The sequence below is a fragment of the Dicentrarchus labrax genome, unplaced genomic scaffold, assembly GCF_905237075.1.
Source record: "Dicentrarchus labrax unplaced genomic scaffold, dlabrax2021, whole genome shotgun sequence".
In the NCBI taxonomy this organism is placed as follows: domain Eukaryota; kingdom Metazoa; phylum Chordata; class Actinopteri; family Moronidae; genus Dicentrarchus; species Dicentrarchus labrax.
In genome coordinates this window covers 14050223-14592037 of record NW_026136703.1, presented here as the reverse complement: position 1 = coordinate 14592037, position 541815 = coordinate 14050223, and the positions used below count along the sequence as shown (strand labels likewise).

At 40.4% G+C, this 541815-nt stretch overlaps 22 protein-coding genes and 2 long non-coding RNA genes across 66 annotated transcripts; 16 read left to right on the top strand and 8 right to left on the bottom strand.

The window, feature by feature from the left end:
- The first annotated feature begins 11465 nt into the window (after positions 1-11465).
- Positions 11466-41735, top strand: stac (SH3 and cysteine rich domain). Of its 2 annotated transcripts, XM_051395898.1 has the most exons (12): positions 11466-11971; positions 13288-13320; positions 14986-15319; positions 22160-22293; positions 27501-27582; positions 27785-27891; positions 28734-28815; positions 29750-29817; positions 33187-33284; positions 37620-37672; positions 38368-38504; positions 40234-41735. In XM_051395898.1, exons 1-12 carry the CDS (start codon positions 11858-11860, stop codon positions 40330-40332), a joined length of 1341 nt encoding a protein of 446 aa, XP_051251858.1. In that variant the 5' UTR covers positions 11466-11857; the 3' UTR covers positions 40333-41735. The 2 variants fall into 2 exon arrangements, with proteins under 2 accessions (XP_051251858.1, XP_051251859.1); XM_051395899.1 differs by lacking the exon at positions 13288-13320 and having other exon boundaries at positions 11467-11971.
- A 5018-nt stretch (positions 41736-46753) lies between these two features.
- Positions 46754-47757, top strand: LOC127357973 (antimicrobial peptide NK-lysin-like). Its single transcript, XM_051390677.1, has 4 exons — positions 46754-46821; positions 46889-46980; positions 47064-47147; positions 47463-47757. The coding sequence occupies exons 1-4, from the start codon at positions 46779-46781 to the stop codon at positions 47652-47654; spliced, it is 411 nt and encodes a 136-aa protein (XP_051246637.1). The 5' UTR covers positions 46754-46778; the 3' UTR covers positions 47655-47757.
- Positions 47758-48547: 790 nt separating this feature from the next.
- On the top strand, positions 48548-72631 carry LOC127357968 (prosaposin-like). Of its 2 annotated transcripts, none has more exons than XM_051390661.1 (4): positions 48548-49048; positions 49130-49236; positions 49426-49509; positions 72334-72631. In XM_051390661.1, exons 1-4 carry the CDS (start codon positions 49006-49008, stop codon positions 72511-72513), a joined length of 414 nt encoding a protein of 137 aa, XP_051246621.1. In that variant the 5' UTR covers positions 48548-49005; the 3' UTR covers positions 72514-72631. The 2 variants fall into 2 exon arrangements, with proteins under 2 accessions (XP_051246621.1, XP_051246611.1); XM_051390651.1 differs by lacking the exon at positions 72334-72631 and adding an exon at positions 50457-50748 and having other exon boundaries at positions 48565-49048.
- On the top strand, positions 52329-76851 carry nkl.4 (NK-lysin tandem duplicate 4). Of its 3 annotated transcripts, none has more exons than XM_051390615.1 (5): positions 52329-52481; positions 52579-52658; positions 53787-53864; positions 53941-54095; positions 54563-54825. In XM_051390615.1, exons 1-5 carry the CDS (start codon positions 52433-52435, stop codon positions 54642-54644), a joined length of 444 nt encoding a protein of 147 aa, XP_051246575.1. In that variant the 5' UTR covers positions 52329-52432; the 3' UTR covers positions 54645-54825. The 3 variants fall into 3 exon arrangements, with proteins under 3 accessions (XP_051246575.1, XP_051246595.1, XP_051246585.1); XM_051390635.1 differs by lacking the exons at positions 52579-52658; positions 53787-53864; positions 53941-54095; positions 54563-54825 and adding exons at positions 73925-74004; positions 75825-75902; positions 75979-76136; positions 76604-76851 and having other exon boundaries at positions 52333-52481; XM_051390625.1 differs by lacking the exons at positions 52329-52481; positions 52579-52658; positions 53787-53864; positions 53941-54095; positions 54563-54825 and adding exons at positions 73627-73827; positions 73925-74004; positions 75825-75902; positions 75979-76136; positions 76604-76851.
- Positions 58042-93370, bottom strand: tonsl (tonsoku-like, DNA repair protein). Of its 13 annotated transcripts, XM_051390491.1 has the most exons (29): positions 93040-93092; positions 92779-92874; positions 91988-92130; positions 91662-91845; positions 91423-91552; positions 91088-91259; positions 90850-90964; positions 90583-90734; positions 90298-90450; positions 89848-89973; positions 89548-89746; positions 89366-89421; positions 89179-89268; positions 88718-88790; positions 88469-88632; positions 87881-88004; positions 87636-87781; positions 63496-63591; positions 62829-63315; positions 62539-62741; positions 61902-62008; positions 61553-61709; positions 61395-61473; positions 60948-61255; positions 60157-60328; positions 59855-60030; positions 59629-59702; positions 59293-59426; positions 58042-58552 (listed from the first exon to the last, which is right to left on the bottom strand). In XM_051390491.1, the coding sequence occupies exons 1-29, from the start codon at positions 93062-93064 to the stop codon at positions 58353-58355; spliced, it is 4341 nt and encodes a 1446-aa protein (XP_051246451.1). In that variant the 5' UTR covers positions 93065-93092; the 3' UTR covers positions 58042-58352. The 13 variants fall into 13 exon arrangements, with proteins under 13 accessions (XP_051246451.1, XP_051246521.1, XP_051246530.1 ...); XM_051390561.1 differs by lacking the exons at positions 87636-87781; positions 87881-88004; positions 88469-88632; ... (11 more) ...; positions 91988-92130; positions 93040-93092 and adding exons at positions 63837-63960; positions 64425-64588; positions 64674-64746; ... (10 more) ...; positions 67928-68070; positions 93211-93370 and having other exon boundaries at positions 63496-63737; positions 92779-92886; XM_051390570.1 differs by lacking the exons at positions 87636-87781; positions 87881-88004; positions 88469-88632; ... (11 more) ...; positions 91988-92130; positions 93040-93092 and adding exons at positions 63837-63960; positions 64425-64588; positions 64674-64746; ... (10 more) ...; positions 67928-68070; positions 93211-93369 and having other exon boundaries at positions 63496-63737; positions 92779-92866.
- On the top strand, positions 79342-83585 carry LOC127357957 (uncharacterized). Its single transcript, XM_051390603.1, has 2 exons — positions 79342-79508; positions 79943-83585. The coding sequence occupies exon 2, from the start codon at positions 82598-82600 to the stop codon at positions 83372-83374; it is 777 nt and encodes a 258-aa protein (XP_051246563.1). The 5' UTR covers positions 79342-79508; positions 79943-82597; the 3' UTR covers positions 83375-83585.
- Positions 93371-96768: 3398 nt separating the features above from the next.
- On the top strand, positions 96769-112813 carry LOC127360961 (gamma-aminobutyric acid receptor subunit rho-1). 2 transcript variants are annotated; one of them, XM_051395526.1, is made up of 10 exons: positions 96770-97473; positions 102842-102892; positions 103029-103135; positions 104129-104196; positions 105237-105460; positions 106088-106170; positions 107005-107145; positions 107624-107776; positions 108919-109115; positions 110696-112813. In XM_051395526.1, the coding sequence occupies exons 1-10, from the start codon at positions 97367-97369 to the stop codon at positions 110996-110998; spliced, it is 1434 nt and encodes a 477-aa protein (XP_051251486.1). In that variant the 5' UTR covers positions 96770-97366; the 3' UTR covers positions 110999-112813. The 2 variants fall into 2 exon arrangements, with proteins under 2 accessions (XP_051251491.1, XP_051251486.1); XM_051395531.1 differs by lacking the exon at positions 102842-102892 and having other exon boundaries at positions 96769-97473.
- LOC127360975 (peptidase M20 domain-containing protein 2-like) lies at positions 112767-118920 on the bottom strand. Its single transcript, XM_051395537.1, has 7 exons — positions 118423-118920; positions 117414-117562; positions 117134-117276; positions 115992-116146; positions 115548-115674; positions 115245-115352; positions 112767-115079 (listed from the first exon to the last, which is right to left on the bottom strand). Exons 1-7 carry the CDS (start codon positions 118819-118821, stop codon positions 114913-114915), a joined length of 1248 nt encoding a protein of 415 aa, XP_051251497.1. The 5' UTR covers positions 118822-118920; the 3' UTR covers positions 112767-114912.
- On the top strand, positions 118862-120023 carry LOC127360983 (uncharacterized). Its single transcript, XR_007883992.1, has 2 exons — positions 118862-119064; positions 119364-120023. It is a non-coding gene; the product is annotated as an uncharacterized LOC127360983 (long non-coding RNA).
- An 18227-nt stretch (positions 120024-138250) lies between these two features.
- LOC127361397 (cannabinoid receptor type 1B-like) lies at positions 138251-141794 on the top strand. The gene is made up of 2 exons (XM_051395977.1): positions 138251-138623; positions 139330-141794. Exon 2 carries the CDS (start codon positions 139406-139408, stop codon positions 140828-140830), a length of 1425 nt encoding a protein of 474 aa, XP_051251937.1. The 5' UTR covers positions 138251-138623; positions 139330-139405; the 3' UTR covers positions 140831-141794.
- A 631-nt stretch (positions 141795-142425) lies between these two features.
- On the top strand, positions 142426-145831 carry LOC127359985 (akirin-2). The gene is made up of 6 exons (XM_051394267.1): positions 142426-142594; positions 142933-143112; positions 143352-143495; positions 143615-143764; positions 144446-144517; positions 144666-145831. The coding sequence occupies exons 2-6, from the start codon at positions 142935-142937 to the stop codon at positions 144674-144676; spliced, it is 555 nt and encodes a 184-aa protein (XP_051250227.1). The 5' UTR covers positions 142426-142594; positions 142933-142934; the 3' UTR covers positions 144677-145831.
- orc3 (origin recognition complex, subunit 3) lies at positions 145826-151752 on the bottom strand. Its single transcript, XM_051394266.1, has 20 exons — positions 151586-151752; positions 151362-151416; positions 151179-151276; positions 150598-150736; positions 150357-150461; positions 150077-150240; positions 149839-149978; positions 149459-149618; positions 148885-148998; positions 148648-148781; positions 148435-148498; positions 148231-148347; positions 148038-148117; positions 147562-147695; positions 147290-147384; positions 147053-147150; positions 146819-146960; positions 146541-146657; positions 146279-146358; positions 145826-146082 (listed from the first exon to the last, which is right to left on the bottom strand). The coding sequence occupies exons 1-20, from the start codon at positions 151607-151609 to the stop codon at positions 145977-145979; spliced, it is 2166 nt and encodes a 721-aa protein (XP_051250226.1). The 5' UTR covers positions 151610-151752; the 3' UTR covers positions 145826-145976.
- An 887-nt stretch (positions 151753-152639) lies between these two features.
- On the bottom strand, positions 152640-165252 carry znf292a (zinc finger protein 292a). The gene is made up of 8 exons (XM_051396081.1): positions 165071-165252; positions 162772-162926; positions 161738-161816; positions 161251-161386; positions 160906-161108; positions 160458-160594; positions 159343-159484; positions 152640-159193 (listed from the first exon to the last, which is right to left on the bottom strand). The coding sequence occupies exons 1-8, from the start codon at positions 165218-165220 to the stop codon at positions 153077-153079; spliced, it is 7119 nt and encodes a 2372-aa protein (XP_051252041.1). The 5' UTR covers positions 165221-165252; the 3' UTR covers positions 152640-153076.
- Positions 165253-166430: 1178 nt separating this feature from the next.
- cga (glycoprotein hormones, alpha polypeptide) lies at positions 166431-401464 on the bottom strand. 2 transcript variants are annotated; one of them, XM_051396113.1, is made up of 4 exons: positions 401459-401464; positions 168432-168543; positions 168068-168252; positions 166431-166745 (listed from the first exon to the last, which is right to left on the bottom strand). In XM_051396113.1, the coding sequence occupies exons 1-4, from the start codon at positions 401459-401461 to the stop codon at positions 166671-166673; spliced, it is 375 nt and encodes a 124-aa protein (XP_051252073.1). In that variant the 5' UTR covers positions 401462-401464; the 3' UTR covers positions 166431-166670. The 2 variants fall into 2 exon arrangements, with proteins under 2 accessions (XP_051252073.1, XP_051252072.1); XM_051396112.1 differs by lacking the exon at positions 401459-401464 and adding an exon at positions 168633-168736.
- Positions 173910-182565, top strand: LOC127361459 (heterogeneous nuclear ribonucleoprotein Q). Of its 5 annotated transcripts, none has more exons than XM_051396099.1 (13): positions 173910-174071; positions 175857-176016; positions 176987-177105; positions 177403-177510; positions 177745-177858; positions 178161-178337; positions 178615-178750; positions 179153-179358; positions 179496-179645; positions 179762-179883; positions 179993-180318; positions 180423-180441; positions 181033-182565. In XM_051396099.1, the coding sequence occupies exons 2-13, from the start codon at positions 175869-175871 to the stop codon at positions 181076-181078; spliced, it is 1671 nt and encodes a 556-aa protein (XP_051252059.1). In that variant the 5' UTR covers positions 173910-174071; positions 175857-175868; the 3' UTR covers positions 181079-182565. The 5 variants fall into 5 exon arrangements, with proteins under 5 accessions (XP_051252059.1, XP_051252058.1, XP_051252061.1 ...); XM_051396098.1 differs by having other exon boundaries at positions 181030-182565; XM_051396101.1 differs by lacking the exon at positions 180423-180441.
- LOC127361457 (sorting nexin-14) lies at positions 183622-201592 on the top strand. Of its 5 annotated transcripts, none has more exons than XM_051396093.1 (31): positions 183622-184047; positions 184212-184390; positions 184525-184645; positions 184824-184897; positions 185391-185469; positions 185568-185611; positions 185705-185792; positions 185884-185968; positions 186073-186229; positions 186427-186502; positions 186700-186744; positions 186886-186966; positions 187192-187306; positions 187599-187754; positions 187850-187974; positions 188679-188737; positions 189266-189292; positions 190119-190265; positions 190956-191088; positions 192314-192500; positions 193544-193627; positions 193892-193992; positions 195781-195892; positions 196048-196088; positions 196371-196490; positions 197174-197297; positions 197464-197628; positions 197770-197865; positions 198020-198111; positions 198420-198476; positions 201320-201592. In XM_051396093.1, the coding sequence occupies exons 2-31, from the start codon at positions 184254-184256 to the stop codon at positions 201356-201358; spliced, it is 2967 nt and encodes a 988-aa protein (XP_051252053.1). In that variant the 5' UTR covers positions 183622-184047; positions 184212-184253; the 3' UTR covers positions 201359-201592. The 5 variants fall into 5 exon arrangements, with proteins under 5 accessions (XP_051252053.1, XP_051252052.1, XP_051252054.1 ...); XM_051396092.1 differs by having other exon boundaries at positions 183625-184047; positions 201317-201592; XM_051396094.1 differs by lacking the exon at positions 189266-189292 and having other exon boundaries at positions 183625-184047; positions 201317-201592.
- Positions 202411-209193, bottom strand: LOC127361458 (snake venom 5'-nucleotidase). The gene is made up of 9 exons (XM_051396097.1): positions 208814-209193; positions 208427-208649; positions 207986-208174; positions 207563-207760; positions 207015-207169; positions 206623-206731; positions 206363-206512; positions 205063-205263; positions 202411-203714 (listed from the first exon to the last, which is right to left on the bottom strand). Exons 1-9 carry the CDS (start codon positions 209159-209161, stop codon positions 203557-203559), a joined length of 1731 nt encoding a protein of 576 aa, XP_051252057.1. The 5' UTR covers positions 209162-209193; the 3' UTR covers positions 202411-203556.
- On the top strand, positions 222297-225010 carry htr1b (5-hydroxytryptamine (serotonin) receptor 1B). The gene has a single exon (XM_051396107.1). It carries the CDS (start codon positions 222757-222759, stop codon positions 223888-223890), a length of 1134 nt encoding a protein of 377 aa, XP_051252067.1. The 5' UTR covers positions 222297-222756; the 3' UTR covers positions 223891-225010.
- On the top strand, positions 241095-263355 carry impg1b (interphotoreceptor matrix proteoglycan 1b). Of its 6 annotated transcripts, XM_051396088.1 has the most exons (19): positions 241095-242166; positions 246100-246315; positions 247478-247644; positions 247769-247797; positions 248074-248105; positions 248229-248275; positions 248362-248511; positions 250184-250242; positions 250556-250755; positions 250850-251281; positions 253019-253662; positions 254111-254200; positions 259003-259222; positions 259773-259983; positions 260856-261041; positions 261165-261348; positions 262108-262191; positions 262367-262385; positions 262730-263355. In XM_051396088.1, exons 1-19 carry the CDS (start codon positions 242100-242102, stop codon positions 262747-262749), a joined length of 3057 nt encoding a protein of 1018 aa, XP_051252048.1. In that variant the 5' UTR covers positions 241095-242099; the 3' UTR covers positions 262750-263355. The 6 variants fall into 6 exon arrangements, 5 of the variants coding, with proteins under 5 accessions (XP_051252048.1, XP_051252047.1, XP_051252046.1 ...); XR_007884287.1 differs by lacking the exon at positions 261165-261348 and having other exon boundaries at positions 262730-262794; XM_051396087.1 differs by lacking the exon at positions 262367-262385 and having other exon boundaries at positions 259785-259983.
- Positions 263880-302679, bottom strand: myo6b (myosin VIb). 4 transcript variants are annotated; one of them, XM_051396082.1, is made up of 33 exons: positions 302524-302668; positions 298657-298803; positions 296039-296108; positions 295863-295936; positions 295284-295413; positions 294672-294777; positions 294063-294118; positions 293860-293957; positions 293605-293769; positions 292875-292955; positions 289466-289646; positions 288716-288860; positions 287106-287263; positions 286626-286717; positions 286072-286144; positions 284702-284829; positions 283677-283772; positions 283178-283348; positions 281784-281822; positions 281488-281581; positions 279993-280123; positions 279697-279774; positions 279440-279569; positions 278284-278374; positions 277044-277194; positions 275614-275822; positions 275422-275500; positions 272665-272825; positions 272473-272523; positions 269128-269231; positions 267552-267686; positions 266355-266573; positions 263880-265383 (listed from the first exon to the last, which is right to left on the bottom strand). In XM_051396082.1, the coding sequence occupies exons 2-33, from the start codon at positions 298771-298773 to the stop codon at positions 265184-265186; spliced, it is 3813 nt and encodes a 1270-aa protein (XP_051252042.1). In that variant the 5' UTR covers positions 298774-298803; positions 302524-302668; the 3' UTR covers positions 263880-265183. The 4 variants fall into 4 exon arrangements, with proteins under 4 accessions (XP_051252042.1, XP_051252043.1, XP_051252044.1 ...); XM_051396083.1 differs by lacking the exon at positions 272473-272523; XM_051396084.1 differs by lacking the exons at positions 263880-265383; positions 266355-266573; positions 267552-267686; ... (9 more) ...; positions 279993-280123; positions 281488-281581 and adding an exon at positions 282723-282814 and having other exon boundaries at positions 281783-281822; positions 302524-302673.
- colec11 (collectin sub-family member 11) lies at positions 304825-308238 on the top strand. 2 transcript variants are annotated; one of them, XM_051396111.1, is made up of 7 exons: positions 304825-304935; positions 305523-305666; positions 305777-305848; positions 306275-306346; positions 306449-306502; positions 306632-306727; positions 306908-308238. In XM_051396111.1, exons 2-7 carry the CDS (start codon positions 305552-305554, stop codon positions 307297-307299), a joined length of 801 nt encoding a protein of 266 aa, XP_051252071.1. In that variant the 5' UTR covers positions 304825-304935; positions 305523-305551; the 3' UTR covers positions 307300-308238. The 2 variants fall into 2 exon arrangements, with proteins under 2 accessions (XP_051252071.1, XP_051252068.1); XM_051396108.1 differs by having other exon boundaries at positions 306890-308238.
- On the top strand, positions 311132-343315 carry LOC127361461 (doublecortin domain-containing protein 2). Of its 3 annotated transcripts, XM_051396105.1 has the most exons (12): positions 311132-311415; positions 311857-311905; positions 312155-312231; positions 312396-312527; positions 313013-313168; positions 313288-313336; positions 316899-317031; positions 318675-318775; positions 319314-319442; positions 322324-322384; positions 324404-324457; positions 325498-325623. In XM_051396105.1, the coding sequence occupies exons 1-12, from the start codon at positions 311132-311134 to the stop codon at positions 325509-325511; spliced, it is 1239 nt and encodes a 412-aa protein (XP_051252065.1). In that variant the 3' UTR covers positions 325512-325623. The 3 variants fall into 3 exon arrangements, with proteins under 3 accessions (XP_051252065.1, XP_051252063.1, XP_051252066.1); XM_051396103.1 differs by lacking the exons at positions 324404-324457; positions 325498-325623 and adding an exon at positions 342009-343315; XM_051396106.1 differs by lacking the exons at positions 322324-322384; positions 324404-324457; positions 325498-325623 and adding an exon at positions 342009-342124.
- Positions 401465-493551: 92087 nt separating the features above from the next.
- On the bottom strand, positions 493552-514254 carry LOC127359853 (uncharacterized). 6 transcript variants are annotated; one of them, XR_007882985.1, is made up of 5 exons: positions 514080-514254; positions 510164-510247; positions 503588-503789; positions 501190-501814; positions 493552-493993 (listed from the first exon to the last, which is right to left on the bottom strand). It is a non-coding gene; the product is annotated as an uncharacterized LOC127359853 (long non-coding RNA). The 6 variants fall into 6 exon arrangements; XR_007882990.1 differs by having other exon boundaries at positions 501190-501265; XR_007882989.1 differs by lacking the exon at positions 501190-501814 and having other exon boundaries at positions 514053-514254.
- Positions 514255-514584: 330 nt separating this feature from the next.
- sox11a (SRY-box transcription factor 11a) lies at positions 514585-517758 on the top strand. The gene has a single exon (XM_051394133.1). The coding sequence runs from the start codon at positions 514785-514787 to the stop codon at positions 515892-515894; it is 1110 nt and encodes a 369-aa protein (XP_051250093.1). The 5' UTR covers positions 514585-514784; the 3' UTR covers positions 515895-517758.
- The last annotated feature ends 24057 nt before the right edge of the window (positions 517759-541815 follow it).

Genomic DNA, 541815 nt, shown 5'->3' with positions numbered 1-541815 from the left:
CTGCTCCATCTCCCTACGCGCCAGAGCTTTTTATCAATGTCTCCTTATGTTGCTGGAAGCTCTTCATAAGGAGACCTGTCATTGGAAACTTCCCTCCAATGTCCGACGTGTTTTCTAATTATGCCCAGAGGCTGTCAGGTTTCAAGCCCATTTGTTACTTTCATGAGCAATCAAAGGAATTGTTTTTTGGTTTCCCGTCATGGAAGGGAGAATTGTTCTATTTTAATAGATGGAGTTTTGATTTGGATAGAAATATTGTTAGGGCTTTTGGTTTTGATGAATCTGTCTGACAAATATCGAGTCCCGCTGCAGCAGGGAGGGCTGAAGCGAAACCAGGGGAGCATAGATCACTCCAGGAGCTCTCACTCTTACAGAGCAGGTGTTACAGAAAACATACCACAGTCGGTATTATTTATTGGCATATTTACACCTTTCTAGGAGTGACAGGAAATGCCTTCATTCATAGTTAACGTCTCAAAATGCATCTGAAAATGCTGCATTAGTATTCCCATTTCAAAATATTGGTTGAAGGACCAGGAACATGCTTTTGTCATGAGGAGCAACAGTACAAACTGGAAATAAAAATATATGTTTTCCCAATATAACACTTGTTGCTACTCAGATAATGAAATGTTAAATATTGTCAGGCAGAAGCTTTGAATGTACACTGATACTGACTTTACGTTCATTATATATATAAAGAAGTTGTATCACAATAAAGGAGAGCTTCATTTAAAGATCACCCACCAAACATGTATAAAAACATTTATGCAAATGCTTGGAACAACGTGTGTCTGATATGTTTTTCTGCAAAAAAAATACATACATAAAATATATATATATATATTGATCAAACGCTCGTATCTCTATGTTCATACATATTTGCCCCTATTTTCTACATTTAAACTACATTTGTCTACTGTTGATTCAAAGTAGATTTATCAACCTCAGCCACATAGCAATCTGTCTGACCATAACTCAACTATCAAGTACATTTAACACAAGTGAGTTTAGAAAATACTTTCCTCATTGTGGTTATGAAGTTGGACTTTTTTTTGCATAGTTTTTGAGACTGAATGGCCCTCATCTTTGGAAATACCAGAGGAAATACCAGAGGCAGAGTGCACTAAGCTTCATGATGATCAAAACAGTTCCCAAACTCTGTCCTCCTCATTATCCACATGAGAGTAAGAGAACCTGAGAGCAGAGAGCTCCTGATCACCCAAATATAGTGTCATCATTCTTCTCTTTATTTGACAGGAAAAAGCCACTGTAACAAACATGTCAAACGTCGTTAATGCGTAATTCATGCTAACCGCTTCTGCAATATGTTAAGTACTGACAGCCAACTTGATGTGGGCAAGGACATTTCAATTGTTTCAGAAATAGAAGATTTCCCAGAATGTGTAAGAATATAACAGCTTTTGTGTGTTTGTCTGCGTGTTCAGTTCGAGTGTCATCTTCCATGTTGTATCGTAGCAACAACCAGCTGAATGAAGCCGAGACTGAGTGGATGACAGGGGTCTGGGGGAACACAAGCGATGCATCTGCTGCTCCCACCCGCCCACCCACCCTCCCCCAGTGTCACCCACGCATCCGCCCACGTCATCAAGACCCAAAACTAACACTTATGACTCACAACAGCAAGAGCTCCACAAGAGCGGCTGCAGCTCCATTGAATTCACTCTGTTGTTTCTATTTTTGGGCCTCTGTAGTGTTTCTGTCTTATTAGTGGGTTTGCCCTCTAAACATGATTGCTTTGTGATGCAAAGTAAATTGCGTACATAAGTGGAACAGTTGATAGCACTTAAGTGTGGTGTTGTGCTACCTCTCCCTTCACACTGTGGTGAACCTGTTGCTGCTTGTTTAAGCTTCACACATACCCTGCTAAAATATCTGGAAGCAGAAACAGCTAGCCTGTTCAAAATACCAAAAATCTACCTATCAGCGCCTCTAAAGCACACTCATTTATATGCTTTATCTCTTTTGGAAACCAAAGTGTGTTGAGTTATGTGCAATTCTAGTTCTTGGAAGGGAGCAATGTCTTCCTAGCTGTGTCTCCTTTTTGAAGCCTTTGTGTTAATCTAAGATGATAGGCTTTATATTTAAAGGACAAAACTAAAGTAGTATCAGTCAGATAAGACTCAGCAAGAAAGCAAGTAAGCGTATTTCCCACAATGTCAAATATTCCTCCGCAGGCTCCAAAAAGTGCAAGTAGGATAGAAGAAGTGATAAATGTTACAAAGAAGTGAAGGAAAAGTGAATAAAGTAATGGTGAGGGAAAACGGATGAGGCTGATGGGATTAGGGTTTTAGAGTATTAGGACAGCACAGCACAAAGATATCTGTGGTGTGTTCATATCCATCATTTTAGTCTGTTAATTGGAGCAAGTCATCATCTTGGCCTTGTTTCCGCCCGCCAGCTCCTAATGGGTGACAACTGGCATTTATCAACTACCTTTGTTGGAAAATATCTCAAAAGCCTCATCAGGATATGGTCAGCTTGTTCTTTTCACTGGTCAGCTCAAAACAAGATCCATTAGCCTCTTTAGAATAAGAAATATGATCCCAGGTTTATGACTGCTTACATAAATTCACCCAAGGAGAGGAAATATCTTTCTTCCCTCCTCATTTTCTTTTCCCACGCCTCAGAGTCACATTTTGATAAGAAATTGATAAGAGCTAGTTTGTGAGTCCCAGATGGTACCCCCCGTACCAGGGCCTATGTGGCAGTCATTCATAAATTATGCATTTTGTGTATAAAGAACAAAATCACAGAAGCCGATAGACCCTCCGAATACTGTACACACGTAGGCTATGATATGAATTTATAGAAGCTGAATTAAATTTTTAAAAAACAGTGTTTATCTTTCACTGCAACAGGGGATATGTGATTGGGATGTCTACTCGGGTCAAACCCAAAAAATATCTGATTAAATGTGAGTTGGTTATGTTCTAAGAAATTACTGAAAATAAACAAGAGTTTCCTTGAAATGGCCTGTTATTGGGAGAATGAATAAACAATTACAGGACCTGTGTCACTAAATTATGGTAATCTTTGTTGTAAAGGTGACACGGCTGATGATTTTTAAGCTGGTGAGCTTTCTATTTAGTTTATTAAATTATTTTACCAGTCCCATTTTGACCAATTTACCCAAATATGGACAACAAACAACGGAGCTAAGAGCAAACATTCATGCATCCAGGGCCATATTAACCTGCTGAGGGGCTCCCCCCCACACACATTCATGATTTCAGTTTTTATTTTAATTTAGCTTTGAATATTACTAAACAAAACCACTATTAATCAAATAACCACAATTTCTACAAAGACAACCTTGAAAACTTAAGGTAATTCATATTTGTGATTTACTACCAGGTACATCAGCATGTTGAACATTATATGTAACAAGGAGCTTGAATAGCTACAAGAGATAGAGAGAAAGAACTGGTGTCAAATATATAAATAAAACAAGTATATGATTAAAGGCAAGACCAGATTATGAAAACAGCATAGGGTATGTCGTCATCATTTGCACAGTCCACTTTAATGAATATGGGTATTGCATCGCTATTGCGTCCAACTGGCAGCCCTGAAGTGCTCATGAATACAGCGAGGAATGTTGTAAGTGTATAATAAGTATCTTTAGAATAGTGTAAATACATCTGAGTCAAAGACGGAAGAATAACAGAGCAACTGCTAACTAGCTCCCTTGTTACCACAGGAATTGGCATAGCAACCAATAAAGCGTTGCCATGTTTTATGGGGATTAACAGCACGGTTGGAACCCATCTTTAATAAATCAGATTGCTTGGCTGAACCGACTCATGGTATAAATAAAACATCTCACTTCAGGCCAAGTGAGTGCATAAAAGACTGGTGATTCTACATTTATTAAGTGTGCAACCAGTCCAAATCAAACTGTAGTTAAAATACAGCAGTCAGATGATGGTATAGTAATTCATATGTTCCTCTTTGCAACTGTCATGAGACCAGAAAATGACCAGAAAATGTCCTGTTGTCCTTGTCCTGTTTAAAGTTAAGGCTTTGAGGGACATCAGTAACATTTGAGTGCAGTTTAACTGTGATATTTTTAACTTTATTTATTAGTGTGTCAACCACAGTAAATGGTGTACGGACGTTGTCTCAGAGACTGACCTTTCTGTGGAGGCTGATGATGTTCTTTTTTCTTTTTTTCTTCTTCTGTCAACAAATCCCATTAAAAAACAGCAAGAATGAATTGATCCTGTGTACGCAGAGCCTGATAAAGCGTTTTTCTCTGTACCATAGACCTCCATCAGTGTCCAAAAACTATTAAAAACCTATCAGTGAGCCACACCGTCACACAGGATGACCGGTATTTTACTTTAGTTTGAATCAATCTACACCTCCCTGTACCAAGTCAGTTTTATTTATAGAGTAGATAACAGTGAAGATTAGTTAGAGTGATGAGATTAAAACTGAAAATTGAGGAAGCACAAACAACAGACAGCGAAATCATGAAATACGGATGTGTGTGATGTGCGTTGAAGCCACTGTGACAGCATAAAAGCTGGCATAGATTGTTGCTTCTGGTCATGTTTCTCCTGCATTAATTACCCAGAGAACAGTACATGTGATTACTGGAACAGGCATTAAACAAGGTACTTAAGGAATTTTAGTGTATTTCGCCACAATATGTTGTGATCACAAACAATTGCCAATCATTCCTATGTACAGTTATTCTAAAAATAAACCAAAACATTTCAAATATGTATGTATATTCAAAAATAAAGCTAATAAAAGCAAAACCTCTAAACTTCTGACAGTAGGTCAACCTGCCTCGCTCTTGATATGATGCTCTCAGTGAGGCAGATGTATCAGCTGCTCCACTGTGCTGTTTTTAGCCTCCACTGTCTCATTTGCTCTAACTGGCACACACTGAGACTTAGAAATGACCAGCTGGAGACCAGTTCCATGGTCACAGGGGGTCAGCAGTGCGTCACTGGGTCCAATATTGTGATGAAAGAATGATGCTCTGATCAAAACAGCAGCACTTTCCTTCAATCAATGTCCAGAGAGGAAAACAGATGTACAGAACGTTCAACTTGTCAGTTTTTACACCTTTAAAGTGTGAGATCCTGAGAGCTGCTGAACCTCCATGAATTATTAGACACACACTGACATTTTTTTAAAGCCTTTGGGGTGTTAATATCAACCTGCCATGTTCACACAAAATGCATGTATGTGTGCTCAAAGCATGTACACGCCACAGACACACCAACAATGATACTTTGGAATCAGTCAGTTACTGAATACTTAATAATTTGTAACATAATTCACTAGATTTAAAAAAAGTAAATGTAATCTGAATTCTGAAGATGAAGAGCACCAAAGGGACAACTCTTCTCACACTTGAGCAGCACTCTATGTTTGTTTTGTGAAGGATTATCTGCATACTTTTGTGTCTCCTGTGATTACTTATCAATTTTTGCGTTGAAAACCATTGTCTGTCGACCAATCAGAGGCTCCTGTGCATCATGCAAGAAAATAGGTGTTGGGCCACTGTATGTCCAGTAATTTGACATTTTAACCATAATTTGTCATTATACATTTGTTATTTGAGAAAGTTACATTCAAATCTCTCCCTCACACACACACCCACACCCACACACACACACACAAACACACACACACACACACACACACTGCAACCTCTCATTACTTTGTCGTGTACCCTGTAGAGACTATTCCTAGGATGGCCAATAATAAGATGAGCTAATTAGCCTAGGTTCTAAGGGAATCCATTTGCCCATTACTGTAACACATGCTGGGACATATGAGTGTGTGTGTGTGTGTGTGTGTGTGTGTAATGTCAGGCTGGGTCATTGGTAATTGCTAACATTTTCAGTTTTGCTTTGAGCTGAGGTGATGATTATGCTTCACATATTTGCTGTTAGCTCTGAAATTCTTCAATTGACAGACCTCTACAGAACGCTCTGCAATGCCTTATGATCCATTTAAGTTATAGAACTGCTGCAGTGTTCAATTAGAAAACATTCATGGCACAGAAGCTCCACTGAAGCACTGATAATAATAATATCCCATCCTCCCAAACTAAAAAGTCACCTTCCCATCAATTTTTCATGGTGTTAAAAAGTCACTCTTGTAATAAATCTACAACCATATGTTCGCTCCATCAGCTCTTTGCTTCTGTCCTGAATGTGATAACGCTGATGACAGGATTCAAGACTGATCGTGTCTTCTTGGCACCAGAAATGGATGTGAACACCATGTGCGTGAGCAGGAAACTACACTCCGAGAATAGCAGGCTGACATGTTGAGTCCTCCAGAGTAGCTGAGAACTCACCAGAAAGAGGCAAAATGTGAAGTTTGGCACATGCAAGTGTGACAAAGCTCAAGAGGGGATTTCATAACCTCATAATCGAGACACAATGAGCGGAAATGGCCTCGATGGATCGGGCTATGAAGTGTTTATAAGAAAAAGTAATCTTTTCTAACCCACATGTTGTCATTTGTTTACAGGGATACATTCTGCAAACTGCAATGAACCAAATATCACTGTTTAACCTTATAAAATTATGGCTTTAAAGTACAGATCATATTCACAAAAACCATTATGCTTTGACAAATCATCGTCACATACTACCACTAAAATCAGATACACTTCTGTGTTAGGAATATAAGAGCCTTATAATCAGCAGGAGCACTGAGGTCAAGACCTTTGCATTTTGGGTGATGTTGGGGTGTTTGTGTGTAACTCAGTCCCTTCAGGACTTCGCTGGCTTTTGTGAGGGGATTGTTGCTATGTGATGAATGTTTAATGTATGTTTTTAGGCATGTTTTGCAATGAAATTGTGGGAGAACGTTTTTTTTGTGTGTAATTCATTAGAAATCGAAGGCAACTTCTTCCAGTGAGAATAAAATCATACTACAAGGTAAATGTGAGACATTCACTTCTCACACATCTGCATGGTCCACATAATAACAACTAGAAACAAGGAAGTGAGTTTGGTGATGTATGGCTCAAGATCTTGTGCAGGAAACTACTATTATTGGTCAAATTTGCGAGAAAGTTGCAATTCATGTGGATTGGTTGAATTTGAGAAAATTGTTGCGATTGCAACTTCCTGCAAGGTTTAGTAACTTTGATGAATTTTGTTTAATATAATAAAATATTTAAAGAAAACAGATTGAATTGATGCAATAACACAAATTACTTCATCATCAGCTTTGTTTTCAGGGCCTTCTTTCTTTTCAATTCCATACTAAAATACCAATTAAAATTTTGTACGGACATTCGTGTTTCCTAGAGGATAAATCCAAATGACTTTTCAGGTCAATATCTTAATTTGTTCATAGGTTTGGTTTATAATAAACACTTTCAAAGCTACATTCCCATCCGCCTTTACTCTGTTTGGGGCTAATTAGCCCATGTGTGCATGCTAAAACACGAAGCCCATATGGCGAACATAACATGGTAATATACCTGTTAAACTCAAACCTCACAGAGGCGCACTGCTGTAGACTTTTGTTAGGAAGGAAGGAAGGTCAATTAATCGTTAGTATAACCATTAGCATAGGTTACTAATTTTTGACCAATCCAGGCAAATAACACTTTATATTCAGAAAATTTGATGAATTTCTTAGACTGGCTTTAGCCTTGAGAGGTGTGCATAAAAATCGTTATCTTAAAAACAAAAGGTGAGATTTAATGTAAATTATTGTTAGTCTTGCTTAGATGTTAGATGTGACATGTTGAATCCAGTTTCATTAAGTCCAACCAGCAACAGTAATCCTCCACAGGCAGAAATTAGATGCAGGTTTTTAACCAATACAGCACATTAATGTGTGAAATCATTACATATGCAGCGAGGTATACTTAAACAGCGTAACAACCATTTACAATTCTGTGTTAGAACCGTACAAACAGCCAGTGGAGCACAGTCACTTCAACCATTATTCACACAAGGTAACACACATTTCAGCACATTCTAAAATACACACACTCATCAACGAGTCTGCCACACATGTGTAAAACACATGTGTGTGATCTTGATGAAGTAATGGTTTATTGCAGGAAATAGACATTTCGATTTGATTTTCTGTTTGTATGGTGTGCTATCTGTACACTTTACTTCATTATTATTATTATTGATCAACTTTGGCTTCTGAATAAATATGAAGATGATTTCAGATGAATAAATCTATATAGAGCTATAGATATAGACTGCTTTTTCAGGTTGCACTCAATTCTATTGATGAGGAAATCCAAGTCTGTTCGGTGTGGCACGTCTGTGGCAATCAGACCACATATTTGGGATATCATCTTTATTCGGAGTGACTTTAAAGCAGGTACTTACATGTTGAATCATCACATTCCCTGAGAAAGTAAATAGATTTTTAAGGAGTGAGTGAAAATGACCAGAGCAGGTTATAAAAACAGAACTGAAAATTGTTTCTGGAAAGTTTGACCACAAGCATCCAAATGGAAATGTCTGCCCGGATGGAATGTACTTCCTGATATAAGCTGCTAAACAATTCAAATATACTTTTTTTACAAGCTGACTTATCTGGTGGCAGGTAAACAAGAAGGTTAAAACAAATGGAGGAGTTCACATTGGTGTCTTTAATAGTCACATAACATATTTGATTAAAGAGGAGAGCTCATAAACAAAACTAATAATTGTAAGAAAGAACGAAAGAACCAGCGACTGTGAGCCATGAAATTGCACAACTTGGCTCTTCACATTGCCTCGATAACCTTTCATTTGGAATAATTAACCCCTATCTCTCCGAACCTCTGTCCTATCCTCCTCCATCGCTCAGTCTTCCTCTTTCATCTTTTCACGCCCTCCTTCCACTGCAATGGTCCAGCAGCTGAGAGAGGAAATTATAACGTTCTCTCTCTTTGTCTCTCTCCCTCTTTCACATATAGCTCTCTCTCTCCTGGCTTCCTGGCACAACTGGTCATGTGTTTGGCTTTTTCTGCTGACATGATTCACAGTAACCACACACACACACACACACACACACACACACACACACACACCACATGGACATACATGCACAAATGCAACACTGACTCATGCTCTGGTTGTCTGGCTCTCTGACTAACCCGGGGGATTGTCTTGTGCATGCGCCAGGTGGTGGGCTATTGTGTGAAAAGCGTGTAACCTTAGCTCATTAGTTGTCTCAAATTGACCAGTTTCTAGGGCAGACTAAACTATAAGATCTACCTACCTATTTAAACTGTCAAGGGCAGACCCTAGAAAGTGATTTACACCAAAATGTCAACAGGTGAGCATGACAGCTCACTCTTGACCTTGGAATTAAAAAAAATAAACGAGAGAAATTTCTCCCATTTTAGCTGAGATTGAAAGGTAAATCTCATCTCAAAATAGATTTAAATGCATAGATTTCATTTTCTCAGTGACCCTAACCCACCTGACAACTAATTTATAAATAATTGTCAATAATTAATGCCTTATTCACACCTTCAAACTAAACTGTAAATGATATATATATATATATATATATATGACACATCGCCCAGACATCATACATCTCTGCTTCAGTCATTCTGCAGCGCTTTGATGGATTCCTTTTTAACACTAGATTAATCCTCAGCTCCTAAATACTCGTCATTCAGATGATGCTTTTTGGTGATGCTGTAAACTGTAAAGAGCTTGTTCTTCACAAGTGGCTGAGGAGTGTCAAAATAACACATCCACGGTTCTTTGTAAACTAGACAAAATGATAGTTGATGATGATCGCCTAACAAAACAAAACAAAAAAAAGCTCAAGTACATTATACCAGCTATTTCTGGGTCGTTTCAGGGAATCCCTCCTGAGCTCTAGCAGAAAATGGGCTGCATATGTAGACTCACTCCTTGGGACTGTGCTGGTGTTTGCATTCCTGTCAGAGAGAGGAGGCTGCAGTCTGGCGCCTGCCTCCTTTGTCCCGCGATATAACTTCAAGGACATCACATCACAGGGGAGCCTGAAGGGAGGCAGCGTGATGTATCACTACAGCAGGCATCAAGCCTATCCCATCTGAGGCGGATGAGAAGCCTCATATTTCACTTCAAAAGCTTAAGTGTCATAACGTTGTTTATTTCCTATATAATGGCTTATGAGTGTGTAAATATATGTGATAGTGCTGTTGTTTTCTTGTCTGACTCTTGAGTGAATTCCCTCGGAAAATTGAATTTCAACAGATATACCTTAAAGTTTATTTATTAATTAATTTAAATATTACACCTCTGCAATAAAAACAGACAAGGAACTAATAACTATTTTATCATTCATCAAGTAGAGGCCAACCCTAACCCTTTTCTAGCATTTAGTGGAGCCTATATGGCACTACACTGTGTTTTCTCTACTTCAAGGGCACCCTAGAGGACATTTCAAATTTTTTACACTTTTGTTTTACACTTAATCATGTTTTTTTTTTGCACGTTACCCTGTTTTATGATGAAAAGATTGACCACTCTCATGTCTGTACGCTAGCTTCCATACAGCAGCATGTAGACGATAGAAAACAGAAAGTTCAAGGCAATGTTTGGAAGCCAGTTTAAAAGAATAGTTTGTCATTTGGGGAAATACACTTCTTGACTTTCTTGTCATGAGTTAGGTGAGAAGACTGACACCACTCTTGTGACTTTCTGACAGATATGAAGCTACCACCAGCAGCTGTTTATCTTAGCATAGCACAAAGACTGGAAACAGGGGAAACACCTGGTTAACCTTGGTCAAAACGAAACACCACCCACCTACCAACACATTTAAAGCTCATTAATGAACACATATTATATCTAGTTTGGCGTTATAATAAATTTGTGAGCTTTACAGATGCTGGTAATCAGATTTTCTTACTTTCAGACAGAGGCAGGCTAGCTGTTTCCCCTAGGTATTTATGATGACCTAAGATAACACATTGACTGTGCTAAAGCTTCATATTTAACTTTAAGCTATTTTAGCCTATATCAAACTTGAAATGGCGATCAATCTTAATTTAACTCGGGGCAAGAAATTGAGTATTATTCCTTTAATAATTAAGTATCATTATAGTCAAAACAAAGCTTCTTTGTATTCTTAAATGTAATTCATTGTTTCCAACCTTACTCTTGCTGTCAAAATGTGAGTTCCTGATTCAAGAAAATGTCAATGTCAACGCCAATTAGCCAAAACAAAAAAGATTATATGGTAAAAAACAAGGTTCCAGTAAAATCTATAAAATAAGTGGATTATTGCTCTGAAATAAAGAAACACGTGAAATGATGTAACCACCTTGTTAAACATATTTTTTTAGTTTCTTTAGCAGTGATTTAATTTGACCATATGGATGTTTTTTCCCCCCCTCTCCAAGTGTGTCCTCCATCTATTTTTTGGCAGGACAGCCTCGCTGTGTCATATTTCTCCTCCTTCCCCATCCTTCCCTCCCTTGGCCGTTCGCAGCTCTCCGCCCATCTGAGTATTGGCAGTGTGAGGCGCACGGCGCGCAGCGTGGACTTGGAGATGTCTTGGCAGCGTTACGCACGACGACACGATAAACGCGAAAGCCTCCTTTAAGAAGGACAGGACACAGTGAAGCTGAACCGGACTGGCGTTCAACTTTTCTGATTTTGGAAAAGCACTTCTTTCGCAGTCTTCCTTTAAGACAGTTTTCTTATCTTTTTCCCTGTCGGTTGATGAGCCTCAGACCTTCCCTTCACAGCAGCAGCGGGTCTGGATGACTTCTCCTATCCTCGGGACACGGTGACTATAGAGGAATGGGGACGATATAAACAGATTGGGGAGAAAAAACTGTACAGAGCAACAGTTTTTTTTTTTTGAGAGATCCCAAAAAGAGAGGATGATCCCACCGGCCAACATGATTCAGGACGAAAGTGGGGGCAAAGAGGACGAACGGGACCAGAATGAGACACCCAAATCCCCGACGGCGAACGCCAGCCAGCAGGAAACCAAGGTAGGAATTGTCCTGTTATTATTTATTATTTACCATCGCCCCGGATAGACGGATATGCTGTGGGATCATACTGTGCATCAGGCCAACTCTTATTAATAGAACAGGGTAAACAAACTTCTATCAACATGACCATAAAATCGACTCAACAGGGATCAGCTCCCAAAAAGAACAACATGTCACTTTTTATCACACACACAGGACACACACTGACCAGCCAGCTTCAACAGTATGTTTTTTTTAATTAAATGTAAGCAGGATACCATACCTGTTACACATAGACTTCAGAAATATATCATCAGCTGGGACAGAAACCACTATCATAACACGTTTAAAGTGCCATTAAGAGCCTCTACAGACTAATTTTTAGTACAGCAGACCACCTCCGTGTGTTGGAATACCATTAGAATAACATCATGATATGGCACCATATAAGAAAACAACCTTTAGATGAAGATGATATTCAGTTCAAACTCACTTTTGAGCACCACACACGCTCTTTAAATGTCCTCTATGACTAGAAATATAGTGTTTTTCTTCAAAATAACCATTTTAAGCTTAACTAATAGGGATTGTGGTATTTAAATTCATTGTTGCTAGGATGGAAGGGCTGATTAAAGCTCTTGATTAGCCTATAAAACAGGTTCACGGTGTGCTGTCGTGATAAAGGAAGTAATCTAGTGTTAATACTATGTGTATATTAATTAACAAGTGGCATATGGGTTTGTGCTTTCTACTTGTGGCTGATGAGGAGGAAAGTAGGCTGTGTGATGGAGATCCACAGCTGCCTCAGGCGTTTTGCCATCTATGTGGGCCACATTTTGCCCGGACTTCTACAATTAGCAGTAAAATATTGGACTAGTCATCACAGTAGTGGATACCTACAGCAGCTGGCCTGTCCAGCCACAAAGCTCCCATACAGGACAGATGAGACTCATTTTATTACCTCTTTTAAATACAGTTTAATGACAGTTTGTGAAGTTAAGGCTGTGTAAGTCAGTGTTTTCAGTCACATCTGGGATGACAGAGGTGCTCTCCTCTGTTGCATCGTGTTTTTATAAGGCTCGAGCATGTGAGCTCTAACTTTGGCACGTTTGGTCACTGGGTCTTTCAAGAGACTCTTGGCTGATTTCTCACATAGTTTCAAAGCTTCTGCCAAACAACCTCACTCACTTCCAATATCTCAGGTGATTAGTAGATGAACGCCTCAGAAAGACATAAAAGTGATTTGGTTTAAATCATTCGTACAGACAGAATAAGTAGACTAAGTTTATTACTATTAAGTAAAGCTTTGTTTGTGTTTTTATTCCTCCTTTAAGAATACTGTGAGGCCTGAACATCACAAGCGCAAGGTGAGCCTCCACTCTTGTGCAAGCTGTAGCTGTACTGCTGATCTTAGTTCATCATAACATAACAGCACACCTGCATGCACATGAAGGTAAAAGTTGTTTCATGTTACAACTTTTACTGCTTTTTACGATCGATCACTTAGTGAAGTTGATGCCACACACGGTTTAAGCCATCATCACCACTATATCTAGAGCTCACGCTTTGTTCTGATGCTGCATCAGTAAGTGTTTTTATTTAGAATGATTTGATATATGATCTTTTGCGATAGCTGACTTTTTTCTTTGTTTGTTTTGCATAACCCAGTCCAGCCCCCCATTAACCCTCCCTGCTTTATGGTAGAACACAGCTCTTTGTGGTGCCATCAAACACAGCATGACCTCCTTGATGCATGCACACATTCCCTCACTTCGCTGATTTAGAGAGATCTTTTTATTTATTCAATATATTGTCTTTTATTTTAAATATATAAAGCCAACCTACAGGAAACAACTGTAGCATCCTTTACCATCACAGCCTTTGTAAATAAGTTCATCATGTGTAGAATTTATAAGAAAAGAATGCTTATTTATATAATGTAGTTATCTAGAACAAACTGCATTGTTGTTATGTTTTATCTCAGTTTTTGTGTGTGTGCATTCCTGTGTGTGTGTGTGTGTGTGTGTGTGTGTGTGTGTGTGTGTGTGTGCATTCCTGTGTGTGGGTGGTAATGGTAGAGAAAGGGTCCAAATTGATTGTTTCCAGAGTGACCCGTAGAATTGATTGATCTTCACCATACCAAAGCTGCAGTGATAAGCTCTCTTAACAGTTTGCTGCTAACAACTGCTAACAATGTATGTATGTTTATACACCTTATTGTATTGTAGTTAAGTCTGGGATTTCATTAGAACATCTTGGCTCAGCTGATGTAAACTGTGTCTGTGCGCGTATTTAATTAGTAGAGGACAGTTCAACCTTGAGCACTCAGCAGAAAAACAGTAACTCCCCACAGCTGTTTACCTGTTTACAGTTACATTTTCAGGCTTGAACTATGTGCTAGGATATCATGGATCATTAGGAGTCCTTCCCTACCCATCAATTACTTAAAAACATAATCTATTTCTTCGATCAGAGGCCTGCAGCCACACATCAGCCAGAAACCAGAACCATAAAATCACATTACTGTAGCTTAGATATTCTTTATTGCGTGTTTGGGCCCAGAATTAAGTGGGTTTCGCAGAGTAGGAAGTACACACTGAGAGGTTAAATGAGGAGTTGTCAGTGTGGAGTGTTATGAATAGCGTTACTGTAAAAGAGGAGACTAATGAGATTGATAGAAGATGTGGCCAGAAATGGCAGCACAGCGTGTGAGAAATAGTGTTGATGTGATGCATAGCTCTAACCAAGAAATCACATTACCTTCCAGGTAGGGAACCTCGAAGGTTTTCCACTGAGCAATCATAAGTCGCCCCTAGCAGTGGTCCTTTTCATCAGCCATGGAGCACTGAGACATTTGCCTGAAGGTTTTAGAGACTAAGCTTGTAATTTATTTAGGTTATAACAGGAATTGATTTACTTCACATCTAACTCAGTTGCTCTGAATTTTTCTCTCTCCTCTCTCTCGTCTTTCTATTCCTTCCCTCCCTCGCTCCATTTTCCTTCAACTCTCCCTCAACTGTCTCTCTTTTCAGCTGCAGAGACTCAAGCGCTCTTTGTCCTTCAAGACCAAGAGCATTCGCAGCAAGAGCGCAGACAACTTTTTCCGAACAAGCAGCGACAACAAGACAGAACTGCTCTCTGACGTGAGCAGCAGCACGGGCCATCTCTGCAACATCGGGATGGCCCCACCGCACACCACCAACCTCCCCATCCCTCCGGTCCCTCCAGCCATCCCCTGCGCTCCTCCCCCCACATCGCGCTCCCAGTCTCGCAACCCACTGCAGGTAGACTCAGCAGGACACTGCTTCATGGAGCACATCTTCAAGAAGCCCACATTCTGTGACGTCTGCAACCACATGATCGTAGGTATGGTTAGAATCCCGACCTCCTTTATTAGTGTGAGCAGAATATCAAAGAAAGCACGGTGACAAGATCATGGCAGAAAGCAACATTTGAAAGATCCTGCGCACCATCTAATGAACTTTGCAATCACAAGATTGACAATAACCTTTTCATAATGAGACATTCATCAGCTTTTCTTCTAAAGTAAAACTGAAAGTTGAAATAAGAGAGTAATAAATATGCAATAATATGCACAGAGACAGCAGGATCTCAGAGGTTATAGTCTCTTAAAGCGCCTGCCTTAATTTTCATATTCTAAATACTGTTTTTATCCAGTGAGAATGAACGCACAAGCCCCGTGTACTAAAACACACTCAGACCGTAAGGCACCTGGAACTGAGCATCCAGCTTGACCTGCTGACATGTGACCAACATATCTCCATCCTCCTTTTTTTGCACACTGAGCCACTTCCATCCATCCAACTGCTGGGGTGTCAGAGAGCCAACAACAGCTGTGCCAGCTTCTCTACCTGTTCTCCCCTCACCAGATGTTCCGGTTTCTCCTCCTTGTTAACCATCAGTACTGCAGGACCACTAAGTCTTTATAGCTCAGGGCCTCTGCCGCATGATAATGACAAGGGCTGCCCATACCATCTGCTCAACAGGCCCCCGATATCAAATTTGGTAGCAGATAAAAGCCATCAAACAGATAGGTGGGTTCAAATATGTGCATGTAAATGTGCATATATATACTGGAATGATACCAGTAATATATCAGTTTACCAACCCTGTTGGTTTTCTTTTGTATAATTGAAAGACACTGGACATTTTGTCCTTCATTCAGTCTCCTTGGCTTGGGATTTTTCCTTCTTTTAAACTTCTTAAAAGCAAAATCAAACGACCCTTTAAGTTAAAGTTTTTAGTTTGGAGATTGAGTTGAGGCATGAAATAAAAAGGGCTTTCCTAACAGTCAACTGTTAAATAATATTAGCTGTTAATAGTTATAATTAGGATTTTGAGTATTGTAGGTAGTTTAACCAATCAGCATATCAATGCATAAAAGCAGCTATGATAAATAATGTTTATTAGCAATGTATGAAATGAATGTCTAATGTGAAATGCGTCGCTTATAGTGAGATTTTTCACCTAAAATGTTTTGTTTTTTACGCAACTTTATTATTTTGGTTCACTCTGACTGCTCTCATCGGCATGCTCAGCATCGAACAACAAAATAGCAACTAGCTGTTGAACAAAAGAGCAAGATATTTCCCTCCCTTGGTGGAGACCAAAATAGAGGTAAAAGGAAAGAGACTAACAGTCACGACTCTAAATGAATGATAATGTTGCTCCGTAACTGCTAAGCAACTGTTTGCTAACCAATTTACCATGTGAACTTAAAAGGTATATTTCATTAATGTGTTTACAGCTGGTTTCTGCTGCCTCCAAGTGAAAAAAAAACCCCACAGGTTTAATGTTAGTTATCCCTGTACACTTAAAAGTTTACAGTGTTCTTAAGCAGCTAAACAAAGATGTTACCACAGGCATCTATGTCTCCCCCACCTCTGTAGTGTAAATTCACAGAGGTCTTCAGAGGCTTTTTCACCCTGACTAGCATAACATTCTTGAAGAAACTCAAGAATATTTGACATTTCTGTCATGAACATGGTCACCAACAAATCTATTTTCTATCAGCAGTTATGGTCATCAAAAGGCCACTCTGGCTTTGAATGTATGACTGCGTTTATTCCACCATAAAACACATTTATACATTTTTACGACCATTGTTGCTCACACTGGTCTGTTTTATGTGGCATGGCCATTGAGGCGCGTCCATTGGCTGAACCTTTGAATGAGCCTCTGGTGGTCTGTTAATAATGAAAGTGTGATGTCAGGCCTGCCTGGTCCTGTGATAGGTGCTGAGCCCTCTGGTTCACTCATGAAAAAAGATGCTGCCCTCTTCTTCATTTGTCCTGCTTTAATGAGAACACATTGTAGTCAGCAGTGGAGAGAGAGAGTGGTTTTCTCTCTCTCTCTGTGTGTGTGTGTGTGTGTGTGTGTGTGTGTGTGTGTATAATAAGCTGCGATGCTGCTGTCAAAGTCTGACTCAGTGTCACAGAGTCAAAGAGCAGCACGCAGGAGAGAGAAAGAGAGAGAGAGAGAGAGAGAGAGAGAGAGAGAGAGAGAGAGAGAGAGAGAGATAGAGAGAGACGGTGGTGGAGAGGACTCATACTGATAGAACAAGCATGCTGTCATTATTAAATCCTAATGGCCATTCATTACAAATTGCTACAAATTAATGAAGTTAAAATAGGGCAGTAATTGTTTATCTGTAATCTGTTTGCTAATGCTGAGTTATTGATTGCAGGTCCTTGCTGCAAATGGCTTATTAAATGAATGTCTACATGAGTGAATGGGAGGGTTATTTGTGTCTGGCAGAGGGTGAAATATAATTTACAGGGAAGGCTTGAAAAAATAAAATATTCACAGCTTTTAGGTTGTGAACTTATGTAACAAATTCCACACAAAGAGTTTGAAGGATTTGACTTAGACTTTAGACAGTAAATACATACATACTATATGAAGGATATATGCAGATAGGCAAACTCTGAAATTTAAGATACTATTACAAAATTTCACTGTCAGTCATTAAACGCTGATATCCTTCAACAACCTCCAGGGGTTAGACAGTACTTTACTTTCAAGATCCCTCAAACGCCTCAAATCAAGGCATCCAAAGTCCTGGATTAATTAATAAGACAAGTTGATTTTAACCACGAATGAGACAGTAATCTGACTTAATCAAAATGCACTAATCTGAGCTATAAAATCCCTGAGACGAACATGACAGGTTTGGTTGCCCTCAAAGAGAAGTTAATCTGTGAGTAAGAGGTCAAAGTTGGATAGTGGGCCGAGGCTTTGCTACTACTCCATTAACACGTAGACATGATGCACAAGCGTGTAAGAGGTGTATTCTACTGGGCAGCAGCAGTGTTTTCTCTCATTCTGTCACATAAGATATACCAGCCATGTATGGTGACGACCTTGCACCTCCACTGATACTGCATGAATCCATTTTAGAGTTACAATTGGCATCTGACACATGTCTCGAAAATGTCTCTCACATCAGTTCTCCGCCAAAAAAATGCATTATAAAATGTCAAACTGCATGGGCGCCAGTGGGGGAAATGTCAAATAACAAAAGTCAGTTCATGAAAAGTTTAAAGAAAGTGCCATTTTTGGAGATGTGCTGACATATTGGAGTTTAAACCTTGACGCAAGCCACAGGTATCTATTTTTAGTCATGCTAGCGACATTTAGTGATTGCAAAGTTGCTGTGTTGGTCGGTACGCCACTGTGGTCCAGACTGAAATATCTCAACAAATATTGGATGGATTGTCAGAATTTAGATAACCTGACTGACCTGACAATCAGCTCAGCAATCCATATAATGTAGTCAAACTCTTAACTTTGGTGAATACCTGACTTTTATTTTATTTTTTATTTTATGTAGCGCTGTCATCCTCTCAAAATATAATCAGCTTGAGCTGTCCTTTGTGTTTATTGCTAATTAGCACATGTTTGCATGCTTAAATATTAGATGGTAAACATTATATTTGCAAAACATCCGCTTGTAGTCATCGTGAAAATGCAAGGAAAGTACAGCCTCACAGAAACGGTAGCATGGTTGTAGACGCTTGTCTAGTTCAGATTTGTCTTGTTTTAAGGAAAATGTAATTTCAAATCTACACTGACAATAAAACATATACATACACATAACACATATTGTACCATTTAACAGAGAACATAGAAATTGTTGGGCCATCTCTGCAGGCTGCGTGACACTCCTCGTTGCCCTCAAGTGAATTTAATTTCTAAAAACAGTTAATGTTACCTCTGTAAGACTTGGTATCACAGATGGATACATCAAAAAAAGCAATACTCCACTTATAACACAAATCAAACACTTAAGGCCTTATTTCCTTAATTCTCCAGATGGGGAAATTGGTTTTTCACTGGCAAAAAAAATCAAATGGCTGTGGGAGAAGCTAATTAAACTTTATAAACCAAAGAATGCTTCTCAGGTCAGTGTTTTGGAGGAGCTTAAGAAGAAGGAGGTGGAGGAGTTATTGTCACGAGGAAGGTTATTTGCACAGGAAATCAGGAGGCGTGAAGTAAGAACGGTGGCTTAAAGGATCAATGCGAGGCTATTGTAAGAAGAGTGCGCAGCGTGAGAGAGACACTGCAGGGAAGAAGAGTGGGAAATTGAGGGAGAAAGATTGTGTGGGAAAAAATAAGAGGCAAGGTCTTGTCCTTTACTGTAGCGTATATGAATAATGGGCTTTAAAGGCAGACTAGCCAAAAATGAGCAAATGCCAGAGAGCACCACTGTCACTCACTTTCCCCCACAGCTGGATCGGAGGAAAAAGCACCTAAATGCACACACACACACTAACATTACCCAGCCATTACTAAAGGAAGACGACAGTGGTTTGTTCCCCTTTTAGCTGTTACGAGTTACCGTGGAAGCGGCTCATTATTCCCCCGTGTTGGAATGAGTCCGCTCAAACAAGCCAATCAACAACAGCTTGACATTTGCTTCCTGCTCCTGCGCATTTTGGAGATAGGGACAAGAGCTCGAGTCAGACTGTTTTAAACATACTGCAGAGAAATAGTTTGCTGACCTGGAGGAGATTGAAACTCCAAGTGCTCGTTAAACAACATCATTAGTTGACCTGATTTAGAGTGACCTAAAAATTGATGCGAGCAGTGCTCATTGCCTCTCCTGCCAATGTTGTTGTGTTGATCTGTGGCTGACCGATGAGGGTTCAGGCCCGGGATCACATTTCTCTCGGTTTCCGTCTCAGGTTAACTAACTCCAGCTCCAGCTCTGTCAGTCAGGCTCAGCCACACAACACAAGAGCTTTAAATGGGGAAAACAGATCCAGTTTTCCACCCATTACTGAGTTTCAAGTGCCTGTCACTGCTGCCCAGCTCCAGGTAGCCGTGACACCAGTTCACATTACAGCATGTGAAGAGCAAGCAGAGATTTTTTTCCCCCTCCTGTTGGCTGAGTAAACTACAGATGAGGGGCTTTGTACCTGAAGTACACTGTGTCCTGTGTTTGCTGTCTTGTTCGGGGATCAGGTGTTCTGCTTGGTTTCACATTTACAGTACAGTGTTACTTCTGCTTACTGAACCTCTTCAACCTGCTCATCAATCTGAATATACTGCATTTTTTAGGATAATCTGGACTGAAATTATGACATTATTTACTTGCCACACTGCTCATTTACAATGCACAAAAAAAAAAAAACAACCATGAACAAAAACATGCCAATCTTTCAGAGATGAAACCAATGTTAAACTGTATTCTCCCTGCACTCCCAACGCCCACTGAAGTACATCAATGAATCCTTTGCATGTCCATACTTTCACATGCAGAGTGTGGGCCAGAGTTGGGCACGTGCTCATTGATTAATCAATAAAGAGCCAGAAGTGCACAGCTGCCAGACTACAACTACTGGGACTTTGTAACACTGTCCTTTCTTGTTAATGTGAAGTGGCTGTTGTTAATGATACAGCACTGCTGGCTGCAAGTGGTGCCAAATTCAATTGTTTTCATGCAGAATATTTAGTTAATATTTGATGTTTGAATTCTGGCCACGTCACTCCCTCCAAGCATACACTTGGAGAGACTTGCAGAGCAGAGACTGGGGAGAGATGATAGCTTACTCCCCGAGGCTCAAACTCCACAGGTGGATGCTGGGGCTTATGAAATGTTATATGAACCATTTTTTTTTTCCCTTGGCAGGAATATGGTCTGTGACGCTTAAAGGTCTAGACAGTAATATCAGGATCTTTTAAATCTTTAAAAGGTAGAAAATCTGGATTACCCTGGTACCAAGGCTGCAGTGGCCATGGTCAAATGTCAAATTAAAGCAGAAAAGCTCTTTTTAAACCTTAACTTTTACAAATAGGGCAGCTTGAGCTATTTGCCTTTTAGTCTCTAGTGAATTGTTGATTATCAATTACAAGTGTATAAGTTCACTAGTGAACATGTCAATACACTCCTCTTGCACATACCTGCCCATTCATCTCTTGCCCTGTAAATTTACTGCTGTCCGTCATACAAACACACACAGTGACAATGCCACAGCTCAGTTATCTTCATTAAAGACTGAGCTGCAATGATACAATCTGTTGTTGTTGCCATGTGGCTTTGGTCTCTGCCTCTCTACCTTTCTTTACACAATCTCACGTTTCTGCCCTGAACAAGACTATCTTTCTCATTTTTGCTTCATCATCTATCACTCTGTCCATATTCATTTGTTACTCTCTCACACACCTCTATGCACAAATGCACACACACACACGTTGAATGTTTCCAGTTGCAATGGTGCGTAACTTTGGTTCACAAATAAATCAGATTAATCGTCATCTATTCCAGCAACTGTGAGTCACATGTTAAAAAGTGAGGGTGAGCTGCACACAGGCAGCAGTTTGAAATGGTTTCACATGGTGGAGATAGCACTGGCTCAGTTACAGTCAGTTTGGTTAAAATGGTTTTGCAGAAGTGCACATCATGTGTTGAATTTGCTAAATGTTGTCCCTGTTAAAATGTTCCACATGTCATTTCACAGGTTTTTCCCAGTGTATGCCGGGACAGTCTCCAGAAACTCTGGCTAGGAATAAGTGTGTAAAGACAATGAATAAATGAATGAGACGGCATTCTGAACAATATTTTCCATTACCTTTGCCTTTTTGTCTGTGATTTGCTGTTCACTTAGGAGCACCACTCATGCCAATTCAGGTTCTTGACATGATCGATCTGAACCTGTTGCCTCTTTTCCATGTGTGTATCAGGTACAACAGCCAAGCATGTGGTGTTCTTGGCGGGAAACACGGCAAAGCACGGGCTCCGTTGCAAAGCCTGCAAAATGAGCCTTCACCACAAATGTGAGAATGGAGTGGGACAGCAGCGCTGCATGGGCAAACTGGTAAGATGCATGACACAGAATAATACAAGACATGATATAGACCGTGCATTTGTCTCTTTGCTGTCCACAGTTTGGGAGATTCTGAGCTTCAGGAATATAATTACTGATGTCATTAGCAACCAAAACAGACATATTAGAGTTGGCTTTGTGACCGTTTCCCACCAGAATGTGCTTATTCAGAAATCACACTCAATGTGTGAGTGTGCTGGTACATCTGTGACCACCATGCATCCTCGTCATCGCCCTCATCATCGTTATATCATCACTCTGTCTGTCTGTGTGTTAGATAATAGTAATGCAAAAATGCTGACCCCTCCTCATCGCTGTCAAGTTCTGCTGTGCTGCCATCAGCATAAACCATTAAATCAGGATCAATACAATACAGGCTGCTTCATGACCAATATTGAAGATGTCACACGTAACAGTTTTATGATGTGTTTGGCATTTCACAGTCTCAGACCTGATGTCCCTTTTTTAATATGTTATGCTAGCTTTGGTCACTTGTGAAATTAGGGGGCGTAAAATAATATTTGGAATAATTAGCACATCATTAATTATTCAAATTTCAACTCTACTCTCGCTACTTATCAGTAGCAGAGGCAATGAGAACGTGAAAACTTTTCGGTATCACAAAAATTCGAAAGTTGGAAATATTGATCAGTGATAATTATAATGAATAAATAATACTCTGGCCCCAATACGCTGCTATTGCCAGCAGTCTGTTTATGTTTTCATTTAACTTCAGTTTCTGGGGTTTAAGACAGCTATAAATACTTTTAGTTTATTTAAGGCATACTGAACCTTTTAAAATTGAGAAGATTCTTCAACCTTTTAGGCTTATTAACCTTTACAAACTTTAAAAAAAAAGACTGGAAGGTCAAAAGCTGAAAATAAAAGGTTTATGTAATATCATTCCTATTTTCCTGTAATTTCATATAACTATCTGAAGTCTATGAAATGCATCTGTGCAGTTTTGTTTGGCAACAAATCCATAAGATGCTTTAATTTCAGCAATTTACTTCCCTGTGTTGTTTCATAAAAGTTGTTTTTCTGCTAATGAGCTCTGAATGGGATCCATAACTGAGCCAAAAAGCCAAAGCTGATTGGTCGATTCCAAATGTGCTTACGTGTCGACATAGAAAACTGCCTTATTGAGTAGGGAATTTATTTAATATCTGGTACAAAGTCAGTTTTTCACTGTTATTACCTCTCAAGCCAGAAATGATGACCCTGTACTGTAATAAACCCCTCAACTTTAAATAAACTGACGATAACAAGTGTTGCTCTTGATGTCGTCATTGTACGTTGTTTCCCTGGCTCTATGGGAGCCTGTCTGGCTTGTTCTCATTATTGGGTGATGATAATTGAGATCAGGGGCAATAATGTGATTCACAATCATCATAGGCCCTCATCATCTGTGGACCTGCGTTATAACGAGACCATTTGGTTGGGGAGCAGGGGCGGGCTGAGTGTTTTTACTGGGGAGGGTTCAGTTACACCAGAGAGAGCCAGCGCCAAGAAACGTTTTCACTTCCACTGGCAGTCAAGACTGAACCAGGACCTCTCTTTTTTTTTTCATTCACACACCTCCCACACGGAAGAGAGAGAGACTATAGCTCCGTCAGGTCATATTATGTGTGATTTTCTACCTTTCCTACCTCGTTCCTCCACATTATTTGACAATACCTCCCTTGAGAAGATTTGGCTGGAGTTAGTTGAGGAAATTTGGAATAAGCTGAAGTTGAATTAATCAGCAAGAATAAAGTGAATAGATGTCATGTGGAGATGATATGGAAGTAACACTGACAGCACAGGCAGCCTTTCTTCTTTCCCGTTGTGATATCTTTCCACGAGAGGCCTGAGGGATGAGGCCTGAAGATATGATCGGCTCTCAGGATTGGAAAATGAGGTTGAGAGGTCAGGCATAAAAAGGGAAGTTTCCCCAGTGGAGTACAGCTCTAAATTCGACTTACTCTAAACTTGGACACATCTGCAGCCATGCTTGTTTCTCTTGGCTTGAGAACCTTTTAGCAAAGAAATCAAGTTACCTCATGCTCTGAATCTTCATAAAGCATGAAACCAGTGTATCGCCATCTGTTCATTGAGTTTCTGAACTTAGTGAAGCAGTTACAATCAATTCAAAACAAATGTATGGTATTTAACATGTAGGCCTTTGTGAATCATCTATTTACTTCACTTAGAAGTACAGCTGTACTACTGTTGGTCACTTCGCCAACCAAGGCTGAACCCCCACTAGAGAAGATTTGATTTGTCCTCTCCTGACACACAGTTTTTGTTACGATTTAGTCTTGACAGCTCCCGTCCAGTTGGAGTTTCTGGGCGACCCGCCAATTCAGATCAAATATGATTAATAATCAATATGTGTCAGTTAATTTGAGTCACTGCTTGAAACTGAGCTCTCAGTCGGTAACCAGTGGGAGCTGAGCCCTACTACAGTGCTCACACTACACATTGCACAAGATCTGCGGCAATGACACAATTCAAAAAGTAGTTTCACTGATTCAGATCATTACTTGTGATAAATGACGTGATTCACATTATTCCGTTTTTTATGAATAATGTTCAATGTACAATCATGCTCACACAAACAATAGCAGGTGTCCTTTATAACACTGACAAACTTAAACTCCTCTAGGTCAAAACACAAACAGTTGTTCAAAACAAGAATGCAGCCTGGAGTTCGGCACGTTTCTGAAGTCTCTTATTATTATGACTCTTTATTACAGTGTGTGATTCAGAGACTGACAGTAAACATTCACCATAGGGTTCTTCCCCAGTATTTAGACTTAGAGTGATTATAGTTCTAAGTAAAGTAAATGCTGTTATTTATGAACAATATTAATAGTTACTAATTTCCCAGTTAACAAAGAGTTATGTACCCATAATCATGGCAGATAAATATAGATGTATAAATACATCAGCATCCTCAATTTCTTTACTGTATGTCAGGACAAACTCAAAAATCATGAAGCTCACTAATTAAATTATTTGTACGGATGTTTCAGGCTGATAACAGTGAGTTTTAGTGTACTTAGTTGCAACATTGCATTGTGCTGAGGAATTGTGTCTCAATGAAGCATGCATGAATGCATATTTTGAAATAAATATTTTCAACAGTTGTTTATCTATAGTACTTAGCTTTCCCTTATATTTTCTACATCTGTAATCACTGCTGTCTCAACATCAGTGGAGTAAATGAAGTCACTGACACCAACAGTGAGTGGTGTCTTTTGTTTGTAGCCAAATGAAGGCTTTCAACAAGTTTTCTCTTTCAACCTTTTCTTTAATGAGTTTGCTCCCTGAAAGTCTCAATTATTGAGTTATTGAGATGGGCTTGAAGAGCTCAAGGGTTGCTTATTTTAGCCGTCTCATCATGCGAAGTGTCAACTGAAGAATTAATCAGGACTGATTTGAAATGCAGATTTCACCACCTGCCACTTGAATACATGAAATGTAAACAAACAGAAAAAAGGCAGTCCCATGAGCAGTAGGTCTCCTACACCGATCCTCATATTCAGCAAAGAATTGAGGTTGTGGTAATCAAGGAACGTTAAGCTTATCAAAAAACACAGTATGCTATCACTGAATGGATGAAACTTTATCCAGGACATCTTCCAGAAATCAAAACTGCAAAAAATTGAAGATTTATACATTAATCATCACCCAGTGTGCTGCAGGGATCGAGGAGAATTTCAATCTCCTGTCTTTCTTCTATACTTAAGAAGGATTCAGAAGTAATGTGGAAGTATTGATCACGACAGGACGCAGGTATGTAATGGATGTATAAATGATAAATGCTGGAGGGCTTTGGGAGATGGGAGACATGACAGGCAGATAAATTAAGACCATAACTTTAGGACCAGTATTTCTCTTGTCAGTTTCATGGCAGTGGACCACCTCAACCACACTCCTGCATGTTGCGCTTTTAACTCTGTATGAAACAAATCAACTATTCATTCATGACTTTCATGCACAATTTAGAACTGCAGTCATTAATATTTTTTCATTCAAATAATAATGTCCTGAAAGTCATTTAAATTGAGTGGAACTAATGTTGCGCCTCACCCGCGGGGTAGTGGGGTGTTGAGTGAGGACTCGGTCTGACGTAATTTTGTAAACAGTAACAGCCCTTTCAGCATCTGTGTGCCACTCCACCCTCTGTCTGTTTCTCTTTCTCTCTGACTTTCCATCTATTAGTGTCATTATATTACATGATACAGCATTTTTTGCTGTCTTCCTCCAGTCATTTTGTCCATTGTAGAATAGTAGATGTGGATTAGTACTTGGATGGCGTTTTATGTTGAGGTTTCCTGTCACTTAATGTAACAGGTTGCATAATGCATACCACCAGTTAGTAATATTTTGCTCTAATTGTTCAGTAACCACTCCCTATGAGCAGATACTAGATATAGTATCTAGATATATAATATTCTGGTTTAATTTCGGGTTTGTACACTTCACATCTTGTTGAATTAAGACAGAAGGCCGAAGTTGTGTTCACAGGCCACAAGTGGCACAGTGCTTATTAGTATTTTACTCGTATAATAATTAATGCAGTTAACATTTGCATTACTGACAGGTTGTTACCAAACTTTGTCCATAAAGGTCAATAATACTGTATATTTACCTGTTTTTATGTTCTCAAATAAAAACCAAAATTTTTTGTTTTATAGTATTTTACAATTAAACTTTAATTTGTAAAATGTTTCATTCACTCAATAAGTAATTATTTTAGTATTCATTCCCACATTTCTTTTCTATATATACCTCTTATAGTTGTGTGTAATGAATTACACTTTCAGTTACCTGTCGCCTATAGCTGATCCGCAACAGATTTGTGATAAAAAGTTATACGTTTTTGTTAATGATTAGTTCATCATTAATTAATTAATTAACTGTTGAGAATTCTCGCATCAAATTGTTCTTGTAATTTTCAGCAACATCAATCAGCAATCATAAAACCTCACGTTAAATTCAGAATAAATTGAATTCTTGACTTTATTCAGGCTGCTGACATCCAGTGTGGCAGAACTTTATCTCTGAAAATTCAGTTGTGCTCAGAAACGTCCGAGTACGCAGAGTTATGTGCAGTTTTTCAGTGTCAGGCTGTTGCCTGTGGTGCTGCATATCGATTTGTCCCTAATGTCTGTCTCCTCTCTCTTTTTTCCCTCTCTGTCTCTCCCTAGCCAAAAGGCTTTCGGCGATACTACAGCTCTCCATTACTGATCCAGGAACAGTATGGCTGCATCAAAGAAGTCATGCCTATTGGTGAGCAGCTTAAATAACTTCAGTTCTGAGTGGGATGGGAAACTGAACTCCACTCCTCCAGAACCATTTTTCCACTTGAGCTGTTATATCATATAAGATTCACCTACATGGTTTTATAGTATAGTAAACCACTACATTGCTGTCCTGAAAGTTTAACGTTGCTTTGTATCAGCTTTTATCGTGTCTTAATTATTTTCTAAAGCCTGTGGCAATAAGGTGGACCCAGTGTATGAAGCCTTGAGGTTTGGGACGTCGTTGGCACAGAAGGCCAAGAGGGCCAGCGGCTCTGAGTCTCCACACAGAAACTCGGTAAGAAAGGGATCATTCATCATGTCGGGTAGTGTTTGTTTTTACCCTGTGAACACTAAATACTGTCACTGTCTTTGTTTAAATCCAAACACAGATATACTGTATACATAGAAAGTTGTTTTCAGTTTTATGTCTCCTACTTCACATCTCTTTGTGAAGCTATAATGAACATACAGACACATTAAGACATGTAGATTATCGCAGTTCTGTATTATACTTGTTATATTTTGTCGCACTACAACAGACATACTGTAGCTGATGGTCTAAATAGATACTGCCACTGCAGGGCTGTAAACACTACCAATAAAGGCAGTCTGGTCCAGGCAGTGATGAAGGGAAATGTCGGTGCAAATGCTCATGTTACAGCTCTGAAGATGGTCTGAACTGATTGTAGAGCTACTCTCTCCGGCCTCCTTTCCATCTGTGTGTGTAATACACAAGGAAATCTGTCTTTCATAGCTTATCACTTCTAATGTAAGCTAAACTGTATGGGCAGTCTGGATACATGCCTCCCTATGATGACATCTGAGAGCTGTTGGGTTTGGGCCATCCTGTCCTGTGCAGCTGTTTGTGAATGGGTGTGTGTGTGTCGGTGGAGGCTTACAAGAGACAATGTGATCTCAACAGGGGTTATGATAATAGTTTCCAAATGCAGACTTAGAAACAGCATGTTTGCTACACTAAAGTCTTCTCCAGAATAGCTGGTTAGTCTGTGAAAGCAGATACATTTTTGCTAGTTTTGTGCCCAGAAACGCAAAGAATCTGTCTCTATACTTCTGACCCTGTCTTTATCTATCATTATGTACCTAATCTGTCTTATCTGTTCTATCTTATCTCTGCAGACCAGTGACTTGGATAAAGTTCCAGAGGAAGTGGTGGCTCACAGCAGTAGGCAGGAGCTGTCGAGAAAACACAGTGATGATGGTGAGTATCCATTGCGGTACACTGTGTGCATCTGGAGCAAAGCCATGCAGTGACACAAGGAAAAAACACACTGCTTTTGCTCTTCCCACAAGAGAGTCTGAGAAGGTTGCAACATCGAATTCTCCTTCTATGAACCATCAAATAAAAGGGCCTTGCTGTTTTCCACTGAACTGAACTCGCTCTTCTTGCCTTGTGTGCCTGATATGCTCACTCTGACCATGCTATAGATTTATATATTCTGTAGGAAAAAAAGCCTACAGAAATGTTTGGACTTCTCTTTTTTATCTGCACTGTGTGTTGCTCTTGATTTAGTGGTCAGTGGGTATTTCAGCAGCACAATAGTCTCTGTAATGAAGGGCAAGGCACTGACCCTTCACAATATGGAGCATTCATTCTGAGCCATGAAGACAGAACTACAAAGAGGTAGTCCTCGGCGTTGGAAAATGTTACTTGAAGTGTGGCTACATTGCTGCTGGACTGTTTGCTGTAGAGAATAACACCCAACAAAAGAAGAAATGAATTGTGACCTCATGCCATATGTCGGCCACAAAAGTACTTGTTTCTCACAAGGACTTGGGTTAATGCATAGAAGACACTATACTACTGTCTATAATGTTACTAACGTGATTTAAGGCCACCTTTAGGACAATGTTTCCAATTGCAAACAAAATATATCATAATTCATTGCTATAATGCTGAGCACATTCAAGCTCTTAAAGAACCTTTTTGATTTCACAGTAATTACCCCACTCGCTACTCACAGGACAAATTATTTTTTACAGTTCTAAAAATAACAAAGATAACAGTATGTTTTTTATGTGTCTAACATGTAATCTAATAAACATTGCAGCTTTTCCTAGCGATTTAGACTTTATTCTTGTTTACTGAAATGGTTGTTGAGTAATTTATTTATTTTAATTTTATTTTATTCCAGTTTTCACAGTCATTGAGAACGGGACAGAGCACTACCACCAGCCGGAGAGAAAACCTGACGATTTGCCGGTAAGAAATTAATCCTATGTAATACATCTAATGCTGACACTTGTGTGTGTGCCTCTAACATACTCCTGCATGTTAGGAAATTGGTCTGAATTGAATTGAATTGAGAGGAAATGAGAATAATTCAAAGTTCTCTTCTTTTTGGTAATATTTATGTATATCTATCTATCTATCTATCTATCTATCTATCTATCTATCTATCTATCTATCTATCTATCTATCTATCTATCTATCTATCTATCTATCTATCTATCTATCTATCTCTTTTTATTACCCCACAAGTGCTACAATAGGCCTTTTACAGTAAGATATCCATTCTAGTGAAGGACCCCTCTCACATGCACATACACAGTAATTGGCCATTATTTGGTGAAAATCTGATTTTTTTAAGTTATTCCAGCAGTTGTAGTTAAGGTTGTACAATTCATTTTTACCCACAAAAAGAGACTTCAGTTTATGTCAAACACAAACATCAGCAGATTTTGAGGTCAGTATTTCACAGACAAAGACGAGTAAACTGAATGTACTGTTTTAGAGGAATGGCAAACTGTCTTTTCAGCATTTTTGCAAATCATCAACTCTGGTTGTCAACTTTTCTCCTCAGTTTTCACAGTGATTGTAATGCTGCACTTCCTACAGTAATGTGTATTATTGGTGCAGTCTAAAACAGTCTGAAACTTCTGAGAACTGACTTTGCTCACTGACCAATGCCTGAACTCTGCGTGGTTACTCTGAGAACTGATACCCAGCCAGTCCTCACTGCGTCCATTAAGCATGCCGCACTTGGCCTCCCGCCTCCATCGTCACTGCTGAATTTCCCAGGACTTTGATGGAAAACTTCTCTTCCTGCTGTAACAAATCATACCCAAACTGACACGACCACTGGCCTGCACTGATAGAGGCAAGCCTTGAGCTTACAGTAATGTTTGGATCTGAAGCTCTGGGGTCTGTGCTGCTGTTTTTATTCTCTGCCGTGTGAGATGCAGTGCTGATGGTGCAAAATTCATGTTAGTGAAAGAAAAAGGTTAAACCTCTGTGAATATCTTGCCCCCTGCAGAGTGAAAATGAATATTTTATGAGCATATTTCAAAACTGTTCTTTTCCTCTCCATCTTTTTTATCTTCGATGGTGGGACTTGTGGGAGAGGTGCTTTCAGTATCAATGTCCTTTGTTCATATTTTTCTATGTGCAGCCATCTATCCTGTTTACTTTTATAGTTTAACATGTTTATCTCCGTTGTCAACAGTGGAAAAAGACCACAGATAGTTGAACAAACAGAAATGAACAAATAACCATACAAGGCAAAAAAAACACATGCACACACACACACACACACACACACCTATCTTCTGCAATACAATCTAGCAGTCCAGCCGCCCATTTCGGGAACAGACTTGAAGTGCATTGTGCTATGTTATCAGGCTGGACCGAGCACAGCTGGCAGCGGGCAGTTTGTCTGTCAGCCGACAGGTCCATTAGCTCAGGAAGGCGGACAGACAGATGGAGGCTCTGCGGGGTAATGAGCAGAGAAAAACGCTCAAAAACTGCTTCTTCACCAGATATGGCGCCTCCAATTTGAGATGAGAGGCTCACACGCACAAATGGGAACACACACAGTCACACACAGGATCCCCATCTGTTCACACTTTTCAGGTTTAGTGTTAAACTACCCGAGATCAATTGACAGTAAAATAGTCTGGTTCATGCTGGGATTTCGTTTTTGGTTGGACTCTTTTGTTTTTGTCTTAGGTGGCGCTCTTTTTGTCCGTCTGTTCATTTTAGGCAGCTTTTGTGTATCCAAACAAACGTCTGGTGCCTTTTTTGTTGCCATAAGTATAAAATGATGAATTGCTAAATTTGCTCTTGAAGCAGCGCTTTTTATAAAACAATGAATCAACTGACTTTGTGAAATATGAAAGGTATTATTCATAGTGACAATACCCTGCAGCAGAATGATTAGCGTCTTCTAGCTTAATGTTTTGGTTTTAGGACCTGCAACATCAATGTTTCATGTTTTATTTCCAGCCTCAGCAAGCAGCTGTCCATCGAGGAATTTCTGGAAAAACAATGTACACTAAGCACCGACAGACAAAGTTAGCGAACATAGTGGACCATTTAACAGCTATAAGAGCCAGGTCTTTTTCTCAGGAGTTGGTGGAGCAAACAGAGCTAGAAAGGAGAGTGATTATTGGAATGGCAAGTTGTCCAGAAACACACCTCCAAATTACAGCTACTATTACTCTATGTCTGCTAAATATAAATATGTTGGCTAACACATTCACCAAATGAAGTTCATAAGGCGAGAATTTCTCCAAGTTTTGTTTAGAGGTTGTTTTGATGTCCGTACAGCTGAAGGAATGCACACTGCTCTTCCATTATTTTTTTAATTTTTCCTTCATCACATTGTCCCTTACCTCAAATAGTCCTTCTTTTCTTTTTCCGATAATTCACTTACAAAGGAGGCTGTTATCTTGGCCTTGACCGACCTCTCATTCAGTGGTTCCAGGCTCCTCCAGCATCAAGAGCCTCTCAAGGCCAGTGAGCAGCTCTTAGTTAGCTGTAATGGATTGCCGCTACTTGATACTGTTGTTTTCACCCCGAGGCCACAGAGGCAGTTTGCCTTGTGGCCAGTTAACTCATCTCATCCATCAGCCATATTGCCAGTCCACATGGGTGAAGCTTGGGGAGCCACAGAAGACCAGACACACTTCTCTTCATTACTATACAGCGCCACAAAGATGGCAAATTCCCCTGTTGGCTTGCAGAAAAAAAAAAAAAAGCCATTAGTGTGTCTTAAAAAGTCATTCTCGTATCTTTTAACAAAATTCCTCTCCAGGCATTACGCAGGAAGAAGACAAGTTATCATTTAGATTGATTTCAGGGACACAGCAGGCAGGATTCAGATTCAAGGTATTGGTGATGAAACAAGAAAACGCCCACCAGTTTCCTGAGCAGGTGTGAAGAGCACCAGAATGGCGATGCATCTCCCTGTTATTTGTGCTAACACTTTCCCGACAACTTCCTCTCCACCCACAACCCTGTCTTGTTTTAACTTCCTGAGCATCCATGAAGGCCTGATCCCCCTTCTCCCACTCATGTTGACTGTGGATTAAAAGGAACAGATTGCAAAACAACTTAAGCATCTCCACGGTCTATCAGTGTACTGTAAACATGGGCTTCTCCTGCCTATGTGAATGCCAAAAGACTATTTTCAGATTGGACTGCGTGAAAAGTGACAATAGAGAATATGGTGTTGTATTGTATTTGTGTGTATGTGAGCTTTGTTTAATTTGTCGGCCACATCTTCCGTTTTCTTTCTTGTAAACCAAATATGTGTGCTCATGTATTTCTGTGTGTGTGTTTTTTGTCTAGTTGGACCAGAGCCAGCTAGAGAAAGACGTCCTCAAGCTCAACACCTATGTGGCCTTGCACAGCTTCACTGCCCAAGATAGCCATGACCTAGAGATGAGGTTTGTTTACACACACTTGCACATACACGTCACGCAAGGAATCGAGGAATCCCACTCCGACACTCGCTGTCATCAGTGCAGTAGCTGACTTGCCCTGACATGCTTGCAGTGATTTCTTTTTGATACATTTTTGGATGTTTAAAAACTCCTGAAGAAAAGGGAAAACTAAGTAAACAGTGAAAACGAGACACACATATTCAAATTCCTCTCTAAGCATGATTCAACTTCACTGTGAAATTCAATTTAATGCATCTGAATAAAAGAGATTGAGTCCGGTGATGATTAATTCATACACCCAAACATTTCCCCAAAGGTCACCTGCCAGACAATATGTAATACACAAAGAGGTTATGCTCACCTTTAGGCAAACAATCTGTTCCACTTCCTAAATATTGCAGCTACACTTTTTAATGATCATAATAATGTTTAATGATTTAGATAACTTACATCAGTATCAGTATACAGAGTCTTTCAATTACGCAGATAAAGGGGGGGTTACATAATATATTGACTGATTGTATAGAACTGCCATGACTTGCTTGTCCTGTTGCCTTTTGTAGTGTTAACAATCATAAACTTCATGTGATGTAATGTAATTGCTCTAAACTTGCTTTGCATGCTCTGCACACTGGCACATACATTTGTACAGTACACCAAGAGCAAGGCACATAATCACAAACACACAAAGTACCCATGTACATGAGGTGTTTAATTTACGTTTGGAAATGAGATGACATGAAGAGCTGTCTCCTCCTTGTCAATATTCATCTCCTTAGTTCACGCCAGGAAATGTAGTCATCTGTTAATCAGTGTGTCTCTGTTGCTTTCTTTAATCTTATATAATCGTTGTATTCAGAACTCTAAACGTCAAATTACACGAGAATAGATTTATAGGAGGAACTAATTAACGCCCTTGTTTTAGGTAATGGTCCTCAAAGATTTATTTCTCTGGAGTGGCCTCATTAATACTACCTGTGTGTGTGTGCCACTATGGTCTATTAATATCAGTCAATCTCACCTCTTCTTGGAGTTATCCTGAGAGAAACACACAGTCTTTGGAAAGTCCATTTAGAAGTCCATTTATAGCTCCCCGGTAGACAGTGTGCCCGTGGCTAAAATGGGTTATATTATTTTTGAAGGCTGGTGAAAGAAATAATTTTATAATACTTTAGTATGTTTGATTTGTACATAAATAACCATTCAATTAAGAATATGTACAGAAAAACAACAAGTATTTTTAGCTTTTTGGACAAACTAATTATGAAAAAAAGTATTTTGTAATTTCTGAGTCTGAAATATTGTGAATTTCTTACAGCAATGATGTCTCCCATTTACTCTTACTTACCCATCATCACTGGCAGTTATTAAAATTACAAATTAAAGGACCAGTGTGTAGGATTCAGTGGCATCTAGCGGCTAGCAGTTTCAGACTGCAACTAATCGGCGTCTATATTTGACGACCTTGGAATGAGAACGGTTTATCTGGTTTCATTTGTTAACGAACCGCCCCGAACACGTTAACGCCGCTAAAGTAGCCAATTAAGGCAATGTAGTATATATAGTGTAACTACAAGGCTAGGAGTGGGGCTAACCATCTTGGAGTAATGCAGGAGGTTTTCCTGTTCTTCCCCTTCACAGCGGCCATTTCAACATGAAATAATAATTATAATTTAGTATAGCAGAGCCTTTCTAGTGACTCTGTCGGACCTGAATGGAACAGAACCTTAATTAGTATTATTGGTTTGCCCAATATTTTATGTAAAAATGGCTGCTGTGAAAAAAGTCTATTGTGTGAATGCAGCATCAGCGTGGCGTACATATTGTATAGACTCAGTATGATGTATGAACTTGGAAAATAGTGTTGCTGAGTTGCTGCAGCACTGTGCTCTGTGGGTTCAAAATTCAAGCATGTTGAGCTTCTGAACACGCCTCAATTAGTGATGTAACGCCTGTGTTTTGGCTGTTAATGGATAACACCTGTTGTGGCCCAGTCGCTTAAAAGCTGTTGAGAGCTGTGGAGCTGCAGTTTTTCTGTTCCCTGTGATTTCAATTTAATTCACCTTTTCAGACAGAATTTTTACTAAATTACGAAAAAAAAATTGTATATTTGTGCAAGCATTTGACTATATCAACCAACACCTTGCCCCCACATGAGTTTTATGTGCATGTAACCAATAACAGAACAATGATTTAATGCAGCTTTAACCAATATTTTTACGAAATCAATGTATCAAATGACAATGTGAAAACGACATGAATACAATGTGACCATGGGACGAAGGAGTCGTTCGTAGTAATGAACCTAAAGAGAATTATTAGCTGAATCTGCAGTCTGCCTCGACTTTACAGAGCTTTATAGCGAGTTTTCTCTGACTGTTAAGCCGCGCAGCGACTGTTCTGTTTTGGTTCACTCTTAAAGCTTTGTTGTCAGCCACAGCAGGCAGCTGTTTTCAGTGAAAAGGCTCTAAAAAGCCACACACTACCGGCTCGGCACCAAATGGCAGACAGACACCAATTAGGTGGTGAACACAGTGGAGCATTTAGCAGCTAAAGAGTCAGATATTTCCCTCAGGAGTTGGTAAAGACCAAAAACAGAGCCAAAAAAGAGTGAATATCACTCACTTACTCTCATACATTCATCAGGGGGGCCAAAAAGACGACTCCAAGTGAATGATGTTACTCCATAACTACAGGACAAATATGTAACCGTTTGCCATATCAACTTAAAAGGTGATAAAATGTCAACATTGAGTTCACAACTGGCTGCCCCCGAGTGGCCAAAACCCTCCCCAGGTGTTCCAGGTTTAAAGCTGACACAGCTGTATAAGTCCAGTGCCTGTATTATTGTCTCCACTACAATCTGAAACTCAGATTCAGATTTTATTCCATGCCTTAACCATGATTGATAGGGCATCATCTGCAACATACTTTGAAACAGGCCCTCAGGAAAGAGAGCATTCATCACGAGCAGTCCTTCAGCCTAAGTACCCATGTGCTTCAGCTTCTCACAGAAATCCTGCGAGGCTTTAAGGATGTGAGGGTACACTTGTTCTCTCCCTGTGTCTCCTGAACACAAACACACACACACACACACACACACACACACACACACTCGTGGGTCCTCTCTCTTTGGTCGAGAAAAACTTCAATCGCCAGGCTTCATTTAAAATTCATTGACTTCTTGTTTGCGACTCCCTGTCCACTGATACCTACTATACAGCACAAATTTCACCAGGCTTTGTTTCAAACGTCTTTGCTTATGAAAGCCTACATCAGTGTTTCTCTCCTCAGGGCGTTCACTGCAGACAATAATCAATACATCAAACACTTACACATAAAGAACAAATGGGTAGAAAATGGAATCTTTAATCAAAAGGTTCAATTTCCATTTTCATTTTAAGTGAGAAAATCAGGTTTGTGATTAGTTTCAGTCGCCGCCACATGCTCTGATTACATAATTACCTTCGCCTATGTGGTGATTGTAATTATGATGATTTCTGCATTTTTAAAATACAGATGCAGAAAACCCACTGTTCTTTTTTGTCGTTTAATGGACAATGTGTATGTGGAACAACATGTATCTACTTTATTTTCATCACCTTAAAAGATTTTACAACGTTGGGTGCTGTGCTGTTTCTCGCCTACATTAAACAGTGTTTTCTGATTCATGGTGAGTATTACCAAGCAAAGGACAGCCAGTGTTGTAATTGAACCACAACAGGAAGAAACAGGGAAATTACGTAAACCAACATTTGGCTCAACTGTGATGCTCTTTTTGATTTTTTATTGGTCAAATTTAGCCGACAGCTTTGAACAGATGCTAGTAATTATGGCACATGCGGTATGGGGCAAAATGATTCATGCATTTCCTGGATAAAGAAATTACTTACAGCAAACAGGATTAAGGTGCATCAAGTCTCATTTTTAAAAAAAAGAAAAAAAATGCAAACACCTCCTCTTGAGCTCGATTATACAGCATACGTATATAAGAAGGGCCTCTTGAAGACATGGATCAAAGAGGTGGATCTCCTCTCATTGTCGACAGTGCTTACTGAAACTTTTAGGTACTATAAATTTAATTCTCAGGTAAATTACCTCTTGGAAAAATATACTCTACTGCTTTTGTGTTTTGCTTTTGGATAAAAAGACAGAGGCCTCTGAAGTATTTATTTTATTACAACCTAATGCACACAGCTTTAACAATCCACAGCTTGAATGCCCTACAGCCCATTTTCCCCACAGGGCCCTCTACTGGATTTATCCCACCATGCAGATAAGAAGCAAAAAGCTTTACCCTTTTGAGTAATTTCTGCTTTGTTTTGCTTTATATTGCAGAGCTGGAGACAGAATCTTATTGGCGGATGACTCCAATGACGATTGGTGGAAGGTAGGTACAAAACACATATATTACACCTAAGTAGTGACATGGCTCATCTGAAACCTTTTCACAAGTATGTGCTAAAGTGCCAAATTCAATGATAATTTTTGCAAGGTTTCTGTTTTCCGGTTTGCATATAATGCGTGTTTTCAAGAAAGCCCATAAAATGCCCAAATAAGAAATGGATTGATAAATTACAGGAAGTGGAGCTGTAAATTATAGGAGCAAGGCAACAGGCCGCCTCAGGACACAAATGCACGACAGATAAATTATGGAGACAAAAGGGCCAAAACGTGACTGTATAGAGGCAGCCGGCTGCCACCAGACCATGAAGAAACTCATCACGTGTTCTAGCACTGTTGTTGTTCTCTACAGGCTGTAGATAAACAGAGACATCTGGCCTGTTTGGTCTTTGAACAGTGGATACTGGCAATGGAAGTCAAGAGACAAACATTAGCACCCAATGTAACACCTGCATTCAATGTACAGACTACTGTATGTGAAGACTGCGTTGCATCTTCTTTATATATCTGACCTAAAACTTTATACAGGTATTATATACTCTAACCAACAGGACCCCTGTGGTAGGATCTTATCTAGTCATTTATGAAAACACTGGCTTTGTAATCCTCTTATGTACTGTACAGCCCTTCCACCTGTCAACTGTTTTCATGTTTGATTTTTTTTTTTTTTTTTTTTTCAGGGGGGTAATTGAGGACAGGATCGGTTTCTTCCCAGCAGCCTTTGCTCACCTGGTGCAGGCTGGGGACCAAGTGTTCAGGTGTAACAGGACATTCATTGGCTGTAAGGAACAAGGCCAAATCACCCTGAAGGAGGGACAGGTATTGTAAAAACCTTATGATGATAATGATAATTGCGGTGGATAGATATTTTGAATGAATACACAGTATGTTGAGTACAGGCTGTTGTTATCAGGCAAAAAAACATATTATTCAAGTGTTTTTATGACTCCACATAAAGCCAGGCCGGACAAAATGTCTTCCTTAAAATGTTTAATTTAAATCCTAAATGATCCTGCTTCATTATTAAGAGTAATTTATGTCAATGTCTGTATCTGCAACAACTGTGTCTTCTGCTGGTATTTCTTCTTGCTATAATTGGTGTGTTGTTCAGGACATTTTGGGGTATTGACATTGTGACAGTGGGTGTGGGAAACACAATATAAGATGCAAGCAGCAGAGTCCTACCCCAATAAACATTCAGATTAAATCTAATATGGGTAGAATGCATGTGATTATAGAGATTAGATCATAAATGATTGTACATAAATACCGGTGAAAGTTGGTACAGTGTTTTGTTGCTCACAACCCATCCATGCCAGGGTGTGCATGCCAGAGGTCTACCCTGACCCGGGGGCTCAGTCAGGGGCAAGGTCCAAATAATACTTGTACTCGTACTGTGTCATAATCATCACAGGAGAAGAATGTATTTTTTTGATGTGAGATGGTGAAGTGCAGTGTGTCTTTACACAGTTTGATGGCAAAGTTTGACTGAAATAATCCTAATTGTACACAGAGTGGCTTTAAAAGATAACTTCTGTGATTAAAGTCTTTCAAAACCTGCCAGATGACGCCGAGCAATCAAGCTAATAAGAAGGCTTGTTTTCTTAGTTTACGATTAACAACTTTTACAAGATACAAAACTTCCACTAGAAAGTAGTGGTACGATTGTTGCCCGGGTTAATTGCCTGCCCTTGAAGCCACAAAGGCAAAACACATGAAGCATTCATTTAGACCAAACATTAGCAGGGTCGATCCCATGAACACCGTCGTCACAATGACTCGGGGGAAGCGATGACCTTTATCACAGACAATAAAATTTCCACATTACACCTGTGTCTAATTCATGATCACACCCCGGCCATTAGAGCACATCAGATTCACATTATCCAGCAGCTCTGTAGCCATCTTATTACTCTCCTGCAGTTCCCACATCGCCTCTTACCTCCAGCGACTCTTCCCTCAAATGCAACTACTCACTGAAAAGCTCAACTGGAGTTGGCCAACAGAGGATCCCTCTCAACGTCTACCATTAAATTAGCATTTTGGCATAATGGCCATAGTTAGATCAGGCCCCCTTTTTCCCACAATGCTTTCCAGGGCATGTTGGGACTCAGAAGAGGCTTAAAGCAAGCAACCCCCAGCGGAGATGAAACCACCGCAAACATGATGAGTCCATGACCCGCTGCCTTTCTTTTCCAGTCTCATAAACCCAGGGGAAGATATTGTAGAATACTTAGAGCGAGCATGCAAACACAATGTGATCTGGTCCCTTGTGAGGGTCAATGAGTGAAATTAATGATAATAGTAAATGAAGCAATGCTCTACAGTCCAGCTGGGCAGTACATTTGGTGATATGAGACTTTCAAAATAAATCAAACTTTGCTTGTATAGCTCCTTTCATGCAAGTGCTTTTTACATATAAGGGTAAATAAAAACTAGACTACCATCAGTTACTTACATATTGAAATATTTGGTCAAATGTTATGTTTTTACTGTACCATATTCTTAATTGTTTTCACATTAAAGTCACATTTCCCTTTTACCTCAGATCTGTGTGAGCAGCGAGGGCGAACGCAGCGGCTTCATCAGAGTGGCAAGTGGAAAGAAGAGAGGCTTCGTGCCCTGTGACGTTCTGGAAATCATCTGAGTGAAATAAAACACTCAGAGAAATGAAGAGAGAGAGAGATAAAGAGAGAGAGAGAGAGAGAGAGAGAGAGAGAGAGAGAGAGAGAGAGAGAGGTAAGATCAGCCGTCTGGTGGTCAGTAAACTGAACCTACAAAATGGCTACGAGACACCTGTGAGGGACATCGCCTCATCAGAAATTTGGAGCTCTGAGTCTCTGTACCTTCCTCACTCCCTGTAAACACACAAGAGATGCTGAGACGACAGATTGTTTGTTGTTTGCAGGGAGACAGGAGATCTGTTTCACTGGATTTGAATTAATTTATAGAGCCGATGTGTGTGCGTTTTTACCCCTATTAGTTTTATTCTTTTACAAGCTTTTTATGTTTTGAAAGTGGAGCTGCTGGGTGGCTGTTTAAGCCAAAGAAAAATGAAACCCTTAAACACTTTAGTTTAGATCCTCGTGCTTTTTACATTATGTTCCAAGAAAAAAAAGAGCTTTTAATGCAAGTTAGTCAGCAATAGAACCAACTCCCTGACATGAGAAAGTGATGAAAATTGGACTTGAATAAACCACGTATACATTCAAATAAGAACTTTTACTTTCTTTGAACCCTCTAATCAGAAGAACACTTTCTGTATAGCCTCTAGCGTACAGTACAGACCGTGACAGAACTAAAACGCAGGTGAGAAACAGTGGATGCAACAAAGAGATGTGGGCGAGTATTTTCAGAGGATCAATCAAAGACTTCAGAAACTCTCAGTGGTCCTTCTGAAATATCGCCCTCATACTCCCTCGGTTTACTCATCGCAATCCAGGGTTTTACTTAATGATGACAGTAATGCACATTTGTATCATCACTTGAATCAGAAACTCTAAAAAAAATCTGTGTATCACACAAAAGTTGTTGTTTACCAAATTTAACATTTTGCATTGTCTCTATGTTACAGAACCTATAAGATTTATCTTTTAAAGCTTAAAAAAATGTTTTGGTTGTTTTATCAAATGGTTTAATTTTCTCTCTTTTCGTCAAAGATTTCACAGCTTCATTGCTATTAAATAGAAGTGAATGAGAAGGTACAGCTACTATATGATCAGGATGTTAATGATTTAATGATCTGAGCTAATGTGAACACAATGGCGCCTGTAAGACAATGAAACATGTAAGACAATGATACATTTCTGGTTAGCGTGTTAACTTTAAATGTAATCACTCTTGTGTGTCGTCTTTCTCGGCGCGGACTGTTTCGAACAGCACGTCTCGTTCAGATTCTAGTCAAGTGCAAAGGTGTTGCATAATAGTAGATATAGTATATCTCTTACAGGTTGTTCTGCACTGAAACTTGGCTTTAATGAATGTCCAAGAATTCTATATTGTACATACTGTACATACAAGATTAAAATTTCTTCTTTATCACAACCAAAAGTGTATTGTGAGGATTTTGTGGTCTTTCACGTCTTTTCATCATTTGTAACACATTAATTATATAATATATACCTAATGTTTCATCTGTCTCATCCTAAATTCTTCCATCTGTCATAATGATTCCTGAATTTCTATCATGGTTCACTGTCCTCTCATACTCATTAATTAGCCATCGATAATAAGCTCATCATTCGCTCAAGTGGGCCCCCAAAAAGATTATGCATCATGCAATTATGCATATTATTATGTGATTTAGTTGCCAGTGAAAACAACTGGGATTGTGACTCAGTTATTCTGAGCTTGAAACGTCTTTGAGAATCTGATCTTCTTTTTTACAGCAATAAAGTGGTAAAGACTGAATTTGAGACGTGAAGAAACATTTTGCTATGAAACACAGAGATGCCTTTAAAGTTTTACGTCTCTGGTTTTCCATGATTTGTGGGATTTTTTGATTTTTTTTATGTGAAATCAAACTGAATTTCTCAAATGAGGTAGTGCATCGTGCACTTTCTGAACAAAACAGCTGGACAGAGGAGTTTGACCTTAATACATTCTCGATTACTGTACATAGCCAATGCTGTCAGGATTTAATATTCATCAAAATAGCACGCAAGGATCATGTCTTAATATTTGAAAAAGGTTTTTGAAACTCCACTATGAGCCTGTGCTCATAATGCTACTTCTATACAGGGCATTACGAATGCATTAGAGCACATCCTTATGCAACAAAGAACTCAAAGATTGCATGTGTCCAAAACATAAAACATGAAGCAAAATGAGATCAAGCAACTTGCATGAATGCTGTGTGGCATCACTATACTGTACATAAATGAAATGTACTGTAATTACTTACTAGGATTAATAAATATAATAATCCATAACAACCCTCAAAATGTGCACATGCAATAGACACAATGTACTAGTAAACCTAATGTAAGGGTCCAGTGTGTAGGATTTAGTTGTATCTAGCAGTGTAGTTGCAGATTCCAACTCTGTCTCTTCAGCCTCCCCTTCCAAGCACAAAGGAGAAACTACAGTGGCCTATATAGAGCCAGTGTTTGGTTTGTCTCTTCTGGGCTACTGTAGAAACTTGGTGGTTCAGCATGGCAGCTGCCACGGAAGGATCCATGGTCAGTAGATAAAAAAGGCTCATTCTAAAGTAACAAAAATACAAAGATTCCTGTATTCAGGTGATTTTACAATAATGAAATATAAATATGAATTTTATATTTCATTTCTGGCAATAGATCCTCCTAAATGTTACACACTGGACCTTTAAAGTTAAAACATCCCCAAATTAAAAAAAAATATCAATCAAAAATTAACTCTGTTTCACATTCTCAACATCAAGCTGAACTTTTATGCTAAAATGGATGAAAAGTCCAGTTTTCAGAATAATGGAGAGTTAGTTATCATGTTTGGATTGTCTTTGATTGTTTTTAATGTGTATTGTTTTATTGTGTGTAATAATGATGAAGTTAATCAAATTCAATCAAATGTGAACATTTACGGTCCCATCAAAACACAAACGTGTTGTTACAGCCTGTTATAAAAGCGAGGTCATTCAGGATGGCTTTGCAGAGTCACTAATTTGGGCACATACATACTGAGTAAACAATTTTTGAACCTTAAATCTATATTTTGACACAAATCTAGATTTAGAACATATGTCATAATTTTCACTTCACCTGTTGTTTCCAGGCCACTTTCTCATCTTTTCATCTTACAGTTCAGTAAGTCTTGCTGATTTACCCCATTTGATCTCTCTCTCTCACTCTGCACACCCTGCAGTCCACCATGAGAGAGATTGTTTCACTGCAGATGCAGATGTTTCAGCAGCTCCATTAAGCAACTGCTCACATGTTTAAAATGTTGCTGCAGGCGCAGGCCATCTATAGAAATTGAGACAATCACAAACACTTTGCTATTTCAGTGTCTGCCCATTTTCCTATTCTGGGTCTGTGTAATGACACGCAGCAGGCCGTCACTGCAGGTTTCCAGCCGCTCCAACATACTTGAGTCTGGCACCACCTGTTGGTTTATCAGAGTGACTTAGGCTATAACAGTCCAGTAGTAACATCCTCTCACCCACTGAGAAACATATAAGTGAACAAAGCTTCAAATAAATCAGGGGGGATGAAGTTCACACTTGCTGAGGTGTCTGAAATAAAATCTCTGTTCACCATTCAAATTAGTTTTGATTCCTTCCTCCAACAGCCGGACTTGAGTATTATTTCTACTGTGTAAAAACTCAGACTAAAGCAGCAATAATCAATATTTTTTATATGAATTAAAATTATATTATCACCCAATTCTCCACTTCCCTGCAGCTCTAGAGAGCTTTATATCATTCTGCAAGTCATATTTCCTGAAACATTCACTATATCCTTAAAGGTGGATGAGACCATGAGACAGATTATCTGCTCCTAAAGGCATTTGCAGGAATCCACTGCACCTGGACAAAAACAACCAGTCAGAGCCAACAGAAAGAAAGTTGATTGCTGAGTTTCATTCCCACATGGTCAAATACCAAAAGCTACCTGGCGCACCTTTGGTCTATGGGGCAGATGCTCAGATATTTAAAATATCTTTAAAGATCCATTTTGAATGGGAGCAATGTTCTTTTAGGGTTTAAACTGTTTAAGGAAACATGATTTGATGTTCCTGCATGTATTTATAAAAACATGAGACACAAATCTACTTATTAAAACAATTACATTCAAACAACCTGTTCTTTCACATTGCTGATAGGACAAAATTGTATTCTTTCAAAACAGATAAAACTAGCAATGCTTGTCTGGATTGTTTGAAGACCTGGAACTACTCTTCCAACAAATGCATTTAGTAGAAAATTGAGTGTTTGTGAAAGAGCGATAGTGTGAACTGTGAGTGTGAGAGGTTTCAGTAAGTGTGAAGCAGGAAGGAGACACCTTCTAGTTGTTGGTGTGTTTGTGTGTGTTTCACTCAGCTCAGAAAACCAACAGAGAAACTGCAAACAAAAGAGGAACAAACTCTATTCTGTGTAAATGTTTCGGTGAATCCCCCCAGTGACAGTAATGACGTCCACAATGAATTTGGACATAAGAAAGTCACACAACAGTTTAGCATTTAAAGAAGATTAAAAGATCATCAATTCAAAATAAAAATAAAAAGGGTTGGGGAAGTTTTTTTTTTTTTTTAGCATCATGTGATGTCTTTGCACTTCTTGCTCAGTACACAAATACACAAAAGCACATTGTGTTCTCATGCACATCTGGGCGGAGTATCCCCTACAAGCATGTTTCTCAATTGCGGTAAGGCCAAGGTTAGCGGCTTTTTGCACATGAAGCAGTTCTTTAGGTTAGAGTAAAGCAGAATTTATACTTCATCAGGGTATTTGCAGGAAGCATTAACACTTCAACTGGTCACTTAAAATAGCATACAATATATTGGGAGTTTTGTGGTGAATCAGGTGGTCTTTCAGTAATCACTATATGTGGTTTTCCATTGAACTCACCAGCAAGAAGAGCTCACACTACTATAAATGAAATGAATGCAACGTCATCAGAAAAGTTGTATCACCTCTCTGGAGCAAGTTTTAAGTCCCGGAAAGTTAATGTCATAAAACTTGATGACTACAGACTGGGGGCTGCTTTAAACACTGCAGTGTAGTTTTGGAAATCATTGCCAGTACTGTGAAGTCATGGTGTCTTGTAGGTAAATGACTGAAACATGCAACAACAAAAAAAAGTTCTTTCAAGAGCAAGGGAAAAGGTGATTTGAGTAATCACGATTGAAGCCGACCACTACTAGAACAAGAAACTGTCTGATTCCCAAAGTGTGCTTCTGCCCATGAAATTACTCATGGTCATTTGGTGCTTTTGACTTTACTTTACGATTGATAATAATCACAACTTCCCAGACCTAACAAAAGACAGGGATTACACTAACTTATTTTTTATTTAAAGGGACATTGTGTAGTGTTTTAAGTATTTTGTTAGCTAAAATCAATGTCTTCATTCATAAATGTGTCCTCATTGGTGTAAAATTACCTCTGCCAATGATCTGACTTATCCTCGTAAGCAAAGAATTTCTTATCTGTATATACATTGGACGGGCAAGTCCATGGAGGCTTCCATGTCGTTCCACCATTTTGAAAAACTATAATCGCCGAGAGGGACATAAAGCACTAGCCTACCTGTCTAGCTAATCCAAAACGCGCTTTCATTTAGAGCCAGCGTCACATGACTGAAACCAGCTATAACGGAGAAGGAGATCAGTGAGAGGCGCTTGTCACTGCCCCGGCACATTTGAAAGTCTGCACTGCACTTTAGTTAATAATGGAGGATCATACTTATGCCGGGCCACAGGAGAAGGAATCCTCGTCACCAAAGAAGCCAAAAAGGGAATTAAAAAGGCAACGTGACCGGCGAATTCAAAAAACGAGGGTAAACATCGGGGTAGCTTTTCTCAGGTGGAAAGAGCTAATGAAGGAGTAAGACTTTCAAAGGGAGGCTGAAGTTGCCTGCTTTCTCCTCGACAGGTAGGCTTCTTGGTACATAACGGCTACCGTAGTTGCAATACGCATTTGAAAATGCGAGGCACTAGAGAGCACTATTCATTTGAATGCAAAATACAATTTCACCGCTAGATGGGAGAAATTCCTACACAATGTCCCTTTAAATTAAGGATGAGGAACCCGTATTAACTACTTTATGTTAATTCAAATATGCATTTCACACCTCCCATGCATAAGAAATGTCGTATTACTTTGCACTGATATGGATTAATGTTACATTTTCTTTCACCAGTGTCCTCAAGTGTGTTACAGATTTTGAAGGGCATGGGAGAAAGTTAAGATGGCTCTTATTATCTCTTTTAAACAGTATTTTTATATACTTTAGGCTGTGTACGTGATACACGATGGGTACAACATAGAAAAATGCAGTGTTTGACTTTTGCAAGTAACAGTCTTGTGGTAAATTAACTGCTGATACATGTTGTTGAAAAGCAAATAACAGAAGCTGACAGTATAAAAAGCCACAGGAGCGGCTGAAAACAACCATGAGTCCTGCCTTCAGCATCGCTCTTCTCCTGCTCTTCACAAGTAAGACAGTAACATTATTTCCCCCATGTGCCTGATAATAAAATCATTAAACATAATCTTTTTTCAGCTGTTGTTAAGACTGTGGAGGACTGGACTGAAGAGGAGAAAGATTTTCCATCCCAGTTGAAGGAGGAGAGAGCTGACCATCATGCAGAGGAGGTGAGATACCATGACACATAAACATGTGAAGCATTTAGTTTGTGTGAAGGAAAACTTAATTCATAAAACTTGTTCTGTATCAGATACTGCAAGATGGAGATCTCTGTAGTAGCTGTAAGTCGCTTGTCTCCCAGGTGAAGAAGAAGATGGACAATAACACCTGTAAGGTACAAAATATAACGTAGTATCACAAAGTACATTCAGAGCCTTACCACAGCCATTGAGCCTCTTTAACAACTAACAACATTCATGTTCACTCTTTGTTTTCACTTGCACTTTAATTTAGTTGGAGCACCCAAAAAGTGATGATAGAAAAGGTTTAGTATTTTAGCAAGTTTTATGGATATAATTCAAAATTTGGGATTTGGGTTGCAATAGTAAAGGTTTATGTTCCTTAAGAATAACAATTATTGTAAATATTGTGTAAGTAATGCTGTTTAGGACCCTCAAATCAGTTGTGTGTTAAATGATTACATTTGCAGGATAAAGTTGCAAAGCTGGTGGACAATGTCTGCAGTCAAGAGAAGAATGAACAGGTGAAGGAGGCCTGCAAGAAGATCATTGGAAAGATCAAAGACAAACTGAGTGAGGCCATAGCCGACAAGGCAGATCCAGAATCTGCGTGTAAAAAAGTAAAACTGTGCCAGAAAAAGCCACCTCCCCATACACTGTAGTAGATGTACTGAAGTGTACCAGTGATGTTTCATTTGAATTGTAACATTTCTATGTGCATGTTGCCCTGTTCTTGCCTTTGGAATAAAGATTTGAAGCTGTTTATTTCCATATCCATGCAGTGTTTATTCCTCACAATACACATTTGACTTTAAAGACACTTAAAGTAACTTCAGTCTAATGAAATAGAAGCTACATTAGAAACCTACAAATAAAACAACAAAGGATAAAAAATGTACCCATTCTATATTTAAAACAACTGTAACTTGGTAAATCTGCAACACAAATCAATATATTGAACAGGGTATAATGGAGCTCAAAACCTTTTTTCAATAAACTCCAGGGGTATAAGCTCAAGTCAGAACTTCAAAGCAGCAGGTTCCCATGTAGATTTTTTAACATACATTTATATTTACAGTTGATTGGGAACAATATACTTTTAGGGTTTAATTTTCAAAAGGAACAGAGGATGTTCCAGGTGTTTATATATAAGAACGTAACTCACACTACACATCGATACTTGCAGTCTTTCAGTTTCACATAGATTGTCTGATGTGTTTGAAATGTTTCAAAATCCAGAATCTGGCAATTGATTTTGAGATATTTTAGATATCAGATGAATTAATGAATATAAATTACTGGCTACAAAAAAAGACAAAATAAAATCAAGTCTAACCCCAACACTATTCTCATCACAGTTTCCCACTGCACCTCACTTGCAGAATACTTTTGCACACACAACCACCAAAAACCAGTTCCCACTTAGCTCAAAACAGCTCACAACAAGTGCATTTAACTTCACTCTGGACCACTGAGTCACAGATACAGCCCACAGCCTGAGCTTTTTTACTGTCAGGCCTCTTGAAATGTGTAATAAGTCTTGTGGTCATTCATCATTACCATACTTACAAGACTGTGTGGATGTCTGGAAAAAAGTCACATGACTTTGCATTTGTGTTCATCTCTTTCCCAACAGTGTCTTTGGATTCTAGGGTACCAAACTGGGATTTTAAAGAAGATGGAAGGAGTACATTATCACGTCAGCTTGAGAATGCAACAACACATACTGTGTACCCTGACTCATATGGTGAGTTGAGTAAGATATTATGTTAGTAAAGTAACTGGATTATTGAGGTATAAAATAAAACATATCTGCATGTGTTTCCAAAAAAAGAAGATTTTACATATGGGGTTTGTAAAAAATTTTTTAAAAATGCAGCAGTTTGCACTTGTGGCAAGTAAGGTGCTGATCCATGCGTTTGACAAACAAATAGCAGAAGCTATAAAACGCATATATAAAAAGCCACCAAAAGAGCAGCTGAAGACACCTCTGATGAAACAGTGAGAACAAACATGAGTCCCGCCATCAGCATCGCTCTTCTCCTGCTCTCTGCAAGTAAGATAGCAACATTATTTACTCGATCTTCCCTTTTAATTTAATTATTTAATTATTTTCTGGACCCTAATTTTCTTTCAGCTGTTGTCAAGTCGTGGACATCTCTGGAGGTCAAAACTGTAGGGGATGATTTTCCACCTCAGTTAAAACATGATGTGAAGGAGTCGGCAGACCACCAAACAGAGGAGGTGAGAAACTATGACACATACAGAACCTGATGAATACAAGTTGAAACATCAGCCCTTTACTTTTATTTAGACATGCTGTGTGAACATGCCTTTTTATGACTGACTCACCAACACGTTTACTTACATTAAAACGTTTTCTTTTCTTTCATTTTTTGTATGTAAAACCTTTTATTAAACCCAATATTGCAGGATAGAGTTTTCCCAGGTTCATGTACTGCCTGTAAGTTCATTGTGTCCAAAGTAAAGAAGCATTTGGGCAGCGATCATTCAAAGGTAATGAATACAAAATATACTTTAAAATAATATACTATATTCAGAGCCTGACTGAGCCTCTCAGAACAAGTTAAAAATATGAATTCTCACTGGGCTCTTGTGTTCACATTTCCCTATAACTGAATTATTGAATTACCCCGCAGAGTCCTTCATTTTGCTTAATTCTTGCAGACACACAATTTTTGTTTAGAGGCTCTTTAACTTTCCTTACCCCAGATATGCATGGTACAAAGTCAGTTTTCAGTTTGTCAGATTAACAATATAACGCTACCAGAAACCCCAAATAACCCAACCTCTACCCTAAAGAAAAATGATACAGATACCTATAAAAATGTATAAATAGGGTGATAATCACTCAAAATATTGAATATAGAAGAGTTCAAGATTTAAAAATATAGTTTATTAGTTATATACACAAATGCAGCAGAAAAATAACAAAATAAAACTAAACAGTCGTTAGATGTGAAGTGATTTTTAATGCATTTCATGGAAAGTCTATAAATGCGGTAAATCACTAAAAATATTCCTTCAAAGTTGTAGAATCTTTTTCTTTTAGAAATAAACGAGCACTTGAGAAATGAATTATGACGTATAAATAAATGATCAAAGAGGCACTGTCTACAGAAAAAATATTAGCGATAACAGACTTTGTTTTAGTTGTAAATCAACCCACATTTTCTGGTGGGTTGAAGTTGAAGGTTGAGTTTTAACATTGAGTAATTATAATTTGATCCATTATAGTAATTTCAGTGCAGTTATTTATCTGCCTTTATTTCTTTGTGGAGGACAATCTGAGTAGTACATGGACCCATACCATCAGAAAGTATATATTGTGTTAGAAGTGTTGATTCTTAGGATTTGCCTATATTTGTATGCTGAATAAGACCAACATCACCATTAATGAGTAAAAAACGTGTGTCAAATATTTCATTTGTGTTTACTTAAAGAAAAGAATCGAAGAGCTGCTGAACAGGGCCTGCAATGGAGTGAAAATAATCTTAAGATCTGCCTGCAAGTCGATCGTCAACAAGTTCCAACAAAAACTGATCAACGCCTTAACAAAGCTAAAGAGTCCCAGGGAAATATGTGTTTATCTGAAACTCTGCAAGAAGAATGAACCTTCATAGATATAACATATAATGCATCTACATCAAGTGTACTAGCAATGTTTCTGACTGTTTCTGTGTGCATATTGGGTTTTTTTTGCCTTTGTAATAAAGCTTTTCTGAAGTGGTTGTATTTCCATGTGCAGTGATGTAATTCTTCTCATACTCTTTGGTTTTTTTCTCTCACACAGCTGATAAAAGCGGAGAGAGTTTAATGGGTAAAACCATGAGGTAGAAGTTACAGGAGCTTAGTGGAAACACAGTCTGAAGTTCAGAAGTCATGCTGTAGATTATTTTTAAAGCATTTTGAAGAATTACTGGAATGAATTAGTAAAGAAGTAAAACTGTGGCATAACCTGACAGTAAAGGTCACCAATGTTCAAAGTCCTAGTCTATTCAACGTCAGGTTTATGCTACTGTAGATTTATAACCTACAAATAAAATCATTACATTTACTCTTGTTTCCCCTTCTTATTCAAAGCTATAAAGTGGTAAATTCATTGTTACTGTAAAGTTTGAGAATCCAGCTTAGAAATTTCCTGTGGTACACATCAAACACACATTTACAGCTGCTGGTCGTCTGATTTTGTTACATTTGAACGGAGCCTTATGCTAAGCTAACTGGTCAACCAGCTGCTATCTGTAGCTTCATATTTACCACACATACATGACAGTATCAATCTTCTCAGTTCTTTTAACTCAAGGTCCACTTACTAGATTTGTTCTGGCTGATGATAGGCCAAGAAATTCCGTAAGTAGACCTTTGAGTTAAACCAGCAGCATTGCTCCAGGGGATGGCAATTTCAACCTGTCCATCAGCCCCGTGGATGTATTAAGACAGAGGTCGGTCCTCTATTTTGGTAAAGATTGAAATATCTCAAAATATATTTGAATTAATTACCATGAAACCTGGTTTAAAATTTGGTCAAAATCTGTGTTCTTGTGGGCAGCACCCACTTTATACCCTTTGGTTTCATACTAAAAAACCTTCACAACTAAGGACATTCCCCTCAGCCACAGCCATGCTTTGTGTTTAGTGCAAGTAGGCAAATGTTAGCATTTTCATGTAAGCCTGTTAGCTGACATTAGCATTTAGCTCAATTACTGCGACTACAGAGCTGCTATGATGGTGGGAGTTTGTTACACTACTTTGCAAGTTGTGAACTCACAACTTAAGGTCACATAGAGGTCACAAACTGGGTGCTTTTATTGTCTTTAATCAATAGTGACAGCTGAAGAATGACAGGAAAGAGATAGGGGATGACACGCAGCAGAGGGCCACAGGTCGGAGCTGAACCCATGGCTGCTGCAGCAACGACTCCAGCTCCAGCTCCACCAGGAGACCTACTTGGGCACCCCATAATGAAATATTTCAACAATATTTGAAACATCAAAATACCTCAAACAACTTTGCATTAAACATTTAAATCCAAATGAGCTTATAGCTGAGGAAAAACCATCGTCCTCATCTGTTTGAGGACAACACACATGAACTGCTTAGTAATGCTTTGTTCAATTTGAAAATAAAGATTTTAAGCTTAAACACACAGATAACAGAACTTTGTGGCACAAACTGTGGCTCCAACACACTATTTCCTGTGCATTAACTGGAACAGATGAGTAATAAGATGAGTAGGTCATGTGAAGGTGGTCTCCACAAAACCACTTATTTTCTATACTGTGACCACACAATTTTTGTGGTTTGAATTTCTGTCTGTGGAAGCTTGCAGGAGTGTTGCAGTGTAGCCCCTCACTGCTGCTGGGTATAAAAGGTGTTTGTTACAACAGATGCACATACTCACCGCTCACTGCCAACAATGGAAACCTCTTCGGTCCTCCTTGTGTGCATCCTGGTTACATGTTCTGGTGGGCTACATCATTTTTGGATTCTATAACAATCCTCTTTATCCTGTAATTTATCATTTATAACTTTAACATGTATTTGTATTTTTTCTCTTCACAGTCTGGACAGTCCATGGGAGAAACATAAAGGTCAAGACTGATGATCAGGTGGACGTGCAAATCTCTGTGGAGGCCGGCAAGGTAATGTGGCTGCTTTAGTATATTCATATTCAGATATCAGATGATAAAATGTAAAAGTTAAAGTCCTGCATGCAAAGTCCTTGTAAGTAAAAATATAGAAGGAGATTTATTTAGAAGTACTTAATCAGTAGAAAGAACTGTCATTCACATATTAGTACTGATTCAACAACGTGTAAGTAGCATGAAAGATACTGCAGTAAATTCCACTGCCAGTTATATACATACATATACTCACGCAAGAAACTGAATAGCTTTGTCTTTGACATTTTATTTTATTTTTATGGAAACAAGTTGTTCAATCAAAACAGTTAACCAGAAAATAATAAAGTAGAAATAAATAATACAAGAAATGTAATATAAATAGCCTACACAAAGTATAAAATTTAACTACCTGCGAAATAAAAACTGTAAACAAGTGATGAATAAATGAAAAACCTAAGAGATGCATTACTTTCACTGTACTGTACATGAACAATATACAGTGCAATTTTTTCTGACATGCAAATTAGATTAGATTTAATCTTATTGTCATTACAGTGAAATGCTGATTAGCAGAATGCAAAGAAGCAGTAAACTGCAGTATAGTATAACACATGGTAATGTATTAACATTAATGATGTGCACTTTAACATGGATGTAAAGTCTAACACTATAAACACACTTTAGACAATACTAAACTGTAACACAACAAACAACAAGGCTTCAACAAGTTTTGGTCGTTTTGACATTGTTAATGGTTTCTGGGGTCACGTCAGAAAACTCAACCATCTCTCAGAGACAAAAGGGCTAAAGTGCCCTCTACAGTGGTGTGGACGCTATATGTGCCCTTTTTTTCTTTCCGCCCCTCAGAGAGCAGGTAGAGTCTAATCAGTCAGAGGAGGAGGGGGGGCGGGGGGCTTTATAAAGTCTTATTATTATTTAATAGGCTTTGCTAGGCAGTTAAATTAATGTGGGTTTATTTTCATACTAAGAAATAATAGCACCAACTAGTTTTAGTATAAAAATATTGAAAGTTGCACCTTTTGTTTTTTTTTTCTTCCCCCCCTTAGCATTTGCCTATACTGCCTATGCTACTGGCCGGCACTGACAATATATGTCACTTTAATCTGCCTTTTCTTTAATCTGCAGCTTCCAGGTTTGTGCTGGGCGTGCAAGTGGGCTTTAAAAAAGGTGAAGAAAGTCATGGGACCGAACGCTACTGCAGAGGTAAAATAAAATGTGTAAAAGATTGGTTATGGAAGGAACTATGGAAGGAACATTGATGTCATTTCTACTCTTACAGAACATGACTCCAAAGCTGTTGGCCGTCTGCGACCAAATCGGCCTCCTGAAAAGTTTGTGCCGCAAATTTGTGAAGAAACACCTCGGGGAATTAATCGAGGAGCTCACCACCACTGATGATGTGAAGACAATCTGTGTCAACACTGGAGCCTGCAAGTGAGTCACCAGCCCGCCTTTATATTGTTTAACCAACAATATGACCTAAAATATATACACAACATTAATTACTCATGATTTAGCAACAACAATAATAGATATAAATACTCTTTCTTTAAACACATATTCCCCAGTTGTATAAGTATTTATATATATAGTCTAAATGTAAACATTTGAGGGGATAATATACTTTTTACCTCACTACATTTCTCTATATAGTTTGTTTGATGATTTTAGATACAATAAGTTTGTTACATATAATACAGTTATAGATTGAATTACCCAACACAATATGAAGTAATTAAAATGAGCTACATCTATAGCTCTATGATCATACAATGGTATGTTAAATACAATACTGGTAGGGGCCATTCTGAACGTACTCTGTACGTACTTCTTCCACCACTGATACTCCATTATTGTAATTAATTCGATCTTTTCCTGCTTTTCTAATGTGCTGTCTTTAGGCCGAAGGAGATGTTGGACCTGCTCTTTTATTCAAGCGACGAGGATTCACAAATTGAAATGAATGAATATGCCTGGGGTTGAATGCACAGATAATGACTAACTGCACATACGATTACGATCAACAAGCATTTTCACCTCGTTTTTTTTGTAACTGTATTCTCTTTGCAATTTCCCTTGTGCCTTTATTTACTCTGCATTGCCTGTGATGTCATGTTTATTGTGTATCTGTGCATTAATGATCAATAAACATTTGCATTTCAAATCTTATGTTTATTCTTTGTGTTGGTTTAAAATTGCATCTCCACCCCAACTGTTAAAGCCTGATAGTGATAAACCCTCGCACTGAACACTGCTTTGAAACTTTTTTTTACAAACCTAAAAAAAAAAAAAAAAGAAACCTCAAACGTGTCGTTGGTCAAGTCTCAGGCATAAAACAAAAGACAAGATCTAAACATCATACTTTCAGGAAGTCAGATCTTGTTCATGTCAAGTTCAAGACGACCAAAAAAATATTATTTGCGTGAGCAAAACAAAGCTTACAACAAACTGTTGCTAAGCCAAATCACACCTACAAAATCCTTGTGGTTTTTGAGAAGAAGCTTCTTCTCTCACACTTTTACAATCATTAAGGGCAGCTGCAAAATTACTCTTTGTGGCATCCAGTTTGTGGTTGTAGCACGGACGTAATTTGGGGGGGTGGGACACAGGGGACATGTCCCCTGCACTTTTTCAAAAGGCCGTTTTGGTCCCCTGCAGTTTTTACCATCCAAAAACAATGTTACGCTATAGTAAACAGAGACGCGTCAAACACTAGGACAAAGCGGAAAACGGCCGCTCAAGCTGAAGCCTGTTTCCCTTAGTTTAGACCCGCCCACAAGCTCCTTGATTGGCTCTGCCGTTTCTTGTGTGATTGGCCGTCCCCGCTGTCACTCCATCTTGCTTGCACACTGGTCTGAGAGGAGTTTCAGCGCACTGAGGAGGTTAAAGACCTGGCTTCGCAACTGCATTAAGCACAAACGCCTGAACAATGTGGCAGTTTGTCACATACACCAAGAAAGGGTTGATGCCTTGGACAGGAAGAAACTCTGCCAGGAATTTATCTCTGCCAATGATCGAAGACAACATGTGTTTGGAAGCTTTGGTTGAGTTGATGATGTTGACCCTCCTGTGGTCTTTGGCTCAAATTGACCCTTGTTCACTTTTCATTTACATCAAAAATAGGATTTTCTTCCATATAACTACCTAAAAATGACAGTGGTTCTCTGTTACACTCATTTCAAATAAAATTGATTACTTGACTACTTACACTGAATTATGGACATTTTATTCAATTTCTTCCCACCTGTGATATTCCTGCCAGTTTGACCTGCCCACCACTGGGTGCTGCTATGTATGAGGTCTGTTTACCATATATTCAAAAAATATGTGTAAAATTGGTGGTACTGAGTTGGAGTGAAGTTGACTAATAAGGTGAAACAGAATTGGGTGATAATGTTTTGCTACATGCTTTACAACCAGTCAAACCAAAAAAGGGAACAGTAAACTTAAAAGTAGTAATAGAAAACTAGAAGAACTACTAGAAAACACAGTGAACTGAAAGAGTTAGAGTTTTATTAAAAATACTTGTGTCCCCCCCACCTCTGAAATCAAAATTTTGTCTTTGGGTTGTAGTTTATAAAGATGGACAGATGGGTCAAATGTAATGTCCAACCAACAGGGAATTGTCCTTTTTTGTGCTCAATCAGTGATGAAAACAAAGCTCAAACTAAAACAAAAAGGACAGAAAGATGAAGGACGAAGATAGCCAGCGTTACCCACAAACCCATCTCTGACAGGATGTTGTTGGGCGCTGTTAATGCCAGTTCTCACAAAATGTTAAAGATAAGACCCTCACTTGCAGTATGTGTAAAATAGGTCCTACATACATGTGAGAATGTCTCAGTTCAGTATATAGTATACTGGCAGAAGAATAGGCCTATTTAGATCTTTAATTTAATTAAAAAATACTCAAATTTAACATTTAAAGTAGCATATCAAAGTATTAGCAACAAACGGTGCTTAAATTATAAAAAGTTAAAGTACTCATTAGGCAGAATGGCTCCTGTCATTGTAATGCTACTGTATCAGAATATAATGTTATTATTATTACTATAACTAACATTAATGTTGTAGCTGGTTGAGGTGGAGCTCATGTTAACTACCATACTTTATATACATTACTATTTGGTAGTTCAACCTTTAACAATGTATAATATTAGAAATCTGTAGTAAGTAAAGCTGCCAGACAAATGTTATGAAGTATAATGTAGAAGTTAAAGTATGGAAATACTTTAAAAGTATAAAGTACATCAAAATTGATCCATGAAGGTGAGGGATTGGTGAAATAAACCTCTAAACCCTTCACTTAACAGATTTAAGTAAACACCAAGCAACTGATATTAACCAAAGCCTGTTTTTATATGCATGCACAGAATTCTGCCCACATCCTCATCACAGATAAATGTTGGTACCAGAGGTTTCAGTATATAGAAAACATATCTGGTGATATTGTATATTTGTAAACATAGCATTATGCTGCTGAACAACATTGTCACTTGTCACATATCAATAAACCACATGTGATATGTTACTTCATAAACTGCACTGCTGCTGGAAACATGAAAGATTTACACCTTCAATAGGATTCAAAGGTCTCAGGGCCACAGATGGGCCGGGGAAGTGGGAAAGTATTGAGAGATAGACAACAAAAATATATAATATCCCCAGCTTTATTCTTGAATAGATTGGTAATACCCCATGGTTTACTTTGTTACATACAAAAAACATATAATTCCCTATATTGCAGTCCAGAGGTGCCAATATTAAAAGGATACAATGTGATTTATTTGTTCATAATGTATGACAAGGTTAAATTCAAAAATAAAACTCAGCTGATCGTCATACAAGGCAGTGGCTCTTTCCCCAGATTGGTGCATTCCAGTTGACTTGATATTAAATCCTGCCAGTAGTTTTAATGGTCGACTTTTGAGTTTAATTCAGAATTAAAGGCCATCATGTGAAACTTCATATTTAAGTTTACATGAAACATGAAAATAAAAGCTGAATTATTCAAATTATTTTGTCATACATCAAGCACAAACAATTTAATGTTAATATTGGTGGCTTTGGACATTTCCTGTGGGAGCAAAAATTGAATCAGAGACTGTCCAATTGACAACCTTACAAAACTCAAGCAGGCAAAGCTACTTAAGTGTAATTTCTTGAAAACGGAAGTGGGCAAGAGTAAGTGCTTTTCTTCACCCAATCAGTTGGCAGATCACACCTATCGACATGTTAAACTTTACAGCAACCACAAAACTGACACTGACACATTTAGCGGTAATGTGTGTGAAGGTGCAGCAGGTTTGACGTAGAATCTTAATTAGAAATACTTCTTTCATACAGAAGAAAATGGCCTTTGGAAAGACAAAAACATGAGTCAATTTAATTGTTTTTTTTAATACAGTGGGTAGACGACAAAAGGTACATTATGACACTGACATGCACTTAAGACTAACAGATACACATAAACAAGACGAACAAAATACATGAAACATATAAGCCATTTACACAGAACATGTCACTGGTAATCTTTTTAGTGCAGTTTTGAAGATTTGAGTCCGCAGCCTCAAGCTATCACTGCTGAACAAAACCTTAAAAAGAATAGCACCCTTATTGTAAAAGTTGCGAGTCAATAAAACAAGTTTGCTACTGATGGCTCAAAATTCAGTGTATGATAAACTTCCTTCCTCATGAGGAGGCTGCAGCAGAGAGCAGGCACTTGCTGTTTCGGTCAATGAAATGTCCACGTGACCGATTGCTGTCCCAGCTCTGCTTTAAGGCCTGTCGGTCCAGCTTGTTGAGTCCCTGAGAGCAAAGACGGAGATCCTGGACCAGCTCTGACAAACCATCCAGACCTGCACTGTCCCAGGGGCCTGACACCTCACAACCTGTGGATGAGGCAACAAGCAGAAATTAAAAGTGTATACTTGATTCTCCCACTGTTCTTTCTTAAGATATACTGTAGTTTCATTTTTACTACGAATGACTGAATAGTTTTGTTTATAGTCATTTAAATGACCCAGTCCTAATGGAATTATTCAGACACATTAATCAACAACAAAGCAAACACACTGATCTGTATACTCAAAATCACACAGTACAGTACAATACACTGACTACTGCCTACAAATAATGTCCCAGGAGATAAATATTCATATTTCACACAGCCTCACAAGTATAAACATAATATACAAATTTTATTTTTTTTCTCCTCCTCTTTAAAGCTTTAGAAATATATTCAGATAACGCAAAAACATTATAACGTTAGTCAATTACAGCTCCGTCCTGGAATCCAAATATTTTAAACAATGTCTGTTACAAATCATTGTATAGAAAGACAGTAGAAACCTCATTAAATTCACAATATTAACATTATTAATCTTCAACCACCCCTCTTTACCATCTAGCTTCAATATGTAGTGGCAATGTACCACATCTTATCTCTGCAAAGACCAATATAATATAATATAATATAATATAATATAATATGCCACCAATGGCAAAGAAGAAAACTGCCAGCAAGCAAACATGGATGTTTATTAAGGAAACACAAGATGGGTTTTGGTGAGAAACAGTGAATGCACACTTAACTTTGTAACTTATGACCCATAGACACACACACACATACCTTGAAGGTTTAGGAGGGTCAAAGGGCGACAAGCCTCTCGGAGAGAGATCAGGATGTTGTGAAGTCCTGCTGAGGTAACAGACGGGTTTCCTGAAAGGTTCAGACTCACCAGAGATGGACATGAAGGCAGGCACCTGGAAGGGGAAACCAAAGAGTTAAATGGAAAAACTGATAACTGCAGAGGCGAATACAGGATGACAGATAAAACCAGAGAAGACATTTCACAGTGAGATAGAGCTCTTGGTTCACATGTGTTCACAGATAAACATTAAGACCTCTGAATGCTAAGAAGACATCATTACACTATGATTATGAACCATGCATGTTCCCACACACCTGGCCAAGGTGGCTACACTGCTGTCCGTCAGTCCGTTTGCTGCCAGACTCAGGTGGGTGAGCGAAACCTCTTCCTACAAGAAGATAAAAGCCTGTTTGTGCTGTACTGCAGGTACAATCCACTCATGAATGATATTTGTATATTTAATTGTGTGCAGAGTACAGAACAAGAGTGTGTGTGTGTGTGTGTGTGTGTGTGTGTGTGTGTGTGTGTGTGTGTGTGTACCTGTGACAAGACGTGGGTGAGGTGTTCCAGCGGCGGGTAATCAGCAGGACCCCTGCGGACGGCAGACAGGTCCAGGTGTGTGAGACAGTTGAGAGGCAGGGTCTTCAACACCAGCTCAAAGCCGGTGGAGCCCAGTGCATTGTGGGATAGACACACTGATTTCAAGTGGCCGGTGCCTGAAAAATGTAAATATTATTAGTTGGTTTGTACATGAATAACACTATTTGAGCGGAATCTCTTTTCTAGCTAATTAAAGACATGACATATCTCTTCTCTCATCTAGTCTGCCTGTTGGAGTTTACCTGTCAGAGCGCTGGCTAGCAGCAGTCGATGCTGCTGCAGGAAGCGAGCCGTGAGGCCGCAGGCCTGCAGAGAAAGCTTGGCTAACAGAGGACAGCAGGACAGCAGACAGGACAGGGACTCAGACACACCATCACCTAGTGGGTTCATACTGAGGTTGAGCTCCTCCAGACACTGCGAAAGGAAACCACAAACAGCAACTTGCATGAGAAAGAATTCTATTTCTGTGAAGATATATTTATATCAAGTGAGCAACGTCTTGTTCTGAGATCTGATGGACACCATGACACCATGTAACACCAAGTGTAATCACACTTTTATTAAAGAGCCTACAAAGTGAGACAAACTGTGTTACACCCCAACTGCATTTAGGAGTACAACTGAAATATGAGAACAATAAAAAGCATTAACTGTGTGAATCCCTGAGGAGCAGCCTTGATGTAATAACCAACATTTGACTGCCTTCTCATGAAGTGTAACGTCTTCTTCACAGCAGTTCATGCAAAAGGCAACAACAACAAAAAAAAGATGTTCTTACCCATGTCCTGTTTCAGTCACACAGAAGATTTTATCTTTTGATATTCTGATATATGTTATTGTAAGAATTATGCATTGTATTTTTGGTGATGAAATTCTACACATTCATATTATAGTAAACTAACTATAGTGTCATCACAGTTTGGATCCAAACAGTGAGTTATTGGGGCAAATTATCTTCAAAAGCATGAAAACAGGGGAAACACTGATGACAGGGGGTGAAATAAAATCAGACTCGGCCAGCTGGGCTCTTTACCGGAAACGCCGGATGGCTGTGTCCCTTTAAAGCATTTACAGCCTTCTCCAGCCCTTCCCCTGTAATGTGACAGGCAGATATGTCCAGCAGCCGAAGCCGAGGCATGGTGATTGTTGTGGCAACCAGCTCGGGGAGAAGCTTATCACTGAGACGGTTGCCAGAGATGCGCAGCTCCGTGAGGCTGGCCTGAAGTTTTAGGGCACGAAGGAGCGGGGTGAGGGAAGAGGGGGCCAAGCTGAGGCCACACACCGACACAGAAGAGCTCCCATCCTGCACCTCACACAGCCGGGTGACACGCTTGTTTTCATCTGCAGGGAGACAAAGAGATGCTCTAGGATAGGTTATCAAGATGTGTGTGTCTGCGTTTGTGTGTATTTGTGTGTGTGTGTGTGTGTGTGTGTGTGTGTGTGTGTGTGTGTGTGTGTGTGTGTGTGTGTGGGTGCTCACCCACTGCCAGGCTGTCACAGGCCTTCTTGTAGCGCTCGGGGAGAGGAGGGAGATCCCAGGAGCAAACTTCAGCCAAAACCTACAACACAAAACACACCATTGTAATTCTGTCTTGGTGAAAATGAGTTCATCAGTCTTCAAGGCAGGCTATTCCTCACCTCTTCATTGGTGTGCAGGACAGTCAGCAGCAGGTCCTGCGGGGACAGCAGAGCACCTTCTTTCTGCAGTGAGAGGCGTGGCAGGAGACCACGTTTCTGGTAGTAACGCTGTGCTGCCTCGTCGCACAGCCACGACACAGTGCAGGAATCAGCCTCACTGTAACACAAGCAGTGAGCAGTATATGCATCATGTTAAACCCTCAAGTTGTAAAGAAGCACATCACTGGTGCTGCTGTTGTAGCAGAATGCACCAATCACAAGTGACTTAACAGCAGTACAGTTTTAAAGATAATAAATAACAATGTCTTTCATTTATGTAAAGAAAATAACATGTAACATGTATACCAACCTTTGCAGAACTGGGATGAGGAAAACATCCTCCTGAACTCGGACCCTCATTCTGATTGGTGCAGGCATTGATGTGGGCATAGGGGCAGCCATAGTTTGAACTAGTGGCTAAAATAAACGACAAATAAAAAAAATAAAAAAATAAAAAACACACATAAGCAAAATCAACTTTAATTCAAAAGGTGTTAAGTACGCGATATTCACAGAAACATAGGTAAAATAAAATAGGAGGTACACATTTTCATGCAACTGAATTTGAAACTTTGCGGTGTGCCGCATGCAAAGTGAATACACAAAGGCACTTTAGATCTGAGATTAAGCTGCCTTCTTGTTCATCTCTCTCTCATTTACCACAACATTTATCTCTGTCTAAAGTTAATCAAGAAAGAAGACAGATCCCTGACAAATGATGTTCCAGTTATGGCTCCAAGTGAAGCTGAATCTTTAATGATTGTCTAGCCATCATCAATGTTGTTCTGAATAAGTAATGTGAAATCACTCTGAAACTCTTTTAAAACTTGATTTAATAGGTACATTACCTTTCTCTAAGTCAAATCATAATGCATCATGTGCACGTTTCAGATATGACTCTATCTGTGACTTCTCAGAATAATGGGTAAGGGGTTCTTCCTCCTCACCTGCGTGTGTATTTGAGGTGGCGGAGGCGTTTCCGGTCTCATGTCGTCATCATCAGTAACTGTGGGGCTATGTGACCTGTTGACCTCTCGCCTTCCTAACCTGACCATCCCTGGCATCTGAGTCATTTTGACCTGGTGAGGCTTCAGAGAGCTGTTCTTTTTCAGAGAGAGACCCCTGCTGGAGGAGGAAGGAACTGCAGAACCTGAAAGACAAGAAAAGTATCAGATATTTAAACATAAACATAAAAAAAGAAATGTGGAGTAAAAAAAATGTAATTAAAAAAAGTTACCTCTGGAGGTCATGTCAGAGTTTAAGTGCCTGTTTTGACTCCTTGCTGCCGAAGACAAGGCCGTGTCTTCCCCTCTCATCCCATTGTGTTCCACTCGAAGCCTCCTCTTCTTCTTTGGCTGGATTTCCTCCAAATCATCCTCCAGCCAGTCATCAGCCATATAATCCTCCTCAGGAACCAGGGCTGACTTGTTGTTGGATGAGACAGCAGGTGTGCTGGAGAACTGAGGCTGTGACAAACCCAGGAGACGGGTTTTGGCGCTGCCTAAGCCTCGGATGGCGCTGTGGTACTCCTCTCGTGTGAAGACAGATGGTGCAGGAGCCTCCTTGACATTTTCCCGGGCTGAGCTGGGAATCGCATTGGCTTCCTTGTTTGGGGGAACTTCCTTTTGACTTGTGGCTCCTGGGAAACGGTGTCTGGGGCGGACAGGACGGAGAGGACTGACCGGGCAATCAGAGTCATTGTCGTCTGAGGAGCAGCTGTTATTCTAAGGAATACATATACACACACACAGATCATGCACTATAAATGTTAATCTAATTCTAAAGAATAAAAACGGTGTAATCTCAATGTACCCAAAGCATTTGTAAGAAGAAAATATTTGGAATACATTTATTATAAATATTTCTATCTCTATATAAATAAATAAGCATTTGGCAGACTTTACCCCGTACAGGACAGCAGCCTCTGTTCCTCTGGCTCTGTGGCGCTGTGTTGAGCCATTGCACTGCCACCGTTTGGGGCTGGCAGGTACTGCCTTCACCTCTGAGTTCCTGTTGTTCCGGGGCCGTTCTTGGCTGGGGGGACAGCCCCCTCCAGAGGATGACAGCGGCTCGGAGTTCTCAGCATCAAACAGCTGGCTGTCCTGCAGGGCATCGAAAGGCTTGGCTGGGGCAGGAGCAGCAGGCACTGTGTTAGACAGAGATAAGTGGGAAAAACTGTGGTTGAAAAGATATTTAAAAAGGCAAACCGAGGCTAAAATGATATGACGATGCAAAGGCCTCACACCTCCCCCTGCGAGCGCCTTCCTCAGCAGTCTCTCTGTAGCGATGCACTCCTGCTTGGTGTCCTGGTCCAACTCTCTGCTGTAAGTCCTCTGCCACTGACGCAGGGTGTCCATGGCGGTATCACCCTGACAGAGGACGAGAAAGGTGCACGCATTAGCCCCATTTGGAAGACTAGGGTGATTTCAATATTACCAGTCAGTGATTTTAATCCCATCTGGACCTCAGTAATGATAACAACCCCAATGACCTACTGTTTCTCTGGAAACTTGCTGGTCTAACTGAAAACAAATATTGGACAGCCTCTTATGTTTTATGTAGAATTTGTATTACTTGGTAGGATACCAACACAAATGTGTAAGGATGATATACTGTATATTTACTTATAAGTTTTAAGGATCTCTACTCTGACACATAACTAAATTATGGTTACTGGCTGGAGAAGAACGAAAGCAAAAGTTCGGAAAATTTAACATTTATTTAACGCAGTTGCAGATACCCGTCCCTTTGTTACTGTAATAACTCAAATAAATCATTCTCTATTATAGAACCAGCGCCTGTAATTCACCAGAGGCTCAAATGCCACACACACCTTGGAGTTGCGTAGGGTGACAGAAGCCCCTCGTTCCACCAAGAGTCTAGCAACTTTTAAATTGCCACAAGCGAGGGCATCATGGAGAGGAGTCACTCCCTCACATAAGGGACCACCAGGGTCATTGACGTTCGCGCCGTGCTCCAGCAGCACAGCTACAACGTCTGGATGAGAGGAAGAGGGACAGTTTTTTTCATTGTCACAAAAAAAGCTTTTAAACAAGGTTAAACACTATCAATCTGATCTTACCATAGTGACCGTGGTTGCTGGCCTCATGAAGGGGGGTCCAGCCACAATAGTCTCTTGGATTCACCGGGTGACCCTGAAATACAGACGAGCAAAAAATTGTTAAATCATCATACAGTCAAAGTCATCTGTGGTTACAGTTTCTGTCTGTAGACGTTTTCTTTTACTCTTTCATCTTTATGACCGCCACTACTTATAAAAGATCCAAGGAGAGACAGTTTCTCTTCTTGAGATCAAAAGAAAAGATGTGTTTTCTGTGTAGTACATTTTTTAACAGGCTTAGGCAAGAAGCTAAAGTCCAAGAAGTTTTTAAATTGGACTATTGTTGGAGTACAGCACAAATATCTTACAGTTCACTGAGGATCTGTCTGACTTTGGTTGTGTTTAGTATCTTGACTTTGCACATTTCTAATGACAAAATACAGTATTTTTTAAAACCAAAACCATAAATCTTGTTTTTCTCACCTGCTCTACCAGGTACTGGACCTGCTTCAGGTTTCCATCTATACACGCTCTGTGCAGAGACGTCTCGCCCTTCTCATTCCTCTTGTTCCACTAAAGTAGGAAAATAGATGCAAAAAAAAAGGACCATGGGTAAAACACTGAAGACGTGGTAGATGTGTTTACTGCTCAACTGATAGATGACTCACCCTTACTGCCTTCCTCCTTCCCGATACCATCTTGTCATAACCCTCCAGATCATCATCTACAAACCATATGAAAAGTCATATAAGACTAACATAAAATGTCTTAGATACATCTTAAATATTAGGATACATTTGTCTAGAGATGTCAGGAGGGCAGAATGTCAGTTCCAAGTTTGATAGTCTACCTGAGTCTGAGAGAACGACATCACTGTCATCCAGAGGTTCACTGTTGTCCATCTCCTCCTCTTCCTCCTCCTCACCATCGCTGCAGTCTGGACTCCAAGCCTCATTAGCACACAGCTCCTGCAGCTTCGCTTCCGTGTCATCAGCGTCCGATGATCCACATCGTTTCTGGGATGCCAGCCAGAGCCGCAACGCACGTTTCTGTAGGAGGGAAAGTGATGTCTTTGCACAGCGTTTTTTATTCTTTAACAAATTAACAGTACATGGGTTTTTGGCCATTCCAGCTCACCTGTAGTCTGGCCTGCCCAGACTTCTGAGCGCAGTGTAAAGCTTTACTGTAGCTGCTGTCTATATCCTCGAAGGCACACCCGCCCTCCTCCTGAGCTGTTGCGATGTTCAACCAAGTGCTACACTCCTGATCCAGACACATACAAGACATTCAATTACATGCATAAGTATGGACAAACTATCAAGATGCATCATCAATCAATAATTACATAAATGTAGTTTTTAATATTGTAATTATTATTATTATTATTATTATTATTATTATTATTAAGCCAGGTCGTCTCTCACAATCATAAAAGTGATTCGGCTGGTGATTTTCTATTCTTAAACCAATGTACATTATGTACATGATTTACCTATATCCATAAACCCCATAATATTACTGTGATCACAGAATGGCCATTTATAAAGACAGTGATGCACAATGAAGATACAGGTAGTGCATGCGTACCTCAGTAGAGTTGCCCTGTCGTAAAGCCAGCTCCTGTCTGTAGTGCTCCACTGCCTTGCTGTGCTGTCTCAGGTCTGTGTAGGTCGCAGCCAGGGACACGTGGATGACAGCCAGCTCCCTGGCAGGCTTTCCCAACGCCTCAGCGCCCTTTAGCTACACCACACAGACAACAAAGCGTAACATAATGAATTGTGGTGATATTCACTTATGTAAATGAACTCAAATTAGAGGAGTTAAAACACAGGGGGTATTGGGTGCTCAAGTAATCATTAAAATATGCTTTACCTGAGCTTGATATGCATCCAGGGCTTTGCTGTAGCAGCCAACCTTACAATAAAGGTCCCCCAGCTGCTCTGCCAGCCCCACAGCCTGATGGGAGCCAAGTCTTTTGCCCTGATCCTCCCCCAACTCTTCCTCTAATCTAAAGCCCTGGTCCGCTATGAAATTCAAACAAATCACGCCATCAACTCAGATATCTCAGTGAAACATATCAACTGAACTACATACACATAATCAACAAGACTGAGTGGATGAAGAAAATAGCTCTTTCACCATATTTGAAAGCTTTCTTCACTGCCTGCCTGTCCAGTGGCTGCTGGGAGCCCAGCAAGAGAGCTTTCTTCAGAGACCGTCTAGCCGCTACAAAATCACCCAGCGACAGCTGCACCTGTGAATAAATGTGATGGGAGACACACAAATTACTAAATGTACATCCACAACAACAGAAAATGGGTTAGTTGGTTGAATGCAATTGGACTAATTTTGCTTTCTCAAGAATATGTTCATACCTTGCCAATGCAGTGAAAGCACTCGCTCTCGCTGAACTTGTCTTTGATCTTCCTCGCACACTCTTTGGCCTGTTCAAGGCAGCGCACAGCGTTAGACTTTTGACCGTTACGGAAGTAGATGTTACCCAGGTTAAAGTTTGCACGGTAGAGATCCTCCAGCAGCTGACTTTTCCTTTAGAAGAATGGAGAAAGCACAATTAACAATACTTTATAGTATGCCCGAGGTACACTTACCTAATGTCCCTGTGGTAAGAAGGAAACATTCCTGACAAATTCCCATCTTCCTACATGAGTTTTATCATTAAGATAAAGTATTTAGTTTAGGATGTTCTTACTCTGCAATAAAGACACTTCGTCGAATAAACTCGCTGCAACGTTTGGGCTCCCCCAGATGATCACAGACCAGACCAAGATTGAGGAAGAGACGGGCTTTCATCTCACTAATCTCTCGCACTGACACAGTCCCTGGAGGTAAGAAAACAATGTTAAAACAAACAGCTAATACAAAATCTAAATAACTAGATCATTCAATACGCTCCATAACAATCCCAACACACTGACAAACACTACAGACCTTCTAGACGGTCATCAACAATGGCCAGACTCTTCCTGAAGGCGTCCTCTGCTTGCTCTAAACTGTTCTTTGATTGGTCTGATTCATAACGGAAGAGGTAGGTCCGACCAATAGTGGCCAGCGCCCTTTGCTCCTCAGCGTGATCACTGACAGAGCGAGCCAGGTCCAGGTGACACCGCTGGTGCTGAAAAATACACGCAACACTTTACATGCCTCCTTAACATCCTTGTAGGATTTCAATGTGAGTCTGTATGCTGTCCCCTATCTACCCATTTTGAGGTTTAATGCCCACAAGCATTTCGAATAAACCAGACCAATCTACTCACTTTTAAAGCAGCCTCAATGTTTCCCATCTCCGCGTAGCACTCTCCTATCTTACGGTTAGCCACAGCTCGTCCGATCACATCGTTTAGCACCTCAGAGAGCGCCAACTCCTGCTGGTGCTCCCTAATGGCAGCCTCATAATCACCTGTGATACGATAAGGATCAGACAGGACAAAGCTATAAAAAAATACATGTAGAAGACACTATTACACTTTCAAAATAAGAGGAAAAAATAAAAAGTAGTAATCAAAAGAACAATACTGGGATTATGCAACACAAAGAAGGAATTTACATAGAGTCCAAATACAGTTGGTATGGTGACAAATAGGGGAAGAAATAGGAAAGTGCTTTGAGGACAGCTGGACTGATTTAATAGCTGTAGTTACTCCACATGGAGAGGTGTTTAAATCCATAAGGAGGCAACATCAGAAGAAAAAGGAAAAGACAGTGGCGTGTAGGTCTGAACAGCTTCAACATTAGAGATTATGCTTCTAAGCTGCTGACTGAAAACTACTTAAAACTCAACAGTATTGGGCTTTATTATGTAAAGTGATTGTGAATAAATAGTTTAAAAGCTAGGAGTTGTGTTTACTTACATCACCTCTGTCACTATATTTCCCAGAATGGTGAGTAACTGTATAATCTGCATGATCTGTGTCATGCCCATATCCCTGTGTTGTATAAGATAAATGCCTTCTGCACAGATATCATATTACTGACACATTTCTCCGTCAGACAGTAAATTCAATCTAACAACATATGTTAAGACGACCCTGTGCTATATGACTTACCATTTCTGGACAGCAGCTCTCCTAGTTGATTGCAGATGTTGCCCTCCTCTTTTAAGTTGTTGCTGTTCTGCGCTTTGCTCTTCGCTTTCTGCAGCTCTGCAGAGTAATCACACACACACACACACACACACACACACACACACACACACACACACACACACACACACAGACAGAGAGAGAGAGAGAGAGAGAGAGAGAGAGAGAGAGAGAGAAGTGTAAACAATCGAAACAGAGGAGGGGGGTTACAAACGCCTTTTCAGCTCACAAACACCGTGCAAGTAAATCGACACTTACGTTTTATCTCCCGTGAAGAGCTCATCTTGATTCAGGTCAAAGCACTGAGAGCTAACAGCTAAACTTACAGCTGGTAGTAAATGACAACGTAGCGCGCTGCAGTTAGCTCAGCGCTAGCTCAACGGAAACCAACTGCCACATCATAAATGAACAAAACAAACCAGACTTTCTCACTTAATGTTCACTGATTCACTTGTTTGCTTGTTCGTTAATGCTCCTGCTGTCATTTAAGCCTCCGATCGTGTTCGATGTCTCATCAAACAGCGCTACATTATAAACATGTCAGTAAACATCTTCTTGCTGTAGCTATCGGTCCTCAGTCAACTTTACAAAGCCCCGCCACTACTGCGTGAGCCAATGACTTCACTGCACTGTAAAGGGCATTTTATGCCCCTAATCACAACCTGTCAGGCACCTATCCCTCCTCGATCACTCGGGTTTAAAGGTCGTGTATCCGACCTTGCCCTCAACCCTTATCATCTGCTTTAACCTAGCACTTAAACATAACGCATTTGATTTGTTGACGTTTCTGTGGACGGTGTATAACCTGAGTACGGAGCGTGCCTGTCTGTCTGACAGACAAAGTTCAGGGCAAAATTAAACCATGAAGTTATGCCAGCAGTTCATTGGCTAACGTGGTTCCACTAAGAGACTGGAGGGAGAAGCAGAGGGGCAGGAGCAGCACAGGGGCAGCACAGGGGCAGCAGCAGCAGCAGAGGGGCAGGAGCAGCACAGGGGCAGCAGAGGGGCAGCAGAGGGGCAGCAGAAGCAGCAGGGGCAGCACAGGGGCAGCAGCAGCAGCACAGGGGCAGGAGCAGCACAGGGGCAGCACAGGGAAAGCAGAAGCACAGGGGCAGCAGCAGCAGCAGAGGAGCAGCTTCTTTCTTTAAAAGTTTGATATCCCGCAGATAGAGCTATAGTACTGCACTGACAGAAGTGACAAGTAGTAGTTCCTGATGCCTGGTCTGACTCTACTGTAAGTGGGCCAAGTCAAGTCAGTCAGGTACCAAGGTAAAAGAGGTAAGACTCCCTTTAATCCCTGAGCCTGTTTTGAAGAGTCACATCTAAAGCCCATGTCACTCTGAATGATTTCTGTTTTATTTATTAAAGAAGAAGCAACAGGTGAATAAGGTAAAACATTTAACTGATAGATATCATCACCATTAAACTCCCCCAGTTGATTGCTTACATTAACAATTTTTCTTAACTTTTATGTGTAAATTATGCAATTGCAGTCATTATCTAATGAAAAATGTGCTAATTTGCTCCGTTTACCCCTTCAGAATATTGTTAGGAATAAAACTGTAAGGTTTTGGTGTATGTACGTGCTGCTGAAGTGGAAAGTTCTGGTTGTTTTCTTTCCAGGAGTCTGATAGATAGATAGATAGATAGATAGATAGATAGATAGATAGATAGATAGATAGATCAAAGAAATAAAGAATAAAAGAATAAAAAACAATAAGTTAACATGTAAGAAAATAAGAATATATGTGTTATAAAAAGCAAAATGGCCCACAATGTTTTTGCCTGTAGAATATAGCCTTAAAAGTTCAAGGTAAAAAATACTGAGAGGTAATCCTTGGGAGCCATTCTTTCCAGGAAAAATAAAAAAAAACTTAAAGAATTTGAATTTTCACACCTAGCATTAAACCACTCCAGTAGCTGCCAGCAGTTCCTCAAACAACTCTGATTGGCAAGAATACAAGCACAAAGCTTGAAGCCTGCAAATATGGATTCTTGGTGATCTTGTAATTTCATAATCTCACGAATCCAGCTGCCTCGCAAGGTGGTGAAATGTCAAAAGATAAGTAAATATTACTCTTGTGCCGAAATTATAGTGTGCAGACATATTTAAGTTTGTTGTATGTTTAGTTTAAACAAATAAATATTTGCCGATGTGTCGTTCTAAGATGATTTCCTTATTTTGACACATTTTCTTAGCCAATAAGTATTAAACTAACAAGGTAATGTGTCAAAAGGCGGACCTTTTTTGTTATTTTCTCAAAAGGAGGACAAATGATGGCATTTAGAAGCCGGACTGTCCGGCCTAAAGCCGGACGAATGGGGCTGACTGCAGTTAATGAGCCTAGAGGCATACGCACAGGAAGCACAACTGCCTGTGCTTAACCTAAGGTTTCTCGTGAGCACGAGAAACGTTTCATTTTTATTTTTTTTCCCATGTCCCTTTAGGGGCTCCGTAGGTTTACATCAAAACATTTTATTTTCTTTCTTATTTTGCATGTAAAACCTTTTATTAAACCCAATATTGCAGGATAGAGTTTTCCCAGGTTCATGTACTGCCTGTAAGTTCATTGCTTCCAAAGTAAAGAAGCATCTGGGCAGGGATCATTCAAAGGTAATGAATACAAAATATACTTTAAAATAATATACTATATTCAGAGCCTGACTGAGCCTCCCAAAACAAGTTAAAAATATGAATTCTCACTGGGCTCTTGTGTTCACATTTCCCTATAACTGAATTATTGAATTACCCCGCAGAGTCCTTCATTTTGCTTAATTCTTGCAGACACACAATTTTTGTTTAGCGGCTCTTTAACTTTCCTTACCCCAGATGATGCATGGTACAAAGTCAGTTTTTCAGTTTGTCAGATTAACAATATATAACGCTACCAGAAACCCCAAATAACCCTAACCTCTTACCCTAAAGAAAAATAGATACCAGATACCTATAAAAATGTATAAATATGGGGTGATAATCACTCAAAATATTGAATATAGAAGAGTTCAAGATTGTAAAAATATAGTTTTATTAGTTATATACACAAATGCAGCAGAGAAAATAACAAAATAAAACTAATACAGTCTGTTTAGATGTGAAGTGATTTTTTTAATGCATTTTCATGGAAAGTCTATATATGCGTGTAAATCACTAAAAATATTCCTTCAAAGTTGTAGAATCTTTTTCTTTTAGAAATAAATGAGCACTTGAGAAATGAATTATGACGTATAAATAAATGATCAAAGAGGCACTGTCTACAGAAAAAATATTAGCGATAACAGACTTTGTTTTAGTTGTAAATCAACCCACATTTTCTGGTGGCTTGAAGTTGAAGGTTGAGTTTTAACATTGAGTAATTATAATTTGATCCATTATAGTAATTTCAGTGCAGTTATTTATCTGCCTTTATTTCTTTGTGGAGGACAATCTGAGTAGTACATGGACCCATACCATCAGAAAGTATATATTGTGTTAGAAGTGTTGATTCTTAGGATTTGCCTATATTTGTATGCTGAATAAGACCAACATCACCATTAATGAGTAAAAAACGTGTGTCAAATATTTCATTTGTGTTTACTTAAAGAAAAAAATCGAAGAGCTGCTGAACAGGGCCTGCAATGGAGTGAAAATAATCTTAAGATCTGCCTGCAAGTCGATCGTCAACAAGTTCCAACAAAAACTGATCAACGCCTTAACAAAGCTAAAGAGTCCCAGGGAAATATGTGTTTATCTGAAACTCTGCAAGAAGAATGAACCTTCATAGATATAACATATAATGCATCTACATCAAGTGTACTAGCAATGTTTCTGACTGTTTCTGTGTGCATATTGTTTTTTTTTTGCCTTTGTAATAAAGCTTTTCTGAAGTGGTTGTATTTCCATCTGCAGTGATGTAATTCTTCTCATACTCTTTGGTTTTTTTCTCTCACACAACTGATAAAAGCGGAGAGAGTTTAATGGGTAAAAATGTTTAAAGTCCAAGTCTATTCAACGTCAGGCTTATGCTACTGTAGATACATTATAAACCTACAAATAAAATCATTACATTTTCTCTTGTTTCCCCTTCTTATTCAAACCTTTAACGATTTGAAGGTTTGAGAATCCAGCTAAGAAATAGTCCTTTAGTTTTAGTACAGATCGCTTTTGTACACATCACATTAATAACCATGAAACCTGGTTTAAAATTTGGTCAAAATCTGTGTTCTTGTGGGCAGCACCCACTTTATACCCTTTGGTTTCATACTAAAAAACCTTCACAACTAAGGACATTCCCCTCAGCCACAGCCATGCTTTGTGTTTAGTGCAAGTAGGCAAATGTTAGCATTTTCATGTAAGCCTGTTAGCTGACATTAGCATTTAGCTCAATTACTGCGACTACAGAGCTGCTATGATGGTGGGAGTTTGTTACACTACTTTGCAAGTTGTGAACTCACAACTTAAGGTCACATAGAGGTCACAAACTGGGTGCTTTTATTGTCTTTAATCAATAGCTGAAGAATGACAGGAAAGAGATAGGGGATGACACGCAGCAGAGGGCCACTGGTCGGAGCTGAACCCATGGCTGCTGCAGCAACGACTCCAGCTCCACCAGGTGACCTACTTGGGCACCCCATAATGAAATATTTCAACAATATTTGAAACATCAAAATACCTCAAACAATTTTGCATTAAACATTTAAATCCAAATGAGCTTATAGCTGAGGAAAAACCATCGTCCTCGTCTGTTTGAGGACAACACACATGAATTGTTTCGTAATGCTCGGTTCAATTTGAAAATAAAGATTTTAATCTTATACACACAGATAACAGAACTTTGTGGCTAACACTGTGGCTCCAACATACTATTTCCTGTACATTAACTGGAACAGATGAGTAATAAGTAGGTTGTGTGAAGATGGTCTCCAAAAACCACTTTGAATTTCTGTCTGTGGAAGCTTGCAGGAGTGTTGCAGTGTAGCCCCTCACTGCTGCTGGGTATAAAAGGTGTGTGTTACAACAGATGCACATACTCACCGCTCACTGCCAACAATGGAAACCTCTTCGGTCCTCCTTGTGTGCATCCTGGTTACATGTTCTGGTGAGCTACACCATTTTTGGATTCTATAACAATCCTCTTTATCCTGTAATTTATCATTTATAACTTTGACATGTATTTGTATTTTTTCTCTTCACAGTCTGGACAGTCCATGGGAGAAACGTAAAGGTCAAGACTGATGATCAGGTGGACGTGCAAATCTCTGTGGAGGCTGACAGGGTAATGTGGCTGCTTTAGTATATTCATATTCAGATATCAGATGATAAAATGTAAAAGTAAAAGTCCTGCATGCAAAGTCCTTGTAAGTAAAAGTATAGAAGGAGATTTATTTAGAAGTACTTAATCTGTAGAAAGAACTGTCATTCACATATTAGTACTGATTCAACAACGTGTAAGTAGCATGAAAGATACTGGAGTTTATCTCGTTGGGTATCGAACAGTTATTTAAATCAAATTATCTGAGAACTTCAACTAACTAGATGCTGATTTTCTGTCATGACATGAGAACTGGAACTGGTTTCATCTTTAACAATATGTTGTATTTTATCAAGTATCTGTGTGTGAAATGGCTCCATGTATGGTCCGTGTATGTTTTGGTCATTGGATTTTCCTTTCAGAAACGGGTATTAAAAAACTGAAAACGAGTGGTTATTTGATTTTCGTTTTAAAATACAAAAATGAAAATTGAAATACAAGGCGTTTTTCTTTTTCATGGTCAAAAAGGGATGAGCGAAATAAAAAAAATTATTCGATTTTCATTTTCTATTTCATATAACAAAAAATAAAATCACTAGAAAACAGGGTAATCCGTGTATGTTTTGGTCATTGGATTTTCCTTTCAGAAACGGATATTAAAAGACAGAAAACGAGTGGTTATTTGATTTTCGTTTTAAAATACAAAAATTAAAATTGAAATACAAGGCGTTTTACTTTTTGTGGTCAAAAAGGGATGAGCGAAATTAAAAAAAATATTCGATTTTCATTTTCTATTTCATATAACAAAAAATAAAATCACTAGAAAACAGAAACGGAAAAAAGGCCTGTTGTTTCATATTCTGAGACCGGATGTTGTCATTTACAGGACGGTGCTGTGGAGAAGAAACAGTAGGCTAGTAGACTGCGGTCAATCCAGCCGTGAGTCCGATTTCCGTGGTCAAATCAGCCGCACTTAAATTTAGACTGTACAAGTATTCTCAGCATTATGGTAAATGCGGAGAAACAGCGTATTTACTTCCGGTTTTCAAAATAAAGGTATTTAGAACAGTAAGCTATAATTAAAATATGTTACATTAAAGTGTTTCATGCGCCCCTGATGAATAAAAAAACACTTTATATCAAGTATCTTTACTGCACCAGTGTGGAGAAATGCCAAAATAAAAGTCTCATATTTATGCCTCCAGAGATTGCATATTTGACCATATTTGAGGTACTGTAAAAACATATTGCTCAGTGTTTCCTGGCTACTGATGGTATATTTGACTTTTACACATATGAGACTACAAACATACTTAATATCAAGCATTTTTACTGTACAAATTTGGAGAAATTCAACAATAAAAGTCCCATATTTGTACCTCCATGTGGCATATTTTCATATATTTGAGCTACTGTAAAAACACTTTGCTCAATAATTCCTGGCTATGGATGGTATATTTGACTTCTACACATCTAAGACTACAAGTATACTTAATATCAAGCATTTTTACTGTACCAATGTGGAGAAATTGAAGAATAAAAGTCCCATATTTATACTTCCAGATTCCATATTTTCTTATATTTGAGCTACTGTATCAAATCACCACTCATTTTTTAATACCCCTTTCTGAAAGGAAAATCGAATGGCCAGAACATACACGGACCATATGTGCTTACAACTACATTTTGATGTGTTATAAACCATTTATTAGTTAATATGCTGTGTAGTTAACATTATCCCACCACATAAAGCGTTTCCATCGGTTAAAGTATCATTTTTTAGGACTCATCCCTCAGTAATAACAATATATGTCACTTTAATCCGTCTTTTCTTTAATCTGCAGGGTCCAGGTTTGTGCAAAGCGTGCAAGGAGGCTTTAAAAAAGGTGAAGAAAGACATGGGACCGAACGATACTAAAGAGGTAAAATAAAATGTGTAAAAGATTGGTTATGGAAGGAACTGTGGAAGGAACATTGATGTCATTTCTACTCTTACAGAACATGCATAAAAAGCTGTTGGCCGCCTGCAACCAAATCACCAGCCTCCAGAAAACCGATTGCCGCAAATATGTGGAGAAACACCTCGAGGAATTAATCAAGGAGCTCAACACCCCTGATGATGTGGAGACAATCTGTCATAAAACTGGAGCCTGCACGTGAGTCACCAGCCAGCCTTTATATTGTTTAACCAACAATATGACCTAAAATATATACACAACATTAATTACTCATGATTTAGCAACAACAACAATAGATATAAATACTCTTTCTTTAAACACATATTCCCCAGTTGTATAAGTATTTATATATATAGTCTAAATGTAAACATTTGAAGGGATAATATACTTTCTACCTCATTACATTTCTCTATATAGTATGTTTGATTATTTTAGATACAATAAGTTTGTTACATATAATGCAGTTATAGATTCAATTACCTAACACAATATGAAGTAATTAAAATGAGCTACATCTATAGCTCTATGATCATACAATGGTATGTTAAATACAATACTGGTAGGGGCCATTCTGTACGTACTCTGTACGTACTTCTTCCACCACTGATACTCCATTATTGTAATTAATTTGATCTTTTCCTGCTTTTCTAATGTGCTGTCTTTAGCGCGAAGGAGATGTTGGACCTGCTCGAGGATTCACAAATTGAAATGAATGAATATGCCTGGGGTTGAATGCACAGATAATGACTAACTGCACATACGATTACGATCAACAAGCATTTTCACCTCGTTTTTTTTGTAACTGTATTCTCTTTGCAATTTCCCTTGTGCCTTTATTTACTCTGCATTGCCTGTGATGTCATGTTTATTGTGTATCTGTGCATTAATGATCAATAAACATTTGCATTTCAAATCTTATGTTTATTCTTTGTGTCAGTTTAAAATTGCATCTCCACCCCAACTGTTAAATCCTGATAGTGATAAACTCTCGCACTTCGGTTGAGAGACTGAACACTGCTTTGACACTTTTTTTTACAAACCTAAAAAAAAAACAAAAAAACCCTCAAACGTGTCTGTTGCTCAAGTCTCAGGCATAAAACAAAAAACAAGATCTTAACATCATACTCTCAGGAAGTCAGATCTTGTTCGTGTCAAGTTCAAGACGACCAAAGAAATGTTGTTGGGCGCTGTTAATGCCAGTTCTCACAAAATGTTTTCAAAAAGATAAGACCCTCACTTGCAGTATGTGTAAAATAGGTCCTACATACATGTGAGAATGTCTCAGTTCAGTAGTATACTGGCAGAAGAATAGGCCTATTTAGATCTTTAATTTAAATTTAACATTTAAAGTAGCATATAAAAGTATTAGCAACAAACGGTGCTTAAATTATCAAAAGTTAAAGTACTCATTAGGCAGAATGGCTCCTGTCATTGTAATGCTACTGTATCAGAATATTATGTTATTATTATTACTATAACTAACATTAATGTTGTAGCTGGTTGAGGTGGAGCTCATGTTAACTACCATACTTTATATACATTACTATTTGGTAGTTCAACCTTTAACAATGTATAATATTAGAAATCTGTAGTAAGTAAAGCTGCCAGACAAATGTTATGAAGTATAATGTAGAAGTTAAAGTATGGAAATACTTTAAAAGTATAAAGTACATCAAAATTGATCCATGAAGGTGAGGGATTGGTGAAATAAACCTCTAAACCCTTCACTAAACAGATTTAAGTAAACACCAAGCAACTGATATTAACCAAAGCCTGTTTTTATATGCATGCACAGAATTGTGCCCACATCCTCATCACAGATAAATGTTGGTACCAGAGGTTTCAGTATATAGAAAACATATCTGGTGATATTGTATATTTGTAGCCACGATTCTAAACATAGTATTATGGTGCTGAACAACATTGTCACTTGTGAACGGGTTACCTTGCTGACTTCCTCTGTGTCATAGAGATTCATTGTATGTGAAAACATATCAATGAACCACATGTGATATGGTACTTCATAAACTGCACTGCTGCTGGAAACATGAAAGATTTACACCTTCAATAGGATTCAAAGGTCTCAGGGCCACAGAAGGGCCGGGGAAGTGGGAAAGTATTGAGAGATAGACAACAAAAATATATAATATCCCCAGCTTTATTCTTGAATAGATTCACATTTAAGTTTACATGAAACATGAAAATAAAAGCTGAATTATTCCAATTATTTTGTCATACATCAAGCACAAACAATTTAATGTTAATATTGGTGGCTTTGGACATTTCCTGTGGGAGCAAAAATTGAATCGGAGACTGTCCAATTGACAACCTTACAAAACTCAAGCAGGCAAAGCTACTTACGTGTAATTTCTTGAAAACGGAAGTGGGCAAGAGTAAGTGCTTTTATTCACCTAATCAGTTGGCAGATCACACCTATCGTCATGTTAAATCTTGAAACTTTACAGCCACAAAACTGACAGACACATTTAGCGGTAATGTGTGTGAAGGTGCAGCAGGTTTGACGTAGAATCTTAATTAGAAATACTTCTTTCATACAGAAGAAAATGGCCTTTGGAAAGACAAAAACATGAGTCAATTTAATTGTTTTTTTTAATACAGTGGGTAGACGACAAAAGGTACATTATGACACTGACATGCACTTAAGACTTTAACAGATACACATAAACAAGGCGAACAAAATACATGAAACATATAAGCCATTTACACAGAACATGTCACTGGTAATCTTTTTAGTGCAGTTTTGAAGATTTGAGTCCGCAGCCTCAAGCTATCACTGCTGAACAAAACCTTAAAAAGAATAGCACCCTTATTGTAAAAGTTGCGAGTCAATAAAACAAGTTTGCTACTGATGGCTCAAAATTCAGTGTATGATAAACTTCCTTCCTCGTGAGGAGGCTGCAGCAGAGAGCAGGCACTTGCTGTCTCGGTCAATGAAATGTCCACGTGACCGATTGCTGTCCCAGCTCTGCTTTAAGGCCTGTCGGTCCAGCTTGTTGAGTCCCTGAGAGCAAAGACGGAGATCCTGGACCAGCTCTGACAAACCATCCAGACCTGCACTGTCCCAGGGGCCTGACACCTCACAACCTGTGGATGAGGCAACAAGCAGAAATTAAAAGTGTATACTTGATTCTCCCACTGTTCTTTCTTAAGATATACTGTAGTTTCATTTTTACTACGAATGACTGAATAGTTTTGTTTATAGTCATTTAAATGACCCAGTCCTAATGGAATTATTCAGACACATTAATCAACAACAAAGCAAACACACTGATCTGTATACTCAAAATCACACAGTACAGTACAATACACTGACTGTACAAAAGGCTTTTATTTTGAAGGTGCGTTTAGGAAAGTGACGTAATCACCCCGTGTGGCGCAGTGAGCCGCTCAACCTACAGCCGAGTCGACGGACTTTTTTCCCTTTCATGCCTTTCACACCTGGACACACCTTTGGGGACTTTTAGTGTATTTTTCGCCTTTAACTCAGGTTGTTTTTGTTTGGAGTGTGTTTTTTATTGTGCTACTCCGAGTGTTAAGTGGATGCACGAAGTAAGTATTGTTTCTATATTGTGTTAATTACGACGCGCCTCGTTAACTCTTGTGTGTTTTTTTTCCCGCCGATAGGTAACAGATGATTGTTCATGAGTATAATGTGAATGTTGATGCTTATGAGTGGTTTAAGTGTCCATTGAGCTACGAGTTGGTAACTTGACTTAGTTCAGGTGGTTAATTGCTCAGTAGGGGGCCGACATGTGCGCCATGTGCCATCGTTTATTTAATACCCGGTTTAGCCAGTAGATGGAGCTATTGGACCAGTTAACCTATTATTATGGTGAATATGTATTTCTGTTGGGTTATTTATGTCATTATTGTTGTTGCACATGTACAGGAGAGTTGTATATATTTTTCTGTTTATGTAAGCACATTTGTTATTATGGAGATGAAGGTATAATGTGATTTATTATTATTATTATTATTCCCAGAACTGTGACAACACTGAGTGTGCAATAAATCACCGCAGTCATCAAATCTGCTGGCAAAGGAAACATATCCTGTCCTCATTCCTGTGTCCTGACCGACACTGCATCTTGTTCCTGTATAAACCTGAACGAGCTAGCATTCCTTCCCTCACAAACATTGGTCCTTCGAGCCGGATACAGCCTTCAAGATGCAGTCAGATGAAGAGCTCCTCGCTGATGTGAGACCCAGGCGTCAGACACGTCGACCTGCCAGGCTCCAGGATTATGATGTGGACTACATGAGAGATCGTCCTCGAGACTCAGCACAGTGGCGACCTCTCCCCCTCCCCCAGAGCAGACTGCCTTCCTCCCCCAGTATGGTCCAGTGAATCTGAGTCACCTTTAAGCGCCCAGTATACTCGACGCACTCGAGCTGTCGCGCGACAATGTGACGTCAAAATGACGTCGATCTCGCTGGCGCGCCAGGATTTTGACCCGGAGCTCTTACAGCGACCCCTCCCTCTATCCTGACATCAGAGCCATCCAGGAAGAGAACGCAAAGCTGCTACAATCCCAACAGGTTTTTCAGTCTACCTTAAAGGAACTCCATGACGCACGGAAGGAAATGAAGGAGCTAATTGATGTAGCCCGCTCATTGAGGGAGGATATGGAACGGCCTACTGGCTCAGCTTCAAGTCACAGCAGCTACAGACCTCTGGGAGCCAGTGCTGCAACATCCCAGCCCAATCCCATTTCACTACAGCCTAAGGAAGAAGCTGAGGAGGACTGGCCTGCTCCTCCACCCTGGCCGGAACCTGAGGATAACCTGCCAACAGGCAGGCATGAGTGGTCTCAGCCTGGGGCAACAAGACAGACACCAGAATCACCCTCCTCACAGTTCCCCAGATCAAGCCCAGTCAACCTATAAGCCCCCTACGTTCGCCTCACCACATCATCAGCTCACCCATCCTACCCCCTATGACCAGGACCTGCCTCATCCCCTGGTGCAGCCCTCTCAGTCACTCTCTCACCCTGCTCCTGCCTATACAAGCTTGAGACCCCCACTACTGCCACAAGCAGTCCCTCCCCCAACAGCCACCAGGGCGACGCCCAGCTCTCTCCCCACTAACCACCCGGTACAGGCTCCTGTGTCAGAACTAGTGTATCGAGGCCCCAAACCTACAATCCCCAAGCTCATTCAGCCAGACCCCAGTGAGTTCGCTAGACTCCGCCTTGCCTTGGAGAATCTACTCCCCCCAGACTCTGCCGAGCTCTTCAGGTACCAGATCCTTGTGGATCATTTGAAGTTGGAGGAAGCTAAGCTAATAGCTGACGCTTATCTCAATTCACCAACCCCCTACACTGACACAATGAGAGCTCTGTACGACAGATTTGGCCAGCCTCATCAGCTAGCTTTAAAGAAGATAGCTAGTGTCCTAGAAGCCCCTGAAATCAGACGTGGTGACTCTGCAGCATTTCAGAGGTTCTCTCTTCAGATTCAAACCTTAGTGGGTTTACTCAAGACTTTAGGCCCAGAGGGAGCGATTGAACTCAACTGTGGCTCCCATGTAGCTCGTCTCCTGACCAAGCTTCCAGCGGAATAGAGAGCTGACTTCCGTCGCCATCAGTTCAAGCAGCCTGGGACCTCACACACCCTGCATGATCTGTCAGAATGGCTCAGCTACAAGTCCTTGTGCATGAGCTTTGACAGCCAAGTCAGTACAAGAACCAACAGGGAAAGACAGCCTCCTAGGCCTGATACTCGTCCTGGGAAACACATGGTGACGGTCCTACACGGTCTCGGAGAGCCGGCTGAGGACGTCTCTACGTCCAATCCTGTGAAGAAGATACCTCCCAGGAAAGCCTACTGTGCATACTGTCAGAGTGACGAACATTACCTCAGTCAGTGCAGTGAGGTCGCCAAACTCTCTAAAGAGCAGCTCAGGGAGTGGATTCAAGTGAACAAGCGGTGCTGGCGCTGTGCGCGGAACCACCAAGCAGCTCAGTGCACGCTGAAGAAACCCTGCAGCATTTGCCAAGGGAAACACCTCCTAGCCCTTCATGAGATAAACTTGAGGCCAGGGAGAAGCAATAAGGAGGCTGCAAGGAAGGAAGAGAGCTGTCTGACTAGCTCTGCCTCTGACTCCCTCTACCTCGACCGACCTGGAGTCAGCCCTCGGGTCATGTTAAAGGTCGTCCCGGTGCTTCTACATCACGAAGGGCGTAGTCTCAGCACCTTCGCTCTGCTGGATGATGGTTCAGAGCGGTCCATGCTGTTACCAGCTGCAGACAAATCACTGGGAATAAAGGGGGCTCCAGAAGATCTTCCTCTGCGGATGGTCCGGCAGGATATCCAGGTCCTCCATGGACATAAGATATCCTTTCATGTTTCTCCAACTGCAAACCCTAAAGGTCAGTTATAAGATTGACGGTGCCTTCACAGCTAGTCGCCTCAGCTTAGCTCAGCATACTTACCCCATAGAGCCACTTTAGAAGAAGTATAAACACCTCCGTGGCCTTCCCATCCCTGCCTTGAAGGATGCCAGGCCATCGCTCCTTCTTGGCTCTGATCAGTCACATCTCATAACACCTGTGGAACCAGTCAGACTTGGACCGCCTGGTGGCCCTGCAGCAGTCCACACTCGGTTGGGATAGACCTTGCAAGCTCCTGTCCGTTCTATGGGGCGGCCAGCTGACTCCGTGCAATGTCTCTTTACCTCCCTTCCACCACAGATGGATGAGCTGTATCACCATGTTGAGAGGCTCTGGCAGATGGACACTGTACCTCACCGACCTGAAAGAGAAGTGACTCGGTCCAAACAGGACCAACAAGCAGTTGCATTGCTGGACACCAAGACAGTCCGCACCGAGGTCGATGGAGTGGGGAGGTATGCTACCCCACTGCTACGTCATGCAGCCATGCCTCCATTACAAGCACCTAAGGAGTCAGTCATGGCTCTTCTGCGGAGTACGGAGCGGCGACTCCTGAAAGATCCTGAGCGAGCAGCGATCTACAGAGCAGAAATGCAGAAGCTCATTGGAGCAGGAGGGGTGCAAGAGGTCACCGAAGAGAAACCACCTGAGGAGTATTGGTACATTCCCCATCACCTAGTCGCTCACAATGGGAAGAATCGGCTCGTCTTCAACTGCTCTCACCAATACCTCGGGCAAACTCTGAACCAGTACCTACTACCCGGTCCCACCCTTGGAGCTTCTTTGGTGGGCGTCTTATTGAGGTTCCGGGAGCACCCCATTGCAGTAAGTGGAGACATCAAGGGGATGTTTCATCAGGTCCGCCTCCTTCCTGAAGATCGCCCTCTACTGAGGTTCCTGTGGCGTGACCTGAAAGTGGATGAGCCCCCAAGAGTATTTGAGTGGCAGGTCCTGCCCTTCGGTACAACTTGTAGCCCCTGTTGTGCTACGTATGCACTGCAGCGCCATGTTACTGATCATTGATATTATGGTGAATATGTATTTCTGTTGGGTTATTTATGTCATTATTGTTGTTGCACATGTACAGGAGAGTTGTATATATTTTTCTGTTTATGTAAGCACATTTGTTATTATGGAGATGAAGGTATAATGTGATTTATTATTATTATTATTTCCAGAACTGTGACAACGCAATAAATCACCGCAGTCATCAAATCTGCTGGCAAAGGAAACATATCCTGTCCTCATTCCTGTGTCCTGACCGACACTGCATCTTGTTGCTGTATAAACCTGAACGAGCTAGCATTCCTTCCCTCACAAACACTGACTACTGCCTACAAATAATGTCCCAGGAGATAAATATTCATATTTCACACAGCCTCACAAGTATAAACATAATATACTAATATTTTTTTTTTTTCTCCTCCTCTTTGATGCTTTAGAAATATATTCAGATAACGCAAAAACATTATAACGTTAGTCAATTACAGCTCCGTCCTGGAATCCAAATATTTAAACAATGTTACAAATCATCGTATAGAAAGACAGTAGAAACCTCATTAAATTCACAATATTAACATTACTAATTTTCAACCACCCCTCTTTACCATCTAGCTTCAATATGTAGTGGCAATGTACCACATCTTATCTCTGCAAAGACCAATATAATATAATATATAATATAATATAATATAATATGCCACCAATGGCAAAGAAGAAAACTGCCAGCAAGCAAACATGGATGTAAACAAATGCATGTTTATTAAGGAAACACAAGATGGGTTTCGGTGAGAAACAGTGAATGCACACTTAACTTTGTAACTTATAGACACACACATACCTTGAAGGTTTAGGAGGGTCAAAGGTCGACAAGCCTCTCGGAGAGAGATCAGGATGTTGTGAAGTCCTGCTGAGGTAACAGACGGGTTTCCTGAAAGGTTCAGACTCACCAGAGATGGACATGAAGGCAGGCACCTGGAAGGGGAAACCAAAGAGTTAAATGGAAAAACTGATAACTGCAGAGGCGAATACAGGATGACAGATAAAACCAGAGAAGACATTTCACAGTGAGATAGTGCTCTTGGTTCTCATGTGTTCACAGATAAACATTAAGACCTCTGAATGCTTAGAAGACATCATTACACTATAATTATGAACCATGCATGTTCCCACACACCTGGCCAAGGTGGCTACACTGCTGTCCGTTTGCTGCCAGACTCAGATGGGTGAGCGAAACCTCTTCCTACAAGAAGATAAAAGCCTGTTTGTGCTGTACTGATGTACAATACAGGACAAGATTTGTGTGTGAGGGCAGCAGGACAGCAGACAGGACAGGGACTCAGACACACCATCACCTAGTGGGTTCATAATGAGGTTGAGCTCCTCCAGTCACTGCGAAAGGAAACCACAAACAGCAACTTGCATGAGAAAGTATTCTATTTCTGTGAAGATAAATTCATATCAAGGGTGCAACATCTTATTCTGAAATGTGATAGATAGATGTGCGTGCTATTCGTTTCCACACTTTGGTTTCTGACACCATGTAACACCAAGTGTAATCACACTTTTATTAAAGAGCCTACAAAGTGAGACAAACTGTGTTACACCCCAACTGCATTTAGGAGTACAACTGAAATATGAGAACAATAAAAAGCATTAACTGTGTGAATCCCTGAGGAGCAGCCTTGATGTAATAACCAACATTTGACTGCCTTCTCATGAAGTGTAACGTCTTCTGAATTCACAGCAGTTCATGCAAAAGGCAACAACAACAAAAAAGATGTTCTTACCCATGGCCTGTTTCAGTCACACAGAAGATTTTATCTTTTGATATTCTGATATATGTAATTGTAAGAATTATGCATTGTATTTTTGGTGATGAAATTATACATTCATATTATAGTAAACTAACTATAGTGTCATCACAGTTTGGATCCAAACAGTGAGTTATTGGGGCAAATTATCTTCAAAAGCATGAAAACAGGGGAAACACTGATGACAGGAGGTGGAATAAAATCAGACTCGGCCAGCTGGGCTCTTTACCGGAAACGCCGGATGGCTGTGTCCCTTTAAAGCATTTACAGCCTTCTCCAGCCCTTCCCCTGTAATGTGACAGGCAGAAATGTCCAGCAGCCGAAGCCGAGGCATGGTGATTGTTGTGGCAACCAGCTCGGGGAGAAGCTTATCACTGAGACGGTTGCCAGAGATGCGCAGCTCCGTGAGGCTGGCCTGAAGTTTTAGGGCACGAAGGAGCGGGGTGAGGGAAGAGGGGGCCAAGCTGAGGCCACACACCGACACAGAAGAGCTCCCATCCTGCACCTCACACAGCCGGGTGACACGCTTGTTTTCATCTGCAGGGAGACAAAGAAATGCTCTAGGATAGGTTATCAAGATGTGTGTGTCTGCGTTTGTGTGTATTTGTGTATGTGTGTGTGTGTGTGTGTGTGTGTGTGTTGCTCACCCACTGCCAGGCTGTCACAGGCCTTCTTGTAGCGCTCGGGGAGAGGAGGGAGATCCCAGGAGCAAACTTCAGCCAAAACCTACAACACAAAACACACCATTGTAATTCTGTCTTGGTGAAAATGAGTTCATCAGTCTTCAAGGCAGGCTATTCCTCACCTCTTCATTGGTGTGCAGGACAGTCAGCAGCAGGTCCTGCGGGGACAGCAGAGCACCTTCTTTCTGCAGTGAGAGGCGTGGCAGGAGACCACGTTTCTGGGAGTAACGCTGTGCTGCCTCGTCGCACAGCCACGACACAGTGCAGGAATCAGCCTCACTGTAACACAAGCAGTGAGCAGTATATGCATCATGTTAAACCCTCAAGTTGTAAAGAAGCACATCACTGGTGCTGCTGTTGTAGCAGAATGCACCAATCACAAGTGACTTAACAGCAGTACAGTTTTAAAGATAATAAATAACAATGTCTTTCATTTATTTAAAGAAAATAACATGTAACATGTATACCAACCTTTGCAGAACTGGGATGAGGAAAACATCCTCCTGAACTCGGACCCTCATTCTGATTGGTGCAGGCATTGATGTGGGCATAGGGGCAGCCATAGTTTGAACTAGTGGCTAAAATAAACGACAAATAAAAAAATAAAAAAAGCAAGCAAAATCGACTTTAATTCTAAAGGTCTTAAGTACGCGACCATTCACAGAAACATATGTAAAATAAAATAGGAGGTACACATTTTCATGCAACTGAATTTGAAATTTTGCGGTGTGCCGCATGCAAAGTGAATACACAAAGGCACTTTAGATCTGAGATTAAGATGCCTTCTTGTTCATCTCTCTCTCATTTACCACAACATTTATCTCTGTCTAAAGTTAATCAAGAAAGAAGACAGATCCCTGACAAATGATGTTCCAGTTATGGCTCCAAGTGAAGCTGAATCTTTAATGATTGTCTAGCCATCATCAACGTTGTTCTTAATAAGTAATGTGAAGTCTCTAAGTCAAATCATAATGCATCATGTGCACGTTTTAGATATGACTCTATCTGTGACTTCTCAGAATAATGGGTAAGGGGTTCTTCCTCCTCACCTGCGTGTGTATTTGAGGTGGCGGAGGCGTTTCCGGTCTCATGTCGTCATCATCAGTAACTGTGGGGCTATGTGACCTGTTGACCTCTCGCCTTCCTAACCTGACCATCCCTGGCATTTGAGTCATTTTGACCTGGTGAGGCTTCAGAGAGCTGTTCTTTTTCAGAGAGAGACCCCTGCTGGAGGAGGAAGGAACTGCAGAACCTGAAAGATAAGAAAAGTATCAGAGAATTAAACATAAACATAAAAAAAGAAAAGAAATGTGGAGTAAAAAAAATTAAATTAAAAAAAGTTACCTCTGGAGGAAGTGCCTGTTTTGACTCATTTTCCCAGGCTGTGGCTTCCTTGTTTGGGGGAACTTCCTTTTGACTTGTGGCTCCTGGGAAACAGGGTCTGGGGCGGACAGGACGGGGAGGACTGACCGGGCAATCAGAGTCATTGTCGTCTGAGGAGCAGCTGTTATTCTAAGGAATACATATACACACAGATCATGCACTGTAAATGTTAATCTAAGGAATTCTAAAGAATAAAAACGGTGTAATCTCAATGTACCCAAAGCATTTGTAAGAAGAAAATATTTGGAATACATTTATTATAAATATTTCTATCTCTATATAAATAAATAAGCATTTGGCAGACTTTACCCCGTACAGGACAGCAGCCTCTGTTCCTCTGGCTTTGTGGCGCTGTGTTGAGCCATTGCACTGCCACCGTTTGGGGCTGGCAGGTACTGCCTTCACCTCTGAGTTCCTGTTGTTCCGGGGCCATTCTTGGCTGGGGGGACAGCCCCCTCCAGAGGATGACAGCGGCTCGGAGTTCTCAGCATCAAACAGCTGGCTGTCCTGCAGGGCATCGAAAGGCTTGGCTGGGGCAGGAGCAGCAGGCACTGTGTTAGACAGAGATAAGTGGGAAAAACTGTGGTTGAAAGGATATTTAAAAAGGCAAACCGAGGCTAAAATGGTATGACGATGCAAAGGCCTCACACCTCCCCCTGCGAGCGCCTTCCTCAGCAGTCTCTCTGTAGCGATGCACTCCTGCTTGGTGTCCTGGTCCAACTCTCTGCTGTAAGTCCTCTGCCACTGACGCAGGGTGTCCCTGGCGGTATCACCCTGACAGAGGACAAGAAAGGTGCACGCATTAGCCCCATTTGGAAGACTAGGGTGATTTCAATATTACCAGTCAGTGATTTTAATCCCATCTGGACCTCAGTAATGATAACAACCCCAATGACCTACTGTTTCTCTGGAAACTCGCTGGTCTAACTGAAAACAAATATTGGACAGCCTCTAATGTTTTATGTAGAATTTGTATTACTTGGTAGGATACCAACACAAATGTGTAAGGATGATATACTGTATATTTACTTATAAGTTTTAAGGATCTCTTCTCTGACACATAACTAAATTATGGTTACTGGCTGGAGAAGAACGAAAGCAAAAGTTCGGAAAATTTAACATTTATTTAACGCAGTTGCAGATACCCGTCCCTTTGTTACTGTAATAACTCAAATAAATCATTCTCTATTATAGAACCAGTGCCTGTAATTCACCAGAGGCTCAAATGCCACACACACCTTGGAGTTGCGTAGGGTGACAGAAGCCCCTCGTTCCACCAAGAGTCTAGCAACTTTTAAATTGCCACAAGCGAGGGCATCATGGAGAGGAGTCACTCCCTCACATAAGGGACCACCAGGGTCATTGACGTTCGCGCCGTGCTCCAGCAGCACAGCTACAACGTCTGGATGAGAGGAAGAGGGACAGTTTTTTTCATTGTCACAAAAAAAGCTTTTAAACAAGGTTAAACACTATCAATCTGATCTTACCATAGTGACCGTGGTTGCTGGCCTCATGAAGGGGGGTCCAGCCACAATAGTCTCTTGGATTCACCGGGTGACCCTGAAATACAGATGAGCAAAAAATTGTTAATCATCATACAGTCAAAGTCATCTGTGGTTACAGTTTCTGTCTGTAGACGTTTTCTTTTACTCTTTCATCTTTATGACCGCCACTACTTATAAAAGATCCAAGGAGAGACAGTTTCTCTTCTTGAGATCAAAAGAAAAGATGTGTTTTCTGTGTAGTACATTTTTTAACAGGCTTAGGCAAGAAGCTAAAGTCCAAGAAGTATTTAAATTGGACTATTGTTGGAGTACAGCACAAATATCTTACAGTTCACTGAGGATCTGTCTGACTTTGGTTGTGTTTAGTATCTTGACTTTACACATTTCTAATGACAAAATACAGTATTTTTTAAAACCAAAACCATAAATCTTGTTTTTCTCACCTGCTCTACCAGGTACTGGACCTGCTTCAGGTTTCCATCTATACACGCTCTGTGCAGAGACGTCTCGCCCTTCTCATTCCTCTTGTTCCACTAAAGTAGGAAAATAGATGCAAAAAAAAAAAGGACCATGGGTAAAACACTGAAGACGTGGTAGACGTGTTTACTGCTCAACTGATAGATGACTCACCCTTACTGCCTTCCTCCTTCCCGATACCATCTTGTCATAACCCTCCAGATCATCATCTACAAACCATATGAAAAGTCATATAAGACTAACATAAAATGTCTTAGATACATCTTAAATATTAGGATACATTTGTCTAGAGATGTCAGGAGGGCAGAATGTCAGTTCCAAGTTTGATAGTCTACCTGAGTCTGAGAGAACGACATCACTGTCATCCAGAGGTTCACTGTTGTCCATCTCCTCCTCTTCCTCCTCCTCACCATCGCTGCAGTCTGGACTCCAACCCTCATTAGCACACAGCTCCTGCAGCTTCGCTTCCGTGTCATCAGCGTCCGATGATCCACATCGTTTCTGGGACGCCAGCCAGAGCCGCAACGTACGTTTCTGTAGGAGGGAAAGTGATCCTTCATACATGAGTCTTTGCACAGTGTTTTTTATTCTTTAACAAATTAACAGTACATGGGTTTTTGGCCATTCCAGCTCACCTGTAGTCTGGCCTGCCCAGACTTCTGAGCGCAGTGTAAAGCTTTACTGTAGCTGCTGTCTATATCCTCGAAGGCACACCCGCCCTCCTCCTGAGCTGTTGCGATGTTCAACCAAGTGCTACACTCCTGATCCAGACACATATTCATAGAGATTCAATTACATGCATAAGTATGGACAAACTATCAAGATGCATCATCAATCAATAATTACATAAATGTAGTTTTTAATATTGTAATTATTATTATTATTATTATTATTATTATTATTAAGCCAGGTCGTCTCTCACAATCATAAAAGTGATTCGGCTGGTGATTTTCTATTCTTAAACCAATGTACATTATGTACATGATTTACCTATATCCATAAACCCCATAATATTACTGTGATCACAGAATGGCCAATTATAAAGACAGTGATGCACAATGAAGATACAGGTAGTGCATGCGTACCTCAGTAGAGTTGCCCTGTCGTAAAGCCAGCTCCTGTCTGTAGTGCTCCACTGCCTTGCTGTGCTGTCTCAGGTCTGTGTAGGTCGCAGCCAGGGACACGTGGATGACAGCCAGCTCCCTGGCAGGCTTTCCCAACGCCTCAGCGCCCTTTAGCTACACCACACAGACAACAAAGCGTAACATAATGAATTGTGGTGATATTCACTTATGTAAATGAACTCAAATTAGAGGAGTTAAAACACAGGGGGTATTGGGTGCTCAAGTAATCATTAAAATATGCTTTACCTGAGCTTGATATGCATCCAGGGCTTTGCTGTAGCAGCCAACCTTACAATAAAGGTCCCCCAGCTGCTCTGCCAGCCCCACAGCCTGATGGGAGCCAAGTCTTTTGCCCTGATCCTCCCCCAACTCTTCCTCTAATCTAAAGCCCTGGTCCGCTATGAAATTCAAACAAATCACGCCATCAACTCAGATATCTCAGTGAAACATATCAACTGAACTACATACACATAATCAACAAGACTGAGTGGATGAAGAAAATAGCTCTTTCACCATATTTGAAAGCTTTCTTCACTGCCTGCCTGTCCAGTGGCTGCTGGGAGCCCAGCAAGAGAGCTTTCTTCAGAGACCGTCTAGCCGCTACAAAATCACCCAGCGACAGCTGCACCTGTGGATAAATGTGATGGGAGAGACACACAAATAACTAAATGTACATCCACAACAACACAAAATGGGTTAGTTGGTTGAATGCAATTGGACTAATTTTGCTTTCTCAAGAATATGTTCATACCTTGCCAATGCAGTGAAAGCACTCGCTCTCGCTGAACTTGTCTTTGATCTTCCTCGCACACTCTTTGGCCTGTTCAAGGCAGCGCACAGCGTTAGACTTTTGACCGTTACGGAAGTAGATGTTACCCAGGTTAAAGTTTGCACGGTAGAGATCCTCCAGCAGCTGACTTTTCCTTTAGAAGAATGGAGAAAGCACAATTAACAATACTTTATAGTATGCCCGAGGTACACTTACCTAATGTCCCTGTGGTAAGAAGGAAACATTCCTGACAAATTCCCATCTTCCTACATGAGTTTTATCATTAAGATAAAGTATTTAGTTTAGGATGTTCTTACTCTGCAATAAAGACACTTCGTCGAATAAACTCGCTGCAACGTTTGGGCTCCCCCAGATGATCACAGACCAGACCAAGATTGAAGAAGAGACGGGCTTTCATCTCACTAATCTCTCGCACTGACACAGTCCCTGGAGGTAAGAAAACAATGTTAAAACAAACAGCTAATACAAAATCTAAATAACTAGATCATTCAATACGCTCCATAACAATCCCAACACACTGACAAACACTACAGACCTTCTAGACGGTCATCAACAATGGCCAGACTCTTCCTGAAGGCGTCCTCTGCTTGCTCTAAACTGTTCTTTGATTGGTCTGATTCATAACGGAAGAGGTAGGTCCGACCAATAGTGGCCAGCGCCCTTTGCTCCTCAGCGTGATCACTGACAGAGCGAGCCAGGTCCAGGTGACACCGCTGGTGCTGAAAAATACACGCAACACTTTACATGCCTCCTTAACATCCTTGTAGGATTTCAATGTGAGTCTGTATGCTGTCCCCTATCTACCCATTTTGAGGTTTAATGCCCACAAGCATTTCGAATAAACCAGACCAATCTACTCACTTTTAAAGCAGCCTCAATGTTTCCCATCTCCGCGTAGCACTCTCCTATCTTACGGTTAGCCACAGCTCGTCCGATCACATCGTTTAGCACCTCAGAGAGCGCCAACTCCTGCTGGTGCTCCCTAATGGCAGCCTCATAATCACCTGTGATACGATAAGGATCAGACAGGACAAAGCTATAAAAAAAATACATGTAGAAGACACTATTACACTTTCAAAATAAGAGGAAAAAGTAAAAAGTAGTAATCAAAAGAACAATACTGGGATTATGCAACACAAAGAAGGAATTTACATAGAGTCCAAATACAGTTGGTATGGTGACAAATAGGGGAAGAAATAGGAAAGTGCTTTGAGGACAGCTGGACTGATTTAATAGCTGTAGTTACTCCACATGGAGAGGTGTTTAAATCCATAAGGAGGCAACATCAGAAGAAAAAGGAAAAGACAGTGGCGTGTAGGTCTGAACAGCTTCAACATTAGAGATTATGCTTCTAAGCTGCTGACTGAAAACTACTTAAAACTCAACAGTATTGGGCTTTATTATGTAAAGTGATTGTGAATAAATAGTTTAAAAGCTAGGAGTTGTGTTTACTTACATCACCTCTGTCACTATATTTCCCAGAATGGTGAGTAACTGTATAATCTGCATGATCTGTGTCATGCCCATATCCCTGTGTTGTATAAGATAAATGCCTTCTGCACAGATATCATATTACTGACACATTTCTCCGTCAGACAGTAAATTCAATATAACAATCACACATTAAGACGACCCTGTGCTATATGACTTACCATTTCTGGACAGCAGCTCTCCTAGCTGATTGCAGATGTTGCCCTCCTCTTTTAAGTTGTTGCTGTTCTGCGCTTTGCTCTTCGCTTTCTGCAGCTCTGCAGAGTAATCTCACACACACACACACACACACACACACACACACACACACACACACACACACAACACACACACACACAGCAGTGTAAACAATCGAAACAGAGGAGGGGGGTTACAAACGCCTTTTCAGCTCACAAACACCGTGCAAGTAAATCGACACTTACGTTTTATCTCCCGTGAAGAGCTCATCTTGATTCAGGTCAAAGCACTGAGAGCTAACAGCTAAACTTACAGCTGGTAGTAAAACAACGTAGCGCCTGCAGTTAGCTCAGCGCTAGCTCAACGGAAACCAACTGCCACATCATAAATGAACAAAACAAACCAGACTTTCTCACTTAATGTTCACTGATTCACTTGTTTCCTTGTTCGTTAATGCTCCTGCTGTCATTTAAGCCTCCGATCGTGTTCGATGTCTCATCAAACAGCGCTACATTATAAACATGTCAGTAAACATCTTCTTGCTGTAGCTATCGGTCCTCAGTCAACTTTACAAAGCCCCGCCACTACTGCGTGAGCCAATGACTTCACTGCAGTGTAAAGGGCATTTTATGCCCCTAATCACAACTTGTCAGGCACCTATCCCTCCTCGATCACTCGGGTTTAAAGGTCGTGTATCCGACCTTGCCCTCAACCCTTATCATCTGCTTTAACCTAGCACTTAAACATAACGCATTTGATTTGTTGACGTTTCTGTGGACGGTGTATAACCTGAGTACGGAGCGTGCCTGTCTGTCTGACAGACAAAGTTCGGGCAAAATTAAACCATGAAGTTATGCCAGCAGTTCATTGGCTAACGCGGGGGCGTGACGTAGTTCCACTAAGAGACTGGAGGGAGCAGCAGAGGGGCAGGAGCAGCAGCAGGGGCAGCACAGGGAAAGCAGAAGCAGCAGAGGAGCAGCTTCTTTCTTTAAAAGTTTGAAATCCCACAGATAGAGCTATAGTACTGCACTGACAGAAGTAGTAGTTCCTGATGCCTGGTCTGACTCTACTGTAAGTGGGCCAAGTCAAGTCAGTCAGGTACCAAGGTAAAAGAGGTAAGACTCCCTTTAATCCCTGAGCCTGTTTTGAAGAGTCACATCTAAAGCCCATGTCACACTGAATGATTTCTGTTTTATTTATTAAAGAAGAAGCAACAGGTGAATAAGGTAAAACATTTAACTGATAGATATCATCACCATTAAACTCCCCCAGTTGATTGCTTACATTAACAATTTTTCTTAACTTTTATGTGTAAATTATGCAATTACAGTCATTATCTAATGAAAAATGTGCTAATTTGCTCCGTTTACCCCTTCAGAATATTGTTAGGAATAAAACTGTAAGGTTTTGGTGTATGTACGTGCTGCTGAAGTGGAAAGTTCTGGCCCAGAGTGAAAGAAAATACTCATCTTGAGAAAACAGCCTTTAAAGATCAGTCCCTCCAGAAAAACGCGATTATGCGATTGCATAATTCAATGCATAATCAGCCAAAGTCTGTATATTTATGTGGGGGCAGCATTTTTTCAAATACGCTGCACTTAAATTACATAAATAAATAAATAAATAAATAAATTGCCGATTTCCGTGCAAAATACGCGGGGCTTGCATGATTTCATAATCCACGCATTTTCGTTGCAAAAAAGTCACATATATCTTAGCAGAAAGTTGAAAAATGTTGTGTTTACTTCACACAAGAGCAGCTGTTTTCCCTTGTTGCCATGGGAATGTTATGAAGTGACGTAATTACGCGACGTGCCGCATGTTGTGTAATGTAAAATTCAGTACATTTAGCTAGACACTACAGGTTAATAGGGTAAAACATTTTAACTAATAGATATATATATCACAGCACAATCTAATGCTGGCTTTTGGTGAAATCTACAGACTCAAATAGACAAAGTAAAATAAACCCCTAAATGTGTGTTTTGGTTGTTTTCTTTCCAGGAGTCTGATAGATAGATAGAAATAAAGAATAAAAGAATAAAAACAATAAGTTAACATGTAAGAAAATAAGAATATATGTGTTATAAAAAGCAAAATGGCCCACAATGTTTTTGCCTGTAGAATATAGCCTTAAAAGTTCAAGTTAAAAAATACTGAGAGGTAATACTTGGGAGCCATTCTTTCCAGGAAAAATTAAAAAAACCTTAAAGAATTTGAATTTTCACACCTAGCATTAAACCACTCCAGTAGCTGCCAGCAGTTCCTCAAACAACTCTGATTGGCAAGAATACAAGCACAAAGCTTGAAGCCTGCAAATATGGATTCTTGGTGATCTTGTAATTGCATAATCTCACGAATCCAGCTGCCTCGCAAGGTGGTGAAATGTCAAAAGATAAGTAAATATTACTCTTGTGCCGAAATTATAGTGTGCAGACATATTTAAGTTTGTTGTATGTTTAGTTTAAACAAATAAATATTGGCCGATGTGTCGTTCTAAGATGATTTCCCTCTCGGCCAGAGAGTAACTGCAACTAGTCTGATTATATGGTTTCCCCTGCCAAGTAGTGATGACAGCATGCTCTCTTTTCACACCCTGTAAAGCTGTGATGCCACAAAAAGTCACGACTGCAAAAGACTACACCTGTCGAACAGTCTTTTATGTTTCATCCCAAAGAGGCCACTGCATCAAAAAATCCAAATTCAGTTGGGCTCTAATGATAACTGTGACTCAAAATTATGATCATACAATATAATGAGTACTGTAGTCGTAAGTCATAATTCAGTTGTCATGCCTATGATTAGGGCTGTGTATTAGCAAAGATTTGGCCAACAGGTATCACGATACAGGGGTCACGAGTCAATATATTGGGATATATTGTGATACTGTAAGCAAGGCAATATATTGCAGTTTAAAAAAAGTTTACATACAGTATATGCGACCAGAACAGTGGGATCTGCCTTTGTATCACAGTTCCTGTAACATTACATTTACCTTTACAACACTTTTACTCCACATACATTTACTGCTATACAGCACTGCTATCTAGCAGGTGGGGGGGTTTAAACACAAAAATCGATACATCGTTTTTTAAGAAATATCACAAAACAAAATATGGCGATACATTATTTTTCGATATTTTGTTACACCCCTTCTTACGAGATACACATTCTCTAGCATGGCTCTAATGTGACTCTGGAATTATTCCTGAACACAACTGTAGAGGGCTCCCTGTAATCCAATAACTAAAAGATGAGTGTATAAATCAGAAATATTATAACGAGAGGACATTCGCCCAATTGTTTGTTCTTTGTGCACTTGGTAGCTGTTACATTTGCCCGCTCAGCAGGCTGCTTTAAAGAAGGATCCACAAATCTGAAACACAAACAATGCCTAACATTACCTACACCAATTTTCAGATTGACGTCCATGGAGCTAACCCAAATTCATGATCTTATAATCCAACTGTTCAGTCTGCTAAAAAAAAATGGCTGACACGTGGCCTGGATGGCGGTGATGTCAGCGCTGAGACGTTCTTTGATTGGCTCACACAGATGGACGGCATGCCCTGACAGACAAATAGTGGTGCAGCCTCTAGTGAGTTGCTAAATAAATAAAAAAACACACCCTTTATTGATCCTCTCAGGTTTTTTTTTTTGAAGCAGATTGGTAAGTGTGTGGTGTTCGGACTGTCTGTTGGGACCAAATGCATGTAGTATTTTTATCATCTGACAAAACAGTTGCTTTATTGGCTTAATATTCTATTTATATATCCTATAGATTTGTAGGTCTCTTGTTTAAAAACTCAGCTGGCCTTATTTCTGATGGATTTGCAAACATATCAAACTGTGTAATCATTTTTTGGAGCATCCAAAAATATTCACAAATCTGAGTCCCCTGAGAAGAAACAGAGAAAAACACCACTGCAGGCAGCGAGAAAATAACTCCTCAATTATCAAACCCTACATTCGCTGTCTGTGTTTACATTAGGTAAAACTAAACTCTTGCAAACAACCAACAAGCAGAAGAAAAAAATGCAGATTTAAGCTTGACATTTTTTTTGACAAATAAGACTGCAGCATCAGAAGGAGCTGAGACACCTTTTGTATCAGACTCAGAGCTTCCACTCAGCCTTTGTGAGTCTGTATCTCTAAACCGTTGACCTTACAAATGAGCACGCTGCATCATTGTGAGAATTGGTGTTTCTGGGCGGTGCAAAGTGGAGTAGAGCACATCAGAGTGCAGGATATCTGAGCACAGCAGAGCACAGAGAGGCAGGCACATCCGCCGCTGGAGGGATCAAATCTGTACCATCTGACGCTCAAGGATTTATGGGTTTAGTCAAAATTGCTTTTCCCACTGTGGAGATTAAGCACCGTAGGATGTTTTCCACTCAGGCCGTAGAATAGCCCAGTGTAGCTGCTGCTGCTGCTGCTGCTGCTGTTTTTCCTCCCTCTTATCGGCTCCGGCACTGGAGAAAGGAATGTCTCAGGAAGGCAGAGTGCTACAAACCCTGGAGGGGAGCAGATTCTGACTGACAGGAGAGGTCCGTCCTCTGGGGAATGTGAACCATGCAGGTGGATGCTGTTCTTGTGCTCTTCTGTGTTTGGCTTGCGGGTACAGCTGGGAAGATGGCCCAGTCGAGGGGTCACAAGCTGGAGACCTACAAACAGAGCAGGTAATGGCAAATGTGTGAAAGACAAACACTGAAGTGCATGCTTTTATTGTCGTAACAGTTTTAAATTAAGCTTTTTAATGCAAAGTCTGCATCTTATTTTTTAAAGCTTCATTATGTTCTTTTAGTTGTTTATTTTTTTTTAGGTTTACTCGATGTTGTCCAGTGTTTCCTGTGTCACCTGAGCTGCTCCCTCCCCCTCTGAAAACAGACTTATTCAGACAGCAGATTGGAGAGCATAGAGAGAGGGAGACCTAAATCCCCACATCTATTTATGTACTACTGGTGAATGCTGTGTTCTCTTGCCCCACAACTGCTGCAGGCCAGTTAATGACTGTTTTACCTACTGGCAGCGGTTGTAGTCAATGTCACTTTCATGTGATTATTTAGGCTAATTGCTGCCTTGTTAATGCGTCCATTGGATTAAATGTTTTAGTCGGAACTGAACTAGATCAATTGTCCTCGATTCTACGTATTATTGATTGAATTAAGTGTGACATTACAAGTGTATTTGTTTGTTTAGTAGAATATTGATGTTGATTGATGTTTTAAGAAATGTGACATTAGAATACTTTTAACTTCAGTTTGAACAAAGAACTTAGCACTGTTGTTTTTTTTATACTACGTTAGAAATGCTGATTAGTATATTATAATATAGTAATAACAATAATATTTGAGTTAATTTGGAGCACATAATGAAGTGTTGGATCTCTTAAAATTGTCAAAATACTCTCAGGTATTTGAATGATTACATGAACAGCAAATTACAGAAGGAATAACATTTTGAGAGCCTGATATTTAATACCAAATATATTTAAGTTCCAAGAGCCAAGACACAGTTACTATGCCTTTTTTAGTCCGACCAACAGCATATTCAGTTTATTGTCATATAAGACAAAGACAACCAGCAAATATTTACTTTTAAGAAGATGGAACCAGTAAATTTGTCCTATTATTTACTTTAAAATACTTATATATTAAAGTTGCAGATTAATTTTCTGTCAATTTCAACTAATCATTTTAGCTCTAATAAGAATATTACATGTTATATCACTGCTGTTAAGTGCAGGGAACAGTATGTGGAAGAATCTTACCTTTATACTACAAAATAAGCAATACACATCTTTGACTTGCATTAGAAATGCAAATTGGATCATTATGTCAGTGAGTCAGATCCATATGGAGCACATATTGAAGCATAAAAACACTGCTGCAAGGCATTTAAAAGAGCAGCCACATTGTCAGAATTCATCTAAATATGAGAGCTTGATCATTCTGGTTTGTCCAAAATGAATTTTACTCTTTCAGATGGCTTTGAACACCTGTTGTGAGCAACATCAGATCTGTCATTATTGTCTTGATGTATCAGTTTATTATTAAGTCAATAAAATGTCAGAAAAGTGTGACAAATGCGCGTCACATGTTCCTAAAGCCCAAGCTGACATCTTCAGATGTCTCATTTTATCCGACCATCAGTCCAAAATGTGAAGATATTCAATTTAAAAGGCAAAGAAAAAGCAGCAAATCCAAACGGGTGAGAAGATGGAACCAGCAAATGTAAAAATATGACTTATAAATAGTTGCTGATTGGGGCGACTTGGTAGCTCACCTGGAGTTCGCGCTCCACGTAAGAGTCCTTACCACAGGAGCCTGGGCTCAATTCCAACCTGCAGCCCTTTGTGGCATGTCATCCCCCCTCTCTCTCCTCCCTTTCCTGTAACTCTTCAACAGCTAGTGTCCAATAAAGGCTATAAAAGCCCAAAAAATAATGAAAAGACGAAAAAGAAAACAGTTGCTGATTAATTATGTCAACTGACTAATCTTTACAAAGTCAACACCTTTAGATGACTCTGGACACATCAGCCGAGTGAGCAGAGGAACAACGCATCCAAATCAAGACGTCACCCAAATTAAAACAGGAACATTGCTTTAAATTGATCCTTGACAAATAAGGAGAAAAACACAAGTTCCCAGCATTTATATCGACAAATACAACTATCAGCGCAGAGTTCAACTATTAGCCCGAGGCAGAAACTGTCTTTGCATTAATCTCTGGTACAGATGATAAGATTTTCCCAAGCAGGCAAAGTACAGCGCTGTACGCCTCATAATGCTATCAGCGTTGAATGATTTGCATCCATTTAATATATTCTACAAACCCTATCAAATCATAATCCCTCTGCCTTTAGATACTCTATCACTTTTCATGCTATAACTGTTGTTATTTATAGATCAGAGGAGATGTCAGCTCGCTATTAAGATGCTCATCTATTTGAGGGAAATTAAATGTGTCTGATATCAACTGGTTCTTATATGTGTCCAAGCGCAGGACTAGGCAGGAGTGGGCTCATTCGAGGGGCATTTGTTTTAAACAGTGCATGATTAAAGCTGTCTTTTTAAATCTAAACAATCCTCCATGAAATTACAGTCATTTAAAGTGATCATCTCGGGCCTAAGGTGATTAAGATGATCATTAAGTAAAAGAGGAGCACAATAGTAATCATCTGTGGAAAATCTTCAAAAGACAAGAAAGCACAAGTGGCTCAGAGCTGCGCTGTAATCTCTAAACACCAGCGTCGCCTTGTTATCAAATCTTCCACCGTTGTTTTTTTCCCTAACTAGTTAAAAGTCCTCTCACATCAGTCTTCTCTCTGCTGACACACAGTCTGAGAATACAAATCAAATGTAAATCTCTCTCCTTCCTCTTTTAGCAGGGGGGGAAATCTCAATGTACTCATGCAGAAGTCGAACTCTTCTCCTCCCTGTTTCTCATCCCTCCACTCCTCCTCTCTTGAGTGTGAAATTGCAGAGGCGGCTGGATGCTGCTGGCGTGGGTTGTGGGAGTTTTGACTATATTACTTAGATGTTTTTTCACTCGCTGCCTTGAGGAGGAAGAGCGGTGGGGGGATTTGTGTGGGACAGCAGAGTCCCACACGAGAAAACATCTGAGGAGAAAACCATCATTAGGTCTGAAGGAGGATTTTGAAGCTGGTCGTTGGCTTTTAAGTTAGAAAACACATTTTTGATTATAAAATTGAATCACTCATGCTTGCTTTTTTCTGATTTCCCTCTTTTGCTTTTTCAAAATACCCCATAATTATAAAGCATACAAACTGTAAAAGAAGCTCATCTAAATTTGAAGCACCCCACAGTATTATGGGTGCATACTGCTGTATAAAGCCAAAATGCAGTAATTATCTAGCAATGTAGTCAGTCATAAAGTTGGACCAGAATCTGACTTGATGGTTTTTATTTACCATCTAACTTGTTTGATAAAATAGAAATGAATCATTTCAATAAATTAAATGTGCAGTTACAATAAAACCCCTAGAAACCAAAACAAATGGTCAACAATGCATCTAAAGCAAGAGAGCCAAATCAAATTATAAATATATATAAACAATTAATAGATTAATTTTCTCACCAAGACGTCAGAAAATTCTGAAAAGGTTATTCCCACAGTCCGACGTCTGGAAATGTCTTGTTTTGTCCGACCAGCAGTTCAAAACCCAAAGATATTCAGTCCACTGTCACAGAAACAGCATCAAATCGTAATGAGCAATTTTTTTTTTTTTTTTGCTGAAGGAAATAACTAATTGGATTATCAAAATAGTTGCAGATCTTACTTTTGATCTTACTAAAGCATACAAACTGTAAAAGAAACCCCACAGTATCATGGGTGCTGTACAAAGCCAAAATGCACTAGCAACATATTTATTCAAGAATCTGACTTTCTTTATACCGTACCTGTGTAATTTCAATGAAAACATAATATTAAATGTACAGTTACAACAAAACACAGCTAAAAACAAACCAAATTCACTACACAGCCAAACAGAGAGCCGAATTACGCTAGCTGGTGACTAGCCTTGGCTAAAGCTACATGTAGGCTACTTACGTTTGCCCCTAACTATTCCCTGCAAATTATATACATTTTGATAAACTAAGATCTTGGTAATTTAGTTTGTTAACCCTAGGTCAGCAGCTAAAGCCGGTCATGGGGAATAAAAAAACGCTAAAACCTCCTGCTAAAAGAGTAAATAGCCCAGCTTAGCAGCGCAACTGCAATGTTAGCTTTTGACTCTAGTGTGATTTTCTTTTTTTGTCTAATTCACAATTTCAGTTACTTTTAAATCACATCAAATGTATTAAATTGTGAATACATTTTTATATTAATTTCTATTGCTAACAAATGATCAATGGAAATAGCATTGGGCTGGCCTGTGCAGACAGGCGGCGGCCTGCTGTGTGGTGCAGGCGGGCAGAGAACGGGGATTGGAGAGGCATTTCTGCCAAGAGGATTAGGAACCAGCTGCTGGATGGATGCAGACCAGTAGCACCCATCACCCCTCAGAACACTGCAGCTAGCACCCAGAGAAACCCTCTTCTTACTGTTTCATTTTCCTCTTGTTGTAATTTTCCTGTTTTTGTGCAGTCCATTCATCTTACCCCCCCCCTCTCCATTCCTATGTGGTATTTCCTTAATGCATGTCTGTGGGATTTGGCACTGTCTGTCACAGCATGCTCTACTCTAATAATCCATTTTAGGGTTTTTGGAATTCTTTTTTTTTTTTCTCTCTCGCTCTGTCTGTCTGCTCGTGGCCTGAAAAGCCTGCTTAAAAGAATACAGAAATACAGAGGCAGCCCTCTTGAAAAGTGACACCAGAGAAGCGCCGCCTTCCTCCAAAAGCAGTGGAAGTGATGAGAAAAGGCAATTTTGCCGGAATTTGTGGATAAAAATGTGTGTGATGTAACAGCGCTCCTTAGTGAGAAGTGAGAAGCATCAAAACAAAACAAAAAAGGCTAAATTATTTCTATTTTTATTCTTACTCTGAACCCATGTAGATTTAGACTTGAGAATTACGTTCAAAATTAAAGATTTTGATTAATCTGCCAATGATTGTCTCAATTAACAGATTATTTTAGTCTATTAAATCTAAAGAAATATTGAACAATATAATTTCACAGAGCCCAAAGTGAGAACAAATGTTCTTAATTTATTATCATATATGACATACAAAAGCATAAAATTTGCACATTTGAAAAGATGTAACAAGCAAATGTTTGGTTTAAGAAATGATTAATACGATTATTTGTTTATCAAAATAGTTGCAGATTAATATTCTGTGGATTGACTTTAATTAATCTACTAATTATTGCAGCTCTGCATATATTAATGAAAAGCCTTGAAAGCTAAAAAGACAACTCGACTTTGAATGTTATTTTATTTTCATTCCCTAAATGAATATGTTGCATTTAAGAGGTAAAACAAAATAAATATAATTAAATTAATATAAATCATGTTGTGCCGCTGCCACCATATGTGACAGATGTTCTCATTTATTTATTTATTACTGTTGTTAACTATTAGGTTGCGAAGAGAGACCAGAATGGAGGGGGGTGGAGGTCACAAATCCGGAGGGTGAGATTTTATAAATCTTTAATTAAAACATGATCAAAGTAATCTTAATTCTTTTGGTAATTCATTTTGACATGAACACACTCAGTATCCCTGAAGGTCCGTTGTGACCGAATGTCTTTCTGTTTTTATTTCACAGCCCAATTTACAAACGAAGTCCAGACATGACAAAATCTCCGATGACAAAATCTGAGCAGCTCCTGAGAATAGACGACCACGATTTCACCATGAGGCCAGCGTTTGGAGGTCAGAAAATGAATGTTACTTCAGATTTAAGTTAAGTTTTAAAAGTGTTTTATCTATGTATATATGTATATATGATTGCATGATTGCAACTTAGTCAGGATGCATGCTCAGTCATCAAACGCAATTGGATAAGATCTGTGCGGTTGGTTTCATTGGTTTGGGACAAACAGTCCTATAAGCATTAAGCTCTCAGAGATCTTAATGACACCATCGATGCAAGCTGTGCTGGAGTTTCCAATTGCAGCTCAGTTCCTAACATCACAAGAGTGTTAAGACGTGTCTTTGGCATCACTGTATATTAGAGGGATTTAATGTCAGCTTTTTGGACTGTAGGATTATGCTGAGATAAAGGCACACAGGCTTTTGTTTTTACTAGAAGATTGTAATGGAATATATATTCATAATCGTTTTAGCTGTCTTTATCTTTTTATCTTTTTTCTCTCTCTTTTCATCTGTATTTTAAGGCAGACATCCACAAGCACGAGAGCTGTGTTTAACAAAAAAAAATCAGCCAAACACGTGCTGTTGTTTTTTTTTTTTTTTACTTCCAATCACACGACAATCTGCTGCAAGTGACCCTTGCAGATTCCTTTTTCTGTGTCCAATTTCCACCATCAAGCACATCTCAGCTGGATGTGGAAAACCGTGCTGGATTTCATCCACGGCTGCATCAACTTATTGTGACCTAATTGTATTTGTGTACTATTGGAGGATGACGACGCAGAGTAGAAAAGCTGAAATAGGTCAAAAGTAGAATCCCAGCCAGACTGACACAGCCGTTGCACAAACAGTTGCTCTGTATTCGTGTGATTCATGGTTGGTTTTGGAAACGTGATTTACAAAACAAAAAGGTTCAGGCTGACTCTGTAATGGTCCTGTTGAGTGTTGCACCCACTGTTGCATCCAAAATCATGCAGAAACACGCTCAGTAATGTTGAAAAATAACACTTCTGTTGTGGTTATAATTTCTAACATGAGTCCATTTTCTTTCAGGCCCTCCGATTCCTGTTGGAGTAGATGTTCAGGTTGAAAGTCTGGACACCATCTCCGAAGTGGATATGGTAAGTATGAAATAACTTCTTGGTTTTCTCAGTTTTGTAATTCAGGTTACAAGATAAAACACAGGTAGTGGAAAGTAACTAAGTACATTTACTTACAAGTAGTACCATTTTTGAGTATTTTATGCTACTTTTTACTTCTACTCCACTACATTTCAGGGGGAAATAATGTACTTTTTACTTTATTTCATTCATCTGACAGTTAGAGTTACTAAGATTTGTAAGATTTTACATTAAAAACATATGATGAGATTATAAAATACAATGTAATTTTACAGATTAAACCAGTGGTTCCTACTTATCTATCTTTTTGGCTTGTGAACAAAAAAATCCATTGTTTATGAGTGAGACGTTCCATCAAAGACACATTTCCTCTCTAAACTGCTCAGATGGTTTGAAACTTTCCAGTATTTCAAAAAACAGAAAAGGATTAAAGAAAAGTGTGAAAAACATTTGTGTATCAAAAATCATCTCACGACCACCCAGGTTTATGTTGTTGTCCTTAGAAGGGGCCTGACCCCTAGGTTGGGAACCACTGGACTAAACTACCTATTTGTATATAGAGTAGATAAAGTAGTTCCACCTCAAGCAATAAAATGCTTCTTACAAATGGATGAATCAGTATAAACAATCTAATAATGTCATATATAATAATACAGTGGTTCATACATTTGGTGGGCATCATTTTTTACAGATTCAGTGTTTTCTTCTCATTGTTCTATTGTTTGAGCTTTTAATGCAGGATATCAGAGACTGAAGGCTCTGTGTGTTCAGGCCTTCAAAGTATAGATCCTAAATAATTATCTAAACTAACAATTTAATTTAGAATTATTCACAGAAATGAACAAAATGTAGATATATAGGCCAACTATGTATATTCTTAAGTTTTCCCACGCCCCTTAAAATTATGAAAGGCCTCGCGACCTCCTGTGAAGATTTGGTGACCCCTAGTCGGCCACTGTAGTAATATATCAATCACATTTTACTGCACAACCACTTTTAAGTACATGTAGCTGATAGCTCACTCTCTATTCTTCTTACAGGACTTTACAATGACACTGTACCTGCGTCACTACTGGAAGGATGAGCGGCTGTCGTTCCCGAGCACCAACAACCAGAGCATGACCTTTGACAGCCGCCTGGTGAAGAAGATCTGGGTTCCTGACATGTTCTTTGTTCACTCCAAGCGCTCTTTTATCCACGACACCACAACTGATAATGTCATGTTGAGGGTTTACCCCGACGGCAACGTCCTTTACAGTCTCAGGTAGACATGTTCATTCTTCACTGTGTTCAAATGAAGAGTTTATTCTCCTGTACCATAAAAAATAATGTTAAAGATCACAATAAAAAGCTTTTTTTACATGATGCATTAAAAACTTAAGCAATTCCACATCCTCAAAAATAACACCAAAACACACCACATGAAAAGATGTCAGCAGTCATTAGAATTGCTAAAGGTCACTACTGATTTACTGATTTTCACAGCGGGTGATGCATTTTGTGGAATAACACTTCTGTATCATTTAGTAATTATAATCAGTGTAGCAGAGTTTGTTGAGTTAATCAGAGGATGCTGAATACTTGTGATTTTTGTCAATTCACTGCAGGGACTTTTTATTTAATCAGGCAAGTCATTTATGAACATATGACAGTGTGAAATTAGGCCACTTGATGGGAAATTGGGAGAGAAGAGGGGAAAAGTGAAACAAGAAGACAATACAACAAGAAACAAAACAAAAAAAGCTATGTAAAACACAGCGTTTTCCTTCTATTAGTTTATCATGGTAGAATATATACAAAACTTGAATTCCCCCCTGACCCTTGCTTTTACTTGAGGAAGTTGAATTACAGTATATGTTTCTCTTTGTGTCACTGCTGTTTCCCCCTGCAGAGTCACTGTTACTGCCATGTGTAACATGGACCTCAGCCGCTTCCCTCTGGACACCCAAACCTGCTCGCTGGAGATTGAGAGTTGTGAGTGGATTTATCAGGAATATGTTCAGCAGTGCTAACATGCTGATTCATCCATCGACTCATCCGTCCGTCCACTTTGTACCAGAGAAAAAAAAGATACCTTGATAACAAGTGCCCAGATATTGAATCAGTTAGGGTGTCCGTGGGGTCTAAGGTCTACAATGAAACAGAATTTTAGGCCTTAAAATGTCTTAAATATGATTTTGACAGGTCTTAAAAATGTATTGGATTCATGAAGTTGTATAAATTTTAGATAATTTTTTCAGTCATGATTTTACATGTGTTTTTGGAGAAAATGTGTTTTGATCACGCTGAAGCAACTACAAAACAACACTGACATCCTTCATATCCTTCGTACTTTCTTTGGCCAACTTTTCTTTTTTCATCATCAACCTGCCAAGCATTTCACTTCCATACAAAAAAAAATATTACATTTACTGACAATCAAACTGCTTTTTCATTTTAAATTTTGGACACTATAGGACGTTTCCTTTTGCACCCACCTCAGGCCAAAATGTGGAGCTTGCTCACCAGTTATCTCATGAAATCACAGACATATTACGCCACGAAGGGTTTTGAGTACATTCATGCTTCAAAGAGAATATATTGCCTTAATGTTCAGACCCTCTCCTCTAGCATCACCCCATTAGTTCCTCAACTAGTGAGGCTCTAGACTCAGAAAATCAGAGAGTGCAGTGGGCATTGTAGTCTCTAGGGACTGCTAGTGGTGCTTGTGTAGTCTTATCTTGTTAAATCTTGCACACAGTTTGCTCACATTAACATCCAGCATTCATACAGATGAACTTTCTTACTCCTACTTCCTTCTCCTCACAGATGCGTACACAGATGACGACCTGATGTTATACTGGAAGAAAGGCAACGAATCCCTGAACACAGACGACAGAATTTCTCTGTCCCAGTTCCTCATCCAGAAATTTCACACAACCACCAAGCTGGCTTTCTACAGCAGCACAGGTGCTGTAATCCACAACACGTTTAATATATACACAGTAAACTGAACTGCTTATGCAAATGGACAAATGTGTGCATCATGCGTGGAACAACTACATCACAATTGAATTATAACTTCAATGCATCTCATTTTACTTTATTCCAACTAAAGGATCAAGTCTTCCTTACATGAAATTGGTGTCCCTTGAATGTCACAGCAAGAAGACTGTGCTAATATTTAATCCTTACTGGGAAATGAAATAAATCAAGCTGCTGCCAACCACTTGTATGCTGCTGGAAAGCCACAGTGAAAGCTGTGCAGCCTTCTCATAACCACATGTCACTTTTTAGCTCAGAAGTGCAACCTAAAGCATAAAAAGGATTTTGTGTCCTATCTCTTCCTGCCACAATAGCTGGGAACCTCTGCTTCGAGTGTTTGTACGGTGCATCAGCAGCTGGTGCATAACAATGTGTGTGTAACGGTGATATTTCTTCTTCCCAGGCTGGTACAATCGTTTGTACATCCACTTCACCCTGCGGCGCCACATTTTCTTCTTCCTGCTGCAGACCTATTTCCCCGCTACTCTGATGGTCATGTTATCATGGGTGTCCTTCTGGATTGACCGCAGGGCCGTCCCCGCCAGGGTGCCACTAGGTACGAGTTTCCTTTTCAGGACACAGTCTTATCACAACTAGTTAAGTACAAAAAGATTATTAAGTTGGTTTATTTCTAAAAAAAACAGGTGGGGAAGCAGGGTATCATAGGGTATCAGTGTTTCCTAACCTATTGGGAAATAGTCTTGCCTGGCTCTGTCCAAAGCTGACAAAAAAAAAAACTTATCAGGCTCATTAATAAACACATTGTGTCTTATTACGTTGCTAAGCAACAAGCTGAGATTCCAGGAAGTTACTGGTCTCGTGCAAAGAAATAGTCCAGCACAAAACTAAATGCTGTTTTTACACTTCAGGTTTTAATGTGGATTAGACCAGTGGTTCCCAACCTGGGGTTGTAAGGTTACCAGAATTATTTACAAAAATTAAATTGATAAAATCCCAATAACACACCCAATTGGATAATCAAAACTCTGTCTAATCCAAATTGAAACATATTTTTGGTCCACATTTAAATTGATTAAGCTATTTATTACCTATTTAGTGCATATATGCGGGTAGGGGTTGGGGTTGGGGGGGCCTGACTTGTCTTGGACACAGGCAAGGGGGGCTTCAAGGAAAAAAGGTTGGGAACCACTGGATTAGACAAAGGAGATATACGTGAATGGACCTTCTTCACTTGGGCTTGCAGTGATAAATTCTACTTGTGATTTCACAAGAGATTAGAGAAAAATCGGAGAAATTAATTTCCTAGCAAAAATATGGCATGTTTTTGGGGTTTGTTTTCTATTTGTTAAACATCACATGACTCCGCACATTTTCTCTGTGACCCTTTCAGGGGTTCCCGACCCACAGGTTGGGAACTGGTGGCAGAAATAGTGAGTAGGGAGTCTGCTCTTACTGCACAAGTTCGGGATAATGGCTTTCATATATTTGCCCTGCTGACGTGTATAGAGGAAGACATATCAATAAGTTGGATGTATTTATTTCTTTGTTTTGCAGCTGAGACCGACCTCTGACCCCTAATATGCATTCAAATTTAACGGTACAAAGGGAACAAATATCAGTGTCTCATGTTGAGCCATTTCTATGCTATTTAGCATTTGGTGGTTTTAGCTTCCCAACCCAGTGATACAGTAAACAAAAGCTCTGATGTGACTAAACTGTTTATGTGTTTCACTCCAGGCATCACCACAGTGTTGACCATGTCCACCATCATCACCGGGGTCAACGCCTCCATGCCGCGGGTCTCCTACATCAAGGCAGTGGACATTTACCTCTGGGTCAGTTTTGTTTTTGTCTTCCTATCGGTGATAGAGTACGCGGCGGTCAACTACCTCTCCACCGTACAGGAGAGGAAAGAGAGGAAACTGAGGGAGAGAGTAAGTGATATTTTTTTCCCCATCGCCTGCAGTTAACCTATGACATTTTGTTCTTTTAATAATTCGTAGTGACAGACATTCAACATTGACAGTTTAACATTATCAAACCAGTGTCATAATCTATCTGCTTAAAAAAACAAAGTGCTTAAAAATTAAACACTTGGAAGCATTAAAGTATTGATGTTCGGGTTTCCCTTGACTGCAACAACATTGCCATTCCAAAGACAAGAGGTCCTCTTAGCAAAAACTACAGCTACAACATTTAGTCTGATTCTGGATTCTTTTTAACAGTAAACACGGCTTTATTCTTGAGTGATGAAATCATATTTCTGTTTACTCGGAGTAAATAATGAATGTGTCATTTTTTCTTTTTTTTTTTGCTCTTATGTTTGTCATAAATTATTCATTTGACTGTGAAACAAATGTGTCATATTTGATGCTGTTTCCCCCCCTGAATTTAACCCTCACTACATAGATTTGGAGCCGTTCATCATATCTTTCACAAGGATAGTGTGTACATGCAGCCCCAGTATGGTACGGGTGCAGGGTAAAAACAATAACTGTGCTATTCTAATTCTTAATCATTTAATTTTTTCTAATATAATTACTGCATTTATAAAAACTTGGGAGCCTGCAGATTCTGTTAAGACAGCCTCTTCTTTTCCTTCTTTCATTCTTTTTAAACACATCCGAATAGTCAATATTTATTATATTATAATAATATACAGGTGCCTCTATATGACCTACATAAGCAAACAGGAACATCAGTAAGATGTTGATGATGAGCTATTTTTATATGGATATTTCTTTATAGTTATCCTTAATGCCTGCCACGGGGTTGGATTCAGTCAGATTCCTCTAGAAATAAATAAAAAGAGGCGGTGGACACAACACTGCTATTATCCACAGAATCAACACAAACTAAAAGTTCCTTGTTGCCGCTTTAAATGGATTACCAAAAAGCTAAAATCAAAAACAAATTTACCATAAAGCTTATATAATTTTAAAGCTCTGATTAAAGCTTGGATTTAAATTTCCTTAATGTTAAATGTTCTACTGTTGTGGATAAAATTCTTGTCATTGCATCCTGTAATAGCTGCTTTCTCATTAAAAGTAAGAAAGGAGACAGATGCAGTCAACACATGATTGACCTGATTTTACATTGAAATATTTTACGCATTAAAATATTCTAAACTGGTAAAAACATGAATTAATAATGTATGTGCATTTCCAATAAACAGATAAATATTTTCTAAATTGGCTCACTTTAAGCTCTCGGGGCTGTGGAGAATTATTTCTGGGACTACATCTTGTGTACTATATTGCTATTCTTCATCTGCCAAATGCTGCAGCATATGGAGCCAGTTTGCCCACGTACCCCGGGGAACATTTCCAACACAAACATCCTTCTATAAATGTTTCATTCCAAAGTTATTTAAATGCCCTGAGTGTGCAGAAAAATAATAAACATTGAACAAACTAATGATTTATTCTTTCGTTTTAGTTTATTTTACATAAAGTTGCATTTACAATAAGCAGAAGTGTCAAAATGACTGCGTGTTTCCCTCTTACCTCTCCAGCTGCCGTGTACATGTGGCATTGGCAACCCTGATGAGATGATGATTGACCCCCAGATCACTGGCTATGGGTCTATGGATATCAACACCACAGGGAATTATGGAATGCCAGAGAATGGGGGCCGCCAGGAGCGAATGTTGGCCCAGGTGGCACTGAATGACCCGCAGATCGCAAGCCAGGTGAAGCCATCCAGAGGCTACGTGAACATTTGGATAGACACCCACGCCATAGACAAGTACTCGCGGGTTGTATTTCCCGGAGCGTACATCCTCTTTAACATCATCTACTGGTCCATCTACTCATAACCCGGGATGCAGAAGTAGATCCTCTGTGGGAGTCCAAGATGAGACTCCAGGAGCTTGGTTCATTTGTGACAGAGCAGGAAAATAACATTGCATTTGATGCTTTTCAGACACCGAAACTGCTCATAAGATGCATGGGGACCATTGACAGATTGGTGACCATTGCCTTCTTGACCCAGCCACTTAAAACTGAAGAGTTTAATGACAAACGGACAGTCTTCGTCGCTGGTTTTGTCACTCAATCAAGTCTATGTGGTTTGTTGTAACTGTAGTGCTGTTGATGAAGACGTTTGGATGTTGTTGTCGCCCCGAGGACTTATTGCTCAGAGAAATGCACAAACATGGACCGGTGTAATTGTGCAGTTTAACTCAGCTACATTTCAGTTCTCGATGCAGTGACTCTTTGGCCACATTTTCAAAACTGAAAATGTGAACTGAAAACGGATTTCTGACATTTCCAGCATATGGACAAATTCCTTCTCCTTTGCTTATGAACTAGAGTTGACAATCAATGACAAACAAAAAATATTTCAAGGAATAGTTCTGCCTATTTGCTTTCTGGTGGAAAGTTAAATGAGAAAATTGATGCCACTCTTAAATCTCCCTGTTAAATATAGAGCTACAGTCAGCAGCCAGTTATCTTAGCTTAGCAAATTTTTTTGTTTTTAGGCTTTGTACGGATTAAACAAACAAGATATAACATGTTAATTAGCGAGCTTTAGAGGTGCTGTTGCCAGATGCTATTACCTTCATACAGAGCAGATTAACTGTTTCAAGTCCTTGTGCTAAGCTAAGCTAACTTTCTCCTAGCTGTATATGGCTGTATGTGATGGACAGAGCTTCTGGGTCTATGAAGAGACAACGTGTGTTTTAAAGCTACATTCTACGTAAAGGCCAGCAGGGGGCAGCTCCATTGGCTGCAATAAAACACAGTAGATACCATGCAGTCTTATGGAGAAATTACCTGACTTCGCTCTTCACTTAAGCTCAGTAAACGGTTTTTCTAATGAGTTTATGGTCTCAGTCTCTAGTTTCAGATCTTCTTCCATATATGATGTTAATTTTGTAAATTATGGTCCAGTTTAGAGTAAAACAGACAATAAATCAGGGAATGCTTTAAGACGTGGCTAACTTGTCTCATTCTCAGTCCGTCCAGTGCACTGCATGAAACTCAGATCAGACTGTCACTTGGTACAGACATGAGAGTGGTATCAATGTTCTCATTTAAATCTTAGTAAGAAAGCGAAGTATCATGTCCAAAAATGTGGAACTGTTCCTTTAAAAACTTGATAATCAAAGTTAAATTGTTTATTTTTTGTTTTTTTGCAGCACGTTAATATGATTCAGTCTGTTACATTTTCTTGTGATCTTTGTATCAATGCCATTATTTTGCTGTTCAAGCTAATTACTGCAATGCATTTGTGTGATTTCACAAAGTTGAGTAAAAAGGCAAAACAAAGCAATCTGTTAAAAACACAAATGTAAAAATATATGTTTAGTAAATCCCAAACACTGATTATGGTATTGACTTTTTTTTAAATGTTCTTATTTCTTCTTTTTATAATACAACTGAAGCTCATCTCCTCTGTTTGGTGTTGTGAGGCTTTGAGGTTCACTGTGACCTGTTAGTTGCTAGTTTATCGTCTTTTTTCAGCTTAAAAACAACTTTATACATTATTAGGCAAAAGATATATTAAAAATATCTTTTGGTGGTTTATGACAATTCAATGACCAAACATACAGACATTAAATGAAACTCTGGAAAAAAATGTTATATATGGGAAAATGTTTAATAAATGTTTTGTTTTCTGAAAATGATTTGAGCAGAGCTGAGGTGCTTAACAACACAATCACAATACTGTACATTTTAAATCCATGTAATACAATATAAATGGTTTGAGATGCATGGCTGAATATTGCTTTTTTTCTGAACATTGCTTCTGCAGACGTCAATTAAAATCAACTAAAATCACAAAGGACAGTTGATGTCAGTTGAAGCATTTGGCGACATTTTTCTGGTACGACCCCTAAAGTCTTGGTCCCAAATTTTCTATGCTATTTTCCTGCTCTCTTACACGGTATATTTAAACAGGGCTGGAGGATAAGCTTTCACAGTTATTAGGCATTGGATTGCTACCAGCTGTAGGGTCTCTCTTCTCTCTCTGGCATACGACTGATTGCTGATTTGCTTCATACCGAATCACATAAACGGCATATTCTGTAATACCGTTAACTGCTCACAGGTGACATAAAGGGATATCTATGTATTACATTAAGCTTATTTTAAAAAACTATTTATCTGATTTCTTGCAGGCAAAAAGTGTTGAAAAATCAATCCAGATAACATCCCAACTGGTGTGGTGACAATTCAAACTTTGTGCACGATTGTCCTTCAAAAAACAAGAACAAAGGCATCACTGCAGCAGAAAAACATGAAAAGGATAAAGCATCAAATAGATGTCCAGAACCTGTTTTCCACCGCATCTGTGACCTCTCAAGGGAAGCCAAGGTTTTTAAAATCAACCTGTGTGCTGGTGAAGGCATGCCCAGGAATATAAATGAGTGAACAGGCCAATGGGATTGCTTAAAGGCTACAGACCTCAAAACAATACCACTTTCTGATCGGGTCAGGTCAGAAATATGGTCAAGAGTGGAATAAATACTGTTTATTGATTATTTAGGTCAGTTTACTTTAGTAGTCATGACAAGAGGGAGGACATAATGATATAATGATAGTAAACAGTCCAGATGAATGGGTGAGAAGTCATACTACCAACAATAAATACTGTACCTATATCATAATCAATAAAATAAGCTCAAGGCAAACATGTAAAGACATAACTAAGAGTCTACAGCCATGCAAGCAACTCTGTGATGTCCTGTGGTGCATCAGCATAGTGGATTAAGGGTTATCTGTAAGAAGTAGAAGTTATGATGGGGTTCATTAAGAGAAGATAAGCAGAGAGGACAACAGACTTTGCCATCCCTGAAGCGTTGCTGCTGGCTTGTTTAAAAACAATAAACAATTACATTAAAATGTAACAAGGCTGTTGTGCTTACACTTCTTTCCCATAGGCCACAATTTACCCTGCTGTGGTGTTAATTATTTACTTTTTTTTAATTGTGCAAAGGTAACTTATTCCAGTTCCTGGCACCACACAACCTAAAAGAACCATGGTAACCACGATAGTTTTGAAGCTTGGCAAGCACCATGAATAACACTAGTTGTAGTGGGAATGAGTTTACCTAACCCAATGAAGGTGGTGTTCAAATTCTGCCAGTGTGTAACATTTAGGAGGATCTATTGGCAGAAATGAAATGTTTTCATTATTGTACAATCAACAAAAAATAAGAATGGCTGTGCTTTTGTTACCCTAGAATAAAGCGTTTATATCAAAAGACACTTTTGGTCACCTTCCGTGAAGTCTGCCACTTTCTACAGGAGCCCAGAAGGGACAAACCAAATACTGGTTCTAGATAGGGGCTGGTAGTGTTTTGCGGGCATTTCGCTACCACCGTTGTTTCTCCTTCACGGTTGGAGGGGAGGGAGGGTGAAGCAAGGGAGTTGCAATCTGCAACTACACTGCTAGGCTCACTAACTCATACACACTGGACCTTTAAGTACCACACTGAGTTATAGTTTCTACCCTTTGAAGGTAACCATACAAACTGTTGGAAGCCCAACTAGCTTACTGACTAACTTACATAAAATAAAATGTCCTATAATACATTTATTTTATTTTTTAACATTTATTTATTTATTTCATTTTTTCAGGGTTAATACACATTGATAAACATCACTGTAAAGGAGCCAGTGTTAGCCAAAATGCTAGTATTCAGAAGTTGTCCCTTGGTCAGATGTTAAATTAGCCATTAAAACAGCTAATCATTTACTATCATTATTTAAGTCATTGTTTTCATGGAGCTGTATCGCTGCCTTCTAGTCTTTTCTCCTGCTTTAGTTTGGCCAGCCTGAAGTCTTCTCTCACTTGACTCAGCAGAGCAGGGCAGCACACTACATCCACAGCTGTCATAGCCAGGGCTTTGGCTGTCCTCAGGGTGAACAACTGGGCCTTTTCAGCTCCTGGCACAGGAAAAAGAGCGGAGGAGGAGCATCAAGTAGAAAGAAACTAAACAGACAAGTCAAGTGACCTGGAAAGAGACGAAGGCTGAAATAGTCTGATTACAGTGCAATTCACTTTCATTAGAAGAAACAACATTGGTTCTCAATAGCCATGTGTTGCCGTACCTGCTGCTTCAGTGTATTCCTCAGTGTGGTTAAATGCGTCGCTGCCGATGTAGAAGAAAGGATGGATACCAGGGACTACGAATGATACGTTGCCAAAGTCTGTAGAACCTGCCAGATAATTATAAAATCACTGTGATAATGATTCTTTGTTGATTCAGTGAACAACAAATAAGACAATCTGTGAAGAAAAAAAACAACAATTCCCAATTCTACTGTTACATTATTTTACATTTCTCCTGCAGAAACCAGAGAAAGACTGAGATAATAATATCTGTTTTCTATGAAAGGTTTATTTTCACCTACCAGAGAAGTTGGCTGGCTGCTCTGGAAACTGAATCCCCAAAGCTTTTCCATTATTTTCATACAGGTTTGCCAGTGTGGCATTATGCAGAATGTTATAGTAGGCATGGGACGGGTAGCTTATCTCCACCTAAAAGAAACACAAGTATCCCCTCATTCATATAATGTACTGGCATAAAATGTAAGATCACAACACAGACAGCCCAAAGCTGTACAGCTCTGCAATGTGAGTTAAACCTGCCTGAAGCAAGTGCAGATGTAGGAGAAAAACAGCCTCAAGATAACAGTGAATTATGTAACAGTTATACAGCACTGAAAGCATAATTACAGGCATATGTTAGAAAGGGCGATGTTATATAACAGAAAAGTCAACATTAGGGATATAATGTGTGTCCAGCCGAGAGGGAAGCAAATGGAAGACAACATTTTATAGGTAATCTTACTTACTTGGCAGCCGGTGGCGACAGCAGCTGCCCTGAAGCAAGCCTCAGCTTTGGCCTTCAGGTCACACAGATCCTTAACCAGCGGCGTCCGCATATAAAACTCTAACTCGGTGTAGGCAGGGATAATGTTGGGCTTCACCCCTCCATGTTTAATGATGCCTGTAGAGGAGAAAAAGAACACAATGTGCACAGTGGAGGAGGAGAAGAAGGGATGGATCCATAAGGCTGAGTAAATATGCAATGCGTATGGATTTAGATGTCAAGATTGTGTGTTATTTATGATTAAAAACATCCTTCTACATTTCAAAAGGCAGATGAAATGTTACAGATACTTGAAAAAACTGCCTGACAAATTTACGTTGCAAGTCCATCAAAAATAAAACACATTGCACAACTCTTCTCCAGTACATTATGCTTTATTCACCAAAGATTTTGAGCTATCTTGCCTTCAGGTAGGTGTCTGAGGTTCATCTGGTTTCCTTATATACAGACCACTCATCGGTCATGTGACTGATGAATCACTACAGATACCAAGTATGAAAAACAAGATCATCTTTTCTTAAGAAATACTATTTATAAAGTATGTCATCTCTCTCTCTCTTCACATTTTTGGGACATTTTAAACCTTTATTCGAGAGTTGTCAGGAGACGGGGAACAATATTCAACAAAGGTCCTCAGCTGGACTCAAAGTGGGGACATTCAACCCCCAACACACACATCGCTCAACTAAATGTATAATTTTACCAATGTTTTATAATATTCTTAATCCTGAGAAGAGTTGTGCGACATGTTTTAAGTTTGTTGGACACATATTTTTGATCATAAGATGTGGCTACTTGAGGAACTAGTGATAATTAGGGCTGTGACTAACAATTATTTTCATTATTGATTATGTCTATGAAATGTAACAAAATAGTGAAAAAGGGTATTCTCAGTCTCTCACAGTCCACAGTGATGTCCTCAGTTAGCTTGGACCAACGGTCTAAAACCTTTAGATAAATTTGATATACTCTCATGGATGTTTAAATTTAAATTTTTCCGAGCACATCAAGGACTCCTCGTTCATGTCAGCTTGAAAGTAAATGGACTTTGAGGCGAGATTGTCCTGAATGGACTTTGAAGCCCAGTTTCTGCCTGTTGCTCACCGTGCAGCCTCCACTCTGGTCTGAGTTGCTGTCTGAGTGCAGAGAGGTTGTTATAGGACAGCACGGCAGCATCCAGGGCATTCACTCCCTCCCAGGGGTACGCAGCAGCATGAGATGCCTTCCCGTGGTACTTCACTGACACCCTGTGTAACATCAGCATAGTGGATTAAGGGTTATCTGTAATAAGTAGAAGTTATGAGGGGGTTCATTAAGAGAAGATAAGCAGAGAGGACCCGGAGAACAAGTTGTGAATACATATATGATGGGAACAGGAACTCACTCATCGAGTGCGACGCAGGGCAGGAATGAAGCATCTTGCTGAGCTGGGTGAGCCATGAAGACAAGATCGATGTCAGCGAAGGCCCCGGCCTCGATCAGGTCGATCTTTCCTCCCATCTCCTCCTCAGCAGGAGTTCCCACAACAGTTATCTGGTATGAAAAGAGTTAAACTCAAGTCATCTGACATCAGCTCGTATGTCAGTCCTGACCGGGGAAATAAGTAGGCTACGCTGTTTTGGCTTAAAGGTGAAAGTTCTTTGGACTTTGGGAACAGTGGTTTTAACTCAAAGTCCACTTACTAGCTTTTTATAGCGATTTCAACAACATTAATTTTCCTTCTTGTGTTCTTGATCATAACCAAAGGTGGCCATCTTTAAACAGACAGAGTTACACATCTGTCCCTTCCCATATAGAACCACCTGACTGAAGTTCCATGACAACTGAGGAAGACTGCAAGATGCAGCTGAAAGCTCCAGAATAAGATTTCTAAGTCACCCTCTAGAGATTTTTGCTTTTTTTCAAAATTAAAAACTATATATTTATTTATTTTTCTTTGCCAAACCGTCTGTGAACATCTGTAGCCTCGTGTTTTTTTACACATCGTGCCTCCATAATTTGATTAACTATTTGGAAGTACAATAAAAATATATTGTAGCCAACCAAAATAGGTTTTAAACACATTTCAACACAATACATGCCTTAGTTTAAATTCAAAATATCATTATTAGTAGTAGCATATTATGCTAAATATAATTATGTAAAAGTATGGAAGTGCAAGTGTTGATTGTTTGTTGACTCACAGGGCTTTCCCTTTATTGGGGATGTTAAAACAAGATGCATCACATTGTTCTTATCGGGTTATTTATGTGTGTAATGTCATAGGCCTACACAATAACATACATTTCCTTTATTTTATAGGTTACCAAATAAAAACTGAAGGCACACACAGGTGAGGTGACCAAAGGTGCTGTGTGACTTTATTCTTAGACAAATCTACAGTCCCTTGTTACCTTCACCGGTACAGGGAGCTGGGTCTGGGTTTCTAAAGCAGCCTTCAGCCCCAGAGCGGCGGCGGCTCCCACCTCCGCTATCAGGTTGTGCCCGCACGCGTGCCCGATACCCGGCAGCGCGTCGTACTCGCACAGAAACCCCACGTTCAGACCCGGGTCACCCTCCCCGCCACCGACCGGACCCCAGCTGGCCCGGAATGCGGTCGGTAGCTTGTACTGCCTTTCCACCGTCCATGCCTGCTCCCGAGAGAAGAAGCGGACCAGCCTGTCGTGCGCATGCGTCTCGTTGCCTGCGAGCTCAGGTCGGCTCCAGATGTCTCGACTCAAACTGTACAGCTCGTCTTTCCGTGCGTCTATACCCAGCTGGAGGGCGTCTTTCATCCCCTGTCGTGTCTCCATGTGTATCTGCAGGTGTGCGAAGATCTTTACAACATGAATTTGGGGTCCTCGCGAAATTTTAAAGCTTTCAGAAGCACCATGAAGTGGGCGGAGCCGCCGCTTTTTATGCCGGAAGTAGTTTTATTCTGGTATTCCTAACTCAACATGCACACAGTTACCAGTTTGTTTGTGACACCTCCAGAGCTGCTAATGCAGTACATCAGTCCTGCAGTCAGTCCTACTTTCATACAGTGTTCAGATCCTGTAAGTAAAAGTACTAATATTACACTGAAAATACTGCACTACAAGAAAGAGTCCTGTATTCAAAGTCTGAAAGTAAAAGTATTATCAACAAAAGTAAGTCTACTAGTATTATACAGAAAATGTCAGTGTTTTACAATTATGCTGTTACTACTGCATTAAGTGTTTGTTGCACTTTACTGATTGAACAACGCCTTGATCTCAGTCCTCCTTTATTTATAACTATAAATAAAGTATTTCTGATTCTGAATAAATGGAATATGCATTATAAAATGACCTTTTCTTTTTTTTCTACAACATAGGCCATGACAGGCCTGACAAAACCAGTATTGCAACAGATGGAGACCACTCCGATGGCTGCACTGACCTTTTAATCATAGTAGTGATCTGCTACTGTTCTCCTGGTTCTGCTTTCATTAAACTAAAAATAGCACCCGGTTTTTAAGATAGACAGTGATTGGTGCTGCAGTATTATTACATTTTGGGGCTTATACAAAAAATATGTCAATGCAACACTGCTTTCCTCTTCTTTACTGCATTATTGTGAAAATTATGCAAATGAGAAATAGGGGAAAAGTATGTTAACTTTCCCTTTCATTAGCATCAGACTCCAAATGACTCTCTCTGAAGCTGGATCGCCATCTGCTGGCCAGAATCACACTCTTTTTTTTTTCTTTTTCACACTGTTTTAAAGATTTGTGTACTATGACACAGCTTCCATCCAACATTGACTGCTATTTAATTTAAATCTGAAACTTAAGATAATGTGCCAGTTCATAACATTGCAAAGCTCCAGATACATAATTCTAAACAAACCCATGCACATTTCTGCATGTTAGTCATATGCATGTATGAAAATGAGGCTTCTCCACTGTGATTTACTTTTATCAAGATAAAACCTTTCTGTAAGGCCTTTGTGTTGCGCTGTATTGAATGGCATTAAATGGTGGCTGGGACTAAAATCTTTCACCCATCCGTCTGTTACCACACTAGAGGGACCCAGAGTGACACAATTTGGTAAAGGGCTCCTTTTTCATATGGTTCTGCATCCATTATATCTAAATCAGTATTCTGCTGCGTTGCATGTTTTACCTTGAACAATTCAGTGAACTGAGAATGAATAGGGAAAAAAGCCTTTAGGAATAAAACCTTGACAATTATCTAGAGGATATATTATTTATTTATTTATGAATTGCCTGTAGCTACTCAGATGACTGTACACATACAGCAAGCAGACAATGCCTTCCCTTGAAGTGGGATCTGGCCCCATAAAAACAAGGTCAATTAGCGCTGAATGAATAAAGACAAAGCTCCACAGCTGTCACAAACCCAGCGAGTGTGTGTTTGTGTGTGTGTGTGTGTGTGTGTGTGTGTGTGTCTGAGTGTGTCTGATTGAGAGAGAGCAGGTGTACATGTGCATGTGTTTTTCTGTAAGTATTTGAGTTGTAGGTTAATTGGGGGCGGTTGTCAGTCACAAGAGGAGACATGTTGAACAGCGCTCAGCAAGCTGACACTAAGACTGCCTCCTGACATGGCCTGTCTGTCAGCTTACTTTACGCCCCACTGACACGTTGACACTCTCCATTGTGTATCAATTAAATGACATTGAAGGGAGGCATCCATGTGTCACTCCATTGTCTTATTCAGGGATTTGCCCTGTGAGCATGTGTTTAATTTCACATGGTTCCGCATGTTTTTGGCCTTGCATATTGCTTCCGTAAATTAAGAGTTTTTTGTGTGAATGTTGGTTCAAGACTGTTACAATTTATTATAAGATGATCTTTTTAAATAGTACATCACACTGAAACTTTTATTTAATGAAGGTGTTGGTGATAAAACCCACATCAGCTCAGAGAAGGAAGAAATATAACAGCACTAGAGGCAAATGTAAAAGCGATTGCATCCACTGAGCGATGCAACAAATAAAACCTCTGTCCACCCCCATGACACACGAGCACAGAAACCATACGTTAACAAGCACTCAATAGATTGCATAGATATTTTAGGTTGAGCCAGTAGTCATCACACCAAGCTGGAGTGATGTATGACTTATGATATATGCAAGCAGGCGTCACAACAGCAGGACGCCCCGGAGGAAGGCTGGCTTGACAGCTACGACGAATTGATGTGCTCCTGATGACAGCATGTTTCTGAAATGGGAGATGAAACAAACAACTGTCTTTGCTTGGGTGTGTGTGTGTGTGTGTGTGTGTGTGTGTGTGTGTGTGTGTGTTTGTGTGTCTGTGGGCACAGGAATAGTATGTGGTCCACATATTAATGTTTTTGTGCCTCTACTCCAGCTTGGAAGCCCATATCCACCATGAAAAAAGGTGACTTACAATTTTGAGACTGGGTTTTTCAGTGTTGTTCAGTTTGAAAAATCAATCAGTTTTCTGATGTGACAACGCTATGGTTAAGGTGTGTTTGGTATAGGCACAAAAATGACTAGATTTAGGAAAAAAATCAAGGTTTTAGTTTTAAAAAAAAAATCTTCATGCAACTCTGCTTCACTGGCTGCATTATTTAGTTAAACATTTTTTAGAAGCCAGTAAAAGAGCAAACATTAAAGATAAAAATTTGTAGCAATTTTGTAGCAGAAATATGTTTTTTCTGGTTAACTGGTTAATCATCTTGCGGCCCCTTATGGTGGTCCCAGGTTGAGAACAACAGTTGTATCCAATTCACTACAATTATATCATAGCTAACCATTTTGCAAACCACACTGCTGTGTTTTAGAAAATGTAATGTATTTCTTTTACAGTTGTCTCTTAAAATTATATCATGTTATAACACAATTTTGACTTTCTATCTCACAGTCTTGGCTTAGTAAGTCAAAACTGTTGACATACTCATTTTACAGCATTTTTTTATGACTAACTTTTAATCTGTTTTTTCTGGCACAAATGGGCTTCCATACTAACCTCCACTCTACCAGTTCATTTTCTCTCCAGCAGACAAATATGAACCCCGACAAGTTGTCGATGAGCCTGATTTTTAAACATGAGGTTCCAGCTGACTGAAAGAAACTGACAATGTGTCAGTCGTGCTTGCTCTGTCCTGTCAGCATTGCTATCAAACAAAACGCACCCTTCGACGAGACCCCCGGAAATCCAGCCAGCAATGTTCAATATCGCACAGCAAGCTGCTTGGTAGCTGTAAAATATCACCCGCAGGCCTCAGAAATGTGAGTGTGCATGTGTGGGTGCATGTGTAACTTGACAGTCCTGTTTCTGTCATTAATGTCACATCAGTGCACACAGTGTGCTTCTGCGTTCTCCAAGCTGGAATACATTAACACCTCGGTTTATCAAGTCATCCTGTATTTTCTGGGGGTGGAATGGGGGTGGGATTACACTGTACAACATTTGTTCTTGTTTTTATGATGGTTTATGATGGAACATAGCTTCATCTGGTCTCTAAATAATGTAAACCCTCATGCATGTGAATTATTTTAAATAGGGGCTTCTTGAGAGCCATAATCCACATTTTCATATAAATTATTCCCTATTCTGATGCTTTGTTTCACTGATTGAAATTATACAGTTTATTACTGCTCCAACTCATTTCCAGTCAATGAAAGCTTTTACGCTTTCTGTTCCTAACACCCCCTTAAGAAAAAAAAACCCTCTGGTGGCACACTTTCTCATCTCGGGTTGCAACAGACATTAAGTGATTTGTCAGTAATGGACAGAAGAAAAACATGATAGTCTGCACTGGTATGAAAAGCCATTATAGCTGTGCAAAAAAAGTAAGGAGCACAAAATAGAATTTTGGATTAGATAAAAAGAGATGACAGTGCTATCCACATCACAGAGTAAAGTACAAAATGTCTCACCGAAATATAGAACCTAGATTGCTGTTTGAAAATTTTTCCTGTCTTCGGGTTGGATCATATATTTTCTTGTCTGTCCACACAGCTGCCCTCGCTGCTTCAGAGGTAGCCCTGCCGAAGTGGTGCCCTTTCTTTGTTTGACAGTGCTGAAAAGGCTGCTGTCTGACTCAATAACATCAGCCTTTGTGGGCAGTGTGTTGAACAGTGGGAGTACAAGTTGTCCTTCGAACCACAGAGGAGCCACAATCAGCAGGGTGTGTGCAAAGTGGAGCTGAAGTGCAGATTTGAAAATGCTATCTTACTGAGTTGTTGTGCTGGATGGTCTTTTATAATAACAACAGGTAAATCAGTGCATGATAACAAAAGGTCATCCCTCGCACACATTACACCGACTGTTCACCAACAATAATTAAGCTGATTCATCTATTTATAAAAGTTTTAATTTCTTTTACACTTCTCTACATTGGTAAGTAAGAGGAAGCAGTATAAAGGAGCAGAGTTGTGGAAAACCATTGTGGAGCCCAGACACAGTCGGCACATTGATTGTGCAAAACATACCACAACAGCTTAGCTGGGTTTTCATATGACCCACATGTATTGCATTTGAGAGGCTGATACTCTCCTTGGTACACTGGAAGCTTAATTTGTAGTCTTCAACATTTTCTCTGTGTGTTCCTGTGGGGCAGGATTAATTTCAGTTTTCTGCTCCACAGGAGGGAAGAAGCACCTCCCTCTCTTCTCTTCAGAGGATCCCCGGCTCTGATAATTGCCACGAGCAGAAACTGTTTAAATAAAACATAGACTGTGGTGATGCCAGGCGACTGAGGGGCCAAAAGTGTGCAGGGATGACGGAGAGATCAAGTAGGTATCAGTGTTTCTCTCTTACAGTGAATGCCTGAGACAACACAAGAAAAATGTCAGTTTTTTTCCAACCATTAGAAAGGGGCAGGGGGGGGGAAACTGCTGTGTCAGAATAGCAGACCTGCCCACATACTGGGTTTGACAGTCTTTGTGAAGCAAAACACAAGGGGGGCTGCTGCTGATTAGATACAGGCAGATAAAGAGGAGCCTGCAGTTTAACAAGAATGAACAAGACTGAAAGTACAATTTTGTTTTAAATAAAATAAATACACCACTGTTACTCTTACCATGATCAAATGTATTTTTAAAAAAGCCTTTAAATCAAGTTCATTTCTAATATTTATCACAGGAATAACATTACACTGATTGTTTATTATTCTCTACAGAGTAACAAGACTGCAGCCATGCTACAAAGAGGCTACTGAGGCACAGTGGTGCTTTGAGCTAATGCTAATGTCAACAGGCTAAAATGTCTTACTGCTGATGTTTAGCAGTTATGTTCACCGTTTTAATCTAGCATACTAACATGTGCTAATTAGCACTGAACACAAACATACAGCTGATGTCTTGTGGGTATCAGACAAATTGAAATTAAGACCTTATGATGGGGCTATAGGAAGATCACCATTTATAATAATTCATACTGAGCAGGACGTGTGTACAATATTTATTGGCAATCCTTCCAAATAGTTCTCATAGTCCTCATGGTAGCACCAGAGGAAAACTCCAAAGAAACTCCACCAAAGTAATTAGGATCTATCCTCTGGGCACCACAAATGTCTGTACAAAATTTCATGGCAATCCATCAAATTGATATTGAAATGTTTAGAAAATATCTTGACCAAAGTAATGGATGGACAGACAGCTTAGAAAGAGAAAATAATAATCATAAAATAATAATTCAGCTGTTGATTACAGAATTTCTGAAAGGCAGGTGGAAAAAAAAGAAAAAATAGGTAAGTTTAAATTCCTTCACTTTTTTCTTCTTTTTACTAATTTTGGCCACAAGAGGTGGGAGAGAGAGAAAAAAAGTAACCTCTCAGGGCCTCCGTACTTGCTTATTTCAAAGAAAATATTAAATTCACAGCGTTTTTGGTGCGTTCATTTTATATGTAAATACCATAATTTTCACAGAATACATAACCTATATTTCACCTTCGAATGATAATGCATTCCTCTGTGTGTGAGTGTGTGACTCTCCCTGTCATTCCCTCTCTTCACATTCTCGTGCCAGCCAACATGTCAGAGAGAAAGCTTGAGTGTTAATTGGAAGCTCTCCCACGGGAACTCGTAGGCGTCTTCCTTGTCCTCTGTGTTTATCTGCTAATGTGATTGCCACGGCTCTCTCGGATTCATAGCTACTCCTGAATAATGAACATACTTAATATTCCTTTCAGACTCCCGTGACCTGTTGTGGATGAATAACACTCAAGCGTTCAAAAAATAAAACCCCAGCTGACACAGCTGGATTTATTGTACTACAACAAACACAGTGGTACGTTGTTGATGTTTTTTTGTGATGGTTGCAGGGGTTAAATGAAAGCAAGCTCTGACACAAATCCTTTGGGATAATCTTTAATATTAAATAGCGAGCTAAAGGAATGCTTCAACATTTTGGTTTTTTGACAATATTTACACGAGAAGATGCCGCGCTCATGTCTTTTTTTTCTTGCTAAGAGTTAGATGAAAGATTGATATCACACTCACATCTGTACAGTAAAGCTCAGCTTAGCACAAAAACCAGAATAAAGGGGAAACAGCTAGCGTGAAACTGTCTTAAAGTAACAAAACCCAGATATGTATCAAACAAACATGTTAATAAATGAGCTGTAGAGGTGCTGGTCGGCGGGGTTTGTTACTTTTAAAAAGCATGCTAACTGTTTCCCCCTGTTTCCTGTCATTATGCTAAGCTAAGCTAACTGGCAGTAGATTGCAATTTAAAAGAAAGACGCGTCCTCTCATCTAACTTTCTGGTTTCAAAAGTTTGACATATTGGCAAATACAAACTTCTGGCAGAGAGTCAGATGAGAACATTGATAACACTCTGTCTGTACACTACAGCCAGCAGCTGATTAGCTTAGCTTAGCACACAGACTGCAAACAGAGTCCCGGGTGTTATGGGCTCATCCCTATGTTCCCAGGCAGCATGTGTGTCCCTTGATATAAACTAGATTGTAAGATATTGGGGCTGTCGTCTCAGTTGCAAAAGAACGGAGGGAGATGGACGTTTCAAATGCAATTTGAATGGTAAAAATCCGTTAAGCTACTGTGGAGATATCTGTCTCTGAAGTCAAGAAAACTGTCTTGCCCAGTGTAAGACTATGGGTGATTTCAACATACTGACTGAGGGACGTTAAGCATTTGGCCAAGGGAAAAGAAAAACATTGCTGAGAACATAAACCCTTTCAAAGATCTCCTTGATGTGTCATATGAAGAGGATATTGAGCTAAGGAACAAAGGAGCCTGGGAGGATGGACACGCTGCTGTGCTCAACTATACACTAACTGCTGCTGGTGTTAGCTTTTTAAAGCACACAGATGTTTGTGTGGTATCAATCTTCTCATCTAATTCACAGCTATAAAGCAAATAAGCATATTTTCTAAAATGTTAAACTATTCCAGAGTCAGTAATGGCTGATCCTGATAATAATTGGCAAGAGCAGGATTAATATTTCAGCCTGAAAGGAGGTTTTCAGACACAACAATACTCATTTTGACCTGAATCTCATCGATCAGGCTCCTCTACTTTGGTCAGAGGTGTGATTTGTATTTGACTGAGTGTATTGTTGAAAATTTTAACAAATTCTCTCTACACAGATTTGCTGTAGTTTAATTTATAACATGTCCTGCTTCTACCATGCTGCCTACAGGCCCAGAGGTCATATTTCTGAAGCTGTGAAGTGAAATCTTTGCATGCATGAAATAGTTGGAGTGAGATAAAGTGCGCTCATGAAATTGCTTCTGCCTAATTTGATTTAGTAAAAGATACTGTCATAAGAAGTTCTCATAAGATTTTCACATTTGTTTTGATCGCAGGTTTGATGGAGATTTAACACACCCTGATGCGTTTGAGTGATATGGTGTTTCAACTTAGAAATGAATCTAATTGTAATTCCACAGCCGGTTGTTTATTCAAACCATCTGAATCAATAACATTTATCAAACAGACCAATATTAGCATTCACCCCACACCATTTATATTGACTTGTTTCCCCCTTTACAAGCATATCATAAGTAACTAAATTTGATACTCATACATATTTACAACAATTGATAAAACTGATATAGATTTAGACTCCTGCAAGACTTACAGTCACAACACAGCTATGTGATTATAGCTTGTCAGATAATTTGACAGCATTAAAATGGATTTAAATTGTTAAAAAATGCTGTTTCAATTGCAATAAATTAGCTGTTTGACAGTACAATAAAGATGAATGAAATAATGATTTAAATACAAGTTACTACAGCTGTAATTTGACATTTGATTACTGTCATAGACTCAGCCTTTAAGCCTTAAACACTCAGACAAGCATCATACAGGATGTGAAGACAGGGTTACTCACCACGGGATGCCATTCACAACCTGATTAAAATGGGAAGCAGCAGTGTCAGATATGGAGCCTATTGTGAAAAATGTTTCCTGCCTTTGGGTAATCACTGATTATCCCTCCAAAAAATAGCGTAATAACAGCTTGGTTGAAAAACCAAAAAAAAGAAACGTGTCCAGTGAAGACCCTCAGCAGATGTATGGTCATGATGTTGGGGCTTACCAACCTGCTTTGTCTCGTAGTATCTTTATAAACCCTTTTCGGTAGTTTTTCCTTATTAAACATCAGAGTGTGCAAACAGGAAAGAATTGGAAAGAGAAGAATGATATAAACCCCAGCCATCTTTTTTCACAATCAGTTGTGTCAATCAGTAACTGAACCATCATTATATGTGTGTCACATGTACATTAATGATAAAACACTACACATACACAATGAAATATTTCACCAACGACTGATGCATATTCACATGAATGGATACATGGATTACATGAACGTAATGTTGTAATTATTTTAGTAAGCACTTAATCTTTGTTTTGCCCCACTGTGAGGTTGTTTCTCTGCTTATCTGTAAAATTAGATTTACAAAAGATTTCCATGAAATCTGTGTGGATATTCATGGTCCTCAGAAGGTGAATCCCAATGTATGTAGTGATGTGGAAGTGTTACTCAAATGCTACCATGAGATTTCAAAATTTAGATTTATACAAGATAAATAGAAGTGTAACATCTACTGTTGTACTCTTAGCAAAAATATAATAATATCAAGATATTTCAGGATACAATCTCCTCCACAACTACTGGCCATAAATGCCTTAAAATTCTGACCAACTTCTAACATTTCTTCTGTAGTACAACAACAGGCCAAAATTTCTACTTGTAACAACTATAAACCTGTTGAAGGCAGATCACATTAAATAACAGAGGGCCATTTACACATTCACATTACACATTTGCGGGTTCATGCTCCAGAGGAGATGAACCGTTTTGATTTTAATGATCGCAGTCTATCACAGGCCTCAGGATAAACTTCTCATTCTGAGACTGTCACAGTTGAATAACAACATCATGTTGTTTGTGCTACGGTGTGGAATGAACAGCTTTGTGTTGTTTGTTTTGTCTTTGTTTTTTTGACAGTTACCTGCATTTTTGCATTTTCAGAAGGCTGTCTGGCTTTTCTTGTTTGCTTTCAGCTTCAAGGTAAAACCACTTTCAAATCAAAGGAGAGACAAACATAACAAAACAGTGATGCTTTCAGACTCTACATTTCATTTAACCACTTCTTCCAACCTCTTGCTACTCCATTTCCAACCGCCCCGTATTTGTCTTTGCGAAACCACTGTGGTTACTTTTCAGGACTGAAAGATACTTCTTTTGGAGGTCATGCTGTGGTCATCCCCGTAGGTTTCTATTTTGCAAACACAAAAAAAATCTCTGGGAATGAGTAAAATTCAATTTTCATACAAACCGAGAGGCATTGTTGATGTTAGCGGGAGTAGCAGGCAAAGTCACACAAACACACACAAAAAAATAAAAGCATGATAGGGAACTTTTGAAGCTTTATTAAATCAAATTTTTGTGCCACTATTGTATGAAAATGAAAGACATACTTTAGCCCTTATTTTATGAACAGTGATAATGTTCGCTTTCTAAAACAGAACCAGATGGCTGTTTGGTAACAATAATGACACCGCGAAGATAAGATGAAAAACAAATCATTTCTAATACGTTTATAGCATGCATTAAGGCCTCGCATGAATTCATGATTATAGCCACAAAAAAAAGTCGGTTTAATATTAGGCTGTCTGTCCCAAGCTCCCAGAGCTCATACATCAAATAAATAATAACACCTTCTCTGATGCCACAGACCTCCAGACACAACTATATATCTCTCTGTCTCTCTCTCTCTCTCTCTCTCTCTCTCTCTCTCACACACACACACACACACACACACACACGACAAAGCAAACTGTGAAATGCACAGAAAGCCTTGCATCGAGTGAATCATCAGAAAATAAAACAGATAAAATGCTGATTTCATCGTAGGAACAGGTGTTGTTGCCTGACACGTCATTAATCAATCAAAACTTAACAATGAACTCCTGACTCTGGTGGTCATGACCTTTGACCTCATCTATGAGTAAGTATTTGAGAGAGACTGATGGGGGTTGAACCTGCGTGAACCCAAAACGATTAGACAGCTGAATTGATAAAACATGGTTCCTAACATTACTCATATTCTGAAAAGAAATTGAAGCAAACCTGCAGATACAACAGCACTACAGTATTTATATTTCTCTTTTTGAGAAACAAGTTTTGTGTTCATGACAAAAAATTAAAAGATAAGTCTGGTGATAGTTTACATTTGTAATACCATAAAAAGACCAACTAAACCAACAATAAATTGATCCTACTCAGAAGTATTGTCTGTGTTGCCAAAGCCTGATTTAGCTTATTCCGCTGTGCCATAGAGCTCCATTGGCCAAACACGATTAAATGAGCCAAATGAGCCACACAGTTGCACTGGGTGCCAGGTTGCTTCATTTCAGCTAACATGGGTGCTGTTGTTTTGATTGAATTCCATATACACCTGCTGATGCTAAAAATACTAGAGCAATAAATGGCTGAAAATAGTCCTCAACAATTTACTCCTGTTTGCATAATGTTTGCTGCTTTCAACATTTCTTTAACCCTTTTTTGCCACTTGGGGGCAGCACAACAAACACAGTAAACACAACATTGACATACCAACAGCATTTAGGGTTGATATATGTGACATGGAGAAACATTTGAATTCATTCAAGTCATGTTTTTGTCCACCTGGTGAATGTAAGTCCAGTATTTACCCTTGTTTTGCTCTGGCTGTTTAGCTGTTAAATGCTTCACTTTGTTCACCAGCTGGTTGCTAACTTAGTCTGCTTGCTTTTGGTGCTTGGCAAGGAGCTTTTTCACTGATAACATCTGGTGGTAGTGTGGAACATAGACTGTATAATTAAAAATGAATGTAGTCTCTGCGACGTCGCCCATAGGTTTCTGAAGAGATGTTGTGAAGCTCAGTGTTGTCGGCTCTGGCCGTTGTCATCTTGGCGGTCCTGACTCTGCCGGCTTCAGGCTAAGGCATGGAGCGTGGGTGGAGCTGAGGCGGGCTGAATGAAGCCTGGTTATTGAAAACTGTGACGGCACCCATCTGTCACTCAAAGCTGCCATGCCATTCTGCATAACTTTAAGCCTTGATATAATTTAAACGTGTGAGTTATAATTCATCCCACTTACAGCTGTCATGAGTAGAGAATTTGGCTTTAGAGACCAACACTGTTTTTTGTACCAGGCTGTAAACATTTATTCAGCATTTTACTACGGGATCTTATGGGGATTGACTCACCAGCCTCAAGTGGCCATTTGAGGAACTGCAGTTTTTGTTACTTCCATATTGGCTTCATTTGCCAGCTGCAGAGGTTGTTATTTGAGTGAGAATGAACTTGAGTTCTTTGTGTTATTAGATCCTTTGTTAGTTTAAAAATATATACCATTGCAGCTTTAAACACTAAAATGATATGTTCATGATCCATTTTTAAAGATTTATGCCATCAGTAGGAACAAATAAGGTTTGAATAAGAGAACCACAGACAAGTTGCAAAGTACTGAGAGAAGGATGAATGCATTGTTGGTTTTTATTGCCAATGAAAGGTTTTAGAATATCACCAACATCATCTTTGATTCTGTAAATGTCATCTGAAATGGAGAACAACATAAATAAAGTAACCACTGCTCCAATAGATTTATAACCATTTCTTGCTGGACCAGGGACCTGCCCTTTAAATGTGAAAAATACTAGGTTTCAACATCTTGCTCAAAGATGTTCACATTGGCATATCAGGATGAATGTCTGTGTGAGCAAGTTTTTAAAGCAGTGAGTCACAATGACCTTGAGCAGCGAACATAATAATTTCATCTGTCATTCTCATGTATCCCTACAAAGAGAATTCAAACTCAGGCTCCAAAAAGTTGCCACTGACAGAAATCCAATAACACGTTCAAAACAAATAATTCAAGACGAATGGAGGTGAATCTGCTTATGAAAATGCACCTCAAACCTATAGTAATCAATTGTCACTGATGGTTACCATGGTGACGATAAAGGATTTTATCAGTAAATCTCAGGCTCTGCACAATGTTAACATAAGGTCGTGGAGGGAGTATGGATGACAGACCAAGTGGAGCACAGCATCAATAAACAAAGAAAAAGCAATCTAACTTGAAGGATGACAACAATCATCACGTGGTGATAGGCCCCAAAAGATAACAGAAACTGAACACGACACATTCATCCACTGCCTCTCAAATACTCTATCATCAAACCAACAGTGGATTACTTCTTTTGTGTCGTCTCAGAGTCTTCGCAGAGTTAAACACACACAGAGAAGCACAGTGGTATAAGCCAGGTGACCTTGCGCATTTGTGATGCAGCAGAGTCTCCATGGTGATACACCTGAAACGCTAACAAAGACACAGTGGGGCTCTTACAAACTTCTCAGCTTGTAAATCATAAATAAGCTTGATAATTGTTTGCTGCAGGGCATTACGTTATTACTTGAGGGCTGAGAAATGAATACATAAAATGCAAGCAGAGAGGTGGAAAACGAATCGGGGAAAGCAAAGAAAATTGAAATTTTAAGGCAGCCTGAAAATTATTCATTCCATTTGAATTACAGTATTTCACAAAAGTCAGTGCAAACAAATGACAGAAAAGTGATAGATGAATAGCAAAAAGTTAAAAATGATTTCTAAAACTTCTCCAGGAGTAGTTTCTTAACGTTATATCATATACTGACACTGGTCCCTGTAATATAATGCTGTCTCATATCCACAGATGATTAGAAGTTTATTCCACATACGTGTAGGCCTGAAGTCAACCAAGCCACAAGCTGTGAAGTGATAAGAAGAGGGAGGCTTATAGGTATACAGTGGAGGAATCATCTCTGTTCGCCAAGTTCAGCATGATGGCTGGTGGCTGGCTGCCAGCAGGGCTGTTTATGCTCTGTAGCCATCAATCTATTTTCCAGCCCAGATGGCTGTGATTGCTGTAGGAGGAGGAGATATGAGTGCTACCTGACAAGGATTATAATCAAATCTGTCTTCATGTGCTATTACTTTTCAAAATCTGCTTCTTTTGCTGACATTGTGCTGATGAAGACCGATATAATATTTTGGTCAGCTCTTGTCCAAGTGCTGACCCTGCAATACACCATGTGTGAACATTATAAATGGCCTTTTGATGTCACTGTAATTTAAACAATCAGCAGTCCAGCATGTGGTAACTGCACGTGTGACACTGCAATACACAACGAATCAAATGCACCCTGGGTCATGTTCAGTGTAGTCCTACAAATATGTGTTTTAAAGTGATGCTGTGAGGATTAGATCCCTCTACATAATTGTGTAACAAATTATTTTAAGGGTCCATAAAACTTTCTAATAATTTATTAGGAAGTTTCTCTGAAAACTACATGTATCTAACATTTAACTTGATTATTAATTATAGGTAAAAATAGAGACATTGTTAAAATCAGTACCCTCCCGAGTCATTAATTCTAATTAAATGCTAAGCTTGCCAGTACACAGAATGTCAGCTGAACATGTCAACAGGCAAGCATAAAAGTCAACATATAAAGACAAAATTTTTCAGTACTAAATAAATGGTGATGTCGAATAGCTTTTCTTTCTCAGGTTTAAATGGAGGAGTTCTTTTGAAATCAGCACAATTGACTCAACTAAAATAACAGTCTGTTTTTTGTCCTTTAATTAGCACCACATTACTTACATACAGTACTTCTTTCCATCAAACTTTTATTCAATTATGAGGAAATGTTTAGGAAATAAAGGACCTGGAAATTAAGTGCTACCTAAAATGATTGATTTACACCGTTCTCACTTTATATGCATTTACAGCAGTTTAAAGACAAATCACCTGTAGGATTTCCTGCAGCGTTGGTTGCTCTGTGATGGTGTACCAGGTAATTTCCTGACCTGCTTTGGATGTATTAGTATTTAGAACATCATAGCGGTTGAAATGTCATTTAAACAAAACAATAGAAGTTGAAACGTCATCTGCCACTAATGTTCCTCTTTGACCCTCACCCTTTTATTCAAGTTCTTGGCATACAGTATGTGTAATATTTTCATAACTTGGCTTGCTGTATTTCCCAGAGGAATGTGCTTGGATGAAATATTCTTGTAAATAAGTGCACAATAAATATAAATGTGTCTTTGATGCATAACATCTTTATTCATGAAAATAGTTAGACATTGATAGAACGTTCAAGGGAAAATTATTAATTAAAAAGAGCAAAGAAAAACTTTTTATCAGCATCAGATGGAGCCTGTTTTTCTCTCATTAGTCAGTTCTGGTTATATTCTTTTACACTGATGAGTTCACACATCCCGCAACAGTCAATACTAATGCTTCATGTGCAATTCATGGACTTGCCAACATCCATCAAGAAAGACCAACTAAGTCAAGCTACGTCAAACTGCTCTTTATTGCTCACCATTAATGCATTTAGACTGATGGCTAGAATCAAATTAGTTTTTTCCCCTGCACTTTGCAAACAAATGCATGCTTGAACCAGTGCAGATGGACCCTACAGCATTTAAATTCCCCTCACAACACTAAAAACAGTGATATGAAACAAAATAAATGCAATATATGTTATATGTTATATGTTAATAATGTTATAACTCTCTGCACTGACCAAGAAAACTAATCTCAAACCAATTTTGAACTGTTTGTTCTTTGATATCAACTAATTTGCGGTGGAGTCTCTTCATCTTGTAATAAAGTTAAAAGCTGACACACAAAGTGTGTCCATGATGAAAGAAATTCTTCCAGGATATGAGAGTGAAATTGTTTGCTGGATGCAATTGCCGGTAATGGGCGGGTAAACATGTTGCAGTGAGCGGAATAAGAATGGAAAGTGCTGTGGTGGGTATGAAATGTTTATATGGGAAAGCTATGTATCAAGCTCAAACTGTGATACCTTTAAAAGCTACAGTTTCTGAAGATCACAACATACATTTGCTCACATGCTGTATTTATTTCTGTTGTAGATCTGTTGTGATTGTTATTATTATTGTGTGTTGAGTTTTTCAAATTCTGTGACTCCACACTTCTCCAACAATAAGGGATTTTTTTCAAATTTTGATCCATTAAAAACAACTGACAGTTGTTAATAATATGTCTCCAAAGTGGAGACATATTATGACAATACTTTCTACATACTTGTGTAAATGTACTGCAAACACTGAATGTTAGCACAAAGTAAAAAAGGAGGTGAACAGCTAAAAATGAATTCAGTTTCACAACTCCTCTTCTTCCTGACAGAAAATTGCCATGTGATTACAGGTGACTGTTAGTCTCATGGTAGTCAGGTCCATTTGGGGTTCTCGTCAGTCTCTGCAGCTCTGCAGCTGGGTGTAGAGCAAATGAATTACTATCTGGCTCTGAATCAGCCAATAGCACTGCAAGGCAATTCCAGATCATCGCTGTTCTGGGTCGCAGGTTCTTCTGAGGCCACAGGGCTACTGCTGTAGGTACTGTATCACCTGAAAGCCATGAGCAGTAACAATAAGAGAAACAGTTCAACTAAGCTGTAAGTTGCAGCTCTACGCTTCTGTCTGAGTAATTCATCTGTGCCTGTAGCATTCATTTGCATAGTGTTTGCACAAGTGAGCATTCACTGAACCACCGGCTAAGTCTTTGTGATTACCACTGTGTTCTGCAGAGATAAAAAAGGTCTTTAGATGACTAAATGGTGCATGAAGGGGATTGTACCCACTGACCATTACGTTTTTATTCTGTCTATTCTGCAGCAAGAAAAACCACCATTTCCAAAGTGGACATTGAAACTGTTTAATTTGCTTGAATTGTTTATGAAAAATAAAAGAAGTGCATTAAAATACATTAATAGTTTCATTTATTTCAACTGTTGAAAAAAATGAGTCAGTCTGTCTTTTTATATCTGTATGTTTTGATGGTTTGATAGCGAGAGTGTTCTATCTAGAAAGAAATTCAGTCACAGAAGGCATTTAGTCACAACTTTGTCATCCTCTCTGCTGTGGTGTTACTCCCTGCGAGGAAGATCTGTCCTGAAAATCTGATGCAGGAGAGAAACGTGATGGGGAACTTCCACACTTTACTTCTCCCTGTTTATTTCTCTGATGATGTTTCCTGGGTGTGGAGTTGGTTGTTCAATTAAACCTCTCTGGAAATGGCTCAACAAACACCTTTGATTTGCCTAATGAAGCCAGGTTGATACATATAATCGTTTGATGAAGTGAATAATGAGGATGCAGGCAGCTCACAGCTAATGATAGGTGATGATGTGCGTTACTGAGATTGGAGAAACACGTAAAATGATATTGAATACATTTTGTAAACATTATATTTGGGCTTTTTCTTCTCGCTGAACCGATTTGAATTGAACACAGCCTCATTCTGCTGTGCCACCTTGGCTACAACATCAAGTGTCTCCAGCTGGGGAGGAACAGAATATAGAAGTGGCAGATTAGGAAACTGTTAAGAGCTGTCAGTGTTCAGCCACAACCTCCTCCCCTTCTCTATTTATGCATCTTTTCCTCCTCACCCTTCCTTCCCTCCTTCCCTCCCTCCCTCCCCACTCTCTCCCATTTTCCAACCCCTTGACACAAACACATCAGAGACAGCCTGCTTTAGAGTCTCGTCTTGCAACGTGCTGTGTGTAACAACAACATTTCGAGCCCGAAAATGTTTCTTGCTCTCACAGAATAACCCTCAGAATGGTCTTATGTCATCTAACAAATATGCCCTATAATTCATATGTTGTTGCATGTATTGCTTGAATGTGTCTATTTAGGAAGATCTGAAGCCTGTGTGGACTGAAAGCGATGAATGTAGGCAGCCACTCATATAGCAACTGACTGTTAACGGAAAAGGATCAATATTAAATGAGATGCATTATGATGCTTTTGCACGAGGAATCCTGCAAAGAATCAATCACTGTAAATCACAAGCAATATTCCCCACCAAAGGCAGATGGGCGTGAAACAATAGCAGCAGCCTCCCATAACTGCACGGCCCACATGGTGGAAGAGGATTTAGAAAAATTGACAAGTCGCTGTTACAGGCGTATAGATGCCTTTTGTCATCGCAGACAGCTTTGTCTCTTTCACTGATGCTTTGGTGAGAGTGACACTGAAATATTGATGATAATTATTATGATGGATGTGGATTGTCGATTAGTCTGCCCCCTGCTTTGAGAGATGACTGATGCTGCTTTCAAGCCAAACCCACAGTAAAACTTCATCCTGAAGAAGAGGAATGAAACAGAAGACACTTTAAATATGTTAATTATAGAGGAATTTCCCAATCAACAGTCATCAATAAGATGTTTCACTTACACTGTCTGCCTGTGTAAATTATCTTCATAAAAACATACATATTGGATTTACTGTTCAACCACAAGTGATCAATGGCTGCTTGAATCTGCTTCAAGCACGGCATAACAAGTGTTCAGTAATTAGTTGGATGACTCCTCAGCCTCTTCTGTTCTGCCAGAACTGGAGGCACTGGCATCATGCGCAATGCCTTTCATTGTTTTCTCATGATGTTGCATCGCCAAATGTCATGTATTTTCCACAACAAGATACATGTAATTTGGGAGATAGCTCTGCTGGGAGTGCATAGTGGAAATAATTGCGCAGCTGCGCAGGACAGGAAAAGGACTCTAAATAGTGTGTGCATGTGACCCCTAACTGCAGTAAATAAATAGATAAATAGTGGAGGATGTTCAGAAGGGACTTTTAGTAACACGATCACTTTAAAATTGCACAAAAATGTTATTATATGGTGTCTTTTATTTTATTTTATTGTTACTGTCAGCAGGTGATTACTGTAACAGTCATGTTCCAAAAGCAGTAAGTTGTAGCGATACTACAATGTAAAATATTGTGTAACAAGTAAAAGTCCTGCATGCAATATTTTACTGAAGTATATACATATAAATATCAGCAAATGCATTTGGTATTCACTTTAGGTATCTCATTATGCAAAATGGTTCTTTCAGAGTGATATTCCATATTACTGGATTGTTAACACATTAATATGTCCACAAGTACCACAAAATTGTACAGTAGTTGAGTAAATGTACTTAGTTGTTTTCCACCACTGTCCAAAAGGGGATTGTTGGTTTTCTGTGATAGAAATAGTCTGAAATGATTGGTGTTGACAGAACTTTTTATGCAGCACTACCTCTTGCAAGATAATATTTATCCTTATTAATTTAAAAAATGTAACTTCTTTGGTGTCTAATTGACCCAAAACATAAATGTGCCTGTGTGTCCTCCTTGTAAATATAATTTAGTTCTTCTTATTATTCCTTGCTTTGGAGCTACATTTAAAAAAGAGTAAACTTATATCAAAATAATAGTTTTAAAAAGGCACTTAAAAACAATAAATGATAATATATGTTATATATGTATATTGCCATGTATATGTTTGGTTCTCTTTTAATGCCTTTTTTTAAATCTTAATTTGAATATTGGAGTATCTGTTTGTATATTTTCTGTGTATGTTGCAGGAAAGGTGCTACAGCTGCATTTCATTATGTAATCCTTTATTGTAATGACAATAAAGCAGAACCTTGAACGTTATTTCCATATTTGGTGGGGAAAAAAAACAACCAATGATTTATGATAAATGCCCAGTTTGTGGCAAATGTAAGTGTTACCATTGTATTTTTCTACACATTGGTTTTAAATCATATCAGAACGCAAAAAAAAAAACTTGATATTGAGTTGAACAATGAGGAAGTAAATGCAATCTCCATTGAACACACATGGGCTTGAGGCTGGTCTTTATGTGTTGCCTGCAGCAGCAGTTTTGCTCCTGTATAAATAGGTGTGGATGATGCTCAGGGATGCACTTCCTACTGCGCTCAAACACCTCAGACCACGTGACCAGCAGGCGCACAAAAAGCAGCCTCATAACCGCACCGCTCCCTCAAACACACACAGTGCGCACCGGCTGCAAGTCTGCCGTTACTGTATTTGACACTGACAGAGTCTGGGGAGTCAACTCACCGTTATTCCCCCGGCAAATCATCAAAACAACAACAAATATAATTTCACACCGGCTTCCAGATCTTCTCTTGGAGTTGCTGTAACTGTTGGTGGAGAGAGTGGAGACAACCACAGCAGACTGGTTTACTCCCAGTTTAATTGTTTTTTGTTTTTTTTCCCCGGCATGGATCGGGGCAAGATGTTGCTGAGGCTGAGAAAATCAAGGTATTTGATTTTTTTTTTTTTTTTCTGCTTTTATTATTGTTCTAATCGGTTATCACTATGATCATTTGTGTTATTTTGTTTTCTTTAATGTGAATATTAGCGCCCAATTCTGTAGCAAATCTTTGATCCAAACTGGTTTTAGACATTTTCTTTTGCTCTCAAACTAAACCGTATCTCATTCGCAACGGGTCATGTCATGTTTAATTGTTAGCCAGCACTGTGTGTCCTCTTTAAATGTCTTATTACAAAATCTTCATGTAAACTTGACTGTTAATTATTAATATCATCATTACTAGCATCAGAAATTAAACATGGATCATTGGACAGATATGTACACCCTTTATCATGTTTCTCCCTTGATGCCTAATTAATCCAGTGATTATTGAGAAAAGAAAACAGCTTAATGCTTAATGACCTCCTTTAATTAATAAGAAAGCCTGCCTGTCCTACATACTTAATGCAATGATTTCCCCCGAGGCTGCACAGGTTTGTCATCAACTGTTCAGTTTCCCACTATTGTCTGGGATGCATCTGCTCTGGAGTCAGCTGGCTGATACACAGATTCCCCCAATATCTCCCAGCAACAAATTCCTCTTCCACCATATGAATCATTAATAAACATTAATGCTGCTTCATGCATTCACATATTTGTATGTAACAAGATTAAGTCATTTTCTTTATGGAAATTTTTTTTTTTCTTTCATAGATGTCCTTTCACATGGGTCTAATGCTGTTACACCACACATCTCTCCACTGAGCATCTCTACTGCCACAAACCAGCCATGAAGTTGGCTTTGCACAGGATAGCAGGCACCACAATGAGCACACTAATGACAGGTGTCCAGTATCTCGGTTCAAACGACGCCAGCTACGACGACTCCTCCATCGACTCGACTCTAATCAAGAACAGATTCCACTTTGGGAAACCTCACTCTGCCTCGGATAGTAACTCTGGACTCGCCCCTGGAAATAAGGAGGTCCTCTACAGCGGCCTCGCTCCAATTTTCCCCACCAACGTGACAGACTTTCTGCTGGGTAATGGCACCGCTGTGGAGAGTGGCGGGGTGGTTCAGTGCGGGGAGGACTTTGTGGACAACATGGAGTGTTTTATGATCCTAACTCCTGGTCAGCAGCTCGCAGTCGCCATCTTGGCACTCACCCTAGGTACGTTTACGGTGCTGGAGAACCTCATGGTGCTGTGTGTGATCTTACACTCCCAGACGCTTCGATCTCGGCCTTCCTATCACTTCATAGGCAGCCTGGCTGTGGCTGATCTGATTGGAAGCATAATTTTTGTCTACAGCTTTCTGGACTTTCACGTCCTCCACAGGAAGGACAGCCCCAATATTTTCCTTTTCAAGCTGGCCGGGGTCATCGCATCCTTCACTGCCTCTGTTGGCAGTTTGTTCCTCACTGCGATCGACCGCTACATCTCCATCCATAGGCCTATGGCGTACAAACGCATAGTCACAAAGACTAAAGCAGTCATTGCCTTCAGTGTGATGTGGACCATCTCCATTGTCTTCTCGCTGCTGCCGCTGCTGGGGTGGAACTGCAAGCGTCTCAACTCTGTCTGCTCTGACATTTTCCCACTAATCGACGAGAAGTACCTGATGTTCTGGATTGGAATGACGATTATCTTGGTCCTGTTCATCATCTACGCCTACATGTTCATCCTCTGGAAGTCCCACCACCATGCTGTCCGCATGCTGAGCCGCACCTCCCAGAGGAGTGTGATTGTCTACACTGCAGAGGGGACCAAAGTGCAGACGGTGAGGCCCGAACAGGCCCGGATGGACCTCCGTCTGGCTAAAACCCTGGTTCTGATCCTGGTGGCCCTCATAATCTGCTGGGGCCCACTTCTAGCTATCATGGTTTACGACCTCTTTGGGAAGGTGAACGACTTCATCAAGACTGTGTTTGCCTTTTGCAGCATGCTATGCCTGCTCAACTCCACCGTGAACCCTGTGATCTACGCCATGAGGAGCAAGGACCTGCGCAGGGCCTTCCTCAACATCTGCCATATGTGCCGTGGGTCGACGCAGCCTCTGGACAACAGCGCTGAGAGCGACTGGAACAGCAGGAGTGTGAGAGGCACAGCGAGCGTGGCGGGGAAAGATGGAGCTGCCTGCGGAAAAACTCGTGTAAAAGTAGCCCAGGTTACCGTTTCTGGGGTGACGGAGACTTCCACTGCAGAGCCGGTCTAAGAGACCAGCTGCCCTGATCTGGTGCAACTGTGAAGTAAAGATAATGTAGAATAGCCCCGACCCTACTAGTACACTGCTCTGTTACTGTGAAATGTGCCAAAAAATGACCTACATACAGAACTGAAAAACATGTTTCTGTTGCTTTAAAGCTGAAATCTGTATTATTATTCCATGTAATAATATAGTGGCGTGTGATGATATTTTTTTTGGAAGAACAAGCTCTCTTTTTTATGTTATTGACAAATGGTTTCAGTAAATAATAGTCACATTCATAAGAACTCGTTGGCTCAAGGGCATTTTTTTCCTGCAACAGCCATTACAAACACAACACTGTGCACTGTCAACTTTGCTGTAGTTTGAATGTGCATAAAGTTACAGATTTCAGCCTTAAGGTAGAAAAATATGGCCGTCCTTTTTGTTCTTTCTTTTTTCCCCTCCCACATGATATCATAGCAATATTGTGGCAGTAATTCAAGGTGAAACTGTGTCTACCTTCATGCAAAATGTCAGTTTTGAGTGACAGAACACTGCTTTTAAGTAAAACTAGCAACCCATTAGTGATTTGAAATCAACCATCAATGATTTTGTAAGACCATGATATTGTGATATTTGGAATTGTTGAAATGTTATTTTACTGTATTTATTGTAGATATTTTCTAAACATGTACTTTGCAAAGCAAAATGGTGAGTCTTACTTTGAAATATGAATGGCTTTTTGGTCAAATCAAAACTTTAGTCTGTACGTATTTGGGAATGTTACGTTGCTGCTTATTACACATGTGCTTATGAAACAGTTACAGCATTCTGTGAGAAGCTACACTTTGCATTCATTGTGCCATTGTGTCCCATAACAGTGTGTATAAGCAAGGACATGAGTTCAATAAATATATAAAATGTGTCTATTTTTATCATAATTTTGTCAACATATCTGGTTTCTTTTTTTCAATAAAACAATGAAATCTCAGCAATCCGTCACATTGTGGTTAATTTACTAGACTTTTTTTTTTCAAGTTTAAAAAGTGTGTGAGAGTGTGTGAGACTGTCTGTGTTTATAGCCATTGGACTAACTTTTTTTTTTGGCTTGCTAGCCCCTAAGCTATGTCTTCTTGTGACCCCTCATCACAGATAAGTTGAGGACTTTTAAGACCTTAAGAGATGACAATATTTTTCAAAACAAAAAGGCAAAAGCTATTAAGAAATAAACATACTTCTAGATTTAGATATAAAATAAATGAATATAGTCATGTATTTGTTACTGTTTTAATCATCTTGTGGCTCCTGGACTTTTTGGGAGCCACAGCTTTATAAACCGAGGTCAACAGTCTGTTTCTTTTTGTGTAACACTGCCCTCCTGTGGATGTAAAAGAGACATCATCTATTATTTCTCATGGACTGATTCAAGTTTGCTGATTAATATAATGCAGCTATAATGTAACCAAATTCAATAAAAAAAAAAGATTATTTACCAATTTATGTGGACTATAACTGAGACGTTATCAACCTTTCATTTCCTATACTTTCCTGTGTTTCACTACATAACCCAGAATGCATTGCGGAAGCATTTCACACGTGACGTCAGGAGCCAGAGAAGCCGACAGCCTCATATCAAAAACAAGCAGCTAAGTTGCGTTAGCTAGCTCCCCTGTCTAACAGCAGACAGTTGGCCCGCAGCCGGCGGATCGTCACTTCAACTTTTGGGAAGCAACTTTTGGAACAACACGAGTTGTTTAACTTAGTTGGACGGACCGACTTCCCCCCCAAACGGTAGGAAGCAGCTTTATTCAAAGGTACACCGGAGCGCACTGTTCTGCCAGCGGTAGCCGGAGCTAACGTTAGCTTTGTTTTCTTTTTGATTATTAGCTAGCAAGCAGAGCTAACGTTAGCTTGCTAGCAAATATTTAAAGCCTCAGCTGCGCAGTATGCTCAGCATGTTATTCCTCCGCGGAGGAGAGCGCATTTAGCGGAGCAATTCACTCTGGAATGAGCAAGTCGTGTGGAAGAATAGCCATTGTTAGCAGTTGAATTAAATAAACCGATGTTATTGCTTCATTATTGTCTTGTTTCGGTATTTTGCCCCCCCCTCTCCCTTTAACAAACTGAAGTCATGGCGTGTGGAGCCACCCTGAAGAGGACCATGGATTTCGATCCGCTGATGAGTCCCACGTCCCCTAAACGACGAAGATGCATCCCCGTGACCCCGTCTTCCTCATCCTCATCCCCTAGGAAGTATCTTAGCATGGAGCCCTCGCCATTTGGGGAGTCGTCGTCCACACTTAGTGCAGGTAATGTTACTAATGTTGGTCAAGTTGGCCTGCTTGCTGATCAGCCGGGGGCTTGAGAGGCATTAGCAACACGTTGAACCTCATTATAGTACACCAGAAAACACATACGCTTCTCAGTGCTAAAGTTTAGTTAAGGACTTCCTGACATGACCGCTGTGTTGTCTTCACTAATAGACCTCTTTTCTGCCCTTTTTTGTGTGTGTGTGTGTGTGTGTGTGTGCTTTCTTTTGTTCCTCTAGAACAAATCCTCAACAGCATCAAGCAGGAGTACAAACGCATACAAAAGAGGAAGCATCTAGATGGAGGCTACCAACAGTCAGAGTGCTGCTATTCTCCAGAGTCCCCATCCCAGTCGTCTACTATGAATGTTTCCAGCATGCCAGGTTGGTTGAGCAACACGCTACCTGCAGGGGGGGCTCTCCAAAATTACTGTGACATGTACCTGTGAATCAGAAATACCACACATGCCACAGTTCTTAGGCTCCTTGTTTGATTTGTACAGGAACGTCCTCTGGAGGCATTTCTCCTACTAGAAAAGAACAGCCATTATTCACCCTCAGACAAGTTGGAATGATCTGTGAACGCCTGCTGAAAGAAAGGGAAGAGAAGGTGCGGGAGGAATATGAGGAGACCATGACTTCGAAATTGGCAGGTTTGTGCACATTCAGCAAGTATGCCTTGTGGAGACGCAGAGCAACACGAGCCGACAGTCCAAGACCTAAAGATATTCAAGTTACATTGACATAACACAGAGCAAAACCAGCAAATCTTCATATTTGTAACGCTAGAACCAGCAATTGGTGATTGTTGCAATTTTCTGTTTAGTGACTTATCTTCTCTGCACTAAAATAGTCGGGTTTTATTTTGATTGGCAAACATTTACGAATATACTAAATTCATCATTTAACTGGAAGCAAACAAACCCTCTAAATTACAATGGCATGTCCTTTTCTTGGTAAATAAACTGAATTATTATCAGACTCGCCATAAGATTTCTGTCGATCAACCAAATTGATCGACCAGTTTTTTCAGCACTAATATGCATCAGTGTGATTCTGTGTGATTCAGAGCTTGTTGTACTAAGCAGTGCTAGAAAGGTGCTGGTTTCTACTTCAAAATGCTGTATTTGAATGTGGGACTAGATTGATTCCTGACAAGAGTAAGTTATATTAGTAAAATTTGTAATAAGTGTGTGTGTGTGTGTGTGTAATCTGTACCATAGTTAAAAGATAAGTCACTGGCGAAATGACAAGATCAAAGGGTAATTCACATTGTCCTTTTACTTGCATGTGTTACTTGTCATTCTGATTTCCTGCCGTGTACTCTCTTTCAGAACAATATGACACCTTTGTGAAGTTCACACATGATCAGCTAATGCGACGATTCGGGGAGCAACCTGCAAGCTGTGAGTTCTTTCATTTCATCTAAAATTATTTCCACATTCCTGTTTCACTGGCATACTGTAAGTCTTGGATCTTAGTTTGAGCTCCGCCTTTGAAGTTTGAAGTAACAAGCCTGGTTTCTGTATTTTATTTCATCTCCCTCTTCTCCAGATGTTTCCTGAGTGTGGCACAGAAATCTTTTGCAAGACGGCCTTCTCTTGCTGCAAGCTATCATGCGATATCTCAAGAAAGGAAAAAAAAAATGCTCATCATTGTAAGAGATTCAGTTTAGCTAGTTTAAATGAAACTTTTCTTACTGTGCCATATTTCTGTCTTTGGGCAAAGGTTTATATGGAGCTGTTGTCAGTTGTTACCACTCTGTTGTAAGCAACAAGGTGCTTCCTAATGTAAATTAATGGACCCTATCTCTACCAGTGGCCTATGTTCCTCCTGCTGTACGTGTATCTACAGTTATCTCACTTTTGTAATGATTCCCAGCATTCCAGGCTTTGTCACTTGTTTTCTTGTTTGTTACATGTAAATATGATAAAGCAGTGCAGTTTTACTTAAGGTTTGCTGGTCAATCTGAGAGAAAGGGGAAGAAACACAGCTGAACAGAGAGAATATGTTTGCAGTTTGTCCTCTGTTCATTGCTTTTTAAATTCAGCATAAAGTGGGCTAATTTGACCTTTTTTTTTTTTTTTTCTCCCTACCAGTGTTTTATTTATTTTTGACTTTTTTTTTTTACTGGTATAACTTTGAAACCAATGTACTTATTGGACAAAACAATAAAAAATCTTTTAAGAGTTGAGAACTGTTCTGATGCATGTTAAGACATTTCTATAGTACTGTTATAATGAACTGATATCCTTGACTATTTAAAAAAAAAAAAAAACCTCTTTCCTCAAGTGAAGTCAGTTACACAGAAATCCTGATCCTCTCATGAAGAATTGTCGAGGTCGCAGGCTTTTCCCTAAAGATGGTACTTTGGTGAATGATTGCCCCAAAAACCTGATGTCAACTATGACTCCTGCAAAGCTTGTGCACCCTTGTTTCTTTTTTCTTTATTCATTGTATTTTATGAAAAAAAAAAATTCCTGGCTTTATTGGTTTTTCTTTCAATTAACTGTATACTATGCATCTGTATTTGAGCTGTGCCTTCAGTATAGCAACATATTGGCTCAACCAGAGATTCTTATCGCTGCAGATACAACTACAAATGTTTGTTGGAACATCCAGCATCTGATTGTACTCTCTCATGATAGGGGTACAGTATGTGTATGTTTTTCCTTAATACACAACTATGAATAAAAAAATAAACATGTCCATGATTATCAGACACTACTCACATATTTTATTCGTGGGGGAAAAAGAATACAGCACAAAATATAAATCCAAGTTAAATTTGATAAGAGTTTAAATGAAGGGAGGCGGCAGCCACAGATGTAAGTAAAGAAGTACGTTTGGTTTCTTTTGGCTCGGTCAGCAGCCTCCCCAGGTGAGTCGAGCCACGTGGTCGGTCTTCTGCTTGGTGGACTTGATGAAGCCCAGAAATTCGAGCTCGGACACGGCTTGGATGAAACGGGCACTAGAGAACACGCTAAGGAACAAAATGTCTTTCTTGTGGATTATGCTGTGGCCAAAAGTAACATCTTTTTTATAAAATCACCACTCCACCCACCTCATCTGCCATAAAACTTTTATCTCGTCCGTTTCCAAGTATTAAAATGGTGGAACAGCGCGATAGGAAAAACATGTTAGTGGATAAAGTTACAGAAGGATACTGTTTGACTTCCTCCACTTTCCTGACATTGTCAGAATCTGGATTGTTACCCTCAGCAGCAGAAACCACAGTAGCGTAGGCCTGAAAACAAAAAACAAGCCAATGTTTGATTTTTAGATCAATAATGTGACATATTGATCCTTTAGGATCAATAAAGCCTCCTCTATAGAATGAAAAACAAACTTCTCAACCATCACAGTTTGTAGGGCAAAGTTGAAAAGTGGTGTACATGATTAGCCCAACTGTTCACTATATATACTCACTTCTAGCCAGTCGTAGAGGTTAATCAGCCTGCCGCACTCCAGATGGAGTTTGTATGCAATGCAGATATCCGGAGCAGCATTAGAGACGGTCCCATCCTCAGTCTTTAGGCTCTCATTCTACAAGTCAAGAGATTTTTCCAAAGATTTAAGCTGATCACACTCTTTAAATATCACTATACTTACACGCTTTCATTGCTTTCCATCTCTCCTGGTGTGAAGATAGTTACACACTTAATAATAATAATAATAATAATAATAATAATATTCGGCCGATGTACCTGAAGATAATAGTAGGGACTGCTGAGCGCAGCCTGTATGGAGGTACGAGGTGTTGCATTGAGGTGGCGTCTCACAGTGGCAGAAGAACTGTAGTAACAAACCTCATTCAGTGTCTGAGACTCAGGGGGAGACAGGTGACTCCTAGGTGCGAGAGTGATGTTAGCCCAAGAAGAATTTACTTAAAAATCGTAGCAGCACAATTTTCAGTAGAGCAAAGAGGTAACGTGTCTTACTTCACTAAGCCGTCGATAAACTCGAGAGCTTCATTTCGCAGAACCTCAAAAGGGCTCAGTTTCTTGGCTCTCCGAGACTCGTTCATCTCCAGCAGCGTCTAGAGTAAATGGAAATAAGCAGACAATTTATGAATCAAAGTATTACAACACCTCAAAGTATTACAACACCTCGGCAGGGCGGAGAATCTCTTCACAGAAACGCTGCAGAGATAACACTCTTCATAAATCCATAAAAACCTTCTGCAGCTGGAAGAGATCGGTTTTCTTTTGAAGATTTTTCACTGGAGAGGTGATACAATCTTCCACACAGGGGAGAGTTTCAGCAGCTACTGCTGTGAAGAACAAGACAAGAGACAAGAATTCAAGGAGTGCTGTGTATGCGGTAGATTTCCATTCCCTATTCCACCAACAGTAAGAGTTATTTGAGAAAAGAGACAATCCCCAGGTCAAACGGCAAAGTAAGAATCTGTAATACCCACATGACGTTACTTTTTATTTTCACTACTTACTATCCAACTGCTTGAACTTGGCGAGCAGCTCTTCCAGCTCGACAAGAGCCTTCTTCATCTTCTTTGACTTGACAGGCTGCAGAATCTCCACACATCTCTGTAGCGAAGCAATCAGCTCGTCTTTAGCCAGCATCCTGAAGGGAAACCAAGGTTGAGGTTTACAGCTGAATGGTACAGGGCAACCCAAGTGACTAACTTCAGACTGTGTTTCTGTTGGACTAAAGTCTGGTTTGTTCAGGGGAGCTCCACAATAAAAACCAAACAAAGGAGCAATGCTATTTTACTGTATGTTCATGACTATTGAGCCACCAGAAGAAGCATTATGCTCCAAATATCCCTGAATATGTTGCCATCTGGTGGTAAAATGTGTAAATAAAGTACATACTTGTAAGACTTACTGCATATTACTACAAATTAGATTTTAGGATTATGTTCAAACAGTGGGCTAGAATCAAGATTTTATTGTCCAGACTTACTTTAGAAGCTTCATGGCTGTCTGGTAATCCTCATTCTCCCATACATTCTTCTCCAGACAAATTAAATGGAGCTCTCTGACCTTATCACACAGATAATACAGTGTTACATCAAGCCAAGTAAAAAACAAATCTGACACTCAACATGTGTTTTTAAATTTGTGCTTTGTACAGTTCTAAAGTGGTCATTTCTTGCCTGTTTTCCGAGTGGGTACCGAGGTAAGGATGAGGTCAGAGTGTGGAGACACCTCAGGACGGGATAATAGTTCTTGTGGTATTTGCGAAGGTCTTTTATCAGCTTCTGACACACCTCCTAAAAACAGGAAGAAAAAAGAAACATACATTCTGTCCACCTGTGTGCAATCATTATTGGCCGCTGCCTCGGGTGTAGAGAACGTACCTTTAAATGAGTGTCATCTCTAAACAGATTCAGTTGTTCCTGAGGTTCCTGCTTCTCTACATACCTGGGAAAAACACACAGGTTAGACTTGATTGAAAGTGCCTGATTTAAGTCACTAATTGCAGCCATTTTTGTCTGCCAACAGATTAACTTTACTTAGAAGTGGAGAGTGAGTTATTGCATGTGTGAAAAGCACATTGTGTGCGTTTGTACCTCCTGAAGGACAGCAGATGCCTTATGCTCTCCAAGTCATGGTGACTGAGCTGCATCACATTAAGCAGAGCCTCCTTTTTCTTACAGCACAGTACACTGAGAGGCTGAGAGTGAAAGTGCTCCAGCAAGGCCAGCTGCACCAAGACAAAGCCGAGAGTGTGTTTACCACATATCTGAATGACATCTATAGACAGAGAGATACATAATGGATAAAAGTATTTTGAAGCTACTCTGTACCTGAACGCCCTTGATGAAGTTTCTCACCGAGAAATCGTGGTAGAGGAAGATGCTCATCAGCACTTGCATCACTTTACCGTTGAGCTTAAAAGGGAACTGAGGTGTCAGGATCAACTGGAAACAAACACAAAAAAATACAATGAATAGAATTCATTTTAACGCATTCTATAAAGGCTGCACTGAATTGTTTAACACACTCTTTTGAATCATGTAATAAAATATATTATTATTTTTATATATATATATATATATATATATATATATATGTATATATATATATATATATATATATATGTAATGTATAAAATAATGCTGAACAGCAGCACAGATGTAGATTTTGTGCAAGTTAAACACTTAAACTGTTATATATTTAAATTGTTAAGATAATATAAGATAAGATAATCCTTTATTGATGCCCCAGAGGGGAAATTCAGGTGTTACAGCAGCACAAGGAAACAATACTTAGAGATAAATAGAGAAACTTAAATTATTAGAGGTGTATAAAATAAGAATAGAATATAAGTATAAAACAGAAACTATACAGTTAGAAATTAGCTGTGACGGTGAAAACTACCTTGTCTATAACTGTGGCCAAGTGCTGTGTACAGGAGAGGGACTGGAAGAGCTCTATACACAGGAGGGAGGACACAGAGTGGGGCAGCATGTGTTGGATGGTGCTGGGTGACGTGGCGATCCCAAAGATGAACATCAGTGGAAGACGTTCAACGTATCGGCTGTGTAGAGGAAATATACACAGAGATACTGTTTTAACATTTGAACTGAATCGAAACTGTGTGTTCTGTCAAGAGTTCAGCCATTTAGAGCCGATATTACAAGGTGGTGGACGACCTTTTTCTCAGCAGGTCACTTGGTATAACACTAGTTTAGGTGTACGGGAAATTGGCTAAAACAGGAGATGGCTGAAGGAAGCTGTTAAATTGTTTAAACTCTTACCTGCAGATGAGTATGAAGTCCTGAAGAACTTTTGGGTTGAAAGCCTCCAAATCTTTGAAAATGATTACAACAGGAGGCTGCTGTGGATCATCTCTGACGGGAGAACTACGCTTTTTTCCAGGAGTGCCAGTTTTGGATTTCTGAAATTCAGGTAAAAAAGTGAGTTCATGTCATCAAACTCTTTTTATACAAGCGCAAATGTAAAATCATGTAGACAAACAACGCTTTATGGTCCCACCATTGTTTTTGCATTGTACCAATCACAGAGTGTACTGAGGGAGCAGTGCACACTCTTGTGGAGCTGAGTACTGGTCTGCTCAGTTTCCTCTTCCTCCTCATCATCCACAGTCACAACAGTATCCATCAGCCTCTCCAGGACCCTCTTCATCAAATGCTTCAACGCTGAAATGATAAAGCAGAAAATATAAAGACTTAAAAGCACAAACTGTAGTGAGAGTATATGACAGATACAAAAGGGACATGTTTTAAAATCAAAGGCAATGCAAGGAGTCCCTCACCTCCACACTCTTTGGCCTGTACAGAGGCAACATGAGGAGTGACAGACTGCTGCAGCAGTTCAGACAGACTCTGGAAGGTCATGTCATGGTCCGGGACATTCACACCTATTGAAGATGTAGGACACAAAGTCAGATTAGGCTTTACAAAAAAAGGCATACCACAGGACGATTGAGGAATGTAAAGAGAGTGGAGATGGTTCGTTTTGATTATATTCTACATCAATAAATGTTATCAACATACCGAGCACAAGAGCCGCAGTGGGAATCTCACTGGCCCTCATCTGTGATGCCCAGTCACTGTGTTGGCGAGTGGAGGAGCACTTCCTCGTGAAGTCCAGCAAGCTGTCCAAGATTTTCCTGTTGAGTTCATCCTGTAAAACCTTACAGGCAGCAAAAAGATGGGTTTTTTTGTAACAAATTCAATAAATTGTGTATAAGACCCTGTTTCAGGCTAATATTTTCAGAATATTGTTTACTGTCTTCTGACTAACAATCTCTTTGCAATAAAATAATGATAAAAAAAAACTGAATTGCAAATCAAACTGGTTTTTTGTACAATAATGCATGGTTGAGGTTGTAGAGTAGATGTGGTATCACCTGTTTTTGTCACCACATCTGGTTGTATTGGGTAACATAGTAAAACACTGCTTTGGTTTTGTATTATATGAGCTGTTCAGACGCAGCTAATGGGCCATTCATAGCTCTAAAACACTTGCTAGATGTTCAGTTTAATGCTTATAGCGTTTTAAAAATGAACCAAATCACGACACCACCACTTTAAACCAAGGATAACAACATGGTGAATATACAGTATGTCCTTACCTCTGTGTCTGCTCTAATTTTGTGCCACAGATCTTGACAAAGTTTAAATCGTATTTCACTGTTGTCTGCACCCTCACAGCCATTGGTGAAATGATCCTCTGTGGACAAATGGCAAAAAAGTCATCTGACAGCTCACTTATATCTGACCTGAGGGAGGATGCTCTCATACAAACGTTATCTCACCCAAACTGAGTGTCTTCTTCTTCTTCTTAGCACTGGGCTTGAAAACAAAGCATCCCTGAAATATCAACGACAGTAAGTTACAAACAGTGCCAGTTAACTGTAAACATAAACAAAGACACTCAGCTTCTGATGTGGCCATGTTGTTTTACGATTGGCAATCTAGCTTCATGATGCCGATCAAGCATAACCTTAAATGTATAAATTACGTCGTAATGTTACGTTACCTTTGACACAGATGTAGTAGTCATCTCAAATACGTGTAACGGAGGTTTTGTGTTTAGTATAGTTCAGTCAGTGGCCGTTTAAAGGTAAAATATATGTGTTTAAAATGCAGCTTGTGTTGAGCCTTACGAAGGAGCGACTACTTCCCGCCACTGTGACGTTGGCGGAAGAGGTTGTGTTCAGCTAATAAACGTACGCGGGTGTTCGTCGTAGTGTTGGTAAGTTTGTAAGCTATCGGTTTTAATACAATGCATTGACAGTCATCACCACATTTTAAATAAGGCAAATGTTAAAGTCTTTGACCTGAGTTAAGTTTAATTACATTATTCCTCCTTCTAGTTTTAGTTGCGCTGGATTTCTTTTTAACACTGCTGGTGTTGAACACTCCCCGCCCCTTAAAGCAGTGGTTACTAACCCATTTTCTATCATCTAGTAAACTGAGGAACTAAGGACTAAATGACACATTTTATTGATATTTCATATTATATTCAAAACTGTACAATGAACCCAACTATTGAACACATTAACTGCTATTTGGATTAATTTTGAGCAAATTGTTTTGTGTTTAGAGGACTTTTTATACAATTTAGTGTTTGTATTATGTATTTGTTTTATCATTTATAAAAATCATAGAGACTTAATTGGCTTCTCTTTGACAAATTATGTGTCTTCTTGTCCCTGGCACTTGGTCATTCTTCTATTGGACAATTTACTTCACATTTAACTGTATGCTGATATTTAGGCCAGCTGTGTATTTATTTTATTTTTACACTGCAATGTTAAATTTTCATATTTATAGATGACAAGCATGTAAGGATGATGGTCCCTAATACTAATAATAAAGTTCCAATAGTAGTAATATAAGTGAGTACAAGTAATATTATTCATTTTAAACCACATCTCTTATTTATATGGTATATTTAATATTCTCTCTATATCTATTTGCATTTGTATCATTAACCGTAGAACAGTGCATTAACCCTACTGTCAACTAAACTCTTTAAAACAAGATACCAGAAAAGACACAGCAACACAAAAAAGATATGCAGACACTACTTTACAAAAAGAACCAGTAACATTTTATTGAACACTTTGTGGAAGACATGTAAATATTACAGATAGGTCTACTAGTGTTGAAAAAGGATGAAATAAATACAAACAGAACTTGAAATCCCATAGGGATATATAAAAACATTGTTTTTCTTTAAAAGTCTCCATTTAGCAAAAGAAAAAAAAAACATCTTCAGTACTAAGCATAAATACAAACATGTTTCTAAAATCTATGCCCTATAGATTACCTGGTTATTATAACTAACATACATACTTAAAATCATCCAAGACATTATTTCATTAAGTACAAAATAGGCCATTTTTATCGTTTACTGTGACCATGACTGTTATCAGTTGGAAATCTGATGCTTTAACAAACAAACCATTCTGCAGCATAACTTCTCAAATCCTGAGTGAGATCGAGTTGAAAACAAAACATTGGGCTATGATCCGCTATAAAGCCACTTTTTTATTATGACTATGGGCTTCATGTCTTGTAGCTGCTTTAGCAAAAGATCAGCACCATCTGAAAATGTTTTATCCATGACAATCTTTACATTGCTAACTGATTTGAGATTTAGGGGATTTCTGAAGTCTACAAGATTTTCACAGCCAGTTATTTTACTTTTCACTGCAGATTTCTGTTTGTGAGTTTGTTGTCTTTTGGACGGCAGTTCAGCACTAGATTTGTCATTTAATTTGCGCTTGGAAGAGTGCGTTGACTCTGAGGTTTCCAAGAACTTAAGGAAAGAGTCCTCAAGTCCTAAAGGCTTGAAAGACCCTGGCGTTACCCCGTCGTCACGTTGTTCTTGGACTGTGGGGGTACCAGGATTTGAGTTCTCTCTTGAACTGTTAACAGTCGAACGATTCCTAAGGGTCTGCATCCTTTCTGGACAAGCTGGTGTAGGTTGTGCAGGTTTTCTGGGACGGCCTCTTTTAGTTCCTCCTTCTGTCCCAGTGGAAGCTTGAGATTCTGCACTATCGTCGTTGGACAGCTTGCTGTCTTCTTGGCCTATTCTATCCTCCAGATCATCTGTTCTCTGGTCAGTGGGCTTTTCGCCGTCTTCTGGTTCCGTGTCCTCAGAAGATGAGCATGACGCCCCCTCTGATTTGTTTGCTTCTTTGAACCTGGCGCGTGAGTACTTTTTGCAGAAAATGAACTGGCTCCTCTGGTCTTCAATGTATCTTTCTGTGAGGCCATGAGTGGTGTAATGCTTAAATATACTTCTTTCCGCCCGCTCCACGGCATCACATCCTATTATCATGCATGGGTACTGAAGGGCAGACTTCTTCGTGCACATAGCTGATGCCTCTTCGTGGGTTTTTAGTGTCGGTTTTCCAAAACTACTCCAGTGTTCAATGGACTTCCCATCTTTCTTTTTAGTGTTTTTCTTCTTCAATTTGAATTTGTTTTCCATATTCTCTTTCCCATTGCTAACCCCCGGGAAAAGCCCCACTGATTTAGTCCTTCTTCCATCACTTGTTTTTGGATCATAGACATACTCATGCTTTTTTATCAGGTGACGGAGGAGGTTTGATTTTGTAGTGTAAACGCGGTCGCATTCGGCATACTCGCACTTGAAAGTGGGATCAACTGAGCCGCTTTCAGAGATTGCGATTTCCTTGTGGAAATTCTTAATATGCTCAATGTACTTTTCCACAGAGTTGAAGGGGAGAGCGCACTCCGGCCGGTCACAGCTGAAAGTCCCTATTGTCATGCTGGCCATCATGGCGGTGGCTTTGTCACGGGTAAACTTGTGAAGTAAGAGATAATGCTGCACTAACCTTGTGATTCCCATGAACACCCTTGAACAGTCTTTCACCTGACACCTGACTTCATTATCTTTGCCTACTGACGGACTGCTCTCCTGTCCACTTTTAACACTAGTCTTTTCAGTCTCAACTTCAGGTTTGCTGGGGGGCAGAGATGCCTGGTGCATGGCCCTGTAATGGAGAATCAAATTTTGCTGGATGGTGAATGCGGCAGTGCATCCTTCATGAACACAGCGATATGGTCTATATGGACTGTAAGCGTTCTCTGCCTCACACATTTTGAGGCTCAACCTTCTCTGAGGTTTCTCTTTCCTTTGGGATTCATCCTTCGTTGGTGTGTTTTTGGAGCTGCTGGGTTTCTCTGGGGAGGATGAAGCAGATGCAGTAGAAGGGCTGGACTTTGGCTCTTTTACTTTACTGCTTAATGACACATCTGATCGTCCTTGCTGCTCCTTTGCTTTGCCAACGGGACTGAGTTTCTCTTGGCAACTAGATTTCCGTTTCACATCTGGACTCATGTCTACAACAGCCGCTTGAGGTTGCTCTGGGGATTTTTCATGAGCTGCTGGTGCCACCTCAACAAACGACCTATCAGTCAAATAGCTGTGAGGTGATGGTAGTTGTGTAACAGTTGATACCTCTGGCGTAAAGCCCTGTGTAACCGCATCTCCTGGTGAGGTGATTTGAGGAACTTGTGGATTGTTTTCATTCTCTGTTTGAGGTGCAATTGCAATGTCAAGCGGTTCTTGTTTTATAGCAGGTAATACCACTGCAGACTGCGTTGTGTGACTGCTATTGGCTTCAGTGGTGGCACGGCTAATAAACACGTCACTCTTGTTAAGTCTAAATGCACGCCTGTTTCGAGCACTGATCCTTAGCTTCTGCATTTCTGCCTTTGACAATCGATGGACTTTTTCATAGTGAATTCGCAGGCCTGTTGTTCTCGTAAATGTTTTGGGGCAAATCTGACAAGGATATGGAGACAGTTTGGATGGGGTTCTTTTTAGTTCTTCTATCATTTCATTAGAGTAATCATGCATTTTAGTCAAGTGTTTGAACAATGCCTCCTTTGTCATGAATGAGTACTCACAGTCATCCTGGTCACATTTAAAAGGTTTGGGTACCTTTTCAATGGGCCTGTCATCACTTTTACTCAGTATTTTACTTTTTTCAGTGTCAGGGGCTGTATCACAGCGACTGATATTTTGCTCTAAAGACTCTCTCCGCATCTTCTCTTGTGCAGCCTCAATCAAATCCAGCCTTTGAAAGGCATGTGAAATTTCCATCAAGTGATCCTCTTGATAAGGTACAGCGAGGGCTGGATTAGCCAACTCCACTGCCTTCTCTTGCTGGTTTTCAGGAGAAACAGACAAGGAGTTTGAATAGTCCATTATATTTGTATATTGGGGCTCTTGCTTCAACACCATGGGTGAGGTCAAAGTGGTCAAGCTAGAAGATTCCTGTGAGAAATCACCATTTGACGTGTTGTATATTCCTCCGTTAGTGTCAGGGACATGGGGGTCATTGAGAAAATCAAGAAAAGATGTTGGCAGATCAGCCGTGAGGTCGATTTCATCTACAGGCCTGCACTGTGAGCGTTTAGACAAGTGACCCCCGAGAGACTTGGTGCTTGTGAACTCTCTGAAGCATCTCCTGCAGATGACCTTGCCATCCTTAATGATAGCTGGCCACTTGGTTCGCTTACTCAACCTGCTGCGCTTTCCTTTTTGCACGTCAGGGTCACTGGCCTTTTCATCTGAGGGACTAGCCTCGCAGTCAACATTAGGACAGTCCTCATCGTAAGGGAAGTCCGTGTGAGTCACGCTGTGTGGACTGAGCATGCCATCCACAGAGTTGTCCATTGGTTCAAAACCAGGGGTGGACATATTCTCTCTTTTAATGATTTCATTTGTAGCTTTTAATGCAACATGGGCCTCTGGGCTCAGACATTTCATGGGAATATCGACAGATGAGCACTGAGTATGACAAGAGTTTTCACTCTGAGCATATGGAGTGTGGTAACTTCCTTCAGGGAGGCTGTCAATTGTTGAGATACTGTTTCCATTATCCAACTGGCTTGTCATACTGGCTCTGCTTTTACTCACATCTACGCTGTCTCCACTGCCTTCTGGATTCATTAGTCCATACTGATGCCCTCCATTATGTATTTGCCCTCCATTGTCAAGCATCAGAGAACTGGACACATACTGGGACATCAAACTTGAATCTGAAGGAGCGTGTGACGTAGTGGGACCATGCATAGCTGCCACTGAATTATCTCTATCAGTTGGGAGAGATGCTGTGGTTTGATAAGGGTCTGCCTGCCATTGAGGATAGCTCCGAGAGGGGTACTCGTTCATGTTGAAGGCATCTGGATAGCAGTTATTCATGGGAGATGAAGACCATGACTGGGACATGTCTGACTGCATCATTCCACTTGCATTATTTGGGCTTCCCCATGACGGGTACACTGTCGGGTTCACCATTGGAGTGATAGGCACAGGCTCCATTGATCCAGGATAAAACTGGGCAGGTGAGGTTGAACATCCCTTCTGGTAATCCGTTTGCTGCGTCCCAGGTTTGTTGCATAGTATTCCTGGCTGATTTGACAGCCTGTTGCCCAGATTCTGAGACTGATTAGGTGAAGCTGGCCCACTTGGTGCCTTTTTTGCTGTAATTTTGGCCACTTTGTTATATTTCTTTGCCAATTTCCAGTCTTCAAATATTTCAGGGTGTTGCTTTTTCACATGCCTAGACAGACTTTTGTTTGTACTGTATGCCCTTGTACAGTCATTATATGGGCAGCAATGCAGGTTCTCCTCACTGCCAGCAGTCACAGTTGGCGTGCTGGAAGGATATCCTTGCAGCGAAGAAGGAATTTCTGTCTTGATCTGACTTGGAGAAATTATTTGTGGAATTGCTTTTTGAACTTCATTGCCTTGGGCATTGTTAATCTCCTCTCCCTGTTGACTTGCCACAGGATTTGTGGCACTGGGCACAGGATACACTGGAAGGACGTCACCTTGCTCAGCCACATTTGGAGGTGCATCAGGAGCCTCAGGTGCTGGTTTCACATCAGCTGGTGCTGAAGTGGGGTTTGTCAGAGGAGTGTAGCATTTCTCTGGTTCTTCTATTTCATGATCTGCTGCAGAATTCAGCATGCTTTCAATTGAGTGTTTAACCCTCACAGGAACGACTTCTTTAGCAGCATCTGCTAACGTGCATGGTGACGTGTTTTCCTTAGACGCCTCGTTCATATATGCAGAACAGGAGTCTTCGTTGCTCGGGGTGCTCTCGAGTGGTGGTTGTACTTTTGGAGTAACAGGGGGGGTTTGATTTGTGATGGGCAAACTGTTTACTGCATCATTTGTACAATGATTCTCTTGGTGAGACAAGAATTGAGACTGTGAGTAAAATATTTTGCCACAGTTATCTGTTTGGCAGGTGTAGGTAAGGTAATGCTGAGCCTCATGGTCATACAACAAGTAAGCCTCACTGAAAACTTTGCCACAGTTAGGGAACATGCACTGGGCCTTAAATTCCGGGTGTGTTTTTCTATGCATGAGAAGCTCAGAATTGGAGTTAAAGTTGGCCTTGCAGTCCAACTGTATGCAGATGTATGGTTTGCTGCCACAGTGCATCTGCAAATGATCATTAAGATGTCTGACATTAACAAACTGCCGTCTGCAATACTGGCACACCACTTTTTGTTTTTGTATCTCCAAAAACCTCATGGCCTCTTCGTCGTCCTTGTGAGATCTGACATGAGCCATGAGATTACGGAAAAACTTGAAAGCCTTGGAACAGTTTTTGACAGGACAGAAACAGTCTTGACTTATGTGTGTGTCAGATGTAGTTTGTTCTATCTTAACAGGAGACGCCAATTGGTCTCCAATTTGAGATTCAATCTTAACAGGACTAATGCTCACCTTGGCAGCAACTTTTGAATTTTTTGATGGACTTTTAGGGGACTGAGGTGGTTTGGTTACCTTCCGAGCAGCTTTCATTGCAGCTAGTCTCTCTTTGCAAGATTGCTTTACATGTGATGCTACATGTGGCTCCAAAACCTCCCTACTTTCAAAACTGTCAGCACAAATTGGACAAAGATACACTCCATCTTTGAAATGCTTCTGCGCGTGGCGAACAATTCTGTGACCCAGGAACTCCTTGTCACACAAAACGCAATACTGCATGTAGGCTCGCCAATTTCTGAAACGAGCGGACACAAAACCCTGCTCCCGAAGTTTTTTAGCCTCTCTGTTTTTTTCTCTTTCATCTGTGATTTCATTGAGTTCATTTGTAGTGGTTAACAGAAAGTCCTCCAGGTCTCTGTATTCTGGGTGTTTACCAAGTGCACTTTCCACCTCCTGTTCGTCTGTGTCATTGAGTGTGTCAATAGATGACACAATTGATGCCTCCTCGCCCATCAATGCCAAGCAGTTGCGTTTCAGTGTTTTCCAGTCCCAGAACTCTGGATCAAAAGGCCACTGTGTCTTCAAGGCCAGCAGTAACTCGCAGCGTAAGGAATTGGGCACAGGTAGACTCCCGTCCTCCTCCGGCTTTTGGTCGGGTTCGTTGTACAGTGACTCCACAGCATAATAAGAGTCAATGGTGGGCTGGAGGAGGAACTCGGTCAGCTGGCATGCACGCTTAACCTCTAGATCAGTTGGCAAGAGGCAGGAAATAGTCTTGCAGATGGTAGACTTGCTATCCTTATGGTCACTGGATGTCATTTTCAGAGCTTGAATGCACATTTCCACACACACTGGAAGCCCCACCTCTCCAACCTACGGAAAATAAAAAGTAATATAAATGCCAAGGATTTGATTTTAAGGTCCCTGTAACAGATGCAGTAACCTGTGAGTCATTGTTGGTGCGAATGGTTATGAGTAATGGTTCTGCAACCAGTTCCAAATTTGTAGCCTATTTTTCTTACCTCGTTTTGGATTACTTTGATTAGAAACAGAATATGACAGACACTTCTGCAGAGAAGAGCCATCTCTTTGCTGTGTCCAAGAAATGCATCAGCTGACGACTCTAAACGCATGAGTAGCTTACTCCAGAACAGTGTGAGTTCCCTGGAAAACATCATAAACACAACTATTAAAAACAACTATCCATTGTTTTCAATACCGATGAATGCATTTTGCCAATAAAACATTTGCAAACAATAAAAAATACCTATCACAATCTCCTAGATGCCAAGTTGACATCGTCATACGTGGACCAACAGTCCAAAAACTCAAAAATACTCAGTTTACTAGAATATGAGCTAATTCTCACGTCTACGAACTTGGAACCAAATGTTTGATGTTTTTGCTTGAAAAACAATTAAATGGAGCGAAGCCTGCGAGCAGGTCAACTCGAGTTGCGCTGATTACACACATGACATGCCTTATTCCATAATCACTAACCAAGCGCTCCCTTCCAATCTGGCAGTCTATTTAAACTGCACAATTTCCCAGCTTTCCCTCTGCTCTGTCAATGCCGCTGTTGCCCTGCATCCGTATTGCTGCTGCTGCTGCGCTGTAAGCCCCACCATCACCCCAGCATCCACCTGTAGGCTCCGACTGGGGGTTAAGGTATTTGTGCATCACTCCCCAATATCTCTATGTAAACATATCTGCGGGGAGTGATGAGGTCGGAGCCTAGACGCCAAAATCTAAATATGCTATACTGCTTAATAAACATTTCAAACGTGAGTTGGCTGACTGAACTGACTATTGCGACTCTATTCAAATATCAAAATATCAAATATTTAAAGGCATTGATTAAAGACCACTTTATATAAATACTTACTTGTTCGTTTACAGTTGATTTATTGTCCCTAAAGTAAACTATTATCAGACATTAACCACCACACATACAGAGTCAGTATCTGCAACACTAATCAACAGTGATGGTATCTTTTATGCATGTTTACTCCAGGGATTGCTTCTGGTTAGATAAAAGTCAATTGCATAATAAATCTGTTCCATGACCACTGTATTCCTGAGGGTAATTCTATATGTGTTCCAAGAGTATTTATCTGAAACAAACAGCAGCACTCACCAGGCACAATACACATCTCCTTGGAGAAGCTGTCGCTTGAGAAAGGCAGAACATAAGCAGAGAGCTCCTTTCTCATCTCCCTCGGACTCCAAGTTGCAGATCATTTCAAGAGCATCTTTACAGTCTATCGACGCAATCTAACAGATTGGAGAAAAATAAATTACTACCTGTCACATTTGACACTGTTGGGACATTTTATTATTACACATTTTAAACAAAGTTTTGCTTGTTGATTCAATTTAAGTTCATTTCTGTTTTTAGTCGAATAGTCGACTTGTTTTATTTATTTAGTTACACAAAAAACATTCAAACTTAGGAATGACCTACATTTATAGTTTGCTAATTGGTAGATTTACTGGGTTAAAGATACAGGAATTTTAATAAGCACCTGTGCAAGTGTTAAATGTAATGACTTTGTGTGTGTACAAGGAACTGTGTCATTTCTTACCTCTTCCATTAGCTGCTCCTGACTTTTTGTCATGCAGATGCAAAGCAAGTAGGTTTGTTTGAAGTTTCCTTTTCCTTCATATCCCGGGTACTCTGAGCACATCTTTGCAAGAATGGCAGCCTTATCAACACTGTCCACTTTGATTAGGTGCTTTATTCTCATGTTCAGAAGCGTGGGGCCTTCCAACTCAAGATACTCATGAACTAAGAAACAAATATTTAAAACAAGGAGAAGACGGACACAAAAGGTAAGAAACTGCTGACGAGAGACAATAATATACAGACAATGAACAATTAGAAATCAGGTAATTACACCAGTGCAAGCTGGCAACAAGTGAGAACTAACCTTGCTCAGTTTGAAGTATCTGACTGGACAGGATGCTGCTTAGTGTGGTGTTGGACCAGACGCCACCCTGTTGTGCCAGAACTGAGAGGAGGCGAAGCTGTGTGCTCCCACTTTCTTGCAAAAGGCCGTGTGCCAACTGCAACAGAAGATAAATAAATGTGTAGTAAATAAATCACTAAAACCTCAGTGAGTAATACTTTCGATAGCCAGTCAAGAGTCTAAAGTAATTGCTATAACAGTGTTACTGTAGTGAATTTGGGTCACCGTTCAACTGTTTACATTTCTTCAAAAGCAGCAGTGAACACAACATCTCATAAAATGATGTTCTTGTAGAGAGAACTTACAGAACCAAACATTCAGCCCTTTTGTTTTTATTATGTTTTAATGATGAGCTAAACCAAGTGAATTCTAATAACAACTTTTCAGTGCTTATCGCTGTAAAAACAAGCCTCAGAGAAAGACTCCTAACAGCCCTGGGGATACTGACCTTCATGGAGGATTGAAACTCCTCCCATAAGGCACCAGGGACATGCTGGGGCAGTAAGAGCAGCAGCTCCGCACAGCTCCTGTGAAATCAACACAGCCATTTGTTAAAGCCACATTTAGGTCAAGGATGTGCACACACTTCACAAATTAAGGGTAACCATACACACATAATTATTCACAGTGTGTGCTGCTGAAGTCAGTGTGACATTTTGGAAATATAATAAAGATGACAAATATGAACTGTTGAAATATGACAGGTGTAAAGCAGTGTAATCCTAGCAGTCAGACAGTTTTCTGGATCAATACAGATACAAGTGTTATTAAATAGTCACTGTTGTTTTTCATATGCAATGAAAAAGATCTCAGAATTGCCAGATCAGTTATTGTGATCAATAATGATTTATGTTAGATGTTTCACATTAATAACTGTCACCTCGGTTCATTTTGTGTATGCACTGCTCCTCGGTGTGCGTAGTATACTCTGCAGCTCATCCCAAATATGTCGAAGCTCCCCAAGAGGTAGCCTACATTTCTACTCTGTATTACAGCCTCAAGGACTTTGCCTCCACAACTACTTCAAGAGCACATTGTGCAAATAGCTGAATAGTGCCTGAATGTACACTGATTACAGAGTATTTCCAGACTTTTTATATCTAAATTTCCGTTGGGATTTGGATGTGTTTTGTTTCATTCTGTCAAATATTGTGCATCTTTGATGTAATATCTAAAGAGATCACTGTCGACCAAATACTGAATTACACCAGCAGACTGCAACGCAAACTAATGTTTGGTCTATTGTTATGTGCACATCAGAAACATGTAACCCATTCTTTGCCACATCAACTTTACACTAAAACTGTATAAGAAAGACTTAATGATCTTTCTCCGACATACAATTTGAGCATTATATTTTCTGTAACACATATTACAGGTCAAGTTTATAATAAAGATGGTGTTTGAAAGAATAAGAAAAATATAAAAGGACGTCGAGAAATCGTTTCCTGCAGTGACAACCACTTTACAGTTTTTACTCACAGTGCTAACTTTTCAAGTAGGAGTGGCACGTTTTCACATTCGGAGGAGAGACAGGAGGCGGCCTTAGCAAAGCTGAGGATGGCCACAGTGTAGACCTCCAGCAAAGGCAGTGGATCCTCATCAGTTTTCCAACGACCAGCATGTTCCACAAGGACCTGCAAGAGATTAAAATACCACAATCAGAACAAATCTATTGATAGATCAATTGTTTTTTTGTTTTTTTTTAAAGGCTGAGAATGTTAAGTTAAAGCTGGTGGTAAGGATCGACTGTCTGCAGTGGAAAAAAAACAATCTTGTAAAAGAAAGTATCAAAATCAAAGTTTGTAAAAAATCATTCTTTAGCTCTGAAACAATTAGTCAATTAATCTAAAGTCCTTAATGAAGCAGGAAAATTGCAGATTGCAGTTTATAGGTTCTCAAATGTGATGATTTTCTGCTTTGTAAACTGAATTTCTTTTGGGCAACTGTCTGGATAAAGCAACAAATTTGGAGACATCACCTTTGACGCTGGGAAATTGTGATAGACATTTTATAGACTCGAAACTAACTGACAGACGAATCAATAATGAGACTAACAGTTGGTTTCAGCCCTTTTCTTTCTTATTCTACTATTATTTTTGTCCTTATTGAAGATGTATTTATACTTTCTTCAGCTCAGTGCACCCAGTTGTATAGCTGTAATTACATATTGACAAACTATACTTATTGATGCCCGTTTATCAATACCAGATGCCAAGCTAATTCTGGCCTTGGTGGTAAAAGACAAAATGTAGCTTTCATAATCATAAAGGCCGACTATCAAAATCAAACATATTTAGTGAGAAAAAAAACAAATTTTTCTGTATTAGGCCTCAATACAAAGATTGAAGAACAGTGTAAATTGTAAAACTTTTAAGCTTTACAGTTCGCTTTGATTTAATAAAAGTCACAGCTAACTTTTAGATGAAGAAAAAAAAAAAGTCCTACACTCACAAACTATCAAGAATAAAAATGTTTTAAAATGTTATTATACACTGATTATATAATTCAGTCAAGATGTGCACACCAAACAAAGCACCAAAGTTATATGTAGCTCTGGAAAAAAAGCCTTTTTTTTACCCCCCTCTTTTTTTTTTCTCTTCCACTCAGCTCAAGTAACGCCTAACCTTCATCTCTGCAATGTCCCTCCATTTCTTACACACACACACACACGGTATCCATGCACATCAATTTCACCCTGAATGACTTTATTTATCCTACATTTGCACTCTTACTAAATAAGTCTCCATCATGCACACACAACTACAGCATACAGCCCGAAGCTCGCCCCCCACACAACCACCCCCCCTTTTTTTTTCTCTCCCTCAAATAACTTTTAAGTTGAATGAATTCCTCCTTTGCCGGTTAATGTGTTAAACACACAAACCAACAATCTCACACTAATTTGGTGCAACGGCGGCAATCCCTGCAGTATCAGAGGGATATCAGGTAAACGGAGACCTCGCATGATATTTACATGGTCAGGGCAAATTAATGAGGAGGATGTGTAATGGAGTCAGTGACCACTGCCACACTTTCCCTTTTTAAATCACTGCCTCAGCCAGCTGCAGCCAGATCGCTGGCTAGAACATTGCCATCAATTTAACATCTTTTTTGCTGCTGCTGACTATGTGACTGTAATAAACATCTCCGCTGATGTGGTTAGCTGGATTAATTAGTGCACAAGGCCTGGGCTAGCACCTTGGAAAAATCATTGATCTTTCCGTACGATAAAACAGCTTCACAAAAAGTAACCCCCTTTTTTTTACACCAAGCTAAAACTTAAACAAGCATGGAGATGCAGAGTTTTTGCGTTTGAAAGATATTTTCCACGGGGGTTACAACCATGTAATTCAGTGCATATCAATGCAATCGCCCTGTAAAATCTCGCTAACGTAGCTATCCATTTTTTGCACAGCATGACCACTGCACAGGACAGGGGGACCCTGCATACCAGCTAGCAACATCCATCTGCTATTAGCTCTCTGGCCTGGAAAATACGAGTAATACATGCACTGTGCGCACACATTGGTGTGACTTCTCGCCGCGTGGATAGTGAGACTTTGCAAATAAGTGCAAGCCACCGACGAACAGCACTGAGAGGATGGCTGAAAACCACGGAGGAGTTTTTTTCCCCCCTATCTTGAAATGCCAGGCAAGCTAGCTAGGGAAGCTAGCTCCTTAGCTACATTGTTGTAGCAAGCGTAGACGCGCATCCTCGGCCAGGAAGCCAGAGGGGCTGCAGGCTGCCCGGGATGAGCAGCAGGAGAAACGGGCTAACCTGGCAAAACTCCTGGCAGAAATGCAGGGAGGCTTCCAACGGAGACTGCGAGCTCTCTTTCAAAGCTGTGGTCAAACCCTGGAACCGCTCTCGGAGCTCCTCGATAGCTTTCCGTGTGTCATATTCCTTCTCTGTCTCCCCCTCCGCCATCTTCACAACAATCACGACCGCGTACGCACAGATGTTACGCTGCCAGACCCGCACACGCACGCGCACGCACGGGGGGGGCGGGGGGGGGAGGGGGGAGGGGGAGGGTGAGTACACAGTGTGCTCCACATACACACACACACACACACACACACACACACACCCCTGATGTCAACAAAGCATCCATGACCTTACAGTGACACAACATCACACTCTGCAGCACACAACGCTGGACGTGAAAGGTTTACTTATGAGCTAATCTCAGGATGACTGGACTTCCCCCTGAATGCACCATGCTGTATCCTACCATCCATAGCACAGATACACTGCAGGTCGGCTGTGTCCTGAAGGCAGTGAGCATCAGTAGGCTCCAGCAAGACAAGTTTCAATCAGCCTCCAGCATGGGAGGGACAGATATTGTTGTCAACAGCATCCCTGATTCTGTGCGACTTCAGCAGGGCAGATGTTCACTAACAGGGGTCAGACAGCTGATTAACCACCTGACCCAAAAGGTAGCATGTGCTTTGTGGTAGTCTATTAGTGTAAACACTATGTTTGTAAATTCTTGAGAAAAAATGAAAAAAACTCTTTAAAGAAGAGTGATGCTGAACTGTAAGTATTAAGTAGTTGCTGCAGTATGATGTGCACCACCATAATGTTCTTCAGGTTTAATATTACCCTCAAAATGAGGCTACATTTATTTCCACAAATAAACTGATGGAGTTTACTTACATTTCTTCACATCACAATCTACACACACCAGAAATTGACATTTATATTTTATATAAGCGTCTTATAAGCATTTATCTCAAAATCTCAAAATAATTTGAATTCTGGAGTTTGATCATATCACAAAAACTTCATCAGTAATTGGAGTTTGCTCAGATGCTATGGAGTTGTAGAAGTTAAAGTTACCATAATAATTCCTCGTTTTTTTAAGCACTTCGATAGCTTCTCTCTGAGGTCGTTTTTAATTTCAATTCTTTTGTGTTTTGCCTACTTGACATATAGTTTGGCTGCTAGTTCTGATTGTAGAATAAGGGTTTTTTTTTTTAAGTGTGTAATTAACGGAAGGTCGGTTTTCATTTATGTTAGTATTCCTTACATGACATTAACGGACACATTGGTCCAAAGCAACTTACTTTAAGCAATTTGTGACATGAAAATTGCTCTCACACACACCATATTCCCATTAATTTCACTGTAAGACACATTCATGAAAGTGCAACATCTGGGTGCACATTTTAATTGCTTTTCAATCTACAATTAATCACACATCTCTATCAATGCCAGAATGTAGGCTAATTACACATCACAGACACAGAATTGCTACAAAAATATTATCTGGCAACACAAGAAAATACATTTTAAAAGAGAAGAGCTCATGCATATTAAAAGAAGCACAATTTGTTGCTAAGCTGAGGGCTGCAGAATGGTCTCCAGTTCCCATCTGTCATATCTTATGAAAATAGCAGGTGCTGCAGTGGCAGTCTGTGTGGTTTCGCACCTTTATGCCGGCCACCTCTGTCTGAAAGAGGAACAGATGAGGAGGAAGAAAAAAAGTGAAATTTAACAAAGTCTTATCAATCTACAGCAGCAATAATGCATGATGAAATGATCTTTTTAGCAGCTTGAGTCAAAATGTCTTAAGTTCTAAACACGAACCAAAACCAGCACTGAAATAAACTGTGAAGTTAATTCAAATAAAACATTGGTAAAAAACAATACACAACATAAAAGCCGAGAAGTACTCAGATCCTTTACTTAAGTAAAAGTACCAGTGGCAGAATGTAAAACTCCATTACAAGTAAAAGTACGACAATAGTTTTTTTAGGTAAAAATACGTAAATATTATCAGCTAAATAAATAAGATAATAGAGAACTTTATTTATCCTGAGGGAAAGATACAAATATATTGAATGCACAGAAAACCACAGTCCTTCTTTTGTACAAAAAAATCATTCAAAAGTTTATCTCAAGGTAATTAAGTGCAAATCTTCCAACTTTTCAGTCTTTTTGGTATAAAATATATCTTTGAAGTTACTGGATATAACCATGGATAAACTTAAGAATATATTTTGGCACCAATGGAGGTCTGCAGATTTCTTGTCTCCCATCACTTATATCATAATCACATTAGACAGGGATCTGTTAATGTCCAGAATGGGAGGAATGATTCACTGTTTGGCACCTGACTGTTGTTTTAAGGCAAGATATTGTGAACCTATCCTTTATAATATATGAAGTAAGCGACAGAACACATTTGGCAGAAAATTGACCCCTGCGACTGATATGTTATCATATATTACGTTCTCAGATGGTTCCCATCCTGTTTTTTTTTTTGTGAAATACTGAATAATTTGACCTATTTGGATCTCAAACAATTACTTAAATGAAACACAGACGTTTGGGGGGAAATGTCTATTTGGTCTAGTCCACTGACCCTTTAGCTAATCTGAACACAAGATGAAACCTAAAAGCTATAGATCTATAAACTACAGTATTTTAGACTATTTCCAAACTGGAGCATTTTATCTGTAGATATTGGGAACTATTTAGTCCTGTAGTTTCCTGCCAAAACAACCAATTTCTTCAATTCTTATTTCTATTTTATTTAATTGTTTTACCTGTTTTTATAGATGTTCTTTTTTTCCCTGTCTGTTAGCAATAGTACTGACAGATGGGACACATTGGGAGAGAGAAGGAGATGCAACAAGAGAGCCAGGGAAGTTGGCATCGCCTCCAAGACTCCAAGACTCCTTAAAATCTTACTGTAATCTCCACAATGTATGAACGTTTACAGTATATAAAGAAAAGTTTGCCTGATATATTTTTTGTCTCCACCTGTACCTCGTAGCTGTGCTTTGCGACACAGCATGTGGCCTCCGAGGTGATGTTCTTCGGGATCGTCATCGTCTTCATGGCCTTGAGAGGAGTTGGGTACGCTCTGGAGAAGCAGCAGCCCATGCACTGATAGACCGGACGATCCCTGGAGAAAACACTGTTCTTTCTCAGTGTGCACTCCTCACAGCCCACTGGAGAGAGACGGTACCGGTTTTACAACCAGAATCAAAAACTATTGATCATGTGCAGCTTGTGATAAAGTGCCAGTACCCATTTGAGATCTTGCTTTACATTTCAACAATTAGTAAGTGGTATAGTTTGAGACAAGAATACTAAACACAATAGTACTTGTATTATAAGCAAATCTTACTGTTTGATAAGTCCATGCTGGGGTAAGAATCAACTACGTAAAGAATAAAAGACAACAGAAGAACAGACAGTACAGCTGATTTCACTGAGCCCATCGTGGTTGCAGCAGTTACCTAATAATACCAAGAGAAAAGGAAAAGGTCAATAAAAAATCTGTTCAATCAAAGCACAGGTAGAATCATAACTGGAGATAGAGTATCACCATGTTGAGAGAAAGTTCCCCCTTCATTGTGCCTCTGTGCAGGACGGCTTTTTATTGAGGACCTCAGCTTCACTCCGGGTCAATTTATACATGCGCCCCTCAGTCTGTGACGACTTCCTGGATTAAGTGAAACCTACCAACCTTATCAATGATCTCACTGACTCACTGGCCACTTTGCAACCTTTCTCATAATCCCTTTGAAGCACAAAATGATAAGAACAAACAGGACAGTCAAAACATAGGCTACTTTCGTCATCCTTTCGTCCTGACTATAGATGCTGCATTTAATCCCTGGGTTTTTGCTACTTGGTAACTGGGGGTTGTTATTATTTGTCATGTCACAGCAAAGGGTCAACATTTAGGGCATTTTGGTTTACTGCAGGAAGACCGTTAAGTGGCCTTGAATTATGAAGAGTGGAAAAGGGTGATGCAGAAATCTTACATTTTAAAGCAATGTCCTCAGGCTAGGAGTCACAAACTCATTGAAGCAGTAATCTTAGTGTTCTTCAACATTTGAACCCATAGACTTTAGATGTTTTCCCTTGACAATGACATGATCTGTAGACTATTTTACAAAAAACAAACTGTAAAATCATTAATTAATTAGGTGTAAATAACATTTCCACTGATTTCCAGATAGCCCCCGTCTGTGAAGGTCCTAATCTTACAAAGCTGCTTCCTGGCAAAACATTAATGAAATCAATTATTTTAGAGATTCCTTGAGTTCCTCAGTTTCTCAGTTTAAAAGAAAACAATCCCACATCAAAATCTTAGAGCTGAAGGTTAGTCAATGAATTGATTACTTGATTGGAAAATATTTTGATAATTGTTAAATGATTTCTGTTATTATTAAAGCAAAAAAAAAAAAAAACCTAAACAAACAACATTCTGTGGTTTCAACTTCTCAAATGTAAGTATTTGCTGCTTTTCTCTGTCATATGTGATTGTAAATGGGATGGAAGTTTTTTTTTTATATTTCATAGACTAAAAATTGATTAACCAATTAGTCATAAACAATCTGCGTACAGATCATAAATGTATCAGTATACAGTTTAACACTGAGTACTATAAATATATTGAGGCAATTGCAGTCTTTATATTGGTGCCCTGTATCAGATCAGTGATTTTAAACTCTATACTGGAATGCTGCCATATGTCATGTTATAACTATACAAATAACACATTAAAAAAATATTGATAATAATACTAAATCAAATGAAAACTTAAATGAAACTTTACGGAGACTAATGATTTTGAGTGTAAAACTCATGTCAGTGCCTTGGCTGATTCGAAACTGGAGGAATTGATGGATGGAAGAAGTTATGAATAAATGGAGAGATATCTGATAGCTGTTAGGTAATATCCATCTGTCCACCTCCAACATCCGAAATGTCAAGGATGAATATGAATTTATTTTGTATTTCATCTGTCTATTTACTTAAGTACCCATGTCCTGTGTCCTTGGTTGTGTTGGTGATAAATCCTTGGCCTTGGCTCGTAATTCTCTAAGTGTAGTTGTTTAAATCCCGGAGATGTTTAAGGCTGTTTTTTTGGCTTGTGTCATAGTACCCTTTTTCCAAAAATTGTAACATTGTATTATAAATCCTGTAATAAATGGTACTAATTGTCATTCCTGCTTATAAGACTGATATTAGTGGCTGATGCATTGTTTTGGCTTTGTGTAATTGTATTAACATCAAACAAAATGTCCTGTTTCTGTTATTTTTAAGCATAAAAACATCATCTCAAATATCAACTTATAAAAATGAGACACATTTCATCTCTGAAGATCTCCTGGCTTTCTCATGTCATGCTTATTTGTCTGGAACTCTTATATAACATCAGACTTGGCCATTTGCAACAGACTCTGAGCCTTTTTAAGATGCTAGAGAGGATATTGTGATATTGTGTCCAGCAGCAAAACCTTAGAAATAAACACAATTTGCATATTCTTAAATTCTGTCATTTTTAATGAGTTAGAAGGAGTAGATGCCTTTTTATGGTTAGTATTTCAGTATGAAAATTCTCCTTTTTTGCAGAAAAAAATGATCAGACACACATTATTGTTCCAAGCGGAGTATTTGTATATATGTCTTAACACACATCTGGAGGGGATCTTTAAGTTCTGCTGGTAGCAAGGATGATGATGAGAACCACAGAGATGTGGAAAGCCCCAGGTGTAAAATAAATGGCGTGGATTACATGGTCATGCTTGATGAAACACCAGTCAGATATAATCTCAGGGGCTCTGGTGTCAACACTGTCACTGCTCCTGTAGAGGAGAGATCACACATAGTGAGGTTAGCAGGTCATGTCTATTCTCAGCCAGGCTCAAGGCCAAGGTGCCCTGGATGGCATAACCAAGATAATCAGTGACACCAGACAACACATTAGGTAGTTAGTTTAGATCTGTAGTTTTCTTGTTTATAAATCTAATGACAATATTTGTGTAGCAGTAAAGATGATGATTACCGAAATGATGATGATGATGGTGATGATGATAAAACCCATCAGGTCTGAGCGTATTTACAATCCTGGCTCATTCCCAGCTCAAACCTAACATCACACATCAGCCTGATTTTGGTATATTCAAAGTATATTTGGTCTATTAAACTAACCAGAAGGTGTCACTTATACTTGGCTTTTGCAAACATTAGTCTGGACATTACTCAGACTCAGACTCAGTTTTCTTCATTTTTCCTTAAAAGCGAGGCATCATTTTGACAAGATATATCTGTAAAATTTAGTCTATTAATTAATTATATTTTTATAATATATTTGTGAAGTAATTTCACACCATGCTTGCATGTATTCTTATTTTATATACTTTTAATTATTTATTTTCTTTAAGTTCCTCTTTTTATCTGCACTTATTCTGTCCTTGTACTGCTACAACTGAATATCCACTCTGGAGGATCAGTAAAGGACCTTACACACTCTTATCCTCTTGTATTTTATAGGGAAGAATTGCAGAAAGGAATACAAAAGACTGAGAGTGATTTCGCGAAGTTGTTCGGGAGCCAGATCATTTTGCTTTGGTTGATGAGTACACAGAGACTCTCTCTCCACACGGTGGCATGAGAGATCCGTAATACAGGAACAAATACGGCCCTTATCTCATTCAAGAGTTCGTTGTGGAACCAAAAAGTAGTGCTCTGCTGGTCAACAGACTGTATCAAACTTCACTGGAAACAAAGCAGACATTGTCAGAGACACATAAGCAAAAAGCCATTTTGTTTTTATAAGAGAACATGGTCAAATTGATCAAAACAACTAAAACCTACCACTATATCAGTTTGATAGGGAGTTAAAGAGGTAATTTGATATCAATAAAGACCTTGTTTACTTCCTAAACTCAGAATGTTTTCATTGTTAATGTCAAATGTTACCAATCTAAACCATATACTTATTAGATCCTGGAGGCCTTTTTAATAAGAAAGAATTATTATCTCTTGAAATAAAGTTTTTGGCCTCTTAAAACAATGAACAGTTGTCATCCCATTCATCTATTCCATTTTAAATTTAGAATCAAAACCAACAATAAATTCCTCTTTCTCTGTTGTTTCTATCTAAGGAGCTGAACCTCTAGAAATATAATTACTTCAGAAACTGGTTCTTCTTTTGACGTTTTATGGCATAATAAAGTTGCTTTCATAGTTCTAGCAGTTCAAGATAACAAATTCTGCAGTCTTGAGTTTTACCTCAAAACTTACAATAGACCTGTTCTAGAGTCGCAACATCTGCTGCTTATAAGTTTTACAGCTGAATGCAAAACTTTTTGAACCAATTGTTTTGTTCTAAAATATCTGTCTGAGCTAAAGGTTTGTTCTGAGGCCGGAGAAATAGTAATAGACATTATTATGATTACTTTCATTGTCATTGCTATTTTTTGTCTTGTGTCATTCAAAATGTCCAATGTTAGATAAGTTACATTTCTTTGTGAAACAACTTGCAACACGCAACACATTTCCGTATTTCTGTCACATTCTGTCAATGAAACAGTATTACTTATTGAGAAAGTGTGCAGGAAATTATAGGCTGTTGCTCTAATTCCTCAACAGCTGCGCAAGTTATTTCTCCAAATCTTCCAGGCACCATCATCCAGCTGTTAACGCTCTATACCTGTGGGGGTTGTTGGAGTCAGTTACCTGCTAAAATTTTATTATTTCAGCCATGAGCCAAACATTAAGCCCATGATTCACCCAAGCTGTGATGAAGATAGCAGATAACCCAACCCCAAATTCATACCATGCATTGTATTGTCACGGCAAAGTATTTGTAAAAAAGAGTAATTCTCAGATGATGAATGAATTAGTGAGTTAGTTATGTAACCTTGGACTGTCCAAATATGTAAACCCAGAAACCGTGATTGACAAAGATACCAATAAGTGAGATTTGACCAGTTTTTGAAATTTATTTTACTTGTGATTTTGGTATTGACACTCACTGTCAACCCATAGTAAGATATTGAGAGAAAATAACATTGTTTACAAACTAGATATTCTGCACACAGAAAAACAGCTTGTAATGCATGCATGGTGACAAATACAACTTTTATTTCCTGTCTGATGCAGACAATCTTTTGAAATTGTATGAATTGTATGCAGTTTTGCATTACATAACTAAAAAGCTCTTCACTAGTTCAACCCATTGCCCCTCATACTGTATCTGTTATATCAATATAACCACACTGTTTTCTATACACATACTCACACTCTGACATATTCTTTTGTTCATGTAGAAGAGGAGTGTTAAATCTATGAGAAGAGTGACACAGTGTGGTGGAAAGTGGGATCTACCTCACTTCTTCCAGTCGAGCACTGGAGCTCAATAGTGTTGGTATTAAGTAGCCTACAAGTGTTGGTCTGTTAAGGTCCCACATAAATTTAAATATATGTGGACTGGTGTTTGGTAAAATGTTGTACTGACCATATTTAATATATGTATATATATTTTTATTAGGCCACTATTGTTTGTATAGTGTTAGTAAATTATTAATAGTATACCAATTGATTTCATTGTTGTATATTCTTGTTTTAATTTCAGTATTTACTTTTGTATATAAGTTTATTGCTGGCTTTTACTCTGAGTTTCCGCTCCGTAACTAAACATTTAACGGGTCTATTAGCCGACACACGTATGCGTCAAATAAACGGCGCTGTTGTCGTGAAATTACTCATCGTTAGTAATTATGATGGATGCTGTGGATGACCTGCTCTTCTGTAAAATGCATACAAGGCAAGCCCGTGCAGGGCTGTCCAAGAAACCCCATCGACGAGACAAAACTCGAGGCGTGAACGTGGCAGCCATTTTACATCATCAAGAGTGAATGACTGAAGCCGGATCAGTGCCGGGAGTTTTACACTTTTTCTGTCTTTTAAATATCACATTTATCTTCCTAAATAATCAACACCATACGCGTTGGTGATCCAGCGGCAGGTAGGGCGAATGCTACTAATTGGTCACGTGATTGTTGCCTAATTGATTGCTAAAAAGTGTGAATCGTGTGGTGCTGTTTCAAACAATGTGGAAACTGGTGGTGGTTGGGAACGAGTTCTCCAGACCGGCTTTTTGAAAATGGACTCTTCCTATATGGCGGCACGTTGACAAACCACGCATCTAGCGGGCTAAACCTCTAGCTTTCAAGGCCTCGCTGAATCTAATTAAATTTTAAAGCCACACTTTGGCAATCGGTGGAGTCCGTACCGACAAATGACGTTGTAACAATGGCCTCACTGAAATTCCGTCCGAATTAGCATGCTAGCTTGAGCTAGCCTATTTTGACAGATCATGGAATTGACATGCTCATTGTCATCGTATGCTAACAGCAGCTAGCTGGCAAAAGCCAGTTATCTTAGCAAGAAGGCTCGATCCCGCGTTACTATTGTACTGACTGGCATGCTTCCTGCCCACTCAAATACTAACTGCAGATGGATTCATAGCAAATGCATACTGGCGCGTCATGTTATTGTCCCGATCAAGGTCCCCAGTTAGCTCGATTGCTATAGCATTTAGCTGTGCAAAGTAGCCCGCTAGCTAGCTAGCCTCAACGTGTGCGAGTGAGTCCCTCCCCGCTAAATCCAACGTTATTGTTAATATCGGACAAAAACCATGTAATCCAAAAGATCTGTAAATGTGATAGACTCACACATCCACGTTGTGAGGCACCGCGGGTTTATCGTCACTTTTAACGTTGTAGAAATGTTTTTAACCACAGTGAAAGCACGTGCTTTACCGACACGAGATTATTAGCAGACACTACAAGATAAAGGTTGCATGATGTATGTAGGGTAACGATGGCGAAGTTAACGTAAGGCCGAAGCCGAAGATTGCCGTCCACGTTTTCCTGAGTCCAGCGTTGCCGGATTCAGTAATGTGAACAGAGAGCTGAAGGGTTGTTCTGTTAACATCACTAGTTCAAACCTCAGTTTCTGTGGATAACTCTCAAACACATGGGCGGTAATGGTTGGGTTGACTATCAACGTGATAATCGGAGTATTTACCTTTTAGTGTCACAATATGTGCTGTCAAAGTGTCAAACTAAATGCTAAAGGGTGCATACTTGGTCAGCCACCGGAAACCGGGGCTCACTCTCTGATGAAACACGTGTATCAGCTATCTAGCCTGCGCTGAAGTCAGCAGTGAGAAGGTAAGCTAACATGTAATTTAGAGAGCAAAGCAGACCAGGATTCCGCACCAGCAGCGACCAACAGGGCTGTGTTGCAGGCGTTAGCAAGTGGACTTGGCTCCATTTGCACAAACTTGTTAGCTCAGAACAAACCAGAATGGAAAAAAACTGCCACATGGACACGAACCCAGTAGTTTTCACTGTTTTTACAACATGTCATTCAATTGATTATTGTGGGGGATTTGGTATGTGCATTGTCTGTCAACTGCCTGGTTTCTGGGCTTCTACCTCATGCAAGCTGAGAGCTGCAAGTGTTAACTCAGGATAGTGAAAAGTCTCCACACTGAAGGACCACATAACTGTGATAACTTATTTTGAACACAGTGACATTGACTGTTTTTAAATATAATTTGTGCTTAAATATCTATTTAAAAAAACACCCTGGATCCAAGATCATTAATGGTCAAACCATTTTTTATTTTATTTTATTTTTTTTTAACTACTTTCTTGATAAGTCTGAGACTTTGCACTCTCCTGAACACATCCAGAGTCTTGCCCTTGACCCAGGATTAATTTGGCTCATTGCATTTGCACAGATTTCTGGAGACATGGCCACAGAACATATTAATGGAAATGGTCCAGAAGAACCAATGGACACCTCTGCTGCAGTTACCCATTCTGAGCACTTCCAGACTTTATTAGAAGCTGGTTTACCACAGAAAGTTGCTGAAAAACTAGATGAAATTTACATAGCAGGTAAGGCACAATGAATATACTTGCATATCCAAATATGCAATTTTCTATGTTTACCAATTTCTTGCATGTATTGTCATTTTATCACCTTTTTGAATGGGGGAATTGGGATCCTGAAGCAACTTTTTGTGGTTTCCTACCAAAATGGGTACTGCAGTGCTACAAAATATTAAACTACACATTACTAATGTGAAAATGTGTAAATGATTGCAGCATTTGCATTCCCAACATGGTTGCATGATCACTGGTGTCAGGGCGAATTAATATTCCTCCCCCTGGGAGTGTCTTGGTGAGCCTGTCCAGTCTCTCCATTCATTTCTATGAAGTTTCTCCGCATCCCATAAAGTTAGTGCAGAGAGCTGAATAGGTGTAAATATTATGTCAGCTACAGCTTAAGTATCTGTTGCATTGGTTCAGATCTTTTACAAGTTTGTACGGGGTGAGCTGCAGAGCTTAAGTTTTGGGGTCATTTTAGGACTTGTTTGGTCGGCCAGATCTAGAAAAGTACTGGTCTGGTCTTTTCAGCCAGATGGGACCGAGACAGAAACAATGGCAGCAGCTGTCTGGTGTGTGGCGGCCTGGGACAGGTGATGGCCCCTCCATAGAGGAGTATGCAGACCGGCTCATTAGAACCTCCCAGCCACAGTAAAGAGGGGCACTGGCATATCGAGTTGCACTGTCACATCTGTTGTGATTAGTTCTGCAAAAACGTGCTGGTTGGAGAGTAAAGTGCAGCCCGACTACTGAATGCAGCTCCATTAGATTAGGCTGCTGCTGCCCCTCACTCGTAATTGTAGTAATCATTATAAATGCATTTCACAGTTTTAAAAGACATTTTTCATACACAATGACTCTCATGTAAGTGCCTCTTAATAATTCCAGTTGTACTTGGATTTCTGTGTTTGAATGAGAAAACTTTCTCAGTCTGTTAGTAGCTCATAATTTCTCTCTCTGTTGTTCCCCCCTCCTCCAGGTTTGGTGTCACACAGTGACTTAGATGATCGAGCAATTGAGGCTCTGAAAGAATTCAACGAGGAAGGTGCTTTGCAAGTTCTTTTGCAATTTAAGGACAGTGACCTCTCACATGTTCAGGTATGCTTGTGGCACTCTTGGTTTATTGTTTAGATGTTTAGATAACTTGGACTCTGATTCCTTTATACAAAGTGCACGATGGTCGTCTGTGCAGGCTAATGTATAATGGCATTATGTAGCTGTGGTTGCACAATAGCTTTTAGCTATCATTGATCTTATCTACAAGATGGGCTCCTGTTGTCTTCTGTAAAATGTTATTCCTTTTTTCTGTAGAACCAGGAATCAGAAGTTGTCCTAATGATGTTGTTTTTAATTATTGTTCAATATTAACTAGTGATTGTATTTTTTTTCTTCCAGAACAAAAGTGCCTTTCTTTGTGGCGTGATGAAGACATACAGACAGAGAGAGAAACAAGGGACCAAAGTGTCAGACACCAATAAAGGACCAGATGAAGCCAAAATCAAAGTGAGAACTCATCCAATGTTCAAAAATGTTGCTGTAACAGTTTTAATGCTTTGAACAACGTGTGAATGCTGTTGCAATGCTTTTGAGTGTAAAATTATAGTTCATCTCTGTAACCAGTATGCCGTTTGTGTTCTTTCTTAGATGTTTTTAATGTGCATTTACTATGAAACCTATGTAGAAGACTTGGATCAAATAAATGAGTATCCTTATTTCTTTTCCATGTTTTCTGCTCAGGCTCTGCTGGAGAGGACTGGCTACACACTTGATGTGACAACAGGCCAGAGGAAGTATGGCGGTCCGCCACCAGAGTCCGCCCACTCAGGGGCACAGCCAACCATTGGTACAGAGGTACAAAACTTGCTTCCTTGTTTAAGGTGTACTATTCATTAAAGCTTAAAATGCACTTTTATATACTTTCACTGTTTATTTGGTTGTAAGTTTTGGGCCAGGTGCATTCAGGTGTCATACGGTGTCCTAATGATGAAACTTTTATTATTTTCTGTAGTGACCATGGTTACAATGATAATTTACCGCTAAGAGCTGACGGGATACCTTTTTACCTAAATGCCATCTATCTCTTGTCTTTGCCTACCTACATGTCAAATTAAACAGTAGCTCTTGCGTATTTCCCTTTCCTCTCAACCTGGCAGATATTTGTAGGCAAAATCCCCAGAGACCTTTTTGAGGATGAGCTGGTTCCGCTGTTTGAGAAAGCTGGCCCCATCTGGGACTTGCGCCTGATGATGGATCCTCTCAGTGGCCTGAACAGAGGCTACGCCTTTGTCACTTTCTGCACTAAAGAAGCTGCACAGCAGGCTGTCAAATTGGTATGCCCATTCTACTGCAAGTATGACCAGAAAGATGTCTGATGGAGTTGTTGGTCAAAACACAGACAATAGGATTTAGTCAAGATAACAGAGTAAGCTAATGTAGCATACAATGTTCTTAGGATATATTAAAAATGTATACTTATTAGAAACACATCTTCTCATAGTGAATTAGGAGGTGAAATATTCTAACAAGTTGCCCAAACTCCTCATAATGTCAATTCTGACGCTTTTTTATTTTCTTCTGTTATTCACACTATCCTCCATCCTTTTGCAGTGCAACAACAATGAAATTCGACCGGGTAAACACATCGGTGTGTGCATCTCTGTGGCCAATAATAGACTGTTTGTTGGCTCCATCCCCAAGAGTAAAACAAAAGAGCAGATTGTTGAAGAATTTGCAAAAGTCACAGGTGAGTCAGAACCATCCTGTGATCTCTCGTTCTGTATATGAAATGGCTTCGTTCCTACATTTATATTTTATTTTTTACCTGTTGGACCACATTTGGTTAGATATGTTGTGTATTTAAGAGTGGGAGAAGATCTGACAGGTATTTCGTGTTTCTGTCCAAATGATGACTTCATTAGTATGCTGGAGTGACTTAGGTTACTATGACGGTTTACCGCTAAGATCTGACTGGACACTAAAACTAAGCACAGTTTTTTTTTTTTTTTTTTTTTTAAATCAGACATCATTTTTTGCGCTTAAGGTTGCGTGTTTCTCATAAGTGACAAAAGTGATTTCTATTGAATAACTCCAGTTAACCACCTGCTTCCTTTTCTTCACCTCTCTCCCCTGTTTCCTGTCTCTACAGAGGGTCTAAATGATGTCATATTGTACCACCAGCCAGACGACAAGAAGAAGAATCGGGGCTTTTGCTTCCTTGAGTATGAAGACCACAAAACGGCGGCTCAGGCCCGCCGCCGGCTGATGAGTGGCAAGGTGAAGGTGTGGGGAAATGTGGTCACCGTGGAGTGGGCTGATCCCATCGAGGACCCAGACCCTGAGGTCATGGCCAAGGTAAGGCACAAGGCCAAAGGTCATCAGCAGCACGATGTTAAGTGTATGTCTGACCAAAAGTTTTTTTTTTTTTTTTTTGTCGCTGTCTCCTGCAGTTGTATTTACTGAGAACCTGAACCATGTGTTTCCATTGACAGGTCAAGGTGCTGTTTGTGAGGAACTTGGCTAGTACTGTCACGGAGGAGATACTTGAAAAGGCCTTCAGTCAGTTCGGCAAGCTGGAGCGGGTGAAGAAATTGAAAGATTATGCCTTCATCCACTTCGAGGAAAGAGATGGTGCTGTGAAGGTATAGATTACAAAACTCCCTGCGCAGACAGACAAGATAATTAACATTATCTTAAAACTTAAATTTGTTGTAATTGCAGTGAACACGTAATTTAATCATCCTGCTCAAATTCACAGGCTTTGGCTGATCTCAATGGCAAAGACCTCGAGGGAGAGCACATTGAAATAGTCTTCGCCAAGCCCCCTGACCAGAAGAGGAAAGAGCGCAAAGCCCAGAGACAAGCCGCTAAAACACAAATGTAAGAGAACAATGCAAAACTATGACCTCTTAGCTCTGCAGTTATCAAATTTTAAATTGATATTAAGCAAGATGCCATGTTTATGTTGAGTCTGTGCATCCTCTTTCAGGTATGATGAATACTATTACTACGGCCCTCCCCACATGCCACCACCCACAAGAGGCCGAGGCCGAGGTGGACGGGGAGGTTATTCTTACCCTCCTGACTATTACGGCTATGAAGACTATTACGATTACTACGGATACGACTACCACAACTACCGGGGCGGCTATGATGACCCGTACTATGGCTACGACGACTTCCAGGGGTCCGGGAGAGGACGAGGAGGGAGGGGAGGAGTGCGTGGCGGTGCTAGTCAGACCAGGGGCCGCGGTGCCATCACACCGAGAGGCCGATTGGGCTTCTCCCAGCGAGGAGGCCCTGGAACAAGCAGAGGTACATTTAAAACGTTGTGTGAAACTGTTTTTTTAAAGTGGCTAAAATCAAATTAGTCACACAGAGGTGACTAATAACACTCAATTTTTTTTTTTCTGTTCCAGATCATTACAGCTCACTAGGGTAAAAGGACTTGCTACGTGGCTCAGTTTATTTTGAGTCAGTGCTGTTGTAGAAGTCTAGAATATCACAGTAAAAACAACCACTTGGTTTGGTGTCAGCATATGTTGTGGGCCAGTTGTCAAAGCACACATTTCAGAGGCAATGACGTGAATGGAAGTGGTATAGTGGATAAACAAACAAAACAAAATAAACGAAAGGCGCTATAGTTGGGGAATAATTGGAAGTATGAAATTCTTGAATTCTTATTTTTGATGTTGGGAATGATTGTAAGACTGCACCAAAAAAAAAAAAAGATTACACCTGCTTATTGGCCTCAGAAGTAACCCCTGACAGGTGTCATCTTTCAGAGCAGTCAGCTTGTTTGCCAGCAGACAAAGGTCATTCACAACGTACTATATTTTTAAGGAGGCCAGCTTGGTCCCACCCTAGTGGCATAACAGTTTAGGTTTTATGGAATTGTATTAATCAGTTGGTATGCTAATTGACTGGGTGTGTAGATTTTTTTCTTTTTATTTATATATTTATATATATATAACTTTATACCTCCAAAATACTGTACTAATTTTATCTCTTCTCTCATTGGTCCAGCAGGGAAACGGGGCCGAGGGCGGTCCTGACCTGTCACAGTGGATACTGACTTGATGTGTGGGGTTACACCGTAAGCTGCAATGGATGTTAAAGAAAAAAAAGAGCACGACAAAAAGGTCCAATGATATTCCAGCCTTACAGAAGAAGCATCTCCCCCTGCCCCATGTTTTTTTTTTTTTTTTCTTTTTTCCATTCATTTCTGAAACTGCCACCTTAAAAAGATGACCGGAGGATTCTGAATACTCGCCACAGCCTCTTTTGCCCCGAGCCCTTGTACCCAGCCCTGATATACAGGGCTTTATGTATTGCCCTTACAATCTACCCCTTCCCTGTCCCTGAACATGCCATTTTTTAAATAATTATTGAAGAATTTGCACTTTTTAAGTTCTTAGGTTTGAAGTGGCTCAAAGGAGCTTGATGCTATTGTATATTTTTGTGCTAATCGCAATTTTTATCGTGTCGGAATATCCATGTTAATCTTAATCTTTTGATCTGGATGTTTGACAGAGAACATTTGCAGGTTTTTAGGGTGTACCCACCTGGCATGGATAAGTCAGGCATTCCAGGAAAGTGGTTCTTTTCAGAACTTGTCTTTTAAAGGGTTGGTTGACTACCTCAGTACAGAGGACTAAACTACCCGGCCTGTACTGTAAATAGGGAAACTATATTGATGAAAGCAGGGCTTGTTTTCATACAAAATATGCACAAGAGCTGCAGCGCAAAAACGATGTACTTAATGTAATATAGTCATTTCTGCTGCAGCTCTGACACTGCAAACAGTCAAACTGGGCATGCAAAACAATCTCATATGATGAGTCTGAACAAGCCCTGCTTTTATCCTATTTTGAACTGAATTAGCCGCCTTGCTTCTTCAGAGTATGTAGTTACTGGTTGTATAGTTTTTCGGATAAAATGTTACTTTTGTAAAGGCTTCAACATCACAGGCATCCAACTGCCTTTGATTAAAAAAATGAAAAACAAAAATAAAGCCCTGCAGTGTCCCTTTTGTGCCACTGTATTATTCCAGTGGGTTTGTTTTTATATTGAGACAGTACATTTTCAAACAATGTCAGAATAATGTAAAACAACCTAATCCAATCCTTCATGTAAAATCATGTTAATCTTGAATGATCCCTTCCCAGCTCCCAAAGACAGCAACTATGTGGAAGATCTTTTGAGTTAATCTTGATGGATGACTGAATTGCCATATTGCCCAGCCACTGAGCATGTGTGCCTGATGTTAGCTGCCATGATTTGGTGAGGGATCATAGACGCATAGTGGTAGAAGGGATACTGCAGTGAATGATTTCTATTTCCGGGTATAGCAAAAAGGAAACTGCTCTTCAATCCCAGTTTTCTACACAGTTAACTCCCTCAATAAAATCATAACAACCACCTTTTGAAAAAAAGATGTTAGCAGTTTTAAACTATTGTTGGTGGCCAACAACGTTTTTTGCATTCCTGCAAATAAATTGTTTTATACTGTAAAATGGAGGTGAGTGTAACTTATTTTTGTAATAAAGTTTTTGATTTCTATCTGTGTCTTACTCTTTGGATAAAAGCTTCATGAGATGCAAATTGGCTTGTGTTTGATTCAGTCTGGCAGCAGATCTTTCATGCTACTCATTTGTGTTTGTGTTTGTTACTATCTTCATGTTCTTGGTTAGAAAAAAAAAATAAGTATATATCTGTGTGTATCTTTGAAAATGACAGAGGCCTCCATAAAGAATACAGTATAAAGTAAAATCATGGTATGTCAGGTTCTAACAGACCAGTATGCATTTTCTTAAGTTTATAAAGCAGACATTTTTAATCAAAGCAGAGGAAAACAAGTAGAAGTATATCATTAACAAGTGTCCCAGGAAGCCATACAAATGAGCCCTGCACAGTATTAGAAACAGTATGAAACAAACTAAATGAGTATCGCTATTACACCTGTCCTTTTACTATTTGACATTTCAAAAACACAACGGCATTTAAGGTCAAATATTGGGCGGTATGGTTGCTTAAAATGTGGAGTGGAGAGCAAGGACTTTTTGGGTTCTTTCTCTTTCACAGTAGAAAGCCTATCAGACGATGATTTTGATGTTTAGCCTAATTTCCACAGGTCTCTAGTCACATTTAAAGCTTAACTGATGTTATATGTTGCTATTATTGTGTAGAAAATAAGGTTCTCATTAGCTGGTCGGTGACCTGGCAGTCGTTAAAATCTCAAACACAGTCCCGCTCAACAGTTATTAAACTTACAGATCTAAATGTGCAGGTAACCATAGCAACAGCACTGATATAGCTACCACAGTGGAACTAATTAACGTTAATTGGCGGTTATGCTAAATACAATCTTTCTTAGGTTAGCCAACGTTAGCTAGCAAAAAAAAAAAAAAAAAAAAAACCTAAAATGGCTTTTCGGTTTCTGGTTGTAACTTGGTGTTCTCGGGTACATTTTAGTGGTAAGTTACTAACCATAACGTCATATTAACGCTAATACACTTCGAGTCCGCTGTTAAAGAAAAACAAATAAATCGACATGGCGGAAGAACGCCACTCCCACCTCGGCGTGGGCTCTTAAACCGGGACCCCTCGCCGGGTAATGTATTATTTATCTGAGGAGGGAACGCTAGCTGATATGGCTACTTGTTTGTCTGTAAACTACCGTAGCCAGTATGTTACCACGCTTGCTGCTGTGAGCACAGCGGAGGTGACATCACTCGTCTCCGGCGCTGACAACCAGGCAGCAACCGTTGCCCCCCCCCCGCCTCAATGGACAGAAGTGACAGCTACAGCACCGCAGCCATTAGCCAAACAGTGTCAGTGTTTTTAGGACCGTCTAGCACACAGAGGATGCTGTGTAATTACCTCTAATCCTGCAGTGGCTTTACAGCTGTGTACGGCATTTCGCCTCTCCTACGCTCATCCTACAAAGACAAGGCTGCCTGCGTCTTTATTCTGCAAATTCATTATGGTGTCGCTGCCGGACTACAGTGAAAAATGGCCCATAACACCCACCGTACACTTACAGTAAGTGCTGGAGTGGATAAATAAAACCACTGCAACCCTGGCTGTGTATGGAAAGCAAAGAAGCAGCACTAAATGACACGATTTAGAGTTGACGCTGCTATGTGTCGCTGCTACACGCCCTTATTTATTTATAGTTACTCTATGATGTCTTCTTTATTTTACAGTAAAACGCAATAGGCTGCAACACGCTCCTAAAATCGACGAGGATGGGATGCATCGGGGCTTGTCTGAAGAAAATAAGACGTAGGATGAAGCTAGACCGGTTCAGAGAGCTGGGCCGACAGTATCCAGTCTTCTGCTTTCTGCTGCTGGTCCTGCTGCTGTCTACTGTGCTTTTAAACAGGTAAGTGCACAGTAGTTATTACTCCATCAGTGCTTCTTTATATGTGGCATTCCTAACACTGATCTAGTCCCTTTATATGCTGAAATGTTTTGTATTCAGTTATTAATAGTGGTATGTTTCTTCTGTTTTGACAGATATATACATATTATGATGGTGTTTTGGTCCTTCCTGGCTGGAGTCGTCACTTTCTACTGCTCTTTGGGGCCCGAGTCTTTGCTTCCCAACATCTTCTCCTCCATCAAACCAAAGACCAAGGTATTAAAAAAAATAATACAAATTTCACATTTGTGACTTCTTTACAGTGTTTTCTGAAGAAAATATCAATATAACATTTAATGGGTTGTTCACAAAATTCCCTACGATTAAGGCACTTTTGCAGTGAAGGATCCCACCTTAAAAGCTGTTATTTTACTATGTTAACTTTCTCTTGCAGTCATACCAACAGGAGTTATTTCCACTTGGCCACAGCTGTGCCGTTTGTGGCAAAATCAAATGCAAAAGGCACAGGTGAGATACCAGGTTATGTTTTGGTGGAGTGGTAGTTGAGAAAGTGGCTGTATTGTGACCTTTTCACTTGTGTCAACAGTGCAGATGCTGCAGTCACAAGAGGGCACTCCAGGATATTCCATGTATATATTACCATGCTACTGCATATCTTGGGTTTGCTTGTGCAAGTAAAGATAAAATTTAAAAAATGCTGAATTTGGAAGCAAACATCAAGGTAAACTGGAAGAAGAGTCCTCTGGGTTAAATGAATTGACTCTTTATATGGTGCTGTGTTAATCTTATTGTATTTGGTTTGTCTTGAATTTCCCTCGGGATAAATAAAGTATCTATCTATCTATCTATCTATCTATCTATCTATCTATCTTGTCAACATGCATTCATTGTTTGATAATTTAAAAAAGTTATGGAAGGTGTTACACTGCCCTCTAGTTGTCAGAAAGGATTCTTCTTTACTGTATGTGTAACACTGATTTATTTTTCAATTTATTGATAGACCGACTTTATTACTGGAAAACTATCAACCATGGCTTGACCTGAAAGTTCCCTCTAAGGTGGATGCTTCCCTTTCAGAGGTAATACATGAATGCATTAAACATATCTTTTATAAAATAAATGAATAGACTTTAAAATGATCTCACTGTCCTGTTCTGTTTTAACTTTTTTTTTTTAGATTCTGGAGCTGGTTCTGGAAAATTTTGTGTATCCTTGGTATAGGTAAGCATTTTTTTGCATGTAATAATATAAAATGAGGTGGTATAATGTCTCAAATGCAGTGACAGATGTTGCTGTTACCATGTTTCTTTTCAGAGACATCACAGATGATGAGGCATTTGTGGACGAGCTGAGGGTGACTTTGCGCTTCTTTTCAGCCGTGTTGGTCCGCAGAACCCAGAAGGTGATAAATTAGCCTGTGCAGAGTTAAAATTCTTGGATGCTGATTGACTGAACATGAATTATTTTTTTATTTAATCATTATTCTCTCTCAGGTGGATGTGGCATCCCTCATCACAGAAAAACTTCTTAAAGTTTCCATGAAGCACATTGAAATAATCAGCAAAGCAAGACAGAAAGGTATCGCTCATATGCATCAACAACTTTTCAGTCTTTTCTTTGTGTTCACCATAAAAAGCAAAAAAAAAACACACACAAAAAAAATGCTCTGCTCTTCTCTGTAGTGAAGAACACAGAGTTTCTTCAACAAGCAGCACTGGAGGAATACGGTCCGGACCTCCATGTAGCCCTTCGCAGTCGCAGAGATGAGCTTCTCTACCTTAGGAAGCTGACTGAGATGCTCTTCCCCTACATCCTGCCACCCAAGGCTACAGACTGCAGGTAACCCAGTTCTGTTACATTAAAAGCCACACAGTGCCTCTATATATTTTTCAAAGTTAGTTACAAAACATCCCAGCATCAGAGTCCCCCAAGGAGAAAGTCTGACAGCAGTGACACTTCTACAGAACTAGATAAGGATCACTCTTTACTCTCTCATTTTCTTATTTCCTGCTGCCTTATCTCTTCGCTCCTCTCAGATCTCTTACTCTCCTGATAAGAGAAGTCTTGGCTGGTTCTGTCTTCCTTCCTTCAATGGACTACTTGGCTGATCCTGTGAGTGTAGACACATTAAGGGCCAATTTTCTGAATCTAAAACTGTTGTCACTTGAAGCCTTCTGCTGGCACCGCCTGAGACTGTATTTGATTTTGTGTTTAGAAAGCATGTCAATAATGCAAATGAGAGACAGAGATGTGACTTTTTCAGAACATCCCAAGTACTTACAGTCTTCCGCTGTTTGTTTTTATTTCAGGACACAGTGAATCATTTGCTGTTGATATTCATCGACAACTCCCCTGTAAGTGTATGTTGAACTGTGAACTGATGTGCACAGATAGTCCCATTTACATTCTATGCATTTAAACATATTGCTGCAGACTGAATGTAATTTTTGGGTGAATAACATAAACATGTTTTCTATTTACTTCCGTCCATCCAGCCTGAAGAAGCCACAGAGCCCACTTCAACGTTGGTTCCTTTCCTGCAAAAGTACTCCGATACTCGCAACAAAAAGCCCTCTGTGAGTGTATCCACCAAGTTCCACTTCCCCGACAAGCCACCAGTTAATGTAATAATATCTAGTACATATTGTAATCTCTGTGCATACTGTAGTCTGCTATATCAGGCCTCATGAAACTGAAACAAGAAGTTGGAACAAGATATCTTTGAACAGTTTAAAGAGCACTGCCTTTTTTAACTGTGATTTCGGTTCTGTCTTTCTCTACATGCTCTCTCTCTCATCAAGGTGCTGAAGCTGGAGTTGAAGGAAATCAGAGAACAACAAGACCTTCTCTTCCGTTTCATGAACTTCCTGAAGCAAGAAGGGGCTGTCCATGTGCTCCAGTTCTGCCTTGCAGTTGGTAAGTGTGTGCCAATCCTTTCAAATGTCTTCAAAAAATACATTGGCTGCTTTTACCTGCACAAAATCTAAGTTTGAAATGTGTTATGCGACTTAGGTAAAGTAAGTGTCATATTACTCTTGCTTTAGTTTAATTACTTGTCACTTCTCTCAACTCCCAGCCACACACAGTCAATCATCAGCAAAATTCACTAAAGACTCCATAGTCTTGACACTCACGGATACCACACTGATGCATTCTTTAAGGCCCTGACACAGTGAGACTGAGATGTCTGACTCTCTTAACTTCTCAGAGGAATTCAACGATAGGATACTGAGCCCTGAGCTGTCTGACTCAGAGAAGATGATGCTTCATGAGGAGGTGAAGAAGATCTATGAGACCTACTGTTTGGACGAGAGCGTTGACAAGATACGCTTCGACCCCTTTATAGTGGAAGAAATACGCAACAGTATGTGACAGGGATCTTCCTAGAATCATATAGTTACATACTGGAGCCACCTTAACAAATAGGATATTAACATGTGGTTATTGTTTACTTTGCAGTCGCAGAGGGTCCGTATCCAGAGGTGGTGAAACTGCAGACCATGAGGTGTTTGTTTGAAGCCTATGAACACGTCCTGTCCCTCCTGGAGAATGTTTTCACCCCCATGTTTTGTCACAGTGACGAGGTTAGCAAGAAATAAATCACTCAACAAACTCTCTGTCATGCAGCTTGACAACACATGCCTGAGGCTTTACGCAATTTATGAATCATCTCTTTCATATCTGTATTGCATCCGTCTGTCATGCTCCGATTTCTAAACGCATATCTTTTTCTAAAATATGACCGCTTCAGCACAGGCTAAATGTTAATGATGATTTGTTTGTGTTAAAAGTAACAAAGCTGTATCTGCCAAATGCTGGAATTAGAGTTAGGTTGGAATTTATTGACTCCCTTGCGCTATCCTCTTCCGATCTCTCAGCCACCAACCACTACCGGCCATGTCATCAATACCAGACGCGCAACTGGCCAATGAGCCAACTCTGGCGTTATGCCAAGCTGCCAAGCCGAATTTCACCCCTCAGAGGCTGTTTCATTGAATACAGCTGGCTGGACCAGTGCTCAGCCATTGTCCACAGCAGGCCACTGCCCTGCATGAATAGTGTGTCTAGAAAATCAGGATATTATTTGATATTTTGTTGCCACTCCTGTTCCTGCTCCAAAATAAACAGTGCAGTTATGATTATTATTATTAAGACTTAAAGAGGATACATACAGTATTATACAGTTTATTTGGTGTCACATATATACTGGTTCATAATTTTCACATGCTGTGTTTGATTGACTTGAAATTTATGTACCATAATTTGCTCTTCCAATGTCATTCTGCAGTACTTCCGCCAGCTTCTGAGAGGGGCCGAGTCCCCTGCCAGGAATTCCAGGATGAGCAGGTAGGTTTCACAATATTTGTGTGCAACAAAATGAAATCTTGACCCATAACCAGTATATTGATTCATTAGTTAGTATTTGAACTAATGTACAGTTGACGTTTGATAATGTAGCCACAGAAAGCAGGTAAACCACAGAATGCTTCACTGGTAGTTTATTGTTTTAGGCTGAAAATTGATTGCTGTGTCTGCACCCACATTCAACCCAAGTTCCTTTAATCCTCTCACTTTTTTAATGTTCACAACTCCTTGTATCCCAATATCCACTGCATTGTAAAGGCAGGATACAGTATGTGCAAGCTACATCACATACAAATATGATTTCACATTAACTTTGGTCTTAATACAGCCTTAAAGGAGCTGTAAATTAGGAATAAAAATACAAGTTCTTTTAGTTTGCAGTATTATGAAACTTAAATTAGAAGTGAAGTGACCTGAGTCCAGGGATCGTCTGTCATGTTTCTATCACGGGGTGTGGTGTGTATGTGGCCACGGGGCCCTGCCACTAACTCCTTGTGCATATTGTTCCAGAAATAGCCTCAGTTTGGATGACATTCGGTGAGTATAAGGCATCAGTGTGCTGATCAAACCAGTGGCTGGCTGAGCAGTGCTGCTGCACGCAAGATACAAATGACATGTCATTCTTTCCTGACAGAGGAACATATGCTGCCTTTTTTAACAAATTCATTGTGCTCTGGACCCGCTGCAATCAGGGCTTTAGTTCAATGAGCACTAGTTGATAATGTGATAATGATGTATAATTTTATTGCTAATCTAATTTCACCCCCAAATACATGTTTTATTTGGTGCCTGTGCTGTAAATGCAAATGAGAGAAGATTGAGAAAAGTGACCTTAATCAGCTAATCATGTTAATCATAGCATGAGTCATCATCAATCATATGTTAATCAAGCTAATCAGGAATCATGCTGCTTAACACACGTAATATAAAATATTAGTTTTGTTAAATTTTTCAAACTTTAAAAATTACAGAATTAGACATCAGGGAAACTTCCGGAAGGACGTTGGTTGGTTGTGTTTCAGTCTCTTCATCTGGTTAAAAAAACCAATCAAGGCAGTTTTCCAAGCAGCATGAATTATGCCACTTGAAGAAATAAAATATAAGGCTCTTAATGGTACTCCATTTCATAAACACTGACCCAACTACAAGCCTCAACTCCCTCCATGTCTGCAATTCAGTAACCCCCCCTTCCACTCTGCCCGTCTGTCCGCCCTTTACTCCATCTATGTAATGCCACCACCGTGCTGTGTCTGTGACTGTATGTCCACTCTGATTCTGTAACCACCATACTGCCTGCCCTGGTATGATCCACGGTCCTCTCCCTCCTCTTGCCCGTGGGGACGTGACCCTGTTCTGCTTATAGTTCCTGGGACTGGAGCCCTGAGTCCCCATCCTCAATGTTCACCGCCTCTGGCAGCTCTTCACCTGCATCTTTTAACTCCCTCCATGCCCAGTCCACGTTCACAACTTTCCCATACGGCTCGCTATCCCACCGCCACTCATCACCCAAGTAAGTCAGGGTCCATCCGTGTGTCACAGGTCGCTCAGTGTGGTGTCATGCTGTCTACTGTCCCCCCATGTGACCCCCCCGTCCCAACCAGACGCCTGCATGGTGAGACCGATGCATGGGGTCCTGTTTTTATTCATCATGTGTTCTTCGTCCAACTTCGTTGTGTTAAGGCTAAAGACTGTTGTTTTTGACAATGCAGTGACTTTTCAATGTTCAGTTTCTTGTGTATTTAGTACACCACCATGTCTCATATGGTAATTTTTATTTAACTTGATCTAACAGCTACTTACACAGAGCACCTTTGATGTCATGTGCCTATTCGGGTTGACTGGTAACTGATTATACGACATTTTTGCGATTATCAAAATTTGTGATCCCCTCCAAACTAGACATCTGTTCATGAGTCACTGCTGTGTGCTGTGTTTGCTTTTGGCCTTTAAACAAGAAGCCAGGCATTTCATTGTGAGATGGCTGTGATGTGACATTTTGGCTTTGGGTTTGGCTACCTTAGCTTTTTTCTCCCCATTGTACTGTCATGATACCGACGCTCAGTACGCTGCTCCTTGCTTCCCCTCTCGTCCTCTATGGCTCCCTCCCTGTGACTTCTCTCAAGCTGCATGCGCTTTGCTGAAGCCATGCACATCTTCTCCATCATGCATAGTCTAATAACCTCCCTGTTTGGGCCTGCAGGAACACGTCAAAGAGGGGCGAGTCCTTTGGGATCAGCCGCATTGGCAGTAAGATCAAAGGAGTGTTCAAGAGCACAACCATGGAGGGAGCCATGCTGCCATCCTATGGGCTGGTGGAGGGAGAAGATGATATGGTGAGGCTGATCTAAAAATATTTGTTTTTTATAATGCTAACAGGATGATTGTTTCCTGTAGAGTTTAGATTGAAATGATTTAAACCCAAATCAAGCGGTCCTGTGTGTTCTTGATTCTGACAGATGTCTCTGATTTCTGTTACATGTAAACTTTAAGGCTATCCTTCAAAATGAGACAAAGTAATTACAAATATTTTTTCCTGTTTCTTTTTCTTAAGCAATTAAGCTACTGCAAAAAGTAGTATTCAAACTAAAACACTCCTCTAGACTATCACTGTAGTTACCACTTGGAGGCGTTGGTGAGTAAAGAAAGGAAAGCCACACTTTTGACAAAATCTGCCTCCCATATGTTAAAACTGGCTTTAGTCTTGGATCACTGATATTCTGGATTCCTAAGACATTCATTTAATTTCAGAAAGTGATTGTGCTGTTCCCAGTACTTCCCTGAATCTTGTTAGTCAAGTTTGACAAGTTTGTACACAGTTTTGACATAATCAAATACATGAAGTATATCCAGTGGTCCATTGAAGCTTTATCAATTATATTTAATATATATATTTATTATTATTATTTTTTTTATGGCTGAAAAAATTCCATCAAATGGAAAATAAATTGCAGAAAAGTTTTGTTGGTTTTAGCAGCATGTTCAGTTGACAGAAGGTCTAATAGGTTCAAGGAGCAAGTATTTTCATGTAAAAACACATGTGAGACTTAATTACTTACAAAACTTCTGCTTTGATTGAGAGAACTGTAACTGGTGTGTTTTGTTAGTACACCTCTGACCTAATTACTTCTTCCTTTTTTATGTATGGAAGGGACCTAATTGTTTGGGATCTTTTTTACAAATAGTGTGTATAGTAAAGTCAGCTATAAATAGAGATACAATGGTCTGTCATCCATAACTGGTGCAGTAACACAGGACCTGATTGCTTACTGGAAATATAATTGCCCTTCCTGTACTTAGTATAAGTGGATAGTGCTGTGTTTTCATCTGGCATTTTCTTTATTCCCAGACAACCTTTTTTTTCTTTCACAGCAGATCTGACATGTGGACACTGTATGTTAAATACAGGTGAAAAAGATAAACGCACTTGAGTTTTAATTCAGTACAAAATCAAAACATCAACTCACAATTAAAAGACAACTCTCCAGTTGTAATCTTAAGATTGGAGACAGCACTGTTCACTCACTTGACCTTAACCTCTCTCACTTCCTTCCATTCAAGGTAGAGGAAGCTACGATGGTGCTGGAGGATGACTCCCCCTTGGAGGCAGCCTCCACCCCCAGCACCCCCCGAAACCTGTCGGCCTGGAACATCACCATCCCGTACATTGATTTCTATGATGACGATGTGAAGAGGGAGAGGATTCCGGTGTTCTGTATCGATGTAGAGCGCAACGACCGGAAGGCAGGTTAGGCTGAGCAGACCTGTCCATCTGTCTCACTTACTGTCGTCTGAGAGAGGCCATTCTGCTTTGCTGCATGCTGTTTTAGAGTGAGCTGTGGCGTCCTTTTCTGTAGGGTATAGTTTTGCATTCAGAGTAAAAATTCACCCAAAAATGTGTGATATTACTGTTCTCGTTCACATAAATGTTTCAAGCCCTTAAAAACTTGGTTTCAAATCTTAGGAAGACTGTGAGTTAAAACGCATAGGCGATAAGCCCATTTATTAAAGGCCTTTTGATTTTTGCAAATCAGTGTGCCTTGCTATTTTTTGGTTATTATTTATTGATCACAAACAAGCACAAGTATAACCTCTCTTCTTTTTTGGTCTCATATAAAAATTACAAGTTGGGTTTTTACAGGGAAGTTGTAGGTTACAACCCCCATGATTGCTTGTTAACCTCACGGACCGCTCAAGGAAGTCACTGCACCTGGCCAAAAAGTATTCCTGGATATCCCCCTGTAAAACCACTACTTCTTCATGCTAACCTAAGCTAACCGGCTACTTGCAAGAGCTTAATTTTTACTGTACGGACATGAGAGTGGTATCGATCGTCTCATATAACTCTCAGATAGAAATGAGCAAATAAGCACATTCCCCAAAATGTCCAACTATTCCTGTAATGGAAAAAGTAGGGCTCTGGCTGACAAGAGCATCTTATTGCCAATAACTGAGACCTCATAGATTTGCCCCCAGTGACACTCTGGTGCTAAATGCAGTCACTTTTTGCTCAAAATATAAGTGACTGCTGCAGAAAAAAGCTGTGAAAAAGAAAAGCAGTGTTTGATCTTTTTCTTTTGGTATAACTATTCACAGACTAGGGGCAATAAGTTGGTTGATATGAGCATTGTGTTTGCAGCTTACTGACCATTACATAACATCAGTATGGAGGTTGAACTTACCTCTCACTTCCTCTTCGAGCTGTCATGATGCATAGTTCCCTCTGATCGCAGTGATGCTAACTGAAAGTAGAGCTAACTTATTAACCTTACTGTTTGTGTTTATCTGCAGTGGGACATGAGACTGAGCACTGGTCTGTGTACAGACGATATCTGGAGTTCTATGTCCTTGAATCAAAGCTCACTGAGTTTCATGGTAAGGTTTCTGCATGTTGTTGCTCTAGTTTGCTTTTTGAGCGCGGGTTCACTGTTGCCTTTTCATTCAATGCCATAAGGAAGGAATAACCAAGTTCCTACTTCTAAGTGAACCTTATTTTTAGACCCACGTTCAATGGACCTGTTGCATCATTTCGGGACTCGTACTGGAAACCACACAGCTGTTATTTTCCCGTCAAAGTAAAAGAAAGCTTGTTCTTCGTATTAAAGCATTCCTTTCTGTGAAATCTTACACCCTCTGTAGGCTCATTTCCAGATGCGCAGCTACCTTCGAAGAGAATCATCGGCCCCAAAAATTACGAATTCCTCACATCGAAGCGGGAGGAGTTCCAGGAGTACCTTCAGGTAGATGTCTGAGCAGATAGGACACTTCACTTCATCAGTCCTTCATTCTGAATGCCATAAGACATATATACTCAATACAGATTGGTGGGTCTCAAGATGAACCAGAGTTTAACAAGAAATCTCTGACTATATAATGATCCTGTGCAGAGATATGAAGATTATTGAGACACACAGCTGTGACTGCAATCTCTGTGTGATGAAAGTGGGCTCATAATTGTCAAACAATTGCACGAGTCGTATTTGAAAATGCGCCAATTTCCCACTAAATAGTGGTCAATTCAAATGTGAAACAAGTCTCAAGTCTTCTGCATACAATTCCGCTAATGACCTCTAAAATGAAGTAGGAACAAGCACCCTTGCCCAAGCATTTTGAGGAGAGGGACATTTTGCCGTTACTTGTTTGTGATGGTTAGGTGCGGATTCACTTCTTTAATTTTTCACTTTAATTCTACTTCCTCTCAGGCCCAGACCTCACACACACACACACACACACACACACACACACACACACACACATACTCCCACACACAGACAAACACCACATCAAGATGAAACTGGAAATGTCTGAACTGTTCTAGAAACACACCACACCCAGTTTCAGAAAATAACCTTTGAAAAGTGATAATTATGAAATTGTGAGGAACAAAGGGTACTGTATGTCAGAACCACCTACAGGTTAAAACACTGTTCTAAGTGGAGAAGGAATTCTCTCTTTCTGATCGCAAGGGTAGCTGCAGCTTTTCAAAACACAGACTTTGAAGTCATAATTAGGGTCTTGTAGTGATGCATTCAAGGATCCTCTAACAGGATTTGAGACTTTGCTGTCAAACATTTATGCAGAAAAAATGACCTATGTCATCCTTTTCACAGACTGCAGATTGTTTGTCTTCTGAGATTTAGTTCTTGAAACATCGCTCATGAATTTGTGTAGTTAGTTTTCAGCAGCTTATCGCAAATCCCAGATGTGTTGCAACCAGAGTGTCCTTGACGCAACACAAGGGAAAGAATTTTAAATGGCCCTTGCTCACCAAAATGCATCACCAAAAGATAACTGGCATAACAACAATACAAAGAGTCTACAGCTGTGTTAGCAGCTCCGTCAGGCTGTCCTTTGTTTAGCCGGTGTTTTTTTTTTTTTACCCATTAGCATCTTAGCATGTTAGCATGCTAACATTTACAATTAGCAGGAAACACAATGTACAGCTGAGACTAATGGGAATGTCATTATTTTTGCAACAATTTGGTCATAAACCAGTATTACACAAATTGAAATTCTGACCTGGTGATTATTACAATTCGTCCTGAGGGGGGATTAGTGTCTACAACATTCAGTCCATCCATCCATCAATACAATTGTTGAGACAGACCGACATTGCCATCCCTAGTGCTATGTCGCTGGAACGGCAGTCCAAGAATTCACTGTGTCAAAATAAGTCTTCACATTTGAATTTTTATAGCATGCTGAAATAAATTGGACAGAAAATACTAATTTGGTAGTTTATTAATTTTTAAAACTTAAAAAAAAAATGGTCCGCAGTAATATAAACTCTGTTGATAAGCTATAAAACATACAATACCACAGGTATGGTCCTTGTCTGTGTCTTTACAAAATGAGTAAAACATCTGTTATTAATGTGGCAACATTAATTAATTAATATATTGTACCTGCTTCTACTCAGCTTTTCTTCTAATGTCTAATATATTTAAAAGCCACTGATTCATGGTCCTCTGAATAATGCAGGTTAAATAAAAGCTATGTAATAAATGAACATGTGTTTTTCTTTGCAGAAACTTCTACAGCACCCGGAACTGAGCAACAGTCAGCTCCTTGCTGACTTCCTGTCCCCTCATAGTATGGAGTCTCAGTTCTTGGACAAGATGTTACCTGACGTGAACCTGGGTACAGTATGAGATATAACAAAGACCAGTGAGATTGATTATGTTTGAACTGCAGACCATGTCAAACACACTGTGGAAATGTTGACCTTGGGTGGCAGTGATGTGATGAAATGTGACAGAACCATACATCACTGAGATAAAGTATTTGTTTCACAGGGAAAATCATTAAGTCAGTTCCCAGCAAACTGATAAAAGAGGTAAGAAATGCACTCCTGTCTGGTGTGTGTGTGTGTGTGTGTGTGTGTGTGTGTGTGTGTGTGTGTGTGTCTGTGGTCTTGAAATGTTCTCTATTTCTTTCTATCTCATCTCTCCACAATACAAATGTTCCACCATCATATCACTCCAAATTTAAGCTGCCACTTGTGTATGTCTTAGAACCTTAGTCCATTTAATATTTTTACATGACAAATACATCTGACAAGAGACATCATACTGTCATTGCAACTTATACAGATTGTGTCCTGTGCTCTCTCTGTCAGAAAGGGCAGCATCTGGAGCCCTTCATCCAGTCCTTCTTCAACTCCTGTGAATCTCCCAAACCCAAACCCAGCCGCCCTGAGCTGACTATCCTGAGCCCCACCTCGGAAAATGATAAGAAGGTTGTGGATTTGAGTCTTTTTATACTCTCTCTCCCTCTCTCAGTCTTTCTGCACGCCTAGGCCCCATGAATGTAGTACTGTTCGATTCCCCACTTTAGGCTCAAATTTAGTTTAACTGTTTTATACATTAGAGGGGCCAGCTGTCTTTAAATAAAGGGATGTTTAACTGAGCCTTAAAGAAATAAAGACAGACATTGCAAAGGCAACCTCACAGCCAGTGTTTGTGTTAGTTTAAGTTTTCTTGCTGGGGTATTCTCTTATTCACATTAGGGGAAAAATCATGTCAGCACATACAGTTTTTGTAACAATTGGGCTTACCCCATTTATTCGCCAAAAGCCTTTGCGCATTTAACTTGCCAAATTGTTAGAGGGTGAATTGGTGAGATTGTGAAAGGCTTCACAGGTTTTGATCCGTTTAAATACTACGTAACTTATTTCTGACTGATTTAATGCAATTGTCCACTTCCCTGGAACAAATGTGTCATTGGTGGAAAATGCAGGGATGAAAACAATTAACCTCTTGTCATACAGATTAAAATGAAGAAAGTTACGTATTTTTACCTCAGCAGGGTTCCGTCAGAAAAGGTTGTTGAAACAATATAATCCAACTTTATAACTGGACCAGTATTGTGGTCTTAAATAGGCTTCAGTCTTAAAACATTATGTAAATCCTTCTCCTGTAGCTCTTCAATGACCTCTTCAAAAACAACGCCAACCGATCAGAGATGACTGAGAAGAGACACAATCAGAATTACTTCATGGAAATGATCACTGTTGAAGGGGTGTATGACTACTTAATGTTTGTGGGTAAGTAAGATCTTGTTTATTATATATATATATATATATATATATATATATATATATATATATATATATATATATATATAATTATGAAACAATATCCCATATAATAGCCCATCGTTCACTCGCACACTCTCTTCTCTCCTCTTTCTCTCCTCTCCGTGGTTGTCAGGCCGAGTCATCTTCCACATCCCTGACTGGCTGCATCACCTGCTAATGACCGGCAGGATCCTGTTCAAGAACACACTAGAGGCCTATACAGATTTCTACCTTCAGTACAAACTGAACCAGGTGGTCCAGGAGCACCGGCTAGTGTCACTCATCACCCTGCTTAGAGGTACGCTGCGGTTAGTTCAGAGATAAATAGAGTGGTATTGATCTTCTCTTTTAATTCTTGAGAAAAAATTTAAGTGTATTTCACAAACATGCTAGTTTAATTTAAGAGTTGAAATTATGTACGTATTTTTTTCCCTTCTAGACACAGTCTTCTGTGAGAGCAGTCTGCCCCGCTCGACTCAAGACAAGCAGAAGAGGGCGAAGAAGACATTTGAGGAGATGATGACCTATATTCCAGGTATTCATTTTACTTCTTCCAGGTGGTGTTTTGTAATTTATAGACCTCCTTGCTGCAGACATTTCCAATTTCCACAAAGACAAATGTACTGATGTGAACACAAGTGGTCAGTTTTTTGTGCCAGGTGGGAAATTCATACGCCATTTATCTTTAGACTTCCTGGGGAAATGCATCGGAGAAGAGGCCAAGTATGAAGGAGTGCGTCTCCTCTTCGATGGACTACAACAGCCAGTTCTCAACAAACAGGTACACAAGGACACTCACTTACACACACAAACACACACACACTCCCACACAGCATGTAGAACAGATTCCTCATTTTCCCACAATATTTGTACTTCACTGCTGGGAAACGTATCTCATCAAGACAAAAAAAATTGATCTAAGGGAAGATGTGACGGGCAATGAATAAGTGGAAGTGAATTTGAGCCTGTGTGGGCTCCGCATGCCTGTGTAATATGGGATGTGAAAAAACATAATCAAAATTCAACTGTTTGTTTATCTAAAGATCACTTTGATTTTCTCTTTGCTTTTTTGCTTCTTGCCTTCCTCAGCTGACATATGTGCTGTTGGACATTGCCATTCAAGAACTTTTCCCTGAGCTAAACAAGGTAAACAGATGCTAGCCTTGGTTCCCAAAGAGATATGGTCTCTGAACATCCATCCGTCCATTATTTGGACCAACAATAAATGTGTTTATTAAGCTATATAATATCTGTAAAAGCCATTATTGCACCTGGTATAAATGAACAAATGACCGAATTAATGACTGTATGATAATGTCTGTTATATGAGAGATCACAGATACCCCTTTCCTAGCATTAAGCATAAAGATTTAAAGTTCAGTCTTTAAATCACTCTATTTTCTTTAGTTGAATATAATGATAATACTAATATGCTTAATAATAGGTATGCCAAACTCTTTATGACTCCATTTAAGTTATTGGAACTCTACACTGATTAATTTAATCACTTCTATCATACAGGGTCAAACAACCTGTTATGTAATGAAATGTAATGTCTTACATTGATATTTCATTGTGGATAAATCATCTGTTGTCCAGTCGAGATTGGTTGTAGTGATACAATCTTGAAGATTGTGAGAAAAATTCAGATTTCTGCTCCATAGATAGAAACCTTATCTCCTATATTTTTATTTTTTCCGTGCATATGTGATATTAAAGCTGTTTTTGAGTGTATGGTGTAAGTGTAAGGTAAATACATCACTACAATATCCCATAATGATGTATTTTGGGCTGTTGAAATGTACTACTTTTGGATTTTGGACGGTATAAATAGTTTTATTGATAAGATAATACATATTTCCACTGATCAATATACAACAACAAACATATTAAAGCTGCAAGCAGTGTTGGGTGGGCTGCTGCCGCGTCACGTGCTGTTGTAACACGTGCGTACCGAAACATGAAAATTTCACGTAAATCAGATCAAAGTTGCCACGCAGCGCTTACTTCCTGAATATTGTCATGTAGACGTGTTCAGGGCGGGACTCTTATCAAACATGTTAAGTTTAATTGAGATTAGACCATGTACACTGAAGTTATGAGGACGTGTTCAGGGTGAGACTGTTACAGAATATGTGAAGTTTAGTGGAGATTGGACATTGTACACTGATACGAGTACTATCTGTTTTATGGCGAATCGGCGAAATTTGACACGTCCTCATGGGCACGTGGTTCGACATACAGTCACAAATAGCGCAACTTTCCGCCGTTTGGCGCACAGTAAATATTTGATTAACTTTTGATCACGAATGTGTCTAGATTGCAGTGATGGAATTTGAAGTCAATCCGATAAAATCTGTTGGAGAAGTTAGTTAAAATAAAAAAAAAGCCCTGAAATGCCGGAAATGGCATCACTGACATTTGATTCAAGCTGGCTTTGTCTTTGTCGGCACGCCACGGACACGCCCTTCGACGTACAGTCACAAATAGCACAAATTTTAATTAGCAACATTTTTTGACTGTACTGACCAATTTTAAAGCAGATCTGATACATTCCCTAGGAGGAGTTCGTTCAAATACGTGGCAAAAATTTGCCGAAAGTGAAAATCAAAATCAAAATGGCCGCTGAAAGTGAAAATTAAAATCAAAATGACTGACTTCCTGTGGGGTTTGGGATATTGGTCAAAGACTTTTTTTGTACGTCCTAACTTGCTATATATGCCTGCCAATTTTCATTCATGTCCCCTTAACAGGACATCAGGGCTGGTTTTTTGAAAGTTTGTAGGGGGCGCTATCGAGCCATTTTGACACACCCACAGGCAACATCCATATGAAATATAAAATGCTGCCATGTGTGCCAAGTTTCATGAGGTGTTGAGCCTGTTTAGCCCCCGCAAAATGCGATCAAATGTTAAAACAACAAGGTGATGCTCGCCGTGTCGCTACGGCAACAAGGTTCAATAAAAATTCATAAGATTCGTAAGATGTCATTGTCAACATTCTGAGGGTCTTCTGACCAAATTTCAGCTAGATGTGGTCAATTTGCTGGGAGAAATACATTCAAGTGAAATAAATTCCACCACTAGGTGGCGCTCTCACTATTAGTGAATATTATCACATAGATGAGATCAGGGCGGGACTCTCATCAGACAAGTGAAGTTTGGAGCCAATTGGAAATTGGACATTTCATCACATATCATCAACAATGTGTTTTGCATTTTATTAGTAAATTTCAGCTGGATCTGATCATCCTGCTAGGAGTAGAACATGAAAGTATAAAACGTGATACTTCCTGTTGCCACTAGGTGGCGCTATCACTATTACTGAATATTATCAAATAGACGTGTTCAGGGCGGGACTCTTATCAAACGTGAAGTTTTGTTGCAGTCGGATCATGTACGCAGAAGTTATAACAACTTTCTGTTTCCATGGCGAAGGATCAAAATTGGACGCCACACCACGTCCACGCTGTTCGACGGAATGTCGTAAATAGCACCACTTTTAATCGTGAATGTCTTTCGATGGCTGTGTCCAAATGTGGAGACGATCCGATAAATTCCCTGCATGCAATGCAACGGCGAAAATCACCAGAATTAACCACAAAATCCAAAATGGCCGACCTGTTTAGTTTGAGGTATGGGTCCAAGAGGCTTTTCTACTTCTTTTATCACGATACACATGCGTACCGGTTTTCGTACATGTCGGCCTTACGCGTCTTGGTGGCTGATTCGGGGGGGCGGAGCTCCACCATTTGGCAGCGCCCGTCCACGGGGACAATTGCCTACATGAGTTTAAAACTGTCACGTTTGAATTTTGTGCAAATTTCCATGAGTTTTCGAGCATGTTGCCACCGCCAAATATGCAGACGAACAGGCAGCAAATAATAATAATAATTCCTTCAATTACAATAGCGCCTCCGAGCGGTCGCTGGCTCGGTCCCTAATTACATATATTTTTGTGCTTACTTTAAGTTTTTGTTTTCTCAGCAGGTACAGAAGGAGACCTCTGTGATGGCCCCATGGATGTAAAATAAACAGTTCAGAGGACATGAGCTGATGGGAGGAATTAAACTAAGCCTACATTACTGCAGAGACTTATGTTGGTCTGGTTACCTGACACTAACATGTAGCTCACATGTAGTCACATGTACAGCATCTGTTCTGCATACCCGCCACAGCAAGAAGAGGAAACACGAGGCTCCTCATGCTGTATGTGTCATTAACTTTGTAAAATAAATTATATAAATAAATGTTAAAACAGTGGTCCTTGTGTAATTATTCTTAACTATAAAAGCAAACGGTGTAAAAGCATGCATCTGTTGGACAGCTGAAGTCAGTTGTAGCTGTTGTAAAACTTTAAATTAAATTAGTTTTTCACACTGTTTTACGCTGTGGTGTTGTAAATACCTCAACTGCTACAACCTCATATAATATACTCTGTCATACCTGCTGGTAAAGTGGGAACCAAACGCCTCTGACAATGTTTCAGCAGTTTAGCTAAAAAGCTTTGAGTTTGTCTTGTTGATCTTAGACTATTTTGGTATTTGTGAGAATGCAGACATCCAAATCCAACTGGTTTCTGGATGTATAGAAAGTTTTTTATCAGTATTTTAGAATAGCTAAGAATGCCTAACCAGCTAAAACCTCGCACTTCCTCTTAGCAACACAATTAGTTGGAATTGTACGGTAAAGGTGCTATTTTTCTTGTAAAATGGAAAGGGGAGATAAAATATAAGTATGGTAAGGAGATGAGTTCAATTACAAAAAGAATCCAAAATAAATGAATGTATGTGAAGAGACAGAGTTGACACACAAGTACATGACTTCTCCCTAACACTGAATGTTCGTTTCTTTCCAAAGCAGCTCTCTCTACAGCTTTGATTCAGTTGTACTGACAGTGTGTTACAGTCTACAGTGGTTTTTCCATGTTTTACCACTCTCGGTTTAGTGATCCCTCTGTATACCTTGGGACTAATTCGGCATCACATTGCAGCAAGTTGGAGATTAAAACAGATGCAGTGACTCACCATACATCATCATACAGTATACGAGCAAATAAATGACTGAATGACACTAAAATATTAATTGAAACAAAAAACACAATTTAATACATCATAATTCAAATTAATCATAACAAAAACTAAGGTTAAATGAATAATAAATATAAATTCACAATGTTCTCATGATACCATTTATTTTTCAATACTTCTAAAAAGGACCTGAGAAAATTCCATTTCCTTTTACACTTTATTCTAACAAGCTTACAGGATACTTCATAAGTACTTTCATAAAGGTGACTTTGGAGTAAACAAAGGCAGCAAGCATATGTGATGACAAAAACAGAAGAACTTCTGCAAGTATTTTATTTTATCAGCTCTGGCTGCTTTTTCTCTGCATAGATGAATGTGCCTACTGAGACATTCAGGAGAGGCTCAGAAAGGTAGAGGTCATGAGACAAAACAAAACACCGGCAGAACTGGCATCATATCTATACAATATATTGATGCGGCAATGCACTACTTTCTGTATCTTGATTTACTTCATGAACATACACAAATAGATAGAACAATGTAATACTTATTATTATTTTAATAATAATAATAATAATAATAATAATAAATTGTATTTGTTCTTTATCTGAATAAGTGCCAAAGGAAATGTGTTTGAGTTTAAGATAGAAGACGGTCTACAAAATTCCAACCAAACAGTATATATAGGCAGGTGCATAAATGCTTTTTTCCATTCATTGCTACTGATGGAAGGAAGATATATAGAAGCTTCCCTCCGTTTATTATGTCACTGAGAAATTGGACGTTCCTTCGCATACTTTAGACTCTTTCTACACATATAGTGAAACATTGTGTGTTTGAGACATTTTTAGATATTCATACATTCATAAAAAAAAATACTTACATGCACTTTTAAGCATTGGTAAATTTGAAAATACATATTTACTGTTTTCATATTTAAGTTCTTGCAAAGTTGAGTGTAAAAGCTTGTTATACAGAACTTGTCCCCAGTCCTTATAATCAGCTGATTTTTGGGATAAAATAAGTTCCTGCCTGGATACTGATTATACACTGAGGCTGAATCTGCAATCATGTTTTCTTCTAGTTATCGTCAAAGACAGCAAGATGGAAAGGCAGTTACCCAGGTCCCAGAGGAGTTTCCAAGCAGCCAAACTTTCCCTTCAGTTTATCACAGCGTCCCAGAGTGCACTAAGCCAATCAGAGGGTTAGGGACAGCATTAAACTCAGCAGCAACAAGCCAAGGCTGTGGGCAGTAAAGACAGCTGAGTTCCTGAATGTAATCCGGCCTTCCACTGCAGGGTACACGCGCTTCATGTCCATGATGTATTTGGAAAAAACAGTTATGTCCATATCACCTGCAAGAGAAAATGGGAAATAATAACTTGGTTAGTATTTGGGTGGTATTTTCTGATATTATCCAAATAAAGGTGTATCTCCTTGCTATCCATGCTCAGAGCCACCTGTTGTCTTTCCTCACAGTGTTATAAGCTCTGTTAGCATTAGAGACAGCTGCAGAGCCATATTAAAACTATACATCTGCTTACGATAAATCATTCCCACCAGAGAGAGTTTACATAAATTCGCCAAGAGTCCCAAAAGTATACTAACAGTATGTATTATGTAGGTGACCCTCTTATATGAGTGGACAGTGACTCTTTCCTCAGCAATCACTGCTGGATAAATGGCACCCCTAAGTGTCTTGCTTGTAGCACAGCTTCAGTCATAATGTCCTTGTATTTGTTTCAAGTGAGTGAAACATGACTTTTAAATATATCGATGAATGAGGGGAAGCCAATGCATAAAAAAGCATTATTAAATTCTTAATATCAGTTATTGCACAGAAGGAAAAAACCCACAAAAAAAGAGCTAATGCTAACATTAAAGGCTTTTCCCATCTGCAGCAAAGTAGAATGAACCATCATCACAATCCACTGAACTGTGCTTGGAATGGAAACTTCTTGGGTGCAACACAACATCCTGCCTTTAATCAGTTTTTGTGCTGTGTGGCGAACCCTCTTTCCTCTGCGGGCTCTTACGGAACTGTTTTTGAAACAGACTTTTCCATTTTTTTGCATTGACATTTCAATGTTACACGAGGAGCCTGGTTTCAGAAATCTGAGCTAGAAAACAGCTTATTGTAGTGAAACAGTGTAAGATCAGAGGTTAAATAGGCCTGACAGCCCTTATTTTAACACAGCATACTGAAAGTGGGAGGAGTTAATTATAGATTCACATGGTACTCATGGCTCCCCTAAACCGTTTCCAATTTGTAATAAAAGGTCCATACATAATCTATGAATTTGACTTCATGTTCCAAATATTCTTTCAGAGAGTCCAGTCAGAGACATGTAAAGGTTGCTAGTGAGTGCCACCCTGCATGACTAAATACATGTAATCAATGAACAACACTCACCAGCCCCTTCAAATCATTTATCATTAAAACAACATTAAAGTGCAGGGCTTGGAGTCCAGTCCAACAGGAAGGAAAAGCAAGGGAGGGGAGATATTAAAGACCTGGAGTGAGCTTTTGAACAGTCTGCCAGCTCTATTATTCTATTATTCTAATCTGAAGCACTGGTCGGTAATTGCCGTCTCTTTGCTTAGCTATATACATCAAACAAAACACCACATTGGCAATATTAATGATATTAATATTAATTTCAATAAATACTCATCTCATCTCACACACAAATTGCTGCTCACCTGTGTTATGCTTCAGTAACTCGTCCTTAATCATGGTAAAGCCATCGCCTCCGCTCACCATGTATGAAGGCATGACCACTGTGTATGTCTTCTCCGGTTCCAGCGGTTCATACTTGGGAACACGGCACTGAGTGCAGAGAATGGACAGAGACACTACACGCTGGTTCACTGGTTTGGAGACGTCATACTTGACACGAATGCCTAAAAATGTTGGAGAGAAAATGAAGAAATGTTATCTTTTGGTTATGTAATTGTTGTTCCCCGTGGATAACACTAACAATAGAAACAGGAACAGTGTGACATTTTGGGACGTGAATTATTTTTGAAAGCTAGATAGGAAGATTTAAAAAAGGCCTTGGAAAGTTTTCTCGTTGAAAGTGAAGCTACCACCAGCAGCCAGTTTGCTTGCCATAAGGGCTGGAAAAAGGGGAAACAGCTGGTCTGGCTCTGTACAAAGCAGGATTTGACAGCCAGTATAACCACAGGTCGATGTTTTTACCCTTTGGTTTTTACACAGATTAACTAAACAAGATGTAACATGTTGATTTGCAGTTTTTGGGCAGTAATGCATTACTCAGAGGATGTGGTATGCATTAGCTTCACACAGGGGTAGGAGGCAGTTAGCCTCTTCAAAAATAGATGAAGTGCACTTCCCGATCCTGGTATCTCAAAGGTTGAGGATGGCATTTGGCGCGGTCAGTCTCCAGGGCTAAGCTTAGCTGTTGTCATTCGTATATCTTAATTGCTGTTACATTAAACTACTTTCTTAATGACTTGTTTTGTATTTCTATATGTTGTACATTCAAAATATGTGACACGTGGTTGTGTGGGGTCTTTGGAGGTGTTTAAAGGCACCTTTAATGGTGCTGGAAAGAATGAAAGTAATGAGTGACTAATAACAAGTAATAAGTAGAGTAATATAAATGTTTAAATGAGTGGTAATGAGTACCAGTTAACTGATTGCATTTTTCAATGAACTTTCCCAACACTGTACAACACATTTGTTTGTCAGATTTTGATGCCTTTGGACAGAGCCAGGCTAGCTGTTTCGTCGTTTCAAGTCTTTATCCAATGCTAAGGTAACCAGGTGCTGACGGTAGCTTCATATTCACAAGACAGACAAGGAAGTGGTATTGATCTTCTCGTGCAACTTCTGGTAAGAAAGTGAATAGGCATATTTAATAAAATGTTGAATTCCTTTAATACCAAACCCGATCAGAGAAGATAACAGTTAATATTATTCTAGGAGACCATGGATGAAACAGTGTTGGTGGAGGAGCACACTGGGCAGAAGACAGACCTGAGACTTGAAGAAATTCTCCAGACATGCGTCCATATCTGTGAATGGAGTGTTCAAATGCCTTTTTCACCGTTGATCCTTTTATCTGGACCAAGTCAAAGGTTCCTCCAAATGGTAAGACAGTGAGGATCTCCTCCATAGTAATGGAACCTAAGGGCAAACACCATTAGGTTATGAAAAGAAACTACAACTGCAGCCAGTGGAAAGTGATATAATCTAATAAAGCACTCAGTAATTCTGTAGAAAAAACACTCAAGTACCGTTTTTGTAGTGCTCGTCTATAGCTGTCCGTACGGCCCCGCTGTTCAGCATACATACGCCCACATGATTCCACTGCAGGTCACTTGAATACTTTATATTGTGATAAATCTGGCAATGCAAATATGTTATACAGCAGTTAAACTCGACTTCTTGGAAAACGTTGCTCTCGTGTGTTCGTGGAGATTGACCCTTTATCACTGATGACTTCCTAAAGTGACATTTATGTCAGCCTCCAAACCCCTGCAGGCCTTTCAATTCCACAAATTCCCACATAATGCTGAACATGTACAGGCAGGATCTGAGTTTAGTTTTCTTGAGGGCGTAAAATAGGGCGTAAAATATACTGGATATATTGTCAATGAATGAATGAGTGTACTAAATGTTGACTTACCATAGCATCACAGATCAGGTTTCCAAGATTACACTCCCGAAATCGACACTCTTCAAACGTCCCATTGAGGTAGACTAAGGTTTGTCCCACATACTGGGAGGAGTACTGAGCCAAATCTTTCTTCCATTCCTTGATGTCAGCGAGGATTTCTGGGTCTGAAAGAGTTACAGAGTACGTGTAAAGAAAGGACTTATAAAAACATGAGCTTGTTGAATAAACCATTGGGAATGACGAATAGATTTTGTGTTTTTAGAGTTCTGCTCTAATTCGAACACAGAGCATTAAACTTTTTTTACGAGTATCTAAAAGTAGCAATCCAAGCATTTGTTTCGACATCATTTGATTCAAACATCACTTATTACTCAAATTATTCCAAGATGTGTTTACTGGAACACTGCACACAGACAAACAAGCGCTGGTTTAATTCACCTAACATTACATCAACATGATACAATCTCAACTATCTCAACTAATTATTTCAACCTTTCAAACAGCTGAACAACAACTGTAAAGTCAAACATGTACCATGTGTAATAACTGATGTCTACCTTGAGGTATGCTGCTGTCCATTAGGATAGGGTTTCCAACAGCTTTTATCACATTCCCTGCCTTATCAAAGGTTACTTTCAGATATCCGAGGTACTTCCCAAAGGCATAAGCCTGGACCACTGGCACGTCTCTCCCGTCATCAGACCTCACCATAAAAGGGTATGGACCTGCTGGTATTTCAGTGGATGGGGGGGCTCCTGCAGAGTTACATGAAGCACAGTTTGAAGTTTGTAGTGCACTGTTTACCACTTCCTGTTTCAGTGAGGGTAAAACCCATGGCTTTGCTCTTGCAGTTCTGAACTCATTTGTTGAATCTAGAGCACAGTTTAAGAAGAAGAGCGTAGTGTGAATGCAAAAAAAAAAAAAAAAAAGACTGTAGCCAAACATCAGCCACTAGAATAGAACTTAATGGATGGAAATACCAGTATAGAGGAATGTGTTGGTGTGTCCTCCGATAACGACGTCAACCCCTCTCACATACTTGGCAATTTTTCTATCCACGTCAAAGCCGGAGTGGCCCAGGGCAATGATCTTATTGTAGCCCAAAGTTTTCAGTTTATCGACCTGAACCTGAAGTGCCTTCACCTCGTCCTCAAACTTTAGATGTGGACCTAACACACGGGGGGGAAATTGGGTTGTTTTACATGGTCATAAACTTCTAGTAGTAGCTCTCATACTAGTGACTAAAACTGGAGAAAAGGAAGAGACACAATATACAGTATAAACCAATCTGGAAAAAAGCTTTAGAGAGTGTTTTATTAAGTGATTGGTCTGTATACTCGCTGTACACATGAACTGCTGCATGCAACAATGTGCAAGGACATAAAAACCTTCATTAATCAAACAACAGAGTGTGCCTTTACCTGGCATGGATAAGAAGGGGGTCTCTGCGGTGGTGTAGCCGACCACAGTCACGTTCTCTGAGCCCACGTTTATGACTGTGTAAGGCTGATAGTAGCCACTGAGTTTTGCAGCCAGAGTCTGGTCAGGTTTTATGTTAGCACTCACCACAGTGCAATTAACATTCCGGAGGAAGGGCTGGATCAGACCCTCCACCCCATTGTCAAACTCATGGTTTCCAAAAGCCTTAAATAGAAAAGAATTGTATTAACTGATGGACTCAAATAATAAAAATTCCAAATTCCAACTCCATATTTTCTACAATTAAAGCAATTTCTCTCTCTCTAAAAAAAAACATATTCAGCTGTGTGGTCGCACATTTAGAAAATCACAATTAAAACAGTACTTACCATAACATCATAACCAAGTTTGTTCATGAAGTATGCTGCTTCGGCGCCTTTGTAGTAGTTGAACCAGACAGTTCCCTGAAACTGGTCTCCAGCATCCAGCAACAACACATTCTTCTCCTTTTTCCGGATCTCCGTTACTTTAGTGAACCTCCTGGCGACCCCCGCGAAGCAAGGACCACTGGATGAACACTTTCCCGAGTCCTTGCTGGTCTCCTCGATCCGTGCGTGGTTGTCGTTGGTGTGAAGCAGTGTCACCTCGAAAGTCGACACTGTGCCCGAACTGTTTAACAGCAGAAAGAGGCAGAGAGAGGAGGTGAAGAGAGCGCACCGAGACGTCCGGACCCTCATCGTGTTCTCTGTGCGTAAATACGCACCAGGGACTAGAATGTATAGCACATGGAAAAGGCGTGGTGCGCTTTTCCTGTAGGATGTGTTAAAGCAGAGCACGATACCGGGGTCTCAATAGGTTAGATCATTCTCTCCTGCAAATTAGAAAAATAGATGAAAAGTTAGAGCACACATTATAAAGGGTTTATATGAGTTTATAAATGGTTAATAATTGCTTTAAATGTTAAGTAATAAAAACGACTTTTAGGTTGTCAGATTGTGAAAAAACCTTTGACTTAGGGTTGGACACTTACCTTCTGGAAAAGTGCTGCAGGAGGATCTCGACCAAATTTAATTCATTAATAAAATATTCATATTATCATATAAAAACACATTTTATTTATAAATTATTACATCATACACGTTTATAATTTCACTGTTTCCTAAAAGAAAAGATAAATACCATTAATCTTGGATTTCAACTGTATTTTTACACACCTGCATAAAATACCTTGAGATGGGATGGGTCTGGCATGGGAAAGAAAAAAGAGTCACGGTCTATGGGACTCACATATTTATTGTATTCTGTAGTGTCCAAGAACTTTAAATGGAAAGTAGCTAGTAAATAAATTTGGTACAACAGCATCTCCTCTCTTTAATTGAGATGAATGTCTTTACACAGTCCCTGAGAATACATTTAATTAAGTATAAGTATCTCATGATTTCAAATGATATCAAAATGTGAATGTTCTCTCAACTATGTGACAATTCTAACTTTGCAGCTCATAATTTAGACTTTTAGTATTAAAAAAAAAAAGTAAAATTGTATTTTCTTTTTAAAATGTTTCAACCATCCACAATTTTTCTTTTTAAATTATTTCCCAGGAATATGCTTCCAGACCTCCCCTTTCCAGTGAAAAGGTTCAGTCCCTGCCCCTAGGCAAGCTTTTAGGTGGCGCCCCCCTTGCATCACAGTAAATTCCACTGCCAGTTATATACATACATATACTCATGCAAGAAACTGAATAGCTTTGTCTTTGACATTTTATTTTATTTTTATGGAAACAAGTCGTTCAATCAAAACAGTTAACACGAAAATAATAAAGTAGAAATAAATAATACAAGAAATGTAATATAAATAGCCTACACAAAGTATAAAATTTAACTACCTACAAAATAAAAACTGTAAACAAGTGATAAAATAAAGGAGGATCACTTGATGCTGTTGAAGCGGCGATGACTGTAGATAGCCCAGGATTTGCAGGAGGTGGATTTAGATATTTCAACAGCGCACCTGAAGAGAGAAGAGGAGTAAGAGACACCGTCCAAGAATAAAATTAAATAATAAAAATTAAAAACCTAAGAGATGCATTACTTTCACTGTACTGTACATGAATAATATACATTGCAATTTTTCTGATATGCAAATTAGATTAGATTTAATCTTATTGTCATTAAAGGGAAATGCTGAATAGCAGAATGCAAAGAAGCAGTAAACTGCAGAATAATATAACATATGGTAATGTATTAACATTAATGATGTGCACTTAAACATGGATGTAAAGTCTAACACTATAAACACACTTTAGACAATACTGAACTGTAACACCTCAAACAACAAGGCTTACAACTCTAATATATAAAGGTGTGTGAAAGGAACAGCATTTGACTGTTACAAGCAGAGCAAACATTAGTTAACCAATAATAAATAAAAATGAAAATGTAGACAAATGTAAACACCTGCTGAATAGATCTAATCTTTACAAATGTCCCTGAGAAATATAAGGTGGGAGTATTACTTTTTTCCATAACAGCTGTTAGGCCCCTCTATAACATGAACTGACATTAAAACGAGCTAACGCTATTTATTGATTAGAAAACCGTGTTAGGCTAAAGGTTACTATCGTTCTGCAACAGACAAATCATTTCATCACATTATCTTTACTCTAACTCTGTCTTTGTTGAGTTTTTTCCTCCTCTTCTTTTCTTTTTTTCCTTCCCTGGGCCCAATTGTTGAAAAATGCGTGCTAAAGTGCCCTCTACAGTGGTGAGGACACTATATGTGCCCTTTTTTTCTTTCCGCCCCTGCCCTTCAAAAAGTCTGTGCACGCCACTGCTCAAAGAGCAGGTAGAGTCTAATCAGTCAGAGGAGGAGGGTGGGTGGGGGGCTTAATAAAGTGTTATTATTATTTAATAGGCTTTGCTATGCAGTTAAATTAATGTGGGTTTATTTTCATACTAAGAAACAATAGCACCAACTAGTTTTAGTATAAAAATATTTAAAGTTGCACCTTTTGTTTTTTTTTCTTCCCCCATTGTGGCGCCCCCTAGATGGATGGCACCCTTAGCATTTGCCTATACTGCCTATGCCACGGCCGGCACTGAAAAAGTTATTTTTATTTTTAACAATTACATATTTTAAATACATACCACAAAATCATAATAATAGCTCAAGTACAAAATATTGGCTACACAACTGAATGAACTGCTGCACTCTACAATCTGTATGAAGTAAAATGTGCTGCACTGATCTGTCTGTTTTGCAGTGCTCCTCACCCAGCAGCACCTCTTAGTGGAGAGACTAGGACTGAAATACTAAAAGTTTTTCAAAGAGACTCCCAAATATAGTTTTCCTCAAAATTGAAATGCCTTAAAAAGGTATTTAACCTAATAGTATAGACCACTAACTCAGTAATGTTTGAAATATCCTGAGCAATACCAACACTGTGAACACTGTAAAGAAAGTTAAGAAAACCTATGTATGTAACATCACTGAAGATACATAATTTCATCTGTAATAATGGGAATACTTTGTTATTTTATTTATACTGCTGAACAAGTACAGATTTTTATTTAAGTGTCCACAGATATGCCTGCAAGGAGAGGCTGCTGACAATGTCTTTATGTGTTCTGAAAAGAATGACAGAGACAGATGTCAGCTATCAACATCAATAAAACTTGACACAACAATGAAAGAACCCAATGAGCGATGAAAACTGACAATGACTAAATAATAAAAAGACCTGAGCGTGACTGAAATTGGCTTGCATCACTGCAAAATGGTTTGTGCTTTAATTAATTAAGAAATCTCATTATTTACAGGAACGCTACAGTGCTCTGAAGTAAATATCCTCTAGTGTTCAATGAGAGGCTCGCACACCAGCAATATACCAGTGAATACCAGGTTTACTAGTTTTGAAACTTTATCAGCAGAGGAACAGCTCTTGTCAAAGGCGCCCTGTGTATTTTCACTTGAATGAATTTACCTTAGAATTTACGCTTAGTTAATGAAATGCATTAAAAACACTGCTTTGTGTGTGCGTTCTTGAGATGTAACAAACATACTGAATGTATAAAACATTTAAAAAGACGATTTTCAACTTTGAACTTTATTATTATCCTAAACGTTTATAACTGGAATACACTGATGTAAATAAACAACAACAATCTACAGTCAAAAACAAAAAAGCAATGTGAAATATATATTTTTAAAGACTTATTATATAAATTATTAGGAATATAAAAAATGCCAAACTGGTCCAACTCCTGCCTCTGTTCCTCTCCTGTTCAACCTGGAACCCGCACTGAATCAGCACATACACATATTCTTCCTCCTGCCCTTGCCCTGTTCAGCTCCCCGGTTCTCCCTGGACACAAAGACTGCTGCTCTATCTCAACCAGTCAGTACAGTTTGCTCATGAATCCCACCTTGCACCAGTTCCTCGTCTCTGCTTCTATTTTCTGTATTTTGGGTTCACACGACTAGCCTCTTCAACACATACATATGTGACAGAGAAATATGTTAGATTTAAAGCCAGGTTTTCAGGGGCTTTAATGTTTTGACATCTCCATTGTTCATAAAGATTTATTTATTTACGTATGTACAGGCAGCCAATTGAGGTAGTGGAAAAATACCTGTAGTACCTAGGTATAGTTTTGGATCAGTGCCTGAAATTTGACAGTAATACAGTGACATATTTCAACAGTGTCTCCAGTGCCAGTACTTTCTGAAGAAGCTTCACTCATTTGGAGTTAGTCCCCACATCATGTTAACTTTTTACAACTGCTTCATAGAGAGTCTTCAATGATCTGCTGGTACCAGTCTCTTACCATCCAGGACATAAATATTTTCCAAAGTCATGGGTCTTCCTTCAAGGTCTCTGGGCACTTTACAGGCAACACGCTCTTCAGAAGGCCCATTAAATCCTTTATGACCACACACACATCTTCTTCCTGGCTCCCCTCTGGCCAACATCTGCGCTGTCCCAGTTGCAGAGCAAATAGGCGAACAGAAACCTCCACAACAGAGGTCATTTGTCTATTGAACTCTGACACCTTCCCCTTAGGGAATCTAACCCTCCCCACCTCCCACTGACTGACTGATGTGCCTAGCATGTTGTTAGCATTCTATTTATTGTGCTATTTAATCATGTGTATACATCAGGATGTGTGTGCGTGCTCTGCTGCATATCATTTTTAATTGCCACTCTAGGGATAAATACAAGTTCTTTGAATTGAATTAAATGCATGTTTGCTGTATCACTGTTTTGCATGCAAATATTTATGCTTCTTGGCATGTTACCACCAGTAACTGTGAAGCATTGGAATAGCGTGACATGCATGCACATGCCCATCATTATACACATGCTTGTAGAGCATGACTCACAAGAAACAAACATATTTGGGCCTGTTCATCAAAGTGCCGCCAGTGGTCACAAACGCTACCAGATATAACAGCTGAAGTGCAGGCAGTGATACGTTAATCTATGTTAACACATCATCATTTATTTGTTGACTCTATTTTGTATTGAATATGTAACTTAAGCTGTCAAATTAATATAGTGGAGTTCCATTGCACAAAATGGAAGTACTCAAGTAAAGTACAAGTAATTCAAAATTGCACATAAGTACTTGAGTAAATCTACTTAGTTACTTCCACCGCTATGTGCAGGTCAGCTAGATCAAACAGTGCTCTGAATCACCTTTACAATCTTTCATGTGAACACAGGCAGGACTCTCTACAGCGCTATATGCAGTTTGGTCTGTGCCACCATCAGGAAGCCAGCAGCTCACCAAGTGGGTAGTCTTAACATGCACTCGCAGTGTTTGGTGTAAAACAGTCCACAATAAGGTTGCATCGGGTGCAGTCTGACACAGGAGTTGACACAGTTAGACAGATGGTGTTGTACTTGTGAAGCTAAAGCGTAAACACACTTCACACACACACACAGTGATATTGGGTTTCTCCAGCCATTGAGGTACACTGAATCTCTGTGTCCTCTGCTTCCTGGTCCTCTAGGGGGGACAAAAGCACTTTTTTCTACAGACGCCTGCTGTGACTACATAATATTTTATGTTGAGGAAACTTGAGCAAAATGCAGATGTGATGAAGTAGGTTAACTTTCTGCTATCCTTGAGTGAAGCGAGTCTTCGTAGGCATTGAGGCGAGAAGTGTTTACTCAATAAATCATCTGCTCTAGGCCTCTCTTGAAATGAAGCAGCAGCTGCAAATGCAACCCTACATTTCTGACATTTACATTACATATGTAACAACATAATGTCTCTTCAGGATCATCCACAGCCTTGATTTTCAGATATTGCTGACAGGGTGATGAATATCAGTGATGCTTGTTCCTAACATCAACCCCTGTGCCCGTCCTGCTCAATAACCTCTCCTTTTCACAGTCCATGAGCCATCACACACACCAGCACTGATGTGTGCTATTAGCACTTGTCTGCCCACTGAAGATTAGGCTGGTCGCCTCTGCTCGCTATCACCCTCTGCCTCTTTGAGCACACAAACATCACACATACAGTATGTAAGCAAACACGCACACACAAAATCAGACAGCTTACACCTCCTGAAGGCAGTAAATCAAGTCTCATCTCACACACTCACATAATCAAGCTCTCTTCTTTTCCTCATATCTCAGAGACAGCATGTCAATTACAATGTTTGCCATCTTTACCGCCGGGTAATCTTCCTTTAATTGTTAAAATGAGGCCATCTGTGATACTGTAGTTGCATGCGGTGAATATTTAGAGGGAGAATGATATGCATTATGCAACAAAACCTTAGTGACTGACACAATGGTATCACTGCAACATGGCCTGGGCTTAATAAATCAATTCTATACGCTTGATTTTTCCTCCTCAATGTGTGGACCGGTTCCAGCTCTGAAAAGTGCTGATGACTGCAGGAAGTTTACGATCTGACCATTCAGCCCCTAAATGGAGCCGGCCACTTCCACTCAAGCCACAATGAGTCTGACCGCAATAACGCAGGGCCTGCTATCAATCAGTATCATCACCACTTAGCTCATTTCCTGTCACATGTTTTTCTTCAGGGAATAAAATTCAGCGCTATACACATTGCATTCAGTATAAACTTCCTGCCCTCTCCTTCCTTGTAGCCGTCTGCTGAAATGCCCTGCAAGCAAACAGCCTTTTACTTGAGTGACCCGCACGATATTCACAGCGAGGGTCTCCCAAAAATGGGACACAAGACCTCCAAAAAGTGGCACAGCCCCCTACATGGTGGCACCAGCGCCTTCATATGATCACCCTCCAGTTGTTAATAGAAGCCCATATCTCTCCCGATACATTTTTAGCCAGAGGCCTTCGAGAGCTGACTGGCGGAGCAGGAGGCACCATATGCCGTCAGACCAGACTGGGGACGGGTTCTGCAACTCAACAAGTGTCCTATATTTGATTCTCTCATTGTACTTTATTGCAGCCTTTGGTTTATACAGCGGTGGAATGAATTCAGATCCTGTTCTGAAGTAAAAGTGCAGCTCCCTCTGGAGCCACAAAAGGCGTTATACAGTTTTTTAGCTGTGACCAGCAGCTCTGTAGCTCGCTCTGCCTAGGATGCTGAAATTGTGGTGTTTGGGAGGTTGTGTGTGTGAATGCATGAATGTGTGGATACATGCGCGTACGTGGTTGCAGCTACTGGGAAACTTGTTTCACATGCAGTAGCACTCCCCAAGACCTGGGGTGATGTATAAAATTTGTGCACTTCCCCTTTAAATAATGTTTTAAATCTGGTTGTGGTGGATCTAAATTTACCAACTTTCTATACTGCTGAGTAGTTTAATGTATAATGTATTTTATAAGATCATTATATGTTATACAATGAGTAAATATTGTATAAGGAAGTATATTGTAAGTGTTCTGAGAAGAACTCAAACTAAATGCATTCAGTTGAATGACAGCTTTTACTATGACAATCAAAAACTGATTCTGTATATACAAACTCAATGTATCCTCAGTGTTTAAATGCAGACTTCCTACAATTGTATTCATGAGATACTGGCAGGATCCAGCTTCCAAACATGGGTGACCTAGCTGCTGAGCTTGGTCATTTCTCCCGTGTCTCATCTCATAAACACTTGGATAAGAAGGAGTTTTGGGAAGGTGGAGGGGGAGGGTTTAATCTCATAACAACAAGGGATCTGCCCTGATTTGGGTTTGCCCTATTTGGTCTCAGTCTCTACAGCTGTCATTTATAGAAATACATGACCACAATTAATTTTTTGCTAATGTAACTCACCTTTGTGATTTGTTAGTCACTTTAAAGCTGCACTAATCAGTTTTAGATATGAACCAAGTGTCAAATTATTTAGTGTGACAAACACAGAGAGAATTATCACCACACTCTGCAGCATCCCTTATCTCTATGGTCTATTTTAGCATCTTTCGGCTCATTGTTTTGGTTTAATTGCCCACAAATTTACAGTTTTGGGTTTAGTCAAAACTATTAATTGTGCCACTATTAACTGTGGTGCCAATAGCATCATATGGCAGACAGTCAGAGTTAGCTGCTAGCTGGTAAATATAGTGGAGCATATAGCAGTTTAAGAGTCAGATATTCAGAGTTATATTATATTAAAGTTGTTTTATCTGTGCTTCCTTGGGTTGAAAATTAGATTTTAGATCTGTTTCACTACACCTATGAGGCTAAAAGTGTATTAATGCAGCTTTAAGGTGTAATGCAGTTATCTTTTTGATGTGAAACTTGTGGACCTGGAACACAATGTACAATCTCAGACATCTGGTACTGTAGAGACGTACTACAGCTGATATTCTACGCCAACTACTGTATTCTCCTGTGGAATCTTCTTGGCAAGACCTTCATCCGTTTACTAACTGACCTACTCTTGTTTTGCCACAATTCAGTTTTCCAAAAACACAGTTGCTGAACAATGATGAACTCACGCCAGAATCCTCAAGGCCCTTTCCCTGCTAGACATTCAGTATTTAAGATAAAAATGGTACAGAGACAACAAAGTGATAACTTTTAATATAATGAATTATTTAAATCAGCTCAAGAGGTAGAATTAAAATTAAGTACGTGCCCAAAAACTCAGACTCAGGTTACTGCAAGGTTTTATTGTAAAACAAAAATATTTTTTTCTCTACCTGGGGAGCTGTTTGGTTGCCCCGTTTAATATTCATTTAACAGTCCTCACATTGTAAAGAAAAAGGTTTAAAAAAAACCAACTAAAAATCCTCATCGTCCTGTGCTTGTATGTGGTGTAATGTATCGACTTTAAGGCATGTTGGATACCTTATTACCTGACTAAAAATAGGAGTTTCAGGGCCAGTGTGAGATTGGATGTAGCAGCTACTGTGCTGTGCTGCAATGTGTTTGGAGATGAGGGGAGATTACAGAGACAGTCACAGAAATTGCCCTGTGCTGCTGTAGCTGCCACTGAACTGGGTCACTCACACTAAAGCCTTTTCACACTGAAAACTACAACTAGGCAACAAACATTTTGCCACACTTTTCCAACTTCTTTCAGCTTGCAAGTTTCCCTGCATCTCTCAAAGTCTGAGCTTTCAACCACTGCTCACAGCACGTCATAAAAGACAGAATCTAGGGCAAAATGGGTGATGATGTTGTGTATTTCTGTATGTTTGTGAGTGAAAGGAAGGGTGCGAAAACAGGAAAGAACATGTGTTTTGGTGTAAATGGTGGGAATGGTGGCTATGTTGTGCCCACTACTTGTGCATTAGTTGTGCCAGACAGTCATGGTCAGTCAAGGGGTGCAATCATAAACTCACAGGAGGGTCTGTTTCACTGAACCACTGCTTGACGATACTCTCTGCTGAGCTTGGATACAGAGGAATGACTGTTGTTTGTCACTGCCTGCAAGGGAATTCAAGTGTAAAACAACAGTCATAACAAGTCACTAAAGACACAGAGTGACTTTACCAACTTATATGTTGACTTTTTGACAATCTGGGATGCCCAGCATGAGGAAAATGTACAGTATAACCAAGTTTTATAACAAAGTTAATAGCAGCTTTCTGAAACAGATACAGTCATCCCAGAAAGAATTCATTAACACCAAAAGCAATTACCTTGCTTTATGGATTATTTTGGTGTTTAAGTAAATAAAAGAGACAGTACCACACTCTGTAATAATCACTCTCCCCAGAAAAGTATAGCGACCTGCATCTCTTGCTCATTATGTGGAAGGCTTTTTTCACCTTCATGTCTATCTTTAACAGAATTTTATAAATTGAAATTCACCTTAATGCACTGACACATGAAAAAAAACAAACACAATCTGTATTCACTGAAAAAAACATTGACACTGTTATTCTCAGGGGGACTGCAAGCATATTCACCCTCTGTGGAAACACTCCACCCTGGAGCAAATGTCTTTGAGAGACTTTGATGGTCTGCTCTCTTTTTTCCTGCCATAGATTATTTATTTAAACTCCAGTGAGTTCAGATGAATGCATCGTTAATTTGCACCTCAGTGAGATACCTTCATGCTACATCAAACTCTAAATGAGGCACAACTGTTTGACACCATCGCTCTTGCTAGCTTTTTAATCAGCTTGTCTGAAGTTTTTTCTTGAACATCACAAAGGTCAATTTAACTGATGACCAGCCCACAGGGCTGTAGAGATCATATGGACACTGAGCTCATGTCCTCAGTGTCTTTCCTATGAAAGAAATGTTCTTTTCCATTATTTTTCAGTCTCTATATATTTAAATTTTACTACTATAAGGCTGAACCCCCCCCTTAACAACTTCTGTTTTGGTGTCTGGTCAAAGCTTTCCGGGTGGGGTGGTGACCTACAACTCATGACAACAAAGAAGAAGGAGTGACTGAAATCAGCTGTTTGGGTCTTTGGGTTCGGTGGAAGTAAAAACTCTTTGACCAATTGTACTGGCCAGCACTGGCTTATTATTTTCAGTTCATGTGGTGTAAAAATGACAATTTAGACGCTGTATTATAGCAATTATTTAGAGTAGAAAATGATTAGAAGAGTATTTCCCTGCATTTTTAATTGTTCATTGTTGGTACCAGAGATCACAATCTCTTATAAAATCAACTGAAAGTAAGATTAGAACAGACAACTACACTGACATATCCCCATGTGAAAAACAACGTTCTATAACCTTGATCATATAATATCCTCATAATGTGTTATTGCTTTAGAAAATGCATCATCATAAGATGACAATCAGCTTTTTGTTTAGTGTGCTACACATGTCTTTGAGCATGACCAACTGACCCAAGAACCGCACTACTGACCTAAAGGTGAACGACAAATACCTTCTGTATGTTCAAAAACATCCACATGATTACACAAGACTCATGTGGCTATGGCATATGAGTGGTCATGAGTCTTTTTGGCGTTTCTGCTCCAAAGATATATTTTTTTAAAACAACACATTTTCTCATTAGGCAACCAAAACATTAGAGGTTTTACAAATCAAAGAGTCAACAGTATCATAATAGTTTGAGTGGCCTTAAATTCAGAATACAGGTGAGGGAAGAAAAGGAGGAGCTGTCCGTGGTTCTAATTAAGGAATAGTAACTGTCCTTATAAACTGTATGCTGTTGTTCTCAAATTCGTCACTTTACGGGGCAGACTGCTTTCAAAAGATATATATTTTGGACTCAGTTGCCGAAGATGCAGCAAAACAGCCCACAACTAGTAAAAAAAAAGTATGTGTGAAAAGTGTGTTTTCTGAAACTTCTACAATTTCAGCTGCTAAAAAAAAAAACAGCTGAGCACCACAGATGTGGAAAATAGTAAAAAAAAAAAAAGTATGATTCTGAAGAATACTGAGCTGAATATATGTGACAAGTCAGTTCCAATTAAAAGTTTCTGATGAGGAAATGAACAAAAATAGAAAGAGAGATATGATTGCTACAGCCATTTGAGATGAGAAAAGAATATATAACAGCAGATATATTACTCTGAGTAATTTCAGTCCCTCAGTTTGGAAAATGGACATTGTTCTGGTGTGTGTGTGTGTGTGTGTGTGTGTGTGTGTCTGTGTGTGTGTGTGTGTGCATAAGTGTGGGGGCTATTCAGAGTCTGATTGCATAATTTATATATTTCCTGACCAGACTACAAATTCATTTCAGAAATATCATCAGGCTCTTGACTAGCTTATTGGCCCCTTTGCAGCCTTAGTGAAAGCAATAGACCTTTTCACAGCAGCTATTTTAACATGAAATAGTAGGGTAAACTCAGGTGTTACCAGTGATACTAATTAGGGTTCCTTTCCACTCAGGGCAAACAGATTCAGGGTGCTGCTATTGTGTATGTTCGCTCACTGGAAAAGCTCTGCTACACTAAATGTAGAACCTTAATTAGTGTCATTGGTAATACCTCGTGTTCACCCTACTATTTAATGCCAAAATGGCTGCTGTGAAAAAGGTCTATGGGTGAACTTGAGAACTGACATTCATACACTGAATGAGTGAGAGATTCACAGCCTCATGTGTAACTGTCTGCCACTGACCCAATGTCAATATCAATGACAGCGGTTTTCACACATCAGAAGTGTCAGAAATGGCAGGATGCAATGTGTGTGAAGTCCTATGCTATGATGTTAAGGTGTGAGGTATAGTGGTACCACTTTCTAATAATGCACCCATCAGAGAGGGTCCATAAGTTATATGCAATTGCTTTATTAATCATTTACAAATGCTTCATAGTGCAGGCATAAACCATTAATAGGGGGAAAAAATCCTTTATCCACAGCTATTTGGCTTTTTAGACCATTGTGCCCACCCCTCCAAACGACAATGTGGCCTAAAATAATTTTTGTAACAACTTATTGACATTTACAGCTGCAGCCTTAGATTATTATGAGAACCATTTATCAATGACTTGTTAGCATTTATAAATGCATACGACTTTCGAACATTTGTTACTGGCTTTCAACATTTCACCCTTTATTGATGACTTAATTAACATTTGTAAATCAGAATCATAAATACTTTATTGATCTCTGGAGGGGAAATTTGTTAAAGGTTAGAGATTTGTTAAGGTAAATGCAACCTTGAACTGCAGTGTGTACCTAACAATGATGATTGTTCATCTCTATGACATGATAACAGCTTTTATTACAACACCAAAATCACCGTCAGCTTTGCTCAGAAGGACAAACCTGAGAAAAAGTTCATATCAAGATGAAAGATGTGTTCTTGTGGGCACATTGTGTTCTGCATTCTGTTCTATTGATTTTATTTTATGGGAAACTGAAGCAAACACTGTGTAAATTTCAATAAAAATACAGCAACGATTTACTTTAAGTCCCCCTACAATCAATTAGCAGCACGTCAACATGTAATAAAATGTAATAAATGGTAATAAAACACCCTATAATGTGGTTTTAAGCATATATATGTTTATTAATGTGTTTGTCAGCAAATATAACTAATGCTGTGGGTGCTCCTAAGTGAAGACTGGTGTATTAAGTTATAACTGTTGACAAATATTGTATATAATCGCTTTTTTTATTATCCTGTTTTCACTAACGTTCATAACCTCAGACACTGGCTTATTAGAAAGGTAGAAACTTTTGATACTTTACTGATGACTTATCAATGTCTTGACAATCAATAAAGCTAGTGGTTACAACTTATAAACCCTTTTTAAATGTGATGTATTAGAAAGCTGTACCAGTATAGCAAAAGGAGTGACAGTTGCTAATTTTGCATTCTGTGATATAAAAGGTGGTATTTGTTCCTACTCAAATCAGAATCTTTAAGGTGCACAATATGTAACAAATAAGAAATACTGGGCACTATGACCCAGCAGATAGCCTACTCTTCATCGAGAGAGAAAAAAAACAAGGCTGTGATCAGTGGTGCTTGTTTGATGTCAGAGTCTGTATAAAACTGAGACTTTGGGCTGGCTCACCATTCAACCACAGGGGGCCTGAGGAGACACAGCTCTGGAGAACCTCTGCCCTACATGCGGATTATCTGTGACATCTTTCCAGATGTTGGGACATCAGGACGCGCTGCTCATCAGTTACAGACAAGCCTCCTCTGTCTTTTATGTTGTGCACAACAGTTGAGAAGTTTATCTTTTATGGCTACAAAACGGAAATGTTTGAACGGCGTGGTATGGATATTTGCTTTCATAATTTGGCATATGGACATTAAAACCTGATACAGAAGAAAATGAGTAGGGAAGGAAGTAATCAGTGTTTGTATTTCAGACTGATTGTGCCATTTATCTGACCGGATGGCACGTGTAAAGGCGGCGTTCGTCAAGAGAAAGGGCACCTTAAATGTCAGGCATCTCAGAGGGTGACATAAAATATGACAAAAAAGTAACTAAAAGTTATGGAGCGCTCCGGTCAAATCGAGCCAACTCAGCCGGTGAACAGCACAAACGACAGTTTTATTACAGATGCATCCACTGTGGATGTCAGCGCAGAGAGTCTCGTCTATCAAATCAGCCTGGCTGTGATTCTCTCCATTATCACACTCGCCACCACTTTATCCAACGCGTTCGTCATCGCAACAATCTCCCAGTCGAAGAAACTGCAAACTCCTGCGAACTTTCTGATCGCCTCTCTGGCCATCACCGACCTGCTGGTGTCCATTCTGGTGATGCCCATCTGCGTCCTGTACACGGTCATCCACACCTGGACGCTGGGGCAAATCGTGTGCGACATCTGGCTCTCCTCGGACATAACGTGTTGCACCGCGTCCATCCTCCACCTGTGCGTAATCGCCTTGGATAGGTACTGGGCCATCACGGACGCGGTGGAGTACTCCAAAAAGCGCACGCCGGGGCGCGCAGCCGGGATGGTGGCCACAGCCTGGGTCATCGCCATCTCCATCTCCCTGCCGCCTCTCTTCTGGAGGCAGGTGAAGGCGGAGGAGCTGACCAGCTGCAGCGTCAACACGGATCATATTTTCTACACCATCTACTCCACCTTTGGGGCTTTCTACATCCCCACCTTGCTGCTTATTGTCCTCTACGGACGGATTTACGTGGAGGCTCGGAAACGGATCCTGAAGCAGTCCCCCAAGAAGGTGGGGAAGAGACTCACCTCGGCGCACCTGGTCACCAACTCCCCTGGATCCGTGGCGTCCACAACCTCTCTGCAGTGCGGGAGGCACGACACTCCGTCCAGTGACACTGGGTCTTCAACAAGCGAGAACCAGGTGAAAGTGACGGTGTCGGACGCGCTTTTGGAGAAAAAGCGCATTTCAGCAGCCAGAGAGAGAAAAGCGACAAAGACTTTGGGGATAATCCTCGGCGCTTACATCGTTTGCTGGCTGCCGTTTTTCATTTACACATTGGTGGTGGCCACATGTGACACATGTTTTAATCCCGAGTTGTTCGACTTTTTCACCTGGTTGGGATATCTGAACTCCCTCATCAACCCGATCATATACACAATGTCCAATGAGGACTTCAAGAAAGCTTTCCATAAACTTGTGCGCTTCAGATGCTGCAGGTCATGAACGAATGTTACTTCAGTCTCCTTTTAGATTAATTTATGTATTTATTTTTGGATATCAAAACCAAAAAATGTACGAGATTATAGAATAGTAAGAATGCCATAAACAATACAATTTTAGGGGGTCTGATTAAGACATTATAAATTGTGCATGCAAAAGAAAAAACATCTTAAGTCATTCGGTCCAACCCGGGTATAATTCCAATTTTTATAAGCAAATAAAGAAAATCTGGAGCAAAACCGTTTCACATAATTTAAAGCACTGCCAGGCAAAGTTCTTTAAAAGCTTGTTTTCATTAAAAAAACTAAAATTTAATATAGAAAACAAAGCTAATGGTGAAGAAAACTAACTTTACGCACCAGAGAAAGTCACTTAAACTTGTCATATAAGCTCCTCTTGATGGAGAAATGTGTTGTTGGACAGATTCAGTGATGGACTGTTAGTATTCTGTGTGGATTCCTTTTTGGGTGGTACAGTAGCGTTGTTCTCATGCGACGACTGACCTATTAATGTGAATGAGCAGCAGAGATCAGAAAAATCTGACATGTCAAAAATATAAAAATGTGGCTATCCAGGATCCTTTTTGCATTATGTGTACAAATACAGCAGTTTTATTTTTAAAACTGAGAGATCGTCAAATGGCTATGTATCCTGAGAAATGATAACAGTGGGGTGTATTATTTATTATGGTCACGGACTGCTTGCTGCTACCCTCTATGGTTATCTTTTTTATTTAGAAAGGTACACTCATGAAAAAAAAGAAAAGATTCATATCAGTGTCAAACAAAGAAACTGTAGCTGATATTTACCCAGCAGAGCTGAAAGCTGATCATAAGTTCAATCTTGCAGAACAAACACCACCCTGTTTTACTGTGTGTGTGTGTGTGTGTGTGTGGGTCTGTTTGCTGCTACATTAAATCTGTATCTACAGTATGTTATGTTCATCTGTGAAATGGTTTACCATCTTATGGCTATAGAGACTGATTTGAATAATAGAGTCTGGCCTGCCAAGCTATAAAAATAATGCTGAGGATTTGTCAGCATTATGTGAAATAAAGGTATGTTGTTATAGGAATTTATCTGTTCACATTCAGAGAAGCTGTGCAATAAAGGCTTTAAAGTATTTGTTTGGCACAATTGTTCTGTGAGTGAAAGTTTTAATTCAGTTTTAAATGGGGTCGAAACTTCTTCCAGATCATAAATACATACATTTAATTTCCTATTTATTGTTGCCATGAAGAAAGCAGCACAGATACTCTGACAGATCATTTAGTTTTATCACTTTTGTTACCTTGAAATGTAACAAGAGATTAAATGAATGGCCCTGGAGTATCATAGTTATGTCAAAATAAAATCCAACAACCTATTGAAAGACGTGGCAGGGCATCAAACAAAATATAGTGTGTCATTTCACATGTGGGTGGCTGTTGCTCAGGACGTAGAGAGGCTTTTCCACTAATCAGAAGAGGTTTAGCGGTTCGACCCCCGGCTCCTCCCGTTGCATGTCAAAGTGTCCTTGGGCAAGTTACTGAACCGCAGATTGCTCCTGATGCTGTGCATCGGTGTGTTAATGTAAATTAATGAGTTACTGTTTGTAATGGACCTCTGCCATCCCCGTATAAATATGGGTGAATGTTGCATGTAGTGTAAAAAATGCTTTGAGTGGTCGGAAGACTATGAAGGCGACTACAAGTACAGTCCATTTACCATCCTGACGTTCCTCAGGATGAGATTTTGTTGTGGCTGGGATTCTCATTATGGTTTGAACTCTCCACCATTTTCCTGCCCTTTCTATCTCTCTGCTGCCTTCCTGCAGGCACAGGAGGACACGATCTGTGTAGACAACAGTTGTCACAGTTCAATAAGTCATGAGGCTGACAGTGGGCGATGCTTTTCTTGTGTACTTCACATACACATAATGGGCCACTCATTTTGTCAACACACGCTCAAACACATACACATGCATGGACCCTTTGGCTTTCCAAATATGAATTTCCATATGGCTAACCCTAACCCTAACCCATGCATGAAAGATGAGTGCACCTGAGCAGGATTTTCTGCTGCAGCTACAGTATGTTGACTGAAGAAAGTGATGGCATGTGCATTCTATGTTAATATATACATATAGCTTCCCTCAGGAGTATTGGATATAAACAAAGAAACCTCTGTTGAACAACAAGGAATAACAAGTCCTTTGGATTTTCTCAAGGTCAGTCACAGGTTTAAAGTCCTTGCAGGCCATCAACTTTAAAGTATAGAAAAAAGAACGCCCAGAAAGTGATGATTCAATTTGATGTTTGATGGTATAAACACATAAACAGAAAAAAAACAATTATGGCCTATTTTTTCCATTTAAACAAAATGAATACAGGTGCAGGACAAAGAAAAAGTAGAGGTGGTATGCACACTGAAATTTAGGAGCAAAATGTTACTGCAGCATTTTTACCTTCAAGGTCTCTGTCAGGCATACATCCTTCTGAATAAAAACAGGCTCACAATACATAATGTCCTAAACAAAGGAGATTGTTAGCAAGATAATTAAAAAAAAAAGAGGACAAAGAGTACAAGGTAGAGCTTAAACATGAAAAGACACAAAATCAGTAAGGGGCTATTGATCTCCATTGTAGGCATTTTTGTCTTTTTATGAAATGTATCGTAACACTTTACTTTATTTTACCTATGAGTGCTCACAGGCACAGTTGTTGACAAATACATTAATAAACATCTATCTGCTTATAACTACGTTATAACGTGTTATAAACCATTTAATAAAAGTTAATATACTACTTATAAAGGCTAAGTAGGGGAGGTTACCAACATAAAGTGTTACCAGATATATTGCAAAAAGAAAGATAAAAATGGTAAACAAAATGTGTATCACATAAGCCATGTCTGGTCTACCGTCTTTTCTTTAGCACATTATATGTTTGTGCATAGTAATTTGATTGGGGGAAATTGGCATTGTCAGGTATGGAATGCTCTAATTGTTGGTGGAGCTGTCAATTTCTGTCTGTATATACGCCTCTTTTTTGTTTACATTGATGTTTGCCTGACCAAGAGCTTGAAGGTCCAAACGTTGCATTTAAAGAGCACTCCACAGATTCAGCATTTAACTCCAAAAACATTGTTGGATTCACAGAAAAAGGTCAAAAGCAATACAGGAGAATGATATATTTTTCATCTTTTTTATTCCAAGCGTTTTTCTTCTTGGTCACAACCAGGGACCTACATTTCCCACAATGCAACTCAACTGCCAAAAGCTGGGTTGGAGATTCGGGTGTGTTATGCTAGTAGCAGCTAATGTACTGTGATGTACTAATGTGTAACTGTTGTGAAGCTCAGTGTGGTCGACTATGGCCGTCGCCATCTTGGCAGTCCTGACTCAACCAATTAGCTAATTAACTAGCTATAGAGATCAAAACTGTTTTTGTACCAGACTTTGAACATGTTTTTTTTTTTTGCTTTAAATTTGAGCATTTTAATATGGGGCCTTATGGAGAGAGTGATCACTTCTAAAGCCAGCCTCAAGTGGCCCTTAGAGGAACTGCTTTTTGTTACTTCCATGTTGGTTTCATTTGCCAGCCACAGAGGTTGTCCTGGCCTCAAACAGAGATGAAGAGCGGTCTACAGAGGTCCGGTAAGCTCACTTCTTTCTAACCAAAATTTTTTTCATTTTCTAAACTCCAGCCTCAACTGACACTGACCCAAGTGACATCACTTGAGGCATTTTTTATGAGATTCTGTGCACCTAACTCTTGAGCCACAAAATGCTTTATATAACTTTTTCCACATATGCAGCAGTCCTCCTCAAGACCAAACAGACCTTGATATGTTCCTCGTTAAAATTTTGGTAGCTTGAATATATTCTGTCCACGTCATTACACATACAGGATAGCTCATACTGCAGATGTCACACAGTCCTTCTGAATGCATGCAGAGGATGATATAGAGCAGAGTTGATCCATAATGGACCAGATAAATATTTCATACAGAGAGACTGTTGATGTTTAACAAACAGGGTTTATGATTTTGTGTATCCAAAGCAGCATTGCATGTCTCCTGTAGGTAACACTGCTGTACCTTCAGCTGCAGAACAGTACACATTATAATTTTGTTGACACGGGAGGATTGCGTCGTGCAAACAAATACATTAATTATACAACCTCTTTTTTTCATCTGAATATGCTGCATTACTGGTTTGCCACAGGCTGGCTGTGGAGTGAAGGACGTTGCTGATGTAACAGCTAGTGAGGCTGAACACATGGATAATGAACCTATAAAATTTTCTTTGGCTCAATGTAGTTTGGGTTAACAGCTTTATTGTTTTACCCTTTCTGGTTGAAGAAGGTTCGCAGCATTCATCACCTGAAAAATTGAGGCTCAAGGTACACGTATGCTAGTAATAAATTACCTTACTAAGGAGATAACAATTGACCTTGACAGGAAGGAAACGAGTTAGCAAGTAATCTCTTAGCCAACACGGAAAGGTAAGGATATTGAGGGTGAATAACAATTAGAGGGTATTAGTTTTCAGCAATCCTCATTCTGACATCCATAGCTACCATTTAGTGTTTTTTATACAGCACAGGGTCTGATGGGACAAGAGCCGTACTATGGTTTACTTATAAAAGTATACCTTTTGTGATTCATCCGCTTACATGTAGTTTTGTATATTATGTCTTATTCAAATGCTGACCACTTACCATTATTAATTGTTATGTTTTCCTCTATGGTTAAACCCATTTACTTGTTATCTGCACAGACAGCCCAACCTAGACAGTCTGAAAATGCATCATATAAAAACAACTGTAATCAATACCTGGAAGAACAATAAACCCATTATATCCTTTCACCAACACATGGTGATAAAAAGATGATGTGGCGTTAAAATTGGACAGTGGAGTCAATGGTCGAGCAGTTTGTGGGCACAAATAGCTTTATTTGTGCCCTCAAACACTAAAGGCGCCTCAGCTCATGTGTGGATGAATGTTTCACATTCTGTTATTGTGAATGTGTGTGTGTGTGTGTGTGTGTGTGTGTGTTTGTGTGTGTGTGCGTGTGTTAAATCACAGCCTTCAGTCATGCGTGGTTCTTCCCGTGCTTCACAGCAGATCCACTACCACAAGCAGTTTCTCCGTGTTTCAACAAAGTGGGTTAGTTTAAAGGCTCACAGCACTTTGCATTAGCTTCTCCTCCAGCTCACCTGTATGTCTAATAATATGCTTCTCTGCCATTCTCATAAAATAGGATTCTCCTGCAGACACAGTTAGTCTTTAGCTAGAAAATCATGATAATTGGGTAGAATAATCTCTGGTGATGGACTGGCTGTGCATACACATGTGAGAGACCGTCACTAGTGAAGCTTGCTGAATCTATCACACTTAACATCCACTCTGGCCTGACAAGCAATGTAACACCAAATTAGGCAGTTATATAGTGGTGGTATGGGAGGTGTGCATGCTGCTGAGGATTGTTGTTGGTTGTTATATGATCCATCCATCTATACTATATGTGCAACACTGGTAATGGGTGCTCCATCCATCTATACTATATGTGCAACACTGGTAATGGGTGCTCAATTACCAGTGAGGAAAATAAGGGTGTATAAGGGTATCCTCTGTTTACCCGCATATTGGCCATGCAAAAACCTCATGACTCAGACTATAGGGTGTCTTTATTTAAATCATGAGTTGACAGATTTAATTGTCCTCTGTGGGCTGAGAAATCTTGATCAGTAAGATTTGTTAAACCCAATTAAAACAGATCTGGTCTGAGTTTCTTATAGTATTTCCTAAACAGCTGAAATTTGGCGATACAATTAGTTTTCACCTGGCAGACATGAGCATTGTCAGCTCCAGGAAATATCTATGTAATGGTGGAGAAGCTGAGGCGTATGTACCAAATGTGCTGTATAACATGGTAAAATATATACACACACATACTGTACCTTTGTTAGTCTGGGTTTAAGATATATGTATAATCCAGGTGATTTCCAGTGATAGATACATTTAAATGCATACATTATTAATTGCTTTAAATGAACATACTTAAAGGAACAGTTTGACATTTTGGGGAAATACATTTGCTCGCTCTATTTCAGAATTAGTTGATCGATAGCTCTCTCAGATGGGAGCCGTTTAGCTTAGCTTCGCATTAATACTGGGAACCTGAGCAAACAACAAGTGTGGCCTTCTTCAAAGTTAAAAAATACCTCTAAAGCTTACGAATGAAGTGGATAATACAACTTATTAGTGAGCTGAAGTGCTGATAGGTGGATTTTGTTACCTGTGGTCAGAGCAAGCTAGCTGTCTCCCCCTGTTTCCAGTCTTTACACTAAGCTAAGCTAACCAGGTGCTTTTTCCAAAGTAATATTCAATGGACAGATATGAGAGTGGTATTAGTATTTTCATGTAACTCTAGAAAGTAAATAAGTGTATTTCCCAAAATGTTAAACTATTTCTTTAAAGGCATCTTGCTGACTGGAAGTTGCTGTGAAAAACAGGTTGAAATAGGTTTTGTAATAAGTACAAATGTGGAGTGTGTCATGCAGTAATGTAAATGTGGAGGTGTGAGCAAAATGAGATGTAAATGTTGTCAAGTGAAAACAAAGCAGAAATCAAACAAAAGGTAAGAATGTGCTTCTGCTTGCTGGGATGGAGTCAAATGAGAGAGAACCAGAGCAGCGCTGGGACAGGGTTTTTACCCTTTAGGAGCGCCTAAACCAGTTAATCCAAATTTTGTTTCACTGCTGATGGTACCGTCAAGGACACACAGGAAAAACAATAACTTGTCCACCACATCAGCATGTTGGGCAGGGACCGTCACAGCCAGTTTTGAAGGCCTACTGGAATTTCCCTGTAAGGTAAAAAAATAATTCCTTAAAGGTCCAATATGTAAGTTTTATGAGGGTCTGTTGGCAGAAATGGAATAGGTATGTTTTCAGTAGTGTATAATCACCGGAAAATAATTGTTGTGTTTTTATTACCTAGGTCCTCTTGAACTGAGTCTGCCATGTTGAACTGCCATGTTTCTACAGAAGCTCTAGATAGGACTTTTCACATCTTTTGCAGCCATCGTATTTTCACAGTAGGGTGAGGCAGGGGGGTTGTAATTTGTAACTACGGATGCCTCTAAATCCTACACAGTGGGCTTTAAAAGCAACAAAACTTAACTTAATCTTCACATCACTTGTGTACGGTGTTTAATTTTCTACCTTTAACAAATATCCTGCTTTTCCATTACTGAGACACAAGGCACACAGAGTAAGAGAGAAGAGTAAAATGTTGTTCAATAAGGAGCTGGTAGGAGTTGGATGTCATGCTATAGGCTGACATTTTGAACTTGAGATGCCCGTGCTCAGAGTTCAAGCACACTGAACTTTATTCAGTCCTTGTTAAAAGGCAGAATGCAGAGACTGCTGCAACAGAGAAGATGGTAGTTCAACATAAGAGGTCATATTATTTCTCTGTATATCTCTCTTTCCCCTTCTCCAGCACTAAGTCTTAAATGTATTTGGATCTAAAGATACATAAACTCGCTATGAAAGGAGTTTTCTAAGTGATTGTTGTTGCAAACATTTAAAATACTAGCTATAATGCATACAGTCAACACAAATCCTTTTTTGTGTTATGACTATTTGGCTACACCAATGGGCCATTTTGTCAGAGGTACAATTCCTGCAATAATAAAGCAATATATTAGTGAATAAAAACATCACACATAGATGGATTTCTGTTTAATCAAGAGCCTTGAGGAATATAAATGAGGGTTTTCCAACACCTAGGGCATAATTTACATATTGTCAATTAACCTTTTCACATTAAGCATGAGAAGGAGCTTTGAGATGGAAACTTGACTAGCATGTTTGTAATTTCCCAATTTCACAAGCAATAACAACACAAAATGTCACTGAAGCTATTAGCATGAAATTTGCCTGACGCAACCTAATTCAGCCTTTTTTCCTCGTCTACAAACCCCCCAGCTTCTTGTCACTCTAATGAACAACTTCCTCCTCAAATACCCCCTCCCATTACCCCGGCCTCGCTTCAAAACAAGCTTCCTGCTCATGTCACACAGTTTAACACAGGTTTACCTTAACTTTAACCTTCCACCACAGACATTTTAGATTCTTTCTCAGATTCCCTAAAAGGACTACCCTGAAATGATCCCATACTTCTGAAAACGAATCTTCAAGATGACCTTTGCCAAGCATATTCCCCTACAGGTAAATCTACATACGTAAGCCACATAAAATCTATGTCCATGAGCTATTAATATGTGAATGAACATGTGAATTTAAATCAATTAATTATATTAATTTCAAGCTAATTAGATATAGGTGGACAGCTGAAAGAGCACATTTCGTTGTTCACATTGGAAAATTCCTGTCCCTGACCTGTTTCTTAAAGGTCTCAATAATTGTCTGTCGTAGAATAATAAGCAGGCTACAAAAAGATGTATAATGAAGGAAGTTTACCACATCAGCCTAATTACCAAATCAGCCTGACTTTGCAGTCCGTCTGCCTTTGTAGGGCAGAACAGATTAACCTTTTTAAACCCATGAATCGTCCCTCCTACTAACCATTTTGACACTTTTCTGACAGATACAGTCTATTTCTTTAGCATTGAAATAAAAACATATGAATTAAGTTTAACTGGTTTTCTGCCATAAAACCAGAACTGGGAAATCCTTAAATGAAGCACGAATTATGTGTGTCAGTGTGAGATCATATGGAAAATATCGCGTCTCTTGAGGCAAGTGCAGCTGCATGGACTCACAGCCGCATTAAATCTGGAGTTCAAATAGTGGTTCATTGTAATAGAAAAAAATCAAGATCTCAGTGTCTTTGGAGGGTGTAGATAAAAAGGCCGTTGGTTTGTTTACCATGCATCCATCTATCCATCTGCAGCTGCAGCTGCTTATCCAGGTCAGCTTCCTCTCATTCCAAAGGTCCACACATCCATCTTTACCAGATGCCAAACCATTTTAAATTGTGTGTCTCAGTTTGGAGGTGCAGGTCCTGCCTGATTAGAGTGAGGCCAGCTCACCCTGCAGAGAAAACTCATTTCAGTCCAATTTACCTTCAGGGGTGGTGTCCTGGGGTTCGGAGTTGCTACCGGCCTCACTGGAATCTTAACTGGCCGACCCTGGTGCTCCTTCATTGTGCATTTTCTCGACTGGTAAGTATGTAACTGATTCATTACTCAAGTTGGAAGGGGGAACTTAAAGGCCCATGAGAAATGATAAAATTTGGAAGTTAACATGTTACTCCTTCTGTGACCCCTGATTGAATGGTTCTGGACGGTATCTAAATCTCATGACTGTCAGATCAACGTAGTTACATAGATCAACCAGTAAAACCAATGTTTGACAGCTTTGACAATCAAAAACAAAGCAAAAGGTCAACTTAATCCAAAGCTAATTTCAAAAAGGTCTGTGTCACATACCTTAAGTCCCTTTGTGGATAATCAGTATTCTGCAATGTGGTGTAAATGTTGAGTGAGATGTTAAGATATAGAGCAACCTTATTTTTGTATTGTGAAAGGTACATGTGTTTTCTTACTTAAAATATCCATAAATCTGGAATACCATATTGGCCATTTCACAATTTAGAATTCAAATGCAGTGAGAAAGCTGAGCATCTTCAGACAAAGCGAGAGCTCTCTACCCTCAGTAACGCCACGCTGACATGATTAAAAATGTCTCATCTACTTAATCTCAAAGTAAACACACAAATAGGCAAATGCACACATGAACAAGAGTGCAGATAACCTTTACTGCATTCCTAGATCATATTTATGCTTCTACATCACCTGCCTGGCATAACATCAGTCTCTAAATTTGTTGTATGTTTTCATGACTTTCATGGTTGCTGTAATCAAGCTCGTCAAAAAACACACCACAGTAATGCACGTGTTGGTCTGTAGCTGATGCAGTTTTGACGGGTTTATGTTCTGCAGTGGATGTAGTCATGTTTTCTGTGCTGCCTCTGTCAGGCTGCAGTGGGCTCTAAACAGGTGTGGATTAATATGCCAGGACAGAAATGTATCCCCTAATGGGCTGTTAATTGACCTAACCTCCTTCTCCACTTCTCATTCTTTCCCCCTCTTTGTTCCCCTGCCATACAGCACGGTTCTCCAGCTCCATCCCACTATTTTTCCATCTTCTCCTCCCTCCATGTCCTCTTCTGACTCTGCCTCGCCTCCATCATCATGCATTACTCTTCTCCTATCATCCTCTTTCCCCCTTGTGTCTTCCTCTTCTCCATTCCCCATTTTTCCTTCAATTTCTTTATGTCATCTTCCTCCCCATGCCTCCTTCCAACCCTCTCTCTATCAATGTCTATTCCCTTGCTACTACGTAAAATGAAGCCTGCCCATGGGGAACATGATAAACAGGCTCCATTTCACTGGACACCAGGAGTCACGGTTCCATCTTCCTTCTACCAGCATGGGAACACAGCCTTTTAACTCCTGTTCAGCTTGGACAGCTGGAGGAAACCCTCCTGGGCATCGGCACTGCACCTCTTATGGAGAACAAAGACATGAGCGATTAATCTCTAGACTTCCACCTGTCAACTACAGAGAGCTTTGAAAATAATTCCTCACAAAGTCATGAGCCTTTTTGAGCTCTCATTGTATGTGACATCTTTAATAGGTCATTTAAAACTGATCTCAATGCTTCCTCAATCTGATATTCCATCACGTTTTATATGCAGAAGACTCAATCATTTACTCATCAGGAGAGAGGATGTATAACTTGATGTCATCATTGACTTTTACATATTTAATCTAATCAGTGATTGATATTCTCTACCTGCATGGTTGAAGTGTCTCCCTATATGGTTTGTCTTTGTGCAACATTGTCATATGAGCGCTTATCTTGACATCCTGGGCGTCTGGAGGTTTGGTCTTCCTTGTTTTTGAACAGGCTTCGTAAGGCTGATGCTGTATGTCTCTTGATAAAGGTATGATGTGGTTTTGCGGCCTGTAAGCGGGGGGTCAGCCTGTAATATAAGATGCACATAGAGCTTTGCACATGGCTCAATGAGACAAATCCAAACTGACTTCGAAACTGGGATAAAAACATTTGGGCAGGCTGATGAAGTGAATTATTTAGTTTGACTGTTTTCTCTGTTTTTCCTCCTCCCTGTGTTTTGTTGCTCCCTGAATAAAGAAGAAGTCTTTTATTTCCTGACTTTGTTTACTTGTCATTAGTTTATGGAGTAAAAAAGCACATCTCTGTGGATAAAAAATCTGAATAACATATATCATTACTTATTGAACCCTGCTATATTAAGTCTTTGATATGAAAATGCCTTACTGTAATTTGTCTTTTTCTATGAATTGGTGGCTTTAATAGAAAACTGTGGTTCATTACTACTTCAGTTTTATTTTTGTAGCTTTGGCCATTGGTTCTTTTAGTTATGAAACCATTACCAAAGTAATTGCAGAGATCTTGGGACACTGCAACAAAATTGGTCAAATGAGGCAACAACTAGGTGCAGTCAGACAGCATGTAAACAAGCCAGCAATTTAACCAGATTAGCCACAAATTTTCTTGGAGATAATACTAAAAGTACGTGTCTCCAATCCTCGTTTTATAGGAAAACTATGCAGACTACTACAGTAAGTATGATTTTTTTTGTTAAATTAGGAAGTTCATCTGTAAACTGTAATTGATGTTTACAACAACAGTTTGGGTAATATTTTTACCATTTGGCTTTTCTGGCCATATACATTGGACTAACCTAGTGGCTTATTACAAACATGTGTGACTGTCTAACTGCTTGTGTTTCTCAACCTATTGTTAGTGATGACACTGATTTCTAATAACAGTACTTCAGTACTTAACTACAGTTTAACTGACAGGACCAATAACCTGAGCAACAAACACTCAGCAGAACTTTAGTTCACTTGCATGTGCAAGTTTTAATAACAAGAAATCCTCCATTTAATGCCACGTAATACTTTAATGCACCAAAGACCAGCTTCTTTAGGTTTTGTGGAGATCATCAATGGATAAATGTCTTATATGTATATAATTTTCTAACTTGTTTCACAGTGGGTGTTGATTTCAAGTTTGAAATGGCAAGATAGCTGAACTGTATTTCATTTTATTGTTTTAAAAAGAAAAATATCCGTACATATGTTTGTGTATATTGTTTATATTAGGGTTAAAGAGACATAACAAGTGTTCCCTATGGAATCAAACTGGGGACATTGCAGTATGCATCTTAGACCGTTAAACCACCAGGACACCCTATTCTATTCTATTCTTACATAAATATAACTCTGTATGTAACTAAATGTAAAAGACAAGTGATCACTGATGAGTGTTATGAATGGTAGGACTCTCATAGTTGTCACAGTTTGAGGTTGTTAACGCGCCACAGGACAGAATAAATTGTGAGCATAATTTACACAGCAAGTAGCATCCAGAGTAATTTTCAGCTATTTTCCTGAGTATTTAGAGTGCATTTTTGGAGGATTTATTGACTATTAACTAAGTCAGGCAGCCTAAAACGGGTTTTGGCATGTCTACTACAGATTAATATTCTTATGTTATTGCTGATCATTCTGCAAATCAAAGTGTGGTATGTTTAACATATCCAGGAGAACATTTGGTTTCCTTACATTTATGTTGTTATGTATTTATGTTATGGAAATCAAAGTTGCACACTTGGTAAATCCATCACAATCGCCATCACGTCAGCATTTTCTTCATAGTCGTCATTGTGTGATATGGCAGTTGTAAGTGCAGATAAACTGAAAAGTCCACACTGCATTGCCTCCCAACAATAATGTAATGAACAACTGTTTTTTAATATCCAAATCAAATAGAAAAATAAACAGAGGCCAGTGTCTGCCTGCAGGGTGGGGAAAAAGACGGTGTGCCTTGCAAAATGGTGGTACTTTGAATTTGAATCAGATTGAATCATCAGAAATTGGCTTAAATCAACACCTTTGGCCATCATAAGATCTTCTGAATGGATGTGTTTCTGGGCATCCTATAACCAAGGGGTTTAAGATACTGAACATGTAATCACAATATCCCCTGTTTGAGTGCAGCATGGATCTTTGCTGCATTTAATTCTTCAACTCTCTCTAATTTTCTTTCAGCTCTTTATCAAAAACCTTCTAAACACCAACCCATATGTGTGTCATTAACCACCCAATTTCCATAAGCAATCTACTGTATAGTGAGGAGAAAATACTTAAGTGCATTGCTCTAGGTTCCTAACTTCATCCTTTCAGCATACTTTCAGATTTTCACTTCACATAATCCATCCGCGGAAACTTGTCCTTTATCAAGTGTTTAGAAAAGAGAGTGGGTTTTTAACTTTTAGGCACAAGTAGCTTGAGAAATAAGAGGTTTATTTCTGAATGGGTTATTTATGCATCTGCAGAGCGTCTCCCTCCTCTCTGACTTCAAACTGTTGTGGTTTTGCCTCCTGCCAGGACAGTTCAACATGCTGCCCCCTGTTGGTGTTTTTGTTTTACAAACTGGGACACACTGGTGTACAGCATCATGAATAGGAAGCAGTTACAGAGAGTACTGACTTTAGAGGTGTATGTTTACAGCAGCAATCTCTTAGCATGAGCAAGGCTGCAGGTAGGATTTTAGAAGTACTGAGTCATGAATCCTAGTCACCCCAATACACCCTCAACGCCTTAAAAATGTTGATATTTCATATTTTATTTTATTGGTTAACTGTAAATCTAATTTATTCCCTGTAAATTTACAATCCATTTGCTCTGCTTGATGTTGACCTTGGAAGTTTTTCCTACCAATCTCATTTCCACTCTTTTAAGCCCTTAAATACAGAACAGTTACTACCACTGCACTAACTGTACATCTTGTACATTTTACCAACCTTTAGCATGTGTCCACACAGTACTTAATACGTGTCTACATAAGTGTTAATGGGTTCAAGGGTGCCAAAAGTTCAGCAGCATTAATCTCAAGGCTACTACACTTATGAAAAGATTTTCATCACAGATTAAAGAAGACTAAGAACATCCTCACGTATGAACTCCAGTAGGTCACAGAGTTGTTGTTGGCACAAGTACTTAGACTTCACACTGGCAATGGCACTTTCACTGCTGCAGGTCTAGTAGAGTGGATCACACTGATAATCAGCCCAGAGTGGATTTTCCCAAAGAGGAGCATTACGACAAACATGACTAATATTAGACTGTAGCCCTGAGGCACTCGTCTTTCTCAGCTCTCCAAAGGAAGGTTAAAAAGCTGAGACCTCACTGGAAATGAATCACACAAGTTTTTTTTTTATGTTGTATTGAAATCTTTTGAGGTTTTATTTCACAAGCAATGAAACTGAAAAATAATTATTTTAAGTTCAAAGCTATATAACTGCTATGGAGCATATACATAAGGCCTAAACTATGCAAATACAGTACTCTGCCTTTGGACAATCTTCAGAGGAAAATAGTACCTACAAACAAAATGTTTTCTTTCACATTTTCCTTAAAGAAAATAAAGCAACAAAACTGATTCTGACAGACGAACAAAACCTGAGAGAAGCAACAAAGTCACAAAACTTCGGTCGATATGCACCAAGCAACATTGCACAAAATGACTTAATTCTTTAAAGTCCTGGTAATTTTAACCCTTTAAGATTGCATCCTCACTTATATTGTACACCTATTTAACAATGTATGCCAAACCCAAACCAATAACCAAATTTATATCAAAATCCAATAATTTATTGTTCCTGTAAAACAAAATGTGACGCGTGCTTACATAAGCATGAACTAACCAGTTTCAACCAATAATATCATGACATTCACCCATCAATCAATCTTTAATCTCTAACTTTTAGCGATACAGAGCAAAGATTCATTAGTTAGCTAGCTAGGATGGATGTGTAGGAAGTGTTTCTGGGGGCCGGACCTCACTGATAACTGTACAAAAACACAACGTTATCACTAACTGCTGCTGAAGCTACTTTAAAAGAGTGACAGGCCTCAAGTTGCTGTCTGACACCTCGCCACCAGAGCGCCAACACTGAGGAGGGACAGCACATCCAGACACACACAGCGGGCAGAGATGGAGGGCACCTAAATGGGATGCAGAAGGGACAGTGAACATCTTTTGTGCCTGAAGCACAAATACAATGAAACACACACAAAGTTAGACACATATCTTTTGTCTTGGCATTCAACATTTTTTCTGTGTACGTTTTGGCTAAAACAAGTTCCAGCAGGCAGCAGATCTGACACTTTCCACAGTTTGTGAACCTGACTGCGCCTGGTGGTTCGTTACACAGAACCATCTGGAAAGTCCTCATTGGCACTTTAAAATAATTCTTGGCAGGAGACTGGATAAACCATCCGTCTATCCCCGTCTATAATGTGCCTACTTCGACCAGTCAGATCAATGAACCATTTAACGTAGTAAAGCTCTTACCGAAGCCAATCGGGAGGGGGGTGAAAGCATCTCTTCCTTTGAGAAAAGGCCTTCAGTGCCGTTATTTGCTTTTTTTTTAATGAAGAAATGCTTCAGTACCAGTTAACAAACGGTGTCTTGGTTGGTCTGGTACCACTGTGCAACATTTGTTTGTTCAGCCAATTTGGCAGCTGTTACATGAAGAGTTTAGGTTAAAATCACTGGTATTAAAATGGACAATTATGTGTAGAAAAATGTAAAGGATTAAAATATGACATAAAATAATGACAGTGTAACAGTGGCAACACATACATGCACACATACAGGTATTCACATTCACATGTACACATACATACTGTAATAGATACAGATGATGGATGTAACAGCAGAGGTGTCTTTTGCTGTGCCAAACCCTGCCAGCCAGAGACACCCTGGCTCTGTCCCTAATGAAATAACCCCTTCTGACAGATGGCAAGTACCACTTTCCCTCTGTTGCATAATTTAAACTGACCCCTCTAATTGGACAATGATTCAAGTCATCAGCCAGTGAGAGAAGGTCAAGCTTGTCTGAATAAAATCCTGGTTGAGACTGACAAAGATTTGTTTATCTTGGGAAAAATAGCAAAGTGACTCATGAATATACAGTGAAACTAAAAATACATTATTAATCTACAAGACTCAGCTACAAGGTTAGGCTGCTTTTATGCATTAGTGATGCAAAAATTCAACAATAATGTTGCATTAATGTCAGCTTGTTTTAGACTTAAACTTGATAATAACGCTTAGGGTTGAATGTCAAATGTATCCTTAATCCTTACACTGAACCAAAAATCTTTGACTTAAGCTTGACCACAAAACCTGATCTGTGACCCTGACCCTAATCCTTCAGGATTAGGGTCATGCAGAAGAGTCACATGCTGGAATGGTCAGGTTTGATTTGCAAAATATGCAATAGGGGACTCAGACGTTTGATACATGTATAGTTATATGTAAATGTTCAGTTTCATTTACCTAGGGAGGCTTTTTTTAGAGGTTATGAAACGTAAAAATGGAAAGTAAGGAACATAACCTCCCATCCTTTGCAGAGGGAAAGTCATTACTGTGCCTCAGCAAAGTACTTCTGATTGCTTTTTGTAAAGTTTCAAAGTCTTGCATTAACTCCACAAACTGTTCACAAAAGAATATAATGCGACAAAAGATTTCATTTTTGCTTTTGCTGTCAGCCATTTTGCATCATGAATGCAAAGTTGGAACTTTTGACATCAAGTGTTGCACTGTAATGCTATGATATAACTGATTCTACCATCTTCACAAGACAGTAAATACCCTCAACCTATAACCTCTGACCAAGGAGGTAAACAGAATATATCCCTCAAGAATCATAGTAATCATAATCATCAAATTTAAATACAAACAGCATGCAATTGAGATTAAATTGTAATAGTAGGGTAAGTTTCCCAATCAAGTCAGCAGAAACACACAGGAAAAGGGTAATTAGCTCAGTTTGAAAGAATTTATGTGTAATTCAGGCTGTTGTAGTGTTCTGCCCCCAAATGACAAAAAACTGCTTTAATACTGTTTTTAACCACAATCATTAGTTCAAAGTTCTGATTACTGTGTCAGAAAATTGCCTGGGTGGATTATGTTGCCCCTGAAGAGGCTTATTTACTGCAGCAAATTGTTAACAACCAAGAAGGGCGGCTAATCCTCTTCTCCTAAAGAGGTGAGGGTGGAGACTAACAACATGGAGACTCCCAACCCCCGAAACAGAGAGGCCACACATGCCTCCACTGTCTCTCTACTCACTTCTTTTACTGCAGCCATCACCTTCAGCACCCAGATCGGCACAGTGAAGAGTGGACATGCAAAGGAACAGATCCTGATCCTGCTTTCTTTCCATCCCGATGAAGCAATCTTTGGATGGGACACGACAAGAAGAGAGTTTTTCAAGGTGAATATGGAATAAGTAAGCGAGAAAAAGACAGAGGTAACAGTACAGACAACGGAGCAGGAGGTTCAAAACAGGTGCATCCCCAACAGCCAGAACACAGGGTTAAATGAGGACACTGCACGTACAGTCAGAAAAGAGGCCTGAACTTGGCTGTGCAGCTAGAGTAAGAATGAGGCACATTGTTTGACTAGTAGCTGGGGTTAATCTAAACTGAAAGAGAAAAGAGGAAGAGCTTGGCAGTCGGACAAGGGCAATGGTTGAGGCAGACACGCAAAGAGTGTGGGTGTCAGTGATGAACTTGGGGTGACTGTGGGAAGCAGTTAGGCTGCTTGGTAGATCCCCAAGTTTGTCCAACTGACAGATGAGGGTCCAGAAGGCAGCTAACAGGATGAGGCTGGGCGGCCACGTGGCCCCACAGGGATTACAAGCAGCAAGAAGAAGGTAAAGAGATTAGACTCAAAACGGAGCCTGCTTTTTTAACCTCGTCACTGTTGTCACACTGACAGCGCAGAAGGCTACTCCTGAGCCAAAATTCCAATCAGTTCACCATCTCTCATTCCCATACCTCTCCTCCCTCCCTCGCTCCCTCTGCTCATCCATCCATGCAGCCACCTTTGTTGTCTACAGGGATCCAACAGCATCCAGGAAATAACTTGCTGCTGAAGAACTGAGCTGGAGTGGACCGAGCTCCCTCCTAACAAGCTGAAGACTTTATCTGCACCGATGAGGAGACTTTTGCACTCTCTGCTAATGGACTCAAGATAAAAAGATTCTGGATTTGAGACTGTTGCAAACAACAATCTCTTTACAAATGACAACTTCAGGCTTGAAAACCACATAAATTAGCCCATCATGCTTTTGAAGTCAGGACTACTCTTCACTTTGTGTCTGTTTACCCTCCAGGCAAGTCGAATCAAAGGTAAGATTCCTGTACAGAGTCTGGTTACATATTTGAGATTTTTCTTGCCTTGGTAGTGTGATTGGAGAAAGAGATGCTGTTTGTTTTCACACAGCAGGATTCAGTAGTGCTGGACAACTCTCTTTCTGAACAAACTTTCAACAGTCTAACTCTTTAGGGCTGCACTTTTAGCAGGAGAAGAGATGGACTAAAAGAGGTCACTCTCCACATTACTTTAAAGATCTTTTTTGTAAAGACCTTTCTGCAGGTTTTCTGTCAGTGATGTTCTTCTGCATGACAGGAGACTTAAAGATGTGGAGATCCACTTCAAGGGCAACAGGGTTTTCTAGTTAGAAGTGTGTGTGTGTGTGTGTGTGTGTGTGTGTGTGTGTGTGTGTGTAACTCTGCTATTTAAAGAACTCTCTCTGTAAACTACAAAATGCTAGGTCATCCTCAAACTCATCCTCTTTGATTTTTAGAAAAATGTCAAGCAGCCAGTGAGCCACTTTGAAGGTCATGAATATTCACTATGAATTAGCGGCCCGAGACATATAATAGATGTTCACTGAGGAAGATAGCATCATTTCACCAGTGATAATATTTGCGTCCGCACTGGTTGTCTCGTTCAGTGTGATGTGCCCGGGTGAGCTCATTATCCTGAAGGAAACAAAAGCTATTCTGTTCCCAGTGTCGCAGGACGCTAATCTTTTCTGGCTTGTAATTCTGCTGTGAGGCCTTTTTGCGGCTGCACTGGGCATTAAGGCCTGTTCAAACACTCCCTCCTCTCACCCAGGCCCTCGTGTCCTTGCATGTGCAAGTCAGGCTTCAAGCTTACCGATTCCTAAAAACCCATTCAAATGTTGTCTCAGTGGTGTATTAATGAAAACACACATGATTTGGTTAAATTTCAGGCCACTTTCTGACCTGCTGAGATGAATGACTGAATGACTCTGCCTGGCAGAAACTATACTGTGGAGTAAGCCACAGGCCACAATGTCAATGACCACACATTCTTTGCATGTTCTTGGTGTGAGGCCAATCTTGGATTTGAGGAAAACAATATTGTTCATTGTAGGGGTTATTATTTATGTGTGGTACAGTGATTAACAAAGTGTTTCGAACATTTTTGTGTTGGATAAGTTTAATTCTAATTCCAAAATATGAACTGACCTTCTTACTTCACATATGCTATGGCAACATATAGGAGGTGGACACAATGTCAGCAACACATACTTACATAGTATACTACAACAACAGCTCAGCCCATTTAAAGTTTGTTTGTTTGTTTGTTTATTGCATCCCCAGCTACCCCATCATAACCCCATCATAACACATATATACATACACATATATATATAAGTCCATGTAATAATGTAATGTATTCAATACTACTCTTTCACTGTTTTACATGCAAATGCATTATTATCTGATGTAATACTGCATCTAGGGTTCATGTGTTGCATTGCATTAGCTAGTTTATGATATTGTGTCCACTCATGCAAATACACACACTTGCAGCTTGCAACTCAATTCAATTTTATTTGTATAGCGCCAATTCATAATAGAAGTTATCTCAGGACACTTTTCAAATAGAGCAGGTCTAGACCGAACTCTTCATAACATGGATTTAACATGCACTCCCTGGACTCTTCCTGTGTTGTTCTTCTTGTGCTTGTGGTCCAGTGTTGGTTCCCAATGCTGGACATGACTAACTTTAATTAGCACAACTCAATATCTGTCATATGATATGCAGCATTAATGCACAAAGATTTCCCCCCTGTCTTTTTGTATCTTCATAAAAATGTAGTATCTCCAGCTAAAAGCTGCGTGTCTGATGCCAATGTCACAGTGATTATATTATTTACACTCACTTGCTCTTTTTATTCTTCTGTTGTTGTTCTGTACCCTAATCTAGAGGAGGCACAGTTTGTTATTTGGGTCCAATTACCTCAAGTCTGTGTTTTGGGGCTCATAAATCCTGGCTTATTGTCTTAAAAAGTCTTCTGAGGTTTGCCACCTGGCATCACAATGAGTGCCTTTCTTCTGAAATAGCTTTATTCAATGGGGTGACTGTGTTAGAGAGTGTTGACTGGTGTACTGGCTTGTGTAATGGTGTGGAATTACCTTCCTGTAATGCCTCACCAGGGTGGCTGAGCTTGTTTTCTTTACTAAGGTGATCAGGAAATTAGGGCAGTTCTCCTCATGATGTGTACAGCGTCTCAGTGATATAATTTATGGAAATAAGCCTGTCAGTGTTATTGCGTGAATGTTTTCATGTGATGGGATTGTTTTTGTTAATCACTCAAATCAGCTGGATATCCACCTGTACCTCGTTTTAATCTCTTTAAGGTTTGCTGTGCACGCATGTCCCTTTTCAACTGTAATCCACATGCGTGCTTTTCTGCACATTCACACCTGGATGCTGCCTAGAAAAAACTTACACTGTTGAGCAGCTTCAGTGATGCAACGTGGGTCAAGTCACGCAAGGGCATCTCAGGAAACAATTCCTTAGAGAGAAGTAAGAGTTACTCATTTGCTGCACATCTGTGCACTTTCTCAGCATACAAAATTGTATCCTTCCAGTCACAAATGAGCACCTCAAAGCACCTCAAATAACTCATTGCACCCCAAAGAGACACACACTGCTAGATTGTCCAAAAATAGACTCTCAGGGACCCTCCGTGTATGATATACCTTTCAATGTTATGCCAGAATTAAACACTCCTCGGTGGTAGTTGGTGTTGCACTTCTTGCACGTTTTTGGATATTAGAAAGAGAAAAGAGAGAAAAAGATTTGTTTTTGACAGTTTCACAGTGGTGCACTGTAAAAGTGGGTCCTGCTCTAAGAGGATTCTACACTTCCCATAATGCTACTCGGTAGTGTGTTTCATTAGACATTAGATAGTTAATGGCTGAGTCTGTCAAATATCATTTCATAAAAGGCTTTCTGTTAAATTTTCAATCTGAGATGACCTTGATGACATCACTATTGTCACTATGATTGTTGCTGAGTAGTACTCATTGGAACAAACTGATCTTTGTGTGTAGAATTGATGGAGTGCTCCTTTAAAACAAACCTTTGCTCTGCTTGTGATAATGCAAACTTAAAGAGTATTTTGTTGCCAGTAAATACAATTTGCAATTGTGGTTTCGCTTTTATCCATCCTAGCAAAGGCAACATATTAAAGGGAAGCTTGCATGCTATGCATCCTGGTGCACGTAGGCACTGCCATCACTGATCCACAAGCAGAAAAACTCTGTGAAGCACACACTGAGGAATTTCTTGTTTCAGTTGACTACATTTACCATCAACACTGATTGGACATCCATATAAAACTTTTTCCTTTAAAGCCGCAACATGAAACTTCCAATTTTTTGTTGATTCTGGTGGCCCTTGTGGATAAAAGTGGTAGTGTTTCCACCGCCTATATTCATTGATTTCAAGAGGAATCTTATTGCGGGCGCTTGTATTAAGAATAACTATATAGAGATAGCCAGCTTTCTCGCTGATGGTCTTGTTATCATTTAGAGGCATTAGGTAAATTCAGACTGTTTCGCAACCTGTTAAAAACTCCTAGTAGGTTTGAATGAATGGCTACTTCATGAAAAATCACAGCATCAGTATGTTATATTATCAGGATTTTTTCTGTATCCAATATTTGTGTTTCCAACCATTTACATGACGAGTAATTCAATTGTGAAGCTGTTAATATTGCAGAAGAAACAAACTCCAAACCATTCAACTTACTTTAGGTACAGTGTGTCACTAGCTACAGAGCAGGAGAAAAAAGGGCTTTGGCTTTGTGTTGAGTTGTTAATTGAAACAATCATCCACAGAAACACTTTCTATCACTGAGTGAGAAATCTCACACATTCATGTGCTGAATTCTGTAAAAATCATGCCACATTATTATATTTCTTTTTAACTTATCACTTCACTGACTGCTTTTGCAGACCTTCATGACCACGGTTTTTCTGGACTCAGGGATGTGAAGTATCGACACTTTCTAGAAGCCTCCAGACCGATCAGACACACTACAAATGTCAGAGCGGAGCAGGATGGCCATCGGACGAAGAGGTCAGCGCTCTTCACCACAGGTGTCAAAGTGTGTCCCCAGGAGACCATAAAAGCAGTCATCAGCAGCCATCGGAGCTATTACAAACTCAGAGGTAAAAGGAAGTGTCTGCTGTTAGACTTTGATGTGAGCTTATACTGTAAATTTACTTCAACTTTATCCATAATTATGACTGAAAATCTTACAGTGAAATGATAAGCTTTTCCTAAAACACTGACCAAAACAATCAAACACAGATGTCTTAGCAGTTGGAAAAATATCTGTCTGCTTTGATGTTTTTAGCAGTTGGAACTTTTTGGGAAGAAGATAAAAAAGATATTTTAATCCCCCCAAATGTGTACAATTCTCTAAATCTTGCCAATGAATGTACATACACATACGTGATGTTTGTTATCCGTCTTAATTGTTTAGAGCCTGGTGATGTTGACAGGATGCCACGAAATGATGTACTGAACCAGATTTACTGACTTTAGGGATACACATAGTGATGGACTTAATGAAGTTATATGCAAATATCCTTTGTTTAAGAGAGACGCATTGTGTATGAATTAAGAGGCAAAGGTTATCACCTTGGCTGTTACAATTGCTTAGTAATTCAACTTGTTCCACGACAGCTGCTGTGCCGTATAATTTAAAAAAAGGAGGCAGATTAATTTGGTGTACTGGAGGTAATCGCATTGCTCCAGAAATGAGTTTGTCAAAAGATACATTTCCCACAGGCATCAATATATTGGAGAATGTGGAGCTTGGTTCCCTCACAGAGGCAGATAAAACACACTGCAGCTCCAGGGGGTCTTTGTGCTCATGATTGTAATATTCACAAAAATGTCACGGACATGCAGCGACTTAAATATACAGTTTGACATTTACTGAAACAGGCATTAGTGCCTTTTTGTGCTGCCCCAGTATCCCATATCATGTTTTAATATGTTTTGTGATTTATTGTAGCATGGTGGTACTGGTAATATTACAGATAAATAGCTAAATCACAGCAAACTGCCCACATTCAGAGATGCCAAGATCAATACCAACAATCCTATTTATGTTTATGTTTTTTTATTTCTCCATTATATAATTTCCATCATGTCTGCCCTTGTTGTAAATATATGAAATGCCATGTTCAGTCATCCCTTGTATATGTTTTTCTAAAGTAAGATTAGATGGTGGTGCATATTCATACTTATGTGAGTTTGGTGTATTTTCTTCTGCAAAAAGTCAAAAGAAAACATCCACAAATTTGTGTGATATCGCTTCAGTTTGTCAGGAAGCTATTTGGGAAGCGTTTCGGATCTTCTTGGACAGAGTCCCAAACTCAGAGGAGTACAGAGCCTGGGTTTACACCTGCCAGCATGAAAACCTCTGCATGGACGACCTGGCCCAGAACTTCAGCAGCTCTCAGGAGCATCTGGAAATGGTGGCCAGAGTGAGTCCAGCACCAACACGACAAAAATACTTCTGTCCACTTTTATAGCATTGTGTTCAGACTGCGTGGCTGTCAATCTTAAGTGTACATCTGTGATAGATAATATCTTGTTTCTTATATCCAGAGAGTAGCAGAGCAAGCTGAAAGTGAAGGGTATGTGCAAACTTCTTATATTTTGTGTTCCTTGTTTGTGAATGTTCCTTTGGTGGTATGCTGTCATTTTGTTTAGAATACACATTTAAACCAAACTATGTTCTGTTCACAATGTTCAAACCAGCTACACCTTTGCTACTTTAGCCAGATTAATATTTGGGAAATTAGGCAAACATGGATATTGGTTTTAAGCGTAAGGATTCTCACAAATTTAGTGCAGCAAATATTCATTGTCATCAAACTAAATTCCTAACAAATATGTTGTTTTATTTCCAGATTTGACTTGACCACTGAGCCAGGAAGGGAATGTGAGTTTGACACTAATGCATCACTACTGTTCAATGAAAAACCACTGAATTACTGACTTTAACAGCTATCAATACATTGTCATACAATCATAAATGAACTAGTGTGTTGTTGTTTTGTCTCAGGCACCTGGACACCTCCAGTGATTCTGCTACCAACTGAAGCTGAGGCTGTAAGCAAATCCTTAAAATACCAGAACCATATTTGTTTTGAATGGCACTTCTCTAATAACAATGTCATTTGGCTTCTCTTTGCCAGATCCTAGAAGATCCAAACATGATAAAAGAGAACTATGAGGAGTACATTGTTGAGTTCAGGGTCACCATTGTGGACCCGACATACAGCAAGCTGCTCAGTGACCCAGAGGCTCCACAGTACAATGACATTACACGAGAGCTCACAGACAAGGTGAGAGACGGGTGTGCATTTACAGACCAAAAGCAAATGTTAGCAGTTGCCTGAGCTGTCTGCTTTACCTTTCCACAAACACGGGAAGCCGTTTGATAGCAGAACTGCATTTGAAAAGCTTTTAAGTCTAATAAAACTGTGAAATTCTGTATGAAAAGAATCAATTGTGGCAATTGTGGTTTTGTCACCTTGTCTTTGCCTATAATCCTCCCCTCAAAACCAAACCATTCAAACCTTTCATTATGCAAGATGTCAATAAGATTAACATGATTTTGAGCTTATATGGCACTGTACTGTTAAGCGTAAAACTCACCCTGATTGATTTAACAGGTAGCAACCAAGGGACTTTAGCTAAGACTCCTAAATGACCACAAGCCTGAAATAGTAGATCTAATCATATAGATTATCTCCGACTAAGAAGGCATCGACTGAGACTCTAACCACAGCTCTTAAGAATCACTTCTGCTGGTGTAAAACCATTAGTGTTTCATTTTCTTTTTTAGAGAACTGAATTTAAGAATGAGACAGTGCAGACGTTAGGGCTAAATAAACCACCACACTCTGATGTGTTTTTCCAGTATGTTCACAGTATAATCCTGCAGTGTTAAAAAACAAAAATAACCACATGCAGCTGTCATCAGGACCTTAACACAACATTCTGGACCCTGTAGGCATGGGCACCTCCCCACATCCATAGCTACCTTTATGTATACTCAGTACTCCCTCTCCCATCCTACATTGTCTTACTTGTTGTCAGTTTGCCAGACAGTAGTTCTTCCCTCTCTTCTCTGCAGTAGTCCTCAGTGTTTCCACATTTGGCTGTTACCTGACTGCCACACCCAAATGCACATGTGTTCCCAATCCCCTAATCAGTTCCCACTGATATACAGGCCACTTTGTGTCACTTTCTTCGTGTTCCTCACCAGTTTGACTATTAATGTTAAGTCTTTTCGCTACCTGCCATTGCTTGCTTGTTATGACCATTTGACTGCCTTTTTAGACTGTTGCCTGCCTGCCTTTCCCCTTTTCTTAGTTCTCTTAGATTAACCACCTATTGGCAAACCCTTTTTTGAATTTCGTACGCAGTAATCCTTTTAATATAACCTGTCTTCTTCTAAGTCATGTGTTTAGGTCCATTACCTGCAACACTGAGTCTTTACAGTCACATGTCCGCATGAGCCGATTTTTAAATTAACGATTTGATTAATCTGACGATTATTTTCATGATGAATTGCTTTATGTGTTGCTATATGTTAGGAAATAGTGAAAAATACTTTTACAATACTTAAAATATCCCACAGTCTAGGTTTGTTCAAAATAGTTTATAGCATAAACCATTATAGCATTGTTTAGTTGACCAATTGTTGCAGCTCTAGTGTACAGTAAATAATGCAGCATATGCAAAAGTATTATGTTGTTTTTATTGGCTAGTCTGTTACTGGCCAATGAGAACATATCTCCAAGATGTCAACTTTTTATGAAATAAGAAAAACAGCCCTGAGATTCGTGAAAATGCATTTCTTGGATAATCCAGTGAGTTTTACAGTATAGGCCTAAGCTGTAGGAATGGTGTAGAAACATTACATACAACATAAACCAGTAAAGGAGCATTAATTACTAAATATATTTCTATCATCTATCTCATTCTGTCTCTCTCTTTTTCTTCGTATAGATGCTTCATGTGTTTGAAAAAGTTCGAGGATTCAAAGAGATTCGAGTTCTGGGATTTCGGTGAGTTGAATCAAGTTTTATTAAAGGTTTTCTTTAAGTTTTGGCACTATAACTGGGCTTGGTAATGATGATGGATTTTGACAAAACAACACCGTAAATAAGATTAGAGACTCAAAACATAAATTTCTTATACTTTTTCCCCTGAAGTGGCTTTTATTGAAGCGTTTTATTGCTCAAGTCTCAAAGGAAACTATAACATCCCCAAAAATATCCTCTTTTGGGATACGACTCGGAAATTGCCTTAGCAGACATCCATTACCAGTGAGGTCTGTCTATTATGAGGGTTTCTGATATGATTTGTTCTGTTGATCAGCTCACAGGATGTGTCTATGCATTACGCTGTGGTCTTTAATGGAGAAACAGAGCTCAGGGATGAACCTGAGGGTCTCGAGGAGCCTGACACAGACACAAATGAGGATGTAAATGCTCCTAAACTGAAGCACATCATCACAAAGGCTTTAAAACAGGAACCCTCACTACCGCTGGACATACAGACGCTCAGCTTTGAGGCTGGTAAGCATAATATCATACTCACATTTGATTAAATATTATATTAGTGTAGTATAGTAGAATAGTATTTTAAAGCACTTTAACTCCTTTTCTTCAGTAACCACAGTTTATCCAGTTGCTGAGCTCGGCATGAACCCTGTTGAGATCGCTGTACCCGAGGACGACACCATACAGGCACCCACAGAGGATTACACTCCCACCCAAAGTTTCTTCCCAAGTGTGGCAGTGATAGAAAACTCTTTGGAAGCTTCTACAATCAAACCAGAAACACACACCTTTGTGCCTTTCATCCCAAACGTCGTCCCAGAATCCACGTCTGCCATCACAGATGAGACTCCTCTAATAGCGACAGTAGAACAGGAATCCACAGAGGATTCTGCAGGGGAGCCTGGTGACATTATAACACCAGACACAAAACTGGAAACTATCACAGAGCGGGAAGAGGAAGCAGAGCCAGAGGTGGAGGAGATACCACCTACTGAGCCTGAGGACGGAGGTGAGGCTGAACCTGACGAGCAGGTCACAGAAGGTAAGGCCACTTCAGATTGTTTTAAAACCAGGATGTTGAAGTTCAATCAGAAGAGACACGTTTAAGAACTTCAAGCTTTATTGATCAAACCGAACATTAGATTGTGGTCTGGACTCCATTTGGAGCTATTGATGCATTGAACCTCAGGATCAAACTGCAACTTAACCCTCACTTTGCCATCATGGTCGGGTTTTACATAGTCTTGATTCTGCTGATGGTGGGGAAGGGGTGGGGGTATGAGCTCATTGCTGTTATGGGCAAGAGACGCAAAATACAGGAGCAGTTTATTCGGGGTGAACTCATTTTATAATATTACCATTAAATAACACTTTAAACATCTATTTCCTTTTTTTTGTATATATCTATACATTATTTAACAATAGCCCCAGTTTTAACCCCAACACTGAGAGTAACTTGGGACTTTCCAAATAAACAGTGACATATTTTTTTCCTTCCACCCACACATATCTGCACAGAACAATCACCTCTCATAGGAAATGGAAATGAAAGTACAATTAGACTTGGTGGTTTGGTTTTGCGCAAGGAGATGCATCCTGCTGAGGCAATACATCATATTAAAACCCATTAACAAGCAGCGGCCTGTTGGTGGTCGAGTTATTACAAACTCATGCTGTGCAACCAAATTTTGTTCAGACTTGCAGGATGTATTTTAAATTCTAGTGGAGTTTCCTAAGATACAAATGTGTCAGGCTTGTCAAACTGAATTTTGGGGGAAACGTGTATAAAATAACGCACAAGCCATCTAGAATATTATAATTTGATGGATTGTTGCAGCCCAAAAAAAAAATGTTTCAATATTATACTCAATGTCAAAACCATATAACCTGATACAGAATACATTATACTGTCAGACAGTAGGACGTTAGATTATTATAAGAAGCTTAGAGTGACTTAAAGGAATAGTTTGACAAATGTGCCTTTTCTCTTTCTTTGTGAGAGTAGCATTAAGTTTTCAAAATTTTAAAATCCACCCAGTAGCATCACTAAAGCCCACCTATTGCATCTCATCTGTTTCATTTGAAGACATACAGTGAGGTAAAAATGACAATTTGTGGGGAGTTAGGTGGTGTCACTCTTTGTGTAAGTATCTGGCAAACTCACTTTGATGACAAGAGAAAAGTAACTGCACTCGGCTGTTGTTTGACAAGAAATAGTGACAACATGTCTTTTTTTCCTATTTATGTGTGGATTAAACAAACAAGATTAAATTAATTATTGAGCTTTAGAGGTGGAGCATTTTTGAACTTTGGAGGGTCAGGATAGGTCTTTCCTTCTGCTTCCAGTCTTTATGCTATGCTAGGCTAATCGCTTCCTGAGTCTAGCTCAATACTGAACTCAAAAACATGAAAGTGGACAGGCAGAACTAATATACTTAAATTGTTATGGTTGCATTTATATATCTTCTTTAATCCAAAGCGCTTTACAATAAAAGGGAAACAAAGGGGGGAACTGTGTGTCAAGGGGTTAACATAGAATACATGGTATCATGTATGGAGTTGGCTTTATTCAACAGCAGCAGCAAAAAACAGCTCCTAAACTTGTAGTCAAATCATGGTTTGAACATAGATTCTGGTAGGCTAGTTATCAGATGAAGCAACATGATGGATGAGTGTCCTACCTAAATTGCAATCATACCTGTATACTATTATTACTTGTATATTTCTTTCATACTCAAAATAAATTATAAAACCCCCTCTCTGATATATGTTTTACAAGAACCTGAACCTGCTGATGGGGTCCCTGATGAACAAAATGAAGATCTTCCCTTGCCAACCCCAGACACCCAACCAGAAGAAGAAATTACTGATACACCTGCTGAGGTTTACTATAACTTGCCAGAGTCTACAGACCCCACACTGACTGAGATATCTGTCATAGAAGCAGCAGTGCCAGTCTCCACACCATCATCTCACGAGGATGCTTTCCAAGGCAATGAACCAGAAAGAGATGATGAGCCTTTGCCATCCCCTGTAGAGAGCGGCGAAGCTCCAGAGGAAAGGGATGAGTCTGGCGGAGGGCACAGTGGAGCGACCCCAGTCTTAACAGACCTTCCTCCAGAGAACTCAAACATTCAAGAGGATGTCGGGTCAAGTCAGAACGAGACAGAGGCAGAAGTGACCGAAACCCTGGAAGAAGAGAGTGGTAGTGGATTCAACTCAGAGTCTGACGAACGCCCGTATGAATCCACAGCTGCACCGGCCATGAGACAAGCCAGCACCCCTCTGATGTCCATAATGGATAAGAACAAAGAGTTAGTGGTTTTCTTTAGCTTGAGGGTCACTAACATGATGTTTTCTGATGACCTGTTCAACAAGAACTCCCCAGAGTATAAATCACTGGAGAATACCTTTCTTGAGCTGGTAGGTACACAAGCTTTTGTGCTGGATATCATGTTTTTACATGCTTCATTATCATATTTGCTTTTGTAGACGAAGCTGAAATATGTGACAGAAGCACTTTTGTGCAATATATACTGTTGAACTTAGGTTTCAGATGATATTTTAGTGAGTTAGTTGTTTAGTTGGGGCTTTATCCAAATCTTTTTGCCCTGCACAAGTGAGGATGCACTTTGCAGTAAGCCTTATCCTCACTTATCTTTTTGCTTTTTTAAACCTGAGATTAACAGTAAATTATGATGAATTTGTATTTTTTCTTCAATAAATTATACTTTTTTTATAAAAATGTTACAAAATGTGATACGGTTTTAAGCATTCGCCAAATTCTTGGTCAAATCTGCAGTATGCTGATGCTTTAATTTCAAAGGAACCATTGTGTCAACAGTATGAAGAATTATTCTGTTTCACTCAGACACAGCACTCTGGGTCCAGAAACTCGCCAAACCCTGGAGCTTCCAGTAAATCTGGGCCTAGGAGACAGACGACTTTAGCCTCCATACCGGTATTTTTTTTTCTTCCATATTGGAACTACATCTCCAATGCCTCAGAGAGAGCATGACCTTTCTATTTCTTAACTAACCTTTCCGAAATGCAGTATCTAACAATCTGAAAGCACCTAACATTTCTGAAATACTCTAGCTTTTTTTTGTCCTTACATTAGACATTAGACCTTCCTGCTGCAGCTTGGTTTTATCTGTGAGTGTGGTTCTAACATTGCCTGTTGTTGTGTGATTTGCCTTAATTTTTTGAATTGTGCTAATGTTTTGGCTTTTGCAGGGACTGTTCAGATTCTGTTTGACTCATATTCCAACTAGTCGTTTTGAAAAAAAATGTGTTTGCAAGGGAGTTCGGGGCTTCTGCTATTTAGTGGAAATTTCAAGGTTTTAGGAACCAACAAAGGTAAACTGGTAGAATGGTCTAAATAAATAATCCAACATTTTGGGAAATATGCATTAACTTAAACTGACAGAAGTGGAGTAAAAATTCACCCCATTAGTAGCTGGTAGCTGCAGTAGCAACCAAAGTAGCATTAGATTCATCCCGGGACAACTTTATCTCTAAAGTTGAGACATTTTCAACTCAATTAAAGCATCTCCACCTCAGTTTGTGTCTATTTGTTCCCGCTTCCTACAAGCACTTTCAAAGCTCTTTGTGGTCTGATAGCGTTGCCACTGGTTGCCAGGCAATCTCACAATGATTAAGAAATAGTCCAATGTGTAAGTCCTTTTTACAGGTTAAACAAATGAGAATAACTTTTTTAAGTGAGCTTTAGAAGTGCTCGTAGGTGAATTTTGTTCCTTTTGGACAGAGCCAGGTGACCTATTTCCCCGTTGCCAATCTTTATGCTAAGCTAACATAACTGTAGCCTTATATTAAGTGGACAGAAATGAGAGTAGTATCAATGCTGTCTTATAACTCTTGGCAAGAAGACTAATTAGATAATTTCCCAAAATGTTAAACTATTCCTTTAAAGAACAACATTGGAAGCAATACATCTGTTATCATTTCTTTGTAGAACGAGCTCTCTGCTCTGATAAACTCTAGAGATGTTTTGTATCATAATATAGCATACACTGATTATTATCTATATGTTGTGGGACTATAAATGTGTGTTTATGTGTCTAGTTAGACTAGTGAGTTTCTCACCAACAAACTCAAGAATGTTTTTGTACATTTGTTGCAACATTGACCAGTGTGTGTTTGTGCATGTTGGAAGCCTTAAAGATAAACTTGCAGAGTGAATAAATGAATTGATGTGGAGCAGAACAATGTGATAACAGGCATAGAGAGAACCTAATAGGAAAGTCATGCAGCTTTATGCATTTTGTGTTGCTAAAACTGTATCGCTTTGTACACGGTAGAGCACAAACTAGCCCAGGGTAGTCTGAATCATGAGACCTGGGTCTGCCTTAGTCATTGTAGGACTCAGAGGTTTGTGACTTGTGGTAAGAAGCTTTAAGTAATTCTGGTTGGTTCCAGCACCACACACGTTGTGCTATTAATGGTTCCAATCTGCTTAGTGCGATATCAATCCGGTTTCTGTGGACATCTGTATGCATGTTGTAGTAACTGGTATTATAGACATACTTGTATTTCTGACAATGAAATAAAATAGATCACAGATTGGTCGAGGTTCTTTTTTGTTTTGGAGCACTTATGTGTAAACCCAGTGCCCATACTTGTAATCAATGGTGAAATGTCTCCTTTTGTCGTGGCAAATAGGCTTTTGTCTTTTTTGTCTAAATAATAATTTTTAAATAAGGTCTCTTTAAACATGCACCTATGTGCGAACATCTAAGCAAGAAGCATCAGTTGACATCCTTATTTAGTTTCGTGGCTTACCCTGAGGTTGACGGAAGGGACATATTTTTAGGCTGGCTCAGAGGTGCCCTGTGCTCTGTGTTACGTAAAGGCCTCAGCCTCAAACCGAGGAGTGCATCGATACAAATTGGATTGTGTGGTTGCTGCAATGCCAAGGAGCAGAGGGAATGTGAGCTACTGGGCCATGAGGGCTTAGTTTTCTGATAGAACGCAACAAGCTTTCTGGGTTAAGATAAATAGTTGATAAGGCGTTATGTTTCTCAACAATTTTCACTCATTTATTACAGTAGTATGCAAGTTTAATTATGTATTTTGAAACAGATTTTTTCCAATCAAGTATTGGACTGTAATGTCTGCACTGGATCAAAGAATACAGTTTGAAGTAGTAGGGATACATAGACACAAATAACAAACACTGATACATAATACAGACAAAACTCCAAAGCAACAATAAAAAATAACACTCCATCTCCAATCTTTAATGGTTGCCCAAACTTTGGTTTCTGCAGTTCTCCTCATTAATTGATGTATTTAGCTTCCTGGCAAAACTAATGTGGTCAGACGTTTGAACTGGTAAGTATTTACCGTCTACTGTCTATTGTCACTATTACATTAGGAATAGTCAACATATCTTCCTTTAAATGGGCTATTGAGGTAGAGAAGGGAACACATATTTCAAACTGGTCCAACCTGATTTAGAAATCACTGACAAATAGCAGGAAATGTAATGAAGAAATGTGAAATAATATAAATTTTGCAGCCCATTTAAATGGACATAATGTAAAGCTTTTCTGGACCCCATTTGTGATAATGTACATTTACTGTCTCTCATATATATATAGACATACATATATATGAACCATTAGCCTCCAGAGGCGTGCAGTTCCCCGTGTTTGCCTTTGCCACACTCCCCCATTACTCCTGTACCTACTGGTTTGTGAAGCAACCAATAAAATTGGACATGGAGGTTGGAATCACTTTATTTTATTTAGCTTTCATGGCAGTATAATGTTCCTTGTGACTTTTTTTTTTTGACATCAGAGAAGGGATGTTTCATCAGGTTTTCCAAAACAAGAACCAGTAGATACATGTGTAACCTCAGAGAAGCATGTGTGATTGTGTCAAAGACTGAAATTATGGTTGTGTTTGTGCCATGCTGTCGACATTTCTTTGCAGAAGGCGAGAAATAAATCTGCAGTATCTCTATTGTTCGATAGTACACAATACAGACTGCACTGAGGTTTGTTGTGTAAGAAGTTGGCTTTGACCTTGTGTGGAAGGCTACAGATTGGTATCTAATCTACAGTGTGCTTGTAATACTTGACATTCTGCATTGAGACAAATGGATGACCAAACGGCAAGCTGTGTGTCCAGTTGTACTGCAGGCCGTTGCCCATTTGTTCTGGATGTTGGACCCTCTCTTTTCTCAGAGACTATTAGCTATAGTGAACTAGCCTTCCGTAAACTGTCTGCCAATGATAAGTGAAGTAACCTGATCAGAGCAGAGCTCCTTAAGGCCTCTTATCTCCCGCTCAACAGCCAGGCCAGCTAAAGCATCGCAATCTCTCCCTCTCACACTGTGGCCGTTTGGTGTTTGCCTCGTTTGTAGTGAACGTGAAGTGGCTAGAAGGAGAGCGGTTCAGATCGATGGACACTGATGCCGGTCCATTACCTGAGCTGGAGGACTTCCTCCCCGCCTAAATATCACCACTTTCATTAGTCCAAACCCATAGTCTTGGTAGATTGGTTTCTGAGTTATCTGAGCTGCAGGTCTGCGGGAATATTTTTTAAATGCAACAATGTGGAAAACTGTAAGAAGGAGTTTAAATATGGCTATGTTTGCCTTTTTAGGCTGATTGCTAATGGCTGTCACAGTCTATATATAAAGGAATTATATTTAATTAATTAAGAATTTAGTGTTTGCTTAACCACGTCAAATCATGTTAATTCCATGGTTAGAGACTGCAGAGATGACAGACAAACTCAATTATTAAGATGTTGAACCATAAAATAATTTTTTTAATTACAGAACAAGGGGAAGAAAAAGTGACTAAATTAGTTTTGGCTTAGGCTAAGCTCGCCGTTAGCCAGAGTGTCAGTGTGAGTTTTACCTGTTCTTCTACTCCACATTTCTATGACATAATAATTGAAATTAAACAGATGTCATAAATTCAAAGGTGCTGGTCTTATCTCAGTTTTGACCAACTGCTGTATGTAGTTATTGAGTTTCAGCTTTGTAGGGCAGTGAAGGGATAATGTAGAGATACTTGACCCACGTAGCAGGCCTATGTTACTGTTAGGCACTTATGATAAAAGCCTTCTCCAAACAGCATATATTATAGATTTCTTTTGGACTTGAGATAGCTTTGATTTCATGGAAAGGCCTAATGTTTTTTATCATGTGTTCGCAGCCTCTTCAGTGACTAGAGCTAGTACGCCCTGCGTCCTATGCTTAGAAACCTAACCCTAATTTTGTTCTGGATAATAACAGTCAAGTGCAATAATGGCAAGATTTCATGCTTGCATCAAAATTTTATTATTAACTATTCATAGCATTCACACTGTAAAATGTGACCTGAATAATTCAAAATCAGCCGTGCTACGACAACCTCAGTCCTGTCGTTGTGGAAGTAAAACCATAAGTAAATGTGGTCTCTGCTGCCCTGGTCTTCCTCTTAGGAGGACACGGGTCTTTACTGACACTTGACACTGACATCATTTCATTAACCTAAACATCCGAGTGGAAATCTTTGTCCTCCTTTGATCAGGAATGATTCCCTTTTTACCCTTTAAGATGGAATCAATCTTGCTTGTGTGTTGTTTTCCAGGAACACTGTATTCTTATGTTCCTGCTGTAAATAAGTAGTTTTTCTCACTGATCACTGACTGCACATGAAACTAACCCTTTTAATTGATATTCAGTATGATAAATTTAAAGAGAATTCATACAAATTAATTTGCTTCCCTCTTCCTTCCCCACAGCTCCTGCCATATCTACAATCCAACTTGACGGGATTTAAGCAGCTGGAAATTCTCAACTTCAGGAACGGCAGCGTTGTTGTAAACAGCAGGATGAAACTGGACAAACCGGTCCCTTACAACGTCACAGAAGCTGTTCACTGTGTGCTTGAAGACTTCTGCAGTGCAGCATCTAAACGGCTTGACATCGAGATTGACAGTCGCTCCTTGGAAGTGGAACCAGGTGAAATGTCCTTAATTGTCCTAATTGTTCTATTTCTGTCGAACCTAACCCCCTCCACCTATAAAATTGTGTTTTAAAGCAAAAAAATAAAAAATAAAATAAAATTGCAGTGTGGTTACAGGATGCAGACACCTCATGCGTACAAAAAAAAACAAAAAACAGATCCATAATCTGTTCTTGCAGTGACATGCTCATTCATGCTACAAGGTCAGAGTGCCTGTCCATAACACACACCCTCCCTCTGCTGTCTTTTACAGTCTGTAGGTGAAGTGCAGCATAAATCTGATGCATCTTTTTGCTTGGCAGAGTTCACGACTGTATGTGACCTCATTAAACACACCTTATTGAAAGCAGCCACCTTCATTCACATCAATCAAAATGCCCTTTAATTTCTCCTCTGACTCTGTAGACAGGTGGACACTGCATTAATGTTAATGAGCTATCACCTCTCTCGTCCGTATTTCTTCTACACCTCTCTCTCTCTCTTTCTCCCCCCCCTCTGCTTCTCCTTTCCTCTCCTCCTCCTCTCTCCTCCTCCTGTTGGTATTAGCTGACCAAGCAGACCCCTGTAAGTTCCTCGCCTGCAATGAGTTTTCACGCTGCGTGGTAAACAGTTGGACCGATGAGGCCGAGTGCCTGTGTGATCCGGGGTACAGCACCGTGGACGGCCTGCCGTGTCAGAGCACCTGCGCTGTGCAGCCAGACTACTGTCTGAATGGAGGCCTGTGTGAAATAATCCCGGGACATGGAGCCACCTGCAGGTACACAAAAGCTGACGAATGAAAGAAAACATTGTGACCTCAGCTTTTTTTCAAAGGTTTTAGCATTTTGAATCAGAGAATGTGGATTTGCTCTACATTCAGAAGGAGGTTTTAACAAATTCCTTTCTGTCTTACAGCCATTGTCTTCACCTCTGTAACTTGCAAAGGCTTCAAACTTGCTTGAGACTGGAAATCAGTGTTTTTCATCTTTATTGTGCTGTAATACAGTTGCAAGCACAAGCAGGGACTGTGCTGAAAGCCCTTTTTTGATAGTGTAATCAAGGACAGTCAAGATTTGAGAGTTGGCTGCTGAGACGGAACAGAACTATGTTATTACACCCAGAAGCAAATATCAGAGCAGAGGAGCAGATCAAGCATATCTATTAGTTATTTCAGTTATTATTGCTTTTTAGCAGCCAACTATTAAATATTGAATGTCAGCTGACTAATCTGGCAAATGTAGTGACTTAGCATATGTCACAGAAAATGACAAATTAATCCAGTAAGTTGAACATCTTCTTATATACCGCTTCAGTGTTTTTCATGTCTGGTTTTTACAGTTGAAATCGAGAAACGACCGGTGCTGGGCATACTGTTCGAAAACCAATCAAAACTCTAGTCTACTAGTCTGCATTAGGTCAGATTACCTTACAACTGCAGTGTTTCTTTAAAGTCACAATGAAAAAGCATCTAAAGATCATCTTGCCTCCATTTTATATTCTCTTGTTCAAACAGGATGTTGCTTCAGTTCATTTAAAAAAAAAAGTTTGTGAATTGGAAAACCTGGAATGTGAAAATGTTTCTGTACATTTCATAGCATTTCTTTTGTGCCTGTGCCAAAGTGAAAAAAGCTTTTTTCTCATCTCTTTCAGATGCCCTGGAGGTAAATACTGGCACTACCATGGAGAACGCTGCAACGAGCTGGTGTCAATGCCGGTAGATCCTCCGCTTATTGTAACCTGCCTCGTGGGAAGTCTCTGCCTTGTTTGTGCCGTCATTGGCATTTTGATTTTCATTAACAAGAAATGTGTCAATAACAGGAAGGCTGTCACTTTGGTGTAAGTACGAGCTCCTTTATTCATTTTTATTTATAATCAGAACCTCTTGTGTTGTTCTTTTGCAGTGATTTGTGACATGTTGTGTCTTATCTTATTCACCACCTCGTCTCCTTTGCGTTGTAGGCACACCCTTGCTCCCTATGCCTTTGAGAATACTTTGAGGGTGAACCCAGTGTTTGAGAATGATGATGGTGTCTTAACTCAAGTGTCCACATTGCCATATCCTTCAAGTTCTGCTTCTTCCCAGTCCCAACAGTCTGAACAAGAACATTTTGCCTCAATTGAAAATATACATCTGAGTATTGAGGTACACCGTGCTGCACAGCACAAAAGACTAAACCGACTAAACTAACTAACCTCATACCTTCAACTACAGTAATATCAACTAATTCAATCTTACAAACTCAAATACTTGCTCTCAACCTCCATAGATTTCATCTTTGTTTTGTATTTAGAGATTTATATTCACCATCAAAGCTGACCAACCTTCTCATGTATCAGTATTACTTAAAGCAGCAATGAGGTTTTTGTTGATTCTGGCGTCCCCTGTGGACAAAAGCGGTAGTGTTTCCACCGCCTTGTTTCATTAACTTCAAGGGGACTCCGACTGAATCCGACATGGTGGAAGGCATTAAATATAGTCTAATGGTCTTATTTTTTTATGAAGGTCATACAGGGGTATCAGTATTAAATTGAGACAAGTCATATCCAGTTAAAAAAAAATGTTTGAAACTGTTCAGTGTGGCTTTAATGGTAATGAAATGTAGATCATGGTCGTCGGGTACCTTGAGTATCCTCAGAATCAAACACAGTTCAGACCTTTGAAGAGGCTTTGTGCCAAATCCAACAAAAGGTGTATAGTTTTAACCCTGAGCTCTGCAGTAGCAGCTGTAGGTATATCCTCCTGTAGTTGCAGTAGTGTCTTTCATCTTTCCAGCAGATCCTCGGATGTACTGCCTGCTTTCATTCACATTGCATCTGCTTATCTGGTTGAAGTGCCTCTGGTTCTATATTATTAATGAAGCACACTGTAAATACTGAGCCTGTCTACTCTCTGTCTCCACAGATCCCCAGACAACTCTACACAACCAGATCAGAAAAGTTAGTCTCAGAAATGGTGGACTTCCATCACTGTACACCACACAATGAGGTGAGGATCATTTATGGGACTTTTTGGCACTATGATGGAACTTATTCAGAAACAATATGACAATAAAGTATGTTCAGGGACAGTTACAGTAGTTCAATAAGCATTTTATCTTACTGTATGGTCTAAGTCTTGCTGATATTCAATAATAATAACCTTAACATCAAATATTTTACAGCTCTATGATGTGTGCAAAGGTAAAACATCCGTGCATGTATTGTACTATAGCCCTGGCTGATTTTCACTTACAAACCAAATCACAGTTGACTTTTGCATATTTAAACAACAGCCTCTATCTGAAAATACATTTTGGGAAAATAATCAAATATTAACCTTGAAATAATCTCTGTGTTGTTGAGCTCAGTGTTGATCAGAGCTTCTGCAATGAAAAATAGTCCCTTTCTTGAGTTTAAGTAAATATTTGATAGATTTATCTAGAGCAAATGCCTTTTAGATGTAGTTACAAGGTTATTCTGTCATTTATTGTATAATTCCAACCCGAAGTTAGCTATTTTTCATTCTCCCTCTTGTCTCTTCCTAGACGTGGCGACGGCCAAATGAATACAGAACATGCTGCGTTTTAAGGGCATCAGATAACGAATGTTTTGAAGTAACAGTTCTTTGATGACACCCTGTTTATCTGAGGAGCAAAGACAGAAGTTGCTGCTTATGGATGCATGGTACAGTAGACCAGCGAAATGGTGTTAAAAGTGTTGAGATTAATTGTTCATAGTGGTTGTGTCTTGTTAGACAGAGGACTATGGATATTAAGGTGGACTTAGGTTGTCTTAAAGTGGAACCTAATATTTATTTCATATATTGAATGGTAGGAACATTTCCTGTATACCCTTGGCAAAGGTTGTTCTTTCCTCACAATGAGGTATTTATTATTTACAAACTGATACACATGGTGGTATCTTTAGCTTAGACTGTAAAATGTTGTTTATTTTAATGTTTAACCATTGTTGTGTCCCAAAAAGAGAATGAATGTATAAGCTGTTGACTTGGATCGTGACATATTGTTGTGCTGAGCTACATTTCCATCAGTCTGTCCTGTTCAAAACAACTCTTCCCACTAATTATTCGTCTTTCGAGATTTGGACTTCTTGTTTTTTTACACAGTTTTGCATTTAAAAGCAAAGAATAAAATGTTTTTTGCGTAAAAAATTTGATGTTTTGTTTGTTTTTGACTGTTCAAAGCTTGTTCAAGTACCAGTGTGTAGGATTTAGTGGCATCTAGCTACTGTAGAAACATGGCGGTTAAACATGGCGGCCTTCATGGAAGAGGACCTGCTCCCACTGTAGATAAAAAGGACTCATTCTAAAGTAACTAAAACCCCTTATTTTCAGGTGATTATACGCTAATGAAAACATACCTATGAATATTATATTCAGTTTCTCCCAATAGATCCTCCTAAATGTTACACCCTGGGACATTAAGTCCAGTGTTTTAATCCAGCTGATCACTTAATGGGCGCAAGCCTGGCTCTGTGATGACATCAGCAGTACATTAGCCTTTGTTGTTTAATTAATCGACATGCTAATCTCGTTAGCTGCTGTTACCGTTAGGATGTCAGATCCATTTACACAGCAATACCCACTAATGGCTATCTTACTTAAGTTTTGTGAATTAACTAAATTTTTCCCACTTTCTTATTATCTATAGTAACAACAAAAAGCAGTCAAGACCATAGGGGCACACATTTTATTTCTACAGTATTCCAGTGCAAAGGCCGACATACAACCAGATCAAAGAGGGGGCCTTTGAAAGTGAATCATTAGTTCCAGTTACAGTACAGTTACTGTATCTTTCAGTGAATAAGGGTGAGTCTAAATAAAACGTTCTGCATGATTGTCCAATGAGATGACTGAAATATCCCCGGCCTAACCAACAGAGGAGTCAAGTAATCAGCTTAATAAAATATTACATGAACAAACGCACAACACACGCACACACACAAATCACATAATTGTCTGTAAAACAACCCCGAACCCACAAAACTGCAAAACAAACTTCTACATTTCCCTCTTGCATAACAAATGAACAATACAAAAAAATTATTAGTTTTTTTTAAGGATTTCAACATTTAACAGAGTTGTATATACGCAGCAAAAAAAAAAAAAAAAAAGATAGATAATAGACCCAGCACTTCGTCAAATTACTGAATTTCTTAAAAAGTGCATACTGGGAGCAAAAATACATTCTATGACTGTATGTAGTAGTTATTCTGTAGGGAGTGATAAAAAAGTTATTAAAATGTAGATTTTATTTCTCGTGTCAAACTTGTAGTAGATGGAGCAGTGAAATATATTAACTACAGTATTATAAAATTATATATCTGTCTCTGAGTTGTATTATATTATGATTAGTCATCTTTCAGTACTTTAATAAAAACAGAGGAAGAGAAGCATTTCTTAACGTCCCTTCTTCTTTTCTTACTAATCAAATCTGATGTAGATGTATAACAGTGTCGAGCATTAATGACCAAAAGACCAGAAAACATTACTTAAAAGACAAGATGTTACACACTATTAAAAGCATCTCTACATATTTTTATCTCAAATGTATTGTCCTTATTGCAGACCATTAAAGTTTCAGGTTAATAGCTAGAGAGGCTACGCACCTATTAAGACTTCCTTGGTGTAGTGCAGTGATATTGCAATTAAAGGCCTCACAGTGGGGTTTTCCATTCAAGCATAGATTGAGGAAGGACTGAACACAAACGATACACCAGCAAGGTGTTACACAGCAAATAAAGATATAAAAAGTGAAAATAAACAACATGTAGGTATTTAAAAAGGAGATGATTCAGTGAGTGAAACAGCCTAGAGTGAGATTGTATTGGGAGCATCTCTCTCTGTGGTTACTTCTTTTTATCCCACAAACCACAGGTACACCGTGCTGCCCTTCAACGTGCATGTGTGTGAGTCTGTGTATCAGTGTCATGTTTCGGGACCGAACTCGAGGTTGTGTGCTTATCTTGCTGCTCTGGTTTCACTTGAGGAGACTCTGAAGCATAGCGGTGGCGTGTGTGGGGCGGGCCTGCTTGTTCTCAATGGCTTTCTTGAGGTACTGAATCCCATCACAGCGTTCCCAGATTTCCTCAAACTGCCTGGGCAGGATCTCAGCGCCCCTCTTCCTGGTCAGACCCGTCTCCTCCAGGCTCAGCTCACACATCTCCATATCATCTTTCCCTGAGGGGTTAGTGACAGAGGTTCACTGAAAGGACACATACTTCTATATCCATTTCATCCATTAACTGTACATTTATTCACCAAAACCTGTATACCAAGTATATAAAGTAGCATAAAGCATTTTTTGATTACCATAAATTCAAATGTGAGAATGTTTCTGGGTTTGGGTTTTGGTTAGACAAAAGCGACTGGAAGACTTCACCTTTACAAATGTTTTACTCTTTTCTGACATATTTAGTCTAACCCTGAGGATTGTGATGAGAGAGATAAAAAGAAAAATATTTCAGTTACACAAAAGTATGTCTTGTCATATCAATTATTATCTGACTTTTCTCTTATTTTGGCCTCTTTTCTTGTGAAATACTTTTATGTTCCAGGTCTCCAAAAATCCTTCAAATCAAACAGTGCAAGGAGGGAAAATATAGGATTTAAGTGGGTGTTTTTCTGTTTCATATTACCATAAATCCATTGATATATTTGGATTGTGGACTGTATGTTAGACAGAATAAGTGATTAGAAGACTTCATCCTGGGCCCTGAAAAACTGCGATATGGATTTCTTTTTTTCTTAACAGTTTTCTCACCCTGGGGGTTAGTGTTCAGACACAAATCTGAAGGACCACATTCACATGAACTAGATAACAAAAAGAAACAAATATTTCTGTCACACAAAAATATGTTTTATGTTACTTTTATGATTCAAGTCTTCAAAAATCCTTCAAATTTAACAATCTAAAAACAAAAATTTGTGCTCACAATGCTTGTCCACATTAAGTCTGCGACATGAGATGAGGTAAGTAGATACTGCTTCGGTTTAAGGGGTCACAAGATTGGGTTTGGGTTGGGAACCACAGGACTTTATGATGAATAATGGACATTTTAATCAATAATAAATATAATAGCATAGTCATATCAAGTAACGCATATACAGGATTGTTATAATACGACAAAAAGCAAAAGCTGTTGACTCACCTGCAACCAGCACAATAGGCCGTTTGTCTGGGTGAAGCTCCATCTGTCTGGCTATCCAGGGCCCATCAAAGTGAGCGTACCACCAGCCCTTCTTTTTATTCTGGGGATCTTTGTACTGGTCCGCAGGCCGGATGAAAGGAATCCGGAAATATCGCTGCTGGCGATTCATAGCCACTTCCTGATGCTGGGCTGTCATCGGAGGAGCCGGGTTCTGTTCAGCTGCAGTTTGATCATTGGAAAATTTGATTTGTATTCAACATGAAGATTGTGGTTTAAAGAGTATTCACAACAAAGCATCCGTCATTTGGGCTTAAAGAAATGTAACCTTAATACACATGTTTTGTTAACAGCATCGAACACAATGAGTGTGGCAGAAAACAGTAATAAACCTTTCAAAACATACAAGATCAAAGAGGACCCAGGAAATATGACATGGAAAAGCCGGGTAAAGCAGCTTTTAGCCTCTTATGAAATGGCCTAGATAAGACCCCTGCTGCATCAGTACAGGCCAAGAACAGGATCCAAATATAAGGCAAACAAAGCACAGCCAGTATGGCTTTCAGGAACTATCATATCAAAAGAGAAAGGCGAGTAAATATAGTGAAAGTAGAAGCAACAGTGAATCTAATGCTCCCATTCCCCATCAAATGTAATATTTGTTTTCAAGATGAAAAGATGGGAAAAGCAGAGCACTGGTGATCTTTCCAGCAGCTAAATAACATTTGTGTGTGTGTGTGTGTGTGTGTGTGTGTGTGTGTGTGTGTGTGTGTGTGTGTGTTTGTTTGTTTGTGGCACAGCCTGTGCTCGATTGAGAATGAACTGAGCAAAGCAGCGAGCTGTCACACTAGCAGCTACTGAGTCTCACAAGGCATGGCTGGCAGTTATTTGCTAATTAGAACAAATATTTCTGACAGAGCCAGACAGAAGGCGGCTGCATTTTTAGGCCCTGGCGTTTTGTTGGCTAATTGAATGTTAGGAAACACAGGGAGGTTATGTGCGTGCAGGTAATTAATTCCTGCCAATGACAGCGAGGGGCGAAAGTGGAGAGACTAAACACTTGTCACCTGCAGCCTAATGTGCTTGGGGTGATGTGTACAGTATTTTTATTGTGCTGTATTTGTGAATATACAGAGCTGAGCAAATATCCACAGGTTAAGCATTAAATGTAGTAATAATTAAAATAATCTTTCTACCAACCATAGTCAGTGACAGACTTTGGAGCCCTCTGATCACTTCCGTCATCATTACGCTTCTTGTTCTTGGACTTCCACGCGTGATAGACCTTCAGGCGACGGTGGAACTCCTCTCTGCAGGCCGCCAGCAGCTCAATGTCTGTCCACACAACATGACACCGGTGAGCACTCAAACAAATGAAACAAGCAAAGGCTGATGACAACAGGGTGAAACACTAATCTTGTGTGGCCTGGTCTCAAGAGATTTTCTCTACATTTCTCACAAAATCCAGTTCTAGTAAAATGTGATGCCACTCCTATGTCTGCCTGTTCAGTATGAAGCTGGACTCTCTGCTGGTTTACTGGATACCAGGAGGTCACTGCGCCTAACCAAGAAATAGTCTGGTTCAAAACAAGAGATAACTTGTTAATTACTGAACTTTAGAGGTGATGGTAGGCAGATTTTATTACCTTTGGAAAGAGCAAGGGTAGCTACTTTCCCCCTGTTTCCATTCTTTATGCTAAGCTAAGTTAACTGGCTGCTTTATATTGAATGGACAGATAATGAGAGCGTTATCATTATCTTCTCATCTAACTCTCTGTAAAACCTATTTTAAAAGGATTGTAATATTGTTTAACAAATGTGGCACTGTAGTGATTTGGTAGCCTGACATCACTATCATCCATGAGGAATGCATGAAAACATTTAGGGAATAAAGATAAATATATTAGAGGTAAGTTGTGCAACATGTACTTTTGATGAATTTGTACTTAAAATGTGATAATGAGATGCTTAGGCGGCTCCCACTGTGTTTTCTTCCCGATGATGAAATACAAAGACAACAGTCACAACATACAGTGCTTTTAACACAAGGCTATAATCAGTTACACTTAGAACACAGCTTTTTTGGTATCACCACCAGCACCACCAAAGCAAATAGGTTCCACAAATTAGCCAGATGTCCTTGGAATCCCACAGGGGATATCAGAGTCCCTAACACTGATCAGAGTACTGTATACAGTGGCAATTATAAAGGCATCGACAAGTGTGCCAGCAGAAAGGCATCTGCTTTTCATGCTGACTGAGGAGAGTGTTGGCTGGGAATGACTAGGAAGGGCAGAAGTCTGCCTTCCTCCATAATGCTGATAATTTCCTCTCTCCACTACCAAAACGCATGCTGATGAGCCGCAGCAGCTGTGGGAACATCCTCAGATCGGTCTTTTGACTTTTCAGGCAAGACATCTTGTGTCCACACTCTGTACAGCTGCATTCTCAGCCTTTTTAAACAGTCACTTTGGCTACTCAAAAGATTACAGAGAGAGAAATGACACTGTGAGTGCAAATGAAAAGCTTGTATGGAGAAGGTGCCGCGTGTTTATGGGTTTCCAAAAGTGCAAAAAACATGACCCGCTGATGAATTATTTAATATAGGGGGCTGAAAACTGTAAATACATTTTGAATGAAGGAGGGAAAAAGAGCTGTATCATGCATTTCACCAAGAGCTCCACCAACTTGTTCTGTTTGTAAAGTCTGGAACTGGTAGAGTTAGTTGATAAAAGCGGCATTGTGCTGAACTTGGGGCGCGTTCGGGATTTCTCACCACAGGAAGTGTTGATGACATCTCGCAGCTCAGCATACTTCCACTTGCTGAGGTCATACTTTTTCACCCCAGCAGCAGCTTTGGTTGCCTGCACCTGAGGACCCCTGTGGCAAGGAACAGATGAACGTGGGTGAAAGAAAAAACAAGGTGAGTGTGCAGACAGGTGAGAGTGTGACGAGGTGGGAGTAACAGAGATTAAGGGCTTGAAGATTTTTTTGATTTTCAACACTGAATATGATTTCAGTCTCACAATCAGGGAGGTGTGAATTTCTAAAAGAAAAGCAGAAACAGCTCCTCATAGATACTAATACTAAGAGCCTTTACTTTAAAACAGTATAAAGACCGTTCATAAAGCAACATTTGATGTGTAATTATACTGATCTAATAATTTTCAGGCATAGTGTGAAGTAGAATTTCACTGACAGATAAAATGCATGAATATTAAAAGGAAAACAGGATTTATTAAGTATACCGCCCTCAGTGAGAAATGAAAACAGATGCCTCACTTCTTTCAAGCCCTCCTCATTGTCTCAGCCGATTAAATTCACATTAGAGGCCGGTCAGCAGGGGAGCTGAAGAGCAGAGTTTGTCCATATCCTTGCAGCCTAGTGTTTCAACTCCACTTAAAATTATGCGCAGCTCTTCTAATGTTACAACTTGCCACATGCCAGCATACATCTGCTGGCTTTGTGAGAGGTTTTTTTCAAGGATTATCTTAACAGGAATGAGAGATGAAGATAAAAAATAAAGGTGAAATGATGAGCAGCACTTTAGTATATGAATCAAACTGATGGCACAGAGATTCAGCTACTTAAACGACTGCTGCAGGAAGTCTGAGCTCATGTCAGCCGTGTCTTCAGCTTCCCTGCTGAGTTGAGGCTGCTAATTCAATAATACGAAGGATTTAAGTCCTCTATTTACAGTCAGCATAGCTGCTAATGTCTCCAAGCAGAGGATTACTGATCTACGAATCATTAGCCAGATTACCATTACCATTTATAATTCATACTGACTGGAAAGATGAAACTGATTCAGGATCATCGCCATCGGCGGAGACAAGTGCCAGTGTGTGATGTTGATGAACCAGGGCTGAGGCTTTACTTTTGCTGCACCCAGGAAATAAAAAGAAGTGGAAGCGAAGCGATGGCCAGGGCTTTGCTTTTGGCAATAGGTGAACAGGAAATGGATTGTTCTAGAAAGAAGGAGATGGTCCTCTAGCTATTACGCCAGTGATGCCAGCTAATGTGTATTCTTCTACTGCATGCATGCTTTCATGTGCTTAAGCCCTGTTGTGTTCACATGTAACACACGTGGCCTTTGGAGCTTTCTGTCTTGGCACCAGATCTGCTTGGTAGGAGACATGCAACTTGGCCCCTGGATGCCCGAGCCAACACTGACAGATTACAGGCTGTTGGATCAAATGCAGATAAGGCTTTGAGAGAACTTCTCCTGGCTTTAAACACAGAGTGGGGTTATGGCTATTCAGTCTCACTTACACAGTGCAGTTCATATTTAGGGGTATGAAGTGGGTAGCTATGATATACTGTCTTTGGGTTACAATTCTCAGGCAGTTAACAGTTTTATCATTGTTCTGAAACTCCCTATTCACTACATAGAACAGTACATCTGTGTCTCAGCTTACAGCTCACTATAGAGTAAAGTACTCAAGGTCTATTATATAGGGAACAGTGAATGAGTAACAATGGAGTGATTTCGAACACAGCTACTGTGCAAGGTACTTTAAGCTGCAGGTAACCATGGGAACAGCACAACGCTGTATGTTCCTGTATGTAACCTGTTAACTGCATTGGTGAAACTGCAATAGCCTCACCCAAATCATAAAATGTTTTATATTAACTGAAAATCAACATAATTTTGTTTCTAATGTGTTTTCTAATGCTAATTTGCGTCCTTAATATGAAATACTTTCACCTCTTCGGGCCTCTAATGCCCAGTTCAGACCAAAGATTCACGACGAGATGAAAACTACTTCAGAACGTTGCAGGGAAATGTTTTAGTGTGAACAGGCCTGTCTTTCAAATCTCTAGTTGCTGGTTTCAGAATATAAGGCATGTCATCTGTTTCACCCGCTTATCGCAAAGTCTAGTTCTAATACTAGAAATGCAACTGTAGCAAGAAACTCACCATCACTATCTTCTTTCATATTTTAAGAGTCTACAAATTACATCAAGGTACAAAAAAGTCTGAAAAGCCAGCAGTAAGAACAGATGGTGACGATACAACATCTTGTCTCATCGTTTTTCAGAATGTTGCAGACACACGCATTGCAAGTAGTTGCAACTTTCAGCTTATCTCGTCTGAAATCTTTGGCCTGAACTGCAAGTCAGTTAAATTTAAAAAAAATAATAATAATTTAAATCGCTCTTTGGTTGAACTGCTCACAACTCCTGTTTGCACTGAGGCATGTATAACATGTGATAAGGGATCACAAGTGGACATTTAAAAACACTGGATTTTGGACATTACAAATCAAAATGAATGGGTAACTGTAACTGTTATTTTTGTCTCTATTAAGACACCTTGTGTTGTATTCACTTGTATTCACACACAGTACAGTATGTCAACACCAGAGCAGAGCTCATTATCAGCACTACTTTCTACCATTATAAATATTGTACATTGAATATGTTATCGCAATGGTAAGAAAATGTTGAATATTGTGAGTTGTTGTCAGGGAATAAATATTTGCTAACAGGTATCTTCACTAATAGCTAAGACTCTAAACAGCTGGTAAAAAAGCCAGTGATAATATAAATAAAATTTAAGCTAGAGGTTCAGTAGAGTGAGTGAGTTAAGAACAACATAATGTAATTATCAGACATTTCTAAAGCAGTTATGAACTATACATCTGTACAGACGACATGAACACCTAACAAATTTATAAAAACTCAATGTATGAAAAAGCAGATACTCAAGTTCTTGAGCTTGTGCTGTGCACCAGCACTGCAAAGGATACACACAAGCTTTAACAGACACATGCAGAGCCAATTAAGACCCAAAAAGATCACATACTGAACATTCTGAACCAACTCTCATTTATGATTTGCCATCTTCATTTCAGTAAGCAATGATCACACATGATTATCCTCTAAATGGCTTATCTTGTGATTCATGCCACCTAAACAAACCATACATCTAAATTTGATTTTCTTAAAAATAAAGGATTATGTTGGCTTTGCATTGCTGGTATAATCCTGCATGTATTTTAAGGAGCTGACTACGACAGAGATTAAGACAGACAGCGAGGGAGTGAGTGAGTGATTATTGTTGGCGTTAGGTACACTTGGACACGGGCAGTAATAGAAACCTGTGCTGATATCTTACATGGCTCTGGCTGAGGATGAAGAGATAGGAAGACCTGAAAAAGACTCATCACTGGGAGAAAAACACACCGACAGGAAAAAATGCAGTTACACATGCAGGCTGAGGTCCAAATGAAATTGTTTAACCTATTCACGCTGCTTGTTTACTGTGGGTATATATCAAAGGTGTGCATCGTGTTCACATATACACTACCTGCGCAGGCCTGCATCCATCTGCCCCTCCTCAGTGATGAGCTCCGCTTCACTCTGAGCGATTCTCATAGCTAACTCTCTGTCTCTCTTTTCCTGCTCCAGTATGGTGGTGCGCTGGGCCTGCTCCTCACGCTCCAGAGCCAGCTGAATCTCCAACTCCGCCTGTAAACACACACACAAACACACAACACTTTTAATGTGACTTTATAAAATCTACAGAAACCTAGATCCTGTCTAAACACTAATGCTGCGTGCCAGACCCTTCACAACAATTAGAGCGCTGCTGTGTGCCCAAGCCTGATTAGACCTATTTATTCAGGTTGTAGGATTGATATAGGATTGAATAAAGCTTTACTGGTCATTTGTCTAGACACAGCAGGGCATACAACAATCAATAGGAACATTAAGGGTTTGACCCAGATTCAAACTCCAGGTTTTTATTTTGTGCTTTATTGAAAAGAAATACCTGCTAATAGCACAAACTTGAGTCTGACTAGCCCATAGGCACTTAGAGGGCATATAAATGAGATAAATCATTACATATACATATAGATCTGTATCTGTGTATATCCATCTCCTATTTCCTTAAAGAAAGTCACTAATGAAGTCCACAATGGATACTTTTCTCTGAGGAGCTTTAAATATGAATGCCTCTCCAGTTAAGAATGTATTATTCATACAGTAGGATGGTCCAATCAGCAGCTGTGATACGTGGCCAGGGTGAAGCATGAGAACCAAATCTCAAATTGTGATGGCTTCAGCATGAATGTTGAGCTACTTAATGCAGTAACTAAAGCAAGCCCCCATGTACTATGCTCAAAAAAGCTTTATTACACAGATTTACCAGTTCTGAAGCAGAACATTTTGACCATCGTTATACGTTGAACAAGCCACAGTAGATGCATCGACTCCCTTACTCACATTTGACAAGAGGCTCAAGTTGCAGAACAAATATTATATAATAGAAAATAAATACTGCAGAGTTGAGGATGATGTGCAATAAATAGGTTAGGCTGGAAGACATAATGATGCATAGGTTGAAGGGAGAAAGATCCAGTGCGAGACCTTTGACACAGCAGGAAATAGCAAAGAACACAGCATTGAAGTAACAGCAGACACCCGTAGAAAGTTTACTTAAAGCCTTCAGCTTTAGTGCTGCGGATAAACAAACTTTGCAAAGAATCCCCTGAGGCACGTAGCTTATGACAGCCTGGTGTCAACTGTCTCGCTACTAAAAAGAAAAAATGACAGCATGCAAATGTCCAACTGGCCCTGGTTAAAAAAAAACCAACGGTTTTAGATGTGCAGACGGTGTGATGCACATGTAACAGATGGATGAATGGAGGTTGAGAAAAGGTGAGACGTAACAGCAACATTAAGGAGGAGAAGGTGTGTGTAGTGAAAAATTGAGGAAAGAAATAGCAATGAAACAAAAAAGGTGAGAAATTAAATGTGAATGTGAGTGAAACAGGGAGGAATGGATGAAGGTGACAAAGCGTAGATGATAATAAAACACAGTATAATGCGCCGAAGGATAAAGTAGTTTAGTTAGGAGAAACTCAGCAGGAAGTGGAGTCATCAATCAAGACCCTGCAGGCACCCCTCTGGGAATCTGACCAATGTCATGACCCAGCTGTTGCCATGGGAGACCAAAGAGCGAACAAATGTTACACTCAGAGGGGAGAGCTGACGGGCCACTGAGACAACAGAACTTTAACCACAAAACGCATAATTTATACCACGTCATTGAAAGCCACGGGATGCATTTGTAAAGTCAGTATGGTATTAAAAAAAGTATAATCAACCCCAGGAGACATGCAATTTGCCTTAAGTTCAGTTTCTGGTATGCTGTTGCAAGCGGGGGTGTCTTTTGTGTTCAAATGCTTCTGGGAAACATAGAGTCCATGTTTGCTCATTGACTTTGGGATCGATACTGTATTGGAGCTCCTAAATGCAATGCTTTTGTGCAAAGGATTCTGAAGTCTCAGATGTTGGAGCTCCCTTTAAAGGTCAGAAAACAGTGAAAATACACATGAAAATGTTTTAAGTCCAAGGTAACGTTAATAATTTGTTGGACATACAGTACTGTCCAAAAAGAAGAAGATATTCAGAGAAAACTAACAAATGTTCCAGAAGCTGTAACCAGGGATATTTTGGGGCATTTCTGCTTGAAGAATTATTCAAAAGATTAATTTTCTGTTGATTTATTAATCCATTAATTGAGTAGTTGTTAGTAGTTATTTTAGCTCTACTGTCATTATGTACACAATCCCACACTCTACAAAATCAATACATATTTCATAAATTGATTGAACTCAAACCCAATATCTGTTCCTATGAAATAGGTTTATGTGGTAAATCTAGTATATCACTCAGTTTATTTTGTATTTAACCTGGAAATACCATAAACCATAATCATAGTGCACATTATACTGTACAAAACTGACCCAATGAAGGCCCTGCTCAGTTTAGGATTAGGATTAAGTCTAGGAAACATCTTGCTTAGATGTGATTAATAGTACCAGTACCAGTGCTGAGTCACTGCAGGGTGTAGGGGTCAGTTACCTCACTGGTGGTAAACAGAAAGCTTAGAAGAGACAGCAGGGATCCATTAAAAGCTAAAAAGACGTATACAGTAATTACAGCTTGATTACAACTAATATATGGTAGCTTTACTAGATTTTTACAATTTCACAACTTTTTAGCAAGAGAGTACAACAGTAAATGGAAACATATAACCTTTGAGGGTGGTCCAAACCTGTATCACTTTCTCTTCCTCCTCTCTCTTTTTTCTATCCTCCTCCTCCTGCTTCCTCTTCAGCTCCATCTCTGCTTTCCTAAAGAAATTTGGAGAAATTAAATCTTTATTATCACCGACAGACAACTTATAACTTCAAACATTTTACACTCCATTTGCTAACATTTCTACTGACAATTCGCCACCACTTACAGCCTTCTGTCCTCTTCCTCCTGTTTGCGTCGCTGTTCTTCCTTCTCTCTCCTCTTCCTCTCCTTTTCCATCTCCTCCTCGATGTGTTTCAGCCTCTCCGTCTCTTCCTCCTCCTGCTTCTTCTTTTGCATTGAGGAGAGCAGCTGCTCTGAGCGTTTCACTAATCCCTGGTACTCTGTGTCAATGTCTTTCCTGGTCATCACGGTGGCCTAGGTGGTCAAGAGAATAAATCAGAAAGGCAAGTCATGGTCACAAAAAAAGAAAAATGTCTTTATCCAACTGTTGTCTCAGTAGAGCTCAAGGCCATGAGTTGCTTTGAACACAATTACTACAAGGTGTTTATTAATAATAAAAACTGATAAGATGCCTTCAGGATGGTTAACATGCTATCCTCAATTTGCTTTAATGAAATTTTGCCGTTTGCCAACTTTCTATCAGGGGAGGGACTATTTTGCACTTATACCATGACTCAGCACACACTCCACTGTTACCTTGTGTCATGGTAACAGTGGAACAACAAGGTAAAACACTGACTGACATTGTGCCTGTCACTTGCACACCACAGCCACAATGCTCAATTCCCCACTATACTTGTCAGACAATCAGCAGGGGGAGAAGAGGTCACCGTATTGTAAAGATTCATTAGAGGGAGTCTCTAACAGTGACACAGGGAGGGAAGATGACAAGGTCTTGTCCCACATGTATAGAGGTCTGAATGACAGCCGTTGGCATCTCATGCATTATTCACTCAGAGACGCCATGCCAGGAGCAATTTCTAAGCACTCAGAACACCATGAATGTCGACAGAGGGGCTGCTAATAGGCTAACAGAGGAACATAAGGATACCTCAAGGAACCTATGAGCACTCTAATCATACCTGTTGATTGCATACAGGTAACTACAGAGTACAACATTTCAACAAAATCACATCTTGCCCAGATGTCTGGATAGTATGTGGATGTGTTTGTGATGATTTTCTGTACCTACAGGGTCCAATAAGACAGGTGCTTATTGCACAGGGAGAGCTGGGATTTCACTAACCAAGTCTGATAATTTAGCGAAACAGCCTCACTAAATTATATTATTGGAGAGGAGAGAATTTCTTCTTCACCTAGCTCTTCTTTTTATCCTGAGGTGATTGAAAATATTGATTCAGAGAGAAAGAATGAGAAAAGGGCACAGCACACTTAAGAAAGGGCATAGTAAACAACAGGAGACTGGATGTGCCGGGGAGCTACAGGTGTGAATGTAGAGAACTATATAAATCTGAGGCAGTCATGCTGAAAGCTGAGTGCTGTAAAAAAAAAAAAAAAAAAAAAAATCACACTCAAAGTAAACTGTTGACATGAGCAGACATTACCAGAGCAATAATCCTTATATGAAAGAGGTGAACACAGTCAGGCTTGCTTACAGACCTACCAATGACTCACCTTTATCTTTATTAACAGAGCGTCTATGGAGGCGGCCAGCTCCTGAACCTGTTTGGCCATCTCCTGCTTGCCCTCCTTCAGCCCATTCACCACCTTGTTGAACCGTTCCATGTGTTTCTTCAGGTTTTGAACCTTCACCATACCATCAATGCTATGAGAGAAGTGAAAAATGCAAACTCACACATGAATACAAATGACATCACATCAAGTGTTTAATTCAAAAATGGGACAAGGCTGATTAAGTGCAGCTGAGGCATTAGTTTAGGACAAATACATTTTCCAATTTCTACTCCTGTGTCAATTGTTTATTTAAGTCTTATATTATATGCTAAATACGTGTCCTGGTTAAAAGCCCTCTCTTTTCTCTTCCTGAAAAGATTTTTCAGGACTTATCTTGAACTCAGTGGCATAAACATGAATTATTCCAATCAAATGTGATTTGGGACAACAAACGATAAAATCACACTTTGACTGTTTGATTGCGGGCCATTGTAGCTAGCAGAGCAATATCATGGGTCAGAGGTTTGTGTTTCTCTGTGATCTCAGTTGGCAAAAACTTTGTTTATATTTTCAAGACAGCATGGTTGTGTCATAATTCATTAATTTCCCCCCCATCCTCCATCTTCAGACTATAATGTGGGTGAGAGAGGCGTTGGTGGCGGCCAACGGTCCTTTACAGCTTTCTATTACTCTGTATTTGCCTCTATTGAACAATTTAAATCCCCCTGGTAACCACATATTCTGTTTGACTCAGAAATACATGGCATCACACTGTGACTTTAAAAAAAAATATTTTACACATTGCTCACTTTTTCCTTTTTTAGTTTTCACTGAAATAGACATATTACTGTTCATTAACACCCTTCATATTGAACCACATGTTAGTATGCTGTAATAAAACACTTCATCATGCATCCATACACATGCAGTACTGCCAGTCACAATCAAAATATGGTTCTAAAAGCCAATCATCTGGATGGCTGTTTTCACCAGAGCCATTTTAACAAATGCAAGCCAATACAGCAAGACATGTAGTATTTCCCAAACCAGTACAGTGAAACATCATCTTTCCACAGATTACTTTCTAGATTGATTGAACTCCTAAATGCACAATGTGGGAAAGCGATCAAAACCCACCAAGAGTGAATCAGTTTAAATAAAAAGCACACAGAGAGTACAGGGTGAAAGAGGGCGCATATACTGTTAGTGTGTTGAGTACAAGAACCAGGAGGAGACTTACCGTGGCTTATGCTTCCTCTTACACAACCACATGCGGACAGTCTTTTGAATCTTAATGCAGGCCAAAGCTCTGTAATTCATCTTGTTCCGCACTGTTGAAAGATGGGGAAGAAAAAAGACAAGGATTCAAACCAAGACATAAAATAATAGTATTAACCCGAGGGGTTAAGGTGCTGACCATTGTCATTCCCCATATCTCTCTCTCTCTCTAATGAATGAATGACTAAAAATACCCCAAATTATACCTAAACACATATGCATGTGGAATCATTTACATACTTATTTGTTCTTTCTCTTCCACATAAATAGTTTAGCAATGCCAAGACATTCTAGTAAAAAAAAGAAGATATATATCAGGAAGGCATGAGAAACCTGAAAAATCAAATAATACTATGATAATAAAGATATGTATAAATTGCTATAATGGGTACTATTGATACAGAAAACAAGTACTGCAGAATATTGTATACACGAACATGCTCTCTCTCTAACACTCACACACACGTAAAACAAATGAAACTGCAATAATGAGGTGAAGCATTGAAGGAAATAAATTACCAGGACCAGGGACATCAATTTCCTCAAGTCACTTATGCGAGAAATGTGTGGTCAAGCAGAGGCAGTGTTCTGTTATAACTCTAATGTAATTTCATTTGATGCTTTTACACAAATAAGCAGAAGCCAGCCTGCACTTTGTTATATGGCAGACATCAATAACTTTGCACAGACTGTAATAGCTCAAGGAACTGCTTTTAGAGTACTATTCCATACTGCTAGAGGCTGCTGCTTTCATATAAATATTCAGAATGAACGAAAAACGTGTAAAATATGATTTAGTATAGCCATCAGAGCTGTATAACAAACTGTGAGGAAATGACAAAGCATCTTATAGTCAACCACTGGAAATTGAAAAAGCTTAACTAACAGAAATAAGTTTTGCCACTGGCATTTCGTCAATTATTCATTTTTGATTAATGTGCAGTTTTTGTGCAGAAGTGTCATGTTGGGGGTAGATTGGAGACGTGGAGCCTTTTGACAAAATAATTCTCATAGGAGAAATGACAAAACAGAAGTACAATGTCAATAGTTCCTAATATACACTGCAGATACTTTAACTGATGCTGCTTGACTTGTGTTGTGCAACGCATTCAACCTACATTTGATGACAGACAGACTGCACCACTGGATCTTCTTCCAGCAGCTGCACACCAACCACGTGTTGACTTTCTTCAGCAGCTCTGCGAGGTGGTCTGGATCAGACCTCATGATCTGGTCAAACTCAGCGAACTGATGCACACAGACACAAAAACACAAACTCAGCTATGATCCTCGTAGTTTAAGGCCTATCTGTGTTCTCTGGAGTTCTGCATGATGACCTGCAACATTAATGCGTGATCGGCTGACTTCTCCGTACCTTTCCAGGGCGGAAGAACACTCTCGTCAATCCAAACTTGAAGTCACTGTCATTTAGTCCCAGAGCTTTGAACAAAGCCTACAGAGGAACAAATTCACATTCAGTGACATAGCAACAGCAGGACAATTAACTGTTTATTTTAGTTAATCATTTCCCAAATGGCTCAGTGTGGCTATGGGCTTTTTTACACAAGTAATTAGGCTTTATTTTACAGATTAGCTAAACTTTTTTAAACTAACAGCACACTTTCTATTTCGCCAACGAAGGAGAAACCTATTCAATTTATGTTATCCCACCTTGCAGAAAAGTCGTGGATTCATGCGTGTGAGCTTGTCAGGCATATACTGTTTATACATGTTGTAGAGCTCATGGAAGGAGGCTCTAGAGGGGAAGCCCCCCTGCATCAAGTCCAACACAGACACCATTCCTGAAGAGAAACATACAAACAAAGATTAAAAAAACAGAGAAAAACAGCAGTCTTTTAGTATTTTGTTTAATCCCTGAGAAGTACCTTATCAATGCCCAATGTACTGTATGAGTGCAAGTGAGAATATGTTTACATGCATGAAAAAACAATGTTACTTCAAGGTAATTACAATCATTAAGGCTGTTGCAGGATCATATTAACTGCATCAATTAGTTTGTTTTTAAAGCAACATGAAGCAAATAAGACTTCCATGTACATGCCCTGAGTACAGTTGCAACATTTACGAAAACATTAAAACTATTTAAAGTGACTAATAAAGTTCATGGCAGTGACAGTGTCAAACAAGGACAAACCGCAATGAAATATAGTACAATAAATCAAAACCAACTTTTTCAAAATTTGCCCCTTACCAAAAAAGGGGAGCGCTAATGTCGTTTCACAGCAGGCACACTGACAAGGCTGCCTGCAGATGTGTCTGAAGACCTTTTTTGTTTTTCAGCCTCACAAGCACAGACAGAGGCTGAAGCTGATTATCTCAAAATGCCAAATGATCGGTTGAATGATTAATCGGTCTATCACTAGATGAAACACCACTCATCCAAAAGTTTTTATTAATTGGGTTGAGATCTGGTGAAGGCCATAGCATATGATTCGCATCATTTTCATCCTCCTCAAACCACTCAGGGACCCCTGTTACCCTAGATGGGTGCACTGTCATCCTGGAAGAGACCACTCCCATCAGGACAGAAATGTTTCATTGTAGGATAAAGGTGATCACTCAGAACAACACATAACAGAGCCACCAGATTCTCTTTACTGTAAGGGTCAAGAATTCAGGCCTGTACCATTCTCTTGGTGCACGCCACAGATGCACTTTCCCACTTGTTGAGAAAGTGGTGAAGGATGTAACTATTGTTTTTTTCCACATCTCTGGAGACCAGAGCATATGGTTTTTGCACCACTGAATTCTCAAATATATCTTTGTAATGCAGGGTTTATGCACTGCAACCCTATTATATATCCCTGTGACAAAATCGGAGTCAACTGCGCCTGCGCAGAATATTTATACTCTGCAGAGCATGATTAGATGTTAATTGCTTAGTTGTACCATGCAGTGCACCTGTGTGGAAGCATCGGCATGTTTCTGGGTTTTTTGTTACCGGTCTGTATATTCTTTCATGAGGTTCTTGAGTTCGTCATATTCATATATTAAAAATATATAAGATGTTTGAAGTATTGTTGTCCATCTCCACCACGGTAGAACTACGTTAGGTAAAGGTATCCTTAGCATATTTACTTATTTTAAAGATTATACATTTGAACAACTTTTTAAACAGCACATATTGTAGTGTTTTTGGTCCTACCTGAGCACTGCAGCTGTGAGAGAATCAGAGCTCCTTCAAACTGGTGGCTGACCATCTTCAGGTTGGGTTTTACACAGCGGATGAAACTTGATCCCTATGCACACCAAGAATAATCAGGAAAAACAGACCAGTCTCAGCACTGTACTTCTCAGACTGTGCCTGCCATCTTTAGAACTTAGTGCTGTTATAAGTTAATGCATTCCAGTACATACTGTATATTGTAAGAGGTGATTTATTTATTTCATATTTACAGGAAAAGAAAAAAGATGCTGACTAATAACTGACATATTACTCACAGTACTGCGAAGCTTTTCCAGCAGCAGGTTCAGCTGGGTCTGTGTACGCAAACAGACAAACAAGAAATGTTTAGTGATTTGTTTTTTATGTTTGTAATGAATGCAGCATAGGCAGACATTTCAAATGAGGCAATAGTGACACGCGTCCTTGTCAGAGGTGAGGGAAGGGAGCAACCAGAGTTAAAAGTCATGTCTTGACAAAGGCAATTTATTTGTATAACACCTTTCTACAGCAGGGCAATGCAAAGTGTTTTACAGAAGACAAAAAAGGATTTAAGACAAGATATAAAAGAAACACAAGGCAATATAAAAATACACACTTAAATAGGATTTTCTATGTAAAATAGATTAAATTAAGATAAAATAGAAGACAATATAATACACAGATTAAACAGTAGAATAAAAATGACAAAAATGTGGAGGCAAAGAGAAAAGTATTACGCTTGGTTTAAAAAGAACTGGAGCTGAAGCTGACTTCAAGTTTTGTGGTAGCTTGTTCCAGATACGAGGGGCATAAAAACTGAATACTGCTCGTGACTCTGGGGACAGTAAGCAGACGATCTGAGAGGTCTGGATGGTTCGTAGCGCTACAGAAGATCTGAAATGTATTCTGGCCCTAAAGCTTTCAGTGATTCATAAACAAAAAATAGAATTTTAAGTCCAGTATGTAATTCTACCATTCTACCTAGAAATGTCTTTTTGAAACACACACATCGTGCTTGACTCCAGGTCTGGTGCATTAGTGATGAAAGCAAAGAAGCTACATTAGCGATAAAGAAACCTCACCCAAAATAAGAGTCAAATTGGATTGGATTGGATTGAATTGAATTGGCTGCGGTTGAAACATAAGACATGCAGACTGAGTTTTTTATTCTTTCTGTCTCGTATTTTTTTCCACTCCCCCTGTTTTCCTCTAACTTCTCTCCTCCTCTATTATACCTCAAGCTGACTTCATCCAGCTTTATCCACCAAGGAAGGTTTTCTCAGAGGAAAGAGGTAGGAGACTGGAGGAAATCTATGAGAGGGGAACCCTGAACACGGAGGAGAAAGAGGGATGGGAAGAAGAGTGGAAAGGTGAAAAGTTACAGAACAGGGATAGAGATTAGAGTTAGAAAAGTTGGAAAAGAAGTTAAAAGGATAAAGGAGCATTGCAAACTATTTTATAATAAAGAGTAAATTCAATAAAGAATAAAAGACATTAGAATCTACAATAACATCAACTATTGTAGCATCTAACTTTTACAATTTAGTGGATTCATCATTAGTATTAAAAAAAAGGAATTTTGTTGTTATTTGTGATAGTGAAATAAATAAATAAATGAGTCAAACTAAAAATGAGAAGGTTTCATTCAGTTCAAGGACTTTGTCAAACGATCGAAAAATGACAATCTGACCTTGAACTTGTTGCCCACGCTGATGAAGCTGAGTTTGCCCGCCTTCTGTTTTGAGTCCTTGGTGGTGTTGGAGTTCTCAAACAGCTCTCGAACAAATTTGTCTTTCGATTCACACACTAGGCTCTCCAGAGACATATGGAGGGCATCATTATTCTTCTCCACAAACCGAGTCTGTGGACACACAAGCAAATACATACATTTATGTAGTGGCAGCCTGTTGTACACATTTTTTATACGTATAAGGGACAATGTTGTACCAAGGAAAAAAATGTATTAGAACTTTTTAATTTTGATAATCGATTGACAACGTTTAAGGCATAATTTCTGCAGGCCTATGTGTGACTTGCTCCATTGGCTGTTGATTTAGTAAGCTTTAACTGCTGGTAACTTCACTGTCTTATGTAACTGGCAACTATAAGGATACATTATAAATCCAGGATTTTGTAAATTCAACCCAGCCCCAATAGCCCAATACGATAAAATCTGCATTAAGAATTACTGTTTCATAGCAAACTGCTCCAGCAAAGTGCCGGATGATAAAGCCCTCGTCGTCCCGGAGATTCCTGTGAATGGTCAGCTTCGACTTCCTGGGAACCTAAGTGGGAGAGGAAGAAAGCAAATCAAATCTAATGACAGTGCTAAAACACATATATATTGATTTCACTCTAATCCCATCCATCACCATATCTACAGCAGAACCTTGTTTATCCACACCACTATTGAATGAGGAGGGCTAGTTTGGAGATGATACATTTGAATCAATTACGTGCTGTAAAAAACAGCAAAACAAATACGTAATAAATCCAGGGTAATTTCTGGTCATTTAACATGTTTACTTGCATGGCAAGGAAATAACAACTGCCCGCAGTTCAGATATATTTCTTGAATGCCACATTCATCTTATCTGGCTCAAGTATGACAAAGGACCACAAAAATGAATTATCAACAATACTCTTCAGGATAAAAAATAGGGTAGTACCCAGCATTTTTAAGCCTCATTAACTTCATCAGCAAAGACAGCCATAATAAATTAAGTGGAAAAAAACTGTCTGGCAAAAATATTTACAGCACATCCATGCACTGTAGATTAAGATTAATGTATTTCAGCCATTGACTGTATCGACTAGTCTTTACTTGGGCAACAACCCTCGCTGCAGTAGAGTGTGGCGGTCGTCAGCCACCTCTAGTCTTAGGCTTGAATTGGTGTCAAGGCTACAGTTCTAAAGGGATTTCATGCTTGCAGAGATACAGGCAGAGTGACAAACAATGGGGACAATAACAAGAGACAGAGGGAGGGACTGTGCGTCATTCATAAAACTGCTGTTACAAACAGGCAGAGTAAAAATGATCACAATGACCAAACCATTGTGCAGTTACATTGCTGCCTGGTCTCACAAAAGAACACAAAGAAAGAGAATAATACAGGAAAGAAAGCCAAGACAGAAGGAGAGGGAGAATAATAAACATAGTGACAGAGGAGAGAAGGAGGGAGAGGGAAAGAGAGCGCAGCTAAAGAGGTCTGACCGTCAGTCTGAAGTGGTCTTTATGCTTGTTGTGAACTGCCAGTGCAAAGTGTTGGTCGCTGGGCTGAGGAAGACGGTTCTCTTCATCCAAAATGTCCAGGACTCCCACCAGCTTTGCTTCCACTAGATCTGGAAAAAACAATTATATCTTTATCAGCAACATTATTATGATTAAGTCCGGCTCTATAAAGTACAGTGAAGCACCAGTATGAAAAGTAATATCAAAAACCTGAAATAAATTCTCTTAACATGTACAAACTGATAATATTTCCAATCCGCAAGTGTCATCAAATGGTTCCAGACATTTTTAGGGACGACAACAACAGAACACATGAATCCCTAGAAGTTACAAAATCACTAACCATTCAGTTTCTGAACTTTACATATATTGGAAATTTCCGCTGTTTACTGGATGTGAATATTCAAAGCACAAAACATGTTCATCAGGATGCTCATTTAGCCATATATCTGAATTATTCATACACCATGCTGTGTTTGGAATATATCTAATAGCCAAGGACCTCAGAAAAAAAATTAGCATGAACAAGCACCTGTGCATAAATCCTGGAGATTGATGAGTGAATTAATGGCCAACCCAAACGGTCATTTGCAAGTCATAAATGTTATTCACGGCTGTCAGTTAACCTCGCACCTGAATAATCACAGCCTTTGAAATACAAATCAAACTGCTTCACCTTGATACACTGACTACTTCATCGCATTAATTCGAGGATTCATTCAAGGACAGAGGCAACAAAAACAAGGGGGCATTATTTCTCCGGCTTCCCATTGCACCAAAGGACGCCATAAAACCCACAAATACTCATTATGCCTGCTCCCTTCAGACACACGGATATGCCAGCTTCTTGGATAATGAGAAGTCGGTATTTTTGTCCCCCTGACAGGTGTACTCTCACTGCTCTGACGTGTAGCCCAGAGCACAAGGAATGGCCCAAATGAATACTACGATGTGGGTTAGCTGATGTTACACTCGAACCAGCCTCAGTACGTTTGTGGTGTGTGGGCTCAACAGACATCTCTGTCAGTCATTTTGTGTTTTGCAGCACAAGCCCTCAAAGGGAGCACTTCATCTTAATGATGTCCCTAAGTGTCTCTCCATGGTCCTGACTTCACTTCCAAAGATCACGCAATGTAGATGCTTGTAGGTGTCAATACACGTACTCCTACACACGTTTTAAAACCAGCTCAAGTCAGACATCTTTTCAGCTTTAGAAGGAGATAAGGTCAATCTCCTACATTCAGTATTTTACTTTTATTTTGTAGAATGCAATCATATTCTTTGTTTTCAACAGAGACATTTTTAAAGAGAGACATGACTGTGCACACAAGGAAGAATTGCATAGACCTTACCTATGCAGTCCTGGTTGTCAACGTAATGCACCTCGTTCACTCCGAGCCCTTCCCTTTGATACAGCTCTTGCTCCTGCACAGACACAAACCAAACATCAAAACACAGAACAATATTCTAAAAAAAATTCCTATTGTAAAACTAATTTACATTTTTCTGAGTGGCTTCAGAACATCATCAACCTCAAAGAAACAAACAGAAAAACCCATCAACAGTCGATTCGGATAATGAGAAAGAGGCCTAAACAGAATTGTGGAGCCTTAATTGGAGACCTTGGAATAGAATAACGTTAAGAGATCACAGGAGAGAAACAAGCCTCATCATGTCCCTTGAGAAATTAGCATTCTAATGAGAGAGCGCAGGAGAGACGGAGGGAAAATGTAAGTGAGAAAAACAGAGAAGGGAAAGACAGAGAAGCTTAGTGTGCCAACCACTTCCTCCTGGCTCATGAAAGAGTCAGTAAGTTTGGCCTGTGAGTGACTTGACATGGTAGGTTTCCCAGGATAAAGATGTAAAACCACACCGAATCACCTTAATCCACAAGCTGCTCACCCACCTCTTTCAGAATACGCTCATTGAAGAACTGCTGCAGTTTCTCATTGCAGTAATTGATACAGAACTGCTCGAAGCTGTTATGCTCAAAATATTCTAGGAGGAGGAAAAAACAGAAACAGAAAAAAAACCTTTCAATTAATTTTCCAAAATGACAATTTCTGCAAAGCCTATGTTAATTATGGCAGTTGGGGGAAATTAATTCTCAAGCATGAGCTCTGGTAATGAAGTGTGTGTACGCATTAGAATACTTATATTAAGAAACAAGCTGCACAGACAAGTGTGTCTTTAGTAAACTGAATTCTAAACACACCAATGAAAAAAATGTGCCAGTTACACAGCAGATAAATGTAGTCGATCAGGGAAGCTGCAGAAACTCATACTCTCAGTTTGTCTGTTTTGTTATCAGTGATGTAGGGCAAAATCTACACTGTATTAAGTTTAATTCAAACTTCTATACGGAACACTAACTGCATTTTATTACCAAACCCAGCGATGTCCAACACCCCGATGAAGTTGGAGGAAGTCTCGAAGGGGAAACACTGGTTTACTCGCTTGACCACATGATCGAAGAGGCGGCTGTACACTGCCTTGGCCAGGGCATCGCGGGCATTGTTTGCTTGTTCCACCTTTAGAGGCACCCTGGAGGGAAACACAAAGTGGGACAGTGAGAGATAGTCCGAAACTGGGACAGGCTAGTGTCTTGTTAAGCCTCTCTCTTTTATTTTTTTTCCCTAATCAACCCAATTTTCATATGGCAGCAAAAGTTTATCCGTGTTGATAAGACACTTTTTGCCGCATAGTGCTGTGCCTCCCTCTATAGCCAAGCTAGCTGATGGTTTTAAAATTAGGGTTTCTGAGCCAAAGACAAGGTATTAAAACTAAAATATTAACCTTGAACTCTACTAGACTCTCTAATGACACTTTGACACACAATTTATTTTTAAATTATTTAGCGGGGTTGACTGTATGGACAAAGTTCAGTTCCACAGTGACCCAGAGTTCAACTCACCTGTCCCAGCTGGGAATAATGTGAATTTATAATGAAAAGGTCTGCCTTTTGCTATGATAGACCGTTATCCACTTTTTTCTTTTGATATTCCACTTGCCAAGTCTGCATAAGATAAAAGAAAAAACCCTCATCCATTTCACACATGAATAGTCCACCTATGCTAAGGCCAAGGTGGCCCATTCAGCCAGCGAATTGTAGTAAATCTTAGAAAACACCTGAGATCCTCACAATTCATCTCAGTGACAGGTATTTTTATCCATTGCAATGTTTCCTATGCACACTAGTTAGAGACTCAGTCATCCCTGATACAATCACATCCACCACACCCTCTGTTCCCCTTAACGTCCCAGGGGTAGGGTGGATCTGTCTGGGGCTTAATGACAAAGCCAGGCCCCCTTCGCTCCACCTGCTCCCCAGACACCGGGCCTTTACTGTACTGAAGCCATGCTTGCCTGCCTCTTCAGATACGAGCTGCATTATTTATGTGGAGAAAACACTTCCAGGCCAGGGCGGCATCTGGCCCTGCTGAAATATTAATCTATCAAACCTGGCCCCGTCACTCAAACACCACATTACCACAAAAGTACACAGGAGCAGTGCCAATGCTGCACCACACGCAATCATGTAGAAATACAATTTACCTAGGCAGAATAACCCTCAGATCCCTCTGCATTTGTGTTACTGTGTCCCTTTTTCTTCACTGGAGTTTGCTGCGAGTCAGTTAGCAGTGGTGCTTGAGACAGAGTCACAGAGCACTTGCAAGGAATAATAAGACCAGAAAATTAAAGGCTTCATTCAGTGTCAGTATTTAATCTAATTTTCCTGCACAATTAAGACATCTTAATACTTTGCAGGATAGTACAAATAAGTAAAGCCACTGTATTTTACTATATTCTAGTCGGTTAATCTCTGTCTCGGATTATTAGGTATTTTCAGACCATTATGAACTTCCTGCTTTCACTCAGTAAGTTCAGTTGTCAGTAAACATCAGTGACTTCTGAATTAACTAAAAGGGTAATTTGTTCTCAACAAAAACATTTTCAAAAGAATTTGCGAAGAGTCAAGAGTGCTGTTGTTCTTACTTGATAACTGTTCCTTTGGCGCCCCCTGCTGTAGTGAGCATGACCCTGGTTGTGAGGCTGACACGCAAATCATCCTGGTCCAGACCCAGCAGATCAGCACAGTACTCCAGAGTCTGGCCAGACTGATTCTTCAGGACACAACCACCTGAAACATGCAGTAAGAAATCATCCTACAGTAAGAAAGCATCCTACTGCAATCTGTGGTTCCAAAGACAATTTCTTTCCCTTTGTAATAATACATGTATTTAATCCCCAGAAAGGGAAGTCAGAAAGGGAAGGAATGAACCAGAAAAAAAACTGAGAAAGATGGATGTTGGTTACCAGGGTAACAGAGGTTCTCTTTATCACTGTTTGAGACCCAATGTGTGTGATATCCAAGGAAAGTAGATCTGTTATTCAATGTTCTATATTGATCTAATAATGTAACACATATTTGTGCAATTCTAGGTGATCCCAAAATTAAATTCAAATTGAATTTTACAACTAATGTTCCTAATCCCTGTTGCTGAGTAGGATTTATCAAGAAGAAATCTGGTATAGAGGAAGGAATATTTTGAGAGTGTAGAGTTGTTTTTGTTTCTGGTAAAAGAAAATCTGGAAAAAAGATAGAAAGACCTTGGTGGTACAATATGGTAATCACCGGAAAGTGGACTAAAGGTTCCATTGCAATGACCAGTATGAAAATATTGAGAATCTCACAGATTATTCTAAAAGAGTTTTAAATGTGTGTAATAACAGCATCTGTCTGACCTGAAGAGCTCCCTGTTTCTTCAAAGTCAATGTTGCCCAGATGCAGAACACCAGCAACCACCCTAAACAGGTCCAGCTTCTCAGTGTCATCCAGACCAATCTTCTTCATGGCCACACACATCCTGTTGAAGTCACCCTGGTCATCAAGAAGAAGGTCCTTCAGAGCACCAACCTTTAAATGCTACGAAACACACAAGTGAGTCAGAAAAAGTTGAGATCAGGTGAGAAAAAGACAATGTGTGAGAATTCAATTTAAATCATGATTTACTCAAACAAGATGCAATTCGCAATGTTCTTTATTTCAGCAATGTTATGAAATTGTCCTATATTGAGTAAATCTGATTATAAATTGAACTGGATGCCCACACTAAACAATAAAAGTCATGTTTAACTTGGACTTTAATATATAAACATAATATATAATACTATTATACATTAACGTCTTAAAAGAGCCTTCACTAGCAGCACACGAGCACACCATCCTATGAACTTAGGCTGCTCTGCTAGCCTTGTCTCCAAATGTCTTGACAAGTACTGTATTTAAACAATTAAAGAAAAAACAGAGCCAATGTAATATCTAGTAATAACTCAGGGAGGATGAAAGCAGAAAAAACAAGCATGTTGAGTGAAATGTCACTGGAACAAAGCACTTCAAGATTCATTAGGAGTCAAGATCTCACATTAATCATACACAATGTCACAATTAACAAGGCTGCACAATTATTACTTCATGTATGGTTATACTGTAAGAAAAGTATTCACAGTAATTGTATTGAGGGGAACAAAATGCTTTAATTGCACATTTTTCATGATTTATTTTCAAAAACAGAGAGCCTTAAAATAAAATGTCCATCTTTAACAAATATTGATTGTGAACTATGGGAAATATACAGTAATTGTGCAGCCCTGCATTGTATGAAAAAGCTGAATAAGCAAACACCTTTTGTATTTTAAAGCACCACATAGCCCCAACCAAACCTGGCAGACACATGCAAAGGAAGAGGAAGCATGCACTCTTATTTCCTGTTTGCACTACAAACAGCAGCACGTAAAACCTGAGCGTCTCAGTGTTTACTTTAGGAAAAATACAGGATAAATAGCAGGGAGCACAAAGCCCTGATAAGAAAGGAAGCATCACCTTATTATCCTACACAGATACATGGAAGGGCAGACAAATGCACAATGACTTCATTAGCAACAATAACACACAATGTACTTACAATCACACAGCTTACAGTGCTTCAATCAAAGTTATTGTTGTTGATTTTGCACACAATAAGCAAGTTAAATAAACACCATTTGAAATGTAACATATGATTGATAAAAGCCCTTTATTTACTTGAAATTCTAGTCTAAAATTATGTCTCTCACAAATATAAAAAGGTGGAATGGAACACGAAGAAAAATTCAGTATGATTTGATCAATAGTATTTTAGTGCAATAGAGTGACTTACATATAAAATAAATAGAAACAGAGGTCATAATTGGACTTAATTTAAAAAAAGTTTCAATCATACACTTCTCTTAACAAACTAGGCTAAATAAACCCATCATAAATGGGCAGTGATGGGAATAACGGTGTTATAAATAACGGCGTTACTAATGGCGTTACTTTTTTTAATAACGAGTAATCTAATTGATTACTCTTCCCATCTCAATTACCGTTACTGCCAAAAAATGCGGCGGTTTACTATAATTGAAGCTGTTTTTTTCATCAGACCAACTAGAACTCTGAGCCGAGAGGCAAAGATTTTTTTTACTGTTCTTCCTTGGTTAGTGGGCAGTGCACGAGACAAGCGCATAAATGCTTACGATTGGCTGAGGTTGAGTAAAATTTCATGGTAAGCCAATCAGAGGTAGAGTTGGGCGGGTGTGAAAGCACGCATAGTTGGGCACACAACGAACAACACAAGCGAGTCAGTCAACGAGAGACAGGTATGGCGAGTTGTGTTGCATCTTATTACATTTGCACTAAAAAGAGTGTATATATTGTTTGAATACATTTTTGGTACATTGCTTAAAGAGCATAATTTAATTTAGATTTATTTGTTGGCTGGCTGCAGCCTCTTGAAGTGAGATTGTCAATGGCCAGAGAAAGAGATTTATTTTTATGGAGATGTATTTTTTTTACCGTATGTATTACCTGTTTATATTTGGATTCCTTAGTTTTGCTATACATTGTACTTTTCAGTTAGACTGAAAGCACCTCATATTGTTACACTGTTCTACTTTTTTGAGGAAGAAAATACTTGAAGTACAGTATATCTACCAATTGTCTGAATTTTTTTTGTTTGTTTTATTTGCACTACAAAGTATATATATTTGTTATTAATTTTTGGTATAGTGCTTAACAAGCATAATTTAATTTTGCCCAGTTGTGGCCTGTTGAGGGGCAATAAATATCAAAAGTTCCAAAACATCTATTGTGTTATTTGTATCGATCCACTATATAAACATAATATCTACATACATGGCATTTGATTGGAGGCTAGTCTCATTTTGTCCCACAGCAAACATTAAAATATTTTAGATTTGTGTACATTGTTTCTGTTAATATTGTATTAAGTGTCCATTTCATTAATTTATTCAGATTTATCATAAATAATTGAACATGCACATGTATTTTAAGTTGTGGAGGGGTGGAGGTGGCGTCACATTTGAGCATTTAAACATTTACTTGAAAGTAATGCAATAGTTACTTTCTGAAGTAACTAGTTACTTTTATAATTTGTAACTGAGTAACTTATTTAGTTACTTTTTGGAAGAAGTAACTGGTAACTGTAACTAATTACTTTTTAAAAGTAACTTGCCCAACACTGTAAATGGGTAAATCCATTAAGAGAATTGAAAGAACCTCCTTTGTTTACCACTATCTCTGTCTGATTTTCCTGAAACTTTGATTAGCATAAAAGAAGATATTATTCTATCTTAGAAAACAAGAAGTGAAATGAACATGTATAATTAGTCCCTGAGAGAGCAACATGTCACATTTATTCTTCTAATTGTTTCATGATATTAATTACACATCTCTTGCAGGCTTTGCAGCACAACTCAACAAGGCACTGGTTCTTTTTCATACATAATTCATCAAATACACAGACCCTTTTTTAGTATGGAATATTCTTATTGACCAGGTCCTGAATATGACTTCACATTTGCAGTTCATTTCCTTGAGTGTTATCTGGGATTTGCTTTCAGTCCAGTGCTTACACATAATTCTTGGGAGCAGAATAATATACATATCTAAATTATTTATTGCACAGGAAAAAAAACCATGAATGTTGCATTACAATATATTATTTGCCTTTGCTTCTTGACACAAGATAAGTTGCCATGCAGAATGCAAATGTGACCAAAATGGTCATATGTTGGGTTAGAGTGATTTAGCCAGAACAGAACGTGACATTACCTCAGGACTCTTGCGGTTCTGCATGATTTGTTTATCAGAGTCCTTACTGGCAAAGTATCTGGTGCATCCTCTGTTCAGGTACTGAAACGGAGAAAAACATGAAACATTTAGGCATAATTAGTAGAAAAATTGAATTCAGACACAGTATAAATGCATTTCATTTGTGGTGGCAAACCTACTGGGGACATTTGTATTGATTTTCATCATCTAAAAGATTTACTTTGCTGTCTTCCAATATCTTTCCACAGCTGACTAGTAGTGAATTGCGTGAAGTAATTGCCTCTGTTGATGTGGGTGTCACCTCAGGGAACTGATATAATGACACCATGATAAACATCTAAAGGAACAGCTTGAGCTGCTTGGTGTTCTGTTAAGTGTTGTTTTGTAGAGCATGTAGAAGAAAATAAAGGCTGGGGTAAACACCTTTATGCTTTCTGACTTTGCCCCTGCTGATTATTGCATCCAAAAGGGAAAGGATTCAATTGTGAAATACTTTGTTACTAAAGGGATTTTGATTTCACTTGGGAGGACCTCTTGACATCACTAAAAATAAGCTCATGTGACATCTAGTGGGCTTCCATAGAACTGCCAACCAACGTCTACTCCAAAATGCTAAGGAAAAAACATAAATTCCATTAACTTACATAAAAAACATATTTCAAAACACTGACCTCAACTGGCTCACAATGAAGTATAATACATGTTCTTCTGTCTGTCTAAACCCACTCACCCTGAAGCTGTCTGGAGAGCCCAGGTGCAGTTTTTTCTTTATGTCCTCGGATGCCCCGGCACACAGCCTGTAGAAGATGTGGTAGTTCCTCTCATCGTTACTTTGCATGCAAATCCTCGACTTCTCGAGCAAATAATGGGAGACGAATCCACCAACAACTGCATTCTGGTGACACGAAAAGAGAAAAATCTGATCTTAAAATTCATGATCCACACATCTCAAATTATAGACAAACCTAAGGACGTAATCTTATACCTTCTCATCAAAGTGGATTTCCACGAACTTCCCAAAGCGACTACTGTTATTATTCCGGACGGTTTTTGCGTTACCAAAGGCCTCAAGAAGGGGATTTGCTGAGATTTGAAATGGGAAAAAGAGAATAATGTTCACACTGCCACCATACAGTACTGATTACTAGTAGTTGATTTGAGTCGATTTTTGGTTTGTTATTGTATTACCTTCTACAATTCTCTCGTCGATATCTTGACCACTTCCATATGTTGTGGTGAGGTATCTACAGGATGGGGAGGAAATTAAAATGACTAACAATAATGAATATGTACTGTAAATACCGGAAGATGAATACTGTTTAAAAGACAAAAAGACACTCATGCTAAAACCCAATCCCCAGCTTACATTGTTTAAAATGTGTACAATAGTTTTCCCTTGCAAAAGCAGCCACAGCTGCTAAACATACATCTGCAGTAATGAAGTACTTATTGCCTTTTGACCAATTTCCCCCTAGACTGTTCCCCTCATTTCTGTATTTTTCGGAGTGCTTTCGAAGTACCAATGAAAAACATAACTGCAACAGCAAGGGTGTGGAGGAAATATTTTATTCTAGTTTTATTTGCAACTGCATCCAGTTTAATGCACCACCTCTACTGTTTATCTATATTTGCAAGCTACTATCAGTAACTTTCAATGCAGTGCAAGCCAGCGGTGAAATGTCTGATTTGCAACACCACTTTGTATCCTGTGAACACACAACCAGAAGGGAGGAGACCGAAGGTGAATGTGGAGAGAAGAAGAAGATGGGATGTAGGATGATTCATGTGGGCTCATACCTGAGAACAAACTTGGTGTTTTCAGTCTTTCCAGCACCAGATTCACCAGAAACTATGATGGACTGGCTCATCTTGAGTACTTTCATGTCCCTGTAGGCTTTGTCCGCTAAAACAACAAGAAGAAAAACTCTCACTACCACTTAACTCTCTTTAATTTGATCCTTAATTATTACACTTCCATGATCAATTTATGCCTAAGGCAATAATACAATTTAAGTTGTGACAATGTGGCACTGTAGATAACATAAATTGTACATTGTCTCAAGTGTGCTATTTCCTTAAGGACTTTCCCAAGTAGGCTCACAAAACAACAAGTTGACTTTACGTATTTCTTTTTTGTACTGTTTTATTTCCAGCTCTGACAAAATGAAACTCTTATTTTGGATAATAAATCTTTATTTGCATTGGGATGCCTGGCAATGAAATTATATATATTATATACATTTCCCTTCATAAACAAACAAAAAAAAGTTCTGATAAGATCAACTGGGTTAACACCAAAGCCTCAATAGAAAGTACCATTAAAGGATCTCATCAGTTTTAAATCTGTTTCAAATACACCGTTACTATATTTAAGTATAATTTCTTCAGCTTGTAGCTGTGAGCTCTCACCTATAGCATAGACGTGAGGTGGCAGAGTTCCCAGTGACTTCCCCCGGTACGACTTGATGGAGTCAGGCCCATACAGTTTGGGGATGTCATAGTAAGGATTCACAGCTATCAAGATATTGGCCACATAAGTCTGTAAGAGATATGAATACAGGTATAATTAGTGTCACTGCATTTAGAGAAAGTTCATAAATAGCACAAATACATCTAAATAATTGAATGATGAGAAACAACAGAGGTGAAAACGAGCCCAGTGGAAGCTTCTGAGACGCACCTTAACTTGTCTCCCTGTCTTGCTTGTCCCATCTACCAGCTGTCCCTCATTTCCTAAGTGATTGACTGGGATCAGGATTGGGTTTGCCAGTCTGACTTTGTGACCCTTCTCTAACTTCCCTTCCCTCTTTACCACCTGGTACTTTTTCCCCAGGGAAACAAGGATAGGGATCCCTCTCCTTCTGTCCTCCAACCTGTTACTGTATCTCGTTATGATGGAACTGGATAGTATTGACTTAAATTGCAAGAGCACATATAAAGGATTTATACTCATGCTAATGCAGACTAGTATAGGAGAAGAAAACTTACATAGATGTGGTCTTTACTGTACCGCACTCTGACATTGTTGAGAAGAGTGGCTTCATTCAAGTACATGAGGGAACCTGAGAAGAAAAGAACGCCAAGATCAGAAAACAGACATTGTTAAGAATAAAACAATTAAAAAAATAAACATTTAATTAACAGTTAACTGTGTGTTGACTTACAGTTGTCATCTACATGTTTGTTGACATCATCCTCTGCTGGGAAGACTTGGTTCATCGGAGCAAGAAACGTCTGTAACACAAAGAGTTTTCCTTATATTTCCAGGACAGATAGACATGCAAAAAGATGCACTGTCTCTTCTTATCATTGCCAACTTTATGTACAAGATTATTCATTGTTTACTTCTTGTTCTTAGAAAAGCTTATGACACAAAACAAATGTTTATTAGCATCCAAAAAAAGGGAGACATATTAGACATCATGAAAAAGCTAAGCAAGCATGCATAAACATGAATCATTCATCATGCTTAAAGATCACAGTAATGATGTTTGCTGCGACATGTTCCCAGGCTAAATTAGTTACTGATATTCTCACTCTATTGTTTAAGAGTCTGAGTTAATGGAAATAAAGTCAATGGAACAAGCCGGCTGTGAGAGAAACAAGGGGAGACATGGCAGGGTAATGAATAATTTGGTGGTAGAGCAACCGGATCTGAGCACCTGAGTGACGAAGTGAGTGTATGTGGTGCATGTGTGTGTGGCAGAGAAGAGATGATGGTGGTACTCTGTAGGAACCAATCAAGTCAATCAGACCATGTGACTTTATTAAAGCAGAACAATGACAGCATATTTTTATTCCTTAGAATGCTATCAATATACTATACAACACTCTTTTGTTCCCTTTACATATTCACTCCACTCTCCCACTCCATATTTCCATACCATTGCTAATGTGTGTTTGTGAGTGTGACCCCGTCTGTGCTATGATGCATGGTTTATTACCACAAACAGGCTGTAAGCATAAACAGAATCTGCTTTGTGTGCCTGCTACAGCGGCTTGGCTCGATCTGGACATGCCCATCCACAATAATAACCATGTGAGAAATGTCTAACCAATAAAATTGACAAAGAAGAAGAGACAGCCGGGCCGAGGGTCATATACTGAGCTGAGGCACTAATGAGCTCCACACTGCAGTAAAAACACTCAATGGGCCTTTCATTCCCCGCTGAATGGGACAGAGTTTGAGTGAGCATGAGCATCAAAAGTTCAGAGATATTCTAAACGAGATTCACTTCAAACTCATTCAGATTTTCTCCAGCTAATATAGTACAATTTTTATGTATCTTTATGAGTCATTTAGTGTGGTCCAGAGTCTTAATATTATGCAGTTATCTGTCAGATAGAATAATTGGCTTTAGTACAGAATCAATTTAAAAAAACTGAAATACTAAAATACTGTACCTGCGGAAAGGTTTCAAAATAATTCTCAAACTGTGTGACTGTATTGCAATGCAAACACAAGGTTTTCTGAGTACATTGGAAAGTCTGGCAGTGCAAGCAATTCATACTTATAAACCTGACCCATTTTACCAGAGACACATAAGCTATAAGCCACATTATTGTAGTGGACATTTTGATTGATGAATCACAGGTGTAACTTAACATTAGTAATGACTGCATTCAATTTAGCTGTTTCAGTACCAGGATTCTGGTATTGTGCGTGCTATGCTGACTCACTGGCATTTCTTACAGGAACAACTAAATAGACCTTTTTCACATTAGACATTTTTATTTGTCACAAAGGGGGAAGTCATACCTGTAAACAATGTTTTTGCTTTGTAAGGTGGGTCTCTGTATCTGTTTCATGAAGAAGGGCTTGGACATAAAACGTCACATGGTGGTATACCAATAAATGTTCCTGGGAGGATCTAGTACGCAGATATTTCTGTTTTTCAGAAGCAGCACTTGGTATTTATGGCTTGCTAAACCTTTCACCAGTGTGAACAATACAGTGAATAATGGTTGAATACCATTTAGTTGCCTCGGTTTCAGGGTCGTGGTATTGTGCATGCTGCCTGACTACAACACTGTCATGTCTTACTGGGACACTTGAATAGAACTGAGACATCAATATTGTTATAAGTAACAGTTATTAGTCAAAATGTTGCTTTGAAAAGAGCTCTTGTTAATGTTATCAGTCACACATTTCCTTTTCCTACTATAACAATTCAAAATGTCTTAGGTGAGAAGAATTATACATTAGCTGAGGTGAGAACACTTCAAACAAAACAAATACAGAGGCAACTGCCGGAGTACACGTCTGCTGTAAACATCCGAGGCCTGCTTGCTGCTGACACGTGACGGCTCAGGTGTAACAGGTGGCCTTTACCTCCTAATGAGCAGTCCTCCCTCTAGGCAACAGTATCAGCGCACCTGCTGCTGCAGTCTTTATTTATTCATGCCTCTGTACATGTGGTCTCTCATGTTTCTCACATTTTACACATTGTTGGGCTAACGCCTTTCTACCTGAAATCGCCCTTTAGACTGACTACACAATTACAGAAAATCTACATTTTTAAAGTGTATTCTTCTACATGAGCTTACGAATGTATGCAGTCATGTATGTTGCGAGTGCCCTCCTGGAATTAAGGCAAGCAACGTCAGTATGTTTGCAGTATGCGACCCACTCAGTCAATGTGCAATTCTCACGTCATAATAAAGGAAAACAAGCATCAGCCCCTCACCCATTTTCCCAGCTGGCCTTACTTTGCCTGTAAATGGAAAGACATGCAATGGGGTGTGTGCATGTGCCTGTGTGTGTCTATGTGTGATGACCCACCTTGCCCTTCTGGTTCAGTGGTTCTATGGTGAGCGCGTCGGCTCCTATGTCAACGATCATGCCCAGCTGGAACCCGTCGGTGGGGTGGGGCGCCCACACTGGCTTCCCATCCTCCATGGCTTACCTCCAGTCAGCACGACCACACAACTGGAAGAGGGACGACAGACAGAAAGGGGAAGAGAGGCAACATGAATAAAAGAATGCACATATGTGACTTAAAATAGAAATGCAAAGTACAGTATACAGTATACAGTTTTGCATTTTTTGCTTCAAACAAACTGAATTTGCTTCTATGCTGGCCCACTGGCTGCTCCCCAAGGCTTGTGTAGCTACACAGTATGTATGGCACCTTTTCTTCACAGCTGATAAACACAGGTTGATGTTAGCACTAGTAATTTAACAACTGGGAAAACATTAATCCCCTGAGAGGGTAATTTCTCAGTGTCACCGTTTTTTTTTTGCTTGTTGGGCACCTTATCCAGCGTTTTCCTGCATCCTGTCATATCATCACAGACTCTTAACTAAACCCTACAAGTCATAAAAAACCCTTTAAACACAATATTTTGTCTGTAATCATCTTTTACTTGACATGGGGGCTGGTATATATATCATGGGGACTAATATCAAAGTAGCTAGAACTCAGAATCATTTTAACTTCAAACTGACTTACAGTCATTTACATGATTGGGTCCTGACCCACTGCTGCTGTCTGCTTCCCTTTTTCATTAACCTGTTATTCCTCTTACTGATCTTGTAAGAGAGGATTTTCCACTGGAACATGACTGGAGTTGTCTCCTAAGGGATTCCTGCAATCTCTAGTGAGGACAACACCATCCCAAGTGACCTGATATAAACTGCCCGGCCAAACAATCCAGTGTGGAGCTTCTTAAGTCTGGTGATGTTTGTTTGGACTGTGCAGTTTCCAGACAGCTAACTCTGAGACAATGCTATGAAACTACGGCATTTTGAGGTGCACTCTGTGCTCACAATGGCCACTGGTTAAACGATATTCTTTGGTATTAGATTTGGGCTTTCTGCATTAGCCAGCTTTTAAGGCCTTTTAAGGGTAGATATTTTCAGTCACCAACCATCTGGGCATAATTTGGAAGTCTAACAAAGGCAAGAGCTTTATACATTCAGCTGCATATTAAAATTGTAATACTTTATTCTGTAATTGACAGCAGTTGCACCCTGGCAGATGCAGAGTGCAACCAAGTGGATCCTTTCTCAGTCTTGAAACAATCTCAGAGCAGCTTCAGAAAAATGGGAACACTGTGTTTTTGCATGCGTGTCATTAACGTTTCTTGACAGTTAATCCTACAACCACAGAGTTCTTCGAAGCAAAAGTGCTGACGTTATGCTTTTGTATCCTATTAGCTTCAGGGATTGGGGTCAAGTGTCCCCAGAGGATAGGTGCTAGAAACTGCTGATGCAGCCTTGAACAAGGACTAAAAGTTCAACAGGTCTATCCACTCAGCATAATGGTGGATCCAGCATAGAGAGAGACTGGAGGTAACCTGTAGTGACCGTCTGCATTTCTTTTCTATCTCTCTTTTGGGCAGCAGTAGCTCAAGAGTGGGCACCACAGGGTTGCCTGTTAAAGTCCAGCTTGTACCAAGTGCCAACAAGTGTCTGCTCTAACAGCTATCTGATTCCTTTGGGTCACATAAAAACTTCTTTACAAGACGAGTTGACCATTTCCTTCTAACTAAACAAAAGATAGACTTTTCATAATACGCCACTGCAATTTCCAGTCACTCCCTCACTGTAAGGACTTTGTAACACAAGGATAGTAAACCCATTGAGATAAAAGAACAGTATAACCACGAGAATGTACTTTCTCTAACATTTCATCTATTTTATGAATATATTTGACCAATTTGATCAACAGGTACCTGTGCCAATGACATTCAGTGTTTAACAGCTTATTTATACAAGCATGAATGAAGGAAAACTTGGTTTGCATCTAAAGTAAGATGCAAATCCAGGCTGAATATTATCGCTGCTTCCCCTCAGAGTGAATGAAGATAAGACAAGCTGATGTCCTTTTATCTCCTTTTATTGTGATATTGCCCATTTATTATTTGAGCAATAATCTTTGTTTACAATAGATGTCTTTTCCAATGTGGGTCAACAACCGAACAAGAAGATGATATCACAGATAAAAGGGCCGACCTTAGGAACTAAACTAGCATAAACAACAAATTCACTGAGAAGCAAACTTTATATTTCCATAATTCCATAATAGCAAAATGTGATTTGATAAGATAAAATAAACTTATTCAGTCTTGACTGTAGAATCAGAGCCAGAGCCATTCACCAGATCAGAGTGCAATGAGTGAAAAGTCCTATCTGTAACGTATCTGTAACGTATCTGTAACGTATCTGTAACTCGGATGCTATATGCAAATTTGCAGTGGTGATCATTTGATTACCAAACCGTAGGGTTGTTAATGGTGTATTGACATAGCACACTCTCTGCATTCAAACCATATTCAGAGTCATAATCAGAGTTTAAGAAATGTGCCAGGAGGAGGGAGGTTAAGATTACTTTCCCAGTGTGTTATCTTCAACCTTCAAGTGTGAGATCAAGGCTGGGGGGGATCCTCGAGACTGTCTTTGTTAGATGGCTTATAACCAGAAAGCTTTCCCACATTTCTCTACTTCAATCCAAGTTTAATTACAGTACGTCCACACAGGAAATACACTCAGTTCAAAACAACATGACCACGAAAAACCTAAAAGACTACGCACATTTCAAATGACCCGTCTTCATGATATACAGCACTCCTAAATGTACCAAGAGCTTTGAGATTGTCCTGCTACTTTCAAAGAAAACCTCAAAACAGTCTGGTATATCACTTAGGGAGATGGCCTTCAGCCTAAACGTCTGCATCGCAAAACAAAGTCCTCCCTGAATCCTTTTAACAAAACACAAACCAGTCCCTCATGAGTAACTTTGACTCCGCAGTCTTAAATCCTCTTAGTGTTTGACCCTAATCCAGACAGGGAGGTGAGACGCATCAAGTGAGGTCTAAGCCTAGCAAATAAAAGTCAGTGATCAGTTGCGAGATAATGCAAATCAGAAAGGTACCAGATGTCCCATGCAACAGAGACACACACAGCACAGAGCGAAGGAAAAAAAACTCAGGCCCAGAGTTACAGCAGGACACACACGCACGCCTCTTGTTTCCTGCCCCTTGTTTCCTGTTCTCTACCAGGCAAAGGGACATGGAAAATGCATTGGACAAACCACCAGTCAACGTATGAAGAGACATGTACAGACAGACAGGTTTCAGAGGTGTATCTTTTAAAAACATGGTCCGACAAGATAAGAGTTTTGATTTTATAAAGGCTTGACTTGGCTGAGGGGGTCAGAAACAATATACATAAGCACACAGAGGAGATTAGGCGGTCAAATGAATAAAACATAATGTTATCAGAATATTAACTATCAGGGACACCATGAATATAGCAAAACTATGCATTTCAATGAACACAGTACATTTGTGATCTCATGCTCTGCAGATGAAAATAGGTAGACTATTTCACTGTGATCTTTTGAGTCATTTCCAGTCAGCCACATAACTGAATACATTTAAACATACCAACACCCTCTGTGCAAGAGACTAACGGTACTAAGCCCCTTATAAATAAGCCATTATGACTACTGTGGGAGCAAACTAACACCAACGCTATACTAACACAGGCAATGCTTGTCATTAATTAAAAAATAGTTAGCATACGCATTAGCACTTACACCATCCGTGTTACTGTAAAGATAATACAAAGTACCTTCGAGCTGTTTCTGTTTCTGAATATTCGGCTAAAAAGTGCAAAAAGTTGGACAAAAGCGGGGACACTTACGACTCGTATCCTTCAGACAGACGAATGTACGTTCAGGGTGACAGTAATGAGTTGTAAGTCCCTCATACGGATGCGTAGCTGTAGCAGCAGTCCAACTTCTTCCCGGAGCAGCAGAAGACGGACGGAGCCGCAGGGTAGTCTGGATGACAGGCGGTGCTCGCGCTCCGGTGAGCACAGGTGACGTCACTCTGACTGTACACAACTGAAGGTGCGTTAAAGTGCTGCTCGTAAGACTCTGTGTCATGTGGTTTGTTTGTTTTTACTGGCTGTGTATGAGTCTAAAAGAGGATAAAAGAAGGATTGGGAAAGTAGAAATCTTAGTATTTAGTCCATCGGTACAACAGAGAACACAGTGCCGTGAAATTTATAAAGCTCTTTTTACGTGACTTTAATGTAACACCCGATTTTAGTGAAATTGAGTAAAAAATAAAACATACAACACAGTATGTCAGTATCTGATAACAACCCATATATTACCACATGCATTGTAAATACTTTTTCCAGTCTACCAATGTAAGGACTATTCATATTACAAATCATAGTTATGTACATTATATTATATTTTCTTTCTAATAATAAAACTGTAGCTGGAGGTTAAATTGAGCACACACCCAACGACTTCACTGGCTGCATTGAAAAGACAGCAAATGTTGCCTTGAGAGTCATGAATATTTGAGAGGCAGGTAATCTAAAACTTTTGGGGGGATTTTTGAAGGAGACACCCAATCCACCATTGAAAGCCACCACTGGGTCTGTAAATCTAATTAGGATAACTGATACTCTTGTATTGGACCATATCTGATTACTGACTCTAGATGACAGCATGTAAACATTAACATGACATTTTTTTGGTCACAAGTTGAAAGTCCTCCTAAATCCTGAATAATGCACAACTAAGAGAAGCACCACTGGACCACATCAAATGGTGACATATTTAAATTTTTCTGCATGCTAGTTTCCAAACAAACTATTTTACAAAATGAAAATCATTCAGCATTTTGTTTATTCCTTTTTGCTCTGGTAAAAATGAATAGCACATAGCTACATAACATAGCTAAATAGATTTAAGCCTACTTTAAGCCCCAAAATATTTTATTTTGTAATTTTTATCATGCAATTTGTTTGTCACAATAACTATAATTGTACATTTAAGATCCAGACCAGTAGTTTATGTGGTAGTCCACTACTGTATACTTGCATGGACAATGGCTCCCTCAGGTGGCCTTAAAGGGGACATGCAGATCTGCATATTTGAAGCCAAATCCCAAACCAATTAACTTGCTCACAGGGAGAGAATAGTGAAGAGAAGAGAGGATATGCACTGGAGAGTTAATCACCACAAGGGACCAGCTCACTCTGGGGAAATACTACACAAACAAAGTACTGTATTCATGTAAAATCCTGAACTTGGATTGATTCTTGGACACAGAATTATGCAAAACAAGCTGTCCTGCCTTAGAAAATATGACCCTAAAAAATAGATTCAACTCCTGTGGCATATTATAAGAAAAAACTACAGTACTTGTAAGATATGTATGTTTTAGCTTCAGGGTAGACTCGGCAGCACTGTATCTCCATTAGTGTTTAGAACACACACCTGACTGCGTCTTATGAATAATAATAATCTTAAAATGAACTCTCTGAATAAGGCCTCAGTGAACAACCTCTCATATTCCCCTGTTAAGATCTGCAAAGTAAAAACCAGTTCTTTCCTTTATATATTAGGTCTGTGGTATCATTCATCTTGTTGCATTGTTTATTTGTATCCATTTAGACTATATCAATTTTTAATTTGAAATAAATTACATGACATGGTAGACATCACAGGCACTTTACAAAATATAGTGCATTTTAAAAGAACACAGAGAGTAAAGTTGTAATCATATTACACAGACAATAAAATACATTAAGAACTCATACTATCACATTATTGAGCATCTAAAGTGAAATGCATTATAACCCATTATAAAGTTTATTCTTACAAAAGAATTCAGGCAACAAAACAAAGTGAAGTGCAGGTAAAGCACTAGAGCTACAGAGTGGGGTTCAGGTTGGCTATGTGACTTGTAAAGATAAATGCTTATAATAGCCTAATGTTGATAAATGTTAGAACAATTCTCTAATTATGTAAAGGTTTTTGTACATTAACTTTTATAAATATCTGAGTTTAAAGTTGATTCAGGGTATGTATCAGGCTCCTCCACTGTCAATCACTCGACTACTTTCCCAGCCAATTATCTGTTGGGCCCCAGCTGCTTTGGACTTTATCTGTGAACTGTTTATGAAAGTCCTATCACACACATTCTGTGGTGCATGTGGAGGAACATGAAATGTTTCTGTAGGACCACCAGTGTTCAAAGATCCTGAAAGCTGGCAATACTTCTCTACTTCGGTCTGGAAATACCTCTACAGGTAGGCCATCCACATTTTGAGACACAGTATACTGTTAAACCCAAGGTGACTGTCCCCCCCCCTCCCCCTCCAGGGGTTATATTTATTCCGGATATACGTCTCGCCAAATTTCTAACAACAAAGCTGAATATGTATTTGGTTTAAGCAAATGTTGCTTCCATCTTTAGCTTTTTATATCAAGCATTAATTAATCTGGATGATATGTACGGATTGATTTGAAAACAATTCTTTCTTAGACTTGTATCTAGACTTGTATTTCAAAAGTGTGGTTCACCAAATATTTCTCAGGATAAAGAAATTATGCTTTTTGGGTATATATGTGTGTGAACCAATGCTGATTGTATAGGTTTTAAATTAAAATGTGATCTTCACTTATTGCAACGGGGCGTGTTCTCTACAGAATTTAGTATGTAAACTGGATTTATGGAATAACGGCTATTGTGGAATTAATTGCATTGCTGTTTCACTGCTGAAACAAACTTTTACTTCAGATTCCTGTAAATACAGTACTACTATGATTTTCATCATCACTCTTTAGTTATTTTGTGAAATGATTTGTATTTTCTTAATCTCTCTTGTTTCTCCAGTGAAGCCTACCAACCAGCCCATGTAAAGGATGAGAGGAGAGAAGCTGTTATTGCCCATGATATTAATGTCTTTACAGACATTATATGGACAGCACTTGGCAGAGGAGTCCTGCACTGTTCAGATCCTGGTTCCTGGACTCAAAGGCACACTGTTCTATATATATTTTATTACACACAGTATGCAAAAGAAAACAAAAAACAGACTCTGTGTTCAAACGTTCTTATTGCTTTTTCTCTGTCTTCTTCTGCAAAAGGAGAACCAGGAGAGAAAGGACAAAAAGGAGCACCAGGGAGACCAGGAAGAGTTGGCCCTCCTGGAGAGATTGGTACAGTGCTAAATATTTTGCTAAATATTTCTGCTTCTCGTCATTTATTCAATACTACCATGAAGCTGAAAAGAAAAATAACTGGGGTAAAGATCACATTGCTTGGGCTGAGCTGATAATGTCCTGTTACATCACTGCCAGGCCATCCAGAGATGGCCAAGTGTTTACATTTGGGTGAGAGGTTGGAGGAGAAATGATTTGCAGAATCCACTGCTGTGGACAAGTGTTTACTGAAGACCTTAATGAGGAGTTCACATACTTTTCAAAAGAGATTACGCAGACTCAGCATTTTTAATTAATGCACCTTAGTAGAATCAAATAGCGGTTTTAGAATTTCTCCTTTCACATTTCATTTGTGGTCTTTTAAGGTGCAGAAATCTTGTCTAACATGGGATGCATACAGTGACAGATATTTTTCTTTTTCAGGTCAACCTGGGCTGAAAGGTCAGAAAGGCATAATGGGACGTTATGGAAAAGTGGGCCCAAGTGGGATGAAAGGTAATTACAAAATGCCTAAATGTATTTCACATGTAGTTGTTTTGTAATGAAATAAGTCTAGTGCTTTTCATGTTTTAAGAATAATTACATTTCATATCTCAGGGGTAAAAGGAGACATGGGGGATCCAGGTCCGAGGGGCCCTAATGGAGATCCAGGTGAGATATTATACCCAGTGATTCAGTTTGTGAAACAGATTATTCCAGGATTAGAAAGTCACATTTGGTGAAATTTGAGAACTAATTAAGACAGCCCTGTGATAATCCTCGACATTTTTGCCTTATCAGGTGTTCCATGTGAATGCATGCCAATGAGAAAGATGATCGGAGAAATGGACATTCTTGTGGCCCAGCTCTCCTCTGAGCTGAAATTCATAAAAAATGGTATGATTCATGCTATTTCTGTGTTTTGGAAACATTCTGACATTAAATCTTTATCGTCAGTTCTTGTATTCATTCTACTGCTTCACTAATTATCCTCCTAGAATTGCAAATGCTGCGCATGTCAATGTGAAATTTATAGAAATACAAGTGCTCATTTTTCAGCACTGCCCTCCCCTGCAGCTGTTGCTGGCATAAAAGAGACAGACAGTAAGGTCTATCTGTTGGTGAAGGAGGAGAAGCGCTACTCCGACGCAGAGGTCTACTGTCAGACGAGGGGAGGGCACCTGGCCATGCCCAAGGATGAGGGAGCCAACGCGGCCATCGCAGAGTACATAACCGAAGCGGGCCTGAACAGAGTCTACATTGGCATTAATGACCTGCACCGTGAGGGCGTTTTCACCTACGTGGATCTCTCTCCCATGACCACTTTCAGCAAGTGGAGAAAAGGAGAGCCCAACAATGCCTACGATGATGAGGACTGTGCTGAGATGATGGCCACTGGGGAGTGGACGGATGTGGCGTGTCACCCCACCATGTATTTTGTTTGTGAATTTGACAAGGACAGTGTCTAGGTTCAGCCTATGTTAGTCCTCCTCCACTCAAAAATATGTTTTTCTTCTTGTTCCTACAGTTGGATGTTTGAGCTTCACTGTGCATGATGTATGTGCAGAGTTTGATACTACAAGGGTGTTTTCACAGTCATCTGCTGGAAGTGGAAAGTTTCTCTGTGCTCATCGAATATCTGATTTTTAAGGGGCGGGGCCTGAAAGCCTGATTTGTTACATCACAAATCACCTGGAAGTTAGTCCTGGTCCAATTTTAAACTTATACAAGTGTAAGAAACTTGAAGCACAAACACTGTGAATGGACTTTACAGTGAAGTAGGAGACATCTTGTGTCCAGCAGGAAATCTTTAGAAATTAACACAATTTGCATATTCATAAATTCAGGAATTTTTTATAAGGTAGAAGGAGTAGATGCCCTTTTAAGGATTTCAGTGTGAAAATTAGACTTTTTTTTATGTGAAAAAGACATTACAGACACATATTATTGTTCCAAGCAGACTATTTGTATGTGGCTTAATACATGTCTGGAGGGGATCTTTAAAGAAAGGATAAATATAATGGAACAAAAGTCAGATATATTGTTTGTGTTATATCTTCTATCTGTAAATAGGATGACAAAATAACATGCAAGTTGTGCAAACTATTTTCCACTTTCTCTTTTTCTTGTAAGCTCATAAGCTATTTATTTTCTTATCTCACAAAAAATCCCAGAGTTTTTGTTCTTTTGTGAGATTTTTACTTTTTTTAACTACACCCTTTGTCTCATACTCAGTGGTTCATTAGCATTTCAAACAGCATGCCGGGCAATATATTGAGTTTTTATGTTATGCAAACTATCCACTGAACAATATTTGTAAACAGTGCCATCAACAAACAAGACAAATAAGCAAATGTAGAAGGCTGTTTGTGCATAAAATATGAAATTAAAGAGAGATTTTGGTTCCAGATGGGTGCTTTTAATCAGAGAAATTGAATACAATATTCATTCTATATTCATACAATAAGTTATGTGGCGGTTGTTGTCAAGTAAATTTTCACTGATCTGTCTGTGCATTATCTTCTGCCCCTGAGCTGATCTAGTGCAGCGGCTGAACAAAACCCAGCAGTGTAAGGCAGCCTCCACCCAGTGGATGAAAGCTGTACTGCACTGAAACAATTTCTTACAGTAGGATGTAAAGTTAGTGGCCGATCTATGTAGGCCTTTTATATTGGAGACATACTGACTTGTCATAGAAGGAAAAGCCCAGGTAATAACATTAACAATAGCTGTTCTATTCAAGTGTCACGGTATGCTATGACAGTGTAACAGTGAGTCAGCATGCACAATACCAGGTACCTGAAATCAAAGCGGCAGAAAACTCAACCATAATTTTATTATTTACACCTGTGCTTTTCCTACAGTAAAATATAATCAGTGAAATCACCCTTTGTGTTTCAGTTTAAAAGGTCTACACATACTGTAGCTATCTAAGCTAAAGTCCATGGTATAAGAGTGAATGTTAAGCTTGGACCATTGTGGGTTATTATTTTTTTTTATAGCTGTTGCAGTAGATGTGGTATTGCATAAATACTGTGTATGTATTTCTGAAAGTGTTTTATGAGGAAGGAAATGCATTCATTACACCCTAGACCTCAAGGATGCCTACATGCATTTTGATACCACTCTCGATGCTTTGGTTTGTTTATAATAAAACTCCAGAAGGAACCACCAGAGCACAGTGATTACATAATGTGACAAAGGAAACTCACCCACTGATTCTAAGCTTGACAAGACACTTGATTCTCTGTCACATTGTGTTACATTGACACTGGAAGAACATCACTAAGGAAAAAAATGTGATAACTTGAGCAAAAAACACATAGATTTTAAAGCTGCGCAGCAGATTTGACTTATAAACATCAAGGGATATATTATTTTGACTTAATTGTAAGGGATTTATCTATATTAATATTGATTTTGGTAAAATATTGAAATCTATCATAAGTTAATTAAATCTGGTTACTAAACTAAACACACCGGCAAATAGTGTTTATCTAAATTAACACAGACAGTTTTGCTGTGACATGACGATTATTTAAAAATAATGGATTATCGAAACACAAGAGAGTTTGAAATAATAATAAATTAATCACACGTGGTAACAATACAGCAGCATAATGTTTGCTGAATGACAAAAACAAGACATTACATACTTTAGGTTACTATGACATTTTCATCTTTGTAAATCCTCTATGGTTTAGTTCTGTGATTAATAGAAGTTGTCTTACAGGCCTGGCTTCTATTGTTTTTTAGGATGGGCATCCCAGCTGAGATGATATCCTATTGAGCCCCTCTAAGACGAGGAATTTGAATATGCATGATGCAGTTCTCCTACTAAAGCACAGCACCAGTCCCTTAAGAAATGAATAATTAATGTTGAGATGAATTATGCATTTAATTGACCAGGAGTTGTCTGGCATAAACCAATTAGCTGCCATTGTTGGTGCAATCTCAAGTTACCTTTGTGGTAAACAATTTGGACAGCTTTGTCTAACAGTGGACAGGCTGATAATCTGTGGTGAAAAAATGGCCTGCAAATGAGAGATTGGCTACAGTACATGGAAATGTAAAAAAACACATCCTGCCGTTATGTACAGCAACCTTGGAAATATCATTTTCCAACTGTGGTACTGATGTTTTAGCTTGTGAAACAGATTAAAGTTAAACCTGTCAAAAATTTGGAAAGGCAAGCTCCAAGAACGGTGTCAACAAGTCACCTGTCAGTCTTTGGTGACTGCACAAAGAAAAAACTAGTATTAAAACTAAAATACATCAAAAATACAAATAAATGGGTGCACTTTTTTTGTCTCTCTCTACAGCGTTTCATATCCTTATTTTCAAATATACTTTGATAGATGTGATAGATTGGAGGGAATGGGCAAAAACGTTGGGGAAAGGTGGTGTTGAGGTGTAAAGTAGCCCTACTCTAACCTTTAAACTTTGTCAGTTCATAAGGTTGTGTACCAATGGCTCTCATCGCCATCCACATATCGGTGGACAGCCTGTGGTGAAGAAAGATTAAATACCCATATATAAACGTGTAAAAGTTGCTGGACGAAACCAAGGCTAAAGGTGAGCCAATATTCAACTTTAACAGGATGTCTTGTTTATGCCAGATGTAACATCAGTAGGCTGTTGTTTGTTTAAGAAAATAGACGATATAGGATAAGGCTTGATGCTGCAAATGTGTATCAGTCTTTCTGTTCCCAAAAGGTCAAAGTTATTTATTATTTATTGCAACTTGCCCCATGCCCCAGCACCTGATGCAAAAGTCAGTCTTCAAAATGCAGATCAAGGACTGCAGCTGACTCTGTTTCATGTTATATAAGTGCAGTGGTTACCTAAATATAGGGGCCCCAAACACCTGTAAAATAAAATAAAATCACACAACCTATAACATAGAATGCAAAGAAATACTAAATATAGCCAAAGTAAAGATGTCAGCTCATTTCGAGGCACTATAACCCAATTTAATTAACGTTACACATGTTAAAGTCCAAGAATAGATCTGATATATGACTACCAATAAAAGCTGGTTACCTTGGAAACGCTTCAGTTTTTGGAACCAAACACTGAATTCGCGTTACACACACAAACAGAAGAAACCACCAAACAACAACAAAGACGGTGGGATAGGTGTCCTGCAGCTACACCTCTCATGTGGGAGAATTGGTTTCAATATCAGATGTTATCTCCAGTTACGTCTGCGGAGGCTCAACACAGCTTCCAGTGACACATTTACTTTTGACACCAAGCGCCATTATTGTGTAAACTGCGCCTGTTAGTTACAGCTAAAGTATGCCGGCCACCACGGGAAGAGCTGACCTCCCGCCGACAAAAACTATAATTGTCTACAGGAACGGAGACGCTTTCTTCCCCGGAAGGAAAATAGTTGTGAACCCGCGGCAGGTGACGACCTTTGACCATTTTTTGACCTCTCTGACCAGAGGGCTTGAGGCTCCGTTTGGCGCCGTGAGGAAGCTGTACACTCCCAGAGAGGGCCACAAGGTTCATCATTTAGACGACTTGAAACATGGGAGTGTGTATGTCGCAGCCGGAAACGAGCAGTTCAAAAAGCTGGAGTAGGTACCATACTGTAAGGTGTGTCTTGTCTCTGTGTGTGTGTGTGTGTGTGTGTGTGTGTGTGTTGTTGGGTGGGCATTTGACTGTGCTGGAACTCTATAGTCCTTAAAATATGTCAATACGTTAATGAACTGAAGTGCAGAGTAACCTGAATAATCAATATGTATACATACAGTATCTTAAACAAACTCTAACTTGAATGTTTAATGTGCAGTCTTGTGGACCACTATTCTTATAAAATCAGTCTAGTGTGCATAATGAATGAATGCGTGATTTATTCAGGTGTCAAAAAGTGTTTTTATTTTATTTTAATTGGTGTTATCGGGTCTAGAGATGTCTTCCATCTATCTAATAGACCACCAGTGACTTTATGGGTGTCACGTGTAGCACCTGAAGTTCCTGGGTTTAAGTCATTTACATGATTTCTTAATGCCTTCCAGATATTGTGAGATAGCAACCAAGAAGCCACAGAATAAGAAAAGGGAACAGGTAAGTGTTTGATGAATTACACTGAAAATGTATAATAAAGAGTGATCTTTAGTGGGAGGTTGAAGCCATAACCTAATAATACTGCCTGCACAGTTGTCTGAATGACAATAATCAGAACCAAACAGTGATAATAAGTCCAAGTATCACTTATAGCATCAGAGTTTAAGGAAGACACCTAAAAATGCCTCATTCCTTATTTACCACTGCTCCGTATTCACTTTCTGACCCCTAGTGTTCAAAACTTTTCAGATCCGACCTGTTGTTCACAGCAGAATAGTAGTTTCTGCTCGCTGGGGAAGAACTACAGATGAGTCCTGCACAATAAAGTGAGTATTGATTTTAAGCTGGATACAAAGTTATCCTGAATGTAAAAAGGTTTATGTTCTTTGCTGTGTTATGTAGTAAATAGATGATGTTTTCTTCCTGTGTCCTTTTCAACAATTGAATGATTATCTCTTCATGTCTCTATTATTTTTGTTCTGTTCCGTAGTGTCTTTACCAACGGAGAGGTCTTAGTTCCTCCAGTTCGAATACGGATCCCAAAGTATACTCTCAGAAGCTGGGAAAATGTTTTAGGCATGGTGACAGAGAAAGTGCGACTTCGCACTGGTGCTGTTTACAGGTAATGTCCGACATCAGTACATTATAAACCCTTGTAGTTTTAAATTAGTCATGTACCAGTGAGGACAACCAAAGGTATAACCTGTAGTTTTCCTGGATTAAGTAAATAGGACCAGATTGTAAAGAATACTGAATCTTTATTCTCTGGAGGGTATCAACTTCTTTAATATAGATATAGGTAGAGGGAAATGTGATTAGTGGAGATTTTCCAGTGAGTTTAAATGCAGCAAAAATAAGCAGAGTGGAAGGATTTTTTTAATGTATTAGTGATTGGGACCATGTCTGGTTGTGATGTGCTCACAGGGGTTAATCCAAAACTGATTGTCAGACTTTGATGGATTTTTAAAACATGAAATTTATCCACTCAACCAATATTTGAGACATCTATGTCTCTTCTGTATCCAAAACACTGATAATTATAGGCATAGTTCAAACACCCCCAAAACATTGCTTTAATTTGTGGTGTTTCTTTATTTGAGTTCTCAGGCTTTGCACATTAGATGGACATCCTGTCTGCGGTCCCGTTGAACTGGAGAACAACCAGCACTATGTTGCAGTCGGTGCAGAAAAGTTTAAAGCTCTCCCGTATGAGCAGTGCGTCCCCTGCAGGGATAGAATCAGGGAAAATCACATGTTGGAAGGGTACGAGACCTATGAGGTTGTTATCTACATAATTTAAATAAATGCCGGAGCCCTATTTTGGTGTCAAAATGAAAGAGAATATGTTTGCCAATTTTGTTTTCCCTTTTTTGTCCCTGCAGCCACTACATCCTGCCTGCTATTAGAAAGACAAGACATGCAAAGGATGTGGTAAGTAGTATTGCTACAGAGTTAGGTGCAGTTTGCCATCTGGTCGTTCACTTGCTCACGACATGCTAAATTCCCTCCAGTTTATTGCTGTAACACCGTGGTAGCATCACTGTTGAAAAGCGTATCTTTGCACATGCACACACAGCATTTCAATTAACATTTCCCATGTGCGAGACTTGTTGTGGGGGTGCAATTCGTTATGAAACAGCGCTATCATCAATCACTGTCTGCAGGAGGCATTGAGTTACCTTTGCTTTCCACTTTGATGGGTAATCCCCACAGAGACAGGCTGGCCCACTTGATCAAGTGCAGTGAGCCTCATAGACAGATCATATGCACCGGGGGGACTTCACTGACTGAAAACAAAAAAAAAAATCTCTTATTCAAACCAGAACTGGGACAATTTGTATTGTGATTAAGTAGACAGTGAAGTGCTTTGAATCCATATGAGGATTGCGCTGCTGTGGGCCTGAGTTGAACACCAAATCACACGGTGAAGATGAGAACATGCCCAGTCAGCAGGTTGAGGTGGAGATGGGGGGGCCCCCTGTGAGAGATCTGTCTGACATCTGATTTTTTTAACCATGAAAGATGACAATGCTGTGGCAGATGCCAATTTTTTTTCAGATGGAGAAAAATGCCTCATGCCTTATCTCTAGCTGTGTCTGTGGTTGACTACCTATATATTCAGAAATACAATGAATATTTATTAGTAATCAGTCTGAATGCTGTAGCTTATTTGTAAGATTTCTTCATCTTATTAAAAACTATCCAAGCATAAAACAATACTGTTGAAACACGAACTTTGCTGAACTGAGGTTTAGTCTTTAGGTAGGAACATCTGAATCAATACTGTTAAGACCACAGCCTTTGCCATTTCATATAGTACCATGAGGTGGAGACAAAGACAGAGCTATGCCTGTGTTTTCCATCCACCAGCTCATTGTAGTGTTAGTCATTCAATGGACATGATGCTGCCGCATTTTACTCCCTTTGCCTCTACGTCTGATCCTCATGAATTTGTAAACATGATTTGGTTAATAAGCACCTTTTCAGAGGGGAAAGATACATGTGCCAAAAATTGCCCACTGTGTCTTGATCTGTCGGCTGTTAAGCTTACTGATTACACATACATTTATAGGGTCATGTCCGTCATTAATTTCAGTTTGACCTCACAAAACAACAGCAGTCTGGTTTGAAATGCCTGTAAAAAGATCCTTTAAACATGCCCGCTCAGGCTGTGTAAAATGTAACCTTGCTCCTGCAACCTCGCTGTATGGGAACGGTGTCTGTCCTGTCCTGTCTGCACCGGAGCGTTTCTGCACTGCTGAATGGGACATCTGGTCTGGAGCAACCACTGAAGTCTAAACTGACGGCTCTGCGGAGTGTAATATTGAAACTCTCTAGCACACCGTGTTCCCATCGGAAGCAAGCATATATGCTGAGTTAGGTGTTCACAGACATGATGAGGTAGAAACTTTTGAGGTAGACATGGCATAAAGAGAAGATTAATAGTGGGGAGAGAAATCCAAAGAGATAAAGAGAAAAAGAGAATAATGATGTGCATCAAAGCAAAGAACTTTCGTATTACAGTAATAATAATGTGCTGCACAATTGTGCTTCACATGTACTTCACACAAACAGCCCAGAAAGGCTGACTAAACCTTTTAATAGCTGCTCTCCCTGACATCAGCGATGACTCGCTGCTGCTCCCTGTTTCTCCACTGTTTCTGGATGATCTCATTGGTGAGGGGAAGTAGCAATGCCCCGTGGAAAACTATACCGCCTTACTGCTGCCAGCATGTCTGCTCACTGAGGACCCGGCCCTGGGAGTGGCTCCTACTGATACCACAACCAGTATGGCTGGAGGCTGGCCGGTCCAATTGGTTGGGACCCCCGTTTTCCCCTGCCTATCATATCACGGTGTCCTCTTGTTGACTCCTGTTCTCTGCCACTTGAGAGGGCCAGAGATTACTTGCCGCTCTGTCCCCTTGAGCCCCTTTCACAGTAACTCTAGCGCTCTGTTTCTCTCTCTTGGTCTCTCTCTCTCTGGGGCCTCCTGATACACACAGTTGTCTGCTCCCACAGGACACGGTACTGTAGATATGTAATGCAGAATGAGAGGCGAGATGACCTCAGCTTTTCCACTGCCTGTGTTTCCACTTGTGCTGCTACTTGTACTGTACTCTCCTGGCTCTGAGGCGCCCCCCCGTCCTCTGCGTTCTCCTCCCTGAGTGAGACACTCTTGATTTAACTTTGTTGATTTAAATAAGATCTATTTACATCTCACCACCAGGCTGTAAACACGGAAAACAAGCTGTTCAATTTTTGATTGCCCAGATGTATTTTGATTCTGAACTTTATCACGAAGTTGTTACACATCACTCACAGATGGAATTGAGGTTACGAAACTGAATTAACAGCTTACCGCTGCGACAGTGCCACTGCTCTTCTGTCTTTGATCTTGTGTGGTTATGTGGACACTACAGCGCTGGAGTCTGAACTCTGTTTCAACTCCCCTTCGCTGAATATGCCAAGCAAACTTCACTCCTCTTTTGTTGTTTTATTTTTCTCCCTCGGCCCACCAACGGCTGTAGAAATTCAAAAGAATATCAACAGACTTTGCCTCGGCATTAAAGAAAGCAAACAAGTGAAGAAACAACGGCACTATTCCCCGGAGTCCATGTTAGTGAGCTTGCAAACACCATTGCCAGAAGTGTATTCTGGTGGAAGCCTGAGATCACTACACTATCCCCCGAGCCAGCCCAGGGATCCAGCCAGGCAGCTGCAGTAAAGAGCACTGTAGCTGAAAAGAAACATTAAGTCTGCTCTCTCCCGCTCTCTGCGTCTGTGTCTCTCATTCTCTGTAAGGGAGACATACCTCACCTTGCTACCTACAGAGGGGATGAGGAGCCTGCAAGGAGAAAATTGCCTTTTGTGGAAGCATTAATTCAGATGTGTACCCTGCTGTCGGAACATCACTCTGAACTCTCCCCACTGCTCTCTCGCTTTCTCTCTCTCTTCCTCTCTTGCTCCTTCACTCTCCCGCCATGCAACTCCCAAGCCTCTTTTTTTTTTCTCCCCTTCCCTCTCCATCAATAACCTTCTGCTGTCTACTGCTGAAGAATAAGTTATTCCCTACAACTCCCTCCCTTTCCCTTTAAGCTTGTTTGGATTTTCATTGTTTGATCTGGCTTGATAAATAAGACAAATGCAGTTAGAAATTCATGGCTGCCCCATTTCATCAATAAATGATTAGTTTGCCACGCTCCCCAGTGATTGATAGGTTGTGCACGGGATGTATTGGAACCAGATGAATTCAATACAGTTGGAGTCATGGGGGAGCTACAAAGCATATCAGCTCATGAAAAATTGAGGTCAATAGAAAATGTAAAAAAACGTTGAGAAGAGAAACAAGTTTTGCACTGATGTGTTTTGTCTTTTTTTTTCTTCCACTTTACAAAACAACAGCAAAAAGTCGATGATGAATCACAGCGAAATCTGAGGAAATATGCCTTAATCTGTGCCCCTGTTTTCTCTTCTCTTTTGTCTCTTCATGTAGTTTGCTCGTACAGGCTTTAGAGAGGACCTTGAGCACACAGCCAGGGGCCAGATGAAGAAACACACAGCCAAACTGGAGAGAACCAAACAACAGAGGCAGGTGTCCAGGAACCCAGTTCTCTTCACGACGGGGGGTAAGCAGAGCAATTCTATAAGAATATCTCTCTCCCCGTCTCTCTCTTTCTCTCTCCAGCCGTAGTGTTTTTCTTTCCCTTCAACACCTCCTTTCTCACTATGACGATATGAAGAAACCTGTTGGCTTTTGTAGACAAATGTGTATGTGTTTGGGTACAGTATGTATGCACAAGTGTAAGAAGGACTACATTTGGGCACACGTGTAGGCATGTGCATTGTACATTCCCACCGTGTGTGTGCAACATTTGACAGTTGATTGAGCTTTCTTTTGACTCAACCTGTTCTTTTAATTCCAAACAGAACACAGCTCCCTGCTTTCTGAAAGAAACACCAGTCTTTTCTGTGAATATTTAACAAGACTTCAAACACTGTCATGGGGGGGTTAAATCATAGATGAATTCAATCAGGCCATTTTGTTGAATATGTATACAGAAAGCCTAGTTAACTGTGTGTGTGTGTGTGTGTGTGTGTGTGTGTGTGTGTGTGCACAAAATGCTCCAATTTTCTCCTAAAGTGGGGATAAAAATGGTAATAAGTTATTAATCACACATAACGCTGACAGAAGATCATATAAGTGACAAAATAATTAAATGTATGAGTTTGAACATTGTAGCAGTTGCACTGTTTAAAAGTGATACTCTTGTTCATCATTAACACAGTAATTGTGTGTTTGCCAGTAATTCAGTAGCTGTCATTTCATGTGTTTGTTTTACCATCTGTGCACAGTAATACACGACTTGAAAGACTCATTATGTACCACTTTTAACATGACATGATATGGTAGCATAGATGAGCTTATTCACAGTTTGAAACCCGTGATTCTTTTCATACGAGGCAACTAAGACAGCTGACCATACCTGTAGTATGGTTTCCTCCCATAAAACCCAATACTTAAGGCCTAGAGTTAAAACGATGAGTCTTCTTTATAACTAAATCACCTCTCATACAGGGAGTTCACAAAGCTTTTGGCACCAGATTTCTTCCATCGTTTTGTCTTTTTTAACTGGAGTGAGTCTAGAAAGAGATTCAAAAGTAAGACTAAAAGCATAAGTCTGCAAGTTTTGTTACTGTATAATTGCCTCTTTGAACTAAACTTACTTAACTACATACATTTTTCTATGCATTGTTCCTCTGTGTTATCACTAATGAATCTACCATGCTTTGTTATTTATTATTTAAATGAAATTACTTAAGGCTATTGAAGTAGATTCAAGCTCAATAGTGTCTTTAATTATTCACATTCTGCCCCATATCAGATCCAGCAGTCACAGACAAAAGGAGTTTGTTTACAAGGAAAAACAGTGTGATGTTGCCGTATAAGCTATTCCCCTCATGCATCAAGAGCAACCTGTCACTGTCAGGAACTAACCCTGGACGGAAAGTTCACGCTGGCTGGCCATATTTGTGGCAGGGCAGCTGTGGCTTTCTGTGGCCCTTTGTCCGTGGGACCACTCTAAATAAATAAATGGCTTGACAGCAACATTGATCTCTTGTGAAGTTGAACAGGAAAAGCAAAGGGAGAGGACAGGAGGGCAGTGAGGGATGGGTAGTATAGAGAGACAGAGAGAGAGAATGAGTGTGCAGAAGAATGAGACGGTGACTGCCAGCAGATGAGGTAATTGTGATTAATCACTTTTCTCAGAGGGCAGCGTGTTCAATGCACAAAACAAAAGAAGTGAGATGGCAGGAGCAGCGGAGGTGCAGGAAGACCGCCAGCTTAAGGTGGACCTGCCAATTGATCAGGTAAAGCACAACCCCACGCAGCCCGATGAGGTCTTTAGCGTACAATCTTTGAACAGCTTTGTCCTGTTTATCTGACAGGAAGTAAGAATTGAGTCCAATCTGAAAACACTATTATCAGCATCACCACAATAAATGTAGGCCACCTGGGCATGTGCTGATTCCATTTAACTTGAATATATGCTCCTGACTGTGTTCTTGTCTGTGAAGACAAACAGATGTATACAAGTTGATGAATCTCACAACAAGCTGTCAACATTTGATTTGTTAAATCTATGGTTTAAAAGAAAAAGGTGCCTGCACCTATATCACCCTCTTCCCATTTTCCTCTCATTAAGCTTTACTTTTCTGTGTGTTTTTCAGCTTCAAAAAGAATAGGGAATATACTTCTAGCACAGTAGCATATCATTTTCTGCTCAGAATAAGGCCCATGAATGCTCAGTAGAACATGTTACATAAATATATAAATATTTAGCAAAATCAATACAGCAGTACAGTACAGTGTAAGCCAAGGGGGATCTTGTTTTCTCCCTCCCCGCAGGTTGAGGCCAAGATAGTTGACGAGGAGAACGAGGATGGGAGTTGTTATGCGAGTCCCTGCAAGGCCTCCCTCCATGATTCAGACAGCTCATGTCTGCAGAGGTCTTTGTCTACAGGTTCCAGGAAGGATGTAAGTACCCTTATTATGAGTTTCATGTAGTTACTATTTCACGTTAAGTTCATTTTTACTTTATTATTATGTCCAATTTTTTCATTTGCTTTTGGATTAGGTCACAAAAAAATGTTTAACCAGCAATTATGGTAATCACCATTTCCATAATTGCAAGAGCGTCAAATAGACCTGCTGGCAGCAACTATACTTTTATCTGATGTGTGTGTAACCTGTTTTTCTGTCTCAATGGTTCTCGTGGTTCTGTGTATTGTGTACTGTGTATTTACCAGCACAACCTTTCTTCAGGGCGAGGAGTCAGTAAAAGACTCAGGGCACAGTACAGGATTACAGACACCTGAGCCCCATTTTCAACTCAATGCCAGTTATAGAGCTTAGCTGGAGCCACAGATACTGTATGTATCACAGCATCAAGCTTAAAAAGTGTGTATTTGCGATTAGAGTAGAGCCCCATAACAGTATGCGGTGTATTTGATGTCTGTCCTTTACTCTGGTTATTGTGTATGTTCACAGTGATGAAGTATAGGGCTGAGATGTGTGTACAGATGTTTCTGCATGGATCTGTGGTTCCTAGAAATTACACTCATTTAAATACACTTATTTTGCTCTAATAATCCTCGAGGGACAGCAATATGAAGCAGTGTAACTGTGATGAATGCACACAATAGTTGGGTGATATTACTATTCCAAGCAATTTCATTCGGCTTTGAAATGAGAAGATATTGAGTCTTATTTAAGCAATCAATAACCTTGAACATTTTGTTTTAATGAAAACTATAATTTCAAGCAGTGGCAATTACACCATAGGGGAATGTTTTGGTGTGGTGATGATTTTGCTGCCGTATGCACTTTTGCAATAAAGATATTCTTATCGGGGTAATTATTGACTTCTGAGGGCCAGTTATGACCCTGGCTAAAGACCTCATCAATAGCTTAATTCATTACTTATCGCTTTTAGTCATACATGAATGTTGCTGATTCAGATTGGCTATGGATTGCAGGGAAAGACCATTAGATAATGGAAAATAATAATAATAATCCCTGGTACAGACTCGTTTTTGCAATAACCATCCCACCAAGCAGTTTTAGATTTGTCAGCCAACGAAGACTGACATAAAGCGAAGGTAGGGTTTTTATTGTTTCAAGCTCTCCAGTTGCAAACATGATGCCAGAACCAATCGGACTTAGCTTGTTAAATTCAGTTTACACTAGAAAATGCCCATATTGTACCATACCAACATTTTGTTTCGCAGCAATTTTGTTCATGTTTTACTGAGGATTCCAGTGTATTTATAAAAAGATGTCATCAGACCAAAAATAATGATGGTGCAAGTGAGACTTTCCTAACTTAAAGTCTAACCATCATTCATGCATACTCTCGTCTTTTCCCTTTGAGGCCAAACAGACTCTCGCTGTCTCGTTGTCGGCAACCTCATCATTTAGAGGGCTGTGAATAATAATGAGGGATAACTGCGCTGCTATGACTCATACTTTGAGCTGAGTTTGGACAGATTTCCTCCCACTCCTGTGCTCATATGTGCTTGTGAAATGCCCAGCACACTCTGTATACGCGCACGTATATAGTAGATATTGATGACCAAATTCAATTACATGATTACATTTTCAGCCCAAGCTTTAAATGATTTATTGCATTGAATTTAAATAGTGAATACATTTACAGACAGTACAGCGGTGAGGCAGTTGTGCGCGCGCGATATTGACCTGTGCGGTCCAGGCCAAATAAAGAATAACGAGATTCAGCATCTCTGCCAAGTGGAGATGTCCGCTGGGAGTGAAGGCAGGCTATCTCAGTGGAAGAGAGCGAAAGATGGCGGACTAGAGCCTGATGCACATTTATCAAAGCTTTTCTTATAATCACTTGACTGACTTTTGTTGGTCTTTCTGAAGGTTGGGTTTTCCTTTAGAGTGCACTCTGTTAAGGAGTTGATTGATTTCATGAGGGGGGGACTCTGTCTATGTTGTAGATGTCATACACTTCGAAGAAATGTGGACAAGGGTAGATTTGTACTCACTGGTGTGGTATTGTGTTTACAACTATCATTTGTTTTGATTTAACAATATTGGCTGATTTATCAACCAGTCAGCTAAGCATTTTTTCTTAATTAATATTGTTAGAAATGCCAATAAGACTAGGCTTGTTTGATCAATTGTCTTCCTCTTCGTAAGAATTTTGTGATAAAAAATCGAATCATTATTGACCGCTGCATTGATCCATCCCTTTCCTTTTTTAATGCAGGTCCATTTCTTTGTCTTTCCGGTTGTTTTTCCGTGCTCCTATTCCCCGAAGCTTAGGTTAGCCATTTCAAAGGCCTTATTCTCTCCATGCAAGGTCAACTATAATCAACTCTAGACAATGTCACCGCCTTGCATTTCCACAGAGCTAGGCAAAGGAAGACGACTCCTCTGGGCTTTTAAGGACCTACTGCATTATACCATTCAATTACTGTTCATTAGACAGTGTACAGCCATTAATCAGACTGAGATGTTCTGCTAGTCCTCAGCGGGGACAATGAACTGGGGAAATTTATTCTGGCTTCCTGTCTGGGCCGCTGTTTAGTGGTAAGGAGAGAGATGACACTTTGGAATGCACTGAAGCTTTCAGTACAAGACACATCCTAAACTGAACTGCTACTCCACTTGCTGTATCTGTTTTCAAGTGAAGTTCTCTGCTTCATGCAGCCCCTCTCTTTGAATTTTAAGAAACATAGGCTTTGTCAGAGATTTACTGCATATGTGGGAGAGTATTACGAATCTGATATATCACTAAAAGGGGAGAAAGCTGACAGATTTACCGATTAGAGCTGCATATGCATTGAATATGACTAGATGATGATATGAGAAACTGATTTATGTTTTCCAGGAGAGGGAGGTGTGTTCCACGTTACGCAGAATGCGGTCACGGATGTCCCAGTTTTTCAAGGGTAGGTTCATCAAAGCATAAAGCCTAGTAGTAGCTCGCTGGCAGCGGCGGCGGCGGCAGCGGCCCCCGCGTTCCCCTTCACAGCACCTAATGCACCCATAAAGAGACCACTAATACACTCTGCATTACCAGTTCCTCCCTCACATTGCATGTCACCGGATCCGCAACCACCTCTCAACATCTGGGAGAGCTTTACGCCATGCTTTATGGAGACCATCTGGTTGAGTGGGTTTTTTTGCCTCCCCAATCTCAGATGACTTATTCTAGTATTAAAGGCACCTGCACATCAAGGTGTGCCATGCTGAGAGCCTGGGATTATTCACCGCTCTTTATATTTCCCATGTCGTTTGTAATTTGGAACCACTCAGACAGAATGAGGGGGATATGTACCTTGTTACTATGAAAATCCATTTTTTTCTCCATGACTTCTTATTCTAAGTAGAATTGCATGGTCTGACTTTTATTTGATTGATCTAGAGAAGAGCACATTTGAAAATGAAAAACACAAAATAAGTGCTATACACATTTGATTATGGGGACGGGAGATAACATACTGTTAAAACACAAACCAAAGCAGCGATGTAAACTTGACATTCTCCTTTGTTGGGGGGATGTGCCTTTCAGTTGGTTCAGGCAATTTCATTCTAATTGCCTACAAAACATAGGCTTTGGCACTAAGGCCCATTCACTGGTTTCCCAGCATCTCCAATTGTTCCTTGCGAAAATTCCAAAGGTGACTAAATGGAACGGGATGTGAATCCCTGCACATGGTTATCACTGTCTGCCCTTCAATCTGAGCTTCGCCCTGTCAGTGTGACACTAGGAAAATCACTGCATCCTGCGCTAACAGCAGGCTCCCTACCTCACTCACGTGTCATCCATGCTATCTTAGAAGTACACAAATACACATACATGTGCACGCACAGACAGCAGTTCACGGCAAACATTTTGCCACATGTGCGTGTTCATGATTTGTATGTATATACATGTTTTCTCTTTCAATTATCCTCATATTGATGGCACTAGAGGTCGAGATGCAACCTGATGTACACTCTAGTACTGGCTATGATTTCCCTGCAGAATATCAGTGGACACTGCAGGGGGCATTTGAAATAAATCACAGCACATTATTGCTTGCAGAGACTCAAGACTCACATACTCATTTTTCTGTCCCTATCACATATTGTTGTTACTGTTTATGAATGGTTCTGCATCATTCATGGCTCATATGATGCAGATGACACAGACGCAAAGCTTAACAGGAGACTCAGAGCCGTTGTGAGGGAAGCGAGATGTGAAAGGAAAAGTGATCTCCAACAGAATCAAACCCATCTGCCACCTGCTTTGCATCAAAATGTCAATATCTGGGCCAGTTTTTATCCTTGAAAGGATCAGCTGAGAAAAAAATAGGAGGCCTTTTTCAAAAAGCAAATCTACTATCAAGGTACTTGCCCTGCCTCCATCATATACTTTACCAGCAGTATTCCATCTTGACTTCCAGGTATAAAAGCAAAAGATACTACTGGGTTCAGTTTGGCTGAGATTCTCCTTCAAAAGTTATTGGTACCGTGTACAGTGGCCTTGTAATTTATGAGAACTGTTAGGGCCTCTGACAGAAGTTGTAAAGCATCTTGACTGATTGGGAAGATATGAGATGTGTGCAGTCATGGCATATTGTCGCCTGTATGTGCGTAGACATGCAGAGAGTTGCATGGCTTGCTCTGTCACAGATAAATTACTCCACACAGTCAAATTAAGTTGTTGTAAATCACCCCGCGGACCCGAGACTAGTCCTGAGTGACGACCTTTACGCCTATTTGACTTTAAGTCTTATTTATGTTAATCACATCTGTATTATACTGACAGTAAAATTGTGTCGTATCCTAAAAGGTCATTGTTTTGCAGTACAGCATGTGACAGGGACAGAAAAACACGCTGGTTTTGTTAACGGGAAGGGAAAGGTTTAACTCTTGAATGTTTATACATAAACAACTTTCTTTTTATCCTGTGTTTTTTACAGAAAAGTTAAACATTAACATTCACTGCTTTGACCAGCATGACATTCATTCAGAAGGTATGTACTATGAAAAAAGAAATGTATTCTTGTATTCTCAAATGCAGCTCCATATAGAGCACAGCGTAGTTCAGCAACCATATGGGGATACAGCATGTTCCATGTTATTGTAACAAATTAGAACAACTCGTGAGCAATACAGATGCTTGGTGTGGATACTAAATGCTCATGAAATCCCATCACAAAGAGCTTCATGATATTAATGACACTAAAGTAATAACATGTTCTATGGATGTTAGTCCCTCACAATACAGCTTAGGATACAGGATATATATTGTAGTTTTTATTCAGGCAAAGAGCAAATGATATCCTTGGGGATGGCTTTCACTGAGGGAGAATGAGAGCCTTTGTTAACTACAGTAAAGTTGAAGGAAAATGTATGCTTTTCTTCTCATTCATCATATACATGTCATGAAAGGCCTTCAAAAGGCAGCAGCTCCCAACAGCAATTTTTTTTTTTTACATTTACATGTTGAAAAATAATAAGTTCCAAAGACTGCATGCCGAAAATCAGCCATTGTGATGTGAGAGAGGCATCTGCGTGTGATCTCCCTTGCACTCAACACGACAGGCTCTGTGAAGTGCACCACTGCCCAGTTACACATTAGCTTTGATTGCCAGTTTGTTCTGTGCGTAGCCCGTAGCTTTGAACTGCGTCTCAAGATGAAAGCCAACCTTGTCCACAGCATGTCCACTGTAGACTGCTGCTGTTGCTTATTTGCTTCAGGCGCCATCAGAGGCTTTGGGACTATTTTTTTTTCTATAGTTCTGTACCATGCTGGATTGAGCATTATGTATAATTTATCATACAATACATCCAGAGACAGCACCCTGTCTCAACTCCATTTTAATTTAATGCCTCTTTCTTTTTACATCTTGTGTTGAGTGTGGTCAGTGTATGATACCACTAAGGTATGTCTCTGTGATGTCCAGCAGATATACCTTCATATTAGTGGTTCCCATGGTGAGAGCATCACCACTCAGCGCTTATCTCTTTCTCTCTCTCCTTTCCCTCTTGTTCTCTCTCTCTTTCCTCTAAGAGCCAGAACCATAGAATACAGTGTCAGACTGCAAACGGACCAGACGTCCTCGTTCTCTTCTGTCTCCAGAAGCCAGCTGCTCATGTATAAGATGAAACAGTGTTATAAACCAAATAAAAATGTCTTGCCTCCTGACAGCCCCACCGTGAATATATGGCCTCTTATTTCAGTGAATATATTGCATAATTATGTATGGTTATGAATATTGCATGGAGCCTCACACTGAGTGCATGGTAAGATGCCTAATTGCGGCGTTTAATTATTAAGAAGCAAAGGTCCTGAGCGGGTTTTGTGAGAAGCACTTTTGATAAATTATTTTTTGCAGTTTTCTGATGAATTATTTTGGGGGCTTGTGTCTAATCAGCAAGCGTAGTGGACGGCGTAACTGCTCTTGAGAGAGACTTATCTTCCCATGGAGAGGAATTACTATGCTGATTAAATCCACTGAAATCAACTAATAACTTAATGATATTGGAGTGGATCAGAAGAATGAATCACTGCCTCTCGTAGTGGTGGCTATGAAGAACACAAGGGCACAGTGATGGGTAGAATGAGGGCTGTTGCCGTTGACCCCGGGGCACAGCTTTAATATTTCTGTGTGACATAAGGGAGGGAAACAGAGAAGGAGGAGCTTGTGATGGTATGTACTAAAGCAAACAAAAGCACCTCATATTGAAAATAAATGTGATGTGGCTGTTCCTTGTGCTATGAAGCACTTTAAGGAAAAAGTCCAGAGAGGCTGACTAAACAAGGAATAATAAACTAGATCTCCCTCAAGTACTGCCAAAGCCACTAGACACAGCTGCTTGTATAACTATTGCTTCTCATCCTCTCCAGCATGTACTATAACTGAGTCGTCCACACAAAAATATTCCTCTGTAGTTATGTATTCAGTTCAAGCACTTAGTATGCAGAAAAGTTTAAGGCTTGACCTCGGTTTGGTGTAGAAAGAAATCTGCAAATGAATAAAACAGGCTTCTCTGCATGTTGATTCAAATATAGAACTGGCGCACATGATGTATTCTTCCATAAAAGCTAATGGCTGTAATGCAGACAATAAGAATCATTGACCCACTTAATCGCAGTTCTGTGTCACGCTGTCACAGTGCAAAACTTAGCTAACCACAGCTGTGGGATCAAACGCGGGGTAATAGCTGGGCTCCCTCCATTCCCCTCTTGCAAAATGCATGTCCGTCTAGCACTTATGAAATGCAGTCAAGCTGCTTTTCGCGAGCCAGCACAAATATGTGAATAATTGATTGATATTGATGTGAGGATCACCTTGGCGGTATCCAGTCGTTGTTTGGTTTAGAAGTCTCCCGCGGAGGAGGCAGGAGTCCGGCCATCTGTCAATAACACGTCAGTCGTCTCACATGGCGGGCACTCTGACCAGCTCAAACGCTTCAGTGAGCAGCTGAACAATTGTTCTCAACGTGATGTTAAATCAGCTATTCTGCTCTGAAAGGAGGCTTGAAGCTCAAGTGTTGCAGGTCTGCTTCAGTCAAAGTTGCCTGGAAATAATGGGCACAGTACTAATTCTGTTCTCTGGCTGTGATATAATTGCAGTGATTATAAATGATGGATTATAGTGTGGAGTGAAGTTTACTTTATACTACTCAAAACAATAGTTGATACATGATACTGTTATACATATTTCCTCTTTGACCTTTATTCATTTAAAAATGAACTACAAACACCTCTTTATAGCAAACATATGAAAAAGATGCTCTACATGTAGGATGTCGGAGCTGCTGCGGCACAAGCTATTGGGCAGCTTTTTTTTGTTGCTGCTGAGGCCTTGTTATGGAAGCTTTACAGGACACTCCAGTCACAGGCTGAATAGGAGAAAAGTGTCTATGAACTTTTTGTATGTCGTATAGGTGAAATGAAAATTGTCCAAGGTCATTTTATACAGAGTCTCCACATGCCACGAGACCTGTATTGAGCCTCCTCACAGACAAGATGGACAGGTGGTGTTATAAAAAAGACCCTTTTTGCCACTGACATCATCCAGAGCCACCAGGAGGCCACTTTTACCTCTCTCTCTCTCTCTCTCTCTCTCTCTCTCTCTCTCTCTCTCTCTCTCTCTCTCTCTCTCCCTCCCCCCCCACTGTCTGAGGCTAATGGCTGGAAGCACAGCTAAAAGCTCTCAGTGTGATAAGGTAATATGGAGTCCAAGAGAGAGACAGACAGAGGGGAGAGTGTGCTGTATCAGTTGGACCATATATACTGATTATACAGTGATGAGGAAATGGTTCTAAAAATAAAAACAAATGCTAGATGATATCACTGCACCCAGATTGCTGACTGCAGTGTTTGGAGTCATATCCAGATGGTTATGAAGCAGGGATGACGGTGGGAGCCGAGACTTACTGCAGGCCTCTCAACTGACCTTCCTGATGTCATGCTTGATTGAATAAAATAGAACAGCAATCTGTTTTGTAAACACATAATGAATTAAGAACAAAAGCACAGATATTAAATTGAAAGTATTCTCATAAGGTTTATACTGTGCTTTTATCTTTAGTAGTTGGCAAAGATTCATTCATTTAGTAACGTTTCAGCTTTTTACTGACTACCTACTGTTGTTTTGTATCGTAGGTGTTAATGTCCACTCCAGGCTCCTAAATGATCACAGCTGTATGAGAGTGAAAAAACGTTCATTTTATGCTTGTGTAATTTGTTCAGCCTTCACTGTTTGCAGATGGTGCCACCAGTCTAGATTACTGTTACACCAACCGCTCCCTTCTCTCTTCTCTCACCTTGTCTTCACTCCCTCGCATCTCCCCTCCAGCACTGGCATCGTACACACGCATGCATGTACAAATTTGTTTCTCAGTTTCTATTTCTTTTTTTTCTCAGTTTCTTCCCTACTGCCTCCTTTTCTTACTTCTCCTCTCCCTCTCGTTCTCTCTCCACCCCAATTGTTTTCCTTTATCTTTTCCCAGACTGGCTGTCCTTAGTAAGATGGATGTGTGCATTCCCAGGGCAGATGGCCCTGTTGTTACTCCGTGTACCCGGCTCACACTTTAACACCCGGCCTCCTTGTCTGGCCTGACGGGCCATTGCCTGGGGAAAGGACTCTACTTCTGCACCGTGCAGCAAACATGTGTGTTGTGCAGCTAACCGCATGGGTGCTCACACCTTTTTTGTAAGGGAGTAGACTCCAGCAGACTGTGTGCCAAAGACACAGATGGGTTCTTTCTTTAAGGATCACAGATTTTTTTATAGGGGAAGCTTCAATGTATAATATACATTAATTTGCATAGTGAGTAATTGATTTTGTTAACATTCACTTATGGATACACAGATTTTTTATTTATTTAGCTCCAAAGTAACATACATGCTTTAAACCAGATAACCAGATTGTATTTCTGGACTGTATTCACATTATTAACTACAAGAGATTAATGACACCTACTGGAAGTTCACCTGTAAAAGCCCTTTTTTGTTTTATTTGCTGTTAAAAAAGAAGTCCTCAAACCAGTCAACAGTATCTTAATGGTGTGTAGATAATTGCCACGTTCAAGTTCAGGGGCTTGAGCCTGATGTCTGAAGTCCAGATTTTAAGACCGAATTAATCATAGCAAACCAAAAAGGTTTGTCTCATTTCAAAGATTCCTCCAAATGTGGCCAGGAAATGCAGCTTTCATTGTTTGAGGACACAACATTATATCACTTGTAGTCTTTAATGCCCTAAAATTCATTATGTTTCTGTCAATTGTTTAATGTAACAAATTGTTTAATTTAATCAACTCCTAAAGTCAGGAAAGCAGGTCATACTTATCAGGTATTACTTACCAGTTGTTCATCACAGTTTCCCACGTGGATTTAACACTTTGTGGGCTGTCTAAGGCCGGCATCTTAAAAATATTTGACTTTACAAGGACTGAGGACTGCCTGAATGCACTGACATTCCATTATTGATACAGAATAAGATTCATCATGCAGCAAAGGGCCGCAGGTTGGAATCAGACCAGGTGAGCTACCCTGGGCCCCATAAGGTTATTTCAGAATGTGAAAATGAGGCGTGTGTTTGAGATAAATTCTTACTTGCTTACATTGTGCTTACAGTTTCTCTCTGTGCTGTATTGTATGTATGTATACTTTAACATATGGATTGAGTAACATACTACATCAGTTTACCTCTACTGTCTGTAATCTGTCTGGACAGCTGTATATGTATATTATAGTTAATTGTCAGCACATCTGCGATGCTTCTTTGAACAGTCAGATTAACTGTATGAAACTTCCTGTTTAATAATACTTACACACCACTTTTTCAATTACAGTATCTACGTATTCTGGTTGTTTTTTTTAACAAAGACCGCTGTTGCTGCGTGTTCTACATGTGTTCACCTCCTACCAGATAACTACCTCTGATTGGGCAGTATTTTGCATGACGGAAACCTGCGCCTTCTTGATTGATTCGTTCCATTTCATTGCCATGATAAACTTTTATAACACCTATCATTTACTGGCAGCATGTGTGGACCTCTTAAGGAGATCTGTGCTTGATTTCTACTCGGTGATCTAAGGATGATAAATCACTGGGTACACATAAATTATATCAGTGAAATCACATGCAGTATGGGCCCTTTGTGTGCACATATGTAAATCCAGCCGGGATGTTCTGCTGTGCGAAATTGCAGTCATTGTCTACCCTCTAACCATACAATTTCTTTCATTTCAATCTCAGCACGCAATTGGAATATTGTCCCTTAGCTGTTCCTATCATATGTAATGAATGTGCTGCCCCAAAGGTGAGAGCCATAATTGATTAAAAACCATAATGTTTTTCCATGCCTCAGTGTAGTCAGTGATAAGGATATCTGTGATGTGTGAGTGTGTAGGTGTCCTGTATGTGTGTGTGTTTGTGTGGACAGTACAGGACATCAAAGTGTGCTGTGGTTCTATTTCATCCTGGCTAATGAAGAAGCTGCGAGTGTGCTTCTGGGTCACAGTGGGAACACGCACAGCGAGGTCACTTCAAAGGCGGGATAATGACGGATTAAGTCTAAATCACGGCCGCGCTTTAGTCGCTGTCTCACATCTAGCCTGTCGCTTTGCATTTTATTAACAAATCATTGCAATATGATCTGGTAAAATGTGCCTGCCTTAATTTCCCTTGTCCATCTTACTCTGCACAAATCCTCTACATCCAGATTAGTGGATCGTGGTGGGCAGAGTGGTAGGCCTTTTATAAACCCTTGATGGTGATGAAATAATCTTTCATTAGCGTCCATATATCTCCCCATGTCTTCATGACTTAATGCACTGCTCTCTCTGCAGTTCCATATTGCTTTGTGTTTTCTCTGTGACAGTGATACGGCTTTTCATTTATGGTAGCCCTACAGCTTGCAAGCACAATATTCTATCCTTGGCTAGTTTTGTTCTGCATTCAAAATTAACCTACACGCCCACAGGCCTTAGCTCTCAGACGATGAACAGGTAAAGCAGAAATTTCTGTATCATAAAGCAAGGAGTCATAACGCTCCAACCCTTCGAACTGTACTTGTACTAGAAATGGTTCAGAAGGGGACCACACTCCAAGATTATTGAGCTCTTAGCCCTCTTGTGTGTAAGAGGATGGCACATGAATATACTGTTTCATTGCCATTCATCTTGTTCAGTGTATAACCCTCACGAGCTTTGACCTCAGGCCCGCTGTGCCTGTGGAGTTACAGGTATGTAGGAAGCACTCAGGGAAGTCTAATTGCTGCTGGAGTGATTTATCCTCCTGTAGACCCCCCAAGAGCACTCCAGCACTCAGATACTCTCGTCATCAACACATCCCGGCAGTTATAATCAAGGGGACCGACTGCAGGCTGGCCGTCAAAATGCTTGTTTGTGATGGAGAGGTGCAATGTCAGGAAATATTTGGCAAATTTCATCACAAGTTCAGGTGAAATGGGTTTGGAATGGTTCAAGGGTCAAGTGACAGACTGCATAACACTCCTCCTGAACATCAACAACTTTTTGAAGGAACACTATGCATGATCTTTTTGCAACTCGATGCCCCCTACAGTGCATTTCACTTTTAAACCAACGATGTGATTTGCTGCTGCACAGACCAGGATTCTGGTCTGGATCATATTTTATGGAGAACATATTTTCTGGCTCCTCTGGCTGCTCTGCCTCAGCTTGGTGATTTACAAAGTTTCCTGATGGAAAGATAGCTTTAGTTTCTAAAATAATCATTAACTGCTGCTAAGTGTAGCTGCCATTACTTTGTGATCATGACCCTGTTACTCATAATAAAAGGCTGATTACGAAAATAGTTTTTTAGGGGTTTTAAGTAATTTTTCAAGCAAAACTGCACCCTTTTAACTTTTTCAATATGCGGATTTACATATTTTGTCTGTTTTATACCACTAAAAATTTAATATCTTTGTCTTTCGGACTGTTGGTCGGACAAAACACACAATTTGAAGACATCAGCTTGACCTCTGGGAAATTGCTGTGGGCATTTTTCCCTATTTTCTGTCATCTTTAACTCACCAAATTTTCTGTATATTATAAAAACGTACACTTAATTACAAAAAAATAATGTACACTTTAATGGGTAATGAAAATAATTGTCAGTCACAGCCCTAATCCAGGCTACCTTGGATGTTAATGTACACATTCCTGCTGAGTTAATTCACCCAATACAGACGCATAATCCAGTACACTGTACATACATTAATAAGGCACACTGTATAAGTGATGAAGTGAATACTTAGTAGAGGATTATTGGAGCTGAAAGTGGGTTGTCCACTCTCTGTCCAGAGAGGGAACCAGCGGAGCCTCATTTGTTGGAGGCTCTGTGGCAGCTCCCATTTCACCTGGGCTCTCCCATGTTTAATTGGCCTCATTATGTGATTAACTTAGCAAATTTACCCCTTACCCTCAAGGCACAGCTTTGAACGCTGGCAGACCACAAACCCTCCCAAAGTCACTCCATCACCGAAACCACAATGTCAGCATTTAGGCCGGCCATCACATTCCAGTGGGAAGTTTTCATTTTCTGGCAGAGAGGCCTGTTTGCCTATATTAACCTCTACACCTTTGACTCACCGCTTTTAAAAATGCAGTAATTCATTCTCGGATGATTAGCAATATATCATTGTTTCCTTAGAAATGCTCAGTATGCATATTATGTTGCTTATCACACTTTATATGCTTAGCATGATTTCTGCAAGCTGTGTAAAATGTTGTATTATGCATGGCCCGTGTTGTATCATTTGACGTGATGTTTGCATTCAGACCTTAACCCCACACTTTCAAAAAGCGAGACGTTTTATATATGAAATATAAATCTATTTAATTCCAGGGGACAAAGGTGCACATGGCAATGCAGCTGTCTGTTCATCTTTAGTTGTTTGCCTTTGCCTCTCAAATCAAGCACAACCATGGAGTTTGTGGAAAGAAACAGTAGCTTGTCCAATCCAACACACAAAATCTAATATTTTGAAAGCTCCACTTGTGTGTCTGTGGGTTCATAGATATTGGTTTCATTTTGTTGCTGTCCGTGGAGAATTGCATGGAAAATGAAAGGAAGATGAAAAACAAAGTCCATGATGTTAATCTATCCTGTCATCACTGAAATCTCACAGGTCCTCTGTGGGCTCTCTGACAGTCAGATGAAATGGCCAGTAAAGTGCCAATTTTACCAGACCACTTGTTTTTTGCCAGCAAAGTCATAGGTTCGCTTCCTTGTTTAATAACCAATGGCGGAGAAGGTGATGGCGGGGGGGTGGCGTGTGACCGTGTGCGGGAGGAGAGGAGGGGCAGTAGGGTGGAAGAGAAGTTTACAAATGGGATCCATCATTTTTCATGCACAGAGGTGACATCCCTCCGTCAGCCAATTTCGCTCCGATAGCCCAGTCCCTTGGTTCATTGATATCTGCATTAGGGACCTTTGTTAAAGGTCTCATCTAAATGCATTGAAAAACGCCTTGCTCCCTCTGTGTACCTCCTACTGTTAAAAGTGTGTGCGTCCATGCATGTTGCTTGTGCAAAGATTTGCCGACTTGGCTTTGTCTACATTAAGGTTAGTCTTTGTGGCAAAGCAATGTGATGTCACTGAACCTGGAAAAAAAAAAAACAGAAAAGAAAAACAACAACAGCTAGTGAAAACCGTCAACAAACCCACAACAAAAGCCAGCTGCTCAGACTGCTCTCAGAGCGGGAGCTAAGAGTGTTTTCTTACTCTGTTGTCACTGAGGAACTGTTTGGTGTCTGCTCGTGTTTGTAAAGTAATACATTTAATAAATCTGTCCAAATTAACAGCTCAGAACAGAACATGACCTTTGAACTTGTTTAAAGGATAGGGCAGAAGGCATTGTGAAGGAGCTTGTTTCAAATTGATATAAATATGACAGTGCCTTCTGTATGAAGTTGGCTGGAGTAGGCCCATTAACCAAAACACTTCATAGCCACTTCATTTTATTCCACTAAAAACACCACCCTTCATGTCCTGCTCTCGTACAGTCATGCAGTTCAAACCAACCAGGCTGTACGTCCCTTGCTACTATTAAGAAGATTTAATTTGCTATTCCTGTCCGTCTATTTTACAGAGCCATAGTGTGATACAGCAGAGGTGCTGAGGGGCTAATGTCGCTGTCAATCCGCCATCCTCTCAGCCACAATCTCATGGCTTAATTTCCACCCAGATCCAAGTACCCTTGAGCTTCAAGAGGTCTCATTCACACACTTGAATCAAAATTGCCCCCAAACTCTCTTGTCCAGTAATTTCACAACACTTTGGTTATAAGCAATGTTGCACTTTGAACAGTTTTAGCAGGTGTGCCTTCGTTTTGGTTCGCGAACTTTCAAGTAAAAGGCGAGCTACACTTTCAGCCAATCTAGTATTTCATTAATATATTTAATGTATGTCGAGCATTTCATTTGCAGCTTTTAGGTAGTTAGGCTATATCTCCTGGCGCTGTCATAAGATATATTAAGAATAGTAATTAATAAACTTGATAATCTGAAATTGACTAATAATTTGGTGCTTGAGGACATCCTCGCAGTGTGGTCCCATAGGGATCCCATTAAAAGTCCTACTGACTATAATCTATAGTTGTGCCGTGGTGCTATATGATTCAGTCGCCATGTTGCCCTTGCAACAATATTGAAATCCACTTTCAAATGACTTTGAAATTAATAATTTATGTTAAGTTTATAGACCTTGTGGTACATCACAATAACTGCTCCTACGTGAATGTGTCCCTGAGTGTTTACAAAGAGAATTGCACTGAGAGCATCTGTCACTGCCTGTCACTAGTTTGAAGAGAAAATGTGAGTGTTTGACACATGCTATTACTGTATTGTTGTTGTCCTGTTTTCAGATATGGTCCGGGAACGGAGAGGTCCATGTTACAGTCCTTTAGTCAGAGCAGTTTGGTTTTCTTAAGATGAATTAAAGTGCGATTAACAGCACAGAGGCCTTGACCTTCACTTGAATAATACTCTGTGAATCAAAGGGAGTGGTACCCGTCCCTAATGCTCATGGTGATGCGCTCTCTTTTAAATAAACGCATTGCCGCCGTACTCTTTTATCATGTGAGGCGGAAATGTCAGGGCCAACTCAAACAGGCTCAGCCAAACCTCCCAAACATGGTGAGATTGGATGTGAAATCAGTGCAAGGGTCACTGACAAAAGAAATTGGGTTTTATGCAGAGCGTGCCTCAATACACAACACTCCCAAACCAGAGGTAAAAGCAAAGCCCTCACCGGCTATTTTCGACCCATCATTATTTCTCATAAATCCCAAACTGGCCAAGACCAGTGCCTTTGACAGCATGACTGATGAGTTTGCCGTCGTGAATGTCAAGAGAAATGGTCTCCTGCACCTTATCTCCCCTATTTCTCATTGTGAGTGAGACTTGGGGGTTTTTATGGAGAAAAGCCACGGCCGTTGTGATGAGCATTACCCGGTGATAATGAAGGGCACGCTGCTGTACTGTCAGCTTCTACAGACAGACAGGCAGGGGAAGCAGGCAGGCTGGGACCTGCTGGCTGCGGAGAGACATTGTCCATTCATGCGTTTATGTGCCCTTATGTCTTTATCTAGAGACCAGGATAAATGAGCATATTTATATATTTACACTATGTCAGTGCAGTGATTGCCTTATCTGCTGCTGCCTTCATTCATGGAGGGAAATGTCAAGAGGTAATCAAGTCAAATGTGCCTTTTGTCAATGCTATTCATGGATCTCAGATTGTTTTGAAAATGAAAATATTTGGGTGATAGATTTAACCAGAGATGTTTCCATACCCTTTGATTATCCATATGATACACCTTTAAACCACATAGAGTTCCAAACATACTGGAAAAAATAGGAACCATACATACTTAATGTGTGGGGTTTCAGAGTCTTACTGCTCATTGAACAATTACGGTTTGTTTGAGTGCATTCAAAGTTGAACCAAACCTCACAAGTGAAGTATATATGTTTCTTCATGTTTTTGAAAAAAATAAAAAATAAATAAAACAACCCTCTGACTTGATGAGCCTGCTTTCTAGTCCCAGAAGCGAGCCACATATCCCTCAGAGGCTCACGTTAAGGGGCTTTTAGTGATCCTGCCTGTGACTTGGCGTGCAAACCTGCCAGTTACAGACGAAGGATAATGAGCTCGGACTCAGGTCTGAGCAGTGACTTGTGTGAGGCAGGAAGCTGCATATTTATGATGGCTTAAAGAAGCATTTATTGCCTAGTTTCCATCAAAACACTGTCTGCAGAGACCTGACAGCTTTCCTTAGAGATTAGTCTCAGATAACCCCCCCCCCACCCCGTTAGGTGGCATTCTGGCCTGATCGCTCTCCCTGCTGGTCTGCTCTCTCCCCCTTGTTTTTATTTCCCTTGTCTTTATCTCTTTCCTTCTTTTCACTCCCTTTTTTCTCACTTTTACACTCCTCCCTCATTGTCATTCTCTCCCCGTTCCATGCCTCTTTCTCCCACCCTCTCTCAGAAGTTTTCCTCACTTTGTGTCACTACGTGTCCTCTGGTTCCACTGATACAAATCAGGGTTAAAACATTTGTTTACTGTAAAGAAGGGAGAGAGTGAGTGAGCGAGAGAAACAGCGCTGTGCTAAATGTCAAGGATGATGAGGTGGGTCAGGCTGGCAGTGCGGTTGCGATTACGGCTGTCTTCGCACAGCATCATCACAAACTCTGACAACCACGCGTCGGCTGCACAATTTATGCTTGGGAGGGCTAAGTCTTCCAGTTCCGCTGTTTCACCAAGAAATTAAATTCACATGTTATCTTTGAGAACATCCTTCCTCTTTTCCCTCCAGGAGTAAAGGAATGTGTGGTGTCAAACTGCGGCATTCAAACCAAAAAATAATGGATTCTGGCATAAGGAATAATTTCTGTCTTTCTGGGCAAAGCCACATTCACAAAAGCACACTTATCCGCGTGCTGTTGATGTCTTCTTCCTTCAATAGTTAACAAGAAATATAGGTACTAATAGGCTTTCAAAATACACAAGAAAAGTTTGATATCATTTTTTTATGACTTTTAACCACAGAAAACCAAGCAGGTTGTCAACTGTTTGGCTTGCGATATGACAAGCTTGAATGTGCTCACGCCTACACTCCACGCCTGTATGTTTGCTGAGCGCCTTGTGTATGAGCTATATGATTCTTTCATGAGCTGTGTGGTGGCTGGCCTTTCATAGGCGTGCTCTCATTGAGCACTTAATCAATACCTGTCATCTTGAACTCATCCTCTAAAGTGGGCCCCTGTTCTTTGTCTGCCCCGTAATCCATCTCCATACAGCGATTTGAATTTGTATTACACACTAAAAGGACCTTCTTCACTATCAGAAGACTTAACAGATTGTTTAAGGACCCTCAGTACGTATTTTCATAAGCACAAGACCTGGTTTAGAAAAATCTATACAAGGGCCTGAGGACCTGGAGCACTATGGCAAGCAGGGTAAGCCAGGAACGTGTGGAGAATCTTAGATTTGGAGGAAGGCAATTTCAGTGTCTTGGTTTTTCTGATTGTTTTGTTAAAGCTGGTTTTATTGCTGTTGCTCAGATCTTCTGTCTGTCTATTTGCTTTGGGTTTAAGGAGTCGCCAAAGGTAATTTATAGTATTTCCACCCCTAGGAGAGTATTTGATAAGGCACTTCTGAAGCTGCCCGGCTACAGGCTCGAAAAAAGGGGAGAGAAACTCGCTTTGGATTCGGCATGAGTACGGTTTCTAAATCACTGGCAGCTTCTTGTGATTGTACTTTTGCTAGTCTATCTGTAGTAAAGACTGATAGTACTCTGGGTGCAACGCTAGAGTGATTGTAGTTTGTGAGTTTATCTGATGTAAACATTGATAGTATTGGAAGCACAAAGACACAATGCATTTAAGGGTTTCTTTTTCTTTACTCAACTTCTGTGTTCCAGTCCTGCAGCTCAGCCCTCTCAGAAACAAATGTGCAGCGATCCATGCTCTTAACACAGTTAAGAAAATAGTTTGGGAAAATTGGACCTTGAAGAATTCAGAGTGGCTGAGTAATTGGAGGTCAATGGAAAGCAATGCTCCACGACAGAGTTGAACCCGCAGAGAGAGAGCGAGCAGGGTGGAGAGACAGAGAGAGAGAGAGAGAGAGAGAGAGGAGCCAGCAGAGTGTCAATCAGTCTGCGTTTTGCCCGCATTGCCCCTTAATTTAATCACTGTTTAATTACTGCTGTCCCCTGAGGGGCGCTCTGTTAGGTTCAGTTACTGAGCTTTTTTCCTTCCTCTGCCTCTGTCTCTGGGTGCGTATTTAGCCCTTGGACACTCTCTCTAAAGCAGGCCACTCTCTCAGAAGCCTCAGCAGTATTTCAACCTTACCTCGGGGCCCCTTGCACAAATCTGCTGATGATAATGTCAAGGGCAAGCACATATGCATATGTGTGATGAAAGCTGCCTGCAGGAGGAGAGACACAGCAAACACACAACTTTATCCAGTAGAGCAAGGGCAGGAAAAGCTGGGAACATCTTGAAGAACTAACTAACCCACCCACTGCCCACTCCTTCAGGACCGCCCCTTCCCCTGTGTAAGTCTTAGCACGCAGGGTTGGGTGTGATCCATGAGCAGAGTAACTCATCATGTAGAGAAATCACTGCTGGATGGGGTGGTCAGGTTTACATAAATGCTTCCTAGCACTGGATAATGTGTACTGTCATATCAATGGCCAAACACAGTGCACATGTTGTGGTTTCTCTGGATTACCAGCAGCCCACCACCACAGATCCTACATAGGGGCCGCGTCAGGGGAATAACTCACATTTAGCTCTTAAGCTACAGCAATCAATATAAATTTAGCATGGTAATGATCAGGTGCAGGGGGTGTAAGTCTCCTGTGCCTCTCTCTCTCTCTTTTCCTGGTGTACATGCCACGGCGCTCCAGCTCCCAGAGGCCTCTGGGTAACACAGCTAAGGCTCCAAGCTGCACGTCAAACCTCAACTGAGGATTACAGCGGGGGAAACAAACAAACAAGGCTGTCTCAGAGTCTTAGCGACAGGCATAGGCAATAGCGGGGCGCTAGTAATGAAGCCACTGACGGCACACGCTTAATGCACAGACACAAACACACACACACACACACACACACACACACACACACACCTGAACAGCCCACAACCCTCCCTTCCTGGAGCAGCAGAGGTATTTTAGACCGTGTTAAGGATATAATGGGACAAATAGAGATGATGTGATGAGGGGGCTGTGTGTATGTGTGTGTGTATGTGTGTGTGACTGATTGATAGATGAGATGCTGTCTCTCAGGAGAGTGTCCGTGATGATGACTATCGCCAGGGGAGGAGAGTTGAGACAGTTTTTGCTCCTGGGTATTCAGATTGGAGTGTTGACAGGTTTATTATTGAAGTTTGTTTCCCCCTCCCCATTCTTTCTTTTGCTGGACGGGTAGTGTCAGGGTGCGATAGTCACTGTCTTCTTCTGTAGTTTTCTTCATGACAGACAACAAGTCTGCTGTTTCTACACCAGCTGGTCTCTTGCCACTCTGGCAGCCATTTCAAGACACCAGGAGGAGACAATTCAGACAACAATAACGTAGATTAATCAAACGGCTTAATGTTTTGTGGTCGGTTTTTATACTCAAAAGTTGTAAAGAATTTTACACTGTGAGATGCTGTGTTAATGCCAAAACCAAGGAGGATTGTGCCAAATGTAATCCCTTTAAACTGGCTCGCTGGCCTCGTTTGTGTCAAGCAGGACGCCTAGCCAGAGTACCAAGGCCTGTAATGCAATTGACGACCTGCTGCCTCTGACATTAATAAAGATGGAACATGTACAGGAAATTAAACTCTCACTTTCCTATTGTAATGAGATCTTATCCATCATGATACTGTTTACCTCACAATCAGATAAAATGATCAAATTGAAGCTCAATCAGGGCCTCGCGCAATGCCATCACTGTAACCCGCTGGCATTACTCTTCTAAATGGATGGAAAAGTGAATGGGATTTAAATAAAGAGTCTATATGTTAATGGGCAGGGTTTAGCTCCCCTGGTGATCCACTTTCTACAGAGATGGTGGGGAGAAGTGGTGGGGGAGGGAGGGAAGGAAGGAGCATGGAGTCTGCACTGAAGATGAATGTCAGCAGAGTGTTGTTGTGTTATACACATTTCTAATCTCCCTCTTCTTGCTTTAAAAAATGCAGGAAGGAGGAAAGTGAACATGTTGACCTCACTAAGTGTCTCAGGCATCTCTGTGTCCTGGTTGGCCACAAGAGGGAAGTAGCTAGCCACAGAGACAGAAGGCAGGCCACAGGTTCATAATCGCACTGGAGAGATGTGAGATATGTTAACTAAAATATATTATCATCTGCTTTACTTTTATAGATCACTGGAGTTTTTTGTCATTACATGAGCCTGTGATCTTTGATATAGAAGAGGGGAAAGTACCGTGGACAAGGAGACGAGGCAATGCAAAATTTAATGGTATTGGCTTTTATAGGTAATAAGGGGGCACTGATCAAAGGTTCACAATACTCAAAAGCAGCTAGGTTGCACTCAGGAGGGGGACCAAGTGCTCTCCAGCCAGGCTGAGTAAATTGCCAGATCAGCTAATCAGAATTCAACTGGAAGATGTAAGTTAGTGGATACTAATTGAAGACAGATTTAAGGGGCATCCAGCTGGATACGGCAACCCTCTCCCACTCTCCTTAGTAATTTCTGTTGAATATTAATAATGTTTTTTATATAATAGTGTATGTGTGGAGTGGGAGGGGGGTGTTCTCCAAATGAAGCCCCTAAAAAGCATCAAACATGCAAGATGAAATTACTCAAAGGATATCTCAAGCAGACTATCCATTTACTTGCCCTCTTCGCTTCTCTTGAGCGCGGGGAGGGCGTTGGTGGAGGAGTCACGCACTTGTGAAAAACGGTGCATGTGGGATGTTATCAGCACCTGCTCAACATGGGTATATGAGCCAATTAAACAAGTACGGGTGTATGTTGTCCTCCTCTACATGATTAGAATCACAATCCCTGGCTGTGTGGTCCTGCTTGACCCCGCTCACATTAAGATTGAATATTTCCTGGAAAAAGGTTCAGTTAATGAAGAGTATTGAGCCTCAGTCTGATCAAGAAGTAGGCCAGGATGGACGCTATTGCAGATTAATGAAGTTGCAGAGATAAGAGTGGCTTGAATTTGCATAAGACACTCAACAAGAATGAATAGCGTTATATATGTAATATAGGCAATGTAAGTGCTGTAGCATAAATAGACTTATCTGTAGACTGTATATAGTGAGGTGAACTACTGCAACCCTCAGTGTTAAGAGTATGCACTATAAATGAAAAAAACAACACATGTTACACTTTTACTAAGCTGATGTTATATTAAAGTCGCAGTGAAACAACATTTAGAGAATCTTTGACTTCAGTAATGTAATGTAATTCGAGTGAAACCAAATATGTAGGCAGGGTTTAGTTATGAGAGGGATTTAAATTAAGTCCTTGAGATTTGATTCAATTGCCAAAAAAGTGGGCTGGACTGTTCACCTCCGGCCACACCTCCCTCACCTGTGTTTAGGAGGAAGAGGATATGGGTTAAATGCAGAAAATTAGACCATCAACCATATTCTTTGAAAATGTAACATATATATAATATTGGTCTTCTAATATTTTTCATAATGGAAGGTATTAGCTATAGTCACCCTAAATCACATTTGATTGGGGGGATGACATGCAGCAAAGGGCCACAGGTCAGAGTTGAACCCATGGCTGCTGCAGCAAGGACTCAGCCTTGGGAGTCAGCTCAACCAGGTGAGCTACCAGGGTGCCCCAACAAAAGGGATTTTGATGTAATATGAACAAATAATTAATACAGGGACACGAGTGTAAGTTACAAATTTGTATTATTTTATTATTTTTGTATTTCACTGTATTTTAGTTGGTTTGGAGGATTCATGCTGTAAAGCCATAAAGCTGTTTTTCTTCATGGTCTTTCAGTTTCCGTACATTCAGTTGTGTGACCCTACAACACAATTTTTTCTTTGTGCTTTACAGTGGATCCCGATCTTACAGTGACAACACAGGGGCAAAGAACATCGTCAATATGGCATTCACAACTGCTGTTATTTCCCCCAGGACTTGGAATCACACATTTGAAACAATCCTCCAGGGACACATTTAGACAACAGACCAATCCAAACTGCTGGTAACTCACACCTCACTGTCTCACTGCTGCTTTTAACAGACTTTTAAAAGGGAAAAAGGATAAAGAGAGAAAAAGGTAGATAGATCTATGGACTCTATTAGTTGTCACAATCTGTGTTTATTTGTAAATGTTTTTTTGCACTGGAAATATGTAAAAAAACAAAAAAAACAATGCAAGAACAAACACATTGCAATACAATTTTAATAAAATACAATAATGTGTATGTATGTTCAAGACCTGAGGCTCAACAGAAAGGTCCTAAGTCTGTTTTTATTGTTTCTGAGAGATGCAAATTCCTTTTTCACTACCCCACAGAAGTGATCTTTACCTTAGAAAGACTCTACTGAAAAACGGGGTAATACACTGCAGAGGTATTTAGAGAAAATGATAAATCCACAAAGGTGTCATCATCATGGTGATTCCATTAAAGGTATGATTACTGTCCCAGATGTCAGTGATGATGGAGGCAACAAGGAGGTGTGTTATATTAGTCCCCAACGCCTGACAACCATAATATCTTTCCTCTTTTACAACCTAACTTTCTCTTACTCCACAAGGAGACATTTTCACTCTGCTGCTTTGATATGCCTGGCTGCTTGGTAGCTGTTGTAGAAAAAAAACCTCCCACTGCACCGACAGGTGTCTGATTTCTATTCCCATGGCAAACACACGCCACAGCTAGATGCAGATTGCCTGTGGAGATCACCGATTGTGCAAAATAATAGTGTATCTGGAAATACTGGCCCTGGGACAGTCTACAGGCCTTCAGATGAAATGTATGTTTGAGAGGAAATGATACAACAGTGAGGGAGTGATTGCCATAATGATAGATCCCTAACCAGACATTTTTCATAAATCGAAAGAAGGCGTTTAGGCCTGAAAAGAATCAAGAATGGGTATGTCAAAGTGTGAAACAAATTTGGAGAAAATGTTTTGGTACTAAATTGCTGCATCATGGATGCTTGGGATGCTTGAAGGTAATGGAGTTCACGTTCGGGTAGAATCAGTCAATCCATGAAAGTTTGGAAAGACTTGTTGACAGACTTTGATCAAGTTTTTCATCTGGCTTGTCTTAAATTATTTTTTTGATTGATGGGTTTATATTTGACATAATGCACTGCTGAAGCATGAATAAATGGAATCATTTTTACATATATTTAACACTTACGGTATATCAAGGCTCTCTTTCAATGCCATTTTCTTCTAGTATGCAAAATGGAAGGTCTAACCTGAGGGTATGACAATATGATTAGAATGGGAAGTCATTCCCCCTCCATCCTCATGGCCACTGTGATAAAAATATAAGAAAGTGATTAGGGAGGTAGAAAAAGCTTTGGTTCATTTATATTTCATACCATTTGAAAAAGTAATCTGACCTATAGACACAGTGGCTCATACTGGATATGGAAGTAATAGACATCATATAGTAGACATCTGTGTAAGACTGCTTTATTTCAATGGAATTACTGCATTATTTACGTCATTAAAAATCAAAACTACTGTATAACCCATATTCAGTGGACAAATGCATTAATACAAGGTTGGAGATGAAAATAAGGTGACAGCATGGGCACTTTGCTGAGAGATTTCTTAAATCAGACTGATCAGTCGAGCATAATGTGATGGTTATTACATTTAGGCTGTATATATGGATATCTGTCAGGGAATATGGCATGATGTTAGTGTGAGATCACATCAGATATAGCTTGAGAGCTTGACATCAGGAAGACTTTGGTTGAACTCCATACATTATTAGTGTGGGGATGTGTCAGTTTCAATTTTCAGTACGTTGCCCTTGTGGTTAATAATTATTTATATCTTTTTAAAACATGTTTTTTCATTAAGTCATGAGGGCGTCAATATCTTCACTCAACAATTAGCATGTCATCAAAACGTACGCATTTTGATTCTTCATTTTTAACTGTGCATTGGCCACTTGGGGGCAGCGAAGACAAGATGTAAACACTAACACTGACATAGTATCAACTTGCCTATTTACACATGAAGCAGATGGGGAGCAATATTGGCATTTATTCAGAGTCAGATTTCTGGCCACCCAACAAATGTAGGTCCAATATTCAGTTCCCTTTAACTCTGTTTTTGGTCTCCACCAACTCCTAAGATAAGTACTGTATCTCATTCTTTAAATGCTCCGAGATATGTTCATCAGCTCGTCATGTTGCGTCTGCTGTTGTGAAGAGCTTTTTTATGAAAAACTGAGAATGAATAAAAATAGTTAAAGTTGCAGGTTGTAAAACTAAAACAATTAGCTGATTAGCAATTAAACTCTCTGTAGTGCTGAGAGAAACTTGAGATAATTCTTTATTGTTCTCACTATAAGTGACTCTTTTCACATATGAGTTGTCATGTGATCCATTGTTATTATAAAAATATTGATTGTAGCTGCTTTAAGGCATGCATACTCGCATCCCTTTTTTATACCTTAACATACATATATGTAATATTTTGGAAATGTGTCAGGTGATACTGCAAACCAATTTAGCCGTGACACACAATATAGTGCTGTTTCTATGCAACATACTAATACAGTGGGTCAGTATTCAGTTTTAGTGCTACCCCCCATACACATTCAGCTCTGCATCACCGAACCAAGGTGAAGCAGGATACTGACATGCATTAACTCTGACCCTGCCCAAACATTTACATACACAAAACACAAACCACGTCTGTTGATGCCCCCATAAACATGACACATATGTGATGTGCCTGTCATACACGGGCCATGTCACTGTGACTGGGTGACATTGTGACAGAGCTCCTGTGTGCACTTTTGTGTACATGTGTGAGGTGGGACCATTGGGGGGGGTTGCATTTTCGGGTTTTTGATGAGTGTGATTGCGTGGGCACATTTATGCTGCCTCACTTTGACAGCACCGGTCTGGCTCCATCCTGCAGGTCAGCTGGGGTTTAATTGTCAACCTTAAATATTCATGGGCACATTGAGTAGATAAATGAAGGTATAAGCACACTGTAAAATTTTCAATAGGTCAGGTGTCACTGACTTCACTGGATACAATTTACTGTATGATCTGACATTCGCTGCAATGCCAATTAATATGTTAAGAGCATGAAAAGAAATCCTAATGGCATTTTCCATTTATGCATTATGAAGTAATCTACAATGAGATGGATACCTTTAAGACTAAAGGTGCACTGCAATAAAAAGGAGCACTTTATGAGGGTGTTTTATATTGGTATGAATCTATATAATTCTAACATAGACTCAAACCTTTGATGCTTCCAGTCATTACTTTTTACCTGAACATGTGCACCCTCTTGGTAACCCGACCACAGTGGTCAAATTATTTTACAGTTTATCATTATACTCTTGGACAAAAGTGATCAAACCATCTGTACTGCAGGCACCAGTACCCAGTTGCACCAGGTACACTTACAACCACTAAATTCAAACCAGTTGCACCACACAAATTAGTTCTTAGATTAGTTGTTATTTAATATCTACACACAGTACCTGCCATCGTTAACTGTGAAGTAGTTAACTAAAGTAAGTTTAGTAAGTAAACTTTAGTTTGGTAATATTTGACCCGTTTTTGACTGAGGAGTGACAAGTTATATAGAATATGGCCGACATATGCGACTGACGCAATTTTTTATTTGGATATTATTTGAATTATGAATTTTGGTTATTCTTCTATTTGTCTTGTAAAAGTGGTATAATATTTTTTGGCAAATATTTGTGTGTGGTCAGAAATAAGATTTTTACACAAACACAACCAAGTTAGAATCACCTTCTACCTTAGCAACACAATCAAAGCCAACTTAACCTTACTCAGCCACCCAGCTGTCCCCCTCTTGCCAAGGTTAGCATCCCCTCATCTTCTGTGCTTCCATCTTTCTCCTTAATGGCTTATTTGACGATAATTAACCCTGAATCCTACAGAGACAGGCCAGTGAGAGATTGATGGCCTCATCGGCCTGCTACACCTGTTCTGCTGCAAGGCTCACAGTTACCAAACCATGGCCAAATATGACTGCCCTGAAGCCCCGCATGTTGATGTCAAAGACAAACACAGGTCCTCCCCAGTGGCCTGGGTGTTCTGTATAGGGCAACATTGTGACCACAACCTCTGATTACACTCATTATTCCACTCAGGGCTGACTGCTGTAAGGGGGCATCCTGTGGTCCCTTTTGTCCCAATTAACTACACTGTCCCTTAAAACGTCTATTCATCTGCTACACATAATCCTGCATACAGATGCTCTGACTTACTGGAAAGCATATTTCGTCAGACCAGTCCTTTTGTCAGTGAATCCATTTAGAGGAGGAAGCAAGTGCTCATTGGGGAATTTTGCAGCACATGGGGCCTGTATAATTGACAGATGAAGTGAAATATTGGCGGAAGTTCTTTCATTTTAACAGTTGTGGCTGTTTTGCAGACCTCCACATTTATTCTATATTGAGTTAATATGAATATTCTTTTGCTCTTTTGCCATCTTGCTTGCAAACATGCAAGTTGAAACCACAGTTAAGCGAATGATACCAACACATGTAGCACACTTGATTTTGTTGTCAGTGTTTATCAAACTGTTCTTTGCTGTGGAAGATTAATGCTGTGAAAGCAAATCATCATGCCAATGCTGAATGGCATTTCCAGGCTTCGCACATGTGCTTGCTATTACCATGAACAGATGTTAATTACTTCTTCTTTTTTTTTCACTTTACTTGAGATGTTCCTCACTACCGTAGATGGAGGCCCTGGTCTTCTTCTCAGCATGTTGGGGTGAAGCCTGGGCCTCTGTCATGTTTCTGCAAAGGGGCTTTCGGGAGTTGGGGAATAATCAAATGCAGAAAAGTGTTTAATTTTTCATAAACAGAGGAACCACCGAATGCACACAACTAACAATGTACCCCAAAGCAGATGTAGAGCGTTTTTAATTTATGGAGAACTGAGCGAAATGGGCAGATGGAGCAAGAGGAGGTGGAGGCATGCTGAGGGACTCCACTTTTCTCTCTTCTCACCTCACAAACAAGAGAAGCCTGTGAGCGTGTGCCACAACACACACAAACACACTCCCACACACCGCTCAAAGACATGAGCACATGCACAAATGCAGACATGTACCACCCCCACTTCTCACTGCCGCCATCACTTCCACCACACAAAAACAGACGCGCACACACACACACACACACACACACACACACACACACACACTCTTCATCCCCCCTTTTTCAACACAATCCCACTCTCCCCTGCAACCCACAACAAAACACAAATGGATACATCCCCCTCCCACGCACACACATAAAACCAAAAAATTATCCCACCACCATCAGCCCCTCACAGACACACACAGGCAAATCCTCAGGGTTCGACTGGACCCGATTGAGAACACTCAGTAATGAACTGCCTCATGCGCTCTACAGAGTCTGCAGCAAGTAGACAGGCTTCATTCTGGCGGACCATATGTAGGTATGAATATGCATGGGAATCTGTCATACAGGCAACAAGCACTACATATATATGATGCCAAAGGTCACCAGTGTGAGGAGTGAAATTAGCTCTCTGTTGGGCATTTGGAGACATGTAAGACTGTGTTTAGAGGGCGTGGGTGGACTGTGAATCATGCTAATGTGTGAATGCAGTCCTTGGCTCACTTTTAGAGGACAACATTGATTGAGAAGTTTGGCCACTTAGTTTTATCTGTTTTTACTAGAAGTAGGGGAAAAATGTTGAAGTCAATTGGTGCATGTTGAAAATACACCAAGGCCACACTAGAGGTATTATGGTTCACTGATTTGTATGTAATTTGTGTCTCCCTGGCTCAGTTGTTGGTACAGCCTCATTTTATTTTTTAAAAGCCAAGGTGCTGCTCTATGTAGAATCTTTATGTTGAATTTAAACATGGGCTCAAATTAGAAAAGTATCTATTGTACTGTATGCAAATCATGATTGCAGACAGACTGTAAGGTTAGGGTACCAGAATTCCCAAGATCACATATTTGTAATGACAACTGTTTGGAAACTGTCTAAATGTAAAAAATTGAGAATAATGACTTATAAGGAAAAGTACTTGCCAAAGTGTTTAAATAAATGTTGCTATTACAGTCAGATTTGTAAAAAGGTTCCTTCTTGAAGAATGCTTCAACTCTGTTTTACTACTTTATGTTGTACTGCTTGTAATTTTGTTCTTACTCCAAACCATGCAATCTTTGATTTTTAGTTAAGTAAATCTGAATCTGAATTAATGTACTTTTTTGGTTGCTTGCTGACACACATGTATCTCATGCCATTTTTTGTGTACTGCAAAGTACGGAAACATCAGCATGGTGGATACTGTCAGTGTAATAGTGTTACAGACATATTGCTGTCTATAATACTGGGTCATTTAAAAAAAATTGTTCATCCACCAGAGAGCACTGACAAGTTAATTTGTCAACTGTAGAACAAATGCCTGGGATCGGCGCTGGACTTTGGTACAGTTGCCACAGACAGATAAGACAACTGAAAGATGATAAATACCATTCTCTAGAAATGACACCCCGAAATAACTTTGTATCATCACACTTTGGGCTATTCCATCTAATAAAATTAATAGAGCTGTATTTTTGTAGCAATTCATGTCTGTGGGGAGTCAATAGGAAGTTTGGCCACTAAGCCAGAGAGGGACTCTAGCACACAAGCTCTATGAGCCCAAAAGTGCAGAATCCTGCAGAAGCCTGAAGGACTTTTTTGATGTGCTGCTCAGTCCATATGTTTGTAAAAATTCTTTAGTAGCCAACTTTGAGGGATTGTCATTAGAAATGTTTACCGGTCCATATATTGTTATCTGATTATTATTTTATTTATTTTATAAGTATGGGTAACAGACTAAAAATCGGTCAGGGTCCACTGTAAAGTAAGTATGTAATTCTTTATCAAAAGGATGATTTTGTGGAAGGTACATGGTCATTTATCTCAGTCACTCCTCTAAAATACTTGATGAACCTACAAAACTTTTATAGCTTTTCTTTATGTGCACTCAGTACAATATCTGCACTGTACTGACATGCTGCCATTCATTCTGAAGGATCCCGGGTAGTTTTGCTTTATCTCAGCATCTTTTTGAGTTTTTCTTTCATTGGTATTTGATTGGACAACTTCTCTTGCAAGCTCTGCTACTTGACATGGTTTTGTAAGTAAGAGCAAGATTTGGCCCTATTGTAGATGCCTTGACTTGTCACTTCATTTCTAAACCCAAATCCTTCTAGTAAAAAAAAGGTATTTTTGTGAGCCAGGCTGCAGTTCCAACAAGCACAACTATCTCCAGCTTGTTAACTATTTATTTGCAGTGACATTAGACCAGAATTATGCTTCACCAAAACACATGTGTCCCCAGGCATGGCCCAGACGGCCTCACTGTCCCGCAGTCTTTCTGCTGTAAATTCCCCACTTAAAATTTCATGATCTCCGCTCTGCAGGATACCACTTCCATCATGAAAGAGTTCTCAAACCTAATAACCGTTACTACTCTGGCGGAGCCATCAAAAACCTATTTGTTTCAACAAAAGCCCTCTCCCCCATGCAATGCTGCTGGGTAATAATGCCAGATAGGTTTTAAGGGCAATGAATTGTGGAATTACCATTTTCTCCTCTCTCTGTCTCTGTCTCTCTCTTTCTTTTCTCTCTCTCTCTCTCAAGATCATTATATTAAACACTTAATTATTCATTGGTAATGCCTGTCATGGTGAAATATTGTCCTCTGCCAATCTGAATGCATCATACTGCCGAGGCCTGCCTCTCTTCCCGAGGTTAATGGCACAGCCCTCACTTGCATTAGCTTGGCTAAATGCAGTGCACCTCATAAGTCAAAGTTCCCTAAGTGAGTGGAGAAGTCATCACCTCGAGCGCTCTCTTTTTCTTTCTCCTTCAGCACGTGGGTCAGTGAGATCATCCTCACACAGGAACTACCTCTGAATACACACACACACACACACACACACACACACACACATACATGTGTCCACATTGGATCTTTATTGTTTTATCTGAAGGATGGTTTGGGCTTGATAGAGCTGAATGGGGCTCACCATCAGGGCTTTTAAAGGTGAAGGGTGAATGGATCACTATTCATGCAGTGCACTCATGGACTGAGCATCCATAGATGGCTTCCATAGGGTACAGTGTGTTATGACTAAATTATGAGACTGACATTAGTCATTCCATACCACATGTTCAATTTGGACAGACATAAACAGTATTAAACAGATTACAGGAGATAGTGGTGACAAGGATCTCTCAGGTCTGATGCGAAGATGCATGGCATCCTCCTTGTGTTAATACACTCTGGCGTGCAATATTTCTTCAGCAAATATGCAGTGCTAACAAAAATGATAGTTTTGTGCACTTAAGCAAATTGCATGTTGATTACATCTTCCTGATATTGCTAAAATGAAATTCATTTTATCATTGGTTAACAGGGTATTACACCTAATAAGAAATCCTTCCGGAATAAAAAAAAATGCAAACATCTAGTTGTGTGCCAATAACGGGAAATGCTGACATATGGGCAAACATTTCACCAGCATTGCAGCTTTTCTCTGTGGCAAATAAAATGAATACCAAAAACAATTAATTTTATTTGAAGGGAGGTCAATCTGCTTTAACCCTCGCTGAATGAAGTGGCAGAGAAAACGGGCAAAAGGATGCTGGAGATTAATACCTTGTCTTAAAAGCCAATATGGATCATTATTTTACAGCCTTCTATTACCTGGTAACATGTATAACTTTATGTCAGCACATTATTAAAGGTGCCTTCTTTGCTGCCCTGATGCTTACCTCACCACTGGGTCAAGATTGCAGCAAAAAAAAAACTTCTTGGAAAAGCTTGCAGTCTTTCTCAGCAGATTGTTTACTGGCTATAATGAATGCAATGTGCTTACATTAGTGATTGAATCTGCAGAAAATATATAAATGACTTGAATATTGTTCATTTCACCATTCAACATCTTTACACTCACAATACCAGCTGCAATTTTTTACACATGTGGCTTTTTTTATAGAAAAGCACTTGACATGACACCAAAATCAATTCCATTCATGAAGTGGAGCAACTCGGTGTTTTGCTTTGACTTTCATACTTTAGATGCTCATTAAAACAGAGAGAGGAGAGAGAAAGTCTCAAGGGGCCAACAAAAATACCATAGCTGGTTCCTTTAAATCATTTGTTTGTTATTAGTTAATGACTCCTGAAATCCAACAGCACATTTGGGTGATGAAATTTCTGACCTTCACTTCACAGTTGACTCTCCTCACTGTAGAGCTCATTAGTGAACCATCTAATCTCATTAGACGAAGCTGGGGTAAGGTGGCACCACGACAAAGTAACTGCTCTCTCTCTCTCTCTCTCTCTCTCTTTCTTTAGTTTTGGACTAGGAGCAGAAACAGGTGTGGGAGCGGGCGTGCGAGTGTGGGACAGGCGGAGTCCTTGCTAACCCTTCTCCTCTAATTGCTGCGGATGCCAGTATGCTCGCTCTCCGCTGCCTTTCATAACAGTTGGTGTTTGGCAAGAGGCTTTTTATGTTTGTTTTAGCTGATGATTTGCTACTTATTGTGTCTCTGTCAAAGGAATACTTTTGCATCCTTTAGTTGAACTGAAATATGTGTGTGTCCCTCGTGGATGTGGATGCCAACTGCTCCAAGACACATTGCAGTGGAACAGAGATGTTTGAAACTTCCACCAACAATGATGATGTTGATTTAGCATTTTTCTGTAACTATTTACAAGAAACTTCTGCACATAGAGAAAGAGACTGAGGCACTGTAGCACAGCTGTGGGGATTAAACAATGTATGAGCAGCCCTACCAGTTTCACCAACTCCTTAGGCCTTAGGCATATAGGGCTAGTTATTTCCATGTTGACAACAAGGATAATCAAATTTTGGCTTGCTGTAACACGTTAAAGTCTTAAATCATTCATATAATTTCCTGTTATACTTGAGCTTTGTTCTGGAGTCTAATCTGAGTATAAAAATGAGCTGGTTTTCTGATACACCTCCTTGAGAGTTTTTACTCTCAACATCAGAGAACCTCAGCACTAAACTTAGAATTTACTCCTCTGTCTACATATTTTCTCTGTGAGACTCGTACTCCAGATCATGTGGAGCCGTATTTATTGTCGTAGCTTATTTAAATAATCACCGGCACGTCAACGCACATTATGGCTCCCTGTCAAGGTAATAACACATTGTCATTGCTGTTGGGAAGCAAATATTAAACCATAGATCAATGTTTAACAATGCATAATGGACTGGATCTGCATGTTCCCGTTTCCATTTCAGTTGGCCTTTGGCTATATTAGAATAATTTAATGCTACAAATAATATGGAAAAAACTGTTATTATTGCTTTTTTGAAAAATAGTTAAGGGAATCAGTGTTACATGTATTATAGAATATGAGGTTGTTTGCATGTGACAGTTGTTTGAGTATGATGTTAGTGAGCCTTTGCCTTTGTAGAAACAGCAGAGTAAAAGAACAGTGTAAGGTAAAAGCACATACTGTAAAAGCTATATAATATGAATTATTCTTTCTGATTAATATATGCGTGTGTACAGTTCTGCATATTTAAAATGAAACAATAGTGTTTTGTTCTATGGAGACCATCGGATGTCTTTTGGTAATGTCATATTCTGGGCATTTTGGCACAAATTCTTGCCATCCTTAATGTTTTTATTTTATATGAAACATTTGCACACAGTGTGCAAGATTTAGAATGGCAACTGATTTCTTGGTCACTTGAGGGCAGGGGAAACAAGCTATAAAAACAACACTGACATCAGTCGTTGCAGATTGCAAACCCACAGCGTCTGTAGATAAAAATGTCCCATTTTAAGGTAACAAAAACACAACAATTCTTATTTACAGGTGATTATGTAAACATACCAATGAATATTATATTTCTGCCAATAGATCTTCCTAAATGTTACATACTGGACCTTTAAGTTGACATGGGAAACTAAGCAAACAGTTGCCAATTTACACATCTAGTAAATGTGGAGCAACATTAGCATTTATTTAGAGTTGTTTTTCTGGCCACCTGCTGAATGTCCAATTGTCATTCTCTTCTAGCTGTTTTGGGTCTCTACCAACATCTGAGGAAAATATGTGGGTTTTAGTTGCTAAATGCTCCACTACATTCCCTAACTAGTTGCAAACTCTGTCTTGTCTGGTTGTATCATAACTTTTTTGCTGAAAACAGCTGCCATGCTGCATGGAAACAATGCTATGTGAGCAGTTAGAGTGAAGGAAAACGGTAAGTTGCTGACCGAAAAACCGAGCAGGAACTGAAGCTCATTAAAGCTTAGGGGAACTGCAGAGTTGGGTGATAATTCTCTGTGGATAATTCATTCATAACTACCAGTTACCCCTTTCACACACTAGTCATGTCATTCAATGCTAAAATAAAAATATTGAATATAGCTCAGTTATTTGGAGAAAGCCTCTGTATGAGGAAAGAAAACTCACTTCATCAGGATACAACTAAGCAGATTCTTTATTTCTTTATTGCCTATATTTGGTTGGTTATTTGTTTAAAATGTACATAAAAATTCATCACCTGACTTTGTAGATGTAGAAATGTATATATGTTACCAAAAATATGCTATATTTTTGCTGACTGACACACAGCAGGGTATTGTAATCCCATGTGGTTTGGACCACACTAGCTAACTAAGTTGCACACACATACATACTCCACTACCTTATCATCGCTTGTCTGTGATTTTGCTCGAGGTTCAATGAACCATCAGTCGGGAAATCTCCCCGGCTGATCCTGAGTCAGTGTGTTCTGGGTGCCAGCCCTGCAGCGTTCACCCTAGAGAGTCTTCTTGGATCAGCTGTTGCTAGCTGAGCCAGCAGCTAACAGAGCCCTGGGGAGCTCCAGGTGGGTCTGATTAGCTCTCCATGGAAGAGAAGGGTCAAGGAAAGGCAGATCGGGTTACCTTTGCAGAGGAGGAAAGGAAGTAGGGAGGGAAAAGAGGAAAGCAGTGTGTGGCAGACGGGCAAATGAGTGGTTGCGGGGCAGTGAGTGGGGAATTAGACACATGTCGGCCCAAGGTCTCAATTTTCCTGCAATCAGCATGACACCTGGCCTTGTCTTAATTGGTCAGGATACCTCACCTAATCCATCGCCTGTCCTCCTCAGTGTCTGGAGCCCTCTAAGCTCCATTCGGCGCTGAGGCGAATGGACAAAAGCCAGCGATGAAAAAGGGGCCTCCCTTTGAGGCCTAATCCAATTAGATAGCTGTTAGAAAACCGTGAGTAGAGTTTCACGTCCCTTAAAGGTAGACACGAACTCTGGCAACCTTTGTGACCTCGGAGAATGCCATCTTGTTAAGAGTCACAGCGGGGACCCCTATCCCCCTCTCTTGATCCCGCTGACCAGAGGGTGTGTTTGTGTGTTTGAGAAAGAGGGATAAATGGTCCTGACTCATACAGAAGCTACATCTACATCTCATCCAAGTCTAAAATAAATCAGCATCTGAAGGGTCTCTCCTGATAGTTCTGTATGGGAACGTCTGTTTGTTTTTAGTTTAAACTTAATTAACTCTTTAATACTCTTATGTAAACACAACAAAACAAAATAAAACAAAACAAAAAAACACAAGAGCCACTCTCGCATATAAAAGTACAGAAACTGCACTACAGGGACCTATCTGATTTATTCATATTTACAGAATCATGATTGCCTTAGGTGATATATTTTCCAGTAAATACATGAATATGTATTGCTGCTGCTTTTTGAGACATGCTATGACTTACATATTTCCCACGCAACTCACATTTTTATTCATGCAAAAAAACGTTTGAGGCGCTGCATTAAGGAGCCATTTCCATTTTTGAAACACATCTATGTATCGTAAACTTGTGATGTGCCCTGCCAAAGTGGCATGGCCTCAGAGACTGCCCCTAAATATTTGCTAAAGGGGGGCACCGACTGGCCCTCATAATATCCCATAATGTCCCTGCATAGTGATCAAACAATGAAATTTAATCAGTAGCCTCCAGTCTACTTCCCATAAAAATGTGTTCTCTAATATAAAGTTCATTTCTATGAATATTAAAGCAGCATATCATCTGTTGAATTTTTCATTTGATCTCTACCTTTAATAATGCAAAATGAGGAATAGAACATTCGCCCCTTTTCCTATAGATGATGACTTTGTCCACTATTGTATATATCACATATTGCATTACGAGCTCTGGTATCTTTAATATAGGTATAGCTAAAAATGGCACCTTCTGCAATGGATATTACGCCACAGCTTCGGGCACCTTGGCTGTCACTGAAATGTAGTGAATCAGAATGATGAAGGTTTAAGTAAATGTCTAAAGTGAAGCATTGCTTGACACCTGCTCACTTTGAATGTTTATTGGAGTTCACTTTGAACTGGCTAGGTGGCTGGAGACAGCAAGATGATAATGAAGAAAGAAAGAAATATAATAAAATAGTTATGTAAGGGCCGCATAAGCTCTCTGTGCAGCTTTGGATGCTTATCTAGTATAATTGTGGGACATTATAAGGATGCAAATGAAGTGTGTAGACATGGCAACCCTGTTGGAAAAAGCCTTGAGGCTGTCTCCCCTTTGTTTCCCTCCCCTCTCAGCCATGTGCTAATTGTATTATCCTCGTCATTTTAGTTATTTGCTTCTCTCTCGTTTTCTGTCTCCCTCCTCTGAATGTCTTTGTATGGCACAGTCATCAAGGTGATAATTGCATTGCCAGTCCCCAGTAAGAGACATTCTTAATTATTTCAGCATTAGGCGGTAGTTATACAGGCTATTAATGCTTGACTTCGCAATTATATACTTTGTTTGATTGCCTTTTATCAGCAGGATACAATGGACTTATTTGCGGCTGACAAGGGGAGCACCACAGTTTTATACAAAAGATAAGTGATGTGACATTTCCTGTATGGCTTCCATTCACATGCAAACATCGCACGTTGCATGGAAGTGCTTTTAATCTCACAAACACCCTGCGAATGAAAATAGTTGCATGGAATTGTGCGGACACTGAATGAGCTGTCAAAGCCATGAAAAGCAGTTTGGGTCAGTCTGAACTTTTGAAGCCTTGATGCCTGCTTCGCCAGTCTCCTCCTTTTAAAATCTTCAAGTCATTATCCAGTTGAGTTTGCTCTGAATTGTTGACACCTTCTTTGGAACATGTGTTTCTTGCTCATATGGATCACTCAAGTGCCATGTTTTTTATGTGCAGAGGAGTTGTTTGACCCTTTGTACTTTATTGCTAGCTGATGTGGTTTCTCTGTATCATTCCTTGAGTATCTGAAATCTTAGTAACAGTAACACACTTAAAATATGTTGCTAATAAGTGACATTATATTTTATATGCTGCTTTATAATTCGATTCAGGCCTAATTACACTGTGGTATACACCTGGCACTAGCCCCCACTACCACATTCCTCTGTCTTTAAAGTCTTGGCCCAGGCATCAAAGCCGCCTGGTTTTGATGATATTTTGGCACTGGCCTGTGTTGGCTGCAACTTAAATGGGATTAGAGTGTTGCACGTTAAAAAAGGCCGCTGCTCTTCATCTCGGCATAACAGGATATTATAAGCACTTTTCAATGTCAAAACTTACAGGAGAAATTAAAGGAAACTGCAAAACAGAAAAGGACCACTGAAGTCTCTGAATATACATTTAGAAATATGTCATCAACTCCTTCATCCTCAGCTATTCTGCTCCATTAATATTATAGACATGTACCAGACTAGATTTAACACAGTCCCTTTTATCGGACCAGTCCAGTAACTGTCCAGTCAAGTGCACCTTTCTGGACAGCAGCTTAGCCGAATGCTGTTTGCCTGCCAACATTATTACAAGCTAAATTGGGTTCAGATATTGCCAGTCAGCACACCAGATGTCGAATTCAATACAAACACTTTTCATGACACCTGATGGTATGGGCAGAACAGACAAGTGTAGGGTAGAAGCCAGTATTAAAATGAAAGTGAATTCAGTACACGCTGTTCACAGATGTGCATTCACATTGTTTGCTAACTGCCAATTCATGGTTATTCTGTCTTTAATTATCATCTGTAAGTGCCAAGCCGGGCTAGTTTTTGTCCATAATATTGATCCGAGATGATGTCACTACTGAGGCAGCATGAACTACTCTGGCTACCTTAATGACTAAAAAATGTTTTAAAGCTGCATTGGGACATTTCTGACCACTAGAGGATAGCAAGAGCCTAAAACCAACTCTCAGAGCCTCACAGCCTGATGTAACATTGGCTCATCAACCTGTTACGGCACATATTGATCGGTGATAAGGCTGGAACAGCACTACTGATGCAACATGGGCTATGCTATCCATTTTAATCACTAAAAAAACACGTTTTTTAAAGCTGCAATAGATGATTTTTGACCACCAGAGGCAACAAAGACATCAAACTCCCAGAAACACAGGCTGATGTACCAATGGCTCATCACATTGTTATGGCGAAAGTGAAATAAATCAACTGCCAGGAGACAAAGAGCAACATGTGCATGCCACTGGAGAATCATGTCTAGTCTCCTAACAAATGCAAGTCTAAAATTCACTTTCTTTTTAGGTCTTAGCTGGTCCACGAGTTCCTGAGAAATCTCTAGCTGCTTTTACGCTCTCTACTACCCCTTTGTTTTGTTGTTATGCTTAACATATGTATCTTGCTGAACCAATAGTAAATAACAGTAATGATGCTTCTGCTCCTAAAACTAAAGATGAAAATCACAAATCCTGTAGCTGCATAAATAAAAAGGCTTCAAGAAATTAATGCTTGACTCAAATGTCTCTTGTATAATTTTTTGGGAAAACATTGTTAGTGTGTGTCTTTTAAAAATAAATAAATAAAGGGATCCTGTTCATGCATTTTATTTACAATCATCATTGAGTCTGTCAACAAATTCTTTCTCTGAGCTGCAGTGATGGAGTAAGACTGCAAATTGGCCAATCAGTATTGAAACGACTTCATCGCAGTTAATATGCAACCCATAGTTTATGTATACAACAATTAATGTGATTCATTATTGATAACGAAGATCAACTAGCTTCCTGCTGTTTTTGAGATGTTTTGTTTTGAAGCCAGACTGGATAAATGGTTATGATACAAACATTTCTGATATTTCTGGCATAATTATTGTGGAAAGCAAAGTGATTCTACTGATCTGCAAACATACAATTCTGAGTGCATTAATATTTGTCACTTTATTATAAATGCAGTACTTTTGTCCATGTCAACAAAACAATGAATTTTAATACAGGAGACTGCTGTTCATTTGCTGTTTTAAACAACACATTTTTTTTAAGCATGACCATGATCGGCCCTTAATCACATGTTTATGGTAACCATGATGACGAAGCTCGCCTAACCTTAATGAAATAGTCATTTTAAACCAAACCATGATGTTTCCCTAATAAGTACATATTCCAAGAAAAACAATGATCTTTGCTTAAATCTTACCAAATCATTTTTGTGTGTAAACCTAACCAAACCTTAACCATAGTGTTGCGTCAAATCAGAAATCAGATCATTAATCTGGAATATACCACATTAAAAATTAGGAATCTTGAGTTAAACCCAAAATTAGCAGGTGAACCAATAATCTTAGTTTGTGAAACACTTGTATCTTTGCGTACATAAATCCCTTACCGGACATTCACAACCTATAACTAAATCTATACTGGACTGGACCACAGGATCCTACCAAATTCACTGACTATCTCATTCTTCAAGTCCTGTTCAATACTGAACTTGGAAAAATCTGCCTTTACATCTCTGTGCACCAAACACATATCTACAACACAATCTCAAGATTAATACTCTCACTGGAAAATTCAAGACGATTATCTCAAACCAATTCACCTCAGTGTGGAATTGTTTTCACTGAGTGTTGCCCTCTTTTTTTTTTCAGTCGACATTATTGCAAATGAGGGAAAACTCAATGATTCCCGAGGCTTAAAGTTAGGTAACGTTAAGAAAATCATTGTTAATAATAACACCAGTGACTGTTAAGTGAACCACAGTCAGTATTTTGTTGCTCATGCTCGCAGTCCGTACACAGTCCATAGGCACGATCAATCTTTCCTGGCGGAGCTACCAACTGTCACAAACTGAGCGTAAGACTCAAGCAACTGACAAAGTTCTTGTGCTCCCACACCACACGTACCTTTTCTCACACAAATTTATAGTAACACAGGGGCAGCGCTTTTCACAGACTGTCCATTAAGCCACCAATCATCTTTTGTTTGAACCATTGTGCAACAACAAATGATTGCGATGCACTTTCCAGTGGAGAAGCCAATTACAATGATTGTGTGGTTGAGCAACTGCTGTAACTGACCCCGCTGGAGAAGAGCACGACTGGGGGACACTGCGGTTTAGCATTGTTTGCACTGTTTGGCTCACTGTGTTTGTGTTGCAGTTATACATACTATGCTAACATACTAATGCCAGATATTCAGCAAGTAATGTTAGCTTGGTCCCTGTGTTGTACTCTGCTGTAGGGAAGCAGAGACAGAAGGCACTTGGGAGCGCACATAAATGTCACCTCTTTTCAACAGCATCCCTACATAGAAATCCATAAAAATCAGTCCACAGGCAACTTAGAAAGTTCGAGAAAAGGTCTAATTATTTTTATTTCTTATTTTTTAGAGGTAATTTATGCAGCAGAGCAAATAATTCTTCCTCAGCTCATCTAGTGAAAGATAGTTTTTCTGTAGTACTTCTTTGAAGTCTCTGAAAGAAAGAAATGCTGACACAAAGACGAAGATGTCACTGCTTGTGGCTTTCTTACAGTCAGACACTCTCAACTTCTGTAGCTTACTTTGTTGGACCCTGATGCTTGCTGGGCTCTCTCACTACTATCAAATTAATATTATATATAATTAGAAATATTATTGCTATTTAGTCTTTCTGGACTAGAGGGACACTTCACCCAAAGGGGGCAGAAGCTTAAGCCACAACAGTCATGACCTGCACCTCCCTGCCTGACATCTACCCATACACAAACCCCATACACACTGGCATCCACCCACACACACATACTGCAGTGACAAACACATGCACAGCAGTCATTGCCCATGCAGCAGGACATACATCAAGCCCACCGTGTGGACATCAAAGATCAAATTACACTTCCCAGTATGAGACACATTGATAACCCCGATGTCAGTAGGAATCCAATCAAAATCTAAATTGTGCCCCACTAAAACGGCCCCCTTGATTAGTTCTCCAATAAAATCCATTTCCTGCCCTCGTGCCTATTTTAGGCAGTTTATTTCCCCTGTGGTATCAAGCAATAGGCCCTACCCAGGACTCCCGTCTCAGAAGGCCTGGTGTGATGTGTGTCTGTCTGGAGTGCTTTACAGGAGCTTGATGCCTCTGTCCGCCCCCCGACCATTGCCAATGATTATACAAGCCCTACCGTTAGCTTTTCCAATATTCACCGCTGGCTCGACCTTTTGTGTCCACCCTGAGCAGAACTAAATGGGCAGTGCTTTCAGAAAACTGTGGCACCTTTTTGTACCTGTTTTTTTTTTTTTTTTTTTTTTTAATCTCACAATCCTGAATTGTAGAGCTATCTTGCAGGGAGACAGATGGAAATGGCACAGATGTAATACAGATCCATCTACTCTCTCTATCACAGAAATGGTGCCATGATTCATTCACCTACAAAAAGTCTTATCTCCTGATAAGTAGTCTTATATTTCAAAAAAAGTGAACAGAAGTTATGTCTGATCTGTATTACCATTATTACATGCTGCAAGTTTTATGTAAATTCAACTGCAGCACTTCAAGTAATATTTCTCTTTGGTACGTTTTCATATTTATTACACTCACTGTACCTCTTTGTTAGTCCTCTGGTGCCTACATTATGTGTTCCCTGGAGTGTGCATTTGCCACTGATGCTCTTCATTCTTGACTCTATAAATTGCTGTTAAGCACAAATTATGTCTTGAAAATGACCCCAGAGCTTAGGATTGATGGTTCAATCATCCTTCTTTCTCTCAAAGTAGAAAAGGGGGACTTTAGGTGTACTTGCAAAGAAATAACTGATTGCTGATTGCAGTGACATGCAGTGTTGATGGTTGACTGTTATTCATAGTGTATAGCATGGAATGTACAGTAGCCTACTGTAAGTTCTCAGCACTATAAGTTATATAGTACCAACCAGTTTAGGGGTACTATTAAGTCTGTGAAAACTATTCTTTTATAGTGGCTCTTTATAAACTTTATGAAATCTGAAAAAACTTTGTTTTAAAGTGAGCATTTAGAAGGCTAGTAAAAGACACTATTAAGAAAGAACTTGATGTGTACTAGATACTAAAAGTAAGGATATCTCGGTCACCACTGCTTGGATTTTGACCACTCTTTTTTAGTCCCCCAACTTTATGCAAGTGCAATACTAAATTATTGGAGTACCACTATAAGATGCATTTACCAATGCTTTATTAGAGTCTTAGAAACCCCAGGTGTAAAACATGAAAAATACATTAAATACACTTTATGTATGCTCTATATCTGCAATTAGAAAAATCTCCACACAGACAGACAAGTCTATCTAGTTTTCTTTTTTTTTTTCTTTTTTTTTTGTTCATAAGAGGGTTCTGACAAGTTCGACCTCTAATTGACCCCAAACATAAATAATGTCACTATGTAGGATAACATACTGGTTATTTCTTTTTCTCTGAATGACTTATTGGCAAACAAAAACAATACATACAGCAGCCTCTTTGTTCATGTGTAGCCCTTATGATACCCCAATCGATGACAAACTACATCCAACGTCAACAAAACACAGGAGTTAAAAAATGTTTGATTAAATCAAATTGTTGGAAACTATTTGACACCTGAAAGAACAAAGTAAATATTAGTTATAGGCCTATAATTTCTACCAAAGATTTAACCAAAGAGCATAAATTCACTGAGCAACACCAAATGCGGTGTCCTATTGACCCATATCTCTTTAGAGGCAAGGTAGTAAAGGGTTAAATGCCATTAATCCTCAATCTTCTAGAGAGGAATGATTTATCATTGGACTTGACAAAAGGTAATTTGTTTACTCATAGATCCGCCCCTTTATTTATACATCCTGCCGTCTTGTCCAGATTCAATCGCTCTCTTTCCAGTGAAAGTATGTGACAACTTGACATGTTGACGTGTGGATGTAATTGTGTGTCACGCATATAAAGTTTACTAAAATGGAAATTGACCATCCAGGGATGTTTTACAACAGAATTACCTAATTTACTGTATTGACATTATTGACCCCTCTACAGGCTGGAGAAGGGATTCTGGTGACCTCAACCAGTAAACACACTGGAAAAGATCAATACGACAAAGTCAGAGTTCACTCGGCTCCCCCGGCCAGGTTGATTGCAGAATGAACTCCATTAAAAGTTTCCAAAGCCCAAAAGTCAAACATCATTTGGCTCAGACGTCAGAAAGCGTCTGCAGGAAAACCAAAAGACACGCTGGTGGTAATGGAGTTTGTTTTTGGGGCTTTAATTGCAGGTGCGCTCATGCCAATAACTCAAAGAGTTCTGCACAGGGAGAATTTGTCAAAGGGAGCAACTGTGTCTGAGATTAAAGTCAAAGGACTAAATTTCACTAAGCCCTGTCCAAACCACAGATTTCTGGCCCGGTGGCATCTGCGTCTCCATTGACAGCTGTCCTCTTAGATCTGTGGCTGTGTCGCTGCAGCTGAACACAAAGCTCCCAGCCAGTCAGTTCTCTGCGACTCAGTGTTTTTACTTGTCATAGCCATTGCACTTACAGGAAAGTTTTTTGGTGACACCTCTTTATGTGGGGACACCTGCCATAGTCATTACTCTAATTGTCTGTTTTGTCTTGAGAATGAAGGGCATACAGAATGAAATTAGGCACTTGAGTTGCCACCACAGTGTTGATTCGATTCAGTAGTCAGACTTAGGAGGTCTGCAGTAATTGCATTCACAAATTGAGCCCCGTACCCCCCCACCCCCAACTCCAACACCCGGCCATTGCCTCCTGATGAAGGCTGCATTTCTGGAGCTATTCCCCCTCTGCTGCCACTCTGTGTATTCTTCCCCTTTTTTTCTCCACCAGCCACAGTTCCACACTCTCCTCATCAGTCACCTCACCCACTTCCTCCCCTCTCCCTCTTTCGCCTCTCCTACTCCTCCGTCATCCTCTTCATCCCTCCGTCTTCAGCCAAGACTCACTTTCCCCTCTATTTACGAAGATAAAGCCGTAATGGCTCTCTTTGTGTTATACTGACGGCCACTCAGCCGTGGCAGCCCAGTCAACAGATAAATATTTCTTTTCTCCGTTTTCCTTTATCACGAGCAAGCTTCAATTAGCACAAGTTACAGTCATTTAATGAATTTCCTCTGTGACCTTTGCTCTGCTTGCCTCCTTTCAGGGATTTGACTAATCTGACTTTGTCTGAAAGGTTTGCTTTGGACTTCGTGTGGATGTGTGTGTGTGTGGCATGAGCTGGTGGGATTCAGGATGGGCGGCGTGACATGTTTTGTTTGCTGACGGATAAATGGATGTATAATGTTAGTAGATAAAGGTTTGCAAAGGGAATGGGGCTGGGATTGGGATGGGAAGAGGCAAGGAGAACATTTACACCCCCCTCCCACCACCAGCACCGAGCTGTCCAAATCTGTGACATGTGGGCCGACACTCTGTCCCTCTCTTCGTTTCCCTCTCTCTGCCTCCTCCCCCTCCTTCCCTCCCCCTCTTTCTGTAGATAGATATTTTTATTCCTTGGCACCTCAGTGTAGATAGGCCATTGGGCTCCTGTCTGCTGGGGCAGCTGGCTGGGGGTTGGAAAGGGATGAAGGATAAGTAGATTCAATCGGGCGTTGCAAATCAACTTTTCCACCAGCATCCTGGGAAGACCTGATAATACAGGTTTCTAATATCTGACCTGTCTGGCAGAGAGAGAGAGAGAGTGAGAGGAGGGGAGAGAGAGTGAGAGACGAGAGGAGAAGAGAAAAAAAGAGGGGAGCGATGGAGGCAAGAGAAAGCAATGAACACATTGATTTGATGCGGCTAATAGTTCTGCAGTTGATAAGCACACTGGCGCCAGTCACAAAAATGAAAGGGTAGCAACAGAGTGAAATAAATTGGGTCTAGCTTTTTTGTCTCAGTCCCGTCAGAGTTTGGACATGTATCAGAGGGATTTGGCAGACAGGGCATCAGCAAGGTTTCCTGTTTGTGTCTCTCCACCTGTCAGCCTTCATCCACTCCCCAATCGGAATACTGTTATCATTGCTGTTTCAAAAAAGACTTACATTCAAAGCTGCTTATGCGAGTCAAACTCAGATCTGTGAAGGGGAGAAACACAACAGTATGAAACATGTAGTATGAGCGGCTGTTGACAACACTGTATGTACAGTATGTGAGGGACACTCTTTCAAACTGTGGCTTAATTAACATGCATGTCACATGTACATAACATTGTACATCCCTGATTTTGACAAGTACTACAAAACAACAATTGTATGGGCTCACTGAAATGAGAATCAGTAAAATACTGAGCTTGTAAAATAATGTTAAAGTGTGTCAAAGGGTTTATATTCCCTGGTGTAAACCCGTGAAACAATTCAGCATGAGAAATTCAAGTTTGTGAATGTGTAGATATATATAAACATGTCTAATTATGTCAGGGGTGAAGTTACACAAAGATACAGGAGAAAGAACAGGCTTTTTTGGACATCCAAGTACAGATTGAGAGCAGAAAACTATGTGCAAAAAACTGTCCTTCCACAAAGAATGACAGCATCATGTGGTTCAGCAAGTGCTCCAAAACGACATTGGTTCATGTTCAAGTGACACAGCTCTCTAGCGGCGGCAATAATTATGACAGGAGCAAAGGAGTCGTGTGACAGAGCGGCAAAGTCTGTGTAGGATGGAGGTCAGGGGTGGGTGGATGTGGACTTTAACACAGGAAGCTGCTGTTTGTTTCCTATTGGCTGATCAGTGTTGTTTCAAAAAGAATCAAAATCATTTTCTTACTTTAACAAAGTGTTTTTTATTGTCAACATGAAGACGAAGCTGCCCTAACCTCAATAAAGTACATATTTTAACCCAAACCATGAGGTTGCCATAAACCCTAACAAGTCATTTTTCTGCCTAAACCTAAAAAAATTATTTTTTTATTTTTTCAATAGTGATTTTGAAGGAACCTCATTAGATCAGAAAACCAATGTCAAAGTGTCAAGTGTCAATTTAGAGGGTGTGGACAAGCAATGTAATTATTTGTAATTTGTAGCCCATACATTTGCTCTTTTATTACATTATATTATGTTCACAGCTGACAAATTGTAACCAAACACATCCACTCCTCTCTGAGGTGTTTGCGTAAAATGGATCAGACCTGCCCAGACTGACAGGGCAGAACCTGCTGTGTCTGTCCAGCCTGTGCTCAGTGTGACAGAGCAGACACTGCCACTCTGACCTTTCCTGATGCTACCAGCTACGACCCAGCCAATACCAGCGCTAACGAGACACTGACATGGCTTGACAGCCAGGGATGGCACACAATTATTCTACCGAAGAAAACTGCATGCCGGCGTGTGTGTGTGTGTGTGTGGGTGAGGTGTCTGTATGTGTGTGTTTGTGAAGCCAGGGAAAAAGATTCAAAGAGTGCATGCTTGTGTCACCATCTCCTGTAGGTCCTCGTGAAGTCAAAAAAGCTGCGTTCTTCTTATTAATGATTGATGTGTTCAAATCTCGGTAGAACTGCCCTGTCAGATCCCAACACAGGTGAGTTTCATCAGCATGAACTCAGTCACCTAGAATGCCTTGCATTCGGTTAGGGGTTCTGATCTCAGAATAGCCTGGCCTTGTCTGCTCCTGGTATTGCCTGAAGTGACCCATTTATTGACTTTGTTGTCAGCTGCAGTGTTTGAAGTCAGGGTTTTGGCCATAAGCAATTTATTTTTTTTCTCCACGCTATTGAAAAAAGCCCCAGCCTTGAGGAGAATGATATGTGGGCTCACTGTATCCATGTCGATGCTCAGATCCAGTAGGATGTGATTTGGAGGGCTGCTTCTAACCATGACACATAACACACTAGTACTACTATGTACAGACCTACACAAGTACTCAGAATTCATGTTTTGTTGTGCTTTGCTTGATATCAGCCACATTTCTGTCAGAGGATTATCTCATAAATAGATGATTAGATTCATCTTCATCTGATTAACAACAGTTAATTAGTTGAATACGCAGCTCATCTGCGGCACACTGGTGTTGTTCTTCTGGAACATTTCAGATGAGGTGACTTTGAATAGTGTCAGTAAATCAATTAAGTCCACAGTCAATAAATTAAACTGGCAGAAGATAATAAGAGATACTGTATATACAGTAGTGCCACCCCCTACTCCTGAATTTGACTTTGACAAATTGATTAAATGATTAAATCCATACCTTTAATCAGGTGACAGTATACAAGGCTGTTATGTTTATTTGAATTGTTTATTTCTAAGTTGCTCCTCACTCAATATATTCAAGGTTATTAATAGCAGCAATGGATCAACTCAATGTGATTACTGTGAAAGTACAGTTACTTGAAATGTTGTAAATTTGGTAGGAATATTATTTAAAATAAAATCCCAATAAAGAATGGACGCATGTATGACAGATCGAAATCACGGATACATTTGACACAAGCTTTCTCATCCGTCAGGTCATTGCTCTGTCAAATTCCACACCGACTAGAAGTTGCGCATAGTTATTACATCAAAGCAAGTGTATAGAGTATTACAATAATCCAAGAGAGGGGGAGGCGGGCATCAAACGTGGAGGAAACGGCAATAGGGAAGTGGGGTCAGGACCTTACGCTGCTGCCTGGATAATAAAAGAAGGATTTGTGCTCAGAACAAAGGAGGAGAGGTAGAGGACTTGGGAGTGACAATGCCTGTACAACATCCAGCAGTCAGCCAGCTGGATATGACTAAAATACAAGACATGACAATAAATGATTTTAAAAAGACAACAGAGTTAAATTGCTTACTATTGACACTACATCTGGCACCACGATGTGGCACCTCATAAGCCATCACTGCCCCACTAAGCATTAAAAATTAGTTTTATCAGTTTAAAGGAATTAAAATCAAATGCAAATAATCTATTCACTAAAGCCTGTCTCATATACTTTGATCTGTAACTTTGCGAATTAAGGATAACAATTTTGCTTAACATCAAGCACTTCAATCAGATAGTTAGACACTCTTTGGTGGGAATATGTGCCAACTTCCAAGGGCATAAATCAAAGGAATAAGAGGGAGTTGCTATTCCTTTGTTGCAAAGGCCACTTGGCTCAGATACATCAGTGGCTGAGCTTACTGCAATGCCTTAGAGGACTCAGTGTTAGGCGTTGTTATTGATCTGTCTGTGTAAAGTTTCTGCAGAGTGATTCCTTGTATAAAACAGCTATGCATTTTTAAAGGCATGCTGGAGTCCAGACTGGTCACATAACATTTATCTATACCCTAAACCCTAATTATAGCAATTCCACACTTGACAAATTGTCGTTTTTCCTAGCTCATCCAGCTTATCGGTGTTCTAAGATGTCCAGTTCTTGATGCTCTTAATTTGCAGTCATGTGTTTGTGATTGATGGAAATTTCAGCTTGTGGGATGGGAAAGTGTTACAGGACTGATGGGAAGCAGAGGTCACTTGTGTGAATTGTTATTTCAAATATAGCACGCTGTGCTCTTAACATTCCTCCCTCTCTCTCTCTCTCTATAAGTGCAGTATATTCTTAACAGTGATCCATTGTGGTGCCTATGACAAGAAAATAATGTATTTCTACCAGAGTCTATCAGAGAAATGACTTTGGAGGTAGAGGGAAGAGGAGCTAGATCAATATGTTTCAGGCAGCTGTGAGTGTTTTTGAAACTGAATTTCCACCTTCCTTTGAGTTGTTTTGACCTTGATCTCCAAGAAGATATGTCTCTGCTGCTCCCCAGCTTTCACCACTCTGTGATTATCCTGTACACTATGAAAGATAACCTGCGTGGTGAGCTCCACTTTTCCTGGCCCCCCTCGCAGCAGCCCTCGCCATTATCTTGCCAATCCGCAAAACCGAACAAAAGATGTCACCATGCGGCCATTGCACACCTCCATCCTGTGCACACCCCTCATTATTATTATTCCCTTGCTGTCTAACTGTTCTCTGTGATAATTGAATTTAAATGAAGAAAAGGCAAAGGAGAATGTTCTTTTTGTGCTGCGTTAACATGCTGCCATTAAAAGCGCTGGTTGTTTTAATGGGCCAGGTCTTAAACTATCAAGACAGTAGAGAAATAGAGAGAGAGAGAGGTGGAAAATAGCAACGAGAACGAGAGAGAGATTAGAAAATTGGATTATAATTAGTTTACTGCAAATTGCTCAGGCTCTGTAGCACTTTAAAGCTGTGGGGATCTTCAAATCTTCCTGTTTGTGCATGGCTTAGGCCTCCGTGTGTATATTCTATTTTCAGTCTTAGTTTATGATGACATGCAGGGCCACTACTCGGACCAAAGGAAATGGGCATGAATGCATGATGGGATTTCTGCCAAAATAAACATCCAGCGTTGTCCCCAGATGATTGCTCAGAAGAGAGGCGCTTGTTGAGGCGTCAGCAGACAGAAACACATGTTGTGACAGTTCACACGGAGTGATTCGATGCATGCAAAAATCAAATGATATGCCACCGCCAGGGAGCCCTCCCAATGAAAACAAAATCAGGGCATTAGCATGTTTCAGCTGCGCCTCAATCAAGGTTGTCTGTGGTCTCTGGTTTTCATGTCCCTCAGTGGGATTGGAGACAGACAAAAAAGTAACATTCATGTGAATATTAGATGGTTTTTAGAAAGAATTCTCTCACCACACTGCACGCTCCTTTCAACCTGACTGGTTAGCCAAGCAAAAGGAAACATCTACAGTTCCATATGGTCATGCTGTGCCAAGATACAGGAAAGAGCATTAGTCTGACATGAGCTTTGATAGATGCATACCACATATTGGCTTCAAGGTTGATGGACATTGGAAATTTTGAAGATACACCTACAGTAAGTTTTTCTGTTTCAGGCTGAAAAGCAAAACAACCATGATGTATTCATATAAAACAAAAACAAAAAAAACAATGCAATAGAAATGTGAACTCATGATGCAGCTAAGATTGAACCAAGAAGCTCACAAATAGGTTGAATTGAATTTTTTTTTTTAAAGAAACCTGGAGAGTAAGTTCATACATATCAAATGCTGAAATTTCTCTTTTGTAGGTATCATTTCTAGGAACAAATTGGGCAAGTTATACGAGTCATATCAACAGAATCAGTTCAGTGTAGTGCAGTAGTGATGGCAGCTGGAACCCAAAATGCATTACATTTTCATTATGACCAGAGCAATGCAGCACATAGTAAGGTGCACTCTTGGTGCACCCCATTTATTCTGAATGAAGAGGTGGCTGCTGCAGTTCAATGACCTCTTATCTGATGGTGTGCCGCTGTCATTGAAGCCATCAGAGTGAAAGGATTAAGCCTGGCTTATATCGATATAAGTTCTGAATGGAGCTAAACACACACATACATACACATACAGCACGCACAAACACACACACACACACACAAATATGCAATATAGCATGTCCTTCTGAAAAACATTAGAAAGGCATATTAGGTCAGAGCTTCTGGATAGGAAGATATGTTTTCATCTTGCGAGCAGATGAGGAAAAAAGGAAAGTCAATAGAATTCTCTCAACTAGATATTAAACAAATCAGCCTCGGCCGCCGGTCCATCCCTGGATGTCAATAGTACAATGACATCACATTAAATGTGCTCCAAAGAGCATTTACATCATATGTTGGGAAAGAATTGAGCCAGTGAATGCTTTGCTGCACTGATGGAGAGGTTAGAGGACGGCTAGTATGCACTGATCACTCTTTGCAAGGATGCAAATAACTATTATCCTTCTACAAGTGTGGACACTCAAGTGCATACACTTACTGTAGTCAAAGCATACACATCTTCACAGTTGTTTAAGAGAAAAAGTGACTGTTATGTCAATACACATGTTGCAGTTCTATTGGCTTTTCTTTAGAATACTTGACCTTAACGCCCTCCTTTTTGCTTTTTTTTCAGTAAACATGAAAAAGTGCTGACAACACATTCTTCTATATCCTCATACAGGGCTTCCTGTGAACCTTGTGGGGATTTGTAGCAGCAATCAAGACTCGGTCCATCTGACAATTAGATCTGATGACCTTCAGACTGCATGCTTCTCAAGCACAATGTAGTCCACATGCTTCACTCCAGCAGCATATCAAACATTTATGTGGCCTGAAATCCTGAAATCCTTTGAAAGCGGTTACTCAAATGATGAGATAGGTGAATTTTAATATTCAGTTCAAAACCTGCTTTAATGGTTCTCCATTGTCACCTCGAGGTATGATAACACAAACAGTATAATGATTAAAACCACACACTGTAATGCCATCTGAAGTAACAGGGAGCTTGTGCTTCCTTGTTGATCTCTTTTGTTTCAGCACGCGTGGTCATAGTTGCGTGAAGACCTGCCTTTGAACCTGCCTGCTTTAATGTTCACTAATGCAGGATTTCATCAGATAGGACCCAATTACTTCTCTAACATGCATAATGTATTGTTATGTCTTTACACATCTAGCTCAAGATCAAGAAAATGTACTTATGTAAAAGAAAAAGGGTCAGCCCTTGTTGCTGATTCCCCACTGGCTGTAACCTATTGTGTTCCCATCCGTAATGGAGCGATATTTATGATAGTAAAGTGATTAAAGGATTTAAAATGTTACAACTGGGGGTAATCATGCAGTATTTGGAGTATTAACTTGCAGCTGTAGTCTAGTAGCGTATTGTGATCTACATGCACAACCACTGTACACCAGAACTGCAACTATAAGTGAACAGACAAACTCCAAGGCTTGTGTTGTCATCCAAAATAACTATATAAATATTATGGATAGGCCAAATTTGAGTTAATCGGGTAAAACTTTTGGGCTTCAAGCATACTATCTCAGATTCGAAAATGAAATGTTTCAATTAAAGCATGCAGCATGTGCACAATGACTAAGAGTACACATTAATGTTTAGTTGCTTAAATTGATACCTGAGGCTAAATTAATTTTACATTTTTTAATAGTTCCAAATATTGAACACTTTTTTTTTTTTCTTTTAAACAGAGACCGCTTAGCTCTGGGCTGTAAGAGGCACCATGTTTGTTCTCACAGATGAGTCCCACAGAGAGAGTTATTGGGCACCGGGCCTCATGGCAAAAAGGAAGGTAATTTTTCAAAAGAACTTTCATGGTGTGAGGAAGCCTGCAGTCCACCCGAATGTCTCTGCATGCAATCTTACACATTGGACTGCTTCCTGTATGACCTTCCTTATGGCAATTGAGATCACAGTGGTCTTAGTTACCAATAACTCCTATTACATTGAATATTTCTCCTTCTCTTTGCTGTGAGATCAGCCTGTTAAATCAATTTAAAATGCTGACAACAGGCATTGGTTCTACTGACTGACTTTTTTCACCATGTTGATGCCGAGGCTTGGGATTCCTGTTTTATGATATTGCCCGGTGGATCATGTTGTCTGTATATTATGTGTAAAGTTGTTGTTCCTCAAATCAGGATTGCTCATCAGCTTGCCAGTTCAACATTCCTCACTTAAATTATACCGATCTCCAGAAAGACATATTGACTAAGACAGAGCCTTATGGTGTCATAACTAATAACTCAGCGTCTTGATTTACCATCCATAATTCACTCCAGCAAGGCACTTACTGTCTTGGAATAAATTGGAATATTTAAGCAAACAGATATATGCCTTGTGGCATTTAAATAAGTAATACATCTCCCTCCCAAGTGTTCTCAATTCTGGAAAAGAGTGCAATCCAGTATACAAGTTTGATGCACCGCTCACCAGAATGAGTGTTTTATTTTTCATGCTTTTGCCATCCATTAGCTGTGTATTTGAACCAGGTTGACACACTTTGAAATACAGTTATTCAAAATGTTTGAGTCAAATTGAACATTCATTTGCCATGCTGAGATACGGTACGCAATGATGCATATGGTTGGAGTGCATCACGGTCTTTGCATTTCTCTACACAGAGCAAACGTGTTCAAGGTTAGATGCTGAGAGTATGCAGTTGTGACAACTACTCGGAAAAGGTATATGGCAGCATCAAGTCTGAAAAGCCTCACTGAATATAGTACTTCCACTGAGAATGTCATTTCTGATCACTAGTTATATCAACAGAAATTGTAGCCATTTCTCTACCATAGTGAGTTCAGTTCCTCCTTTCTTTTTTTTCCCCCCTGACGTTTGCATTATCATCCATAATCTTAAGCATCGATAATGTAGATATGACTCCACAACATGTTCCACTCAACAGACCTCTGTCTGAAAGGTGCTTAAGGCATGGGACTGGGTCTGGTGGGGGCCTTTCACCTCCTCCAAGCTCTTAAGTCACTCTCCAGCTCCGACCCATGAGTTACTCACTGAGCTGGCTCCTGCCTCGCTTTTTCAAATGCTAATGACGAGCAGTGCTGAAAGCCTCAAATTGGGCCATGCAATTCAGCCTGTGGTGTTTGGTGAGGCCCTGCTCATGTTGGAGACCGTGGTCTTTCCCCTGCCCCCCCTCCTAGTCTTTTGTGTGCTGCGGTAATAGGCACAGATGTTCCTCTTGCCTCACACAGGGCCACTTTCCCCTAATCGCCACCTTGTATGCGGACGGCTTTCACCTGCCCCAGCAGCTTTCTCCTTTTTCCTCTCTCTCTCTCTACAGTTCTCTTCCTCTCAACCCCCCCTTTCTCACTCTCTTTCTGTGTTTTTTTTCTTTCCATCACTCCCCCAACCACTATACGACGGCCTTTCCCGATGAACCCTCCCCAAAATTGTAGACGGGCGCTTGATTGTTTAAACATTTAATTGTGGAGATGGAGAAAGGGAAGGCAAGAACGGGATGGATGGAGGGTGTAAAAAGAAGCCGGGGTGATTTTTTTGTGATTTGGGGATGGGTTAAAAAAGGAGATGGGCGAGCCTCTCCTCGCTCCAGCTGGAGAGAATTTGGAACATAATACCCTTGTAGCAGCTCAGCCAAACCTCAATGCTGATGGTGCATTTAGGCTGCCTCCCTCTATTGGGCTAGTGGATTGAGGAGCAAGAGGGGAAATGGGGGGTTCTAGCCAGGCTTAAAAATTGGTCCGAAATGCAGTTTGCTTCGTGGCCCCTGTGGTGTAGTGTGATTTATCGTCGTGCTTTCAAACTGAGTGTGAAAATGTGTCAAAATTTGGTCTCAGTAGGGACCTCGGAAGAAAGAAATCTCACCCTCTCACTGATGTTTTTCCAGCAAGATAAATTTGATAAGTATCTTAATCACCTTGAAATGAGACCATGGCAGGTGCCAGTGAAGCTAAATGGCACATTTGCTTGGAGTTATGTTAGAATTCAAAGTAGGGAAAAGTCTCCTTTTGTGGTAACATTTAATAAATAGTAACGAAAAAACAAAAGGTCATATTATATCATATTATCTTTTCACTCTCTGTCTGTCTTATTCTCACTCTTTCTGACAAGGCCTCAAAAACATTTAGATATAAATTTACAAGGCTTCACTTTTCAAATGTGTTGACTTTCCCAGTTTGGTAGATGATTGAAGCATTAATACATAGATGAAGAAGAGCTGAAGTTTAACAGCCCTGGATTAAATCAATGGATTCTCTTTGGTGGCTCAGTATAGTGAGTATTGGCTTTATACTGTATTGCTGTTAGGGGAAAGAGGCTTCTAAGAAATGCCAGTCGGAGGCCAAATAATTGATCATTATTGTGCATGGCACTATAGCTGGACCAAGGGATTTCAAAATCAATGTAGTTTTTCTTTCCTCTCCAACACATATCCATTTAAAGCAATATTCAGGCTGTGTCAAGTTGAGGAAGTGGTGACTGCTTAGAGAGGAGAGTGGGAGAAAGAGTGAGAGTCTTTTTTTTTTAGTTTGTTGTTGTGATGCTGCGCGTGGTGCGTCTGACACTTTTGTGATGTATCTTGACAGTTTTATGGTTCTGCGGAGACCTCTTTATTGCGTGTCTTCGCTGAGTGCATCATACTGTAATCATAACTTAACCACGACCTTGGCTCAGCTTGGGTGGGAAAAGGAGGCTGTAACATTGCTTATGATGCAACACAAGACAAGATAAGAGCTCATGGAGGTCATTGATTTGGTTTTTCACACAGACGCACATGCAGCCTCTTCGCCTTTCTCTTAACCAAATCCCAAAACAAACATGAACTTAAGGAAAACTTTAACTTGCTCGATTTCATCTGACATCTGACAAGAAATGTGAGTTTAACTGAAGTTGATGCACTTACTGTACAGTACTCAGTAGCTTTCACACACACATACACACACGTGCTATGCCTAGCACATTCGGTGCAGTGTGATTATTCAGCCTTTCGTCAGCTGTTTGATTGCTTCTCTCAAAGGGCAAAGCCCTGCAGTAGCTTGCATGCGGGATAATTAGTGTTGTGATTGTACTCAATAACCACAGGCGCCTGTCTGCAAGAACCCGTAGGCCACTTTGGTCAGTTTGACTTGATGCACACCAAAGGAACTTGCACTCACTGAGCCGATCAAGCGAATTATTGCAGGTTACAAGGGTTTTGATGATATATTTATGCAGCATATGTATGACAAGACTGCTGATTCTGTAACAGCAACAACAGCCGCACCTTCCATCTGCTGAATAGTCTGATTCATATTCTATGGAGGCCTGAAACTTCCAAGGTTGTAATACAAAACATTGTCATCTGATCACTGACTTTTCACATGCTTAATTAGATTTACTTCTCTTTTGAGTTTAATTGCTGGCTCATTATTTGGGATTGAATTTCATAAACTGGATTGTGCAAGGATTAACTAAAGATGCAATTTGTAAGCTTTTCAGAAAACATTGCCTCCTGTGCGCATTAAAGCATCCTGTCTCTGCCTGTAGCCACTTTTGGTAGTGACCAAACAGCCTTTCACTACACACAAGATTTGTGTCAATATTTGACCATGTTCCTCCAGAAGGAAAAAGGAAATTTGTTTGTGCAGAAGACAACATTTTGAAATTGCTGCAGTGTGGAAAAATATGAGTGATTTTTACTGCTGGGATGCTGAATCATAAAGGATTTTAGTGATATTTTAAAGCTAGTATTATTCAATGGATGTTTAATATCAATATTCAGGGCATTTTAAAATATATTTAGTAAAAAAGGTAGAGAATATAGTGGAAATGGATGATCTAAAGCACAATTAAATATGTAAACCTTTTAAAGAATTTTTTTTGTTCACAGAAAAGTAAGGGAAAACAGTAAAACAGTGCAGTGTTCACTTCGCTTCACAGGGACAAATTTGCATCGTGTGATTAGGTGATCGACATATTTCTCTGACATCCTTGTGTCAGACAGCACATTTGCAAAGTCTTTGCAGTCCTTAATGAATATTGAGTGGTCTATCTCTTTTGCCTCCCAATTAATGAATAGATGTTGGTAATTATTTGACCAATGCCTCTCTCTCATGACATGTCCCATATCCATCACTAAGTTAAAAATAAATTAAAATCAATACAGCCTGCAGACTCTTAGGACAGTGTCAGTGCTTCCTATGGAGGGACCCATGCAGGTCTGAATAACTACTATTGATCCTCCTTGAGGAATATTCTCTTTTATCACCTCCCCTCCTTTACATGCACACACACACACATTCACACACACACACACACACACACACACAAGATAAGTCTTTTCCCTCTTTTCTCATAGTTACATACATTGACAGCCACTGACAACACCCCATCTTGTTTGTTCTTATCATCCTATCCCACGATAAAGAATGCAAAAAGATCGGAAAGTCGAAAAACAAAAAGGCAGAGCTGTTGCCGATAAAAGCTGGCACGGTTGTGATTTATATTTCAAACAACTCCCTCTCCTGTCCCTGTGCTTCTGTCCCCTGTGTGGTAGGTGGCCATTGTGCAAACAGCTCCTTGAAAAACAAATGGCTCCCTAAATCGTTGTAAAGAGCTGTGGCAGCTCGATCCGACCAGAGGCCCAGGGAGAGAGGGGACGGGAGATAACGTGTGTCAGCAAACATTGACTGGGCTTTATCACAATGAGGTTTCTGTGTTGGAGGAGCTAAGAGGCTGGCCAGCTAATCGTCCTCCACAGAGAGCATACATTCCTACAGGTCAGGGCTCAGGGTTATATGTGTGTGTTTGTGTGCACATGTGGGCAGAAGGACTTTTAGTTTATGCTCAGAAAAATGCAATTTTGAGTTTTTTCTCCCTACTGCACTCCCCCCCTCCTCCTGTCTCCACACCGTCAGCTAACTTTGTATGCTGTGACCTGCGATAAGCCCGACGGAAAAGCAGTGTTTGCAGTTATAACTGTGATGACTATTTGTTTACCCTTATCTAAACTGTGCGATAAATCACAGACGAAAAGTAACATCTGGCGTGGTAGGAGTCGAAGAGGAGAGGAGGACCGCGTTGTTGTTGTCTTTTTTTTAAAACAGAGGGGTCACTCTCAGCTGCCGGGGAGAGGGTGAGATTTTACTGCTCAAGGACAGACTAGGGAATTAAGTTTCACACAAGCATGAAGGGGTTTACTCTCTTAACAAACGACATCCGAGGAGAAAGGCACACTAAAAGCACTCAGAGGGTGATTCCGCTTCAGCTGTGAGGTTAGCCTCGAGGCATCTTTTCATCTCGGTTCATGACTCGGGAGTTTTGCCCCTTGTGTCTCTTTAAGTGTTTTCTGCTCTGTTCTTCTAGGGCACCAGCTCTGAACTGTTTCATACCTCGGTGCAATAACACCCTGTCTGTCTCCCACTGCTTGTCCCCCAAGATCCACTCAACTGCAGTTGCAAAACCCAGCCAACAGATGTCAGCCTTTCCAGTTGATTTCCTTTTCTAAAACATTGGGGGAAAAGCAGTGCTGTCAGTGCATTCAGATCCAAAGCCTCAAACACTGAGATTTGAGAATTAGCAATGCAGAATACATGCTGGTCTGAGATTTACTTTGATATACTTCATGTATGTTAATGTAATTCTTTATTGATCCCCCCAGGGGAAAGTCTCTTTTTTGCTTCACCCACTGGGGAGGTCAGAGTGCGGGGTCAGATACAGCATAACCCCCCCTCCCCACCTCAACCTGAGCTGGTAGGGACAGAGTGTCTTGTTCAATGACACTTCAACAGGATGAATGCATCCTGACATGTGATTGAAAATGGCCTTTTTTCTTTAGAGGGGGTCAGCTCTGTCCTCTACTTAAAAAATCTTTCCATTCACTCTTTGCATTGCATAATGCCAACCGTTTAATCCTGTTTAGCCGTCAGGCCTGTGATACCTTCTGGGGAATCGCTGCTATGCTTATCGTATTTATCCAGTGATGACAGATTAGTGGGCGTTAAATGCACTTCACATACAGTAGACATCGGCACGGATTGGTACAGCGAGTTTCGGGGAGGGAGGGCTCAGACACAGAGCATCTTTTTTGTTGTCAAAAAAGATGAATGAAAACCCACTCAGTGAGCCGGCTGCATACTGGAACAAGATAATTCTTGGCAATAAGTCTCAAAGTGAACACTGTAATAATTCAATGGCAGTGCACACAGCGTTCTCGGTGACTGCTACATCTGAAACTACTGCTAAGAAACTAATACAGTTTGCAGTGTTTCCCTTTTTGATGGAGAAAAATCTTACAGCACATTGGGGTTTGCATGGCAGCTGTTGGTTTTGCATGCTGTGAGGGTTTAAAAGGTTCCAGCATGGAGTTGTGTGCTTATGCTGTTCAATTACTATGAAAAAAGCTGTTGGGATAATGCTCATGAGCTCACACACACACACACACACACACACACACACACACACACACACACATGCAGACACACATGCAGACACACATACACACACACAAGTAGCTGAGTGTGCAGGGTGAGTCTGTTCCTTCCAGGCAAGGGCTTGTCTGAGAATCTAAGAGGCAGGCAGGAAGGCACAAGGTGGAGACCTCTTCAGATCTGGCTGCTATTAACAGTCTTGTGATCTGCTCATGTTTACCTACTCTCACAACACTGGTACTTGGGGCTGTGTCGAGCATGGGACGCGGGGCCCAGGCCTCTTTGAAGTGAAGTTGATCCCTCAGACTACGCTCTTGGTAATTGCACCTTCTCTCTCTTTCTCTCTCTCTCTTTTTTTTGAGCCCCCCCCCTTACCTTCTCTTGCCTTTCTTTTTTTCTCCCATTTTCTTTCTCACCAAGATGAGATTTGGAGGATGCAGATGGGGAGCTTTTAACGTGATTGTGTGGCTCTCCACGTCTCTGCTCTGATCTGGACAAAATGAAAGAGTAAAAAGTAAACTATATCCAACATTTCTAAATGCTAAAATTTTTGCAATTTGGTGGAAAACACATCTTAGTTATAAATGCACTAGTGAGGGATTTTCAGGTGAAAGAGCTTATTGGCATTGCTGATACTGTAACTCAATCTCCTTTTTCTCTGCTGTAGAGCTTAAAAAAATCATGTATTTCCTCTATAATTCACTTCACCAGATTTAGATTATCATAATTGAAAAGTGGAAGCAAAGCAACATGAACAGACGGAGCATAAAATGTCCATGTTAAGCAGCAGATGACAAAAAATGCCATTTGTTTGTGCACTTACTGTCTGTCGATAAAGTAGCCGTAATGACACTTGATTTGAATTTGTGTCGTTTTATTTTATTTTTTTTTCAGAGATGTTTACTCCATCCACTGTCACTGACGTGTGCTGTGTTCACTGGCATGCAGCGTGGAACACCTGTGTGTTGTTGTAATTACTTTGATTATACCTACTATGGGGTATTACAGCAGTCTGGAGAGAGCGTCCAATTTAACCTGCAGTGAATTTCAATTCTAACTGAAAACAAGAGAAAAAATTGCTTTCTGGAATATTTAATCAGCAGAGAGATATTCATATGGTTGCATGCTGTGAGTTCCTGTGTGTGTATGTGTGTGAATATAATAAGCAACAGGAATGCATATTGGACTGTGAAGTTCAAGGGTTGTACTTTCCTTTGCTTTTGATCAGTTTGCTGTGATGGGTATTGGTCTGCATCCAAACATGTGACAGTCCAGGGGGCCTCATTGGTGAAGCCTGCTCTCCCAAAAGATGCCAGGTGCCTGATTCGGAACAAATGCTCACAAACAGAAACACAAACATACCAGAGGGACCCTGTGTGTGTGTGTGTGTGTGTGTGTGTGTGTGTGTGTGTGTGTGTGTGTGTGTGTGTGTGTTCCTCTCTTTGACTAGTAGAAGGGTAGGGATGGCAGGTATTGAACTGCGTTGAAGTAGAACGAGCAGCCATGGGTATCTCCCGGTTCATGACGCTAGTCAGAAAACTGACAAACCAAAGCTGCTTTTTATTCTGCAGCTACAATGTAAATGGAGCTCCCTCCTGTCCCTCATGCAATCACCCCAGACCCACTAACTGTACAGACAGTGGGTTGGATTCCCTCTATTTCTCCCTCACTTTCTCTCTTCCTGTCTGTCTCTAGCACTCTTTATATATCTCCGTCTCTCCCTCTACTCTGCTCCCCCTTGTCTAGTTAGAGGGCAGATATACCTTTCTTGCCAGACAGGAGAAACCTATACTTTATCACTGCCACATATGGGGAAAGGTATTTTCTCCCAAAGGGAAAACTGGCATGCAATTATAATGTTCTAGCTGCCCCAAACATCCTTCACAAAATATATAGCATCCTGTTTTTGGCTTACATGAGTTTATGATCTCTTACATGGCACCACAGTGTTGCACGTCTAGTGTGGTTGTTTCCCTTTATGTCTCCTTATGGTTGATGTACTCGACTGTGCAAAGGGTGTTTAAATTTACCTCAAGTTGTTTTTTCACCAGCTGTGAAAAGTTTAAGACAAAAACAATGCTTCACAATGGCAGCTTTTCCAGGACAAGATGGATTGAAAACAGCTTTTGTAATTAAAAATGTTTCACTTCTAAACAACGCTGCCTTTAGTTTCATGTGCGTTTTATAAAGATTCTCTTCAGAGATAGTTCAAACACACCTGTGATTAGTTGTAGTAAATTGAAGACAAATAAATTGAACGACTAAATGCACAAAATTACAGATGACAGCACTTTGAGATGTCTGGAAGCAGTTTCCAAACCCTGCACACTGCTGCAGTGTGCCCGTCATACTAGCCTGTTCTCTACCATCAGAGTGGTAAAGTGGGACAGATGTTGAGGGTTAGAGAGGCCCCAGTGGGATATTGAGAATGATGGTTTGGCAGGGAGTGCGAGACAATAAAGGGAGGAGATGGGAGAGGCCAGGGTTCTCCTTTCACTACACCTGACCTGCCCTGGAACCTGTTCAGCTTCATCTGAAATGAAAGAAAGGTGTCCTTTGTCGTGCCCAACGCTAATTTACATTTACATTTGGAAAAAGGATTCCCAACATGCCTCGCGAGAACGAAGACGGACGAGGCTTCGAAATGCTGGTGAAACCAAGGAGGAGTTTGGGTTTCAAACATCTAAGAGGCGCTTGTGAAGAATAATATCCCCTAGACCGATGGGGAGTGGAGAGCTTCAAAGTGAGAAGACATAAAAGTGCATTCTGAAGTGTCCAGTTATCAATTCCCGATTCATTGAGGGATAGGATCGATAACTGTCCTCCTGAATTTCAGGACAAGCCTTTGAAATGAGCAGTGGGGTTACAGTAGGCGCATAAGACTGTATGTTTTGTTTTCCTGAAATTGATACTCCATAGACTTTATAAACCAAATATCAAACTTCACAGGTTTTCATATTCCCAACAGCCCTCCAAACATATCTAATAAATGCAACATCACTTACTTCAGTTTGGGAGTGTCAGTTTGAGCTTGAGTTTCAAATTTCAATAAATTCACAGTAATAGAAACGGATGCTCTAGGTTTTACTGTATAACTTTTCTCTTTGTGAATAAAAAAGCATCCTGTTTCTTTGGAGGAAAGGCACTGTTTTGTCAGATTGGTATTCAAGTTATCGCCGGATGCTGCATAATTTTAGGCTGCAGCTGCCAGAGCACGGCAGACCTTCCATTGGTTTTACATTTTATGATAGTTTACATACGCTATGTTTCGTCAAGTGGAAAATTGTTTTCTGCATGATGCCAACAGGTGGGTTCATTAGAGAGTCAACATAATCATGGCAATCATTCCTCTCCGCAATTAGAAATATTGATCATTTACATATTATCCCAAGCCACGGTTGAGTTTACTGTTTTACTTAGTAATGTTTCTGAACCCAAACGTCTGTAGTAAACAGCAGTCAGGGCTGTGGACTGTGCTTAGTCTGTGAATGAAAATTTTAACATTAAAAGGCTAGATTTATTTTATGTTTGAAACTGTTTTCTCCAAAATAAATTGTCCAAATGAAAACTGTCCATATTGTCCAAGGATGCAGACCCAGCTGAATTTTTCATATGATATTTTTCAATCATTCTCATTCACCTTAATTGTATTCGGTCAGTTATCTCACTTTGACTACAGCGCATAAAGCCAAATCTATCTACATGGCTAGATGCTGTATCATTAAATGGAAAAAAACAACATACATCTGGTTTCATGACATGGGCGGGTGGTGATGAACAGGTATAGAGGGTCTTGAATTAAGCATCTTCTTCTCTTAATTGAACCAGCAAAATTACTTTTCTCCAACAACAGTCCTACAAACATCAACAGCTATTAGTGGTCGTACCAAGTAACCCTAATTACTCCAGGTCTCCTGCAGAGCTTGTGGATCAGCCATATTTAAATAGTTTTTAGTATTCTAATGTAACAAAAAATAATAATAATTATATTTTCTCAGGAGATTATACACTTAATTATATAAAATTTCTGCCATATTCTGTAAATAGAGCCCCCTAAATATTACATTCTAGACTTTAAGACTGTGCACCTTTGTGGTCCTCAATACATACTTATATACTTAAGATAATTAATATACAGAAATCTTATAAATGCTAAACATAAATTAAAAATGTTTTATGTGTTTTCCTGATACTAGTATGTAGATAACCGAGATGATAGTGGCCTTCATCAACAACAGTTTAATGTAATGTAAAGAGTTCTAATACAAACTGTCCTCGAGTCCACTTCCACCCTTTCCATCTTCCAACCCCAGCAGCTAGCAGATGTTGACCAAGACTAAAAGGTTGGCTTGGGGCATTTTAGTTCACTGCACTTTGTTGTCTACCTCTCACTTTGTGAACCAAACCTTTCTGGCCCGGCCTCCCAGGTCAACCACAACATTGACTCGCTCCCAGCTTGTCAACGTGTCAGGGTGCATGCAGGCGTGCTGGAGAGGATGGAAGGGCTGAGGCGGGGAGAGAGACAGACACATGAAAGGCTTGCATGTTGTGAAGATGGTGGTTGAAGATGGCCTTCTAAAACATTGTTCACATTATGCTCTGCCTAAAGGAAAAAAAAGGCAGTCCAGTGGAAATAAAATGACCCCTCTGGACCTGCTGTCATGTGACATCTTTGTTTTCCCAGCCTGTGATCCAACCAATATGCAGCCAAAACCTATTCCTGCAGCATGAATCAAATTTCCTCTCCTAATCCATTTTTGGTTGTTGCTGTGGCTCGAAAATCAATTAATTACAGTATTGCACATACCTGACAGCTATGGATCATCATGTAAATTCTCCCACAGAACCTATGTGAACCATGCATTTTACTGCAGCCCTGGTATAATCTGTACCAGCAGACACATTAAAACTGTTCTCACAACTAGTCCTGTCATTCTGCTTCAGCTGAAAACATTTTCAGCGTCACATCACATTAGATCAGTAAGGAAAAGAGACACCACACGTTCAAAACATTCCTTTTTTTAAACACTTCTCTTCTTGTGGGCTGAACCGGGGATTTGAATCGAGTAACATTTAAAGAGGATTTTCACCACAGGGAAACAAATCCTTCATTTTGAGTAGGTCTGTTTAAACTTGTGCTATAATAAGTTCTGGGCTCTCATTTACACGCCACAGTCTCACACAGCACAAACAGATGTTGTCCTGGCCAGTAGGGACGGATGCACTGGTAGATGTAACCAATGTGTCCCCTCTCTCCATACAGTTTAAGTCACTGTCCAAACAGGATTAGTACCAACTTCGAGGTGTCAAAGCAATTAAGGCAATGACATCAGCATGGTTTGGGGGGGGTTATAGTTGTCAGAGATGAACGCCTACTAGCTCTCAGTTGTCAACGCCCACTCTCCACTTCCATCTGCTCCTTTTTCTGATGCATCAGATTGGACATTTTCTTGGACAAAAGATGTACCAGTCCGTCAGAGTCTTGGCGGTTTGAGCTGCTGGGTTGATTAAAGATGGCCATTGGTCATCAGCAAACCCTATTCAGAGCTTTATTTCCAGACTAGCAAATGTATTTCTATGGTGATAACAGTTTTCTCTTATCTGATTCGGGAGACAAATAGACAGTTGCATTTAACAAATGATGTCTGATGCAATCAAACCTTTGTAGTATTTATGGGTAATGGGGTAAAGGTAATAAAATAGTCAGGAATTGACTGTCGCTCCTCATTTTTGATTGTAAATAGGTGAAAAACAACGTTTAAAATGATGTGGTGCAAATCCAGCAGAGAAAAAACAATTGCACACTTTATATGGATACAGTATATAATGCTCTCAGAAACTGCAGAATATTCACTATGCTAATCTAACATACTTGAACATCTGCATGGTGTAGTATTGAAGCATTCCTTGATATATTCTGTGGGGGAAGTAAGTTCATCACTTGATGAAAAATGAATTGATGAAAAAATTTACCTTGAATGTCCTGGACAAATACATCCATAAGCCACTTACGTAGATAAGATAAGTGGCAAACCTTACTCACTCCTTTTAATATGCCTCACTGGCGCTCAGAGAAAGAGGGAAAGCAGTACAGATATGACGTACCCTCTTGCTCCCCCTCATTAATCTTAATAAAACAATTGACCCCTGAATAGCTTATTCCTGCCCTGCACCATTAGGCTGCATGACCGAGGCTTTAAATATTAAGCAGGCTTTGTGAAATTTGATAAAATGTTTAGTAAATGGCATAAGGCACGGTACACTCATGGGCTTCTTCTCTTATCCTTGTGTTGTAAATGATAGATATGTTTTTATTAGGCAGAATGCTGTTTTAAGCAGCATTGTGGTATTGATATTTGCCTTGAGCTTGCATGATTTAAGATGGCAGATACATGCAAGCCCATCAGGCTTTTACCTCCCCTACCTTTCACAACTAACTGCTCTGACATAATCTACCAGTGAATTTTCATGATTTAAAAAGACAGAGACCATGCAATCACCACTCACTGCCTGCAAGGATACTACGCCAATTCTCGTCTGTGTAGCGCTGCTCTATTTTTGACCCTTTGCCCCCTCAGACCGTGGCGATGGAGCACAGTACATCACACAATATACAGTAATTTGTCTCTGATTAAAATTTCTGCTGAGCTTTGAAGCCCATACTGGTGTTCTGTGCTGAAGTGGTCTTCCTCGTCTGGTAAAAATTGAAAGCCTTTTCATCTCAGAGGGCTTAAGGGGTCAAAGGAACACCAAATAACCCTCCCTGTTGTGTTTTTTTTTTTTTTCCTCAGAAGCTTGTAACAAACTGCACCTTTGTCGAACGCGGCCTCTGTCAGGCCGGGGCTAGGGGGACTGCCCTCGGGTTCAGGCTTTGGAGACCCTGTCAGCTTCAAAATGGGGTCTGCTTTATTTCACCCTCTGACCTTAGGCCCAAAAAGAGCCACGCAGGAAAAACATAGAGATATATGATACATCAAGGCCCAGTGAAACTCCACGGCTGGGAAATGAGGAAGCTGCAAACTGCAGAGTGAGCAGAAAATGAAGGAGCTTATTGTAGGGGGATTTTTAACACCACTATTTGGGGGTGAATCAAGGTTGCTACATTGTGAGATTGAAGGCAAGAAGTTTTGCCTTTTGATAGCTACACTGTATAGAAATACATTGTTGTGTGTGAGGTCGTCTGTCACAAGCTTTGCATATAATTTGCACCTTTCTTACTTTCAATCATTTACAAATAAATAAATAGATAACACTGAAACAGAAATTAGGTAAATTCATTAAACAGACTGAGTGGTGTCCAATTTTCTTTAAGTGTAAATTTAAAGATAATGAAGTGCAACATTTGATGAAAGCTACATTAAAGAGAATACTCGTTTGCACCTGAACTGAGATTGACTAAATCATTAAATGTGAGATTTTCTATTTTCTGGGAAAAATTGAAATCCGTGGATAAATTAAGTTTGACTCATCTGCATTAAATGAATCAAATTGATTGACTTGGAGATGTTGCTGCACAGCCAATCAATCTAAAGAGGCACAACCCAGGAGGTGTCCATGGGGATGCAGAGAGGAAGGGCCTCCTATTGTTTTGGGGCCCGATGTCAGCCAGTCCTTGACCTTGGGGGCTCCAGGCCTCCATACTCAGGCCTGGGTGAGAATGCTGGGACAAGGGCTTGGATGCTCAATATGGGAGAGCCAGGCTTTCAAGCTCAGGGTTACAGGGGTCAGCATCAATGCTCAGGGGTATTAATGAGTGACCTTCGGAAAATGGTGGAGGAGGATGGAGGGATGGAGGGAGGAGGTGAAAAAAATGAAGGAAAGGGGTGGGCGGGGTGAGTGGCAGAGAGAAAACTGTAAAGCCCTGAGAGAATGGAGGCTGAGACCTGTTTCTCCAAGATAACAGAGATTGGCCTATGAAAATGCATCCATCACAAGGCCACTAAGCCGGAGCCTTCTTTTGTGTGTCCATGTCGGCTGAGAGCGAGGGCCGAGGGGGGGAGGTGGATGGGATGGTGGTGGGGGGGTCAATCTGTGGAGATGGAAACAGGGGTTAGGGGAGGGGATGACGGAGGGGGAGAGAGGGTAAGGGAGGGAAGGGTCGCTCAGGCCAGCCTGGCGTGGACAAGTGAAGTGGGAACGCTCCATTGCTTATTCAACAGGGAGCAGATCTCTAAGAAGATAGAGGCCCACCAATCTTTTGAATTGGGAGGCAGTGGGGGGTGGGTGGGGGGTGGGGGGTGGTGCAGCAGCCAACGTGCCGGAGATTTCTAATTTTGTCAGTGAGCTCTTGGCTGAGGGGTTTGTGACAGAGTGGTTTGGATGAGCAGAGGATGGAGCGAGGTGGAGAGGAAGAGCTATTGCTGTAATGCTCTTAGAGGTTAAAGGCTTGGGTACTTCTCTTTCAATAAGGCTTTCAGAGTATGTTCTGAGGAAAATATTAGCATCAAGTGCATGTAACAATTAACCTGCTTTTATCTTTGCCATTGAGCAGATTCATTTTTAAAGAAATAAGAACCAACTCCTAAAACATTGGTTTGGAATTTATTTCAAATAATCCTTCTGCCTCTGTTACAATACACTTAGAAGCACATACTTTCTTCAGCTTTTCTTATATTTTGTGTTTAAAGTGCACTGCTGGAGTCTTTTTAACGCCTTTCCTTTACAATAGTGAGCTTGTCATTCAGAGTACAGTGCATCTCCACCTTTTACATCACAGATCAATGCTATCTGCAAGAGTGCAGGAACAGGATTGTCTGCTTTATACTGACTTATGTTTCCCCCCCCATCTACTGCTGCGCTCTCCAGAATTCCAAGAAAACATTCTCCCTCCCCTCCATGTCATTGTGTGCTCAGTTCCTGATGTGACGAGCAGGTTGACACAGATGAGCAACAGACGAGAGATAGATTGTGTAGAGGGGGGAGGTGGGCTGGTGAGCTCTGTGCTTGTGCTGATGACTTCTACTTTGCATTGGAAGTGGCACACGGACGCCTTCAAATTAATGTGACTGCCTTCAACTTTTCGCTTTTTCTATCTCTCTCCTCCTTTACCCTCAGGCTTTTTAATTTTCACTGGTCCTTCTTCTCCGTGGCTTCCGTCCATCCTGGAGACAGATGCACCATAGGCGCTTTAAAGCTCCGTAATGTATACATTATTCATATCACTCCACAAAAGGTGCTCATTAAACTTTACATGGCCAATGGAGTAGGCAGCCATAGATTGAAAGTGTTGCCCGTATCACAAATGTCACAATGGATTGACAGAGGGAGGGGAGAGCGTTGCTGGGGGTTTGATTTGAAGATGGCTTTGATTTAACTCCAGGGTTATTTGCATCTGGCTTTATCCATCCTCCCTTTTCAGTTCGCTCTTTATTGTATTTGAGATTTGAGTTCTACACAGTTAAAGTTAAAGCTACTTTTATATAAAAACTAATTTTATGTACAAAAATGCAACATTTACTGTGGACTATTAAATGTAAAGTTATATGCTTTGCCAGGAATGGTATATACAGAACAATAATATATTTCAGGAAGTAGCAGATCCATACAGTGCAAGAGGCTGATGTATTTATGTATGCATAAACGCCATAATTCAACATCAAATGCATCTTTAAATGTGCCTAAACCACAGCAGTGTTTTTCACAACACAAACAAGCTGCCATGGAGGGCCCTTTGGGTAAGACCTACACGCTTTCCTTTTCCTTGGCCAAGGTCTCAACAGAGAATTCATCCCTTAATAATACAACACTTAACCCTTCTGTATTGTCCATAAAAGGCTGGGCTGGCAGGTACAGTAAACTGGTGGGACTAACAAAAGCTTGGCGCAGAGCTGAGAAAAACATCCACACAGGGAAATGAGCTGTCATTACAGTAGCAAGGCAACACTCAGGCACTTCTCTGTATGTGCTCATCTCTTCTGCTTGCTACCCCCAAGGTCCTCTTGCACTCATAAATACATAATTACGCCCACCGCCCGCCATGATGATTTCTGTTTTCATCAGCTGTCAGAAATGACCTGAATTACCCATCACTGTTTGACCCAAATGCAGCCGTCAGATATGTTAATCACAGCTTACATAACCACTCAGCCCTCTTTCCACCGACTTAAACTGTGTGTACGCGTGTGCCTGAAACCCCTTTAAATAGCACCTGTCACCAGCAGAACAAAATAAAGAAAAAAAATGAATAAAATACATTTAAAACTAGAGATGAGGTATTTTGCATCCATAAATTAACCTTGACTTTGACGTCTCTCGGCAGGAGGCGTGCTGAGCTGTACCTTTTTAATGTTTAACATGACAGAAAAGACAGAAAAACAGCAAAGGCTGATGTCCCTGAAAGCTATGACCTGAACTTATCCAGTATGCAGAGTGAGGAGGAGGAAAACAAGATAAACGTTGCGTTGACTTCAAGAAATATTTTGACAGCGGTAATTAAATATGTATTTATTTAGATACTGTGAAGATAGTATTAAAAGGATGTAAACAATTCTTTTTTTATATTGAATATAACACCTACATTTATTCTATGCATGTCTTTGGCATACAAAATTCTGCCAGTTCTATATGCAGTGAACTGGGAAGACCCCTTTGGACATCAGTCTCATGAGAAAGACCAACTGAATGTGGTGCGATGAGTTCACCCCCTTTCATTTTCTATGGGACACGGCTAATCCTTCCATAACCTTACTGGAGTGTTTTAAAGTCAATTGTGTTTGACATTTTAGTGTTTGAACTCATGTAGCCGGGCACAAGAAGACTGTTCTCTTTAGACATAACATGGCTGAATTCACTGTGGGATTTGTAGGTACAATCCTACAGACTGATGGCATTAATATTTCTTTGTAGAACATTTAGGAGAACTAATCTTAACTCTAGCCATGAGAATTTACATCAATATATTATGACAAAATTATGTGCCTTTTCAAGTCCACATAAATTCATAGCCAGTGGGTATTTGCATTATGTGTAAGATGTTTGCATAGTGTAACTAACTGATAATTTTGTAAAAAATAAGTACATTGCATTATCTCACTCTTATATCTGATGTATTTAGTTGTAATCAGAGGCACCATTTTATCAGCTAATTGAGAGTAACATACAAGTAAGAATTTTTGCTGTCAGCGCAAAAAGCATCACAGCAACAAGTTGCAGAAAAGGCTTTTTGCAATGTTATCTCATTAGTGGTAATTATAACAGATATCATCTTGTATTATTGTGTGAACCAACATATCCTGAAGCTAAAGTCCTTCCCCCAGCCCAATGCCTGTTTCCACATAACACTGGGTAGATTTCTCTCTGCCGTCTTTTCTTTGCATAAACAGTGCCTGCAGTCAAAGTCTGCTCTGATCAAAGGGACAAATCTATCCAGGAGCAATCAGGTTGCTGTGCTAGGCCGGGCTGCTGACAACTCCAGGCTCTTTGATCAGAAATACATCATCTTCAGCAGGCTGCCTGCCTGGATGCCTTTGTCTGGGGCCAGGAAATAGGGGAAGTGATAGCTCCCTCTTGGTGCTCTTCTTCGCTGCTACGCCTTTTGGCAGGCAAGATGAAAGCTACCCCAATTATAAGTGAAAATACCCCCAATGAACTGAACTGAGCTTCTAGGGTGCAGCTAGAGCCACCACCCCCCTATATCATCACTAAATCTCTATATGCTGTCTATGCATGATGGTACAAAAAGATATTGTCAATTTCTCTTTTCCCTTCCCCTGTCTTTCTTGGTGAAATGAGACTTTGGGTGAGATAGTGTGCCAGTGCAATTGAGGTCACATCCAAAAGCATCGGTCTCCCTCCTCCCAATTTAGTAACTGCAGTTCTAATAACATGGTCTTCTCAGCAAGGAAAAAGAAAAGTGAATGTCTGGGCCTCTAAGCACACCTCTGTCGCTCCCCTCCCCTTCTTTCAACCCCTTGACTGTGAGCTAAAGCGATTTTTTTTCACCCAGCTTCAAGAGGTGGAACAGGAGATGTTGAATGATGGACAGGTGTGCAGGCATTGTGCTGTTCTGCTCTGCACTGAAGGAGATCATTGATTTGCATTATAGTCCCACACATAAAACACAACCCTCCACACACACACAGACACACACACACACACGCCCCCATCCACATCTTACTGTTCCACCCTTATGACTGCACCACCTCCCACATGGCAGCCCACACCCCAGCTCCTAATCAAGGAGTGAATGTTTATCTCACTTCCTGTCTTTTATAGGGGTGGAGTGTTATCTCCGGCTTCTGGTACCACCTCACCTGGGCTGACCCGAGAGGGAAAGCTATCACGCCTCGACACAGGCTTTTACAAGCCTGCTCGGATGATGTCAAAACCATACATTGCCTCACAGAGAATTTACATCTGGATGCATTAAATGAGGGTTATTGCAGGAGACTTAACCTTTCTCACTGTCACACTTGGCTCATATCTTGGCTCAAACAAATCAAACCAATTTGACTTTGAATAAATTACCAAAACAGTTTTTTTTTCTGTTTTTCTGCACACAGGGAAAAAAACCCAGGGAAGCCGGTGCTGCTTAAAGGTGTAATCCCCTGCGTCAACAGCCTCAGAAGCATATCAGGTGTCTTTAAGCTCATCCACCTGTCAGTGAGCTCTTCCAGCAATTACACATCTGTCAAGTGTCACCTATCTCAGCTCTCACTGACAAGGGTTATGTCAAGCAGTCAGCCATTACAGCGGCCCAAATGGAGTCTGCATTGTTTAGAGCCAGCAGGAAGTGGCCATGACATGGAAGAGTGAGCAGGGTCTCCATAGTGTGACTGGGAAGCCAAGCTAACGGTTAGTTTCAGAGATGGAGGAAGGGGGGGGGTATGGGGCTTCTGTCCAGATCTCTTTTCTTGTGTCTCCTCATATTTCTCAGAGCTGGAATGGCAGCAAGGGTGTTTTTTGTTCACTACATAGAGCCTTGGGACTCATCCAGGCTGGTTAAATCTTTGCCCTGGGCAACGGCTTTTATATGCATGAGCTTGATTTGACCTGTCTTCAGGCTGTGAATTGGGTTATGCAAAAGAGAAAATCTGGCAGAATATTAAATATGATATCAGGTTTAGCCTTTCCACGTGCTTTAATATTGTCTACCAGTCTTGGTAGTGGTTTGAAAGATACTGTGTGTGTTATTTTGCTGTGTGGTGGAGGAAACATACTTTAAAATAAGAAGATGTCTCACAGAATATGTTTTGCCTACTTGTATTCTTACCAGAAGTTAGATGAGAAGATTGATACCACTCTTATGTTTCTCCAGTAAATGTAAGGCGACAGCCAGCAGCCAGTTAGCTGAAGTTAGTGCAAAGACTGGAAAGACTGGGAAACAGCTAGCATAGTTTCCTCCAGAGGTACCACAAAACCTCACTTTCTAACATATTATGTCTCTGGCATATCTTTATATCAAGTTGCACTTTTAAGGGGGTTATGCGCCAGCTTATTTCTTAGTTAGGAGCATAAAGCTCCTTCATTAGCAAGAAAGTGAATAAGCATAAAATGTTGAACTCTTCCTTTGAGACTAGAATCATCAGGCTACTTTTATCTGCTATGAACAATTAACTCTGAAAACACTAAAACATTGTTAAAGTACCTTGAACTAGACAACCACTGCACACTGTTTGCTCATATTATGCATAAGGTTTCACACAGATCTTTAAGGTCTTCAAAACTACTTCTGAACACTTCTCAGCCCTCATAAATATTTTAGTGTATGTTACAGTCTGAGAGAATCATCAGATCGTGTCTCGTCTGTGTGGCCTGTTGTAATGGCTGTTAACACCCCTTCTTTGTTGCTTTCTCAACTGAATTTTGTATCACAGGTGCTATACTCAGTGTTAAAAGCTTGCAAGTAAAGAAAGAAAGATTGAATCTGGGTCACTTTAATGCTCTCGTCCGTCACACCGCTACATCTCCACAGGCCTGAGACGCAAGGCACATTGTCAAGTATTAATGAAGAAAACGTCCCTGTAGGGCTGGTGTTTGTCAAACCAAATTACATACATTCAGTTGGAAAGGTGAGGATTAATCTTTCAAATCCCTTCTGGATGTGTAGGATGCACCATAGAATCCCACACTGAAAATAACCCCCTGACGCTGACGCGAATTGGCTGAGCAGAAGCATTGTGCTGTTATGGTATACATACTGCAGGACGAGATGCCAGTAAACTAGTGAATATGCTGACAGCAATACAGTACCTTCTATAGCTGCAGCAGCTGGTAAATATGCACACACTTAGACAAAAACTGGGACAGAATATATTGTAGCAGTGTGCCAGCGACTGTTTGGTGTTTTCATTATTGTGTTTTCCATTTTTGGCTTTTCATCGAATGAATAATTCTGACTGGTGATAGAAAATACAGAGAGACAAACAACAGAAGAGCAATACTACGTGTGAGGGGGGGGCTTTAAAATAATATGAAAAAAGAAAGAGCCTGCATGACAATAATGTCTTTCTTAGGTGGTCATACTGCAGCAATCCTTTGTAGGAGCTTAAAACACATGCAAATGTTTCTTTCATATTTATTATAATCACATGAACAAAGGGTGCATGGAAAAAAGACATAGTCAAACCTACTCATGTAAAACAACCAGACAAACAAACAAGCAAATAAGCAAGAAACTGTAAACTCCATTCTAGTGCTGCCAGTGTACTTTTTCTGGCAAAAATGGCCTTTTTCACAAACCGCTTTACAGTGATGGTTGAAGCTTTTGTCCCATGTGGCGGTTTTATTTGGTTGCGGAGAGAAAAAAATAATTCTAAGTCAATTAAATGCCATTGATAATACACAGAAGGGCTGCTGTGAGAACGGCAAAGCAATCCACATCTTCGCTCATTTATGGTGGGGATTTGGTCTACCATGGGAAAGAAGCACTGGAGGTGGATCTGCAGAATTTCCCCCCTCCATCTCTCCAGCTAGTGTCTTGCTGAGATTTAAATAAGCCTAAAGATTACTTGAGGGCCTTTAAATGCAAATTTTGGTGAGTGTGCAAAGCCCCTCCTGTAAACCTCAGCCTTATCATTTGCCTCCCAGATTAGGGCCTGTCTGAGATGGGAAGCTGGCTCCAGGCCCCCCAATAAGCTGCAGGCCAGGGGCCACTCCAGTGAGAGAGAGATGGATGGAGAGGGAAGGAGCTTGCTGCGGCTATGTGTGCCAAGGTCAGTGGTGGCTGCACTCACAATAATCAGTAAGTATCAAGAGACTTACATCTGGGGGTTTGCTTATCTCACTCTGTGTTTGTGTGTTTCTGTGCAGTGCATGCGTGTTTGTGTTTGTGTGTTTTTAGCTACTTCAAACACAACCACAGTACACTCAGTCACAAGGGCTCTGAGCCAGGATCTTTGACTGATTAGGCAATAATCAATTAACAAATTAGGAAAAAGTAAGCATAACTGCCTTGTATCCCATGAATTATAAAACACTTTGGTGCACAGCTACAGCAATTGGCCCAGTGTCCTGCACTTTTTAGGGGGGATAACAGATGTTGGAAATGGCTTTGATAGGTATATTGGCTCTGAGGAAAATCCAAGAGTATTTATGGTTTGAAACATGAAAGGATCCTGGCTTGTGGATGCATTTATATTTGAATGGCACCCACTTCATTACTTAATGATTTGAAAAGGCTGTTAGGGAGCTGAGCCTGAGCCAGCGAACCCATGACCCTGCTGAGTCAATGTGCTAAACAGACACAGCCTCTGCTTCAGGCAGCTACACTTCTCACACCATAGAAATATGTCATATGGGTATACAATAAAGGAGAATTCCTTAGAGAGTAAAATACACCAGCTTGTGCAAGAATGAAATATATCGTATATATATGAGCTTGTTAAAGCAGCTATATTCAATATCTTTATTGTTACAATTTATCAAATGTGTAATGTCACTCTGCAGTTCCCCTCAGCTCTAAAGAGCTTTATAACATCTTTCAGCTCATTGTTTTGGTTTTCAAGTCCCAACAATGTCCGCAACAAATATTAGAAGAAGGGAAAATAGCTTTTGGGAGCCTAACTTTGAGACACTAATGTATTGACTTTATGTTTCTCCAGAGTTTTACTGTTGACTCCAATATACAGAGTTTTCTTGGAGCCAACACCTACCAGCCATTACTGGAACGGCAGCTTAAAGCAATTCTGCCTTGGCTTCAGTAATGAACTGTAATGGTTACTGCTTGCTGCTAAGCAGTAGTTATGTTGCTCAAGGGCACTACCATAGTAGCTATTTGGGAATGTGCACTTGCGTTTCCCTGCTCTGATGTTTCTAGCTTGGCTTTTCATGTCTCCACTTCTCAAACCACAAGCCTCATGTCTGCAAAGCTATCCATTTTACTACATATCAGACTATCTGAGGTCACTGAACTGCACCGCTATTATTCAATGTGTGTGTACAGTATAGCACATTATGTCGCTCCACCCTTTGATTTTTCAACCTCACTGTAGCCTACTTTCTGTGCATCTGGCACAGTGTGTAGGCACAGCTGGTGTCAACAAGGACCTATGCTGTCAGAAAGCACCAAACTCAGGTCAAGGTCATGGAGGGAAAAGTTAGTGATGGTGGGAGGAAGGGTGGTGGCAGTCTTGACTGATGTTGTGGTTGACTGCTCTCTGTCTACAACACCACCCGCCTCCTAAGAAACACACTCACACACACACACACACACACACACACACACAAACGCACACACACAGATTCATACACGCACACAACCCCTTTCATCCCCTTTTTCTTTAGTATGTCCCCTTGTCATACAGCCTCCCCTCCTCCCTCCCAGGTGCTCAGAAACGATGTGGATGAGGTCGAGGACATGAGGAGCCCACCGGAGAGAGAACAGATGTCACATGCCTCTTGCACCATGCTCAGGGATGTGTGTGTGTGTGTGTGTGTGTGTGTGTGTGTGTGTGTGTGTGTGTGTGTGTGTGTGTGTGTGTGTGTGTGTGTGTGTGTGTTCTGCACTGTGACAGGTAGTGTGTCGTGGTTGAAAGGTAAAGTCGGGCCTTACTCCCAGAAGGAAATGGAATGAAATGGGGGCCAAGAAAGGGGGAAGGGGCACCAGGATAAAAAGAAATGTATGAAAATAGGTCCAGGATGTAGACACCTTGTTGTCTGGTGTTCAGTGTGAACTTTACAACAGGCTGTCAGTCGAAACCAGGAGTGGGAAACTGTCATGTTGTATATGTCATGTTTTCAAGCTGAGCTCAGAAAAAGATCCCCAATAATCAATAAATAAACAATCAAATGTTCATTCAATTTAAATCTCTGCCCCAGAAAGAGCTGATCACTGGGACAAGCACCTCAGAGTGGAAAGTCATTTACTGCTGTTACAGCTGACAAGAAGAGGTATTTTGTCATGGCAGCATGCATGCTTTCATTTATCATTCATGGGTCATATTGTTCTAGATTGGTGATTAAACAGTCGGCAGATTCAGAGCTACGTTAATGGCCGGAACACACACACCTACACAAGCATACACATCTATTAGAGGTTATACCTTTTTAAAAAAAATATATATGTATGACTTGTTAGTGAACTGCATTTGGAAGCATTATTGCTGATCCATTCAAAAGTACAGCATGTTCTTGATCAAGATAGCTTCACCTTTGTCATAATTAGACACACACACACAAGTGGCATGCTTAATGTAAACTCACCTGTGAATTGACTCATTAGAAATCACACTGATAACAGATATGCCATGTCCACCTACCACATAGAGAGTGATCCACTGCATCCCCTGTAATACCTCCCTCTGTGATAATGTACATATTCATTATTCAACACAGCCTGTCAGATTAACAGAATATTCGGCAGATTAGCTGGTTAGCTGTCTGGTGGTCTTGTCTTTCATCCAGCAACTAGAGTGCCCTGACTAAGCACATCAAAATGGCAGAAATCCCAGGTGGTATGTAGTGCAGGAGCAGACCTACTTTTGGCACTTCTGATCTGGTCTGAAAGGTTTGGATGGATTATGCTGTCTCTAAATCTTTGCATTGAACATTGACTGATCCTAACTACGTTCATGTATGTGTATGAATATTTACATGCCATGTTTGGCCACAAGGGAGAAGGATTTATCCTTCAGTTGGAGTCAGAGGTATCTGTGAGCCAACATGTCCTATACCTTCCAGGTACTGAAGCCTATGAATATCCGGTAGAGCTTAAATGTTCAAAGCCACCTTCATGCTGTGGCCGGTGAGTCCTGCACGATAAGCAGGCATCCTTTTTCTGCAGCACAGGTCTCTGTTGGATGAAGAAATCTGACCCAAATGGCACTGCTTCCTAGAAATGCACGCTGTTGAATGCGTTGGGGTAGATGAATGCATGTGTATTTGTGTATGTGTGTGAATGTGTTTATTCAATTGTGTTTGTGTGTGCTAACCAGGCTGTTTAATCTGAACCGGTCCTTGAGTTTAGCATGGTTTTGGCATGTTTTTTTCTTTCGTTTGAAGGTGACATCATTCTAAGGATTCTCCACTTGAGTGTGCATGCTGTGTGTGTGTTGGTTTTATGTGAGTGAAGCTACAGAATGTGTGTATGTTGCACATATGCTGACAATTATGCGTCAGTTTCCACAGGGAAACCAGTGGGCAGGATGGAAAGTGTATTTGAACCTACATTACATAAGTCTACAATCAGTGGGTATGGTAGTGATTCAAACTATGGTAAACATGTTGGCAAGAACTAATCAGGGAATCTTTCATCTCCTAGTATTGCAGTTTATACATCATTCTGGCTCAGTACTGTATACCCTATAGGGGTTTGTGTTGGGGTATAACCTGTGTGTGAAAGGAGGGCGAAAAAGTCTGAGGGTGCACAAACGTGTCTATTCCCATAAATAATTAACATCACCCATTTTATAGCAGCATTACAGTCTACGGCTTTTTTTTTCAGAGCAGATGAGGCAAGAGCCTCATCAACCCGCATATTCCAACAAACACTAAGGTTAAAATCATTAATTGGTGGAGGGGATTTTATTGGACAGCCCTTTATTAATGTTTTACAAGAGGATTGCCTCATTCTCAAATTACCATCCGGGCTGAATGTCTCTCTGATTTGGCCTTTGGTCTGGGACCAGTGCAACACTCCTCTCAGTTCCATTTGTCGGGCCCCCTGAGTGTTTACAATTGCCTTCTGTTGTAAAAATCAGGCTGGTCTGACTTTTCCCTGCGGTTGACTTTTGTTAACTATGAGGTGCCACGTCCCTGTTCAGTATATAGGGGAGAAGCAGCCAAAAAAGCACCGCAGGGGCATCGTAAAACAGCCTCACAGGATATTGAAATAATGACCGTTGTTTGCAAAAACAGGATAGCCCAACTCAAATCATTTCCTCATGTATTTGTCCTGAGCGATCATAAAATCTTCCGAGAACACTCAAAGTTGTCTGCGGTCTGCTAATCCAATATGGAATGGGGCACATAGAAAAGAAACATTGCCTCTAACTACCTAGTTATCTTGCTGAGTCTGCCAAGCAGCCTGAATCTGTTCTGATTTTTGGCCTATCAGTCTGGAGAGTGAGGGTACAGGCAGTGAATTAATGGTCAGGAGATTTATTTGTTTGGTGTAATAAGGACTGTAAAACAGTAAGAGCTCTGTGCAGCCTTGCAGGCCCCCTGCCCCGTGGGTACAATCAAATGTTGCCAGTAAATCAATAGAGCTGGAAGAGGTTTTTATAACCCGAGTTTAACACCAGGCTCTAAGTGCTCCAGGTGGCAGGTCATTTGTTCATTATCCCAACTTATCACAATAAACAATGGCAACTCTGATTGGACTACTCTGCTACCACGAGGGGAAAAAATTGAAGAGGAAGAAGACAAAAATCTCAGGTGGGCAAGGAAGGGCTAATAAGGAAGGCAGAGAGTGGGCAGGAGACAGGGGAGAACCAGAAGATTAACCACTGTAATTACGTACAGGAGCACAGAGGAGGACTGGGACAGTACGAGTAACAGATAGCTTGAGAACTCTACAACCTGTCAGCCTGCACTGATGAGTCCTCTGATGCCACGGTTATAATCATGCCTCTCTCTTTCAGTGCCACCAACAGGTTAGGGCTTCTAATATTGTAAATACTTACAACATAGCCTGGTCTTTCTTTTGGGAGCAAGGTTGCAAATGTACAACATTCACACATGCGAGAGACAAAAATTGTGTTGTGTGTTGGGTTGTGAACAGAAACAAGATGAATTGCTTCAATAATTTTGTGGCCTCTTTAAACATGTCTCAAGCTGGCCCTGAATTATATTGCAAAAGTGAACGAGTAATACTTGTAACATATGATGGCAGATTATTAAAAGCAGTAGTGTTTAAATCATCACAGAGATACAGTTCAGGTACAGGAATCAAAATACTGTTGAAAAAGCAGATCTAAACACCATGCTTGTGCAGTAGGTAAAGCAGTAAAATAAGCTTACATGCTGTTTGCAGATGGCTTTACCCAAAGGACCTTACAGTAATGTGAGTGAATTTTTGTGACCCCACTGGGAATTGAACTCCTAACCCATGACAACCACATGCTTTATCAACTAAACTACACTGGACCACATGGTTCTGCACCTTGTAAAGGTGAACAGTGTGTTTGCAAAAGACACCCCAGCATATAGGAACCACGTGGAATATCACTGCCATACGGTACAGTGAAAAAATTGCTCCAATCTTAGTTATTCAAATTTTGTGTGCTTAATTTATGACTCCTGTACAGGAGCGTGGCAGCTGGAGTTTGTAATTATACAACACACTCCACTCTTTCTACTCTGCTGCCGACACACTACTGCATAATTTACATGTCTATTAGCTCATCAATTACAGTGTAATTACATAGATGCACAACTAGCCTTTTACCATATTATAAAGCAAGTCATCAAATGAGTAAGTGAACAAACAAACAAACAAGCAAACAAGCCGATAAAGATGGAGCAAACAAAGAGATGTAAACTGAAAGGCTGGAATTTCAGTATGTGACAAGAAGTCACCCCAGTTCCTTCAATATTGTTTTCATTCTTCTTCTCTCTGTCTCCCCTTGTAGCATTTAATCTGAGAGGGCCTTATCCTCCGCTTATGAACTGCATTTGTTTACTCCTGATTCCACTGTTCCGCAAACCATCTCATGATTCATTACTGTGATTAATAAGCCTATCATGTGAAACAAAAATACTGTAGCGTTGCATCTCAAGACTCATTGTCTCTCCCATAAGCATTTGCAGGGATGCATAATCTAGCAGCATGAATCTGTTCCTGATTCTCTCTCTCTCTCTCTCTCTCTCTCTCTCTCTCTCTCGGTTCTCTCGCCGTCCCTCTCTCTTTCACTTTTTGATGAATTAATGACAGAGTGATTTTAGAAATGCATAATGCATGATAAGAATTGGTTTGTAATGGAAACAAACAGAGACAGTGGTGTAGGTCGGGGTGGCAAATCTATTGACCATCAGGAGTGCCTCATCCAGTATGCATTACTTATAGAGGTTGGATTTGTTTTTGTGCTGTGAATACTAAAACTCGAGCTAACACAAGACGCTCGAAGTGCTGATGAGCCCTTTGCAATTTGGCACTATGGTTTGAATTCTTACCGTTTCAATAACCTTAGAGGGATGTGACTGGCAAATGGAAAACTGGTGGGAATTTTGAACTGAAAAGTCTGAAAGTGTGTTTGGGGTTACATCGGGAACATATTTTCTTTCCATTTTTGATTGGCGTGGCTTTAAAACAGCATAGTCCTTAAACGTAGATGGAAATGGATAAACTAGCAATAACTTGGAATAACCATGGATGAAGATAAAAGAAATAAAAGGCAGTGATCCCATCACCCACTCACAGTTTCAATCAAAGACATCTTCACTGCAGCTCGCCAATTTTGCCTTGTCATTCTTTCTCAAAATGTCTGTATCATATATAGACAACAGGACACTGTGGACATTGTCTAGACTCAATGTCCACAGAAGGTATCCTTGAAATATACCTTTAATAAACAGGCCTAATTTCTATGCAGCATTGGGCTTTCTTTGAGCCCATACACTCAGAACAGCCCATTCAGCATTCGTGCACGCATTCACGCCACTGTTGTTTTGGCTGCTGCAGGTCATAGCGGTGATAAATCTGGGAAAGTTAGCCTTGGTAATAGACTCCAGAAGGGGTCTGGGAGTTAAACAGTGATGAGCAATGGAAACTGTGGTCAGCAAGAGAGCAGCTGTAACCCTCTAACAGGCGTGGACAAGATGGGAGGAAGGAAACAGCCAAACGTTCAGAGGCCCAGCGATGGGTCTATTTTAGGAGAGGGGCTGGAGGGAGAGGAGGGGAAATCCAGCAAGGCAGCAGTTGAGCAGCACATGTGGATGTGCTACAGACCGACTGTTGAAGAAGCAATGAGAGCTCAGCGGGAGAACAAGAGGGTCTGGAGATGAATAGCTTGTACGGAGGCACTGTTAACTCCAAAAACTAGTTTTTAATGTTGGGTGTGCCTTGAGAGTTTGTGTAAAGGGTAAGTGGAGCTACACAAGTATAGCCCTGGAAAAAGACATGTGGCAAGCCACCGTTGCATAATCCTCTAGAGACATGGTTAGAAACTAGCAAAGGCAAAGAAGCTATAAAGAGGAAGAGGGCGAGCGAGAGAGAGAGAGAGAGAGAGAGAGAGAGAAAGAGTAGCCTGCTGCTTTCTGCTCTCTCAGGTTTCTGTCTTCTCCTTTTCACCTTTGACCCTAGAATGATCCTCGATTAATGCCATTTGTTGAACACAACAGATTCTTTGTCAACATGCAAAAATAAATGACCCAGGCATTGATATGTATATTAGCCCCCATGGGCTCTGTCTTCTCTGCGACTGAACGATTCCTATTGACGAGTATTTGCTGCCACCGTAAGTTATTGTCTAAATAATTGATCTAATTGATTAAGCTCAATGGGAATCAACAAAATGACTGGTTTAATGCGTGAAGATATTTCTTGGGAATCAATACTGATTGTTAATCAAAATGGCTACACTGTTATTGCGAGGTCATCTATTATATGGCCTTAGCTGTTTACATTTTAATCTGGCTTTTATTTGTGTTCCAAAGATTCTGGCCATCAGCCTGAAACCCCCTCGTCTGGCTTATGTCTTGACAAAGTAAATAAATGATTTGGTACCCTCGCTGGTCGGGTTGGAATGTCAAAGGTCACTGGGTCAGAGCTGCAAGCAGCCAAATTAAGTTTGAGGACACCATACGCTCAGTTCCTCTCTATTTGATTACTGTCTACCCATGTGCCCTAGAACATGGACACACAACCCAAGCACAGCTCACTGGTGAGTTTAATGTTGGAGCATAGTAATTCAGTAACCTTCAACAGCCAACACTCTACTTTTCAGCAGCAGCCCTGTTTTGATTGAGACCTTATGAGGTTAAAACAAACGCTGGGTTTCAAGAAAAGCAACCATGTTGAGAAGGTGAGGTAAAGTACGTGGCAGTGTGCAGCATCTCAATGGGAAGAAAAGAGTACTATGTTTCTGTTATTGTTGAAAAGTTAGGACTTCTCCTGTGCAATCTGTCATTTGTTTTCAGGGCATTAGACAGCCCACAGAGAATGGATCTTATTTCAAACATTAAAGTGGCGTCCAAGGCACTTGAAGTAAACAAATTAGACTTGGTGGTTCAGATGGCTCAAATGACAATATTTCTCAATAATTGGAAATGATAAAGAATGTCTTTGATATGTTGGAGGCTTCACCGTGTCTAGAAAGCAGTACGAAGGGAAGCCTGTGGTTTCTCTTCACAATCTCAGTCTCATTATAAATCTTCACAGCAATACATTTTATAATGCTGTGTTTGGCTGAATAAACAGTTATGATTTGGCACAAAACAGACACTGTGGACGCCTGATTTCAGCAGGCTGCCAGCCTCTCTGTGTACACGATGGAAAGCAGGGAGCCAAGGAGCCTCTCCGCTGGAAATTATGAATATAAAGTCATGCATTATAGATTTGCTGGCAAATTTATTTATTCTCCTGCAAAAGTCGGAAATGTAAGCCAGCCAGATCAATGTGGGAGAGTTCATCTCTGTCCACCTAATCATTTGCTAATGGCTACTATCAATTGTCTGCCCACGGCTTTTGCATCCAACACCGTTGCAATTAAAGTCAACAAGCACATACTGTACTGTCGACTAAAGGTGCTTTAGCATGGGATTCCAGGTTAATGTATTGATTATCTTCTGCATGGTAAATTGGATTTATTCCACATCATCAGTCTTGTTTATTTATTTATAATCACACTGTAATTTATCAAAAATGAAAGATTTCCCATCTTGCTGATGTGTGAGAGCGTTAGCTGTCAAGGTAATCAAATGTATTGTTTTATTTTAAAGTATAACATGCTCCATTCTTTTGATTTATGCTCCAAATGCTGTTAAATAATGAAGTAAATCCAAAGAAACAGACAGACAGAATTTGTAAAAAACAAAAAAAAACAAAAAGAATAACAGACCTAAATGTGCTGGGCTGTGGGAGTGCAACACTGGACAGCGCTATGTCACACAGACTTAACAACAGCTTGCACTTTTTGAACATGTTACTTATTTATTTATTTGCTTGCTAGCCAGCCCTGCACCCCATACTTGTGCTTCTGCCAGCATCGACAAATACAACACAATACAAAGGAGTGCTTGCTTTTGGAGTATTATTATTTATTCATGATGCCCTGGAGTCTTCCTGTCCATTCTAGACATTGTTTTAGTCTTTCTGTCACTGTTTTTCTAAAGACAGTGACACTGGTCTAACTACATCTCCAGATCACAAAAGGGAGACATTGTGATTGTGTATGGCGTGTGGCATGTGCATTTGTGTTTGCACCTATGCATATGTGTGTGTGCATGCACACTGGTGCGTAATTTACTGACATATCCTGTATAGTAATGTCTGCCTGCATTAGTGTGTGGGGTTTTGTTTTTGCAATGAATTCCTTCAATAGGAATCCATATGGTTAACACTGGAGTGAAAAAAATACATAATGCATACAACAATTTTATATTTTTATTTTATTCTATTTTTTATATTATTTTTATTCTCAGTATATTATGTTTGTGGCTGCTTACGTCACTCTCAAGAGTGTTCCTATGTGTATAACACAGCGTGAGTGGGGGTCTACAGAGTAATATCTCCTCCTCTGGCATTGATATACACTAATGTACCCCACCTCCCCTTGGGTCAACCTGTCTGTATCATCTCATAAGAATCCCATACATCCATTCATCCCATGATAAAATGGCCTTAGCCAAGAGAGGCTGTTTGATTACTGCTGGCCAGCAATGCGGCTATTCACCATAATATAATATTCCCCCTGTAGTCTGCACTTTAAACCTGTCTCACACTGACAAGCGTGTATCACCCTGTGGGGTCAGTGGGGTCTCCCATCACTGTCCAACCACCTAGTCTGACTGACGCAAATCCTATAGAATTGCCTGTTTTGAACTTGAGCATGCGTCCCCTGTTGACACTTCAAGCACGTCTGCAGATCTCCAGTAACAATATCACCTATAGAATCAATCTCAGCGCTGTGTTTGAGGCCTGTGGAAGCCATTGATCAGTGCTTTGATGTCATGGCCTTTCATAAATTGCAACCTTTTTAGTATTGGCATGCCCCGTCACTCCCGGAGACAGTCAGGCTCGTGACTCTATCCAGTGGGCAGAGTGAGAGACTGGGAGTCGGAGGCAGACCAGCGCAGTGTCACAGGTGTCAATGCAGCTGGTCCTTATTGACAATTAGGGTCCTCTGGACCCCTGAAATGAAATCGGAGATGACAAGAACCCTGACTTGGATTCTGACCCGACACCTCATCCCAGATATATGTAGTTGTGACCCCTCCAGGGGAATTCAGTTTTTTTTTATTAAGAAATAAAAAAGGCAATGCTTGGGTGGATTATGTTTTTAAGGGAGGGTTATGAGGAATGGGAAGATTGGTTTTGTAGTGTCACTCAATAGTCATTCCCATATATTTAAAAAGACACGTCCAACAGGCAACATTGTGTTTTATGTGCTTGTGGGCCTTTCCAATGACACTAGGCCATCTTGTGCTATTCCTTCCTCTCTGATGCTTCTAGCAGTATGGGGTTTTCAGGAGAAGGCAGCAGTCAGAAGTACTTTAGCTTGTTAAAATTGGCCATAAACAGCTCATTGTTTTAAGAGGGCCAGACACGGTCATTTGATACCGGTACTAGACTGGCTTCTTGCCCCTTAGCTATCCTGTTATTTCACTCTTGTACTACACATGGGGCTCTACGGATAAAATATTGCCAGTATAAGGCAAGCACACACTGCTTGAGAAGAAGGTGTACGGAGTATTCTTTTACACTAGCGAAAATGTTAAGAGCACAGACTCAAAACCTATAGTGGATATTAATTTACAGTGCATTATAACAGCTTCATTTGGCTTTTGTGTACAAGACTGAATCAAAGATATTTTTCTACAGTGCCCTTTTCTATATGCATTTTTCTTTGAAATCGTTTTGGTGAAACAAATGAACTTAAAGCAACGTTAAGCAAAAACATCATCAGAAAACAGCAAAAAATAAAACAAACATTGATTATTAAAAAAACGAGTTGTTTGTTTGGATGAATGCAAAAAAAATTCTGTGAAGATAAAAGAGACGATGCTTTCAGTACCCCACCTGTCTCTTTCCACACTCCTCTCCCTCCACACCCTCCTCTCTCTGTTTCTCTCTTTCATATTCAGCCCATCATCGGTGCGCCTGACGGCAGTCTGATGTATTCTCAGCGTGCTCCTTTACATGCACATGTCAGCGCAGTTGAATGAGTCACCCGAACTGACAGCAGATGGTGCTCTTTGGGTATGAGAGGCCTGATCCATCCGCTCAGCCCACTCTCCATGCAATCTATCATCATTCTCCTTCTCTGTCTTCTCCCCCAAGACCACTGAGGGGACTCTGGACCACCATTCTCTGTGCCATCATTTACCTTTGTGCAAGGGAATGTCAGTCTGCTCAGCCTTGGGCTTTTTATCCAGGGAGCTGGCGGCAGCTAGTCGACGTATAGTTTAGACAGGGATCCATGGGGCACTTCTTAATGGTGTGGTTCACTGATAAACCTAGGAAGACTGACTGACTGAAAATTGTCTTGGTGTGGTAGGAAAAGGAAGAACGAAAAAGAGGTGCATTGTAGAGAGATTGCTGGAGGAAAGCATAGTGAAGGGGTAACTGAAGTTCAATGCTTTAAACTTTCAAACTTTGCATTAAAAAGTGTACAAAAGACAGTTTTCCAGCAGCAGGGACATCATTTTAACAAACCCTAAAGTGGTGATGGCTAACTACAATAACACTGTAAAATAAGAAAACCCTATTGATTAGCATTCATTAAATGTGCACACGAAGACACATTTTACTGAGAGTGTCTATAATGTGATATAACAGCCATAATGAATTCATTTGGGAACCTGATATACAGTGTGTAGGATTTAGTTGTTCACAAGCTCTCTGACCTATTTCTGCAATGCAAATGTTTTAATATGGCCGAGTGTTGCTTGGAGCCAATCAGGTATATTGCAGTGATTAGATTAAAATCCGATTTTTCCGTCAACTCAGCAAAGCTGTATCGGTAGTCAATTAAGATCTGTCATAATGTGATGGAGGACAGTTTGAAATGATCCCCTGCTCTGCTAAATGTATGACAGGCTACTACTAAAAGGGTCACTGCCGTGACCTTGATTCACCAGAGGCTTTAAATACACAATCTGCTGGTTTCAGCATATGCAATATTTCTCGTAGTCTCCAAGTGAAACGTCAATGAAGTGTGTCTGCAGGCGCCTGTGCAGACAGTTCTTTATACATTTCCCATTTTCTCACACAATAGAAATCAATGCACAGCTAATTCACATATTCATTAAGAAAATATGTCCACAGTTCTAAGCCTATTTGTGAATTAGCTGACAAATGATTCCCTTTCACATTAGTGCTTTGACTGAGCGGCAGGCAGTGGGATTCAGACTTGGACACTTTTTTTTTCACTCTGTTAATAGTCCTACTTAATACTCATCAATCATAGCAGTCAAAAAATATTGATTGCCAGCTAGATTAAATCAGAGTTATTCCACTGCGATGGCTATTACAAAGTACAGCTATTACAGTGAAACAGTTCTTGATTTACTACGAGAGAGGATCTGCTGCCTTGTTGTACTGTATTGTACTAAGCTGTGTGTTTGAGTGGATGCTTGTGTATGCAAGTGTGTGTACGTGTGTAGTTCAATCCAGCTGATTCCATCATCAATACATTTTCTTTTTTCCGCAACATGTATCTGAATTTCCATTCACCACCTGAAACTTCATTACAAAATAACAATACATAAGAATCAACTTTGACTACTTTGTTTTGTGAATGCGAGTTGTTTGGAGGGACCACATGAGGTAGATGTTACACTGTATGACTCCATCTTTGCATAATGCGGATGACCCATAAGAATGTGTGTGTGTGTGTGTGTGTGTGTGTGTGTGTGTGTGTGTGTGTGTGTGTGTGTGTGTGTGTGTGTCAGAAATGATGTCATCAGAAATGCTCATCATCGCATTACTAAGAGAGCCCCAACACCTGTGACGCTGTTAATATCTGTGTCATACAAATAAACAAATAATCGACTCCTTGTGCTAAAAAAAACCAAAAACCTCTCGATCTACTAGAACCTGTCCTCAGCCACACTGGCAGTATGGAACCACGCTCTGTCGGAGATATACTGTCTTCCCCGTTTGACCTCTGTTGACTCCATCACCAGGGAGTTATGAAAGCCCTGTGAGTAGCGGGCCTGTTCTCTGCTGCAGTTGTGTGAGCTAGAACGCCTTCAGACAGGTGCTGCAGAGTGTGCCTCAGTGCACCAAAACAGCTGTGGCCGGTCATCAGCACTCACTGGAGATGACATCACCTGACAAGTGTTCATCTGACTCATCTCCCGCTCTCTGGCTTCATCTCAGGCCCCTGACACATGCTTCACCTCAGAGGCACTTGTTCAGAAAAAGGAGGGCTGGACAGGACGAGGTCTGGCCCGTGGCTGCAGGCGCTAGGTTCAGTCATGCTGCTACACTATGCCAAGAGTCATGTAAAAAGGAGGTGAGGTAAGAGGGCAGAGGCAGGTGATGCAGTCTCACTCATCATCACACTTTGACAGGTGCGATGCTTTGCTTCAGTGCATCAATAGCCCTTTAATATCTCAAAGAAGAATGCTGCACTCAATGTATCATATATTAGGACAGTAAGAAGAAATATGCCGGACACAAAGGGCAATTAAACTAGAGGAGTCAAGAGTAGGAACAAGGCTATTCCACTTTAGTGTGTAGGGTTGTGAATCAGGGAAGGTCCATCCCTGCCTAGGACATAAAACAGTGATCTCTTTAATTACCTAGCATAAAATCCACAGCATAATATTCTCACCCCAGCATTATACAGGACTGGAGTCGTATGATTCTCTGGAGGTGACTGTCTTGGACGGTGGCAAGGGGAAAGCTGAAGGTAATGTAAATGGATGGGCTCTTTTGTAGGCTGCTGTAAAAAGCAATCAATTAATTTGGTAATTTATACATTTCAGTAGAAGGTGAACTGGATGGAATATGCGATTTGCCATTAAACTGTCCAACACATCATTCTTAACTTTAGATGGCTTTGCATGCTCTGAATATCCCGTGAATGTGCCCTGCATGTTCACAACACATTTGTAGCTGCACTACATCGCTGTATGATAAATAATAAAGGCTTCAAAAGTGAAATGAAAGCATGCTACATAAACTTACCCTATAATTTGAACACATCCTGCTGATTTGGAAATAAAATGACCAATTTAGCTCCAATTAAGTAAGGTAAATGTACATAGAGAGAGGTGTACTGTGTGCATACAGTATATATACAGAGGATGACGATGATTGTTACAGTAATCATGCTTATGATAAAGATGATGATGCCCCATAAAATCATACTGGAGGTGTTATTATTGCTTTGCTTCCTCAGCCCCTCTCCTCCAAGCGCATCTGATAAGTGCGTGCCGGTGCCGCGCGAACAGCATTACATCATCCCGCTCCTTCCCGGCATAGTGAGCCATGGTGCGATGAGATCAGAGCCCCCTTGTTATCCCAGTAGCTGAGCAGACTGCTGCAGGACCTAAAGGATCCTCTCCCACAGTCAGGGAAATATTCGAGACGCTGTTTGTGTGCAGCCCACACGACCCAAAAAACTGAGCTCAGCTCAGGTTCATCCACAGGTGAAGCCTCTATTTCAGGTGCAGAGCATAGAAAATCTGTAAAGGGCTTTAAATACACGCGTATACAAACAGATAGGCACAAATATACACAGACACTTGGAAACTTGCAAATCCCAACAACACCCCGTAGTGTTTGCGGTGTGATCACAGAGCATACAAATCATTTTCTAGATCAAAGACTCCTTGCAACTTAGAGAGCTTATTCAGTTTAGATCTTTTTATAACTCTCTGAATTACTCCCAGTTATACAACAAACACAAAATCCAGACAGAACAGTTTAATTTATTGGTTAGGGTCACTTTCTCGTATAACAAAAACAGATTTCAGCCTCATTGCTTGTTCTCAATGAAGATTTAGCTTTATCAGATGTATGTTATTCTGGGCATTGGTCTGTGTCCTTCTCCTCGGGGTTACCAAGTGCTCAGTTGTCATTCGGGATTCAGGCGTATGAAGATGAATGGACTGATAATCTGATTCTTGTGGACCCAGGTGACTCCTGCCCTGGCTACGGTTACGCGGACTTCCCCCTTCAACTGTCCTCCCCGCATCCCTTCTCCCATTCTGGTTATCCTGTCTGTGACACCGTAATGATGACAAAGACTAACAAGTAAACAGCAGCATCCAGCACCACAGAGGACCCTTTTATGGCGCAATGAAAGTGAGGGATGAAGCATGGTTGTCATCCAGGGGAGCTCCAGCAAATCACCACACAACAGCGAACAGTCAGGCGGTGGAGGGGAGATGACCGTGGCGGCGCTGGCATTGAGTTGAGCTGTTTGTCAACAATCAGTCGATCTGTCAGCGTAATGCAGCGCAACAAATCAGCTCAGCCACCGGCCTCTGTCCGCGGCCAAGTGCTGGAGAAAAAAAATAACTGTGTCACGGCTGCTGGAATCGAAGAACCTACTCACATACCGTAGTGGGACTTGGTCTTACTAATGAGGAACTGATCCTGCTTTAAAGTGGTGTCAGATTTACAGTTTTAACAAGTTTTCCACTTGGAAGTGCCACATTAATACCTTATTAAGCCAAAACTAATGCGAATAAATTTGTTTTGTTCAACATTTTGGCCTTTATATCCTCATAAGCTGGTGCTTTAGACCTTTAGATCTTTTTTTAAAACACTCCGCAAAGTGGATACATTTTAAAGTGCAGCCTGACAGCTTGTGGATAACCAAATGTTTTTTTTTTTTTTTTCTTTCACGCCCTAGTTGCCAATGCACTGATGCCTACTTCTCCCTTTTGTTACCAGACCCATGCCAAGTTTCAGCAGCTGTGACAACACAGGGACCAGAGACTTAAAGAGATATATTGTTAAACACAAACCCGTCACGCATGCTGCTATTCAAACACTCCCTCTAACTAGATTAACATGTTGCCAGCACTCTAACGAGTACAACTTAGGTACTTTTCTGCTATGGGCAAAGAAAACGGGACAGGCTAATGACCTCATGCATACCGACTGGCACGTCCTCCGCTGTGCATGCATGGACACACAGAAACACATGTGCACATGAACCAAACACCCACACACCCGCTCTTCTGTTTTTTCTTCATGCGCATGAAATCAGTGCTCAGATGCTTCGGCCACGCTTGCAGTTGTCCCTTTTCACTGCTTTTACTATTGTTTAGTAAAGCGCCATTGTGGGCCCAAAAAGGATTAGAAAGCAGGGAATAAAGAGCAAGCTGCACACATTTTCAAACTTTAAGATGCTGCCCACAGTGATACAATAAACCATTGCCAGCACACAATGCGAGTGGTAGCTTTGGGGGGAGATGTAATCCCTCAGGTCACCGGTTACACATGGTAAGACATTCTTAAACACACACACACACTCAACCTTGTATTTTGTAGTAAGGATATGTGTGTGTGTGATTAAATCTGTATTGTCAAGTGCGGGGTGGCACATAGTTATCAATATTAATCATCAGCAGAGCATATGGTCCTCAATCACAGATTGATTAATCAATATATTGACGTTATCACACCTGCACAAGATAAATCACCCATGAACATGAGCTTGTTGTGCAGTTCATTCAATATACATGAGAGAATCATTCAGGAGGTAACATCCCTGTGGTACAGCTGAGGACAGCCTGAAGGTGATGCAGCATGTAGGAGGCGTGCGTGTGTTCATTTTACCTCCCGCCAGAAACACACATGCACACATGCACCGGAGGAGACACGCACACACATGAAGCACAGGAGCCAGCCTGTGGAAATGCATGTTCCACTTTGATGACATCACCATCTTGGCTAGGTAGCTGGGGCATTTTCCATAGGCTGTCCTCTGTTGCTGTGGAGAGGCCTCCACCAATCCCCTCCCCTTCCTCCTTAATGTATACAACACCGGCTTCATGAATGATCTGTGACATCGCTTCCTTGGGCCGATCCAAAGACAACATTATGTGACTGTTCAGAACCCCCCACCACCACCAACAAACCCCCTTTCAGCTTTTCGCATCGCCCGATACGGGGTGTTTAGGGCTATTTGTCGCCTACTGTGTGAGCAGAATACTGAGCAGGCCTCATGAGGGTCTGATATGACATGTGACAGCCCATCATCTGAGGGTATTTATGCTAACTGAGCATTTCCATTTAACTCAATCTCTTAGTCCTGGCTTGTACATATAATAAAGGTGCTCTGCATGTCATGCTGTTTGGGGATCTGAAGCATGATACAGTAAAAGTGGAAATGAATTGACCAGCTTTGTATACAGTGTGTGATTTAACACTGAACAGAACTCATAGGAACAAGCCAGGACAGGAGAACTGCTGACAACACTGCCCATTACTCTGGCCTTGCTGCAGTCCATGCACAGAACATGAAGTGCGCATGCTATAAATCCCCGGCTGTTTTGCTCGAGACCCACGGCTGACACTGGCTGAAGATCTATACCTGTCTTGAAATGTCTCTCTACCCCCTTGTCTCAATAGCCATGTCCCTTGGTAGACATTTAAAGAGGCGTGGGCAGCTAAAGCATTCTTTCTCTAGGGCTTTCGGAGAAGAAAGAGTTCAAGAGGTCAGAGATATGTGTTATTTTCCCACCGGTGCAACACTCAGGATGTGTCAGAGCTATGTGTCAGGGAATGACAGCGAAAAGAAAGACAGCAGGAGAGGTAGATCTGGCAGACAAAGGCCAGACTTCACACAGAAAGCTTGAGATCAATGGATCGGCAGGCTATGCACCCTGCGCTAGCAAACAACTGCACACATACACACTCCAACAAACACACAATGCTGCAGTTTTGATGGTAGGATTGACCTATCTGGAGCCCGTCAGAAAAACTTGAGAAAGACATACTGACAAACACATGAAGAGACAGACGGAAACACACACAAATGAAACACTTCCACCTCTTTACCTCGCCGAGTACATTCAGGGTGCTCCTCAACAGTCCCCCTCCCTAAGCTTGTCATCTTGACGAATGGATCCGGGTAACTGTCAATTAAAATGAAATCCCATCTGTGGAACAGAATGAGGAGGACACATTCAATGAAACAGACACACACACACACACACACCTACACACACACACACACACGCACAAACAAACACAAACACAAACCACACTTCTGGAGACCAGTCTAAGCTTCTGCCCAGAGACAGGGGTTGATCCACACGCTGGGCTTCATATGGGCAATACATCAAACAGACAACATTATCCCTGACTACACCTCTGAAAACTTCAACATGATTAATTATAATTAATTAGCAAAATGCTACGTGTTGGCTAATTTATCATATTTGCATTATTCAAAATCCATCATCAAAATGTAGCCAGCAGCAGGCCTCCTGTTTTTTATTATTATTTTACAACACAGTGCTAAATCAGCAAGTTGCAATTTGTGCATTTTCACTCACTCCCTGGAGATGATCCCAGACAGTCGTTGGTAAACAATTTAGTTTCAGCCTTTGTGGAATTCCAAGTTGGACCAAATTAATCTGTTTTCGATGTGTGTGTGGCTGCTAATTCATTTTAAAGCCCATTTGTCTGTTATATTGATCCCTGATTGACATCTTGTAACCTTGCTGAATAAGGTGCATATGTCAATGTGCGCAGTTTAATAAAGTTAAGCATTTACATGCCTCAAAGTGTATTTCTGAGACTGTGTTCTATCACAGAAAAAGATGTGCTGCCGTCGTTATGCTTCATAAATATTTGCTGAAGTATCGCCTAAGCTTTTTTTTCAGGTTTATATAGAACCTGGTAAGCTGTTTAAAGTGTTCTCCATTTAAAGTAGAACTAAATGACAACCATACATTACTAATGACCTCAGCTGGGACTCAAGCCAATGCATTTTATGCAAAATCATCACTATATGATTGAGACCAAAAGTGGTGGTGAAAGTCAGTATGCATGCCTCATTACCCCAATTAATGGCAATTTTTATTGCATAAGCAAAACTCATCTGAGGGTAGAAGTCAATACCTTTGTCATGGTTATGATAATGGCTTTAAATGCTCATCTGTAGTGATATGTACAGGGAGAACTTTGGAGCCTGACACTGAAGGACATCAATGCTGCAATATAGGTAATTAAAATGAGTGCGTCTCAGCCATTGCAATTAAACAGGGAAAAGTGTGTCAGGGCCTGTGTATGATTTGTGTCATTAATTTTCATTACCAAGTGTTTATTAACCTTTTTATCTTGTGTAGTCCTGATGGTATTCTGCTCTGTGTATATCACAACCATGGTTGTGTGTGTGTATTTGTAGGTCTCCCGGTATCACCTCCCACAGAATATTCCGATCATGGGAAATTTCATGTGCGGTCCAGGGAACTGTAAATGTTCATGTTTTTAATACACAGTGCATTCATCAACAGCAGGAAACCGCAGCATTAACAGACAGTCCAATGGAGAAAATATTATGGCTCATAATTAAATTTGAAATTAAGTGATATTTCATCTCTTCTCATTAATTAGAAAAGAGGTCTTCTGTGATATAATTATTTATTTCTAGCAATGGGAGAGGACAATTGTAACCCCCGGGAGTGATGTCGGGTGTTATTACACATCAGGTGAGGTGGTGGCGTGCATACATTTGTGCCACAATACTAGTTCCTCGTCATCCACATGTTTAAGTGAGGTTCCAGAGATTTTCAGAGCTCACTGATGCTTGATAACTACAAGGCCGGCTAGGTGTATTTTAGGTATTAACCAACGCTGATAACGTCAAAGCTGTGATCCTGATTCAGTAGTCTACAGGACAAAAACACAATTGAAGGGGATCTATAAGATGGCACTTGCTTTAATCAGGCTATAATGATATTAGACCACTTCCTTTTTGTGCATCTGGGAGGAAAAAAAGTGTTGCTCAATGGTGATCGCTATCAATTCTTAAAGCCGCTGTTAAAGATGCATAGAGGTATGGATAGTGGCTGGTAAGGGATTAAGAACACGATCTCTCATTCCAGCCCCATGCATTCTTGGTAATGTCAAGAGGGGATCTGGAGAATAAATACCTTTGCCCAGATACATGGATACCAATGCCACCCCAGTCACCTGGTCTTAACTTTGATCAGTAATTTTCTAGTAACGAGATTTCTCTGATTTCATTAAATAGTCATTTCGCACCTGGAAGCCCAAGGCTTTGCCGAGAGATCAATGATCTAATCACGTTACCGTTAAGCCAATTGGCTTGAAAGTCCTTTGTGATATCCCTTTACTGTTTTAATGACTTAGTTCAGATTAAACAGGTTTTAGGAGCCAGGGATTAAGGGACACATCCATTGAGGTGGAAAAAGCTTTTTCTGATGCATAATTTATTGCAAAGAAAGGGAAAGGATTAACGAGGGCCATGTGCCCGCCACTCAACATCCACTGGTCAGTGATTGGAACAGAGACCTCAGGACTGGAGAGATATGGCCTTAAAAAATTATTTAATTTCTCTTTGTAGTTACAAATACAACATTAATATCAATGCTGAAAGTGCCTCAGATACACTGTTTGCCACTGTTGGTTCATGACTCACCACTTCACAAAGCAGCAAGTGATGTTGAAACCCTTAATGAGTTAACATCATTAACCAGCAGCCCTAAACAATGATTTACTAACCATATACAGTAGTGGGTGATGATTGCCTGACTCAGTGAGACATCCGCAACATCTAATTTGCACAATTAGTGTTTTATTAGTCACATACCTAACTTACCTGATGGCTGCCTACGGTGTAGCAATCAATATGGAAATAGATTGCTTAGCAATATTCTGCTTTTTAGTGCCGCATGCAAATGGGATAAGCAAAAACGGAATAATACAAATATTGTTTTCGAAATAAACAACTTGATTTTCCTGTCCAAGAGGGCTGCAACTCATCTACTATCCATTCAGTTGTACACATGTCTCATATGTGCTGTATTTCTTCTACAGACAAAGTGTGTGCTTGTTGCCCCTCTGGCAACATGTGTTTCATCAAACTACCTCATGTACGGTTGGCACTGAGAAAACATGTAAATAAACATAATAAAACACTGCAGAGTCACATCTGCCAGTGAAAATGAATAGCTCCGTTGGCGTGAGCCCCACTCCCGTAGCTTTGTGAAGGTTCTAAAAAGTTAATTATGAATTGGAGACATGTGGTTGAACACTTTCCAAACATATTTTGTCTCTTGCTACCCCGCACTCTCCTCTCTGATTTTTCTGGCTGTTGCTTCATCCCTTTTACCAAAACTGTCTTTTTCTTTCCAGCCCTGTTTTATTTCTTCGCTGCGGTAATCCTCCGCAGGCTCCTCAATTATGTGTCCATGGGCAGGAAGAGCCATTTTCTCCCGCTTGAATACCATGAATAGCAATAACAGTGCTTCAAAAACACATTACCAAACACAATTAGAGCAGACAATACTTCTATAACCTGCTAGGCCACTAACTCACAGCCCTGTAAACACATATTTACTTTTAAATGAAGTTTATTCTCTGTCTATGCTGGCGGGGTCCTTTTTTTTTTTTTTTTTTTTTTACATCTCTATCATAAAATGCATGTGTTTTCCTCTTAAGAGTAATTTTTAATGTATGTAATTGGCGGGAATGGGAGTGTTGGGGAATGGAGGATTTATGAAATAAGATACATAAAAAATGAAAAACCCCTCAGGTACGATGTTTAACAGAGCTTTTTTCATGCACTTGCCGTTTGTAGATGAATTGCCATTCTGCTGGCCTGAGGATATCAAAGCTGAGTTTTTTTTGTTTATTTTATTGGTTCACCTGGTGCCTATAAAAGCCACTGGTAGGCTTTTACTGTGTCAGTGACAAACGGCTGATTCACCATGCACTGACTAATCCAATGTAACCGAGAGAGTGAGAGAGAAGGCCTGAGAGCTTCATCTCCTTCAGACACTCTTCTCTAGTAAAACACTCCAAACACAGCCCCTGGCGGTGCAGGAAGTGAGGATTATGAGTGTACACTCTGATACCCTTCTCGCTTTGTCTCAAAGTGTGGGAGAGCTGAAGCAAGGAGCGGAAGTGAAACATGATTATGAAAGGAGTGGTAGACTTATTACACATGTTAAATGTGTGAGCCCTTTGTCATTTTTTGACATAGACACAGCAGGTTCGCATATCACGCCTAAAAACACAGCTCTTTTGCTGAATAGTGAGAATATTGTGTTTAGACAAAGGTGATGCTCATGCTGAACATCAGAGTTTGGGAAAACTAAATTTATTTGATGAACTAGTTATTCTAGTGTTACTTTATAGTTAACATTTTTTTCTAAAAGTAAGACCACCCTTGGGTGTCTTCAGACAAAGACCTAATTTGTGTTAAGTTATAAGAAAGAGTCAACTAGTTGAGAATAGAAAAGAAAATGCCTGCTTTAGACATATTTATTTTGTCAACAAAAACTAATCAAAACTATGACTCATTGAACAATTTCTGCCTTGGTAATGCCAGAAGATTTTTTATAGTGGTTGTTTAATAATGAGGACAACAACTCTCATCATCCCATGCTAATTCACAATGTCATCCAACAATGTTAGAGACCCCCTAGCGACAGAAAATGACATAGTGTATGTTTTAAAAAAGTAACCAGTGCCTTTTCCACGGATACACCTGTATCCATGGCAACTGCGTATGCAAAAGATAGTGACAGCAGTAGCCTGTCGGTTATAAGACTTACACATTATATATCAACCAATAAAATTGAGACTGAAATGTCACTAAATGTCTTCAAGTTTTATTGACTTAAATTCCAATTACTAAAACTAATATACATATAAAGGAATAAGACTAAGACTAAATAAAAATCAGGTGCCAAAATGAACACTGGTCCAAGATAATAAACAACAATTAATTACAATCATATAAAAATAAAGACATTACCACAGAAAATGTGATGAGTATTGAAAGGTATTACCTCAAATACAGCCTGTCTGAATGTGAATATAATTCTCCTTCAGCTGAAACTACTTATTCCATGAAAACATGTCTGTTCCCAGTAAAAACATAATTAGTTAAGACCAGGCTTAATCCACCTCAGGGAACGTAGTCCAGGATGTACCGTTAATGGAGGCATTTTTGCTGCAGAGAACACCTGCTAATTCTGTGTTATCATATAGTGCGGGTGATTGTCAAACTGCATTATTACACCTGTCTGAAGAGCAACATACAATAGATGTGTAAGCTGCTGCACACCACCTTCTGTCTAAGCATGTGAGCGTTCAGCTTATCATGATTAATTATCCTATCCAAATGTCCAAATGTCAGTGTTGACTCTGAGAAACAAATATGAGTATGTCTTTGTAGTGCACCACAGTTTGACTCACGCAGTGAAGTTATTAATCTGTTCTCCCCAACTCATCTCATTGTCCCCTGTATAATGACAGTCTGTGTTAATTGTGACTGTTTATAAAATGGAGCTCGACGTTGGAGCCAAGCTGCGCTAATCTCATCATCCTCGTTTTCTTTCTCTGCACCACTAGGTTTGAAAATCAACTATTGATGTTCCTTATTACATTAGGTGAGCTACTTGATGGCAACACACAGCTGCAGGCCGTTTGTATGGATATCCTATTGATCTGATTTACATATATAGAGAGTTTGTTGTTTGTTGCTGAGCAGACACTGTGTGTCTGGAAGTGAACTATTGAAAATGTGACATTCTCTGTCACTTTGAAGAGAGTTTTTTAATGCAATCACTGACACAAGTTTTATCACAAAAACCACAATACTGTATAAAAATGAATCTGCAGAACAGTATCTGGATATGTCAGTTTTGGTTCAAATTAGTTTTTACCTTCGTTTAAGCGTGTTTGTACGAATTGGAAATGTTCAATGATACGTATCTGTTATACCATATCAACACTGTCAAAGACTTAATAGTAGGCTATTTTTGAAAACAGCTAGCTAACACGCTGTTCACACAGGCTACCTGAGCAGTGTGTGGCATCTCTGGCGCATGGCGGCTGCATCTCCCACGCTTGTGGCGTGCACACAGAGAGCGTGTCAGTTGCATGGCTGCAGCTGCCAGCCCCATGTTTCTCTATACGCGTTTCCCTGTATAATGTCCATGAAAAATCAAAATTTTCGTGACGTGCGTCTCACACACTTGCAGTGTGACCGCTCTAATCTGTTAACATGGGCCGAAATAAAAATCACGCACACGCCACGCAGATGCGGGCGGTGTGAACAAGCTGTTAAACAACACTTACAGCACCAATGACAATATAAACATGTTATGTTGTCACTGAATGCTAACAACACAGTAACTGAACACATTTCAATATTTCAGACGGGCGGATAAAAGCTTCAATGAGAAAGTGAGAAAGCTAATAGGCGGCAGAAATATTGGAAGCAAATAAGACAAGAAAATTGTCATTTGAGCTAATGGACAGAACATTTACAATAAATAAAAACTCTAAATATGTGTTGAAGAATATGTGACTGAACAAGAATCCAATTTTTTGCGGCCTGTGTATTTTCCATAAACAGCCATGAAGCAGTTAGCCTGCAAAGCTTATCCCATGCTAGCTAGTATCACACGCTGTGTATGTGTGTGTGAGTGTGTGTCACAGTTTTCTATATCGCTGTCTAAGTTTGTGAATAAAGCCTGATAGTTAAATATTGTTAGATTAAAGATAAATCCTGCTTTATATAAATGTTCTTCACTCAGCGGAGTGCCTTCATAACTGAAAATTCAAAGAAAAGCAAGGAAACAAAGATTGTTTTGCATGTTAAGGACTGAGTAACCTCTTGAGGTACATGTACAAAGCATTCAGCTTGCGATGGTGCAACACTTAGACAGTAACATACTGCACAATATACTCTATAGACATTCTAGAAGCATATTTAACTTTGAATTAGTTTGCTGCTGTGATCTGGTGCTAGTTGTAAACGATGCTGCCCTAATTTCATGGCTTTCCGGGGCAAGCAGAGGAATCCTGCCTCATTTGTCTCTAATTTGTTCCCAGTGCACATATGAGAGGGGTTATAAATACATTAGTCCTCTCCATAGCGCAGCACGCTGGGGGGGCGCTGGGCAATCAAGCAGCTTGCTGTACGTATAGTGCGGCTTTTTACCCAGTCCAACAGTCGTAGTGTGGAGATGGGACAGCATGTACCATCTACCTCATGCAGTGACTGTGAGCAGGTTGCGCTGTCCCAGAGGTGTGCTGCCTGCACTGTGCATTAAAGCCTTGAGCGTTGGACAGATCGGATGCGAGCCGGTGCAATAAAGGGAACTGTGGGCCATGCAGATACAAAACTACTCATATCTCTCATCCCCCTGATGCAATCCACCGGTGGTTTGAGTCAGCGGTGCGGAAACATCAATTAAAACATGACGATTATCACTAAATTTGTCATTAGCCCTGAGGAGGAAGCAGCCACGGCCAGAATTTTTGTCTTTCCTCTTGCAGACTCACACACAGACTATTGCCTGCGGGACTTTGCAGAGCGAGAGATAGGTCTTAACTTGTTCTCCACTTGGGAGAAAATCAAATCCTGGTGCATTTTCATCAGCTGTCAGTGTCAGACAGATATTTCAGCCGGGCTGGGCAGGAAATTAGGCTATTAAGCTTTTCACAAGGCCCTCTTCATTTTGCCTGCTTTTCTACAGATGTTCTATCAAAGTAAGTCATTGTAGCCATCTATCTTTCCCATGGTTAAATACCTTCTTTCAGTAGGCCCAAAATGCTATTCTGTTCTCTCTCGCCTCTTTTGTTTTCTCCTCCTATGCTCCTCTCTCTCTTGCTTTCCGTTGATATCTTAGCTTAATTTGCGCCTGCTTTGGGTTGATGCGCAAAATCAATTCAAAGGAGGTCACCAGGGGTCAGTGGCCAGGCCAGAGCCAGAGCAAAGTAGATTACTGATTATCATGCAGGCAACATGGCTTCCATATTGGGACAGCCGCGACTTAGATCTGTATTATGCACTGTCTGAGAACTAATCACAAGATCTGAGATGTGGAAAAGAAGTCTGAGCTACTATAGCATACAACACCCAAACACATTCATTCACAGGATTCAAATTTTATTTTCAGCCCAAAAAATGGGTGTTGAGGGATATTTGTCATTGCAACAAGAAGTAGGAGGCAGACATATGAATTCCCAATGCTTGTTTTATAAGAAGAATCATGATGGCTTTTTTTTTTTTACATTTGCAGACAATACTCAAAATAAAATGTCAGTCTATAAATAATAAAACAAATGTATTGTGGAATAAGAGGTCCTGAGACTATGATTGTAACTCTCAAAGAAAACTGTCAGCATACATTTACACACCCTGCCATTGACTGTGACACAAGAGACAAAGATGATCACACAACCAACTCATATACTATACAGTACTTTTAGGAACATATTCAATGCCATCAACTTGAGTTGTGCTAATGTGCGAAGCTGTGATGGTGATGATGGGCTGCGCCAAAGCAGATGCCACTATTAGCAATGCATAATAGGGACTACAAGTTATGCAGACATGAATTGTAGAACTACATCTCACACACATACTGTTCCCAAAAAGCAGAGAACAAAGCCATTTCTCCTCACTTTTAAATCAAGAGTAATATATGTTGGGAAATACACTTATTTGCTTTTTGGCAGAGAGTTGGATGATAAGATTAGTACCACTCTCATATGTGTAGGTAAACATAAGGCTACAACCAGCACCCGGTTAGTTTAGCTTAGCACAAATATTGGAAATTATTTAGACAGGTGCTCTCCATGGACAGCCACTTCCCCCATTAAAGGCATCAGACATGGGAGAGGTTTAATTGGAAGATACAACGTTTGACATCAAGCAAACCAAAGCAATAACAGCAGATATGTTTGTATGTGTAAATTCTGTTCCCTGATTTATGAGTTTATGAGGGGACATACACGTGATGAAATTGAAAGATTTACACACATTTGCATGCCCATCATTCCTACTATTCCTCAGAAGCTCTGACATGCTTACTTCAGTGCTGTGTTTCTTGAGCTACATGCACTTTCATACAGTCTGTTTTGTAGGCCACAAACTAGATAATTGATTTGCCTCGCTTTTTATTTTTAGATTTGAATGACATTCCAGGGAATTTTTCCAATTGTCATGATCTCATTTGTACTTCCTCCTTTGCTTGCTGAGATGTCGATGCGGGATCTAGAGGTACCACGGCATTTCAAAAAGGGGGCACATTACGCAGCACTTTTATCCAAGCATGATGGAACAGCTGCTGTTCCTTGGTTTCTTTTTCTCTTTATCTCCTTCTCCCCCCTCTTGTCAGAAACCCTCTCAACTAATCTATCATCCTCTCTCTCTACTTAAACTTGACTTCACTATTGGAAGGAAAAGGTAGAATGAAAGGGAAATAGGATCTCATTATTTCAGACCCACCGCTCACTCTGCTCATGATTGATCATTATCAAAAAAAAAAGCCCATTTGGAAGCAAGTGATTTCTGCTTTAGAAGAGAAAGAATACATGGGCCTATTTAAAAAAAATGATATTCAAAGTCCTCACAGAAAAAAGGAAACTCTACTTTTTCTCTGTGCAGGTGCATGATGGAAATTATCAATCTTTCACTATGCACATAAAACATGCTTTTCAATAAGGCAGGTTGTTGTTTCTATAAATGTTAAAAAAGTTACCGCAGTAGGAGCAGTGATGGAATGAAACTCAGTACATTACATTCAAGAACTGTAAGAAGTTTTTAACTGGTTATGAAACAGTCTTAGTTTTTTTATATTAAAGATATGTAACATTTGCACATTCAAATTTCAAAAAAACGCTAGACCTATGTTATATATTTTGTTGAGTTATGTATCTCAAATGTTTTCAACAATGCTTAAACACAGAGAAATCTGTAATTTTATTCAGGTAACAGTGCGTTTCACCAGTCTCCTGTCAGTGGTGTCATATCTCTGTACGCATGCTCCAGCGTTGTGGTTGTCATAAATGTTCTTTTTATCTAGTTTTAAGCCATATTTTTACGATACAACTTTTAGATCTTGGTTGTTTTTTAACTACATGTTTTAACCGGATGAAGGATTTTAGTTATTAGATGTCTGGATCTTAAGTTATCAGAGAAACAAGCTGTGCAGACGTTAGCAGCAGCTCGGCTGGCAGGCCCTCTGGGGCATCCTTTGTCTGCTGAACAGCGTTGAAAAAACTGATATTCAAGATGAAACTATTCTTTCATAGAGAGTCTAGTGTTTTTACCGGTTTTAATCATTGGATTTGGCCCAAAAGTAAAAATTTAAGGTACTTGTACTTGTTTTTCATTTCATGCAACTTTGTACTTCTACTCCACTACTCTCTCAGAGGCAAATATTGTACTTTATATTACACTAAATTTGGCTGACAGCATTAGCCACTAGTTACTTTTCAGAGTATTCATGCCCTTCCTATCCAGTGATAGTATCTCCAAATTTGCCAATTTTGAATTTGAATATTTTTGATAAACTGATGGATTAAGTGTTCCTTTATGGGTTAAGAAAATGATCATACTTTTTAAGCTAAATAAACAAAAATTTAAAAGAACTCTTTGCATAAGATGGAAAATGCATTGACACAAAGGTAAAAACGGGACAGTTTTTCTGATCTCATGGAAAGTTAGCTTTTTATAGATATATGATTCTCATAGGACAGTGGTGCTACAAACATATGATGATCTTACAGAATAATAGCATAATTAAGCATTAAGTGGCATTTTAAATGTAAGACTTATACTTATAGTAGAGTATTTCTACAGTGTTAGTGTAACTTTAGATTAAGTAAAGGATCTGAATACTTTTGCAATCACTGAGCAGGAGCTTTAGGCGTATAAATGCATTTGGGGCAAATGATATGGAGAAATTATGATTGAGAAAACCAGTTTGAAAATTAATTTGGTGTAAAATTGTGCTACATCTGAGGGTAGTATATATTGCTACATACACACCAAATATTATATAAAGGATCAAAGGGTAATCTTCTAAAGTAATTTATTAGATTCTTCCATATTATAAAAAATAAAATTACAATGCTGAATTCCAACAAAAGATAACAAAGGTTTGTGAGGAAAGCGTGTTGGTACAAATTTAGAATATACTATATATGCTAAATGAAGCTTTTTTACTGTGTTGTAGCAGGACCTTTGACACTGTTGTGATTTGTTCACTAATCAATGTATCACGCATATGCACCTCTTCTACTAAACCTGAAACAATTGTCTTGGTTCTCTGTACTGCCCGTCTGGGTTGCAAGATTAAAATCAGCTTTTTCATCATTAGTACCCGCTGTGATGCTGCCAAAAGATGCAGGGAAAAGTTGCCTGTAAAGGAGAAGTGTCATATTTTCCAGACAGTCTAAACAGAACCATGACCTCTGTTTCTCCCTTAAAGCAAGTACTGTGAATCTGGAACAATGGGTTCCCAAACTGTATAAGACATCAAAGCAGGGAAGACACTGATGACAACAAAAGACAAAAGGCCATGTGAAAGAGCAGTTTTATAAGCTACTCTGTGCACTCTAACCTGTCAGAAAGGGTTTTGGGGGTCCTGGCCTGTCTGCCAGTAGATATGACATGCCATCAGGGAGCATGTCTTTCGGGAACAGTCTCAAACACAGTTGGAAAGTTAGACATATATTTTTACTTTACACTGACAATGAAAAACAATAAGCAATTTCGATAATAACTGTTCTTGATATTAACCATAACAGGGCTGTCACATTACAAGGTAGCATATTAGGGTTAAATAGATAGTAGTTTGGCAACTTTAATTGCTTAAATCCCAAGTTGTATAAGGATCAGTGCCAACTGCTACTACTAGCCGCAACTTCCACTAATATATCCCCAAAAGTGGATGAGGAAAAGTATTAAATGATCCATGGAAATGGGGCTCATGAAATCCAGAACATAAGTAGCCTCCGGCATGCCACACACTTGCTGACCTCACACCCCGCACCGCACCCCAGACACCGCACACATATGCTCATTCATGTAAGACGTGTGCCTTTGCTGCAGCTTAATTTGAGTTCCCTCAGACTGAGCACAGTGGCGGAGTGCACCTGGGAGGGACGACGCACCCAGGTGACTGTTCGTCAGTTTAGAAGAAGTTCAGGCCACTCTGGGAGGGAATTTATATGCGTTCAGCACATCTTTATCCCACAGGCCAGAATTTACAAATAGATTTCAAATTAGAGCCCCTGCTTTAATTTTCTAATGCAGTGACCCATTCTGCAGCGGTGTAATAGCAGGTCCCAGTGTGACAATTAAAATAAATCACGTCTGAACAGAATTCACCATATGTATTCATGCCTCATCAGTAACTGAATTGACGTAAATGATTTATCCAAGGGAACTTAAATACCAATGCCCATACCACATAGTGCTACCACCCTGCAAGTGCTCAAGTTTTACACGCTTTTCAAAAGCCCTGCTGTGAATAATGAAATTGACTTGTCTGAGATGAATGAATGGATGTGGGAAAATAGACAAATGTGGTTTTCTGAACAGTCTGTAACACATGGACCTCACCAGGAATAAAGTACAAGCAAAATGCTTTTAGATAAAAGTTATTTCACCACAATGTTTTTTAAAAATAATAATCACTTGATTTTAACTATTGTTTTGTTTGCTTCAGCTTGTCTTCATATTTGTCAGAACATTTACCTTTCATACAAAATAGAAGCTCTTCAACGTACTGAATCTGCTAGACAAAGCGCTCCTTTTTGATCTTACTCGAGAAGTAACAGTGAACAGCCAATTGCCAATTAAGAACCACCATAATGAATAGCCCATATTTGAACCTTACTAGGCCAAAAGGAAAAAAAAGGTGAGATACCATAGGCTATCTTCACTTTTTATTAAAAATGACAGCTACAGTATGTAGAAATGTCCTTTGATTAAAGTGGGGAAGCACACTTTGAGGTTTAAATATCATTATGCTCTCATGCGAAGCTTACACTAGACCCCCACTGGCCATTAAAATAATGTGAGTATGTTGCCCACTGTGTATAACTATAACTAGTCACCTTCCTCCTGATTTGGACATCCTCATCCTCATGCGCTGCTTCACCCTCATCAGCTTTACTTTCTCTGCTTTTGATTAATCCTGTCTCATTTGAGATTTCGAAACTATCAATGGGAATTATTCAAATCCCCGAGGTATGAAATAGCTATGAGGAGGCTGTGGAAGACTCTTATTAACCCCAAATGGAGGGGAGCCCACAGTAAATCTCGATGAATTCTCTCCGTCATAGAAATCTGATTTGTTACGGTGGCTGTACTTAATCCCAGTTGAAGGTAAAAGTTAATTTTTTCCAGTGTATATGCAATATTTCAAGAATAAAAAAGGCATTATGTTTTCAGCTTTTAAAGAATATATTACTAAGAGTTTTGTAATAATGTGTTTCTGTAAGGACTTCGGTATATATATTTATGAAAACAGAGGACTTAAATCCCTGGGTAAAAATAATTTATCACAAAAAAGGGAAAAAAGGAAAAGAAATATTAAGTCGTCAGCCAACTCTGTGACAGTTTGTTACGACTGGATGAATCCAATAACCCGAGATTTGGACCAATAACAGGATGCACTTGTATGGATTTAATCACTGGAATGTAATGGCTTGTTCAAAGGCCTCTGCAGATTGCATTGTTCTATTGATCATTCCATTGTAGTTAGTTCTGCACTTCCATCCTCAGAGGCATGTCTTTATCCTTTCGAAAGTAATGGAGGATTTTTGCATAAAGTCATGAAATGCACCACGGACGCCAGCTGAAGAGATCAGAATCTTGCCATATAAACCAAAACTAGACATTCTTCCCTGGAGGGACTTGTTTTAGCTGTAGCACCACATCCAAATTGGATCAACAGCTGCTGTATATGATTCCACAATTTGCGGCATAATATGTTCCATTAATGCCAGAGCACTCACAGGCATTAGAGAGACAGTTGATGCAAACCTCTCAGGATGTGCTCTGCTTATTCTCTGCCTTATTTCCCAGAAACATGGCACAGACTGGTGCCGCTGCCATTCTCTTACATGCAGATGTCAATTACAGAGGTGGCAGAGAGTGGTGAGCTGTGCACATCTGCCGGTGGATGATGTCTCCCCCAGCACCACGCAAGCCAATGAAGCATAAATCTCAACCATCAGTTGACAAGCTTTACCTTAACAATAATGTCTGCAAGACAATGCCAGACCGAAAACCCTTTCTGGTATGCTGCAATTTTAACAATTAAAAGCAGCTGATGAATATGTAATGTTTTTTTAGGGACTTTCTTAGTTTTTTCTTTCTTTCTTTGATGTACAAACATCTTTTGTCCTTCATGGGTCACATGGCCTCGAGGGTATATGGGGCATGTCTGTATGTCTTCTTCTGTGATGGGGGGGGGGGGGGTTCTTCCTCATCACACCCAGACCTCTGCTGCCTACTGTGTTATTAGGCAAATACAGTACATTAGGGACAGACCAGCTCCACCACTGTTGTCATCGAGAACATCTAGTTATCACATCTTGCGCTCAACCACCTGCTGAGTTCACAGAGCTATCAGCATCCCCCGTGACCCGCTTGTGTCTCTGTATATCTCTGCTGGAGACCTTGGATATGTTAAACACCCCCATACGGCCAAGACCAAGTTTTTTTTTACATGCAACATCTCCCTCAGAAAATAGTTTGCTCAGAACGCTCATTTGCACCAACACATGTACACACGTGTACACACACAGACAAACAAACTTTAATTTGAACATTGTTGTGAACATAGTCTACTTCCAGTCCTTGTACTGACTTGACTCTATTTGTGCTATATTGTACAGAAGCTGTTTGTCATCCACAACATGGTTGTTTTCAAAAGCATCGGGCTCTAAGTGTGTGGATTACAGCGGTATACATTCGTATAATGCCTGTGATAATGGGATAAAGCAGCTTTCGTGGGAGAAATCTGTATGGAGAATGGATTATGCCAAAGCTCTGCCTATGGGACGTTGAACCCAGGAGTTATCACAAGCAGTCAGCATCTCAAGTGGGTGCATTGCCTCAGAAAAGTGTTCTGATGCCACATTTCATGTCCGCTTTCTATTCTCTGGAGAAAACATGAGATGGGGAGGCCACAGTCATGTATGTTTTAGTCAGTAATTACCATAGGAGCACTCGAAAGGAGGGGATATAGTAGTTCCATTTCAAATTTGCATTTGCTTTACATTAGGACTGCGTGCACGGCCTGCATTTATTTATTGTTCTCTCGTCCATGATACAGGAACCCACTGAACTAGTTTGTATGTTTCTCTTGATAGCCATTATAGAGGAAAATTAGCATTTCCATGCATACAAAAGCAATTACCATCAATTTATACACATTTCATAGAAGCATGTCCCCAATTAGAGGGCCATTTCAGGGGACTGATAAGACGAGCAGCTCTCACATTGAACATCTGAGGTCTGGACAGACGGTGCGTCCTGCTTTTCCCCTGATCCCTATCGCTGTCCACAGCTTATGAGGAGTTCAGTATGCAGCTCTCAGTCATTTCAAGCACAGCTAATTTCACCCTTAATAAGGGTGCGATGGTAAAAAACAAATGTTGCTGTGCTGATAGTAATGCTTTGGTACTACAGCGACTGGAAAGTCATGCACTACATTAAAGGCACTTGTTTTTTTATGCACCTCATGTGTTTATAATATAGTTGTTAGTGGAACTTAACAAGATTTAATATAATATGAATTATAAAACCGTATATATTCTCTAATTCCTTTATTGACTCTAATGGTTTTATGCAGGTACACTTGAGTGCCCTTCCTCAGCATGTCCTGTTGCCATTTACATGAGGAAAAGAAATCTCAGATGACATCTCTGAATCTGCCCATTCATTAGCCCAAACAGGCTTATCTGCTTAAAGACTTTGGCTAAGACCCCATTCTCACTGAGGAATGACTCACCTCCATATTGCCTCCTTATTCACTAACAGCAACAATTACGTCACCCTGTTACTGGCTGTTAGAGATTATGGCGTTATTTGTGCAAATCCTCTTTTACATGATATGAAATGCTCTGCCAGAGGTGTGTGTGCGAGGACAGAAGGAGACATTCAGCCAGTCTTGGCTCTTGAGGAACCTGAGTCATTTAAGGAGTTTACCTATTATTAATACGATAGAGGGAGGAGAGAAGGTGGTGGAAGCAGAAGATGACGATGAGATTGATAACAGAAATGCTGACATCAGCTGTGTTTAGATCAAAAGTGAAGGAGTCAGAGGACAAATGAGCACAAATTGTTCAAAGACAAAAGATGACATATTTGATAAGCAAAGGCCAGCGAAGTCAATACATTCATTGCAACAGATGAGTTAGATTTATTTCTTGAAGCTCTCAGCAACAACTAAAAGTCAGTCTTGGATCTACTCTTGTCCAGCGGCCCCTTGCTCAGTCACACTCCAAACATTCTTTTTTGCCTCTTCCCCTCTGCCATGCTTCGTCTCTGCCGAGCCTGGTCACATTGCCCAGTTGCTGGGATCTGGTTCTGGGACCCATTCTAGCATTGCTCACTGTCTGCATTCCCCACCGCCACAGGACTGGAAACCTCCTCTTCCCGGCGATCCAAAGCTCCTGTGCCAGCAGTGTAAACTAATTATAAGCAAGTGCATTAAAATTATATTGAAGCTCCTAATTTAGGTAGAAAGGTTACATAATGTTGCGTTAAAGGTGCTGGTAGGCAGATTTTTTAGACTTTAAAACTGCCAGGATAGCAGTTTCCCTTCTTTATGCTAAATTAAGCTAAGTGGCTGCTGTATCTACAGGTTATCTACCTTGTTGATAATATCAAACTAACCCAGCTACATTTAGAAGTATGCAGATGTATTAATAGACATTGTAAACTAAATTACTATTACAGATAATCTTATCTCCACCTTAGTGGATGTATCCCAGACTGTTACAGCTGCTGCATTGCAGTTGGGATCTCATGATTCTGCCATTTATTTATTTGGGAACCATATATACTTGGGAGGAATGGCACAGGATTGTGAACTCAATCACAGCACGAGAGGATGTCAGTGCACAGGGCGCTCCCCGTGAATCACACACTGAAAGGCTATCACCCAAACCTCCAAGGTCCACTGCCAACTCATCAGTCATCGTGGACCAGACCAGACCACAGACTGATCAGCCATGCACACGCTCTGGTCACTGGGGACATTCACAAACTCAGCCCCTCCTTCCCTCTCCCCTATATCCATACCAATATCCGTACTCTCTGCTGAAACCATAGCATAACATATTCCAAGGTCTGAGTGTGACTTTGCCTCTCAAAATTCTGTCACTCTGCCTAGATTGTGTATGAAATAGAAGGCCACAGAGGCTTGTTTTGTCACACTGGCTGCCTTTTCTAGATGGATTTTTATACTTTTATTTATAGCTGTAATGTTTTTAGGTAGCAGTTATTAAGTACTTATCTGTTTGTCATTTAGGTAAGCCCTCAATTACTGTCAAATATGAATTTCATGAAGATATACAACATTACACAGTTGTATTGTCTTTATTTTGGTGATGATTTTATGTTTTGACATAGTTTGTTTAATTATTGTTTTAGTGCAACATTTTAGTGCATGCTCACTTGTATTAAAATAATATTAGCCAGACTCCAGGGATGTTTTCCCACATAAAAAAATTAAACATTAAATATTACAATACTTCGTACTTTGTTGATACCTTTTTCCTCTATCTTAAATGAATAAATAAATAACAGGAATGGAAGTATTATATATACCATGTTCCCCCCATGAGGTTGTCATACTGATTACACACCAGATGGACGGAAAATGTTAAGTACTAAAATTTAACATGTCACAACAGCATTAATTCAAAGTACTGCAGAGGGTTATTGAAATTCTGTTTCAATTTTAAAAATGCAGCAGGGGACTGCACAGGACAATCACTATAGGGGGTGTGGTCTTGTGGCTAAGTAGTGTGTGACACGAGAGATAACACTGACAGACAGACAGACAGGCAGAGGAATTCAGCTGCTAGTTGTGAGAGCTAACTGAGCTAACCAGCCGTGAGCTGCTGCTGTCATACTCTCCATGTCCGCGCAGTCAGCTGGAGCATTGACAGTCACTAGAAGCACGTTCAGAGCCATTTGTAAAAACATTTGTGTGGTACCTGTGTTTTAATGTTAGCTAAGCTATTGGCTCAGAGAGGCTAAACTAACCAGCCATGAGAATCTTGGAAAGTTGGTGAGGAAAGCTCCATATGTCGCCTGCCTCCAGATCAATCAACAGTGAAATTCAATTGCAATATCCAGGTTTGAACCACTAGAGGGAGGTTGTAATGCATATTAATGGAACAATATGCACAATTTGAATACTTTGCACTAAAACGTTAAGATTTGGACCTGAACTGAATAACAGCATTACTTAATCCCCATATATATTTGTTTTGAACTGGAAAAAGTGGTTTGGGGGGTTGGTTACTCTTTAAGTTGTATGCCATTAAGTGCAGTATTGGGAGTAAGTGGACCTGTGGGTGGCCAGATCACAAAAGTCACTGGGATTCATCCTCTGGTGATAATGAATTTCTGCACCAGCTTTCATGGCAATCCATCCAGTTGTAGAGCTCTCAGACCAATAGACTGATATTCCCCAGATACTGTAGCAAAAAACACATATTGTGTGTTTTAAGCAGTCCAACATGATGGGGGCGATGAGGTATGAAGAAAACATGCATAAATGAGTGACAAGAGCTGTGCGGGACATGAGGGATAATACAAATTTGCATGATTACATGGACAGATGAGTGATTTACCTGCGCTTATGTCTGACAGCCATTTTAGATGAAGGACGTATGAGTGGCATCTGATCCTGTATTCTTTAACTGTAGCTCCTGAACGGAGCTTGTATCATATCCTGTAATTGATGTATGACCGTCAGGAAGTGCAAGATAGAGAGAATGATGTTTATCTAGCAAATTTCACCACTGGGACACAGGTGCATTATGGGATGTGCAATGAGGTTGATCCAGCACTTGACACAAGAAAACTACTTTTTGATTCAAAACACTTTACTTTAAAAGTATTATCTGCCTAGTTCACTCTTTTCGGCTTATTCAAGCCCACTGCCCCTATGCACACTACACAGCGCCTTCTCCTACCATGCACATCTCTCACATTTGGCACATTCATGCCCAGCCTAAGCCACATTAGAAAATAGATGATATGACAATTTCACATATAGCGTTATCCTTTGCCTCACTTCGATTCACCTGTGGCCAAGCAATCTTCCTCAAGTAAGCACAATAATAAGTAATTACCATAATGTTTGAATAAAAAAAACTTTGAATGGAAGCGGGAGTTGGGGGGGTGGTGGAGGGGAGGAGAAATATTTGATTAATCTTCTTAACACGTTTCATGTGCAGATTCTTTGAGTTAATTTCAAGGACCATGCCTAAAGGAGATTACCTCCCCATGCTCCTGCACATTTACTCATGAGTGATTTTGTTTATTCATGTTTTATATTATAATGCTCCTCCTGCCGTCTGCAGCCACAGAACCAACGGCAAAAATGCAATTTATTTCCCGCTCTGCACACGATGGAGACAGCTGATAATGTCACCAGGAAATATGAAGACTGCTGGGACGGGACCAAACAGCCTACTATTTATGTATGGAATATAAATAAAATATTTTGTGAGGGTTCTCTTAACCCACATATACACACTCACTGTCCCCCCTAAAAAAGTTGCTCCAGTTAGTGTCATTGAATTTTTTTAACCAACGCTTAAGGCGCTGTGTGTGTTGTGTGTGTGTGTGTTTCTGTATATTGTGATTTTGATTTACATATCTGTCATCTGTCAGTAGATCAGCAAGCATCTACAATAACATGGATCATTACAGAGAGTCATATAAAAGGTCAAAGATGCGTTCAAGTTCTCAGAGGTTGCAGATTGCGCTTCTGCTCAGTCGCCAATCATGGTTATCATCAACAGCTTATGGTAAGCTCATCCCAGCCAGTATGTGTGCCTCCCCATATGAAAACTCATCTACAGTATGTTGTCATGACATATATGACACAGCCCACTCATATTTCACTGACGCGACTCAGTTATGAACATGCATCAAAGTCTCTTTCATCACTCCCGCTAATATGGATTTATCTGTTCCACTGGCAGTGATGGGACGGCTGACGTAACTGTTTACAGTGACTCCTTTGCTCCCTCCAGATGACGAGGACGATGATGATGACGACCAACGCTCTTTGCCCAGCAGACGGACCGGGATGGCAGGATTTATGGCCCTCCGTGCCCATCCTCGGCACAAAACGCATTGTCTCCGGGTAGATCGTTCAGCCTGTCCTTGCTTTATTGATCTCACTCCTCATAAGTTCACAACTTCCGCGTTCCTGGTGCATCACTTGACAGGACAGAGATTTAGTGGAGGGATGAGGTCAGATAGAGGAAGAGAGATGGAGGGAAAGGGGAGAGGAAGAGGGAGGGTGGGACAAGAAGGAGAGTGAGTCAAAGAAAATGGGAAAAGAAGAGAAGGGGAGGGAAATAAATAGGGGCTGTAAGAGAAAGGGATAAGGGAAGGAGAGGGAGTGAGATGGAAAGTAAGGGGGGAGGAAGGAGAGAGTTACTTCCTCTGGGAGGATGCGGCTCTAGGCCAGGTCAGGGAAGATTGATACTTTTGAGTGTGTAGAGGCCTGCAGAATTAGCCCCTGGTACAGTAGAAAATCCACTGGTAAACATACCCAGCAGCTCTCAAAGGTGTTCACATCAATCTCACCGCTCTCGTTTTGCAGTGCACACTGTATCCACACGTACACTCATACCTCTAAGTGTTTGACTCACTGAAGTGGTCAGCAAATGACTGTACTGCTGTACCGTAAAAACAAACATCACTGGGTCTGACTTCAGCGCTTGTTCTGTCATCTTTTCACCTGGCGATTTTCCTTTTAGCACTTTTAAAACTACAGACACCCTCCCTCTAAGCTTCTTCGCCATGTACAAGATGTGTGCACAAGCGTGTGCAAACACGTGTTGACAGGCATACACTGTATTCTATCTAAGGTGACATACAGTTTGTTCCAACCATTCACCTCTTAGCGTTGACACTTTGGTCGTAGTAGTCCCTAAAATCCCATTCCAGACATGACTTTGAATGACCTCCCCCCATCTCTTCTGCCTTTCTCTTTTTGAGAGCTTTGCTTTTCCCCAGAGTCCACAAGATTACATTAGAGACAGTGACTCTGTACTGTTCACAAAGCCCACAGGGAGTGTGAAGAAGGCAAGGGAGGTAACTTACATAACCCCGAACTCATAACCCTCCTGCCCTAAGGGAGGACAAAGACAACGCTCTATAATGTTTATGTCAACTCTTGTACAACATAATTGGCTTGGCAATCATGGAATATGAACTGTTTCTGCTTGGGTCAGTGGGTGGTGGTGAATTTATATAATGCACTGTACATTTGTTCTCTGTATGTGTACAGTATTCATTCTTAATGACTTGTCCGCTGCCTCATTCACCAATTCACTGTTGGAACATTCATTAGCGGAGCATAAGGAGCTGCTCTGCAGTGTAACCCCTTATCTTTTGAACTCAGACACTGTGATAAGGATTTCAGAATGACTAGAGATCAGAGTGCAACTCCATTCAATTACATCTCTGCCATTTGAAAAAAAGACAGACTTCCAAATGGAGCCAGAGAGCCTGAAATGTGAATTGGCATGCTATTCTTTTCAAAAGAAGAGAAAAAAACTTGGGGATATCTTTGTAGTGAACAGGAAAATAAAATGAAATGCGGCTGTGTGCTGTGCCGTCAGCATAGAGAGCCTTTGATAATCAGACTTTTTTATTCTTTTACTGAAGTCAGTGAAAGCAGTGTACACACAGAGCAGCACACATGGGAGAGGAGCAGAGAGATTTGGGGTGCGTGATCCAAAAACGAAATGGGTCATCAAATTACCCCTGTGATTGTGTGTACCTGCCCAATTATGATTGATCTTTGCAAAAGAAAACAAAGCGGTGTATTTTATTTGCATGTTAAGAGATGCTGTCTTTCTCTGCCTCTCTCTCTCCCAGCACCATAATTATCTCAAATGTGAAATGCTATTTAGGTATTCATAATTTATTTCTGTGTGGGGAGGACACAATAGACAAGCGTGCAACGCTCTGCCAAGCCCCAGATTTTTTTTTTAGTTAATTGAAAATCTCATTTGCATGAGGAGAAAATCAAACACTCATTTCCATACATGAGATTATAAAAAGATAACTGCTAGTGTTTGTTGTTCCATATTTGATCTGAGCATTTCCACCTAATTGCTAAATGCTGCAAATAGGGCTAGAGTGTAACCTCCAAACTAATGTTCACAAGGCGACTGGATGTTATGTTTCGGTTCAAATGCCTCACTGTGTTTTCTATCTGTGTTTTCCAAAGTTTGTATGTGCAATCAGGCGAATGTGTATTTTTTTCAGAGCCCCTGATTCCATATCAGGAACACAGAAAATACATAGCTGCGTAGCTGGGTAACTGCCAACTTCATAAACAGCAATGCCAGCCCAGCTGGATGTTGTGTAGGGAGGCACATGCATAGAGCGGACTGTAGCAGTCAGATCCAGTGATCTCCTCTATGATTTGTGTGTGAGAGATCAGAGGTGTCCTGTTTCACCCCTTACAAACAACCCCATGTGTTCTAACTCTCTCTCCCCCCTCCTCTCTCTCACTCACTAACACACACACACACACACACATACACAAACACAACCCCGTCTATTCCAGGCGGACACCATTACAGACCCAGTCTCAGCCTCTGTTCCCTACTTGAAGCTCATTAATGCAGCCTCCGACATGGGCGGACACCAGGAGATTTGGTCAAGACATATTTCTTTCTTGCACATCATGAACCAGTGGGGGTAATTTCAGATGAGGCCATACACAGAGTAAGCTGTTGTCCACTAAGGGATTTTTCTAAACATGACCTGTGGGGATTTGATTGAGCATGTTGTAGGGCTGGGCGATATGGCTTAAATATAAAATCTCAGATTTTTTCAGACCAAACCCGATTTACGATTTTAATAATTTTAATTAAAAAAAAACTTTTTTAGCGGGTGTTTGTGGGCTGCGGTCCTGTATATCTCACAGAGAGCAACATTTCTATTACTCGGCTGCATGCCTCTGCTTGAGGTAATGGAATAAATTCGTCGTACTGCTATCTTTGGTTGCAACAGCTTTCAAACAAACTTTGCAGTGGTTTGTTCGCTGTCGGACGGCACAAAACCAAACCAGTTCCAAACAACCGATGACACTGTGCCTTTTTTGGGGACGAACTCATCCTGGCTTGCTGCCATGTTGTGTTTATCTGTGGAGAGGCGGGGGGAGGGGTCAGCGCACTCTGACCTACGGGAGCCCAAAGGGAGCGCCGGTGTTGTGGAAGTTCAAGAGAAAACTACAGAGCCCCTAAAGGGACATGAAAAAAAAAAAAAAAAAAAACGTATCTAGTGCGCACTAGAAACGGATCTAGTGCGCACTAGAAACGTTTAATTTTTTTTTTTTTCCATGTCCCTTTAGGGGCTCCGTAGAAAACTGATTTTAACTAAAAATAAATCGTGTTTAACTACAAATTCGAATTAATCGATAAAATCGATTTATCGCCCAGCCCTAGCATGTTGCACAATTACTCAGACACTAAAATTAACATTTTAGTAAGTGGTTTTCTTATATGACATCTGATTAATTTTGTTTGTCTCTACATGTTCTTTGCTGTCTTTCACTTCCTTGCTGTACAAATATGTCTCGCTTTGAATTTCTGGCTTGCATGCTAGTTAGGGCCTCTTGAGTGTTTCACTAGCCTCAAAAGTCATGTCACCTATTAACAAAGTGCATTCAATTACTCTGTGTGCTCTATGTCACCTACCGTATATGCATTGACAGGGTTAGGACGTTGTTAAACATTCAGGTTCTTGCTGCTAATGATTAGGTTACAATCTTCCTGTGTTACTTGTAGAGGATACAGAAACCTAAACCCTGTGGTTTTCACACACAGGTGATGATGAGGTGATAAGGGCTATGTTGTTTTTTTCCCCAGTGAGGTGAATAATGTAGCTGGGATGCTGTGTATGGATTCGTACGGTTTTACTTTTTCAAAGCTAAATCCCAGCATGAATAGCTTAATTCATAATCTGCACTGACTGCACACATCCACACTCACTGTACACAGATATGCTACTGCTGCTGTACATGTGACGACCTCTATTCAATAGCTGGGAAAGGACAACTGTCAAATTAAATGACATAAGGTATATTTTATTTCTCAGTGCGTCTGACCTAAGCATTTTGCCTCAGAAATATGTGCTATGTATTTTCATCTAGGGCTCCAGCACAGGTAATTGAAAAGCATTGCTCAGTGTAGCGTATGCACTCAGACATGCGATGAGGCCACCATTACGGTTCAGCATGGCCTGGAGGGATGGAGGGATAGAAGAGCTGCGTGCCCTGATAGAAATTTTAGATTAACTGGGACCCTCACACTCCTCTCAATGTCAATTGGTAAACTGGAAATACCTGTTTATATGGCATCTGGAATCTCAAAACCACAAATATACATAGTTATAATCACTATAAAGCAGTATTTTTATGATTTATTTTTACTATTAGGCTAACAATTCAATCTCTTCCCAGTCGCTCAAATGGAAGTGTACAGTACATGCACCACTTAAGACCTTAAATCTTCCTTTTAAATGACACACGTTATTTTTTCCCCTCTTTTTTTCCTTCTGGCCTTCACGGAGAGTGTGCAGTAAATGGAGAGGGAGCGTGAATACTCAGTGCCTCATGTAATAAGCATATAATTAAACTCCTCTGACAATTACATCATGCATTATCAGCCTAAGCCAGATCCATTACTCCTCTCGATCAATGGCTTGGCCACAATAGGCCTCCTACTCTGACCACACCAGGGACTGGCGGCCAGGCAGCTGCAGGCTTCTTTGCTGTATTGCAGGACCAGTAAGTGCTGTTAGTGACATCCAACACCAAGGGTTTGAATGGGGAGAGGGAGCAGGGCTGGCTACTTAATGCTAGGTAAAGGAAGAAGGAAATGGGAATTAGTCCTGATGAGGACAGCGAGGAGGTGGTGCAGCTACTTGCTGAGGCTCTAGAGTGTAATGATGAGTCATGGTAGAGTGAATTAGAGTGTGGTCCTTTCTCCTCTGCAGTATCGGAGATTGCTATCTCTAATAATGAAATCCTCAAAGATTACTGAGGTCGAGCAAAGGCTAGTCCATTGCTGAGTTGCATAATGATTATGAATTAAACATCAGAGGAACTTCCAGCCAAGCATGCAAGCTCAACAGGGATACATTTAAACTCTGCGTACATCAACAGTTCAGATATAGAATATTTTAAAGTTGGCTCTTTCATACTGTTAAGACTGCGTGAGTAATACATTCAGGGAGAAAGAAAGGGAATTGAGTTGTGCCATGACCTCAAAGTCAAGCTTTCCTTCAAGAGATCATCAACTATTATCAGATATTCAGTGGCATCATTGGCAGAAAGAACTCAGGAGAGGGACTAAATCCATGCCATCTGCCAATGTGACATGAGAATGGTATGAGATTATAATTTTGATCAGTCTGCCAAATCCTGTCTGCCTGTCAGAGTGGTCTGAGAGGAGCAACCACAGGCTCTGCGAAAAGATTCAATCAGCCCAACCTCTCTCTGGCTCCATCTGCTTTCCACTCTTTCCTTTCCCACTCTTTCACTTGCTGCCTCTCACCCTAACCTTTATTCATCTGTTCCCCTACTCATCCATCCATTTCATCTTTTTTCTTCCTCCTATACTCTCCTGCTCCTTTTCACCAAAATTATTACATTACACATCCAGGGAACATCCATTAGCTCGGAACATGTTCTTTCTTCTCCTTCGTCTTCTCTTCTTCTCCTCCTTTCCTTCCAGGAATTGGCTAAGGCAATGTTATTTCAGATTATACAGTTGTTAAAGCTCATTTTAAGCTAACAATGGGACATCAAAAGCGGTGAACCCTGCACAGGGGGAGAGGAGGAGGTGTTGATGGAGTTTCTGGGCAGGTGAGAAATGGAGAGGGGCTGTGAAGAAAAGACCTGATCAGATGGAAGGGGGAGATTAGAGGGGGAATTATTAATGGGGCCAGGGCCCTTTGGAGCAGGAGATTTGTTTGGAGGAGGATGCAAAACTGCATGCGAGATAATGGAGAGGGAAAAAAGTGATTTTCTCTCCTTTAGCACAATGTGAAATTGGAAGATATGAGGATCCGGACAGAATGTATCGTTGTTACTCTTTAATCAAATAATACAATATGAGGACCAATGAGATTAAAAAATACACTAAAGTGATAAATGTAATTCCTTGATGACTTGCACTGTGCAGACTAACCTAGAAATGGACTGGAACAAGCCTCCTCCAATGCCCTTTTCTGTGCTGCTTTTTTTTTTTAAACTGTATTCTTTCCAGAAGCAAGCAGGTCACCCCAAAGGGAGCTTGAGTGATTGATGCCCTGGTGTCGTGCTGATTGACTTCATGGTTGCATACCCTGGAAGAAGGGATGAGGTACAGATGAGGTTCACTGTGGTGGGGCAATCACAGCCATCCAGGGCATACTTCATTTCTAGGCCCTCTCCCCACGGATCAGTCCTCCATCCACCCACACACCTTGCAGGTTGAGCAGGCTAAAGGCAGGGCGGTTCTCAGCGTAAACTGTGACCCCTGCGTGAACGCACTTGTTTTGCTTCTGTGTTTGATGGGGAATTTAGGGGTCAGTTGGTCTTGAACCATGGTCTCCCAGGAGGTCAATATGACCATTGTGTTCTGACATGGAAGGGTTGCAGACTGGGGAGTTACCTGTGGTGTCTGTCTGTCATTCAGTTTGTATGTTGATTTAAGGGTACTATAAATTGTATGAACCAATGCAGCTCTGTTGTGATTCCATAACACTGCTGACTTTCTCATTTTTCTTGATTTGTACTTTAATCTTTGGGGATTACTTGCCTTAAAATGCATTTGAAGCCTGCAAAAATAATATATTATTAGAGGTACAGTTTAGAAATAACATGTACTAGGGCTGTATCTTAAACACAAAGTGGCCTGTGCACTACACAGACCTGGTACTGTATTTATATTGGAGTTTCACATGATGAGAAACAGATGGAGTGTGTCAAAGATAAAAGGGAAGGAAGTATGAAGTATGACTAAGGTTATAATGATGGGGAGCCAAGACCCAGGAGACCAAATACACATTTCTCTCTCTCTCTCTCTCTCTCTCTCTCCCTCCCTCCTGCTCTCTGTTTTGCATTTGCTGATTTCTTTCTTTTTTTCTTTCACTGGCTAGTCTAGAGATGTTTGCTTATTCAGCCTCAGACCAGATTCACACCAGATCAATCTGTGGTACCGCAGAAGAATAACTGCCTTCCAGCAGTTATTGGTCCATGCAGAGATGGGAAAAAGCTGTAGCAAGGGAAGTCTTAAGTGGCCAAGTGCCGGCTGGTGAAGCCAGACTAATATCAAGCTCATTGCTCAGTTCTTCAGCCAGTATCGATCTACCATAATGTATGTTTAGCTGATCCTGTTCTGAACTCCTTTCAGTAAACAGGCCACAGTCAATACTGTCACACCATGTTTGACTAACACCTCCATGCAGAGCCAACAACCAGCACCTCAGTGACTTGCGCTCAAATGAAACGAGTTGGAGCAAAACTTGCTACAAAAACAGCTACTTAAAACCACCCGGCATTAAGCTACACCAGAATGGCAGTGGTGGCAGTGGTGGTGGTGCTAATGGGCAACAGAGTCCCAAACTGTCATGTAGCAGTGTTGTTTGTGTCATCTCCGAGAGCCAGCCCCCCATGTGCACCTGCTGCTGGTGGGGTTCATTATGGATTTCTCTAATGGCTTTTAGAGTTTTAATAGCAGGGTTTTGCATGGAGCGGGTAATGAATAACTAGATGTCGTCCCTGTGCCTAATGAGAGTGCCCACTGTTTCTCAGAGACACAAGGAAGAGATAAGCATGGCAGGCAGCTCCTGGAATCCGTCTTTATTTATTCATTTGTTCGTATTTGTTTGTGTGATGGATTATTTGTGCAACTGTCTCTTTTTTGGGGGGAACACACAGAACTTATCTAGTCTTGTTGACTTGGTAAATCATTTTTTGTGTCCTTTTTTTTTTTTTTTGGAGTTGTTCATAGCTCTCTGCAACAGCCAGTATGCTTCTCTCACAACAGAAAAGAAGCCAGGGAACATCAGGGGGGGAACAACAGGGGAGGGTGATGGCATTACACACCTGTGGTCCTAATGAGCCTGGCTGCTCTAACATCAGTCATATCCACTAACTGTGTTTTTAGCTTCCCATTTCTCTCAAATAGCAAAATGAAGTAGGAAAAAATAATCAGTGGCTGAATTTGAATTTGTAACTGTGAAGTGATCATTCTACCTGTAACTTAACTTGTCAAAAAAATACAGCAGTATATAAATTTCTTATAAATCTTGCACACTCTGTTTCAAAAGTTTCGAGGCATTCTCCATCAGTTCATATATTCCATAATTATGTGAGGTGTTGTGTCAGTTGAGTGTCAGTTTGCTCAGATAGTAAAAATAGGAGTTTACCTCTTACAACCCCAATCAATATGACCTCTAGAAAACACATTGGCATAATCAATCACTCGGTCACATGTTTTAAAATTCTGTCTTTCAGCAGCAGGTGACAGCATGGATTACCATTAATACCATTCATTCAGATACCTGCGCACCTCTGCCTCATATGGGGCATTACTTTTTGCGGCTGAAATGTTGATGAAAAATAGAAAGTGGAGTGTAGACTCTGCTCGTCAAGCACTTTTTTTGATGAATCACTGTTATGTTGGTGGTGTTGTCTGTGCCGGTTCGATATTCTCACTCGGTCTCCTCCAGAGCAATAGACAGCTGTCTGTTCTCACAAATTGACTACAGGTGCTGATGTAATGAAAGCGTAGCAGCACTGGCTTCTGTGGAGAACAAGAGCTGAATTACGCCCAAGCAAAGGTCATATGCAGAAATGATATAATGTGCATAGCTCAGATGAATACCGCACACTAAGTGCATAAAATGATAGGGGCTTTTACTCCTTTCATGAAGAATGCCATTGATGTAAATGTAAAATAAGTGAGTTAAAGCCATTATCCCTTATTGATTTCCCTTATTGAATCTGTACCAATCACAGCAGAGGAGATGTAAAGAGAGACAGGCACTTACAGAGGAATGTTCAACTTTTTGGAAAATTGAATTGTTGAATGTTCACATCAGGAGGATGTTTTATACTTCATTTGTACTATATAAAGCTGTCACACTGCAGGGAAATCTCTGAAATCCAACTGTATGCAATTTAAAGATGCGAAATACAGTATCTACCATAGAATTCAGACTAATGCTGCACTACCATCATTTTCAAGGTGAAACGCCTACTCCTACATAATGCATTGCCTCTCCTCTTGGTTTGGCAACAATTGCTCCTGTAAATATCGACCCTATACTATTCTAATGTACTTCAATGAATGAGAATAAGGCTTCCTCGAAAGTGCCTTCTCTGAGACAGACCCTCCACATTAACTAATGTGTGACATATAGTGGTATGGGCATGTTGTCCCCGGTACAGCATGTGCACTTTGTCACAAGAGTTTTGAAATCAATCAGCCTGTGCGAGTTATTCACAGTCCAACATCAAAAAGGCATTACTTATCTAAGGCTTTTAATTTCCAATCCATCTGTCAAGCCAGTTGAAATATGGAATCTCATTACTTTGAACAAGTGGGGAGGGGGACAACATAAATCATTTTATTTTCATCTTACCCTGACAGAGTCTGTTTAGAACTGGACCAGAAAGAAATGGCTGAGAAAGTGGGAGTTGGAGAGTGAAAGTGACAATCAGAAAAAGAGGGATCTAAAGTGACACCTGGAGGGACAGACACACACAGAGAGAGAGAGAGAGAGAGAGAGAGAGAGAGAGAGAGAGAGAGGTGAAGAAACTGCAACGTATTTTGATATTTGCCTTCTGTACCTCCTGAAAAAAAGTATTCGATAATTGCATAGAATTTAAGAAATATTCAGTTCAACGTGAAAACAACAAGAGATCAAAGACAAATTCGATTTTTTAAAGATGTATTAAAGGTTAGATGTCATTATTCAATTCTTATTATGCTCCTCAGTATTGTTTGGTTACATACATACCTTGGATCTTGCTCTGAATAAAAGGAAACATACAAGTGCAAATAGGCTCACCTATGTTAAGGGGGAAAAAAAGATAATAATAAGAGAATATAATATGAAGAGACAAAGTATTTATCAAGATTTTGGTCATTCAGTACAGCAATATTAACTTCCATAGACTTACAAAAGACTCACAGGAGGGCCACTTTTCTACTAATTATTCATGTCACCCTGGGAGGGATTGAGACACAAATTGAGTATAGTGCCCCTTTAAATCCATCACTGCACCATAGTCTAATAATTCATGTCTATTACAGACCCTCTAAATTATTAATTTGCCAAGATAATGAAAATATGCTAATTAGAGAATTGCTATCGAAAAAGAATGCATAACACTCCTCAACCATCATAATTAGGATAAGTAATTATTTAAACATTACTTTGTGAAGTTGAGTTATTAGGGCCTGTCAGGTTCTTGTGAAGGATCAGAACACCAAATTGTGTTTGATTGAAGGCAACATTTTTGATGACTCATTTTAGAAAATACAGTCCTGACAGGTTTCTGAATGTTTGAGTGAGCCTTGTAAAAATGATTGCCTGTGTTACTGTGGGAAAAATACAAAATGCTGTTGCATGCATTGCAAACAGTATTGAGCCCTGTCGTTCTATATAGGCTTTTGCTTTGGTCGTATAGATTTTGAAAATAATTTGAAATACTGCCCAAAGAGTGAAACAGCACTTGTTCTCAAACTGTTGCCCTTCACTCAGCTGCTTCTGATTAAGCAAAGGAAACTCCCTCAGTCTGCTCTTTTTTCTTTTTACTTTTTCTTCTTCTTTCTTTCACGATGGGGCCACTGAGCCATTTCCAACAGAGAACTATTCTAAAAGTTTATCAACAGCTCCTAGTCAATCCGTTCCCCCTGCTTTGTGCTCTCTTCTCTTGGGTCCCTTTCCTTCTTCCTCCCCCTCAGGGCCTGCTAGAAAGGAGAGCTCTGTCATGGCCCTGTGGAGAGAAAATGGCGGAATTCATCCCATGCTGTGTCGGTGATAACACTCCCGAGCATGACACATCCCGCCTCAGATTACAAGCAGAGGATTCATTCCTTGCATTCTCCTTGTCACCTCGCTTTCAATGCCGGCATTAAGCAATTTGCCATAGAATAATGGGCTCTATCAAGGAAGAGGCCCTGTTTGCAAAAGACTGGGTGTCTGTGCAACCATCATGTTACAGGAATGACATTCAATGTGGTTTGCATGCACAGGGTTTGTAAACAGAAATGTACAAAAGCACACACATGCATGCAGTGGGGCTGATAAAACAAAGCATGTCACACTGAACATACATCCACATACAGCCGGGCTATTTAACCACTTTCTAGAGTAAGAAACAGATGAGCATGGAGACTATATCCAGACTGGCAATAGATAATATGGCTGCCTTAGTCTCGAATATGATTCTATAAGTGACCCAGATTACAATAAATGGCACTAACTATGAGTTATCAGCTGATCTGTGAACTCACCACCGGATGCACCGCAGTAGCTGTAGCCGGAGAGTGAATAGTGCTGACTAATGTCTCTCTCTGTGTGCCTGGCTGGTGCCAGAGCTGATGTAACTCTGCCAGGAAGCAGTCTGTTAACAGATATTTGAGTCGCAGCAATTGCCAGCCAAGACTGAGTCACTCGATTCTTCAATGGGCTTTTTTTTTTCAACATGCAAGATCTACTGTATGAAGATAGATAACATTTCCAGACAGCGATTAATGAATGATGTCATTTTTCTTTGAGAATAGGCAGTAAACAGAGTATAGCATCTTGTATGTTATTTATTACATGGACAGTTTGACCAGAGTCAATGAGATAGACTCTGGAATACCATTATAAAATTGAAACTTCTGCACTGTCACTGTTTTTTTAAGACCTGTCTCTCATATGACACCTACGTACACCTGATATTAAAATGTGACCTGTATCTGGATCCCTGCTAGCTTAAAAAAGCAATAACAGGCCTTGCTTCCCTTGTCCTTGCACACAAATTCATGATTGCCAGATGATGAATCCTCTCATGCTGGATTTTGATGAAAATGATGAAAAGGTGCTATAAACACACCATTTGTTGGTCCAACAATGGTTTATAGGGGCACTAGAAAAGGTGTGTGTCTATGTTTAGCTACGCATGAAACACATGTTGGTTAGAGACAAAGCGACGTGGTTTAAAGGTTTAAACTGAATTTAGATGTATGTGTATGTGCGATCTTAGATTAACGGTGCAAAGTTAAAAGGGAGTTGCAAGCAGAGACTATGTCTGCGTGAAGCATAACATTAACTAACATCACTCTAGCGCCGTGTCACAGACTACAGTTACAGCCGTAACCTACGTTAATCATATCAACATCACAACAACATAAAAAAAACACATCGGTACATTAACAGAGGTTAAACAGTCCTGTGGTTAGCCGTTAACACTGTTAAGTTATCAGAAACTATGCAGCCTATGCCCAGTACGTTACCAAACAGTCTGTGAAGGGATGGGGAGGAAGAGTTGCTGGTGTGCTGCGTCGATCAGCTGGCGATCCAGTGGGGTCCGAGAGAAGAGAAAATAATTAAGAGGAAACAAACAACGCAATGCCCAGGGGTATTGTTACCTAGTCACCTCATTATCAAGTCATATCAGATTATGGTCACAGTGACCAGATGAGAGGTGACAGGAAGTGAGCCATCACAATAAAAGTCAAGTTGAATCACACCAAATGAACAAGTTCATATTTAAAGGTCCTTGTGTCAACACTTGACAACCACTGGAACAATGAAATGTAATACTTTGGTGATTCCTTGAATAGAAAGGTGCCAGAACACACAGTGCAGTTTGTTGTGTATGGGGCTGCATAACATTATGACCACCAGGGTGCCCAGGTGGTCATAATGCTATGGCTGATCGGTGTACATGCTATAGATCAGCATGTTAACATTGTCTCTGTTAGCACCTTGCCATGCTATCATTAGCATTTAGCTCAAAGCATCACTCTTCTTAATTAGCCTACAGTCTAGAGTTGCTAGCATGACTATGAACTTTAATATGTCCACCCAGGAAATCCTGGATAACACTGATAGTGAGCAGACTATCCTGATGAAATAATGTATAAGGAAATTGCAGGAAGTGCTGCCTATTACCAAGACTAAACCAAGCCATGTCGGAGCCTAGCTAGGTAGTAACACAACTCATAGCACCAAAATCTACCGAGCTCAACCCCCTCTCATCCTCCCAGACAACCTGTTCAAGCCTCTTAATGAACCTATTCACACTCTTATTCCTTGTTCCATTCCTTTCATTTTAATACCAACACTGTTTCCCACCTTCTTTCCCTCCTGCAGTACTCTGCTTAACAACGACGACCCTCGCTGACCCTGACACAACCTCACTGTCTTTCTCTGAGTAGCTAATGGCCAGCAGGCCTCATCTCTCTATTGACCCCTTGCCCATACTGAGGTGAATTATGGCACCTGAGCAGCGGTCTAATGCGGCAGGTCCTGACACAGAGACATCAGTCCAGAAGGGCCGGTCCAGGCAGACTAATGATGCAGACATTGGTAAATGACGGGCAATGTTAGAGAGGTAAAGAGACAGACAGGGAGAGAGAGAGAAATACGGAAAAAAAAGCTTATTAGGGCTGATTGCCTAATCATCGTGTAGAGGAGACAAGCAGAAAGACTATGGAGTTAATTTCTCCAGGGTGACTCTGTTTCTGCCTGACTTCATTCCAAGTGCTGATCAATGAATTGATTATGGACTTTATATGAGAGCTGATTGCGAATCTGGAGGATACAGAATACTGCTGCTGACTAGCTGATGTGTTAATGTCTCACCTTGCCCATTATTCACATTTTGTTTGCACTGCACAGATAAAATGTTGCCTGAGAAAGGTCTTTGAAGGTCAATTTTTAACACGTCTAGTCATGTTTTTAATTGGAAAGAAATTAGATTTCGTATCACGCTGTCTGACAGCAAATAATGTTTGTTTGTGTGTGTTTATCGGCTGCTTCTATCCCTCTTTGTCAGTCAGGCTTGTATAGATTCCCTGCAGGGTTAGATGGCATGCCTCTGGGATCTGGACACATTCTGCCTCCTGCTGTCAGGCTGAGGGGACCCACCTTCCTTCACCTCGAGCCCCCTCTCCTTCTCCTCCTCCCACTCCTCTTTCCTCCTCCTCCTCCTCCAGTCCCTCCTTCTCCCTATTACCCCCTCTTTTCCCTGCCCTGAGACAGAGGACGTGCGATGACAGAGGTGTCAGCACAGGTCACGGTGATCCTCTCCTACCGTTCTGTTCCCACTGGCCCGGGAGTCGATACATTCCTCCCCGTTCTCGGTCTCCATCAATCTGCTCTCTGTGCTCTCAGGATCCACATTCCTGCCCATCAAGAGCTCTCACTGTCCAGCCTTACAGGGGTCTGGTTACACTGGACTATAGTCCGAGAGAAGCCTGTGTGAATGTTTCTCTCTCTAATCCTTCATCTCTTTTTCCAGTGGCCCAGATTAGTTCCTGTGTGCAAATCTCTCCTTTTCTTTCCCTCTACCTGCTTCTGTGTACTCCCCTCTCTATGCCTTCCAGATCATGCTAAATCCTCCACATATGTGCTGTCTGTTTTTTCAGTCTTGTGATCTTGCATTGTGCATGCGTTGGTGTCTGCGTCTACCCCTCAAAGGCTCTGTCATATTTAAGCGACATTTTACTTGGTCGTTTCTTCATCTTTTAACTGGATAAAGGTTTTTAGTCATAGATTTTAAGACGTGGACTGCTTCAAGTTGTCAAGCGTCAACATTTTGTTTTTTCACTAGAAGCTTCCTCATGAAGTGGCATATTTATCCAGTTTTAAATCACTTTTAATGCTCCACTTCCATATCTAAGACTTTTACCTACATGTTCTTAACAATGTATGCGTTTTTGGCCATCAGTTGCTTAGATCTTAAGTTTTAAGTCTTCCAGGCGTCCGGAAGCAGATTTGCTGCTAGCACCAGTTGTTTTTAGCATTGGAGCTAATTTGGCTGCAGTCAGCTGACCACTTTTGTATCAAGTTTGACACTGTGTCCCATGCTGCCCCAAAAGTGTTCCTGTATTCGAAATGAAACCACTCTCATTAGGGTTACTAATGATTTATTGATGTGTACTGATGCTGGCTAATGTTCTTTTTAATTGCTGCTTGGCTTTAGTGCTACGTTTGACACTACTGATCATAACATTCTCATCCATAGACTACATCAGTGTGTGGGTATATCCAGAAATGCTCTAAATAGTTTGAGTCATATCTTTCAAATAAATAATTTTTTGCTTCCACTGGAAATTACGTCTCAGCTTCAGCTCCACTAATGTGTGGGGTACCACAGGGATCCATTCTTAGTCCAATTTTGCTTTCTTTCTACATGCTTCCACTAGGAAACATTATCAGTCATTTTAATGGGATCTCCTATCACTGCTATGCTGACGATACACAAATCTACTTGTCCTTTAAGCCAGATATTGGTTAGCTGTCTGGGCAGTTTAACAGAGTGCTTAACTGCTATTGAACTTGTAACTTTCTGCAGCTAAAGTAAAGACAAGAGCGGTTATAATCTTTGGTTCACCTAGCAAGCAAGGCTCGGTTTCAGCTTGTGCAGAATGCTGCTTGAATTTTAACAAACAGCAATCATTGGTCACATATCACTCCAATTCTCGCGCCCCTTCATTGGTTGCCAGTTGAGTTTAGGGTTGATTTCAATATTATTTTAATATCTTTTAAGGCCCAACATGGCCTAGCCCCCGGCTATATAACAGTGCTCTTAACTCCCTACTCTCACAGTCTTAATCTGAGATCCTCAAGCCTACTCTGGATAGTTGTCCTTAGGTCAAGGTGTCCATTCACCCCACCTCCTACGTATGCAGACCTTCAGGCTACATATGGATACGTCCATAAATGATGCTTAAGGCTGGAGCCCTGCATATCCACAAAAAATACTATGGGCACCTACAGTATCATATTTTGAAGCAAGTGACAGTATTCGATGGGTTGGGAGTGAGACGGGGCTGGCTGATCACCTGTACGTATTACAGCCTTACAGTTCATAGTTCTAACATTATTTAAACCACTGCTTTCATCACAAGATTTATAATACAATGTTTTTTTCACACATGGTTGAATAAGTCAACCATTCATATATGACCTTGTATTCTAGTCAGGGTCACAGCTGCTTCATTGAGCCTATCCCAGTATACATTGGAGGAGACAGCACTAGTTGCCAGTCTCTCACAGGGCTCAGGCTTATAGACGGACAAACAAATTCGCACTTATATTCACACCTACTGGCAATTTAGAGTTTCCAGTTCACCAACCCTGAATGTCTTTGGACAAGCTGTTTGCACGCAGCTTTCACTCTATATGTGTGAAACCGTGGAGGTAACTTCTAGGGTGGTCAACAAAACCACACTATCTCTTGGTTATTTGACTCTGGTTGATAAATTCCCTGTATCAAAAGACTGTTTATTGGCTTCCTGCTATGCTGGCTCTGTAGATAGTCCCTAAACTGTGCGAGTAAATCCTTGTGTTTCTTCCACTGCCTAAATATGTATTAATTTAAAATTACTTACAAATCAACAAAACATGACAAGGAAAATATTCAGTGTAAATAAATGACTGAAACTGTTCTAAATCTGCACTTCAACCAATGTTTTTGTATTAACAATGGGTAAAAGGGATAGGTGTAATGTTAAGTTGTTTTTCATGATGACAATCCCGCAGAGATTTACAACACAACTCTACAATTCCCCTCTCCTAGGGATTGAGGTGTAACAAGTTCGGCAGCTTTACAGTTTTGGTTTACAACCATTCAGTTGTAAGCTAAAATGCTCTGATATATCCACTGTACACTACCTGCCCAACACCATACTACCTACAGACAATTATAGTGACTAGCAGTTGAACATAGTGCACATCCCCAATGCAAACATTTCCTATTTTATGAAGTTGTTGTTAGGAAAATAATGTCTCCTGCATTAAAGTGTAGTTATATCCAATTGGACAGTGTTGTAAGTTGAGTGATTTGTGATTTTGGACTTCCCAGTTTCAGCAAGAGGCAGTGAACATGTTTTATGCTTTTATGCATAGAGGGAGAGTCTACATGTCTACAGCTGTCATAAAGTTTTATACAACTTCCATTTCTTTCTTACTCCAATCTCTTTCAATATTACAGCCTTGCACTGTATCCTCTCGCCCAGGGCAATATTAGCGACAGTCTGACAGACGGTATTAAACAAGAAAGGTAAAATCTGATTTTTCCCTCCCCACGAGTGTTCACTTTGCTAAAGTTCTCATTACCTGAGGGAGACAAGAGCTAGAGAAGTCTCATTTTAGTGAGATTTCAGAAGCCAGGTACCCAGACCTTATATCTCTATATTCAATGTTTCAGATGCAATCTCCTCCACACCCTCTTCTCTTGGTTATGAAGTAACCCCTGCCAAATACATTGGCTTTTCTCCCTTGGCTAATCTCACATCATCACATCAGGCCTGTTGTATTGATTTCTGGGGAAAGTAGTCCTAAATTGCTCTTCCTTTGTCAATCTGAGGCTTGTTACCAGGCAACAGGATGACCCCCCCCCCCGACACACACGCACACAACCCCAAAATACACACACACACACACACACACACACACACACACACACACCGTGCACTCCAACACACGCACACAAACACACATGCTCAATTACACTCTTGACACAGTGCCAAAAATGCAATCTGAGAGTACCTTTCCCCCTTCTAATGTGAGATATGAAACTGTGCTGGTGACAAATATGTTTCAGCACATGCAAACACCAAATCAATGTTGGAAGGCAAAGCCGTGTTTTTATTGAAGGTATAAAATTACTTGACTTGAAATTTCTTGCATAAAACACTTTTCCTTCAGATGTCTGCATCAAGAAAAAAAATACCATAAAAACTGCAATAGCAACTGCTGAACAGTGGGATTATAATACCCAAATATGCACGGTCTCCTAATTTTGATTTGAAAAAAAAAATGTCTTGTAGCGACTTTGTGGCATTTTGATGAATGATGAAAATAATGTGGTGCTTTTCAGTTAGAAACAGTGTAGTGTGTGTAATAATTTAATAGCACGAATGCTGTGCTTGAGGCTATTTGGTTAAATATTGTGTTTCACATTAAAAGTGATGACTGTCAAATCAAATTCCTGGAAGAATTCTAGCGAAAAGACAAATTGTCACTGGCTTTTTGATAGATTGGTCAAATATTTAAATACAATTATTCAAATACATTTCTTCATATTAATCACATTTGAACACTGCTCGTCTGTTCTCTGCACCCATTTTTCATTTGTAACTGCTCAAACCCCTTCAAACTAAAGTGGAGTAATTTCTGTCTAATTCAAATATTCAATCTGAAATGCTGAAGACGACACACACATACATACATTCACAACCTCAGAGGGGTAGAACAGCATTGGTAGGTGGGTGGGTGGGGGATTCAATTGTGGACCACCTGCTTCTGTCACCTGGGACATATTTTACATGATTGAGCCAAGTGCCCGAGATTTAACACACATGACAACATTCAGGGAGCTAGGCTGGATAAGAATGTGCATTTTTTGGCATGAAATGTGCGCAATATTTGTACCTGCGCTCCCTCCTGTACTATCTTCTTTATGTCTCTTACACCAGTAAGTTATTCCAAACAAACAACTGACGGATAGGGATTGAGGTTTTAATGAGAAAAAGACAGACAGAGGCGGAAATGAAACACTGGTTGCCCATACAAATTGCTGTAATAACCATATCTACATTAAAGCTTTGTAATAACTTATACAGCATGCTTTATTGAGGTTGGGATGGAAAAAAGAAAATAAATGCCTATCTGCAGTGTTTCTGAATTAATATCTCATTATGGTTCCGCATCATCATTTTTTGGTCTCATTTTAAAAAGGCAGGGGATTACACACTAATTACATATTGCATGGCGGGGAATGTCTCCACTGGTGATGAATAAAAGTGCAACTGCTCACATGGAAGTGTTCCTGTTTCACCGAGCGGGAATGCTCCTCTTTATCAATCAAGTTGGCCTCACAGTAAAGAGCATAATGAATCGGAGTATGACCTCTTGATCCCAGTCATTTCTGTTTATTTGTCACTATCTCCAGAGGCTTCTTGTCATTGTTTTATTGAAGAAAAAAGACTTGTTGTTTTGAGGAGCTATACCTTAAGATATACCAGCATGAATGACATTCCCATATCACTGTTTCCATCATAATTTGGTCAAACACATTTCCTCTCTGTGTTCATTAAAAGATTTCTGTATTCATACACATTCACTAACTCCTTCATGTCACAAGGGTTTTATCTCCCCTCCCCTGCACGTATTCAAAACGAAAAAGAAATCCCTTGCCATCACATCTTTCCACAGATGAAATTGGCTCCTTTTAGAAATGATTCCAAATGTGACTGTGTCTGTGTATGTGTGTGCATGTGTGTGTGCCCGCATCGCAGGGAAGCTGCAGTGATAGCCTCAGGCTCCACTCCTCTCTATGTATCTGATCTAGGCCTAATGAAGCTGAAAGCCTGGCAGTTGTGAGGAGCATCTGCAGAGCCACAGAGTGATGGGCATCTCATTTTGCTGCGGTGTCCCAGGGGGGCCACACACATCTGAGGACCCTGCCTGCACAGTGACTCCGTGCCCCCGTGTACCCATGCTGCAGAAGGTCATGCCACATATGCTGTGGATGCCATCTGGAAGGTCTGCTTGACTGCCACAACAGCCTCTCATGCAACCCTGGACTGGTGATATTACTGGCTCAGAGCATGACCAAATACATGTTTTGGGGAAATTTAACTGCCAAGTTCTATTGTTTATTTTTGTTTACATGCATACCTCCACATGCAATACAATGTGAATAGTCAAATTAATCCTGGTGACTATCTGTAGCATCTATGATGTTCAGCAGACAGATATCAGTATAGAACCCAGGACACCCAAAGGCAAACAAATCATTTTATATATAATTGCAGTGTATACAAACTTATTTCAATTGATTAGAAGTACAATTAACATCAGCATGTGCAGGGACATGTGTGAAAATTGAGTATTTTTTTGTTTTTATGATTTCACACACACACACACACACACACACACACACACACACACACACACACACACACACACACACACATAAAAACAAACACAGACAGCTCCCAATAAACACCAACAATGTCACAGTGGCCAGATATGATGAACACAGCACAATATAGAGATAGACAGTTGTGGTTTTAATGAATTGAAGAAATACTTACCCGTCATTTTTATTTTTATTTTTCTGTGCTCCTTTGTGCATCCAAATAGCAATTTTGGACTCTCTCCCTTCATTCTTTCATGTTGACACTTCCCAATTTCCACGATCTGGAGATGATTAAATTACAGGCATTAATATGGCAAGTCAGTCCCATGCAACAGGGTCTGGGCCGCTGTACCCCATACATCTAAATATAGATTTAATAACAGTGGCTGTTTTTTCATCAGTGGCCTGAAATGCTTACAGTGCAATCTGCAACTCTCTCTCTCTCCTTCTCTAACTGTGCATATAAACATCAAAATACTTGTCTGAAAAGGAAAAGAGGTACCGTAGCTCTCTCTCTTTCTCTGTCTCTCTCTGTAATGAGGAGAGCGAAGACGAATGAATGTCTGACCATTTGCTTTTCGAGCTACATTAACCACAGAGCCAGAAGAGATGCTCCTTGGCAGATTTCATAACAGTGGTGTAATAAAAAAGGGACCTCTAACCAGTGGTGTACTGCAGCGAAGGCATTTAGGCAAAATGACTAACTGATAGGCCTCCTTCTTCTTGGCGTCTCTGCTACTCTGCCTCGACGAAAGCTTAGTTTTCTGGCAACTCTACAGATTCTCCACAGTGTTCTTTTGTTGCTCATCTGTATTGCCAGAATGATGAGCGTTCATGTTTCCAAATAGGTGAGAGAAGGGACAGACATATCAGGAAACATGAGAAGTCTTCATAGTGGGAAGATGTCATGTTATTGGATGAGAGAGGAAGGCTGCCTCAACTAAAGCGACAGGCATCACACAGGACAAGTGGTGATGTATTCCCTCCATCTTGACACGTTGAAAACATCTAACTGTGAATGCTGCGCCAGGAAGCTTTACCATCACTGTGTTGCTCACTCAATTCTTGTGTCAATTAGTTTAGATTACCGCATAGGAAATCAAATTACCGCCCTGATGTGAAGGTGTTATTTATCAAAATTTGCACACTTGCAACACAGTGAATTCATAATAGATCCGGTGAAAACCTGCCTGGTCTCTCTTTCAACCACTATATTCCTGTGGTCTCTCTGCTTAATGTGCAGACAGCCAGCGGTTCTGTTTGTCTCTGTGCAGCTTCTATAGGGTATATTGAATGTGTCTGACCCACTGTCTTTTATGGAACGTCTTCCAGTGGTTCCTAATTACCTTTGGTTTTATGGTCAGACCTGTGTCAGTCCCCCGCTCAATTTGTTCTTGTGAAATATGGCTTGGCCTTGGGTTCAAGTAGGGGAGAAAACACGCCGCATTGATTAATCAAGGCACGCAGGTTCAACCTCTGTTCTCAGAGAAGTCAATTCAATGACAGGTTTTCACCTGGGGCACATTCCAGAAGTCTGAAGTTGCCTCCTTTCCTTAATTAATTTCCTTATATCTTTCCTTCATCTCTCTCTCTCCCCCCCTTCCTTTTTCCTTGAAGTAACTGATTTATGTTAAAAACGCTGTTCTGAATCTTTCTAACAATGTTACATTTTATAACTAAATTATGCAAGCAGGCAAATTGTTAATGCAGAACATTGTGCTTGTTCTAACAGAGGCTCTGCATACAGTGTGAACAAGAGAGGACACGTGAAAAGAGATTTGAGACTGGCCCCACAGCTGTAGGACAATGCCTTTACAGTATGACAGAACAGTGTTATACTGTACTGTATGTGGTAAACAGACTGTAAACATAATATGTTTTGCCATAGATGTGGAAATTACAGGACTGGTTGACTTTTACTGTCTGGTGTTATCCACAACAATGCTTTGCATTGTTGATGCATACAAGAATAGTTTCCATATTGCTTTACACATAAAGAATCCACACATTTTACTGTTGAAAAACAAAAGGAAATACATTTTACCCTCTTTCCTTTTATTTTGTAACCTTTCTCTTATGTGATTTGAGCGCACAGTATAGTGATCAAATGAAAATAAAACTGCTCTATACATTGGTAAAAACAACCTAATGAAATGTGGATCGTTCGTAAAATTTAAAAGTAAAAACATTTGGGGGAGCAATTTTACTCTGCAAGGTTATCTTAATGCCTTCGATGTCTCCTCAGTTTGGTTTATTAGGGAAGTATCTAGCTTACCATGAGCAGTGAGACAATTACAAAGACAATTTCACGGGGAGGGTTTCTATAATCATCAATGCATGCTGGGAGCCCATATCAGAGTAAGTTTCATTTGGGCTGAAGAGAATTCATTTGTAGTTTATAACTCACAATGCAGCCATTAGCAACTGCACTCAATCAGAGATTTTGAAAAGAGAGAGAAAAAAAGTGAGGATGAAAATGTGAAAACAACATGCAAATTAAAGCTTTTGAGCTGAAGTAAATGAGCGACTTAAATGATTTATCCAATGCACATTAAGTGCTGCCTTTTAAGTGTGCATGGAGTCTCTGGACCTAATACAAAAACCACATTCACAATACTTATTAAATATTTCTTTCAGAGCAACCCCAGAGCAATATAATTCATACAAAAAGAATGCCATAAATGTTACTTAATCCTCCGATCCTAAACTTTACTTGAAGTGCGCACAAGTCTGTGTTAACCAAGGCTGAACTGATTTGTCTAACTGATGGTTCAGAGAGAAACTGGAGCTGGCCGACATCAGGCCACTTACAGTAATCCCCATTATGCATGCTTACATCAGGCTGCAGTGTTGTTTTGATGAAAATATAACAAGTCATAATGAATGGAAATTAATGTATGTTTGTGGGATCAAAATAGCACATAATTACACTATTACCCCTGACGATACAGGTATGCCCCCATCTAACACCACAAACATCAAGGTCTCTCCAGCAAATATTTCCTTGAGGTTAGTTTGTAAACAAATTAAATTCATTAAAGGGGGATGACTGGAGGTAAACACCAGCATGCCTTGCGTCCTGCTTGTAGTCTACATGGGAAATGAATTTCCCCTGCTGAGGTAAATATAATGCAATTCAACACAATGTCATTGGACTTAAAGCATAGCAGGTGATCTTACAATAAAGCTAGATGATACATAGTACTGATTATTACTAGTTTAAATTAGGATGCATAAGCTTAGAGTGTATTGTGTTTAGAATATCATTGCGTTAATGATGGTTTATGATGAATGAGTTTGTGCCACACCATGATAGACATGGCTATTAGGGCTAAAAGAAGATGGGACCCACACCCACAGGAGCCACAGCAATTAGTTTCAGCCAGATCAGAGGGTGTTGGCATAATGACCTGATTCTGGCAGCTTATTCTATTCCTGATCTCTAATCATGGTTGCCACTGGCATCTTTTTCTTTCTCTCTCTATTCCTCTCTGCCTCTGCTTCCTGGTCTGGGGATATGCATTAATGAAATAATAAAGACTAATGTGAATGTTGCAGGGCCGAGTGACCACTCACACGTGGCTCTCTTGCTTTAGCGAGTACAATTACACAGTAAGTTTGATCGGTGGTGATAGACAAAACAGCAGGGGCTCATAAATATGGATGGAGAGTCTGAGAAAATAAATTAACAGGGCCTGGCCTCTCGGCTGCCCCACTTAGACTGTCAATTACGGACCTGACAGGAGCCTTGCGAAAGAGCCACACAAGGATGACACACACACACACACACACACACACACACACACACACACACACACACACACACACACACACACACACACACGGACACAGTCATTAAACTGTGCATTTGAGACCATTCTGAAGCCATACAGCAGTCACCTGCTTCATTATCAGCAGACAGAGTTCATGCTTTCTGACATGTATCAAGAGCTTACAGTTATTGAGTAGTGTCAGCCAGTGCACAAAATCCAATGCAGGGGATGATACAGGAAAAAATGACAGAAATTCTCATTTTCACATAATGTAAAATATTTTTTACTTGAGGCAGATTTCTTACTTGTTTCGAGGAGTTGTGCAAAGACATTCTGGGGGCTAGAGGCGAGAAAAAGCAAACCATAAGTCTGCATCTTAAAATGGGTACAGTGAAGAATGTTGCACCTTTTTTAAGCAAGGTCACTATTTAACATGTTTTTGGGAATTTTTTTTGCCTCATTTTAAATGTGGCAGTGATATTAAATTATGTATGCTGAGAAGATGAACACATTATTAGAGGGCAAAGAGTGGAAGGACAAACAGACAGGAATTCAAAACCTATTTGGGTCCATGTCTGTGCAAATGTCTTCCGCATTCATATTCTGTGTGACAGGGTCAATCCTGCAGTTTTCATACCAGCAATGACTCACCTTCTGACCTAAAAAGCTGGCTTAAGGCAAATTTATGAGGATTTGCAGACAGAACAAGCATCAATTGGAATATGTTAATATAGATCAATACAGTTTGATGCATTTATGCAATTTAGTTGCTCTTGCTTATTCAAATTATTTGGGTTGTTCATTTTGTTTGCATTATTGTATCCATTTCTTGTATTATATTGTATAATTTATTTACAGCATCTATGGAACCACACATTTTGTATACACATGTTGGTGGCTTTCATTAGAATAGGCAAGTTTCTCCAGATGAAAAGGGTTGGAAAAAAGTGCAAGGGGCCAAGATTGGGCGGTGTAAGGAATCAGGCTAGCAAAGGTATATGGAGAGATATAGATTTTTCCTTAAATACCTTGATGTGCCACAAATAACAGCTGCCATAATCATCTAAAAGCAATAACATTTCTCCTGCCAACCTTCCTTTTTAATAAGGAGCCAGAATGTCTGTGTGGATTATCCTCGGCCTGCACTGATAGGAGAGAGTTGGGGGGGTACAGGGTGCAGCCCGTCCTAAAACACTGCTCCACTTCCGATAGAAAATGCAAGCGCTCGTATACCTCTGGGGTCTGAGTTGGATTCAACTAGCAAGTCCAGCAAGAAAATAAATACTGCCTATTTGCTTTTAAGTATTTGAATAATGAATCGCACATGTTACCTTTGAGGATGTTAGGCCCTGAATAAGCAGTCAGGTGCATGAACAAACCAGCCACCGGAGTATTACACACCTTACAAAATGAATGCATATTGACTCTGAGCATCAAACAGATGGAAAGCTTGAATTTTCTTCGGGATACCTATGAGGCCATGTGAGTATGGTAGTAAAAATATTTATATTTATAGTATACACATTTACAAGATGTGTATTAATGGCATTGTGTGTGAAGAAAGTATCTGAGGATAGATATAGATAAACTTAGAAAAGAGGTGAGTTCTATCTTTGGAAGAAAGTAAATATTAATGTTTTCCCAAATTTGCTACGCACCATTATGGGTTCAGCCAAAGAGCCTTTTAGATAGTTGACAGTAGAGATTAACAGAATACATGGGCTGACAGAAAGAGGGGGGAAAGGGTCTCAGGCCTGTACTGAACTACAGATGTTACAGTTTTACTTTGTGTTTCAAATTCAGCCAGATTCATATTGTAAACAGCACAGAATCATGTATACTGGGACGGTAGTTCTTTCTTCAAGTTTAAAAAAAATAAAAATAAAGCAGGGACAGAAAACAGAACAGACGGTATCAATCAATCAGACAACACAGATGGCTTTTCAGGGAAGCACATTTTTCTCTCAGTTAGCCTGCAGGACCGGTTCTGATAACTAGCCCGCACAGCTCCGACTACACAAAGCTGATTATATGGAAAAGAGTAGAGATCTGGACAAACCTTTCCTTCCATATATAATTATAGAATATTTAAGATGAGCGAATTCGCTTGGTCCAAAACAACTCTAATACCATAATTTGTGTATAACCAACAATAATAAAAGATGAAATAGTTGCCTCTATGATAACTTTCCAGAGTTGTAAAATCCTGTCTGTGGGTATTACAAACCGTTGTGCTGTGTTTTGGTGCCTTTAAGCCTTTAAACGCATTAATCTGTTACTCCAACTGGATTTCCTGGATCGTATTTCATTGTCTCACGGGTACCTTAAACAACATGCCCCCACCAACGCAGCCCCCTGCAATGCTTTAATGTAGGGCTGTTTTTGGTCTGAATCCCCACTAATAGTAGCCCTGGCTGTTACATTCCTTTTTCTAGGAGTTGATAGGAGAAAATGCCTAACTGGGATCTCAATTTCAAATCGCATTTTCGCTACAAATATTGTTTTATCAACACTAAATTTCTCACTGCTTCTTATTCTCTGTAAAAATAATGCTATTATTAATTCACTATTAATAATTAATAATTCAAACATGAAATCAAGAGTTTCCTAAACAATCAGCAGACACAATAAAGATGTTCCTGTAATACTTGTTTCACCGGCCAACCAGAGGGTCACAGAGGAGAATCAATGCTTTATGTTACTGAGGTAACTTACTGGAACCAATTGAAAAGCCCCAAATGTAAACTTCCGCCACAAATGGTGTTGGAGGCAGATTCAAACAAGTGCCTCACAGCAAGTACAATTATTTCCTTTCAGTCTGTGATCAGCAGACAGTTCTGTGTTGGTACAAGGTCTTTGTTGTCACCAAAGGGAGAGAGATCAGCGCCTGCCAATAGAAATGAAAGCATTAGAGATGGATTGAAAAGCTGCAGCCCTCTGCCAATTTTCCATGATCATTAACTCATTGACAATTTTGTCAGCAAATTATGCGTAGTCTGCGTCAGGTTTCCAGGCAATTTCCTTGTGAGCCATCAAGTTGTTTACCCACCGTGTTTGCTGCTAAAAAAAACTGTTAAAACACACTGTGAGGGAAAAAATCTTTACACTTTGGTTGGTACATTTCTGAGAATTATCCATACCTTCACATGCCCTCATACTTCTAGCCTTTATTGTATGTCTGCTAAAGGTCTTGAAAAGAGATTGCCGTATTGGATACTGAAGACTATTAGTCTGGAAGACAGCAATGTTGACAATGTGCCGCATTGATTGTGCCACCTAGAATAAGTTGCCATAACGGGATCATATTGATCAGAACCATTGATGGCATACAGTATGTTTCACTGCCCTGTGGACAAATTCAATTGTATTGATGAAAGCATGTTGAGAGGATCAAGTGCATACCTATACTATACTGCATGTAGCGGGTATAGGAGAAAGATATACAGCCGATTAATCAAGTTAAGTTACACCCACAACAGTCTAGACTGGCTGCATACAAGTGGTGGCTTAGCAGAGTCACATGGCATTGAAAATGCAAATCACATTCATGCGCTGTGGATCTACTGTATGTTCCTGATATCTCCTCATTGTATACAGGTTTTCAAGATGAGGAATTAATTCTGTGTATAAATAAAAGAAATGAAAGATAATATGCAAATTTTAATATCTACAAAAGCTCCACTGTGTGTTTGAATGGATGGGCAGATGGACAGATTTTCCTAGCTGTAACTAAAGGATAGATTAGTGGTTAATCTTGTTGTAGGGTTTCTTCTTTCACTCAGAATCATTCCAGGAAACGAGAGCAGATTTGAAATCCATCCAAATCTAATTAAAACACTCAATACAAAGGACTGTGCTTTTTTGACAGTTTGATTGGAGGGATGAGAGGCACCGTGAGGGAGGGTCTACTGTAACCATTTCACAGGAGGCTCCATGCAGTGTTGTTCTTTAGGGGGTGCCTTTTGTTGTTACTGGAGACAGATAGGCATTCCTGATAAATGTGAAAATGTGTCAAAACTCAGGAGGGAAGCCGGGAAAGTACCAGAGGTAAATTTGGCCTACTTGGGCATCATTACAGCTATTGTGTGACTGTCAGTAAGTTCACCCACATTGTACTGTATTTTTGCTGATGTAGTGCATGCTTAGTAAATTACTATATCCTGTGGTGTTGCTATGCAGTCTGCACTTGTCTCATATTTTCTGAAATCAAGTAAAAAATTCACTTAAAGTTATTGGTTTTAAAATATTTTTAAGAATGTTTTTTAAAACTATAAATGCTCCACAACCTCTGAAATAACTTGCTGAACTGCAGACTCCTAAATAACTGGGCATTAAGCCACAAGGCAATATGAGAGAGCGGCTAGCTTCACATGGACAGGACTTCACATGCTGTCTGACCACAGGCAAAAAAAGAGAAATCAATATTTCTTTACAGGCCTGGGAGACTCTGAGGGCTTGCTTAACGCCCTAACAACATGCTTTAGAGCGCTGCCTGTCCCGTAAACCTATCGGATCTCTGCAATCTCCCACTCTGCCCGGCGACAGGCCCTCCCAGGCCCCCGCTCATACTTTACTGTCTGGCCCCTGCAGTCCCAGCCCTTGCAGCCCCCTGTCCCAGTCCCTGCAACCTCTCGCTCCCCAGCCTCTACAGCAGCAACAGCAGTGCTGTTAGCATTGTTAATGGCTATTGTTATGAATGAGGACCTCTGCTCCTCTTTCTTCATTGGCAAGCCCCGGGCAGGCAGATGGATAGGCTGCTACTTCTTCTCTGCTATCAGGACAGCCCAGACGCTGGGCCCGGGACTGGCGGAACAAAGTAGGAGGAATGATGCCCCAGTGGGGAGGAAAGGGCGAGAGGGACCAAGGCGGAGAAGAGGAGGGAGTGGGGAAAGGGATGAGGGAGGAGAGTCAAGGGAAGAGGGCGACAGAGGGAAAAAAAGCAGAATAGGAGGGGGCAAGAGACAAGGGTGAAGGAGCAAGGGAGCAATAGAAGGGAGCAGGTCTCTCCTCCCCTGAATAAATTTGGAGCTCTATTGTAAAGGGTGTAAGAGAGGAGTGTGGCTGCTGTCTGTGGCAGAGGCCTATATTCTCAGCAGCCTGTGGAGAAGAAAAGAGGAGGGGTGAGGGGCACACACTGCCCCGTTACTGGCCCCCTGCCGTACCCCCCTAACCCCCCCCCCCAGCACCCCTGCCTGGTGATGAATGGTGGTACTTGCTGAAAGTGAAGCCTGCTGGTGAGCCTTGGCTCAGGCTGCGAGGCAGGGGGAGACTGCTTGGAAGATCATGGGGACAAACTCAGCAAAAGGCTGCCCTTCAGTCGCCCATATACTTCACCAAGATGGCAAGTCCACTGTTGGCACACAACTACAGAACGGGTAACAGAAGAAAAAAAAGAGAGCTGGAGCCTAAACTTATGCCCAAAGATAGTCTCTTACTCTCCAACATAAAGGGATTCAGAATTCATAATGAAATCCACTAAGGCACATTTTGGTTTTGTGCATTCTCCAACACTGTTTGAGTGAGGAATCCTGGCATTGAAAAGGCACAACACTTGCAATAAATAGCAACTGTTACCATATGACTGTATGTAGTGAATTAGTCCTCCAGTTGACAAAACCTGTATATTCTACTAATGTCGTATCTAGTGGGACAACTCTTCTTCACTATTGATCATGATCTCACCTCCATAAATTACTTATTGCGGTCAGAAATGTCAGCCAAGACATTTGCTATAACCGCAAAAGTGGAAAATACTAATTGCTCACTCAAATAATGAATGTGCTATTTGCTGACTACATCACAAAAGATGCTGTTCTGTTGATATGAGATTTTTTTTTTCAGGCAGTGTACATAAAAAAAAAATCCATGTCAAACAACAACTGTTTTCTTGCAATCTCTCTAATGAGTGGTGTCTCTGGTCCTTACTACACACTTCCTCTCACTCTGCCTCATTTTCTCTAGCTCTCTCTGTCACACGCACAAAATGAGAAAGTAGATCCTGCTCTAAAGCAGACCTTGTTGTATTAGAGAAAGAGACAGAGAGATGGAGAGAAAAGTAGGAGGAGAGATGGAGAGAGCCTGGGGGCTGGCCTCTGTCCCGGCTCCCCCAGCCTCTCTGGATCCCAGCCATCTGCCACAGCTGCTGCCTGGCTTTAACTGCCACTCTAATTGACAATGAACCCAGAGCCCTGTGATAATTGTGGCTGCTTGGTGACTTGGGCAGGTAATGCCTCCCTTTCAGGATTTATCAGGCCCCATCTGTTCCTCGTAGTGCTATATGTGGCAGAAAAGGCCCCCTACCCAACCATCAGCACTCACCACTACTTCATCCCCTTCCATTCCTCCTCCTCCTTTAGAACACCATCCCATTTCGTCCCCCCCACCTCAGTCGCTCTATCCATCCCTCAATCTGCACCCCCTCCCTACCCATCCTGCTCAGTCTTCATGTGCATTGTCATAGCCAACCAATATCCTGCACCCTAACGGCTCCTCCGTCTCCTCCTCCAGTTGCTGAGCAAATATTGGCCTTTTTTTTGTGAAAGGATGCTTATTAGAGAGCAGCTCCCTGGCTGGGGGCAGCCACACCCACCAGAGGGCACAGCTCTGAGGCGAGGATTGTTTGTTCAATCATTAACTAAAAATAAAAGACTCCTTGTGGTTGCGTGAAACTCCCCCTTTTCCTCTGTTCTGTGGCGTGAGTGTTGTGGGTGGTGAGTCAAGAACAACTGGAGGGTTGCGGGGGGAGCCATAACCTCACACCCATTGCCAACACCACACTACCCGTGCTCTGTTGATTTGATAGTGCCCCTCTTTCTCACATGGGGGAACAATTGAGATCTCTGCAGTGTTAGCAGGTGTTGTGTCCAACGGTGTTTGATTATTGCTATGCTCAATCTTGATCAAGTCTGCTTACCAGCCGTCCCCCATGTTCTGAACTGTCACTGTCAACAACATTGCACATTTAGCATGTCAGAAATTGTAATGCTGATAAATTGATAGATAATTCTCATATCATTCTTAGTGTAAATAATTGACAATTCCAATATGGGGCTTATGAGTGTGTTCAGTGCAAACAAAGAGTGCAAAACTTCCAAGCCTGCAAGTTTAGCACTTTTCAGCAGTCAGTCAACAGCTGTTCTTCAGATGCTTTTGGGAATTATTATGACAACAGGTTGTCTTCACATTCACGTCAAAATCAGTTCTGAACGTCCTTCTGTATCCAACACAAGCAAAAAATATATAGTCTCAAATAAAATGTACAAAGATGCAGACAGGAAGCACACACCACTACGGGCACTGGAGACCGTGCCAAATGCTTTTTTCTATTGCCAGATTAATGTCAGATACTGGCAGATAACTGGAAAATATGTCAGCTTTACTTTCCAGAAATGGACAGATCTTGGCCATGTGCTGCCTAATTGTGGGCAGTGTTTTCCCATCTGTTATGAGTAGATATAATTTTCAGACAGAGTGATCAGATATGGTACACATTTACTATCATCATTCTAAATGGAGAATATGTATTTATTTATAGCACGGGTATGAGCTACCATCATTGTTCATAGGTTATGTACAATGTGCACCACTACAGCTCATTTGGGTGAGAGCCACAGTGTTTTTCGTTTGCCAAAAAAAAGACAAAAGAACGCTTCAGTGGTTTTTGATCAGCACAGAAATCCAGTCATAACTGTTTATGGAATTATTTTCCCAACTCACAGTGGGAAACAATATTTTTTTTTTGTTCTTCACTTAATTATTGTATGTTGCCTAAATTAACGGTAATTGTATTTCATGGAATAACACATTCTAGCATCCTTCCCTGTTTGTAAACTACGCATAGAAAACATGTTTTACAAACCATTAAACTCACAAATTTATTCACACAAATAAAACCAGCCATCTGTAATTTAGCATTATTTCAGTGCATTAGGAACAGAACATTTAACTCAGCCATAATTTTAGGCTTTGAATTAGAGCTTGGATGAGAAGGCACTCTAAACAGGAGTGTCGTGTGGACACAGGATATCACACAAGAGTGGAAAAATGTCATGTGGAGAGTTTATGAATATGAAACAGGGTTACAATTTAGACACAGACAGGCATTCTGTTTGGCTGACATTCTATCATTTAACTCATTGGTAAATAAATTGATAATTGAATGTGGTTGTGATATAAAAGCAGTGCAATAATATTGTGAGTATCCTAGAAGCTGCAAATGCGAATGGAAATAATGGCTTCCACTTTTTGCCAAGATTATGACATGAAATTGCTTCATTCTTTGACATTTACCAAACTATTTGAGACCTAGACCTGATTTACCTCTGCATCTCCTTCTAATACCTCATCACTTCCTGAGCAGATTTCAGGATTTCAAGTGCAAGGACATTCAGCAGGCATGCAATACCGAAACAGCAAAATTTCTCTCTCTCTTACACACTCACAAACATACACGCTCACTCACAAATTCATCCTGCTGACAACCCACCACTCCTAATCCCTCCTCATCATGGCTTCCTGAGCCCTCAGGGTTCCAGTTATTTGGTGTGTATACCACAGGATACTGTTGCTGTTGTGTTGCCTGCTCAGGTGCAGGTGTCTTAGTGTGCAAGTGTGTGTGTGTCTGCCAATTCAAAATGTAGTTGCATGATTTGAAACAGGAATTAGCTGGCTAAATACCATACTAACCTTCAGAGTGCTCACCTGCAACCTAATCTTAATGGTCAACAAAATGGAATTAATGCCCCTGATGGTTCATAGATTTTAGCATCATCAACGACTGAATGGTTTATGAATATTGCTTTAAGAACATAAGTAGGGCTGTAGTGGAGGGAAAACGTATGCAAATTCTGTAATAGCATATATGCAGCACCTCCTCACTGTTTACGAACAGACTACTATACACCTGATAGTGCACTCAAACTGGGCTCTCTCTCATAGTTTCCATCGAAATTCTGAAATCGGCAATTTTGTTATCCATTGGATTATTGTATCCTCATCGTAGCACTATTGTGTCCTGTTAACACAAAGAAACAAGCAACCTATAATCCATTCGTGCTACATGGGTATTAATAAAAAAAAACCTCTGCGCTAGAAGCTAGCAGGAAGAAACAAAGGGATTCACATTTTACTTTTTAAACATGCTGCATCAAATAATAATCTGTTGTATAAAAGACCACAAACTAAGTATTTACTAGTACTAAGCGAGGTTAAGTTATTTTTAGATTTGTTTTTAACCATCCAGTTTATTGATGTAGTTTGGTAGCTCAAGCATGTATGTAAACTCCATAGCTCATAATCTACTGCATATTTCCACAATATTGTGTTGTCAATCTACTATGGTTGTCATAAACACCATGCAAGTTAAAGTGCTGTTCCACTTTAACTTGCATGTCACATTTTTAAAACAGAGGCTAGTGTAGCTAAAGTAAGGTGGGATTTACCCAGGCTTTAATTTACCACCACAGCCTGGCATTATAAGCACATATTCACACAAACATAATTCATGTATATGCGTATATTTCATTTTTACATTTTAAATCATGAACATACTGTAAGGCAAGAATCTGTATGATAGCTTTGAGGATGCTATGTGCTGGATAAGGCTAATTAAACTCCAAAACTGCTTTCAGAGCTCTCTGACTCACATTATAAGTGAGGACAAAGGCAATGACATGATCTTAATCAAAATGACAAGAGCATTAAAAATGTAGCATTGCTCAACACAGGCAAAGATAAGAATCGATTTGGGCTGCTGATGATGGTTATCACCATTAATTATTGAATTAGTTCTCCATCATCATATAAGTGCACTGCTGCATCCTTCAGGGAAGGGACAGGAACATGTTTCTCTTTGCTAATGTACAATTTGAATTCTCCTTTACTATTCTAGCTACTATACATATTGCCCTCAGGCTAAATTCACACTACAAGCTCAACATGTAAACATAACATACTCATTTTATCTTTACGTCTTAGACTAGCTGTCTGGTTGTGTTGTTTTCTGCCTTCCTATTGGTCGTAATCTCTCTGCAAAATGTATTACTGGATGGGACGCTATCAAGGTGATAGCACACAACTCCAGCTCTCTCTTGTAATAACTACAGAGTCTCGTGTGTTGTGAGCCTGTGATCCTGTGAGCCTGCGGCCCATCAGAAACACCATGTCCCTCTAGGTGCATTAATCCGACAGGCAAGGCTTGACGCTGAGGGCTGAGGCCCAGCTATCTCCTGCCTTGGCCTCCCAGGATGGCCCTGCTTAGGCAGAGGAGCTCCCCACTGACCCCCAGGCTACAGGGGCGCTGAGATTAGCAGCTTTGTAACTTTGTATCTGTCACAGGCCAGTGCTGTGGGATGGACGGGGCCTGGATTAGCACAGGGGAGAGGAGAGCTATTCTACATTTCACACACAGCTAAGAGGGGATTCAGGATTCTGGTCACTGCCAACTGGGAGATGGGGTGTAGATGAGAATTTGGGAAGGTATTGCATGCATGTCTATGTGTGTGGGTCTGTTTTAGGATGTTTGAAGTAGAATTAAAATAAAGATTAAAAAATTAATCCCAAAGTTTGATAGATATACTGTATGGGCAACTTGATCTTAATTCACTAGGGGAGATGTCCTATCACATGAAACCCAGATGTACACCATGATATTTAAGATGTGGCTTTTTTGGGGTTATACAAAATCTCAAAGACATTGTTTTTGTAAACTCAGTATTAAAATGTTTGTTTCAACATCCATTTTTATCAAAACATGCTATCTAATAGCTTTGACTGAATATTGTTGATCCAAAGCTAACACAGAATGTCCTAAAATTGCCTCAAACCAGTGTGTATTGAAATGGTTGCAAACATCTTCTCATTCAATGAGGCACAATGGGCTGGGGTGAAGCAAACATGCTAATCAGATACTCAATCATCCTAAACAATACACAGTAGACACTAAATATGAAGATGACTGTATAGTTCACATGAATAGTAGCCCTGCAGGTCTTAGGTGTCATTGATAGCAGAGCATTGTGATAGTCCATTACCATATGTTTTAGCCATTGTCATTAGCCTGCTATTTGTCGGTCAAGGGACCCTGACACGATAGAGAAGGAGCGCTCATTTATCATAAACACACAACAGTGATTCAAGCACTCACAAAGAAACCTTGCACCTCAGCATTAATATTCATTGCTTCATTGGAATTGTTCTGCTATCAACAATATGTTTCTCTTTCTTCCTATTTCTCTCAATTTCACCCCAAGAATTCTTACTTGCTCACAGCTTTCCCTGTAATTTTTCTATTATGAGTAGTCTTTTTCTATTTAGTGTCATTCTTCTCCACTTTGCATAATGGTGTCAAGGTTAATAGCCTTAGTAATAGTGCTTACATTACATATTCCCAAATTCCCAGGCTCCAACAGCCAGCAGCCACTTATACTTCAAAAGGCACGAGCAAACATGCAACAATTTAAACTCTGCTTGTGCACATTATGAAGTAAGTCATAAAACGCACTTTTAACTTAAAACACAGTCCTTCACATTTCAAGCTATGGCATTCATACAAATACTTAAAAGTGTCTGTCTAAGTCGATGTGAGCAACTGTCACAGATGGAAGGACGACAGATAGAACCACCTTTCAGGCGACTTGGCTTAGCCTCGCTAAATGGCTTCCGACAGCCAGATTCATCAGTGGCTCATCTGTGCTGTTTACACTGTTTAATTGTTTGACAGTTCCTGTTTATGCTGTGTCACTTCCAATCCTCTCTGCCTCCATTAAACAGCGGAGCTTTCCTTCAATAAACGAGCAGCATTTGAAATTTGCCAGTAGCCACACTGCTGGATGTGATCAAACAAAATGTGGCTGTCCAGCTTCCTGCAGGCGTCACTCTCATATCCTGGAACTGAGATGAGGTCAATCAACACTTAAGGCACTATTTGTACGGAGGGTGTGCATGTGTGTGCATGTATATTCATGTGTGTGTGTGAGTGAGTTACTCTCAATTCCCCTGCAGCCGGTTGGTTTTTACCAGACATCTCAAAGTGGGAGACCTGATCGAGAATCAGTTGAGCCTTTGAAGTCTGTTATAAATAAGATGGTTAAGGGGGACCTGCATGGGCAGTGATCCTGGATCGCTACTCTAAGAAGCTTGATATATACGGGTCATTGACTTAAGATGACTTATTAGCACACACACGCTGCAGGTAATGGAAGCGTAGTTATACAAGCTTGCACTTTGCATGCCATGACTATTCAACCTTCAACAACTCCTATATAACCAAGAACAGTGGACTCAGGGGAGAGAACGAGTGAGCGAGACTGAAAGAGAGCAAAACAGACAGCCAGAGGGTGGAAACAGAGTTAGTGGAGAGAGTCAGAGAGACAGAGAGAGTGTGCGCCTGCAAAGATGAAAGACAATGCAATCAATAAGATATATAAGATAACAAATAATGCCCTGGGTATCTCATTAATCGTAACATAGACTTATTATGCTGAGCGCAGGTTTATAAAGCTGGGTCACTTTGGCTCTCTTTATTGAAATATCAGCAAAGGTGAGAGGAGGTAAAACACTACTGAGACTAAAACTTACAGTAGCTTCAGCAAAATATGTGACAGAAGGTCACCCACTCACCAACAGAGTGAGGAGCCTGTTGTTTGCTGTTGCACCCTCAAACATATGGGGGCCATTTCTGCAGAGAACAGCCAAGGAGAGAATTTAAGATTACTCGCTCCATGCTTAAATTTCATTGTACATTATAAACTATGCAAACTATCCGGACCAAGTCATGTAGTCTGTAAAAACTATTTGTTATTGCATATCTGTTTGTATGTGTTGTGTGTGAGTTGCGGTGTGTTGTAGACACTGTGATGACATTGGACCCTCTGTCATTTTTCCCTTCATACGTAAGAGGAAGAAAATGATAGCTTATCCCTCGATGCCCTTGAAGGCAAGGTGTCTCAACATTGTATATCCATCACAATCAACACCAGATCATTTATATTAAATGCCTCCTTTTTTTTAAAGCTACACCCCATAATATGTCGTTCTGTATGGAGGGTGAATTTAAACAGAGCAATAAACAGTGATCGTCGCACACAACTTGTCCTTCTAATTTACAGCCTGAAGCTGGGCACTGGGCTAAGGAGAGAGGAAGGTTGGAAGTCCAGATGCATAATGACCTACACATTTTCACCTGATCTCTATTCTCTAGGTGCCATGGCTTTCTGCCATAAAGGTGCATAAAATCCATTAGCAGGGACCACAATTTACAAAGAGTAATATTGTAATTTCCATAAATGCAATGTCTGTTGGTCTTTCCATTAATCTTGATGACATTTTAGCATGATCATTTATTTATATATATGTATACACATGACCACTTTTAATAGCAAATTAATAAAATGAACTGTTATTAGCATAAAATATGGCTTGTAGTTGTGATTGGGATTACAGTCCCTTGGTAGCCGGGTCAACACCAAGCTTAATCCTCATTTTAAACTCGCAAAGTATGCTGTCAACTTGCAAACACTGTGGCTGGAAAGCAAGTCTGCTCGTCACATGTACCACTACACAGTCTTTATTTCTGTCTGGTTTGAAATTGAATTGTTCCTCATTTAGTTCTACTGTTCTGTGGTTTATTATTTGATTATTTTGTTTTTTTGTTTTCTTTCATCTAATCCTAATACTTGCAAATAGGTATAAATAGCTCAAGACATTATAAGTATAAGCAATCATGAATCACCAAGATGATTGCCGGGATAAAGTCCCAGATTCAGAGAAAGCCCTGTCTCAGACAAGGAGAAATTTGTGCTAGTGACGTAACTGCATTACAACAGCATTTCAGGACTTGGATTAAACCCATTCCACAATTACCAAGCACATTCTGAATGTGAGCCTAGAAGCAGCTTAGTGACTACAATCATGACACCACCTTGTAGAGTAATGCTGATTCACACACATTCTATTGCAATTGTCTTTTTCCACAAATCACTAAATCTTCACAAATGTCACCCAGTACAGTGTGCCAAATGGCTTTCCCCTTCACATTAGTCTAACTGCAGACAGAGAGAAATGTTACCTTCATCGGACACTGATCAGTGAGTTCCACAACATTGCCCCCAAATGTATCTGTGCATGTATATATGGAACCTTTTTCATGAATTGGAAATTTTCCATCCCTGAATTTTCATATGACTAATGGCATATTGTTTTCTGACTTACAAAGATGGATATGGTGCAAGCAATGCCTCCATATAACTAGGTGAGTCAGACGTGCTACATTAATAAACTAACTCTCACATTTTTCTTTTTGCATGTGATAGGTTGCTGTTGGTTTTATCATTGGATTTGCTGCTTGAACTAGCAAATAGCAAGTGCTGTTATAGCTTCAGACTGCTATATAATTGATTGAGATCCAGGCCGTGTCGTTTCTGGATGGCAGCAGACATGAGCTGTATGCAGGATAATGCAAGGCTTTGACCCGGGTCCCTGGCGAGTCGCAGCTCACCTATAAAAATTTCCATGGGTGATTAATACAGGAATCATGTCAGCTTATTAGGGCTCAATTCAGCAGCCAGTGGAGAGGTGTGAGCATGCATGTTAAGAGCTATCCAAAATAGGACAGCCTGGAGTAGCTGGTGAAGTCTGGGGTAACTGTGACTTGGATATGACTTATGCGTACACACACACACACACAGGCACACACAAACACATAGAACCAATTTGAATCTGGTCCACCCACCATACCATTTCACTGAGCACTGAAATGCTTGAATGAAGATGGATAGGATTTCCTGGAATGTAATCCGGAGGAGGCTGCTGGTCATTGCTGGACCCCATCTTGGTTTCCTTGTATGCTGTCACTTACTCACCCAGCCAGCTAGTCGTGGGTCTAAATGCAATGGGCTTTACGTGCCCTTGGTTCCCCTACAAAGGGAAATTACCAGAGATGCTGAATATGAGACAGACATTCATGGTCATGCCTTTGCAGATGTCAAAAGTCAAGGTCTCGGTCACTTTGGCCTTCCACCTGTCCCTTCTCCAACTCAACTGATCAATATGTCATAGAGCACCGCCCAATCAAAGTGAAATACTTAGGACACGCCTCCTAATAACATATTTGCAGCCATAAATGTAAAGATTAACGATAACAAATGACCAAGCCTGCCTTATGTATGCCCTGACGCACTCGCAATGCATGAAATTTCAGGCTAGCCGCTGCTTGTCTTCAGGTTCATTACCTCCACATGGAGGCATGGGGGGTTTCAATCATACCACCCCAAAATATAACCCCCATCCAGCACCCAAAAGACTCACACACACACACACACACACACACACACACACACACACACACACACACACACACACAAACACAAACACACACATGCACACACACACCATCTCCTCCTCTCATAATGAAAACATAGGTTAGGCGCACATTAATCAATGCAGACACCAAGTTCTATGAAATCTAAATGGGGTAAACATCCCCTGAGCATTCATTACCATTTTGTGTCAGGCTAAAGAAATGAAATAAAAAATAGAAGAAGAAATACATTAGTATATTGATTCTAATACTGTTTTTTATAGGTGTCAGCCCATACAAGAAATGGGTTGTTCGCAAAACCTTGTGATCCCATGCATTATAAAAAATACTCATGACTTTGGAGTTACCCTTACAAGAACATATATAAGTGAAATAGGCTATTTAGTTTAAGTCCATAAATGCAAATTGTGACAAAGCTCAGATATAATGTGAATGTAGGTTACAACCGTATCGTAAATATTGACACAGTAAAGTGTAATATGTGTTGAGATGGAACCTTATAAAAGCAGGGGTTGTGACCCTGATTGTAAAGGGAAAAAAGGACTAAAAAAAGAGCAAATTCCTTCATATAATAACAAACATTGCAGCAGATCTCCTTTTAATATATATATTTTAGAATAATCACCCGTTAGACTATTTTAGAAATATTATTTTCATACACATACATTTTTCACATTCTCACTTTTTTTTTTTACTAATGTAGAAGTTTCCTCCATGTGTCATCTCTCTTTAAGATATTCCCTTTTCTTGACTGTTGCTGTCGGGTAGTGGTATGTCATAGCACGACATGCAGATATTAGAAATGCAACAGTCTAAGCAAAGGGCTGACCCGAGGGGGGGATAGGAGAGGAGAGGAAGACAAGGGGGAGGGATTGACATGCAGAGGCTCTCAGTGCTGTTGGCCTACAACTGAAGAGCCCTTAACCAAATGAGAGGGCTGGTCTGGATGGCTTCCACAGGCCTCTGTGGGCCTCAGCAGGCCAGAGCTGGATGAAAGCTTGCTATGATGTATCCACAGGCTCAGACGGTTGAGAACATCTGGGGTCTAAAACAAGATCCCACCATGACTCATCTTGTCTTAAAGGAGAAAAAAATAACTATTGCAGATTTAAAAGGGTAGTGTGTGTGTGTGTGTATGTATTCTGTATTAGTGCAGTGGACTAAACACAATGGACAATGGTAAAGGATAAATGCTATACTTGGAAAACCCATGTACGGGTATGTAGAACCTGTGAATTGTTGCTGAGCTTTATGTAGCCTTGAATTTAATGCATATTTCCTGCACAACACAACAATTCTGCTCTGCTGACATAATCAACAGTATGGTCACATCTCTGAAGAGAGATTCAGACCAATAAGTAAACATCAGTCAAGACAAAGATAAAGCAGTTATCGCCACTGCCTGCAGCCATGATGAGCCTACGTGAGAGACAGTACCAGTTGCCCTTTACCGTGGTGCAAATTACATGCAGAAGTGGCATGTCAGACATGTGTGACTGTTGGCCTATGAATACATAGGCAGTAATCAACATTGTTTAAAATGCTAATTTGCATATGCATGCATCATTAATTCTATGCAAATGAGGCAGTGGGGACCGCACTAGTGTGACTCTCCTTGTAACCCAATAGTATAGCTGTCAGAGGAAGGTTACAAAGGGAGGCAAAGTCATTAGTTTGTTACAGTTCTTCTATATAGATTCAGTCCTCCTCTTGATGATTAATGAAGAAGGTGTGCAAAAGTAACTTTTCTGTGATGTATGCTCTTTTGTATGCTTTTCTATGTCTTAATTGTGCACATACATTGATAATTGTGCACATACACCAAGGAGCCTCCTGAGGTTTAATAAGAAGAAGCAGTCTGTGGGCATTTGTGCCATATATGCATCCACCCATTATGTAAGACCTGCGTTTATCCCTCAATCCATGGTAATGCTTCTTTTATTTCAATTATGCATGCACCACTTAAGAAGCATATTTTAAACGTGATTTTTTATTTTCCTTGCGTGATCCAGAATGTGCATCTTGGGTAGACCTGATTTGCTTTAGACTTTGATTTAACACAACATGTAGACGTGTGGACAAAGCATCTCGCAAGATATTCTGTCCCAGTTTTTTGTAGCCACAATCATGAAAGTGGCTGTACAAGCACTCACAATTGGCTGAAATCCACTGAGACATTTAAATCTTCCAATAAAATATCTATCTTTTCACAGAAACAAAAATTTACAGTGGAATTACCCTCTATATGTTCCACGTGCAGTAAGTTCAAGTAGAGGCCGAAATTGTCTCATACTTATCAGGGTTGGTAAATGATGATACTCTCTATGAACTTGATATGCATAATGCAGAAGAGATGTTCTAATAACAAACATACAGCATCAATAATGTATTTTTAAAAATGGACTCACACAAACTGCTCTCACACCTACTACTTCACTTATTCCACTGTCTCCTTTCTGCTCTGTAATGAATCAGTCTGGCACTGGGAAAAAGGTGGCATCAGCAAATATAGATGAGAATGACACCTTCTGGAGTTTGAGAAGTTGAAGAGGCATCTAATAACGTCGCTCTCCCTCCCCTTCCTTCGCCATGTATCCCTTAGCTGATGCGATGCTTCCGGAGGGGCATAAGAAGACACATGATGACAGCCATGCTCAGAAGAAGATGGTAACAAGATGTGATGCATAACACATGAGAGAGGCTGGGGTGTCATTACAGAGGGATGAGCAGGCTTCATCAAGCACATCACAAATACATTTTAGATGACACCTCCACTTGTGATGCGCGTACTTCAGAGAAAATAACATTTATTACCCTGTTATGTTTATTGGAAATATGCAGATGTATTAGACAGCTGCAAAGGACCTGGGGTGTGGATGAATTACTGAATTCCCATTTGTTTTACATAAACTTTTTCTATTACTTTAAAATACTTTTTCTTTGTTTCTTTTTTTCCACAGAATATTGGATATTAGTATTCTGATGCTGATAGACTGTCCCTTTTCACTGCTGTGCTCAGAATAAATTTGATATGCCTGAGCGCCTTCAGTAGACTTTGTTTTGCTTCCAAAAAGCGGTTGTTATAGACACAATAAACATCCAAGCCTCGCATTCCCCTTTTTTTTCCCAGTGAGAGAACATCCCAAAAACTGTCATGATTGCTTTGGAAAAGAGCCTATGAAAAGTTATGCAAATTAAGCATTTAGTAGGATGCTCCTCCCAGTGACATATGGTTGTGGCCAAAACATTAAATCCTTGCAAAGTGAATGTGAGTCGTGTGTTTGCAATTGTGAAGCTGGGGAGTCTTTTTTTTTTTTATTCCTGGCAGACTCCATTTTTAAAAGTTTTCCTGGGCATTTCTGGGAAGGTTTAAATAAGACATTTAAATAACATCGGTGAATTACATCTGGATCATAATACATTCATGTCTTTTTGAAACAATGTTTGGACACATTTGCCCAAATATCTAGAATGTTGTTTATTATTCACATCGGAGTTTACTAAAATCATACTTCCCACAAAAGAAGTCACTATTTTAGAATCGCATAGACCTGTTCATCTACAATTGCTCAAGCATTTCTTGAGAAGAGTCTATTTTTGTATTCCAGCTCCAGTATTCCCTTGCTAAACTCTTCAGTAGTGTACAGGGATGATGCAGGGAAACAGAAGAGAGAGGAACAAAAATCTGCTGAGCTATTAAAAGTTTTTATAGAGCGTGAGAGAAGGGGGGCCAATACGAGTTTCCTCTGCTCGCCTGTTAGCTAATAAAAATGCTTACATACAATGAGAGAAATACACAAGAGCAATCAATATTTTATGTAACAGCTCAGGCTGGGCCTGCAGTAGGGAAGGGGGAGAAGCCAGGGAGGAGATGAAAAATAGATTGCATTAATCCAGTGCAGTGATTTACAACAATTATGTCATCCATGTGATAGATAGACAGAGAGAGAGAGAGAGAGAGAGAGAGAGAGAGAGAGGAAGAGAGAGGGGAGGTGAATAATTTTGGACTTCCAGCTCTATTTATGTGGTCATGAGTAAGAAAGCAAGACTCAAGTGCCACCCAGATCCAAGATCCTCAAGCTACCTGCAAAAGAACTAGGGGAGAAAAAAAAAGATTCAGAGAAGGGATCTAGAGAGAGGAGACAGAATGAGAAAGTGCCACCTAATGTAACTTCAGCAAGCCCTGCCTCAGTCCCTATCCAAGTCCCTTCCCCTGCCCCAACCCCGAAGCTCTGTGGTACTCCACCACACTCCGCACCATGTCACCATCCACATTCTCCTTCTCTGCTCAATGTTCCATGACAACAAGGTGAGACGGACAGCAGAGGTTAGGTTGAACAGCTGCTTCCTGGGTTGGAAATTCCAGGCATTGAGGGCCATCTGTCTATATGTTCACTGATGTATATGGGAGCCATCTATCAGGCTGCTAGCCCTGCAGCTGCTGGGGCCGTCACAGCCCAGTCTGCCACCCGCCTGCCTGCCTGCCTGCCTGCCTGCTTGCCTGCTTGCTTGGCTGGCTTCTCCCAGCCTCAACCCCAATACAATGAGAGCTCCTTCTTCACTTTGTGTCACACAGAATGGGCTGATTTGATTAAGTCCTGGGCTCTCATTATGTTAGGTAGGGGTGTAGAATTTCAATGATAATCCATAATGCATGACCGGGGGTTTTGTTGCCATGGTGACATAAATTCAAGGTTACCAGCTCAGACGCATAATTGGGTGCGCATTGAGCGCTGAAGAGGTGCTGTTAAAATTCCCCTCATGAAAGTGGAGCATCAATCATGCTGTCGCAGATTGCAAAGTACTCATAATCAGATGAAATGCTTGGCAGAGAGAGAACGTCACAACAGGACAGCGCTTGCCACTCTTTGAAAACTAATCTAACATTTGAGAATGGATTCTGAGACAACTCAACATATTTTTGTTTTTGCTGTGTTTTTTATTCTCACTCCTAAGAGCCTCCTCTTTGGCATTTTTAGGCTTTTTTTTTTTGTACAGTAAGTTGGTCTCAGTTCATTTGGCGCTTATCTTGCTCTCCCAGGCAGGAATATACCCTCAGTCTGTACAGCTCCCCCCAAATGATGGAAATCAATTCTCACAAGAGATCAGGACCTCTATGACAAGCAGAGCCTCCAGCTTGAGGCTCATCAGACCCATTTGAACTGCAGACAAAAGCAAAAGATTTCTGCCCCTCGTGCCTTCTCCTGAAATCCCATTGAAAATCTGCTCATGCCTTCTCCAATCTGCACCACAGTTCTTTTATTGATGCTCTTTTTTTTTTGTGGAAGGGGATCGACAAGGGGATGTGCTCGCTTGGAGGCGTGTGCGGGACGGGAATGGTGTCGGTCCCCTGGATAAAACCGTCTCTTTTTCTCCCCCCCCTTTTACTTCTACTTCTGGCATCACTAACAATAAAAAATCGAAGAACTGATGAGTGGCTTGAAGCTACTTGTTAGTTGGGGAAAGTTTTTTTCTTCTTTCTTCTTTCTCTTTCTCAACCAGTGGAAAGATTGCCAGGAACAGAACTAAAAGCTGAAGTTTTGTAGGTCAGGTTATTGCACAATTCAGCATGTAGCTACTAACCTACTAACCATGGCTGCCTACCGTGTCTGTCTATAAGCTGGCAGGTTGCGCCATTTCAATCACATGAGCTGTATCCTGAAATACCCCTCGTCCATCAATACAGCACCACTATAATTCTCCAATGGTTAATAACCATAAATCAAATGAGATTCATAAACCATTAAGATGGTGCTTATTATCTCTTACACTAGGTAGTTCAGATATTCATAGCCTGGAGGTACGCGCCTTCAAACCAATAATCTGCTCCATCTATGCAATATTTCCCTCTTTTTATCACATGAATTATGTTTCGTGTCATAATTTACCAGAACATTTCTCATCACTAGAGTAATACGCTTTACTGAATTCATTTTCACTGCTTGTACACCGCACCACCATACACTTCCTCAAACCCTTCTCCAAAGCCACTTCCCTCGTTGATAGGCAGAGTGACAAGGTCAGATATCGTTTGCAAAATCTGCAGTTCACAAGATATGGTGCGAATCATCCTTTTGCTGTTGGAAAGTGCGTTGCCTATCTTTAGGACAGGTACATGAAAAATTTATGCAGTTTACTTTAGCTCAAGTGAAAGTCTACTCTTTTCAAAAGGAGACAACAAACACATAAGGGAGTTTCAGCAGTGCTCAAGCATCAAATTAAGGCCCTACAAGAAGACATCCGTGTATGCCAGTCACGGCTCACCTTCAAAGGCCCTGTGTACAACTATAGAAGCCATTTTGTTTGAGAGTACAAAGGAAAACAGGTTATTAAGAGGAAGGCTTTAAAAAATGGAGAGACAGAGATTCCTTTTCAAGTCCAATTTTCCCCCGCTACTGTATTTGCCACCTATCATTCCGATGAGCATGTTGCTTTAAAGCGACTCAACAGGGTTCCTGCTGAAGATCTGAATCAAGTTTTTAATGAGCCCCGTCATTCTCGCACTGGCTGTCACAGGTGTGGATCTGCTGATGCCAAAGCTCTGTGGGACTTAACACAGGCCTTACCCAGTCAATTAAGGATTATAAGCTATTCACACGGAACAACTATGCACTGTGTAGTTTTGTTTTCCCCCGTCACTCTCTTCTCTCTTGAAATCAGCGGCTTGTAGATCACAAGGCCTCTCACCTAAGGAAATGCACTCAAGTTTTAATCAGACAGGTATAACTTTCATTTCTTTGCTAGTCAGTGCCATGAACTTATTCACTTGATTTCCAGCTGTTCTATGGCCCATGCTTCACATCTCCCAGTTGATTCTCAAATGAATTCCTTACAAGTACAATGCAACCACCCAACTTTATCGTAACTTTGAATTTCAGTTTTACATTAGGTTGTTAGTCTTTGGGATTTGGCTATTTTTTTCAGCAGTCCAGCAGGGATCCCTCCTGTGTGTGTGTGTGTGTGTGTGTGTGTGTGTGTGTGTGTGTGTGCGTGTGCATATCTGTCTATGAGCAAGCGAGAGAGAGAAAGAGAGAGAGGGTGTGTGAAAGAGGAAGGAAGCCTGTAATTCCCTGTCCTCCACATGAACCCTTGATACTGTCCCATATGTTATATTCACCCATTTCACTTGTCAAAGGGCTGATGTGTGGCTTGTATGGAGAACAAACATGTGTTCCAAATGTGTGTCAGTAATGCTCCGCAGTGACCTGACCCCAACGTGTATTTATGTGCATGTGCCGTGCCATGTTTTATTCTGAATATAAGCAATATGTAGCCGGAGTGACAATGCTTCATGGACTCAAGGCTACCCACGCAGAAACAAAATAAACCAATAGAAGTGCAGATGCAGAATTAGAAGCAAAGGAGGAAGGAAGCAAAAAGAGGGAAAGGGGAGAGAAGGGAGGGTGAAGGAGAGAACAGAAGGAATGTATTGGTCAAGCACACAGAGTGTCAACAAAGCAGTGTAAAGACTTGTCACTCTTGGTCACTGCGCTCACTGCTCGGCGACTGGAGAGGAATGCGCTGGTCATTCATGCCCCAGAATAGGCAGTGCTCCTTTGCCCCTTACACCCTGTGCACCACCATTGTATCAGCAAGAACATTGTTCAGGAGATTCCTTTGTCCCTTTAGATTTTTGGAGGTCCCTTTTCAGGACATCCACCGAGACCCCCTGTGCAGTCAGGCCATAGCTGTTCCCCAAACAGCTGTCTGGGATCAAGCTGAAGTCACTCTAAGCTGGCTCCCATTTGAGCCAATGCATTACAGATGTTTATCCTTCAGAATTAGACTGCTGGCTAGCTAGCTGTAGGGAGGATGATAATGCAGGCTTCTATTTGGCCGACTTGCTGCAGTTATATATTTCCGTATTGGGGTCTTAAACCAAGCTGACCCCTGGTAAAGATTTCTCTGTTCAGTCCCTTTCCAATGTGATTGAATTCAGCCCCAGCTTAGGGGCCATAATAAGCCCTTCCCAATGCTCCACCGAGCAGATCTCCAATGCACAAACTGTGGCCTCCCCCCATTGTAATGTTTACAAGGTCAAGGTTGCAGGGTCAGTGTTTCTGGCTTAGTTAAATTGGCATGCTCTTTTTTTGGTAATGGATTACCGACTTGGTGATGGCTTGATGCTTAGTGTCACTTTTATCAAGGGCAGGAGAATAATATGGGGACAAGCTAAGGATTTAGGGCCAAATGCAGACAATTGAAGCATCTCAACAGATATCGAACACACAGTGGTGGGGATTTGCATAACCTGGTCGGAGGCAGATAGGAAAGAAAACACTCTCTTGGACCTGACAGTCTGAAGGATCATTTGAGTGATTTATGCAGGAAATTGTATTTGCGAAGCAAGGGAGATAATTTAATAAAGCAAGGCCTGGCCTAGTCCTCAAGAACAGGGGGCTCTTTGCTGAAAAATGATACAGCCTCCTGTCTGAGGGGATGGCAGATAACGAAGGCCAATATTTACTGTGGATTTGTTCTCCTTCTATTTCCTGTCTTAGTCTTACTATTATCTTCTCTAGTTTTCTGAAATGAGCAAACATATTATATGCATACATATAAATGTTTAATATATGCAAATGTAACCTGTTTCATTTCCTTTATGCAAATGTTGTATCATTATTATTAGCAAAAATGACGAGAATATCAGTGAATCGCAAGGCAGCTTTAACTACAGTGGTGAATAATCACGCCATTACAGAGAGGGAAGAAAGCACCAAGAATCCAGATAAGTTCATGTACATGGGGCTCATAGCATCAATCCTTGACAGATAATTAGGTCCTTTTTTTAAAATGTTTCGTTTTAAAACAGGGCGGCGAGGGACATGTCTCGCAAACACATTCCAGTAACAAGACAACAGTCACATCAAGGAATATGAGTTGAATTGTGTTAAGGATGGTGACCTCTGCTCATGTTGCAGCATAAAAATTAAATGGACAGAGCCTGTACTGGACACCTCTAAGTGGAGTGCTTTGAGACCTTGCCTTTATTGCATGTAAACAAGTGTGAAGAGCCATATAAATATATGTCCTCAGTCCAATAAGTGATATATTTTCACTCTAAGTACACTGCTTCACCTCATTAGTGTGCGCCTGAGCTTGGACCTTTCCTCTGCATCAACCCACGACATGCGCCTCTGCTTGCATCCATACATACAGCATAGGGCCTTCCTGATATTGTAAGTATGGAGAGAGAGTTGGCCCCGGTTAATGTTGCATGTCAGCAAAGTAAGGGTCTCTTTCTCTCTCCTTCTGCAGTAGGTCTGTTAATGTTTAGAGTCAGGAGGCCCAGGGGACTCTAAATCCCTCGGACACAAAGAGCCTCTGTGTGCTGGCGAGGTCACATCTGCCCAATGACTCTGTGTGCATATAGGGAGCACTCTATAGGCCATCAGAGGGGCCTGCTGCAACTGCCCCACTTCCATAATACTACTCTGTGTGCACTACGCTGGCCAGTAGGCTTGATGGAGCTTGACATTTCACCACACGCACATTAAACTCTCTGTCACGTCATCCCATCCTCTTCAAGATGCTCGGAAAAATGTAACATCATAAAAAGCCAGGCATCTGAAGCACAGAACGGTAGCAAAAGCACTGGGACAAAAACATAAAAGTAGTGTTTTGGTCATAATGTTGCATTGATACGACAGACAATAAAGGATCACACCATTACAAGTCATTGCTGACATTAAACAAGTGTCCTCATACGATTATCTTAATGAAGAAAATTTCATTTCAACCCACTCTATTGGCCTTATCATTTCCTGAAAGGCACTCCACCGATTTAAACCTGACATACTGAGTCATGACAAGGAGAGCGGTGCACATTTGGTTTGACATTATGTCTTTCAATAACAGATGTTTACCCAGTGGCTCACATTTGGGGCTCCTTTCTTTAATGAAGGTCCTTAAAGGTGAAATGAAAGCTTTAGAAGTAATGTTTAACTCAACGTCATTTTTTATTAGGATTAAAAAAAGTGCACCAGAAGGACTCATTTATCAGGTCTCCTCATCCAGCGCTGGAATATTAACACACCTTAGAAGTGATTAGCATTGCTATTGACATGGTAAACAGTGATTAAAAATATATGCCTTTTAATGGGCCCCAGCCTTGCCAATCAGATAGCGTGCAGGCTAGTCAGCGGTGCAATAAATCATTAGGTCTGGCCAGTGGAAACCAGGCCTATCCACTGAATCCATGGTTGACTCGATACGGAGATATCAATGAAAGCCTTTGTTTTGTCCACCGCAGCAAATTAGACACGCCAGTGTGCTTGGTTAATGTACACACTGCAATCTTCCTTGACCTATACAGGCTGAATTTAGCACTTGGGATTTCTCATAAGGCAGAAGTTTCTTTCCGGCTGGCTACACAGAGTGAATGTAGCCCAGATGATAGGATGGCTAGAGAAGCAATCAGATGGAATGAAAATAATCTGTTCAACGAGACAGCATTGTTGTCATACAGTTAATGAAATGACACAGTCAGAGTTCAGCACATTTAGAGTGAACTAGCCTGTATTTAACCAGCTGTAAACATTGCTCAAAAACACACACACAAAAGAAAACTTCCAGTCCAGTTGACCTTTGACCTTGTTTATGTTGCTCAGGATAAAACTCTGAAACAGGCCAGTGGCCAGTAAAATGTTCTCTGCCTGCACCACGCACACTAAGAGCATGTTGCACTCTGGGGACAAAGTGGAGGGGACCTTTTAGGAGGTGACAATGACAGGAGAGGTTGGATGAGGTCAGGGTGGTTTGATACCATCCTATTGAGGCCTTAATTGCTCATAGAGAGGCTATAGGGGCCTTCTGTGCATTCACTGTGAAAGGACTGAGCCAGGGAAGGTAATTTATGACTGGCAGGGTGAGGTTACAGGGGGAGCGTCCCCTTAAAAGAGAGGTATGCACGCCTGGTCCTTCTCCTGAGCTCAAGTGGCTCAATAGATGGCAATTGAGCTACTTGGGAGGTGGACCCGCAGTCTCTTTCTCTTTCCCACTCTCTCATTCTTTCTGTCTTTCTCTAACTCTCTCTCTAACTCTGCTCGGCTGCTCCCTCCCATGTCCTAGATCAGCTCATCTGGGTGTGCTGCGGCAGGATATCAATCTTAATGAAGCTGCCAGGCCAGTGTCGTATCAACTTTAGACTACAGGCCTTGATAAGCATACCAATTCTCTGTAACAATACCCAGGGTAATAACCAGGACAATAAGGTCTCACAAAGGATGGAGTGTCGAGACATCTGAATTTTATGGGTGTCGTGTGTGCATATATATGTGTGTGTGTGTGCGTGTGTGCGTGTGTGTGTGTGTGTGTCAAAGAGAGAGAGAGAGAGAGGGAGAGAGGGCACATAAATTGTCTGTCAGTGTATGTTCATGTGCAGGAAAAGCATGTTTAAACTGAACATGAACATACACATGCATGCGCATAACATAAAGTGTAAAGAGTTCCAACTTCGTATCGTATCATATGTCTTCATGTCACACATGTCGGATTCACATTAAAGCAGGACCACATATGAAGAGCAGAGTCATGCGGTACAGTACGCCCCAAGAGAGTTTTAGCCATACCTCACTCAAACATAAAGTCATTTTAACTCTGTTGCATAAGCTACAGGTCACTCAGAATTTCTTCCAGTGCAGTAGGGCTATTAGATTTCCCTCATCACTCAGCTTCCAAATCATGTTTTTGAGATGAGTCAAATGTTGTGTTTACAGTAGGGTTTTATCTCCACAGCCAGATAGGTCTGGAGTGGAGAACGTGGGCGCCTGCCTGCTGGCTGCTTCTGGTTTGGAGGGCGTTGGAGGACAATGTGTGACTGTGTGACCGTATGAGTGTTTGTATCTGGGGGGTTTGGTCACATGAGGCCAAGATGAACGCCTGTGGTCTTTAATTTATTGTGGTGGGTTTATGTGGCTGTGACTATCACACACATTAGCAACATTATTCTGCTTTCATCTGCAGGGTTCCTCTTGGATTAAAATGAGGAGAGAAAAAAAATATGCTAACCACAAACTTATTTAGGAGGGATGGCAGGGAGGAGGGGGATTTCCATTCTGATTTCCTCACAAAGGCAGGCAGACATGTGGTTGGATGTTTGATGTCAGCCTCAAGGAATTTGTTTGCACAAATGGTTCACATGCTGACTGTATTGATGTAACTCAGCTTTGCTGAGTTATCTTGCATCACCTTCTTGGTAACATCTCATCACAGGCAACATTGTTGGAATTCAGAGAGAAGAAGGCACTGAATCTCGTCATGATCATGTTTTCCATATTCACTTACATTACCATCCAGAGGGGGTGCTTGCAAATAATCCCCATTACATTTGAGGTGAATAGGAAGACACTCTTCTTGGTTTATTGTGGATAGATTAAAAAGATAAATCCTACAGAGAGCAGATAGAGGGGGGGGGGTCACCCAAGAGCTTTAACAATCCCAGAAATGTGATGATGCCACTTGATTCATCCACTAGATAAGAGCTATAGAACCAACAGGCGTGCTTCCAATGAAGCTCGGTTGTCACAGGTGGAGTTTTGAATGGCAGGTCCATTCTCTCATGTGAAGGCTTTTCTGTAAGAGCTCAAAAGAACTAATTAAAAGAGACTATGGACCAGGCTGCAGGGTGTTTCTCATTACAGTCACATACTACAGTATATGGGCCCTAACCTGAATTTCTACAGGTTAAAAAAATGCTAGTAACAGATCACTAGTTCAACCTTGGAGGCTCATGCCTCTTCATCCTCATCTGTTTGACACTGATAAAGAAACAATAAACACATCCATTCAATACGGTTACAGAAACAATTCACACATTTATATGATCAATGGGAAGATGAGTAACACGGGGAGAGAATTTTATTCTACGCATCCTGAATCTGTGAGATCAGTTAATGCAGTCCACGGTGTGGACAGTCTGGCTCAGCTGGACATATGAGATATTTATAGATCCATCTTCCCCCTGGAATCGTTGTCTGGTGGGTTGTCCTTTATTGATCCGAGTTTCAGGAAACAAACACACCACAGGTCAGACATCCATGCACACCTTGGAAATGCGGACACTGGAAATATTGTACACAGGTAAGGAGAGTAGCAGAAGGGCAAGAGAAACAGCACGTGGGTACCATATATTTGATTTAGATTCGGAGGTTGGACGGCTGACATTCAAATTAGGGTTAGGAAGCAGAGATTTAAAACCAGATAAATTATAGCCTTCTGAGCAGCTGAATGTCCTGCACATGGCTCTTCTCGTTTCTCTCTTTTGTTCCCACTGATGTCTGGGGGCCCATATTCCACTGAGGGTGTAAGGTGGCACCATGTTGCATTTGAATTTCTCTTGTTTTTAGGCAGCAGACCTCATCACTGTCAATGCCCCAAATAATAAGGTTTTATTTGGTGCACACTGTGCGGCTTGCTGATGCCACTCAGCCATTTAGATGAGGTAGACACAGAGAAAGAGGGAAAGAAAGGCCCCAGTGCCCCCACTGCTATAATTTAGGGCACTCTTATCCATGCCATCAGCTCAGATTGTAATTCAAGAAGCAACAGTGTGGAGGGCCTAGTCCTTTTTTATGCACAGCCATTATTGGGGCGGTGAGATACAGTAGTGGCTTTTAGCACAGGAGAGGCCAGACATAGATGGGTCGTCCAAGTGTTTTACAATTGAATGTGCTAAACCGCTGCCACCATGCAGCCACACAGGCAGCCAAGGATGGGCCTTGATTCAGGTCTTTCTCTCCCCCTCCTGCTGCTGTCCTCTGCTCTGGGCCTCAGTGATGGGCAGAGAGGACCAGGCTGTTATCCCCTCTGGTAATTACCACCATTAAAGCTAATCCTGGTCCAATTCAGGCTGCTTTTGTTTTGAGCTTTATCTCTTCAGTGCTGGAGAGTTTCTCCTTTCAGAGCAGCACACAAAGACACAGTTTTTAGAGTTGGTAATTATCTGTTTTATCCCCTCTGCTGGGAATAGGATGAAAAATACCCGAGATGGACAGAAGCATATCTGCTCTCTCTTTCTGTCGCACTGCCTCTCCTCATCTTCTCCTACCTTCTGTCTACTCGCGCCATCTCTCACCTCTTTCTCTTCCTCTTTCTCTTTCGCCTTTTTTTTCATTCAGTATGACAAAAAAAGATAATTGTTAAATTCTGTGCTGGATGTTATTGAGAGATTAACGAGATTGAGCATGAATTTATCAATCTCTGTGACAATACTGAGATAAATGTAATTATATTCAGTACTTATTAGCATGATGGTAATGCTGGCCCCCTAATTTTCCGCTGTAATTGCGGCTCTATTTTTACGAGGTGTTAACTGCTATTAATCACATTGATGATTCAGTAAATGTAGCGCAAAGATTTCCATTCAATTCCATTTCCTCTGACCTATCTCTCAGCAGATCTGTCTCTTATCAAAGGAATAAAAGATCATTGTTACATAAAAGAGGGGAGAGAGAGAGAGAGCTCTTTCCATGCAGAACTTGTTTTAATGGATTTTTTCATTCTTTCCCTCAAATCAAACTCAATGTCATAATTTTCAATTTGCACGTTTTCACTGCCACCATTTTTTCCTTTTTTATTTTATGAGCTGGCAAATTGTCAACTGTCAAAGTTAAGTGACATCCTGCAGTTAGAAATAGACTGGTTCTGGGTTAAGAATAATATCTGACTGATGAATACACTGCTTGTGTGTGTGTGTGTGTGTGTGTGTGTGTGTGTGTGGAGTGAGCGTGATGGAAGGGCTGTTACACTAATCAGTGTGAGCATTGTGATACCATGTCTTGTGCACCGTGTTAATGCCAGTAACAGTATTCAACCCATCATACTAGTTGGCTATCACACACACACACACACAGGTCCTTTACCCCTATATGAGAGGAATAGCCTGTGCACATCTTTAATAAGCACCATCTGACTACTAGAATCAACAACAGAGTTGGTGTGATAGGCAGCACGAATCCAAATGCCCTTGTTATATCCAGCAGCACACTCCACCAGCTTTCCTCCAGCATGTCATCACTTTGTTTCAGTTGCCCACTCACAGCTCGTCTTCACTCCAGATGGCGCTTCACTTCCTGGTCCCGGGCCTGCTGTGCTGGGACCTTCTCTGATTGGCCAGCACACCTGCTCCCCCGCTGCCTGAGACATGATTGACAAGTGCCTTCCCCAAACAGAGGGCCTGCCGCCGCTGACATTCTGTCGTTGAGTGACAGCCCCTATGGTGTTGGACTCCCCGCTGATGATTCTGGGCATGACATCATTAGTTTCTCTCTATCAAACAGCTGTTCCCGATTCCTAGTGTTCATAAAATCAGTCCTCTGATTCTGCAGAGTGTAAATAACATTAATTAGGCCTTGCATGCGTCGCACAAATCAAAACTGGCTGAATGTGTTGCACGTTTGTTAAAGTGATAAATCAAGGTTCGGTTTCAATACATAACCATATTCATTTGAATCAAATTACAAGGAGGAAGTAGCCAACAAATTTATAACACAGCAATTTTACTTGTGCAACAGGTGACAAGGGAAACTCTCTACATGAAGCTCCCTAGACTAAATTACCAAAAGATAATAAAATATTGAATTTGCATAGCTGTTTTTGATATTTAAGTATTAAATATCCAGTGTTTAACATTTAAGGATCTATTGGCAGAAATGGAATATAATATTCACAGGTATGTTTTCATCAGTGTATAATCACCTGAAAATAAGTGTTTTTGAGCAGGCCATTTTTGTCCACAGAAGGAGCAGGTCTCCTTCTACAGAGTCCGCTGTGTTAAACTGCCATGTTTCTACACCCCAGAAAGGACAAACCAAACAGTGGGGCCTGGAGTTTCATGGCCAATTTTAGTTTCTCCTACACATTTGGAAGGCAAGCAGCAGTCAGTTGCTTTCAATCTGCAACTTCACCACTTGATGCCACTAAATCCTATACACTGGTCCTATAAAAGTATTAAAGTTAAGTATTAAAAACATATGTCCTATGAGAAGTTCTTCAGTTTCTCATAAAAGTGGGCAAACTCACGATTGTTTTTTATTCCGATACAAGAACAAACTACAACCTCACCAATGGGCGTAGTGTCGAGTCAACAGTCTCCGCAGGCTATTTGTTGCAGGGCTGTTGTAATGTGTTACATTGCATTACACTGTACAGGTGTTTCTATTTTTCTGGTTACTGTGTGTGTATAGCTCAAAGCTTCTGTCAGGTTGTTTTTCCCCAGTAGAGAAGGAATAAGGGAATGCCACCTGTGCTGACAGCATCGGCTGACGAGGCTGAGTGACAGGAAGAGGGCTAAGTGGTCAGACCATTGGAGGCCGCTGCAACATGGTCCTCAAGCCTTGGCCAGATGGTAGGCTTCAGGTGTATGTGTGTGTGTGTGTGTGTGTGTGTGGGGGGGGGGGAGTTGGCTCAGGGATCTCAGGAAAGGAAAGAGGGCAGACATCAGTGTCTACGTATCTCGGAGGAGCAGTCTACACAGGTAGCTAATGGATATGCTGCCTCAGACACCTGAGGGCATCCTCGGGCAATGCACTGGCACGGCGCCAGCAGGAATCAAGCCTGTCATCATTCAGGCCACAGGCGGAGGCAGGCATAAGGAGAGTATTTAGTTTTTTATCTAATTTTTTTATTTTTGTGTATTTTTTTGTAGGGTTTGGGAGGAGGCACGGAGGCATGGATGCTATCTCATTCCTAGAAAAAGAAAAATTAATAATAAATAAACCTGGGATTTTTTTTCCAGCCATCATCCACTTCAGGCAGACCCTACACAAGCCCTGAAAACACAAATTATTCCAATTTGCAGGGCCAGCCTCGAGCACTGGTGTCTGTTTTGCAAGCTAACCGAGGCCATTCCAGTGTGTCTAATTATTGAATCCATTCTGACAAGAGGACACTTTATGTTGCTGTCACCTCATTGCAGGCAACTTGTGACCACAAGGCATTTGAATTGTTATGGTGTTAGTGTATTTTTTTAAATCTGATTATTAAGTATGTTTCTTATTCTGCAGAGATTAGCCATCTGGCTGTGGGATGCAGGGAGGGAATCTCTCTGCTTGTTAGTGACTGGCTTTCACAGCTCTCCCTCCGCTGAGCTCAAAGCTTGTTGAGTGACACCGCTGCCCACTCACACAGACAAAAATACCCAGCTAACTGGATGGCATATGTGAGACATTCACCACAGGGTACAGCTCCGCGTGTGTCTGTGTACAACAGAAAGACAGACCGTGGGTGAATGAAAAAGAGAGACAGCAGGAAAACAGACAGAAAAGTGTCTTTTTTCCCTTTCCGTAGAAAAACCCTTGTCAATTGGAGGTGTGGAAGGAAAGGGGGAATTAACTTACGTGCAGAGGAAACTTGGCTGATGGCTTTCCTAGATAAACTGAACCCCAAGTAAAAGTCCAGGACATCTTTCCCTCAGAGGGTTATGTGGGAAAGTGTGAATATTTGTCCAAACGTGGTGCTGAAAGCTGTGAGTAGCAAGCACATGTGGGAAAGGTGGGCTGAAATATGTTGGACAAATTGGACTTCGCAAGCTCTGCCTGCTAAGCTCTTCAGATGGTCTAATTGAACCTGACATGGCTTTACATCTGCGGCTTCCTCTCTGGCTCGGCCTCTATTTGTCTTCTCACTCATGTTATAGTCATTAGCCATGTTCGTCTCATTGTCCTGCTGTGCTGCTAAAACACACATCCACTTAATAAAGCCTTCATTGTGAGTGATACAGTAGCACCTCTATGATCGAAAATAAATTGTCTTTTTACTGGAGAGTGTGAAGCTCTGCTGGAAAGTGTGAAATCTCCACAAACACTTGTGGAATTATCTAAGCCAATTTAATGCCACAATGAAGAATTCATTTGTCTGTCATTATATTTTGAGTCTTATTACACTATGTCTTTGAGGCAGGCAAATGTAATTTTTGGAACTTTTCTTGCCAGTCAGACATCTAAACACCTAGTTGTTCTTTCTCTGGAGTATAAAAAGCAACGTTTTTACAGCCTGAGAATACACAAAAAAGTCATGGAGCTGCCACATCTTGTATGAAGAAAAGGCATGATTTATGGTGCAAGTAAATCATGATGTCAACAACACTGGTAGAAGGGAAACAGCATTTCAACAGGGGGCGCCACACTGTAAATCCACACTGAAGATACTGTACAGCACAGTAAAGTGAGGAAATGCTCACACAGAAGGCAGCTGGTTTATTCAAACACACACACACACACATTCAGACCCACACAAGGCATTAGGTGCCTGCTAAGAGTTAAAAACAAGTCACCTCTCTGACATTTACGCAGGGCTGCTGCTTCTTTTCAGATGCACTGTGGGATATGACAATACCCGCGGCAGGAGAGGCATTGAAAAGACTTCTGGGGAGACAGGAAGCCTCCACTAGCATGGTGCACCTGGACTACCTAAACAACCAGCACAAAAAGACCCACTTGATTGAGTGAATGTGGGAGGACAATGAGCACAATAAAATAAATGGAGTGGTGAAACAATGCCAAATGATGTCACCTGGCAGTCAACTGAACTGGACCCCTGCCACAGTGTTGGTTTGGTTGGCCTGTGCTGTCTGTTACACTTACTCTGTACCTTGTTTATGCTCCAATTTCCCCCTGTACTGAGTACCATTTTCCAGATCTAGATTTTCTCTTTTTCCCCCCACCCCACAGCTGAAAAGGCACAGTGAGTGAATAGGCTTTAATTCTTGCTGTTTGGATGGCTCACCGATGCAATTTTTCAAAACACACTTCACAGATACTACTGGTGCCATCAAAGACCCCCAGAGGAACATTAGCATAGAGGAGTGTTTATACTTTGCATTGATAGTCCATTTACTCTGGCAAACATCAAAGAGCAGAATATCAGCTTTGTTGAATGCCATTTACTGTGGCATGAGATGTTTTGATGAAACAAACTGTGTCTCCATCCCTCTTCTCCACTGAGAGAAAACTGTAGAGAAATTATATGGTCTGAGGCTACAAAACAACATAATCAAATAAATAAAAAAGGAAGTTGATCTTAACATCCTTGGCTGATAAGGATTCACTTTTGCCATGAGATAGAAAAAAAACTCGCATTGGAGAAAAGGCTTAAAATAACCTTTTCTGTGCACTAAACTGATGCTGTATAATGGACCTGACTACTTCGAGAGAACATCATTCACCGCCAACATTGACTAACATATGCCAATACCATACTAACATACTAATCCTCATGCAGCTGCTAATCACTGCAGCCACATTCTCAGCACTTCGCTGTTCCGCGTCCAGGTTGGCTGATTTGATGAGTATCAGATAGCCCGGACCTAAGCTTCCTGTGTTGCCTCTCCATTTGGTTCCCATTTAACCTGTCTCACAGCCAATAAAAGACCTAGTCAATTACAACAAACCGGGAACTTCATATGCAGGAAATAGGCCAATTACATTAAACCCATAGAGCTCCTGCAGCCAGCGAGGTAGGGGTTAAAAGGAAAAAAAGAGAAATATGTAAAGAGGCAGAGAGTCAAGCAGGAACGGCAGCAGTTTTGGGTTTCAATCTGCCGGTTAATCTTCAAACAGCAAGCTGGCAGTGTGCTGGTCACTGATAAAGGCCCTGGTCTGTCATCACACAGCCTCACCTCCAGTCACTCAGCCCTCCTGTCAGGACGTCATCTGGAATCTGGGAAACAGCTAAGGGCAAGGAGAGAAAGGCTAAAGAGAGACGACGGGTGGAGGGGAGAAGAGCTGCGTCTGTGTGTGTTTGCACGCATGTGTCTGCTCAGCTCTCTGTCTGCGCACGGTGGTGTTTATGTGCCTGTCTGTACATAAATGCGCAGTTTTCGCTCACACGTGTCTGTGGCGCGACCTCCTCCCCTTCCTCTCGCCTTCGCCGGCATGCACACACTCACACATTTACCTACATACCCACAGCTCGGGTCTGAGTCGTAAAATCAAACGCTGATTGTGTGATCATGGGTAATTGTGTGAGGAGAGGCCATAAAGTCTAAAAAGAGGGTGTATTAGTGTTTTGTGGCTGTGTTTTATGGGAAGGTGTGCTTTTACGTCTGGGGATGGCTGTGCTGAAAGGTGAGAAGGGGAGGTATCAAAGAGCTGACTTTGTTGTTTAAAGGCAGTCCCCCTGAGGTAGACTGCTGCTGAAAGACAATGTTTACTGCCTGCTGATTGACACTGTAAAGGCACCCAGACGGCACTGAAGAACTAATTGGATATGGCAGAAAGAGTCACCCGTCTTGATGTCTGTAAAACTTCATTATTAATTTTGACATAAGATGATTTGAGGTTCACACGTCTGATTTGGAGAACTTAATTCATTCGGCAAACATTATTTGAAACATGAATTCTGCCGACTGACTCCTCTAAAGATGCTTAATTTCTCCTTAATGCTTGTAAAATGGGGAGGAAAATTGCATGTTTTGGACTGGTATTGCTTTTCTGTCAACTGCGCTCTTATACTGATGTGATGTGCTTTTAATATATCAGGAATAAATTCATTCTCTATCACTGTTTGTGGTATTCTACAACACTGAATGTATTTCTGTAACTGGGAGCTATAGCACCACAGATTCTTTGACAGTGGTGCAAAAACACTCAACCCACATTGCTGATTTGTGTGTGAAGTGTGTGTGAGTAAAAATATAAAATGATTATTGCTTGCTCTAATTATTACATCTAATAATTATGTTTTTGTATCTTTCTCCCTATAATTTTCCTTTCACAAGCACCTGAATGGGTGCTTTTATGTCTGCTTATACATGTAGCCTATTTGCATTTTGCAAGATTAGCTGCTTATCCTTGCTCTGTGACCTCCAGCGTAAACATTAATTGTGTAATACTTTTTACAGATCAGGTGTGGGCTCTTCAAAAAACAGCGTAGCATGTACAAATGATTTATATACTCAAACCAAGGTTGCCCAGTGTGTGTTCTGTGTGTAACCTCTTGCTATACATACACAAATGGACCATTGGCAGGGGGTGGGATAAAGGCTGATTTACTGTAAAAGGTATTGAAGTGATGCCATGCTGCCACAGGAAGAATTGAGTGACCTAGAACTTTGAATATTGAGCAGTGTGCTCAATTCACAGAGTGTGGATGTATGTATACGTGTCAGTGTATACAAGTGTAGATTTATATGCATGTTTTGCTAGCTTTAAAGGCGTATTGGTGTGTGCGTAGGTGTATTAAAAAAATATGGAAAAGATGTTTTCATTCTCCAATGATTCTGATTCTGCTACTTACAATGTGTAAAGTTTGTGTTAGTTGTGTGTTTATATTTCTATAAACAGTATAGTGCCTCTGGATGGCATTTTCTCTTATAAATACACAGAAATATTATTGCAGATGCATGTGTGTTACATAAATTGTGGTTGTTTCTGGACTTCCTAAATCACAGACTGTGATCTGAAATAAGCTCCCAGACTACCCTGAAGCCTTGAATCCAGTTCCATGACAAACATTGGCGTAAGTAGACACGAACAGATCTCTTTTCATTTTGCTTGTGCTTCTCTGCCTGTAGCACAGACCCGCAGTTCACTTTCTGATTAGTTCACTTTACGGCCTTGCATTCAGACAATGTCCTGGGATGTCCTTTTTTCCTTCCTCCTTAAGCTCCTAGATCATTTCCAGGCCCTGCATCCAATAATATTTGGTCGAGCATACATACACGCTGGCATAGTGAGGTGAGTCAGTCAGTCAATCTTTCATTAGGCCTGAGGTGAACAGGGTCACACGCCACTCCTTCACAGCCCAAGACAAGCAGCACATCTGCTATGGGGTTGATGCTTGGAATGATAATGCCTCCTTCTCCTCTTATTTCAGTCTTTTTTCCTCTCTCTCTCTCTCTCTCTCTCTCTCTTCTGTCTGTCTCTCTGTCTGTCTCTCTCTCTCTCTCTCTCTCACCCTCCCCTGCTTTCTATCTGTCTGTGTCTCACACTGTCTATCTCCTCTCATCAGGAGGCTACCATGGAATAGGGCAGCAGCATTGTGTGGGAGGTGATTATGTGTGATCTGCCGACTCAGACTTGACCTTTTCCATGTTATCCCTCAGATTGAAACCAACACTTGTGGTCTCGCTTCCTCCCATGCTTCTGCTCTGTTCGTGTTACTCTGTTGCTGTTGCTTTAATGTTTCATACATATTTCTTAGAGAAGGGACTTCTGACCACACGCCTGCAGTAATTGACCCGTTCCAGTAGCATTCCATAGCAGGTTTGTGGTTTTCTGTGTGTGTCTGTGTGCACAATTTTAGCAACTGAGGATTATGATTACAGGTGTAGCCATTTGGAGTGGGCTATTAAATGAATAAATGGTTTTAAATAGTAGACGTAAGCAATGGAGAGCCAGTTGGTCTGAACATGGAAGGACTTTGTGAAAAGTATCTAGCTTTATAAATGTAACTTATTTTAATCAGTTACTAATACACTATTCAAATGACATTCAGCAACACAAGCAAGTGTTTTTAAGAACAGCGCTTTATAGGTTTATTTGGGCTTGCGTGAAACCAACAAAGCAGCATTTTACAAGACAAGCGTGAAGATGGAGCCATTCTGAATTGGAGATGTTAGCATAATTCAGAAGGTTCGTTCAATTTTAACTGCAAAGTCCATTGTTTCTTTGTGCCGCTCCACAATCCAAAGCAAATGAGACCAACTTGTGTGCAATTTACTCTGTTGTCACGTAGAGATGGTGAACATACCTCTCTCTCTCTCTCTTTCTGCGAGCTTTGCTGTCGCAGCAGTTGCTGTCAGTTTGAGCGGTGCCTGCCCCCAAATATAATAGGGTTTTCTTGACTGCCTCCCCAGGGATTGACTGGCGGTGAAGAATTCACCGTGGCTCATTTGGAGCAGTGCAGGGACGGGCTTCATAAAACTAGCTCCTCCATGTCTCCAGGCAGTTCTGTGGCATTCCAAAGAAGGTGTTAGTTTCACTGATAATACTTTCATGGAAAGACAGCACTTAGGTTTACCATGTTGTCCACTGTCTCTGTCTGTGGCGCATGTCACAAGGCTCAAGAAAGTGAGACAGTGGCATGTTGATGTGGGCGCCTTTTCAGAGACTGTGCTTCATGTAAATGAGGTGTCTATTAAAAGCTCTGTAGATCTCAAGCACTGATAAATGTCATTCCTACACTGCTTTTCTAAATTTCCACAAAAACTGTGATTCATCGCAGTGGTCATGATCAATTAAAAGTCTTAAATTAAAAATCTAATTTTTTCAAGTTCATTTTAAAACAATACTGACATGCTCATATATACACTGAAAGATTTATTGTTTGCTGTAATTATTTCTCCTGTCCATACTGACCATTGAGAGATCCCCCTAAAGAGATTTCAAACCTCAATATCCTCAGTCCTCATTTTGTGTAAAAATCCATTCAACTGAAGCTAATATGGGTTCAGCAGTCTGAGTTAGAGGACTGACAGAACAAGGATTTTGGTCTTTTTAGCACCAAAAATCCTCATTATGTATCTTTAACAGTGTTTCTCTGTTGAGGTGCAGTGTAGGGTTTAAGTTTGATATTAAAAAGACCAACTTACACACGTCATCGCTTACACTGACATTACATTGAGGTCAGAATTACATATATAGTGTGTTTGTATCTGGTTTTTTATCAATTTAAACACTAATTACAACTAGTATAAGCATGTATTAGACTTTTGGTTTTATTCAGAACATAGTTCCTCAGCCTTCCACATACCTAGTGTCTCACCTGGTGCGATATTTATCAAGAGCCCACTTTCACAAAATTCAAACCCACATGTTCAGGCACACAATGTGAAGCACATACACACTCATACACACACTCCTTAACCACAGGCCAGTATCTGTGGTATGAGGGGTTCTTGTTGCTAGACAGCTGCATGCCTTGGCCTCTTCACAGCGGTCGACTGAGCTCCGAGGAGCTTGACAAAGAGGCTTAAAGTCCTCCCTAAGTCTCCAGCCCCTAGGTCGTCTGCATACCCCGAGCCCAGCTCTGGAAAAGGCCTGAATGCAAGTTTAGCAGCTATGGTTACACCCCGGCAGACCCCTGCCGCCGCTCTCGCTTGCATTACCATTTTTTCCCTGGGCTGCTTCAGTCTTATAGCCCAGCAACAGGTTCCTCTGGTGCTCTCCTCTTATTTTATAACATGATGAAAGAACTGACAGACATAGAGCTGCTACTGAGGAACTCTAGTTTTTCTTCTGGGTGTATGTGTGGGTGCGCATGTGCATCTATATTTGTTTTTAAGTCTCTACCAGGCCGCATTGACGCAGTCATGTTCTGGCAGGGATTTTTATCTGCATTCTACCTCCTTGTGTTTTGTTTTGTCTTGTTTTGCTTTGCTGTAGTTTTCTTTGGTGTGAGGGAAGAGCTGCTTGCTGCAAGGTGTGTTTCTTGGCCGGTTACCTACTACGGCCTGTGACACAGCCTCTGTGGAGAGACTGGAGGGTCTATTATGGATATGGACAATAAATCATCACCCATATCCACCCTGTCTGGGGGCACAGACACAGGAGGGTAGATGAGGGTGAAGGGGACTGGCGTGCGTGCAGACCTGCAGACCCACACCATAAATGCACCACATATAGAGGCAGGAGAAGGACAAATGCAGAGGCAATGAGAAACTACTGCAGGCATTTTAAACGAGGGAGGTATGTGTATACGTGCGTGTGTGTGTGTGTACATGTGTTCTATACTGGACCAGTTTGTACCTGCGAGTGTGTGTGTGTGTGTGTGTGTGTGTGTGTGTGTGTGTGTGTGGGAGGCGGTATTCAATGTCAGCAGCTGGAAGTACTCAAGCTGCTGCTGCAGAGAGAGAGAGAGAGAGAGAGAGAGAGAGCGAGAAGAGACGCCTGTACAAGAAAGAGAGACTAAGAGAGGTACCAGCACAGGCTCCCTCTGTACAGGGCCTGAGCTCTTGCAGAGTGAAAGCCCCTATAGAAAGAAAGCAGGGTCATCTCAACAGCGCAGCGGCCTCGCGCACACAAACGCACACTCCCTCACACACACGATGGAGCAGAACAACACAAGGGCCAGCGTGAGTGCACAGCAGTCCTCCTCAGGAAGCGGGTCTTGTTTAGACTTACAGCTATGTGCAAAGAATAATAAGGACCAGGACAATGTTGGTACAGACATGCAACACTCCCCCGTCAGCCTTTTATGTCTGCAGAATCTCCCTCTTCACTCGGACAGATACTCCCTTTGTTCGATATTGTAGATGAAAGAGGATTAGGCATACCTATGTTATGGTCAGTGCCGAGGCTCCCGCCCGGCGATGCCAAAACAGTCAGATGAAAGATCTTGTGGTTTTTGAAACTCACTGCAGGTATTATGCCATGCTCCTTATGGAAGTTATTCAAGTTCACATCCTTTCTCCTTCACCCTTTTCAAACCGCTCGCTGTCTTTCCCTCTTTTTTCTTCCTTCCTTTTTTTCTGGAGAAAGGTAATGAAGGGGAACCGAGTTACTCGGCTTAGGAGTGCCAAGGCTGTGATTTTCACTGTGAAGTGTTAAAAGTTACAGTGCACAGCTGAACTTGTATATTCAAGCATTTGGCAGAGTTACAGCTCCCCAGCTAAGACACGTGTTTCAAAGTTTCAAACTTAACAGGAAAATGAACAGGTGTCTCAGACAAAGTTTCTGTTCTTCTTGGAAATATGTGTTTGTGTATGTGCGTTTGTACATGGTTATGCATCTCTCCTCTTCTTTCTGTCACATTAAAACAGGTCGTTCAAGCTCAGGGCCCCCTATTTTATTCCTTTTTACACAGATCTTCACTGTAATGGACACCGTTAGTTTTGTGAGGGGATATAGCACAGTCCTGTACTTTGTGCCTCTCCTTGACAGAAACATCAGTGAATCAGCCCAGCGATTTCAGTGGGTCATTCCAGAAGATTCTGTTACCATTCAACAAGCAGAGTGGGCCCCCAGGCTGAGGCCAGGGAGAAGCCGGGGAAATTTAGGGACACAGAGAGAGAAGTGAGCAGAAACAAACGCAGAGGCCAGAGAAGAGATGGATCGTTTTTGATCAAGTTTGAAAGAGGAAAAAACAAGGCAAGAGTGTAACTCAGAAAGCTTTAAAAAAAACACAGAGAATCAGAATGTGGCGGGGCAAGAGGAAAGATCTTGAGACAGAGAGAGGGTGTGAGAGTACTCAACTCAGTGGAAATCCTCGAGTTCATACCGTGTTCCAATCAAAGTCCATTGACCTGGCAGGCCTGTGACAAATTATCCCAGCGGCTCTACATATGACTCAATCAGCATTGCGGATAGCTTTCTGATGAGCAATAGGTCTCCTCGTATATCAGCCAAATCACCCCCTGATGACTTCATCAACACGCAGCCTACACTTCTCTAAGTGGAAGCGAAGGGAGATCTTGAAATCAACCTTACAAAAGGTACCTGTTGTCTAAAGAGCACCTTTACAACCATAGTGAACTTCATTCTTTTGTCACTTCTCTACAATAGGTAGAGACTAATGTGTGCAATGTTCAAGTCATGTACTCGACAGTCTTTCAGGAAGAATAATGCACCTTTAAACTGATAAGAATTTACCTCCTTCTGTATAAGCACAGCGACCACTGGCTGGTAAGACATAGCGGCTGTGAGGTTTAGTTTGAACCTCTGTTAGCCGTCCATTACATAATGTCTAGATTGAATGGATATTGGATGCCACCACATCAAGCAGAGTCCCATCTGCTGCTGCGGGGTAGGTACACACCAATCACACATGAGAGACAAGCCAGAGGACACCTGATATGCAGCTGAAGCCAAGTGGATGGATTTACTCTCTAGAGCCAACAGACCTAGCAGAGCTCTGAGCCATGAGTAGTGAACATCTGAAGGCCCACCTCTCCTCTTGTAATTGAAAGTGCACTCAGTAGCAGAGAAGCAAGAATGTGTATATATATCTTGCTTGAGAGATTCTCCCGGGAGGGTGTCTATGGGGCGTTTCATTTTAAGTTGCTATCTGTCACATGGGCAAACTAATCAGAGAGACAGATGAAAGGTGGGGGCCAGAGGAGGGGTCAGCTACTCAGTGATGGCTTCCTCTGATGGCTGGCTGACCCCATCACCCCTGCTAGAGGATCCTGGGTAAAGGATAAGCCATGTGTGATGATGAAACTCAGAATGCTAGCTCCTGGGGCTGTGATGACTTAACCCAACCTGCACATTGGGTCTGCATAAACTTTATACACAAATAGTCTATTTTGATTGCTTAAAACATTGTTGAGGTGTTCCCTTGTGCCCTGACAAGCAATTACATATTTGACACATTTAACCCTTGGCGCAGGTGACGATCAAGCTATTGGATTTACTGTTAAAAAGCGTACAGAAGCTAGACATTTTCATGTTTCCCATTTAGGCTTGTTTGGTGTAATGAATTTTCCATCTGCCTTCAAAGCTGGGATCTAGTCATCCATTTATACATTCATAATTGGATGTGTTGCATAAACCAGATTCCAGTGCTCAATGGAGCCTTTCATGGCACACTAATCAGACCAGACGCCACCAGACAACAGCTATATTTACTTGTATCATGTTAGAACAAGCCCCACTTGAAACAAACTACTCTTACATTTTGGATTAGGTGTCTGCGGACGGCAGCAAACAACAACAGCCTGGGTCGGGAAGTTCAGCCCCATGATCAGTTTACTGTCACAGCACCGTCTCCACATTGCCGGTCAAATGAACCACCTTATTTATACAGCTACAGCTCTGCGGCAGAGGAGCTGTAAAAAGTTAAAAGAAACCCCCCCACTGAACCAAAAGCGGATTTTCACTGCCTTTCTTCTCTGCATGGAAGCAGTATGAACTTAATGCTCAGCGGAGAGGACATTAGACTGTTTATGGTTTATTAATTGTTTCTGAGGGAGTGGCAGTCCAAGCGTGACCTGCTGTTAACTACCATATAAAATATCCACATGTTCACAACATCTGGGGGCTTCTAAGTAAACAATACAGTGAAATATACTTTCAACATATAACATTTTTTTGGCCCAAGCAGAAGGCACGTCTGCCTCTGCAGCTGCTTGGCCTTTTTAACTCCCTTAGTCGTGTCGGCACATGTCCACTGTCAGGGAGCAGTGCCAAAAACGACCACTGTGTTCAATTATATTTCCGTAATTGTGTATGGTACACATTAATCAAATCTAATAATCAGTTTTCAACAGCATATGGTTAGCAGGGCTGCGCTGTCAAGTGGAGAATATTCAGCAAAATACCTCGGTGTGCAAGTAAGTATTCTGAACTTAAAAATACATTAAGTTAAAATGTCATAATCAAGTTCATAATTACCATAAATATAATTTCAATGCCAGCTGGGGCTTACAGATGCAAACCAGCATAGTAAATAGTTGGAGGAAATGTGCGTGTGTGTGTGTGTGGCATAAAACACAGAGGTGGAATTAAAATCTGATGTCATTAAAGTGTCTGGCAGAGTATCACATTATTTACATGATGTAACCTTCCTCTGCCAGGACGTGTCACTCAGGACTCCATCTGCTGTGAGTGCAGCACAGAGCATCAAACTGTGTGTGTGTATATGTGTTTGTTTGTGTGTGTGGACACCAAGGTACTGCAGCAGGCCTCTAATACTTGACCCAAGCGATGGCCTAAAGCTGTCAGCTCCTTCCTGTGGGTAGAAGAGGACAGCTAAACAACTGATTATCTGATCCAGTCACCTACAAATACTACTGACAATACCTCGCTGCCAAGAAAAATTGGCCCAAGTGTGACAGAAGTAACATCTGTGTGTCTGTGTGTGTGTGTGTGTGTGTGTGTGTGAGTGAGTGAGTGAGTGAGTGAGTGAGTGAGAGAGAGAGAGAGAGATGAGGGGAGGGCTGCGATGCTATACATCTCATTCTGTGTCACTTTGTTTGGATCTACGGAAAAGCAGAGTGAGGTTTGTTAACAATAGATTTTGATGTATATTAAGGCAGTTCGTACAGTTCATATCTGAATTTAACCCCCGTCGACATTTCCATTAGACTGATTAAGAATTTCCAAGGATGGAGCTCCTTTTTTGCAACTGGGACCAACTCGAGTCCAGAGGCATTTATCAGTTGATTGATACTTCATCTGTCGGAGCTTTGATGTTTTCCTCATTCTTTTTTCTTTTGTATTATTCTTTCATCCTCCTGCTTTTTTTATACCCTCAGCATTAAATAGGTCCATGAATGGGCTTCTTCATTGAGAACACCTGTGCAGCAGTTAAAATAAGCAGGCCTATCTAATACCTCTACCATCCTGTGTCTATCTTTGAGCTTCTTCTGTTCCAATATAATCAAACAGGAAAGCACACGTTTCCTGTCTTTGGCCCATATGGACTGGAAGTTAACCATCAATATACGAGCACACTGCTCAAACTTTTTTTTATCCTCCTCTCCTGCTTACTCACTCTGTCTTTCTCTCTCATTGTCTCATTGTCTTTGTGAGGTATGCTTTTGTAAGTGTCTCACTCACTTTCAAGCAAAAAAAAAAAAAAGGTAACAAAGTTTGCTAGAGCTTTGAGCTTTCTCTTGATCTGAATACAAAGCTCCAAGGTTCATGTTGGTTCACGTTTGGTTTCCACTGCAGCTCAAAGAGCTAATTGTGCTCAGCAACATCACAGCGTGACACGATGACTGACTAATGCATTAGCCATCGTTGTGTTTGATAGAGACGCAAACACGCGCGCAGGATGCCCGGCGCCGCTCATAACACACCTCACCTCTTGTGATGTAGCTATGGGAGCCTTGTCGTGGCTGCTCACTTGTTTTGATGGTGGTCGGTGTCACGGCTGGTTCACATGTTGTTTTGATCCCTGCTGTCAGAGCCCAGTGAGCTCACACAGACACAGCTGGCTTGGGTGGAGCCGCTAGGGGTGCATAAGGAGTTGAAGGACATGGATCCTTGCCAACACATTTCATACATAGCGCATATCTTACAAGTGCAGCTGAGAATTAGAGACAGGGGACCCTCACCCCTCACTGCCCACCCTACCATCTGCCCGCCTGGGGCTCGGGGCTCGGTGGCTTAGCTTCCATATTACCAGGCATGACAGCCCTGCCCTCAATCAACCCCTTATACACACACACACACACACACACACACACACACACACAACACACCTTTACTTCTCGTCTCTTCTCTTTTCTTCTCTTCTCCTCTCCTCTCTTCTCCCCTCTTCTCTTCTCTTCTCCCTCACTATTTTAATGACAGGAGTATGTTAGTGTGAAACTTGCCTCTCCTTAATGTCAGTGTAAATGAGAGATTACTGGCCTTTAACAGCAGCAAAGACGGGGGACATTATTTTCCTCTCGCCATCTAATTTGGTTCTTGCTCGGAGGGGACTGCAAGGCCAGCAAAGGTTAGGTCTCTGCAACGGTGTGTGTGTGTGTGTATATGGTGGTGAATGTGTGTCAGTGTGTGGCTGAGTGTCTCAGTGGAGGTTACAGGTCTCCGAGTGGATATAATTAGAAACTTCCGTGCAGCTTTTAGAAAAATAGTCAGCTTCCCCTTGCTTGTTTTCCTTTCACCATTTATCTCTCTTCTCTGGTGACACAATCAGGGAGTTAACCGCCATGTCCATCTTTGTGTCTCAACTTGCCCCCGTTTTTTCCCCGCTGGTGTAAATCTCACATCCTGTTCCCCATCAGCCAAATAAAACAGCAGGACTGGATAAAACACATGGAGGGGAATCCCTTGAATCAGCATACATGAAGCTTCACAGAGCTTCATTCCTCCTCTTGAAGGCTGGTTAGAGGAGTGAAATATTTAGATGATTGGTACAAGAACCATGAAAAAGATTAAACAATTAAAAAAAACTAAGTGTAGGCCATATTTTGGCACCACTTCTTTGCTTAAATTAGTTATTTCCTCAGGTCATGTGTCTGAAGTTGAGTAGTAGTTTGGGGGCAGTCTATTTTGTATATCATCACTGCAATCTTTAAGATGTGATGATACTTTACACCAGGTCACTCCTGTCAACATGAAAGCCCCTATACATTTAGAAATGACAGTTATTAGTAGAAAGCTGTTGGCAGATAACTAAGAGAGAATTCTCCAGTGCCTTTCATCCTCCCACAGTCTTCTATAAATAATGGCAGGTTACTAAGGATAGGCTGAGTGACTCATACACCTTCTCCTTGCTGCCACTGGCCTGCTTCTTCTCCTATAGTTGTGACAGAGGGCTTAAGGGGCCAGAATACTTCCCAGCTTCAACCACCCCCCTCCCAACACATAGACACCTTTTCGATGTAGGATTTGGGGGGGGTTGTGTCCGACCATTTCTGTACCTTTTTCTGAAACAACATTCACACCCACTTCACACTGTGATTGGCCCAGCTGTGTGGAGGTGAGAGAGGTGCCAGGGTTTGAGATTCTCTCTCCAGCTCTTTTTTCATTCTTGGCACATCTGGGTTATTTTTTGTGTCCGAGTGTGTCGGACAAGATGTTGTACAAACCACTCTTTTTCTAGTATAACCCAGCCCTTAGAACACACACTCACTCATGCACACTCATTACGACAAAAATGCATGTACGGCTTCCCATTGTTTCCTATTGCCTGAGCCACCAGTAATCGGCTGCAGTGGATCAGCAGAGCAACAGTTTGCTCATGAAACCGACTGATGTTAAAGATCCCCACTGATCCACACACAGAGGAGAAGGGATGTTTTCTCTCACTTCCTTAGCTTCCTATTGCACTTTAATACAGCTAATTAAACATTTTAATCAAGGATAGCACTGTATTGATCCCAATCCATGCTAAGGGGGTGGTTAGTGTTAACCATACCACTCTGATTATTCCTGCTCCACTAGAGCTGTCACTCACCCTTCCCAATGATCCCATCAACTTTCCCTCCTGCCAGCGTCGAGAGAGAAGACCAGTAAAAACAATGAGTTGAAGTCATCCCCGACTTATAATTAATCTCTTGTCGACTTCTATTGACACGTCCACTCTTTGATTAAATAATTACCTAAGTGCCATAAGCCTCCGTGATTGAGTCATAATCCTGAATAAGCTGTAACCAACTATGGTCACCTCCTTCGCTACGATTAGCTCATCATTTGCTTGGCTGCCAGAGCAGCAGCTACCCCCCATCTGTTATGCTCTGGTTCTGGGACAGCAGTTTTGGGTTTCTGGAGCCTGGTAACAGGTTCTCATTTGACTCTCGGTACAGTTAAACTCACAGAGTGTGTGCAGATACAGACACGTGCGCACACATATGCCCATGTATGCAAATACATTCACACGCATGTCTGCACATTCTGACAAGTGCAGTTTCTCACATTATACTACTGCTCAAACCCACCCACAACAAACCACACACACTTCCCTTCACACATGCACTCGCAAACACATGCGTGTATACCCACCTGCCCACCCAGCACTCCCACACCTCACACATAAACAGCCTGGCATCTGTCATCGTAGGGGGGGTCACACGTACACACACACGTGCACACATGCAAACACAAACACACCCAGACACACAAACACAGTCCTGTTGTCTGCAGTGAGCATACCCTTTTGACCCTTTGACAGGTACACGGAGGATCTCAAAGTGAGAGGAGAAGGCTCAGAGCAGGTCTACAAGTCAGAGACGTGCCCTCTCCATAGGTAGCTGTCGAACTCCTCGGGGCTCCAGGGGACGGCAGTGCCTCTCCCAGGAAGCTATAACTCTCCTCTCAGGAAGTGAGGTGTGTCTGCAGCGTTATCTACATCTGTCTGGGAGAGAAGCAGGAGGACAAGAGGTCAGACAAGAATGGGACCACTTATATCATGTTTTATGTATGACGTGTGGCATGTGTTTGAATATTTACATGTGTCTGAAGGTGATGCAAATAAAGAAGAAAAAAGAGGGAGGAAGTTCAGAGAACTGTGTTTCCTTTGTCAACAAAGACTGTCTGTAAACAGTTTAGCATGATGCAATTCCAGAGCTGAGCCAGTAACACCCACAGTGCATATCATGTATTGATTGGAGCTCCACATATATAAAGGGTTTCGAAATCAGTGATCAAGTCCCTTTACACAATAGTTAATGATGTTCAAAAAACTGTTTTCTTTCTTGGCCAGACCTTTTCTGAAATATTTTTTTCATTTTGTTGCATTGGGTCATTAAAGTATTTTCCCATCTGATCATATCCTTTAAAGACAACTGTGACCTTCAAATGTGACTGATTTCAACACTTCTTTCCTACTCCTGATGGTTTCTCAAATTCCCTCTGGTCCTAGGTATGTTGAACGACCCCTGAAATAACACGTTCGAAGAATATAAATGATCAGCCCCGACAAAGTCGAGTTAAAAGCTTTGGGGGTGATCCTTGTGAACTCTTAGAACACTCCCAGGCATATAATTAAAAGGTAGTTTCTAATTTCTATGAGAGTAAATTAGCGCCTCAGCTTCATTGTAAAATCATGGCTGGTGGCACGTAGCCTGGGGAGATGGATTGAATGGATCAGAGAGGGTTGGACAGTCACTGGATAATTTTGACAATGGGGTTCGGGGGTATCATCCATCACTCAAGAGCTTACATGAAAGTTTTGACAGGTAGAGGTCATGGCAATGTGGCAGGAGCCAACAGAGATGGATGCCTTTAATTTGGGTAATGAAGAGTTAACCATCTTGGGAGAGCAAGAGGAGCGTTAAATGGGAGAGCCATCCGCCATTAAAAGAAAGTCTTATTTAATTCCTCCAACCCTAATGAAAGACATCGGAACACAATCCTTGATTGACAATGAGGCCCCAGCTGTAATTCCCTGCAGACAGTTCACTTAAGTTCCCTCCCTTGTTAATCTCAAATATAATGAATTGCAAAACTAAGGTTAAATGTGGCAGCGTGAATTCATTATCACTAATACATTAGACCATAAGATGATTTACAGTGCGGTCTCTCTCTTATTTTCATTAACGGTGAATAGCTTTGATTTAGCTAAGATTCCGCTGGCCTGTTCATCCTCACCATCAATCTCACCAGCTTGGTCATTGTCCTCCTTTATATGTGACCTCTTCGCTCCAGAATGGACCAAAGAATGAAAATGTGTAGGAGCAGACAACCTGGTGAAAAAATTATTATTCTGCTTTTTAGTGTGAGTACAAGACCCCTCTTTATCGCTTCCTCGGAAATTATATTCATCCTGAGCTGTCATTCAACTTCATCCTTGACCCTGGTCTTATTGTTGCAGGCTTAATGGTCGTGCTTTCTCCAAGATAACACTTAATGCTCCACTGTCTACCAGCAAAGGCCTGCAAAGACTATCTCACACTAAAACACCAGGGACCCTATCAGCATATTGAGCTGATAGCTATATGGACATTCAAAATGCATGTACATGTTCCCCTATCATTCATTAACCAACAGAAAGGTATCTGAAATGCATGTTTCTTTCCCAGGTATAATTCTAATACATCTGCCATGGAGTACATTGAACATAGTGTGGGCACTCTGTGGCTTGGGCAACATTCCCAGTCTATTCATATTAATGCTCGAAGGAATGTCATACATAAATCAGCGTATTACGGTTCTACACCCTTAAGGAACATGGCGTATGCCCAATTTGCCTCGCTGAAATTTGTTTATATGCACTGACTTCCTGTATCACCATTTACTTTTCTGAAATCATTGTATGTGTATGCTTCCACGTTCTTAAATCTACATTACTGTTGCGCATAAATGTGACAAATTGTAACAGTGCACTAAGTAGAGGCTGCAGCAGCTACGGTGAGTGACAGGAAGGTTATGGGCTCCTAATGACAGGGTTTTTAAAGCTATAGCTACTGCTAATTGGGGTGATGTGTCCGTCCTGTGTCCCCCCAAGACATGTCTAGCTACCAGGGATTAGCCATGATTAAGGTACTGGTCTTCCTAGTGCTTTAAGACCTTTCACAGTATTTATCCGCAATGGTCAGATTACTCCAGTGATGGACAGATAGAGATCGCGCGGGTCATGATATATCTAGGCAGTTGGTTTGAAGCGTATTACAGCCATCCTTCTAGCTAGTTTGGCTTTGAAAGTTACATATATCTCCATACGTGGTGTAGAAGGAGAGTGAATGTAATATTTATGCAATCAGCTTGTTATATAAAAGTAGTTCAGAAATAATGCCTCAGGATATTTTTCACATTTCTTGTTGAAAGAAAAAAGGGAGGCAGTTCTTACACAAAACACATTCATTGAGTGTAAAATCATTATGTTCTGTTGGCAAACAATTTAGTCTAGCATCGCACTAAGTACACAATAATGGTTCTCCCCAATTAACAAGACACTAATTATGTGTTGCTTCCTCTACAGGTTTATATGGAACACAATGTTTTATGAGCTGCCCTTTTCTTCTTCAAATACTTTCATGGTAAAACTGCAATATTTCTAGATACTGAAATGAAAGCACAGTAATAACTCTTTGATTACTTTTTCTATACTATATAAAGGAATATAAATACAGCATGCTCATTTATTGAATGTAGATTTTTATGGGTATTTTTTACATCAGGGAAACTCTGGGCACCAACTGTGAACCTCTTAGGTCATTATGCTGTTAAACATTGCAATGGTCACAGTGAATACATTTGTAAGGAAAACACATTCATATTTTAAACTATTTGTGTTAGTCAGCGTTTGAAATGATCAAAAGTGCTGAGCCTCATTCTCTTTTCCTTGTTAGGCCCATGTCTGTTCCAGAGGAACCTCTCATGTGTTTTCATTTGAGAGGAAGGCTGTGAATTTAACGGGAGCGGCAAACTCTACCTTGTTAGAATGAATTGTCATGTATGCTTGACAGACACTTATAATGAGATTAGTGTAGGGATGTATCAAAGAGGAAATGTTGGAAATAAGAGAAGAGCTAATCCGCTCACACTTTTATGACTAAATTCATTCTTTCCGCGGTTTCTCGAAACTTTGCTTTCCTTTTCATTATCTGAATTGTCTTACAGCTCTCATCTTGTAATCCTGAGCTCCTCTATTGACACTAGAACTCAGTTTAAAAAAGAGCCCATGAGACTGGAATAATAAATGGGAGATTTGTGTTCACGATATCAGATTTGTATTATTATTTTATTTGCAGGTATAGAGCCTGCTAATTTTTTTTCAAGGAGGTAGATTACTTCCATGCATTAACATAATCAGTAGAGAAAATCATACACACACATTAACATAATCAGTGTCTAATCACACTGCAATATGCAATGAGGGGTAAGAGGTTGTGACTACTGACACATACAACAATATCTAACACTTGACTTGAGCGGCCTAATATTTTTACAATAATCTAAAACTCAAAAATCCAAATGTTTAATTTGTTCACTCTGTAAAAGACACTTAACAGGCCAAAGTCTGATGAAAGCATCAAGCTTCGCCACACCTGAGTTAGTCTGTGACTGTGATTTGACACACTCATTATCAAACCTTCTATTATTGATTTCTAGATAGTTGTTAAACACTCTGCCATGCACACAGCTTAGCCTTTCTATATCCCTCAGTCTCCTCCAATGACCTTTACTGTTAAGATAGAGATAGCTCTCAGCGCATACAGAGGGTTGTGGAGGATTTGCAAAAGAGGACATTTATGAAAATCTTTCTTGAAGCCTGTCTAAGAAATCCTTAAGAGACATGAAGGAAAGGGCAGTGAGTCGGTATATGGAGAGGACATACTGAGGCTCTGATATGGATGGAATGCTGGGGAAAATACCAGTCTATATGTGCATATGTAATGCAAAGTAAAAAGGAAGTCGCAAGACTCCATTGAAGTTTTCTCCCTTTCTGTGGTGCCATTGGTCTCTCCAGACATACACTCAGAACATAAATATACTTGAGGGAAACTTTACTTGTGATTCAGCCAGCAGACAAAGGTTGATATTGAAATGACCTTCTCTATAGACTTAAGTTGGTATTTAAAGAAGTTCACATCTACATAGAAGACACTACTTTCTCTAATACTGGGCCAGTCAAAATGAATGAGTGAATGTGATGAATGATTATGGGAAATAGGTCAATGGCTATTCCGTCTGATTTCAGAATGGTGTGCAAGATCACCAGAGTCAGCCCCACAACTAAGGAAAAAAGTATGTTTTCATTCTGTCCCACATGATTTTGATTATGTTTACATAATAGCACAGTGTTTACTTGCCATGTTTTCGTCATTGTTCAGGAATAACAGTTCTTTACATCTTTTATACACATTTTTATTCTGAGACTTGTTGGTTTCTGGCTGAACAAAGCTGGCGAGGGTACAACTAATTCAGCTTCAGTTTTAGGTGGTTATTTGTCAGTATTTGTGGTTTGAGGGATTGATTTTCTTTCCCCCACTGCATTGATGAAACCCCTCCTGGGGGTTCCTCTGGGAATTCATCTTGTGCTGATAACTTTGAGCTATCTTATCTGGTCACTGTTCAAACAAGAGTGAATGCTTAGATTTGCTTCAGGTGTTTGTCTCACCATGGGTCCATTTCTTCCTGTTTTTGTTTTCAAGGTTAAAGCCTGATTGATGCTGCTGATTTTTTACAATACTGTTTTCATGCAGCCTATGACTAAATCACTTTGTTAAAAAAGTAACCCGCAAGCAATGATTGACAAGCAAGCTGTAGTATTCTGGCATTCATTTGGATAATATTTTCGAAATGAAAGGATAAAAACGGCTATTAGGAAATTACCATTGGAAATTTCGGAACATAAAAAATGTATCAGATGGTAATGGCCATAAAATAAATATGATCATTCACAGAGCTCACTGTATGACAGATACACTAAATTCTAGGAAACAACCGTCATTGCGCAACTATTATTTTAGTTTAAGACATTTTAGGGTAATTAATTAACCTTGAATGTCAATAAAAGGAAAGTGAGGAAGCCATCAAGAGAAAAAATAAAACTAACAATCCCTGACTTTAATTCAGGGTTATCCTACCTGCTAATTATAAAACCTTAAGGATGCTGCCTGAGATTTGTCCACGAGGCATGGATTCTCAATTTGTCATGCTGCTTTGAACTGTCACTATTCGACCAGTGGTGCAAAGATCATAAACCAGTAAAACTTCAGAGCACAGGATGCGACTGAGGGTGACTAAGGGGTTGCTTGTACTAGGAAAGAAGCCTCTTCTGGAAGACATTCATAGTTGCACTTTGTTTTTCACATGAAAAGTGTCAGAAATAGTTGGATAAAAAAGAGAGGGAATGGGAAGTAAAGTTTAAACGCTGGCTCCTTTCTCGCCTCCGTAAAGCTGGCCAATCATTGAGTTAAGTGAATTTTAGCTCGTCTGATTAGTTTTGGACACTTTGGCTACCAACCTACTTAATCAGAGGCTGGGAGGTGTGTTGTTGAAGAAGTTTCGGAAGCTATTAGACAAGCAGTTCTGACCGAGTATCCTGGCCCCTTAAGCACAGCACGGGCCCCTCACCCATCTAGACAGAGTGTCCTGTAGTCAACACTATCTTATCTTGTTTGAGGGCAAGCCTGGGCTGGTCTGCAGGGGAGCAGAGCCACATGGCTTCAGTGGGAAAACGTCCCATACTTCTTAGAAATCAACTGCATGAGTAAACGTGATAAAAAACATCAATTTCTCTGAGAATGATGGTGTTTTGGCTTTATGTTTGCACGCAGCAATTCAGCTTTATTGATGAACTGTTTTACCACTCCACCACCAAAAAGCCAGCCACTGTAAACAACGTCCTCCTTTAGTATTTCACTGGTAATGATGTGTAGTTTTCATCTAGGTTGTATCAACATGGTAATAATAACTTTAGGTTGGATTGACACACATTATGTTTTATAATCTTACAAACTTAACTTTCCCCTGCTCCTTCCATAGTCTCCACCAGTGTGTATGAGAGCAAGACCTGACCTGCAGCCATACAATCCATCAGCATTAGTCCTACACAGTCTCCAGACTAAACACACTCTCATTACAGTGGCTGTGAGCGCCTGGAGGGCTCTTCCTCCTCACAAGTTTATTAACACAAGACACAATGTACAATACAAAACTAGGTACACTGGACTCTTACAGTAAACACCGCTTCAATGCTGCTGGTATATAATTAAAGGATTTAAATGGCCCGAGCTTATGGGGAATGACATGGCAATATGATTACTGTAGAACACACTGTACCGTGTAAGCCAGAGTTGCTCCAGGATGATGTCATCTCCTTCAAGCCATTGCAGATTCCCGCTGCTTTGTGGGGCAGCGTCTGTGCTGTGAAGAGAGCGAGAGAGAAAAAAACAGGAACTGAGACCGGAAACTCTTCACGCTTTTTTTCTTACAGAAATCAAACAGTTGTCACCTGTATAAAGGCTGGTTATGTGTTGCCAGCTAATAAAAGCCTAATTCCCATATCTCACATTCCTAAGTGCAATAATTGCCTTAGTGACTAAAGAATTCAGTTACTTCCATCCTACACCCACACCGATCCTCGTGTCTCACATTGGCTATGCTCAAACTTTATAGTCTCCCTCAGGGTTTAATGCATGCTGGAGTGGTTGGGTGAGTGTTCCCTTGTGAGGCAGAATACCACAATTTTATTATTACTAATGCAAAGTTGGCCAAAAAAATACTTTGTATACTGTTTGGTAGTTTGAGCTCTAAAAATGCATACAATTTTAAAAACATCATCATATGTTTTGAATGTAAAATCTGTATTTGCAAAGAAACTAAATATAGCCAGTATATAAATTGAGTGGCTAGCATAAAATTGTAATTTTCCTGGAAAGTACCTCAAATGTGTGCTAAGGTACAGTACTTGAGTAAACTTATAGTTTATATAGTTGCTTTCTACCAAGAAATAGAGTAATGTTACTTTTTACTATTTAGAAAACAGTTTCCTCTCACAAACTTCAGTACAGTGCATGAATGGACAAAACCCAGAATAGTGTTTGTAAGTAGAGGGCTGTTGCAAGTGCAAGTGTACACAAGGTACCAGCAGCTTTGGCCTCTGATTGCATTTGTGTGTCTGTGTGACAAACATTCCAGCACAGTGCTCAAGCATCAGCTGTTTACATTCACGACAAGATACTCCAGTCTCAAGTATCCGCTAAGCATCGGACCTTGAGAGACAGAGGCCACATCAAGGAGGTCAACAAACAACCCGACACCCTGGAGATACATTTGCATTGAGTCGAGAATGTTAAGCAACAACCGGGCATAAAATGGCCTTGGAGGCACCAAACACTTAAGTGGTAAAACAACAACCTCCAGACTTGCTGTGAGATCCTCCTCATTGTCAAAGCTCTTCTTATCTCGAGAGAGAGAGAGAGGAAGATAGCATGATCTTTGAGGAATGAGACCGTACAGCGACAGGCAGCCAGCGAAACAAATTCTGGGCCAGCTGACATAGCTCATTTTAGTATCATCTCACAAGTTCAGACAACGAAATGGGTTGCAGTAACTGGCTACAAACGTACAAACTATAAATCTTAAGATTCATAAGCTGATATTAGGTTTCACCTCCAGCCACAGTCTGGATAGAAAGGACTTTAAGTCTGTATGGAAAGAGACAAGGGTGGCTTTATCTTATACTTGCAAACTGCTGGAACTTGTTACATAAATTCTATGCATATCACTGGATTACCATTAAGTGACTCCACTATATGGGCTAGAAAAACACCAATTCACTGCATGGCAATAAACATTGTAACCTGAGCACACAGGATACTCGAAAATGTGTCAGTCAAGTGAAAAGTTAATTTGCGTTTTTATGTGCTACCAAAACAACCCCCCTTTCCTCACCACTGCTTTTAGCCCACCACGCCGACACCCCCTCCCCTTCTTTAGCCATTGTGAAGCCATCAGATAGCGGTTTCCAGAAGTCCACACCTGTCTCAGGGCTATGCAGAGGAGATGGATCCATGCATTTTGAGCATCAGATAGCCTCTAGCCAGGGTTAGTATTGATCTAACGCTTCACTGGCCCTTTGTGAGAGCAGCAGCTGCTTTGGGGGGCTTTTAGATAAGCAATGCAAAGGGAATTGTTTCTCCTGAAACCCTCTTTCAATGTTCCTACATGAAAACCATCACTTAATTCAACACTCCATCGCTCTGGAATAAAATGTCCTCTCCCTTGACACGAAAAGCCGCAAATAAGCATTAAAACATCTGCCTTTGGGGTATTGGAAAGTGCGTGGTATTAGAAATCACACAGTGATAATGCAGCTCTCTGGATTTTCACTGTTTAATCATATGTAATCTCTAGAGTGAAAATGAAATGAAAACACAACATGTTTCAGTATCCCACAACTCTCTCTCCCTCTCTCTTCACTATCACCACAACCCAGTCACTGAATGAGGCAGTTGGCGTGGGGTGGGAGGGAGGGGAGAGGGGGTATATTGCTGCTGCATCTGTGTGAGGCAGACATGGCGATGAGACCCTCCCTAAGATGACTCATAGGCTGTATGGGCTGACACCAGCACCTCATTCACAGCCAATAATGAGCCATGCTAATGAGCAGGACAGCCACCCTGCATGCTCATCATTAAGCAGCCCTGTGATTCATGTCCAGCATGAAACCATCATATGAAGAGATAAGGCTGGCTGGAGCGGTCTAGGATGAGATATGTAGGACAAATCACAAAAAAAAAAAATGTTTCAAGCGCAATACTGCAGGCAAGGCTAGAATTTTGTATGATATGACCGATCAATGTGTCTGAAAGGAATAAGTGCTCTTTTGGCAAATCAGAACAGAATAATAGTGTTGTTTAGCTCTCTTTTACGTCTTTCGTGTGCTGCATATGAGGACAATTTCCTAGAATTCCACACAGATATGCAGTCAATATGTGCTGGCAAATTGCCCCCATATATGATACCATGCTATCAGTTAATTTGAAATAACCTCCTCTACCAACGTCTGCACTGATCTGATCAAAAACCACTCAAATGAATCCATCAGGGGAAAAAAAACACGCTGACAGTAAAACATGCAAGTGCATGCGCCAACCTCCTGAGACTCCTGCTCCGACACATATATCTGATAAGGCTTAATCAGCACAGGGTGGTCATGATAAAGCATTTCAGCCCTATCTCTGTCTGAGAGAGAGACACACAGACAGTGGGTTGCCTCTCCACGGGTGGAGAGGCAGGAGCCCCTCCATCTCTCAGTGTTTCTCCCTCAAAATGCCCCAGTCTCCTTAGCTCTGTCTTTCCCCCTGTGTGCCTCTTTTTCTCTTTCTGTCTCCCTGATTCTCTCTCTCTCTCTCTCTCTCTCTCTCTCTCTCTCTCTCTCTCTCTCTCGTGTTTTTTTTCTCTCTCTCTCTCTCTCTCTCTCTCTCTCTCTCTCTCTCTCTCTCTCTCTCTCTCTCTCTCTGTGGAGACACTTCTTAAGCCCCAGCTGGGGAAAATACGGTGGCTTGGTGGGGGGAGGGTTTCAAAAGGGTAAGTGATTGCCCTCTAGGGGACAAAACAGAGAGAAAAAAGCAGGACGCCTTATCGCCCCAGCCTCCAATAGTACTGCTGGCTACCACCCAGAGCCAGGGAGGAGGAGGGCGGAGGGGGTGCAGGAGACGCCAGCTAGATGCTACACTGCCTCTTGACACAGCAAACTCAGCAGGGAGCCTGGCTGGCTGTATGGGCTCAACTCGAGGCTGCACAGCCAAATGTTGCCATCTGAATGAGTGCTATTGCTTTGCTTGCATGCTTTATACTACACTACATGAGCATTAATCCACTTGGATGAGAAATCATAGCACGTGTTTGTACTTTATGATTCTGTTTCATTTATGATAAGGGCTTTTTATATATGGAAACGTTATCACAATTAAATAAATGATTTGTGTGTACGCCTGGAGCAAAACTCTCATCAATCATGGGTCCATGGGATGCTGCAGATGTGTTTTGGGTGCTCACACACTACAAACAAGACCTGTAAAGCAGAATGTACTACTGACCTATTTTCTTCATTCAAATACAGACATGGGAACAAACAGGAAAAAAATAAGGAAAAAATGTGCCAAGAGTTTGCTACTTAGACATATCCATGAAATGTATGAGGTTATACTAAAGTTAATGATACCATCGAGTCTTCCTCTAAAGCCATTACCGGCTGCTAAAATGCATCCGTCTACAGCAGGCAGGCAGTCAGGCAGGCGCACCGACGCATCCAGGCGCCTGCAACAGTGTCCAAGCGCCACCTTCAGTATCCAACCTAAGGGAGGAGAAAATAAGCAAATAATCACACAGCCTACATATTTTTCCCTCCAGACACATCTGCAAAGGGCAGCTGTCTGTCTGGAGAATAACCTCCCCTCTTACGTGTTTTTCTCCCTTCACTTTTAAAATTAGGGAATAGACCTTAGTCTTATGTGCGCTCTGGTGCGTGATGCGCATCTCAGGAGCGCATAGTGCTAACTGTGTGTTTAATATGCCTGTCTCGCCCGGCGTGTAGCCCCAGACACTGTGTACCACAAATCCCAACCTCCACTCCAATGAGAGCTCGGGAGGGGAGGAGGAATAAAAGGGTTAAGGGGAGTCTTGTATGGAGTCTGCTGGGCGGAGTGGAAGGGACGTGATTGGATGGCTGTCTGTGACGCAGTAGAAATGAAAAACCTGACAACTAGTTAAGAAGGCAGTTTGTAACTCTGGAAAAAGAGTGCAGAGCTTGAGACATACATTAACGCAGTGGACGAGGACGAACCGGCGCGAACAGAGAGAGCTGAGCCGTCTTTGGCAAAAAAAAAAAAAAAAAAGGGGGCTGATAGAGACACTGCAGCGTCCCGGACACAAAGTGACTTGAAACAGAAGGACAATGGTGCAGCACACAGACAACAGCGAGACGGACGGGAGCATGTCCAGGGAGGCTACCGATTCCGAGGAGAGTGAATTTATGGCATGCAGCCCCGTGGCGATAAACCCGGACTGGTGCAAGACAGCCACCGGTCACATCAAAAGACCCATGAATGCATTTATGGTCTGGTCCAAAATCGAGAGGAGAAAGATTATGGAGCAGTCGCCCGACATGCACAACGCGGAGATTTCCAAGCGCCTTGGGAAGAGATGGAAGATGCTCAAGGACAGCGAAAAGATCCCGTTTATCAGAGAGGCCGAGAGGCTGCGGCTAAAACACATGGCCGACTACCCAGACTACAAGTACAGACCCAAGAAAAAACCAAAGCTCGACAGTTCAAAATCATCAGCGCCGTCTCCGGAGAAGTGCGGCAAAATTGCAAAGACTCCCAGCAAGAAGTGTTCAAAGATAAAGACTAAGAGCGGCTCCAAGTCCTCTCACCACGGCTACGGGGAGGACTGCGTGTTTCCCAGCTTAAAAGTTACAAAGACTGTGAAAAGTGAGCTCACCGACGAGGACGACGACGACGAGTACGAGGAGGACTACCGGATGGGGATTAAGACAGAGGACGTGGAGCGCCTGAGGCCGTACAATGTAGCCAAAGTTCCCGCGAGCCCAACTTTGAGCTCCTCGGCCGAGTCCGAGGGCACGAGCATGTACGAAGAAGTGCGGAACAACAACAGACTCTTTTACAATATCAAAAACATTACCAAGCAGAGCACATTGCACGCTGCCTCTGTCTCACCAGCATCCTCCAGGTCGGTTTCCACATCCTCCTCCTCCTCCTCTTCCTCTTCTTCCTCCAGCAGCTCCTCTTCCGGCGAGGACGCGGACGATTTGCTCTTTGACTTTAGTTTAAATTTCGCCCCCAGCGCCCCTGGCACGGAGCTGGGCAACCCCAATTCAGGAAACCTCTCCCTGTCTCTTGTGGATAAGGACCTGGACTCGTTCAGCGAGGGCAGCCTGGGCTCTCACTTTGAATTCCCAGACTATTGCACGCCAGAACTCAGTGAGATGATTGCCGGGGACTGGCTGGAGGCGAACTTTTCCGACCTGGTCTTCACATACTGAACTGACAAAAAAAAAAAAACGTTCCTCTAGTAATAACAGAGAAGGGAGAAAGTAAATTATATATGTGTCCTGGTCAAGTTGTCCCTATGCCCTGCCTCCTGTGGGTTTTTTCCTGAAGGGTCCTGGAGGGGAGGTGGAGGACCAGGCGGCGAGGTGAGGTTTGAGGAATGAGATGCTTATGAAGCTGGTAGCAAAAAAAAAAAAAGCAAAGTCTGCAGACGTTTTTTTCTGGCAGCATGACAGGGTTTTATGGATTTTTTCCTCCCGTAGGTCTGCATTTACTGTTCAGCTTAAACGGACCACCAAAAGGGAAAAATACGTGAACTTCTATGCATCTTATCCTCTTAAAAACAAAACAAAAAAAACTGCAGGGAGCTGAAACGGACTGTGGACTGACTCAAAGCAAATCTGTGAACTGACAATTGTTCAGGATGTTACTTTACAACGGTTTATGTAATTTCTAAATGCCGCAAATGTTTGTTTGTTTTTTGTAACTGATTCAGTTTACCTCCTGGTTTGGAAAATCAAGCAGCCTAAACCTCTGCAGAATACAGGTGTGGAGGAAACATTTTGATACATAACAGACCTCATCTTTTTAAAAGAAAAAGTAAGATATTTTCAGGCATATTTTTGTACAGTTAAAAGGGAATGTTCTTACTGTGCTTTCAGTGAGTTTCAGGCACTTCTTCCCTTTATCATTTGTTTTTAGCATGCAAGGGAGTCCTGGTTTTAAGGATTAAGTTAAATTAAGACTTGCATCAAAAATGCCTTGTGATTTCAAACTAGGTTTTGTACAGTTGTAGAGCAGATTTGTTGAGTATTTGTAGACGATACAATGGCATCATGGGGAACACATACCTCAGAGCTGGAACTAGTTTCAAGATTGTATATGTACTGTAATATAGTAAAGTTAGGAGTTTATGTATATCATACTCGTGATATGTGGATGGGTCCCAATCGCAGGTGTGAAACTGGATTTTGGTATTTTTTATGGCACATACTGTTTTTCCCCCCTCTCATTTTTTTGTGCAATATATACTCTTAAGATACAGACCATCAACAATTGTAGCAAGTGATGGAAAAACAGACTTGTGCACTGTCAACATCATTTCATGTTATGATGCTGAAGCCTGTCCAGGCAGAAAAATAAACAAATCAGCTGGAACTGATACAAAACAATATAATATGGCCTCATGGTGTGATGCATACTATATAAACAGATTAATACCACAATTTGAATGTTATTTGACTCATAAGGATAATGGGCATATCTGACACCAAACAGCTTGAATCTGAAAATTAGGGAAAAGGAGTTCTGCAAAAAAAAGGGGCATAGTCTGATACAGTGGTGGTCTGGCATTAGTTTAACAAGCAAGCAAAAAAGAACATTCCATAGTCCTGTTTCATGAAATGAAACTTTATTTTAAAACTGAAGACTGCCTTCTTTTTTTAAAACATTAACCATAAACCTGTATTTTTTATTTCTTGCACTTAAAAAAAAGCAGATATTGTTTATTTTTATGTGGGTCTTCTTACATATGAAGTCTGTTTGATAAAAAGGTTTTGGAATATGACCTAATTATACGCCAAGACATTTTGTTGGAAGTTCTAGGCAGTAGTTACTTCACATTCCAAGTGTGAATCTGTCTTTGACTCATCTTTTAATAAATAAGTACCTACCACCATCGACTGTCCTTTCAGTTTGTGAATATATGTACACAAATGTGTTATTTGTTGCGTTTGAAAAGGATGTGATGACAGAATGATGCCTATTTTGTATGTAGGCGGATACTCTGAAATGGATGGGCTCAAACTAACATGTGAATTCACATTTAATAAAAAGGAAAAAAAGGAAACTTTTAAACTGCAGTGTTGAGGTGCTTTACTGTTCCTGTTCTTAAAATGTGCTGTTTTTGCTGAACTTTCTCTCTCGACACCTCCCTTAAAATGGACACTGCGGCTTTAAGAAATTGAATTGCCCGCTTGCCTGCGCTGAGCGATGTGATTGGTGGGCTTGGTGGTCCCCTTGGAGACGGTGCTGGAAACAGGAGCTGCTCCTCCTGTGTGGGAGCTCTCTGTCTGTCTGGCTTCCATTCAGAAAAGTAGCACTCTGCCCAGCGCAGAACGGCTTGAAAGCTGTGCGAACCGAGGGCTGGAAAAAACGTCTAAATGTGACATATGTCCACTCAGGGATAAACAATGACTCTTATTCCCGACAGATACTGTTTAATCTCTTAGAAATGGAGGGTCTTTTACAGAAACATAATTCACATGTGAGATTAAACTTTTCTCTAAAAGGCCAAAATCCACAACTCCCTCATGTCACTAGTTTAATGTGTGTGAGAACAGGGGTAGTAGGTCAGCGTGAATTGTATTTATGGCTTAAAATAATTATTCCAGTGGTTGTCAGTTGTTGTCCTCGAGTACTACAGCTTTTCTCTCTCATCACTTAGTGTTGATTTCTACCCTAAATAAAAGTAAATAGCTGGTAGGACACGAAGCAAGCAGGGATGTGGTACTGGATGACAAGGACTGAGAACCCCTGAAGTAGTCCAAATAAAAACATAAGTAGGAGTAAGTAGAAGTAGGAGAAAATAAAGGGTGGAAAAAAGAATGAATGGTATACCTTCCATCCAGTAATATAATCATGATACTACCTGATTGTGCACCACCAGAGCTGATTATGTTATTGTTCAGACTGAGCAACAAGGATGTTGTCATCGTCAGAACTGCGGCTACTTAATGTAAGCACTCTAATATGAAAGTTGCTTATTAGAAAAAATGAACAACAGTACAACATACATATATGATGTCATATAAAATACAATTAGTACAACAAACCATTAATTTAAAGTAGTAACATCTTAATGTTTGAGTGCCTGCTGTATGCCTCTGGAGGACAACAGATGCAGCCTCCTCTGGGGCCTGGTTAGAGAGACCCATCTTTAACAGATCATATATAAAGAACCAGAGGCCTTGGCCACTGAGAGATTTGTGTTCATTACAGCAATAGAATCTAATGATGAATATTTGCCATGCACGGCTGCACAGGTACTAGCCCCCCCATTAAGTCAGTTTGCAAATCTGTAATAAAACATTTATCCAGCTATTACTTTACCTGACCTATTGGTCAAAGTTGCTAATGGGTTCCAGGGCTATTCCCAATAGAAGCTCAACATTGATTTTGTGTTCCTCTGAAATATCTGTTCAGGGCTAATGCCACCGGTACATGTTGAAATGAAATTAGTGACCCGTTGAAATTTCCTTCTATTTCCTCCTTAAATAAATAAATGGAAATCTAGAATGCTCAGGAGACGCTGAGTGAGATAGCGTCCTCCCCGGAATCCAGAAGGGGGGATACTGTGGCGACAAAAGAAAGTAATTTCCAATCACTTGAGCGTTTAAATCATTCATATAACCTAGGATGTCACAGTCAAATGCTGTACGTGACACCTATACAAAGACCCACAGAACTAAAGGCTGGAGGTTGATCTCAAAATTTGCAAGTTGCTTAAAGTGGACATCTAAAATATGCCAATGCTATCTCAGTCCCTGTCTCAGTCTACTGATATTAAATCCAATAACAATAAAACCAGTTATGATTTCCTCTCGTCTTTTCTTCTCCGTACTGACTCTCACCCAGTGAGCTCAGATGCATTACATCACTGCTTAGCTTATGCCGCTGCGCAGTAAGATTCCATGTTGTGTCATCGTTGATCCACATGTGCTCCTCTCCTCCCAGTGGGAGGCTGTCTAATATCGCTATGGGAATACTGATATATGCTCTCCTTGCTGGAGGTTTCATAACAGCAATAACAACACTGCTTGCCTAAATTTAAACCTGTTTACTGTCTGTTAATTGACGAGTGAGCAGGATTTATGGTATCTACTCCAGATCTGCTGCTGTCTGAGATCGGGATGGTGTTGACACCCCTTGTGTCCGAGCAAGCTCCTCTCCTGCTCTGTTACACAAGCATGTCATGCTGTTAGACACCACCAGTGCTTTACAGATCCTGCCAGCAGTGTGACAGAGTGTTGAAATGACAACCTGCACGAAGTGAGTCCTGCGCTGTGATCCAAACAGGTGAAAAGCTATTTGGAGCATAAATATAATTTATTATCTTCTGAATCCAGATGACAAAACAACAACTTTATTTCTGGGAAGCCTGTCTACCATGAAATCTTAGATCTAATGACCTTATAAGTTCTCAATCTTAATGTTGTGCAGTTCCCTTGCTTATAGTCAGGGAGAATTTGTCTGTAAAATTGCTTGCCTGAGCAACAGTCCAGTCCCTGTGTCCTCTACTTCAGTCTTGGCCTGGGGCGACTCCTGCTGCTGTTGATGGCTATCCATTTGCTCTGCCCTCCCTGTGTATGGGATGGAGGCAGAGAGGGAGCATCGGCCCCATCTGCTGCACTGATATTTACTATCCCTTCACATTTGTGAGAAGGAGGGGTGGCAAAGGCCCAATTCCCTCATGGTGTTTTAGCACTCTGGCAGATACACACATGTGCACACACACATTGGGAGGGAGTGAATGAGGGAGAGAGAGAGAGAGAGAGAGAGAGAGAGATGAAGAGGCAAATGGATGGAGCAGAAAAAGTGCTGTTCATATGAACCAGAGTTAAACTCAGATTTAACTTGATGTGGCTTGGATACAAAACAGGCGGTGTAAGTGATAATAAGTGTGTTGCTGGAAGCTAGTAACCCACACGGTCTGCTGCTGCCTAATTTTCCATTCACAACTTCATTGCAGTTTTCATTATTTAGCAAAGGCAATGAGACATTGAAAATAAGTTTGGGGGAGCTGCTGTGCTGAAAGCAGACACAGCATGTTGTCGTGAGCAGTTTAAGCTGCCAGTGCTATTGTCTCATCGACACAGAAACTAACAGTTCAATCACTCCTCCCAGAATATGTCCCGACACGTGGTAAGATCTCATCGAGAGAGGGTCACTTTGTTTTGTGGGGAGCTGCTGGAGGTCGCACATCAGTCATGTGAATTAGCTGTAGAGAGGGCAGGAACTCAGTTGCACACCTGCTTCTCTTTTCAAACCCAACTCTGAGTGTTATATTAATTGAATAGAGTGTCCTGGATGACATTTAGCAGATTCTGGGGTTCGATATGTACTATTTAGACATTCTGTGTGCACCACTTAATGTATGAGAGAAAGAAAATTGAGCTTTTTCAGTTTCAAAAATGCCACAATAATGGGCTCAGTGTAATTAGAGCCAACTTGTAATGACATCTAGGTCTGTTTAGAGTGCAGGCCCATAAGTTGGTTGGCCTGATTGCGATCAGATTTACATAACCTTGTTTGGAATTAATTGTGACTCTATGTTAGATATTTATCTTAGAGCTTTACACCAGCTGCTGAAGCCCCTTGTACTTTCCAATAAGAAAAAGGGCATAAGCTCACAATATTAGTCCAACGGGGTCATAATAGGCCATAATGTATGCAGCATGTTAGTGTTAAATCGAAATCTCATTTTAATCCAGATTAGAGTATGAGAGTGTGTGTTTTTACAAGTTACACACACATTTGGGTTTGTTTTTTATAGATTTAGATAATTTAGTAGTCCATATGTGTTTATATGTGGTTGTTGACCAGATAATGTTGTTGGCCTCTAATCAAATGGAGTGGATCTTACTGTATTATTAGAGCTCAGTGCTCTCTTATGGCATGTGTGTATCTGCTGAGGAAAGTCTGCTTGGCTTTTTGCCCAGATGCATGGATTTAAGACCACAGTGTTACCCCCTCCCCCGTTTTTGAGAGTCAGGGATTGTGTGTGTGTGGGGGCGGGGGGTCTGTGCTGTGAGCTCTTATAATTATAAATATGTTTTTGGGCTAGCAAGATGCAGCTGAGCTCAGCTGGTACTGAGCATAGTGCTAACCGTTGCATTTGCTGGTTCTGATCATGGCACATGTAACATGGTATTGTAGCTGTAAATAAAAAATAAATAACTTCTGCAAGTCTTCAATTTAATGATACCAGCAACAGACATTCATGACCCCATATCTGCCCACCCCAGGATTAAGTCAGGCAGTAATCTAGATTCAAAACTGCAGCTCAAAGGGAGTCCATGCAATTCCCCCCTAAAGCTAGAGCAAAGCCAGCAGTTGGTCATTCATATGCATCTGAAATCTAATACTCTGCTGCTGAGCCCCTCTGTGGCCCCACCTTTCCTGACTCACCAGTGAACCTCGACTCCTCCAACGCACTCTGACCATTATACACCCCGTGTCCCCCTCCCTTTCCTTCTATTTGCATGTTACCCAGGTTACACTGTCAGGGTACCCCCTCACAGTTAGACTCGACACAGGGTCTCATTTGATAGTCTTTGCTGCTTCAGTAAATAATTAGCACACTGAATCCTCTGGGGCCCTATACAGGAAGCATGGTTTGCTTACCAGGGGGGCTAAGGTTCTAATGATTGCTATCCTGCAAGGTTTTTGATAGCAGGCCCCCCTGCCTCCTCCTCAACACAAGCCTATGTGAAAAACATAACACTTATAGAGGTAATTATGAATGTGAATGGGGATGGATTTACATTCTGAGACTTTCTAAGCATTCCTCTGTAATAAAATAATCTGTGTGGCGAGGAAAGTAAGAGGAATATTCTTGATTTTTTGGGGTGCTTAGTAGAACTGAATGTGATTCTGTTCTGCAGTTAAATTAATATGCTGATATACTTTTCTAGTGATTGAGACAATGAAAAACAAATTGTAAGAACTGTAACAAATTACATATTGTGTAATGCATCATATTTTCAGCAGTTGTATAAAACATTTATTGTACTCCACTCTTCTGAATAATCCTGTCCTTCTGGTAAAGCAATACATATTTTACCAAACCAGAAACATCAAACAATTGCCAGATGGATGCTTGACCTCCCTGATTAGTAAAGGAGACACTCAGACAAAGTAATGTTCTTTCAGGGCTGCAGCTATAAAATGACAACTCCTGCCAAAAAGTCCATTAACTGCATGTAGATTTTAATGGCTCTGTCCAACTATAGATGCAGAGAAAACTTCAGATGTTATTGTAAGAGATGGAGAGACTGAATGAAAATGTGTCACGACCTGAGTGGGACTTAAAAAATGTCCCGCCTCCTATGCCCTCTAGTGCAAAAAAAGGGGTAAAAAAGGGGCAAAACAAATCACACTGTTGAATAATTCATATGCATGCGGATGAACAATTCATATGCATCATTCTGAACCTATATCCATTATGGAGAAATGTTATATTTATGAAAAATACAGCACACCAAAAGCTACATGTTAAAGAATGTTGGGCCAAAAGCAAGTAAATCTGTATTTCTGGGAGTTAAGCACACAGTTGGCAGTTGCCATCTCCTCCTAACAGGATTTGTAGGTTGGCTTTTATTGGCTCCCCAGCATTCCCATCACGACACAGACTTTAAGGCCTAGACCAGAGGAACATGTGGCCTGGTCAAGACGACAAGCAAGACAGTGTAGAGACACATTTTACGCGCTACTGGCACATATGTAGCGCACACAGCCTCTGTGGGAGGTTCTGGGTGGTTGTAGATTGTTTGTAGCCAGTGGGGACTGCAACTATAGTGTCTGAAGAGATGTGACATGTAGCCCCACTCCTCACGACGGATACACACAAACACTGCAGACACGCATACACACTGGCTTTTTCTCTCTCTGCTTCTCTCCTGGCTGGTCAGAGTTATTCATTTTGTTGAGCACCTCAGCCGCCAGCAGAGAAATGCTGTCACTGGGTCATTACAAATACCCACAGGCGGTTGAGAATGTTCTCACAGATACAGGAGACAAACGTGGGCCTGCATGCCACTGCCTGAGTGCTGCTGTTTGATGGTGTTCTGAATGACCTACATTTCCCTCCTTGAGATATTTCATATTGGACCTGATGAAATCATGGATCACTAATCCGAGACCCCACAGAACAGAGTTATTGTGTCTCATACATTAGATGACTGAAATACACTGTGAGCCAAGTCCATTTAAAATATTTAAAACCTACTTCGAGTTTATTTTGAGACACTATGTAGCATTTCTTTTTAATTCCTATGAGTTGTTAGATCATAGACTATGGTGTTATGCAGTCATTTAAATGGTGTCGTGATCATGAATGTGTATATTTATTCTGGGTGTTTAAAAACTGATTTGGGCGTGTGTGTGTGTGTGTGTGTGTGTGTGTGTGTGTGTGTGTGTGTGTACGTGTGTGTGTGTGTGTGTGTGTGTGTGTGTGTGTGTTTTAGTTGACTGCCGCCTCCTTAAGTTATTTGCATTTGAATTTAATTTAATTCCGATTTTAGGACAAAAAGCTTAATGGCCTTTATTTCATCAATAGATTTGAACCTGAATACATTTCATTTTCACAAGATCAATAACAGGTTAATAATAATAGGTTGTGAGTAGTTTAAAATTCTCCTGTGGGGGCGAGATTTTAGATCTTTTTCTGACCATAAATAAATAAGTAAGTATAAGTACTTATAAGTAAGTGTAATATAGTGGCCAACAAGGGAAGGTCCTGCATTCCTCAGGGTTGAATGTGTGTAACTGATATCCCTTTCATACGCACCTCATGTATGGAATATATTGACTACAGGTTTAATCTACATTTAAACATTCACACCAGACTCTTGGTAAAAAATACTAGGTCACTGCTGTTCATAAAAGACCCAGGCTTGCAACTGTACTTTGGTATGTTGTGTCTGTGTGTGACTCACCTCTGTGGCGGGATGTTTCGTATGCTATTTTTACGGAGTGGTGAGATGAGGGACACAACTGTGATCAAAAGGGGACTGCTCATTGATTTTCAAAACCACACATTATGCTGCAAATATATATCAAAGGGAACAGCCTGCATGGCCTCTGTGATATGCTCAGCATGACTTAAACATGCTAAGGCCATGTTTAAGCCTCAAGCTAACACATTTTAACTCTGAATAACGAGGTGTTACTGCTCCATGCCTGCACACGGGAGCCACTGAGGTAAAAAAATGTTTTTAAAAAAGAATCAAAATGGGATGTAGGGGAAAGAAGAGAGAGTAATAAAAGAAATTGTGCCACTATATGATGTGATGAATTATTAAACTCCCCTTTACAGATTTCTTAATTAGAAAGGGTAATCCAGTAATTAACATTAGGACCAGCTGGTTGGTACAGTATATCACTGAAACATATAATCCCACTTCCAGTATTACTGTGAGCTGCAAGTTCGCGCTCATAAAAACTCACTAATAATCCCATTAGGTCTTACTACAGAAACTATACTCATCTTTTAAGCGCCAGCCTCAACCGTGTAATTGCTATGCATTTAAAGCAATTTGGTCAGTGGTGACAGAAACCTGCTTACTGCTGAAAAGTTAATGACACTGAAAGCCAATACTGTACCCAGACCACTTAGCCCTACCGTTTGACAGAATTTGTCATTACACAGTTCCTTACTCAAAAACTGATGGATTTTACATTTCCCACATTTGCTCTTAACTCCACTAATGCAACCATGCAAAAAAAAAAGAAAACCTTAGCCATCTGTGTCAGGTGTGACAGTCGTGAATTATTACGCTGCAAGAGACAAACATGGATTGTAGAGACTTGTTCACAAAGGTAATACCACTGAGGAGTTGACAGTGAGTGGCAACAAAGATGTGTTCAAATTGTGTTTAAAGAGAGACACAAGGCATCAAAGTGATTGAATGGTCACAATAACAGATTTAGTTGTTTTTGTCCAATTTCAATCAGGCAGCTGGCTTGTTCCTGTCATGACAGAGTCCCCTAGCACATTGGAATTGCGTGACTGATATCTCATACACTAGATTTCTCACTTCAGTGCACCCTAGAATCCAAACCGGCCCAACCCTACCACCCACGCACACACCCCCACCCGCTACTCTGGCAACTTCCATCCCCAACCCCCCATCTCATCCATCCAAACTAAACCACCTTTATGGCCATATTTCTGTAAAGTCCGCTGCCTTGATTTGCTTTGGCATTCCTGTCCTTATTCATCCAGTGGGGCTGTGAGCTGGAATAATTAGGAGAGCGCCATAAGGCCCCTGCCTCCTGACAAGTGATCAACAAACAATGATTTATGAGGCCATCGTGTATCAGGGGATGACCATTGATTTAAACACACAAAGAAAACACACACATATGCATGAACAAACACACACACACAACGTCTGACACAGATCACCATACGCATAAATCAGATTCAATGTCCCGACATTTTCAGGTGGTGTTGTTTTATGCTGACCTATCCTATTTACCTGTCATTTACTTTAATAAACACCAAAACTCATAAGCCCACAGTTTGATATGGATTTGACGAGTGATCTGACTGGGAATAGTGTGCTCCGTTTAAAATCCCTTGAATGCTTGAACGAACCTTCTGCAAATCAATTTTGTCGCTCTTTTACTTCATAGATGCTGATTCCACATATTTTCTAGCTGTTGTTTTAAGTATTGATTGTCACAGAGGCCTGGAAGAAACACGACGACGCTGCAGCGTCTGTGTCTAGCTGTTTGGAATGAGTCTAGTATATCACTTTGGCCTGTCCGTCGTTGTGGTATGCCTAGGTAAGTTTTCTTGACAGACAACATGCATACTGTGTTTTATTACCCCGCCAGCTGCAGGGTCATTATACATCGCTCTTCCTGTGAAATCGTAGGATCATATTTCTATGTGTACTGGGAAGCGGCAGCTTCAGATACTGATTAATGAGTAATGAAATGGCTTTTAGTTATTACAGGATGAAAATATTAATATGAGAGATGCTGAGTGAGAAGAAGGGCGCCTTTATTATGTTACCAGTCTGTTCCATCATCTCATAGATCTGTCATAGGTTCACGGCGTCAAAGAGATTAAGAAGCCATATTAGTCATCAAACGCTAAGTGATCCTGTTCCCATTAGAATGGGTGCAGGCTGTCATCATCATATAAGACTCATTTTAGCACTCAATAAATCCAAGTCTGCATTCATTTTGCGCTTATGATATGTTGCCCTTGGCAAAACTTGCCAAACTTTACAGTCGATAACAAATACATTTAATTGATATTAATTCAGTCATTTAGTGTTACCAAGCATAGCAGTGGGAAATGATTTTCTACATGTATAAGATGCATGTAAAGGGCCTTAGAGACATTAGACAATGTGGGGATGAAGTCGGCATTATTGTCTTTCCTTACCACAGATTGATCGTCACTGCAGTCAGGTCGATGTGTGTCTAAACATGATGTTAATAAGGTGACTGGACTGGCTGTCTATACCACAATACCACAGAGCATGATGGTGCAGAGGTGTGCTTATATGTGTGAGAGAGATCACAAGAGAGAGATACAGACAGTCTACTGCCAGAACGTTATCTCCCATCCTTCCTCCTCTTCCTTCTCTGGTGCGGGATGCTATGAATGGGTACCATTATGGTCACTGCAATTATACTGTTGTTAGTGATTGTTGTTGGTCAGCGGCAGCAGATCTAAAGGAGTGGATCCATATTGATTAACTGCCATTGTGAGGGAATAACCAAGTCGAAGTCTCACACAGTGGCAGAAGCTGCACTCTGTATACAGTGATTGACTCCTCCTCTGCTTTAACTTGCATTGTAGCATAGTGGAATAATTGAGCATGCAGCATGAATCCAGTATTGGAGATTCATGTGTCTCACCCCGCCTCTTCCTCTCAGCGCTCACTTCAGCTGGCGGATGATTGAAAGGCCTCTGGTGTCTCCCTGCTCTACGTGGATAAGCAGTTGTCATAGGAAACATCAATACTTGAATGGATAGACAGTTTTATCCATTGATTAAACACTGAGTGAATGCACGAGTACTCACCCTCGCAAAGGCCGGCGTCCATGCCAGTGACTACCCCTCCTCCATTTTTGTGATTTAGGGTACAGTTGTGCGATGATCTCTAAGTGTGGTGTCATTCCCTTACCTCACCATATTTGCAACAGCATAATCAATAACTTCATTTGAGCTCCACTACATGCGGATGGAGAATCAGGGCGGTTGGGAAAGCAGTGTTTTATATTGTTGCTTAAGGTCAAGCCCATGTTTCTCCTGCTCAGAGAATTGCTTCGGAAATAGCCCCATCAACATTGATGAAGTAATGACGAATGGGAATTATGGTTTGACAGGTCAAAAATTGCCACTTGGAAATTTCTAATCAATCACAATTTCCCTCATTTCACAGTGTAAAGTCAACTGTGTTGTCTGCTTTTCAGCAGTCCGAACTGAGAAATACTGTACTTTTTCATTTAATATATTTATCTTTATCTTATCGGATTATACTTTAGTACTGCAATTAAAAAAACAAACGGATGATTTTCTATGCTTTTACAAGGACAAAATCCAGCAAAAACTCAACAATCTTGGGATTGTGTTGCCTCTATTCACACCACAATAAATATTCTAATAATGCTACGACAGAAGGATAGCGTCTGACTGACACTTGGGTCTCCTGCAGTGCCTGGTCAAAAGGACTGTTATTATGGTAGGGATCTCATTCAGATGGTCATTAGACAATCAAATGAGAATAATCTGCCTGGATCTCAATTACGAGGAAGCCAATTCTCATGGTGCGCCGATGGCCTTTCAGAGAAGCACTGAGCCTTACCAGGTGTGTTGCTCTTACACTGATTGCTCATTTGTGCCCGGGAGAGCTCACGATGTGTGAATGCCCTTTATGATGGCAGAGGAAAATGCCAGAGGGAAAAGTATTGTGCATGAATATGGAGCAGAAAGGGTAAAACAAGCACAATTGTTTCCTGGATTTCGCTCATGGTTTTTTTGTCATTGAGAGGCACCCAGTAAACACTCATTACTTAACAAGTTTCTGTCAGTGTCAGAACCTATATTTAACTGAAACAAGCCATATTTTAAGTCATAACTTATATCAGTTTATTTACATTATTTTCATCTATGCCCTGTTTCACATGCTCTTCATAAATGTTTTTCATTGATATGCTATGTATAGACCAGCTACTGTAAGCCAAAAGTGACTCAAATGCCCTCCAACAGTTTGAAGCATGTTGTTTTCAAGGGCATCCATTTGCTCAGTCCTAGGCCAAAACAGCAGTGGCCGTTGCCCTCAGCATTAACCCCTGCTGGCTCCTAGAGGTTAAAACCCCTCTCTTGATTTACAACAGTCAGTGGACACAGCGGCCATTAAAAAGATGTAAATTTGGGCTGTTTGTAGAGAGAGAGGTGCATGAACCCAGTGACAGACCACCCACTCTCTCTCCCTCAAACAACACTCTCCATAGCTGTGGCTCACAAATCAGGGGGGAGCTTTCATTTGGGGGAAGGTCACAGACCTTTTTATCACCTCCTTAAGACACCCTTTGGAGCCATCTCTCATGTTGCACAACTGGATGCTGTACATCCCTTCGGTGTGCGGCTACGTATGTTAAAAGAAACATTAGGCCGTGTCCTTTCCTTATATTGAAATTTTGTCACGTCACTAATCAACTCAGCGTTTACATTTACCTCCCAAACAGTGTACACACAAGGTTTGAGCATCCTTGACATCTGCCTTTTGGCTCAAATGTGATGGATGGATTAAATGTCACCTATGCCCTGGGTGTTTCCATCAGCGTCTGTACGGGCGTTGTTGTGTATGTGCTTGTGTTGTTTGTTTCGGTCAGATGTTAGCGTTGTGTCTGTCAGTCTTGCCGGTGCCTCTGCCTCTCTTGTCCTGACGTGGTCTGCTGCATCTTGCGGCATTTGGCACCCTCTCAAGTCCCCTCCTCCTTTGCTACACACACACACACACACACACACACACACACACACACACACACACACACATGCAGACACACATGCAGACACACAAACACATCCACAATTAGCCAAGATAAGCCGGGATTCTGTGACTTCCTGCAGATTCCTCTTCAGATAAGGGAGAACAATTTAAAAGCCCTGCACGGACAGAGACATGAGTATAAAAGAGCCTCTCTGGAAGCCTAAGGAAAAGAAGTACACATACAAAAGCCAGAGCTGCCAGGCTCTTGTCTGTCGACGCGATGATTGGCCTCAGCGTCATCCTGTCATACCATATTACTTTTGGTTTTTGCACACCTCAATAGCACTCTTTGCTGAAACTCATTTATCACATAGCAGGGGATGGACACCATCATATCACAGGGGATGTTTCTGGAAGTGTGACAACATACTGTTTTGGAAAGGAGCAGACAGTGCTTATTTGAGTCACTGCAGTAGAAATCATCACACTAGGACATAAAAGCCTATTGGAGGTTCTGACATGCATTACACCCTCACAAAACTGTGTGATTAAGAAGGACTTGGAATTTGATTTTGATCATGGTTTTGCTTCATCTAAACATTTTTCTTTGATGATTTCCTTTTTGACAACTTACCTTAGCTATGCATATTTTGTGGATATTTATCATACTGGAAGTTGCTGAGAACAGCCTTGTGATGGTAGTAGTATTTAAGTTCTACTGAATCAATATTATTATGTAAACAATGGATCACAGGACTCGATGTGTTTCCACTGCCCCTAAAATGTTTTTTTTAAATGACCAAGAATAGACAAGAATACAGAGAAATAATCTAAAAAAAATGTTCATTTATAAATAATAATGTAGAAAATAAAAAAAACTGAGATTTTCTCCTGCTGCCTGGTAGGACAGCCCTTGCAATGTGAGTGGAGAGAGATTCACTGCAGGCTGCACATCAACTTAACGTTACTGTTATTTAGAGTGTACCTGATTCCTGTTCCCACAATTCGCTCTCAAGGTGTTTTTTTTCCTTCTTTTTTCTGTCTCTCATCAAAGTTATAAACATTGACACCCACTTTGACACAAGGGGAAGGAGGGTCCCTACACAGCTTGCGTAGTGTGTGTGTGTGTATAGGGTGGACTGGCACTGGGTTAAGGACTCAATTCATCTTTTTTTGGCGACTTAGGCATATTGTAGTATTTTATATGTGTCTGAGTGTGTAGAGGACAGAGAAGTCCACACCTGAGATAAAGGCAGGATGAGATAAGGCTATCAACTCATCTTTAAAAAAAAAGATGTCAGTTAAGTACCACTCTCTCAGAAGAACTTAAAGTAGCTCTGATTCCAGAGAAGAAGAGTCTGTCCCTCTAGTCTGCATATTACTGTATCTCATCTTGCTTATTGCTACCTAGAGTGCTATGACAACAGAAGTGAGAATAGATTTAATCTCTCCAGCCCTGCTAATAATACCATGTTACTGGTTGAGCGCCGAAACATACACAAAGGGCTAATCATCTCTACTACTAAGCGTTTTCTTACACATACACATTTTTCCTGCAGTTCTCAGAACTGTCAGGAGTAAAGAGATAAAGAATGGGCATAAGGGAAAAAAAGTCAGCTGTGGTGTGAGAAGTGTCTGCCACCACGGCGTCATTAACACCCAGTGGTGCTGGAGTAAGGGAGGGAGAGCAGACGGGGCCTCCAAGCACTAGGAGCGAAATTGCAAACCCAAGGTTCCTGATACAACCTGTTATTATTTTTGACACAAGCCATTTACAATAGCTATGAAGGTGGCAATGGAAAATGTAATATTGATTGTATGCCCTCAAGGCTTTGCTCCCCTGACTTCTAAACGTCACACGTCTCACGTATGTTGGATGTGATGATATGTTTCTCTCTTTTTTTATTTTGTTTTGTTTTCCTCACTTCCACAAATCCTATTTTAGGGGCTTTGTTGATGGTTTATTTGATGAGGTAATTACATTGGTAGATTGAGAGGGTAAGGTGATGTTTTGAGAGTTGAGAAAATAATAGAAAGCTGCGTAACTACGGCAATGCAATATGATATTGGTGTGATGTGACAGGTGTTAATATACCCAATGGCAATCTGTATTTCATCTCTTTTTCATGAGGGTGCTTACTGAATTACTTCCAAATGACGTTTATGAAACATTAAGCGACTGTTGCACCATGGGATAGCAGTGGCTCATTCCAGAATTATTAAGATACATTCTAACATACAGTACAACAAAGACACACAGGGAGAAAAATATATTTTTTCACAGACGTGTGATATCCTTGGACTCATTTAGCCGTGTTTGTACAGACATGTAGGCTCTGTGCCATAAATGTAGGAATTAGAAAGTAGAGGAAGCTATTAATCCTCTGAAGCACAGTGACTAACTAAACAAACTGCGGAACAACTTGGAAGATAGTTGGCCTTTGGAGTACCCTGTCTCTGTCTGTCCGTGACAGAAACCTGTCAAAACCAAAACAAACATGTTTAACAAGGCCCTCAAAGGACTGGAGACAATTGTGCAAGCCTGTGTGAGGTACAGCGGAAGTCTCAGTATCTGGGGAGATTGCAGGGGTTATCTGCCAATGTGTTAATTACGCTAGGGCTTCTCTCTCTGGTAAGTGTGACAACTTTCCGCTTTTTTCTAAAATGAATGCATGACCTGCACAGCACCTTTCCATGTAGCAAACCGCTGATTGCTGTGTTAAAAGCTATCTTTGTGAAAAGTGCCGTCTAAGAGCTCTTTTTCTCTGGTGGTAGGTGCTTTGAAATACATCATTATGGACTTACATGATGATTTAGATAACCCCATAAAAATGTCCCTAAAAAGAAAATATGGCAAGGGCAAAACCTTTGTGTTGTCAAGTATTCTTCAAATTAGATTTTTTACTTTACTGTTTAAAATTCAGATTTTTTAAAAGCATTAACAAAATTCTCAGTTAAACCTTTGATGGTGGAATTTTTTAACTATATTATCCCCATGAATACATCACACACGTTAGAGGGGGAACTAATCAAACTGTTGCTATCAGTTTTGCCATTAGAACTTGCAATGTTGAGTCAGTTCATGTTAGCACTGTCATTATTTGTCTGCCTAATAGCACCGCTCATTCTCCCAAGTACAGTTAGACCGACATGGTTTTATCTCTGTCATCACATTAGGTTGAGTGGAGGAAAATCACTCCTAATGACACAGAGATTATTGGCTTTGTGTTTTGGTTTACCAGTAAATACCGGCCATGCCAATGGGATTTCCCCACATAAGCCTTCACTATCAGTTTACAATAACTGTTGCATTCTGCTGTTATCCACAAGGATATCAAAGCACAATACAACAAGTCTGTGCTACTTCACTCAGTGACATTGTGGAGCAACAATCATGAAAGGTACATTGAGCAGTGGTTTTACAGCTACAGAACAATGTATGCAAAAGTTAACACTGTTTTTCACTTTTGACTAATTAGTCCACAATTACTTTCTGGCTCTAAAACTTCCTGTCATACACTCTGGAAGATTGCCTTCCCACTTCCACTAAACCAAGTTTCCTTAGCCACAGTGCTACAAGAAGATTTGTGAGCAGCATTGTTGCCAGTAGAAAACCCTACTAGTTGTGTGTCACTAGTATTGATATATCTTAAATTCAATAGCTTTATTAATAGTGATGCTGTTTATAAATTCATGTAGCCCACTTGCATATCTATAGACTAAACATTTTTCCTGAGCATTCCTAAAAAACAAGCACAAATAATATGAATCCAGGGAAAAAAACTTTGAATATTAGCAAGTGGCTTCCAGGTTTCCAAACTAACTATGCTTTTAACCTACACTAACCTGCTGTAGAACAGATGCTGCCACTCGAAAGCTACAGTAACATTGAAGCATAAATGAGAAACCATAAAATATGAAGAGGAAAATATTTGAAGGTTTGAAACTTTAGCAACACATATTCAAAACATTTATTGTTGAAAAGGCTACTGAAGGAGCCATGTACTGAGATTTCAAAGTTACCAAGTAAGAAAATCTGCCCATAGGTATGCTTTAAATGCATAGTATTTGAATGAATGCAGAACTGCACCACTGTGAGAACTGTATCCACAGTGACTCAGATGTCTACTACGCAAGTAGTAAGCAGTAATTGAAGCCCAGATATTCCCTAAGGCCACTCACATGTATATACTAACTATCCAATTAGGCAGCCTATTTTGGGGAATAGGGATTGTTATCGCAAAATTGGTCACCAGTAACAAAACAAACGGGTCCAGTGTGTAACATTAAGAGGATATAGTGGAAGAAATGGCATGTAATATTCATAGGTATATTTTCATTAGAGTATGCTTACCTGAAAATAACATAAATTATGTTTTTGTTTCAACCTTCAAACAAGTAGTATTTATCTGCAGAGGGAGCGGGTCCTCTTTTATGGAGTCCGCCATGTTTAACTGCCATGCTTCTACTGTAGCCCAAAATTGATTAATTGTTAGGTCCTTTAATGTTAGTCTCATTATCACCATAGTTCCTCCTGTGTGCTTGGAATGAGAGGGTGAGACAAGGGAGTTGCATTTAGCAACTACACTGCTACATGCCACTAATTCCCACACGCTGGTCCTTTAAAAAGTCAACAGTAATGTAAGTTTGCCAAAAATGACATGATCAGTGTTTCATTGGTCAATGACACAGTTTGTGCAGTAGCAGTAAAGTATATATAATAAACTGTGTTTGACATGCTACATTACTATTTGATGGATACTATAACTAGACTATTTAAAAAGAAAATCTACTATATGAAAGTTGCAGTCTAACTTCAGTACTCTTCAAGACTGATTATTTGTGATAATTAGAGGCCACTATAAACTACGCCTTAGATCTGTAATTCTTTGGATGCTAAATGAGATCTATTAAATTCATAGATTATTTAATGCCCCTTTAATATAATTGAACCCTTGCAAGGGCACACAAATGATTCATGTCGCTCACTAAAATGAGGATGACTGTCCGCTGGGAAGGAATGGCTTTTAGAAATTGGAAGAACTGTTTGAAGCACTGCTGAATATTTAGACTTCGACTGCTTTCATGTGGCAGGGTTGATGTGAGGTTCAGCCCCTTCTCTCCAGTATCCCTGTCCTCATCAGTGTCTCTCCACTGTCACAGATGATGACTGTTTCACGGACACATAGAATCACATTTGCGCCGAGGCTTCCCATGGCGAGTGGGCCAAGAAGTTTTGATGAAAACTCGAGAAAGGCTGTGAAAGAAGAGAAGATCAAATCAGCAGCTCTATCGGCCACTCGTAAGTGCTGATCCCCCCTGAGAGAGCTTGTGGGATCACAATACTTACCATAAAACAGCAGGAGCCCGGCCAGCCGTCTGAAAGGGACATGCCTCTCAGTGGAGTGAGGGAGTACTGAACTGGAGCAGGGAAAGAGTGGAGGGAAAAGAAAGGTTTCTCGTATACACAGGTTGAATGAGGGTCTTAGTGGTCAAGCCTATAGAATTGGAGCAGGAATGGTGAAGTGGGAGTTGGTATGTGAGGATTGAAGAAGGAGGGGGGCTTGTTGGTCATTATATGAAGCCTAAGTACAACACCAGCTTCTCATTCTCCCACTCCTGAAGGTTCACGTCCCTGCTGTGTTTACCACAGGCCCCCTATGGATTCTCTTAAATCAGACAGGAATAAGAGGCAGGACTGTGTACTCCCACTGCCTTGCATTTACCTGAGGCTTACCCTTTTGACCTCAACTCTGCATGTCTCTCAAAGGAACAAATTATATTCCCGATTAAGTTTGTATGTCTTTATCATAAAATGTTATATAAAAATCTTGTTGACTAATTTGGAAAAAAGAAATCTGTTTATATGCTTCGTTTTACTGTGTATTACAGGGTTTAGTGAATTGCCCTACCAGAGGTGGGATATTTACCATGCCGTTTCACAGCACATTTTTACAGCCTCTTTTTAAGCAGTGTGTATTTGGGTTTTTAAAGAATGTAGTTATAGGCGAGAGGTAATTCCCTGCTCGTTCCCTGCAGTGAGATAAAAACATCAGGTAAAAACATTGTCGCACAATGCAGTATTCTGAAACTTGCACTTAAAACCCAGAACTAAGTGGAGAAAATGACTGAGCAAATGAATCATTTCAAGCTGTATAGCCGTTACCTGGTTGAAGGGACATGTGAGTATGAATGCATGGAATAAATATGTCGCTGCTTTATGAACTGTGAAATGGACCAATGCAAAGTCTCTCCCTGTGTTGCTCTGTCTGTTGCTCATTGTGGAGGTGACTCCACATTTATGGGCATTTACACCCCGAATCTTGACAGTTTGGAAACCCAAATTTATAGGTCCACTGGCACTTAAGGTTTTACTAGTAAAAAATATTTCAGTAGTTGGTTCATTCTGATATATTGTTATTTAGCCAGCTCCTTGGGGTTAAAGCAAAACCAAAATGCTATTTCCATCCAGATGATGGAATGGGATAATGATGAACACATTAACAAAGTGGCTGGGTTATTTACAGAGCTTATGCCTGTGTCCAGGGGTTGCAATTAAAATAGTTCACACACACAACCCTGGGTCCTAATGACCAAACAATCCCAGACACTTATTTCTATTTTATATGCTACAATACTAATTAATGAGCACTCTAAGTTCTGCATTTGTTGTTTCCTGCATAAAGAATGTAATAAAAGCATGCCCGTCAAATGCCCATTCAGTTGTGCGTGTGTGTGCTTTCTTATTCCCCTGCAGACAATATTCCCTTTACAGACATCATCATGCTTGGTGCATCAGAATCCTGTACATTTATTTGACATTGTGATTGATAATGTTAATCTTCTATCTTTATATACTAGAAAATATGTCATTCGTATGTGCTCAGTCTGTCTCTTTCTCTTTACCATTTGTCCAGGTGCTATACCCCATTAAGAGCATGGTTACCAAAGGCCAGGACCCTGTGTCCATTGATTGTATAGGATCAAGTCACATCATGGGTGACCTTTGACCCTAGAGTCATCTCTGTCTCTTGGCCTTAGAATGCAGCTGTGGTGAGAGTTGGCATTCTTCCCCTGTAGGTCAGGACACCATTAGCCTTCACTGTAAAGAATGCAACACTACTGAACAACTGACAATAACAATCTACATGAGAAACAAGAAACAAGTGACCTCTTTCTGCTATAAGTGGCAAAGCTTCAGTGATCTGGAAAAATGTCATTTTCTTCAATCCCCACCAGTTAAATCTTCTATTAATCTTAAAAAATGCGTTATGCATTTTCCATCCCAAAAGATGAAACTGATAAATTGTAGCAGGACCATTAAATGTCAAGCAATGTGCATCTTTATGCATGTAAATACATCATTCATGGTAAATTTGCATGATAAATGATTCTTCAAGTCTCAGAAAGACTTACGATCTCTGTTGTTGCACTATGTGATGGGATTTTAATGGCTCTGATAGCCAAAACACATGTCCCAACTAAGTTGCTGCACGTAGGTTCAAGCTTGGTCAGTGTGACCAACGCACATATGGCACCCTTCCTCTACATCATCTTAGTCTTACTCACTGGCGTTAGGCTGGAGTCCAAACCTTTTTTATCTAGGCCCCCATCTTTCTTTCTTTCTTTTTTTTCCTTTTTCCTTTATTCTCTGTTTACTTCTAACTTCCTCAGTTTTTGCTCTGTATTTTGGTGTATATAACTAGACTGATATACTGCTGTTTTCACCAAGCTCTTAAGAGTGGTGGTGAAAAGACAAGAGACATATTTAAGCCTTTTGGGACCCCACAGCCACAAGTGTCTGCAGGGCTGTCTATGTTGGAGTCTGTTTTGTCAAAGTCTGGGAAAGAGAAAGACCTCATAGTTCCTCAAAGCCTTTGAAATGCTGTTTTTGTGATCGATCCACAGACCAATTCAGTAAACCCAAAGGAGCAAACCCCTGCTCATATGCTCCAGGGAAGATCATAGTTTTTGAAGTTGATGGTATTTGCGTTTTATGCAGGCAAACTGTGAAACGTGTTGATTTGTCCTGGGCATCCATTGCTCCACAGGCTTTGAGATAAAGACTTTTGCTTACTCTGAACTCCTTGCCAATTTGTCTCACTGAGGGACAGGCAGTCTTACTGTTTTCCCCCATGTCTTCCTCACCAATCCTGTATCTAAACTAGCCCCACTAGCCCTCCACCCTTCTTAACTTCTCTCCGTTGCTTTCCCTTTTCAGTTTCCCCCCATCTTCTTATAAACTTTCTATTATCTTCACTTTTTCTTTCCTTCTCTCACCCTTTCAGACTTTTTGTGCATACATTTCTACCCTCAGAGTAAAGTGTAGCATGCACAAATTTATCAAACCTGACGTTGTGAAAAAACTTGGACCTCCTTTGCTATCAATGTCTAATGCTTGTTCCTGTCTTACCAGTGCAGATGGCTGTCAGACGCAGCAATCCCAAACACTGTGTTCAGCTGGAGTATGTCTTTGATCTCTTTTGACTAATAGTAATGGCTTGTTTTTGTCTGGGGGGGATCTTGGCGAGCTATGTCAAACAGGGATTTCATCAGGGCAGGCGATGTGTCTTTTTTGTATTGTTTTACATACAGAAACTGGCTTAGTTGAGTGCTGAGAGGAAGAACATTGTAGAGACAGTGACAAGATGCACGACCACTTTTTGTAGCTTATCAGTGATCAATGTTTGAACTGCTAATCCCTCGTGCACTTACAACACTCATATCTCAGTGACTGACTTGATGCATATGCACAGGTCTGAGGACACTGCCACTTCGTTGTAGTTAGCCAGAGAGGGAGGGAGGGAGAGAGAGTGGGTAGATAAAGTGCAGTTAACCATATACCCTCTTCTAGAGACTTTTTTTTTTTTGGAAAGTTAAAATGTTAAGTATTATTCCGCTTTTGTGGAAGTTGATCACACATTTGTACTGTTAGCACTGCTTTTGGAGTGCTGGAGTTGCACACTACACTGACTTTGCCGTTGGCTCTTCCAAGCCATGAAAGCGAATGCACCTGTGATAAATACTGCCTGTTATTATCACTCATTGAATCAATTAATTAAATCTTCCTAAAACATTTATGCCACTCGTTACCACACCGATCCCAGAACGGGGAGATGGATTACAGGTGCTTCCTGTAGGCAGAAGAAAAAACAGACTGATTAAAGAGGAGCGTGAAGTGTTCCAGTCCTCCAGCCCTCATCCCTCCATTCTTATCCTCCTCCTGGAAGCTCCCACACCAGTTTGTTCGTACACTTAACAGACACTTGCCCAGTTTAAAAGAGGCCACAGAGGGACATTCCCACGTACAAGCACTCAGCAGCCAATGTGAGATGATAGTGTGGGGTGCGGTGAAAAAAACATATTAATGCTAAGTTATGTCTCCATGATGGGAGCGGAGAGACAGCTGACGGGGACATGTTTAGACAGTTGCACTCGCGCAGGGCATTCCTCACCCTCTACCAACACGCACATACACAGACATGCACACGTGCTGTTGTCCTTTTGGATGCCACCACACATTTAAACAAATATACAGGCACAAAATATTGGGCAGGGTTCATGACTCATCCATTACCCCCCACAAACATGTGCACACACACATACCAAGTGACATTCCTTTTCCTCTGCCAACATGCCGAGGATCTCAAAGGTTGCACACACATACACACACGCACACACAAACACCAATGTGCACGCACACACAAACACGAATGTGCACGCACACACACTAAGACTAACATACAAACACATGTGAGCTTGATTAGAAAGCTGTGGTCGGTTGACAAATGGCACAGTGTTCATATTTTGCCTCTGGCGTGGCGGTGGTAATGATTCCATAATTGTCCTGAGCGCTCAACACTCACTTCCAATCAGCATCCAGAACAGCTCTGCAGCTGGCTACCCACGCTTCTGGAACCTGCAAAGACACACACTTTACACACACACACACACACACACACACACACACACACACACACTCACACAAACCAAAAGATTCAGTTGCAACTGTGGTTAAAAGCAGTCATGAGAAGAATACTCTTTATTTTAGTGTGTTCATACCTGTCATCTTTTTTGCTCAGGCATGTGATCCTATCTGTTATTACACCAAGAATGTTACTGAGGGTGAGACGGGTCTGATACATTGAACAAGGCGGCTGTGTGCCAGAATAGACTAGAATAGCTGGGAAAGATAGGGATCAATGAAGTTTGCTGTTTTTGCTGGTAACTTTGGCGCGCTCAAACATATAATTGAGGGACGCTGACTGTGTTATCTTTGGAACAGACTTGGACTCATGGTGCTGGACGCCATTATGTGGGCAGTATGACACTTTTTTTTATCCCTGTTGCATGTGCTGAACATCCATAACTCACATGTTACATATATGATGATCTGTTCCACGTGTATGGCAAGGACCTTATCTGGGTCACAGAGTGGAGCAGAATCTCTCTCACTCTCTCTCGCTCCCTCTTTGCACGTAGGGGGAAGAAAATATTCAAACAAGCAATCCATTTGCCATGATATCACCCGGTGCCTGCTAGGGCAAAACATCTTGTCCAAATCATAGGGCTATTACTTTGGATAGCGGGGTTAGAGATTCTCTGAGAAAGATTCATCCCGTACCCCATGCAGACTTTAATTAGTGATGAATTAAGCCTCTAGTCTCAGCTTGCCGGAACATGGTCTCTCTTGAAGGTTAGCTCTGCTCGAATACTTTAGGACTGACCTCTCTGAAAGGCTGCCAAGAATGTCAGAAATCCAAGTTGCGTGGGAGCGCCTTGCCGAGTTTCTCCTGGGTTGGTTGGTTGCCTCTGTGTTTCTGCTATTAGCAGTGCCCTCTGCAGGATGCCTGGACCGCATGTGATGATGTAAGCACATTTCTCCTGTGCTGTGCAACTGCCTGTGGCTATGAAGCGATGCAGGGCAGCCGGTCTTTTAACTCCCTGGCTCTCTCATCTTCTTTTCCCTCTTGCTGCAAATAGGGAAGAGCTGATTGCTTGAATCTTTATAAGGTTAAGAGTTATAAAAGCTACATCAGGTGTCGTTGTAAAAGCTGATAGGTCTAAAAAAACACATGCATGACATGAACTAAAATGTGCATAATCACTTAAATGTCATCTGTTGCGGGAGAGGATATGACATCATCGAGAGTTAAAGATGGTTTGTTACAGAAACACAATCCAACCAGCCTGTATCCATGTGTTATTGTGGCTTTAAGCAGCAGGAAGCTGGCTCACAGTGAGCCAAAAGCACTGACAGCACATGTCACAGTGATACTGAATGTACAGATTCTCTGGCTGTGTGTGAATACAAAATATGTCACTGACACTGAATGCAAAGCTGACATGTGGAGGGTATTCCAGAGTTGTCCTTGTATGTGTGTATGCGTGTGTGTGTGTGTGTGTGTGTGTGTGTGTGTGGTTGTGTGACAGATGATGGTGTGGGCTGGTTAGCTGGTCTATCTATACTGCACTGCTTACTAATGCCTTCAAGGTCTGCTTGTTGGTTTGGAGGAGGTCTATATAAGGCTGCTTAGGAAGGCCTTCAGGGTCCTCTATGTTAATTAACTAATTACTTTGCTAATTGGACACGTTCGATGTGGCCCCCTCCCCCATAGCCAACCTCTTCTTTGCTACCTGTTCTGACGCCTGGTAGCCGTTGACAAATCAACACAGTGACTTTTCCTCTCTGCCAGTTTCTTCTGGAGAAGCAGAGAAGTCAAAAGTGGAATTGTTTTAGAATTAAAAACAGTCCTGGCAGCAGCACAGGCTCAGCCCAGTCAGTTCAATGATAGGCACTCATGGGTTGATGTCCAAACATCAGGAGCAACACAAACACTAGTTGTTACCAGGAGTATGTAGGGGGTGTTTGATTTCCCAGAACCAGATTAAGCTTAGTTGAAGAGTAATGTGTTATCTTCAATAGAGACTCTCTGTCGCAGTGAATATAGGCCAGGATTTAGTTTAATCTGTGCTTAACCTGTGGAAATTTTATAGTCAGTATGCTTTGGAGTATTTGTGTATGACTTCAACACTGAGGTTTATGGATGGATGACTTTGTTTAGGTTGTTTACCGGATTGTTTAGGATTCTTAAATGTTGTTTCTAATGGCCATCCTTCAGTTACATGTGTACTGTGGGCTTACAATAGAGGTGATAGTGGATATTTTTTCACC

Bases quoted from the DNA above. Each gene is read 5' to 3' on its own strand.
- stac (XM_051395898.1), top strand. From the start codon at position 11,858: ATGATCCCACCGGCCAACATGATTCAGGACGAAAGTGGGGGCAAAGAG. The intron at 11,972-13,287 runs GTAGGAATTGTC...TCCTCCTTTAAG, and splicing joins CCAGCCAGCAGGAAACCAAG to AATACTGTGAGGCCTGAACA. The intron at 13,321-14,985 runs GTGAGCCTCCAC...CTCTCTTTTCAG, and splicing joins CTGAACATCACAAGCGCAAG to CTGCAGAGACTCAAGCGCTC.
- LOC127357973 (XM_051390677.1), top strand. From the start codon at position 46,779: ATGAGTCCTGCCTTCAGCATCGCTCTTCTCCTGCTCTTCACAA. The intron at 46,981-47,063 runs GTGAGATACCAT...GTTCTGTATCAG, and splicing joins CTGACCATCATGCAGAGGAG to ATACTGCAAGATGGAGATCT. The intron at 47,148-47,462 runs GTACAAAATATA...TTACATTTGCAG, and splicing joins TGGACAATAACACCTGTAAG to GATAAAGTTGCAAAGCTGGT.
- LOC127357968 (XM_051390661.1), top strand. From the start codon at position 49,006: ATGAGTCCCGCCATCAGCATCGCTCTTCTCCTGCTCTCTGCAA. The intron at 49,049-49,129 runs GTAAGATAGCAA...ATTTTCTTTCAG, and splicing joins TCTTCTCCTGCTCTCTGCAA to CTGTTGTCAAGTCGTGGACA. The intron at 49,510-72,333 runs GTAATGAATACA...GTTTACTTAAAG, and splicing joins TGGGCAGCGATCATTCAAAG to AAAAAAATCGAAGAGCTGCT.
- nkl.4 (XM_051390615.1), top strand. From the start codon at position 52,433: ATGGAAACCTCTTCGGTCCTCCTTGTGTGCATCCTGGTTACATGTTCT. The intron at 52,659-53,786 runs GTAATGTGGCTG...TTTAATCTGCAG, and splicing joins TCTCTGTGGAGGCCGGCAAG to CTTCCAGGTTTGTGCTGGGC. The intron at 54,096-54,562 runs GTGAGTCACCAG...TGCTGTCTTTAG, and splicing joins GTCAACACTGGAGCCTGCAA to GCCGAAGGAGATGTTGGACC.
- LOC127357957 (XM_051390603.1), top strand. From the start codon at position 82,598: ATGGGGCGGCCAGCTGACTCCGTGCAATGTCTCTTTACCTCCCTTCCA.
- tonsl (XM_051390501.1), bottom strand. From the start codon at position 93,064: ATGAGCTCTTCACGGGAGATAAAAC. The intron at 64,589-64,673 runs GTAAGATCAGAT...CCTCTCATCCAG, and splicing joins CAGCAACCACGGTCACTATG to ACGTTGTAGCTGTGCTGCTG. The intron at 61,710-61,901 runs GTTGGTATACAT...CTTGTGTTACAG, and splicing joins CTCATCCCAGTTCTGCAAAG to TGAGGCTGATTCCTGCACTG.
- LOC127360961 (XM_051395526.1), top strand. From the start codon at position 97,367: ATGCAGGTGGATGCTGTTCTTGTGCTCTTCTGTGTTTGGCTTGCGGGT. The intron at 106,171-107,004 runs GTGAGTGGATTT...TTCTCCTCACAG, and splicing joins CTCGCTGGAGATTGAGAGTT to ATGCGTACACAGATGACGAC. The intron at 107,777-108,918 runs GTACGAGTTTCC...GTTTCACTCCAG, and splicing joins CCCCGCCAGGGTGCCACTAG to GCATCACCACAGTGTTGACC.
- LOC127360975 (XM_051395537.1), bottom strand. From the start codon at position 118,821: ATGGAGACACGACAGGGGATGAAAGACGCCCTCCAGCTGGGTATAGAC. The intron at 117,563-118,422 runs GTAACAAGGGAC...TTTTCATACCAG, and splicing joins AGCTCCCTGTACCGGTGAAG to ATAACTGTTGTGGGAACTCC. The intron at 115,675-115,991 runs GTAAGTAAGATT...TGTTTCTTTTAG, and splicing joins CTGTCGCCACCGGCTGCCAA to GTGGAGATAAGCTACCCGTC.
- LOC127361397 (XM_051395977.1), top strand. From the start codon at position 139,406: ATGAAGTTGGCTTTGCACAGGATAGCAGGCACCACAATGAGCACACTA.
- LOC127359985 (XM_051394267.1), top strand. From the start codon at position 142,935: ATGGCGTGTGGAGCCACCCTGAAGAGGACCATGGATTTCGATCCGCTG. The intron at 143,496-143,614 runs GTTGGTTGAGCA...TGATTTGTACAG, and splicing joins GAATGTTTCCAGCATGCCAG to GAACGTCCTCTGGAGGCATT. The intron at 143,765-144,445 runs GTTTGTGCACAT...ACTCTCTTTCAG, and splicing joins CATGACTTCGAAATTGGCAG to AACAATATGACACCTTTGTG.
- orc3 (XM_051394266.1), bottom strand. From the start codon at position 151,609: ATGACTACTACATCTGTGTCAAAG. The intron at 149,619-149,838 runs GTAAGAGTTTAA...TCCTCTACACAG, and splicing joins GACTTCATACTCATCTGCAG to CCGATACGTTGAACGTCTTC. The intron at 147,151-147,289 runs GTTTTTATGGAT...CATTTACTCTAG, and splicing joins ATCTCTTCCAGCTGCAGAAG to ACGCTGCTGGAGATGAACGA.
- znf292a (XM_051396081.1), bottom strand. From the start codon at position 165,220: ATGGCGGAGGGGGAGACAGAGAAGGAATATGACACACGGAAAGCTATC. The intron at 161,387-161,737 runs GTCAGTATCCCC...CTTCTGTTGCAG, and splicing joins AGTTTCAATCCTCCATGAAG to TTGGCACACGGCCTTTTGCA. The intron at 161,109-161,250 runs GTTAGTTCTCAC...TTTGTTTCTTAG, and splicing joins GATACTTCAAACTGAGCAAG to TTCATGAGTATCTTGAGTTG.
- cga (XM_051396112.1), bottom strand. From the start codon at position 168,659: ATGAAGGGGGAACTTTCTCTCAACATG. The intron at 168,253-168,431 runs GTAAGATTTGCT...GTCTCTCTCCAG, and splicing joins CAGCATGGACTTATCAAACA to TGGGCTGTGAGGAGTGCACA. The intron at 166,746-168,067 runs GTACAGGTGGAG...TTCCTCTTTCAG, and splicing joins TCGCAAAGCACAGCTACGAG to ACAGAGGTGGCCGGCATAAA.
- LOC127361459 (XM_051396098.1), top strand. From the start codon at position 175,869: ATGGCCACAGAACATATTAATGGAAATGGTCCAGAAGAACCAATGGAC. The intron at 176,017-176,986 runs GTAAGGCACAAT...CCCCTCCTCCAG, and splicing joins AGATGAAATTTACATAGCAG to GTTTGGTGTCACACAGTGAC. The intron at 177,859-178,160 runs GTACAAAACTTG...TCAACCTGGCAG, and splicing joins AGCCAACCATTGGTACAGAG to ATATTTGTAGGCAAAATCCC.
- LOC127361457 (XM_051396092.1), top strand. From the start codon at position 184,254: ATGGGATGCATCGGGGCTTGTCTGAAGAAAATAAGACGTAGGATGAAG. The intron at 191,089-192,313 runs GTGAGGCTGATC...CTTCCATTCAAG, and splicing joins TGGAGGGAGAAGATGATATG to GTAGAGGAAGCTACGATGGT. The intron at 197,629-197,769 runs GTACGCTGCGGT...TTTCCCTTCTAG, and splicing joins ACTCATCACCCTGCTTAGAG to ACACAGTCTTCTGTGAGAGC.
- LOC127361458 (XM_051396097.1), bottom strand. From the start codon at position 209,161: ATGAGGGTCCGGACGTCTCGGTGCGCTCTCTTCACCTCCTCTCTCTGC. The intron at 208,175-208,426 runs GTAAAGGCACAC...CCCGTGTGTTAG, and splicing joins CCCCTTCTTATCCATGCCAG to GTCCACATCTAAAGTTTGAG. The intron at 206,732-207,014 runs GTAAGTCAACAT...TTGCATTGCCAG, and splicing joins ACCTGATCTGTGATGCTATG to ATTTATCACAATATAAAGTA.
- htr1b (XM_051396107.1), top strand. From the start codon at position 222,757: ATGGAGCGCTCCGGTCAAATCGAGCCAACTCAGCCGGTGAACAGCACA.
- impg1b (XM_051396086.1), top strand. From the start codon at position 242,100: ATGCTTTTGAAGTCAGGACTACTCTTCACTTTGTGTCTGTTTACCCTC. The intron at 250,243-250,555 runs GTGAGTTGAATC...TCTGTTGATCAG, and splicing joins ATTCGAGTTCTGGGATTTCG to CTCACAGGATGTGTCTATGC. The intron at 254,201-259,002 runs GTATTTTTTTTT...CCTTCCCCACAG, and splicing joins CGACTTTAGCCTCCATACCG to CTCCTGCCATATCTACAATC.
- myo6b (XM_051396082.1), bottom strand. From the start codon at position 298,773: ATGGAGGATGGGAAGCCAGTGTGGGCGCCCCACCCCACCGACGGGTTC. The intron at 292,956-293,604 runs GTGAGTGGGTTT...TCTCCGTTTCAG, and splicing joins GCTCTCCAGACAGCTTCAGG to TACCTGAACAGAGGATGCAC. The intron at 281,582-281,783 runs GTGAGTAATATG...TGGTGTGCATAG, and splicing joins TGGAAAAGCTTCGCAGTACT to GGATCAAGTTTCATCCGCTG.
- colec11 (XM_051396108.1), top strand. From the start codon at position 305,552: ATGAGAGGAGAGAAGCTGTTATTGCCCATGATATTAATGTCTTTACAG. The intron at 306,503-306,631 runs GTGAGATATTAT...TTGCCTTATCAG, and splicing joins GGGCCCTAATGGAGATCCAG to GTGTTCCATGTGAATGCATG. The intron at 306,728-306,889 runs GTATGATTCATG...CTCATTTTTCAG, and splicing joins GCTGAAATTCATAAAAAATG to CACTGCCCTCCCCTGCAGCT.
- LOC127361461 (XM_051396103.1), top strand. From the start codon at position 311,132: ATGCCGGCCACCACGGGAAGAGCTGACCTCCCGCCGACAAAAACTATA. The intron at 313,169-313,287 runs GTACGAGACCTA...TTGTCCCTGCAG, and splicing joins GAAAATCACATGTTGGAAGG to CCACTACATCCTGCCTGCTA. The intron at 318,776-319,313 runs GTAAAGCACAAC...CCCTCCCCGCAG, and splicing joins TGGACCTGCCAATTGATCAG to GTTGAGGCCAAGATAGTTGA.
- sox11a (XM_051394133.1), top strand. From the start codon at position 514,785: ATGGTGCAGCACACAGACAACAGCGAGACGGACGGGAGCATGTCCAGG.